The sequence below is a fragment of the Lemur catta genome, chromosome 2 (genome assembly GCF_020740605.2).
Source record: "Lemur catta isolate mLemCat1 chromosome 2, mLemCat1.pri, whole genome shotgun sequence".
NCBI lineage: Eukaryota > Metazoa > Chordata > Mammalia > Primates > Lemuridae > Lemur > Lemur catta.
The window spans coordinates 127,934,391-128,511,106 of NC_059129.1; the positions used below are offsets into that span (position 1 = coordinate 127,934,391).

Below are 576,716 nucleotides of genomic sequence, written 5' to 3' on the forward strand. Positions count from 1 at the left end.
CATGAATTTCCAAATCATTCTGAGAATGTTATACTTTGTCTTCCCCAGAAAATGTTTATTCTACTAGAGACCTATATACAGCTTAATTTATAAATAATACCAGTTTATTCTATTCATTTTACCAATAGAAGCACCTTTCCTTAAGTTCAAACATTAAATTACTATCTCAACTCCAAGAGAAGGTTTGAGAGGAACCAAATGGTACCTCAACTGCAGAGAGCCTAAAATAAATGCTGGGGAACTAAGCAGAACAATGAGATAGAAAATTGGACAGCTTCTAGCTATGCCTGAATCAGGTCTTCCCAGGGTAGATTTAGTATGGTCAAGCATACTAATACTTTAAAAAGTCCCAGAACATCAAAGACAACCATATTTAAGTGAAAGTTGAAAAAGATACTCCAAAGCCATAATTACATAATTTTTTATTATGCCACTTGGGATAAGCCACCTACTGCCACTCTCCAAATTCCACTACACATATTTGTAAAATTGATAGTTAATCTCAGTATTAAAAAAGCTTGAAATAGATTTGTTGTTCAAAACCAAAGGACCAAAACAAAAATTTTGCTAACAATGGAGAAGACAAACAGTGGCAACTATATATACTAAGTAGAAATATGTAGCAGTCACGGAAAATATGTTTTCACTTCCATGAAAACCTATGTTTAGATTCTAGTCTTATTGCTATTAAAGAAACAGTTATCTGGGAATCTCATTTGGATATAGCCTCAAAATACTTCTTCAATAACAGAGATAAATATTCTTTATTCCAGTGTTCTTGCCATAAGTATGACAAAGTGAATGACAAATGGTTTGGTTATTTTAAATTATACTGAATCAACAGATACATTCGCCTAAACAATAAACTGCAAAACAGATCAATACATGCATTTTTCACATTTGAATATCTAGAGCTGGGAAAATATTTCTGTACTTTTCTTGGCATTTTATGGAAAAGTTACAAAGGCTCTGTCAAATAATGTTTGGTAGCTAGCTTCATAATATCATTTCTGAATACTTGCCAGGATGGTTTTGTGCAGAAGCTAGCACAAACAACTTTTCTCTCTGTTAATCACTTTCCAAGGAAGAGGTAGAGCACTTTCCTCATGATGCAGAATAAACCTAAAGATTTTTTAAAATCCTCCCTCATCGATTTTTCAATGTAGAATGGGAAACTGACCTATGTGAAAGTCTAGAGTTCAGGCCTTGTTTTCTACTGTTTCCTAAAATTATGTAATTCTTGCCTCCTAAGAGCTCTTAAATTTCCAGAAGGTAGACAGTCATTAAGCCAATGTGTTAAGTCCCAGAACATCAAACACAACCATATTCAAGTGAAAGTTCAAAAACATTCCAAAGCCATAAATACATAATTTTTTTAATTGTGCAATTTGGGATTAGCCACACACTGCCACTCTCCAAATAATACTACACACATTTGTCAAATTGATAGTTAATCTCAGTATTAAAAAAGGTTGAAACAGATTTGTTATTCACTAGTATTAGTGAATCCATTTTCACCTATCTTGCAGCAAGTATGTGCTCTTTTCTATCTAACTATGGTAGTATGAGTAGTCGGTGATTTCAGATTACTTAGGAGTTTTTCAGTGTTTATAGAGTACCTAAAAGAAGTCGTATGGGCACCTTATATCAAAGTTCAAAAGCAGTAAGTACAAAATCATCCATAAGGATGATTCAGTTAAATGACTGCTACTGATTACCACAGAAGACAGAGATCTGTCACCTTTATAATAGGTAAGCCTCATGTGTACAAACCACAATACAACATTGCTTTAGAAATGTTCATTTCCTTTAAAATGAACAGTGACACCTGACACATAATGGTAGATTGTCTACAATCTCTACACCACACAGGAGTGCCAACACCTAAAATAATTTCATAACCTTATAAAAGTAGTTGAGTCAAAACTTCCTTACCTTTAATTTGTTTTTATTGCCTGCCTCACCACTTTTTTGAGGGGAGAGGGGACCTCAGTCAGTAGTATTATGGCTCCATCAGAAAATCTAAATACATCTGAACTTTGTATTTCAGTCAGTTGTATGGTACATGGTCTAAACAATGGAGTAATTTATCATTAGCTAATATTTGATCATGCTTGTCACCAGTTAGTCTGTTTCAGTTATTTGCATGTAATAAATCAGATGTACACACAATGCTGGGCTTGGGTGACTTTACCTGAATGGTTTACTCAGGGTAGTGCACAGGAACCATGCTCCCTGAGTTTACCGAGACACTCCCTGGGAGCAGTTTAGCTAGTTGTGCTGTTGCAAGACTGAATACAGTAAACTTGTTTTTTAGGAGCCCTTTGCAGTGGCAAACAGCACCTGGAGTAAGCCTGTGAATCATAATGTCTCTACAGACCTGGACTAAATTCTCCTTTTATTGATGATGAAACAGAGGCCCTGAAGGACACAGGCACTTGCCCAAGATCAGGCAACTAGAAGCAGTTTTCCTGACTGCTATTCACGGTTTTCCCCTTAACATCACAGAGCCGCTGTGCCTCCCATAGGCAAAAGTTCAATTGTACTTAGCAGGGTTTATTGAGCACCAGCTATGTTACAGCCGCTTCTCAGTTTAGGCTGGGAAGGAAAAGGGGACAATAATGATTGCAGAGTGACAGAGAACAGACCCCAGACACCATGGGCTCCCTCTTCATTGTGGTTACACGCCACCTGCCTCTACACAAACCTAGTGAAAAAGTGGCCAGTGAAAATCAGGAAACTGAGACTATTATATCCCAAGACATCTTGGCATATTTTGGCAGGGTTTCAAGGCAACATTTGAAAAGCCATGCCCTGATGGCTAATTAGTCCAGCTGCCCTACTTAGTTATTTATGTTTTTCCTTAGAAACACACAACAACATTAAGGACATTTTTAATTAGAAAAAACACCCTTAATCTCATCACCCAAACACAATTATCTTCATTTTAAAAAATTTTAATCTCGTATTTGTCCCCATGTAAACATACTTTCACCCAGATGTCCTCATAATGCACATATAATTATTGTGTATTCTGACTTTTGTAACATTTCATAAGCACATTCTTTATGTCCATGAAATTCACAGTTCTCATTTTTACTAGCCACATAATATTCCATAAAGCTAGCACATTTCTACTCAAGAAAATTCATCACCTAAAGGTAGCTATGCTAACAATTTTATTTATTTCTTTATTTTATATGGACAGCTTGTTTTCCATAGTCATGATAATCACCTAAATAATTTGTATTTTATGATTGCACCACAAATATCTTTCACATTACTATAATAAACATTCTTAAGAAATACTATCTCCATAACTAAAAATATTTTTATTACTTTATCATTATTTAAATAGCCACCCTACTTATATTCAACATTTTGTTCATTTTCTATTTCCTGTTATTATATAAAGTTTTTATTATAATTGAGGATTATTTACTTGAAAGAGGAAATAAAGGGAAAAAAACTGATCATTAAAAAAAAAAACCTAGCATAGTTATTTCCTTCATCATTCCTATAGGCAGTAACATTTCAAATGTTCTCATTTATTTTTAATGCAAGAGATACTACTTTTTCCTTGAATATTATGAGAAATAAGATTATCAAATCAAAGGGTAGGAATATTTTTACGATGGACTTCATATTTATAGCCACGTTGATGTCAAGGGATTGAAATTACCTATAAAACCACCAGCAGATGTGGGTTCCACTTTCACTAAACTTCCTCACCATTGCGTGTGATTAAAAAAATTCTGGTGACTAATGTAAAATAGTACTTCAGGGTTGCATTTTTATTTTATTTGGTGACCATAATTATTCTCTCATTTGAAAATAATTTTATTATCTTTTACCTTTAATGTAAAATTTATCTACTAATGTAATTTGACTAGCTTTAGGTCCTAGTTTTTCTAATGAATTTAAATGGCCCTTCATGTAATGTATATGTTAACTTTTCTACAATTTTTTGTAAATTTATTTTAAAATATTTAACCATTTAATATATCTGGCATATATGTGGATCCATATCATGAGGTACATATTCAAATATTTTTGACAAATTCCAAGTTATCTACAATACTATATACTAAGTCATCCTTCCTCATATTTCTTTCTATAAGCTTACTATAGTATATTATATGCATATATTGTATTATAATGGGTCCATTTCTGGGCTCACCATTTGGTCACATTGATCTATATATTTAAAATGGAACTTCTGTTCAGACTGCCAACGTGTAATGTGACTGGCACTGTGTTATGCAGTTGCCATGTGCATCATCACATGAACTTGGTGTGCATGTGTTGGGCAGTTCTAACTCACTTCATAGTAAGTCTGAATCCACATTAGGGCTAGATTCTTACTCCTTGTTCTCTTTTTTTCAAACATTCCTTGATATTTCCTTATATGCACTTATATACTTGGGAAATTCTCATCTATTTTTTCCCAGATTATATTACTTAATTATATGTATTATTTGCCCTCCATATTCAGTCATACTCGAAAAAAGTCCCATTAGAAGTCTGATTAAAACTGTGTTGAATCATATATACAAGCATCTTTTCAATATTTTGTTCTCCCATGTTAAAAAACATAACGTGTTATAATGCATCTCTACACTTATGACATTTTAACTTCAATATTCAATAAACATTTATATTCTACAAGTCTCCTGGTTCTCTGTCTTTCCCCATCTCCATTTTACTTGCTTGGAAATACTTCATTCTTCATGTCCAGCAACTAAATTGTGTTAATTCCTCACAAAATTCCCCTGAATAACTTCCTTTATATGTGGGAAAATTCTGATTAAACAGAAGACAAGTATTTTAAGTCCTATCTTAAACAAATCTTCTTAATTTCCTTGACAAAAATGAAATTAAACTGTATGTAAACAACATTACCACCACAAAAAAATATTCCCACGCAACCATTTTATTTCCTTAGAGTATTTACACGACAAAGTCCTGAGTTCACTGAAAACATAGCAGAATGGTTTAGATTACCTCGTAGCCTCCTGCTGCCCCTCCACCCACCAAAGTCTCTTACTTCTGCTGTCTGTGAAATAGGTTTGGATTCAAAGACAAAGAAAACCAGAGAAATGTAAATGACTTAAAATTATAATGAAATATTTTAAACTTCAATTTGACTGAAAATAATCTCCATTTTGTTGTGCATGCTAGCTAAATCCCTGTGTTACCTTCCTTGATTTAAGGAAGCTAGGTACTCTCAAGGAATCTCATGTTTTAAGTAACCTACAAAGTACATGAAGAATTCTAGACAAAGAGAAGGACAAATACAAGGAAGAGGAGGAAAAAAAGACCGGAATGTCTGTGTGAAGCTATGCAAATAAGGACTGAAACGTTTTCCATCCATACTTTGAAAGTCACACTATGTGTCAAGTTGAGTGAAAGTGTGAGTGATGTGCTTCTCCACTTTCCTGAAGAAACACGTAGAAAGTGTGGCAAATATTTAATCTAAGTCTTGTTTCCTGAAAGACTGCAAGATGCCCACAAATTTTCTTTCCCAGAGTTCAAAATAGCAAGCTGAGTGGGTGTAAGCACTTCAAGTGCAAAAAAAAAAAAAAAAAAAAAGGTAACTAAGGAAAAGGAAATCATACTTTCTGCTCCTTAGTATAAGAGTTTTTTTTTTAAAGCCCATTTAAAGAGATATTGGTGATTTGGATCTAGCAGTTGTCTTGAATGAGAATATAAATACAGACCTGATAACTTAATACAGAGCCCCCTGGCTCAGATGGGTCTATGTAAAGATTAAATTGGCAACATCGTAGTTACAATAAGAGCAGGCAGTTCTCTGCTAAAATCAGATACTTAAATCACAACAAGAAATCACTGATGAGCTGCATGCTCATGGAGTCTAGCCCCCTTCCAAAGAGAGGGACCCTCCTCAACAGCTCTTTAACAGGCATATGAGTCACCAGGGCAGCTTGTTAAAGGGTAGATTCTGATTCTGTAGGTCTACGTGGAACCCCAAAGTTTCCAGGGGATCAGTTCTCTGGTCCACACTTTGAGAAGCAAGACTAGTCTACAGCAATGGTTTACTAGTAGCCAGACAACAGAAATAACAATCAACCAATTAGGAATGTTTTGCTAGGTTCCTAACACAGGTCAGTTGTTATAAGAGACAATGAAGTACATAACATGAGCCCTGAGCTGACACATAAAAAGTATGTCTTAAAAAAATAAAAGCTAAATGCTAAAAGTTTCCAAGAATAACACGAGTTGAGGACAGAAAGAGTTTAGTAGGGGCTCGAGTAGTCACAGATGGCTTCACAGAGCAAGTTGGACGTGAGCAGTCCCAGGTTGCGGTGGGCAGTGGATGTGAACAGAGAAAGAGCAGATAACTAGGGACAATTCCAGAAGGGAGAGCCTAGAGTTCCAATAAGACAGTGCACCTCCTTTGTGGTTGTAGATATTATCATTGGAAGCTTTTAATCAGAATTCACTTTTGACCAGGTGAAGGGAAACTCTGACCTTGTTTAAAATTTATATAGGTTTGTAAATTATAATACTATTCCATGACAGTAAAGAATGGGTAGTCTTGCCTTAGTCTTATGCAAATTTTCTTCATTGGCAGCAGCAATAGTGTTATGAATGACATTTTAGGTTTAAGCCTAGGAGCACAAAATTATCATTTCTGTACATATATTTATGCATATGTATGCCCTTGGCTAACATATGTCTTTAATGATTAACAATTTTAAGAGCATTAGAATCATAGAATTTTTCACTACAATAGAATGAATAATATTCTGTGACTTCCAGTGCTCGAATTTTACTTTTATTACAAAAATAAATACTTTTTTTCTCCTATAAAATGCTTTTGGATGGCACATACCCACACAACACCCTCAGTTCCAGCATTATACTTCCCTTTCCTCCCACACTGGCTGACAATGGGAAGAAAACACATCCAGAAACAGAATGAAATTATTAATGAATTATACTTTAGGTGTTTTTTTTCTCCTTAAAGAGTTTTTCCTGCCAACCCACAATATGCTGGATGTATTGCACAATGGATTCAAGAGAAATGCAACAGAGGATTCCAAAGGTCAATACAAACATGAAAATTCAATCTCTAAACTATTTTTTACTGAAGAAAATTATAGAAGGATGAGAGTACTCGCAAGCTATAAGAGGGAAGTGAAACATTTGAAAGAGAGAGAATATTTTAGCATTCCCAGGTCAGGTCAACAATCTCACTGAGTTCCAATTCCATCTTTTACTCTTTTTGAAACCATCACCTTCATCACCTTATTGTAAAGCATGAAGAAATCTTATTTGAAAGACCTGCAAATATTATGTATCATCTCAATGTTATATACCATGATTCTGGGTTAGCCACAGCTACTATCCCAGATGTGCTCCTGTCCTATCGAACTTCCTTGTGCTTCCTGTCCCTACTAGAGAAGTCAGAATTTAGGTGACAAATTATGGTAAAACTCTGCCAAAAGCAGCAAGGCTTGAACATTACAGGGTACCTGTATTACTACAGCTACAATAAACAAGGCCCTAGTTTCAGGATGCACCAGCGGAGTCACTTTCCCTCCCCCTAATCCAGTGAGCTCACACATATTATACAAATGCTCATTAGCGACAAGAAAAAGATATTAATACAAGGATGCTCAATTGATTGTTACCCATGAATGGCAGCAAAACAAGACGCAGAATGCAAACAGGCACACCTTAATAATACCATGAAATCTGTCTTCTACAAATCTCTTCCCCTTTCTACTCTGGACCTGGTCAGGTATCCTCGCCTAACTAGGTCATGGGGTCGTGCATCTAGTACAAAAAAAGAGCTGATAAGCTTTTTCATGCTAGGCTGCCAAAAAGGTAATGGGTTCTCATTATGGAAAAAAAATTCACTTTATGAAAACAACAAATACAAACAGAAAATCTTGGGACGTTATAAAACATAATACAAACAAATAACTGTTGGTAAAGAGACCTTTGAGGGAGGGGTTTTGCTAGAATAGAAGACATGGCCTCTGGGAAATGTTATTATTAATTCCATTAAGATACAGTCCAAGGTGCTGTGTCATATAAACTAGAACCAGATACGGTCTGTTTTTAGTTTTCTGAGGTGATTTCTATTTGAATTGAATTGGCCCTTCTGAAAATGATTCATCAATGGTTAAGTGTCTCTCTCTCTCTCTCTCTCTGTCTCCCTCTCTCTCTCCTCAAACTGCATATATATCTTTTAGCTAATTATAAGGCATAGTCCTATTTTTTCCTCCTTGGTATCCAGCACTATAATCCTCTGTGTTTATGTGTTCACCTGCTTTTAGAATTACCAATGCATATCACCAGAAGTTACAGAGTTAAATTTGCAACAGCATAGACTTCTAACTACAAGCCTGGACCTAGGGTGGAAACAAACTTCAGTAAAGAAAGATTTCCCAAGCCAGAATGGATGTCCTCACTAACCGGGCTGCCAGGCCTAGATCAAATGAAGGTCGATGCAATGTCCCCAGAGGAAGCTGTTCAACTTGCCGGGTCGGTTCCCTGGAGCCCTGCCAAGGAGGCCCTTCAGACTGACAGCCGACCTGGCAGAGCTGGTGTCTTCCCCCAGGCAGAGAGGCCCTCCCCGATGACAGGCTGGGTGCAAACCCGTCTTCCGCAGACACCAAAAGACAGCAAAGCTAAGCGGCTGGGGACAGCCACTTGTGGCTGACACAAACGCAGCCTCCCTCTGCCGCAGGACAAGCAGGACGATCACTCGGGCTGTCAGCCTGTCGAGATGTATATTGCAGACAGGACATCCCTCCTGGCATCCAGCGTGAGTGAAGCCCAGGCCCCGGCAACAACAGCCTGGCCTGAGGACAGCCTGCACCACACATCAAAGCCAGAGGCCCTGGGAGGCTGGCCAGCGGCCAAAGACGCCTGAGAGCGCAGGGGAGTGTGTTGCCTTAGGACAATAGCAAACTGGGACGTGGTGGAGTCCGTAAATTCCAAGCACTGGGGAGGTCTTCTCAGAGATTTTACCCTCTTCTATCAGGGCTGTGATTTAATTTCCTTTGAAGAAAAAAAAAAAAGAAAGAAAGAAAAAAGAAAAGAATATACATTCCCAAACCTTCTGTCTGCGAAGGCAGACACCACAATGCAAGCTTAATGCACTCTGGTCCTTCCCAGCCTGCGGCCGCTGTCTAACACAATACAGCTAAGTGAGATGTGACATTCTCCCGTTCAGCTTAATAGGGCACTAAGTCTAAGGGGTAATTAAGATCATTTAAATGCAAACATCATTGTTCCATTGCTACCATCCTCCCAGATATTTCCCATCAATTCAGTTTAATTACAGTAGCATCGCATGTTAATTATAACCTGACAGTTTCATCGATTTGGCAGGGCACAGCATATAGTCCCAGTTTAGGTAACAAGGACTTAAGGTGAGGCATCAAACTCGCAGTCATAAAGATGACTCAGCTTTTGGGCTGGTTCTTCTACCAGGAGAGGTTTACCCACTTGCTCAAGAGAAATCAAATTCATTTGGGAAATCATCATATATGCTCACTTTTTTTTATGGCTTTTTTGCAAACAAACAAACAACAACAAAAACCCCCACAGAAAACAAAGAAAAAAGAACTGTAAGAGAGTAAAAGAAAAATAGATCTCCCTCCGTTCTACAGTTTGAACCTGCAATTTCTTAGGACCAGGATAAAGTGCCGTGAAGCCCGTCCCGGTGAGGCAAGCACCAAACAGAAACATGGCGCACTGAGGCCGCTGAAGTGACTGGGTCCAGTCAGGAGGAGCCACACTGCATACGCACAAACTAGAACAGAGAGGGCTGGCTAGTCTTCCTTTCAGAGGAAATGAATACGAGTTGAGGTCACTCAGCTCTAATCCACCCTGTACATCAGGGTTAGACTTCCAGCAGCACATGCTCCATGAAGCCAGCAGTTTGTCATAGCCCGGCGTGTCATCCGTGATGGCATGCTGGGGGCGGAACAACTTCCAGCTCCTTGCTAATCCCGTGTGGGGAATGCCAAGGTACAGAGTTTTACTTGATTGCATAAAACGTAGAGCTATTTTCAGCCTCTGAATCATCCTGGCTCTTTCATCAATCCTAAAGCCATATTACAACTCTTTAAAAATATCTTTTCTAGTCAATTTTCACTTATTTTAACATAAGCAAACCATTAAAGTAATCCTGCTAAATCTCCAAAAGATGAACCCATGAAATGGAAGCCAAAAAAAAAAACAAACCTAAATACAGACCCAAAAGAATTTTACAAATATTTGTAATTTAAAATGGTCACTACAGCCATGGTAATGGGCCATGAGTTATCTTCAAACTCTATAAAAACCCTGGGCAATTAACACTTAGCAAGACTTGGGTACTTGAGGGCAAAAATCAATTTTGTTTTAGTGACACTTCTTAAAACGACTTTGAAAAGTAACATTAAATAATGAAAATTTTAAAACTGCTAACTGATATAGGAAGAACCTTAGCTATTTCTGTAATAATTCCACTGGGATTTAGGCTGAACATTATAAAAACAGGATGTTTTGTTTGTTTGTTGTTCTTCATAAAAGACTACCAAACCAGTGTAAGACTCCAAAACATATCGAAACTACAGATCTATGTGCAGTCTGGTAATATTTAAAAAAACCAAATGGAATTTTCACTCACGTATTTAAAATTTCTGCTTAATGTAAAATGACCTCAGGAAACACGTGTCTTGTTTTTATGAATGCCAAAAGGAAACAGATACGTAACATAATTCTGCCATGGTTCAGCATCATCTCTCAGATAACTTAATCTTAAATATGGGACAGTCACAAATGAGTCTTCACTGCTAAGACTTCTTATATTTAAAATTAACAAGGATTAACCCATGGTAACAAGATACTTGTTCCATTTTAGTTCAAAGCTAATCCTAACAACAGAAGTATTCCAATAACAAACTTCTCCTAATGTTAAGTCAATGAACTGATGAAACTACTGGCACCAAACAATGAACTGAATATTACAGGATTTAGAGATAATTTTAAGTGGGTATGACTACCACACATATACAGTCTTATCTGTGCATGGGGGGGGGGGGTAATCACCTCTGTAAATAAAAGCATGATTTTTCACTACTTTCTACCTAAGTAAACAGAAGCATACATATCATCCCCTTACCCTGACCCAACAGACCCACTGGGGAATGTAGAACAAGTGTGTCCAGGAAACAATCCCTCTTAAATATCCTTTCAAACAGATAGCTGGACTCTGCTCTGTCCGTTCTGATGCTTTTGAAATAGTCACTGGAAAAGTCACTCAAACAACTGCACCTGCTGCCATGATTCCATGAACAGGTCGTCTGAAATCAAGCGGAAACACCAGTCCAGCCCTGAGTCTAGGAAGGGGACTAGAGGCTTCTCTTCTCTTCTAAAGTCCCAGAGGCTACATCTCATCAATAAGGCTGATGGTTTTATGTTTTATATAACTATGAAAACTTTCTTTTTCACATCTAAGCACTTATAAACTTTTCTGCCTGGGGAAATAAAATTTTTGTTTCCTATTTCGATATCTGTAATTTGCTATTTCTGTCATCTGTGCACTTATTTAACAATCATTTACCAAGCACCTGTCACTCACCAGGCACTATGAAGGTACAGAAAGGTATTTTTTGAACTTAAATAATACCTAGCTTGGAGGTGGTATGAAAAGTGCTGTAGTATAAGCTACAGTAGGGCCCACAGGAGAGAGAGGGGTAGGTATTAAGGGAGGTCTGAGAGTGGAGACACTTAAAATGGATCTTGAGTAATCAGTAGACATTTGTCAGGTGGACAGGAGAAAACCAAGTTTGAGAGAAAATATATTCAGTTTTAGAACAAACTTAAGTTTGAGGTGCCTTAGAAAGATCTAGGTAGAAATGTCCAGGTAGATAGCTGGACATATAAATATGGAACCTGTGGGAATATGTGAACTGAAAATCCATTTTGGAAGACCATTAATAGCTAAGGTGACACTTTAAACAATGGGCCTCTGTGAAACAGGGTACCCAGAGTAAGAGGCCGAGGGGCTGAACCTTGGGAAAAGCCACAGAGACAGGGAAGTGTGCAAACCACTGAGAACAGAGGAAGGCCTACTGGGCCACAGCATCACAAAAGAAGTGGGAAAAAAAAAATCAAATGATAAACAGTCAAATACAAATCAACGCTAGGTCAAATAAGTCAAAGACCTACAACATTTCACTGAATTTCACAAGTAAGAGGAGACCAATAAAGCAAGTAGTCAAAACTGTGCAGCAGTTGACACAGGTAATGTAGTAGCTAGAAAAACTGTCAGGATTACTGGCTTTATTGTTTGTTCGTTTGCTTGCTTTTAAGACGGAAGAGATTTAAATTTTCCAAGTTGAGAGACCTTTAATAGCTACGGTCTTGGAAAAAAAATGTCCTAACAAGATGTTACTGGATTAAATTTTGGCCACAGTAAAGAGATAATTATGACTTGATTGTGTTAAAGTAAAACTTCAAATTCTCAACAATCTACTAGCCACTAATATTGATTTATTGATTTGGGGAGACTTTAATCAAAGGAATATGCTGTTCTGCTGTTATAAGGAATCAATAGGGAACCACATAGAACTGTGGGGAAATCTTAAAAACAAAACTTACTCCTATCAGAATGGTCATTATTTAAAAAGTCAAAAACAATAGATTCCAGCATGGTTGCAGAGAGAAAGGACCACGTACACACTGTTGTGGGACTGAAAATTAGTACCACTTCTATGGAAACCAGTATGGAGATTCCTCAAAGAAAGAAATGTAGACTTACCATTTAATCTAGCAATGCCACTTAAACCCCTTACTTTAAATCAATGCAAGAATAACAACTTCCATTCAAAAATATTAGAACCAAGTTTAAATTGTAGGAGATGAAAGAAAATGCTTATGACAAAGAGGCTGCCCAAAACCCTGCTTCTGAAATGTTTAAACATTTTTTTCAGCCATCTGGATGGGAAGGAATTCCTAAATCTGGCAATTCCAAGTTACCGGTGAGTGTAGCAAGAGAAGTTATGAAGAAGTACCCTGGAAGAATCCACTGCTGCACCTAATGACTAACTCATCCTGCTCCGCCTGGGGTCATGAAACACAGACATTCTCACTCTGAAAGCTGCTTCATGACAAGGAAATACTCACACTGAAAACAGTAAACAAGAGACTACACCAACTGAAAAACATCAGTATCACATTGTGATGGTTTGTGTTGTATGATTATAATGGAAAATCCAGTTTTATTCATGCGATGAAAAATTCAGGAAAAAAGGTGTTTCCTTAGAACTTAGAAAATTATTTATAAGGTTAGTTTCTGAGAAATATAAAAATAATAGAAGCACTTTCATACTTTTTTTACAAGTTTAATTTATAGTTTTCCAACTCCCTTTGCTTTTATGTTTTAAGTAAGAAATAAGAGGAGAAAAGAAAAAAAGAAAAAGAAAAAGAAAAAACCAACAAGAGGAAGCAACTTCAGCAGGCCTGAAAAAAATAAGGCCTGGTGACAGGATTTGGCTCCTAGCCAAGAGTGGGGTCCCCCTGACCTCAGTCTGGCAAGACTTAGGGTTGTGGCTCTTTTATATATAGACACACACATACACCCCAAGCATTATCTAATTACTTTGTAAGATATAAGAGATGGTTTTGGCAGGCTAGACTTTATTTAGGCTGCTGTGATCTCCATAAAGACAAATCTTAAAAGTTTGGGCCTACTATAGAAAAACATTAAGAAAATAAAAAGTCTAGAAATAGTAATGGAGTCTGAAACAATAATCACAGAGAAAAATAAAAATATCCAGCATTTACTGAGTCCTTGTGTTCCACGCACTGTGCTAAGTGAATTATGTGTATTTTTCCCATTTAATCTTCTATGAGGCAGATACAGTTATTACTTCCCCTTACAGAGGACTCGAGGCCCCAAAAGTTTAAGGAACTTGTCCACAGCATCACAGTAAGTGCTAAAGAGAGTTGTTTTTTTTAATCCATTGGGTCTTAATCTAAACCAATGTTTTTAAAAATATATACATAGTGGCAATATAAGAAGATTCTTGGGTTGAAGAAATCCAAATATCCTTCAATTACGTGCACTGAATTTTCAGTTCTAATCATAGTGATTCTGACCCGGTAAATGGACCATCAGTGCCAACCCAAAAAGAAGTTTAATGTATTGAACCATTCCTGATTACTCACTATTAGAGCTGGTATGATGGAACCTCATGGTGGAAGAGTTTCAGGTGGGTCAATCATGTCTTTACACAACAATGAAAGAATGATTTCACACTTAGAATGGAGGTCACTAGTCTAAATTTGGCCATAAAATCAAAGTCTTTCTTATGAAGCTCAAGAGTATTCTTTTACCCAGACCATTGTCCAAATTTACTATGGCACTGATAAGTGTTTATTACCATAAAGGAAGGCTAGAACTGATGGCTTTATATACCATGTTCCACTTGACTAATTTTGGAGGGCATGCCATGCTTTCTGTCTAGAACGAGCGTCACAAATAGTGGTTGGCATCTCAGGCCAGCCTTTGAAAGCCTATATAACCTGATTTAGAATTAGCTACAGACAATATAATAAGAGCACCACAGAACCTACCAACCCTAGATGGCATAGCTTTTTGACTAATAGTCAAACTGAGGACTTGAGTCAATAGGATATGAAATCACTTTTTCATACATGGGCCATAAAAGTCCAAGTGGAACTCTAAGAGGTAAATAATGAAGTAAGACTAACAAGATACACTGTCTGGAAGCAGGATAGGTCAGTGCACCTGCAGGAAAATCTCAGTGGCTCTGGTCTTTTGTCAGAGGCAGCAGTGGTGTTCCAGTCATTGGTAGCAACAGAGGTGGCAGAAGAGTTGAAGAGAAAAAAGGGCAGGGAAAATATGTGAACCAGGAGCTAGAGGAGTCCTTGAAAAGGGAGTGTCCTACATTGGAAGGCAGAAGGAGGAGAAGGGAATTCCCGCCACAAGCCAGCAGGGAAATCCCTTGGTTGGGGTTGCCATTCACTCTGTCACTGACTAGGAATAGTCACCATTAGTAATTTAACGCTCCCAATCCTTATTTCTTACTCTGGCTTCTTAAATTCAAACTTTGTGTTGTTAATAAACATCTGGTTCGATCTGGTAGATATGCAATCCTCCTCAGATTTATGGTTACCCTAAGGGGGTTCTCAACTAGCGTGATTTTACCCACCAAGGGACATTGGGCAATGTCTCCGGTTATTTCTGGTTGTCAAGACTGGGAGAGGAAAGCGGTGTGCTATTGTCTTCTAGTGGGTAGAGGCCAAGGATGCTAGTAAATATCCTACAACGCACAGGACAGTCTCCCACAACAAAGAATTATATGGCCCCAAATGTCAAGTGGGTACTGAAGTTGAGAAACTCTATGATGTTATAACTGTGCTATGATAACTTTTTGGTATATGTTACTGCGTGCTCCTGATGTCTTTAAGTAAGTGATCATAACTCTTGTAGACTAACTGTATCACTCAAACTCCATTGTGAAGATTATGCTCAACTAAGAGAAATTCTAAACTAACCACCAATATTCTTCAGAATTACAGAAAAGGCATGAAAGGGCATGGCATTAACTTGGTGTCACCCGGATCTAACTGAAGTTTTCCAGGGCAGGGCACTGGAAACCTCCTTTGTGAATGTGAACCCTGCCACGGATGCCGCATCCTACATCTTAAGCATTTCCATAAACAGCAGCTGTATTCCTCCCCGAGCATCAAATGACAACCCAGGAACATGCGCACGTTCCTGAAATGCTCACAGCCACCCAGTGTTAAAGCAATAATCTCCCTTGGGAAAAGCCCTACTGGGCTGTATGTGGGAAAAAGGAAGAAAGCAGCGCTAGTCATCACAGCAGAGGTTCCAGGTCCACTCTGCCACAGATGGCTCCAGGACCCGGGCAAGGAATGTCAGTAACCTCTTTGTGGCCCTCTCTTTCCTCAACTAAAAAGAGAAAGAGTTTGACTTCGTCATCTCCAACTTCCCTTGCAAATCTCACCATCATGATGGTTTTCTTCCCAATGGTAAAGCCAAGGGGGGATTGTTCCAAAGAAAGCAGGTAAAAGTGATCTTGTGCAATCCTCTCCAGCAAGGGCGCCTATCACATGGAGTGCCTGTGGACTGCAGTGGATGAACCACCCAGCCGGTGGGCTACCACCTAAGAGAAGTTTTGTTTTGAACAAAGGCAAAAAGTGGCCCCAATCTTGAGAGCCCCAGTCTCCACTGAGCTCCAGGCTATATAAGAAATGCTGACTGTAAGAAATCAAGGAACAATCTTTATGTGTGCAGCAGGGAAAGGACTAATCATTCCACACTGGGCTCTTCAGCCTAAGACCTTCTGCATAGATAAACTTCGCCTCCAGGGCACCATCTTCTCATTAAGAAGGACAGAAGAACTTCTCATTAAGAAGGTCAGAAAAAGAGTACATGGCGTTTTTAACTGTGTCTGTGTAATAAAAATCACAAACAAAAACAAAATGGGAGGGCAACAACGATATGAATTTAGGGAACCTTAAGTTATAGGGGACAAATACTTGATGTATTTATAACCATTTGGTAGAGACAGAGATTAGTTCTAGGGAACTTCTCAACAATACTGAATGATCTACTGGGATGGTTTTCATTCGTCCCTCTATAATGAGAAAGAACACTGTTTTCCTGAGTTTCCCCGCAGAGCTTCTTGCGTTGTGCTTCTGTTCTTACACTGAAGTGTTGCAGCTACTTCAAAGGAAGAGCGTCAAAGGTGGACTCAGGCTTTACCAAGCATGAAAAATAAAAAATTATATTTCTAGTCTTCAGATTTTAAAAATCGGAGTATAAAAACTTATTAAAAATACACTGTGGTGGAAGAATGTAGAAGAAGAAAAAGTAAAAGTAATAACCCATTTTTTTATTACTGCCATTTCAACATGATCACAACTTCACAGGACAGTATTTTCCCAACTGAAACACCAGGATTTTAATATGTGTTTGAAATTCGAGATCTTCTGATAAAAACTTGTTTGTTTGCTGGTGTTGCAGGTTTTTGGTTTGTTTGTTTGTTTTCAGTAAGAGCTGGTACTTTTTAAAATATCTGTCATCTGTATTTGAGAGTACTTGACAGCCATTATCTCATTACTTTTTACCACATCCTGGTGAGGGAGAAAAGGCAGGTACCAACATCCCTTTTCACTAAAACACAGCAAGGGGTTAAAAAATGACAACTTCATGCCCCCAAGTTCTGCCTACTGAACCTCTTTAATAGCTAGGATTCTCCCCAAGCCACCCCCAGAGAAAAGAATAAAAAGAATCTCCTTTGACTCCTTTTACTGCCACCAGGAGACTGAGAACTATGTAGAGTACTTTTGCAGTGAAACTAAAAGACAGATGCAAGGAATTCACTCCCTTCTTGTTGCAAATGACTCTAACACCAGCGATGTGCGGCAGAAATCAATAGCAGTAACGATTACCTTTTTTGGAACTGCCTCAGCTCAGCAGTCAGCTAGAGAGGGGGCACTGCTAAGCCCAGACACACTGCCTGGATCAAGCATTGAAAACAAGCTTTACAATAGAGAAGCGTGAGTAATTTACTTATTAAAGAGATAACTGTAAAGTCTGATACAAACAGACAAGCGTAAAGCCTTCAATGCACAAACCAAATGCTTGGCTTGGCGACCATAAAATGCAATAAGCAATGAAATCTAGGTTCCATTACTCAGCTTCCAAGAGTCTAATGCCTCTTTTTATCCTTAGAAAGATGACACAGACAAATGGCCTGTGAGGGAGAGTTCTGGTTTAGAGGGCCTCCCCAATGTCACTGAACCCACAGCAGGAAGTGGAAGGGAAACCTCAGTGTCTGGTCTGGTACTAACCTGGCCTTCTGTGTAGGGCCACAATGCAGATGAAGGGCAATTACTATACTGCAACTTGGCTCTAAAGCCTTCGACTCAAAAGGACAAAAATCTAGTGAATAAGGGCCCCAACCATCTCTTCTGTGATCAGTGTTGCCATGTTGTTCAGAAGTGCGGTGGTGATGCTGCATTTGTGAGAATTTAAGGACATTTCTATGACTTCAATTTTACTTTTTACATCATCGTTTGTCACTAACCAACAAACAGCAAAGAAAGTAAAGCTGTCTAAAACACTGTTAGAAAGTGAGGCCTGAGTTAATGGGCAAACTAGAAAAAAATCTGATGTCATCTGCCATCAAATGTCTGACAACTTTAGGAGAATCCAAATAAAAACAGAATTCAAACAGTTCTACAGTAAGCTACTGTATGGCTCATAGGTCTGGGTCATTCACAACTCCAGGAAATAACTGCATGTTCCCCAAATGCTTTTATTTTTTATGTTCTCTGAAGCTTTCAGGACTTGTGCAAATTGTTTTCCAAACAGATCCAGCCATAATGACCAGGTTAGGACTGATAATTACGCTTGCCTGTCTATAGGTTTGTCAGCTAAAGAAATCCACAGACAGCTGTCATGATGAGCAAAAATCTACTTCTGGCACAGCTGCGCTGACCACAATGCATTAGAAAAACAACCCTCTTTGCAATAACCAGTTCTGGGCATTACTGGTTAAAAAAGACTAGTTTCCTGTTTTTCTCAAAAACTTCATAGTGTGGGTATTGCTATTTTTTACCCCACCCACACCTTTTCTTTTTAATTGTTGAAGATGAGGTGCTGTAAACACCTAATCATGGCCTTTTTAAAATATTAAAAGTCCGGGTTTAATTTTAGGTCGGATTTGTCTTTTCCAAGCCGGGGCCTCCCCTTTGCCAAAACCCACGTGGGAGGAGCCGCCGGGCGGCGGGGCGGCGGGCCAGGAGGGGCCCTGGGTCGCCAGTCGGAGCTTCCCTTGGCCCGGAACCGCCCCAAGCAGCTGTCCCCAGGCCCTGGGCCTCCCGATGGCCTCGCCCCACCCCCACCCCCAGGCTGTGCAGGTTCCCTGCTTGGTCGGCGCAGCTGACTCGAGGCGACAGGTGGGGGGCGGGGGCCGCGGGAGGAAGGGGAGCTGCTGCCCCTAGAAAGAGGCTTTCGGCCGAGGCTTGGGCAACACCCCCCACAGATGGAGCCAGGCGGCCTTACGGTGGTATAAAGCATCAAGATCCCAGACACGGCATCTCATTTATGTTTATACTAAGCCATTCCTCTTCCTCATTTTGAAATGTTACTTCCTTTCTTTCAAGGCGAGTTTGAAGCATATCCGTGCAGCGCACATTATAGCACCGCTGTTCCTGCCGCCCGACTCCCTCACTTCATTCAGGTTTCTGCTCAACGCCACCTCCTCCCAGATCCTCCTCCTCCCTAATTAGCCCACCCACCCACCGCCCTCACCTCCCCACACGCTGGGAAGGATGATACATATCTGTCCTCCGCGCTAGAATAGAGGCTCTGAGAGGAGGTAACACTGTTCTGTTCACCCCCATATCCCCGGGAGCACCCAAAATAGTGCCTGGAAAATAGCAAGTGCTTGATGAATATTTCTGGAGAATGAATCCCCCCCCCCCCCCCCCCCCCCCCCCGTCTTATACTCATCTTCCTTAATCTCACCTCTTCTACCCTCTTGTGCATGCTTTTCTGGAAACTCTCAGCTACTTACTGTACTGAAGTTTGCTTACCGCTGTCTTTCTTAGAAACCAAAGGCTCCTGACACATAACACACCAGCACACCTGGCACATAACAAGTGCTCAATAAACACTGGCTGACGGTTGTTAAATGAACCACTTGTGATTGTCCACTTTGAAACCAGAAACTAGATAGACCCTGTAGAAATACAGATTTCTGTCTATAATTTTTTTAATCAACCTATAACTTTGGGTCACTACAAGAGAAGTCTGAGGTATTGCCTCAGTCAACAGTATATGCTCAAAGGCAAAGCATTAAGACTGAATCCACATAAGCCTCCCAAAACAAAGACCAAAGAAAAGATTTTCAAAAGAAAGTTGAGAATGAAATGTTTACTGCTGTACTATTAAGTAAGAGGTTGAGGTAATGTCCTTTGAAAGTCACTGAAAGGAAAGGATTCTAATCAAAATCGAAATCTTCACTTAGGTTAAAGTTCACAGTAGGGAAAGTGTAAAATATTTTCTCCTATAAATTCTTCTTTTAAAGGAAAGGCAGAAATTCAGCAAAGGCCTCTATCCCCTCAGACCTATAGTTTGCTGAACCATAAAAGGGATAAGAAAAACACTGAGCTACAATCAAACTTATATGTATGTATCTATATCGACTTCATATGATTCCCACTCAAGAACTCTCTTGATGTGAGGAAAATAAATTTATTGTATTTATCATCTGTTTCCAGAATTTTAAAAATTATTTATATGCACACTCATAAAGCTCTACAAGGCCAGGCACGGTGGCTCACACCTATAATCTCAGTACTTTGCCAAGCCAAGGTGGGAGAATCACTTGAGGCCAGGAGTTAGAGACCAGCCTGGGCATCATAGTGAGACCCCTATCTCTAAAAAAAAGAAAGAAAAAAAAAAAATCAGCCATCATGTCTCCTTAGTCCCAATTGCTCAGGAAGCTAAGGTGGAAGGATTGCTTGAACCCAGGAGTTTGAGGCTGCAGTGATCTGTGATCGAGTCGAGTCACTGCACTCCTACCCGGGTAACAGAGTAAGACCCTGTCTCAAACAAACAAAGCTCTACAAGCTATCCATTAGTGCAACTTCTAGCACTGGTAGTAGGCTTTATCCCTAAGAAATTTTGGAACTTGTCTAAGTAACAAATAGACTTTTAAAAATGAAATAAATCCTCTTTATTCCTATGTGCTTTGGTTGGGAGCACTGGCTCACGCCTGTAGTCTCAGCTATTTGGGAGGTTGAGGCAGAAGGATCACTTGAGCCCAGGAGTTTGAGGCTGCAGTGAGCTGTGATTGAGCCACTGTACTAGTGCCTGGACGACAGAGCGAGCCCCTGTCTCAAAATATAAATAAATAAGTAAATAAACAAATCCTATGTGCTTCATTAACTATGGAAGAAATAAAAGAGAAGCAGAAGTTAAGTCAACCACCATTTCATAGAAGACTTGCATCTATTTTCAAGGAAGTTCAAGTCTACTTAGACAGTACTGCACATGCATATATTAGATAACTGAAAAACATCACAATAGAACTACATATCAATAAGTGACAACTGAAGGCAATGTAGTCTGCATATTCAAATGCTGAGGCTCATTCACAGAGGAAAATGTTGGATAGAATAATAGGCCTCTTCTGTATGTTTGTAAATAAACATGATCATGTCTTACATGTTATTAGGAAGTAGTGAAGTCTTTCCCTATTTGTTGACAGATCAATTAGAATGGCCTTCTCTAGTATCAACACTCTTGTGACTAATGTATAAGAAGAAATTTACTAATAATCAGGAGCTTTAACATATGTACTAAAGGCTTGAGATGAATAATAAACCACAAGTTTTTATACATGAAAAATAGAATTCATGTCCCATGTAAACCAGAGATCTGGTGAAATAACACTGGATGAACTATAAGCAATATGACCAGTGCAACAAAATAATTCTGTTACCTGTAGGTGTCCTTGGATTAAGTAGAATAACACTATACAACTAATAATTAAAAAAAAAACACACACACACACACATGCCCATTTTTCCTATCACACTGTTGCTAAAAAGTAATGAGGATGACAAGGTAGTGTCCCAAATTTAACACTCCAAAAAAATCTGTTTTGGCTTTCTTTCCAAGTCATCAATTAAATAAATGCCCTAAAAATTAGCCCCCTCTCCCTCTAAATAATTTAATGTCATCTAAGTTGTCAGTCCCACACTTTCAAATTATAAATAGATGAAACTCAGAGTATGGAACTGCTATTTAGAAAAGGATTCCATTTCAAAGCAGGCTCCTAAGAAAGAAATGGTAAGTAGCAGACCAGCCAGGATGGCAGCCTCACTGGAGATTAGAATTTGGTCCACCTGCAAGAACAGATGGCCATTCTGGACAGCTGCAGGAAGATGGGGGAAATAGCTTGAGAGCTATTGATTTCTGTAATGATTAAAACCAACAACAACGAAACAGCACTTAAATTTTTATACTGTTACTTAAAATTTTCAGGAAATTTTAGATTTATAAAGTTAGAGTAGCACATCAGCCCAGCCATTTATTGTCAATATTTTATACCTGAATCTTTTTGCAGCCCTACTTTTTTTTCCCACTGTAGAAATCTCCATAACAGAGAAGAAACATTGATAATTGAAACCTATGTTTGATTAACATAATTACAAGAATGAAACAAATTTATTGTACTAGCTTCCAGATGTGAAACATAAGTGTCACTCCTTCCTCAAACAATTTTACTATGTTCAGTAGTTTAAAAAATATATTTACATAAAATAATAGATTTGCTAATGTAGCAAATATATAAAAATAGCAAGAATAGATTTATTTATATTTTCCTTATAAATTCTCTGTTCACAGCTCCATAATACACCACAAAATTTAATATGAAACCTCTTATAGCAAAACTGTATGTTTAAATGAACTCCCAATTATAGCAGTTTGGGTTACTGTAATATAAATCCTAAATACAAGCCAAATCTTTTCTCTGCCTTGTCAAATGTTCCTGACATTAACACATAAGACTATTTTTATTTTAAAACTTCAGATCTTTTTGGAAATCATAAATTAACATCTTTATTAATGGCTATTGTTATTATGCATAAAACAGCTTTTCAAAAATATTGCTTTCTGAAGAATCGAAAGCATACACGATACAATATTACTAAATATTTCTAAAGACAGTGCATGGCAAATATCAAGTTATGAATTCTTTTAGAGATTCAATTGAGTTCTCAGAAATAAGGAGGAAATCAAATAAGTTTAGAAAATCTTTCCCCAAAGAGGTCAAATTCAATAGTAAATGTCATGCCAGATTTAAATAAACGAAAAATATCAAACCAAAGTTTTCACAATACCTCGCACCTAGGTTCATCTAACCAATGCTTTTGTATATTACACATTTTGAGGTCCCTGCTTTGTATCAACCTCTGGGACAGGGACTACAGTTTCATAAAGAATAAGATGCACTTCTTTCTGTGGAAAAGTTCACATTTCAGTGACTACAGATTCAAGGAATATTTATAGGCCACAAACACACTTACAAGCAAAATCTTTATTTCAATCTTATCCTTGTTATTTTATGTAGCTTTTGTTCCAGTGTGTAGAAATGTTTATACTGCTATAAACAAAGAATGTATTAAGAGGATATATGTGTTAGCAATTTGCAAATTAAATGTGCATGATTTACCTTTGCTCCTTCCATTGGAAAGACCACCCAGTAAGCAGCCAGACCAGCAAAAGGGCTGTAGGGCTTTCCTCTTTGCTCTCTGCTACCCTTGTTGAGGATATCACTCTTTTGCCTCCCTGTCTCTCCCTCAGTCCTGTAGCCTGGAACTAAGACCTGCCTTTACTCACTCTCCCTTCCCCACCGCAGTCCCCGCCACCAGCCTACAGGGGCATCAGCTGGAGCCTCAGGTTCCTTTAACCAAGAACTCTAGCAGTGGCCTGGAAATGGGGAATGAGGTGCTGCTCCCACAATAGCAGGAAGAGCTGTGTTCCCCAACATCGCTTAGAATGAATTTTTCTGAAGAAACTGACTCCTCAACTATTACTAACATTTCAAGTACATCATAGGTCAACTTAGCTTTTTTGAATTAGCAAAGAAGAGTAAATATTATCCAAAAAACTGTTTATAAGTTGAGGATATTTGTATATGCATATAGAGGGGCAAAGAAAACTGGAATCTTTACACCTGACACTTGTTCACTCAATAATTTTTGAGCACCTAGTAACTTCTAGGTATATACATTTAGTATTACATACCTCAGTTAAATGCCTTTATTCTGCTTTTCATTGACTTTTTTCCTTTCTCCTTTTTTTAAGGATTGCCCCTGAGGATTATAGACTTCAGTTCAATCCACCACCCCCCAAAATAACAAACACAAGGAAAGGAAAATTCACTGCACAAAATCTGTCACTCACCTGGATGAGGCTTAATCATGTCCCTCAGAATTTTTTTTCCCTGAAGGCCCTAACACCATAAGAATTAATACAGCCAATTCCATTACAAACTGCAATTACCCCCAAGAGGCTGAAACACCTACCCAAGTCATTAATTCTCACATAATAAAAGTTACCTACATCTACCTATCTGTGCTCGAGCTTAGAATTGAAAAATAGAAGTAGACTTTTCAAAAATAGTTTCCCACAGCAAGAGTTTTATTACAGCCATTTTATTTGGCCATGTGAATTTTGTTTATGTTTTTGTCGTCATCGTTTTTTATTCCCTAATAAGAAAATAAGTCTCTTGACAGCTCTAAACCAAATCTCTTCTGAATGATTCCAGATATCCAATATGCTGCCATCTTTATAATCCAAGATAGAATTTGGATGGCTATATATAACCCATGAATTCAAATTTTGTTTTCCATTGTACTTCTAATTGCTTATTCAGTTAGGATGTGGTATGGTGTGCACTAATGCTGTCAGGAACATTTTAAGAAAACGCTGAAAGACATAAAAATCCTCATTTCATTAAAAATTAACCAAATGAGACATTAGGGTTATGCTTCCAATGAGTGAGGGTCTCAAACTGAAAAGAACAGAAAAGGAAAGACTTTATAGCGTGACCGCTACTTTTTTTCTTTCACTTTAGTTCAAAATTCCTGCATAATTAATACAGTAATACTTAATACATATATATGAACCTACCACCTCTCCTCTCTTGCAGTTTAATTAGGTGATTGACTTCAGGCATACCATAAATTATAATGACAATTTAATTACTTTTTTAATGTGCACACTTAAAAGATTTATAAACAGGAATAGAACAGCCAAGTGCATTGAAAAGCGGCACACCAAAGGAAATGAAGCACAGCCCAGCCCGGGATGATGACAAAAACAGACGATTTCTATGAGATAGAGTTGAACCAGAAGGCGTTTGGCATGCTCTACTGCCTTACGATGAATTATGAACAACATATACAGGATTCCTGATAACCTTAACTGTCTTTACAGGGAAGGAGCTAGACCTCCCTGTCAGCTACATCTCTGAGCGTCCCCAAGACCGCCTGTTCATGCAATGTAAAAGCCTAGACTTTTGAGAGACCTTAGTTCAAATCCTTCCTCTCCCATTGGCCAGCTGAAGGACTCTGACAAAGTTAACCTCTCTGGGCTTCCATTTCTTCATTTGCAAAATTTGTAAAATGAAGAAATTACCTACTTTGCAGAGCTGCGGTGGAAATTAAATTAGACAAGCAGGATGATGCTTCGGTTAAAAATGTAGATAATATCAGCAACTACCTACTACCTCAGAAGCTTGTCGGGAGCTAAGTAAGTTAGCACATGAAAAGAACTCATGCCAGGCACACAGTAAGTGCTCAGGAGATGTTAGCTATTCATAAATCACTGAGCATAATCACTGGCACACAGGAAATCCACTGTATTTCATTTTTCTTCCTTTTCCCGGAACCCCAGCCACACAGTTATTTCCCATCAATAAACAGTTCCTGAAATTCCACCTCTGCTGTGAAGTTTTCTTGTAGAATTAGGTAAGTGCTAATTCCGTTATTATCTCTTTGTCCTAAGTATATGCATCCATATCAAAGCACCTACGTTTAAGTTTCTACAAGGCAAGTATTAATATTTATCTGGGAGATTCTCTTCATAAGGTACCTATAGCAATACCCCCCAAAATATGTATTTTGATTTTAATGATAATGAGGACAATTACTGGGAGGAGAACTAATATATAATGCTGTGTAAAGGGCTTGCTTTTTATCTCCAAGGTAGGTCTCTCCTGTGTTTGATTTGACCAGATCAGGATTTCGTTTTACCTCAACAGGGTTAAAAGTGCAATGAGATTCGGCTCAATGTCGCTAATTATTCCTTTCTATCTGCTAAAATACAATTTCCCTTTCCCTTGAATTGTCTTTATAAAATGTGGAAAAGAAAATAAAAATCAAGCTACAACTTTTTGATCAGGATTTTTAGTTCTCCCCTGTGGCAAACTGGAGAATGGGAGAAGTTGAGGAAAGATGAGACCCAAAGGGTTCTGAGAAATCCTACACAGGGATGTAGTAATTCCAGAATTCTAACCGGCTCTGGCAAGTATGGTGGTAGGATTTCTATAGTAAGAAACCGAATACATACCTTAGTGGAAATATTCTTTTAATCCAAACATGCTTATTTAAAAAGTATCACTGTCCATTTATATCAGAAAATATTTTACTCTTTTACTAATAAATATTTTCACTTTTTTTTCTTTGCATGCTATTAATAATCAAGCCTTGTGCTAATAACTTTACAGAAAGGCTGTGGCCCAAACTAGTAAAGACTACACATTAGTGGCATTTCTTATTATACAAGTCAGGCAATCATATCTACTAGACCAGGTTTTATTAACTATCAGTTGTATTTAATAGTGATGACATCCAATCTACTATACATTTGGTCAAAGATAAAATAAGTATCTGGACAAGCCAGTTGTTATCATCACAGATTGATTGCAACAGATATGCTTTTGATACACAGAACGTGAACACATTATCTCTGTCTTCCTCCACCCACTTCTGTGACAGCTTTGGTCAGCAACAGCTGCAGCTGATACATTACTCTGCTTGTTTAAGAAAGTGGCATAAATATAGAGATTAGATGACATAAACCTGTGAATATTGGACATGGCTCTTACAAAGATTTCCTGAGCCGCTCAGAAAAAAAAAATTAGGATATGTGCTGAAAAAATATGTATATGCTGCAAGTTACTTAGAAAACATATGAACAAATATGTTTTCAGTAATTGATGCATTGATTAGAGGTGGAGTAACATGCAAGAGTTGGAAGCCACTCTAATGGTTTTAAGATAATAAAAATTCCATAGGAGCCCATATGAATTTCTTGAAAGTTTGTAGTAGAATAGGTGATTTGTTTTTGTATAGATTCTTATTTTAGCAAATAAGAAATTGCTGACAGTATCACGGTCACCCATCTGAATAGCACAACTTTAAGTCCTATATACTGCCATTTTATACCTCTAATCTGGCACAGACTAGCAACAGAAAGGAAACATATGCCTATAATCTTAAAACAAGAAAGACATCACATTGTAAGACCACTGTCTCAGTAATTTCCATTTTCAAGGGTTACACAATGCTTAAACAATATTTATCCTACTGAACTAGAATTCACTTAACCTCACAGTCCAGCTGATGACTGATGAAGGGTCAAGAGGGTAGCAGACTTTGGGTGCACAACACTTCAACCCTTTATCAAAGATGGCAAGAGGCCATGTAGTACAATAACGGAACAAATACTTCCTTTTACCATACAGTAAATTCCTTCCTCTGATTGGCTAAAACATCAGTCCATGGTTCACAAGAATAAAAATTTGTTTTATTATTAGCAAAACACATTTTAAAAATGACCAGTCACTTAATTCCTGGGCCAAGTAAAATGTCTATATCCCTACAATGGTTAATAACCAGGTGTGCCTATTTGCCTCCATATGCTAAAATGTCCATGAAAAAGTCCACAAATGGACTTGTGAAACCCAGTTTTTCAGCACTAGTTGCATAAATCCTTGTTCATCAAGACACATACTCACCTGTAAAGGCAATTAAACTTTCAGTATGTGCATGAGGAATATCTAGAATGTTCTAATTCAATATATGGCAAAGCATAATGTTATTTCCATTTATTTAAAGGTTTTTAAAAATACTATCAGATCATTGTTATAAGTTAATTCAGAATCAGGAGATCTATCTATTTTGAAAGAAAATAAGGAGATAGAACATTAATCAAAATGTTTGGAATTCTGGTTAATTGGATTTTGTATAGTAAAGGAAAGTTAATCAGAAAATATTTATTCTAACCTATATTGTTGAAAAATCTTAATTTTTCATAATTGATAAGTACTGCATCTATAAGTATAACATTTTCTCATTTTTAGTGTGACTCTGAACACCTATTCAAATTTCTTTTTTTTATAGATCTAGGTTAGGTAGAAGATTTAAATACTAATATCATACTGAAAACTCTAGATCAATGGCTCTCAGCCAGGGACGATTTTGCCCCCTCAGGGACATTTGGCGATGTCTGGAAACATTTTAGATTGTCGCTACTGGGGAGAGGTGGTACTACTGGGTAGCTGGCCAGGTACACTGCTAAACATCCTGCATTGCTCACGACACCCCTCTACGACAGTGAATTATCTGGAACTAAATTTCAACAATGCTAAAGTTGAGAAACCCTGCCCTAGATGTTACTTTAAAAAATAAATCACTGACAGTATCATGCCTTCTAGTCACCTATCTCTTCTCTGAAAAACAAAGTGCATGTAGCCACATACAAAAAATGTATTACAGCTGATCAAAATTTTACTGCATAAAAAAAAATTTATTTATTTGCCAAATATACATCAACTATATACAAATTTCTGATTCAGAGTAGGAAATGATTTCATAAAAATAATGTGTTCAATTGTAATACCCAAATCAATTCAATCTTTAAACATTAACATGCATGAAATAATTCTTCCAATTAAAAAATTTGTACTATACTGAATTTTTTGATCACTTTTCCACATCTTAACTCACTTGATTTTTAACATGGCAAATAAGTCAATCCAACTTTTAAAGCTATTTTTAATCTTAGAACCTAAAGGGAAAAAATGCAAAACTATATTATATCACCACCAGCATTTTTAAATGTACACTGAATCACAATCAGCGGACCTAGTTAAATCAAACTAAGGTTTAGATTATATATACAGTATTCATTTTACTCACTAACTTTACTTATTGACATAGTAACCAAAAAAAAAAAAAAAGGCCTGGGTTAAAAGTGTATTAATACAACAAATCTTATACAGTATGTGTTCAACCATTAGGTAGATGTTCATTATCTTCCTCCTTAGCAAAAAGGAAAGACTGACAATGCATTTCTCCCACAGAACACTGATCCAAAATGGCCCTTCACAGAGACTAAACACAAGTTTCACTCAAAGGCCACAAACAGATAGGGGACACTGACAACCATCTAGCAGCAGTGGCACCTGAACGGCTACAGATTCGTGTTCTAAGTATGGCAGAAGGAATGCCCCTGGCTCCCCCAATACCCACCACACCTTTGGGATTCAGTACCAAAGGTTATCATAGACATGAACATTTGTATATTTCAGAAGGATTAGTGGATCGGAATGAAGAAATGTGGCCAGAATGCAGGAGGTCTGCTTCTCTAACCTCACTGTACACACCCTCACTGGCCACACGTCTGTGAGCCCGACGTTAAGGCTCAGTTTCCATATCTGTAAAATAGGGGTTGTTGTGAGGATCAACTGACATAAACGCATATGAAAGAACTTTATAAACTGCCAGGCCCCATAAAGCACATGAGTTTGCTTTTTGTGCAAAATATAACAGGGCCTCACCTTCTTTTTCTGACCTTCCAAGAACATCCTCCTGCTCCCTTTTCTTTTCCTCTCAAGAGACAGATCATCAAATCCTATCAAATGGAATCCAAAAGTCTGAGAGATGTGAATGGTACATTCCATCACTTTGACATAGAACCTTTTTTTCCCTCTTGTAATCTACTGAGTGCCAAATGCTTAGGATGTATTACTGCACTGAAGCCTCACAACAACCCCGCCATGTAATAATCACCTCTCTTCTACAGTTAGAAAACTAAAGCACAAAGAGATTAAAAACTTGCCCAGTTTTTACCCAGCTAGAAGTGAGGGAACCAGGACAGGAAGCAAGACAATTTAATTCCAGAGCCCACACTCTTAACCATTACCAAGGACAACCTTCCATTTTACAAAGAGAGTTATTTATAATAGTAAATACCAATTTTTGTAAAGTGAGCCTTCCAATGTGCAGATATCCAAGCAATGCACAATTGCCATGTGATATAAATATACTGAATCTTTTCCCTCTGTGCACCTGCCCAACACCTATCTTCCCAACTTCCTCTCTGTCAGGACACCGATAGCAGGAACACTGAAACCAACATTTTGCCTGCAACAGGGTTCTACCAGTGAATCAGATTTTCTTAAATTCAGGAACAAAGTAGCATCTCCACTGAGATATTCACAATCATCTCTGACACTGCAGAAGTAAATCACTGGTATGTTGGTGGGATGACGCAGAGCCGTGAATCCATGAAAACAGTGATAACAATGCTAATATTAATATTAATACATGTTTCTGCATAACACCTTCCCGTTTGCAGAATGCTTCCATATATTTTATCTCACTAGACTGGATCACCCAGCCATGAAGGGAGGAGAAGATTTGCAAGTTCTGGCAAGAAAAAGGCAAGCCAAGTGTCAGAATAACCAAGGAGAGAACCAGTGTCTGAAAGTTCCAAGGTTCTTGCTTATTCTATAGCCAAAAATGCAATTTTGAAGATTCTGAAAAACCAGAAAAGAACACATATCTTGTGATTCCAAAATAATTTTGAAATATTTTCTTTCTAACGAAGACAATAAAACAAAACAAAGGCTTTATAACATAATTCTATCTGCATTTTTGCATTATAAATATAATCCTAGCACTACAAAATTTACCTTACAGAGCACACTATGTGAATAGATTCAGAAGTAAAAATCACAGAAGCACACTTTTACCACAGTATTAATACAATGGCATATGTTTACCTTAACATCCTTTCTGGCCCCCATCCATTTTTACCTCTCATCTCCCCAGTTACTACTAGTACCCTTGGCAGGCAGCTACAATGACTTAGTTTGTCTCCTCTCAGGCTTAACATAGGACTTTGTAGGAACTCAATTAAGGCATGGACTGGTTAATTGATGGAAATTAGGCTGTTAGCCCATTACTATAAAATAAATGATATTTTAAAAATATTGTTGAAAGCACACAGACAAGGAACCCTAAATTCAGCTGAAATGCAACTCTGAGCAAAAGCAAACCACAGATTTAATAGCACTACAACAAAAAATGCTCCTTTTGAACTTGACAGTTCCCAGTCATTCAGGCCCAGAGTAACACGCAGGGAGCAGTCCTCAGAAAATACTGTGGTATCTTCTGAATCACTGCCATTACCCGAGAAAACCCCAGGAAGTGGTTTGATTGAGTAGATGGACCAGTGCATAGGTATCAGCTGATGTCTCTCAACCATGCAAGTTGGTAACAATGGGGACATTGTGAAACCAGGAATAACCTTCCTTATCTTCAGTAGTTTGGGAAATCATTTCTAACCCAGTGAGTATATAACTTGGGAACAAGTCAAATGGTTAATTATTCACTGAGAGTTTAGTAATTAATCTGTTTTAGATCAAGTACCGTCAGACCTGAATAACATAAGGATGTCCGATGTCTGGAACAATGAGTCTTTGAAACCACTTCCATAAAGCAGCAATCTTTCCTAAACAGTTATGACCAACCAAGAACAAAGCCTACCAAGTGCAGGCAGCTGCTGGCAAAAACTCATCAAAATAGACCATGATTTCATAGAATCTTTCAAGCTCAGTTTATCTTAAAATATAAATTGATGCCATCTTTTTCTGCTCAAGCAAACGATGGGTGCAAACCACAGTACTGTCTGGTGAAACACCAGCTACTGATGAATCTAGGGGGTGGCGAGCCAGTGAGCTCACCTGGAAGAAAACCATAACATGTCAGAGTCAATCCTCATTTAAACAACATTCACATCTTTACCTAAAAACAAAAGGAAAAAGTCCAGGTCATCCTATGAAACCAAATCTCAGAGATATTGTTATTTACCTAAACACAGAGGTCTAAACGAAAGTTACCCTTTTCCTGCAATAGAAGCTAGCTAGCCCTTTTATGGCCAAGATTGAGGGCCATAAAAGTTAGGATTTCATGCAGTTTTGGGTTCTTACTAGCTCATGTAATTCCCATTTGACCTTTTTAAACGTATTATCTCAGTGGTTCGCACCCTTTTTGACTGACTTAAATCCACTATTTCTCTATATGCTCACTATCCACCATCTCAACCTCTGTAGGAATTCATTCTCCAAGGGATCTAACAAGGTCACAGAGTAGCCATAAGACACAACTTTTACACCACTCATACCAGCAATATCCCCCAAACAGGAAGAATCTGCAACATCCATTCTAAAGCATGGCGTAGCCAAACTTTTTACAGACACCACGCAGTTCTGACCCCAGCACAGGAGCACAGAACAGACGCTTCTGTCTTCAGCTCTCAGCAGTGCACCTCACCAGTGCCCTCCCAGCCCTTCCATGCAAAAAAACTACAGCAAACTTTTGGGAAATCCTTTACTGTGGTTCACTAGGAAAAAAGTGACTATTTGCCCCAAATCCAAACAAGGTATTTACAGAAGCAGACTTTTTCCTTATCTCCACTTTTCTGAAGGAAGTGAATGCCTTGAAAACAAGCTATTTATTCAAAACAGCAAATTCTGGGATGGACTGAAAAGTTACCCAGTAACCAGTATTGTTCTGGATACTATTCACTAATAATTGAGGAATACAATGATTACCACAGGATACTAAGTGCCATTTAAGTTATTAAAGTGTTAAAAAAATTACTATATACATTTGACTGAATTGTTTGAAAACAGTTAATCCATGAATGGAATATGTGGTTACTGTCAATTTCAATCACACATTTTCAAGCCACTCTGGATTGAGAGAAATTGGCTCTGTGTGTACACTGAATTAAGCATGATCACATAGCATTAGGTTCACATTTACAGGAAGAAACAAGCCTGTTCCTTCCTACCCTGGCTCATGGGTATTTCAAGTACAGCCTCTAAAAGGATGATAATAAATCAACCTACTTATAAAAAGAATAGATAAGGTGTTCCCTAGCTCCTGAATTTTTAGGAATTGACCAGTAATTCTAATGCTCTAAGGAATGAGCAACATCCTTCTAAACTACAGAGTTTACAGGGATCTGACCAACATCCAAAAGAAAACACAGTTGCACCAATCCCAGGGCAGTTAGCATGACTTCGGCTTGGAATGGGAGGACATGCTGTACAAATTTACCCACTACAAATGGTTCCCCTCTACTCAGCCATTTGCTATTAAAAGAACCAAGCTGTTCTGAAGATAAGCAGGAAGAGGATATTCAAAATGTGTAGGCAGGATATTTTCATAGAGCTTCTCTAAATTCCAAATACCTGAACGAACTGAACCAAATTAAAAACACAATTCAAGTTTTAACCTGGGTTAATAATAAAAATAATGCCCAGTTACCTTTTCAACTATTCATGAATATATTTTTATATAAACACTTAAATGAAATAAAAATCTAGAACAAAACTTTTTGTAAGGTTGCTTACAAACATTCATAAAACACCATGATATCAGGAGTCTAAATTTCCATTTTCATATAATTTTTTCCTCCAGTTCAGGCTTCATAAAGATATCCCTATTTAGTTGCTTTTTTAAAAATCTGGTTTGTCCCATATAAACTAATAAACAGGCCAAACACTCCTATTACTTTGAAATCAGTATTTTTGGAAAACAACATGCCCTTACTGAATTATAAGACAGGTACCGAGTATATCCCATATGCTACCACCGTAACAGCTGCCACGGAGGCTCAAAAGGCGTTACAGCTATGAACACAGACCCATGCTTAAAAGATAACCCTGCAGTACTAGGAGGCCAGGCAAGACATATATACATAAAACAATTACATTCCTCTATGAGGGGTATAGACAAAAGGAAAAGAAAAATCATTGAGGAATGCACCTAGCAATGAAAAAAAAAAGACTCAGAAGGGAAGAGAGTGAGCAAAGGCCCGATGATCAGAATAAACACAGTCCATTTGTAGGACATTAGGGAGGTCAACTGAACTACATCAAAGGGCTTAGAGGCATGATAAGAATTAAAGCTAGCTAGGTAGGGCAGGGTCAGAGGTCACCTGTCTTAACACCTTTGGTTTACAGATCAGAAAACTAGGCTCAAGGTGGTGAAAGAGTCAACAAATAGTTTTATGTGCCCTCTGTACACTATCCAGTCTACCAAGCACCGAGAAGCAGAGGCAAATGACAAAATGTCAGTGACCTCAAGAAGTCCACACTGGGGTGAGACCGACAAAAATCACATTAACCATTAAACTGATCATTTCAGTTTCTGATCATTTCTGTGAAGAAAAAAATGTGATAAAAGGTGAACCGGGGCTAGAAGCAGGAAACTGCTGAAACCTGGGTCACAGATGGCCTGTCCAAAGAAGTGACACTTGAGTTGAGACTTGAACAAGGAGAAGGAGCCATGCCTGGGAGGTTAAGAGCATTGGGTGAAGCAGGAAAAACAATAAGTGCAAAGACAGAGGCAAGACAAAGCTTAGGAAGTTTAAGGAACAGAAGGAAAGAGGGTGACCAGAGCCTAACAGGGAATGGGGCATGTAAAGAAAGGAAGATGAGCTCAGAGAGGCAGAGCCCTATCGGCCACGGTGAATAGTTTGGATCTTACTTTAAGGGTAATGAAAGTCTATCAGAGAATTTTTAGCATGGGAATGTATTGTATAATTTATATTTAATAGGCTACTCTGGGGAGTGTGGAGTCAAGGAAGCTCGTTAAGAGCTTTTGTAGCAGACAAGGCCAGATGCTGGTGGCTTGGACGGAGGCTACGGCAGAGAACAGACATGTCATGCAGACATGACATTCAGCATTTATTTTGGGGAAAGAGAGCCACAGGGACTTACGGGATTAAATGTGAGTCTGGAGGGAAAGAGAGGAATCAAGGACAAAGTGTGGAATAGTGGCCTGAGCAATGGGAAGCACCATTCTACTTACCAAAAAGGGCAAATTCAACGTGGGAGCAGAGCTGTTGCAGGGAGACAGTAACAGTTCCCTTTTGTCTATCTTAAGTTGGAAATGTCCATTGTACAGCCAAGTGCACACATTTAGGACGTATACAAGTTGGGAACTCAGGGGAAGAAGTATTCATGAAGATAAAACTTTGAAAATTATCAGTATGTTGATGATACACAAAACCATGTGATTATTTGACAACTGCTAGAAAGTTTACATAAGGAAGATAACAGGGACTACCACAGTGGCTCAGGCCTGTAATCCCAGCACTTTGAGGGGCTGATGCGGGAGGATCACTTGAGCCCAGGATTTTGAGATCAATGCCTGTGCAACATAGTGAGACCCTACTTCTATAAAAACTTTAAAAATTAGCCAGGTGTGATGGTGCACACCTGTAGTCCCATCTACTTGGGAGGCTGAAATGGGAGGCTTGCTTGAGCCCAGGAGTTGAAGGCTGCAGTGAGCTATGATTACATCACTGCACTCTAGCCTGGGCAAGACAGTGAGACCCTGTCTCTAAAAAAAAAAAAAAAGATAAAAGATAAAAAGATTAAAAAAAAAAAAGAAAATAAAAGGGGGCTTTAGACAGAATGCTTCCAATTCTAGGAGATTATAACACCTAGGGGAAGGCTAGCAAAGGAGACTGAGAAGACCAGGTGGGAGAAAACCCTCACAAGCATAGTGTCAGGAAAGCAGGGAGGATCAAGCGTTTCATTAAGCAAGGCGTGGTGGTCAGCTGTCCCAAATGTCATTAAGAGTTGAAAAGATGAAGACACAGAATGACTTACTGGCTTTGGCAAGATGTATGGTGGGTGAGGTAGGTACTTGAGACAGTAAAGACAGATAAATTTGAGGAGTTTTATGAACAGTAATGTTTTCAACATCCCAAAGCAAGTTAGAGGCCAAGCAGTTTAAAAGCAGACCTCTGGATTCCACTTCCTGTGCTATTTTTGTGACTCTAAGCTGCCTCTCATCCTGTGGACAATCAAGACCCTCTGAAGAATTTCGAGCAGGAAAGGGGGGTGCTGAAAGAGTTACTGTAAAATGAATGTGATAGTAGTCTACAAGATTGATTCAAGGCAAAACATGCCATCGAGTCCGGGTGCAGTGATGACAGCCTGCATTAGTGGAGGGAGGAATGGAGATGAATAGGTCACGGGGGCAGCTCCAAAAAATACACCAGGCCAGGGCAAGTTAGAATGATTTCAAACTCAAAAACATATACTGGGGAAAAGATTTCTTATTCAATAAATGGTGCTGGGAAAACTGGATAGCCACATGTAGAAGACTGAAATAAGACCCGCACCTTTCACCTCTCACAAAAATCAAATCACGGTGGATAACAGACTTAAACCTAAGGTGTGAAACTTTTAGAATTCTAGAAGAAAATGTGGGAAAAACTCTTATAGACATTGGCCTAGGCAAAGAATTTATGAAGAAGACCCCTAAGGCAATCACAGCAACAACAAAAATAAATAAATGGGACCTGGTTAAATTAAAAAGCTTCTGCACAGCCAAAGAAACTGTCACGAGAGCAAACACACAACCTACAGAATGGGAAAAAATTTTCGAATGCTACACATTCGATAAATGGCTGATAACTAGAATCTATTTAGAACTCAGGAAAATCAGCAAGAAAAAAATCAAACAACCCTATCAAAAAGTCGGCAAAGGACATGAATAGAAATTTTTCTAAAGAAGACAGAAGTATGGCCAACCAACATATGAAAAAATGCTCAACATCTCTAATCATCAGGGAAATGCAAATCAAAACCACAATGAGATAACACTTATCTCCAGTGAGAATGGCCTTTATCAAAAAGTCCCCAAACAATACATGTTGGCGTGGATGTGGAGAGATAGGAACACTCATACACTGCTGGTGGGACTGCAAACTAGTGCAACCTCTGTGCAAAGCAATATGGAAATACCTTAAACAGATACAAGTAGACCTACCATTTGATCCAGCAATCCCATTATTGGGCATCTACCCAAAAGAACAAAAGACATTCTATAAAAAAGACATCTGCACTCGAATGTTTATAGCAGCACAATTCACAATTGCAAAGATGTGGAAACAAACCAAGTGCCCATCAATACATAAGTGGATTAATAAAATGTACTATATGTATACCATGGAGTACTACTCAGCTATAAGAAACAATGGTGATATAGCACCTCTTGTATTTTCCTGGATAGAGCTGGAACCCATTCTACTAAGTGAAGTATCCCAAGAATGGAAAAATAAGCACCACATGTACTCACCATCAAATTGGTTTCACTGATCATCACCTAAGAGCACATTCAGGAAAAACATTAATCGGGTGTCAGGCAGATGTGGGGGGGGATGGGTGTATACATACATAATGAGTGCAATGTGCACCATCTAGGGCATGGAGACACTTGAAGCTCTGATTTCGGGGTGGGAGGGTAAGGGCAATATATGTAACCTAAACTTTTGTACCCTCATAATATGCAGAAATAAAAAAAAAAAGAATGATTTCAAACTGAGTGCCACTGATTCCAAAAGTCATCCACTGAGGTAGGAGGAAAAAACGTGGTGAAGTGCAAAAAGGCTAAGAACTTTTGAAAAATTCTATTATGGGATGTCACATGACATCTCTATTTAAAAAGAAGGCATAACAGTATCTAGAACAACACTAACTTTGTCTATTTTTATTCTTTATTATCACATATTACAAGCAGGCTTCTTGTATCATTGCTAATACTTGGAACAAAATATAAGCTAATCTTCTTAACCATTTTTTAATTTTTTGTGCAGTCCAACATGTGTACTATCAAGATCATAAAGTACATATATGTCTAACTATTTTTAATCAAGAATGCCCTCTTTAATTATTTCATTTTTATTAGCTGTCTAGCTAATTGTAACGAAGGCCTAGTGAAGAAAATATGGTCACAATATAAACCAGTATTTCCAATCAGTACCCCGATAAATAAGTTTTTTTTAATTGCCTAGGAGGCAAATAGTGTAACATCAACAGTTTGGAATCGAAATCCCATTTCAGGAATATTTCCATTGAACACTATTTAGAATTCACACATCTTATTGCCTCCCTAAAATGCCTTACTACCAAAGTCTAAATTGCATCCCATTCCAATGTAGTATATAGCATTGTACCTTTGGTTAACTCTGAGAAAGTAAAGAGGAAAAACATCCAGAGTTTGGCAGTTGAGTCCTTCATACCTCTACCCCCGTACTTTTACTGACCTTTTAATTCTAACACGCGAAAGGCACTAGAAAAATTAGGAGATGAGTATCTCAGCCTCCTGAGGAACTACCCTATTGTCCCCAGGAGGAATACAATATTACAAGAGAGTGGAAAACAATCAGGATTATAACAGGGGCTTATAAAAAATATTACAACTACTCTTCCTTAGCTTTCATGATTAGAAAGATGCACCTTTTAATCATGGAAACTCAACTGAAAGGACACAGAGTCATAATTTCCAAACAGATCCTGGGATTCTGTGTGTGTGTGTGTGTGTGTGTGTGTGTGTGTGTGTGTGTGTGTGTGTGTGTGTGTGTGTGGCTTAAACTGGAGCATAAGGCAATGCAGCACCCTTGCCATATACGATTTAACAAATCCTCCTGGACATATTTCCTTCATCAATTTTTATAGGCATGAAGGCAATCTTGATATTCTCAACGATTGTCAGGCATATTTCTGATATCATTTAAACTTCTGATGCAGTAAATTGTCTCCAAAAACTCTGTCAAAATCCAAATGACATTGGCTTCAGTACAATGAGAAAATGATAGAAACAGAGTGTACTCTAAAATCAAGTTAACACAGACTCATTAATCATTGCATTGCCAACAAATGTTCCTGATTTTAACATATATCTCAAAGCACAGCTCCACATCCTTCTGTATACGGTATTTTCCAACACTATTCACACCATTTTTAGATGGCAACAAATTGATACATCCATTAAAATAATAACTGAGACTACATTTTGAAACAAATATTCAGACCATGTGTTCTTCTAGGTGCGAATTCATGAATTCAAAGCCTGTTTCCAAGGCATGCCTTACTGGAGGGAGCAGCTGAGGCAGAAAGAGATGGTCCCAGCAACAGTCAAAAGCCATCCATAACCGCATGCAAAGGCAGTGGCAACGCTCTCCAAGTTCCATTTGAGACAAGCAGGCACTGAGGATGACATCAGGGAAGTACAGAGTGTTTTCTGTGCCTCCCCAGATGTCCTGGCAGGAGACAGGCTTTTCCCAATCTAAGGGAAAATCAGCCAGGAAATTTGTCACAGTTGACAGCCCTCAATCACAACTTCTGAGTGGTGATAGAAAGTAACTGTAGGGACACTGAGAGCCCTCTTTGCAATCCTGCTGGGACTGAAGGCTCCTCAGCTCATCATCCTAATGACAGAAACACAGGGGTTAGAACAGAGACGGGCTCCATGGGAAAGGTGAGGCCATGGCGTCACACAAAGCACCTGGGACTTGAACTCAGAAGACCTGATATCTACTTTTGGCTCTACCACTCATGAGCCATGTGGCCTTGGGCATGTCATTTAACATGTCCGATCCTCTGTTATTTATACACTTAGAAAGACAGCAACATCTATCCTGCCCACCAAATGGCTTTTGTAAGAATTCAATGAGACTATGTATATAAGAGGAGTTGGTAAAGTCCTATGAAAATAGAGATTTCTCACTTTAGGGAGAAGCACATCCAGCAGCCAGTTAAGATTTTAGATCTTCATAGTAACCTATTAAAAATGGTATTTGAACCAGATGGGCCTTGCAGTGGAATGGGGAACTGACCACCAGCAGACTAATTTGAGTCAGGAACACCATCTAGGAAGCTGTGGTAGACTAGGTGTGATGAAGTAGAACCTTTCTATGGTAGTAGCGGTTGAACCATACCATAGGGGACTTTTCTGAGGAAGAACATGGCTGTTGGATGTTGAGCATAAGGCACAGTAACAATTTAAAGATAAATATTCCATGAGCCTCTGTTAAAACAAACCCCATTACTCAACTGCATGAGCCGTAAAACTTAACCCCATTATCCTCTTGGACTTTCTGCTTCTTCTGTATCTCAAACTCAGATATCCAATTGCTAATGCAAGAAGACTCTCTTCTCTCCATGTTTCTCACTTCTTCACAGCTGCCGGAGTGGCTCTCTGTCCTCATGTTGACTTCTGGTCCTTTACTCTCAGCCGTCCCAGGCCTTCTGACTTCAGCTACCTGAGCAACCGCAGACCACACCATCAGGCACTTCCGTAACACCCTCGCTGGGCCTCCACAGTCTCTTCCCCAGCCAGCTCTCCACCCTGACCTGCCCATGCCCCTCTCCACACATGGCCCGCCTGCAAGCTGCTTTCTCTGTTACCCCAGGTTAAGCTGCAATCCCAGCAAAAGTCACTCAGTCATGCCACCTGGGCTGTGATCTCTGACTTCCAAGGAATTGTTTGAGGACAAGGACTACGCCTGGTTCCCTCCTGTATCCACAGAGAGTAGCACAGGACCTGACATATAGAACACTCTCAACTGAACACTCATTTCAGTGAATGAAATTGTTAACATCTGGAAACTCCCTAATCCATCTCTCCTATGACGACACTTGCCGTGGCTTCCACCTGTTCTTTCACTACTCCTCTCTGTCTCCTTTACCAGATTCTATTTTTCTCCCTGTCCCCAAAGGAAAAATATTTCCCAGCATTCTCAGCTCAGCTCTTTTATATTCCCTTTTGGCTCTCTCTCCAACAGAAATCAGTTCCCAACAGCAAACACAGTAGAATGTCAAGACATTTCAGACAATTATTCTCACCAAGACTCAAATTCAACATTCCTGCCAACATTCCCACAACTTGAACCCTGCCCCAGGGGGTGAAGCCACACCAAAAAATTGACTTCAATGAGAAGGAACGAAGGTCAGAGAAGAATCAGACTTTCCCAGTGGGGACAGTTGAGCCTCAAGTGTGACTGACAGGCAAGCCTTTGCCACCAGACACAGTCACCAACGTGTCCTACATTGATGACAAAGAAGCCTCTCTTCTCAGGGATCATTACTTGCCTTTAAAAGTCCAGGTTCTTTGAGGTCTGAGAGCTTTATACCTTTAGAGGAATTTGGTGCCTTTCCTTTGAGACAGTCTTCCACGTACAAGAGAAAGGTTTGCTTTTGCACTTCATTACAAATGAGGAAACCTGCCCTACACCTCTGAGACCCTCACCCAAACCCGCCCATTTAGCCCACATGGATTGACTCTGTGTGACCAAGTCTCCAGGCACAGTTCAGCCTGCAACTGAGCTCTACCTTGATTTCTCCTAACATCGATGCCTGGGCACAGCCTGAGGCCACAAACACAACTATAGGTTCTTCACACCTCTATCTAGATAGACCAGCAGTTTTGGCCTTTCCTTTTACTATTATTGGGACCTCCATTCCTTGAACCACTGGGGTTCAAACCCAAGTCATCTTTGACATCTCTAATACTCATGAGCATGAGACATCATTATCTCCCCATTCTAAAGTGTCTTGAGGGAAGAAGTTTTTTTATATTATGCTTTATAGTTAAAATGCATAGATCCTTTCTCACAGTTGTTACAATATATTTCTGGACTTTCTTAAAACATACTCCCTCCGGGGAAAATAGATTCTTTATTGGACTATGCCATGCTGCTTTATGAATACCTCTCCACTCATAAAAGTAACCTAAATATGAGAAGGAAACAATTTTGGATATGGCCTTACCTAGTTCACACAGGAATCAGGTAATTTTATAGAAATTTTATATAAAGTTAGGCACTTCTGGGCAATTATTTCCATATCTGTAAATTTCCATGTCAATAATTTCTAAATATCCAGTAAAAAAAAAATCTAAAGGTTTGCAAAGGGGAATTTTTAAAAATAAAATTCTGCAGCAAGTGAATTAATTCCAAGAAGATGAGTATAGATACTTATAGCAATCTGTTTTAAGACATAAGAGTTCACCTCCACATGTTATTAAATGGTGGTCCTGTGAATCCTTTAGTTTTGAGGCAATTGAATAGTGTCATTTAACTTTTGTGAAGTTAGAAGAATGACTTCGGCAAAAATTCTTGGATCTGAGTTCTGTCATCTGTATTCAAAAATATGGCCTCTGGGGTCCTGCTTTCAGCTATCAGGATAGTTAGATCTACACAGAGTTCCTTCTCTCACAGAAAATATATCTTCTTCCAAGTGAAAAGAGTAGAATAAAATATTTCCACTAAAACCATATTTATCTCTATGCACTATATCTACCCAGTGATTTCTGTCTCTCACTGAGCTCCCAATCTCCTGCTCTATGAAAGTCCTTCCTCAAAGTCACCATTCAGCATGAGTTTCTTTCTTTCTTTCTTCCTTCCTTTTTTTTTTTCTCCCAGAGACGGGGTCTTGCTCTGTCACCCAGACTGGAGTGCAGTGGTATGATCACAGCTCACTGCAACCTCAAACTCCTATCCTCAAGCAATCCTCCTGCATCAGCCTCCCAAGTAGCTGGGACTACAGGCACATGCCACCATGGCTGACTAATTTTTAATTTTTTGCAGAGATAGGGTCTTGCTGTGTTGCCCAGGCTGGTCTCAAACTCCTGATCTAAAACAATCCTAATCCTCCCACCTCAGCCTCCCAAAGTGCTGGGATTTCAGGCATGAGCCATCTCGCCTGGGCTCAACATGAGTTTATAACTCTGCTAACTCAAATGATGACATCTTGTTGTAGACATCTGAGTGCCTCATGGTGGATCCACACATCAGTCACTGAGGGCCACTGCCAACCTCTGTCACAGGAAGATTAAGATAACATAGTCACAGCTGCAAACATTGCCCTAACTAATTATCAGAGTTTGTTACCATTATCAGGGCTGCAGAAGGACTTTGCCCAGTCACCAAGCTCTCTCCTGACATCATATATATGAGGTCAGAGCCTTTCAGCTCCTAAGCTCCGACAGATAAGCTTTAATGAGCAGAGCTTGTCCTTTAGCCACTGTCAACACAATGTATATTTTTGAGTATAAAGCCCATCTATTTAGTAGGCCTCATATTTCTCATCTGTAAAATGACTACAGTGACATATGAAGCATCTTAAAACTTGATTAATCACTAAGAAGAATGCCTAAAACTAAGGAGTCCTTCTACACTGTTAACACACTAATTACATAGGCAAAAAGTAGAAAAATCATTTACACCCTCCCAGAATGAGCTTTAGAAGTAGGACCTTCAGTTGTTCTGACACTGTCGATTAGCTGTCTTCCTAACTGTAGGTAATTTTGAGGGTTTCTCTTTTCCCTTTATGTAATAATGGAATAATGTACCTATAGGTAAAATTAAGTGTCATATTACCTCAGTGTTTTAAGCCAGGTTTTGGTGTTTGCATCACTCTCCTAAGCCCTGCAACATAACAGGAACTTTAGTGAAAGGGTCACATATTAACCAGGAAACTCCATCAGCGGCACGGACCGAAGTTGATATACCAATCACTCACAGTACATTCAAATGGTCTGATCACCCATAAGTAATAAAAGTGTCTCCATAGAAACCAAGTATACAGTGGAATCTGCTCACAGTACAGGATCTGCTTTAACAAAAAGACTGCACTTGGAGCCAAGATTCTGCTCTAACTTAGGTTTACACATCATCATATACTGATATCATTAAATATTACACCTTTGGAATTTCACAGTCTTGAAGATTACAAAAAGCTCTGTACATTGAGAGAAAAGGGAAAAAAAAGATTTGAGAAAAAATTTGCATATGTAGTTATAAAAATACCAAAGCAGATTCCATGCTAAGCCCTGCCAAAAAGAGAACAATTACTGTTGCCCATCAGCATGCAGCCTTGAAATTATATTCTCTTCTCCACGTAGAAGCAGTCATCAGATTAACAAAGTGAGGTTATCCTGCCTAAACTCAAATAGTTCTTATATGGAATAAGCACAATGCAATCAACAGACAAGCAACTATTTCCCTCCCACACAAACTATAATCTTTTGTGAAATATATTTTTAATGAAGAATACATAACCCTCCTACATGTTTGGTTCTGCCCTCACACTCCTCCACATAAAAGCATACATAACATTTTAAAGAAAGGGGAAGAATTTTATAGCTTCTAATAACATCTCCTACAATGTAAGGCAAAGAATGGTATCATCTGAACTAACTCCCAAATGTATCTTTTTCATATAATGTTACTCTTATGAAAGTAAAGCCAGGCACCAACAGCTCCTCCTTGGGGAAAGTACAATGAAACCCCCATAAACAATGGATCTCACCAATATTTTAATAATTTCTTTCTAATTAGATGCATTAGGAAGGCTTAATTCATTCAACTACAAATGACTCAAAACTCACAGAACTCTGAATTTAATCTTTCACAATTTTCAAATTATAAATTGCTGGTCATGAGTCATCCTGCTTATTCAAGAAGCAAGTTTTCAAAAGGAAAGTTATTCTGTAGGTGAGGTTTATAGTGACAGTCATTTTTCTTTCTCCTTCAATCATGTGAATTTTAAATGTCTAAAATTGAAACAATATGACTCAACAGGTGATAGATTTTTACCATTAAGATAACTAATTTAAAATGAAGCTACAAAAATAATTATGAATGTTCAGGCCCACTTAATGGGATTATATGAGGCAAAACAGGAATTAAAAAAAAAAAGTCTCTTTTCCACTAGGGCTTTTTTACCCGACACAACATCTGTTTGAGGGTACTAGACTGTAGGATGTTATCTCATAATTTGTTTTCTTGGAGGCAAACCATTAAGAAATTAGTTATAGTGACAAGTAACTTTGGGAATCCGTTACATTAAGGGATTATGCCTTTGTTCAGGAAAAAAAAGAATAAAACTTGACAAGCCAAATAAATAAATGCCTTTTCATACAGAAATAGTCTTAAAAGATCAGAAAACTAATTTTGCCTAAATGTGTGAATGATGTCATTGCATTACACTAAAAGGAGTGTTTTAATTTTGTCTAATTGTCATTTTAAAAAACAAAAATAATAGCTGAAAAGATAGCCTGTAAACAAACACAAGCAAACCAGAGTCCTTCGATTCACACGTGTGTTCCTCCGGTACCTCCCCCCATCTGTCTACAACTGTATTTCCCTCAACTCAGCAAGAGGTCAAGAATTATTTTTGCAAACAAGGCAGCATCAGGGAAAGAGGAAGAGAAAGAAGAGGAAGAGAAGGAAAAGGAGGCATTGGGAAGACAAGCAGGAAAAAAGTTTGGGAGATGGACACCCTTACCCAAAAGCAAAACGTAGCTGCTAAAATGCTAGTGACTAAATCTCACTACACACAGTTCAGGAACCTTATTCACTCGTGTATTAGAAAGAGGTGGGGAATAAGAAGAAAATGAGAGAGCGTTTCCGTGCATTCAGTTGTAATGCAGCTCCACACACACACAAAAGTACTGCTCTACTTCCCAAAGCATGTTGACAGGAGGTGCAGGTTAACTTTAAAAATCACCCCCAGATAGATACCCAAGCACATCTAGATTAAAGACAACGCTAAATTCCTATATATCACGAAAAATGCTGGCACACCTTTAAATTCAAAACCTCTGCTCTTCTATGTGATTGTCACAGTCCAGTTGCTTTTGAGTCAATCTAACTGATTTGGAAAACAAAACCTTAACTAATCAAAGAACCCAATGCCTCCCCCGGCCAACCCCACGGAGTTACTCCGGGCGCCCATGGCAAGGCTCTGACTGTCCACTTTCTCGAGTCCAGGAAATGCACCTTTCCCCACACGCAGGCACGGAGGAGGGCTAAGGAGCAAGCTAAGCCAGAAATGCCGCCGCCGTTCACAAAAGGAATTCCCCCTCCCTTCCCCTCCTTCTCCCTCCCCTTTCTCCTCTTGTCCCTCCCCCATCATCGCTGGAGAATAATATCACTCTGCTACCTGCCTTGATCAACACCGTGAGCCCCTGTCTTCAAGCATTCAGAGAATGTTACAGCCTGGAAATTCCTGTTGTCCATTCGCTGAGGTCACAGATAAAGCTAAACAACAGCCGTGGTTCCCATCAATCATAAGTCACTCACTGATAGAATGTATGGTAGGAGACCTGATGTAAGCGAGTCACCAGAGAAAATACCCACTGATGACGCATATCCAGGCATAAAAATAGTTACAGGGCCCTCAAAGGGATTATTCAACAGCCTACATTTAGACTTTCTTACAAGAGACCTGAAGTCAACGTGCTGCAGTTAAGTGGCTGGAGAGAGTTGAAGTTCAACAGACATAACCGCAAAAAGCTGGTTTAAATAAGCTCCTGCAATAACAAGCTGTTTAGTAAATTTTAACACAACTTTATAAGCATTAAACAGTACCACCAACTATCTTATAAAATGCCACATAACCTTTTACTTTATTCATTTTCTCCTTCATATAATTTCTCTTTTTTAACTCGTGGTTCCCCAAGCAGTAAGACTTAATCTGTCCAAGAAATACAGCCTTAGTGGCTTTCCAAATAAATGTTAAAAAAATAACACAAAATTGTAGTTCTGCATCTATATCTTTTTAAACATGCTTTTAAGTAGAGTAAAGCTTAATTATAAGTTTCACCAAAGAAACTGAAATTTTGTCCACTGTATTTGCAGTTATATTTTTCCTAAATCGGTTTGATCATTTATAGAAATAATTGTCATATGTATTAGAGACACCTACTACATATGGTATCTTCTACACAGTAGGCATTATTATTGTTCAACAAATGAGTGAATGAATGAATCAATCAATCAATGAAGTGTTAAGTGCAAATATTTTAATTGAGCAAGTGACAAGATATTAACTAAGACCAAAATCCTGGAGTTTTTTTATTTTATGAGGAAGAAAATAACTTTTTACATGTGTAACAATTTTAATAGTTTTCAAATCATCTGTTCTCTTTTCCCTCCCACTCAAACATATGCACAGCTACCCTGCAAAGCAGGTCTTTCACAGAACTTTCATATCAGAAAATGCTGGATTTTTGCACATTTTTATATTTGAATATCTAAAAATGTTCCCTTCCCAGTTTGCTTTAAGCAAATGTGCCGACACAATGAACAATGAAGGCAACTGCCTGTGACAGAACCCAAAATTCTGCCTCGGAACTTGAACACTTCCTACTTGCAATGACCTATTTGTTAGTCTTAATTACCAATCCTTTCCTAATCGTGGACAGATTGTCATTGTTACACAGTTAATTATTAGCCACAGAATATTTCTCTGTGATAGAATTTATCTCAGTGCTTAATGTTATTAACTATCCTGCCTACAAAACTGGCAAAAACCTATTGGCAACACTGCTATAACTTTTGACAAATATATTCAGGGCTTTATTCTAAAGCATACTTCTGCAACAACAGTTAACAAGATGACATTTTTTTTTCCTGTACTGGTAGGTTCTACATCACTTTCCTCAAGTAAGATAACACTGCTATAAATACAGGTGAAAATTATTTTTAGTACTAAGATTTCACAAAGCATTCACGTTTCTCTCCTGTGCATATGTGTCAACAGCATGTGGCCTAGTTTAAAGAAATGAAATGGAAATGTTCTCGAGTGCCACCTAGTTGATCATTCCTAAAGCAATTTTGAATAAATGCACGTGTACCTCCTTCAGTCCACTCATAATTATTGCAAAGTTTCCAATCATCAACAATTCAGCCATTCATTCCTGACATATAATGTGAAATAACAAAATAAGTTAAAGCTAGAGCCTGTTTTATTTTATAAAGTTTCATTATTCATTTTTTGTAAATGAACAATAAAGAAAAAATTTGAGAAACGGAAAAAAAACATCAAAAAGGTAGGATAATGAGACATATTCCTATTTGCCAAAAAAGAAAGAATGTACCTAACATGAACTCAGAAACCAAAAATGCTTCACTAATTTTATAGAAGGATAGCTCAAAATCAGCCAAGACACTCAGAAATAATCAGGTTTCACCCTGCTTCACACATTTGACAGCTTTTAGTCATGGTGGTCTGTGCTGGTTAAGTCTGAATTAAGGATCCTCAGATAATATTAAAACAATGCCATCTCCAAAGCTTGGCACTATTTCAAATTGCACAGACATATTAACTATCAATCCAGAGATTATAGATTGTGTCTCATAGAAGTTATTTCCGTGCACTCCTGGTTTTAGAAATTCCATGCGTTTTGAATTTACTATCAGCAGAACAATTGTTTTTTTTTTCACATAGAACTTCCTTACCCTAGATTAGAAACTATGCTATCATTATAAATCTGTGAGATCATTTCCTGCATTGTCTGTGCAATAAAGAGGTTAAACAAACTACTGCTTAAAATTTTAAAATGCCAAACTGCATTTTAGAGAACAATTACTTTTACCTTTTTGAAATATGAAACAACATAATCACCTGGTTACTAAATTTAAGGACAGATTATTTAATTATCTGGACAGAATTGGGGTGGGGGGACACATACCCAATATAGCAAAGAAATAATATAGAAAAAAAATCTGCTTTTTTGATATTAAGCTTTCCAAGATGCCATATGTAAATTCATCCCCCTCGGACACAAATAAAATACCATGATAATAAATCTCTTCACATATTTTAACTATATCCAAAAAAAAAAAAATAGGAAAATATATCCTTAGTTCACTGTCCTATGCCCAACCAAGGACAGGTAAATCACATTTAGCCTATAAAGATAAGTTCTCTCTTTCAGTCTCAGTATTATGATGGAACTGTTTCAATTTTTTTAAATTACATCCTTAAAATGTCTCATTGTTTAATAGTGGCCTTCTTCATTTGGTAAATAAGATTGTTTCCTGAACACTTTTTGGGCTTGTGGTCAATTAAGTCATTATCTTCATCCTTTCCCATCCTGCAATACACCCACAGGAGCGAGCACACACACACACACACACACACACACAAATACCACCTCTTCTTCATATCTCCTTTGATGAGGCCAAACATTCACCAAGCACCCAAGGTGAACACGTGACAGTCATCCTTAGCTCCTCCTTAACCTTCACCTCCCATATCTAATCACCAGGGTGTGACAGTTTTACCAAATTACCTCTTTCTCTTCTGTCTTCTCTCTAACTCCACTGCTATGACCTTAGTTTTAGCCCCAATACGACAACTATCTTAAGTTCTCCCTCTCCTCCCCAACTATGTCCTGCAGGACCAAAAGTGAATTTTATAAAACATAACTCCAACTATGGTACTCATTCCATTTAAAAAACCTCCAGTGGCTCCTGGTTGTATCATGCCAAGTCCTATATCAGAGATCATCCTACGCTATCATCACTATTCATTTATATGTATGAACTCTCTGTTTGATTTTGAGCTTCTTGAGGTCAGAGACTATAATACCTCTTGCTGTATCTCCAGCTCCTAGCAGAGTGCCTGCCTGGCACGTTGGCTGAGCTGAAGTGGACTGAATAAGAGGTCACTCCATTGACATTTTAAACTCCTGACGTGGTCTAGCTAAACTAGATAAAAAGAAAGCAACAGTACAGCAAGAGTATTCTCTTTGAAATCAAAGAAAACTGGGTTCAGCCATAGCCTTATCATATCTTAGGCAACTACATAACCTCTCTGAACCTACATTCTCAATACAGTGTTAGAATAAAATGGAATAACATACACTATGTGCCTACTGTAATAGCCGGCACCTATGGAGAAGGTGCTCGATAAACAGCAGCTGTTGTTACATCTTAGGTGAAAATATACAAAAGAATAATTTTGTGCAATTATACATACATATATCAGACATCAAAATGATCTATTTCAGTGTTGTCCACTAGAGATATATGTATATATCTTTGCTGTACAATAGAATATCCACTGGCCATGATATGTGGCTCTTGACACTTGAAATGTGTCTAGTATAACTAAGGAACTGAGTTTTAAATTTTAATTAATTTAAATTTAAATAGCCCGTAAGACTGGGGGACTTCCAGTCTATTGGACCTATCGGACCCTGACATCAGTGGAATCCCCTTTCAGTGCCTATCTTTTCCGCTTTCCCCAAACTAGTCTTGTTTACAAGGATTCAAGTGCCAGTGTTAATTAGGGTCTGTGTCTCCGTTTTTGTTCATTGAACACTGCCCATCCTGTTACACAAATCAGACCTAAGTGCCTGCAGTTTTCCCTCTATGGAAATTAACTGTAACACTAGCAGAATGAGCTCTACATCAGTAAAACCGCCCGTTTTATTCAGAGACTTAGCTCTGAAGTATGAGAATCGCATATAAGAAAGTTCCAGAGTCTCTTCCTCCAATAAGCTCCTCTAGAACTTTGTAATCTTTATAAAGTTAATGCAGTCCATCTCTTATTTTATGTGTTTATTTACATAATACTGCACTTGCTTTGCATTCCTTCTAAAACTATAAATTCATCAAAGGTAGAAACAGTCTTGCTTCATGTTTCCTGGTACAATGAAATGCACGTGTCAAGTGAAGTATCATAAATCAAAGAAACAAATGAAGAATACAGTCTACAGAATGGAACCCCCACCATAACACAGGGAGACAAAATTATAGGGACATGTGCACAGAATTTGGGACCAAAAGAGCTTGCTTCACATTCCAGTTCTGCCATTAACATTCTATGATGTTTGGGAAAATCACTTGACCAAATCACCATCTGTCAAATAAAGATAATATTAACTACAACTCCCAACTCTTCTATAATAATCAAATGAGATAAATCAGACATATAAATATTTATTCAAATAGTATAACTGAGAAAGTTATAGGAATAACACTTAAATCTCTACCTTCTATATCGTTACAGAAAATAATGTCCTAATAATATGAAGAACACTATGTATACTGACAATTTGGATAAACCGCTGCAGGGAAAGACCAATTTTAAGATAATTACAAAGATGATTGTGCTTCCATTTGTAAACTATAGCAAGAGTCATTACCTGTAGTGTACAGTCTTTATCTGACACCAAGGTCAGATAATGTTGAGATTTCTTTTTGTATATATGACCCGTTTCCTTAATTAAACCATATGTGCTGTATGGACAGGGTCTGTAGCCTTCAACAGTATTTGGTAATAATATTTCACTTTTGTTCTGTGCTTTTCAGTTCACAAAGTTCTTTCACCTATATTCTTGAAGCTGTCTTCAGGACAACTCCAAGATAGGCTGATAGGAAATAATTTTATTATTTACATGTTGCAGAAAAGTAAAGTAATAACAGCATCAGTGAGTAAAACCATCAGGTTAATACCTCTAAGTCTTGAGCTGTTGTCCTTGTACTCTGGGAATTTCCTAGTATTTCACATTTCCAAGGGAAAACCCAGATTTTGTTCACATGTTCCCACAAGAAGAATTTCAACAAATTAATTAGCTATCCCACTGCACATTTATCTCACCATACATGCGTGTTTATATATAATTTAATATTAATTAATTATATTATGTATTATATAATTACAGGTTATATAATATAATTATATTATGTAATTTAATATTAATTAATTATGCTAATATATAATATGATTTTTTTAAAGTTTCTCACACTCATTTAGCAGATCCTGATGATACCTTACAAAGCCAGTATGCCAGGAAGTACAATCACCATTTATAGATAAGGAAATTGGGGCTTGGAGAGGTCTTGACTATGGACCATGTCTTTATAGGGTGAGGGAGAGGAATGATCTATGCACTTGGGCTGCAGGTCCAGAGGTACTACCTACCAGCTGAGTAAATTCAAGTAAGTCAACCAACCTCTCGGGCCTCACCTTCCTTTTACATAAAATGGGAGACTTTGAGTCATTCACAGATACACCTTGCTGTTAAAATTCTATGATTCTGCAACTCAGGTAATTCAGGAACATCACTGAGGCAAGGCCCCAGATGGTCTAAGTCCTGGCTGGTTTTTTGTCCCCTCTCATATGCTGTAATGCCTCTTAAGTGGACCTAATTAAGGAGTTCATTCTGTTTGTTTGTTTATCTTTATAGAGCCTTAGGCCCTGTTTATGCCCTGTTTATTCTTTGATCCCTTGGCTATGTCCAGCCAGTAAAAACATTCCTCTACTAGAAAGGCTGGCCGAGACAGGCATGTGCAGGCACAGGGGTCTGGGGGAACAGGGTGTGTCCTCACCTGACCTTTTCTCACTGCACTGCCACACCTTCACCATTGGGATAGGAGATCCTTGTTTGTCTTGATGGCTTTTGATATCCTTTATATTATTATTTTTCAGTGGAACAGTATAAAACCCAAGGTTGATAGGAAAGACAAGCTCTTGCACCCAGGTCCAGGGATGGGATTACAATTAGTTTAAAGCTATTTAAGTGGCCCAACCTAGAACTTTCCCACCGTAAAGAAGGGGACAAATCCAGAAGTCACAGCTAAGAGCACCTGGCTGAGGCTGGGGACTCGAGCACACAAATCCACACATACCCCCTCTGCTGGCATAGACAAAGCTCTTCCTACATCTCTGCTGAGGTGCCAGGGAAATAAGCAACCTGACCCCCTGAAGAGTCTTTGGAGTCTGGCAGTAACCTGAGCTGCTCTAGGTTATTTTTGCTGAAGGCTAGTGGTTCTTAAAGGGACTGGGTTTGAAGTACACATGTCCAGACACTGAACGGAAATCAATGACAAGACAGATGTGACAGACCTATCTTCATTAAATGAGGTTCATAAAAGCATATAATAGATAAATGAGAAGATATATGAGCAAATATTTTAATGCCTTTCCAAAGGTATCAATCATATATTCTGTGATACAACATCATTGGTTTACTACAAGGGAATGCTGAATAACACAGTATTCTATTGGTTTAAAAGGTAAAAGGACAGCAGGCATTCCCTGACGCTCTGTCCTCGGTGCAAGCCTGCTACCTAAGAAAGGAGTGGAGAGTGGAGATTAGAGCTGGAGACGGCTGCCTGGACTGGGCTCCTTAGTTATCATCCCGCTTAAATGCTCACCACTACCCTTAGAAGTATAATTATTCCATTGTACAAAAAAGGAAAGTGGAGCTCAGTGAGGCTTCATAACATACTCAGAAGTTATATGACGGGTAAGCACAGGCCCCTTCCAATACTGTCTACCGCAATGGACAAGATTCCAAAAGCAAATACTCACCCTATTCAAAAAACAATCCCCATGAAACAATTAGTCCTTTCGTTCTCTATCCCACATCCCTACAGTAGCCAAGAAGGAACAGGAATAATCCAGCAGCAAGGGAAGTGGGATTGGAGTCACAAACACTCAGGTTTGTAAACCTGCTTCTCCACAAACTTGCTGGGTGACCTGGGGCAGGTTGGTTACACTCCCCGAGCCTCAGTGGCAATAACAGTAGTATCTGCATCCCCAGCTTGTTTCAGACAGCATATGAGATCATCATACATGCAATATATTTGGAAAGGCGCCTGGCACAAAGAAACCCCCAGGAAAACAATTGCTCTTATCCGCCTTATTCCTAATTCAGCAAGTGCGCAATTTGATTCGCCTTGAACTTTGACAATGTATCATCATAAGGAAAAACATGTAACAGCTAGTTGTTGAGCAGGTGCTGTACAGATACCACGTCCAGTGCTCACAATTCTGCCAGGCAAGCGATTCCACGAGACTTCACAGTTTGGTAACTTGTCTAAATTACAGCTAGTAAGTGACAGAGCAGGGACTTTAACTCTGGTCTGACTTCAAAGCCTATACTCTTTCCTCTGAATTGAGAAACAGCCAGAGGAACAGCCCGAGAGCCATGGGAACAGCACTCAGGTGCAGCTATACTCCACAACTTGTTAACTGTGCCCTGAGGTCAGTCGTGGAACCTCTCTACCCTGTCTCACCTGACAGCTAGGAATTTTTTCGGTCTAATCTCTACAGCATGTTATCTATCCATTATTGGTCTACAGATAATTCTACAGAGAATGATAAAGTTCTTTGTAGCCCTGTTTAAACTACATTCTTCTAGGCATTCATTTCTGGGTCACAGATCTTCAGAAAATCACAAATCCTATATAAGTCACAATAAAACCACACAAATGCCTAACATCTTATAGTTCATAAAGTATTTTCACAAACATTAGTTCATTTGATAATCCTAACAACCCAGCAAGGTGGCCATGTGCCCATTTCTCTGATGAAACTGAGGCACAGGTTAAGTCAATTGCCTATAGTCACATAAGCAATAAATGGTAGAGTTGTCAGTCATTTGAATACCCATGTTTTCTGATATCATATCTATGCTCCATCCATCTTACTATATCCAGATTTGGAAAAATATCAGCATCTTTCTTGAGCAATCTTTTATGCTCAGTCATATATCAAGGCATGATATATTATTATCTTCCCCTTCTGTCCACGCACTGTCTTTTACTTGTGTTGCAAAATATAGTTTCAATTAACTTCTATGCTATTTCCCAACATAGCATAATACCTACCCAAGAAAGCCAAGTCAATAAGACAACTTCCCAAAGCTTGAGTGTTCAGGGTCAGAGGCCATGTCTTACCTATCATTGTATAGCCTGGGGTGCCTCACTGCACTTAGGAGTAGGTGTTCAATGACTTGAATTGAATAAGACTTCAGAGAACTATAACTTTATAAAATCATAGATATGTCTCTATTTTAAATAATACATTTTTTAAAATTTTAGATATTTTTAACAGAGAACTTCATAAAAGAAGTTATGTTCCAAGATAACATTCACTGCATGTCCAGTGTGCCTTGCACTGTTCCAAGGGCTTTACATTTACTAATTTATTCCTGGTAATGATTCTATGAGTAGGCACTAATATTATTCTGATTTTACAAATGAGGAAACTGAATCAAGTTAACTTGCCCGAGAGTATACAACTAGTTAGAGGCAGAACAGTAATTTGAACCTAGGGACTCTGGCATCCAGAGGGTGTGCTCACACCATTCTACTGCACTGTCCCCACTGATTGTACACCAGACACTGTCTTCAGACATCATTTTGACCCTATATCACCCTACAGCAATTTAAAAGTTAAACTGAAATTTACCTTTTAAAATAAAGAAATCTATAGAGAGATTTCTTTAGGACTTAAATTCTTGTCTCTTTTCTTGCCTTCCTCAATATTACTTTTCTCACCTCTTTTCCATTTCTTGTTATTTGCTTTGTTCCTTGGTCAAAATGATGTAGGGTGGTACTCAGGACAATAGCAAGCTTCCAAAACTAGGAGCTTAACAGCAGGTTTCTCAAAGTTGAGTCTCTGGACAAGCCACATCATGACCAGGGCTCAGCCCCCCAATCTACATTTTTCAGCAAGTTGCCCAGGTAAATTCCCTACATATTGCAATAAATCATAAGATTTTCTATCTGCCAATTCCTGTAAGTGGTTCTATTGAAGCTCTTTCATTTAGAAATGTGTATATGCTAGTTTTATGAAAACATAAACTTCACTCTCTAGACTTCAGCTGAGAGTGTCACACAATATGGGACATTTTATGGACTAAATTTAAACCAAAGATTTTAACATACTCTATTACTTATTTCAATGTCTAGCAACGAGGAAATACAACTAGAGAACAGAGAGTGGATCAAATGAGGCCTCCAAAGATAACTGCTTAAAGAAACGTGCCCAACCTGTTTCAGCTGAGGTTACTGAAGCAACAGATTTTTATTTCCAGTGTTTTGTGTTAGTGTAAAACCTGACCATTTGGGTCCTTCCATATTATCAAAAACCACTTTATTGAACCAACTATTGGCTAATGTGGGAGGAAAATGCTTAAATGAAACTTCATCAGAAGTTTCCATTCAATAAAAAATATTTATTTACTAGTAATGCAGGAGACAAGCTAAAACTTAAAATGTGACGTATTTTGAGAGGTTATTTGCTTAAATGTTTGATTATTGCCCATAAAACCTGACAGAGAATTCAGATTACCATAGTCAATCTTGTCACTTCACCTAACTTGTCACCTTCACACCCTGTTGGTTTGTTCTTCAATCTCAAAGAGACACTCATTTCCTCAACCCCTCCCTTCCAACAGTTCACCATCTTCTTCTCCCCTTCCTCTTCCTCCCCCTCCTTCCCACCCCTCCGCTAGGATGCTTTCACTATCCTGCCTAGATCCCACTGTGAGCCACTCTGCCATCTCCCTTGCAAGCATCCCAACTAACTTGTCCCCTTGTCCTTCACACCCATCCTAAAAAGCACCCAACTTTGGATCCTTGCTCTTTCTGTCACCTACTCAGAGTGGCTGGGGAAAGTCACCAACTATGGAGACCAAGCTACTGTGGAGCCCTCTGAACGCCAGCCTTATCATTCCACAACGCTCTGCTCCGCACACGCTCCCATTTCCTCCAGGGACACTTCCAGGTGTCCCCCACTTTTGTCAATATGATCCAGTTTTTCCAGACTAATTAACTTGCTTTCTGCTTCTCACACACACACACACACACACACACACACACACACATCAATAAAATAATGAGTGTTTCAAGGAAAGTTTCCTCAATGACAGTTTCTAGCCATAAGCTTAACAGCTTGCCTCCTTCTGCCCCAAGCAGTCCTTCCTAGAGCTCACTCCAGGAGTCTGCCCTATCAGTTACCATCTTTCCTCTATATCACCTACCTTGCCCTCTCCATTGGCTCTATATTGTCAGCATTTATAAATAGGTTTACATCAATACAAAAATGCTCTCTGGGTCGTCCCTCTTCCTCTATCATCTCACTCCTCCTATGCACAGCCAACCTCTTTGAAGAATGGTCAAGACACAAACTTCACGAATCATAAAGCATGGCTATATTGTTCTATTCTCTAACTCTAGTGCTAGAATACTTTCTCGTAGGTGCTCAATAATAATCCTCATTGTTTAACATTGATGCTGCAAAAAGACAGAAAACCCAATGGAAAAGTGCACAAAATACTTCAAGAGGCACTTCATAAAAGAGAGTATCCAATGGCCAAAAAACATAGGAAAGGGGGCCCAGCTTCATTAACCGCTGGAGAAATGAAAGTTAAAACTACAAGGCTTACATCACTAAACAACTACCAGAATGGCCAAAATGAGAAAGATGAAAATACCATAGCACAGTGGGGACAGCCAGGACCCTCATGTGGTGTGAGAAGGAACACAAATCAGCACATACACTTTACAAAGGCATGTGGCACCCACTACTAAAGCTGAATGTACACAAGCCTCAGGATCCAGCAATTCCACCCCAACGGCTATACCCGGCAGACGTGTACTATAATATTCGTAGAAGCACTATTTGTAAAAACCAAACCCAAAAATAACCCAAATCCATCGATGGTAGAATGAATAGATTATAGCATATTTAGACAATGGAATTCAATACAGCAATGAGAGTGAATGATTGTTACAAGTAACACGAATAAACCTCACTAACATTCCATTGAGTGAAATAAGCCAGACACAAAAGAAAACAGAGCATATGATTCTGTCCATATAAAATACAAAGACAGGCAAAAAAATCTGGATGTATTGATTTGTCCCTGAGCCTATTCTTATTCAAAACATTCTTGACTTCCTTTTCTATCTCATGCTATAGACTCTAAGATCCTGAGGCTGCCCTGGTTCCTGCACAGAGCTGGGCACACCTGCTCTCAGCAAATGATTCTGACAAAGGAACGAGCATGCCACCTCAACCCCACTGATTAACTCCGTTCTCTTTTATGCTCTTGACTCTGAAGTCTGGATGTTCAGCCTCTCCCCTGGGCTCCAGGCCCTGCTATCTGTCTACAGACACTGCAGTGATAATAATCTGCCCTTTATTTAAGAACTGGCTTTGAGTCAGGAGGTTTACATAGCTTATCTCTTTTACCTATCACAAACAGCCTGCAAGTTAGTAATTATTACTCCCACTTTACAGATCAGGAAACAAAGGATCCCAGAGGTGAAGTAACTTACCTAAGAATACACTCTCATAAGTTGGAGAAGTAAAATTGAAACTCAGGTCTTTCTTATCCCAAAGCCAGGGATCTTTCCACAGGCCACACATGACCACAGATATAACAAATCTAAAATGTAAGTCACTGCCTTTCTCAAAGGCGTGCTCACCTACCTTATCCTGGGCAATGTCATCACTACCCACCTTGTCACCCAAGCTGCAATCCTGGGAATTGTGTTCTCTCTCCCTCACCCTTCACACTGACTCAGTCACTAAGTACACTCCCGAGCTTGACCATCCATCCTCACTATTCTGAATTTTGCAACATTAGTTCAGGCCTTTTTTTTGCCTTTTGAAGATTACAATAGCTGTCTGCACACCATGTCTACCAAATCTAGGTTTGGTTTCCTCTAAGTCATTCTCATGATGCTGCCTGAGAGATCTCCGTAAAATGCAGATCTGCACATGTCCCTCCTCATTGCCTACAGGACAGAGTTCAGACCCAGCCTCATGGTGTAGCCTCCTTGACCTGTCCTGTTGGCTGCCAAGTTCTCTAGATCTTTCCCTGTGACGCTACTCCTCCTCCTCCCACCCCGTAATCCAGACACATGAAGATTCATTGCTCACAAATGCACCTTGCTGTTTCCACATCTCTTCTTGCCCTTGCATGCCAAGGCTCTGTCCCCCTGGAATGCCCTTCCTTGTGCTGCCTACCAGGCAAACTCCCACCCATCTTGCAAGATGCAGCTCAAGTAAGGAGGAGCTCTGTCAAGCTCCTCAAGCAAAGCTGCTGCATCACTTTCATGTCACAGCTAAGCTTTGTGCATCCTTATCTTACAACCCCTTTCAAAATGTGTTGCAAATTTTTACAGTCTGCAGTCTTCACTTCTAAACCATTAGCTCCTCAGGGGCAGACACATGCCTGTCCTTTATTGCATGCTCGGGCCAGCACACAATGGTAAGTCAAAAACACTTGAACAAGTGAATTAATAAATGAAACCAACTGTGTATGTACATGTGATCTTAGTTGCAGATAATTTATTTTTAAAAGTAAATCCAAAGAGAATGTTCCAGCCAGTAACAATGGGGCAGGAATAGGTCATTTCGCTTTGTAAACTCTACATTGAGTGTAGCTCAGAGTGTTAGCTGAAAACAACATTTAGCTGTTTAGTGTAAGTGTCCTCAGGAACATAATACCCTCTCTCTCCCAGGCCTCTCATCAATAATCTCCTCCTACCACCACCAGAGCCATCTAGGATGCTGGGGGGAGTGAAAGGCAAAGGGTGAAGATCTGTATCGAATAGATAATTCTTGGATCCCTAATCCCTGAATCTAGTGGAAATCATCACGGATACCCAACCTTGCGTTTTATGTGGAACAGAAATGTTCTAAGACTTATTAGAGATTATTCTCAGAGCTAACCAGGATAGAGCAGAACATTCCACTTATCTCCTGGATCAGCTAAATTGGAAAATAGAAAAAATAAACATTTTTCAGACTGTGTTCTTATTTCTAAGATGCAGGACAAGAACATGGACATATAAATAGCCAAGTAGCGATACTGTCTCTTTCAAATGAAGAAACTAATCAAAGGACTGGTGGGACTGATGGAGATGAGTACAGCTGCCAAGCATAGTGAGAGAAGAAACTTGATGTCTGAGAGTTGAGCGAGAGGCCGAGAAAGTGTGGGCAGGAAATACCTGATTCTCTGATCACTCCACACCACCCCGGGCCACACGGTACTTAAGTACAGGGCAGGACATCAGAGGACCTGCAGAAAGCATTCCTCCCACAGAGAAGAAAACTGACTACAGTTCTCACTGGCCTCTACCCTACAAGAAGGCTACACTTTAATGGCCCTCCCTGGAATATGACAATGGAAAGAAGCAGCCAAACGCCCCCCAGAGACACACAGAAAAGCAATAACTGTGTTGACATTCCAAGAAGAGAGCGAAGGCAGTAGCATTCTTTAATTGCCTTTACTGGCTTCCTTTCTGGACAGAGAAGAGAGCTGGGTGATGGTGGTTGGACCAGGAAAAAGATCCAGAGGGCAGCTGACATGAACTTCTACCAGGCTTCCTTGCACAAAGGCCTAATTATAATACACACATAAAAATGTGTGGGCAAGTGTTGGAGGGTTGGTTTATTTTCTCCCAGACTCACTCCCAACCCTGTGCTTTGAATGCATTTGTGTGTACACACCCTCTGACAGCACAGGTTCTTCATGTTGCCATGGAGCTGAAACCTCTGTAGTTTAGATGCAAGGATCATACTGCTTTTATACTCCTAATAGCAGAAGTAAGAATCACTGCATAATATTAACTCCACTCGTATTTCAGATTTTCAGTTGCTTGTCTTCATGTGCTACATGAACTCCATTTTTTTTTTAACTTACTCCTGGTAAGATCACCACAGTGGAAGCGGCTGGCAAACTGCCTCTTGTCATTGTAAAATCGGTATGCCAAAACTTGAGTGCATATATGTGATCTGTGAGCTCTTCCTACCCCTGACCTTTCTGATGGAGTTTGTAAACGGTCACATGTAGGGGGGTTTATGAGAAATGCAAAATACAAACCAATCCGTATTTAATAAAGATGCTATGAAACACATAAAACACCCCATAACCAGTTGCTAGCTTCTCTGACATGATAAATCTAAACAGTATTTGTACTCTGATTATTACTTTTCAAAGAGGCTTCAAGAATCAAAATCTTATCTATAATACTTTTGCAAACATAGATATACTCCTGCAGGTTCCTCTTGGGTCTCATTTCAAGGCTCAGTTATTACCCTATTGTTTGGAAATCAAATAAAGGAATCTAAAAAAAGAAAACCGAAGTGATTTCCTAGAACAACCTCAATATCTATACTGCTGCTCTTTTTTGGATTTTGCATCTCCTAAGAAACTGGTGACTTGACTTCCCCAAAATCAAGTGCAAAGGAGTTAAAGAAAATGATTTTGATTTCCTACCTGGAAATCTTTCGGTCCTAGTCACACATTCTTATAATGGTGAGCCTCAATTTCTTAGGTAAATTCGCCAATCTGCTGACAAGAAGTTTTATGTTACGACTTCTCCTCCCACAGTGCATACATCACAACTTGACTATGAAAATAAAAGTGACCTTAATGTTAACCAGAGCAGCAAAACTGAATCTACTGGCTTGACAAATGAGAGTGTAAGAGTGTAAACGTGTGGAGGAGGGAGAGGCAAAACCAGTGGGTAAGATGTTGTGTACCAAGCTACACGTAACACCAGAGTGCTCAGCAAAATAAAATTTTAAGAATTGGATAATAGTTCATGAGCAATAAAATAAATAGCCATGGCACTGGATGATAACCCAAATAATAAATATCCATGAGTGCATACCCAAGTCAATCAGTCAATCAATCAAATACGTAGATACTTCTTGTTTTCAAGAGATAAAGCTTCTCTCCCCTTAAGTGTGGGCTGACTTCACAAGAGTAGAATATGAAAAGAGAAAAGTAGTGACTTTACAGTGGAAACACCCGGTAGACTCTACCTTAACCAAGTGATCAAGGTTCACATCACCAGTGACAAGGCACGTTGATGTGACATTCCTTCTAATATAACGTAATATATCATGGGAACCTCATCTTTGTGGTATTCTGCCCCAAAACTTACAATCCCAATCTACAAAATTCAGTCTCATCTGAAACAAGCAGAGTGTGTCACGGTATATTATGTTATGGTAGTATATATCATATTGTATTTTGTATTGTATTAAATATTTTTAAAGTGACCAGCTAATTAATGCCAAATAAACTTCTCAGGCAAACCAAAGCATTCTTCAAAACTGTTAACCAACCACTCCAACAGACTGGCCTTTTTAAATAGTCATTTTGTTTAGATAGCAATTTTTCTTCTCTGAGTTTGATGCTTCCAGAACACTTCAGAATGAGATCTTCAAACGTTGTACACTTCAGTTTTTTCTTACCACAGACAGTAAGCATATTTTCACTATGACTGGCAACAGCGGTGCCTGTTATTGCTGTTTCTGGAAACTATTTAAGTAGGCTCACTCTCTCTCTATTTCAATGGCACAGCAATGCTGAAAGCATGATGCTCAGGACCTTCTGAGCACCCTAGCCAGACGCCCCTGCTGCTTGTGGATAGGCATTCCCCAGCCTCCTGGCAGGGTGACAGCAACCACAAGAGCCCACAAGGCGGGTAGAGGACCGATGAATAAAATGATAAATATTTGTGATGAAACAGGATGTCAGCGAAGGGGGGGAGAGGAGAGAAATATCTCAACTACTGAACTACTGAAGCTACTTTGAAACTCCTAACAGCGTCCCCTTGTTGTAAAACTGGGAGCATTAAACAGATCTTTTCTCCAGTGCTTTCCCCCTTTTATTATAAATAATTTACAGAATTACTACGGTACAGCACAATATCACCCAGACATGGAACTTTAGACTTTGGGCTCACTGAACTATAAGCACTATACCCCAAGAAATGTTGTAATTGTACGCTGATGAGACTTCAAACAATGATGTGAAAATAAAATTTTTTCAGGCCAGAGAACACAACATTTTCAACAGATCTGACCTTGCTGTTGATTGAACACATATTTTAATCCACTATTTCCGATCTCATCTATGCCACTTAGGAACAACAACAATAATCGTCATTTACAGGCTCAGGAGCTTTCTTGTCAATAGTAAATTCAAGAAATTCTGAGATAAAACATAGTACTTCACTTATACAGAGGGTCTAGACTCAGAGTTCACTTTTATGGACTCTCAATACTGAGGGCTAACGACTCAAGTGGTTCCCATTAATTCACACACTGATTCTGAAATCTCATATCAAGGCTTAATGAAACAAAACAAAAAGGTGAAATCTCCACTATGGTAGTACTCTCTTGGACTCATTTTTAAAGAAAGGATTACCTACAAGACTGTCTTCTTAGAGTCCACAATATTCATCTCTCTTCCATCCATTTCCCTCTTCTATTGCTTTATTGCTTATTGTCGCACCAAAACAAAGTTAAAAATATCCAAAACTAAAGCACATCCCAGTAGCAATATGCTACTTTAAATGAATCTCTGAAGATCTTTTCCACTGGTGGTGTGCTAACAGTGATCGGTCATTTTGTGACACAAACAAGTAGACAAAAACCAGCATGGGGGTGAGGAATGAGGATGGGGTAGGAACTAAGCAAGATATAGCAAGCTCACTCGCCTCAGACTAAATATAAATATAAAATTTTATGTCAATAGAAAACCTAAACTTCTAGTATTTTTAGACTTATAAACTTAATTTGCCCTGTCTGAATTTCAAATAGTATTTGACAAGCACCTCCAAGTGAAGAAGTAGGAAATTATACAAACGAATTTGAGGACATACATTCTACTTTTGTTTTCTACTTGCTATATTAATCATCCCCAAATATGATTTATCCATCCCTTTCATGCACTTCCCTTTAAAAATCATTTCTGGGAAACTTGGTAATTAACATTTTGAAAACAATGAGTGAAAAGGTTATAGTGTCATATATACTTTTCTTTAATGCTATATTAGACATTTCCCTGTAAATCTGTTGTTCATGCTGGACCACATCAAACATGAAAAGACAAAATAAAGCTTATGAGAAAGTACAGTAGGTACCGTATCAGAGATGAATGCAATATTCATTCCAAATACGGTCACATACATGCAACTGATAAATTTCCTATCAGTGTACTCAGGTCTAAATCATAACTCAGTGTGCATATTAGTTCGTACCCTCTTTCTGAATGAAAATAGGCAACACAATGAAACTGATCACATGATCAAACAGATAAATAGCCCTTTTTTACCACTCAAAAGAAAAAGAACACATGAGAATATCTCTAACAATACTGATATGTTACAGCATAAAACTATATAATACTCTGAAAGTGTAGTTTATTCATTGTTTGTTATCTACCCCAAAATTCATTCTTAGCCTTTCCAATTGTATCAGTTCAATTTGACATCCCCACACTGTATCAGTTAAGTAACACTGGACAAATCATGGTTTTCATATCTACTGACCCGAGATAACAGTAGGCTGATATATCATAAGCACTTAACAAGCATGACACCTTTCCTTTTATGATTTATTAAAACCAACTTAATAATATTTTCTTCACTGTTTTGATAATTTTGTTTGCCCATTTATTTTATAACATATTTTATATAATAATTTATCTTCCAAAACCATTTAAGGTAAAACAATCTTTCATTAGCTTTTTAAATTCTCCTTCTACTGTATAAAATACAAGATATATTAAACTCGTATGTCTAAATCAGAATCGAGAAATATAGTGCTCAACTATCTACCAATAAACTCAATATTTATCAGATAACTTTGGTTACTTAAAAATACGGTAAGATCACTTAAGCCAATAAAAAGAAAATGTTGAAATATATTATCAGTTACAAAGTACATTCCAGTTATATAATAGAATCTGAGCCTCAGAAGAAGAAAACCAACAAGGCATAACTTAGACAGTAAGAGCCTGCTGAAATTATTCTTGCAAATGACCAATGATTTGAAACTACATTTTTTAAATCATTATTATTATTATTAATACTTAAGTTTTAAAATCAAGACACTGGAAAGTAGTATTCTAAACGCTCAAAAACACATGGAAAAATTGATTTCTAAACATGAAGTGTTTTTGTAAAAGTATTGAATACATATAAGATATAATCATTTTTGTTTATAAAACCAGAGGTTAAATACATTTCTTAATTTACTAGCCCGATTCACTGTATTCGGAAATTCTTGAATGTAATTTTTACCTACTTTCTAAACTCTCAATCTGTAAATCTCCATTTAATATCTAAAGATTTATTAGGTCCTCTAAATATTAAAGGTAAAAACTGATGACAAATTCTCCTCTAGCTTGGTCATTCCATGGTTCTAAAATATATAGACCAAGAAGCAACACAAATAATGATAATGAGAGAACCTCACTATCTTTATGACTGTAACTTTTAAGTAACTTTGAAAGCATCCATGAAAAACTAATCAGAAACACATAACCCAGACAAAACTAAGCTAAAGCTAAAATTGTTAAACTTACAAAATAACAAAACAAAAATTAAACCACATTGAGAAACAGCAGAACTAAGTATACCTAAGTAAGAAAAATTAACATTTATAATATATAAAGAGCTCCAAGACACTTATTTTTCAAAAACAACTGGGAAATATTAATAAATTAGAAAAGATATGACAAGCCAATTTAGAAGAAGCAATGTAATTTAAAAAGAAACCTCACTAATTATTTTTAAAATGCAAACCAAAGCAGTGAAAATCTTCACTTTGGTACAATTGTGATAAAAATGGAAAACGATCTGAAAATAGGGACCATGAATAATAAAAATACTCATTTTTATTTTGACAACCCCACAGGAAAAACATTGAATATTCAGAAATAAGGAGATTGTTAAGAATATTATAATCATTAAATTAGATCAAAATTATGCGGCCATAAAAATTAGAACATGGAAATCAGCAAGATGGAAGTGTTTGCAAAAATATGATTTTGAAAGTAAGGATTATATCAATATCATGATTATAACTATCAAAGTTGTGAATGTGAGCAAAGATCAGACAGTTTACAAGGAAAAATTTTTAAGTCAAGTTGACACATTGTAAAAGGTAATGGGCTAGTTATATGTCTCTTCTTTATTTGTGACATAATATAGCTTGTGTGATAAATGAGAAACTTTACAAGAATAAATAAATTACAGTAATCTAGTCAGCTCCAAAATAAAATTTCCCAAATGCATCAACCAGTACCTACCATAAAACAATGACTATTTATTCCACGGGAGAGTTTACCAGTGGTCAATCTCTGTAAGGCTCACATTCTACATGAAATGAGACTGTGAATAATCCATTGTACATCCATATTCTTTGAGCCATTAATCCATGCCTTGGTGTTTAAAAAGTTTACTGTCTACTATCTGATGTTAATAGATTGTTCATTTTTATCCTTTTAACTGTGCCACATCCATTATTTCTAGAGGAGTTCAGTACATGCTACCAAATCACATTGTTTGAATACAGGCAGTTCTCAACTTACAAACACCTGACGAAAACCAAAAATAAAACCAGCTGCTGCTGTCCCCGGGTTGTCGCCTTCTGACACTACCAGTGGTCTTGCTGTTACCCCCAGAGAAACTCAGTTGTTGTGAAGAAACCTTAAACTTTTTAGAGAAACTAACGGGAGAACAGATCAAAACAGTAAAAGTTAGACCAGTGAGGAAAACCACACAAAGCTGGTGCTTACCTTCAGTAGTACTCAATAAACATTTGATGAATGAATGAGCAAATTTCCATTTTCACCCACATAATATGAGCCTTATTACTTTGACCCTTTTCTGTGCCAGCAGCCTGTTAGCAGACCTCTTTCTTGGGCTCCTGATTCACGGAGTCAGAGTTTGAGAAGGGAGTGAAAACCCGGAACAAACAGCTGTGATCAACACGCTGTCCATGGGGCTTCACCCAGGACCAACCCAAAAAGGTCTGTTCTCAAAAGTGCAGGCAGAGAGCACATGCTATACAGAGTGACAAGGCAAGACACAAATGGTGGAAGAAAGTTGGAAGCTGAAGGTCTAACCAAGCTTATTAACAAGGATGCCAAATGAGAAATCAGAGAAACAAAGTCTTAGTGTGATCCAGAAGTAAAGACTGTATCAAGGTGAAGGTGGGCTAGAGCTGATCTTGCAATCTCCCCTAGAGCACCAGTTTGATGTATTACTCCAATTTCACTTTGATGGCCTTAAAGAAGCAGAACCACTTTACACACATCTGAAGTCTAGAAACTTCTCAATATATTTCACCCTACATATTGCTAACTAATCATCCATATTCTGAAATTTTGAGCCACTCAAAAATCTTCCTTGGCTTCCTCTTACCAACTAAATTAGAGAAATCAAAGTAACTCAAAGTTTGAGAACAGAAAGGCCATTTATTTCAACAACCCAATGAACAGGGTAACTTCATGCTTTCATTCAAGTTCCATCACGCTATGGTCCAGAGGTTCTAGACTATACTTCTTATAATTCTCAGATCCTACCCCTATGCATTTCCTGCCTCCTGGCTTTCACCCATGACTACCATGCTGCACAACTACAGCGACCATAGTTTATATCTTAGTCTATGTGGATGGCGCCCTTGAAAGCTTAGCAATAACTAGCCAGGCGCTGTGGCTCACACCTATAATCCTAGCACTTTGGGAGGCCAAAGCAGGAGGATTGCTTGAGGCCTGGAGTTTGAGACCAGCCTGGGCAATAGTGAGATGCTGTCTCTACAAAAAATGAAAGAAAATTAGCCTGGCGTACTTCACGCTCCTGTAGTCCCAGCTACTCAGGAGGCTGAGGCAGGAGAATCTCTTGAGCCCAGGAGTTGAAGATTGCAATGAGCTATGATGACACCACTGCACGCTAGCCTGGACAACAGAGCAAGACCCTGCCTCAAAAAAAAAAAAAGTTTAGCAATATCCAACTTTTGGACAGCCATATGGGATATAACATTATCTCCATCTTCCAATGCCATCTCTGCTTCTAAAGATGCCAACCATCCCTTAAGGCCATGTCTTCCATAAAACCTTTTCTGGTTCTTGCAACTGATCTTAATCTTTTTCTCTGAACCTTCATTTCATTTGCTTTATACCTCTTTTTCACATATTCTGTCTTCTAGTATAATGGGTTAGTTATGCATGATAGTTATTACCAAGACTAGATTGTATACTCACTGAGAACCTGGTGTAGGATTCATCTTTCTTTTTATATGGTTCTTAGCCCATTGCAAAATCAGAACAGATACTGAAATAATTATGGGCTGGGACTTTTGATTGGGAAAGAAACATAGATGATTCAGAAACTAGACAAGTTTAAAGGTGTAGTTTAGACTGGAATGGAATATAGCAATTGAAGACACAGGGTTAAATTTTTATAACTTGGTCCTTTCAGGCCCACTGGCTTGAGAGGAGTGCTAAGTTGCAGGACGTTACTATCAAATACATACTTTTCCCTATTTCTCAATTTTACCTAAGACAAAATATGTACCTGTAGAAAACAAAGACTACCTCTCACCTCATCCTCCCTCCTATAAGATACAACCCCCTGAGAAAATAAATTCCAAACTTCTACACAACCAATTAAAAACACAGTTTTGAAACAAAGTACAAAGTAACCAAGCACAATTTAACATGTTTTATATAATATTAAAAGTAATTGTCCTTTTTCAGTTAACAATAGTCTACCAAAAGGCAAGTTTAAAAGAATATAAATCTGAAATATTTGGAGAGCCAGTATATCATTTTAGAGGTCTCTAAGTATGATTTTCTCTACTATAGGGAGCCCATGTGTCTGCCTAACATATAATATGCATTTTCCTAATTAGTATGCATGCTATCATTTCTATTTCAATAAATATATCATTCTCAAAGGAAATCATTATGTGCTATTAAAGGATAATTAGCCATATGAAATATGCTTCAGCATTAGTTATATAGAAAGAGACATCTTCCCTCAGTATACAGATTGCTATCTATATACAAAAATCTATCTGTATATTTTTGAAGACTTTAAAATATGCTGTGTCTCTGTAGCATTAGTATAGTGTACAGTGGTAGATGACTTAAAATATTTTAGTATATAACTACATATATGAGCATTTATAATCTAAAAAATAAATCTCATGCATTTTAAGACAACTTAAATATTAACAAGGCAGGGGAGAGTATAACAGTGTTAAAAAGTAGAGTACTGGGGAATAAACTAAGCATGTTGATCAAGCCTTCACACACCAGCATTTTTTGAGATTATATACATATATGTATATAAATATAAAATGCAAAAAATATTTGCCTCTTTTTTTAATCAGAAATTTCTCAGGGCCATTATCATGAACATAGATCACCATAACAAACCTATTCATTTATTTCCATTTACCAGAAAAATACTTATAGAGACTCTCCTATGAGTCAAGCACTACATTAAGTCCTGGAAGTACAGTATCAGATGGGGCAGACGTGGTCTCAGGCCTGTGGAACTTCAACTCTAAGTACAAACATCAACAAACAACTAGGAGGAGCTCAGTAACACCTTCTGAAGCTCCCAAGAAACTTACATTTGCTTATCACTCTTCAGTTTCCCCCAATGGCCTACATTTCCTTCTGCCTTTTTTAGATCTTGCTTCTGATTTTTATAGTCTATTTCCTTCTTCAATTTCAGGCTGTCAGCTATTACTTTTGCAATCAATGTGCCATCCTTTACCAGTGACACTATTCGACTTCCATATACAGCTCCTAATCTTCTCTACCCAATCAGATCATCAAGCCTGTTAAAACAGAGCCTAAAATAAGGACAAGCAAGCTCTGAGTGGAGGATGAAGAGGTATTTTATTCCATTATGGTTTGATGAAATCATTTTATGCATTATCCATTTCTTCTTCCTGATGTGATATTTCTATTATCCCACTGACCCTGGCATACATTTAAGAAGATAACTTAAACAATTATTTTACCCACAAAATTTCCCACCCCTTCTCTCATCCCCTTCAAAAAACAAAACAAAAACCCTACCCTTCTGCACAGAAGCAGTATCACTATGGCCAGAAAAGTCTTCTTTGAGTAGAGTTCTTAGAAATGGTATCTTCATATACAGACCACTGTTTCTCAAAGAGTAGTCCTCAGATCACCTGCATCAGAATTACCTGATTTGCTTCTTAAAACTCAGGTTTCCTATGCCCTCAGACCTACCGAATCACATGTATAGATCGTGAGGATTTGAATGTTTTAAAGCACCTTGGGAGACTTGTGCATAATACAGCTTGAAACCACTGATCTAAATACCCAAAGAGTGCATATTGAAAATGTCAGTCTGAGCCCTAAAGACCCAAGTCCTCTATTTTACTATCAGTCTGCAACATTTAATGAATGTCACTCTCTGCAAAGCACGGGATAAATTTAAGTTTAAAAAGTTCAAGAAAATAAAGTTTAAAGGCCACTTCTGCCCAGGGAGTTTCCATTCTAATCCAGAAGACAAAGCACAGACATATGAAAAAGACTTAAAAATATATACAAGCAATATTTCGGGGGAGTCCAGTGTAGAGTGGGTATGTACATACAGAGACGGGCAGAGCCAAGCACTGAGCAGAATACAGTGGGGACTCAGAAAGGAAAAATCCCAAAACAAGTCTGGGGCAGAACTGAAAAGGAGAGGTTTTCAAGTAGCTTTCTGAAGAGGTATGGAGACTGCCGGTGGACATAAGCGATCAAGGAGAAAATGTGTATAATCATATCTCTCAGTACCACAGTCAACTCAGAAAGAAAGAGAAATGCCCTGCAGGATTACAAAAAAGCTGAGATATTGGTTTGGAAAAACTTCTCTGAAAAGAAGCTTTTACAAATATATATTACCTTTCGAGGCAGAGGAGGTATTATCATCCCAGTTTATAAATGAGGAAAGAATCATCTGAGACCCTTTTGCAGAGTTCTTATTGTAGGGCAGAGCTGGTGTTTTCCTTCCAAAAGGGACACAGACACTGCCCCCAACAGAAGGGTAATTATCCTTCCTTCCATTTCAAGAAATTGGGGTGGTGGGGAGTGTGTCTGTATGTGTGTATCTGTGTGGCGTGTGTGTGCGTGCACATACATGTATGCGCAAGTGTGTGTGTGGAGGAGGTATCACTAACTGACCACTCACTATTTCTTAATTAATGAGTTATGTGCTGCATTTTAGTGTTCTCATGGATGTTTCAGTGCTAGTACTTGTGGCAAATTATACTGAAAGGTAAAAGCCAATCAAAGTCTCTGACTTGTGATCAAGATAATTATCTGACACCATCATACTGGGTTAGTCATAAACATGTTTCCTCTGGTTGTGCTATCCAATATGGTAGCCACCTGCCACATGTGGCTGTTTAGATTTAAACTTAAAGTTAACATTAAACGAAATTTAAAATTTCTTTCCTCAGTGACAACAGCCACATTTCAAGTACTCCAAAGCCACATGTCGTGAGTGGCCAGCACAGTTCAACTGGCCAGCGCTGCTCTGAAGTGTTCCTCTTTCTGAAAAGACAACTATAGACTCCAATATATACAACCATTGTTATTATATTTACATCTAGTTTTAAACACGGGCTAATAACAACAGTGATAAAACTTCTGTCCCTTTCGCTAAGCCTTCTCTTCCCAAGCCCCTCCAGTAGAAATTCATGTCTTCCTCCTCAGAAATCCCTTAACCCCTCCGCTAACTCCACCTCTCTTCTCATGGTCATTTTCATCCCGGAGTGATAGCTCTGTGCACATCCATCTCCCCAACAGTTAGTCCCTCAAGGCAGGAGGGTCATATTCACTTGAGTACACCCTCGACCCTAACACAGTGAACCAAGTTCTGTAAATACAAGGCATATTCTTAACGAAAAAATTACTAGGTAGAACACATTACTAATGGAACATCCAGAGAATAAAAATGTGGATATAAAGGGAATAAAGAAATAAGAAGAATCTAAAGCATGGTCTACAATGTCTACAATGCAACTGCCTAGATGGAATTATTGCTTGGGCTGCATGCTTAGAAGGAGAAAAAAAGTCACATTATTTTAGAAGTGAGAATGAAAATGTATTTAGTGCATATAAATCAGAAAAGCACTGAGCTACTACCAGCCTATGACACTATCACCAGCCAACACAGAGAGTGGCCCTTTACCATGGCAAAGTGACAAATCCAGCACTGACTGTGACCTACGGGAACTGGACTGCTTAGCTTAGGATGAACTTCTCAAAAAGTCTGTATCAATTCATGCAGTGACAACATCCTCAAAAACTCAAGCCTTGGGATCCAAATAAGAACTTCTGCTTTCATTCTGAGAACTACTTCTGGACCACTAAAAAAGTAAATTTCCTTGATGTTATCATCTGGATGGTTTCAAAGCATCTAAAATATGAGCAATACCTGATTTTTAAAATAAACCTGTTTGTGGGGAAAAACCCATGTATCAGGACACATTGGCTGTCCCCATGAAGATGGAAAATATTAGAAAGGAATTAAAGGTTATCACACCTGTACCTTACTACTTCCTGCTTTATTTTTCCAATTTCAATGCCATACTTAACCAAGTACCTAATTCCCATACGTAACTGAGCTTCTGGATGCTTCTCCACAAGCCCTGGAGGCTAGAGATATCGGCAGGGCCACCTTAGTCCAGAAGAAAGGTGACTTCACAGGAAACGAAACCAAGCAACACAGTGAGAGCACAACTGATGACAATCGGAGAGATTCACGATAAAGACAGGAGGGAGACAGTGCCGAGTGTGGCCTTCAGAGGAAGCGAAACTTAAAACGGGGCTTAAGACACATCATTTTCCACAAGAAAAGTCACCCACTCCTGCCCCACCTCACCTTCACCCCGTCTCTCGGCTCACCAGCATGGCCTTTTTTCATGGGCAACATTTTAGATGGATAAGAAGTGGCAAAACAAGACTGACCCTGCAAAGTCCCTGATCAGCCAAATCACCCGCAGCAAGGTGCACACTTACACACACCTCTCCCACCACAACCCCAACCCTAGAGTCCTGAAACGTGATCAGGCTCTCAGCATATGAGAAAAAGGCCCGAGAGATGTGCTTGGAGGTTGCAGTCATGGTGCAAGCTTAACAGTTAAGCGCTCAGCCTCTGGCACCAGCTCCCCGGGAGCAGAATCTGGGCTCTACTGTGAGTCCCTGGGTAACCCCATGCAAACTATTTCCCCACTTGGTGCCTTCGTTTTCTCATCTGTCAGCCGCAGTTAGCACAGGCCATCAAATTTAAGTTGTCCATCAATTCTAAGACACATGCTTTTTTTCATATTTTAACATTTCTAAAATCAGAATGTGTCTTACTATTGATGACATCGTTGAATGAATTGGAAGCTGTATTTTCCCTTCTTAGGGGTACATCAAATGCCATCTTACAACTGATGGTACCTTAGAGTCTATGGAATATGATGGGGGTTTGGGTAAAGATTAGATTAATTTAGATAAAGTATTTAGAATAGTGGTTGGCCTTGAGTAAGCTGCTCAATTATTATTATGACTGGGTACAGTCATAAGAGAAAATCCTCATATTTTTACTTATAAATTGTGTTAAAATGATAGCTGATGCAGGTATTGGGGGATTCAGTGTCTACTCAAAATCTGATATACCCCCAGCCCTTGGCACAGTGCCTGGTACATAGCAAATAACTGTTGACTAAATCCATTGAATGTACATCCCAGCCTTGTTCACGCCAAAAGGATCTCCATTACACACACTTCTAATATCCTTTCTATATAAGAGGGAAACCAGCAAGTCCATGGTTCTTCTATGCTAAATGACATATTGCAGATTCCTACGTTTTAAAGGCTGTGAACACTTTCCCAGATCAAGACTCTGTGCAGGTTTTCTCCTCCCATAGTGCTGGCTCTACCTCAACTGTGCACAAACTTAAATCCTGAACCCTCTGTCAAGGCCCAGTTGAAATTTTATCTCCTCTAAGAAATGGTTTCCCCTCTCTTTCTTCCTCATTTAACCCATTCTACTCCTACCCATCAGATTTATTTGAGCTACCATAAACATTTGATTTGGACCTCACTGGACATAATAATGCCATCTACTTTGTATTAAAATACTGTGTAAGAATGAAAACTATTGTCTCCATTGTCACTGCCTCCCCTGGAAGGCCTTCTGTAAGAGGGAATCTGCTTGAATCCTCTTATGTGTTGAATTGGGCCCCCAAAAAACAGATTATTGAAGTCCTAACCTCAGTACCTCACACTGTGAGCTTATTTGGAGACAGGGTCATTGCAACTGTAGTTAGTTAAGATGATGTCATACAGGAGTAGGGAGGGACCCATATCCAATATAACTGATGTCCCTACAAGAACAAAGAAGACACACAGGGAGAAAGCCATGTGCAGTAATGAGGAGGCATGGAAGGAAACCCAAGGGTTCCAAACTGCCGCTAGGAGCTGGGAGACAAGCACGGAACAGATTCGCCTCACACCCCTCAGAAGAACCAGCCCTGTCAACACCGTGATTTCAGACTTCTATTCTAGCCTTCAGAACCGTGAGACAATAGGTATCTGTTGTTTTCAGCCACCCAGTTTGTGGGACTTTATTACACAAGGATACATCACACAAACTAATACATCTCCCGTCACTTAGATGCTGTGACACTGGACTCTCTTTTACCGTTGTCCTTCCTAGGCAGACTTTCCTAATCTTCTTGCCCGCCTCACTCCCTTGTATCAGGCCTTTAAAAGTTGAAGTTTCTCCAGGGTTAGCCCCACGCCCTCTCTTCTTCTTGATTCTGCCTCACACCCTATCGTCTACTCAGTTCAAACACCATCTGTATGCTGATGGCTCCCAAATTTCCATCTCCAGCCTACCCTCTCCACCACACAGCTGACTACTTGACATCTCCCCTTAAATAATGCAAAGCCACTTTAAACTCAACAGATCTAAAAACAAAAGTCACCACTCTCTTAAACCTGGCTCTCCCCTCGGTGAACCCCATCCCGGTGCACAGAGATTCTGCCCATTCAGGTGCACAGGCCACACACTTGGGCTCAGTCTGGGTTATTTCCTCTCCTTCGCTCTCCATATCCAATCCACCATCGAGTCCTATCTATTTCTCCCCCTAGAAATCTCTCAAAGTTCTCAAATCTCACCACCTTTCTCCCTTCTCCACCTCTACCTCTCTAGTTTCATTCACTACCATGGATTCATCCAGTAACTCACTGGGTTACTGCAACAGCGTCTTGATCCAAGATCAAGTTCTAGATCCAATCTTGCCACCCTCCAATTTGTTCCCCACACAAACACTCCACCCCCGTATAGAGGAAATAAATTTCAAAATGCAAATCCGATCCTTTCATCCTCGTGCTTGAAAAACTTCTATGGCTTTCCATTCATGTTAGGATAAAGACCAAAATCCCAAACTGAGTTTAAAAGACCCTGAGTGGACTGGCCCCTGCCGCCTCTCCCAGCTTCGCCTCCACTGATCTTGGTGCTGCAGCCACCGTAGTGCTCCTTTATGCCCGTGACCAGAACCACGATCCCACCCATCACAGGGACTGTGCCTCAACCTGCAAAATCCACCACCCTGTCACTGATTTAATTCCTCCCCACCAGTCACTCTGAGCTCAAGACACCCCTTCCTCAGAAAATCTTACCCTGACTTCAACAAAGAGATGAAGCTCTCCTATTCTCCTCTCTCCTAACACCTTATTCATTTCCACTGTAGCACTTGAGCATAATTTGTAATTCTACATCTGTGCAATTATCAGATTAATATGGATGAGCATCCACCACTGAGGGCTGAAGCCATGTTTATCTTGTTCCTGCTACGTCCCCAGCTCTTAGATCAGCACCTGGCACATAAGGGACACTCAATAAATATTTGTTAAATAAGTTAATGAATAGCAAGCAAATATCATATATGTGTTGAAAGAAGCTATTTTATTTTAATTGTCTACCATAATATTATGAAAATTCTTTCTTTCCAAAGATATATACAGTATTTTTTTTTTTTTTTTTTTAGAAACAGAGTCTCAATATGTTGCCCAGGTTGGTCTTGAATTCCTGACCTCAAAGGATCCTCCCACCTCAGCCTCCTTCGTAGCTGAGATTACTGGCATGAGCCACTGTGCCAGGCTATACAGTATTTTTTTTTTAATTTCCCAAAAGCTTCTACTATAGCATGATGAACATACCGTAAATGGTGTAGACAACAGTTTAGTGTACATTAACTATGTTTTAAATACATCTCTTCTGATATGGTATTGTTAATAATTATGCTGCCATAAACAATCAATTTACCTCACTCAAAATTTCAAATCCGATTAGCTGATAACTTCTTTCCTACTCTTATTCTAACAGTCCACGTGTAAGTGAAACTTAAGTAACATTTTCATATGGGATGCACTGTTGGTTTTATCTCTAACTCTCTCTTCTTCAGGATTATCAATCTACTTGATATGAAAAATAGAATATGCTAATGATGAGAAAAATAAAAAAACTGATATTACATCACCCCACCCCTATTAAAAATTTTTCCTCAGAATTTCCCAAGCGCAGATCTTGGTCCAGTTCTGGGAAGGGGAGAGTAACAGCTACCTCAGAAGCAACATGTATGAATGACTTCCATGGAAAACCTACACACACCGCAGATGGTAACAATTCTGAGAGCTTATCAATTCCGAATTAACAAATTTTAATCTCAACAGTGATGATAAAAAATGCAACACACCTTTTCTAAATGATTGGAAAATGTTAGTATTTCAGAACTTATTTCATTAAGTAACAATCTTACAAACAACTTCAAATCCTATGTGTACCTAACAACTGCCACAAACCTTGGTACAAAGGACTCCAAGACAGCAGCTCTAAGAGATATCCCAAAATAATCAGATCTGTGTATCAGATAAGTCAATTCTATTTCTCAAGTGGCTTCATATACACTCTTAAAACCATACTATTTTTCTATAATGTTAACAAGAACAGTGTTAGTCACGAAATGAAACTACTACGACAGACTCTCTACTTCCGTTCTCAATACGTTTCTCCTTCAACTTTTTTGCCTTTCTATTTGTTTTTTTCTATTAAACACAGTCAGAGTTAAAACTACAACAGCACCCACAGAGTTTTTCTGGATGTGGAAGCTGCTTCCTTCTAGCTACACCCTCCCGGTGCTTACACCCTAAAGCACAACAAACTCCAAGCCTCCTAACGACAGCACTGGGACATTCTGCATCAGCTTTTCGATGCTGCAGGCCTGTGGCTGTTTCAGAATTGTCTCCCCAAGATTCACACCCATGAGGTCATGCCCAGCTGACCTCTCCAGAACGTGATCCCCTAGGCACAGCTGTAAAAATAGAGCACTCTATAACAACTTCTTATTCACCAATAAACAACATAATGTTCTTTCTCTTTTAGGGAACTAACATGTTCATTTAATTGTTTAAATACAAAGTGAAATAAATGAACAAAAGAGCCTTACGTCACATAAATGTATTTTCCCTTGACAAAGCAGTGTAAAAACAAACTCTGGACACATACAGGTTCCAATAATTTAGAAAAAGTTATGGCATAAAAGCAATTTAATAAAGAAAGCCTGAAGTCTCAGATTAAATCATTCCCACATAACTTTTTAAAAAATATATTAATATGTATAATTAACACATTCATGCATTTCTTCGTAGTACATAATTCCCTACATATTATTTTACTTTTAAGTAATACAATTTAAGTTGTTTTACTTTTAAATTACATTCTTCTGCTTTGATTTAAACGTTTTATTAATTCCAAGTTACCCATCTGGCCCGTTACTCTACGGAGTTTAATGACATTTTCCTTCACTTCACACTGGCCTTCTTAATTCCAGTGTATTTTCAGTGTGCTTTATATTTTAGGTCTATAAAAACACAAGCAAAAAGAACTCCCAAAAATTATAAAGACCTGTAAAGCAAATTACCTCATCTTTCTTTTTTAATGAGACAAGATTGAAATAAGGGAAATTAGAAAACAATACTGTTAAATGCCTTTTATGTGAAATATGCAAAATATTCTCTACTCTCTTCCTGATAATAGTGGTTTTCTTCACCAGTTTCAGAGCTTTCTATTTTAATATTCAATGCACATTTGTGCTTTAAAAATTAAAAAATGAATCCTACCAGATTCTCATCAGATAGGTCAGGAATGTGCTATAACAGCCACAACTCAAATCAGGAACTGTCTACAAATATCTTCTATGCAAATCTTGACCCACAGTAATCTTCTCACATGCAAGCCTTTTTTAATTTTATTTTATTTTATTTGCAGAATCACTTTTCTCTTAATAAAACACATCACAATGCAGTTATACTGTAAGTTTATCATCATTCTTATCAAAGACCCCCTTTTGCAAATATCCTCTTATTTCCCTTCCACAAATAAAGTCCATGTTCAAACCTATTAAGCTTTAGGAAATAAGATGTAATATACATTATCTATGCAAGAATAGTAAAATAGCATTTTAAACTATTGGCAATTATAAGTTTATTTAGTTAGAAATTGATACCCTGAAATGGATCTCACTCTGTTCCTTTCACATTTAGTGTGACTATTCTCAAGTAATATTAATAAATTGTAAGTAAATGTATGCCAACTCTGTTGTTAAATAGCAAAGAATTTAAGTCTTCACAGGAGACAGAAATGTTACCTATTTAAATGATGTAACTACAGAAGTCAAAAAAACACTCTATTCTAGATGAAAAACCAAAAGCTTTCTAAGGACATTTTTATGTCATTAGACATAAATAAACTTTTACAAAGTATTTCTATAGTAGGAAAGTTAGTTTCATCAAATGAAATTGTTCATTGTAAAGATACAGTAGTAGTTCGATCCTTCTATAAGCCCAGCAAACATTTCCTTTCCCACTCATTTCATCTCCAAAGATAAGAATTACAGCCCCATTTTGTATAACTGCTACAAAAGGTCACAGAGTTATAGCTAAAAAGAAAGTCACAAACATAAGAATAATGTCCTCTCTGTTGTATTCTGCTGCTTATTTGTCACTCAGTTATCTTGGTATCTCCTAAGTCCTGGCTTCCAAAAGTCACGGCACCCAGCGCTGACGTTGGTCCAGTCCTACGTTCCATGGTGAGTGGCTCACAGCTTCACTGTGTGGCCTTACCAGTGGTGTCCTGCTCCTGCACCACTCAGATAACAGGTTTGTGTTACAGATGTCACCCCCAACAATTAAGACCCCATGACCCACACCAGGAGGGAGAAGCCATTTGGCAATTCCCTAATTACTAGGAAACAAATTCCCAAACGCATCTTATGCTTCAAGAATTTAGAAGCTGGATTATTATTTGAAGTAACAGAAGAATAAACTTCCTTTAGAAAAATAAAAGGTACCAGGTACTTACCACCAACAAGGCGAAAAACTTTTTAAATTTTGAGATTTACTAATCTGGATAAAGAAATTATTAATTCATCTATTTTTCCTCATTCATTCATTCATTCACCCATTTATCCAGCAAATGTATATGGAGCTACAGTAAGAAAACAGGTCACTAAAAAGGGAAGCCTGGAATTTGAATTCAGACTGCCTGATCTTAAACTCAAGCTCCAAAACATAACTGCTGTGTGACCTTGGGCAAGATACTTAACCTCTCTGTCCTTCAGTTTTTTCATCTATAAAATAAGGAGACTTACAGCTCTGCATCATAAAATAAAGAATTTAAGAAATGAGATAATAAGATATGAAGGTTAACTTAATTAGCACATGTAAAGGGATTAGAAAAGTGCCTGGCACTCAATTTTTTTATTATCATTATGAACCAAACATTTCATCATATTCTTAAGTTATGATGATAAATAAGGCTCTACTGCCCTATCCCTATTGAAAATTACACTCTAAATGGGGCCGTGAACTAATCTCAAACCAGTGGTTTATTCTAATCTGAAAGAACTAAAGAGAAAAGGACTTTACAACTTCTTTTGGAAATCCAGGACTTAATCCTCTTTTAGTCAGAAAATTTGGTGTCTACTTTAAACATCTTCTCTACACTTACCAATAGAGCTTACATAGTTATTCACTAAATAGCAAATGACAGATAAAAATAACTGCCAGCCATCTCCTAATTATTAAATCACTTTTCAGTTCTTATCTTACTTTAACTCACCATAGCACTTGGTATTGACGTTCATAGCCTACTTAGGGAAACTCTTGACTCTGCTGTCTTCTAAGATATGACTCTTGGTTTCCCTCCTATCTCTCTGGTCCACATCTTCATGACCCGGGTTCACCTTACACCTCTACCCCATTTTTCATAATCTCCCATGTGTCCTTTACATTCAGCCATACTAAGCTATTTAGAATTCCCCAAACTCCCCATGCACTGTCAAACCCCATGCACTGTCAAATCCAGCTGTTCTGGATGCCTACTGATCCTTCCCAGGGAAGCTGAGGGAATGTTCCATGTCACCTCTCCCCCAAGGAGGGTTTAGGGTTCCTTTAAGGCCTTCTTATCACCCTCTGCTTCCCCTGACTTTTGCCCTATTCCACAATATCCTAATTTGTGGATTACAAGTCATGTTCCGTCACTTCACTTCCAAACCATGATGCCTTTTAGGGTAGAAATGTAAGCTCTCAATTAGTATTTGATAAATATAAATAACAAAAATAAATCAGCAAATAAAGAGATTTTTTAAAGTTAAAATAATAAAATCCAGAATGGCCTAGACTTCTTTTCTCCTTATCTAGTATTTATTGAAGGCTTCTAGAGATGACATACTTTATATGTACTAATTCATTTAATCCTCACAAGGTCTGTTTTATGAGGTTGTCCCTGTTTCACAGATGAGGAAACTGAGGCTAAGAAAAAGGACAGAACTTGCCCAAAGTCACACAACTGGAAAGTGAGGCAGTATTCAAACCCAGGTAGGCCAGCTCTGAAACCCACACTCCTGGTGCCACTCTATACCCTTTTCCAGCCATAAATCTGATTAAGCAATAAAATTGGTTCTCAATAAGAACCATGAAATTTACATCCTTAGAAAGCCTTAAACATAAATTTTTTTTAAAGACTGCTTTGTCCTATTATTTTACAGGTATGAGCATGTAAATACACAGCATTCTCCAGAAAAAAAAAATGTTTTCATATAAATCCTACCCAATATTTAATGCACTATTATCAATAGATTAGTAATAAGGGAATAACTATACCACTAATAATAGAAAGAAATATCTCATAATTAAATATTTAATAGTGGACAATTAAATAAGCATGAAGCAAAATATAACAGATAATATATTTTAAAAAATAGGATATAAAGTTAAGGCTACCTATTACATTTCCCATTATGTCAGCTACAATCTCCCACATTCCAACCTAGAGGATATATTGAACACTTTGGAGAAGACTTTCTTTTTTAAAGCCATTCATATTTGATTCCAAATAATATTCTAGTTGAGATACTTTATTGGATAGATCCCAAACATTCCATCTGTTTTTCATGTAGTTGCACCTTAGCAAGTCAGAGAAGCTAAGACCCTTTGTTCAAAAATTAATTTCAAGACAGCAACTGCAGAGCATTAAACCAAACTCAGGGCGCTTTTGAGCTTGGAGCCCTGTGCAAATGCACAGGTCACATGCCCACAAAGCCAGTGCCGCTGAGCCCTTAGATTCTACATCAGGCACCATACTAGGCACAAGGTACAGCAACGACTTTTAATCCACAATCCTGATCCTGTTAGGCAATAAATGGTCAAATGTAAATTAGGTTTAAGAGCTCAAAGAACCTTTGGATCTCAAGCTGCTACATAGAGCCTGAGCATTAACTGCTAGTTAAAATGATTCAAATTCAAGTGGGCCTCTCTCTAGCTTCACTAAACATCATATTTTGTAAATCAATAGGTCAATGAGCTTTTTCAAAAATGACCCTCATTAGACAAGCAAAGGGTGTTGCAAATGATGAGAATAGTAAATAAAGCACTAACATTGAAGTATTGCTAAATTTCATGCTGCTTTCAATATTCTTTCAATTTAATGAATGTTTATTGTGCATCTACTACATGTTTACATTTCATTAAAAATCAGTGTCTCATTTTTTGCTGAATTTAAACCACTTAATGACAAGAGAATTCTAAAATTATGACCTGGAACTATAAAACAGCATCTGAAATAAGAAAAACAGAGGTATCATCTTTATCTCTTCATTCAGCACCTGTGCTCTGAGCAACTGCTCCTCTGGGTAGGGTACCGTTCTAGGCATTAGGAATCCAGGAAGGACAAAACAAACTCTGCCCACGCTTGTGTAGTTCATTGGGAAAGGCAGACATTAGACAACCAATTCTTTTAAAACTAATTTTTAAGATATTTTAAATTATAATTCCAAGATACAATGGAGGCCTGCGTTTATTCTACAGTTTTCCTCTAAGAAACACAAATCCTCAGTTGAGAGGTATATTCTTCTACTCACCCTAGAGTAGAAATGTAGTTTTGATCACTAGAAAGGCACAAAATTCTTCTGCAGCACAAACAGTGACTATATCCTCAAAATAGATATATTTGTAATTCATGTATGAATCAAATCACATATGTTTGGACCACAATTATAGATGAGGTATGGATTTGGATTAATGTTATAAAAATTCAGAATCTATTCAGTCCTTAAGGACTCCTCACCAACAGTTTTTATAAAACAGTATGTTAATCTGCTGGTGATTATCAGATTTAATTAATATGCCTAAGGATCCTACTTAGCACCTCCAACAAGATGCTGCATAAAAACTGGGGATTATTAATAATACAGATCTGGAGTAATTGATCCTTATAATACTACCACTAAATAAATACTTTCATAATGCCAGTGTTACAAACAGCCAAACACTGTTAAGCAGGTAAACCTTATGGAGAGCAAATAGAGTGCAGGGGACCCACTTATAATATGACCACAAAGGATGAAACTAACACCCACTTTAACAGTTCTCCTTGTGATATCAGACACACCTTTTGTGCAACTTTACTGTGAAGGAAAGAGGGGGAAAGAGAATCATATAAAAAATTAATCTTGCATCAACATAGTGCTTTCCAGTTTCACAAAACATTTTCACTCACATCACCCCGTTTGGCCCCTGAATCCCTTTCACTATTAAGAGTGTACCATATTGGAGTATGCTTTCCTAACACCATACCAAGGAGCTACACCTTCCCCTCTGTTCTTAACTTCTAACTTTATTTCCTTAAGTGGGCCATTGAGAATACATCTACCAACATTTTTGTGCATTTCATAACCAAATAACTTTGCTATGATAACAACTTGAATGAAGCTCAGATGGGAAAAAGGATCTTGGTGTTACATTCTGTCAAAAGAAAAAGAAAAAAGCTACTCAAAAAAGACATAATTTCAAAATCTATAGCTACTATCCCAAATGTACTCCACCTTAAACTTCCTTATTGCATAAATCAACAAAGAGTTTCCCAAGGGAAATGACACTGTACAATACATACATCTAATGATCCTGTAGGGACTACTTTTAAAGGAAAATATTTAGGCAACACTCATAAAAGCACAGGTCAATGGTTAGCTTCATGACTCAGTTTAAACTAAACATCGTAAATGTAAGAATACGTTCCAATTTGGAATAATTTTTAGGTTTACCAGGAACTACTAAATAATATTTTCATCTAGTAAATCCTTTCTCTGTCCAGTCTTTGATATAAGAAACCTTAGTAGACCTCCCAGTGAACTTTGGCATTCTGGCTGTGTGGCCAAAAGAACAATCTACCATTACAAAGCCTATTCATGAGTCAACCAGGGGAAGTAATCACAATGACCACAGCTCAGCTGATACCATAGTCTTTACCATACTTGCAAGTAAGACACTTAAGATTCAAGTTACTAAATTATAAATTATTAGTACTAAACATTAATTCTAAAATATAATTTGAAAGATCACTAGTGCAAATTTAAATATTCTTTTTTTTATTTAAAAGCCTGGGTGTTTGTCTTCCATTTTTGCTTGTCTACCTCTAGCAAAAATAATAATAAAAACAGTAAAAATTCATCTATAGTTTGGGGATAATAAATCCAGAGCTACCATACTGTCTCCAGATCATTAATATTTTCTTAAAATTCATTATTTTACTCAAAGAATACTGAGATCATTTTCTTATAAAGATTCTGTCTCGAATGTATAAGGGCATGGTGTTTGTGCTTTGCACTAATTCGTATCTTTGTTTCCACAACAAAGTGAAAAGGTGGCAGTTAGAAGGAGAGTGAAACAAGAGGTTTCCTGTCAGTGCTTTGTGAAAAGAAAGGCTGTATATTCCAGCCGGGCAGTGACAAATCCACTCGGGCCCTCTGAGGTCAGCATTCATCAGCACTGTCGGCCCGGGCGGGAGACCCTGTGCTCCGGGCCCACCTGACCGGCGTCCTCTCGGTCGGGGAGGTGCGAGGGATGCGGTCTCCCCAGGGCCAGCTGTCACCCGACCCGCCGGGTAAAGGGAGCCCAGGGCACGGGGCGCGTGTTCTCCCGCCGGGGCCCGGGAGCGGCCGGCGCTGCGCCCCGAAACTAGGTCTGAAGCCGCGAGCCCCACTTTCCCCGGGCAGGAAGAGGGGAGGCCGAGAGCATTTCCTGTTGTGCAGCCGAAACCAGCGGAGACGTCACTGCATTCACGTTCCCTTGGGTGTCAGCGGACCCGGGGCCAAAGGTCAACCGCTGCCAGGGCGGGCAGCGCGGCGGCAGGCGAGAGGCGGGCGGCCGGGGCTCCCCTCTTCCTTCTCCCCTCTCGGGCGAGCGCTCCGTCCGGCGCGGCTGCCGGGGCTGCGCGGGGAGCGGCTGCGCTTCCTCCCGGGGCGCGCCCAGCTCGCAACTCCTGCGCTCCGGCAGCTGCCCGCGGGCTGCCCTCCTCCACCCCCTTTATCTCCCAGAGCCCGGAGAGCCTTGCGTTTCCAGGTGCTCAGAGGAAGCACCTTCCCTGAGCACAGTTTCTTATCTAGATTTTGAAAGTAATTGCCCTAAAGAGGGACTTTTTTTGCATTAGGATTATTTTTAAATCATCCAAAGTGAAAATCACTTAAAAGTGGTGTTGCAATTATGTCTCCCCCTCGTTTTCTCTCATCTCCTTTCCAATTGTGGATTCCATAAGTAACTGTCAGCAGAGCAAAAGAACATTTGTGTACTGCATAGCTCCAGTGAGGTCAAAGGAGACAGGAAGACTTCCTTAGATGTTTCTAAAAGCAAATTCTATTTGCTTTCACTATGAAAACACCATTATGCAACATATAAACTCCTTTTATTTATTAGGACCTTAATTTATCATATCTCAACTAATATTGTTTAAAAATCAGAGTTTCTTAAGAATCTTTCAATCTTGTACTTATCCTCTTTAATATAAACAAAACATTCGGCCAGACTGTTTTAAAATGAAAATTGCCCATTCACACTAAAAAAGAAAGATTATTTTAAAAGTTTCCTTAATCCCAAATTTCCAGCCTTCCATTTGGTTTCAAACCATGAACCAGATTATAACCATGTGTAATTCTAGAAAAGCAGTGGTTTAAGGTTAATAATGGTTAAAAAATAAGACCATACAGCACTGTATAATCATTTTGAAATAAAAAACTGAAATAGTTTAATTTCAGTTTGTTCAGTTTGAGACAGACTGTCAACTACAAAACAAATTACAGATCCTCTTCTCATGGTGAACAAATGTCACATGTTATACTGTACCAACATCTCTAAAATCTGAATTAAGCAATGTTTCACATCAGGACATGAATTAAAATAATGTAAACTATAGACTTTGGGTGATCATGATGTGTCAATATAGGTTCTTGGATTTTAACAAATGTATCACTCTGGTGCAAGACTTTGATAGTGGGGGAGGGTGTGTATATGTTGGGACAGGAAGTACATGGGAAACCTCTGTACTTTTCGCTCAATTTTGCTGTGAACCTAAAACAACCTTAAAAAAAAATAACATCTATTTTTAAAAATATACTTAGAATTTTATAAGTATCATAATACCTAAAATGTGTACTGCATTGTAACCTATGAATTCACAAGTAAATGAATCTTAAGAATTAACACAGAAATCATTTGATGCTTTCATGAACTTCATCATATGAGTGTACCCATCCTTGATAAAGAAGTTTCATTTTTAAAAGGTTACTGAAATTTTTTATATGTTAAAGGTACATAAAAGACTTTACAATTTAATAAATGTTAGTTGTCCCATCCAGTCATTTACTACCTAAGGCAATATTAAAGGTAAACTACGTTTACCCGCTTTAAAGTGATGCAATGGAATGGCCCTTAGTACTTTTTCTGTTGCCATATTTTCTAAACATTTGAATAATATAGTTGAATATTTTGTCACATAATAATATCTTAAATATGCATAGTACATTAGAGTTTATGATTTACTTCATATATATTTCTATCCCCATTTTCTCAAGAAATAGGCTCAGAGAACTGAAATCCCCACTCAGTTCAGGACTTGTCTAGTTGTAGGGACCTCAGAGGGGTTCCTTTCTATCTTGTTGAAAAGGAAACCCAAACCCTTCCCATTTCCAAACTCCTCACTCCAAACTAAAATCACTCCTTTACTACTTAATAGCCAGTGCCCCATGGGGGCGGGGGGCGATAAGAAATAATCACATCCAACTGCTTTATTTACTTAGCTTGAATACAGCAACATTCAAGTAACTTCTGCAAGCTTCCCACACTGTACTGAAGAATTCTTGACAGTAAAACTGATTTCGGTTTGTCCGACCCTAGGAAACACTGGTGGGCATCTGTCTCCTCAGTGGTCCCATACCAATTTTTTCCCCTCATATCAATCATTCTTTCATCCATTAAATCTCTGCAGCAATTCTTGTGTTTTTGATTACAACATACTTTTACTTATTCCTTCAAATCATCTGTCAATGGTCTATAATTAACGCTCCACAAACTGCATGTGACTGCCCAAATACTGTCTAAGCTCAATGAAGATTTTATTCAAAGTTCATGCTCTCTGGTTTATACTTAATTGCTGATGATGGTACTTGGAAAAGACAAAGGAGGAATGACTAAATATCCTATTTTATAATCCTAATTACAGACTAAATGAAATCAGGATTATAATAAATTTAGTATAGACTGAGGATGTAAAGACCAGTATGATTGCAGTAAAATAAACTTGTGAATAAATACATAATTGAAAATATAAGCCAGAATAATAAACTATGAGTTCTTCAGGTTACTGCTACTATTTTCAAATGCCTCACTTTTATATCATGGAAGAGTTCAAATAAACTGAGATGATCAAATGATGTTTTGCAGGATAATATATTTTACACTTTCTGTTTAGTAACTGCAGAAAAAATTAAATGCTTTAATTTTGTGGCTTAAAGTGCATTATGAGAGCGCACAATTCCAACCTAATGAGATATATTATTTCATTCAATGAAAAGGATTGAGACTTGAAGTTTCCCAAGTTAACCCTTTTAAAACTCATTATTTAATTCAGGATTGGTTTCATTCAGATGTGTAGTTAGAATATGAAAGTAAAAGTAAATTGTTACTATAATATTTGGGCCTCCATCCTTCTGAGATCCCAAATCTCTACCTCAAGAGTCTCCACATTGTCCAAGACTTTGAAAAGTCTTTGATATGATAGACTGTGATAGGCTGGCTTATTTCACAAACTGGCCTCCTCTCTAAAAATATCCACAAGGGCATACTAGGTTTTTACTCTTCTCTCACAATATCCAAATTGAGTAATACTCTTCTTAAAGGAGCTTTCACCAATCATTTGTTGTTTTTCCAGAAAACTGGCTCCCAAGAAATGCAATGACAAAAGTATCAAGATTCTCTTCTGAGGTCCACATCCTATTTCCATTATACATTGAACAATGACATGGTTCCTCTAGAGCCAGTACTGCCCCGGATCAGAGCCCAGCTCAAAATGAAATAGCTGAAGCATAAAGACAAAGAGCTCACTGACTGAACAGACATGTACAGGAATGAAGACAGAGTGCATTACACACACACACACACACACACACACATGAATGAATGAACCTTTCGTGAAAAACCTACCTATGTACACACTTCACAATCTTTGGTTCTAGTAAGATCTTTTTTCTACTTCAGTATTTCCAAGCCCAATGACTTTATTTTTCTTACAACTACACAAAAAACTATAACTTTCTCTGTAGTAAGTGGCCTTCAGTACAAATTACTAGTGCCTTGATCCCTTAAAGAGTAGATAACTAGACAAAGCACAGCCCCTGTACCTAAGACTGTCCACGGACCTACAGGTGGTGCAAAGACTGTTCATTCTCTCCTGTAGACATTAATAACAGGATCAGGTATCATCACCTCATACCATTCAAGCTCTAGGCAAAAGTCAATATATTCTTCAAATGGAAATATATTTACACAGTACTCAAGTGTTTAAGAGTATCCCTCCTTTTTCAGCCTCCGTCTATACTTAATATTTCAGAATGGGCCCTGGATAAAATCTAAATAATAGTAAGTGCTCAGATGGCCTATAATCAACCATGTTAGTGAAACAGCAGTGCTCCCACATGCATTAAAATAAAATTGAAAATTAATGAACTGTATGTTATCTTATTACAATGTAGTATTTTTCATTCCTCCTGGTCCCTGACAAAGTCCTATGCACTTCTCCAGAGACTGAAAGTGTGACTAGAGCTAAGTCTAAGATACGTTAATTTCCATAAAGATTAAAATAAGAGTTCCAAAATCAAAGTACCCACTTAGGAAATGATAACTTTTGTTTTAGTAATGTATAATTATTAACTCTCAGTTTTTCATTTAATGTATTACTTCCGCATATAGGTCCACTTGTTCTATGAAATATATGCCTGTTTCAATATTCTTTACTCTTCGTTATGAGGAATAGGCAGTCTGTGAAGGCAAATTAAGAGAGTTTTTCTCAAAGATACTAAAGGCAGTCTAGATCTCAAGGAAGAACATTTTTTAAAATTGTTATTAATATGCAACAAAACTCTGTATACTGTATGGTACTATATAGATGACATTGTTACAAGTAACATACATGCATGGAAGTACTTTTCAATATTCTATATCCCTATCTATAGTTAACAGAAAAATATAAATTGAAGAAAAGGTTAAATTACTTCATAATAAAATGACAATCATTTGAGCTAAGCCTATCAGTATGACATGTCATTTATATGAACAAAAAGTAGGAAGTAGAAAAGGCAAATATAACTGGCATAGGTATGACTATACCAATATGTCCGCCAGCAAGACACTTACTTTATTTTTATGATTAAAGTCCTCATCCTTGCTATTGTTGGGTGTCTAGGACACAGCCAGTGTATAACAGTAATATGTTAATTCAAACCCAATGTCTTATACGTAAAATACATATATTTCATGCTATATATAAATGAAATTGAATTTTTTCTGCATAAAAATTTTCACATACCTATCTTTATCCGTTTTTTTTTAATTTCGTTAAACTCTGTGGGTACTTATGGAACTGCTAAATTCAGGGACCAATCTCTCAATGGTGTACAGTACAAGCCACCATTATCTATCATTTTAGATAAAAACTCCTTAAATTGGAATACAAATCCTTAGACTATATCCTATATCCCAATCTTCCTTTTTCACCAACATTCACTCAGTATGCATTTTATGCTACCCTCAAATCAGATACTTCTCTTATAACACTCTTGACACTTTCCCACATTGGTAAATTTGCCTAAGTAAAGCATCCTCTTCTACCATGAAACCTCTCATGAGTCCTCAGCCAGGGCTGATGTACCTTCTCCGTACTTCATATACACCTCTCTTGTGGTACTTAACCTGCTTCTTTTCATTACTGCTTCCCTTGAATAGTTCTTTTCCTCAATATAGTGGATTATAAAAGTTTTGATGATAAGAATAGTGACTTTGTATTGCATACTCCATTTACATTTATAGTCTATATTTATATTCTATTTTATATTCCCATAAATCTTACACATAGCAGAATCCCAATAATTATATTTGTTAATATCAATTTGTATTGCATTATTATACATTCCAACTCTCTTCTAATTATACTACCTAAAAAGTCTCAGCAAGCATGGCCAGGTCTTTTCTGTACAATGTTTCTAAACCAGTTGGTAAGAGGCTGTCTTCTGGAAAGTAACTGGAGATAAGCAGTTTGGTTTTGAGGATTCATCAAAAAACAATAGCCTGGAGTAAATTTCAGACATTAGCAACCTGATCCCTGAAGAAATTAGCAAAATAAAAATGAAAAGAAAATCATATGAGGTCTAGTTGAAGGAAGCTAGAATATTTAGCCTTAGGAAAAGATACTTCAGGTGAACATGATTGCTATCTTTAAATTGTAGGATTGTCATGAAAGACAATGAGTAAATTTGTTCTGAATAGCTGCAGAGGGCTCAAACTTCTGATAAACGAAATGTCGAAGAGTGGAATAAGCCTCCCTAAAAAATGAAAAGGTGTTTAAGTAGAGACTGAACGTAGGCAGCCTTGGTGATTTGTCCTGAGTGATTTCTCACTCAGCAATTAAATGATGCCTCCAATGGTCTTACCTAATCCCAAAATTCTACAAGAGACTTTACATTGCAGAGTGTCCTGTCACCAGTTGACAAACCAAAACTGATCCTACACTTAAGAAAATTAATCAGCATATTTAAATTGGACACTTTAAAAGATACGCTAAATAAGTCATCACCACAGTACTGTAAATTGTATCACAGTGAAAGGAAGAAGTAAGATTACTCACAAAAAGCTCAACTGACACTGAAGATACAGCCTACTCAAAACCAAGATCTGACCCATCTGGAAAAAAGCGCTAGGAAAAGGTTACACTAAATAACAAAGCAGGTCATTTGCATATTCCAAAAGACCTCAGAGTCCCATGTCTTCATCCCTGTCCCACTCTCCACCTCATTTTTTAGAAATCCTTACATGTCAGCTATAAATAAGAACAGTAGCTTGATTTACACAACTGTGTGACATATTGTAAAAATTTCATATGAAATTTCAACTAAAACCAGTTGGCTCAAAGGAGATCACAAATGTTAGATATACTGTTTGGCACTGTTTGCTTTTACAGCTATAAGAAGAGATAGTATAATCATAGCAGGCTTCAAAGCCACAGCAATTTTGTTAATTTCAAAATGTCTTCTGTTTGCTTCATATTGCTCTCATCTTGTATCACCCATAAGAATATAGGAAAAGAAAGACAAATTAGCAGGCAATTTCTTCACAAAATAAATTTCTGAGATTATTTACTAAAATAGAAAATTTTTCTAGATCAGCTATTAATGCCCATCACAACTATTTTCTGATATCAGGAGGTTTCATATTAGCAAACTCACCAAACATAGCCAAAAATCAGCATGATGAGTGAAGAAATATGGAGTTTGTCCACTGGCAAATCTAATTTCCACACTAAGTATCCAATTATTAATATTTGCTATATTCTAAACTGTCAGGTGATTAATTGTAAAAGGTCATTTAGAATATTCTCACCCAGTTAACCCATTTTAAAAGTTACACTGGATTAAATTTGGGCACCAAGTTCATCACAAATATTACTGAGGTCATTTGAACAAGTAAACAGGTTACAAATTCAAAGACAAATGTCTTTGGATTCCTTTTCTTTTGCTTGAACGTGAGTATAACTCCCTCGATGCTTTGTTACATGTGTGCATTAGTGACCTACACAAAATTGAAACTCATCAGGGGATATTACAACAAGCTGTGGAGCTGCTGACCATTATCTTTTTGAAAACAATTACATATGCCTGTAATAAATTGCATCGGTATCAGTCAATTAACTCAAGAACACTCTACTAACCCTTGTCACAAATGTATTGCTGTGTGTCCGATTTTTTTTCAACAATTGAATTATTCTCCAAACTTAGTGTTGCTTCACACACCAAAAATAGCCACTCCAATTCTGTTGTGTTACCCTGCTCTATTCCCAGGAGGTAGAGCAGCGCCATAAACAATGCTTCATTTTTACAGATGAAGAAACAATGAAATATAACAGAGGTACAGCCATTTAGCCTGATCCATTTTGAAAATCAATAACGAGGCAAGCAATAAACTAGTGGGGTCAGAGTTTAGAGTCGTCCATCCTGGTGTCCTTAGAGCCCTGCTGCAGGCTCTTAACGACCACATTCTCACAAGAGCAGAAAAGATACCTGAAATCCTCATTTTACCCAAAAAGCCTATATTTTTATATTTCTCCTAACATAAACTTTGACACATGGCTATTGACAAGAAAATAAATTGAATGTTTACAACCCTTGATTTTTCCCTTGCTTAGAGAAATCAAGATTACCCAAAATGTAAGCATCAGCAGAAGAAAGAAAATTAAAGTTTGATAACTGTTCCATGGATAATCAGAAGCTGAACTTGCCATGACCTATCCATGAAGTGTTGGCCCAGCCACCAGCACGGTCCCATGGGGCACTGCTGAGTTGCAAAGAGAGCATTTCACCACCAGCTTTGCATGAGAGGAAAGCTTCACCCCCAGCCTTCTCTCTTTCATTTTTCTTTGCCTCCCTAGGGCAAGCATTTGTAGTGAAGGAAAGGAATACACTCCCTCTTTTATGCCTAATTTATCCAAGCAGGCCCACAAAGAAACAACTCTTCCTCAAACCTACACCCATGAGCAACAAGCCACCTTCACACAGCTTCCTTCTCAGAGCACCCTGAACAAAATATGGCCAAAGAAAGCTACCTTAGATGGAAGAATCCCAGTTCAACTACAGACTTCCCTATCCAATTGCAAGGCAAAACGTACCCCAAGACGGCTCCATCAGTTCACTTGCTGTTAAAACAAACAGGAAGCTTAGAGCCTGGGGGACCCTTGACTGTAGTTGGGAGAGAGATATTTGTGACTGCTGGGTGGCTGGCCAGGTGGAGGCAGTTTGGCAAGAAGCACTTAAGGTGAGCAGACTGATGGATTCTGGCTGTAAAGGCAGTACTTGAGCTCACTGAGGATTTCCATCATTTGGTTCTGATAGGACCTCCCATCCTAGCATGACAAAAATGTCTTTTTAACCATTTCTGAACCATTTCAGCCATGAGCTTCTTGAGAATCACCACTTTAAACATATACCATGTTTACCACACTTCTGTGAAAATGCCAACCATCCTACTACAACTTTTATAACAAAAACTATCAGTAAGAAAGTGAACAATGCATTTCAATAAGATTAAAAACATAAATTCCAAACATAATTCAGGGTAACTGCTTCACTTTGGCAAACTTATAAATGCATTTTATGACAGAATGTGTCATTTGTAAACCATTTGTTTTCTTGCCCATGAAAAAAACAGCCAGCACCTGATTCTACAAGTATGAAGGGCCATCACGCTAAACTATGAAAAGGAATTTGAAAAAGAAAAAGAAAAACAAGGGCTATAAAATTTAGTTATGTAAAAACAGTGCCTCTTCCAAAACTACTTTACTGTGAAGTATATACACACATACACATATATATATATAAAATAAATGGGATATTTTATTAGTGATTTAATAAGCCTTGCAATGCTTCTTTAATTGTTACTTGGGTTAAGAGAGACCCACTATAAAAAAGAGATTCCAGAAAATAATCAAAAGTAGTACAGTAACTTAAAGTAAACTTTTTAGTTTACTTTTAGTCTACTAGAATACAAACTCCATGAGGGCAAGGGATTTTTTACTATTTTTGTCCACTGATGAATCCCCAGTGTCTAGAACAGCACCTTTCTTAGAGCAGGTGCTTAATAAATCCTTGTTGAATTAATAAATTATTTTGTTGCAGTTAGCAGTCCCACGAACATCCCAGTTGTGTATCCTAAGTAGGCCCAAGGCCCCATGAGTAAACACTGGTTCTCTGGCTCTCGCAATTTATACAGAAGTTCAAGTTGAGTAATGCAGGCCCCAAAATCTATTTTTAGACCCAAAACTCCAGAATGATTATCCAAAGAGAATCAGAGAATTTTCTTTACTTCACTGGTATAGCACCAGATAAGCTAAATGAGAATTTTCCCTATATTTTAACTGATGTTTCCATTTGTTAACTGTTGAAAACCATGTACATTCTGACATTGTTTCTTTAACCACTTCAATCAAGAGTGTAATGGACCATTTGAAATGTTTAAGTAATATTTTACTGTCACAACAATTTAAGTTCTATTGTGTTTTTCTTTGGGTCTAATCCCTTGTTAATAATAATCCACAGCTACCAGGTATTAAACGTTACTTCGTGCTCACTGAGATGGAGACACACATTCTCACAAAAATTTCACAATGACACTTGAACAGGTGTTATCCTCACTTTTTTGGTTAAGTGATCTTCCCAGATTTCCCCAGCTGGTGGTGGAGCTAGAATTCATCCAATTCTGTTTAATTCAAAGCTAGGCTCCTAACCCCCAGGCTACCTATTTATCCCACCGGTGCACATCCATACACTGCTAGAGGGAAACACTATGCTAAGTGATAAAAATGAATGGCAATATTTTTTAATATTTGGAATAATTTTGATGTGTAAACAATTACTTAGGCTGCATGGAACGATGAAAAGACCAAGTGTTTTCAGAACCAAATAGCCCTGAGTTCAAATCCTGCTTCACCAATGACTATCAGAGAGCCTTTGCAAAAACCAGGTGAACTTTCTGAATCTCAGTTTCCTTACATGTAAATATGACAATAAGAAAACCAAATCTCAGGGTGGTTGTGAGAGATAAGAGAACCAATGTGAAGAGAGTGCCTGGGATGGAGCCTGGCACAGGGAGTGCTCTGTAAGCCTAAATTCCCTTCCTTCTAACGGATTTGCTAAATTGGCACTGTGCTGGTTTTTGTAAGTGTTTAGTTCATCCCTGTAATACCATAATTACAGAATATAATGACATTGCATTCTCTACAACTACAAAGTAGAATTTATAAACTGATAGAATATGAGTTGGAAGAGGCTTTAGGAGCCATCTGTTCCAATCTCTTCCATTTCCAACTGAGGTCCGGAGAGCTTCGATGACTTGTTTCCAAGTTTTCACAGAAAGTTAACTGCAAAGACAGGACTAGATCTTGCTTCCCTTCCACCCCTATTCCTGCAACACTCTCGCTTTTGCCTCATGTCACACAGGCATGGCAATGCATGTAATTTTCAGACAATTAAGCAGTACAAAGTAACTTCAATTTAATTGCATCCAATTAACAAGCCAAATTAGCGTTTCATATGTACACTATTAAACTAGTTGTCTGGCTTCCAAAAGAAATAAAACACTGTTTCAAATAAATCTAGCATTTTAGTGAACAAAGCTACTTACAATTTAAATTACCTTTCCTATAATCTTCTTTATATAGAATTAGACATAATCTCCATTAAAAAAATGCTTTCTGCACTATCAGGATGACAATGCATGCTGTATTTTAAGTATCAAAATTTTCTCTCATTGAACACAAATGATTTTCTTAGATTTGTATATGTGTATGTGCACGCATGCATGCCCATACAAATACGCACACTTAGAGATCCCTAAGCAAATATAAACGAAGGTGTGTCTACATTTACCTACTGCCTACTTTCCAAAGTCCCACCTTTTTGCTGGGTTTCTGAACTCAAGTTGAATCTGCCACAACACAAATAATAAGAACTTCAAAGATCTCCCACTTTCTTTTTCAGAGAAAATGAAACCACTGAATAAATCTTTGCCAAACAAAGCACTGCATTTCAAATACACTGCACTACACTATCTGTCCTGTATTGTCATGATTTAGATACAACTGGGTATCGACTAAAAAGCAGTATTCTAATTAAACATTAAATGAAACATCTATCTATACCTTATACATATCCACCTACAAATATAAATACTTTGTAATTTTAAGTATAAACATTTCTATAAGTTGGTGTTTAATGGTCAACTTTCACTATTAGTATTTATGAATATTTTCTGGAGTAAAAAAGTATAACAGGTTAAAATAATAAGCAATACTTTACTTAAAATGTTGTTCAAATTGACAAACTTCCATACACATTTGGCCATGTTTAACAAAATATTTTAATCACTTTTGTTAGTTATTATTTTTTAATGTGCTTTTAAGATAGCCATCAACAGGAGGAAAGAATTCAAATTGTCATGCAATACAGGTAACTTTCATCACTTCTCTTTTGGATGTTCTGGCAATCTGTTTCCTTGCCACCAAGATATTCATCCCATATCCCCTTCCTTATAATCTTTCCAAAATGCACACGTTACAGCATCACTCCCCTGCTCAAAAACCCTCAGTGAAGTCCAGCTTTCTCAGCAGGGCTGTGAGACGCCAAAAGATCTGGGAGTGATGCACCTCTCCAGGCTCACCTGACCTCCCCCTCCCCTGGCGCTGTCCCTATGCACCCCCACCCCTTCACTCCAGGTCAGAGTATGCTGAGCCCCTCCCTTTCCTCTTTACTTAATGAAATTCTATTAAACTTTCAAGGTCCCCAATCAAAAATCGCATCCTCCCATAAGGACCCTCTACTCTTTCCAGTTAGAAAAAAGCCTGCTTGCATTTATACTCTACTGTTACTTGTTAAGTGTTAATAATGTTTACTTATAAAGCATATTTTCTCTCTAGATTGTAAGATTCTTGAAATTGGGGATCATTCTCCTTTCATCTCTCAGTTACTCAATCTGACTGCACAGCCCAAGCTCGAAGCCACTACATAAAATGGTCTCTTTTTGCCACCTAAATTGAATTTTCTACATTACACAAAGCATAAATTAGGGAACAAATAAATCAAATGATACAGTTGACAAAACAAAGTTATTTTCACTAGCTTTTGTTTCTACTCTTTTCCTTCTTACATTCATATTACACTGACCCCTAATCATATGGAAAGTAAAAAATCAGATCTAAATTTCTCCAAAGATCCTGATATTTGCAATCATGTAGAGAAATTATCTGGGGAGTTGAATGTTTCACTCTTGCCTTAGTTGTTTAGAAACACATAGACCCAGCTCATGCAGGGCTCCAAAGATTAATTGGTTACTTCACACAGCGACCTTGTAAAGACTTCTGAATTGATAGTTATTCATTAATTGAATCAATGATGCTGGCCAATTTAGTTCACTGGAGCCCCAAATAAGTATTTTGTAAAACTTAAATTCTTTATTCTTAAAAAAAAATTCCTCTGCAAATAATAACAGCTAACAAACAGGTAAGTCCCTCCAACAGAAATCAGCACATATAAAGTTATAAAAAATTTCCAGGGAGTTAAGGCCAATTGATGTGAACATTTTGTGAAAAGACAGGTGTTATACATAAACCTCTTTCAACTTCTAGGCCCTGCCCGGCAAAATTCCCTCTCCAATGATCAGCCTGTAACAAGGTCATCATGAGTGCCAGTTTGCCCAAGGCAGTCTTCATTTATGCCAGGTTGGATACTCATTCCTGTGGTCAACCTGCCTTCACGGCCCTGCCCACATGTTTTGCGTCACCTCTCCCTTGTTATCTGCCCTCCAGCCCCACTGGCTTGCTTTCAACTCCTGGAAACACTGTCTATCCCCCAACCTCAGGGCATTTACATTGCTCCCTCTTTGTACGACACTCTCCTCTCCCCACCCACCTTTCCAATTGACTCTTCATCCCCAGAGGGGGTGATATACATTCCTTTATGTTTCTTCCACAGCACTTAAAACAAATGAGGTATTACATATATTGGTTCACCATGTGATTAATATCTGTCAATTCCAAACAATTATAAGCTTCTTTTGTGGTTTGGGTCATTAGACACAATGGTGTCTAGCACAAGGCCTGACCTATAGAAAATACTTGTTGAATGACTGTATGAGTGAATTGCATTGATAAACAATGACGGAGAACCTGTCAAAGTACTCTGAAGAGAGGACTAAGATTATACGTGAGTGGCAAGTCGAAAAGGCTGGTCCTGGGTGATTCCTGACCTTACAAGCAATCATCCTATGACCCAGCAGTGGTAGGTCAGACCCCTCCTGCTTTCTGCCCAGAATCACTCTGATGCACACAAACATCATTTTCATCTCTTCTTCTCTCCAAAGCACTTTGTTCAAATAGGTCTAAACAGTTATACCCCACATTTTAAACTGACAGGAAATCTAAAGTTATAGACACTTGTAGAATAGATGACATGTCACCAGTAATGCCTCAAATGATGAGTAATGGGAGTGTATGTTAAGATTAGCACATATTTGGTCCAGAACCATAGTGACCCAAATACCGGGCAGTTCTGATTCTATTCTAAATGTAGTCATGAAGCCAGTATAGACCTATATCTATCTAATGCTGGTATCCACGCATCTCAGAGAAGCCAAAGAATGCACAGACCAAGTAAGCTAAGTTATCCTCCTTTACATGAAGATTTTAGAGTTGTGACACAATAATAAAGTACTAAAATATTTTCCAAAGTTACTTCACGGCATCTTATAGCTACAAAAACTGATTTACAATCTTTTTTGCAATGCTTTTGATTGTGATCAAATATCAGGAATAAATAGAAAACATTACTTCTCATACAATTTCCTTAAAATAAGCACAATTTTATTTTTTTAGTTTTCTAATTTTCCTTCAATCCTCTGTATTCATCCACAGCTTCAAACATTGTGAAGCCTACAGGCTTCGTGGCACACCCTGACTTCAATATTCACTAAAGTTTCACTCAGTATTAATGAAGGCACTACCTACGTGGTTAAAGCAAACCCTACACTCTGGATGATTTGAAGTTCCTTATGAAACCTGAAGTTCATTAAGTTGAGTTAGCAAACTTCCTCTGCTCCTTTTTTATAATATCACTTTAAAAGTTGCAACATTTACATGCCAAGTTTCAGTCAAAATTCACAATGATTTCACAATGAATTCACAGATAAATTCATGAACTGAAAGTGTATCACCGAAATTTTCAGGTAGAGATTTAAACTGTGAACCATTTCTCTACCTACAGGACTGATGTATAGACCAACAGAGTTTTCTGCTGATGCTGATCATGTACCAAATGTGAAAACAGTGTTTATTTTTAACAAACAGGAAAGGGGCAATCTGTTTGGTCCACAGCCATACATCCAGTCAATCTTAGCCATTTTTGCCTTATTATAATAGTTACCAAATCAGGTAATAAATTACCTCACATCCTAATGGATCACACTTTCACTAATATCAAATAACATTTTCTATAGGTCTTTAAGACTACTTTTCCTATGTGAAGCTATCAAATGAACTTTAGCTAATTACTGATCATTCAAAAATCTAAACACAACACAAATAGTACACTTGTTATTTGTTACTGCTGCTGTTAAAATGTGCCCTGCTTTTTTTTGAAAAAAAGGCAAATTTTAAAATAAGATTATTTTAAATTGAATCGGCATAAAAGATTCAACCTGGTTTTCTGAATAGTGACAAAGTGCCAAAAGTTCAAGCAGACACATGCACCATTATTCCACAAGGAACACTTGCATATATGTTGTCCTCTGTTTTGTTTTCATGGCAACAAGAACATTTGCAAACACATCTCATGTAAAAGGAACCTAATCAATCAAAAGATTCTGCTGGTTAATCTTTCAGTGTAGTCAAATAGCATTATTTCCCTATGTGATAATACATACACAGTAAAATTTTCACATTCCATGTTCAATAGAAATAGAAAAATGTTTTATCTACTTTAATGGTATTTTACCAAACACCTCCACAAGGATCTAACCAGTTAAATTTTAAATCTGCAATATCATTAACATGCTACTATTCCCCAAATTGTCTCCAAATCAATCTCATGTCAATTGAATCTTAAATACCCTTATATAAAATGTAAGCAGTCTCTAATAAATTCAACCACATAAGGTACAATCACCATAACAGATATATAGATGCCAGTAAGTGAATTTTATTTTATACCTGGTCTATACTCAAAGCAAGAAATTGTCTCAGACAATTTTCAAAAGATTCACCATTGTAATGTACTGTTTTTCTGTATGTAAGAAATATATACTACACATTTCAAACCTAGTGGTCAAAAGGGATTATGACACTTGAAACACACTGTCATCAAGTGGATATTCGTAAATCCCATTCAGCTCAAAATAAAAATGTACAGTTGTCATGTGGTACCATAATTCCTTAGAGTTCCACAGGAATTACCTCTTAATGATGAAAATAATATCCACTTTACTCATATGGAGGGTATTTCTGTTTTGATACATTATTTGGTGTATAAAAATCAAACCCAATCTACTCATTACACGATCTACTTGGGTAAAATTTTGCTTTGGCACTCTTATAAGGTAAAAAAGCAATGAAGCATTTGCTAATTCTAACATAGCTAATATATAATACATATGCAAATATATAAAATAACTTGATTTGCTCAAGGACAAATGTCACCAAATATTACTCTATCACTGGAGAAAACGTTTCTAATAAAGTTAAATGGCTTTTTTCTAGGAAGACAGATCATTGAAAATTTAATTAAAATGGATCTTATTAATATTTCAAGTAATTTCTGGGCTTGATTATGCACTACAAAAGAAACAAGAGAAAAATCAATAGCCCTTGACTAGGGCTCTGGGTATGCTAGAAAAACACAGTACTCTTGTGAATTATTGAGGTCTAGCCTTGGGAGTGGGGGAGAGTACCAATATTTATTTGGAGGTAAACTGAGTTATTTTTGAAATTGCAAAAAAGGAAGGAGAAAAATCAGTTTAAATTTTCCATTATAATAAAAGTACAGGAAATAAGCCTTTCTATATTCATTTTAGGCCTAAATAACTGTGCAGAGAATAAAGGTTTTGCAATGTCAGTTGCACACACAGCTTCCTGTGTGAATTCTAAGCCATTACAGGTGTCCTAAGGCCTCCAGTGAAACCTATTATCAGGAGATTCCTCCGGTTTCCTCCAAGCCATCCCCGCTGCCCCCCGCCCGCCCACACTATAGCGGATCTCCTCCGAGTGTCTTTATTAAGGACCCTCTCTCTTGTCTACACTCCGGAGGCTAAAGTGCCCCCTTTCCCTCGGCGTAGCATGTAAAAAGCGTTCCCATTAGGGAGGACTAGTTCCTGCAGTCCTTTTTAGTTAGATGCCTTCAAGTCAGAGAGGAGAGAGAGGAGCCACTTGAAGAAACCCTCCTTTCCGTCCTCCTTTTCCCCACTGGGAGCCAAGTCCCTGAAGGACAACACCCAGGGACACTTCCTGACCTTATGTCCCCTCACCCAATTTGGGCTTGGAGGGTTGGGGTCGCATTTTCTTGTGTCCTCTGCTGCACTGGATGTGTTATGTAAGAGGCACAGAGCGCGGGAGGCACATGCGTATAAAGCGCACCGATCTGTGATAACAGCTGGGGTGGCAGAGATGACTCCCCCCCACCACCAAATACGACAGACACCACACACGCACATCAGCCCCCCAACACACACACACACTCACACACACACACACACACACATACACACACACACAGAGCAATGTTTTCCTGTCTCACCCCTACCAGTACCAGACGCACAGAATAGAAAGGCAAGGGGTGGGGGTGAAGGGAGGTGAGAGAGGAGGAGCAGCAGCAGCAGCACATCTGCTTTGATAGCAGCCGACAGAGCCGCCGCGGCAGAGAGCCCCTCGTTAACCCCCTTCCTGTGGCTGCACCACGTCATGGAACATTCCCGGAACGGGCCAACGTTCCACCCACTTCAGGGAACAGACATAAAGGCGCAGACCCAGATCCCCACAGTGCACAGCCCAAACACACATGTCCCTCTTCCCGGTCCCCGGCCAGACGCACAGACAAACACGCATGCAAACCGCCCCCACCCGTCTCCACGCGCCCGGGTCCAGCCGGCCGCGGCCGGAGCCTCTCTGCGACCGGTGCACCCGCAAGGCGAGGGCGCCTCCGCCTGAACCTTCCATCGAGACAGTCCCCTCCTTCCGCGCTTGCTTCCTTCTCTTCTCCTTCCTCCCTTCTTTCCTTGCCCGGGAGGAAAAAGGAGTCACTGAAATGCCCACAGCCAGCGCCTTTCCTGCGCTCGCTCGGCCGCAGGCCGGCGGCCCGGGCCTCGCGCCGCCCGCCCTCCGGGCCGCCCGCGCCGCCCCCGACCCGCGCCGCGCGCCGCGGCCCCCTCCCCCGCTACCTGACAACGGGCCGCCGGCCGCCGCGGCAGCCGCAGCGGTGGCCCGGCCGTGCGCGCCGGTGCACGTCGCTCATTAGTAACCAGGCACATTCCTGCCTCCAGCGCTCCCGCGCGGCCCCCTCCCCCCAGGACATTACGCAAAGCAGCCTCCCCTCATCTGCATAGATCCTCGGCCAGGGTATTCCCCGCATCTCCAACGCGCCCGACCCCCGCCCGCGACTCCCCCATCCCCGCCCCCTCCGACCCTCACCCTCGGGAAGCCGGGAAGGGGCTGGGGGCGCGCGCCGGGGAGGGATGTAGTTCGGCGGCTGCTATTTCAGTATAAAGTGAAACAAGCTCCTACCGCTGAAGGAGGCAGGAAAAACACAGCACCGAGGCCACTTACCGAGCCGAGGAGGGACCTAGATTCCCGCCGCTCTGCTCTCCCAGTGGTCGGTCCGCCCTCCACGCGCCCCGAAGCTGCACCCAGCGCCCCGAAGGCGAGACGTGGAGGAATACTGTTAACGAGCCAGGAGACCCTCCAAGTTGCGCCGGGCTCCGAGGAGCTTCAACGTCCAAGACACAACTTGGCAAATACTTGTGCCACAGTCACCGAAGATGTTTTTGCGGAGACCCTCCTCCGGCAGGGAGAGACAGCGCTCGGCGGCGCCCCGCTCTCCTCTTCTCCACCCCCTCACCTCCAGCCCGCCTCCCGCCGGCCGCCCGCCTCCGGGCCGCGAGCCCCTCGGGCGGCTGTCAGCTCCCGGCCGCCACCGGCTGACAGGGGCGGGAGGAGGGCGCGACGCTGCGGCCCGAGCCCGAGCGGGCTAGGGGGATCCTTGCAGCCGCGGCGGCCGCTCACCTGTAAAGTCACCGCTGAGAAGGAGGAGGAGGAGGAGGACGGAGAGGAGGAGGGAGAGGAGGAGGGGGAGGAAACCCCCCTGGTGCCCTTGTTCTCGCTGCCGCGGCGGCCGCTCCTCCCCAAGGCTGAGCGTGTCTGGTGGGGGGTGTCTGGTAGCATTTCCTTAAGGACAGGGAGGGCGGGCGCAGAGGGAGGGAAGAGATCCCGACCGCCAGCCCAGGCTCCTCTTGCCTTTATTTATTTTTCTGACACAGTACGGAGATGGGCCCGGAGCTGGGGCCGCCGGGCTCCGGCGGGAGCCGCGAGGCCCGGGCCGCAGTTGTCTGCGTGCGGGAGCCGCAGCGGCCGCCTCCCTCCCGGGCCGTGGACGCACCGGGTTATTCCTGGCAGCGCCTTCCCGAACAGAAGTTACTAGGAGGAGTGCGCGGCGAGGGCGGGCGGGCGGAGGGAGGGAGGAAGAGGGAGAGACTCAGCCAGCGACGTCATCGGATCCCCCAGCGCGTCCCAGGGAGGGAGGCTGAACCAGAAAAACCAGTCTGGAGCCGGCGAGAGAGGGTGTGCGGCGCGCGGGGCTGCGGGGGAGGGAGCGGCCGGGAGGGCAGGGCGCGGCCCCGCTGCGGCCGCTCCGGGCGGGAAGATCGCGGCCGCACACCCGCTCGCTCGGAGCCGGGAACTCCCCGGAGAGCCGGTCTCTACTTGTCAAGCAAAAAACTCGGGCGTCTCTAGGAGCCTGCATGTGGAAACCTCCTTCGTCCCCACCCCCTCCCCATCTTCCCCATTTTCCATAAAATCGTTCCCTGCCTTCCTGACAAATGGAATTATAGAATAATTAGTATTGTCCTTAGATTTTGTCCAAGTACCTCTGATCGCCGGGCTCTCCTGGCCACTGCCTCTACTCAACATTATTATTATTGGTCAAGAAAAACAAAAGCAGACTGTAGCTCCCAGCTGCGTGCCTGGAGCTTTGCAAAGTGTTCTACTGGCACTTTCCGTGCCCCTGCGGAAGCGCGAACTTTTCAAGCGCTCCCAAAGCGCCAGTTGCTTTCCCTGGAGTCACTCACCGGAGCGCCCCCGGCGCGCCCGGCTCGGGGAATGCGGCCCGCCCTCGCCGGGGGATTCAAATAGGTTTGGGCAGCGGCACGGGAAGCAGCTGTCGGTTTCCTGGTGGGCCGCGCTGGGGCCTTGGGGCGAGCTGCCACCTCCAGCCTGTGCGCTTCCTTCTCCACGGAAGGGATCGGAGTGAAATCACACCCAGCCCCAGGAGAGTGGGGCCGTGGGATGAGGAATCCCAAGCGAGTGGGGACCGAGGTTCTGCGCTTCCTCTCTGGCCCAGCGACGCCCGGGGGACACCGGGGCTCCCTGGGGCCGTTACCCTGCTTGTGTGGACTCGCCGAGCACCCTCGGGGGAGGTTCCCAGGGCACCCTGGTGCCCAAGCGCGGGAAGTGGCTGCAGGGCTGGGCCAGCTCCCGGAGCGCCTCCTCCGGGTGGTCTCCCTGCTGAGCGGGGACCGCGCCGCCCCTCCCGGGCGCCCAAGCCATCGCACCCCGCCGAGCCGGCCAGAGCAGCCGGGGTGCCGCGGGACCCAGCCGCCTCCCCACCCCCCAGCCGCGCCGCCGCCCTGCCCGGGGCGGAGTAAACAAGAGACGCGCAAGATTTGACCTGGCGCGACCCGGCTTTCTGGCCGGGGTTCCCCCTGAGCAGGTGACTCCGTGGGAGGGGTGGAAATGAGTCTCTGGAATGAATTCCGGGCCAAAGACATTAACTGTGGTTCTGCTTTTAAGGCAGATATTTCACCAACAACTGCGGAATGTTTTGCGTCTGGAGTTTCACATTTCGCGGAAAGGGAACAAATGTCAAGATACAGAAAATACTCCCTTCTCTTTTTATTAAAAATAAGTACATTAGAAAGGAAGGGCAGCCCCTTTAATGACTGTGAGAATGGCGCTGCTGGTTTCGTTTTTGATTTGTTTTGTTTTGTTTTTCATTTCGACCTATCATCAGTGTATTTTTGAGGTCCCATGCAATAGCGACAGTGCTGTGAGGGGCAACTCTGCAAAATAAATCGGTGGTACATTTTTTTTACCAATTTTTTTTTAAAGAAAAATCTGAACAGTTTGGAACAAGTTTAAGTATGTCCTTTTTATAGGTTGATCTCATTTAAATTCAAGGCCTACCTTCACTTAAGCAGCTTCTGCTTTCATTGTATAGGTTCTTTAATATTCAGCTTTTCTTGACTGAACTTGAAACCCTTAATAAAAATGCTCCTACGATCATCATTTTCTTTTAAATGTATGTGGTTGCATTTTTAAATGTCCATTTACAACCTAAAATGTGATTTTCAAAACGTTTTTTCACTCTCAAACCCACCTGTTACATACTCCAAGAGCCCATTTTATTTAATTGCTTAATAGAGAAGATTAAGCAATTTCTTTAAGAATCCAATTTCCCTTCAGCACACACAACAGCAGCTGCCCAAGCTCCCAGCAACTAAGCAAGAAAAGTAACAGGCAGCGTTTTGCTTCACTAGAATGAATGTTAGTTGAAACCTTAAATACCACTTTAAAAGACTAAATTAAGTAGTATAATGTGAATATTAAGATAGGTAATTGGGTAGACAAAATAATTCTTTAAAAAGCAAAGCAAATATACATCAATATATATCAATTTTGATGATCGGATCCCACCACCAAAAAGGACCCCTGGTCAAACTTTGACAAATTTTAAATGATTACTTTGTTTCAAAATCCTCACGATCTAAAGAAGATAGCCTGGATTGAGTTGAAGTGAAATAAAAATATTAATATTTGTGAATATGCGTTAATTAGGTGACATACTCTAGGCTGGGAAGAATCCCTACCTTTAAGTAAACAGTAAATTTAAGTAAATAGTAAATTCCTGTTGCTTGCCTCTAATGGTGCAAGGAGTTGCTTGGAGTTACAGGGCAGCCACTGCAGCTCCAGAGCAAATCAACACCAGCCATTCCAGAGGCTGACCTACAGGAGTCTCTTGGAAAGCACTGTCTGTTGTGGCTGTCTCTTCTGTGGTCAGCTCCACTGCCCTACTGTCTTAGGACTTCTCTCCGAAAGGTTGCCTGGCCTTTCCTCTCCAAGTAAATCTCCCTTATAATTCATCTTTTATGTCTGTGTCCCAAACATGCCATCCATATTTAGTGAATGTCCAGTTGCTTACATGTAAGGGCAATAGAACAACAGGAAAGCTCTTCCCAGAACACCTCCAAAGAAAACCTGGCATTGGTAGAACCCTGTGCATGCAGCCCTAAGCAGCTCTATGGGAAGTGAGGCTGGGTGGGGCACAGCTGACCCATCCTGGTACCCATACAGAGCATCAGCAAAGAAGCAGGAACTTTCTTTTCATCACGTGCCCTTCTTATCGCTTCTCATTGTCAAAGGAAAGGAAGTAATCTGGCTTATGAAGCATTAAGAAAGTAAAATAATTAATGGCTACATGGCAGTATGGCATTTTTCAGTGTTGTCAGAAAATCATTTTGAACTGAAATCACTTTCATTCAAAAAATATTTATTGAATGCTGGCTACGTGCTAAACATACTTAAGATGCATCAATGAGCAAATCAAAGGTCCCAGCTTTTGTGGAATTGGCATTCCAGTGGGGGGGGGAGATGGAGGAGAAACAGGATAGGCAATAAATGTAAGAAATAAATTGTATAAGACTTTGAAAGGCAAAAAGAATTTTGAAAAAAAAATAAAATAGGGTAAAGGGTCTAGGTGGGGTAGAGGCCGTCTTGTGCTGTATTAAGTAGGGAGGTCAGCGTAGGACTTGCTGAGGAGGGAGATTTCTGCCAAGGCTCGAAGGAAATGTTTTAGTCATGGAGATTATCTGGAGGGCAGAGCTTTTCAGGTAGAGGGAACTGTTCCAAGACCTGGAATATTTGTAGGCCTCAAGGGGAACAGCGTGGCTAGAATAGAATGAGATAGCCAGTGCACAGAACAGCCTCCCAGGCCACTGTAAAGACTCCTCTAATTCTGAAAGGCTTGGTTAAAGGCAGGTTTTTGTTCCTTACCACTCAGTCCTACTGAATCTGAATCTTTGTGGGCCCAGGGCTCTGCATTTTTAACAGATAATGCAGTTGATACTTACATGTTCTAAAGCTCAGGACCCACCGCTACAGAGCATGGAGCCAGATATACCTAGGCAGGAAAACTGGGTACCAGGAGACATAATGCTTCTAGAACCAGGCAGGTCTATATTACTAATCAAGACTCTTTCCATTAAACCCTCAACTCAAACAAGCTTAAAGAAAAAAGGAATTTCATTGACTCACATAACCAGAAGTCAAGGACAACCTTTCAACTCAGCAAGATTCTGGGGCTCAAATGCTATTGCCCCACTTAGGCCTTCTCCATCTTCCAGTTCTTCTCTCTCTGCTGCACTCTGCCCTTCAGACATTCTGCAGGTTGATAGTGGAACTCCCAAATTATTGCCTTCCTAGTTTAGTGACCCCTGCAGGAAAAGATCTTTTTCCCAGATGGCTCAGGCAGCCTTAGTTGTGCCCTTGCATCTGAACCACTCACTGGGCTCAGGTGGCTGGGTGATCTGATTGGTCATGCCTAGACCTGGAGAGGGGCAGTCCTCTTGGAAAAAGCTTTTTCCAAAAGAAAGGAGTTATGCAGACTTTGGAGGCTAGGGGGACCCACTACATCCCTGCTTCTTTTGGCCTTGGTTTCTCTATTTTTAAAAAGTAGAGAGTTGGTCAAGATGATGTGTTTGATTCCTTACGGCTATAAATTCTATACAAATTGTGGCAATGAATCCCCCTTTAAAATGTGCAAAATGAATTGACTGGCATGACATTTTCTCAGATAAATTTATAGTACTATAAATAAGACACTAAAGGGGTTACCTGCTATGGGATTCTGATGAATAAATAGAATATAGCCTTAGGTCTTAGTAAAGAGTAATGACTTAGAACTGCGTTTCTGATGGATCTCCTGCTTCCTACTCATCTGCTTTAATTGGTATAAAGAGAAAAATTAAGCAGCATTATGATTCATGTGGTATTAAGAATACTTAGGTCTCCAAAAATTAGTTAAAGAAAAGAATTTGGAGGGAAAATCTGCCTGTCTGTTGAATTGTTAGTAGGATACAAGTCCAAACATTTGAATGTAGACCAATCTCTTTATGACATTATCATTGTCCGTTAGCTGGGGGAGTGGAGGGAGATAGTGGTGATGAAGGACCAATCAGCCAGAGCCATACTGTGACTCAAGGTGACATCTGTTAGGACTGAAGGATAAAGTGCTTATCCTCATGGCTTTTACAAGGTGGACAGAGCATGTAGACGTCCAACTCACCAAATGTCAGCTTATACTCCACAGTTCCTCTAAATATATTCCAAAGACCACCTGTAGCAACATCTCCTGAAATGCTTTATTAACAGTCTGGGATGCCCCCTAAATTTATATTAATAAAATCAGAATCCTCAAGATTAGGGGCCTGGGAAACTCCATGTGAATAAGATCCTCAGATGACTTCTCTTCTCATTAAAGTTGAGAAGCGTCACTTTACACTTTGCCCCTAAGCTTGAGTTGGGGCTGGATGGCTGAGCATCCCCTTCTCCTCTCCTTGTCACATTCTTCAGGTTTCCCATGATCCTTTATGACAAGGAGAACGCTTTTCTCCTTCAGAGGTATTCTTGTGGCACGTACTTTAACTAGATTTCATCTGTGCAAAAATATGCTAGGAAAGAAAAGGTCCCAGTGAATATCTGTCCCTGTAGATGGGACAGGTGGAGGGGGTCGAGGGCATGCTGGAGGGTGAGGGAGAGCTAAGCTTGCGGGTGGACAGGATGCAAACAAGCTTGGATGGTTTTCTGGTTTAGCTTAGGACAAACCCAGTGCATAGTTTATGGAAGGATACTGCATATTTCAACAATCCAAGCTGCAAGTGAAATGCCTCTCACATTCCAGAGAGCACTCAAGGGACACCCACATCAGGTCTTTATTCTGAAGAGGGAAGTTCAATGATATTGCACCGATGACCTTTTTAAAGATGAACAAAAAAATTAGAATATGATACAACCAGTCGGAATAAGATTCTGTCTGGGATTGCTAATGCTTAAAGTTCCACCTTAGTTGCAAGGAAATGTAGGCTTAACGAATACAACATTAACAATTTAAGAGTATCTGTCAGGCTGCACGGCTGGAGACTATAGTCCCAGCTACTCCAGAGGCTGAGGCAGGAGGATCGCTTGGGCCCAGAAGTTTGAGGCTGCAGTGAGCTACGACCACACCACTGCACTCCAGCTTAACCATCTCAAAAACAAACAAACCAAACAATTTAAGAGTATCACATTAACCACCCCCCCCATCCTACCCTCTTCCATCACTCTCCCCCCACTCTAAATTTGGTTATAGCTGAAATTCCTCCACTTACCAGTCACTACTTGGGGTTAAGGCTTTACATCTTTAGCAATCTTCCTATATAAGCTAACTACAAGTGGTGAGCTTTTACTATCCTAAGCTCTTAATTAGTTATTAACTTCTTAGGAAAGATTAATTCATTAGATTGCCTTTCCAGAGCTTAGTATCCAGACTGATTTATCTTGACAAAGCACAGGGTGGGGATAAAACAGGGAAGTCTGGAGCAGGGTGAGACAGAGAGGTGCAAAGCTTGGACTGGACTGACGTGATGCACTAGGGGACTAGGAAGAGGACAGAAATTGAAGGCAAAAGGGTGTGGAAAGATGAAGTGAGAGAGACAAATAAAAAAGCAACATCTTTGGCCGCAGAGGATGCTTCTGCTCAGGGCAGTCCTGATGGTCCAGGCAGGAGCAAGGTGGGCGGTTCTGTCGGCCCAGGGGACAGGCCCCAGTCCTGACCCTGAACTAGTGGGAGACCTGGGCCCCGCTCTGGGCCTCCACTTCCTCATCCAAACAATAAGGCGGTTCCCTTCTAACCTTAAGATTCTGAAACTGGAACTCCTGGCAATCTAGCAGTGACAGAAAGAGGGAACAGGAAAAGAGGGAAGCACTAAGGAGAAAAATAGGGGAGAAAGCTTATCACCGTCCTTCAAATCCCTCCCAAGCTCTTATAGTGGTTTCTTGGGGTAAAACGTCAATTTCCAATGTTAAAGAAATGGGTGTATGTGGGAGGCTGGATAGTCCTGGGTAAGGCTCAGAGGAGAGATTTTAGTTTAAACATACACCATATAAATTCAATATACTACGTGCTCAGAAATGAGAAGAGTCGTTTCTCATTATCAGCCTTAAAACATTTTGGGGGAAAAAAGTGCATTTTTCTTGATTTAACCAATGAAGTCCTTAACCTTTAGGTCCTTAAACTTTTAGGATTTCTGAGAACAATGACTCGACCCACTCCCGATCTATCTACTGGTCTGATGTCTGGTAGATTTGACCCTCTTTTATGTATCTTTGAATCCTGAGTTAAGAGGAGAAAAAAAAAAAAAAAAGTTAAATAGTAGTCACTAAGCTTAGGCAGTGATTCAGGCCCTTAGCTAGAAATTTTATGTAAAATAAGGTAGCAAGTTAAAAGCATTACATCAAAGAGAGGATGTGCCAGTAGAGGATATTATCTCACACCCAGAGGGGAATGCTCTCTGCAAGGAAGAAGATAACAAAATTATTCAGATGCAAAGCAGGGTGGGTTCACTGAGCTGTTATTGGAATAAAAACAGAGTAACTACTGAAACAGTCCCCTGCAACCATCAATGTGCATGATGAACCTGAATGGTGAAGAGAGGAGTGTACACTTTGTATAAGGGAAGGAGGAAATCCATGATCTGTTTAGAAAGATTTCCACAAGAGATAATTAAAATCATTTTTAAAAATATTTTTTACTCAAGAGGTTTAAGATTCAATTATTTGAAAAGTCTACTTGTATAGATGAAACCGCTCTCAGTGATTTTCATAGAGTGTAAAAGTATTAGAAAGTTAATTATTTGTTCTGTACCTCTTTTAAGAAGATTTTTAATAAAGGAACTATATAATCAGTATGCCATTTTCCATGGACATTCTTGCATCTATAGATGAATATGTAAAAACCTTCTGCTCCAGCAAACTGATATGCTCCATGTCCCCCTAGTGTCCTCTGATTTTATCTACAATTGTTTTATAATCATTTCTCCTGGGAATGGGAAATCCTCAACTAGCAGACGCTGTGCCAACAATGTATGGTTTTGAAGAAATACTCTGAGTTTTAAAGTTAGTATTGTACTCCTGCCTTCTTAGCTTTCCCTGGGCTCTGTGTATAAGCCATGGCACTGCCCCTGAAATACATAAGATTCCCTTAGCTAAGTAAAATCTTACATAACGACACTGGTGGGGTCATCGTTAAAACAGACCCATGTTGAAAGAATAATATTTAGCCTTGGGGAGGCATCTGTCCTTCAAGCCAATGATTATTTTCCAAAACTCAAAGGTTTTTTTTGCCAGACATTTGGGGATGCCTGACCCTTGCACCAGGGGTACCATAGCTCACCAAATGTCATGAGTGTAGATTAGCCCTTGACGGACTGACAAAACAGTATTTTTTATAATTTAGGTGCCCAAAGTAAACAAATCATAAGTGTACATTTTTGCATGTATGTGAGTGTGTTTACATAACCATTACTCCGATGAAGATGGAGAATGTTTTTAATATTCCAGAAGGCTCCCTTGTGCCCCTTCACAGTTAATACACCCCCGGGGTAATCAGTATTCTAACTTCTATCACCATAGATTGGTTTTTGAGTAAAGACATGTTTGTATACACGCATGTATGCATAGCATATACTTATTTTTAAATAATGTATCAAGTAACCATGCGCTAGACACTGTTTGCTGGCCAGAGGTACAGGGGTGAACAAGGCAGGTGAGTCCTCTAGGCTCTACGGGTCTCACATTCTGGTTGAGAAACTGATAGTAAACCAATTACCAAATAAGACAATTTCAAACCATGAAAAAATGGCAAAAAGAATAAAACAAGGTAATTGATAGGCAATAAATGGGCAGGGTAGAGCAATACGGGATGGAGAGGGGAGTGGTATCTGCAGAGTTGACATTTTAGCTGAGAACTGACTGATGCAAAGCTGGGAAAGAAAGCCCCAGAAGAGAGAACTGAAAGTGCAAAAGGCCTAAGACAAGAAGCAGCTCCGTGTCAGGAGGAACCGAAAGGCTAGTGTGGCTGGACTTGGGAGGAGAGGAGCAGGAGAAAGTCTTCTAAGAGATGTTGTAAGAGAAGCAACCAGAGCCAGAAAACAGCGCCTTTATGGGCGAGGTGATTTCTGAAGAATAGAATAGACACTGGGGATAGAAGGTATATATCTAATATATTGTATTAATTAATTAAAAAGAAAAAAGCTTTTCCCAGAAACAGCCTTCAGTAAATAAGTAATAGCTGCTGGGTATGACTTGCAACTGGGTGGCAGGTCCACAAGGGAAGAATTCCAAATCAGAGGACTTTCTGAAAGCATAATTATACATATTGAATGTGACAAAAGGAAAATAGTTTTTAAGGTAGCAAATCCTAAAGACAATCTGGATAACGTAGATGCTATTCTTCACATTTTTCTATGGCTAATTAGAGAGAGCTGAGAAACACACAATGCTGCCCACAGCTCTGCCAACCCATTATGGGCACTTCTACTTTCAGATAAATGAAGCCCTTGGTTACCACCCCCAGCTTGTCTTAGAACATCCATTGTATTAACAGAGTAGATGAGTAAAAATAATAGCCTTCTGAATATCCATAAAGGGTAGCTTTCTCTTATTAGCAGATACTTACAAGTTCAAATCACATCTCCATGTTAGTGAAGCAACACCCAAATTTACTTTGCTCTTGAAAATCTAGTTTTCAGTTTTTCCCTTTTACCAGAAAATGTGATATTTGGCTGGGTGGCTTAGTTAGAGTGCTAATAGTTTCATGTCTATGTAACTAAAAGATAATTAGTAATTATGTAAAATCTTAGAGAGATATATGTATCTTCTCTTTAGTAAGTATCATGTGTGCATTTCTGATTTTGAAAAGCATTTCTAATCATATGTATTGATCAAATATATATAAACTTAAAGATATGCTAAAAACATATAGCCAATTGGCATCTTTAAAACTCATTCTTTATTAAATAAAACCATGATGTTATTTAAAAAAAATATATGTACAATGGGAAATATTAAATGTCATGACCAGGGTTAAATTTGAAGAAGAAAAAAATATCAAGACAACTGCATTTCAGTTAACGTTTTCAACAAGAGATTAAATCACTAGGTTTATTGCATTTACAAAAAATATAATAGCAATGTGTGCAAAATGCCCCTAAAAAACCTGAGTGAAAGCAGAAATGAAGAAAATTTTCATGACTTCAAATATCAGGATACCTGAGGGCATAAAGATATTTGGTTGACTTTTTCCATTATCATCCAGATTTAATTTTATGTAGTACAAAGGGAAAGTCTTCACTCTTCTGGTGCTTCAGAACTTAGAGAAGGGGCTGCCACTCATTTTGGCTCAGTTCTTAATATTCCAGGATTCCATGAACTGCTTCCTCTGACACAAGATCTAACAAGCCTACAGACTAAAACGCAGGGGAAAGCATTCAGAGACTCATGATCTGCTATTCTCTCTGGGCATCTAGTGACAGGCCAGGAATCAAATCCCAACACTGTCATTTCCCTGAGGGTGATTTTTCCAAGCACCTTAACCCCTCTAAGAATCTCATATTCCTGCAAAATTGGGACAATAGTATTTGTTTCATAGAGTTATTGTGAGGGCTAAATAGTATACAGTAAGCACTTATTATTATATTAATATATGCTGCTTGTTTACATAAATATTTGGGTCAGCCACTAACTTTTTATGTGACTCTGAGCAAGGCATTAATCTCTGGGCCTACGTTTCCTCATCTATAAATTGAGAGTTGAACAAGATGAGCCCTAAGTTTCCTTCCAACTCCAACATTCTATAATCCTTACTATTTATGTGACCCCAGTTTTTCATCTTTATAATGGGCATAAAAGAGCACCTACTTCGCAGAATTTTTGAGAGGATAAAAAATGAAGTAAGACCATAGAAAATCTTAGAAGAGTGCCTGCCACGTAGGAAGTCCTTAAACATGTAGCTTGTGATGATGACTCCAACGATGACTCCATTTGCAAATCGTGTGGCCGCTGTAAAACATTCAGTATTAGAATGAATATGTTATCTCTTCTTCCCTGATTCAATGCCAGAGTTACCAACATTTGTCCTTTAAAGGTTCTTCAAGACTAAACTCATTCACTGCTCAATAAGAATTATGTGAAGACTTCCCAGCATAGATACCCTTGTCTGCTAATATTTTTTTTTCTTTTGGTATCCCTGTCTTAAGAAATTAATTGACTCATTTATGGCCACTCTCTATTTTTGTGAGCCTGGATATGTGTTCACTTTCATCCTAAAGAAGTATAGCCCCTAAATCCTACACATGTTGACAAGGCTCACTAAACTTACCTAGAGAATTTCCAACAGTCTCCTGTTTTAAATTATTTTAAATGATACATAATTTCATCATGTAATTCAAACATGCTAATGTTTAATAGGCACATAAAGAAAAGTTTTGATTTACTCAGAACTGGGATTTCTGTAGGTCATTTCCTAGCTCTCCCTAAGCTTTTAACACATGTGAAATGCCACACACAATTAAATAAGCTAGCCAAACCAAAGGAACCGGTGAGGGCATTATAAATAGCAACCAAAATTATACTTCAGATGTTAATTGGTTTGTCCTGATTTAATAATGAATTACGTCTTTTGACAAATGAGAAAGGACCTTCACCATTAGCTTTCTGATCCAAACTTCTAATGGTTGAAATGTATTATTACCATCTGGTGATATCTGCCTCATTTCAAGTAGTCAGGGCTTGTATGCCAAAAAGCACTCTCCTAGGTTTCTTGATTGGCAGGCCAGTGAGAAGCCTAAACCAAATGAACCATGGAGCTCTAGCTCCAGCTCTGTAGAATTTCCTCCTAGTTTGTGGCAGACTTGTTTTCTTTTTGCAGTTTACCCTGCAAAGAAAATATCACAATCAAAGTTGTTTTTATTTCAGATCTCAATCCTGAAGGATGCAATACCTACACCTGTCAAGAATGTTTGGATCTTTTTAAAATTATTTCACACCCTTTACCAAATGGCAATAATTTTTGTACCTTTTATCCTTAGGGAAAATAATTTGAGAGTGAAGCTGAGAGCAAAATAGAGGCCTAGAGTTAACTCAGTGAAACAACATGAATCTGGCAGTCCTTTATTGTTCCACATATTGTGCTAGGTTCTGGAAAAAGGCAAGATAAACCTTAATGCTTTCAAAAACCATAGAATGTGGTAGAGAAGACAGAGTTAATATACATGCAACAACAGCCAAAAACATAGATGAAGGTGAAAAAGCAAGTGCTAAACAGTGTGGCATAGATTATAAATGAGATCAGTTTTCTTGGTAGGTGTTATGGACTGAATGTTTGTGTTTCCCAAAATTCATATGCTGAAATCTAATCCCCAATGTGATGGTGAGGGAATTTGGGGGTGGTACCTTTGGGAGGTAATTAGGCATGAGAGTGGACCCCTCGTGAATGAGAATAATGCCCTTATAGATTAAATAAAAAGGGCAGAGAGCTCCCTTGCTCTCTTTCCTCCATTTCAGGACACAACAAGAAATCAGCAAGCAGTCTGTTACCCAAAAGAGGGCCCTCACTAGAACCCGACCATGCTGGCACCTTGATCTTGACTTCCAGCCTCCAGAACGGTGAGAAGTAAGTTTTTGTTGTTCATAATGTAGTACCCAGTCTATGGTATTTTGTTATAGTAGCCTAGACTAAGACAATAGGTATGAAAAAAAGTTTACATGCATGAAATTTAGGAAAACAATTAGAAACGAAATGCAAATAACAAGCTAGAGAATGACTCTAGAGGGCCAATATGGTCATCTTATCTCTATGTATCTCCATTCCCAGACATCTACCAGACACCCAGCGCTCTACCTGTGTCTTGGTAGATTTGAATAGTTTAGAAATGCCAGGCCTGGGCAAAACAAAGGATACCAATAATAGTGGCTGCATCATTACTAGGTGCATCCAAAAGACAGTTAAAATTATGTCCATGTTTGTCAACGGGGAGGCTGAGAATGGGAAAAGTGAAATAACCTGCATGGATCACCCAGCCAGCAAGTGAGAGATCAGGGAATCAAGTCCAGGTCTAAAAACTCTAAAACTACTGCCCAGACTCCTCACAACTACTCTTAACAACCAATTCCCCTTTTGGTCAGCTCTACAAAGGTGACCATATACTTGACAGTGAAAGGGGAAGGTACAAATAAATATGTTTGGTTGATTGGCATGAAGTCCAGAGTCATCTTCTATGTATCTCCATTCCCAGACATCTACCAGACACCCAGCACTTTATCTGGGAAGCTTAGGGCCAGTTTCTTGGAGTAAATTGATTAAAGTCTTAAAATTCCAGAAAGTTCTTCCATTTTAAAAGAACCTAGAAAAGAACAGGTACAATTAAAGGAATCACTAGCAGTGAAACTTCAGGTAGTCAGGTCCCTGATAATAAGAACTATTTCAAAACAACATTATTTTCCTGGTGCCTGTCAGATCACACTTCTCATATGAGCTGTGGCCAGCTGGGTGTTTAAGGATAATTGGTCAGCTATATGGACAGATTCAGAAGCAAACACTCTAAATTAATAAAGCAGAAATGAAGATTCTGCCCAAGATGTTCAGCACTACTTGGACCTCTATTAGAATTTCATATCCAATTTAGAACTTGACAACTTAAAAAAAATATGTAGAAAATTTGGTGAGCATTCAGAAGAGACCAAAAGACTAAAGCAAAATTATAAATGTGTTTAAATGTTTAAAGCTACCAAAATTTAATTTGTTTCATTAAAATGATATATGTCCTTAACATAAGTTCACAGATGTCTAATGGACATGGATATAGGAACAGAATATCAAGTGCCTGTGTACTATTTGTATAAAATCTAAGTTAAAACGCGTTTCCATCTCAAATGTGTGTGATATGGAAAATAATATTCCATAGATATTGTTTTATTTTTGGTCATTTTAAATTTTGTTTTTGTCTGTAAAAAAAAGATGTCTATAAACAAATTTAATGGAAAAAAACAAAAAATGAGTACTAAAAGAGGAAACGAGGACAAGGAAAAACACCAACACATAGAAACATGTAAAAACACTCAAGCCAGGCTCAGAGAACCAGCATCCCTGACAGCAAGTGTTGTTAAATATCAGAATGGGTTGCTAAGGAAGGAAGGTTAGGGAATCTCCCTTTTCCAGAAGTCTTTAAAAATAGGATCACATCTGTTTGAATGGGATAATGGTGGTACTGCCTAACTAGGCAGCTTCTTAAGGAAACCTGTACTCTGGTAATCCTACCATTTCTATTTCTGAGTGTGAAAAGTAACAAATAACTTCAGTTTGCCTAGCAAACTGGGACTTACAATGACTTGTAATACAAATTGAATTATAAAACTATTTGAATGGTTATTTGCGATGCAAAGGTAGGTAATTGAGTTATTCAGGATATACTTGAATTTGCAGCAAAGGCTCAAAGCTTATTTACCAATTTGTAATATTTCCCCCAAATATTATAAAACCAGAAAGGTACAGAGTTTATGTCCTTACAAGAAAGTTATAGATCAGGCAATGCACAGAATCCTATATTCGATGTTTAATTTTAACTGAGTAGTGCCTGTATCCAGTGAGGTAGAGGTTACAGGAAGGCTGGATTGGATAAACTTTATTAAAAACTGTAGTCTGCCAGACCAATATCTTGAGAGGTAAAAAGATATTTGTTCCCCGGAGAGAATTTAGACTGCGATCCAGATGTATCTGTTCTGCTCCCACCATTGCCAAAATGTTGCTTCCTACTGTTCAATCACACTGTTTGTCCCCACTCCATTTAATTGCACATGTATTTATTGAGCTCCTACTTTTTGTCAGGCATGGAGAGAAAAAGCCCACATAGATGCCCTGCCCTTGAAGAATACATAATCTAAAAAAAGGCAAGGGTTGGTCCAGGTGTGGTGGGGTCTTACGCTAATGTAATTTTGGAGATACATTTTAAGAAAAAGAATATAAAATTACAAACACAAAATTAAGATGAAAAGTGAATAGTTCCCATACAAAATAATCACAGCAAATTACAAGTTTTAAAATTCTCATAAATACCAAAAATATCACAAAATCTAGGGGAAAACTGTATGTTTTATTAATATTAATTAATTGATGCACATCTATAATTCTATTTATCTTAGATTTTGGTTGCATATTGTTGACCACATAATAAGAATTTTGTTATATTATTTCCTGTAGGGAGAAAAGAATGATAATTCAGTCATTCTTCTGGTATGATTGATTGAAATTTGTTTTCTTTCTGCTTCACACCTCATTCAATATTGTAAGTACATTTTCAGAAATTTTGTCAAATACAGTAAAGCTTCAATCAATTCTTTCATACATGAACTGTAAGAGCTGCAAGATTTCAGGGCATTGCACATTTTCTTGTGTGTGAATAATTTTAAATACTCTTTCAATTGATGATACTCATTAACCAGCTTGTCATTGATGTCCTTATTTTAAGAGTGCATTGTGAATTTGATTTTATCTCTGTTGATGTTGGTATTGTGTATCAAATTTGAAAGAAATTTAAATATTTTTCCAATGAGTTCATGTGATTATTACTCTTCATTAATTGGATTATCAAAGAATAAAAAGCCTATTCAGTACTTATCTCTTCCTCTAAATGAATTATTGTTGCTTTTTGTAGTGTCTAAAAATATTTGTTACAATTTACTTCTTAATGTCAGAATAATTTCTATTGATTTTACCACTCAATTTTCATTCATATTCCATCAATTCTTATCTGTATTTCCTCTCCGTTCTTTAATAAATTAATTCATAGATGACAAAAGAGTTACTTTTCATATATATGTCCAAATCAGGAGTCACTGATTTCTCAAGTTTTTTTTTTAGATGTTCTAAAACATCTATCCACATTGCAGTTAAAACTAAGTATTTATGTCTTATTAAATTTTTGAATAATCTTTTCACATCTCATTTGTGTTTCTCTTACAGGCCTTCAAAAAATATATTTTAGAGTTATTAAATTGCACTGTACAATGTTTCAAGACTTGAACAGCTTTAGTGTGGGCAAACCAAGTCATGTTGTTACTTTCAAATGCTTGAAAGAAATACTCTTGTTGGTATTTTTTAAAAATTGAGGTATAATTACCATTCAATAAAATGCACATATAGTGTTCAGCTCAATGAGTTTTGCATAAACCTATATAACAATCACCTAAAACAAGATAGAAAACATTTCCACTTTCCAGAAAGTTCCTATCCCTTTCCCATCCAGACACCCTTCCACAGCTACCTTCACACTCAGAACAGCCATTTTCTGATTTTTTTCACCCTAATGCATTTTATCTACTGTTGGACTTCACGTAAATGAAATCACATAATATATAATCTTTTGTGTCTTATTTTGCTTGGCATGATTTTGAGGATCAATCACGTTTTGTGTGTATCAGTGGTTTGTTCTGTTTTATTACTGAGTGGTATTTCATTCTGTAAGTATACCGTAATTTGTTTACTCATTCTTCTATTGATGGACATTTTGGTTCTTTCCAGTTGGAGCTATTATGAACAGGGCTTCTTTGAACATTCCTGGTATGGACATATGTTTTCATTTCTCTTAGGTAAATACCTGAGAATAACTTCTCAGTCAGAGGGTAGATGCATGTTTTACTTTGTTAAAAATATGGCATGTATATTTCAAATATTCCATGAGCAAGGAAAACACAAAAACAAAACATGTAATTGTTGCACAATACTGAAGTGGCCCAAGAATTAAGGTTCTGTAAAGGCAACTCTTCCTCCACTTGCACTGTTTCCCCAGCATCATTCTCCAACCCAGCCATGGAGAACAACTTGCTATTCCCTGAGTATGTGCCTCAGTCTCTCCTCTGTGAGTCTCCCTACAAGGTACTTCCTCTGGGTGGCAGTCCTTCTCTGATCTTTTACCTGCCTTATCCATTCTTGAAGACTCAACTTTGTCATTTTCATCTCTGGGAGGCCTTTCATATCACCCTCCCCCAAACTCCCACCGCCACTATCAAGGCTGAATTAAGTGCCCCTCCTCTGTGCTCCTGTAGAAACTCATGTTCATCCTTATAATTGGTCATTTGTCTGTCTCCACCACTGGACTATAAGCTCCCCAAGAGTGGAGTCCTGATCACCTTTAGAATATAATGCCTAGCAAAGTTCTTGACCAGAATAGGTGCATAACAAATATCAGCTGAATCCATGCATAAATACATGAGCAGATTTGATGTTGTTGAGGTTGGGGCAATTTATTTATACTTTGTGGTATTCAGGCTGAAATAAGACTGTTAGTAATATAGGTCTGGAATTCAGGTATTGGGCTTATGGGCAGGAGGTAGTCTAGAGGTATAGACATAGGAGTTTCCCTCACTCTCAACCACATTGTATATGGGGAAATGCTGAAAGTTTGGGATTCGATGCAAACACCTGGGGAAAGTTGCCATCTTTTAAAGTAATTAATTGGGAGAGAATGAGAAGGGGCCACTTGCAGTAGATTGTGGTGGAAGTGGGAAGAGAAAGCTGAAAGGCAAACTGGTAATTCAAGAAGTTTGGTGCTGAGATTCCAAGTAGAACAATAAGATAATATCCGAACAGATAGATGAGGTTGAATAATGTTATGCTTCTTTCACTTTTATTTTCATTAGTTCAAGAACGAAAAGACAACTGAGACCATTTTCAAATTGAGCGACCAGAGTCATTGGAGAGAGGCTTTTATGTGACCGATATAAGAAGATATACAAGAGAAAAATTTAGCTTATATGAAATTTTTGCTGAGGTCTCACACCATTAAGTCATGATAAGGGTTTTGTTTACCATCCTCAATGACTGGAGACTGTCTGACACCTTCTTTTCAATTCAAGGCATTGATTAAAATAGGGGGTCAAAAGTACTTAGGTGGTTCAAAGCAAAAGCCACTATTCACGGTGAGTAGAATTGAGTGCAGGCTATAGGAGAGGTTTGGATATCCACCGGAAACTTCTTTGTGTATTTGCTCTCCTTCTTGTATTACAGATCTCATAGTACTAAGAGAGGCCATTTTATAATGGACTCTAGATAATAACATTTTGGAGCTGGAAATAACCTTAAAGACCATCTTCTCCAGTATCTCTGAGACTTTATTTCCTGGTCAGGACATCTCTTCTGGGAATCCTTCCTCAGGATGTGACTAAGTACACCTTTAAAAAAAAAATCACAGGCAACTCTTATATCCTCCTCTTGGAGTTTTCATAATGCTTATTATTAAATGAACATGTTACAAGGCCTCTGAGAAATTCTGCAGTAAATAAACCAATTTGATTTTGATTCACAAAATAGTTCTCAATCGCATTTGAACATGGAAACAATTATATTTTTATATTGTAGACATCTTACATACATCTCACAGAACTTATTTTAAGAACCACTAATTTTTTCATTCAGACAGAGTCTCATTCAATGTTTTTATCTCCTTAATTCAGCTATCAAACTTAGTGGCTGAAAACAATTTTATTATCTTGGTTGAGTGGGATAATCTGAGCAATTCTTCTATTCCACATCATGTTACCTGAGTCTGCAGTTACCTGTGGCTTGACAGATGCCTTGACAGGAGTGCTGGAAGGCTGAGCTCAGACCTGAGTGCTGGTATGGCTTCACTCCCCCTGTCCATCCAGTCTGAGGTCCTCTGGCTCCTCACCTGTGCTCAACATGTGATCTTGCCTTGTGGTGTCTTTGTGGAGTAAGCAGACAACTTACATAGTGGCTCAGGGCACCTGAAAGTGCAGAATCAGAAACTTCTAAAGTGTTCTTAAGGTTTAGACCCCAAACTGGTATAACATTACTTCTATCACATTCTATCGATTAAAGCAGTCACAGGGGCAGCCGAGATTCAAGGGGAGCAAACATAAACTCTACCTTTCCATGAGCAGGCAAGGAAGGAGAGATGACAAAGAAATTTGCAGTCATATTTAATCCACCACACCTCTCATGTGCTTTCAGCATCCTGTGAGGTAAAGAACCTGCTTGCTGACACTGGAAAATTCCTCAGATAACTCTAAATACCCAAGCTGCTTGGCATCACAGAGATGGCTGAGGCCACTGAAGTCGTCTCTGATATCTAGGATCAATGTGGTAGGCAAATGGCCAATGGGACCCAGATCCAGAATTGGGGAACACCAAATAGGCAGAGACAACTTCCTTTCAATGTTGTAGTGTCTATGGATTTAACAAAATACCATCTTGGATGGATCAGATGCATAAGAATTACTCATAATAATGACTGGTGCAATGATGTGTGTCGGGGGCAATGGCAAAAGATAAGCTGGAGAGGGAAGAGAGGACCAGATCATAAGGGCCTTGGAAGTTATATTATCCTAAGAATACCAGGGAGATACTGAAAGATTTAAGTGTGAAAGCAGATACAATCAGACTTGCATTTTAGAAAGTTTTATCTAGCTAATCTAGCTGAGAAATGCATTTCAGGTAAGGGACAAGACTGGGATGAGGAGAACAAATAATGAGTCTATTTCAGTAATCTAGGTATGAGATGAAGGTGGTTTGGACTAGAATGAGGATGATGAGAGTAAGGTCTAGAGGACCTAGTTAAAGAAAAATCAGAATTAAGATATAATTCCTAGGTTTTTGTCCTGCGAAGTTGGGTAGATTGCATTGTCATTCAATGGGATAGAGAAGTGAAGTGTAAGTTTGGGGACTGTCTAGGAAAAGATACTGGATTTAATTGGCTATGCTATGCTTGAGGACCCGTAGGTACATAGTAAAATTTTGGCACAAACTTGGCACGTGGCAATTGTATGATATAAGTAAAAATGAGTAAATGAAGGAGTCAAACTTGTTAATTACTTTTTCAACTATTTTTTTTCCTGAGGTTGGAAAAGCTAAAGGGAGCTTTCTCTAAGGTCTAAGGGAGCTCGAATCAATTGCTGCTCTCATCAGGTTCATGTACTTCTATGAGATTTGTCAAGATATGAAGCAATGCTATTATTGGTGAATATTTACTTTGTTCTAGGCTTTCTCATTATATTATACTAGGCAGGTCACAATAACTCCAAATTCAGAGACCTAGCACAATAAAAATTTACTTACTTTTGCAACATTTCCACATGAATCTGGTGGTTCCTTTTGACAGATTTCCTGCTACCACAGAGATTCAGTCTACTACAGTCTTGTAAATCTGCCATCTTAGAGATGTGATTTATAAGGGTGTCACATCGGATGAGAGGACTGAAGAACTGCCCAAGAATTTAAGGGCCAGATCTAGAAGTAGCTTACATTGCCACTGCCCATTGTCCACTGACCAGACAGAGTTGCATGGTCTCAATCCAATGCAAAGGGGCTGGTAAACCCAGACTCTATGTATGCCCCGGAAGAGCAATTGGGATTGGTGACCATCTAGCCAGTATCTACAACACTTGACAATCACAGACCTAGTTTTTCAGGTAACAAATAACGAATATACAGTACAAATAGTTAAAATTTGTGCTTCTGTATGGACTTGTTCAAAGAATGAACATTTATTGTACAATTGCTAAGTAAGATCATACCATTCTCTTCTACTCATTTAAGGCACTTTATTAATGGAATGCAAAGGTTTGCTTAATTCTTTTAGAGAAATTCAAACTTTTGGCTGAAGATAATAAATACTTAGTGGTTTTTTTCTCCTGAAATCAGCACCATGAGAATTTTCCACCATAACTACAGAGGACAAGTTGGCAAAGTGGCATGGTGATCTCTATGAGATGCACAACTCAGATATTTCAAGTTACAAAATTACTGATGTCATTATTTTAAAAATAAACAGCCTTTTCAGAGATACTCTAATTAAATAACATCTGACATAATAAATAGCAATCATATATTCACATAATACCTTACATACAGGCACATATATTGTCTTATTTGATTATCATCACGATATATGCATATGTAAAATATATAATAACATATTATACCTTCATGTATTCTCTTTATTTGTCATAATGGCACCCAGATTTTCTATGTGGGTCCACTACTCCTCACCTACTCTCACACTCCTACTGTTTGGTGGAGCTGACTCCCCTTCCAACTTACGTGGTAGGTGTATGCCCTAGACCTGACCAAACCTCACATCTGCCTGATTACAAGGAGTGATTCAGAGATAAACAACATCCAAGTCATGCTAATCAGTCATTGCCAATTAATTATTGGACTACTGTTGTAACAGTTGAGAGACAGACCTTCTCTTTCTGAAGCTAGTTGGATACAAGCCTGGAGTTGTTGGTGGCCATCTTGCCCCCTGAGGACAGCCTGCCAGAGAGTTGGGTCTAACAGAGGAGAGCAGGGCCACGGCAGAGAGTGACTCAGTCCTAATGACATTGTTTGAACCAGGATCCAACCACAGTGATGCCAGGCTATTCCTGGCTTTTCATCTACAGGAGTCAGTACATTCTTTTTCTTTCGCTTTGCCATTTCGAGTTGGGTATCTTTCCTTTACAGCGGAAAGAGTCCTGTGCTTTTAGTTGAACTGTTTCTATTTTCCATATTTTGCAGGAAAATAAGATGAGGTTTAGAGAGCTCAAGCAATTTACTTTCTCTCTCTCTCTCTCTCTCTCTCTCTCTCTCTCTCTCTCTCTCTATATATATATATATATATACACACACACACACACACACACACACACACGCCCCTTGGTTCATATTTAGTTGGGCAAAACAGAAAGGAAAATTGACTTAAAGTGCCATGTTTTGACTATGTTTCACTCAATTAAGGTTATTTTTAAGTTTTAAAGCAATTTTTCTTTATCAAGAAAAGTTTTGTCAGGATAGAATAATTACTACATTGTATCTAGAAAGTTCAGCTTTTCCAATACATATTGGCAGCTGTTATGTAGCATTTTATTACTATAAATATGAATGGCTGAGTCATTCTCAAGAAATAAATAGTAACTTTAAGTACTTTAGGAGCCATATGATGGACGCTTCAGCTACTGTTTTGTACTTGAAAATTTTTTTCCCCTACAATTGAGCCCCAAGTCTGATCTAAACTCAACAGAGAGGTTTTGAAATACTCAAATGTATGCTACTTACGAAATCTAGTGGTTTTATAAAAAAGCATGTATGTACTGTATACTTCAAAATAACTAAATAACAGTATTCTTAATGGGAAAAAAATCCCATTTTTTCCTGGAACTGTGAATGGAAAACTCAACTGCATACCATTCCAATTCAAAGATCTGTAATCTTAGACCATTGAAGAGTTCCCCTTTCCAAGGAATGTTTCTCTGTGTGGTTTCTAAACCTCCTGATTTTTGCAAAAATTTAGCATACCCTGGGAAGAGTAAAAGAAATAACAATGTAGGAATATCATAGGTCTTCTCAAGTTTTCATGCCTGACACACGGTTCTTTCATTTTTATCTATCATATTTACTCAAAGTCCTTACTTCAGTTGATTTTACTTCATCTTGAGAACAAGACAGAGAGCCATAAGGGAGTGATGAAGATTTTCTCTTTTATAACAAACATGAAGACGAATTTGCTTAGAGTCAGCCACAGGTACTACAAAGACATGTGAACAGCCAAGACATTAGGAATCTGATGTTCTACTTTATTTTTTAAAAAGTCAGTGGTTATAATTTTAATGAAACTCTGTAGTGTTCACCTCAATAAGATTATCTACAAATTGCCTGCCTCCTTCTGATGCCCTGTTCACAACCATTCAGGTGAATAAATAGCTTGAACAGAGCCACAAACAGAGTCTAGAAGGACAGGGGTCTTACCTCTACGCAGTGATGAGAATGATCCTGAAGCGCAGCAGAAGGACTTTCCATGCTGGCGTCCAGGTTTTGGAGTGGATCTTAGCACTGTACTAATGATTAGGTTAGAAAACCATTCACCTCTCTGAGCCTCAGTCTCTTTAGCTGTAAAATAGAAACACTAATGCCTTCCTCATAGGGATGTGTGAGGATTGAAAGGTTAAATGTTTCTTTCACCTTTATTTATTGTTCAGTTTTTTAAAAAATAAAACATTGTAAATCTTTGTGAATATAGGATATTGACAATAATTGAGTATGAGTTTTTAAACCCCTCTCTTTCTATACAAATTGTGAAAAAGACAGTCAAAATCCAAGAACTAACACAACTTCAGTCACAAAAAAATTACCCGTGACAAATTAAAATCAAGTTGCCATTGAATAAGAGTCATTGTACAATTAAATTGTACAATTACTGACTATAATTATATATACACACACATGCAGCCACACACACACATACATGCACACACACACACACACACACACAAAGTTTTAATGTAAGGTTAGCCAAATGGAGAAATTAGATTTGAGAAAATTTCCTCTCCAGTAGCTGAAGACATTGGAAGTGATTTCCATGGCAGTAGTCTGATGATTCATCTCTCTGCTACCGTGGTTTCTTGATTAATTTGAGACATTATAATTTAGATCCTTCCTCATTTTCTTGGTTTGCACCTCAACCCAGCATCTTTGAGTGGGATTAGTCACCCCTCCCCCACCCCCAGCGTGCCCCACCCCAGCCCTAGAAGTTTCCAGCCAAAATGCCACCAGGAAAAGCCCTTCATCAGCCAACTGCAAGGAGAGTGGAGTGGCAATAGAATGGAAATAAAATTTGCCTTTGCTGCCATCATTTCACTTCAGCTTCTTGGTTCTCACCATCCTAACCCTTTCCCGATGCTGACAGAGGCCCCACTCCGCCCCACAACTCCACTCCCCAGGAGCCTGATGTCTTCCAGCTCAGCTGACTGCTACTTTCTGCCTCCTCTGAAGGGACTCCTATTCCAGAATGAGCATCACTTCTCCTCCCCCAGCTTCCCTTTCGGTCCAACTCACATTCTTTTAAACCGCTAATCTCAGCTAGGTGTAAACAGAAAAGCCGACTAAGCAACCCTAAAGTGTGAATAACTGATTTTTTTGTGTGTTCTAGCATTTTAAGCATGTTAACCCATAGTCACCTACAATTAGTGAAATCCCATGGAATTTAAAAAGGGACCTCTACTACTGTGTGAGGATACCTATTGGCAACAGACTTCTCTTTTTTCCTTTAACTTTTAACTCTTATATGAAGCTTTCTCCCCTTTTGGTTAGGGCCAGTCTCTACATTTATTTCCTGAGAAGTATCATTGCTTGGGGATTAGCAGTCACTTCTGGCTGCCATCGGGAACTTGACACCAAGAATGCAGCTTTATTCATGGAGCGTTCAAATGGCTTGAGGACTCCTACCAATTGACATGAACCCGTGAGGAAATAAGGTTTTTCATTCATGTGTGCATACACACACACACACACACACACGCATGCACACACCCACTAGGAAGCTGTACTTCTTCATTCATGGACAAACACAATTTAAATTGCACTGGGCACTTGTTCGTCTTTCTAGTCTTGGAAGATAAAAAGAATACAGGTGTCATGGAGGCCTGATTAAATCCTGAAGTGTCAGTTGACAAGTGTAGAGCTAGAAACATCTACAGGTCAAGCTCCTTGGCCTTTGATCAACTGTTGTTCTCTGGAAGGCTCAGAGAGTTTTGAGAAGAATGAGTACGATGTGTAAATGTTATTATTTTTATTTTTGCTGAATATGTGAAGTGATTCTTTCTAGGGCAATATTCACAAATTGTTACGATGTATTTTTGTTAATTGTTTTATATAAATTTACATACAATTTGTTGGTAGAAATAAATTACATTTATGGTGTATTTGATATTTTTCATCTATACCCCTTAAGCCCTGAGAACCACGGTGATCAAAGTGTTCTAGGCACGTAGAAGCACACAGTCCCTCAGTCTGAGCACAGAACCGTAAAATGTACATTGTGTTCTAAGAGCTAAAAATAAAGGGGTTGTTACCAAACCACTTACAGGAAAAAAAAAATCATTTATGCAGCAGGTCTTGAAAGACCTGTATAATCCACTTTCTTCAACTTTCTTCAACATGTATAATCCACTTTCTGCCTCCACCATACATAAAACACATAAAATAAGTCAGGCTGTTTACCAGTTAACTCCCAACTGTCATATTTTAAGGCCTTATTTTAATACTTATATTATACAGTGGACACAATTTCTTTTTGTCCCTTAAATGTTGGGGTTCTTCATCAAAGTTCTCAAAGTGGAGACCCACAAACTGTACAGAGCCCACAGATGAATTCAGTTTGGACCAGACAGTATTTCAGGCAAATTTAAAACCCATTATTTAAAACCAGAGCTGTTAACTTATTTGGCTGGATTTCCCAGGTTCTTTTGAAAAATGGAAAGATCTGACACTAGATCAATGCTTACACATAGCAATAATTCATTGGTGCTAAATAGAGGTTGCTCTACAGAGACTGGACATTTGCTCTCCATTTGTCCAAGTCCCCACCACTCCCTATTGCCTGCTCACTTTACTCATTTACATAAATGAGCATTTGTAACACTCTTCACATACCTACCCTGTGTAATCTTACTCTTACTTGTGATTTGATCTACTTCGCTCTAAAGTTCTAATCCAGAACACGTTCTTAAAGATCATATAGTATCTCAGTTCCCCCTAGATCTACTATAGGTTCCTTATTCTCAACATGTACAAAACCAAGCACATTATTTTCTCTTGGCCACCAGATTTGCTTCTCCTGTAGTTCCCTATAGAAATATACAGTAGTCTAAGTTTTGCTATGAGAGTGTTTTATAGATGTGATTAACAACTACAATCAGTTGACTTTAAGGAAAGAGATTGTTTTTGGTAATCTGAATGGGCTTTACCAAATCAGTTGCAAAGCCATAGAGCAAAACAGGCTTTCCTGAAGAAGAAATTCAGCCCCCAGACAGCAGCAGCAGCTCCTGCCTTGAGAGTCTGCAGCCTGCTGGCCTACCCTCTGTACCTCAGACTTGCCAGCACCCACAGTCCTGCGGATTCTGTTTCTATGGAACATTCTGACTGATATCCCATCCGTGGAGATCTCCACACTAAAAGTCTAAGAGAATACCTCAACTCTTTCTCCGTCATGTGGCTTTCATCCAGTCATACCCCTTTCAAATTATTCTTCAAAATACACATCAGATCTGATCTTGTAATTCTATCATTCAGTCTGGTCCCTATTGCCTAGAGATCAAAGGCCAAACTCCTTAGTAGGACACACATGGCTGCTCATTTTCTTGCCTACTTGTCCAAACTCACTTCTGGCTGTGCTACTCACTTCCCTTGCACCTACCATCCAGATAGAAATGCTTTTATAGTTATATATTTCATGTATAAAGGCATTGTCATATTTTATTCCTCTATACCTAAGCTGTTCTCACAACCTCAAATGTTCTTCCTTACACAGCACCTGGCAAAAATCTACTCAATTTTCAAGACTTAAAATTGAAAGTCTATGAACCCTCCCCCTTTCCTTTCCCAGTAGAATTGATCAACTCTTCTTTTGTACTCCAGCTTCCCATTGCATACTTCGCCCAAGCACAGCCATCATGTAGGAATTTATTTCATTTGTTCAACCACAGGTCTGTCTGTCTCTGTTAAACTGTGAAGCCTAATTCATTACCTAATTTAGTAGACTCTTGTGGCAAAAACTGCTAATCACCTATCAATATGCATTCTCCCCATCTTAAACAGTGATAGAATCTCTAGCCAGGCACACAGCCAACCAGAACAAAGACTACGTTATCAGCCTCACTTACAACTTGGTGTAGTCACATAACTAGGTCTGATCAATGGGATTTAAGTGAAAGTGTCCTGTACTAGTGTCCAAGACCTTCCGTCAGAGGCAGCTGACACATGCTCTTCACCTCTTCTTCCTCCTTTCTTGCAGCCTGCTGCTTAGAACAGGAATGTGATGACTGAAGATCCCTCTTGGTTCTTGAGGAAGAGATTACTCTTGGCATGGTCAAGCAGAAAGCCCTAGGGAGCCTGGTCCCTGAGGGCTTTGTATAGCAAAGAAACTATACCAGCTCTGGACTCATTACTGGGTCCAAGTTAGAGATGGGCTGATTATCTCAGGAGTGAGCTGGCTGTGTTTGGGTTTTAAAGTCTGGGTTCAGTGTTTGTTTGTACAGGGTATCTTCTGTGTTTCAACCTATGGACTTTGACTTAGTTCCAGTGCCAGTCCTTGGGAAACCCAATCCTTGACACATTCTGCTCCACTTGGCCAGTGTCTGACTGACAAGGCCAGTTTCATCTTGTACAAGTGGGGGTGAGTTAGCAAATCAAACAAGAAAGTGGAATGGCTAGGTCAGAGCCAAGATTGAGCTTAGATAGGAGGTTGTGAGCTGAACAGAGAAAGTGCCAATGCATGGCAAAGAATTTGAGCCCATAGTTGGTACACAGGGATAGCAAAACCAGGCAGTGGGAGAGAAATACGGCAAACTATTGTTAGGGTGATCTGATTTACTCTTTCAAAAACCATGTTCTTGCTCAGATAAATTATGACATGTTACAACCTTTTTCCAACACAAGCATAAGGAATAGACACTCTTATAGACTCTTTTTTTTTTTTTGACTTTCCAAAGCCCATTTATTTTTTTTTATTTTTATTTTTTTATTTCAGCTTATTATGGAGGTACAAAAGCTCAGGTTATATATATTGCCCATGTCCCGCCCATCCCCCTGAGTCAGAGCCTCAAGCATGTCCATTCTCCAGACAGTGCGCCTGGTACTCACCATGTAGTCATACCTCCATCCCCTCCCCACATCCACCACCTCCCCGAGTCAGCACCTTCAAACATGGCCATTCCCCAGACGGTGCGCAACGCACTCATCATGTACGCATACATCCATCCTCTCCCCCCACCCCCCTTCACTCTTATAGACTCTTGTGGGAGTGTAAATCGGTAAAAATTTGGGGAGGGCCACTTGACAATTCCCATAAATATGTTAAATGTGTATTCACTAGGAACCAAATATTGTTTAAAAAGTGGGTAAGAGGCCCAGCAGAAACATTGGAAACATGTCTCCGTTATTTAATATTGTTCAAGAGGCTCTAGTTATGCAATATGACAAATAGACCCACACTTACATAGCTACTCTATTCCCAACAGTAACAAGAACTAGAAAACATTTATTAAAAATTTAATATGAAATATGCAAAACTCTTATAGAAAACTATAAAATTTAATTGAAGTTTATATGAGGGCTAAAGCTATCTTTCTTAGATGATGCTATTATTCTTATATAGAGAAAACCAAGAGAAATAATCAATAGTTTATTAACACTAGAGTTCAGTAAGATGTCTAAAAACAAAGAAAATACAAAGAATTAATATGTAGATACACCAGTAGTACTAATTAGAAAATGTAATGGAGAAAAAAGGCAACAATTCAAATCAGCAGATAACTGATGGAGTGATCAATGAATATTTTGGGAAATTTGGTAGCCAAAATAGGAAAAAAGTTAACATTCTTTCCTCACACAATACACATATACAAGCACACAGACAATCCAGATGGTTTGAATACACAAACAAAAAATATAAAGAATAAAGTATGATAGCGCTTAAACAAAATTTGGAAGAATATTTCTTGGTGCGGGAAGGGTCTACTGTGACCTTCAGCAAAAAGTCCAAAATTAAAAAGTAAACTATTGACAGTTGATTAAATAAAATTGGAAACTTAAAGACCATGGAAAACTTGCCCAGCAACTAACAGACTGGGAGAAAATATTTGTGATACCTTTGAAGGGCCGAAGATCTTTGCTGTCAAGAGTACCTACACAGTGACAAGAAAAAGCCAAACACTCATTAGGAAATAGGCAAAGAAAATGAAAAAGCCATTCACAGAATACATTTGTAAACGAACAATAAACATGCAAAAAGTTGACCAACATCACTAAATTGAATACATAGTAATGAAAATGACATAAAATATAATCCAATATCTGTTAGAGTCACAAAGATTAAAAAGATTTGTAATCAATTTGAAAACAATGAACACTCAACAGAAAATGAGCAAAGAAGAAAACATTTTTTTGTGTGTCGTATTAACAAAGGTGAAGAAGATTGACAAACATAATGAAGCAGAATAATTAGAGCAATTAATGTGTGTCTGTTTTCCCTGAAAGTATGTTCTACCTCAAAGCCAGCCCATTTTCTTGTCTCATGGATTTTTCTAGGTTTGGCAAGCAAAATCTGCCTGGCTCTTCCTGCTGTTCGTATGCAATTCAACTTACTGAGAAGATTATGTCTGGCTTCATCAAGAGGCGGAGAGACAGTGGAGAGAGAGAGAGAGAAAGAGGCAGAGACAGATGAAGAGAGACACAGAGGGATTGATCTACAGAGAAAAGAAAGAAAGCTGAGGTTTAAAAGGACACGAGGGCAGCAGGGACTTGCGCCTCTCTTGGCAGCACCTGGGAAGTATAGACCCCAAGCCCTCGTTCACAGTTTATTTATTGATTTTTAGAGGTGAGGTCTCGCTTTGTCACCCGGGCTGGAGTGCAGTGGCACTATCACAGCTCACCGCAACCTCCAGCTCCTGGGCTCAAGTGATCCGCCCACCTCAGCCTCCTGAGTAGCTGGGACTACAGGAGCGCATCACCATGTCCAGCTGATTTTTTTATTTTTTGTAGAGACAGGGTCTCTCTATGTTGCCCAGGCTTGTCTCGAACTCCTGCCTTGGTCTCCCAAAGTCCTGGGATTACAGGTGTGAGCCACCACACCTGGCCATTCACAGCTTTTTAAAGATCCCCAAGTATGGCATGGAAACAACAGCAGAATCATCAGAGTCCAAGGGACCATGAGGCTTTGGAGAATAAGGTAGCCTTGTGCACAGAAGGTAAGAGGGAGCTCTCTGCTCCACTGGCATAGTTTTAAGAACCCCCAGGGATTTTACAAGGCCTTGTGGCTTGGAAAGGGGAAGAGGTTTTAGGGAGATCCTTAATTAGGGCTATAATTTAATCCCCCCATGTCAACAGGATAGACCACTGAGTTTAATTTAAGTTGATTTTAAGTTAATAAGGAAATATGACATTTCTCACACACTCAGGTTCATAGTTTCTTAGTTGTGACATTATTAACCAGCATGCGAGAAATAGGCATCACCAGAAAATAAATATAACTATTCAGGAAGACTGTTTGGCAATATGTGTTTGAAAGTAAAATGAGCATGCTTTTTCACTAGCAATCTTAATTCCAGAGGTTTACACTAAGGAGCTTTCTTTACTGAGCCAAGTAAATAGATATCCTGCAAAATGACTTCTAGTGACAAAAAGATTTTGGAAAATCCTACCTGCCTATCGGTAGAGAATTATGGAATAAATCATAGTACATACATTCAATGGAATATTCTGAAGCATTAAGTGATCATGTGCTCAAAATCATCAGTCATTAGGGAAATGCAGTTAGAAATCACAATGAGATACCCCTTCCTGCCCACTAGGATGACTATAATTTTGTTTAAAAAAAGGAAAATAACAAGTGTTAGCAAGGATGTAGAGAAATTGGAATCCTCATATGTTGCCGGTGGGAAGGTAAAATGGCGCAGCCACTGTGGTAAACAGCTTGGCAGTCCCCCCAAAACTGTAATTCCACTTTTAGTTATGTACCCCAAGAACTGAAAACATATGTTCACATGAAAACTTGTACACTTATGTTCATAGCAGCATTATTCCAAATAGCCCCAAAGTGGAAACAACTGAAATATCCATCAATTGATGAATGTATGAACAAATGTGGTACATCTGTACAATGGAATATTATTCATCCATGAAGAGGAATGAAGTACTGATACAAGCTAAAACTTAAATGGACCATGACAATATTACACTAAGTGAAAGAAGTCAGACACAAAAGGCCACATATGATTTTACGCCATTTATAAAAAATGTCCAGAATAGGCAAATTCATAGAGATAGACAGTAAGTAGAAGCCAGGGGCTGGTGGGAGAGGGAAATGGGGAGTGACTGCTAATGGGGATGGGGTTTTTTGGGTGGGAGTGTCAAAAATATTCTGGAGTTAGATAGGTGATGGCTGTACAACTTTGTGAATATACTAAAACCCACTGAATTGTACACTTTAAAATGGAGAATTTTATGATGTGCGAATTCTATCTTATTAAAAAAATGTTTTCATCTGAATGTTAAAAGAGGATTATGCAGTTCTGTTTTAATTAACATGGAGATATTGTTGAATGAAAAAAGCAAGGTGCAAAATACCATGTAGATAGTCAGTGATCCTGTTGATGTTTAGGTATATATATATATATATATATATATATATATATATACACACACACACACCTCTCATGTACCCATGAACAGAGAAATGCTTAGCAGGAGATGGTAGCTTCTTATAGTGTTGTAACAAATTACCACGAACTTGGTGGCTTAAAATAACAGCACAAGTTTATTCTCTCACAGTTCTGGAGGCCAGAAGTTCAAAAACATCAAGGGGTTAGAAGGGTTGGTTCCCCCTAGAGGCTCTGAGGGAGAATCTGGTGCACGGCGCTCTCCTGCTATCTGACTGCTGCTAGCGATCATTGGCGCCCCTTGGCCTGTAGATGTGTCACTCCAATCTCTGCCTCAGTCTCCCTCTCCTTTGTGTCTTTGCTTCTGTTTTCTTATAACAAAACTTGTCATTGGATTTAGGGCCCACTATAATCCAGGATGATCTCATCTTGAGATCTTTAACTTAATTACATCTACAAAGACACTTTTTCCAAGTAAGTCATATTTACAGGGGGTACCATTCATCACACTATAGATATGCAATGAGATATTTCAATGGAATTTTTTGAAAAGTGTGATTTCAAGAGATTATAACTTTTTCATGTATTTCACTATATTTTAAAAATAATTAACATGCATTATTTTCCCAAAACCAATAGGGAAAAAATAGAATTGTGAAATAACTAGAGTTTACTAAAATGTGAAGAATTGACATTTGCAAGTACCATCGGTACAATTTTAAATGGATAGAGCCTTTAAGAGGACAATTTGGCAATTCAATTTCTAGGAATTTATGCTACAGAAGTACATGTGCCTTTGCGCAGAGATATATGCCCAGTGATGCCCATTATAGCATTGTTTATGATGGCAAAATGTAAAAAAAAAATAATATTTTTATGGTGTGTTTTCCCTATGGACCCAGTGCAAAAGTATACATATAATTTTATATTATGTGGTCATTAAAAATTAGGGAGAAGGATCATTTTCTATATATTGACAAGGATGAAGAGTCAATTTTATTATTAAGTAAAAATAGCAAGTTAAAAACAGTATTTACAGCATGATCTCACGTAAAATTAGTATTTTTATACGCTGAGGGGAAAAATCCAAAAGGATGTAAGCAGCAATTATCTTTGAGGGACGGGACTACAGAATTTTCACTTCCTGTTTCCTGCATTTCTAGATTGTAGGAACATTTTACAATGAGCATCCATTATTTCTATTATAAAGGGGAAAACAATGAGAATTTAAAAAAAAGAGAGAGAGAGAAAGAAAAGTCCCACAGAGAGTGGCATTGTTCCAGGACTGGGTCTTGGGCCAAGATTTAGACTCTGCTGCACAGCAGTGGACAGGCCCTCCCTCAGCTGGAGCTTGTGAATAGTTTGATTGACACTCTCTGCCCAGCCTGGGCTTTCATGTATCTGGCATGGCTCAGCTGGGAACCCCCTTGAAATTTCCATGAAGGGGCCTCTCTGCTGTGTGTGTGGTATTGTCCATTTCTTCGTTTTCTGTACAACCAGAGAGCCAAGAATGCTACCAGCTATGGACTCAAGCTCCATTTAGCTCATTACTTCCCAGCCCTGTGACTGTAAGTTATTTAACCTCCCCAGGCTCCCACCTCAAGGGTCGATCCTGGAGATGAAGTTAAAAAACATGTAAAATTCCTTCAAGGACGTTGCTACACAGTATAATGTCAATTCACGCCTGCTACCCCACTTCTATCACTTCTTTCTCCCTGTTCACGTTCCCTGACAGGTGGATGATTTTGACAGTGGTTCTCAGGGAGGGTTCCACCATCTCCCCGGTGGTATTTTTTTTAAATTGTGAGAGGACATGTTTTGGTTGTCACTGTGATAAAGAAGCTACTGGCTTCGACTAGATCGCTAGGCAGGCTCCAGGAATACCGGATGTCCTACAATACATGAAACAGTTCCAGACAATAAAGAATTATCTTGCATCCCACGTAGCTTTCCAATGTCCCACAGATATTTGTATAAGTTAAAAACCTGTTTATATTATTTGAGTCTGGAAGCTAATTTCATTTGATAGAACAACACTGCATTTCCCAGGGGGAAGATTGTACTTTGCTTTGTTTGGACTTTACCACTTTTTTGAAAATCACATTCTGACAGGAGCACTGCTTACGCTATTTGAGTCTCCAAATAAAACACACGTCTTGAACCAAAACATCACATTGTACCCATAAATGTGAACAATTATTATGTGTCAATTAAACGTAAAAATTTAAAGCCCCACCTCTAACAACCTGCTTTTGTAGTTGTCACAAGTTGGTTTGGCGCATAGGTGTAATCATCTGACTACGTTATTGTGTATTCTAGAATACTCATTCCTAAGCATTTATATGATGAAACCCATAGTAATCTATTGTAAATTATTTTCCTCTTATTTCTCTTTATATTAGTTTGTGCATTACATTGATTGTTTGAAACTATGTGTAGAAAGTTTATATTATCCATCACTTTTATTTCAGAATCATAAAAGGAGCATTACAAAACACTTAGCACAAAAAGAGGACATGACAGCATTGAGGACTGGTCTAGAAGATCATAAAGTTTTTCAATTGCAGCAAAAACCCTAGGGGGGATCACCTCTGCTGTGAAGTAGGGTGGGTTCAACAATTGCATGCTTTCAATTGCAGAATAGTGACATTGGCAAAAATTCAAGTATCTCACTGTCCCCATTTCCACAGGGATCACAGACATTCAAGATAACAGCCAATGCTGGCCCCTCTGGAGCCAGAATCAGGCAGGCAACAGGGCCCAGAATAACTCTTATACTTAGTCCAGTAAGAGAGATCAAATAATCATGCTGTCCTTTCTAGTTTGTTAAACCAGAAGGCAAGGGATATATCATGAGTCTGTAGAAGAAGGGATGGGCAAGAAGCCAGAGATGCAGGTGCCCTGAGGAGGGAAAGGGGTGGGGACAGCAGGTGGCAGGTGACTGACGGAGTAGTAAGTTACACAAGGAGGAGGGTAAAGAATGTGGAACTGTTCTGGCCATGGCTTCTCTTTCGAATGTGGGCTGGACTCCTAGAACTGCAGGCTTCTACTGAACACTGAATGCTTGCTGCATGGTTTCTTAAAGGTGTCAGCCAGCATCTGAAAGGGAGGGAGTTAAGACATCTGACTTCTTCAAGTTTCTATGCTAATGAGCCAGAAAATGGATGAAAAGCATCAAAAATTGCCAATAAATAAATCATTGTTTATATTTTGGAATATGTTGTATCCTTTTATTTTAGTTTACATCTGCTGGTGATGGAAAATCTTCCTTCATAGATCTACAGAGAACCAACATAGGACGAGCTGTGGTAACTGCGGTCTAGTTTCCACACTTTTTCCAGATTGTGAGGAAGTAAATGATTGCCAAGACCTTCTAATGGTCTTCAGGCTACAGAGAGTTTGCAGAAGTAAAACAATAACAACAACGACAAAAGACAGAGAGAATAATTAGCTCAAAATTCTAGTTTATTTTAAGTCAAAACAAATTTGACAGCAAGATTTGCTTGGGATAATGTGCAAAATGGATGTGCTATACCCAGTGAATAAAGCACTATTCTGTTAAAGTAAGGAACTGTATCTGGAAGAGAGTAGTATCAGAAACAGTTCCAAAGGAGGAAGTCAGAAAGGAATCAGGCCTGAAGACATTTTATAGAGATGACAAGTGAAGGTTTTTCAAAGATAGAAGTCATAAGGCAGGATATAAGGGAGGTGATCTTCTAAAATATTTAGTTTAAGACAACTCTTGAGGTTGCAGCTCAGGAAAATACACCCTGTCACTCACCAGACTTGTCATCTTAATACATATATACAAAATATACATTTAAATTTATATTCAGGCCGGGCGCGGTGGCTCACGCCTGTAATCCTAGCTCTGGGAGGCCGAGGCGGGTGGATCGCTCGAGGTCAGGAGTTCGAGACCAGCCTGAGCAAGAGTGAGACCCCGTCTCTACTAAAAATAGAAAGAAATTATCTGGCCAACTAAAAATATATATACAAAAAAATTAGCCGGGCATGGTGGCGCATGCCTGTAGTCCCAGCTACTCGAGAGGCTGAGGCAGTAGGATCGCTTAAGCCCAGGAGTCTGAGGTTGCTGTGAGCTAGGCTGATGCCACGGCACTCACTCTAGCCCGGGCAACAAAGTGAGACTCTGTCTCAAAAAAAAAAAAAAAAAAAAAAAAAAAAATTTATATTCATATACACTTACATATGATAGAGAGATATAAATATAGACATTTGTATAAAATTAAATCTTGCTAGAAAATTTTTTTAAAATAAAAAATAAATGAAATTAAATCTTTCTGACCTAGGATATGCTGAGATACAATTGTGCACAAGACAGCGCTGTCCTCCCGAAGTTAATCTAGTGAGAGATTCATGCTGATGAATGGTCAATAGCAACACAGGCCTATCCTGGGGAAGCTGGAAGAGAAGCTTGGAAGGGCACCTGTGCTAGTCCTGGTTGGTCACAGGGAGTCCCCAGAGGAAACGAAATCTAAGCTGAATCCAAAGGATGAGCTGGAATTTGCTGGGGAATGAGAGTGGCGGAGGGGTGGGAAAATTATGTCCTACAGAGACAACAACATTTAGAAAGGCCCAGAGAGAGTAAGGACTCTTTGGAGAGTCCTAGTGTGAGAAGGTGAGCAGAGTGGAGGCTACAGAGATAAATGGGAACCAGATTGTAATCAGGCCTTTTAAGGGTTTGCACATCCTAAGGGCAATAGCAAGATTTTACAGGGCTTGAGTGAGGAAGCACCATGAGCAGATGAAAGATCATTCTGGCTACAATGTGGAGAATGGATTACAGGAAACACAACTATGGTACATTATTTTAAATATATTTATTTATCTATTCAATGATCATATGTTCCTCATCTACCCATCTCTATTTTCTAACTCCTACATCTTAACTGGCCAAGGTGGACCCAATATATTGCTCTACTTTTTTTAAAGATATGCCAATATGCTCTGATTAACATATTAGGAAAGAATGAAACAAAAGTTGTAAATAGTAAAGCAAGAAGAATAAAATTGATGGAGACTGTTGAAGCAATGAGGAAATAATCTTAAGTGCAAGATAAAGTGTTAGCTCACTTGGCAGATCTAGAGCTTCAAAGAATCTTATATCTATAACACAGGTAACAAATCATTATATTAATAATTCAAAGCAATAAGAAAACATTTTTAAAGGAATGCTTGGAAGACTCCAGGGAGGACGTGGAATTTTGTCTGAAAAAAAATTTTTTTGAAGGATAGGTAGGTTTCCATAAACTGAGACTGGGAATCAGAACAGGAGGAAAGTAGACAATTGCAGGTGGAAGGATCAACATGATAAAGGAGAGGCAAAAGACACTCTAAGTATAACTTGTAAGCTTTGTTTGGAACTGGAGTCATGTTGCCTGACAAATGCAGGACCCTGGCTGTCACCACTCGTGGCCTCCTGAATGGAGAGCCATCAAGTATCGGAGCAGGACTTCCAGCTCAGCTCTCAGAAATCTAATCTTGCTGTGCCAGGTGGGACAGACTAAAATCTTGCAGGACTAATGGCCAGAAGACCAGCCTGGCTTCAACAGTAGAAATACTGTGTGAAAAAGGCATCAGTTTGGTGGCTTTATTGGTACTGAAAGGAAAGGATATCAGAGAGACTGTGAAGTCAATCTTCAAAGAGGATGAGGAGCGAGAAGAACTTCTCAACACTTGAGAATGCTAGTTGAAAATGGGCCAATCAGCCTTGTCCTAATACGGACACTGTGGGGATCATGCCAAACCAACGGAAATGTCAGTGTGAGTATTTGCATCTATTAAGAATGTGCGTACCAAGTCACCAGACCTTGTAATAAATACACCAAACAACACAGAAGCCATTAGATGGTTCTTGCGAAAGGGCTTGTGAGAGACATTTGCTTTGCATACTTGGCTTTGGTGCTATTCAAAAATGGAGCTAGAAAGTCAAGTTATTGTCATTTGACCAGGGACTTGTTTGTATTAAGTAATAGCTAACAATCTTAATGGTTTTTATGTAAACATTCGTCTGATTTTGAGAAAATCTAATGAGCTCATATACAGGTAGGTACACTGGTGTCTTGACATAAATTAGCACAGAAAAACATAAGCAAATTTGTTTTCACCACTTTCTCCTCATGGTTTCTACTAACTCTTACACATGCTTCCCCACCTCTTAGTACTGGCCACCTTTTACCTCCTGAATCAACAGGAGCTTCCAAGAGCAAGATGTAGCAAATAAAAAGGAAGATGGGTGGAGCTCAGGGGTTTTTTAAGTGTGTGCAAACAAGGGAAAGGGAGAAGTGGTTACAAAAAGCGTTTTAGATAAAGAGACACCATGATTTGAAGCTAGGTCACACATGAGGAGGAGGAGCTGGAAGGAGAGGTGTGAAGAGAGAAGAGCTACCACAGAAGAACAGAGTAGTGTTAACACCAGTAATTAGCGTTCATGTGCAGGTCAAGAAAATTTAGAGATGCAAGGCCACTGGATTGAACCAGGAGTCACTGCTAATCTTAAATGGATAGTCAATTAGAGGATAGTCAAAAATGAGGAAAAAAATGTTAATAGAAAAAATGTTAATTTTGCAGACCAAATTCTGCCTCCTCCATGGAGTCTTCCCAGCATTCCTTTAAAAATGTTTTCTTATTGCTTTGAATTATTAATATAATGAAATAACAAAGAAAGACATGGCGGGGGTAGGGATCACAAAGGAAGAAAGCAAGGAGACATGGCTGGACCTCAGGAGACAGTAACTAATGTGTGTAGATAAACAAAGAATCCAATTTCAAAAACACGCCTAAAGGCCAGAAGAGCCCTGGTGGTTTCACTCCTGCTTTTTATTGCTTCATGAAGTATGAACTGTGGGATCGTAAAATTGTTCCACACATAGCGTAATAGAAGAGAAGTGTCACCTCAGCCCATGGCGCCTCTGTCTTGTCAGGCATTGGTCCCATCGGTGAGGCCAAAGGCGGTGCCATGAATGCAGGGAGGAGGACAAGAAGCCCAGGGATGAAAGCCATAACAGGAAAGATGGTCTCAGTAATGGGAATAGTGAGAGAAAACTGAGGGGAGGGAATAAACATTTATCTCCTAATACGAACCAGATGCTGTAAATACATTATCTCATTCAACCTTCACCACAGCCTTGTGGAGCAGATAAACCATGGAAGAGGCAGGAGCTGAGTGACTTGCCCAGGACCATGCACTGCACTGAAGCCGAGACTGCATTCAGAACCTAAAATCACACCATTCTTCTCGAGCTGGGAAAAATGGCATTTGTATAATAGACTAGAAGAAGCAAGAGGCAAGAGGAGGAAAACAGAAGGTGAAAGTTATTATTAATACATAGAAAAAAAAATCCCAGAGATGAGATGTTAAGAACATTATACTAAGCCACCAACCGTCAGAGTCAAGGCTGTCATTGGACTGTTATGGGAATGCCCTGGGCTATTAAGATAATTATTTAAGAAATGCTAATTTTCCCATATGGAATGGTCGGAAGAGACTTGTATAATCAACTGAGACATGATAGGAAAACCATAAATAATGCCGAGAATGTCATCTTTCCTCTGGCATCGAAATATTGCCAGATTGTGGCAATAGTTCAAAAATGTTATGAAGACGACCCCCTCTGGAGAAGTCATATCTCCTTTCCCTTCCCCCCCAGTTCCTTCTCTCAGCCAGCCCTTTCTCAGCCACTCTGATTTTGGGAAATCAAAACGGCAGGAAATTGAGTGTTTGCTCTTGGCATCACTTCCTCTCTCTCCAAGCCACCCCCAACATTTCCCATTCAATCTATTATAATATGTGTCCCCATCTCATGTCCTCGAGAAACACTATCAAATAAAATGACTCCTACCTGTTTGGCTAAAAGTATCTCCTTCAAAAGTTATTTTCTTAAACATCATTACCTTAAGTCTACATAGGATAAATAAATTAATAAGATGCAAAATGTCTCTTCCCTGGATAAAGAAAAATTCTGAAAATTGTTTATTTCATGAGAAATGCATGACAGATGGTATGAGTAGTGGTGAGGCATTCAAAGCAGAACAAAGTTTCCTACTGTTCTGTCAGATGTTTCCACTCTCTGTTCCATCCATTAAATGCTGACTTATTTTTCTTCCACAAACTTCAGTTTGGCTTTTTAAAAAATAAATAATGTTTTTGGTATTCATTTAAGATTTTCTTATGCTGTTGCTGGAAACCTCAATGTGAAAGGTAACTTCACACAATGTAGAATAATTAGTTGGAAGCATCTGCTATAACTTTCACACCATGTGGATTATGATGCTCACGGCTCAAGGAACGTTAAATTACCTATAATCATTTAGATTATCACATGCAATGTGTAGATTGGGAAATAAGTAATATTTAAATATGTTTAGTTAAAGAAGATTACTATTAAAATTCAGAATGTCCAATCAGTCAGTAAATGGATTTGCTAATACAATACCCATAGTACCTCATGGATAGTTTTATTAGGCTATATATTGGCAACAATGAATGGTATTCTCATAGAAACCCACTCTGCCTTATGACTGAGAATTGATAAATGCATGAAATGAATCATTTGTGTGCCCACACACATACACACACAGACACACACCTTTCCACAAGACATTGTTAAATATGGTCATGTATCAACTCTACCTAATCAACTCCTAAATGACCCAGATGTTCCACGTCCACGACATACTTCTCTGTCACGCAACTTGTTTTGTTCATTTCCCCTTTGGGAATCTTCTGGAGAACAGCTTTGGATAGAAAGGAACAATGAGCTCCTAGAAGAAAACTTGTAGAGATGTGGACAACGATGTTTGAAATGGGCATCCTGATGACAAGTGTATCATATTTTTATTCTTCCTGCTGAGTCAGATCCTTTATAGAATTGAGTGATTCTGTATATGCTGATCTATGATAGAAACCGAGATTGAAATCACTCTATTAAAAAGACTGTCACCTCTACAAAGAAACAAAAATTAAGAAAGATATTTAAATGAAAGACCTTAATTAAAGGCAAAAATTTTTTTCAGCAAAACCATATCTGCTGAAAATTAGAGGAACATTTTCAAGGTTATTCTGGAAGTAAGTTGACTCTACTTGGCAACCCTCACAAAATGGAAAGTACTGCAGTTCCTCCTGCCAGCTTTCTTGTGCATAACTGACCAACGCTAAATAAGAAACAAACCCCAAACCCCTTTGCTTTAATTATTTGTCTGATTGACCAGCAAACAAGCTTAAAAAATTATTTCACTTTTATAGGAGAGATTCGCAAAGTGGATTGCCATCTGTATTTGTTTTTTTAAACACAGTATTCAGAAATATAATTGGCTAAAATTTTTGTTGTTGATAGACTCCTAATGGTAATCACAAACTGAAGAGAAAACTAGGATATTGAAATCTGAGTAATTTAAAGCAGGATTTTTAAAGTGGCAGCAAAATAATTTTGCTACACAGACTCACTTTTTAGGTTTCTTTTCTTCCAGAATTCAAATTTGTGACACGCACTGGCTGGTACTTAAGCTTTATAAATTTAATTTTTAACTCTCATTAGGGGATTAATGGGGAGAGAGTTTAGGAGGAATGGGCATATGGGATTCTCTGTAATGTCTCTGCAACTTTTCTGAAAACCTAAAATCATTGTTTAAAACAATTTAAAGAGTATGGTTATTCAGAGGAAGAAGACCTGGGGACAGGAAAGCTAGATTAAGAAAACTCCACAAGCCAAGCATGGTTTGTTCAGGGTGGGGAGAATTAATATACAAATCAATGTGTATTAGTTACAGATTAATTGCCCTGGACGAGGGGCATTCTGAGCAGAGGCAAAACATTTTAAAAGGCAAAGAGGTTCAGTCCTGGCTAAGCAGAAGATGTCAAACAGCTTTTGCTTCTCCATTAAGTGAGGTTTAGAATTATTCACCAGCTAGACCCAAGAGTTGAGGGCCAATCACAGCAGCTAGGATTTTCTATCACATCCCCAAATTTCTTGTCTATTGCACACTCAACCCAGTTCTCCCGGGGACTATTGCTCCCTATTTAGTGGATCCAATTTTCTTCCTTGAACCATTTCTTGTTTAATTCTTTTCCTCCAAGTGCCTAGTGAATACTCACAAAATACTCCTTGACCACAAGAAAGCATTTCCTTCTGTTAAAAAGTATGGCTATTGGGCAATCAAGATGTAGCACACCTTTATGCTTTTTTTTTTTTCAGACAGAGTCTCACCATATTGCCCGGGTTAGAGTGCCGTGGCATCAGCCTAGCTCACAGCAACCTCAAACTCCTGGGCTCAAGCAATCCTCCTGCCTCAGCCTCCTGAGTAGCTGGGACTACAGGCATGCACCACCATGCCCGGCTAATTTTTTCTATATATTTTTAGCTGTCCAACAAATTTCTTTCTATTTTTAGTACAGATGGGGATCTTGCTCTTGCTCAGGCTGGTCTCAAACTCCTGAGCTCAAACGATCCACCTGCCTCGGCCTCCCAGAGTGCTAGGATTATAGGCATGAGCCACCGTGCCTGTCTCCTTTATGTTTATTTAATACCACTTAGACCACGAGAGCATCTCAATGTTTTATTTATTATTTATTTCACTAGCTTGATATGGTCTCAGTTCTTGTTTAGGTCCCTCCTCTAAGCCATTAAATCATAAAAGTGAAGGAGAAAGCCCTGTGCAGTCTGTGAAACACAGGTCAATCTGGGGGAAAATGGGCTTAGGGAATACTGGCTTTGTGAGATCTAACTTAGCAAATCCAAAGAAAAGTAGCTGACTTTTGTATCCAGCCTTGGTGGAGCAACAGGACCCAGATTTACCCTCCCACCATAAACAACTGGAACGCTAGACAACATACATAAACAGCTGATTTTAGATGTTCGGCAATGAGCTATGCATGTTTGTGATCCCTAATAAAGTAGTAAAAAAAACCAAAATGAATAGTTCATCAGTGACCTCTGGGACAATATTAGCTGCTCTAACATATGTGTAATTTGAGTCCTGGGGAGGGGGTAAAATTACTTGAAGAAAAAATGGACAAAAATCTTGTAAACTTGATAAACACCGTAAATGCACAGATTCAAGAAAGTCAACAAATCCCAAGACAGATAAACATAGGCATGTTTATGCACAAAACACACCAAAGCTCATTATAATTAAATTACTGATAATCAGCGATAGAGAGAAAATGCTTTTTCTTAAAAAGAGAGATAAAAGACATTACCTACAGATGGGCTGTAAAAGAATAACTACAGACCTATTGCCAGAAGTACTCAGAACAGCACTTCACACAGATCAGCACAATAGACACCCACCAGTGTAAAATCATCCAATAGCTAAAGGTCAAAGCTGGGATACCACAATGGCTCAAGAGGTAAAACAAAGCAATAAAGTTCTACTCAAGAGGATGAACAGAAATCCACCCCACTTATCAATTCTTTCAATAAATGTGAATGGCTTGAACCTCTCACTGAAAAGACATAGCCTGGCTGAATGAATACAAAAATACAAGCCAAGTATCTGCTGTCTCCAGGAAACACATCTAACCTGCAAGGACTCATTCAGACTCAGGATGAAGGGATAGAAAGCAATATTCCACACAAATGGAAACCAAAAGAAAGCTGGTATAACCATTCTCATATCAGATAACATAGTCTTCAAATGAGCAAAAGTAAAGAAAAACAAAGATGGTCATTATATAATGGTGAAGGGAACAATTCAACAAGAATACATAACAATCCTAAATATGTATGCATATAACACAGGTGATCCCAGATCCATAAAGCAAACCCTACTTGATCTAAACAAAATTATAAACAGCAGCATCATAATAGCTGGGGAATTCAACACCCCTCTGACAGAACAGGACAGATCCTCCAAACAGAAAATAAACAAAGAAATGATGGACTTAAATGGAACTCTAGAACAAATAAATAGGCTTAACAGACATTTACAAAGCATTCTACCCGCAAACTACTGAATATACATTCTTCTCATCAGCTCATGGAACATTCTCTAAATTGATCATATCGTAGGCCACAAAACATGACTCAAAAAAAATTTTAAAAATAGAAATTACACCATGTATCTTCTCAGACCACAGTGGAATAAAATTAGAAATCAATTCCAACAGAAACAACTCTACACAAATTCATGGAAATTAAACAACTTACTGTTGAATGATTATTGGGTCAAGGAGGAAATTAAGATGGAAATCAAAAGATTCTTCAAACTAAATGACAAATGAGACACACATTATCAAAATCTGTGTAATTCAGCAAAAGCAGTCCTAAAAGAAAAATTCAAAGCCTTAAAATGCCTATGTCCAAAAGACAGAAAGATCACAAATTAACAATCTAATGAATCATCTCAAGGAATTGGAAAAGGAAGAGCAAACCAATCCCAAACACAGCAGAAGAAAAGAAATAACTAAGGTCAGAGCAGAACTAAACGAAATTGATAATAAAAAATTATACAGAAGATTCCTGGAATTGATAAACAAATTCAGCAAAGTCTCAGGTTACAAAATCAATGTACACAAATCAGTAGCATTCCTATACACCAACAACTGAGAATCACATCAAAGACTCAATACCTTTCACAACAGCAACAAATAAAATAAAATACCTAGGAATATACTTAACCTAGGAGGTGAAAGACCTCTACAGGGAGAACTATGAAACACTGAGGAAGGAAATCACAGAATATGTAAGCAAATAGAAAAACGTATCATCCTCATGGATCAGCAGAATCGACATTGTTAAAATGTGCATACTACTCAAAGTCATTTACAGATTTAATGCAATCCCCATTAACATACCAATGTCATTTTTTGCAGATCTAGAAAAAAATAATCCTATGCTTCATATGGAACCAGAAAAGACCCCAAATAGTCAAAGCAACCTTAAGCAAAAAGAACAAATCAGGAGGTATCACTTTACCAGACTTCAATCTATACTACCAGACTACCGTAACCAAAACAACATGGTACTGGAACAAGAACAGAGACATAGACCAATGTATCAGAACAGAAAACCCAGCAGATATAAAACCATCCTCATATTGCCATCTGATCTTTAACAAAGCAGACAAAAACATACACTGGGGAAAAGAATCCATATTCTGTAAGTGGTACTGGGAAAATTGGATAGCCACATGTAGAAAACTGATACAGGATCTGTACCTCTCACCACTCACAAAAATTAAATGGCAATGGATAACAGACTTATACCTAAGATGTGAAACCATAAGAATTCTAGAAGAAAATGTTGGAAAAACTCTTCTAGATATTGGCCTAGGCAAAGAATTTATGAACAAGACCCCAAGCACAATCACAGCAACAATAAAAATAAATATATGGGACTTAATTAAATGAAACAGCTTTTGCACAGCCAAGGAAACAATCAACAGAGCAATAGACAACCTACAGAATGGGAGAAAATATTTTCATGCTGTATATCTGATAAAGGGCTAATAACTAGAATTTATAAAGAACTCAAGCAAATCAGCAAGAAAAAAATCAAATAACTCCATTAAAAAGTGGGCAAAAGACACTAACAGAAGCTTTCCAAAAGAAGATAGGCTAATGGCCAATAAATAAATGAAAAAATGCTCAACATCACTAATCATGAGAGAAATGCAAATCAAAACCACAATGAGATATTACCTCATACCTGTTAGGATGGTTATTATCAAAAAGTCCCATAACAATAGATCCTGGCATGGCTGTGGAGAGAAAACAACACTTATACACTGTTGGTGGGACTACAAATTAGTACAATCTCTATGGAAAGCAATATGGAGATACCTCAAAGAACTAAAAGTAGAACTACCATTTGATCCAGCAATCCCACTAGTGGGTATTTACCCAAAGGGAAAAAAAAGACATTCTATTAAAAAGACATCTGTACTAGAATGTTTATAGAAGCACAATTCACAATCACAAAGATGTGGAAACGACTGAAGTGCCCATCAATACATGAGTGGATTAATAAAATGTGGCATATGTATACTGTGGAGTACTAAGCCATAAACAATGGTGAACTAATATCTTTTGTAACAACTTGGATGGAACTAGAGACTATCCTTCTAAGTGAAGTATTGCAAAAATGGAAAAACAAACACCACATGTACTCACTATTAAATTAGAACTAATTGATGAACCTTCATGTGCACATGTGGTAGTAAAACTCAATAGAAATCAAGCAGGTGGGAGCAGGGAGGAGGGGATGGGTAAATTCACACCTAACGGGTACAATGCACACTATCTGCGTCGTGGACATACCTATAACTTTGACTCAACTGTACAAAAGCAATTCATGTACTCAAAACTTTTGTACCCCCGTAATATTCTGAAATTAAAAACGAAAATGTGGTATATGTACATAATGCAATATTATTCAGCCTTAAAGAAGTCACAGGAAAGAACATCATATCGTTTGCAACAACATGGATGAACCTGTAGGACATTATGTTAAGTGAAATGAGCCAAGTGCAGAAAGATAAATACTATATAATCTCACTCATATGTGGAATTTAAAAATGTCTATGTCATAGAAGTAGAGAGTAGAATAGTGGTTACGAGCGGTTGTGGTGGCGAGGGATGGTTGTGGTTGGGGAGATGTTGGTCAAAGGATACAAAATTCTAGTTAGACAAGAGGAATAAATTCAAGAGATCTATTGTACAACATGGTGACTATTGTTAATAATATATTGTATTCTTGAAAAATGCTAAGAGAGTGAATGTAAAGTGCTCTGACTACAAAAATGATGACTACATGAGGGAATACATATGTTAATTTGCAAGATTTAGTCATTCCACAATGTATATATACTTTTAAATATCATGTCATACCTGTAAATACATAAATTTTATCTGTCAATGTAAAAATATCTCAAAAAGAATTGCTGTTTATCTTTCAGTTTTACTGGCTGAAACACACCTTAATGTTTTATATACTATCAGACTAAGACTGGAGTCAGAAATGGGTGATGGGGACAGGAAAGGATGTTAAACTGTTATGTGAGAGTTTGCTGAGGCTGCCACAGAGTAGCTCAGACATTGATCATAATGAGCAGGACCACGGAGATAATATTTGAGTCATCATAAAATACTTGACTTGAAGCACGACAAAGAGGAATTCATGTTTCGAGTGTTGATGAATGAACCTCTGGATGCTCTGAATGACTTGCTAGGGAATAGCTCACAAAAATTCACGGCTGAGCTCTGGCTGAAGTCCAACATCCTGAGTGAATCCAAAAGAGTAGCTTCAGTCTCTGAGAAATGGGATTGAAACATTAAAAAGACAGTTTACACTGTAATTTCTGTGAGCAAGAGAAATCCAGTCACAACTTTAAAGAAATGAGTGGTATATGGGCCATTTCACTTGGCAAACTCAGTTTTCAGAATAGCTGTCCTTAGTTTTTAACCAATCTTTAAACATCATTTCAAATTTTTTTCAACCTGGGTGAAAATGATTAAGATTACTATGTAACTTGGAACCATAATACTTGAAGAATAGCCCGTATCGTGAAGCTACTTAGGTAAAATGCCAGGCTTTTTATGGGAAATGAAAAACCCCTCAGCATGTGTATACTGCCACATTTTCCCACCCAGGTTGGCATAAATAAATGGCGGGGGTTGGGGGAAGAGGAGGGGCGAGAGAGAAAGAAAGCAGATTTCTGACATCTTTTTGGAGTTACATTGTATCCATTTCTGCATTTCCATATCTTTTCTTTAGTCTAAGTGTTTTTCTTGAACTATTTTAATTTTTTAAAGAACAGTAGAAATGGAAGGAATCTACTCCATTGGTATCCCGGTCACGTTGGAGTTAATTTAGAATTGCCAGAGATAACTCACCAGGACCTGAATTGTGCTGATGGTAACTCCTTTTTCAGGGGAAAAGCCTAAGAAATCTATACAGGGAATGAGAGTGTGCTTATGTGGGTCTCTTCCTGTGCCATGCCACTTTCCACCTCATAATGTGGTCACGTGAGCTGCAGTCTCTCATTCCACCCTAGGAGCAATTGTCCTTGAACTGAGGCGGAGGAGGAGCTCCCTCTCTGGAATGTTGAGCAAGTACATTTTTACCTGATATCGTAACCCTGGACTCATCCTTGGCTCCGAAAGCTGCTCCTCCTACGTGGTCTGCAAATCAGCTTACCTTCATCCTACTCTGTTTGTTTATTCCACTCCTTCATCTGATAATTTTTTGTAATGGTCACATCTGTTGCTTATCTGCCCAGTAGGAGGTCGTGGAGATGAGCGAGGTGATATGTGTTCAGCTGAAAGGAAAGCACTTTGGGTGCACTTTTCGCTGGGGCACAGCAGCACTGAATTCCTTGTCTGCCCAGGGTACCTCATGGCTTAATCATAGACGATATCCTTTTATATATAGGAAACTATAATTCCCAAAGAGCGAGAGGCCTTCATGGAAACAAATGAAAATGGAAATAATCCAAATTTAGAGCTCAAATTTCCAGATTCCAAGGACTCTGTTTAAAATACTGCTGGTTTTCTATGCCATGGAACACTTAAGAAGGTTACACGTGCAAGGGCCAGTTTCATAGTTACACTAAATTACGCTATTCTAAACTCTAAAGCACAAGGCAGAATGGAGGCTTCTCATAATGGAATGCATTTAATTAGGAGTAACTCTATGCCTAACCATTTTAAAAATAACTTTATACCCATTGATTTTACAATCATATCAGAGGCAAGTTCTAACCATGGCTTAAAATATTTCTAAAATAATATTTATTCTTTTCTGGTTCAAAAAGCAATACACAAACAATATAAACTTTGAAACTGTAGGGAAAGTGTGTTGTCAAATATATAAAATGTAATGCAAAAAAATAAAGAACACTATTAAAGACTATTATACTTTTGATTAGTAAAATCCCCTAATTTTTCTGTCTATATAAATATAAATATAAATTTTCTGCCTATATAATATAGAAATATCTATATATTATGTTATTTTATATATTCAATATTTTGTTATATAATATATTTATATTTTATAATTACATTTTATATTATATAATTATATATAATTATAAATATGTAATTATAACTATATTTTAAAAATATGATAGCTCCTAATTCTTTAAAAAAGCTCCCTCTTATACATATTAAGAGGCTTTTCCTGTGAACTTATAGAACTTGAGTTTTAATTCCTGCAAAGTATTTTATTAGATGATTGTACCATAATTTATGTAAATATTATATATAACATATATATAATTAACATATTGTTGGGACATAAAGTAATTTTTAATGGTATTAACAGTGGTCAAATTAATATTCATATACTGAATTTTTATGTACATCCACAATAGGTGACATACATATGTATTTAAAAGTTTTTACCACATACTGCTATGTTTCCTCTGGAAAGTTTGCCCCAATTAATACTCTTCAAGCACTGTTTCTTTATTTCTTTGCTGTAACTGTTAGGATTGCATCTGGTTGCAAGTAACAGAAAACCTGATCATGACAGTCTTAAAAAGTAAGGGGTTTATTTGTCACAGGCCACAAAAAAGCTAGGAGTTATCAATCAAACTGACACAGGTGCTCGGCCCTGTCATCACGGAGCCCATCTTCTTAGCACTGGGCTTTCATTGTCTCTGTTGCAATGGCCACTGCACTTACATGTATTGTGTTCATATTGCTAGTCCAAAGCAGGAGGAAAGCCCCACAATTTTCTCCTTGTGAAACTTCATCATTTGTTCCAGAAGGCCCTGGCCAGGGACATCTACCTACATTCCATTGTAGCACACCTCTCACTACTAGGGAGTTTGGGTAGGTGATTATTTTAGTCTTCTACATTTTATAATAGGGAAATATAGGAAGAAAGGCTTTGAATGTCTTTGGGGTTGTTATCCTTAGGACTTGCAACATATGGTATGCCTTTTTGAAGTTTTTTTGAAACATAATGCTAAAATTCCCCCAGAATGCATGGACCAAAATACACTCCTGGCAACCAGATTGGAGAGTGTCAGTTGCCCTGTACCTTAGTATTATTAATTTAAAAAATATTTTCAAATGTACCTTCTTTATCATTAAATTTTTTTTTGCCCAGTTATATACTTTTCCTATTTTTGAGTCTTGGTGATATATTTGTTGTTCATACTATACATACAATTTGTATCATCTGTTTCACTGAACAGTATTTCACATGCATTTGCCTATGCCATTATACTTTTTAAAAATTGACATCATTAAACAGCTGCCTAGTATTACATCATATGACTATATGATCATTTTATTCTCATCTTTCCCCAATTTTCCCTAACTTTCTGCTATGTTAATTAATCCTGTTTTCAGCAGCTTTATGTGTAATTTCTAGTTTGCATCTTGGATTATGAGAGTCTTATGATTGATGATTTCTACCTGTTTTGATATTATGGTCTAGTATTTATACATTTTTTTAATTTCTTAAAATTTATTTTTAAATTTATTCTAGAATAGTTTTAGATTTATAGGGAAGCAGCAAAGATAGTACAGAAGGTGCCCATAAACCCTACACCCAGTTTCTGCAATTGTTAACATCTTACATTAGAATAGTACATGTCACAACTAACGAATCCATATTGATACATTATTATTAACTAAAGTTCATACTTTATTCATATGGCCTCAGATTTTATCTGTTGTCCTTTTCTGTTCCAGAATCTCATCCAGGATACCAGTGAGTCTCCTAAGATTGTCTCTAGACTGTGGCAGCTTCTCAGATTTTCCTTATGTTTGATGACCTTGACAGGTTTGATGAATACTGGTCAGGGATTTTGTAGAATCTCCCTCCACTTGGACTTGTATGACGTTTTCCTCATGATTAGACAAGGGTTATGAACTTTATGGAGGAAGAACACAGAGGTAGAATACACACATCACATCATATCAAGGGTACATGCCATCAACATGACTTGTCACTAATGATGTTAAGATGGATCACAGCTGAGGCAGAGTTCTTAAGGTCTCTCCCCTGTGAGATTATTCTTTTTCCCTCCTTATTTATTTTCTTGCTCAAATTGCTCTAGCTTTGGCCATTGAAAACTCTTTCTGTTGGCACCTGTGTCACTTTGACATACTCCCATGTTTCCTTGGGTACTTCCTTATTTTATGACACTACATGACACTCCAGACTTATATATTTCCTGCCCCAGTCCTAGAATTAGCCATTTCTCCAAGGAGCCCAGTTCCTTTAATTGGAGACTAGTATTACAAACCAAGATCTGGACATTGGGTTTGTTTAGTACTTTATATCCTGTAATCAGAGATATATTTTCTCCAATTTTAATCTAATTCTCATTGCAACTAAAAATCCATATATAGATATATAAAATATATGCATTTAAGCCTATTCTTTGTGTCCTATCTCAGTAGAAATAAAAGCAAAGCTGTTTTTAAACATAGTCTAGATTTCTTTTAATATTAAGGCTAAGACTACAACTAAGCATGATGCATGGATATGTGTTTGTTGGGCAGAAGGCTTTTTCACCTTTTTGGGGGTCTACCTGAAATCTCAGCCTTGGCTGTAGGATCACTCCTTATAAGCTCTGTGAATTGCATGGGAGGAAGGACAAGGGCCACTCTATCACTTTGCCTCACTTCAGTAAATCCAGCCATGAAAAGCCACTTCTATTCTCATTTCTCTTCTTTCACAGTTTCCATTAAATAACCCCAAGATTCTGCATCTGAAAAATCAATTTTATAGAGCAAAGTAGTAATACAGCAAAACATCCTGATGTGAAGCTCCACTTTATACCAGTGCATTTCTAACACCATTTTTGTGAAATGACAAAACAAAAAGAACAAATTTAAGAAATATCCGAATATCATTTTTATGCAGGCATAAATGTTGGCACTGTACAATGAGTGAGACCATTGGCATCAGAGCTAAAATAAGAACAGAGAAATAGTGCAGTGGAGAATCCATCAATCACCGCAAGTTGCACACTAATCCTTTATTTATTTTTTATCATATAAATAAGTGTATCTTGTCTAGACTACAGAGTACTTAAATTCAAAGGTGTCAATAATAACAAATAGTTAAAGAATAACATTATTAAATAATGGTAAACATCAATTAAAAATTAAAATGAGTGTAATGTAAGAAAAAACACCTTCTAGATTGTGTTTATCAACATAGCCCATTTTATGAAATTGTTATAGGAATTATGATTTATACTAGCATATAGATCTGATTTTGGCAATTGGGTAAAAAGACACTTGTTCAGATTTTTAAAATTTAAAAAAAAAAAAAATTCTTGCTAGAAAAAAGATCCCTACAACCTGCAGGGGAAAAAAGGAAAAAGATCTCTAAATGAATAAAATTTTAAATTTATATAACCAATGGTTTTAGTATTTCCAGATATTTTTATTTGATTTTCAAATTTGTATTATATCAGTCTCATGTCCAATAAAGAGAGCTAAAGTAAATGGTTTATCTTAAACAACTTTAACAATCATGACTCCTATAGCCTTAAAAAAGGCTTATCCATTACAAAATGTAGTGTAAAATTTAACATATATTGAGATAAATTCAGAAAACAGTCCCTAAATATTCCTCAATTTTCTTTCATTTAGATGAAGACTGAGTTTCTCCCTTTTGCTGAGTTGTTTCATTTGGAGAGTACGGCCAATGGCTCACAGTGGCACAGGGCAGGCAGGCTGGAGCCAGGCCTGACAGGAGAGGGGGCCACTCTGCCCACTAGGAAAGCTGACCCAGCTTCTAAGGCTTATACTCTGGGCTTTGGCCCATGGGCATTTCCTCAGAGAAAATTTGCTGAGAATATCCATGGTCATTGGGTACCATGGTGGTCCCTGGGTAATCACTGACTTCATCTAGGAAGTCCTTGGCATGTGTTTCAGAGGACTGGCCTGAGAGTGGAGATCCACGACATGGCATCAGCATTTAAGTGAATGTATGAGTCCTCGGGACAGGAGGTCCAGGTGTCCGTGTGGAAACAAGGCCTTAGCTGGTAGACGGGATTTCAGGGACAGGATTCCAATATTCATCAGGGAATTTGCCTGGAAGAAAAGCAAGCTCCTAGTTTTCTGAGGGGAACCAGATAGATTATTTAACAAAGATCTTAAATTGGATTAAAGCAGAAGCCCAAATTTGGAATCAGATGCCCAAAGCAAGGTTGAGCTTAGGGACAAGACCATCGTTCAAGAATCTGGTATGGAAGGAAGGTATGACTAGGGTGGGAGCGTAGAAATCAAAGTTCAGCAGGAGACATTTATCCTGGATCAAATAAAAAGCAAAGCAATTGCTGGAACAGAGCACCTTGGAAGGCCTATACTTCAGAACTAGTTTGTTAGCTCAGCAGTAGCCTTTAGTATGGGCTCAAATTAATGGGACCTGATACTAAGAATGGGACTTCATACTTAATGGGACTTCCTACTGAGGCTTCTGCCTGGGGACTAAAGCTGCTTAAAAATAGCCTGACTCAAAGGTGGGGCTGCTCATGTATATGGGACGTCAGGAGGTATAATTGTGGGGAACTGGGAATTATAGAAGCTCAAATCAGAAGATGTGATGACTAAATGTAATGTCATATTCTGAATTGGATCGTGGGACAATTAAGTAAAAAGTAAAATATCTGAATAAAGTATAGACTTTAATTAATTACAATGTGTCAGTATCAGCTTATTAGTTGTTATAAATGAATCATAAATTTTGATGTTAGCAATGGGGAAACTGGGTAAAGGTTATATAGCGACCCTCTATACTATCTTTGCAACTTTTCTGTAAATCTAAAGCTATTCAAAAGTAAAAGTTTATTTTTTAAAAATCAGGCACCTTATCATCTTCCTCTTTCTTTTTCCTGTTCAATGAGAAAGCAGCAATTCCAATTTATTTGACGGGTTTCTGTTATTAAATGACTCATAATGTCTTCCCAGTAATATGAAATTTATGTATACATTTTGTGTATATCCTATATAAAAACTGGCCCATTTGCCTACATACTACTCTCTTAGTCTTCTCAGGCTGCTATGACAAAAATACCATAAACGAAGGGGCTTTATATACAACAGAAATTTATTTCTCAAAATTTGGGAGGCTGAGAAGTCCAAGATCAATAGTTGGTGTCTTTTTGCTGTGTCTGCACACGGTCAGAGGGGGGTGGGGTGCCTCTTGGGCACTAATCCATTCATGAGCACCCCACCTTCGTGACCTAATCACTTCCCAAATGACCCACCTCCTAATATCATCATATTGGGGATTAAGTTTCAACATATGAATTTTGGAGGGAACACACATTCAGACCACAGCATACTCTCTTTGTATTGTTCAAGAACAAAGAACAACATATACTATGACTTTAAATGCAATATTAATTGAAAAAATACTTTTACTAATTTGAAAAAAGTGTATTTTAAAGATAGTATTTAAAAAACAAATGTACTTTAAAGTCACTAAGGTTACTTTTTAAATTAGTACTTGAAATCGTTTTAAATTTGATTACTCCCTCACTTCCTTCTTTCATCTCTCCCTCCATGTCTCTACCTGTTGCATTTTGTTGAAAATCTACAATTCTATTCAATAGCTGTAAAACTGTTAGAGTTGTCATATCTTAGACACCAGTTAGTTCAAGCTCATCTTTTCATAAAGAAATCGAGGCTCATGGTTTCCAGAGGCTGCCCAAGATGAGCTCTGCAATTCTATGTATTAAGAAACTGGGCTTAGGTCCAGTCAACCTCCCAGTCAAAAGCACATTTCACTGCACAGTGTTGCCTTCACTCTATAAAAATTAATTTGTGTGCAGAGTTACTCTTGAAATTTCCCTTCCTATAAGGAAAAAGACAATTTGCCTGGACTTTATCATCCATTGTTCTAGCAGGATGTTATGCATCCTTTTACAGCTTAGCTTTATAACCTCCTTAAAAGTAAATGCTGAGAAAAATTCATGATTCTTTCACTTGGATAAAAGTGCCAGCCAGTTTATAATTTATGAAGTAATTTTACTACCATATGGATTTTCCCCCATTTAATCCTATTTTCCAAGAACATACATGTGCTAAAATTTTAAGAGTGTAAACAGTGGTGTTGTTTTTTAAAACATCTCTCCAAAGAGTTATAAAGCAGTAAAGGAAATGAAATTTGTTAGCCTTGAAGGTGATGCTATAAAGATACACAGTTACTTATAGAAAGAAACATGCTCATTTGTATATTCTGGGCTGTTCTTTATTTTGTAGCTGCAGTCTACTTGCTACAATTTTCCCTGAGGGAATTTCTGCTTTTATTACAAGTGGTCTGTGTTCCAAAAAAGCAACCAAAGTTTATTGCTAATGTTCTTTCCATTCTCTACAAGTCCATGTCCCGCTGCATTAAAGATGTGTTTTCATGTCTTTAGAGCATCTCTTCTGTCCCCACCCCCAACCTCAAACTGCAGCTACCTCAGGTGGTTTTACCAGGTAACATATGCTGTCATCTTACGCGTCCTTCAGTGACGGTTCATAGAATAATGGAAGAGTCTTTAGAGGTGATTGGAAAAAATGGCTTGATAAGCTCAGATTATCGTTGTGGTAGGCATAGCTTCCTGGATTTGTTGGTTGGGGCCCCTATCTTGCTGTAGGTCTGGAGTTTAGTTTGGGGCTTGGTGACTCTCTAGCGCCACACTCTGGCATCCTAATCATAGACAAAGCCCTTTGGACTTTCCATCAATCAATGCAGCAGATCTTCACAGAGAAACTAGCAGTGGAGAAGGCAAGGTCAAAATCTCTGTGGAATTTATCCTGTTCTAGAGATATAGGACTAGCCTGAGTAATTTTCTTTCTTTTTTTCTTTCTTTTATAGAAATAGGGTCTTGCTTTGTTGCCAAGGCTGGAGTGCAGTGGCCTGATCATAGCCCGCTGCAACCTCCAACTCCTAGGGCTCAAGGGATCTTCCCACCTCAGCCTCCTAAGTAACAGGGACTACAGGTGCATACCACCACAACCGGCTAATTTTTTAATTTTTTTGTAGAGACAGGGTCTCACTATGTTGCCCAGGCTGGTCTTGAACTCCTGGCCTCAAGCAATCCTCCTGCCTCAGCCTCCCAAAGTGCCGGGATTACAGCTACTGCGCCTGGCCTAACCTGAATAATTTTCTTTCCAAATTTCTTCTCTTCAGATATTTAAAGTCAGAGGTAGGCACAAGTTTAGCTTTGAATTCTCATTTGTTCCATATACTTCTTTTCATATTTTTTTTCTATTTACAAATTACACAGGCATCATTGAAATATACTGTTCAAAAAGAAGAAGAGTGAAAATCTCTGCCCACGCCTCTCTTAAACCACGCCTCAGAGAAAGAGAGAAAAAACCCACTGATTGCATTTGGTGTATATCCTTACAGTTTTTTTATTGTGTTTATGCAAACAGATTTGTAAAGGTATTACCAAAAATACATCATACTCTTGTGTGTATGTGTGTGTGTGTAACTTAAGTTGTTTTCTTCCTAAAGAATATACACTGGGCATCTTTCTATATCACTACACACAGTGCCATTTCATTATTTTTAATAGCAGCATAGTATTCCATTCCATTATATGGAGTTTTTATAATCTATTTAACCAGACCCCTAATCATGGACATTTGGATTACTTTCACATTGTTAAGGACAGTGATATGTATCTGTGATTACTTGGGGAAGTATTTCTTCAGGATAAATTTCTAGAAGAGAAATTACTAGGACAAAATATTATATTGATTTATGCTTTCATCAAGAATGTATGAAAATCCATATTTTCCTATTGTCATACCTAATATTGTAAATTTTTAATCTTTTTTGGTCTTTGCTACTCTAAATGAAATTTATTTTTACTTAATTATAAGTGAGTTTGAGTATCCTTTTAAAATTATGTCTAGGGGCCATCCATGCTGCTTCTTTTGTGAATTCTATGTCCACATTCTCTGTATATTTTCTATAGTGGTATTTTCCTTTATCTCACAGATTTGTAAGGGAGAATTTTAACACATTGGCTGCCATTGCAATTTCCCTCCTTTTGTCATTTATCTTTTGGCTTTTGCCATTTAGTTCATCTTTTTCTTTATGGTTTCTATTTATCTGATGCATTTGGCAAGGTATTCCCTACATAAAATTTATTTTCTCCTGTACAATTATTATTCTTGCTATGGTTAAAGTATTAATCAATCTAGAGATATTACGGGATATGATTTTGATGTAGGAATATAAATTCATTTCTTCCCAGTTCGATAGCCAAATTTCACAGCCCATTTATTGAACAATATGCCTTTGCCCCACTAATACAAAATGTCACTTTTATCATATAGTAAATACCATATAAACCAAGGTGTAGTTTTATTTTAAGAGTCTCATGCTCTATCAACTGAGCTAGCCGGGCAACCTATGTAGTTTCATTTTAAATGGCTCATTGATCTATTGTTTTGTATCTCTGTTAGTATCAGGATGTTTTAATTGCTTTATTTGTACATGTTTTAATACATTGCAGGTCAAGACTTCATTAATCTTTTTTATATTTTTCATAGCTGTTCTAACTTACTGATTCTTTTCCAAATGTAATTTTAAACTAAATTTTCAAGATTCTGAAAATTTTTTACATTTAGTTTTTATATTGTAATGCAATAACTTGACTGTAACTTATCACTTTACACTCTTTCCCCAATATGGTTATGTTTCTTCATTTATTTCAGTCTGCTTTTTGTATTTCATTGAAAGTCTTATATATTTCTTGTTGGATTTATTTCTGTTATCAATGAGTTTTTTCTCCTATTTTATTTTCTAATTTTTTATTGATTTTTGGTATAGTAATCTGATATTGACTGCTTTGTTATACTTACTTTCTATTGTTATTAATATAGCAAATAATTTTCTTGGTTTTGCTACAAAGCAATTATGTAACTTTTAGTACATGATGATATATTCCCCCAAATATATTAATGTATACTTTATTTCTTTTTCTTATATTCTTTCATTGTCCAGAAATTCCAGAATATTCTTAATAATAGAGGTATTAGCAGAAATCTTTTTCTTAGTTATGACTTCAATGTCATTATTTTTATTAATATTTCATTATTGATTAATGATTATTGATTAATGATTATTGATTAATTATATTTGCTCTAGATTTCTGAAAAGTACTCTTTAAGAAAGTTTGCTTTTGCTTTTTTCTTAGCACACCAGGAATTTTAATCAAAAGTAAGCTGAAATTTATAAAATGCTCTTTAGCATCTACCAAGATTACATTAGCAAATTTCCTAACTTTGAACAAATTTTGTATTCTTGAATAAATATGATCAGGTAAAATGTACTGCTCCTTTAAGATACTGCCAGATTTGATATTTCATGATAGATCATTTTCATTTGTGCCTATCAGACATTGGTGCATGGTTTTATGAAATATTGATCAGGTTTATTGTATCAAAGTTATGTTTTATGGAACTTACAAAAGTTCAATAATATAGAATTTAATTGTTCATCAAGTATTTGCTAAAAATTTCTCAGGAAATCAACAAGGCCCAGAGCCATTGTGCAGGAGTTTTGACAAAATTTTTAGTTTTTCTATGATCTACTTAGGCTTTTTCAAAAGTTTATTCAGTCAAATTTGATTAGCTGTATTTTCCTAAAAAAAGATCTATTTTTTAAGATTTCATTTGCAGAAGAGTGCAAAAATTTTATTTAAAAGTTATAATTTCCTTTGTTTATATCCCTTTTCTGTTTCCTAATATTGTACTTGTGTTCCCTTGGGTTTTCCTTTGGCTAGACTTACCAGGGGTTTGTTTGTTTTGTTTTGTTTTTATAGTTTTTCAAATAAAATATCACTGTTTTTCAGAATAAATTCTAATGTTTGGCTTTCTCATTTTAAAATAATTGCTTTTAGTTTCTTTCCTTTTCCTTTTATTATGTTCTTTTGAATTTTCTGACTTACATATTTAGGTTATTTTTAAAAAATTTCTTCTAACATATGATTTGGCTACATTTTATAAAATTATATTATCAGAGGTTTTTTTCCCTCTTTGATACAGGAGTTATTTAGAAGATTGTATTTTTAATTTCAGGTGATTTTTAGAAATTGATGTTTTTGATGTTGATTTCTACATTTATTACAAGCACATATTTCATGTATAAATTATTCATTTTCAAATATATATGCTTTTAATTACACAATATATGGATCCATTATTATTGTGAAGGAATCATATAATGTAGATAAACCCATTTCCTCCAGTCCCATCTCTAGTGGCAACTTCAGTTATTGCTTTATTGTATATCCTTTCAGCCTCTTTTCTATTCACTTGCATCTTCTCACTAGGGACTAGTGCCATGCTGTACTTAATGTGTGTGGCACTCTGAGCCATGCAGCCACGGGCACTGCTCCCATCTGCAAGCCGCTGCCTTGCTGGGGGTGCAAGGGACATACAGAGGGGTCAACTCCTCTGGTTGCTCTTGCAGAAGTCCCCCAACTAATCACCCTACGCGTTACCCTCAACACACCCCTCTCACTGCATCTACCAACCCAGAGCATGAAGTAACTTTTATAAACGCTTTTCCTGCACACTTCTTGACCATACATTTCTTTTTCAATTGATTTTGTTTTTCATCTTTAAGTTATTAAACATAGTTTCTGGTGCACAGAAGTATTTTGTTTTCGTCTTCCAGGAAAGTTCTTGATTTATTCATTTACCTTGTATTTATAGGGTACTTTTAATGGGATGGTAGGAGAAAGCTACAGCATGTCATTATGCTTTCTACTTTTGGATGAGATTTTGTGATCTAGTAATGATTAATTTTTATAACCATTTTGTGTATTGGTTATAGAGCTCTCCATAAATTTTTAAATAATTTCTTAATTGACTTATTAAAATCTTCTATAGCTTTATTTTTCTCCCCTGTGGCTGATGGTTGAGGTCCCTGCCACCTCTTGTCTCCATGTTCCCAGACAGATGAACAACCCCCCTCCAACCAGCCTCACAAAACCAGACTGAAAAACTCCACCCTTCCCAATCCTAGGCTTCCGGACAGACATCCATCCTGCCCCACCATCTGCACGACCCACTGACTCAGTGACCTCAGGATTGTCAGGCTGCCAGGTCCTCAGTTGTCCATCCTCACCTCCTGTCCTCTACCCCCCTCAAAATCTTTTGTAACTTTACTTTTCTACTTGATCTGACAGTCTGAGAGAGACATTGTGTTAAACGGAATAATGCCCTCCACAAAGATATCCATGCCCTGATCCTCAGAACTGTGCTTACTCTAAGTTATATGGCAAAGGGGAATTAAGGATGCTAATCAGATCTTTTAAAATAGGAAAATTGTCCCAGATTAGCCATGTGGGCCCAATGTCTTTACTGTCATTATTACTTCTAGGCTGGGCATTTGTTTTTGTGCTCCAATAGTTTTGTTCTTTTTGGCTATCATTTTAGTGATTGCTCTAGAAATTGCAACTTATACATCAATTTTTAAATTTACTACTTTTCAGTTACTGCTAAAATCTTAGCACACTAGCTCATTTACCCCTTTCCTGCCTTTAATGTTATGGTTGTTATGCATTTAGTTCTACACATATTTTAAATTCCCTAGTACAGTTATTGTTTTGTATAATCAATTGTCATTTACAGTTATTCATGTATTTACCCATTCAGTTGTCTTCATTTCCTCCTGAATTTCCTTGTTTTAAAATGAGATCATTTTACTTTTGCCGGTAGAACTCCCTTCAGCATTTCAGTGTAGACCTCCTGGCAACAAATTGGGCCAGTTTTGCTTTTTTTATTTTTTGCTTCTTTTTGTTTTTGTTGTTTGTTTAAAAATGTCATTATTTCACTTGCATTTTTTAAGATTGTTTTTTATAGGTTGGCCTTTACTTTCTTTCAGTACTCTAAAGATAGCATTCCGTTGCCTTTTGTCTTTTATGGTTCCTAGCAAGAAGCCAGCTGCCAGTATTACTGTTGCTCTTTTGTAGATAATTTGTCTGTTTTCCTCTGGCAGATTTTAACATCTTCTCTGTCTCTGGTTCAGCAGTTTCATTCTGAGTCGCCTAGTTGTAGCTTTCTTTATATTTATCCTGCTTGAGGGTTTGTTGAGCTTCTTAATCGGTGGGTTAAATGTATTTTATCTACTTTAGAAAATTCCGAGCCATTACCGCTTTGAGTATTGCTTTTTCTCTATTTCTTTCTCCTTGCCTTCTAAAACTCCAATTTTACATAGTAGATCTTTCATGCTTGTCCTATATATCTGTTAAATTTATTATGCTTTTTTCTCATTTTTTTCTGTGCTTCACTTTTTGTATTTTCATTGGTATGTTTCCACTTCACAGATCTTGTATTCAGTAGTGTCCAATCTACTGTTAAACTCATACACTGAGTTTTTAAATTTAAATTTGAAATAATTTATGTTGAAATAATTTTAAATTTACACAAAAATTGTAGGAACGGAAGAGTGAACTCCCAAGTTCATCCAGATTCCCCAGCTAATAGTTTCATATTTGCTCCATCTTTCTTTCTATAGATAGATAGATAGAATAGATATGGATAGACAGATATGTGTGTATATTCAAGTACATGACATCTTTTTTTGTGAACATTTTGGGAGTAAGTTGCAGTCCTTATGCCCTGTCACTCTAAAGTATTCCCATTTCTATTCTCCCCAAAACACTCTCCTACATAGTAATCACCAAAACCTTCAAATCAGAAAATGAACATTGGTAAACAGTATCATCCCACCATGGTCCATTACTATCCAATTTACATTCCTTATTCAAATTTTGCCTATAGTCTCAACAGTGTGTAATTTTTCCTTTTGATTCAGGATTCAATCCAGAATCATGTTATATTTAATTGTTGTATCTCTTCATTCTCTTTCTGTCTGTAGCCCTTCCTAAGACTTTTCCTGTTTTTAAGACCTTGACAGCTTTAAAAGTACAGTCTTTTCATTCTGTTGGATTATCCTCATTTTTTATTCCTAGTTTTTATTGGGTCATAACCTATTATTATCATTTATTCTCATGTTCAAATTGCCCCACATTTGGCTAGTTGAATCCTTTTAAAACTGGTTCCTGTGTAATTTCGACATGTTGCCTTCATTCTTTCAATATTCCTTTACTTTTTGGAACAATATAATGTTCCAGACTCATCTTGAAATTTCCCTACCCCAGTCTTTGAAGCAGCCATTTTTACAAGGGTCTTTGTTCCTTTTGATGGACATCAGTATACAGACATGGGGACATCTGCATACTTGGTATGCTAAGTGCTGCTGGGGTGTCATTGCACCTAGGCTCTCTCCACAGACAGAATTTTGAAATATATGCACATATTTGTGCATATGTACATATACATGCTCATATACATCATAATTATCTATCTACCTACATGCCATAACAATAACAATGAGATCATAGTGCTAGTCAATTTTAATCCAATATCTCTGTGTTTTTTTTTTCTTTTCTCCTTTCCATATTTGCAAATCTCTTCTCCCACAGTGAGAAATCCGGCTTCCATTATCTTCAATCCTCCCTTACACAGTCAATTTCCTGAAAATGCCAGGTGCTACCATGGCCAACTCATCGCTAGTGCCTTAATCTCCACGCAAGACGTCACCTTTGAACTCTTCTCCCCACCAAATCCTTGGCTCTTTGATATAACACTGCCTTCATGTCCCTGCCCCCCACCACCTTGGATGCTGGGCATATTGCTGGCTGGGCACTCCTGCTACCCTCACCTTCACCTCTCTGGTGCTCTTGGGTATATAATCCCTTCACATGTACCCCTTACACATGCTTCCTTGGACACCAGGCATACTATTGCCTCCACATGGCTCTCCCATATGGCTTCCTTTGCCACTCTGGGGGCCACCATCTTTACGCCTCCCTCACTTTCTTGGCTGTTGGACACACTGCTCTCTGTCAACCCCCTCCACTGCCGTCTCATCCATACATTTATTTCTTAACTTCAGATGTTGTATTTTTCAGATTTAGAATGCCAAATTAAACTTTTTTAATAGATTCCTTTTACTGGAAATTTTCCATTATTCATCTATCTGGTCTCTAGTTTTCTTTATTTTCTTGATCATATAAATAAAAATTATTTGTAAGTCCTTGTTTGCTAATTATAGTATCTTGATCACCTATAACCCTGTTTCTATTGTTTGTTTGTTTTTCTTGATTATTGGACAAACGAACTTGATCTTCCATGTCTAGTACTTTAAAAAATGCTAGACATTATGTATAATAAAATCATAGAGTGTCAGATGATATTGTCTTCCACCCATGAGGGTTCCCTTTTTCTTCTGTTAGGCAGCTAGGATGGCAATTGATCACCTCAGTCCAATCAGGGATCAATCTGAGTCACACCCTGGTTTCGGTTTTGGTAATTGTACCTCTGGTTCACCCCTGTTCTTACGGTGTAGCCCTCCAGAGTTTTTAAGTGAGGGCTTGGTGGGTCTTTGCCTCCCCAGCCCTAAAAGACAACAGCAAGTTTTCATTTAGCTCTTTCTTCCGCAGGCAGCTTAAAATTTAGCAGATGTCTTGAAGGGAAGACTGAGATGTGTTTGGGACACGATCTGGTCTTCTGTGAATATCACAATCTCTATAGTTGCTTTCTGAGCGGTAGCCTGTAGCTTCGCTCAGAATCTGTAAATATCCCTACCTAAAAACTCCCCACAGATTGCCAGTGTTCATTCTCTACTATGTCTTATGCTTTTATATCTTGCCTCTTTTGTGTCTAGGACCACGCCCCCCTTTTTCAAAGTGGTTCTCTGCTTCTTTAACATCATGAAATTGAGGGGAATTTCACTTATTTCAGAAGTCTGGGGGCTAATTTTTAGCCCCCATACAGTCTCAGAATTCAGTTAATGTCTTAGCCATGTGTTTGAGGTCTCTCACATCTTCAGTGAGTCACTGAAACTGCACGACTGTTAAAAGATTTGTTAGTTGCCCCCCCTACCCCCCTGCTGGCTGCATCCCTTTGCCTGGATTCAGCCTGTTCCATAGCGTGCACTCCAAACTGACAATTTTTTCCCCTTAGGACATCATCAGGTCACCACTGAAAAGTTCTCACTTCTCTGGAATTTTAATCCATTTAGTTCTTATTTTTAAAGCTCTCTGATTCCTTTATAAATACATAATTGACCTTGGTTTTTCTCGTTGTTGTTAGTGCGAGTGTTGGCCTGCCACAACTTACTACATCCTTTCTGGAAGCAGAAATTCTCTCTGATGCCCTTAACAGACTTTTAAAAAATATTTTGCACCACTTTGTAATTTATTCTTTATCCAAAACATGTTTGTCCACCATTGTTGGAAATAGAAGTCCTGGGACTGGTTTCTATACATTTTCAGATCTTATTAAAAAAATGGTTTACACTGAATCTGGCAAACATAAATTATGTTTGTGTGAATAAAAGATAAATGGTTACAGTGATTTTCATTGCAATTAGGGAAGTTGTATAGGTTCCCCATTCTAGCACTAAGTATTGATAATAAAATCATACCTCCTCTGGGATTCTGCAGTACTTCAGCTCAATGCCTTTGAGCACTGACAAATATTATCAGCCCTTTTTTTCCTCCTCTCTTTTCTTATGTATTAAATAAGGCCATAAAATGTAATGAATGCTCTCTCATTGTCTCACAGTTTTTTCACCTTTCACTTTCATTCAGTCACTTCACGTCAGCCATGTGCTAAACATAGGAGATTCATCAGTGAAAAGAGCAGATAAACTCCTCATCTTTATGGAGATTATATTATAGTAGGAGGAGACAAACAATAAACAAAAGCAATAACATGTTTCATAGTTGATCTACAATCCTACATGTTTACCTATTAGTCTTAATTAGGGCAGAGATGCCTAAGACAGAGAGGTCTAATAAAATCCAAGCCCTGCAGCCTGTAAGAGACTTTGACAAGATCCCAAGAGTCAAGGATAGATGGGAGGGGGCTACCTATCCCAGTAGATGCAGGTGTAGTGGTCAGCTCATTTCTCTCTGCCAATAAAGTTCTTTCTCTATTCATTACAAAACTTAGATAGTTATAGTGTTAAATTGGGAAGGTTGAAAATGTTGTGATGCCCAGAAATAGGCAAAATGATTTCTTGTAGCCTGTATATACTGGTTAAAAAAAAAAGGTATACCTTAGAGTTAGGTTACAGGTGCCATTTCACCCTCTTCTATGAGTCTATCCTATGTAAGGATTTTAACATCTCCCCAGTTTCTACTGTTTAGATAGATAAGTCTTTGTCTTTGTTGCTGGAATTTTCTGGGTTCTTGCTGGCCCATAAAATAGGAACTTCATCCTTCCTCAAAGTATGAGAAGGCAACTTACACCCTTCTTTCTATGTCCACTACTATTGGTGAGGAGTGATTAATTGGTGAAAATGGGGGATGGGAAGCCTATTTTTAAATTCTCTTTCAGATGAGTATTCTCACAAAATACCCACATTCTTCTCTTCTGCATAGTGTAAACTTACTGGGTCAAGCTCTGCCCCTGTAAGAGAGGTCTACAGTTTCACTTAAGTATATTCCTTTCTGCCAGAGGTCCAAGCAACACTCTCTAAACCATCTTTACCAGCAATAGAACTGACATTGATTCCAAGGTGGCTCAGCTGATTCAGAACCTGTAGACAAAAGGAGTGACTGGTCTCTCCAGAACATTCAATGTTGTTTTAAAAGCTACTCCAGAATTCCAAATGGCCACAACTTCTCAGTAGGGTTCTTGGCATTTGTATTATTTAAAGCACTACCCTTTCTTGAAGAACTTACATATGTATTAGGAGAGAAAAGCCCATAAAAGGTAGGCATAACATGGTTTGATAAATAGTATAAGAAGGGGATACTTTGGAGGAGGCAGCCTGATTGGGGTGGTGGTGCAGTGACGAGGATGAAGCTGGGGTAGACGTCACTGACAGTCTGACAGAAGCCAAGACGATTGATGTGGACCTGGAGTTGAGTACCTTTTCTTTTTCCTGAATGAGGAAGGGAGAAGGAGAAATGACAAGGGAGAAATAGTATTTTCTGGCCTCAAAGAGGTTATAAATTACTAGCATAAAAATATTTTGAAAGGAAAGGAAGTAAAAAAAAAAAAAACAACACCATTGCTCTGAGAGCTCTTCATGAAAATTGGGAATAAGTATTATCAACATTGCCTCGAAGTCACAAACCATGTAAGCAAGAAGAACATGGAATAAAATATTTAAGGTATTGAAAGAAAAAACACACTGACTTAGGATTCAGTATACAGCAAAATTGTCCTTCAGATGTGAAGAGAAGTAAAGCTTTCTTACACAAACAAAAATTGAGGAAATTTGTTGCCAGTAGACTTTCTTTGCAAGAAATGTTAAAAGAAGTTCTTTGAAGAGAAGGAAAATTATATAGGTCAGAAACTAGGATCTAACTGAAGAAAGGAGGAGTGTTACAAAAAAATAAATAAAGGTAAAACAAAACCTTTTTTCTTTATTCTTAATTGATCTAACATATAATAGTTTATTCAAAATAATAATAATGTATTTGGTGATTATAGCTTATGGTTAAGTGAAATTATTGACAGAAATATTTTAAGAGATTAAAGGAAAGAATTGGAAATAATCTGTTATAAGGTACTTTCACTATCTGTGAAGCCATATAGTGTACTTGAAAGGAGAATTAGATTATTTGTAAATGCATATTGCAAACTCTAGGACAATCTGTGAAAAAATTTTAAAAAGAAATAATATAATTAACACAATAACAGATGAGAAAAAATGGAATAATATAAAATACTCAAAATTAAGAAGTCAGAAAAACAGTGGAAGACAAAAAAGATCCAAAGAATAAGGGCAATGAACAGATACCATTTGCAAATAAGGTAGCTATTAATTCAACTGTACAAATAGTGACTTTACACATGAATAGTCTAAATATACTCATTAAAAGACAGAGACTGTCAGAGTAAATTATATAAAAAAAGACCCAACTGTATTTTGCTCACATGAACTGCACTTTAAATATAAAGATACAAATAAATTAATACAAAGGGATGGAGAAAGATATACCATGCTAACACTAATCAAAAGGGAGTTGGAGTAGCTGCATTGACCTCAGACAAAACAGACTTCAAAACAAGGTAAAGTATTAGGGATAAAGAGGAGTACTACCTAATGATAAAGGGGTCAATTCTCCAAGGAGACATAACAACCCTTAAAGTATGTGCACCTAACAACATAGCATTAAAATACACAAGGCAAAAAGTTACAGAATTGCTAGCAGAAATAAGTATATCCACTATTTTAATTGGGGAATTCAACACCCCTCTATCACTAATAAACAGAGCTAGTAGGCAAGAAAGCAGTAATGACATACTTGAACTGAACAGTACCATCAATCAACTAGATCTTATTGACATTTACAGTATACTTCATCAAGCAACAGCAGAATACAAAGTTTTCTTAGGCTCATACAGAACATTCACCAAGATAGACCACATTCTGGGGCATAAAGCACTCCTTAACAAATTTAAAAGAAGAGAAATCCTATGAAGTATGATCTCAGATCATAAAGGAATTAAACTAGAAGCTAATAACAGGAAGATAGTTGGAAAATCCCCAAATATTTGGAGGTTAAACAATACACTTCTAAATAACAAATGGGTAGAAGAAATCTCAAAAGCAACTTAAAAAATATTTTAAAATACATAAAATGGAAATACAACTTAACAAAGTTTGTGGGATGCAGGGGAAGCAGTGTTTAGAGGGAAATTTATAGCATTGAAACATTATGTAAGGGAAGAAGAGAGACTTAAAATCAGTAATCTAAGCTTCCACCTTAGGAAACTAGAAGAAGAAGAGCAAGTAGGTAAGCAGAAGGAAATAAATAATAAAAATTAGTATTATTGAATAAAAATGAAATTGAAAACAGGGAAACAATAGAGGAAATCAATAAAACCAACAGCTGGTTCTTTAAAAAGATCAATAAAATCAGTAAGCCTTTAGCCAGGCTAATCAAGAAAAAAAGAGAGAAGACACAGATTACTCATATCAGAAATAAAAGAGGGGTCATCACTACTGATCCCATAGACATTAAAAGAACAGTAAAGGAATATCATGAAAACTCTATGCCCATGAATTTGATAGCCTAGATGAAATGCATGAACTCCTTGAAAGATACAGTCTACCAAAATTCACACAAGGAAAAATAGATAAGCTGAAGAGGCCTATATTTATTAAAGAAATTTAATAAATAATTAATAATCTTCTAAAACAGGAAGCACCAGGCAGGGAGGGATCACTCGTGAATTCTATGAAACATTTAAGGAAGCCATGACACCCATTCTCTACAATCTTTTCCAGAAAATAGAAGCAGAAGGAATACTTCTATGAGGGCAGCATTATTCTAATACCAAAATCAGACAAATAGAATATAAGAAAGAAAAACTACAGAGCAAAATCTCTCATGAATACATCCAAATTCCTCAATAAATGATTAGCAAATTGAATCCAACAATATATAAAAAGAATTATACAACATGACCAAGTGGGATTTATTCCAGGTGTGCAAGGCTTGTTCAACATTAAAAAATCAATGAATGTAATCCATCACATCAACAGGTGACAGAAGATAAATCATATGATCATATCAATAGATGCAGAAAAAGCAGTTGTCAGAATCCAACACCCACCACTCATGATAAAGACTAAATTCTCTCCTCCTAAGATCAAGAACAAGACAATGATGTTCTCTTTCACCACTCCCATTCAATATTGTACTGGAAGTCCTAGCTAATTCAATAAGACAAGAAAGAAAATAAAAGGTATACATATCAGAAAGGAAGAAATAAAGGTGTTTTTGTTCACAGATACCATGATTGTTTATGTGGAAAATCCCAAAGAACTAACCAAAACCTCCTGGAACTAATAAACAATCAAAACAAGTTTGCAGGATACAAGTCTACTGTTTTGGTTTTTTGTAATAAAACATCAATAAATAGTTGGGATTTGAAAGTAAAAACAAAAACCATTTACATCAGCACCAAAGAAATGAAATACTTAGCTATAAGTCTAACAAAATATGTACAAGATCTATATGAGGAAAACTATAAAATTTTGATGAAAGAAATCAAAGACAATATAAATAAATGAAGAGAGATTCATGCTTATAGATAAGAAGATTCAATATTGTTAAGATGTCATATTTTCCCAATGTGACCTACAGATTCAATGCAATCTTAGTCAAATACCAGCAAGTTATTTGGGAAAGGTATTTCGAAAGTTTATACGGGAAGGCAAAAGAACTGGAATAGCTAACACAAACAAAGCAAAGTTAGAGGATTGATACTACCTGACTTAAAACATACTATAAAGTTACAGTTATTAAGACAGTGTAGTATTAGAGAACAAATAGATAAATAGATCAATAGTACAGAAAAGAGAGCCCAGAAATGGACCCACATAAATATAGTCAACTGATATTTTACAAAGGGGCAGAGGCAATAAATGGAGCAAAAATAGTCTTTTGAACAAATGATGCTGGAACAGCTGGACATCCACACAGTTAAAAAAATTAATCTAGACACAGCCCTACACCTTCACAAAAACGAACTCAAAATGGACCATGGATCTAAATATAAAATGGAAAACTGTGAAACTTCTAGATGATAACAAGAAAGTGAGAAAATTGAGGTGACCTAGGGTTTGGCAATGAGTTTCGAGATATAACACTAAAAGCATGATTCATGAAAAAAATTGGTATATGAGACTTGTTAAAACTTCTCACTTCTGCTCTGCAAAAGACACTGTTAAGAGAATGAAAAGCAAGCCACAGACTGGAAGAAAGTATTTGGAAAACATCTCTGATAAAGGGCTCATATAGAAAATATACAAAGAACCCTTAAAAGAACAATAAGAAAACAACTCAATTTAAAAATGGGCAAAAGATCTCAATAGACACCTCACCAAGAAAAGTATACAGATAGCAAATGAGCATAGAAAGTACTCTACATCATACGTCATTAGGAATTTCGAATTAAAACAACAATAAGGTACTACTATATACCTATTACAGTGGCTAAAATCCAACACTGATACCACCAAATGCTGTGAGGCTATGGAGCAACAGGAACTCTCGTTTTTTTTCTCATGGGAGCAAAACATACAGCTACTTTGGAAGACAGTGTGACAGTTTTTAATGAAGCTAAACGTAGTCTTACCATATGATCTGGCGACTGTGCTTCCTGGTATTTTTCCAAATGAGTTTAAAACTTCTGTCCATACAAAAACCTGCACATAAATACCTACTAATAATTGCCCAAACTTGGAAGCAATCAAGATAACTTTAAGTGAATGTATAAACAACCTGTGGTACATGCATACAATAGAATACTATCAACAACAAAAAGAAATGAGTTATCAAGTCACAAAAACAAAACAAAACAAAACCATACAGGAACCTTAAATGCATGTTGCTAAGTGAAAGAAGCCAGACTGAAAACTCTACATACTAAATGATTCCAACTATATGACATTCTGGAAAAGATGACACTGTAAGACAGGAAAAAGATCAGTGCTTACCAGGGGCTCAGAGGAAGGAAAGAAGAGATGAACAGACAAAGCACAGAGGATTTTTAGGGCCATGAAACTGTTCTGTAGGATACTGTAATGGTAAATACATGACATTGTACATTTGTTCAAACCCATAGAATGGTACAGTACAAAAAGAGAGCCTTAATATAAACTATGAACTTTAGTTAGTGATGATGATTCAATATTGGCTCATCAATTGTAACAAATGTATCAAGCTACTGATATTAAGGAAAACTGTGGGGGCAGGTTGGTGGGGACGGAGTATATGGAAACTCTCTGTAGTTTTTGCCCAATTTTCCCATAAACTTAAAATTGCTCTAAAAATTAAAGTCTATTTGTTTAAATAAAAAGAAGAAAAACAGAAGTTACCAGAAGAAAAGTTTTAGACCCAGCTCTGCTGCCAACTAACACTGTGACTTCAGACAAGTCATTTAATTCTTCTGAGCTTCATTTTCACCATCTATAAAATAAAGGGCCTGAACTACGTGGTCTCTAAGTTGCCCTCCAAATAGAAAATTCTATCATTCTGTGACTTTAAAGATGTCTGGCCTTTGATACATATTAAGGTAGAAGGAAAGAGTATTTTGAAAGAAAAAATAATTCATCAATTTAAGTAAAACTTAAAAGAACATCATTATAGAATTCCAGCAAATAAATGAAACTAAATATATTCTGAAATGACTCTGGTGATCAAATGTAATTTATGTGAAAGGAATAATGAGGAAATGAAGCATAAACAGGTATTGATGAATCACTCAGTTCAAGAAGATAGACATCAAGTTTTCAAAAGACAACTTCAGATGCCTCAGATGCCATGAAATTAAATGGCATGGGCAAACGACAAGAAGCTTGTCAATACACGGGAAGTCTATGAAAACTATTATCAAATGCTTTGTGACTCTTGCATTTCTTATGGAGAATTTTCTCATCTTTAGGAATCAGACAATTAAGTCTACAGATATGCTGAATTACAGTCATTGTTTCTGCCTGAGACGAATGGGAATTAGAACCTAGGATGTGATATGCACTAACTAGCAGCATTGAACAGCACTAATGATTAAGCATTACCAGCTTATAATGATTATAAGCTACAACAGCTTATAATGATTAAGAACCCAGTACACGTGGGCTTTGTACCCCAGCTCTGCCACTGGCAGGTTGTGTGGCTTTGGGCAGTTAACCTGATTTACACTGTTCCTCCATTTCTTCCTTTGTAAAATGGAGATAATAATAGTAACCACCCTCGGTGAGGATAAAATGAGTGAATATTCGTAAAGTGTAAAGCTCAGAGCCTGGCCCATAGTGTTACATGAGTGTTTGTTATATTATAAGATACATTAATTTGAATCCCGGTCTCCGTAGGACTAGTCCACTAGCACTTTTTAAAGGAGACCAGGAAATAAACCAAAATATCTCCTTGTACCATCATTTAGCGGCATGTAAGAGAACACCCTACTTCATTGGTTTAAACAAATAGAGGTTTTGTTTGTTTGTTTGTTTTTACATCACAAGAAGTCTGGAAGGAGGCTGAGGCTCACAGTGGTTCAGCAGGTTATTGAGGTCAGGCTAAATATCTCTGAGATTCTCTGTTCTTTCCCTCTTGCTTATAAGAAGACTACCTCAGTGCCAGACATCATATACACAGTGAAGTAGACAAAATATGGAAAGAGAAGGGCTACACTTGTGACATGTTTCTCAGAAGTTCTCCTAGCGGATTTTGACTTTACTCAGAACCACAGTTTGGCCCATTCACGTCACTGTGTTCCAGGTAACCTTCCAAATGTCCTCATGGGTCTGAAAATCTCCTACATTTGGAGCGTGGTTGTCAAGGATGTGAGCAGTTCACTTACTTTTTTGCAAGATGAATTTCTGTGAGGAATAGAAACTGGACGCTCAGCTTCTCAGGGGCGAGGTGTTAGAACAGGCCTTGGATCCAACAGGCCTGCTAGGGTAGCAGGTCTTCCCTCGGGCGAGGGAAGTGGGAGTTCTCTGGGCTCTCAGTTGGCCAGCTTCGCAGATAATTTAAATGGGCTTCTGGCACTTGGCAGGACTGCCTGATGCTGACATGTCTCATGGCAAATCACATATATCCTGAAAACAAAACAGTGATGCTTAGTTTAATTTTGCCACACTCCTTTTTTGTGCTGGATGTTTATTACGATAGTTTCTAAAACTGACTTTCAGCTAGCTCTGTGGATGACTAACACAGGGGACGATAAATGGACTGCAGACATTTCAGCTGCCCTTCATTTGGGGGAAAAAGTTACTTAATATGGTAAGAAGGAGCAACCCATCCCACGATTCCCACATTCCACGTTTCTGGGGTATTGTTTTTTGGAGAGGATACCAATTTCCCCAAAGTCTTGCCTTCAATGAACAAAGATCTGGGTCCAAAATCAGTGGATTCACATAATCTCAAACTAGGGGAAATAAACTTTCCATCTTACATAAGAGAGGGAATGCTCACTGACAACGGCCTCACCTGTGGATCGGCTACTTAGATGCGAAGGGCATCCCGGGGCAATCCCTGCTATACGGGGGACAGTGGCTGTGCAACAATGCCCAAGGGATGAGATGCCACAGATGTCAATAAGATGACACCACAACTGCATTTAGTATAACATGAAAGTGCTTCCTAGATGGCAAAGTAATTATGTAAATACAGGTATTATTACAGAATTTCAGCCAGAGCTGGCCCTTGAGAGATAAGTAGACTTTCCAAACATGGAGAAGGTGATATGAATAATTAGTGCCTGAGGGGCATGGAAGAGTAAATTTTGAGTTTTGGGGAAAAACAAGTTATTTCTGTAATAATGGAATACATAATTATTTAAAACAATGCAGTTATGGAAGTTGAAAAAGTGGGTTAAGGGCAGCTAAACCATGGAAGATGTTGAACACCATGCTAAGGGAGTGAGATTTCCTGCAGGCCATGGGAAATCGCTAAGCATTCTTGAGAAGATTGATATGATCTGATCTATATTTTCAGGATGATAATTTTGGTGGTAATGATGAGAGTGACATGGAATGCAAGTGTGGAGGCAGGAAGACCAGTTGTGGAGCTAATTCATTAAGGCAACAGTAGTAGAAATAGACACGAAGGTTCAAATCTGAGAAATGTTGCAGGAACGAAGTACTGGAATTTTACTGTTGATGGGAAGTTGTGGTAGAAACTGTTAGTTGTTTCTCAATATCTGTTTTCTCCCTTGCATTGGTCTGTTTGGGCTGCCCTAACAAAGTACCACAAACTGGGTGGCTGAAACAACAGCAATTTATCATCTCACAATTCTAGGAGCTCTAAGTCTGAAATTAAGGTGTTGGCAGGGTTAGATCCCAGCTTTTAGTGACAGCTGGCGATCCTTGGCATTCCTTGGCTTGTCATCACTCCACTCTCTGCCTGTCTTCTCATGGCATTCAATCTGGGTGTCTCTGTCTTCTTATAAGGACACCAGTCATACCGGATAAGGGTCCCACCCTACTTTAGTATGACATCATCTTAAATGAACTAATTACATCTGCAATGTCCCTATTTCCAAGTGAGGTCACTTTCTTGGGTACTGGGGGTTAGAACTTTAACACATCCTTTGGGAGGACACAATTCAATCCATAACATCTCTCTTCCCTTGCTAATGGAGTCCAGATTTGGGGCTGGGCACCTGGCTGCCCAGAATGGAGGTGCTTCTCCTGCTGTGGCCACGTGGCTGAATTGTCAGCCAATGAGGTATACGTAGAAGTGTTAGGCAGCAGCTTCTTCTGCAACCCTCCTTAAGGGATGATGGAGTGTGTCCTTTTGCCTGCCTTCATGTTTTCCTCAACCCTGCTTCAAGAAATAGGGCTGTCAATTCCAGCCAAATTAGTCTTAACTCTTACAGATGAGGAGGAAGGATTGAGTAGGATTCCGAGCCGGCCTGCCAGGGCTCTGTGGACACCCTGGTGAGATAACAGGGTGCTCTTTCAAAAGGATAATCCACAAGTCCTGACTTGCAGCACATAAGCTGATCTTAGCACAAAGGTCTGCCTTATTTATGTATTTACATATTTTTTTCCGACACAATTTTTAAAAATTTGAATTGACATGCCTTTACTAAAGAGTGGTATTTGCTCTAGTTTTTCATAGACCCAATCATGGCCTGTTACCTTACATCTAGCTTTACTTAATTATGATCTCTGAAGAATTTGAGTTTAAGACTTCTAAAATATCCTTTAACTATCCAACACTTATTTAGAATAAAGGCTGAAGGTCTCTATTCCAGAAGGATCTAGAAGGATCAGAGAAGAAAGATTCCCTGGTAGTGGTAGTCTGCCTCTTTGCTACCCCGAGCAATTGGGTCCTAAACTGCTAAATACTCCACTCAACAAAACAAAAACTCTCAATTACTCTGACACCCATTTGGGGGAAGAAATTTCAAGAAACCATTTACTGTCACCCTAGAATGCTTTAAGATGTCTCTCTCACTAGTTACCACCATGTACCCAAATAGCTTATGAAAACATTTCTTCTAGCATCACATCATTTTACCTGAGAATAATTCTGGTAAGTGTATTGCCTTCCATTTGCTATGCTTCCAGGGATATTTTAGCACCATTAAGAGACTGGCACCCCCAGGCCATCTGTCCTGACATTTCTAACACTTTCTAACACTGCAGACTGGTGCTGTTTCCAGAGATTAGGAACACTGGAGAGAGGGCAGTTTTTGAGAAGGAAATAATGAGTATAATGAGTGCACGTAGAACTCAAATCACCAGTGACCCATTCAGGTGGGTTGTTCAGAGCAGGAAGGCCACATCAAACATCCAAAGAGGGACTGTCAGAAGAAGTGGGCTTAAACATGAGTCTTGTTGGATGTGCTGGGTTTGGATATTTCCACATGAAGAGAGAGCAGCAGGATGAGGAACTTTGGCAAATACACTGTCTCCACTAGGGAGTAAGGGAGATGTTTCAGATCTGTATGAGCTGTATGAGATCTATAAATGAGTCGTGACTAATCTAGGCTCTACTTTTTCTTTTCTTTCCTTTTCTTTCCTTTCCTTTCCTTTTCTTTTCTTTCCCCCCTCCCTTCCCCTCCCCTCCCCTTCCCTTCCATATTTCCTCCCTGCCCTCCCTGCCTCCCTGCCTCCCTCACTTTCTTTCTTTCTTTTTTTTTTTTGACAGGGTCTCACTCTGTTGCCCTGGCTACAATGCATAATAGCTCACTGCAATCTCAAACTCTTGGGTTTGAGTGATCCTTTTGCCTCAGCTTCTCAAGTAGCTGGGACTGCAGGCATGTGACACTATATCCAGCTAATTTTTCTATTTTTTGTGGGGACGGGGATCTCACTCTTGCTCAGGCTGGTCTCAAACTCCTGGCCTCAAACAATCCTCCTGCCTTGGCCTCCCAAAGTGCTAGGATTACACCTGTGAGCCACTGTGTCTGGCTGGACACTACTTTTTCTAAAGCTTTTCATTGACCTTCCATAGAATCCTTGATGTTTAGAGATCTCATAATGTAATAAAGTTCTCTATAGCAAATAGGGTCCATTTTTAAATCAGTGAAAAACCATTACAGCCCGCAACATCAATACAACCACTAGTAGCAGCTGCTCATTTGGCCTGCAAAAACCAACTATTCCTGGTTAATAGCAAAAAACCCCAAAACCAAAAAACAAAAAAACTGGTTAATCAAATGCACTGGCATTGCATTTTCTATCTAGAGCAATTGAATTTTTAAAAGCTGGAATGAGCATTACTTGTAAGAAAAAGTAGAAGAAGAAGTAGGTAATTTTTACCTCCTTCTTTCACTTAATCTTTCCCAACTGCCTTCCAAGGCAAAAGAACTCTCCTTGGCACCCCAGTTCACACAAACGCACATGAACAAAAATACACATTAGGTTATAAAAGTGTGGTTTGTTAATTGGTTTTGAGTTCCAAATCATCCTTAAAAAGTAGCTTCCTCAATTCAAAATATGGACATTACAGTGTATTTATGGTGGTGAAAACCTGGAAACAAACTAATATCCAAAAACAGGGAACAGTTTAAGCAAAATATATGTCCATATGATGTTAGGCTATGTGATCATTACATATGATTTTTACGAAGAGTTTTAAATAATAAGATAAAATTCTTAAGGCAAAAAAAAAAATCTGTGTGATGCAAATTGTTGTACAGCTATGTCACAAGCAGCTAAGCAAAGTACGTATTATAAAAAGACTGGCAAGAATATGCTAAAATGTTCATATTTTCTTTGGGTGGTGAGGATAGAGATAATTTTCATTTTAAAAAACTTTCCTATTTTAATATTGTAAATATGATACTTTTATAAGGACGCTCTAAGGGGTCTGTCCTGTAATACTGAGAGGATTTTTTCCATGCCCAAGCCTCTCAAAGGGACACATCCCCACTTTCACGCTTGAGGTGCAGATAAACAGGAAGGGAGAAAAATAATTTGTCCAAATATATTGATCTTATTAGAAAATGCTTATCTAATACAAATCTAGAACCAAAGAAAATGTGTTAATATTGAATATTGTAATGATATGCATAAACATTCTTTCTTCTGATATTTTAAGCAAAGACCAATCAATAGTTGCATGAAGTTGGCTTATTGGAATACAACGTAAGAGACACAGGAGTGCCTGTCATTTCCAATATGAGCAGGTATTATCATCACCAGTCATCAGTATGTCAGACACGCTCCTCCATCAAAAAAAAAAAAAAAAAAAAAGGAAAAAGAAGATTGTATCAGTTTTTAGAAGTATTTAAGGAAGAGTCTTCAGCCTGTACACAGTCTAAGTGTAAGAAGTATTATAATAATCAAAGAATATTAATATAACTAGAAGCTAAAACAGGGTCTTATAATCTTCCCTTGGTATTTTTTATGTTTACTGGTATCTATGAGATGTAACAGGATAAGGCTTTTCTCTTCCATTTCCATTAATTGTGCAGAATAAAAATGCTGAAAAATGACACGAAAATATTTCTTCCACACAACAAAAAATAGTATTCTCTAAATCAAATATGGAATCATGTAGATAATTACAAGTGGATAATGTATTACAGTTTATAAAAAAGATAACCTACTGCATGAAGTTTTAAGAGCAATACCCCATTGTATTAGTTATACTGTAAAAATATAATTTTTGTGTAATTTTTTTTCATAAAGAACACCTGTATAACAGGACTAAGATTCTTAGATACAGTCTAAAAAGCAGAGAGAGCAAACCTGGACATGTTAATAAATAGTTATCAAGAAGTTTCAAAAATTGTGGACTGACATGCTCATAGATTAGTATTTGGGTCAAGGTTTATGCAAATGTTTCATTTTTTTAAACACAAAACTATCTCATCATGGTTAGCAAATCACAAAATAAAAGCAAATCCATTAGAATAGATTCAAAACACTTCTTTGAGTATTACAGGTATTTATTTTAAAAGAAACTGACCACAGGAATAAATTTTAATGAATTTATGAAAATATTATTTTGTATTAGTGGGAACAGGGAGTCTTATTAATGATTTTCTAAAATGTAAAGTGGGAAGGGCATGTCAAACTCTGAAAGTATCACATTAACTCATAAAACTTTATTAAGGCCTTAGTAAGATAGATAGCTCTTCAAAAGATCTACTACTGTTTTTGCAATCTCATAACCATGTAGCATGGACACACAATGAAAAAAAAAGTAGACACAACTTTTACATGAAGAGGACTATGAATCATCAATAATAAATAGTTTTACTCTAGTATAATCTTCTTGTGACATCAGTTAGTATTAGCATATTATGACAATTTAAAAAATCTGGTGGGTCTATTTATTTTGGTGTAAAGCTTGATTGGAAAGATTCAGGGAAACATCCATAGTTTGTTACTTTCTCTTTACCTCTAACTATGCTTTCTCTGCCAGTCCTCACTCCACATCCTCTGACTCAGAGACTATTTGGAGAGGACACCTGTTTTAAATGGATCCACAGGAAATACCTATGTTGTCTTTTCATAATCTGCCCATGCATCTGGTTGGTTGAAATGTGATCATGATTAAAAAAAAAAATGCTGCCCACAGACTGATGCAACTTCAGTGTGACAACATTTACTGGAAAGCTGAGGGAATCCAGTTTATATTTACTTTTCTTCCATTAAGTCTGGGATTGTAGTATTGGAAAAAAAAAGTAAGTCAAAGGGCAAAACAAGTTTAACCCCGAAAAGATTAGTGTTAACATTGCACACACATTGGTTTTACATCCAAACTCAGAATGACTTGTTTTTAAACTGAATGCAATCTTACAGCCGCAACAATTATCTGACACTATTTTCTTTATAGCTTTTTATGTGTAAACCTCCAAAGTTCATATTATATCTTATGTTATATAGATTTGATATTAATAAACCTCTTATATAAAAGTACAGGATAGCCTATCCACTGAAAGAGAAGTTGACAAGTGAGTCTGATAATGATTAACGGTCGTCTGTCAACACTATAAACCCCTATCGGGTCCAAAATAATGCAAGTCACTCCGGGCGCGGATTTACACCCCAAGTTCACACCTCCACCCAGTCCCTCCGCTCGGAGTGCCCCTCTGGGCCAACAGCAACTACCCCAGGAGGGTCGGCCGCCAGTGCCCGGTGGAACATTTGTCCCCCCGGGGTCCTCTCCTTCAGTCCAGGTTCCCCGCCCCCTTGCCCTGGGCTGTGCAGCCTCCCGGAGCGACAGGCACTTCCGCAGCCCGGGTCGCAGTCGCAGGCTGCCCGCCCACTCCCGTGACACCCCAGACGGCGCCCCCGGCCGGGTCTCTCGGGGGCCCCGCGACCGCAGGAGCAGAATGACGAAGGTGACGAAACGGATGACGCCACGCCGCCCGCCTGGCCGCGGCCGGGCGCCCACAAACACCGCCCCGCCCGCTCGGGTCGCCCGCGCGCTCGCGGCCGCAGTCACCCGCGGGACGCGCGCCCAACCGCAGGCCCGCCCCGCGCCGGCCGCGCCAGGGTCCCCGCGCGCCCGCCCCCGCGCGCCCGCCGCCGCGCTGCCCAGCCGCCCAGGCCTCCCGCGAACATGGCGCTTGTCCCCTCCCAGGTGCTGCGGGTGGCCATCCTGCTGTCCTACTGCTCTATCTTGTGCAACTACAAGGCCATCGAAATGCCCTCGCATCAGACCTACGGAGGGAGCTGGAAGTTCCTGACGTTCATTGATCTGGTAAGGCCGTCCCCTCCCCTCTCCCTGCCCGCCCGGCACCCGCCGCCTGTGTGTTTGTGGGTGCGCGAGTACTTTCGCGCGTGCGCGTCTCCGGCACCCACCCTTGTCCTCACCTCTTCCCCCGTGATTGCGTCTAAAGGCCCGGCTGCTCCCGCAGGGGCGCCCTCGGAACCGCCCACGGTTACCTGGTAGCTGGGGGGCGAATGGAGGTGGGGCGCAGCCAGGTGGTGGGCTGTTTGGAGGGGGACACAGACTGCTTCCAAGAGACGACACGGGAAGATTCTTCACCTAACAAAAGCATCGACGATCTTGATCACGAATGGCCTGAGACCCACCCATTCGCTCTCAAGGTGCTTTCGAGAGCACCCACCGTGGGATAAACTTGCTGCCAACAGAAGGAAACCCGGTATTGTCTAGTTATTTGGAGCTTCACCTGAAAAGACCCAAATCCTCCTCAGAAGGGAGAGAAAACACCTAATAAAGTTGTCTTCTTTGCCATCTGTTTTTTGCCCTCTGTCCGTAATTTACTTCCAACTTTTTCCTCAGAAACATTAGGGGAAGAGAATTTCAAAATACATTTTCAATGTGTACACTTTTCTCTGTCTTCCCATGTGAAAGTTTGCATAAGCAGCTCCTCTGTTGGCACAATATGATAGTCTTGACAGGTGCACGTTATTGTTATTTTTACTTTTAAAGCTTATCTACTTCTGACACTAAAAGAGTCCCCACAGAGAATCAGAACAGTGGCATAAGGCCCTGTAACAACGTGGGTGGACCTAGGAACTTCAGGGTGAAAGGTGACTAAGATGGGGGTGTAACACACACTACAGGATTATCAGGAAGAGGTTTAAAACAAAAGCAATGAAGTTCTAGAGGAACCTGTTACAGAAAATGTAGAACCAATTCCAAGATTAAATACAAAGTTGGCTACGCCAGCAAGATCCTTTTGTTGACCCTCCATTTTGATGAAGTGAACTTGATACCTGTTTTAAGGTATTTCCAATGACATAGGATGCCTCAAAGAAATCCAATCAGAGGCTTTTGGTTTAGAAATACCACCTTATTATTTGCACTATGTTAAATATTTTCAGAGAGGAATTTAAATTCTTTTCCCAGCAGTCTCCAAACTGTGCATGTATCCTTAGGCACACAGGACTTCCCAGGGCATAGAGCGTTGCAAGGGTTTCATATAACAGACCCTCCACTTCCAGCTCTTTCTTGAAACTAATCTGCCTCTGAACATGCATGATGCCTGCCAGTTCTCCTTCCTTATTCCCCATTCATCCACGTGAGGAGCACATGACAAGGCTCTGTACTGTGTTTTTCATTCTGTTCCTTTTAGCATTCAGAAGATAGATGGCTGTCACCAGGACTATCTTCATACTTGATTGAAAAACGGAGTTGTTTTGACAGAAAGTCTTACTGGGTTGATTGGCTTGTCAATGAGGATTGACTTTGCCAGTTATGTTATGTAGCAGACATTTTCCATAGATTGAATGAGCTAAATCTGCAGCCCTGAGGTTCTGATACATATGTATATAAAGCAAGTATACCATATACAGAGCTTCGCAAAGCATGTCCCTCTTTTTACAAGTGTTTAAACTTATGTTAAAGATGTTTAGATGTTATTTAAAAATATGTGCATATCTTTTGAGAATTCCTGTAGGGACTATGTGAGCAAAACTCCTTTTGGATTACTGCCTTACACCATTCCTAAGTCAGATCTCACTTAGAGCTGGCCCATTTGAGAGTTGTCAAGTAGTGCTGAGCTAAAATACTGACAGAGCTGCCACCAGAGCCATAGGTATCATACACAGCTCTCAGTAGCACCCTTGCAGAAGGTGCTATATTTTGGGAGCAGAGGGTGGGGTCAGGTGAGGGGGTAGAAACTGAGGGTGTTGGTTAACCTGAGAGAGATTTGACTGTTTCTCACATTCTCATTGCTTACTGTTAAAAAACAAGGCTCACAGAAAGAATATTCCTCTCATAACCTTTGTATGACATTAAACTGTAGTAGAGTCAGTTTGATATGCATGTCATACGGTTTATATTTTAGCATTAGATAATTAGACTTGCCTATTTTATATAACACTAATCACCATAAATATACTTTTTTTTCTATCCCAGAATTCAGACAATAAATTCAAATTGGAAACTTTTACTTTGTTTCATATTTAGTTCCAGTATGTATAGGGCCGGCCTTAAGCCAATGGTTCAAACTTTTTTTACTCTGTAGCTCTTGATTGAAATATAATAATTATCTCTAACCAAGAGTTCCTTTGAGAGAGTATGTCTAAAATATATTCATAAGAACAGTCATGCAAAGTGTTATTCTTTTTATTATTCAAGATTTAGAGTCCTTAGAGTTTAAGCATTGCACAGCTGTTAAAACAACCAACCTGTCAATCCTCAGTAATGGCATGAAAAGATTAGGCTACTATAATTTAGCCATTTAACTTTTCATTTTTTATGTTAAAAAAACTAGTAAACTTTATTACCTAGTGCCTTGTACAATTTTAACAATTCTAGGTTTATTGGAGTAATTTTGAAGAGGGCTTAGCTTCTCAAAATTTTAATGAGAAGGCCCTTTTTTTAGCCAGCTTGTATTGCAAGGAGTCAGGGCATTTATCCTGATGGCCACAGTTGGATTCCACGTTCCATGGCATCAGTTTACCAGGATGTGAATCAGGAATTTCAGGCTACCCGTATCCAGGAGCATATGGTTATGTGGTAGTGGCCATTCCAGCTGCGTTCTCTTTAGATAGGAGAGTCATTCCAACAGAATCAGAGCTCATGATCAAAATCTGAAATGCGGATTGTTGCTACCATTAATCTAATACTGTTATTTCCCAATGGCTCCTTTTCCTAGCAATGAAAAACTATAAGAGAACTAAAGTGCTTTTGGAAAATTCAAGTTAGTAAATGGAGAAGGAACACTGGGTTGGTATGAATAATGGGCCTCCAAAGATGTCTACATCCTAATGTCTGGAACCTGTGAATATGTTACGTTACATGGCAAAGGGGAATTAAGGTTGCAGATGGAATTAAGGTTGCTAATCAACTGACCTTAAAACAGGGAGATTATCCTGGATTATCCAGTTGGCCCCAGTATAATTACAAGGGTCCTTAAAAGTGGAATAAGGAAACAAGAAGAGAAGAGATAGCTGGGGGAAGATAGAACTGGGGAGGACAGTCACAGAGAGATGCAACAGTGCTGGCTGTGAAGACCCGGCAGGGGTACCAGCCAAGGAATGTAGGAGGTGTCTAGAAGCTGGATATCTCTAGAGTTTTAAAGTTCTAAAGTCTAGAACTTTCCTCCTAGTGTTTCTAGAAGGAATACAGCCCTTTGACACCTTGATTTTAGCCTGGTGAGACCTCTTTTGGACTTGTGACCTCCAGAATTGTAAAACAATAAATTTGTGTTGTTTAAGTCACTAAATGTATGATAATTTGTCACTGCAGGAATAGAAAACAAGTGCACTTGGCTTTAAAGCCTCTGACCTAGAAAAAAACTTAACTGTTTTTGTACTTATATGAAATAAGTGCAGTGATTCAGCTAGTCTTTTATATATAATTGATAACTGGTTAATTTTAGCTTTAACCAAAATATAGGTTTTGCCTGCTTCCTCCATGAAACTGTGCAGAGGAGACACACATATGTGTAACAATGGGCAATATGACAATCTATAAAGACTGAACACCATTGGAAAACTAGGTCTTTCCTTTACTCTGAAGTATTTCAGAAAATATCGTTATGTAACCTGCCAGGCCAGGAGAAGGAATATTCTTAACTGGAAACAAGTTGGAAAGAAAGGAAATTTAAACTGACTGATGTTCAAATATTTCCTTACTCAATATCACAGCTGATGAATTTTCTTTAAATGCTGCAGATTAATTCACTTATTCAATAGCTAAATGATAATTCTCCAAGTTACCTAATAATGGCCCCCAAAGATAATAAAAAAAAAGAACCAGCAGAGTAAAACCAGCATAAATAAATTAAAAGAAAAAGGCAATTGTATTTTGAGGCCTCAGAGTAGCGTTTGGAGTATGATATGTGTTTAGTCAATGTTTGAATAAATGGAAACTTTCTGTTGCCAGATTTTTAATGAGTATTCTTTGCTTGTTCCTACCAAAACATACAAGATAATAGCAATTAAAAAAATACATCAACCAAACCTTCATTCATGTTCAGGTGTATAGGGCAGACTGTCTAACATATTAGTCAGAATCAACTTCTTTGAAAACCATGAACTGGATATCTGTTATTAAAACTTAATATTGATATTGTATTTAAGACTTCTTGATTTTTAAAGATTGAAACAGAGATCTGGCTAGCCCATTTGCTCTAGTTTGTGGTACTCACCGTTTTGAGAGTCATCATTTCTTAAGGTTATATCATATTCATTACTTCTCCTGCCTTGACTTTTCATTCATGCATTGGCAGAATGTTGCTGTTCAGGCCCTGCCTACTCAGAGTATAAGCTGAGAACCAGCAGGAGGATCCACTTTTTCCGGGCGCCTGTTAGAAATGTGGCATCTCCAGCTCCACCCTAGACCTTCTGAATCAGAATCTGCATTTTCATAAGACCATTAGATGATTGCTATGTACATTCTAGTTTGATAAGTGCTGCTCTAGGCCACACTGTTTTTGTTTTGTACTTTAATATGGAACAGGTCCCAGCCTTTATATGCTGATTCTGCCTCCTTTCAAAACATACTTAAGGTGACTTTCACTATGACCTAATTAAAAGCATGTAAAAAGTTACAACGTGAAAATAAAAGAAAGTGAAAGATACGTATCAGGCATCAGAAATGAGTTAGTTATTGCAATTGAGAAACAAATTTAGATAATCTTCAGAGCAACTAAGGCAGAAAAGAATGCACTGCATTATCCCTAGTGCTGGAATAAAGGAAGCATAACAATTTATCCGGAAAAATAAAGTTCTTTCCAGGTACTGACCTTTCAAGGTTATTTATTACCAAGATCCTCATATAAAGAACATTGGGTAGCAAAGTAGATAATGCCTTTGATTGGTTTTTAGCAGAATATATAGAAATATTCTTATAGTTGATGTTTCTTATACGATGGTTTTATGACAGCCAAAGGCATCATGGTCTTGTATTTTGGCTGGGTGAAGGCATTTTTGTAGAGGTTTAAGGTAATATAATCTAGGTACTTTTTTTTTGTTATCTAAATCCGAATTGCAAAAGAATTTAAGAAAACCACAGAGGGAGGAGGATAAATAAAAGCTCAGATGTGGAAAACCTTGGAGTGTTCAAAAAGCAGGAAATGGTCAAGTATACCTGGAGGATACTATTTTTGCTTTTAGACATGTTGAGAATTTTTGACATTTGAAAAAATGTTAGAGGCAAAATAAACTGCATAAGTATACTAAATTTTGCATTTGAGTTATTCTTATAATTACTTACATACTTACCATAAAATATATTCTTGATGCTAGTTCATGGCTTAATTTTAAATAGGAAATAAAATATCCTGAGAAGAGATTCTGTATGTCATTACATAACTAGGGTACTTAGTTTTGCCAGTCAAAGCCACACAGTGCCATGTGAAGGTTCACTGAGTACTCAGGGAACAAAATTAAGTGCATTTTTATTTGTTTTTTTAGTTTTTGGCTTTTTTTGGATATTATACAAAAAAGGGTGAAACTGCAAATTTTTTCTACAAGAAACTCAGACTTGACCCTAAAACGTGCACATAAAGTTGAAGGATTAAATAATGTTTTTTCCTAGCCTCAGGGAAGAATTGTGAGAATAATGCTTTGCATAGAATCTTCTTCACCTTCTTTGCAAGTGTTTCTTTTGGATCAGACATAAAATAGGGGCCTGGTTTTGTTGGAGTGGGGGAAATAGTTGATGATATAATCACCCATTCCCTCTCTTAGTTGCAAATGCAAATTACAGAAAGTCATCTGACCACTGGTTGAGGTCACTTCTTTTCTCATCCCTGCCATTCCCCCGTGTCTGGTATAACATTTAACAAAATTGGTAACTGCTCTTTGGGGGTTTTCATTTGTTTCTCTGTGTTCCCTTGAAGTGTCACGTGTGTCTGTGGAAGCATGAACAATAGTACAGTTTTCCACATTGAATCAGATGCTCATGTGATCCAAGCATGCTTGAAAAAATCTCACTGCTTAGGATTCTATAACAATATAGCTTTCTTTTGTGCAGCCTATGGCTGGACAGTCAAAGGGTCCAGTTCTCACCTGCAGGGTAGTCCCCTCCGAGTGCAGTGGGAACAGAGCTCTCTTTGAAAGTGAGACACCCCTTGATCAGATCCATCATGGAATGGAACAAGATATGGGGTGGAAGCATGGAATTCTAAAAAGTCAGACAGTACACTTAGCCTCTTCGTATTGACTTATATTTAGACCTGCAAGGCTGTATTATAATTTCAAAATTTAATTTCAAAAGCAATATGTAGTCATTATAGAAAATTTGTACAATACAGGAAATCATAGGGAGGAAAATATATCCCATATTAATTCTCCCTAATTTTCCCTTCATCTTAGCATTTTAGCGCTTCAAGATGGTATTTATTTTGAAACTTTATGCACACACAGAAACACAGAGAGACTACATTATAAATGTGTATACATATATGTATGTGTGTGTGTTAGATTTCAGAAAAAAATCATCTTCTTTATAAAAATTATTTTTAAATTACAGATATTATTCAAAGATACCAATATTAGTATTTTGATATTTTCTTTTTTAGTCATATATGTACTTTTTTTAAAAAACAAAAGTTTAATATATACATATGTTTTTTTATAAATTTATTTAAAATTCATGTACACCAAAATTTAATCTTTGTGTTATATATTTCTATAAGTTTTGACAGATCCATAGAATTGTATAACTACCACCGCAATCACCTAAAAACATTCCTTTGTATTGCCTCTTTATAGTCAATCCCCAGGAACTTTTCCCCTATGTTCTTTTTCAGGAGTTTTATAGTTTCTGGTCTTACATTTAGGTCTGTTATTCATTTTGAGTTGATTTTTGTGTATGGTATAAGATAAGGATCCAATTTCATTCTTTTGCATGAGAAAATCAAGTTTTCCCAGCACCATTTACTGAAGAGATTATCCTTTCCCTGTTGTGTCCTCTCAGTGACTTCATGAAAATTAGTTGACTGTATATGTTTGGATTTATTTCTGGGCTTCCTGTTCTGTTCCACTGCTCTATGTGTCTGTCTGTGTGCCGGTACCATAATATTTTGATTACTATAGCTTTGTAATACAATTTTAAATCAGGAAGTGTAATGATTTTTGACTATCAAGTCAGTTTTGCATTTCTAGGGCAAATGCCACTTGATTATGGTATATTGTTCTTTTTATATATTGCTGAATTTGATTTGCTAATATGTTGTTGAGATTTTTTGTCTGTTCATGAGGAATATTTATCATTAGTTTTCTGTTTGATTGTATGTTTCTGTCTTTGGTATTAATTAGGGTGTACTGGCTTCATTCCTCTTCAGTGTTCCGGAAGAGATTAAGTAGAATTGGTATTATTTCTTCTAGAAATGTTTGGTAAAATTTACCAGGGAAAACTACTGAGCTTGGAATTTTCTTTGTTGGAAAGTTTCAACCGCAAATTCAGTTTGGTTGATTTCAAGATATAGGGCTATTAAGGTTATCAGTTGTTTTTTATTGAGATTTGGTAGTTTGTATCTATCAAATAATTAGTCCATTTCATCTTTCAGTATTCCCTTCTTATCTCTCTCTTGTCTGTAGGGTCTATAGTGATAACCACATTTCATTCCTGATATTGGTAATTTGCGTCTTATCTCTTTTTTCTTCATGGCTAGGAGCTTCTCAACTTTTATTGATTTTTTTTCAAAGATCAGATTTGGTTTTGTTTTTTGGGCTATTGTGATTGGTTTCAATTTCATTGATTTCTGTTTTTAACCTTTATTAATTTTTTCCTTCTGTTTATTTTGGGTTTATTTTGCTCATCTTTTACTGATTTCTTAATGTGGAAGCTTAGATGATTAATTTACTAATTTGAGGCCTTTCTTCTTTCCTATAGAAGCATTTAATGCTATAAATTTGCCTCTAAGCATTATGGTAGCTGCATCTTACAAGTTTTAATACATTTTATTTTCACTGTCATTCAGTTCAAAGCTTTTGTTTTGTTTTTGAGACAGGGTCTCATTCTTTTGCCTGGGGTAATGTGCAGTGGTGTCATCATAGTTCACTTTGTTCACTGCAACCTCCAATGCCCGGGCTTAAGCAATCCTCCTGCCTTAGCCTCCTGAGTAGCTGAGACTACAGGCACATACCACCACACCCAGCTAATTTTTTTTTTTTTTTGTAGAAATGGGGTCTTACTATGTTGCTCAGGCTGGTCTCAAACTTTTGGCCTCAAGCAATCCTCCTGCCTCGGCCTCCCAAAGTGCTGGGATTAGTGGTAAGGCACCATGCCCAGCCCAAAGTATTTTTTTAAAATTTCCTGTGAGTCTTTCTATTTTACAATGGGTTATTTAGATACTTGTTGTTTATACATTTTTGACATATCCTAAATATCTTTCTGTGATTTACTTCTAGTTTAATTACATTATGATCAGAGATCATTCTTTGCATTATTTCAGCTTTAAATTTGTTAAGTGTGGTTTTATGGCTCAGAATATGGGCAATTATGTTGACTATTCCATGTGCACTTGAAATATGTGTTCTGCTATTATTGGGTAGAGTGGTTCTTAAACATCCATTACATAAAGTTCGTTGTTAGTGTTGTTCAGGTCTTCTATATACTTACTGATTTTCTGTCTACTTGCTCTCTTATTAACAGAAAGGAGCAGTGAAGTATCTAAGTAAAATTGCAGGTTTGTCTAATTCATTTCAGTTTTATCAATTCTTGCATCATATATTTAAGAACATCCACATTGTTAAGTGCATGCACATTTGAGAATGCTACATATCTTGGTGAATGCCCCTTCTTTATTATAAAATGTCCTTCATTTTCCTTGCTAAATAATTCCTTGTTCCAATGTCTGTTTTGTCTAATATTATAATAGCTTCTCCAGCTTTCTTTTTGATTAGTGTTTGTGTGTTGTATCTTTTTTCATCCTTTTAACTTATCTACATTAATATATTTAAAGTGGATTTTATTGTAAACAACATATAGTTGAGTCGTATTTTTGAACTTTAATTTGATAATCTCTATCCTTTAATAGGTACCATTTATATTTACTGTGATTATTAAAATGGTTGGATTTAGGTGTACTACTTTATTATTTGTATTCTATTTGTTACCCTGTTTTGTTCTTCCATTACCATTTTCTGCCTTCTTCTGGATTATCTGAATATTTTTTAGTATTTTGTTTTAATTTATGTATTGGCTATTTGTATATACCTCTTTGAATTACTATTTCAGTAGTTGTTTTAGGGATTACCATATACATAACCAGCTTTACATGATCTACTTGGAGTGAATAGTTTACCATTTCAAGTAAAACATACAAGCCTTGTCACTTTATCCTCCCACTTTATGTGATAGTCATTATTTTTATTATATCTACATAACTGGAAAACCCCATAGATAATGTTACCATTTTTGCTATTAATAGTAAAATATTTTCAAGAACTTAGTAGAATAAAATAGTCTATTATATTTACCCAGATATTCACCATTTCTGTTCCTCTATTTTCAGTTGTTATGTTCATATTTCCCTCTGATATCATTTCACTTCAGCTCGAGAATTTATCTTAGCATTTCATCAAGAGAAGGTCTGCTGGCAACAAATTCTCTTAGTTTTCCCTTCATCTGGGAATACCTTTGTTTTGCCTGTATTCCTGAAGGATATTTTTGCTGGATGAAAAGTTCTGGTTAAAAGCTCTTTTCTTTCATCACTTGAAAGATGTGCCACTCTCATCTGGTGTCTATGATTTCTCTTGAAAAACCAGCAATCATTTAAACCATTGCTTTCCTGAATGTAATGTGTTGTTTTTCTTTGGTTGCATTTAAGATTTTTTTCCTTATTTTTGGTTTTCAAGAGTCTGATTATGATGGGTCTGAGCATGGTTTTTTTTTTTTTTTTTTTTTTTTTTTTGAGACAGAGTCTTACTCTGTTGCCTGGGCTAGAGTGCCGTGGCATCAGCCTAGCTCACAGCAACCTCAAACTCCTGGGCTCGAGCAATCCTCCTCCCTCAGCCTCCCGAGTAGCTGGGACTACAGGCATGTACCACCATGCCCGGCTAATTTTTCTATATATATTTTTAGCTGTCCATATAATTTCTTTCTATTTTTTAGTAGAGACGGGGTCTTGCTCTTGCTCAGGCTGGTCTTGAACTCCTGAGCTCAAACAACCCGCCCGCCTCGGCCTCCCAGAGTGCTAGGATTACAGGTGTGAGCCACCGTGCCCAGCCCTGAGCATGGTTTTATGAGTTTATCTTGATGGGGATTTGCTGAGCTTCTCGAATCTGCAATTTTATATCTTTCACCCAATTTAAGAAGTTTTCAGCCATGATTTTTTCAAATATTCCTTCTGTCAGACCTTTTGATTATTGTCTCACAGGTCGCTGAGGACTTGTTCATTTTTTCAGTCTTTCTTTGTTCTTTAGCCTGTGTAGTTTCTATCGCTGTATCTTCAAATTCACTGACTCTTCCCACTGTCACCTACACATTGTTACTGAGCCCATCCAGTGAATTTCTAAATTTCAGATATTGTATATTTCAGTTCAAAAATGTCCCTCTGGTTCCACTTTATAGTTATTATTTCTCAGCAATCAGTTTCTATCTTTCATTCATTTCAACACTGTTTATCTTTAAAGGACTGTTGAAGAGCTTCCTTAAAGTCTGCCTAATAATTCCAATGTATGGGCCATTTGAGGGTTGGCATCTATTCATTGTCTTTTTCCTTTGATATTGGTCCAATTTTCCTAGCTCTTTGTATGTCAAGTTATTTTGGATTATACTGTGAGCATTTTGAATGTTATGTGGCAAGGCTCTGGGTCCTGCTAAAATTCTATGGAGAATGTTGATTTTGTTTGTTTGTATTAGCAGGCAGTCAACCAGATCACATTCGGCCTTCATGTTCTGTCTCATGGAGGTTCTGATGTCAGTAGAATTTTCAAAGATTTTACTGTTTGTTGAGTCTCACTGGAGCTTGCACTGCACAGGGGTTAACCTGGACCTTGGTCATGGGTTTATGTGGTAGTTCAGTTCTTGATGCCTCTGCTGTGCTTCTCTAGGTCTGTTCTGTGCATGCCCAGGACTTTGTCAGTGCATACACAAAATTATGGGTTGCCCTTTTTCAGCCCTTCTCTCTGTGATTTCTTTCATACTCTTCAGCTCTCAGATGTCCCTTTTCTCGGTTCCTCCATCCAGAAAGATGGAGTCCTCTCAGAGTTCTAGCCCCCCATGCTGTCATGCAGTCGCACATTGGAGATCCCTTCCCAGTGAGGCAGCAAGAGAAAAGAAAGAGAAAGAGAGAAATAAAAAACATACTTACTCTCCACTCTTCACAAAACAGGGACTCTTTTTTTTTTTTCCGGTTCCTCTGGCCAGAGACATGGGTTTTCTTGAGGTTTTAGATACCCATGCTAAGGGAAAAATGGGGAGGGGACACAACCTCTAGCACACAGAAGGCTTTTCCCGAGTCCTTTGGCTGGAAAGAAGGGGCTTCTCCTGGAGTTTCTGCTGTCAGTGATTCCCGCACAATTAATTCTAGGATTCAGCCTGCATTCACGTCAAATCCTGGGGGGAAAGGAGAATAAAAATCCACAGACTTCACCCTTACAGGTCCTTATTAATTTTCATTTGGTTCCCAATGCACCTGGCACTATGTACTTTCCAAAGTCTTCAGGTAGTTGTTTTTTGTATTCTGTTTAGAGTTTTTAGTTGTAATCAGTGGGAATGACAGTTTTATAGTTAGCTCACTCCATTTTGGCTGGCACCAGAAATAGCCTACATATGGTTTTAATACCTGTTTTTTTATACTTAAAATATTTTATAAACATTTTTCCATGCCATTATACATTCTTTCATAACATCATTTTTAATAATGGCATATTTCTTCATATGTGTGTTTATATTGATTGTCTTAGTGAATATAAGAATAAATAAATCTTTACATAGTGTAATTATTTTCTTAGGATACATTCTTAGAGGCAGAATTGCTCTACTAAAGTCTTTAAGAGAATATCTTAACTTTAAATCAGTTTACACTCCCTTCAGTATGTGTAGTACTGAATTCTATATCTCTAACACAGTAGAATGGAATAGAGTAGAATAGATAGAAAAATAATACCAATGATCACTCAAGGTGCTTAAATCTCACAATTTCCTGTCCAGTAGATTCACTGCAAATCTTTCACCACAAATCTCATAAATGTAAGTGACTAGTTTCTTTGACTCTATGTTTATAAAACTCAGTGGTTTTAGGCACGCTTGGTTTGGGCTCATAAATACTTGAGTCAAACATAAATCTTCAGGGGCCTAGAGCATCCTAATTAGGATAGAACTGAAAGAGAGCAAGAATGAAGAGAGCAAGAATGGTTTTCTATGTACAGCAATCATAGGTCTGTTCATGCATTCCATTCATCTTGCATTAAAATTGTACTTTAACATAGTCATGAGTGATTTATTAGGTCCAGTTTGAAAAGTGGGACCTCTTGCCTACTCAAGCATTTCGTTACTCAGAGCATCTCCTGTATTATACAGTTGACCTTTGAACAATGTGGAGGTTGGGGTACTGACTCCCCATATATTTGAAAATCCATGTACAATTTTTGACTTTCGAAAAACTTAACTACTAATATCTACTGTTGACTGGAAGCCTAGTGATAACATAAACAGTTGATTGACACATATTTTGTATGTCATATGTATTATGTACTGTATTCTTACAATGAAGTAAGCTGGAGAAAAGATGATGTTACTAAGGAAATCATAAGGAAGAGAAAAATATCTTTGCTATTTATTAAGTGGAAGTGGATCACCATAAAGGTCTTCATCCTCGCTGTCTTCATGAGTAGGCTGAGGAGGAGGAGGAGGAAGAGGAGGAGTTGGTCTTGCTGTCTCAGACATGGCAGAGGTGGAAAAAGTGGAAGAGGTGGAGGAGGTGGAAGAGGAGGCAGGCACATTCAGTGTAACTTTTATTGAAAAAAATCCATGTGTTCAAACCTGTGTTGTTCAGAGGTCAGCTGTACATTTTCCATTTCAACTGCCTCATTTCCATCAATCTATGAACATGGTATTCTCTCTCTCATCCTAAATAAAACAAAACAAAATAAAATTTGTCTTTGTGATGCATCTCCTAGTGCCACCCTATTTCTCTGGTTCTATTTTCAGCGAAACTCCTTGACAGAGTCTACATTTCTGGTTTCCATTTTCTCTTCCCCCATTCTTTCTTACACGCACTCTACTCCACTGAAGGAGCACTAAGCAAGGTTGTCAGTGACAACCATTGTCAACAAATACAATGGCCAATTCTGAGTCTTCATTTCACTTAAATTCTCAGGAATGTTTCATCCAGACAGTCATGTTCTTTCTTGAAAAACTTTCTTTAAACTTGGCTCTGGGAAAGGACACTCTCCTGGTTTTACTCTGATCTCTCTTGCTGTTTCCTGTTTCTTCTTAGTCTCCTTGCCGGTTTCTCTTCTTCTTTTTAACCTCTCAGTGTTGAATTTCCCACAAATCAGTTCTATACACTCTTCTGCTTGTAGTTTATATTCACTCCCTTGGAGAGCTCACCTAGCATCATGGCTTTCAATACATTCCATGAGCTGATGGTCCCCCAAATTTGTATCTTGTGCTTCTCTTTCCTGAGTTCTATAGTCTTATATCCAACTGCCTGTTTTTCAAACTTCTGTTCGAAAACATTTTTTTATTTTATCTCCCAAACCCACTTCTCCCCCATTGCTCTTTATCTGAACAAGCATCAGAATCATCCAAGACTGCTGTGTTGTGCAACTCCAGGGTGCATTGTTCTTATGGATTAATTGAATTTTTATTAGCATATTCTGTGCATTTTTCCTAAAGGGCATCTCATTTATTTGAATTGGACTGAAAAATGCAAACAATTCAGCAATTGTATCTGAAAATGTCAATCTATCTGGGCAGTTACTATACTAATTACATGATGAAAATGATCAGCTAATATTCCTGTGTTTAAGAAATTTCCCAAGATCGAGAACAGTCTTCATAATGGCCAAAGCACATAATTAAAAAAAAATAACCAGATTCAGATCTTGGAGAAATTTTAATGAAGAGTTTTTGATTTAAAAAAAAATGTTTTCACTTAGCCTTTAGGACAGTAACCACAGAGTATTTTTTGATTCTACCAAAGATGGCCACATTTGTTTTGATTAAAAAGTGGTAAATAGCAGCTCTTTTTATTAGCTGCTACTACTGCAGAAAGCTTCATTAGGTTTTCAGCCAGGAATATTGCAAAGATCAAAGAGCTCTCAAAGGAATTTCTATATAGCTGTTAATATAGGTGCTCTCTCTGCATAAGCTAAGTTTGTTATGCTCTCTTCCATAGAGTATACCATATTCTAAGCAAGGAAGGGTTTTAAAAAAGTTAATCATAGAATAAATAATAAATATAAAATAGTTTGTGTGATAAACTCTCCCACTGCTTTCCATATTGTGTCCTTTTCCCAGCCCATAATTTTACCTCCTAGAAATAGCCACCATCCAGGATTTTGTGTTTATCATCCTCCTCCCTCTTTTTAAGAGTTTGTACCCCAAAACAAAATATTGTGTTGGTTAGTTTTGCTTGATTAGGGCCTTCATAAAAATGGTATCATGATGAAGCCTTTCTCTTTATCCAAATAGAAATAGCACGTTTAAGCAGGGTAAGCTTAGCAGTACAATGGCCCATTGTGATATTGTTTACATGCTTATGTTTTTTATTGCCTTTAGTACTATGTAATTTGGTCGTGTAACTGATTAGCCAGTTAAGAATTGGAAGGATGATGTGTAAATGTTAGCGTCCAGCTGACAGGATGATTTATTAGAAGCATATATTTGTGGAATTTCACCTGCTTTGTTATTCGGGAGGCCCAGTGCCAAACCTAAACATGAGTGTCAGTGGCAGACCTGTGGCCAGCTGTTTAAGAAAATTCAGCAACAGTTGAATTCTATTCAAGTTCAATTTTGTTTGCTTGCCAGTGGTGTCATGCTGATTTTAGAATCTATTTACCTTTTCTGTATCTTCGCTCAGCATTGTTGATTTCAGTGTGCATGGATGTAAACCATGGATCCTGGTGCCACCCACTGACTGCGCTGGCTTAGCTTTTGTCCTGCTTATGCTAGTACTGTCTGTTCTTCCAATGTCAATGTTTCTATTCCATTCCTCTGCCAAATGGACCCTCTGAACCATAAGATTTACATGAAGAGGCCTTTCCTTTGCTCTTACAAAACTCTGCGTAGCTCATTGACTTAGGTTGTTTCCTTTGATTTCAGAGATAGGTGGCATTTTGTTTTCATTAAAAATATTCTTCTGATTTCACTATTTTGTCTTAATGTGATTTGGATAGAAAACGCTACCAATAATTTTTATAAAGAAAGTAGAAAAAAGAAGGAACTTACATTTGGCCGTAACTTTAATCTACAACATAAAAATACATTCACTTACTTTAGGAAATAACAGGAGTCATTGTTATAAAAATGTGTTAGTTAAAGCTTCCTAACTCTAAAAGGGCTCCTTTGATGTTCTGATCTGTCTTTATTCGCTTTATTTTAAAAGGCAAGCAATATGCAGATAGTACCCCCATAAAGATTTTATAAGATGTTAATGGAGAAAAGAGAATAATATGGTCATACTTAAAGTTTACTTTCTTACGTAATTAATATAAGCTCACTGTTCAAGCTTTATCATCTTTGTATGCATGCCTGAGAGGGTATTTTTCTCATAATTCTTTTTATGTGTACTGATGTTAAACTGCTTTAAATGACCATTGTAGGTAAGTTTATTAAAATGAGATGTCAGGTTGCTGGCTTTCATTCTTCAAGATTCTGCTTTGGGTGAATAAGGTGAGAACATGAGATATTGAGGTGTCAAATACAAGTAGCATCTAGGAGACCACTGAACTCAATGCTCAAAAATATCCTGGAGAGCGCAGTCCATCCATTAAAGTACAAGTAGCCTGCAAGGATGGTACACACCAATTATTCAAAACATTGTGTAAATTATACTAATTAGGTAATCACTTTGTTTTCCTTGTGCCATTTTAGCATAATTTCCAAGGAATAATTTGTTGAAGGAAAGAGGGATAAGGTAGAATGCACAGGGAGAGGAATACATGCTTAAGGGCCTGGATTCCTTCTGTGAAAGGTGAGTTGGAGCAGGCAGAGATCTGGGGGAGGGGAGGGAGGTGGAAACTGTCAGGTCACCAGCAGGGGTAGAGACAGAATGGCCTATCAGACAAGACACCTTAGAAACCACCTATTGTGACTCCTCAATTAATATCCAAGAAAACATTTTCAGCCAGAAGTACTTAAAACATCCAGGAGATAGTAAGTGGAAATACCATCATTTCAGACCCTCTTAGGGTATTTTTTTAAGATCATAGACAGTACATACCCCATGAGAGATTATATTAATTTTCCTATTGTATTCATTTTAACATGTAAAAAATATTCCAGATAAAATAATAGTGGTTAATATTGTTTTTCATCCCCTTAATATACCTTTAGATTTTGTTACAGTTAACAGATATCTGACTTAATAAAATACAAAAGTTAGTTAAGAGCAGAGACAGATGTAGACATGTCAAAGTAGTCATGTATTTCTTCATCAGAGCCAAAACCAAACTAAAACAAAGAAGCAAACAAAACTCCATACACTGGATTGCCACTTTATTTTATTTTTTATATTATTCCAGAGTCCTGAAGATTTGTGTACACATTAGGCATAGATATCTAGCATACGTATATATCTTAGGAAATACGTATTTCCTAAGCCATCACTGGAGAATACGTTCTTCCAGAAAGTTTCACTGAATTATACATTTAAAACCAGCACAAAGGCAATGAATAGACAGCCATTTTTATTAGTTGACTTATTTACTCAATAAACACTTTCTGAATACTTACTATATGCCACTCTGCTAGTTATGCTAATACAATGACAAGTAACACACGGCCGCTGCCTTCAAAAATATTGTGGTTTAATGGAGGTGTCAGATCCAAACATTTATAAACAGCATAGAAGTATAGTGAAAGAGATATGCACAGGATATTACAAATGATTAAAAACTCCACCCTACCAATCACTGTTGGATCCTAAGGTAACATCGATTAGCTAAATTAAGTCCGCCTACATTGGGAGCCATGCTGCTTTGTGGGCTGCCTTTGCCCTGCTGAAGTCAATGGCTGTATTTAGAAGGACACTGTTTTAGCTCGTTGAGGTCATTTATAGCATTGACAGGGTAGATGTGATAAATATGGAAGTTTTCTAAAATGAGCTGCTTGGCGTCCTTCTTCCTGATAAGTTCTAACCCAAAATTGTTCGCTAAAGGAGCATTGCCTCGGCCTTGGAAGAGGTTTAGTTACTAGCCAAGATTCTTATTAGTAGCTGAGTAGAAAATACTTGCCCTATCAAGATAATTTGCCTTCATTTTCTGCTCTAAATGGAAGGCAACTGACGGGGTTTCCAGCTGCCGCCGCCGCCGCCGCCGCCGCCGGCGAGGATAGCGCTGGGGATGACGGGAAGAGATTTCTGGTTTTATTTTACTCAGCCACACAGGTGGTCCCCGGAAGCCACGTGAGTCGCAAATGTGGCGGTGAGGGTTGGTCTCCGCTGGTTTCTGAGGAACCTTCTTGGTTGCCTTTCTAGTGTATCCTTAGGACATTTTCTCTTCTTTTTTTTTTTTTTTAAACGGCTGGAGAGCGCCCGCGGGTCTCGAACCGCTTTGCTCCCGCCAAGAGAGATTACCGAAGGAACCGCTGAGGTAAAGCCGGCCCGTTAGGACGCTTTTATTTCAGAGTCTCACAGTTAATCATTCTGTGAAAACAGAAATGGTACAAAGATTATAAATAGAAAATACTGAAAAGTTACCGTGCTTACAGCCTATTATAAAAAGGCCTCTGCCTTATGTTCCCCCAGTCGCTTCATAGTAGTAAGTGGAAGACTCTGCCTGTCTTTTCACGCCGAGGGGGTAGCTTCCTTCGGCCCTCGGTTTGGCGGAGGGATCCCGTCTCCGTGACAGCGCCTCTTTCCGGCCGGAAGGCGCCATCTGCGCAGGAGGAGAGTGGGAGTTTGTCCCAACGGGGAATTTTGTGGTTCTGAAGACCTCGGAGTATGTGACACTTGGTTCCCTAAAGGCCTCTTAGCCTTTCCCAGGTATGAGCTCTTCTGTTTTTGTTTGTATTTTTTAGTGCTGGATAAGAGAAAACACAGAAACTGTAGAACATCGTGAGTGTGTCCAAGAGCTACAGCTACAGGCCCAGAATTGAATCCCCAAAGTGGGGCTTGTCTGTGCTGGGCAGAAAAGCTCATATTAGGAATTTAGCTCAGCTGAGGTCAAAATCTCACCGTGCCTCATGGCTCATGGCCACGTTTCTATGTTTTTATAAAATTTTGTGTAAAGTAAGAGCAACATGGTGCAGACCAGCGAGAACATGGCCGAGTACTGAGGGTGTGGCCAGGAGAGGATAATATAAGTGGTTAATGGAGTGTCCCAAGCCAAGAAAGCCAGATAGAGCAAAGAGCAAAAGAGAACACGCAAGACAACACCACGGCCAGGAGATCCGAAGCAGCGCGTGAAGGGAAAAGGAAGACCCTGCACAGCACTCAGAGGGTTGTGAGTAGTCTGCAGGATGAGGCTACCGAGGAGCCCATGAGGCGTGAGGAAATAGGGTATAGGCCTTCCGAGAAAAACACATCAGGAAGTTCAGAAATCCATTGTGTATTGTAATTATAATATCACTCCCGTCCTTAAGTCTCAAATATTTGTCTAGGAGTATGATAGCTGTAATGCTTTTCTCAAGCTGACTATAAACACTATGAAGTGTAGGTTTTACTGTGAAAAAAGTGTCGAATGATATCAATATTTCTCCCACGGCTCCAGAAAAAAAAATGTGTCCATAAGCACAGTCCTATCCTTGAATTGGCAATACAAGCGAAGTGATCATTTTACGTAGGGGGACATATTGCTGAATTCTCAGATTTGTCTTTTGGCCACTTTGAGTAGTCTGGGTTCTGACATGGGCTTTGCGTTGGAGGTTAATACAAGGCAAGGCCCCTCACACAGCCACCGTGCACACTCGGTTGTGGTAGCACATGTTCTTTGAGATTTTAGTTCTGCGGGCAGCCAGTTTCCAAACGGGGCAGATGGCAGGCACAGGGGGACTCACTTTTGGGAACAGATGGCCATTAAGGACATGGTGGCTTTTCCACAAGGATACACAGAGGTCTGGTGAATTGTTATAGTGAATTTGAGTGCCTTTCCCCTCTGTTCTCACTCCCTTCTGTGTTATTATGGATGAATTGTGTCCCTCTAAAATTCGTATGTTGAGGTCTTAACTCCCAGTACCTCAAAATGTAACTTTACTTAGAAATAAGGTAATTTCAGATATTATCAGTTAAGTACAGATGAGGTTATGCTGGAGCAGGGTGGGCCCTGAATCCAGTATGACTGGTGTCCTTATAAAAAGGAGAAACATGTACACGGGGAGAACACCACGTGAAGGTGAAGGCAAGATAGGAGTGATGCTTCTACAAGCGACAGAACACTGAAAATTGCCAGCAGACCACAAGATGAAAAGCATTGAATAGGTTCTCCCCCACAGCCCATCCTGCAGACACCTTGATCTTGGACTTCTACCTTCCCAAACTATGACACAATAATTTCTGTTGTTTTAACTGCCCAGTTTGTGGTGCTTTGTTGTAGTAGCCCTAGCAGATGAATATATGATTATCTGTGTTTCTTGCCTTTTTTTTCTAGTTCACTCTGCATTCATTGAGGTCAGGGACTACGTCCTGGTCATTTCCAAATCCTCATTATGTAGAACATTTCTAGCATATTTAGGGGGCCTCCCTGAAATATTCACTAAATAAAATAAGTAGATAGGTTGATTTCTACCAGCAAACATTTGGTTATCTCTCACTAGGAAAGCATACTATTCTCACAATTCTTAAACTCACTCCAGTTTAGTAACCTTGACCCTGGGTTAGGTTCAGGGTGGCTTCCCTTACATCTTAGTCCATTTGGGCTGCTGTAACAAAACATCATAGACTGATGGCTTACAAACAACAAAGAGTTATTTCTCATAGTTCCTTGGGTCTGAGAAGTCCAGGATCAAGGTGCCAGCAGTTTCCATGCCTGGTGAGGGCTGGCTTCCTGGTTCATGGACGGTGGAAGCAGGGAAGGATCTCCTTGGGCCTCTTTTATAAGGACACTAAAACCATTTATGAGAATTCCACCTAATCACTTCCCAAAGCCCCACTTATAAATACCTTCACATTGGGGATTGGATTGAAACATATAAATTTTGGGGAGACACAAACCTTCCAACTAGAGCACCTTGATTAATTCTTCACCTCCCCAGACCCTGCCAGTGCTTCTCCTTCAGATATTTCTGTATTTAATAAGTTAAACATAATATTTTTCATAGTATCTATAGGTAAGTGAAATTTTTATACTGTACCACTGTTCTAGGAAAGCCTTTGTTTTAAAAAAAAAAATCTATGTAGGTGGTATCAAGCATTTGATTAAGATTTTCTTGAGGGGGGAAATGCAATTTTTTATTGACATGCAAATAAGGTGTAGGGTTAATTTTAATATAAAGATACCTACTCATTATAGAGATATGTCTTGAGTAAATAAAGAATATAAGTGGACAATTTATTCAGACTGAGCAAAGTAATAGCTTATCCAAAACACATTGCCATGGATGCAGACATCTGTCTTCTAGATTGTGGAAGCTAGCTATATAAAATCGTGGTGATAATGTGAGTTAACTGGGATATTTTTAAACTATAAGTGAAAATGTAGGTTCTTAAAAGTGAACGAGAAAATTTTTTTTCCATAAATGCAAGCAACAAAAATATACCAACTGGCTATATCTGGAAACCTCAGCATCTATTTTCTTGAGTTTTAACCTTGTACCAAGAGGTGAGAGGCAGAGGGGAAGGAGGTCAACTGGCCACTCAGAAGGGGATGGAGTGACACAGAGGACACAGGAAAGGGGTCACAGATGGAAGGGGTATACCCTGTAATATTTTTCTGAGCCCCCAAGTTAGAAGTCATTTCAGAAAGCCTGGAGATCAACTAAAATATTCTTATACCATGATAACTTGGAAACATTTTAAACTTCATTTCTCTTGTGTGTTCCATTTTCTATGGTTTCTTGTGGTTTGTTTGGTTGTATTTCTCCTAAGAGAAGGAAACAAGGAACAAATACTACCATCAAATTCCTGGTTCAGTTAAATATATGATAGCGTGGTTTTACGTAAGACTTTTTCTGAAAACTTATTAGCTCGAATTACCGTTGTGTTAACTTGAGTTATATGTTTTGCTCAAAAGTTTAGACCTGTCGAAATGGCTGCACAAAAGCTTTGATGCTGAATTGCACCTCTCAATTGGCAGTTAAGTAAATAGTACTTTCGGAATAGAGGATAGATCATACCCTATGTGACCAGAGGTGACTGCAGACTTTACCACGTTTGTTTACTGCACAAGCATACCGTAACAGAACGTGAATTAGAGGCACTAGACTCAAATCTGTTTAAAAAAAAACACTTCAGATTTAATCTACTAAAAATGGTAAGAGAAATTTTTCTTTAAGGTTTCTTGCTACATAGCATTTAAGAAAAATTACTGAATTTAAGATAGTATCTTGACAAACCTAAAACTAAATGAAAAGACTTGATAGGAAAATATCTTCTGACCATGGCAGTCAAATGTTTGTGGTGTCTATTTGATAGTGCAATAAGTGAAATAGAATGCCTTACTTTTCCTTTTCCCTGATCTAACCTCTGTTTCTAGGAATAAAAAACAGAAGGGCAGTGTGCAGCTCGGAGAATTCTCACTTAACAACTTCAGCTGGGATGAGGCCCAGAATCTGGCTCTGGTGTATAAAATTACACTTTTAACTGTATGTGAGGATATTAACACTTGCCGTTGCCAGTTGCTAACTGACACATATATGTGGGATGCACATAGGTATTTTACTTTCTAAGATATTTATTGTTTTGAAATGTTATTCAAAATGCCTTTTAAACCTCTGGCCTGTATGTGTATTAGTGTGGAATAATATGATTCTGTGTACTGGGCTCCATACTCCTATGTCTCATTTGTTTGTTTGTTTATTATCAAGACATAACAGACATACTGAGAAGTACACGGATCTTATATGAGTAGGTCAATCAGTTTTTTCAAAGGGAACACATCTGTGTAACCACCACCCACATCCGCATATCAAAGATTGCCCAGTACTTCAGAAGCTGCCCTGTCCCCGCCATGTCATTTCCCCCTCAAAGGTAACCACTGTTCTGACTTCCGTCACTATGGATTAGTGCTTCCCATTCTTGAGTTCTACAGAAATTCCACAGAAACTCCTGCAGACTTCTATAGAAATCATGTAGCGTGCACTGTTTTTTCTCTAGCTTCTCTTACTTAGCGTCTGTGACGTTCATCCATGTGGGTGCATGGAGCAGTCATTTGTTCCTTTTTGTTGCTGTAGAGTATTCCATTTTGTGTATTTTAAAATTTACTTTCCATTGTATTGCCAATGCACCTTGGGGTTCTAGTTTTTAGCTATCAGTAATAACACTTCTATGAAAATGCTTATATGTTCTTGGTGCACGTGTATATGCATTTCTACCTAAGAGAGAATTGCTGTGTTATAGGGTACATATATGTTCAGCTTAGTAGACACTGCCAAGCAGTTTTCCAAAGTGGCTTTAACAATTGACAGTCCTGACAGCAATGTTTAAGAGTTACGTTTATCTTAGATCCTAACCAGTGCTTTGTAGTGTCAATGTTTTTTTTTCTGATTTATTTTATTTTTTTAAATTTCAGCTATTCTGGTGGGTATGCAAGTAGCATTTCATAGTGGTTTTAATGTGGATTCCTCTGATCACTAATATTGTTAAACATTTTTATTTGTTTATTGACCATTTGGATGTTGGTCTTTTTAATGAAGTGCATGTTAAAGTCCTTTGTCATTTTTAAAATTTGGGTGGTATTTCTTTTGCTTTCTGGCTTGTAAAAGGGTATTTTTTAAAAAAAATATAAGTTTGTTTTTAGTTATATACATTAAAAATATATTTTCTTTCTTAATGGCTTATTTTCCCTCTTTATGGCATCTTTTGACCAATTAAATTTCTTACTTTCAATGAAGCCCAACTTATTCTTCCATTTCATTACTGTGCTGTTGGGTTTCTTTATCCTTTGAAGAAATATTCTGATCCAAGATGGTGCAGATATTCTCCTCTGCTCTGTTCTAGAAGCTTTTTCTTCTAAAAGTTTTGCCTTTGCCTTTCACATCGATCTGGGCATGATTTTTGTATATAGTATGAGGCAGAAGTCAAGGGTCCTTTTTCTCATGTGGTTGTACATTCTTTCTCCCCTGGCAGCTTTGCCATAAGTCAGGTGACCATTTATATGTGAGTCTGTCTGCACTCTGCACTGCTCCACTGGTCTATTTACCTGTCCTTGCACCAATACCACACCCTTTTAATTACTATTAATATAACTGTAAGTTAAATCTTGATATCTAGTAGTATAAGTCCTCCAACTTTGTTCTTCAAGATTATTCTTTTCTATTCTTGGCCTTTTGCATTTCCACTTAATTTTAGAGTCAAATTCTTGCCAAATTTCACACAAAAAATTTTAGGTCATTAATTAGGATAACTATTAATCGCTAATCAATCTAGAGAGAATTGACATTTTCAGTATGGTACTTTCCAGGAGCATAAGATCTACCTCCATTTCTTTAGGTCTTCTTTAATTTTATCCCAGTGAAGTTGTGTGTTTTTCTTTGTGTAAGTCTTGCACATCTTTCACTAGCTTTATTCCTAGTTATGTGCCCTCCTTTTAGTAGAGAGTTGCTTCTAGTTTGTATGGAAGCAAAGTCTTCCTTTAGAGTCACACCCTTCAACAAAATATTACAGAGAAACTATTTTGAAACTGAAGAGAGGAAGTGCCCTTGCACCCTGAGGAGGAGGTGTAGGGTTTTTTTGGTTGTTGGTTTGAGGTAGGTGAGATGCAGTATGTCTTGTCCAGATGGAATCTTTGGAATATCCTTAAAAGCAGCAGATGTGTGTGGGAAGAATGACAGAGTATATTGAGAAGCAGACTTACTTAATGCCTTGGGTAATTGCATAGTTGAATGAAGAAACCAAGAAATATTTTAAGTATCTGAAGTACATTTGTTGATGCAAAACAAATGACCATTCTAACCATAGATTATATCCTAGATTTACCTTCTTTAATCTTTGATTTACCATCCCCAATCCATGGCGATTAAAAGTATTAAAACGAATTACTAAAGTATTGTTGGGGTAACTGAGTAAGGGTTGTTTTTTTTTTTTTAGATTTACCGTCAAGTAAAATTTCCCATTAAATTAAGAAAATCTTCAAAATTTAATAACTCATGCATGAGTCAGTGAGAGCATACTATGTTAGGGTTGAAGTCTCTTGGAATTGCTTCTGGTTACTACTCTATTTTTCTTCCCTTTCCCAGTAATGCTTTGGGAAAGAACATTTCTTACTTGATAACTCCGGTGTCTCACTTTTGATGCACTTCTCACACTGTTCCCTGACCCCTAACGTCCACTGAAACTGTCCTCGTCCGTAAGACACAAAGACCTCGTAGTTGCCAGATTCAGTGAAAAGTTTTCACGTCTCCAAGTTCTTCTTGACATTTGAGGTTACTGAAATACTACTCCTCCATGAAACTCTTCTTTCGTGGCTTCCTTGGCATTTATTCTCCTCTTCTGGTCGTCTTCCTAACTCTCTGACTTTTTCTCAGGCTGTTTTTCAGGCTCTCTTCATTCCGTAAATGTTGGTATTGCACATGACCTGCTTTAGACCCGTGGTTTTCTCATTGTGAATTCTCATTCTGGTAGAGCTTGCTTACTCTCGTGGCTTCAGTGACAGTCAGTCTTCTGATGTTTTTGGAGGTTAGCACTGAAATATCCTACACTACGAACACATATGTTCAACCACCGTTGCACCTCCTCATTTATGTACCCCAAAGACACTTTAAACTTGACATGTCACAGGAAGGAAACGTCTTAACGTGCTCTGCACACCTCGGCGAATGGCATCTTTTCATTGGGCCTGAAACCTGGAAATGGTTGTTGACTCTTCTGTCTCATCTCTCTGTGTCCAGTGACAACACCCTGGCGAGTCTTCCTCCTTCATATCCTTCCTGTCTCTGCAGTCTAGGTCCTCTTCTCTGTGTTTGCTGCCTTTTTTATCTGTTCACACATAACCTCACACCTGGCTTAACACCTAGTTAAACAGCCTCCTGGCTGGTCTGCCTTCAGTATTGTCATCCTCCAATCCAATATCTGCTCTTAGATCTCTCTAAAATGTGCCACTCCTCTATTTCAAATTCTACCACTGCAGTTCTTTCTTTCCCTGTGTCTTCTCCTTATGAGTGCTCTATCTCTGCCCAGAACAGTCATGCCCCTGTCCCTCACCTTTCATCTGTGGACGCCCTTTTACTCTCCAAAACTCAACTCAGTTATGATATGCTTTAGGGGAAACTTCCTTGCATTGCCCCACCCACACCAGTCTGGATTACATTATATTGTGTTATATGTGTTTCTTTATCCCACTCTGAACTTCTTTGAAGGCGAGGAACGTGTCTTTCATGCTTGCATCCTCCCTTTGCAGGTGCTTTCAGAAATGGGCACTGTGTTAAGCTCTGGGCTTGCAAAGATGAACAAGACATCGTCTCTGTCTGTGAGGCTCTCACAGTGCAGAAGTGGAACAGAAACGTCACCAGATAGTTACTGTGCAATTTCACGAGTGCCACATGACAGGCATTTTTAAAACATGGCAGAAGGAGCACCTGATTCTGGGTCTGAGTGAGTTCTGTTTCGTGTATACAAGGATCCTTAGAGAGCGATGGATGGAGAAATAATCCTCAGAGTGAGAATCATCTCCAGGAAAACTCCTGGCAACCCCACAACCAGTTCTACTAGTTGATCTCCAGAAATTGTTCACTCAGATCTCCAGATATAGAGAACGCATGGGAACTAAAAATTTAGTGAATAGGACATGAACATGTAATAAACATCTTGTGGTTGGGTGGGAGAGATATAAGAATTAAACCATACTTTAGGGTGTTTAGTAGAGACTTGAAAGAATCATATTGTCTATGCTTAGAAGCTGCCTGACAACATCCTAACCCTGATTGAGATTGAAATCTACCCTGACATAGTCTGAAAATGTTTGCCTTTGTGGTGAATAAGAACCTAAAGCCTTGCAAAGTTCAATCTAGTTTTTTTTTTCAGATACAATGTTAAAACATTATTTTAGATTTTTTTCCTCCAAAGCTGATTCAATAAGTATGTCCCTTATGCTGTGAAACATACTGGAATGCCTTTTCGACACAGTAGGTTTTTCTAAGGACAGAAAAATACTGTAATTATTTTCTTAACCTAATCTGATTACAAACAATTCCAAACCTAACAACTAACCCAAATATGTAGGTAATTGCTTCAACCATTTCATGGCCCTACAAAACTGGAAAGTTAGTAGAAAAGTATATTTTCAAGCTGAGCTATCAAAACACGTATCCATTTTCAAAAATCTTATAGGGGTAAATGATTTAATACTTGGTTTTGTTTTGTTTTGGTTTTGATTTTCTCCTGAAAAACACTATGACTTTTTAAAACAATGCTAGATAATTCCTAAGGGAAAATGTTGCAAGAATTTTTCACATGATGAGTTTATTGCCTTAGCTTGCTGTTTTATTTACATGTTTTCAACAAGTTCTCAGTGTGAAGAATATCTCTGATTCCACTCTAAAACAGATGGGGAAAAAATGGCATCAAGGTAGAAGTGATGGCAGGGAAAGAAAGAAAATATGAGCAGTATGAGGCCAGCACTATTTTTATTTTATTAACAATTAGACATAGTGAATTACAATTTGAATAAAATGTTCAGGTTGTAAGTGTGTATTTTTCCCCTTGAAAATGTCAGTTGAACTAAAATAAAATGTTCAAGGGATGTCAACTTACAGGTACTCGATCCCTAGAACATAGGATCCTGGCATATCATATACCATTATAGTGTCACGATGATCAATTATTCGGAGTATTTTGGCTAAACACTTTTTTTAGACCATTATTTCTTTTTAGGCATGTTTCAATAAATTTGAGATCCTGCTATGTGTAATATGCTTTTCTGTGCCTCTACTTTTTCATTTGTGAAAAGGGGCTGTTGGAATCCCTAATAGATGAGATGAGTTAGTAACAGACCCACCCAGCACAGTGCCTGGCACACAGTCAGCCTTCAGGGAGGGTTTGTTGTTGCAGTTACTTTTTACATTTTATTATATATCATAAGCATTTTCTCAGATTGTTAACCGTCATCTAAAAACATGATGTCTTATGTATAACATAAATATAACATTTCACTGTTCCCTCAAGCATAATAAATAATGTCATTTTGGTTAGTTCAGCAATCTCCAGGTTTTTAATAGTATAAACTCCACTGAACTGAGCGTTCTTGTGCAGAAGTCTTTGTGACCAAGTAAGATACATTTCTAAAATAGAATTATTGGGTCAAAATGTTTAAAATAAATATTTTAAAGACTCGATTCATGTCTGAATCCAATCCTTGAAACATTGTACCCATTTGAAAGTATCCCTTTCTATTCTGATATTTAAATAAGAACTAAGTCAATGTGAAAGAATGTGGAAAAAGATGATGGGGGGCTGGAAGTTTCAGAGACAGAATATTCATATTTATTTATACCATGGCATTTCTTTATACCAGGGGAGACAAAACAAATATGTTTGACATCTATAATTTCTCATGTTTAAAAGAAGCCTTTTGGGTGATGTTAAGACGCCTGATTCCTATACTGATATAGGAATATACAGAAGCTTGAGGAAGTCACTCTACCTCTCATAGTTACAGACTCACAACTTGTAAAATAGTGATACCATACCTATATTATAGGACTTTTTTGGAAGTTAAATAGATTGTGTTTGAAAAGCACCAAACAAAGGTCTTGGCACCTAGTAAGCACCTATAGTTGATCGCAGCTTTGTTGACCATGGGCATAATTTTTGCTACAGAGCCAGCCTTCAGTCTTCCTCAATTTATTTCATCTGTAGATTTATGAAGTAGTAGACGTCTCATCAGGTGTACTGGCTGCTCCATAAATGAGCAGAGAGCAGAATTCCACGGTAACGTTCAGCTGTACTGTCAATGATGGGTTAACTTGGTATGATTTCATGACTTGATTTAGTCTACATTCAGTCCCTACTTTGTTCCAGGCACTGAACCAAGAATTGGTGATACAGGAATGAATAAAATGTAATCTTTGTCCTTGATGGGCTCACAATCTAGACAGGAAGTGGTTACCATCTATTCTGGGTGAAATTCTTCTTCTCTTTATATTTTGTGAACATTCCTTTCTGCTGTTTCTGTTAGACATGAACTGGTAGGTACTGGGGGTGAAAGTGCATAATGATAAAGCCAGGCCTAGCCCCTGTGGTAAGAATGTGGTATGTAGTTAATTGGCATGCCATGGTAGAAAGAGAATGGGCTTTTGGTCAGATTCACCTTGGTCAACATTCAGACTTTGAAACATACTTGTGGAATGACTTTGAGCGAGGCGGTCCCCTGTGTTCTAGGCAAGAAAATGAAAAGAGTTAAAAATGCAATTATTCATTCATCCATTTGGCAAATATTTATTGACTGCCTAGGATTCAACACAAAATAAAATATACAAAAATCGCTGCCCTCATAGAGTATAGATTCTAGTAGTGGTGAGGATATAAAAACTGCTCTTGTGAAATTAAAAAAAGGCAGTGGAAAGGAGCTAGAGAGTGTCAGGAAGGAGAGGTTGCAATTTTACAGAGAGTGGCAGGGAAGGCCTCACTGCAAACTGATGTTTGAATGAAGAGCTGAAGGAAGTGAGGGAGTGATTCAAGGAAACACCCCCAACCCCAGGAGATCAATGGTACAGAAACAGAGTGTGTTTGTGTCGGAGACAGGGTGTGGCAGAAGACAGAGAAGGGCCTGTGGGACCTGTTGTTAAGGACGCTGGCTTTTACTGATCATAAGCTAGGAAGGCTTTGAAGGAGCGTGAGCAGAGTGATGGGAGGCTATGCCAACAGTCCAGGGAGCTAGCAGTAGATGTGGTGCAAAGGGTCAGTCAGATTCTGGAGATGACTTTTTTCTTTTATTGATACATCATATTTTACATATTTATGGGTGTATTCATCAGTTTTGTGTTGCTGTAAAGGAAATACCTGAGGCTGGGTAATTTATAAAGAAAAGAGATTTATTTGGCTCACTGTTCTGCAGACTGTACAAGAAACATGGTGCCGGCATCTGCTTCCGGTGAGGGTTTCAGGGCGCTTCCAATCAAGGAGAAAGGGGGAGGGGAGCAAGCGTGTCACATGGCAAGAGAAGGAGCAAGAGAGAGAAGAGGGGGTGCCAGGCTCTTTTAAACAACCAGCTCTTGTGTGAACTAATAGAGAGAGAACACACTCATTACCCTGGGGAGGGCACCAAGCCATTCCTGAGGGATCCACCCCCATGACCGAAATGCCTCCCACTCAGCCCTACCTCTGACATTAGAGATCAAATTTCAGCATGAGATTTGGAGGGGACAAACATCCAAACTATATCGATGGGGTACGTACTAGTGTTTCTTAAATGCGTTGAATGTGTAATGATCAAGTCAGAGTATTTGGGGTATCCGTCAACTTGATTATCATTTTTATGTGTTAGTGTCATTTCAAGTCCTCTCTTCTAGTTCCTTTGAAAGATACATAATATTGTTGCTAAATATAGTCACCCTACTCTGCTATCAGACATTAAAGTTTATTCTGTCTAACTGTATGTGTGTACCCATTAGATAACCCTTCCTCATCTTTCCCTCCACCCATATATCCTTCCCAGTCTCTGATATCTATCATTCTATTCTCTATGTCCATGAGATCATTTTTAGCTCCCTCATATGAGTGAGAATATGAAATATTTGCCTTTCTGTGCCTGGCTTATGCCACTTAACATAATGACCTCCAGTTCCATATTGCTGCAAGTGACATGATTTCATTCTTTTTTTATGGCCGAATAGTATTCCGTTGTGTATATACACACAGCAGTTTATCCATTCATCCATTGATGGACACTTAGGTTGATTCCATATCTTTGCTGTTGTGAATAGTGTTGCTATAAACATGCGAGTGCAGGTATCCCTTTGATATACCAATTTCTTTTCTGTAGATTATTTTTTAGGGTAGAGCCAACAGGATCTGCTGGTGAATGGTATTAGCAGGGTTTGGGGCTGCATCATTGTAAAACCTGAGGTGCTGTCAGTTGAGATGAGGATGACTAGGAGGAGCAGATTTGTGGGGGAACATGCAGAGTTCAGTTTTGGATCTGTTAGGTCTGAGATGCCAATTTGACATTCAAATGCAGACCTCGAGTAAATAGTTGGAGTTCAAGGTTAAAGATGTAAATGTGGGCATCGTTATACTAGAGATGGCATCCAAAGTCAGGAGACAGGATCAGATCTCTAAGGTGATGATTGCAGCTAGAAAAGAGATGAGGTCCAATGACTGAGCCCTGTGGTAAACTACCAGATAGATGACGCTTACAACTATTATGGATTTTTGTAAAAATGTGGTATATCATGACTTTCGGTGGAAAATTTGACTGGGGTACATTTCAGATATAGCCTTTACCATGTTCACTATGGCCACTGCCAAAAACATTGTATCTTTTTACTAAATACTGTCTTCATGCCCTGAAAGATTTAAGATATTTTCCTATCAGGGATTGATTGAGATACAAAATAATTTGGGTACCACTGCAGCAGGTTATATGCAGCTCTGCTTCACAACAGTATTTAAACAGACATGGTGATCTTGGCCTTCGAGATTACTACATACAAACTCATTGATAAAGAAAAGCGCAAAAGGAATGTAGGCCCACAGAGATTAAAATATTACTAAAATGAACATGTACATTATGCACAGATTTTTAACATGGTAAAAAAAAAAGGCTGGGCGCAGTGGCTCACACCTGTAATCCTAGCCCTCTGGGAGGCCGAGGCGGGTGGATTGCTCGAGGTCAGGAGTTCGAGACCAGCCTGAGCGAGACCCCGTCTCTACTAAAAATAGAAATAAAAATTATATGGACAACTAAAAATATGTATAGAAAAAATTAGCTGGGCATGGTGGTGCATGCCTGTAGTCCCAGCTACTCGGGAGGCTGAGGCAGTAGGATCGCTTAAGCCCAGGAGTTTGAGGTTGCTGTGAGCTAGGCTGACGCCACAGCACTCACTCTAGCCGGGGCAACAAAGTGAGACTCTGTCTCAAAAAAAAAAAAAATACCTGTGGATTGGACTTAAGACATGGGCCAGTATTTCTCGGTTTAAGAAAGACGTGTTTCAGAAAATAGTTTGATCAGCCATTCTAGTAGCAATCACTTATGTGCAGAGAGCTTTTCTACTGTATTTATTCAATCAACAGAAAGTAGTTTAGTAGCATAACCCAAAGACTTATCATTTATGTTGCCTTATGACTGATAGTGTTTATGAGTAAATCAATTAGAAGATCCTATTAAGAATTTTACAACAAAGAGGGCCTTGAGTGACCTAAATTAAAAAACTCCTATACAGTGCCAAATAACTCCTATACAGAGCTTCTAGAGAGTGTCCCAGAGAAAAAATTTTCATAGTACATAGCGTCTTTATCACTTACTAACAAATTTCACAGATCATGTCTGGGAGCAATCTGGCAATCTACCTGGCAAACCTAGATTTTTGCCCATATATGTTCAGTTTAAGTATCAAACACATCATAATTCTTGCAATGCATCTCTTTAAATTAGAGATTTGTAATGGCTAAGCAATTCAAAAGTATAATACTTTTCAAAGTATGCCACCGTTTGAAGAGGTATCCATCCATGGGGTAATACTTGGATAAGTGGAATAAAATCCACTTCTGAGTTGCGTGTAACAAATACTAGTCCAAGAGTGCACAGGCAGCTTGTACTGATTGTAATAGATGCATACTTTGGAAGGGAATGACGCCGAAGTGCTAGAACTTCCTTTACGCCAGAGGCAAGGTGGGCTTTACAAAACTGCAGAACATTCTTTGGAGACAGAGAGAACAGTTATGTGTTTGCAGTAGCTCATGGACACTTCAGACTCAGTTATGTAAGGGCCTTATCCCTACATCCAGTGTTTCAGGTTTTGGGCTTCTTCCTGGATAAAGGATCTTGGACAGAAGCATTGGTCCCTGTCTGTAACCCCTATTCAGTGCACAGCATAACAAAACATAATGCCACTAAAAAGAAAGGCTTTTCTAATTCTATGTTTGAGGAGATTTCATTCAGGGTATTTTGAAGCCACAAAAGAACAGTTGGGCTTTGTATATCTACTGAAACATTCTGTCCTAGACACAACATCAATAATGGATTTTTTTTTTAATAACAGAGGTAGATGTTGTATGTGCCACATGTAAGATTCTTCATAAACTATCTGTAAATTTGGCAGAATTTGAAGAACACCTTTAGATAATATTTTCGATTCAGCTCTAGCGTGCAATGTCAGTTATGATAGAAAAGATGGGTAGAGTTACTCTTATTTGTCCACTATATTCTCAGCGACATGATTTCTGCCAGCATTTACCAGTTTGAAATGTCAACCTTCAGCTGCTACATTCTGATCAAGTTGAACATATCATATAATATATATAGATATATATCATATATATATATTTCAAAGCATCTGAGCACATTACAACTTTCCAGTACATAAAGCTGTTCTCTCAAAGATCATTTATGTTCCTTTCCTTTCTTTCCTCCCACTCTTCCTTCTCTCTTTCCTTCTTTCTTTACCTATAGGCAAAATTGCCATAAATATGTCACTGTTAGCTATCTGGAGAAGCTATTAAAACCATTTGCCAGAAATAAACATATGAAAAAATGCTCAATGTCACTTATCATCAGAGAAATGAAAATTGAAACTATAATGAGATATCACCTTACCCAAGTCATCATGGCTTTTATTAAAAAGTCCAAAAATAATAGATACTGGCATGGATGCGGAGAGAGGAACACTTACACGCTGTTGGTGGGAGTGCAAATTAGTACAACCTCTATGCAAAACAGTATGGAGATTCCTCAAAGAACTAAAAATAGACCTACCATTTGATCCAGCAATCCCACTGTTGGGTATCTACCCAAAGGAAATGAAGTCATTTTATCAAAAAGACACCTGTACTCAAATGTTTACTGCAACACAATTCACAATTTCAAAGATGTGGAATCAACCCAAATGCCCATTGATTCATTAGTAGATTAACAAAATGAGTAGATTAACAACATGGAATACTACTCAGCCATGAAGAAGGATGACTTAATGCCTTTTGCAACAATTTGGATGGAACTGGAGACCACTATCCTAAATGAAGTATCTAAAGAATGGGGGAAAAAAACACCACATGTGCTTGCTATTAAATTGGAACTAACTGATGAACACAAAGATGCAGAGAGGGAAGTAAAACTCATTGGAAATCAAGCAGGGGTCAGGGAGAAGGAGGGGATGGGTGGCAGGCACACTTTTAACCCTGACTCAAGCATTACAGAAATGATCCATGTGCCCAAAAATATTTGCACCGCCATAATACTTTGAAATAAAAATAGAAAAATAAAACCATTTGCCACGAATAATTCCAGTGTGTGTCTGGTTAGCAACCAGGGCTCTCTGGCAACTGGTAGAAAGGTCCACTTACTCAAGTCCTAACCACTCATAAACCATAAGTATTTGATTTTTTTACTGGTGAAATCTTGTGATAATCATTTCAAATAATGTTGTTGATAGTGATTCTGATTTTTTAAAGATTTTTTAGGAAAATCTTCTTTGGTATCACTTAGATATTTATAAACATCTTTTTATAAAATTTAGTATGCCATACCAAGTTTTACATCAACTTGTTTTTACTAGCTATCTTTAAAATTTAATGTAAATTTTAGTATGCATTCCAATTTCTAACAAACAGCAGATAATTTATTTGTTTATCTGTTATTCTGGTGGAAATTATTGATAGTTTTCAAAATTAATGTACCTTATAAAGCAACATAAATTATGTATTTTCTGCATTCTGAGTTCTTACAGCTCTTAATGTTATTTCTTCCTGAATTTAGACTTTTAAATTTTATTTGACTTTTTGATGAGTGGGTATTGAATTAGTTTCTCTTAGGAGAATTTTCCAGATGCATATTGCTTTCAGAAGAAGAAATGTATGTTTTTTATTACTACCTGTTGGAACTTCTCTAGAGGATTTTGAATTTGTCCTCTTTTTCCATCCACAACAAAAGTGATGAGACCAGCTGTATCCTTTTATGGGGTATATTCATAAAAAATTTTTTATTATTCTGTCCATGTACGACTTTAACTATTGAGTCTATATTTGAAGAGGTTTCATTTAGAATATTTTGAAGTCACAAAAGAGAAGTTGGGCTTTGTGTATCTCCTGAAACATCCTGTCCTGGGCTCAGTATCAATAATGGATTTTTATTAACATTTAAACATACACCTTGTATGTTTATGAGAATAGAAATGTGGCAAAATTAAAAGGAGATGTTTTATTTTAATGTAAATGAAGAGAAATATGCTATTGTCTATATTTCTATTGATGCAAGATACTCAGTTACTAGTCATTGATTTGTAAACATACATTTTATAGTTATATACTTAATTGATAGATTTTTAAATCTCTATTTTTAGAACCTATATTTCTTTGTATTTTGATTTAAATTTCTCTTAACTTCATTTTGCCCCATAATTTACAATAACATAATTGGTATGTGATATTCATTCTTCATAGTTGTTTTTTCTCCTCAACTCTGCTGACTTTTATCTCATCCACCTGGGAGCTTACTGCCATGGCCACCCCTGGATCTCCTTGTCATTGAGGATGGTTGGCCTCTAGCTCCTTCTGAGACCACAGCCTCCCGTCCTTCTTTCTGTTGGTTCCCTCCCACCGGACTTGTGACCTGCCCCAGTGCTCTGTTCTCTCCCTGTCCCCACTTCATGTGTCCTTCTAACCATTCTAAGCCCCATGATCTATCCCTAATTATCATCTCCTGACACCCTCGCTGCCCCAGTGTCCTGCTGGGCTTACCTTGCAGACCCGCAGACCCACTACTTTCCATTTGCGTTCCCTGTAACGAAGGCACTGAGCGCTATTGGAAAAGCAATAATGTCACAGTGCAGGTCAGTGGAAATACAGCTCTGCGGTCTCCTTCCTCATGGGGCCTCCACATTTCCTGGCCATCCTTCTATCAGTTCCACGTCAGGTCCCCTCCCACTCCACTCAGCTGTCTTCATCACCATTATTGCTTCTGTAATTGGTAAATGTGTGTTAATACTACATCCCAGATATGTGCTGAGCTCTAGGGATATCATACTGAACTAAAACAGAATCCTACCTTCATGTACCTGCATGAGAGCCAGACATGTATAAACTGACAGCACTAATGAGGATTTCATTACACTTGAATCAAGTGGTAAAAAACAAAAGGTGGCCCGAGACTGTATTGGACTAGGGAAGTCTGGACTCTAATGTGGATATATGTAGGGTTTTACTATTATCATTGCCCTGCTTTTCCTTAGAGTTTACCATACGTGGATTCCTGGGTTAATATTATAGGGTTTTTTTCATTTCTTTTAGAACTTTATTTTAAATGGTATCATACTTTTTCTGTCTTTTACAGCTTGCTTTTATTTTTCAACATTATGCTTGTGCAATTCATTCGTGTTGATACTTGTTACTTGAGGCAATTTATTTTCACTGCTATACATTATTCTTTTAATACCTTTCCTTATCTGTGGTTGAGAATGTGCACATTTGGGTTGTTTTCTTCTTTTTTTCATTGCAAATAATTCTGATATGAACAAGAAAGATGGTAAAGATTGGTCAATTTTCAATATCCAGATAAAATTTAGTTTTGGCTATTCACTTCAGCTTTCTCTATGTAACACAATTATCACATATTATTAATAGTAACAAATTAGACCACTTTGTCCTACCATATTTAAAATATTAGGATAATGTCTTCATAGGTTTTCCTGATCTACTACCTATGGAAGAGGATAGAAAATAATTAAATGGCCAAAAGTTAGCAGATAGGATTCAGACTGCCAGTCTGACTAATTACATAAAATGTTCATAAATGATTCTTCTGCATTATGTAAGAATAACTGAAATGGTGTCAGCAGTGCTACTGAAAATCAATGCAGTCATGGTGAATTAGATGAGATCACATGTATTGTCTGTCAGCACCAAATCACCCTTCAACACCTGCTCTTCCACAGTGGACTGGCCTTTAGGAGCATTTCTCCTTCACGGTGAGGCCGATGCCGAGCTTTCTCAGTAGAAGGTGTTGAAGGGACGCTGCAAGAGAAAGGGGCTTCTCTTACAGGTTCCAGCTGCTGCCCCGCTGGTCAATGGTGCAGGTGTGAGGACATCCAATATTGCTCTGCCCCGGCCATGCAGGGACACATGCAGTTCCTCAGTGATGTCACAGCCCCACTCTGATCTGGTCACCTCCCTGCAGCCTTCCCAGCAAGGACACCACATGCTCCAGGTCTCTAGCCCATGGTGTCCCTGAACTCTGTCCAGGCATGTGCTCAGCAGCAGTGACTCATCTGCACCTGGGACAGCTGTTTCCTGCTTGCCCTGTGGCTGTGGACCAGAGCTTGCCCAGGTGACCCAGAGAACTTCTCTGCCATCCAGCATGCTGCATCTCATCTTCTCCAGTGGGTTCTGAAGCCCATCCTTGGGGAGGGAGGCCTCTTCCAAGCTTTGCCTTTCTTGGGTATCTCCCTGAGCTTCAGGGTACCCTATAGAGCTCTCTTTACATCTTATTTAGGTTTCAAATTGATCTAGCTCTTTCACTAATGATTGTTTTTGGCACTTAAGTCATCTTCTGCGGAGGTAAATTGTCACCATGAGTAAAAATCTAGTGGGATAAAATGCATTTTACAATGTTAGACAATTTAACACATTCTAGAACAGATTTGCGGTATTAAAGATGCAATATCTCTTTCTCTCAATAGTTAGTCATCACTATCATTGTGCTTAAATCTAGACATCAATATTTAGCAAATATCAGTGTTAGGCACTTCTGAGCATACTCACATTTGCAGTGTGGTGCACAATCATTTAATAGTCTGCATTTCTGCATTAGTAATTTGCTAAATGCTTTGTACATAGTAATCAGTATTTGTTAAATAAATCAATGGTGTGTTTAATTCAGTGTTCAAAAAGAGTTCATGTTAATATTAATAGTTTAAAAACCTTTAAGCTTATAAAATTTCTGAGTAGCTCATAGTAGCCATGTAGGTCCCACCCATGGAGCCGGGGAGGCACAGTCAGCACACAGTCAATAGAAAACAGAATTTTCTATTACTCTTTGCAGATTAGAATGGAGTCTCTGGAAAGGTCCCTGCTGTACTCTCATCAGGTTGTTGATGGAACATAACATGATTGTACCCATTACTTTGTGAAGTATATCCAGTGCCTTCTTTAGATCACTGTTCTTGTTGCTTACACACTGAAAGCAATTATGTGATAGTGTAATGAATTACGTCGACAAGCTTTCCTTCTGAAAGCCGCTTATCTAAGTACATTATTTCTGATGGAAAAGCTTGTTTTTCTTTCTTTCTGTCTGAATGGATTGCTTGCCAGTGGTGACTTACGGCTTATTTAATTGATTTTCAGTCATGAGGGGGAGCAGTATGAGATAAATGTCTGTGCACAGGGACAGGGATTTTAAATCACATTCTGCAGACCACGCACTTGATGATGCAGTTAGTCTATCTCCTCGAAAATGTTTGTGGTGAACGTTCCTTGAAAAAGCTTGGGCTTAAGGCACGTAACTTACATGACAGATTTACAAAAATAGAGTTACATCCATTAGAGTGAGAGGTCCTTATTGGCTGGCCAGGCGCATTCCCTCCAAGGGTAGTAGAGGGTAATCCACCAGGCAGTGCCTCTGATGGGCACAGTCTCAGTGGATGAGGGAGGCAGAGAGAGCCTGTGGTCCTTTTCAGTGCATTGATTTCTCTGTGGAGTAGCATTCAAACATGTCACTGATCACCAACGCCAAGTAACTGATGATGGACTCCCCTGGCTGTAGAATTGCTACAGGATGTTCAGATGTTTCAGGCAAGGAAGGCGCTGGAAACAAATGCAAAGGAAATCCTTGCAGAGTTCACTCGTTTGATTTCATACTGAGTCACTGGCTCATGGTGCTGAATTACCCTTGGCATTCACTCTTGATCTTGATAACAGGGAGAAGGAATTACGCACTATTAAAAAGTAAGATATTTGTGGAATGGAGGGGAATCCCTTGAAGATAGTGTTTTATGGTACTGCTATTTTGTGGCTCTGATATTCTTTTCACAAGTTATTTCACCCCTTCAGTCAAATTTAGTTTTCACCAAACACAAATACTGCCATAGGTTGTTTTCCAGCAAGAACTGCATTGAAAGTTATATGAACTGAAAACAAAATAACTTCTTATGCTCTAAAGTATCTCATATGTGATATAGGTGAGATAGAGGAAGGTCTTGAGCTCACAACACTTCCCCAAATGTATTCCTTACCTTTCTGCTTATGAGAAATTTCTCTCTCTGATTCTCTCACCCCCATGTATGTTATGTATGTATATATCATATGTATAGATAGGATGGATTTATCTATTCTGCGGATTACATACATATTTAGTAAACATCGTGTAATACTTTATGTTCTCTAGTTAGAAAAGAGACTAGGTAGATTTTTCATTACTTCCTTATTATTTCCCCTTTAATTAATGCTCTTAGCCCCATATGGGGACACCCCTAGCCTTTCTACATGACACCGATCAATCTCACTGCCTCCTTCCCATCTGTTCTCTCCACTTTTCCTTCACTCCATGGTCCGTGTCACCCCAGTTTCCATTCCTACCTTTCTCAGGGTCCCATCTTCTTGTTTCTTCTCTCTGCAGTGTCTAAAATCAACTTGAAAATATGCACAATTGACAAGACAGATATTATTGTGCTCTTTCATTAATTTTATGAAAGTATAACATACTCATAATGTATAATACCATGGATACCAGTCACTGAAAATCTTATGCCTAAAGGTCAAAACAGCTGTATTCTGGTCTTTTAAAATTCATAAAAATAACAATTCCATTTCTTACTTAATGTGCTGCTCTTCTTACTTTGGTACATCCTTGTGTCTTGCCTGAGTTCAATCAGTTAGGTAGAAATGTACAAATTACACACTAATTAAAGTAATGGCATAACTTGAAATATAAATTATAGCTGCAGTACAATTAAAAATTTAGTGGAGGATATTGAACTTGATACAATGGAATGAAATAAAACCTATTCTGGATAAGCTATATTATATATGTTAAGGTATAAATGGTGGAAGTCTAATGAATTGTAATAGTTTAGTGCACTCCAGAGAAGAAAAGAAAAAGAATATTAAATTAATTTTATCAAAACCAGTTATTTCTTTAAAAAGATAAATATATGAATGGAATTTGGTACAATTCCATACTTGTGAAAGTGAACTCTAAATCTAAAATGACTCAGTAAATAAGCTATAATTTCCTGACAGGGAGAGTTGAGGAGATGGGGGAAGATGCAGAAGGAATTAAACAGTAGAAAACATTCCAGAGGAACAAACACTGAGTGACTCCAAAATATCCTGAGAATTTTTTTTTTCATTCTGACCTATTCCTATTTATATTTCTTGGAGAGATGTGATACATTTGACCACTTCATTTCTCCATGTGATGTAAAATAATAAGAGCAACCAGCCTGGTGAGAACTCTAAGCCAGATGGTGTATATGTGTGTCATGCTGAGCTGATGGTTTGGAAGTGCCAGCTCTGCAGAATGGCTGGGGCTGAATAATACTTCAAGGTAATCCTGCTTAAGATCCACTTGTGCATCTCTTATAACTTTTACACTTTTAACAGTTAATTTAATGAATTTGAAGTTGCAGTGGATGGTAGGATACATGGAGGCAGTAGAAAAACACACAGAAAATCTCTCTAATGGGATTTGTTAACTGTCAGCTCAAATCAAACTCTAATAAAATGGCAGAATTCTAAAGTGGCTTAATAGTATTGGCAAACTGCTACTTAAATAAGCAAATAACCAAAAGTGAGTTTATGCTTCTCTCCAAGGAGCAATAGACAGGTTCGTAGTTTTTAGAGATTATCTTTTGAGTATTAATCAATGTGAGCTAAAGAAACAATAACAAAACCCAAAAATTCCTTGTCTGTCTCATTATGTGTAGAAACTAGGAGAAAATCTTTTTGTGGTACCTCCCTTCTCTGACCTCCGCGTACTCTCTTTGGGGGAGTCTTCCAGAGCAGTTCAGGTGAGGTGGGGCCACACTGTAGTTGCAAACAGACAAGAGCTAAGGTCTGCAGAGAGTGACAGAGTAGCCACCAGGTGACTGTGAGTGCTCTGCTGTGTTAGATGACACCATTGGATAAGAAGATGAATCCACTACAGAAAATATAAAACTTCATTTGTACCTACTGTTAATCATACAAATTTGATGAAGTGTTTGGATCATTACACACTTATTTACAGAAATAGTTTTATTTTTCTCCTCACACAAAATAGGATGTTTTGTTCTCCCCCCCTTTTTTTTCCATTTTAAGGTTTCCTCCTATTCCTATTTCTTTCTTTTTAAATCTTCATAAAAGCATGTTTCCCAAGAATCAGTGTATTACTTATTTAAATAAAAGACATTGCTTGAGGAATTTAGTACTGTGTTAAATCAATATCTTCTTCCTCTATTTTGAAGGTCTGATATCAGGTGCATACATATTTAAGACCGTTATGCCTTCTTGATGAATTGACCATTTTATCATTATAAAATGTTTATTTTTGGTAATATTTCTTATATAGAAACCTACTTTTTGATATTAGCATAGCTACTTCAGCTTTCTTATGATTACTGTTTGCATTCATTTACTTTTAATCAACTATATTTATAATTACATGCTTGTTTTGGTTTATTGGTTTCGGTTTTTTAAATCTAATATGACAATCTCTACCTTTTAATTGGAGGGCTTAAACCATCTTTAATGTGATTATAGACATTTTGGGGTTTTAGTCTGATATCTTATTGTTTTATCTTTGTCCCATCTGTTCTTTTTTCCTTTTCCACAGTTTCTGATGTCTTTTGGATTAATTTAATATTGTTAGTATTTCATTTTATTTCCACTATTGGCTTATTAGCTGTGATAGAATTTCTAAAATGGCCCCCGAAGGTGTCCTACTCTAATCCTGGAAACCTGTGAATATAATTCCTTTGATTATATTATGATACTTGGCACAGTCGACCTTAAGAAAGGAACACTGTCCAGGTGGACCTGCTCTTATCACATGAGCCTTAAAGAGAGAGAGCTTTTTCATGCCAGTGACAGCTGAGAAAAGCAGAAAGGAAAGTCAGAGAGGTCCAAAGCTTAAGAAGGATTCAGCATTCTCTTGCTGGCTTTGAAGATGGAAGGGGCCATGTGGAGAGCAAACACAAGGAGCTGAGAGTGACCCTGGCCAATAGCCAATAAAGAAACATGAATCTCAGTCTTATGGTCTCAGTGGACTAGATTCTACCAACAATCTCAGTGAGTTGGAACTAGATCTTTTCCTTGAGGCTCAAATAAGAGCCCAGCTTGGCCAACACATTAATGTTGGTGTTGTGGTACCCTGAGCATGGAACCCAGAGTAACCTACCTGGGCTTCTGACTTAACTGCGAAGTGAGAAATTGTTGTTGACCTATGGTTTATAACATGCATCTTATGGCCCAGTCATAGCTCAGTCGTAGCTCACTGCAGCTTCAAACTTCTGGGCTCAAGGTATCCTCCCCCTTCAGCCTCCCACATAGCTAGGACTACAGGCATGTACCATCACCATGCCTGTCCAAGTTTTAAATATTCTTAAAACCTCACAGTATAATTATATTTTTATTTAAATCATCAATTATCTTTGATAAATTTTAAAATTAGAAAAATAAAAATATTTTATGTTTATCCACATAAGCCACAATTTACTATTTTTCAGCAATTGTCATTGCTTTGTATAGATTTGACATTATATTGGCATCATTTCCTTATTCCTTTAACATTTCTTGTAGTGAAAGTCTACTGACAATGAATTCTGTCAGCTTCTATTTGAAAAAGTCCTTCACCTTTGACAGGTTTTTCTCCCTTATGTGACTTTAAAGATGTCATTCCATTGTTTTCTGTCTTGGATTATTTTATACGAGAAACCTGTGTTAATTCTTATCTTTATTTTTGTACATGTGATATGTCTTTTTTCTTCCAGTGGCTTTTAAAATTTTCCCTTCATTACAGATTTTCAGAAATTTTATTACAAGGTACTGCGATGTGGTTTTCTTTGTGTATATTCCACTATTGAGCTTCTTGGATCTGTAGGCTTACAGTTTTCAGAAAATTTGGAAAACCTTCAGCTATTATTTCTTCAAATATTTTTTCTACCTAGCCACCCCACTTTCCTTTGGGGCTCAAATACACATATATAAGACTGCTTGATATATTTCCACAGTTCAATGAAGTTCTGTTAATTTTTAAAATCTATTTTCTTCCTATGATTAATTTTGGAAAGTTTCTTTGTCACATATTCAGTTTTTAATCTTTTTCTTTGATGGTCTAATCTGCTATTTTCCAATATAGTGACTTTTTTAATTCAGATAATGTATTTTTAACTTTTAAATGTTTAGTTTAGTTCTTTTTAATGTATTATTTCTCTCATTATTTTCATCTTTCTTTAACTTTTTGAACTTATTTAATTTAGTTATTTAACAAATAACTGCTAATTCTAATATTTCTGTGATTTCTGAATCTGTTTAATTGAATGGTTTTCTCTTGGTTAAGGATATTTTCCTACTTCTTAGCAAGTTTAATAATTTTTTATTGGATGGTGGACATTGTATGCTGTGTTTCTAAATGCCTGGATTTTGTTGTTTTCCTTTAAAGAATGTAGAATTTTGATTTTGTAAGCATTTAAATTACTTGTAGATCAGCTTGATTTTTTTTTTTTTTTTAGTCTTGTTTTTAAGTATTGTTGGGGTGGGTCTGTATTACCCTTTACTGCAGGGCTATTTTAGTGCCACTATTTAGTCATGAAACTTCCTGGGTCTCTATTGAATGCCTGTTGTAGTTAACAAGGCCTCTCTTTGGTCAGAACTTGAAAACCGCCCTTGCTAAACCTCCCTACCCTGAGTGAGCTCTGGGAATTGTTTAGCCTACCTCTTATGGTAGGTAGAATTTTATGATGACCCCCAAAGACACTCACCTTTGTATAGTTGCCTCCCATTAAGTTTGGGAAGAACCTCTGAATGTGATCGTTCCTGTGATTACATTACTTTATATGGCAAAAGGAAGGTTATCTAAGATGGGCCTGACTTCATCTGATGAGCTCTTTAAAAAAAGAGATTTCTTTGGCTGATTACAGAATAAAAAGTCTAATATCTGAAAAAGTTGACTCATATATTTAGTCCAAATATCTAGTTGTAGTGGAAAGGCAAGTCTGGTACCAGTTACTATACTATAGAGTTTTTAAGTGAACAGTGGTAGTCAATTCAGTTGCTTTGGAAGGTATTACAATAGCTTTAACTAGAACTTTCTTTCTTGGGCATATCCACCCTCAAGTTTACTTGTTTCCCAGACTGAATAAACAAATCAACAGTGTCCAGGTATTTGTGCTTCATCATTACCAATATTCTATTTCCTTTGCCTATAAATAAAAATCCTGCAGAATTTTTACATATAATGCAATCACTAGGCTTCTTGAGCTTACCAATTACTACTGTTATTAGCCGGTCTTTAAAACTAGGGGATACTGGTTTGGAAGGAAAAGATTTGAAAGAGACTAACTATTATATATCCCAAAAGTATAAAAACTACTCTTTTTAAACTTTTATTAAGTTATTTGGAAATATTTCATATTAATGAAGTACAGAGAGAATAATACTGTAAACTTTAATATGCCCATAACCAACTTAAGAATTAAAATAGTATCAATACAGTTGAGGCCCTTGTGTCCTTCCCCCAGTCTCTCTCCAGAGGTACCTGCAAGCAGTATTATTAATTCCTGTGCATTTCTTCATATTTTACTTTATATACCTACATTCTTAAATTTATCTTTGCATTTTTTGAAATTTATTTTAATGATGTCAAAAATACCATTCTTTTCTGGTTTTCTTTTTTTGGTTTAATGCTTTGTTGTGAAAGTTAAAATTATATATGTGCTTACAGTTCCATTGTATGAATATAGCACAATTATTTATACAGCCAACTATTAAGAAACATATAGATTGTTTCAACTTTTTTTAAGCCACGGATGCTGAAATGAATTTTCAGTAGATGTGACTAGTATTCACGTGTAGTGGCAGGTTTTCGCTCCAAGGTTCAGCGGTGAAGGAACACATACTGTTTAGAAAGAAGAGGAGAGACAAAAGTCTAAAGGTGAAAATGGCCTCCTCAGCTAAGGTCTTTCTTGTATTTACTACCACGGATACGTTTAAGAAGTCAAGGAGTAAACAAGGATGCGGAAACTTAAGCAAGCATAGCTCTTCGCAGGTAAGAAACAAGATGTGTACATATCAGCTAATAATTCTCAGAACAAAGAACTTAGCTGGAGGACAAAGGTCTGGGCTGTTTGCTAACTTCTTTAACAACATCCGTACACGTCATCTGTTTTCAGCTGACCTTTGCACACAGCAGACAAGCAGCTTTGGGTAGGCATTTTCGCCTGTCCCTTCATTCGGTCTGCTCACATTCTTTCCATCCATCCATCCTTTCTTCTAGCCCAGCACCCACAACACATATATGAGTTTCTGTAGGGAATACCCTTTATAGTTAAGTCACTAAGCAAATAAAGTATATGCATTTTTAAATTACTACAGGCCACCCACAACTTACAATGGTTTGACTTAAGGTCTTTCAACTACGATGGTGTGAAAGCAATATGCATTCAGTAGAAACCATACTTTAAGTACCCATACAGTCATTCTGTTCTTTGCTTTCAGTGCAATATTCAATAGTTTACATGATATAAACACTTTATTATAAAATAGGCTTTGTGTTAGTTGATTTTGCCCAATTGTAGGCTAACATAAGTGTTCTAGGCACATTTTAGGTAGCCTGGGCTAAGCTATCAAGTTTGGTATGTTCAGTGTATTAAATGCATTTTTGACTTGTGATGTTTTCAATTTGCAATGGGTTTATCTGGACATAACTCCATTGTAAGTCGAGGAGCATGTGTAGATGTCATCAATTGTTCTTCAAAGTGGTTGTCCAGATTTGCATTCCCACCATAAGCTTTCAGGTTGTTCTACATCTTTATATCACTTAATATTGTCAGAATTAAATTGTAAATAATTATACTGGTGAGAAATGCTATTTCACTGTGGTCTCAACTTGCATTTCTCTGGTTATTGGTCACGTAGGACACCTTTAATATGTTCACTGGCCAGATTGGCATGGAGATTATTATTCCTTGGTATGATCACTCCAGTTTCTCAAACTCTATTACGGCTGACATAGAGATCCAAGCATCTGAAGTTCTAAGATACGATATAGAAAATTTTCCAAAGTATGAAATATTCCCTGAGTCATTTATTTCTGGTTATCAAAATATGATTCTTGCCAACACTTTTAATGTGTCATTCTCAGTTGTGGCAGTCTCTCAGCTTCTCCCACTCTGGTTTTTCTGGCTGTAGAAAGAATGACAGTAAACCTTAAGTCATTGATGCTAAAGACAGGCTAAGTTAGGAGGAAACAATAGAACATTATTCTAACTAAGACTGACTAATAATAGCAAGATTTGAGGAACTCCAAAAAAGTCTAAGTTAACAATTCAAGCGTTCTAGTGCTCTGCTAAGGGATGGAACCATGTACTTTTTACGATCTTTCTTCCCTTGTGAGTAACCTATCCACAGAGTTCTCAGACTCTTTCCACTGCCAATGTGGAAACTTCCCCAAAAATGCTTGTTATGTTTTCTAAAGAGGTAATGAGTAAAATTGTATCTTTTACAAATATATCATCAGTGAATTATTTCCAGTAGAAGCCGTAAAATCCCCCCTGAATCTGTCCTTGATGCTAAGTGGGTATGACTTTGAGCCCAGAGGTACATTTTCTGCCCTTTCCATAATTTGAATTATCATTTGCTGAGCTGTATTGGAGTATTCTGCCTGCACTGTTCTCCTCCTGTGATAGTCCAAGGAAATCATAGGTGATGTCAGTGATTCAATTTGTAATAGATTTGGGAAGGTACAACCAGTAGTCTTTTTGGGCAAAATGGTGTAGGTATCTATGTTCATATTATTTTGGAAAGGTTTTATTTCATAAATATTGAAAACCAAGGAGGAGGTCATTTGGTTCAATAGAAAATTACTCTGCATCAGAGTCTTGACTATTTTGTTGAATTGATTTCTTTATGACTTGAGGACCAGCCTTCTACCATTTCCTTTGGTGGGAAAATGTCTAACTCTTAAAGAGATTAAAGCCTAGGAAAGGTTTCTTCACATTCGGACTGCATTGTCTTGTTTGTTTTTCAGACTACCCTCACCCTTTTGTTTTCACTTCTTAGATGTTTAGCAAACCTCACTGGTGAATATAACCAGACATGATGCTTTAAAATAATGGACATGCTAGTTTGATAACTGATATTGCTTTCTCCTGGGCCTATTTAGACATGTGTGTGCATGCATGTTTTGCACTTGTCCTGAGGTGAGTGAAATTGGAAGTAGTGTTTTCAAGATGAATTTTCTCACCTATAACAGCAAGTTGCAAATGTCTTACTCTTTTCTATTTGTGGGGCCAGCTCTTTAAATGTGCTGCTGGTCCTTTCTTACCATGTGCCGTGCTGCAAACGTGCAGTGCTTTTGCTGTTGCACAGCTTGGATCTCTGCAGATCTTACTGACTGATGCCGGCTGTTGTCTCCACACAGGTTATCCAGGCTGTCTTTTTTGGCATCTGCGTGCTGACGGATCTTTCCAGTCTTCTGACCAGAGGAAGTGGGAACCAAGAGCAAGAGAGGCAACTCAAGAAGCTCATCTCTCTGCGCGACTGGATGTTAGCTGTGTTGGCCTTTCCCGTGGGGATTGTGAGTATGATATAGAATGTATTTAGCCACAGAAAAATGTTGGGTTTTATTTCAGACTTCTAAGAGAAAAAAAAAGGCCTCATTATAGGAGGTTTCTGGATTAGTTTGCTAGTGCTGCCAGTACCATACACTGGGTGGCTTAAATAGCAGAAGTGTATTTTCTCACAGTTCTGGAGACTGGAAGTCCAAGATCAAGGTGTCAGCAGAGTTGTTTTCTTCTGAGTCCCCTCCCCTTGGCTTGCAGATGGGCACCTTCTCCTTAAGTCTTCACGCGGCCTTGTCTCTGTGCCAGTGTGCCTCTGGTGTCACTTCCCCTTCTTACACGGTTACCAGTCCTGTGGGATTAGAGCCCCACCCTTATGACCTCATTTAACCTTAATTACCTCTTTAAAGAACCTGTCTTTAAGTACAATCACATTCTGAGGTTCTAGGGGTTAGCACTTCTGCATATGAACTTTGTGGGGGACACAGTTCAGCCCATAACTGTTTCTTAAGCAGCCCAAACTTGAAATGTATGGTCCTTAAATGGACCATTCTAGTAGTGTTGAACTTGAGAGAGGAAATCAGTATTACCTCATGCTTCTTCACTTACCCAGCTGTGCCATTAGCTCATATCACTTAAGTAAATGCCGCTTAATGTTTAGGTCTGTTCTGGCTTCATTGATTTTTGTTGTTTTCAGTTACATTCCCTCCATAGCTCAACTTCCTTCACAAGTCTGTTAATTTTCCATCGTCTGCATATAAACCATGTTCCTTTAAAGGCCCTCTGAGACTCTGTAGATTTTAAACTGTGTGTAGCCAGGAGAAGGATGAGAGAACTCTTGTCTATCTCAAATTGTGAGGATAAGTAAGAGTGTGTTACTTAATTCAAATTTACACCTTTCGTTTGCCAGCTGATTTCTGGAAAAAACAGAAGCCTCAGTGATGTGGGCTAACACATAAGCCAAGTCCAAGGTCCATTGTAGGAAGAGTCAGAAAGTTGTTCATAAATCCTTCCAGTGACCCTTTGCCAGGTCTGGAGGTGGCAGAGGCCCCTACATGCTGCTCTTAAGACCCAGATTGTCACCGAATTGCTTTTTCTGTGTGCTGAGTTGTGTTTTCTTGGGTGAAATAGCCCTTAGCTCTAGAGAGCAACAGAGGGCCAGGGGAGCATTATAATCTGGTCACGATTCTCTTCTCATTCCTTCATCCTTGTCTTCTGAAAACCTAAGTAAATGGGTGCTCAGATTGAAGCCATCTAGCAAATCTCTCAAATTCTGTTGATTAACATAACAGAGTTAAATGCTTTACATATCATTTAATATTTCCTTCTTTGGACTTGCCTTATACAATTCAAACACTTGTTCTATCAGAATAGTCATCTAAAAAAAAAATTCCCATTGCATGAAGTGTAAAGATATACTTTCTGCATAAAAGAATTATCTAGAAAAGCTAAGTCTATGTGTGTGTATAATTTTTTTTTACCGCATACTCCCTTACAGTTTCTATAGGAGCATCATTGCCTCTGGAAGTACATATTAACTAGAAAGAATACAATAGAAATGCAGTAAAAGAAAAAAAAAGTAAATAGGAATACAAGATTAGCATGTTTTTTCTTAGCTCTACCTTTCCTGTTATGTGGTGTCAAATTGTGTCCCTACATGGAAATTCCAATTATGTTGTAAATCTTGCCACCCTCCTTAAAGACTCATTGCACATGCCTTTTAGGTATTTTTTGACATCCTTTGGGGGAAATGTTTTGCACCTGCTTGAGACCTGAGGCATTTGTCAACTTCCAGTGTCCTTCCTGAATTTAGCCCATGTATGCTTCATGGTTAGCAAATGAGCGATGGCCTTTTTGTTTGCTTATTTGTTTTTGTCACATCTGATATTTTCCTCCATATTTCACTATTTTTGTTGTTTTGCCTATGTTATGGAAGAAGAGAGAAGAATAAAAGTACCTTTCATCCCCAGCCAGCCCCCTTTTAACCTGAAGTCACAGCCTCATACTTTCATGGCATGGGTGTGCACCGGCCCTGGTTGATGAGCTCTGACAGCGGGACTGGCCCTTAGCACCGCTCTGGGGGCCTCACATTCACCTGGTACGAGGTGATCAGTGCTCTTTAAATTCACAGAAGAAATGAGGAATCAGAGATGTGCAACCCGCTGATTTCTCTAACTCATTTTTTCTTGCCCACTAATATTTTGTAGTCAACTATTTCCATTTTCATAATCTTCCCAGTTATTGTGAGTCACTTTCCCTTTTAGAGTCACTAGCCTATTATTTTTCGTGAACTTTTTGAAGTTACTTTCAAAGAAAGTTGCATTTCTTCCCCCCATATATATTAAGAAGAATCTTGGTCAATATTCTCTAGAAATCACTTTATGTTTTCCACTGTTTCTCCTGTTTCTATCTTATTCTATCATTTGACTTTTTGTATCTATTATATTTACCCAATTTCCCCCACCATGTTTCTCATTCTAATACACAGAAATTCATTTTGAGGCAAAAAAAAACCAAAAAACCAAAAAACCCTGATTAATGGCTTCTCACCAGACCCCATTAATTTTATTGCAAAGTCACATTTACAGAGGATGCAAACATGCCTCTGTGTGAGCATTTTAACCCCCAATTTTTTCTTCATCAAACGTTTTGTGATTTTTCACCTTTCTTTCTTTAAGGTTATTTCCCAACTTTCCTTTCCAGTGTGCCTATGTCTTTGCTGTCACTTCAGAGATCTCCCCCTGTCCCTTCTGTACCTTTCTCCATTTTCCCCAGCAGCTCAAAAGGGTCTAGAATCCCACTGTAGTTTTATTTCTTATAACTTAAGACTTTCTTCCTTAGTAAAACAGGAACCTTCCCTGGAGCAATGCCCGGAGGAATCACTTGAAGAGGCCTCATTTTTACTCTTCTTGCGGCTCCTGGCCTGGAAGGGAGATGCCCAGCCTGGAAAGCTGATTACAGCAGACGGGTGGAAAGGCAATAATATAAGAGTTTTATTATTATACCTGTAGGACTCTGAAGCATAGAAATGCTTGTCATGTGTGCAAATGATTAATGATAACATTTGTAAGTAAACATCCTTTACCATTTTGCTTGATGCAGTCAAAATCATAAATGGCAAAACACCCAAGCACCCTCCCTGTGCCAGGGGAGTACTGGGCATGGCTCGAGCATCCTCAGGTGGAAAGTGCAGAGCTGGGCTCTGAAGCCCCTGTGGTCTCCTGAGGCCAGTCGGGCTCTGCCACCCTGACTGCTGGGGACTGCCAACCTTGCAGAGTGTGTCCCTTGCTGCTATCTACTGGCTTCTTCTGCCTCACACTTTTGTTTGTCAGTCAGAAGTTTACTGGGAAAGCAATGGTACTTTTTGCTTCATGGTGCAGGCAAACTGGCAATGGCTGGGTATGAAAAGGGAGCCAAGAGCCGCAGCTGAATTTATCACCTCTGCTCAAGTTTTCCTGAAGAGACCTCTTGGCCCCTGAGCTTCTCCTGGTGCTCCCATTAGCTTGCCCTCTCTTTCTCTGTCTCTCTCACTCCAACTGCAACTGTGGCTGCAAGAGAGTCACGGGTGGATTATCTAGGATTTGCATTTTCTACACTAATGCTTCCTCCAGTAACGAGGTTAATTGAGAGTTGACAGTAATTGCTTTGTGCGAGGATGAAGCACTAAATATCATTTTGTGACTGACCCATGAACCTAATGCAACTACTTCATGGTGTCTCTTTATCTCAAGGATATACAAAAATAATGAAACATTACAATCAAAGATAATTGGGGTGAAGTTTTGTTTCAGTGTAACCTTGAAGAAATCAGACAGCGTTGCTGGAGTGAGCATGGCATGTATCATCCTGATTCGTGTAGATTCCCATAAATGCAAAGCTGGCCTTGATTAGTAACGCTAATGGCCGGAAACCACCACCACTCCCAAAGCCTTGCAACTCATTTTGCAGGGATAACCCATGGGAGGCTCTTCTTACCATGTGTAGTTTATTTCTGAACCCTGTCACCCTTTTAAAGAAGCATTACAAATAATTCTATGACATTATGTGGTCTGGAAGCACTGAAGTTTATTAGGAGCAATCAAACCAAGAATGTCTTTTGTCTCCTGTGAGTTTGTTGACTTTGGTGCTGGCAGATACCATTATAGTTAAGACACTAGGCTTAGGCTTTTAACCTAAAAAAAAAAAAGAATCTGATGAGTATGAAAGTGTCCCTCTCAGAAACTGTGTATTTCCAACTGCTATCCACATTAGCCTTTTAATGAAAAAGAACAATTATATATTTTTTATTAATTCAGGTCTATATATCCTATTCATTTGTCACTGCTCAGCTTGAATAATGGACGTAATCAAACCTCATCACCTCCCCGGTACACTTCTGTCCTGGTATTGCTTTGTTGCTCTAGCCCAGGTGCTGCCCGGGCACATCCCAGTGTGAAGATGAAGATGTCCCTCTCTGAGTGGCCTGAGGAGGCCCTAGAGGTTTGGATCTGTTTTCACCCAGGGTGGGTGTCAGGATCTAACTAGCACATGCCTATATAAACTTTTCTGGAATTTGGCCTTTGTATCTGATTTTAGTCTCAAAGCTATTTGTTAAATAATCATTTCTGGTGTTATAATCATGTCTCATAAAGACTTGGAGAAGATTTTATATGTACCAACCTATTCTAGAATCCTTTAAAACTTGTGTTTACTTGTAATGGGGACTATATGGTACTAATACCTGCTTCCTTAGGAAATGTATGGAAAATGGAATTTAAAATCTCAAAACAATTACAATTGTTTTCAAAAAGTGATTCCCAAAAGTCTCCATTTATTGACATGCTAGCTAATTCTAAGCTATCTTCAGGAAAAATTTTGAGATGCATATAAATTTAGATTGTCATACCCCTACAATTTAAAAAACAATATTTTCATTACTAATTTTTAAATGAAAGAGATTGGCTTAAATGGAAAACAAGCATATTAATTAATATTATTGACCAGTATTAATTTCTATCAATGTAACACATAAAGGAAGGAAATTTAATTCTATTTGAGATTGTAAATAAAAGCAAATGCCTTTCCTTCTCTTTTGATATTAAGGAGAATTTTTTTAAAGTACGTTGTTTACTTTATTCTAAAAACACTGGATTTAACATAAAAATACACTTAATATCCGCTGATCCTCTCTTTATTAAATTTTTACGGGTACCTGAAGTCAAACTCTCTTCTATTTTCTTTAAGCCTTAGCTGATGTTTTAAGTTTCTTTAAATGCCCTTTTCCTTTCTTTTCTTCTGTGAAGTTAAAAATACAATAGCAGCTAGGTTATATTTTATGGTAAAACCCAGTTCACTTCTGGTGGAATCAATCCAATGATTGCCCTCCGCACTGAAATGAGGAACGTTGCCTAAGAGGGCAGTGTTGAAGTGAACTGGGTTGCCTAAGAGGGAAGGAAGGTTCACAGATGAGGATTCATTCCAGATCGGTAAGGAAAAAGAGCCATATTTTCTCTTTCCCAGGAGAAAGGCTCAGAAACTGTAATTCCTTAACCTACATGAGTGGTCTAACAATTTTTTAATAGCCTTTTCAAAAGACTAAGGACATAATATGACTAGATAGATAGACCTGATAGGCAACCAGGTCGCGTCTCAGCCATCTTTTATATTTTTCTCTCCTAAATGAGAACCAAAGCTTTTCTGCCTACCTGACCTGTTTCATTTGTACACGTTCATGCTAAGTCAAAGAATGAGTTTGTGCCAACTCATTCTTGATGCTTGCAAAACAGATTTTTTAAACATAACAAATAATCACACTTTAATAAAATTTTACTGTAGGTGCCCGCTTTAGAACACATTATGGGGAAAATCACACATTTATATCCAGACTATTCAAAGGATAGATGTCTAGCCAAATCGATAATTATTTGTGGGTTCTGGGAGCCTACTGTGTAGCAAGTTCTGAGTGCTAGGAGCCAGGATAGTGCTGGCTAAGAATTGACCTTGTCCCTCATGGGTTTCACAGTCTAGGAAGGGTGACTTTGTAAGCTGTATTAACAAGTAAATTAAAATAGGGCATGATGAGTGTAACAATACTTGTGTCTAAAGTCCAGAGAAGTAACCCCAAATAGGATTAATTTTAGTGGGTGGGAGGTCCTGGAAGTCTTCTTAGAAATGATGATACCTGAGCTCTGTTATAAAGAATGACTAAGAACTTACTGGATGTATAGGTTAATGATGCTTTCAGCTGCAAGTAGCAGAATACCCCCAGATATCCACCTGGCTCACATTTTCTCTTCATTTGAGCCTCTGTTCAGATAATCCCAGTAGAGCTGCTGCGACTGGTCTAGGTAAATTAGCCTCCCCTCATTCTCTATTTTCTTACCTTGTTTTATTTTCTCCATATGATTAGCACTACCTGACACATGATATGTTGATTCTTTTATTTGTGCAGTGTCTGTCTTCTCTGACTTGGTTCATACTCCATGGGGCCAGGGAGGTTGTGTGTTCCATTTACTGCTGTATCCCAGGCATCGGGAGCAACGTGTAAATAATTCAGTATTAGTTGAGTGTAATCCATCCAACCGTGGCTTAAGCAATAAAGATATTTAACATCTCACAAAACAAGAAGCTTGTAGAGAGGTAGTTTCTGGGTGGTTTTCAGACTTGGGCATTTCCTATTATATTTTCTACTCTTCCATCTTCAGAGTATCACCTTTTTGCCCTTGAACTTGCCACCTAAGCTCTTAAAAGGGTTGATGAAGCACCAAGCATTGCATCCCTTGTGACTGTGTTCAAAGAAAGAAGAGAAAGATGCTCTTTAGGGAGCCCTCCCCAAGTGTCTGTCTCTTCATCAGGCAAACACATCATTCCTAGAAGCTGCACCTGCAGATTTTCTTTTAGTTCTCATTAGTTAGAACCATCACATGGCTAGAACCAGCTGATGGGAGGTCGAGAAAGCAAGTAGAAGCAGAAGGAAATGAGGTTACCATGAGGGCTTAGACTGAGGATGATTTATCTTTAGGGGCTGGGCACATTGCTACCCAAACAAAAACCAGGACTTTCAAGAAATACTTTAAGTAACAAATTTCAAGAATGATAATAAAATGTTGCTAAAAACTAATAGCATTTTAGGTAATTTATTTTTTATGTATGTCAATGTGAAAAATACATACAGTAAAGCTGATGAGACTAATCAATGAGATCAACTAAAGCTGATGTTTTCTTTTGTAGCCAAGAAAGGCGTATTTTCTGTTCATTCTCTACCAATACCATTTTTAGTACATGTTCACCAGTGTTGTAAACAACTATCTAAATCTGTCATTTGAAGAAGTCCTTTTCAAAGAAAGTCAGATTTTTTACAGATTTTTTACACAACTGACTACATGGCTCATGTTTAGTTTCTGAAATCTGTACAGAATTTGTCAGAGGTGGCCCTTGCTTTAGACCACCAAATCAGAGATGCAGACAACCGAGTTCAACAAGTAAAAGCTTCCTTCAACACCCACCCCCAAATTATAGACAATTATCATGCCCTGCAGATCATTTCAGAGTTCCTGCTCTCTCTGGCAAAAAGATCACCAAAATATCTCAGAAAATGAAGATCTCTTTTTCCCATATTTATATTCAGAAGTAAAATATGTATTTGGTCTTGAGATCAAGAAAAAGTAGACTTGATCTTCAGTAACATTAATAATGTGTGCATATTATAGAATAGACATATGATTCCTGTCCTCAACAATATGACCCCCAAAACAGGATCTTATATATGTGCTTGGTTTGGGGACCAGGGACAAGATGCAATATTGTTGATTTAAAAAAAAAAAAAAAGAAAGGAAAAAAAGAAAAAAGAAATGTTATTCATTTTTCTTCTTTCTCTGCATCTCTCCCTCCCTCCCCTTGCTCCCATCCACCCCCATCTCTCCTCCTGCTCTCTCTCTCTCTCTCTTTCTCCCCCCCCCCCCGTCTTTCTCTCTCTGCCCCCCGTCCCTCCCTCTCCCTCTCTCTCTTTCCTTTTACCACATCCCTCCACCCCAACCATCTCTCTGTGTAGAAAAAGAAACAATGATTTGCTGTGTGGGTGTTCCTGAAATTACTACAGTCTCCGTGGGTGGTTTGAGGTAACTCTTACCTGCTTTATCTGGATCAAAGTGTGCTGTGTTACATCAGCTAATATAAAAAGTAATTTCCCCCCAAGGAAGGAAAGGAACTAGTGGACTTTCCACCTACACAAAATTTATTAACTTTTCATTGTTCCCATGTGATTACCATGCTAATGATTTGCTTATTTTACCACAAATAGCCAGTCCTGGATAGGAATTTCATTCACCATGCCTTTTTCTAACCCTCTTTGGGAACAAAGCTTGAGGCATGATTCTGACTGTAGGGAGTGTGACTCAAGCTCAGGTGGGAAGGTGGGGAGATGTGGAGACAGGAGATGGTGAGGAGAGGGAAAGAGTAGTCCCGGTTCATAAGTAGCCCTGCCAACCCAGCTCACTGGCTTCTAAGCTCCTCTGAAGAGCACATCTTCTGGAAGTTTCCTTCTAGAGAGTGTCCATTTAGGTTAGGTCTGTACTTAGGTGGGCTCAGTCAGTACCTGATTTACACATAGTGTTACCAAAAGTTCAGTACTTGTCCCTGCAGCCGAACAAAGAACAAGGACAGCCAGTTTGAGGAAAAGCCATAGTCTTAACCGTAGTCCTCCTTTTAAGCAGAAATACAGAGCTTTGAAAGGGGATTTTCATCTTCAGGCTGCTGCTGTTTAACTGTGGTTGGTGGTCCTGGTCGACCTTATCTCCGGTGAAGATGATCCCATGACCCTTGCCTGGAATAGACAATTCTGTTGAGCCATCTCCTGTGGTTTAGAACAAAGAACATTCCTCTGCCCATCTGATTACAGGCCTCGGGCAGGAATGCAGATTTTAATTCCTCAGAAAGGGTAAAGGGTGTTAAAGAGGCAACTCGTAAAACATTTTGCCCTTTTTCAGGCCCTTTCTTCTGTTACATATCCCCCACTGGCAATTTTTCTCTTCCATATCTATGAGAGGATGGACGAATAGTCATTGAGCTACTTCCTGCTGAACTGGGGTGATGTTTCAGATGGAAGGTTTGTACTTACTTATGCCATTTCTCTTTCTGGTTTGTACAAAAATACAGCAGATTACCAGGTGAGAAAGGGCATGAGCAACAACTACAACTGCAAGGATTGACAAGGTGAAATGGAGGATACCTGAAAAGAGCGATTTTACCCTGCTTGGTGTCTAAGACACTGGTAGGACTGTGGGTCCTCACTGTCACCTTGCACAGAATGTCTGATACAGGGATGACCAAGAAAGAAACATGGGACCTCTGAGTGTGAGGCTGTTAGTCACACCGTGTAGGTGATCCGAGAGACTGGCTGGTGCAAATTAAATTACTTACAGTAATACTTGTACTGAACGAGTTCAGGATGGCAAACCCAGAATCGAGACAGATCAGCAAAAGAGGTGATAGTCTGGGAAATCCTCACTAAGGAGTTGTCTCTCCATCCTATAGACAGAACAAATAATCAAATAACTGCTTTATCTTTTTCCTTGAGGTGGTTTAACAAAAGACTTTGTTCATTTGTGATTTTTGTTGCTTCCCTTTGATGCATGATTCACATTATACAGGCAATGATTTTATATGGTTTTACAGGCCAGTTTGCAAAGTACAAGTTTTGACAAGAAAAGAAAATCTTTCCTGCTTCGTCTTCGCATTTTAACAATTGCATATATATTTAATCTGCCACGTTTTGCCAATGCACTTGTTTTTAATAGGTGAAAATAAGGTTTTATCAGTCGAATTAGTGACATTTTAAAAGTGGTTGCTAAATGTATCCAGTATCATCTGTAAATCATATCTGGGCTTCCAAGAAAGCATAGTTTGTAGCTACACAATTGGAAAAGAATATTTTTGGCAAGAAATGACCCAGTGCATTCCACACGAGCAACAGTATTCTAACAAACAAACTATGCCTACTCAGTGAACTATTTTACCACGAATTCCCAAAAGTCATTTTGTGCTGCTTTATCAAGAGCAAGTTTTCAGTCAAATCTGCTTTTCTTTTTAAATTTTTAATTGATACCTTCACTTATTTTTGACAGAGATTTGAGGTGGTATAAGTCAAATCAATTCCTCAGGCAAGATACCCTAGCATCCTGGGCCTCCATCTTGTTCAGTGAAGGCCTCCTGCAATTAATCTTGCCTGTTTGGTAAATGCCTTCTGTATTATGATGTAAGAAAAATGGAGGAAATTCCATATGCTTTTTATCTTGAAAATGACAGGAAGCCAGGAAAACAGGCAGAAATTTTCACTAGACCATCTGACAAATTCAGTTAACATGTATTGAGAGCTCAGCGCCAGTCACTATGTTAACCACTATCACACGATTCCACTGAGTGTAGGAGGGGATCTTACCTAGTAATCAAGAGGCATTAGGCAGCAGGAAGTCATTCATCCCTGCAGATTGTGACGCTGGGAAAAAGACTTCGGCCCCTTGAGGTGGGCATGCTGCGGGCTATAGCAGCCAGTTCTTACTCTGTCTCTGCCCTATCTGGAGAAAATGCCTGCCAGATTGGACTTGGCCAGTAATGTTTGATAAATGACACTGGTGCTTGAAGAGTGTCAAGCAAAAAGGGTAGTAAGGGAGGAGAAAGAAAGAAAAGCTCTAAGGAGAAAAAAAAATCACCCCTAGGAAGTAGATTTTCTTTGGATCCCCTGGTTCTTTTCATAGATCAGCATCAAAACAGATGTTTCGCCTCAATCTTGACATCTTCCTGAGCTGCTGATCCTCAAAGTAATTAGTTTAGTATGACCTCCTGTCTCCTAATTGATGAGAAGTGTTCTTGGACCACAAAAAACAAACAAACAAAAAAAACCATTATTAGTCAGCAATTCTAGAGGGGGCCTCAGCAGATGACAATGAATTCAGGTGGACCAAATGCCAAGGAAAAAATCCTGAAGTGCCTTCCCGGAGATAGACTGCTGATGTGTGGGCAGCATACATGCATCTTTGAGCCATTTTGGTTCCAAAGATGACGATTTGCTTGCTAACTCCTTCCATTTTATTCATACAGCATAGATCATCATAGAAAAATTTAAAAGGCAGAAACAAAAGTCCACACAAATTTCCACAATGAGCATTTATTACTTTTATAATAAGAAAGCCCCACAGAAAAGTGGGAAAGCCCTCATACAACTAGTCACATCTGAGAAGTCAATCATAATTGTGTTTGCAAATGTGCTCCCATATAGAGATGTTCATGATCTATATTTAAATGGCAGTTTGTTCATAGAGGAAAAAAGAAGGAACATTGATAATGTTGTTGAAATGATACCAAGAAACAAATACACCAACCTCTCCAAAAGTTTTTTCCCATTGCAAACTATGTATATAACTTACTACATATTTTCCCAGTTGATTTATGCATATAATCTAAAGCAAAAAAAACACAGAAAATCTTATCCTTCCTTCTCTCCCAGCCCCATAGCACTTCAAGAGCAGGGGGGGTAGCCATTTGTGGGTGTCCCAGTGTGCTGGGATAGTACTCAAATGTCCTTGTAGCCCAGGACCAAAACCCATACACTCAATTTTGTTAGTCTATTTTGAGATATTCCTTCTCTCAGTAAATGAATTCCATGCCGACTAAATGATTATAGACTAAAGTTTAAGTCCAAAAGATAAGAAGTTTATGATGAGAAAAAATTGTCAGGCAGACTAAAAAATGTCAGACTCCCCAAGCTCTCCCTACTAATAAAATAACTTTGAAGAATCCAAAGAGACGTAGAAGATTTCTGGATGAACTTGAAATCAAGGCAAGGAGTGGCAATTGGATTATTTTAGTGGCAGGTGGTCAAATTATTGTTATCTGATGCATCCTTTTGCACTATAGGGATTGACTTGCTAGGTAGCCTAGAATGCTTTCTTGGGTACCTAGAGGACCCTCTCCTGTGTACAAAGCTGGAGATGCATTTTTGCTTTTTAATACCCATAAGACTACTCACTAGTATGATCACTTTTCTTCCATTAACATATCTTTCTTGAACAGGCTGCATTTCATTGGAGCAGGCTTCACCTTCCACTGTTATGATAGTATTCTGTCATTCTACTATTACACCCAAGGCACTGAATGTAGGCACTCAACGACACATAGTCATCTGACATAGGATGCTTCTACAAAATATGATCTAATTTATTAACTTTTATTAGATTAGATGGAATTAGATTTTTCTTAATTTTATTCTCAGGTAAATGAGTTGTGGTTAGTGAGGTGTCTCCCCTATGTACTTATAGCTACCCTTTGGATATTCATGTTAATGTAATTTTATCTAATAACTAGACTATAGTCCCCTTTTATTAAAAAATACACACACACAAACAGCAATAGTTTGATTATTTAGTGATTTTATGATAGACAAAAGGTACAAATAGTTTTTTGAAAGAGAAATATACCAAATTAATTGTTTGACAGTGATTCTCTAACATTTCAAAAATAGTCTTGTGTGAGGTTTATGGATGTCTGTTTAATTATTTTATTCATTGTCACTTGACAGAGAGTGAAAGAAGTCTTGCTTTATTTTGGAGTGGAATTCGATTTAAAAGAGATTTAAATTTGAACCCATAAAGGAAGGGTTAGTTATTAAAATGCTAAAATGACCACCTTATGGGAAGATCTTCACCTATTTGGGGCATAAGGCAACAAGATGTAGTCAAAAAAGCATGAACTTTGAAGACAGACAGACCTAGGTTCTAATTCTGGATCCAGAACTTCCTAATGCAAATTTCATAAGCTCTCAAAACCTTGGTTTTCTAATGTGAAGAGTGGTCTTAATAAAACCTGACCCACTTGGGTTATTTTGAGGGATAATGAAAGATAGAGTACCTAATTAGTATCTGGCACATGCTAGGCAGTAAAAGAATGTCAATTTATGCCCATTTGCCCTTAAAAAAAAAAAAAAAGACTTCACATCACAGAGAATATTGTGTTAGATAACAGCATTTAGTGGTGAGGTGTGATATTAATTTATTGCAAATACTTACTGAAGAGGTCAAAAGATACTAGTTCTTGAAATCCAAGGGTATGGTCATGCCATCTGAAGTTCAAGGGGGAGTTCTTATGGTTCATGAAGGCAGTAGTACGTTGGAGGTAGGGGAAAACCTCAAATACTGGCAAAAGACTTCAAATGAAAACTAGTAAACTGCCAGGTAGAATTTACAACATAAATTAGGAATGGGTCTGCTCTACTATCTACTACAACTTCTTCACCCACAATTTCCAATTTAGTTTCACCTGGAAATTTTGGAGTTAGTGAATATATATTTTATTTTCTAGTGCAGTCAATAATGGACTTACAAAACTTGAGGGTCCAAATTTGCACAGAAGACATCTCCCCCTCCCCCGCAAAAAAAAACATCTTATGATTTCTCAAGAGATATTACCTGTCTTTAAAATTTTCACCAGGGAAATTTGATTATCTATGCTACTATTGATAGCTATTGGGCTTTTTTCCAATTTTTTGCCTGTAATGGGCAACATTGCTTTGAACATTCTTGTACATGTGTCCTACTCCACGTGTACAAGAGATTCTCCAGGGCAAAGCTTCCTAACAGTGCACTGCAATGAAATTCAAGCATACCAAGGTATGTTGAGTACCTTAGCCCATGAGAATCTAAGAAGAGTCTGGAGCAGCCATATTCCCTAGTGGGGACTTTTATTCTGTTTTGCTAAGAAATGTCATGAATGATTGTCAGATTTTGTCAGATTTTTTTTGGCACCTGTGGAGGTGATCATATCATTTTTTTCTCCTTTATTCTGTTGATGTGGTGAGTTACATAATGATTTTCTAGTATTAAACCAACCTTGCATCTTTAGAATAGTGATATAGTATGTTTTATAAACATTGTTGGATTGATTTTGTTAAGATTTTGCTTAGGATTTTTGCATGTCTTCATGAATGATGTATTCCTGAGATTTCCCTTCCTTATAACCGTTCTTTTCTGTCATTATATTATTGTTATACTAGCCTCACAAAGTACCTTGGGCCCATTCCCTTTTTATCCTCTGGAAAAGGATGTGTATGTAAAGGACTGGAATTATCTCTTCTTTGAATGTTTGATAGAAACCACATTTGTGTGTGGCATACCCTTTGTGGGAGGATTTTTAACTTCTGATTTGATTTCACAATTATAAGGCTACTTGTGTTTTTTCTATTTGTTCTTGAGTCCATTTTAACAAGTAGTATTTTCTGAACAGAAAACTGTATTTTATCACATTTTCAAATTAATAACAACCTTGTTCATAAATTTGTTTGATAACTTTATCTCATAACACCTATGGTAATGTCTCCTTTTCTTTTTGGTATTGCTTATTTGTGTTTTATCTCTGTTTTCCTTCATCAACCTTATCAGAATTTGTCTGTCTCTCTAAAAGTCCAAAATTTTGGCTTAGTCACTCTTGTCTTCTTTTTTTTTTTTTTTTTATTTCAGCTCATCATGGGGGTACATAAGTTCAGGTCATATACATTGTCCTTGTCCTGCCCATCCCCCCGAGTCAGAGTCCCAAGCGCATCCGTTCTCATTCTCCAGACAGTGCGCCTGGCACTCATCATGTATTCATACCTGCATCCCCTCCCCCCCCACCTCCCCGGGTCTGCACCTTCAAGCATGACCATTCCCCAGAGGGTGTGCAACGCACTCGTCATGTAGGCATACACCCATCCCCTCCCCCCACCCCCCCATCCTAGTCTGATATCCAGTTGGTATCCTTCCCCGATGTACATTTAGGTGATGATCAGGGAAACCAGTTTTCTGGTGAGTACATGTGATGCTTGTTTTTCCATTCTTTGGATACTTCACTTAGTATAATGGGTTCCAGCTCTCTCCAGGAGAACCAAAGAGATGTCGTATCATCGTTATTTCTTATAGCTGAGTAGTACTCCATGGTATACATATACCACAGTTTACTAATCCATTCGTGGATTGATGGGCACTTGGGTTATTTCCACATCTTTGCGATTGTGAATTGTGCTGCTATAAACATTCGGGGTACAGGTGTCTTTGTTAAAGAATGACTTTTGTTCTTCTGGGTATATGCCCAATAATGGAATTGCTGGATCAAATGGTAGGTCCACTTGAATCTGTTTAAGGTATCTCCATATTGCTTTCCATAGGGGTTGCACTAGTTTGCATTCCCACCAGCAGTGTATGAGTGTTCCTGTCTCTCCGCATCCACGCCAACATGTGTTGTTTTGGGATTTTTTGATAAAGGCCATTCTCACCGGAGTTAAGTGGTATCTCATTGTGGTTTTGATTTGCATTTCCCTGATGATTAGGGATGTTGAGCATTTTTTGATACGTTTTTTGGCCATTCTTATGTCTTCTTTTGAAAAATTTGTATTTATGTCCTTTGCCCATTTTTTGATAGGATTGTTTGATTTTTTCTTGCTGATTTTCCTGAGTTCTAAATAGATTCTTGTTATCAGTCTTTTATCTGATGTGTAGTATGCGAAAATTTTTTCCCATTCTGTAGGCTGTCTGTTTATTTTCGTGACTGTTTCTTTGGCTGTGCAGAAGCTTTTTAATTTAATCAGGTCCCATTCGTTTATTTTTGTTGTTGCTGCGATTGCCTTAGGGGTTTTCTTCATAAATTCTTTGCCTAGACCAATGTCTGTGAGAGTCTTTCCTACATTTTCTTCTAGAATTCTAATTGTTTCCCATTTAAGGTTTAAATCTGTTATCCACCGTGATTTGATTTTTGTGAGAGGTGAAATCTGTGGGTCCTGTTTCAGTCTTCTACATGTGGCTATCCAGTTTTCCCAGCACCATTTATTGAATAGGGACTCTTGTCCCCAGAGTATGTTTTTGTCTATTTTGTCAAAGATTAGATGGTTATATAAGGATGGTTTTATATTTGGGTTTTCTGTTCTGTTCCACTGGTCTGTGTCCCTGCCCTTGTGCCAATACCAAGCAGTTTTAAGCACCACAGCTTTGTAGTATAGTTTGAAGTCTGGCAAATCAATACCTCCCATTTTGTTTTTATTGCTTAAGATTGCTTTTGCTATACGGGGTCTTCTCTGTTTCCATACAAAGTGTATAATTATTTTTTCTAAATCTGTGAAAAATGATGTTGGTAATTTAATAGGAATTGCATTGAATCTATAGATTACTTTGGATAGTATAGACATTTTAACGATGTTAATTCTTCCAATCCATGAGCATGGTATGGATTTCCACTTATTTACGTGTTCTGCAATTTCCTTCCTTAGCGTTTCATAGTTCTCTTTATAGAGGTCCTTTACCTCTTTAGTTAAATATATTCCTAGATATTTTATTTTCTTTGTTGCTATTTTGAAAGGTATTGAGTCCTTAATTTGGTTCTCCGATTGAATGGTATTGGCATATATGAATGCCTCTGATTTGTGTGTATTGACTTTGTAACCTGAGACATTACTGAATTCGTTAATTAATTCCAGGAGTCTCTTGGTTGAGTCCTTGGGGTTTTCCAGATACAACATCATATCATCAGCGAAGAGTGAGAGTTTGATCTCTTCTGTCCCTATTTGGACACCTTTGATTCTGCTCTCTTGTCTGATAGCTCTCGCAAGGACTTCCAATACTATGTTGAAAAGTAATGGGGACAGTGGGCAGCCTTGTCTGGTTCCAGTTCTGAGTGGGAATGCTTTCAGTTTTTCCCCATTCAGTATGATGTTGGCTGTGGGTTTGTCATATATGGCTTGTATTATTTTTAGGTAGGTCCCATTTATGCCTATGTTGTTAAGTGTTTTTATCATAAAAGGGTGTTGAATTTTGTCAAATGCTTTTTCTGCATCTATTGAGAGGATCATATGGTCTTTATTTTTGCTTCTATTTATGTGGTTAATTACATTTATAGATTTTCGTATGTTGAACCACCCCTGCATCTCTGGGATGAAGCCTACTTGGTCGTGATGAATTATTTTTTTAATCAGCACTTGGATACGATTTGCTAGGATTTTATTGAGAATTTTTGTATCTACGTTCATGAGAGAAATTGGTCTGTAGTTTTCTTTTTTTGTTGCATCCTTTCCTGGTTTTGGTATCAATGTTATATTGGCTTGGTAGAATGTGTTGGAGAGAATTCCATCCTTCTCAATATTGAAGAATAGTTTATGTAGGATGGGCACCAGTTCATCTTTGTATGTATGGTAAAATTCAGGTGTGAACCCATCTGGACCAGGGCTTTTCTTTTTGGGAAGGTTTTTTATTGCTGTTTCAATTTCAGTTCTTGATATTGGTCTATTCAGGAATTCTATTTCTTCCTGATTGAGCTTGGGAAGGCTGTGTGTTTCTAAAAATTTGTCCATTTCCTCCTCATTTTCCAATTTGTGTGCATAAAGATTTTTGTAATATTCATGGATAATGTCATGGATCTCTGTGGCTTCGGTTGTGATTTCTCCTTTTATGTTCCTGATGGAAGTTATTAAAGATTTTCTTTTCTGCTCTTGGTTAGTCTAGCCAGTGGTGTGTCTATTTTATTTATCTTTTCAAAGAACCAACTTTTTGTTTTATTAATTTCCCTTATAGTATTTTTGTTGTCTTTTTCATTTAATTCTGATTTGATCTTAACAATTTCTCGCCTTCTGCTGGGTTTGGGGTCAGTCTGTTCTTCTTTCTCCAGCTCTTTGAGTCTATTCATTAAGTTGTCTATTTGTAAGTTGTCTGTCTTTTTGAAATAGGCATTTATGGAAATGAATTTTCCTCTCAGGACTGCTTTAGCTGCATCCCATAGATTTTGATAAGTTGTGTCACCTTTGTCATTTAATTCAAAGAATGTTTTGATTTCTGACTTAATTTCTTCCTTTACAAAATTGTTATTCAGAAGAAGGTTGTTTAGCTTCCATGACCTTGAGTAGGAATGAGAGTTCCTGTTAGGGTTCATTATTACTTTTATTCCATTGTGATCTGAGAAGATGCAGGGTATGATTTCTATTTTTTTAATTTTTTTAAGACTTGCTTTATGGCCTAGGATATGGTCAATCTTAGAGAATGTTCCGTGAGCCGATGAGAAGAATGTATATTCAGTGGATTTCGGGTAGAATGTCCTGTAGATGTCAGTCAGGCCTATTTGTTCTAGCATTCTGTTTAAGTCTACTATGTCTTTACTTATTTTCTGCTTGGAGGATCTGTCCTGTGCTGTCAGTGGGGTGTTAAAGTCTCCAACTATTAAAGTGTTGTTGTCTATCATTTGGTTTAGATCGAGTAGGATTTGCTTTATGAATCTGGGTGCACCTAGATTGGGTGTATATATATTAAGTATGGTTATGTCTTCTTGTTGAATTGTGCCTTTCACCAGTATGTAGTAACCGTCTTTGTCTTTTATTACTTTTGTTGGTTTAAAGACTAAGTTATTGGAAATTAAAACTGCCACACCAGCTTTCTTTTGGCTACCATTTGCTTGAAATATCAAGTTCCATCCTTTTATTTTCAGTCTAAATGCATCTTTGCCAGTTAAGTGTGTTTCCTGAAGGCAGCAGATACTTGGTTTGTGTTTTTTTATCCATTGGCCCAGTCTATGTCTCTTGAGTGGGGAATTCAGGCCATTGACATTTAGTGAGAGAACTGATAATTGGGACAGATTTCTGTTTATCTTATTGGGTAAAACTTCTTTTCTATGTTTTCTCTCTTGAGCCATTGTGGTGGCTAGAATTTGATCTTTAGTTCTTGGGTGGTTTTACATTCGTGGGTCTTTGTTGTGATGATCCGTGTGTAACTCTCTTTTGAGTACTTCTTGGAGGGGTGGTCTTGTCTTGGTGAATTCCCTCAGTCCTTGTTTATCTGAGAATGTCTTAATTTCTCCTTCATATAGAAAGCTTAGCTTAGCTGGGTACAAGATTCTAGGCTGGGCATTATTCTGTTTCAGAAGAGTGAGAATGGGGCCCCAACTTCTTCTTGCTTGTAAAGTTTCAGTTGAGAAATCTGGCGTAATTCTAATGGGTCTCCCTTTGTATGTTACTTGTTTCTTTCTCCTTACAGCTTGAAGAAGGGTCTCTTTAGTGGATATTTTGGTCAGTCTGATGACTACGTGGCGTGGTGTTTTCCTATTTGCTATGAATCTACCAGGGGTTCTTTGAGCTTCTTGAACCTGTATATCTAAAGTTTTAGCAAGGCCTGGGAAATTTTCTTCTATTATGTCTTCAAATAGTTTATCCAGCCCTTGCTTATTATCTTCTTCACCTTCAGGGATGCCTATAACTCTCACGTTAGGTTTCTTCACATAATCCCACATTTCTTGAAGACTCTGATCTTTTTTCTTATTTCTTTGCTCTATCTCTGTGACTGTCTTATTTAATTGGAAAGAGTTATCTTCGATCTCTGAGATTCTGTCTTCTATTTGATCTACCCTGTTCTTGAGACTTTCCACTGTGTTTTGTAGCTCCCTGAATAAATCCCTCATTTCTAGGAGTTCAGTTTGGTTTTTCTTCAATATGTCTATTTCTTTAGTGAATTTTTCTTCCAAATCCTGGAATTTTTTTGCGGTTTCTTTGCGTTGGATATCAATTTTTTCTTGTATATCATTCAGCTTATTTATAACCCAAGACTGAAATTCTTCTGGTAACATGTTGGTATTCTGAAACTGGCTTGTGCCAATTGGAGGAGAGTTGGTATTTCTCTTTGGGGGCGAGGTTTCCGTTTGGTTTTTTGTGCTCCCCATATTTTTCCGCTGAGCCCTTCCCATCTGGCTCTATCGTTAGATCTTTTCTCACAGCTTTAGTCTAGTTAACAGCACGTCTTGTACTCTGTTCTTAGGCTGTGAAACAGTCTAGGTATGTTGCTTCCTTTGTCTATAGGGGGAGACTGTTGTGTGCTGTTTAGAGTTTTTTTTCTATCTCAGTTGGGGGACTGCTTCTGATGGGTCCACCCCCAGAGGGTTGGCTTGACCTAAGACCAGTTTGGCAAGTTAAATCACTGTGTTGTGGACTTTCAGTTAGTAGGCAGGATTCACACTATTTGCAAGCAGAAAGCCTCTTCTCCCTCTCTTTTTCTTTCCCTTCCCTCTTCTTCTTCTTTTTTTTTTTTTTTTCTCTTTCTCCTTTCCTCTTCCTTCTTCTTCCCCCCCTGACTTTTGGTTCTTCCTCTGGATGTGTGGTTTCTGTCTCCTTCAGCAGGAAAGACACTGGCTAGGCAGAGGAGGCAGTGCCCTCACTCCCTCAGTGCCCCAGCTGCTGCAGCTCCCACGGGCAAGGGTCTACACTGTCCCAGTGTTCCCAAGGTCCGGGCTCCACACTCTTGCGTCTGGGGAAGCACTCAGTGTTCACACCTGGGAAGGGGACCTGGAGAGGGTCTATGGATCAGGGGATGGAGCCTCCTGGGGAGCCGCCTGGCACCCTATGGCTCTGCAGCAGTTAGACCTTGGCCCGCACAATTGCTGCTGCCCACCCGCAGATCACTGGTACTGGGGGGCAATATTCAGGGACCAATAGGAATCAGAGCTGGGGGTCTGGAGCACTCCGGAGTATACAGTAGCTCCTGGGCTGGAGGGCCACCGGAAAGGAAAAAAGAAAAAAAGAAAAAAAAAGAAAAAAAAAAAGAGAGAGAGAGAGAAACAATATGAATAACAAGGAGAATAAAGAGAAAACAAGAAAGAAAAGAGAAAGAAAGAAAGAAAGAGAGAAATAAAAAAAAAAAAGAAAAAAAAAAGAAAAAAATCTCGCTTTAAAATTTCACGCTCGCAGCCCCTCGCCTCGGTGCAGGTCCGCGTCTGTCCCTTTAAGAGATAGGGCACCGGAGACCCGCCAGAGTCCAAGGTCCTTTCCGCTTAGCTGTGGGAACCGAGATGGCGACCGCGCATCCGCCGGTTGCAGGCGCCCGGGGAGAGCGTTCAGAGCTCGGCAGGCGCCAGGGCCCACAGCAGCTCCCCGGCCGGAGAGCTGCCGTAGGGGCAGAAAAAAGCAAAAAAGTCCCGCTTTAATATTTCACGCTCGCGGCCCCTCGCCTCGGCGCAGGTCCGCGTCTGTCCCTTTAAGAGATAGGGCACCGGAGACCCGCCAGAGTCCAAGCTCTCGCCCGCCTATGTCACCTGTCCTCGGAGCTCCAGGTCTCCCGTGGTGATTCTGCACCGATTTCAGTCAGATCCTTGACCGAGTGGATGTGGGGGTCAGTGGGGAGATCAAGCCGCTTTGCTGTGGGGCTGAACCCGCCCCACTCTCCGGTGAGGCAGGTACGGCCGTCCCGCACTCCGCTGTCTGTTTTCCATCCCGCACTCTCCAAGTTATCTCGGTCTGATTTCTCACTCGCCTCTGTTTTTTCCTGTTCCCTGTGTCCCGCGGTGATTCTCCGTGGGTTCACCTCACCCTTCCTGTTGAGGAGCAATCCTCCGGCGTTGTGGCAGGTGGAGATCCACGCCTTCCTCTCTGGGAGCACAAATCCAGGAGGTCACCTCCACTCCGCCATCTTGCTCGTCTCATAAGCGTCTCCTCTTGTCTTCTATGCTTGTTTTTATTTCATTAATTATTTGGCTCTTCTTCTGAAGATGTATATCTCACATTAATTTTCCCTTTTCTAGTATAAGCACAGAAGCCTATAAATTTCCTCAATTAGGACTTTATATCCTAAAAGACTTGAACCTACCATTTTTATTATTATCTATTTCTAAATATTTTCTAGAGTCTATTGTGATTGCATATTCAACCCATAAGTTTTTAGATTTCCAAATATATGGGAATTTTTATTGATTTCAAACTTAATTTCATTTTGAACAGAAACTATGATCAATAAGATACCAATACTTTGAAACTTCTTTGAAGCTTGCTTTATGGGTAGGTGGTGGTCGATTTCCACATGCTCCACTTATACTTAGAAAGAACACACATTTCAGATCATCACATCCTTCTGAAAAGCACACGTCAGGCTACAAACCCATTGGCACTCTTATGGTTATGAATTTTCAGTGTAATTTTTTTCTTTCTCTTTCCTGTCAATAAAGAGCTAAGGTTACAACAGGCATGTTTCCCTACTGTCCTCTTCAATGCAGAGAGTTATTCTCATTCACCTTAAACTGAAGGTGGAACCCTCTGGGATGGATAGTTACTAGTTTCAGGTGAAAGCCTCCTATGCGACTTGCTGCCTTAGGCAGTCACTATGTCCTATCTCCTGAATTCTGTGTAGCATCAAGAGATAAGCCCAGGGTCACTGAGGTTTGACAGATGTCCTCTGGAGAAAAGCTGGTCTCAGAGCTTACTGACCTCCCAGAACTCTCACTCTCACTTTATTTTTGACCTCTGCAGTTTTACCACTTTTGGTCACATAGTGGTTTATTTTAAAAGATGCTTTAGATTTCCTAGATGTGTTATGAAACAACAAAATCAAGGTCATATAGTATGAAATTGTATATATTAAAAGAAGAGTGTGTGTGTGCATTTTTTCTTGCATTTGCAAAAAAGAAAACACTGAAAGGATAAATAAGAAATGAGTAAAATATTGGGTAGTTTCCTCCCTAATATTTTATTAGGCTTTTTATAAATTGGGAGCATAATTCAAGGCATTTATTCCACCATACAACTAGAAGGATAAGTCCTTGATTGAGTTTCCACTGCATGTCTGATGTCAAGACTAGGTACACCCAGGCTTCCTACTAAAACTACATTGTATCTGTGTCTCAATAATAGAAGTTTTCTTAACTTTTAAGTCCCCTTTCAGGAAATGGTTACGCCAGATGTGCCTGGGTTAACCTAAACCTTTGTGGAGTTAAAGAAAATTAACTGTTTGCATTGTGTTTGTTGAATCTAGCTACACTATTATGCATCTTTCTGGAGTACCTGGTGGCCCTTTTCATTCCATGGCTGAAGTTTGCTGTAATCTTTGTAGTTTTCCATCTACATCACAACTACTCCTGATTTATGCTTATTGTATGAGTGGTACCTTAGTATTGCTTTACCTCTATCTGTAGCCTGACAGATGACCCTGAAGTGGGATATACAGTTTCCTCCCTCAGGGTGTCATCATCTTTGCACCCTACCCTCTCACTATACACACCACCTTGCTAACTGGGCCCACAACCACCAGGGGTGCTGCCTAGGCAGTGTAATAAACCTTCAGACATCACTCTTCACAAAAGCAGACTGCCACCACTCGAAACCAGCTCCGGGCAATTTGGATCCTGTTGGTGGGAAAGAAAAGTGAACATAATAGCCATCATTCCCATGTTTCAGTCAGTGGTGAAATTGGCCAGACAGGGATGCCTGAGGCTGAGAGAAGAGACAGAACTAGAAGAATATGCCATGATTGGTGAGGTTTCAGCCTGTAGGCACAGGGATGACATGGGATACAACCTCTGGGGATTCCACAAATCGGGAGAGACAGCTGCTCATAGGGCCCCACCCACACAAGCGGGCATTCTGGGGAAAGGCTTGCATCCCCAAAATGAAGTGAGAATATGAGAGGAGCCTATTAACTAAAATCTGAGTGAGGATGGGAATATGGCTCCAATGTGCAAGACCTGGATATCAGTTAGAACCAGCAAGTGTTCTAGATTAGTACTGCTTCTCTATTCTGTGGATGTGAATTTTTTAGAGAGAAGGTGTACCTGGTCAGATAATCCTTGTTGAGATGCTTGAGATTCCACAAATGCATTTATTACTAACAAAGACATGAATGGATTCTCCCAACTTGTCCTGCGTTGCTATCCCATGGCCTCCTCTTGCATGTGCAGTCCAGGGTACCAGCTTGATGATTTTTCACCATACATGACAATATTCCTTTTCCTTTTGGCTTCTCTAGAATGATTAACCACACTTACTCACCAAAACTTCTCTGAGCTCCTACTCTATGCAGGCTTTTCTAGGTGCTGGATGCACAGGCCCAGAGAGGGATCTGAAAGAAGTACTACACTATCCACTACAGTTATTTGGTATACATTTACAATTTATTTTCAGACTTTGCAGAGCTCGCATAATTACCACAGCTTCACTGTCATTAATACAAAGATAAAAGGGGAAAAATGATTATCTCAATGTGAAAAAAATTCAATGAAATTGTTGATTAAAAAAACCTTACCAATTAGGAATAGATAGCAATTTATTTAACTTGATAAAGAGTACTTTCTCCAGCCTACCCTTCCAGTGGGGGTGCGGCCCCCCTGTGGGCCAGTTTCCTTCAGGTCAGTAGCCCCCCACCACCCTGCGCGGGCCCAGGGCCTTGCCATCCGTGTCCGTGGCCACAAACACGGTTCGCTTAGGTTCTCTGTTGGCATTTGCCTCCAAGCAGTCTCAGTTTCTGTGTTTGCTACTGTTCTGGTTTTATCCCCATTCTTTTTTTTTTCCCCTGGGTTTTTTATTTTTTATTTTTATTTTTTGGCTCCTGGTGACTTCCCTCCCTTTCTTGTGTGCTCAGCAATACATTTAAAAGTCTATTTGTTGTAATTTATTTGGCACCCAGTGTTTCACAGCAGGAAGGTTTCTCAGCATATCTAGTCCACAACTCTGCAGAAAGCTAAACCCCAACTGTCTTCACCAAAGGTAGTTTTTCCTTTTACTGCTTCTAATGTGACTTTCAGTTTTATTTTTTGTATTTTATTTATTTCGTAGGTTATTTTCACTCATTTTTACCCTCTTCATTTGCTCAATCTTCTCTTAACTTTCAGTTTTTCTTCTTTGACCTCTTTCTTTAATGGAGAATTATTTAAATTATACCTATAATGGCAAAATGTTTCTGGTTTGCATTGTTCAGTTGCCTTTTTTGTCATATTCCTCTTTATGTCTTTTTTTTTGGTGGTATCTATGAATACATTCCATAGTATTTCTTTTCTTGTGATTACTCATTCTTGAATTGGTTTGTTCTTCCTGAGCCAGCTGTTTGTGAAAGCATAGAACTGGAGACAGGCTAGGGAACTGAGCTAGGGCGGCTTGAATTTCCGTCTATTTTCCACCACTATCATGCCCCGGAGAATGGCCTCTGTCTGGGCTCAATTCGTTTCACGCTCCTTGACTCATTTTCATCACAACGCTTTTGGATGGTGACATGAAGCTGGGTCTTCATCAGGGGAGCATGAGCTGTATCTTCAGGTTTGTTACCACTGATCTTTCCTTATCGACCTTAATGTACCCATATCCTGCTCTGGCAGAGACGGCACACTGGTCTGTTTCCACATTTAGCATCATCACCTATGACACCTGAAGCCCAACAGGGATCAGAGCCTTTCTCCAGTGCTCCCTTGCTTGGAGACCTCATGTTCCCAGCAAGGGTCATTTAATGTTCCTCAGGGTGTGCCCCCTGTAGAGAGCTCTCTGTTCTGCCCACTCGGCCAGAGAGCTGAGGGATCTTGTTTCCGCCATCAGAGTCTCTCCGTCCTCCTTTGTTTTTCTTAACACTTGGCAGCCTTTTTTAAAAAAAATTGTTTTTAATTATTATGAGTATGTAATAATTGTATATATTTATAGGGTACATGTGATGTTGTGATACAGGTCTATAATGTGTATTAATCAAATCAGGATAATTGGGGTGATTTAAAGAGTGATATTTGGATTATGGACATTTCCTACTTTGATCAGTTTCATTTCTGCTTTTCATTTTCCTTATTTTTGGTTTACTTCAAGAGGAGAGCAATTAGCCTTTCATCTTGACCTTGAAGTCCAGAGAAGGATTATTATAGGATGATAGAAGACTTAAACAGGTGAGGGAAGAGATATCTTATAGAAGATCTGAGAAGGGATTGGCTGTGAAGTAGCCTGGAAAGAAGAGGTTATCTTCCTTATACACAGAAGGACAAGAAACACAGAGAACATAAAGGAGAAATTTTAGGTCCATAAGAAGAAACTTGAAGGAGTAAAAAGGTACTAGCTCCTGTGGGAGATGAGGAGTCTGGCACATACAAGGAATACCAATATACTTTATTCATCAGTCAGCAAATTCTTACCACATGTATGCTATACAGCAGGCAATGGGGAACCAGCAATGAACAAGACAGAAAAGTTCCTGCTCTCTGAGACTTTGCTTTCTTGTAGAGGAGCCAGACAGTGAACAACTGAGCAACAACTACACCAACAACAGGAGGCTGTTTTCTGTCAGTGTGGTGTATCCAGTGGCAGCTTCCATGCAGAGATGCTGTTTAAGCTAGACCTGAAGGAACAGAGAATCCAGCCAATGAAAATGGGGGAAGAGCAGCCCTGGCACAGAAAGTAGAAAATCCTCTGACCCTGAAATAGGAAAGAGCTGAATAATTTTTAGGAACAGACAAATTACCAGTTGGACTTCGGGGAGCAAGGAAGAAAATGGCACAAGCTGAGGTTGGAGAGAAAGGCAGGAACAAAATCATGTGGGCACTTGTAGGAGTTGAGTTTTTGTTTTTGCATTACTTAGTCAAAGACTTAATTAAAGACCTAAATGTAGATAAATATGGATACATTATAAATGTATAAAAAAGTGATAGCTGAAAGTTATGAAAAAAGGCATAACACCAATATGTGCTTTCGAAACTCTGTAGATAGAGATTCTGGTTTTAAGGTAATTTGGGCAGAATGTATAGCATAAAAAATATAACATTGCTCTCAGATGCATAATTCCAAGGAAAGGCATTCCATGTCGTACTTAGGAATGAGTACTAGAAACTAGTTGTAGTCCAGGGCAGAGGATACTAGGACATTTTAGAGGGCCCTATGCCTCACTATGCATTTCTGAAGAGGGTATGGTTGAGGGAAATCAACCAGAAGGAGAGGACTTAGGAACTCAGGATCTCGTAGATCTGGAAAGTGGGAAGACAAGGTCTATTTGACTGTCAAGTGAGACATTCAGTGTGTACGTGGAGGCCATTAGAGACCTGATAGCATCCAGAACACACAACTTATTCTCATGCCCATGCTTCATGTGCTTGGAAAGAGAAATCACAATTGGAAACATTTCTCAGCAACAGTGCTAATGTAGAAAGATTTATGGGAAAGCAAGTCATGAAAAAGAAATCTGGAAGTAAGAAAATAAAGCCCAAAACAAAAGTTTGATTTTTTTTTTTCTATCAGTATTTGGTAAAGTCTGAGTCCTACTGTATTAGTTTTAAAAGGGAATGCAATTTTATAGAATCATATCCTGTTAAAGCTGATGATTTTAAAGAAGTATTCATTTATTTTCTCCTTTCCTCTCTTCCCTCCCTCAACACTGAATGTTTGAAATTATGCTACATGGCCATTATAGACCAATCTATAGATAAGTGACTGTAGCCTTCTTCACGGCAAATTTCTCGCAACATCCTTGCCATTCTAATTGGTTCTACTAAATTCCCAAGAATTTCCCACTAATCAGTACATCTTCTTAGAAGTAGAATAAAACTGAAGTTTCAGCTTTTATCAGACTCTGTATGAGAAACTTCTTTCAAAAGAGACAAACCATGAGTCCAGTTTTGTTTTGGCATTAATTTCTATTAATAATACTTCTGGGGTTTCAATTGTAGCATTAACAACTAGCTGTCACTCAAGTATTTTGTCTTGAAGCTTCATGGACTAGAAAGTGACCGTGCTCCTTCCTCTCTCAGTTCAAGTACAGTATTCTGGTCCTGGCAGCTGAGAAGCAGCAGGTGCATGATGCATAATAACTGGCCATTGGTCCCAGCCAGCGAAGGAGCTTCTTTACAATGGTGGAATGTTAGCCTGTCCAAGAGCAACTATTTTTATTTCATATCCATGCCCTGGTAGTAGAGTTCAGATTTATTTTGGGTTTGCTGATGACCATGCTATCAAGAGGATATCAGTGCAGAGAGCCAAGAAGCTACCATCTGTGCCGTGTTTATACCTAAAGAATTATTTAGAAGGCTGATTACTCAGTAAGCTGTGCCTCCTGACCTTCTAGTGTTACACTTAGAAAGGTGACTAACACTTTCTTGAAAGTCACTTCACTTTTAATAATCCATATAATTCCTTCAATGTGTGGTAGAGATCAAAGTACTGACCAAAGTTTCACTGTTGAGTAGTGACGTGGTGAACAGAGAGTATCTCTCGACATGGTGTGTTAGTAAATTCTCAACAACTGGCTCCCTAAGGAAAAAATACCTGGTTTATACCATTTGCCAATTTCCATGCTGGAATATTAAGAATAACTTTATAAATTCAAAAACTTAGATGAAGTAGAGAAATTCCACAAAAGGTGGTAATGACTAAAATCAACTCAAGAAAAAGTAGAAAGCCTGATTAGCCCTATATTTACTAAAGAAAATGAATTTACAGTTAAATATGCCCACAAAAAAAGGTACAAATCCACATGGCTTCACTAGAGAAGTATATCAATTAGGTAAGGAATAAATTATACCAATCTTGCACAAGGTCTTTCATAAAATAGGGGAGGAAACACTTCTCAACTCATTTTTTGAGGCCAGCATTATCTTGTTACAAAAATTAGATGAAGACATCATGAAAAAAGAAAATTACAGATCAGTATACTTTATGAATAAAGATGAAAAAAATCCTTTATAAAATATCAGCATATTGAATCTAGCTGTATAGATATAAATTATAATACATGATGAGCAGGAATGAAAGATTCGTTTGACATTCAGAATCAGTTGATATAATTCACCATATTAACAGAATAAAAGGGGAAAATATATGATTATCTCAAGATATGCAACAAAACTATCTGAAAAAATTCAGCATTCATTTATGGTAAAAATATGTCTCCTAAGTAAATTAAGAATAGAAGATATCTTCAACTTGAAAAAGGCCTCTAAGAAAAACCTGCAGCTAATATCAAACTTAAATGTTGAAAGGCTGAACACTTTCTCTAAGATAGGGAGGAAGGCAAGGATTCTCTGTTCAACATACTGCTGAAGGTCCTAGGTAGTGCAATAAAAAAAATAAAAAGAAATAAAAGGCATACAAATTGTAAAGGAAGAAGAAAAACTGTCTTTATTTGCAGATTGTATAAGTATAAAAATCCAAAATAATTTCAAAAACAGCTATGAGAACTACTAAGCTAATTTAGCAAAGGTATAAGATACAATGTCAATATTAAAAAATCAGTTTTATTTTTTATAAACCAGCAACGAACAATGTAAAATATGTAACACCATCTACAATAGTATCACAAAACATGAAATACTTAGGTATAGGTTCAACAAACTATGTGCAATATTTGTACACTGAAAACTACAAACATTGCTGGAAAAATTTAAACAGACCCAAATAAATGGAGATATAAATTATGTTCATGAGTTGGAAGACTCCATAGTGTTAAGATGTCAGTTCTCCCCAAACAGTCACAATGAGAATTCTAGCAGGATATTTGTAGACACTAACAAGCTGGGATTCTAAAATTTAAATGGAAATGCAAAGAACTTAAAATAGTCAAAAACAACTTTGGAAAGGAAGAACCGAGTGGGAATCTGTGCTAAGCAGGATTCTGATGTGGCCCTAAGATTCCACCCCTTGCTGCACTGGCCAGTATGGTCTTCTCCCCTCGAGTGTGAGAGAGACCTGTGAATATGATGGGATGTCATATGGCAAAGGTGAAGGGATTTCCAGCAGTGGCTCCATCCGGGACTGAAATGGAGACATGCCTGTGTGCGGACACCCAGACCAAATATAAAACTTTGGTCCTCACCCTGCAGAAAGAAGCAAATCTTAACCACATCTTAGATCAAGGCAAATACACATTTATTGCACAATCCACCCTCAGGGTCAGACCAGGAGAGGGAGGAGGCCCCCATGTACCCTGGCATATATTCCTGTCTATTTGCGCAGGGAATTCCAAGGTCACAGTTACCTGGGGTGTGGTCTAGAAGGGGAGGGATGCTTTCTCTGGAGAGACAAGCCACTTGGCCAGGGGATCCCCTCACTGCATGGGGAAGGAGGAGGCTCAAGGTGGCTGGAATAGTTCTTCCCAAAGCAGAACATCTCAAACTCTTATGTGCATATGAATGACCTTAGGCTCTTATTAAAATGCAGGATCAGAACATATCAGGGTGCGACCCGGGATTCCACACATCTAACAAGCTCTTGGGTGATGTGGATGTTGCCAATCCATGGGACCCTACTTTGAATCGTGAGGCTGGAAAGCACGGAGCCAAGGTCTAAGGGCAGAACTGCTGTGACACCTGGCAGGCAGTGGAAAGTCTCTGACCTTAAGGCATAGAATCAGCCCTAATTGGACTGGTGTCACTTAGAGTTGTCAAATCTGTGCGGCAAAAAGAAGTGAAAACAGGAAGGGTTACCTTAAATTGTGTCCACTCTATGTCACTAGTAGTTTTATAAGTGATATCTCATGTAATTCACTGGCAACCACACCTTCCCAGGCACCAGCTTAGAAATGCTGGTCAGTCACTTAAAGATGTTCTTCCTAATCTCATAGCATCTCCCATTTCAGACCTTCTGTCTGTTCCAGTTACCTAATCCACGGTGCTAGGAAACCCCCCAGGATCCTTTTTTCCTACCCTCCCCCCCCCCCCTTTTTCTAAATCCCTTTTACATAGGCCTGGAGACAACCGAGAAAACATCCTGGTTGGTTCTACTACAGAATCGTGCTAGCAGACCTCACTTGGGCCCTCCTGATTCAGGATAAGTCTTCCTTTTAAATATCTTGCTGGCTTCTTCGCACATTCGTTATCCACAGCTATGTCCCAGATCCATTCTGTGCTCAGCCCCATTTCCAACTGTCAGCAAAACATCCCACTTTAAAGAAGGGAAGAATGTTTTTTCTGTGTTCATAATCCTAGTCCCTTTCTTCTCCTGGGTTTTGCTTAATCAGTCGTTCCCTGTCTTTCTGTCTCCATTTACTTTAACTTGTAGCCACTCACAACATTGCCTAGCTCTCCTGTTTTGTCATGCAGCAGGCTTTCTTCTCCTTCCCTCACTGCCATTGTCATGGAAAAGAAGCTTTCTTCCTCTGCCTTTGTCCCCACCTACCTTAATCTTTTGCGATCTGGACTTTACTTCCACCAACCCTCCAAGCTTGCTAATTGTAAGGTCATTCAGGGAAAAAAAATTAACAGGCTTTTTACTATTCAAGGTTATATACCTATATATATGAAAGCACAATAACCTTTTAATTTCCTTAGCAAATCTTTTCTTCACAAGACAGGACTAAAATAAGTGCATTGTAGATTCTATTTGTATTATCACCCAAATTAGTGGGATCAAAATTAATGAAGTTATAGTGAGTTTCCATTTATGATATGTGGAGCCTTATATACAAACAAATATTAAAGTCACTGAAAAGAAAACCTTGATTTCTCTATTTGTTGAAAGGAAAAATGCAATAACCTGTGGTCCAGCCTGCTTTAAGGAGATAATGTTGAGGATTAATGTAATAAAGATTTAAAGTTACTGTCAAACACGTACCTTATAAATGCCATTACCATTCATAATCAGTATATTTGGAGTCTGAACTGGAAGAAATAACTCAAAATTATGGATAATTAAAAAATTATTCATCGTATTTGGAAAGTTATGATAGTTAACTTTAAACTAATAACAGACTTTTTTCCCTTTTTGTCTTGTACATTTATAGACTGACAGTGAAAATAGTTGACCCAAAAGAAAGGTAAATAACTGGGGACCCCAATCTGGTATTAAAACTATATGGGTGATTTATAGTTGCCTATTGTAATTATCATCCATGGTGTTTTATAAAACAATAAATGCAAGTAACATCCTAGATTTTAAGGGTGAATTTTTTTTCTTGGCCAAAATTACCCATGTCATAACTGATGTAGTTGGAACCCTCTGATTACTAGCCTTGAGCTACCAAGTATAACCAGGTGTTAAAATATTTACTATTTTTGTTAATAAAATGTGGGAGCATGGTTGACTTATAATTATAAAAAATGAAATAAAATTTATTTTTTTTTAATATTCATGCTGTATTTTTTCATTCCATCACATTTTTTCATTTTGAGACATCACTCTACAGAGACTTCCTTAGATGGTTCCCTTTTTCATAGCACATTTAAAAAAAATTTTTTAATTTATTTTCATTTTTTTTAATGTTTAAAAACCTTTCATTTATGGATAGTTACAAATAAACAAAAAGTAGAAAGAGGAGTGAGATGGATTCCCATGAACACTTTACCCCATATACCCTTCCCCCAGTGTATCTTTGAAGGAGATTCCTAGATGGGGTTATTATTGAGGGGAGATTGAAAGGTAAATAGTTATAACTTTTGGGAGTTACAACCTAACTTCCCCACCATAAGGATTGTATCATTTTAGATTCTTCTTACCAATAAAGTCTAAGAGAGCCTATGTCACTATAGTCACCTTGACAGAGTATGTTGTCAAACTTGGATCTCTGCAAATCTCATCAGTGTAGTTTTAATTGCATACTTTTATTATGAGTAAGATTGAGCATATTTTTGTGTTTATTTGTGAATTCTTTCTTCATATCATTAATCTATGTTTCTTTTTTCTAATTTCAAAATATTACCTAATTTCAAAATATTTGACATTTTGTCAAAAATATTAATTTTTGGCATTTACAAAAGCATACACTTTTTCTTTTACATTCTATGCTGAAGGTCAAGACCTTCTTATCTGAACTTCTTATCTCACAATTCGTTCAAAGAATGGTAAAATAATACATTGAGTACTCTACTCTCCTTTGATGATTATGTTGCTAATGTGCCAAAACAAGCCTCTGGAACCCAGATGAACTTCTAAATTATTCGAAGAGAATTAGGAATCTTCCTTGGCCCTCCATATACCCTGCTTCTCAAGACAGCTAAAGTTCTTGCGTGGGCTGTATAAATTCATACATTTGCTGGAAATGTGACTTTTGGACATTTTATAGCAGGGATTTCAGTGCTGTTAGTGGTAAAATGGAAACTTGAGAATGTGGAAATTAATGTAAACCACATGATGGGTTCAAGGAAAAGGGACATACTCTCTGGTTTCTCGAATGTGTGCTAACTATACAGTGGGGAATGGGAGCCGAAAAAACCACCAGTGAACTTTTAAACCCCCTTGAGGGGACTCAAATCAGCACAATTAGCCCTGAGTTGGAGCTGGTCCTGATAAAAGGCCCCTCTAGTTTCTCCCTGAAAAACAGATCCCTTTGCCAGAGAGAATACAACTGGGAGAGCGAAGGGGAGGAGGCACCTTGACAGTTACCACTAATAAAAGGAAGCTAGAACTATCTTTCTAGTCATTAACTGGTTTACTGATCTGTCTTTCATCATAGATTCCAAATTCTGTTGGGTTCTTTTAACAATAAATAACCAACAAATTGTATGTTGTGCAGTTAATGAACTTGAAATAAAAGATTTCTTTTCCCTTCCAGTTCGTTGTCGCGGTGTTCTGGATCATTTATGCCTATGACAGAGAGATGATATACCCGAAGTTGCTTGATAACTTTATCCCAGGATGGCTGAATCATGGAATGGTGAGTGTATTAAAACAAATGGTTTCCTTTTATTAAATAAAAAATCTATTAAAGATCTATTTTCTAATTTAGACTTTCCATAGAATCTACCAAAATAGCCATGAAATCTTGGAATATTATAATGAGAAATTACAATTAGAGAAGAATACTGAATGTAAACAAAACAGCTTCTTCCCATGGAATTGAGTCATTATTCAAACTAGGTAGTAGATGACTCCACGGTTTATTAAGAGGTTGCAGTACTATTAGATCATGCACCTAGCTCATTCTGGGATGAATTTAATTTCTGTGCCATTAGAAGGCTTGTTCTTGGAGCCTAAGGTTTGATTCCCACCTACACGACCATTAGCACTCGGCTCCATCTCCACCTCACAACAGTGGGATTGTGTTGGAAATAACTACTGTGCTTGGACAGTTTCCCCCAAATGAGCAGCAAGGCTGTTATTTTCCCTCGGAGCTCTGTTGCGGGCATTTGGAGGTGTCTTTAGCAATGGAATTGTTTGCCTTGTCAGGTTGTACCCAATCTAGGCTGTTTGCCTGTGGCTGCAACGCTTTTTCCTTCCTCTCAGTTAATTCTTTCTGATGCTTTAGCTATGGTGTTACCTTCACTGGTTTCAAATCAATTACTTTGGATGGTTTTCACATCAGTTTACGAGATTTGGGGATATATTTTCCACAGAGAAATTTTTGCATCATCTTCCCTTTCAGCATCTGGAATTGAGCACTGTTTTGTTATTAACTAAGAAGCATGTATTTTGGTTACAGCAATTTTTAGAATATGTCCCAGGGTGTTCCTGGTGAAAAGGGCAACCCATCACAGAAATTATAGGGGAATGAAGAGCTGGAAATCATGAGTCTTAGGTCCAAAATAACAGTTTCCCTTCTGCCCCCAATTCTGGTATATTTTAAGAAAAGTGGTGTGCACTAACAAACAAACATCACTGTACTGAAGGGGTTTGATTAATCCTTTCTTAAGCCAACTCATCAAAAGTGGCACATCTCAGAGAAATGGAATTTTCTTTGAGTTCAATTAGAGCCATACTGTTGAAGGATTAGCACAGCACCTCTGGTCTAGTTTCAAACACATCAGCTGGGTCTTGCCCTTAACCATCTTAAAAGGCTTGACATGGCTGCGCTGCTCCTCTCCAACTTCTTACTTTTCTTGGATGTGAAAAGGCCTTTCATAACTCCATGTCTTCACAGTCTTCTGCCCCAAATGCCCTTCCCATTCTTTCCTGGCAAACTCCTGCTCATCCTGCTAGCTTAGTTCCCATCTTGTTTAAGAAGCCTTTCCTAACGCCCCAAGCAAAGTTAGCTATTCTGTTATTTGTATTTGCACAGCACTTTCGTATCTCTATTATGCGTGTCTGTATCCCCACAAAAACTTAAGCTCCTAGTGAAAAACAACAGCTTTTGAACCCTGAGCACTTTGCCCAATTGCCTGGAATATAGTAGGATCAATACATACTTACTAGATTGTCAAATGAATGCAGTATAGCCAATTTCCACAATTCTTTGCCAGGCAATACTAATAGCTATTATTTTTTGAGAATTTACAGTGTGCCAGGCACTCTATGGTGATCATATCATTTAATTTTCACAATGGCACAATGAAGAATTATTTCACTTACAGATGAAGAAACTGAGGCTCAGAAAGGTTATATAATTTACCCCAAATCACTTAGCTCAGGGTGGCACAATTAGAATCTGAACCCAGACCTATCTGGCCTCAAGTATGTACTCCTTTTTCTAGCTTACATTTGATCTGAAACATTAATTGGTTCTTGATAGAAATAGTAACTTTCTGTAGTTTTTACAACTGTAAGTCAAGAAAATGCAGGAGAAACATCTTCAGGATATTTTGACCTTTAGTTTCCGACTGTGTAGCGTAGTTCAGCTGTCTGAGATAAACCAGTTGATAATTAGGTAGGTATTTTAAGAAAAAGATTTCAGGGCATTCATAACCCCCCAAAGGAGAGTTTTAAATGGAGATAGGCTTTGCAAATCCTCCCTTCAAACACTGAGCCAAAAAACATTGTCGTGTGTTCAATGAGGGGCAGGCTTTGGTCACAAGGCAGGCATATTCTTGTACAAATAGTAATCATCTTTTGTGACATTATCTCTAAATATGAGGAAGAGTAATGTCACCAGATAACTTTCATTAGGTGTCCAAGCTGTATGAAGTAAACAGAGACTTCTGAAGCCGCTGTCTCCAGTTGAGTGTGAGATAATGTCAGTTACCTTGTTCCAACTATAGCAGTGTGTCAGCTGAGAAAAAAATAATTGCATCATGTGCTATAGAAATAAAGTCCTGGATTTTTTGGCGTGTTGTTAACAGCCCTAAACTGCACAATATTACCTTCAGGCCAGAGAATGAGTCACAACTTTTTTGGATCCTGGTTCTAAATTTTTAATGTTTTGAACAAATGGCTTATTAACTTTGTGTGCAGGCATTAGAACTTTGACTTGCCTTTCTTAATTTTCCCTTGATTCACTTTGATGGCTTAAAATTTTTATTCTTAGAGGCAAAAACTACTTAGAAACACGAGGAAGAATTGAGTGACATAAATATTTAGGGAAGAGAAAAGATAAATTAGTTAACGTGTCAAATCCTCTGAGAGAGTATGAGCTAATAGATTCTTTCACAATGAATTTTGTTTCCTAGTAGAGATGAATGACCATTTCTTTGTTTTTCTTCATGTTCCAATTCATGGTTCCAGAATTACTGAAAAAGATTGCACATAGTGGCAAAGGAATATTTTGTAATATTAAACAATTTACATTACTCTAATTTTGTATATGTTTAACTGTAGATATGAAATGCATAAAACATGATCCTGATTGGAAATTAAAATATGCTGTTGTTTGAGTTACTTATACATTCGTCTTATCAGATGAATAGTTTACAGATATTTCTCTCATTCTACAGGTTGTTTGTTGCCCCTTTGCTGTGCAGAAGATTTTTAGTTTAATATAATCCTACGTGTCTATTTTCGCTGTCATTACCTATGCTTCTGAAGTCGTAGCCATAAAATCTTTGCTCAGACCAATGTCCTGAAGCATTTCCCATATGTTTTTTTCTAGTAGTTTTATAACTTTGGGTCTTACATTTAAGTCTTTAATCCATTCTGAGTTGATTTTTGCATATGAATTCTTTGCCTAGGCCAATATTCAGAAGACTTTTTCCTAGATTTTCTTCTGGTATTGTTACAGTTTCAGGTCTTACATTTCAGTCTTTAAGCCATCTTGAGTTAATTTTTGTATATGGTGAGAGGTAGGGGTCCAGTTTCATTCTTCTGCATATGGCTATCCAATTTTCCCAGCACCATTTATTAAATAGAGTGTCCTTTCACCATTGTGTGTTTATGTTGACTTTGGCAAAGGTTGGTTGGCTGTAGGTGTGTGGCTTTATTTTTGGGTTCCACATTCTGTTCCATTGATCTATGTGCCTATTTTTATACCAGTAACATGCTGTTTTGGTTATTATAGCCTTGTAGTATAATTTGAAGGTAATGTGATGCTTCCAACTTTGTTCTTTTTGCTTATGATTGCTTTGACTATTCAGGTTCTTTTAGTTTCATATGAATTTTAGGATTGTTTTTTCTAATTCTGTGAAAAATGAAGTTGGTATTTTGATAGGAATTGCACTGATTCTGTAGATTGCTTTGGACAGTGTGGTTATTTTATCAATATTGATTCTTCTAATCCATCAGCATGGGATGTTTCTCCATTTTCTTTCCTCACTGTTTTGTAGTTTTCCTTGTAGAGATCTTTTACTTCCTTGGTTAAATGTATTCCTAGCTTTTTTGTGTGTGTGTATTGTAAATGGGAATGACTTCTTGTTTGATTCTCAGCTTGATTATTATTGATGTATAGAAATGATACTGATTTTTGTACATTGATTTTGTATCCTAAGACTTTAGTGAATTCGTTTATCAAATCTGGGAGTCTTTTGGAGGAGTCTTGAGGGTTTTCTAGGTATAAGACCATATCATCAGCAAACAGATAATCGGACTTCCTCTCTTCCAACTGGATGCCTTTTATTTCTTTCTTTTGTCTGATTATTGTGGCTAGGAATTCCTCATTGGTGTGTTTGAATGTCACTAGGTCATAGTTGGGGGTAGGCAAGAAGGGGAACTTTTGTGGCAAGGACCAGCCATATCACACTGATGCACCTGGTCAAACTAAAAGAATTCCATGAGAGAATGTATCCTCTTCTTATGTGCAGAATCACATTCATTATTTGGAGAGTCTCAATGTAATTTCTAGGAATCTGGAGCTCAGAACCACAGAGCTGAGATGTAGTTTATAAGTCTATCTTGGCACTATTTCAGAGAGCATGATCAACTCAGTCTTGAATTTTCAGCATTCAACTGCCCAGCACAAAATGAGTCAAAAAACAGGTGTAATAAAACTTATAGGATCTGAAATTCATAGGGCTTTCATTTTGATTTACACTAGTTTCCAGAAATGAGACTAAAGGAAAGTGTCATATCTCTTTTTTTCTATTGCCTACCTCTTTTCTCTCAGCAACCAGTTCTAGAATTTATTTGAAGGAAAGAAGAGGAAAGGGGTAAATAGATGAGTTAGAAGAATAGCACAACCTTGTTGTTTAACTGCTAGGTTATCCCCAGACTTCATGAAAATAGAAAAGAAGAAGAAGAATTTTGATTTATTATAATTAAAGATATAAACATATGACATAGAGCACATTTAAATGAATCAGTTCAATATCCAAAATCAAAATTGTTCTTTCCTTGCAACCTATGTATTAGTATCTTTGTATTCCTAGCAACTCGAATAGCACATGACACTCATTATTCATTCACTAAATGTTGGTGATTAAAAGAATGTTTGTGCATTTGCTTTTGAGACTTGGAAGAATGTCACATTTACATTTATATCCTTCTACCACCTTTTTACCCTTGGTCCACTGATGATCAGAGAAAAGAAAAACAGCGGTGATATCAGCAAATGAATAAATTTCCTACCTGTAATGAGGATGGGCATGGACAGTTGTAGGAGGCAGAGCTGTGCATGGCCTGCGCATGTGGGGCTGGACTTTGATTTAATTCAATTTAGCAAACCTTTATTGAAAACCCACGAGATACAAAGCTCACCAAAAGATATTGTGGTTTTATAGAATGAGAGAAACACAAAACACATGCAGTTTTAAAGGATAGAAATGGCATGTATGAGATGGAGGAAGGTAAGTGGGAAAACAATTCCAGAAGCCAACAGAGTAGTCCCCAAAGGGCTGTTTTCACTCTGACAAGGAGAAACACTATTGTTATTCTGGCCTGTTTCTTGGTTGCAAAAAATAGAACCACGAACCTTTCTCTTCTTCTGATTACAATTTTAAAGCATTGTCAGTGGAGTAAATATACATTAAAAGCAATAAATAAATATTTAAACTCTAGGAAGATTGCAGACTTTTAGTGATGCTATAACAGGAAAAACCAACCAATGAGACAGTATTTCTGCTTACTGAAAGACCTAATTAATGTTTATAAAGTGCTCTGAGAATGCAAAATATTGCAGAAGGTTAGGATATTATTACCACAGATCTTCAAGCAGACAAGGTCTTGATATTCTTATAATCACAGCAGGAGTTGTTCATTCCCCATGTAATTTATGAGGAGAAAAAAATGATAAACCCTATCTTCATGCTTGATTTGTCAGTTGTTCTCATTATGTGTAACTGAGCCTCAAGAGAACCTTCATTTAGACAACTATTTATTCTGCTCAAATATTACTTTGACATTTGGTAATTACTAAAGATTTTGTACATCTGTCTTTCCCAGAAGAGAAGGCACTAAATGCTACTTGGATGATCATTGGCTTTGCAGGAGCTCAGATTTGACATTATTCTTTTGGTAGATAACATGCTTATGGAAAGTTTCCAGTTCTGGGACACACAGATTGTGCATTTCATTACTCATGGAGTCTGTGCCACCCTGATATTAGATATTTCGTAAAATAAGCTATTGGTAAAAGAAAACTATCATAAACTGGCCTTTCTCAATGTTCCACATGTATTTTTAAGTAACTAAGATATCTGAAAATTTTCAAAAATAAAAGTAAGAAACTGGAAAAGAGGTCAGAAATTTCTTAGGAACCTCTTTTTATGACTCTCAAATGGACCTCCTCCCAAAGATAATTAAGACCCCAAAGACCAGGATAAAGAAGGAGAGTTACATTGACAGTAAGGCAGATACTTTCAGAATTTCTGCATACTGTTTTTGCTTGTAGCCTTTTTTCCATATCAAATTTGACAGATGACAGCTCCTTTCATTGCGAATTTTCATTTTTGGTCATTAGTTCTACCATGTCCAATTCTCCTGTGTTAGGTTTTGCAGATTTAAATTTTGACATGAAGATTTGATTATTCTGTCTAATCAGTAATAAATTTTAATGTATTTAATTTTAGCTATTGCCAATTATACTTATTTGTTATCTCAACCAGAATATTGTAAATCAGAAAAGAAATGTATTCTTTTTGAACTGATGTCTAAATAAACTGTGAACAGTTTTGTGAGGTAGAAAGACAAAGAAAACTGAAAGGAGAAAGGGAAGATGGGGAGAGGCCAGGATGAGGAAGGCAGAAAGGTAGGAGAAAAGAGAAAAGAAAGAGAGTGACGTCATGGTGAGAAGATGAGAGGTGGCCCTAGTAAAGAGGCAGACAGGGTAAGGAGTTGGGAAAGCAGGAGACCAGAGGAGAAAGGGAGTTTAACAATGTTCTGGAATAAAGAAGGCACAATGGCAAAGTCAAACTATCTACTTTTTTATACTCTGCCTCCTCCATGGTAGGAGGTTTGGGGATTAATTTATTTTTCTCTTCACTGCCTGGCACAGTACCTGGCATGTTATAGGCACTCAATAACCATTTGATGAGTCAGTAGATGTTAATGGATCAAGTCGGCCTCATTGCTGTTCCTTGAACACCCAGGCTCCCTTCTCTTCTTGGAATGTGTCCCCAGAGATTTGCTTGGCTCACTCCATCAATCCCTCCTCTCCTCTTTTTCAATCATGCTGACCCTGAGCAGCCAACGAGGAACTGCAGCTACACGGTACTCCTCGGCTCACCCACATCCTCTAACTCTACTCCCCTGCCCCCACCCAGCGCTGATCATCCTTGACACATTATATGGGTTTGCCTATATATTGTATTTATGGTTTATTGTCCATCTCCCTCTGCTAGAATGCAATTTTCATAAGGGAAGGGATCTTTGCTTTAGTTACTGATTCATCCCAAGCACCTAGAATAATACCTGCACACTATTGGCAATCAGTGGATATTTGTTGCATGAATGAATTGACCTAGTAATAATATATATCCATGTTTTCTATTGTTCTCTTTTTCTCCCACTCTTTTTCTCTTCCCCTTCATGATAGGTAACAGAGAACCACTTCTTTCCTAACTTGTATTTTACTTCATTTCATTCTCAGCTGCACTGCAGCAACATCCTGCATGCATGACCTGCTATCCCCCCCAGAGAGTGTTTCTGTACGTATTATATTTCTACTCCTGCCTGAGAGGGCCTGAACTGATGTCCAAAGAACATATCCCTGGAACATCTAAGAGCTACAAGTCAGCCTGGACCAAATTTACTGAAAAGCTCCTGTATGTATTGATTATTTTATCTGGATATTAATTATTTTCTTTCTAGGGTAATAGTTAGATAATGGCTTTTTAAGGCAATTTCATGCCATCACAAATCCTTTTGTAGAACTAATTTTCCACGCAGGGGTGGAATTCAAGGCTAATATTATTATTTGGCTTATACTCTGCCCTTTTTCTTGCTTTGTTTAAAAGATGAGTAGGCCCAACAGTAGTGTTAGTTCATCAAAAGGTCTGTAAGTTATACTGAGGTATTTTGGGGTCAGCAAAACCCCAAGTGTGGTTTATTCAAGTGTTTTTCCCCTAATCCTTAAATCCGTAGATATTTCAAAGTAAACTTAATTCATATGTTTTCCATTCACTTGCCCTTAGGTCTTTACATTTAGGGAGTGGGTGGTGGCAGGCAGGAAGGTACTGTTCTAGAACTGGCTTCCTTCATCGCTGCCACAGACGGATCATTCATTAGCCACAGACCTGGTCCCTTGGGAGAAGTCCATACCTATATCCTTTCCAGTTCCCTTTTAATTGAAGCTCCTACCTCAGCACACATCAGTGTCACTGCCAAAGAAAGGCAAGTGGAAACAAGCTGCATTTTCTATCATAGAACCACAGAATCCCAGAATCTTAGACTTGTGATTCTAAAGATCATCTGGTCCATACGGCTTAGGATGCTAAATCACCTGCACAGCATCCTGGCTAATTACCTTTCAGCCTCTACTTTGGCATCTCCAGTGACGGAGCTCCAGCAGCTGACCATGACATGGAGTGGCCTTCAGCCGTAGGGAAGACACCCATAGAGAACTGGGGCTCTTGTTCTTTTCTCCAGCCCAAATCTCTCCAGGCCCTTCATCCATTCGCAGGACTTAATCGCCAGTCGTCTGCATTCCCCTCGTGTTCTCTTCCGAGAGGATCTCACTCTCCCTGTGACTTCAGTCTGCACTGTATGTGGGTCTTTCCCAAGTCCGGGCTTCCTGGTCCAACTACCTGTGGGGCATCACACTCTGCATCGGACACAGGGGCCTTCAGATAAACCTGCTGAAACAAAGTCATTATGTTAACTCCTCCTCTAAATCGTGTTACTTGTCCATGGGGCCATCTCAATAATGGTAAGATGCATCTAAAAGCTCCTCTTTCTACCATGTCCCCCACAGTTAGGTGACAGGTTCTATCAGTTGTGCTTCCAAAGTAGGTCCCAGATCTGCCCCAGCCTCCTCAGTCCCCCATCTCTGCTTTAGTTCAAGACTGCATCATCTCTCAGCTGAGCGGAGGCAACAGGCTCATCTCTCATGCCCTGGCCTCCCCTTCTTTCTTTCGTAGTCCCCTCTCCACGTTGCTGCCTGGGTTAGGCTTCTTCAGGTTGTGGAGATGGCAGCACTGTGTGGATAGGCTCCTGGATCCTCATCGTGTCCGCACCCTTCTGTATCCAAGTCATGTAGAAAAATGGTCAGCTAAAGAGAAGCATTAATTCATTGGACCTAGTAATATATCTAATTATCCTGCATCTCTAGGTGCTGCTGCTCACACTGCTGCTGTCTCTATGAGTCAGGATACACAGACTGGGGTTAGTGAAATGCCTTTCTATACCTGCCCTCTGCCAGCACTACACACACTCGTATGTCTTTTTTGCTCGGTTCTTTTCCTCACACCAGGTTAACCCAAAAAGAGCCACCCGTTTCCGTAGGCTGCACTTCTAAATGGATGCAGACATTTGAGCCATGTGGAAAAGGGAACTGAACCAAAGTGACCTCTCGGGTTTTCTCTGGTTTTATCATTCTGTGAAGACAGTTTAGTGTAAATGATGTACGAGGTTAGTCAGAATGAAGTTCTCTGTTCATCAGTCTTCTTAAATTTCTCCACTGTGTTCCTCTAGTGGGAAACTTATAGCTTGTTGTGGGAATTCATGAGGTTGACAATGGAACTACACAGATAGTGCAGTGCCTGCCCCATAGTAGGCCCAATACATATAAATCTTATAAAATAAAATAAAATCTCCCCATAGCTAATGATTTTAACTTATTATCATATAGTAAGCAGCAAGTTAGTGCCAATCTTTATCTAAAGCTTTAAGGAAAAATGTCCTGCTGGAAATCTTGTATTTTTAGCAACACTGAATTTGTAGATACTCCGAACATAAAAAATTAATGAAATTCCTTAAAAGCTTATATAAAATGTAAGATATTTATCCTGGGACAGAGAATTCAAATCTTTCTTATTTTTAAGCATTTCCCCTGAGTTGTACCTATTGGAAAGAGCTTTGCTTAAATTCGGAATTTGACTGCTAATATTCACACATATGGCAAATATGAACTAATCAGACCACAGATATTTTGCTGCATTCCACAGTGTCTCATTTATTTGTTTAATTTGCAGCTATAGCAACTAGATTCCACCACTCTAGGCTTTTACACAGCTCTACAATATGATCAGCTTGGTTGAAGTTTGGCACTCGATGCTGTGCTCAATTGAAGACATATGCACAACCTCACTTACCACATTTTTTAACCTGTTTTTCACACTGGGTAGATCTGTAATATTTGCATAAAAATATGAAAAGCAACCTTCTGCAAGGAGAGTAGGCAATTAAAAGATGTTGCGACCTTCCTTTACGCAGCATTTCAAAGCTTAACGTTTTCTTGGCATGCTTTGCAAACGCCCATCTGACTTTGAAGCAGACTGCCTCTCCACAGCTCCAGCAATGACTAAAGGATTGACCTGGTGCCACGCATGCTGCTCTGCACAAGAAGGGCATTTGGAAATGACCTTGAAATGGAGTTTTGCCAAGTTAATGAAATACGGGGCCTTCAAGAAGTGCCATTTCACAAGAGATATACAGATGGGTATTTACAGCATTGTCAAAACTCAGCCCTTTGATTTGGTATTAAATTACCATGAGTTTTTAAGCTACGTAGGAATGATGCTCAGTCTTGATTTTATTAGTTGCACTTTGGTAACAGGTTGGAAAAATTAGGTAATGGAGAAAATTGGCATCCCGCTGTTGTTTTTCTTAGGTGATTTTTTTCAAACATTTGCTGAAGAAAAGAGAGATGTTTAAAGGGTACAATTTTAAATAGGGAGATGAGTGTTTAGTATAAAGAATGAGCTGCAAATGAGGATGAAGTTAGTGGACAGAGAAAAGATGAGGGGAAGAGGTATCTCTCTTTACTTGTAAACTGCCCATTTGACACAATTCCAACTCACCAAATTTAGGCTCTGAGAGGGGGACATTTCTTTATCTCAGTATGCACACCCACAGAGTAAACAGTTGTTGCTGTTTAAACATATTAATTGATGTTGACACCAGTTGTTGCTCTATGGTTTTCCATTTTACTGAGTGATGTTTTAATGTTGGTGCATAATGTCGCCTGATTGCACTTCACATGCTGGTGAGGTGGGCTGACATTTCCCGATCTGTATAACATGAAGCTGTGCTTCCACCTTATCTGGAAGTCAGAGTTGGTGTGACATGGGAAGGTCCCTTTCAGCTTTCCTTTCTGTGACCTCCTTCCACAACCATGGTGAGGCTGAGACAGTCCAAGTTTGGGGCAATCAAGGTGGGACAGCAGAAGAGTGTTGGAAAACAAGTCATATATACCTTTTAGCCAGCTCTCAGATTTTTCCACAAAATGAGATTCTTCATAGCTTTAAAAAATAAATAAATAAATAAGACCATTCAACCCCTCTAGAGCTCTATAAGGGGACTGTAAAAAACCTCTGGCCATTCTTATTGTTAAAGTCTGATAATCTTCATGAAGTAATTCTGGGACACATACACCTATATGATCAGGGAAATAAACTGTCACTAGCAACTTTCCAGAACATTCCTTTTTACTTTATCTTGGATTTTTCAATATGAAATTTGATATTTCTGTAGTTTAAACTGGATTCACTAAAATGAAGGCATTTTTGTCCTCATAAGCTCAAACCTTCCAGACTCATCATTTTGTAGAGTTACATAAGTAAGCCATGCAACCAAGCTAAAAGTCAAAATTAGAGATTATAGTTGTTTGCACAACTGTTCACATTTTATATATTAATAGTAACATGTTAAAACCAATAATGTATTCGCAAAAACAGTTTTTGCATGCAGTAATTTATATTGAAATCAAGCTTGATGATTTTTCATTCAGTTTTGCTAAGTATCATATACTAAATTATTTGCTTGTGTTTTCTTTTTCCCAATTACCTATATTTGGTGAGTTTGCTTGGAAAGTTCTGGCACAGGAAAATCAGAAAGATTTCATTATCTTACTTTATTTTCTTTACTGATCTGTCTTAAAGGTGATTTGCTTTTCATTAAAATATCACATTATTTTTTAACTTTTAAAGTTTTTTTAATTTTTATATATTTTTTTGTTTCAGCATATTATGGGGATACAGATGTTTAGGTTACATATATTGCCTTTGCCCCACCCGAGTCAGAGCTTCAAGCATGTCCATTCCCCAGACAGTGTGCACCAGACCCATTAGGTGTGAATATACCCATCCCCTCCTCCCTACTCCCACTTGCCTGACACCAGATGAATGTTACTACATGTGCACTTAAGTGTTGGTCAGTTAATACCAATGTGATGATGAGTACAAGTGGTGCTTGTTTTCCTATTCTTGTAATACTTCACTTAGAATGGGCTACAGCTCTATGCAGGATAATATAAGAGGTGCTAGATTACCATTGTTTTTTGTGGCTGAGTAGAACTCCATGGTGTACATACACCACATTTTATTAATCCACTCATGTATTGATGGGCACTTGGGTTGTTTCCACCTCTTTGCAATTGTGAATTGTTCTGCTATAAACATTCGAGTGCAGATGTCTTTTTTATAATGTCTTTTGTTCTTTTGGGTAGATGCCCAGTAATGGGATTTTGCTGGATCAAATGGTAGGTCTACTTGTAGCTCTTTAAGGTATCTCCATATTGCTTTCCACAGAGGTTGCACTAGTTAGCAGTCCTACCAGCAGTGTATGAGTGTTCCTATCTCTCTATATCTACGCCAACATTTATTGTTTTGGGACTTTTTGATAAAGGCCATTCTCACTGGAGTTAAGTGATATCTCATTGTGGTTTTGATTTGCATTTCTAATGATTAGAGATGTTGAGCATTTTTTCATATGTTTCTTGGCCATTTGTCTGTCTTCTTTTGAAAAGTTTCTGTTCATGTCCTTTGCCCACTTTTTAATGGGGTGGTTTGATTTTTTCTTGCTGATTTTCCTGAGTTCTATATAGATTCTAGTTATCAGCTCTTTATCGGATGTGTAGCATGTGAATATTTTCTCCCATTCTGTAGGTTGTATGTTTGTTCTTGTGAGAGTTTCCTTGGCTGTGCAGAAGCTTTTTAATTCGATCATGTCCCATTTATTTATTTTTGTTGTTGCTGTGATTGCCTTTGGTGTCTTCATGAATTCTTTCCCTAGGCCAATGTCTATTAGAGATTTTCCAACATTTTCTTCTAGAATTCTTATAGTTTCATGCCTTAGGCTTAAGTCTGTTATCCAACATGAGTTGATTTTTGTGAGAGGTGAGAGGTGCAGAACCTGTTTCAGTCTTCTACATGTGGCTATCCAATTTTCCCAGCACTGTTTATTAAATAAGGATTCTTTCTATCACCACTTCTATTCAACGTAGTGCTGGAAGTCCTAGCCAGAGCAATCAGACAAGAGAAGGAAATCAAGAGCATCCAAATGGAGAAAGAAGAGGTCAAACTATTGCTCTTTGGTGAGGGTATGATCTTATATCTAGAAAACCCCAAAGATTCTGCCATGAGACTACTGGAATGATAAATAAATTCAGCAAAGTCTCAGGTTACAAAATCAATGTACAGAAATCAGTAGCATTCCTATACACCACCAACAGTCAAACTGAGAATCAAATCAAAGACTCAATACCCTTCACAATAGCAACAAAGACAGTAAAATACCGAGGAATATATTTAACTAAGGAGGTGAAAGACCCCTACAGGGAGAACTACGAAACACTGAGGAAGAAAATGGCAGAAGACATAAACAGGTGGAAAATCATACCATGCTCATGAGTCAGCAGAATCAACATTGTTAAAATGTCTGTACTGCCCAAAGTGATCTACAGATTCAATGCAATCCCTATTAAAATACCAACATCATTTTTCACAGATGCAGAAAAAATAATTCTACGCTTCGTATGGAACCAGAGAAGACCCGGTATAGCAAAAGCAATCTTAAGCAAAAAGAGCAAATTGAGAGGCATCAATTAATAGACTTCAAGCTATACTACAAGGCTATAGTAACTAAAACATTATGGTATTGGCACAAGAACTGAGATGTAGACCAATGGAACAGAACTGAGAACCCAGATATAAGACCATCCTCATGTAGCCATCTAATCTTTGACAAAGCAGACAAAAACATACACTGGGGAACTTTTAAGTTTTTAATTGAAGAACACAGTTTCCCTTATAGCCCTCATTCTTAATTTAAAACCTTCTTATATTAATATGGTTGATTTTGAAAGTATTTCCTAAAATGCTTCTCAATTCTTAAATAAAAGCAGGAATGTGTCTTAGTCCGTTCTGGCTACTGAAACAAAATACCGTAGACTGGGTAGCTTATAAACAATCTAAATTTATTTCTCACAATTCTAGAGGTTGGGAAGTTCAAGATCAGGGTGCCAACATGGTTGGATTCTGGTGAGGGCCCTCTTCCAGGTTGTGGACTGCCAATTTCTCGCTATGTCCTCTCGTGGCTGAAGGGGCTAGGAATCTCTTTGAGGCCTTTTTTATAAGGGCACTAATCCCATCCATTTAGGACTCCACCCCAGTGACCTAATCACCTCCCAAAGTTCTACCTCCTAATACTATCACCTTGGTGGTTAGGGTTTCAGCATGCAAATTTTGGGACAACACAAACATTCAGACCATAGCAGGAAAAAGAAAGGAAAGTGCAACAGAGAACATCCACCATAAGGAACACTGTGACTTCTGGTATTTGATGTCATACATCACAGATCACAGGAGTCAACAGGCAGACTAGAAAGAAAAGACCCCAGCCAGTGGAGACTCCTTGTGTCCTTGCTGTCCTGCTGACCTCAGCACTTAGCACTGCCTTTATCTTCCTGGTGGTGTTTTTCATTTATTTTTTCAGTAAACATTTTAGATATGAGGGAAGTGGGGAGCTTATCATTATCCAGTCTAATCAGACAATATGTTTACCTTTAAGCCATCTTCAGAATGTTACTATCCTGTTTTCATAGAATCATATGAGATTATTTTTGTGTCTGTGAATAAAATGTACAACATTTTCTTATGAAAAACTTCATTCTGCATTCTGGCATGGCCTCTCCAATTGAACAGGGACCATCTTTCCAAAGCCCTGGATAAGAACTTTCTCAAACTGTATTCTAATATCACAGACCTTGTACTCTTTGTTTTCATGTCTTATCACTGAAAACTATCTCTCAAACCTTTTCTATGTTATTTTCATTTTTATTTGTACTAGCACACAGGTGTCAAAGAAATACGATCCCCATTGAAAACTCTTTTCCTTTGGAAGCCCGCCCCATCTGTAGAGGTCTTAATGATGCTGTTCTCTTTTCATGTCATTGAAGTTGCATATTAATACAACCCAGGTTAACCCTAGTTGGCTCAGGTTGCATACTCAGAGATTTTGATTGATTCAGTCTAGGATAGGACCAAGACACCATCTGTATTTTTTTAATGCTCCCTTACATGGTTCTGAGCTGGGTTTGAGGATCTTTGATTCATATGTTTCTCAGGAATCCTTGGGGTTCAAGAAAAGTGGTTAATGGAAGAACACAAAGAGAGTGATGTCTAGAGCTGAGCTGAATGAAGATTATGGCAAAGAGACAAACGAGTAAATGTGCATAACCAGGCACAATTAATTCTTACCGGTTGATTACGAGGTAGCATCTTTGCCTAAGTTTCTATAGCAGTAAAATATTGGCAACATCTCAAGATCCCAGGAAAAATGAATTAATATTAACATTTATTAGAAGATTAAACATAATACATATGTTAATTAGCATTAATCCTTGAAAATATTTATGGAGTTAAATTGTCTATAACTAATTGAAGAGTGCAGTTAACAGAGGATATGGGTTTCCTTTGAGTTATATGAAACAAAATATAAATCTTTTACATAACTCTATTTCCTACAGAAGGGATTGTTACTTGTTAGTTGGATTTTTTTAAAGTTTTATTTTATTTTCTTGGATCTCATTACTTTTCCATAAATCTTATAAGTGGAATTACAATGAGGTGAGTCATAGTCTTAACACTTTTTTGAAGCTTCTTCTGCCAAAGCAGCTTGGAATATAGAGTATTTTCAAAAGCTATGTTTGGGAACATGGGAAGGGAAGGGAATGGAAGGGAGGGCAGGATGCAAGGAGGGAAGGAGAGAAGTAGGAAAGAAAGAAGGAAGGAAGGCAGGGAGGGCGAGAACAAAACATTTTACTTTAGATTGCATATTTTTAAAACTTAATGGCATTTCATGGCATCTCATTGGTATGTTTTAGACAACCTTGAAGTGCAAATGAGTTTGGGTTTCAAATGTTCATTTATGAGCTAGTTATTTGGAACTGGAAACACGTTTTCCCACAAAAGTTTTGTTATATAAGTGGTAATTCATTTTCGAGGCTAGCTCGTAAACTGTCCTCATTCTGTTTGCAGCTGAATGATTGTGCATTTATAATGATAAATAGTAGACTATACAATTGAAAATGTGTAGTCTAAAAATCATAAAAGCAATAAAATCAATTGTTGAATTGCTTAAAACTTTTAACTTGGATGTTGGTGCTAGAGGGAAAGCAGATTTAATTTGAGGAGTCTGAGGGTATTTGAGATCTTCTGAGGGTATTCGAGATCTCTACTGTTGGTATATGGGAGCAATCAGTCAGAGGAGCTGCAACCGTGCTCTCTTGAGGGTCTCTACAGCCATTTGTGTGCTGCAAGCTGGTCACTAAAAAGCAGCACCCTTAGACCATATTAGTAAGTCCTCAATAAAATGCCTTCTTTCCTTCCTACAGCCAATATCTCTGGAGCACATACTGTGTGCTAGGTGCTGCTTACCATTTATGCTAGAAGGCAAAACAGAAAGAACTCCTCCTGTGGAGCTCATAATATACTGGGAGAGACAAACAATCAAATAGTGGCACAAGTAGATGACCTATGATTCATCCATTTTTATAAAAAATTGTTGTATGAACATTAAAGTCCATATATATGTACAAGGATTAATGATGACATGTATAGAATGCATCTGGGGAGGGGGGATGTAAGTCTTCGTTGAATACCTGCTGCAGGCCAGGCACTTAACATAAACCATGCCATTTAATCCCTGAGGGGTAGGGGCCATCATTGCCATTGCACAGATGAGGAGCTGAGACTCAAAGGATTTAAGAAATGTGTCCAAGATGGTCCAACTGAGAGCCTAGAGGTTCAAACCAAGTCTGTCCAACTCTAAGCTGCCTGTTCTGCAAGACCACTCTGAAGACATTTTCTATTATTTTACTACTCAATAGATTTTATATAAGTATCCATGCAATAATCTCCTGCTAGAATGTAATAACGGAAGCCATGTGGTCTCTCCTGCTGCTGGTGTGCTCCTTTCTGTTAATGAAGGCTCCTTCCACTTCTCTGACACAGCTGGTGCGCTTGTGCCATAGCCAGCCCACCAGCAGCCTCCAGGACAGGTGGTGGCCCTTCTTGCCTAACATATATTTTTGTCTGATTCTTCGCTTTGTCTTGATTTTCACTACCCTGAGCCTTTTATTGCAGGCTGCCTTGTCCTTCTGAGAAGTAGTGAGAATATACATCACACAAATAGAAAAGAAATAGGACTTTGGAGTACAAATTCCTTGAGGCTCTCTTTTTGTATCTTCCAGATAGCTGAGAACAGGGCCTTGTGCTTAGGAGTAAGCAATAATTATTGACTGTGAACTGACCATAGCAATTCTGAAGGACAATTCTGGTTATTTGAAGGATGACTGTAAGTCAATGGCTCTGGCTTTATCTGTTAACTTCTACTTTCCTTTTCCTTCATAAAGATTTGTCTCTTGCATTTCTTCTGTTTATCACTCATAAGTGAAATATAAAAGACAATGATCACAGCTAACATGCATCACAGCCCTCCGCCTTGCTGTGCTTAATTCTCACAGCCTTATTATCATCCCCATTTCACAGAAGGACAAACTGAGGGTTAGAGAATTTAAGTGGTTTGGGGGGAAAGTGAGGAAATAAATTTTCTCCTGCAGAGAGAAAACTCAGCAAGAGGTGGAAGAAAGAAGTAGGGAAAGAAAAAGGATATATACTTGAGCATATATGAGAGAAATAAATTGTTTAGGTATGACCAGTAAAGCGCAGGAGAGGCTGGGAAAAGTCACAGATGATTTATGAGGGAATTATTCTTCCTGTTCTGTTGACCAAGAAGAGGGAAACATGTGCCATCTGCTATTTTTATAGATGAGATGTTCTTCTGTCAGGTGATCACAACTTGAAGGAAAAGGAGCTGACTAATAAATTTCTTTAAGCCACATATTTATTTGGATAATTTCAGGTTGTATAGTTATAAAGGTCTTCTCTATCCTTCTTCTGGGCTGGCCCTTTTTGGGGGGCCCAGAGTACAAGATCCCTAGAGAATCTGAATGTGTGCTTGATCCTGCCACCTCTCGGCAGGCAGCTCCCTCCCTGTGGCTCCTGTCTCTGGGAGCAGCACCCCAAGGCTCTTAGGCCACGTCTACAGCTCTTCAGACCAGTACAACCAAGTAACAAGGTCCTCTCTCGTCACACAAGAAAGAGCGAGAAAGCCTCATTGTGAGCAGTGCTAGTGGGTGATCCCTTGGAAGTGGGCCTCACCCTGAAAATGAGGAGGAGTGTGGGCATAGTGACTCAGGCTGTAATCCTAGCATTTTGGGAGGCTGAGGCGAGAGGATCACTTGAGGCTGGGGGTTCGAGACCAGCCTGAGCAACAGTGAGACCCTCATCTCTGCAAAAAATAAAAGAAAATTAGCAGGGTACGATGGCACATGCCTGTAGTGTCAGCTACTGGGAAGGCTGAGGCAGGAGGCTTCCTTAACCCCAGGAGTTTGAGGTTGAAGTGAGCTATGATGACGCCACTGCACTCCATCCTGGGTGACGAAACGAGACTCTGTTTAAAAAAAAAAAAAGCCATGAGGAGAAGTTGTAGTAAGAGAATAACCCATTCATAGAGATTGGCTCAGCAGATACTTACTTAACACTCTTGTGCCTGGAATGTTCTGGGTACCGACTGTTCCTTTTGAAAAAGAACAGCCACCAATCGAGGAGAAAAACTTAAATCTTCAAGGAAGGGTAGAGAAATGAAGAACTCTAGCAACCAGTTTTAGGGAGTTGAAATTGGAAGTTTAGAGTGGATATCAGGGGTCCCCAACCTTTTTGGCACCAGGGACCAGTTTCATGGAAGACAGTTTTTCCACGGACTGGGGAGAGGTGGTGAGGTGTGGTGGGGGGAGTGCAGAGCTCAGGTGGTGATGTGAGGCCCGTTTCCTAACAGGCCACTGCCCAGAGGTTGGGGCCCACGGGATACGATGATTTGGGGTTTCCATTTCATGCTGAGTCTAGGGAACTCAGAATAATTGGATAGATCTGAAAGTGGAAAGAGGGTGGGGCATAGCAGGAGGTGTGCTTAGAGAAATAAGCAGGGGTTCGTATCCAGGATAGCCCTACATACCAAAGACTAATTTAGGTTTTGTCTTTTAGGAAAGAAGAATCCTGGCAAAGTTTTGTGTGAGTGCAATGAGAATTAAGTTTACACACTGAAGAGATGGGAAAGAAAGGAAAGTTGACTCAATTTTATCCTAATAGCTTTGGGGAGTTGTTGAAGGATTTTAAGCAGGGGGAAAGATGGGGTCAGGTGAGCATTTTAGAAGGCTGAGGGGGAGAATTGACAAGCACAGCCTGGATCTAGGAAGGAAGAGAAGGCTGAGAATGGAGCCTCGGCGCGTGGCCACGCTGAAGGGTTGTGGAGGAAACTGGGAAGGAGCCATGACGGGGTGGGAGAGTGTCTCAGGGAGAAGGCGGCTGGGACAGCCAAGGAGAGCAACTTCCAGAAGAAGTCAGGGTCAGCAGCGTCCTGGGCACCCGGAGGTCTGACCAGACAAGGACAGCAGTGGGCACAGGTGCTCCCGAGTGCCAAAGTGACGACAAGGGGAGACTCCAGAAGAACAGAGGAGCCGCCTGAAAAGCAGAACGCAGCTAAAAATCTCATCAGTGTGACTTTTTTTTTTTTTTTTTTTTGAGGTGAAAGAAAATTGCTTCATCTTTCACTGGAGCCAGAAGCAAGGGCAGGTTGAGCAACAGTATGTGAGGGGCAGATCGTTTTCCCTCCCAGCTCTGCCTCCACGTGACTGGCTGTTTTCTCCCAGTGAAAGAGGTGCTGTTTCTGGCCTGTGGCCTTATTTAGCAGGGTCAGAACTTTCCCCAGCTGCGTGACAGTGGCCTTTGGTGCTCTTTCTACTGCTTAATGTACTGTCATCCAGAATAATTCTTTTCTATCTTGATCTGAATGTTAATCTGTAACTAAAAAGGAGAAATTATAGGAGAATTTACAGAAAAATGGTAAAAAGCAGTTACTTTTTTTTTGGTACATTTCTTGGGGCGGGAGGAGAAAATTTAATCCTTCCCATTTGTCAACACATCAGAAAGAACAAAAGCAAAAAACAAACAAAATTTTAAAACCCCATGATTTGATAAATGGGAAGGCTGGCTGTATGACTTAGATTATGTGTCTTTCTTTAAAATTTTCTGAAATCTTATTTAGATATTTAAGAGCCTTCAGAAATTTCCATGGACATGCCATTAGAGATAAGCCATTTGTTTTTATGAGGACTGAAAAAGGGAAATGTATTTTAGAAAACAGATGAAATTGGACTCAATTTGGTGGAATAGTTCTCTGAGCAGATGTCATTTAAAGGCATTGGACTATGGGCTCCAGGCGTTGACTGTTTCTCAAGATAAATATGCATCTAGGATGCAGGAGGGACGTTGTCAGGGGTTGCTGTGAGTTGGTATAATGAGCTAAGCATGCCCGTGACGTCTTTGGAGGTCTGAGTGTACAGATGAGACATAAATACTTCTCAGTTCTTTCTCATAATTTCTCTGATCTTACTGGCAATAAAAAAAAAAGAAAAGAAAAAGAAAAAAACTCTTTAGGAGCATAAAATGTTATTGAATTTGTAGCAGTCGTCATGGTTACCTGCATAGTTTCATTGCTTTATTAATGTGTAATTCCCTTTATTTCTGGAAATATCATTATAGTGAAACATAATAGCCCACAGCCTCTTAGAAAGTTTCACCGTGTATCTCAGAGACTCTGACAATGACTGTGATGAATGTGTGTGTGGTTTCTGGGCCACCTGTCTGCTGTTGATCCAGTAACTAGGACATCATTGTTTAGGAAAAGACAACTTGGAGTTAATGACTCTGAGAATCGCTTAAAAGTGCAAATGTTTCCCTAAACAAAAGCACTTATTTTATTTTCTATAGGAAAATAATCCAAGGCTTAACTCTTTTTCTAATTAAAATAACTCATTTTCTTACATTAAAACTTTTTTTGAGTAGTTATTTTTACTAATTGAAGACACTTTGAAGTGTCCAGGAAATTTTTTTTCTGATCAATTCTTTTAAAAATTATCTTTACTAAATTTGTTTCTTGGATCATAGACAGTTTTTGGGAGACACGGTTAGTAGAGGTTTTGAACAAGTTTTTCTAACTCCCACTACTCAAGCTGAAGCTAAATAAAATAGTTCATTAAATTATATTTCAGGCTAACTGCTGATGGCAGAGGCTGCTAACGGAGGCCCACACTCGTTTCTCTTCCTCCTGGGCTCTCGGCCAGAATGCATTTCCCAAAATTCCTTGCAGTCAGGTCTGGCCATGAGAATCATGGGACGGTGGAATGTGAGGGGACATTACTTAATCACTTGCAGGCCTGGCCCATAAATACCTCCTGCTTAATCCTCCCGTCCCTTGTTTCCAGGCTGGTTGGTAACTGCCAGCCTGGAGCCTTGGATAATTGGATGCAACAGAGCCTCCCTGTAGGTTAGGAACGTCTGTTGTTACAAAAAGGAGACAACTCTGAGATGTGAGAGTTGTTGTGTTACATCAGCTAGCATTGCCCTAACTAATACATTGTTTATCAACATTTCTTCCAAGTAGTCCATATCATCTGTGGGAGAAGGTCTGTATTTTGCATTCACAAATATCTCCCACAGCTTCTTTCACAGCCTTTAAAAAGAAATTGGCATTCTAAAGTCCAGGGCTCCCTTATCAGTGTGCAGTGATTGAAAAAAAAAAAAACTTGGCTGTTTTGGAAGAGTCCTGGAGACTTGAATGGCTATAGCAATGTTGGATATTTGGAAAATTATCAGACCCTTGTGACTTATGTGCACAGGGAACCAAAGGAAAGGGAATTAGCCTTTTCTGGATACTTCTACGTACCAAGAACTGTATTCACTCCTCTAATATACACATCTGTAGTTAATCTTCTAGGAAGCGCTATCATTCCCATTTTGCAGATTTGAAAGTGACATGTAGTTTAAATAACTTCTTCATAGCTAGGGAGTAGCAAGGGAGGATTCAAACAAAAGTTTGCCCGAACCAAACCCAGCCAAGCTTCTTACTTTGTTGCTTTCCATGGATTAAGCTCAATTAAAGTCAGTTGATCACCATGCTCCAGGATAGAATGACAGCTGGCAATAATTGGAAATATATTCAAACAACATTTGATTATCTGTGATGTTGAGGACAGAAACTGTCATTCAACTGTTAGAAAATTATAAAACTGACATTGTTGAGTTTTACCTTCTATCATAAGTTATCAGAACAGCTGTTGTAACAGATACCAACAGGACTAGTTTAAAACTGATGGTCTGGAGGTTGGCAGCCCAAGTCTTCCTCACGAAGTCACCAAGGGCCCCAAGCTCTTCCATCTAGTTGCTTCTGGATCCCCTAGGGTTGTTCCTCATCTGCCTGGCTGCAGATGGCATCCACACCACATCTGCCTTTAAGCTATTGGGAAGAGGGTATGAGAGAGGAGAGGGCACATTTCTTTTCAGTGAAGGGCATGACCCAAAGTTTGCAGACCTCACTTTTGCTCCCAAAAGTTACATAGTTGCATGGACATCTGAGTGCAAGTGAGTCCAGGAAATATCATCTTCAAGTGCCAATACTTCTATTATTGTAGATGAAGGGGACAAGAGAGATTTGTGGGACAAATAGCAGCCTTTGCCACACTTTTCCTTTCACAGTATTTGATAAACATGCTAATAAAAAAGATCCGAACTACAGTAGCAGAAAAGAGAAAGAAATGAATCAAGGAAACAAAGCAATTCAGAAATTGAAGATCTCTTTTCTCCTTAACCTCTTCCAGTGCATGTGCTAAAAGTATCAAACATTAGTTACTTACTTAAATTGCTTTAAAATAGTTGTATAACTATTAAATATATATCCTCAAAATAAAATGATTGCAGCAAATTGAGAACATTTGAACAAAGACTAGATATTAAATTATATTAAGTGATTAGAGTTAATTTTATTAGGTTTGACATATGATTAAATTATAAAACAAAACCTCATCTGGTAGAGATATTTACTGAGGTATATGTAAGCGAAATGATATGATGTCTGGATTTGCTTTAAAATACTCCAGGAAAAAAATGGGAAGGGAGATGATGAATAGATGAAATTAAATTGGAAAAATCTTGTTAGTTGTTGAAACTGGATAAGGGGTTCATGGGAGATTATTATGCTATTCTTTCTACTTTTATGTATATTTGAAATATTCCATAATAAGAAGTTAAATAAATACTTGTTCCAAGAAACAAAAATAATTTTTGGCTGTGCTTTGATATTCATATGAGCTCATTTCTGTACTCCAGTTAAATGCTTTCTTAAGTTTCCAGTGTATCATTTATTCTGTATGCATATACCTGGCAAACTCATTTTCGTCTAAAGAATTCATTAACAGTTTGCTTTTGAGTTAATTAAACAAAACTTTGGTGAGTGGCCTCTGCATCTAATGAGGTAAGGGATACAAAAATGAGTGAGATGAGGCCCCTCTCAGCAAGTTCAGACTCTAATCAGGCAGATAAGACAGTCTCTCGAGTAAATTTGATTTAAGAGTAATATCCAAGAAGGCTTAAATGTTAGGAGATCGTATCAAATTGGAAGGATCAGGAAAAATTTCCTGGATTGGATATAATAAGCTTTAAAGGAAGGGTAGGCTTTTGGCCGATGGAAGTAGTGGGGAGAGTGTTCAGGCCAGGGGACCACCAAGAGAAAGGCTCCAAGCCAGAGAACATGAAATGGTTTCCTGGTGACAGGAGAGGGCCATGTGGTTTTGAGTGTGAGTATCTGGTTGTCCCATTAAAGGAGATCAGGAAGAAAAGAGCATCAGACTGAGAAAACTGATACTTTTTATAGGGATATGTAGTTTTGAGACACTGGTGAGACTCAAGATGAGATGTTCACCTCAAACTGTGTCTTGGAGCACAGAGAGAGGTTAGTGTGGGTAGTCACCTACCGAAGTTGATAGTTGAAGCTGTAGGTAGGTGACGGGTTTACTACTGAAGACAAATAGGGGAAAGGTTTTTTTAAAGTCAGTTTTATTAGAGGATGGGATTATGATAACATCATTATGAAAATGATGATTTCAGTTGACATTAAAGATACTATGAATCATTGATGTAACAAGATCAATTCTTCCCCTCCTCCCTTATGAATTCTCAGGGTTTCCTTATCCCTACAGAGCCCACTTATCTCTACTTTATCCCTCCTTGCTCCTTCAGCCTAAGCCCCTCCAAAGAGTAGTCAATTCAGAACGTTTCCGTTGCCTGACTTCCATTCACCCCTTGACCCACTCTGAGTCAGAATTCTGCTTCCCCACGCCACTGAAACTGCTGGAGTTATCACTGACCACCATGTTGACCAATTCCATGGACACTTTTTATTTCTCACTTCCCTTGACTCTCTGAGCAGTGTTTGACCTACCAGGCAACTCCCCCTTCCTTGGAACTCTCTCTTCCTGGCCTCTGTGTCTTTTTCTAGCTGCTGCTTCTCCATTTTCTTTGCAGGTCTCTCCTCTACTGAACACTTACATGTTGTGGTACCTTGGAACCAATGCTGGACTCTCCTCTCTTCCTACAACCTCTCCTGGAGGGGTTTCTTTCTACTCCATGGTTTCACCTAACAAAAGTCAACAAAGCTCCCACATTTATCTCTCACTTGAGTTTTGGGTATACCTAATATCTCTCATGGATTTCTCTCAGACATTGCATATGTAACACATATAAAACTAAAATCTGGACTCCCATGTCCTTCCCAAACCTGTTCTCCATCTCAGTCAATATTAATCCCCACCATCTACCTTGCTCCTTAAGCCAGTAAAGTGAATCATTTAGTTTGCAAAGGGAGCCATGAACAATTCTACTAGGAAGCCCAAACAAACTTTATTATGAAATATTCTTTGGTCTCCAGACTGTTCCCTAAAGTAGCTGAAGTTTGTAGGCCTTAAAAATAAATCTTTTTTGCTGTAACTTCATCGTAACATAACAGTTTGGCTTAAGCACCCGTGCTAGCTCCAAATTTAAATTTGTGGTTGGCTTTAAGCTATATATTGTTAAAGTATTTTGTGGGCTACTTATACCTGGCTGCCAGCTCTCTGAGCCTGACCACACTTGGTTGCAATTAGGACTAGCCCCAGCCAGCCCCATAAGTAGAAGTTACCTCACACATCATCTGAGAGACGCAGGTGCTACTCTCCTGTTAGCCAGATTAGAAATTCACAGGTGTGGTCATCGCCACCAAACTTTGCCCAGATTGGTGAGAAAATGGTAGCCCTTAATTCTCTTCTTTGTCAAGAGGATCCTTTCCTTTCTAGCCCACTAGATCTCGAGAGGATGGAACTAAAGTAGGCTTGCATTTTATCCCTGCCATATGAGTCTGTGATCTCTGGAAAGGCACAACAATTTGGCAGAAAGAGAACCTGCTTCTAGTTCTACATCCAGAACTAGAAAGTCAATTGTACATTTGATTAATGGAGTCATCCTTAACTTTTTTTGGTACATTCCCCACATCAAGTGCATCATAACAATCACTAACACTGCTTGAGTGTTTATTTTGTGCCAGACACCCTCCTAAGTACTCTACATGTATGAACTCATCTAATCCTAACTACTTATGAGTTCATTGTTATTATTAATACTATTTAATAGATGAAGAAAGTGAAGCATAGGAAGTTAGTAAATGGCTCAAAGATAGGCACCTAATGCAAAGCCAGTTTAAATCCAGGCTATTGGATTCCACTCTTAACCACCCTGTTATACTATGTTTCATAGAAACTACCTCTGAATTTCATTTTCCCCTCATTCCTATTGTGCCATTGATGTAAGATGCACCATCAATTTAATTTAATAACGGTTTTCAGGAATAAGCACTACCAAATCAAGTGTAGTTATAGTGGGACTGTCTTTTAAAATCTTAAGCAATGTTTTTTTCCTTCTTGGCAATTCCTTTTTACCTCATTTCCCTGAGGCTAAAGCCCCAGGGAGAGGCTAATTGCAGAAAACAAGCAAATTCTTGGCTATTGACTTCTAAAATTGGGCCATGCAACTCATAAAGGATAGTCAGGAGCCAGGGTTGATTTTGTGTTTTGTTTTGTTTTAATTATAAGACAGCAATTTTTTAAAAAAGATAAACAAAAATATTTCTGCAAGGTTTGCTTTGCATATCAAAAGCCAAAGCCTGACAATTTTCACATCAACAGCAGAGTTGGAGAGAATGAGGGATGATGTCAGAGAAGCTTCGGGTCCCAAAGGAGACAATGTTTCAGCTGCTTGGCAGGAGGAGAGTCTGCAGTTTAGAGGCTGAAGGACCCTGAGAAAGTACTCCATGCCCTGGTGCTCTTGGAGGTGGGAGATCATGAAAACTCCAGAAGTGTTTGGGGAAATCCCAGAGTACAGGGGATTTGGGCTTGATTTCCAGAGCATTACTCCGCGTGAGAGGAAGCAAGCAGCACAACAGTAGAGTGGAAAAGCAGCAATCACTAGTGAAGATGTCTAGGCATCATGGGAGACATCTTAAAATTCATGTCCCTGGCAGCTGCCCTAAGAGGGGTCAGAAGGGCTTTCGGGACCTGTTAAGGGGACTCCATCAGCAAATTTGATATGGATTCTCTCTGCTGGAAGTTATAGAAACAGAAACGATGTCAGCAGCAAAAGCAGTGTGGATAGAAGTCTCCCAAAAAGATGAGCAGGTAATGGACCAGATGTCTCTTCCATGATGCCCTGATACATATGGGCCTTCTTAGAATTTAGATACTATACCAGGAAAAAAAAAAAGAAGAAAAGTAGAATCCTAATTTGACAACGTGTAAGTTCTCAATTTGTTTGTGAAGTAACAAGATTGAGTTTCCTGGAAGTGGCAGTAGTTTTAGTAGCTAAGTTACTCAAGGTCACATGCCTAGAGAGTACTGCAGCCAGGATTCCAGCCCAGGCATTCTGACTTCACAGTCCATACTCTAAATCACCATGCTGTATTGTACTATTCTATACTCTACTATCTCCATGTTTCTCACAACCAAATGGCAGGTGGCTCAAGACCTAAGTTAAACTATATTCTAGAAATATAAAGGATAATTATGACATTCATCTTTTGACTTTGCACATCAATTTTAAGGTGCATACAAATTTCTGTAACATTAAAATGTCTTAGACTGGAGGAAGTGTAAGATATGTTCTCTTCTCCCCATCTCTACTGCCAGTACCTAATCTGTGTCTTACCTAGACTCTTGCAAGTGCCTCTAAATTGGAGAGTTTAGGCTTTTCTATGTACTTAGGAGCAAGAGAACTAGGATCAGTGAATGAAAACTTTAAAGAGGCAGAATTCTGTGCAGAATCAGAGAGAACTCCCTCACAGTCTCAGATATCTGATGACAAAATGAGCATTCTTGGATGGCACCAAATGTCATGTCCCTCGAGATGTTATAGCATCGTTGAGACACCTACTACTAAGAAGGGACTTTATGAAGGGGAAATCAGTAGAAGACATATTGCTGGATGATATGACCTTCAGGTCCCTTACAACTTTGACATTCTGCCATTTTAGAATGGAGATTGTGAAAGTCAATGACTTATGTTTAAAGAGTGGGAAGTCAGAAAATGGGAGCAGTGGGTATAGACTAGTCTTTTGAAGATGGTTACCACTGAGGGAGACAGAGTTTTATTGCAAATTATGGTAGGACTGAGGGAGGATTTTAATGCTGGGAAGGATTGAACAGATTTATAGAGATAAGGAAAGAAATTAGTAAAAAAAAAAAAAAGAAAGAAAGAAAAAGAAAAATAGGAAAAACTAGAAGTTAGAGGGAGTTTTGTTCCAATATTTATTGTTGTATTAATATAACATACTACCCAAAAATGTAGTGGCTTTAGCCAACAATCATTATATTACATCTCTGCATTTTATGGACCTGGAATTAAGACAGTGCTCAGCAAGGTTGTTGTATTCCACATGTTATCGACAGATGTCACTCAGTGGTCTTCAGCCGACATAGCCTTGTCCCTGGTGGGAATGACTGGAAGGCTGTGTCTAGGTAGAACTGTTGACCAGAGCCCCTACCTGTGGCCTCACCAGCCTCTCAGAGTAGCCTGAATACTTACTGGCAGCTCATACCTCCCAGAGCAATATTCTAGGGGGTCCAGGAGAAACTGAAAGGTTTCTTAAGACTTAGTCTCAGAAGCCAGAGCATCACTTCCACTGCCTCCTATTTGTCAATCAAGTCCCTAAGGCCATCTCAGATTCAAGGAGAAGAGCTAGAAGCACCTCTCAGTGGGAGGAGTAGCAAAGAATTTATAACCATCTTTAATATCCCATAGAGACAATTGAGAAAACAGGATCCTAAACAATTGGGAAGTCCAAACTGAGAGCAAAAGTAGAGGGATTACCCTTAGAATGGTGGAGAGACATGTCTGCTTTGGAGATAACAACAAAGAAAAAGAAAAAGGGTGAAGATAGGAGTTTTGAGATGAAGACAAGGGAAAATGGAAGGAGCTATTTCCAAAGAGTTCAAGTAATTCAAGGCTGTGTAGCAGAAGGGAAGTTTCACATGATGAAAATTATGCTACCCACTATCCATATATTTTACCTCTGGGTTGTTTTCTCATTCTCATAATATATTTTCACTGGTTTCACCAGGCATGTCTCACACAGACTTCTGTCTGAAGGTACTGTCTGCAAGCTTTTTGGCTCAGATGTTCAATGTTCTTTGTGTACTGAACACGTAGCACAGCAAACTCTGATGTAGTTCATGGTGGGGCAGGTAAGTTGGCCTCCCTAGAAAATAAGCCTGTCTTTGACTCATTCCCATTCTGTGCTTAAAAGATAGAGCACACCAACCATGATCTGAGGCTGGAGTAGCCAAACATGAAATCCGCTTTCTACAAATTATCCAGATAATCTCTTGCAATCCCCTTCTGGATGAAAAACAGAGCCACATGAGGGTGACAGTCTGGCAGGTAGTCAAAGCTGCAGTGGTCTTGGCTCCTGCTGTGTTCACAGAGCTGTTTGATTGGGTTGATTTATGCAGTTTTGCCTGTATGAATCCTTTTGATAAGTATCTTTAAAAGCTTGCTTATTAATTTTGAAGGAATGTTTCTCTTTGGCTTTGTGTCTCATTCTTTTCACATTATATATTCCAGTGGTAAATGATGGATGCATAAATACATTACCTTTGCTCAATCAGTGTTTTCTGCTGTTGATGTAAAGTGCACAAATTGGATTTGTTTCAGGATAACTAAATTTGGAATGTGACATTTTGCCAAGTCAAAATCTCACTTGCCCCTACAACACAGATGTGGATTTTGTAGTTGTTTTCTATTTAAAATAGTATATGTCTATGGTGCCATTGATTAATGTAATATTGCATTAATGTGCTATTACAACACCCCAGGGCATGCATGAGGTCTTTCAGCCAGGAGCAAATAATTCCCCAAACTGAAGTTTTTACTAAAATACAGATTGCAGGGCAAAAAAAAAAAAAAAAAAGGCATCAACCATGAAAATTTATGGATAGCAGAAGTGCTTGAGGAATCAACTGATGGACTTGCTAGTGGAAATACTGTGTAATTGTTGTACAATTTCATTCTCCCCAAATCATTAGAAATCATCTGTATCTATCTATTCATTTATTGAATCTATGTTTTTAAATGACCAAGAAATCATGACTGTCTTATTCCATGACCTCTCTTTCTTTTTAAGTTTCCACTTGCTCCAGTGCTTGTGTAGTCATATTGTCAAATCCAAAAGGTCAATGAAGGCTAACACAGCCATATGTGTGACATGGCTCAGGCTGCAAAAATTAAAATTGAATCCGTCACTGTCCATTGTAAATGGCTGGCAGGCAACTTTCTACAATGCAGTGCTGATGTAACTCTGGCGTGGGGGTCTTGCTGGATCTATTTTAAGTAATGACTTTTTTTTTTTCTTTCTCAAGGTAGTTTTAATTTTTAATCTTTAACTGTCATATTTTCCCTATTACAAAAATCTGGAATAATATTTTTCTAAATCAACTGACCGATGTAAAATTTAAGGGAATAAAAATATACTTGGTGCGATATACTCAATTTTGTAAATGAAGATGCTACTTCCAGCCTTCTGACAGAAAGCATAAGTCCAACTCTACTCTTCTTAAGATTCTAGGGATGCTGTTGTTACTGTTGTTGTTTTCAAGTATCGATTTGATAAGAGAAACTGAGGCAAGTCTTTGCTTTTTTGGTGTAGGTCTACCATAACCTCACTGTGGATATAAAATACAGGAAGTAATATTTCTCTTTTTATCACTTTACAACTTTTAAGATCCAGAAGAAAGCAAAAGATACAAAAACAAAACAAATGAAAAAGTATAGAGCTCTTTAAATGAAAGAAAATTGTTCTGTAACCTAGTTTTATGAATCAGCATTTTGATGTAAATAATTTACAGCTGTAATCATAAGATCATTAAGTTCAAGCATGCAGAAAACCATTTCATGGTTTTTGCTAATAGTGCTAATAGAGGCCAATTTAAAATGAGCCAGGCCACTGATCTTAATAATATGCCTTCAAAAGTCCAACTGGTGTTGATGTTTAGAGTTGAGATTAAAAAAGAGGCTATTTCTCTTATATTTCAATACTTTCAGATCTGGACATTTTTTAATAGGCTCTGTAAAATAAGTGTCAATTAAGGTTAACAATTAAGGGTAGGGGACGGTATCTCCATGGTGGGTGTTTGTCTGCCCCTGTAGGGGCTGGGTTCATGATGTCATAAGTAATATAAATTTAGAAGGCATTGGGTGGGTGCCCCCCCACTCCATAAAAGTGGTGCATAGAGTATACTGAGGAACAAGTTGGGGGATTTGTCACCCCTTCTCAGATATCTTCTCTTTATGAATGCAGTTTTTTTCTCTTTTTACCCAGTTATAATGACCTAAGACTTAAATTCCATCCCATGACTATCCTTTGCTAAAATCACCAGATAGAATACCTTCCATGTCCCAATTATATAGTCCTCTTGTGTTTTCTGGTGCTTTTATTCCCATAGTTGCAAATAAAAAGAATATTTATAGTTTTAGAATTTTCCTTTCCATTAAAAAAAAAATCCCTGAAGATTTGTGGCACCACTGTTATTTCTGTTAATGTCATTGCTGCCATAGCAGCAAGCTAAGACTTTGTAAGAAACTATGTTTACAAAAAACAATTATCTAAGTGAACATTATAGCTACATGTAGCAAAGTTTCAATTTAGATTTCCCATAACCATTACACCACACACACACACACACACACACACACACACACATCCTTTCCAATTTGTGTCATAAATACAGTGTAATTAGCTAGATTCTCACACCCATGGAGAAAGGTGAGACTAGTTCTAGTTCTCTGGGCTCCCATAGCAGAATGAAAACTCAGGCAACTCACATTCTTGGCTAGAAGAAGGTGAGTTCTTCTTTGCTCTCAGATTCCAAATGGGAGTAGAATATAAAATAAATGCGTCTGGGCTGATATTTAATCCTTAGGGTGGATTTAACGAAAAGTTAGAGAGGAAACAATGAAAATAAATCCCTAGTTTTTCACAGTTCATTTTGATAAGTATAAACATAACATTGACGTACATATTCATTTTGCCTAAAAGGTTTGTTCCCCTTAGCATTTCAGTCAGTAGAGTCATGTCTTTAATTTAGGATATGTCAGACTTGCATTACCTTCTTCTAGGTGAGAGATTTTAGTGGCTGTTCTATGGAGAAATGAAAATGTCCATATGAAGGCTAATTTCTAATTAGCTGTAACTCAATATAACATGAGATGAGAATGCTATCTGGAGAAAGCATGCTAAGGAAAACACTGCAGGGTTTTTGTCTTCATACAAGTAAGCCTGGCCTGGAATGTTCCAACGTGCCTTTGTGTTACTCACTGTCTCCGAAAAATGAAATCTAAAATCTTTCTGATGGACACTACCCATGTCCTGTTGCACAAGCAAAAGCTAACTAGGACATAAAATTATTTTTTTACAGTATTTTCAAGCAACACTCTTTATTAAATGATCTAACTCAGCAACTTCTGGCCACAGAACTCTGTGGCCATTGTGTAGAAGTACAAGCAAAATAAGAGCGATGGGCCACTTTCTCCCTTTCTCTTGGGAGCTTGCAGTTGCAGGGAGGATGCAGCCAGAGTGAAGTAGGTGGAAACAAAGGAGGCAAGGTGACACATACGCAGCCAGTTCTGTTACATAATCAGGGGCAGGAAGGGTCAGTGATACTAGGTCTCAAGGTCAGTGATACTAGGCTGTCAAGGCTTAACTCTTACGAGACATTTTAAGAAATGGAAGGCTGTAATTTAGTGAGGAAGAAGAATCATTCTTGTCAGATACATCCAGCAAAACAGTGGCATTGTAAAATCAAGCAGTGCTGCAAGAATTAAAAATTAAACTCACCATATTCATACTGCATAAAAGCAACCCCATAAAACTGTCTAAGCTCTCACTGCACCCATCAAAAGCCTTTCTAAACCATTTTAGATATTTTCCCCAGCTATTCTAAAATTCAGTTTCCTTATCTAGAAAATGATCTCCTGGGATCCTTTTAAAAAAAAAATCTCTGTTTATAATTCAGGAAAATTGCTGCAGCCAAGAGAAATCAGGGTGGTGGAGCACTCAGAGAAGCCGCAGGAAGAGGCTGCTGCAGGGAGGAGGTGGGGAAAAGCTGCCCCCATGGGTCCTGTGCAAGCCTCATGGCAGGAGCCAGCACAGGGGAGAAGCAAGTGACAGGCAGAGAGGCCCCTCGGGGCCTGATGTAGCAGGGGCCCCTGAGCATCTCTCTGCATCAGGATAAGTTAGTTAACCTAGAAAATTGGCTAATATCACCTCACCCCTGCAGCTCAAGCCATAAAGAAAACACAGTTCTTGCTCTGATCATTTGACAAGAAGCAAATATCAATAGTTCTGATCCATTTGCCAAGTACTGAATTACTAAGCATCTATTCTATGTAGGTATTGAACAGGGTACTAGAATTATAATCACACATTATATCATTGTAGCAGGCAGACTAATGTTCCCCAACTGAGTCCTCATCCCCCAAACCTGTGAATATGTCATGTTACAGGGCAAAGGGAGAATTAAGGTTGTGGGTGAAATTCAGATTGCTAACCAGCTGGCTTTAGGGTTGGGAGATCATCCTGGATTATCTGGGTAGGGCCAGTGTAAACCTGAGGGTTCTTTAAACGTGGAAGAGGGAAGCAGAATAGTTCATGTGAGAGCAATACGATTAAGTAAAACTCAATTGGCCATCGCTTGTTCTAGAGCCAAGCAATGTGGACCCCCCTCTAGAAACTGGAAAAAGGCAAGAGAATGGATTCTCCCCTAGAGCTTCCAGAAAGAACGTAGCCCCGACAACACCCTGATTTTAGCCAGTCAGGCCTTTGTCAGGCTTCTGACCCCCAGTACTGTGAGATGATAAGTTTGTGCTATTTTAGGCTATTACGTTTGTGGTGATTTGTTACAGCAGCCACAGAAAACTAATACAGTGATGCCATTGATTGCTTTTATAATCATGTCAGAAATTACCTTGTTCATTAGCTTGTTTATTTCCTACTGTCTCCTGCCACACTCAAGAATGTCCCCTCCAGGGGGGCAGGGCCTTGCCTGTCACGTTCACTGCTGCATCCCAGAGGCCGGGACCAGAGCCTGGAGTGCACTGGTGATCCAGAATGCTTTGCGAGTGTGAAGTGGATAATCATATACATGAATGAATGATTAGAAATCACGCTTCTCTCTGTGGGGCTTCCACAAGATGTACGCATAAGAAATAACGAAGGAAAAACAAAAATAGTGCAAGATGAGAAACGTGCAGGAGTAGTATATGCGAAGAGCACAGTCAAGTTTCAGAAAATTTCAATTATGAAACAATTAATTTCAAACCCTCTTTGTGCATGCAAGAGCCCTGGAATACAGGAGGATGTGAAACTGGAAAGAAGTTGTTCTTACACAGGAAGAACACTAGTGGCATCCAACCACAGAAAACTGTTTAATCTGTTTTTTAGGTTGACTTACCAAAGTGCCATAAATCAATTTTGATCAGGAGACAATAAAATGAAATGAAACAATAGCAATAAATATAGCAAGAAAACTGGACATCTCAGAAAAACTTGGAAGAACACTTATTGTGCAGTAAAATCAATGCTGCAAAAATGTGTGTCCTGCTATGGCTTCAATGCCTTTTGTCTAGAAATATTAATAAACAGCTTTTCATGTATGTTACATTACAAAGAAGAAAATTCTTAAATTTTTAAACTCCTGAAAGGTGGAGGCCAAAATGTTTTATGTTTTTTTCTTCCTAATTTGGTACTATGCAAACAGATTTTTATCCTATCTTCATTTGCTCTTGGATGCTTCATTGTTAGTGGGGGGTAAGGGAGGTGTTCTGTGCCTTGTAGGATGTTTAGCAACATCCCTGGCCTCTTTCCACTAGTAACAACCCCTCCTCCCACAACTTGTGACAGCCAAAAATGTCTCCAGACATTGCTGAATGTCCCCTAGAGAACAAAATTGCCCTCGGTTGAGAAGCACTGGTAACCCACCAGTAATTCAAATTCCATCTATTCTTGAAGACCAATGATGTTGCCTAATGCTTCCAGCCCGTTCTTCTCCCTTCCTTTTCAGAAATCCACAACACTTCGCAGATAGTCTTTGAAGCTCAGCAGGTAGCATTTTCTGAATTCAGCCAGCCCCTTTCCCCCAGTCAGTCCTTCAGGCTCCCTCTGCGGTTCTCAGTGGTGGCACAAGGCTTGTTTAGGATTTTCCGCCTTTTTCTGCCCTGAAAACTCTTCCTTATGGCTCCCTGAGAGACTAAGCTAAACGGAGCCAAAGGAGGGAATGAAAGAAAAGTCAGGGTGGAAAGAGCTGTTGAAGAGTTATGACACTGGGTTAGGGTGTGGATAAGAACAGCGTCTAAGGCAATGGATTCCAGACGTGTTTTGAGCAAGTGACTGACCAGATCATGAATTCTGAGTTGCTGGTGAAAATGTCTCACTACTTTATAGTTACACCTCATTCAGGCCTAACAACTGAATCCTAAAATGAAGACTTGATGCTGTGAGGGGCACATTCTTGAATGTGAGTGTATGAGTGTGTATCTGTGAGCAGTAAGTCCCTTGAGTTTAGCTCCCATTCAGACCAAAAGTTAGGAGGCTTTTCCTGCTGAGAAGTACCAGTATGGAGAGCTGTCAGAGAATAGAAAGCAAAGTGAATTTGAAAGGAATATACCCTCAGCATAACTTCTGGTCTCATAAGATACTGAATTAAGATTTCTGCTTTTAAACCAAGGCAGACTCAATCTGCAGAGCCTGTGTTTACTGTGGGAAATATGACAGGGGAAAAAATGGAACCACAAAGCAGCCATCTCTGGATCAACTTCTGAAAAAGCACTGTGATCCTCATTCTTAACAGATATTAAAATGGAACCCTAAATAGCCCCCTGGAATACCATAACCCCAAAGTTGTTCCTAGATGTCCTGATGTCACTTCCAGGTTTAAAAATTTAAATTAAATTTTAAATCAGAAAAGTACATTTTTTTGTAATGTGCTAAGGATTCTAATACAGTACCATTTTAAATACAATCATTATGTGTTTAGTTGCATTATTGCTCCATGTTATTAATTAATCTACAAATAATTATTGTGGGCTATTAAACGCCAATCACTATGCCAGCCACTGAATATTTAAAGATAAATAAACACCCTGTTGCTCACTTCAAGAATCTTACCATGTAGTTGTCAGTGGGAAAGAACCCAAACTCTGTAAAATAATTTAAAGAGGTTTGTTCTGAGCTGAATATGTGTGACCCTGGCCTGGAGAGCCACACCCAAGAAGCCTTGAGCAAGTGGCCTCACTGTGGTTCGGTTACAGTTTGGTTCTATGCATTTCAGGGAGATGGGAATTACACATAAAGTTATAAATCAGTACATGAAAGGTGTACATTGGTTTGTTCTGAAAAAGCAGGAGTTCTAGAATAGGAGCATCTCAAAGGTTATAGGTGGGTTGATTTGTAATTGGTTAAAGAAATCAAGCTCTGTTGAAAAGCTTGGAATGTTTTAAGTTAAGATAAGGAAGTCTGTTAATCAGAGACAAGCCACTGGACATATACCCAGACTCAAATGATTGTTAAGTAAATTGATGACCCGCAAGTATGGTTTAAGCTTTGTCTTGTGTAGCCTTAGGCCTGTTACTGAGTTACTAATGGTATCTCCAAGAAGGGAGGGGGCATGAAGAGGCATGCCTGACCTCCCTTCTCATGGCCAGCAGCTCAACTTTAGGGTATTTCTGGGGCCCCCTTGACAAACAGGGGGTCCATTCAGTCAGCTGGGAGGCTTAATATTTTATTTTAGTTCACATGGTCAAGAAAAAGGCAAGGAAACTGGCAATTATTAATATAGCACAAGTTTTTAAGTGTTTTGACTGAGTGTTGGAGAGCAGCTTCTAACTCAGACATTAAAGCTAGAAGAGTAGAACAGGTGTCTGGAAAGTTCTTTCTGAGAAGACAAAATTCTATGAGAACAACTAAGAGAATCAAAATGTATTAAATATAGTTGACTTGAGACTTTAACAAATATATAATATTTTGAGAATTCTTGTGACTATCTTCATAAATGATGAAAGATAAACTATGGATCTAATAGAAAGTTGGAATCATAGAGAAACAGCTCTTTCATGAGTGTTTAAATAATCGCCACAGCATTAAACAAAAGAATAATAAAATATATGCCTGATTTTTCCTATTAAGAGACTTTGCCAAAGCCTAATAAAATGCTCTTCATATCTTGCCTCATAAAGTAACAGAAGGGAAATGCCTCCATGTTTTCCTACATTTAATGCCACTAAAGATATGTTGCTGCCAAAACATGCAGATAGTCCTGCCTGGACTGGATTTAGGGTGACAGGTCGAGTCTGGAATTTTTGTTGCTCTCAACATGCAGCAGAAAGTGCACTGGACTCGAGATCACAGAATCGTAATACAAGCCCCACTCTGCCATTCAGTAGCCGTAGCATTTTGAATAAGTCACTTAACATTTCTGAACCTCATTTACCTCATTGGTAAGATGGGGCTTCTCAGGATGGCTGTGAGGATTACATAAAATCTAGGTTATTGTTACCCATTATGTCTCCTTACTAATTAGCTGTTGGGTGAATAGATCTTCTCATGCAACAATACAAGGTCATACTTTGACATAAGCATGATTGCAGAATATATGATAGGGTAAATAGAAGTCTTCTCTTCTGTCCTCCTACCTGCCCATCCCACCGAAACCCTCCTCACAGTGACCAGAATGATCCTTATGAAACATGAGATTGGTCCTGTCACCCTACTAAGTGATACCCTTCAGTGCCTACTCAGCACTGTCTGGATAAAACCCAGCATCTTGGTGCCAAGGTCCTTTCTGCTCTGGTTGGGACCCCTGCCCACCTCCCTCTCCCTGCACACCTATGCTCCACCTGCCTCTCCATGCTCACTCTCCCGCTTTCTCTTCCATGCTGCTCCCTCATTTTGGAATGCCGGTGCTCTCCCTTCTTCACCCCTCAAATCCGCCCAACTGGTTCTTCCGCATTCAACACAAGCCATAAGCCTTTCCTGTGTTCTCTCTGTGGTGTACTATACACCTTCCCAGGAAACTTCTCGCCCTGAATAGCTGTTGTCCACTTGCTTGTCTGTCTCCCTCATTGACCTGGGACTCCTGGGGGGCAGGGATTAGAGGTCCCTTTGCCTCTCCCTGTGCCTGGAACATTGCAGGTGCTCAGTAAGTCTTCTTGAGTGAATAAATTTATCAATCACTGACTAATTCACAATTGGCTCATATGCACACCAAATGATTAAACATAAGACAAAAGAAGTTATATTTATGACACCAAGATGCAAATTCTTCTTTCTTTAAACATTTCCATCCCCAAATGGAAGAAGGTGTGGGTGACCTGTGAGTCCTGATAATCATGATGTCACTCAGTCATGTTTTGTAGCAAAGACTGGTGCTTGCCTAACTGAGTGTTCACTCCTCCTTTCTCCAGAACAATAGATTCTTATTGTTAGCTGGGTATGTGGCCACCAAGAATAAAACAAGTGAACAAAAAACTGTATTTCCCACTTGCAGGTAGATATGGCAAATGGCTAAGCTCTGGCAAATAAAATAAAAGTAGGAGTGTTCTGTGGAAGTGCCAAGAAGGTTATTTAATGACCATCAAGGAAGAGCCCCTCTTAACCTACTACTTTTCCTATTTCTTCTGGCCTGAATTTGAGATAAGATTTATATGTGACTACTGAGTCCCAGCAGCCACTTTGGGCCATGAAGTGACCTACAGAATGAGAGCCCTGTGCTAGGATGTCAAAGCAAAAATATGGAGGGAGTCAATTTTCTGATGGCATCGTTAATCTTGCACTCCTGGTCTCTGGACTTCTTTACATAAGAGATAAATAAATTAAGACTCTAAGGCAGCAGTCCCCAACCTTTTTGGCACCAGGGATTGGTTGCATGGAAGACAATGTTTCTGATGGGGAGATGGGGATAAGGTGGAGCTCAGGTGGTGATGCGCAGCCTAGTTCTTAGCAGGCCATGGACTGGTACCAAGCCATGGCCTGGGCATTGGGAACCACAGCTCTAAGGCATTGGTTAGTAAACTTTTTCTGTAATGGGCCAGATATTATAATAAACTCTTCAGGATCTGTAGAGGATACAGTCTCGGTCATGCTGCTCTGCTCTGCTATCATAATGCAAAAGTAGCCACAGACAATATATAAACAAATGAGTGACTACATTCAGATAAAATTTTAAGTACAAGAACAGGTGGCAAGCTGGATTTGGCCCACGGGCCATAGCTTGCTGATCCCTGCTCTAAGGCACTGTGATTTCCAGTCTTTCTGATATATGTACCTAAAGTTCACCCCATCTAATACATCTTATTTGGTGAGATGAAACTTTTGATTTGGAAGAGAGACACTGTCAAGACTCTTGTTTCATTTTTAAAATTGTTTCCTTCAGCAGACTCTTTATCCCTTAGCTTATCCTAATTTGAATTATACAAAGTTCTGACATTTCTGTTTCCACACTCTTTTCATTATTAAGACCAGATGAATCAGGTCCATGGCTTTTATAGGCTTCTCAGTTCCATTATGTTCCATTTGGAGGATTCCAGCAGAATACAGACAGGACAGACATCAGGTGTGTGGACAGGGAGGGTGGAGGACAAAAGACAAGGCCTGTAGGAACTGAATGAAGAACACCATGCTGAGAGCTCCTGAACTGTGTTTGAATTATACAACGAAACTTTCAGGCTGCTAGGATGGTAGCTTATTGTACTCTGTTACCAGGGAGATTGTACAAGCCGAATTGATGTTTAACAGCAGGGCAAGAGCTGGTCTTGGAGATTCTTTTCAGCAAAGACTTTGCCTGATGCTGCTAGGATGTCTGGGCTTTTCTGGTTTAGCTCATCCTGTAAAAGCAGAACAATATAGTGCAGACCAGGAATGGCAAACTGATTTCTCCTTCCATGCAAACTCCAGCTGATAGGAAGTAAATATCTGGAGTTCTGTATTGCGAAGCATTCTGTGGCTGTGCTCCAGTTTTAACAGAAGTGGTCTGTGCTTCTGAGATGGAGAAGGGACCCCTCTCAGGGGCCTGCTGGGCCCCCAAAGTGTAGAAATAAAGAAAAATCCTGAATCTTTTGGGGGGAGATTCACCACCTAGCTAGCCTTGAAAAGTGAATGGGAATAACAATGGCCCTCCCAGCAAACCAGAGTCATGAGGTGTTTTGGTTTCTTAGGGAAACTAAAAGATGGCATCTTAACATGAGTTCTGGAGTTGTTTTCCAGGACAGAAAATGCAGATAAGGGGGAACTGAGGAATTGAACTCTGACTGCTGTTCGTTGTTCTAAATTCCCCCCTGAGGGGCCTGGAGAGAGTCACCCCCATCTTAACATTCCTTTCTGCTAATCCAAGAATCCTAGAATCCATATGACCCTCTGACCTGTAGGCCCCCACTTCCCACCTTATTGGGCCAAGCCAATGTATAACCTCAATGTATTGATTTAAATTTTGTCTGCCTGGAATGTACCCCTGCCTTTAAAAACCCTGCTTTGTAAGCCATTGGGAGTTTGTGTCTTAAGTGTTAGCTGCCTGTTCACCTTACATGGCACCATGTAGTAAAAATGCCCCTTTCTCCGGTGCAACTCTCGGCTTCAGTGCCTGGTTTTGCTGTGCCAGGTGAGCAGACCCCAGTTTGATTCTGTAACACTTCCTTATGAGCATGGGGAAGGGAGGGGGGTCTCAAACAGGTTGCCACTCAAGCAACATAGAAACTAGAAGGGAGCCATAGTTTAGTCTCTGGTTCTCCTCCTCCTCCTCCTCCTCCTCCATCTTCATCTTCTTCTTCTTCCTCTTCTTTTTTTAAGAGGTACAGGATCTTGCTGTGTTGCCCAGGCTGATCTGGAACTCCTGGGTTCAAGTGATCCTCCCACCTTCTCGGCCTCCCAAAATGCTGGGATCACAGGTGTGAGCAACCACACCTGGCCTGGTTCTTCATTTTATAGATGGCTATATTGACGCTCAGAAATGGAAAGTAACTCAAGCAGTATTATATTATTAGTAGCAAAACCATTGTTAGAAGTCAACAGTAGTTTTTTTATTACATAATACTACACATATTGAGATGTTTTTATACTTTTCATTAATTTTTCGTAATTTCTTTCTAACATAGAACTAGAACGAGTTTGTTAGTCAGATTTTTGCTTGATTCCCACAACCAAACTTCTAGAGCTCTTATTCCTGGCATTTTACCAGCCTGATCCTTCAGACTCCATTTAATTTGGTAGGCCCTCATGGCTTTCCATCATTGGTTTTTTGTTATTTTGTTAACAATGTTCAGAGTCAGTTTCTATTGCCTGCAATCAAGAACTAGGATTGATATGAAAATTGATTCCAGGGAGTGGGTTTCAGGAAATAGACTCTCAAGGAAATATGGAGAATTTGGAATTGATTGTCTAACCTAGCTTAGGTAGGATGCAAAGTCCTACTTAGTATCTGGGATTCGATTCCCACAGCTCATGGCACCCAGTGGTGAATCAGTCATCTCCTGCCCATCCAGGGCATGGTTTTGAATTACCACTGCCATAGAAGAGCAGGAAGGATATGAGAGTCAAGCACCCTGAGGTGGGATGGTGGCATTGGATACTTTAAAGAAGTAGAACGACCAGCGCAAATCTACATGTGCTTGGGTGAAGGCAAAAGAAAAATCTAGGAAATTTCAATGGCCCTGCAGAAAGGCTCTTTTATGTGGCCTCAGGACAGAGATATCGAAAAACAAAACAAAAAACCCCACAAGGTCTGATTCTGTGGGTTTTGAATCACAGTGTTAGTTGAACTCAGGGTTTCCAGGTCTCCTGGAGCAGGGCCGAGTGAATTAGAGTATTTGATTTGGGAGATTCAGAATACCTGGACATCCCGACCCCTCCCCACCAGGCCTTTTTTGCCCCTGGGTCTGGCAACTCCTGCCTCAGTCTGGCCGGGGATCTCCTCCCTTGTTCCTTGCCAGGGGAAGCCAGTTTCCTTCTCTTGGTTAGGACACCAGAATCCTACCTGTTCTTCCATCCGAAACCTTTGGAGTGAATTTTAGCCTATTATAAGATATTTTCTCCAAAATATTAGTAGATCTTCAAGTTTATTCAAGCCAATAAATCAGATTTTTTGGTGGACCTGTTTTATTTTTTGTTTTTCAGTGTACATTGTTTTCAGGTAACAGAATTCCTTAAGTTCATGCTTCAGAGTAACATTTATTTACGTGAAATTCTGAAGCCTTTGTGAGTGGGGTTCTACAAATCTCTAGAGCCCTCATAATTTTCATCTAAAATAAAACAGTTTATTGAATTAGCAAATCATTTATATCCATCAATTACTAAAGATATACCACTAAAAGCAATTTTTAAATAAATAAAAGTTCTTATGTATACTTGGTACTTTCCTCATTAAGCTTCATCTTCATTCAATCACAGCTTTACTTTTCCCTGTTTCTCTTCTCATTTTTATTATTGTTCATTATTTAAAAGGTAATATAACTACATTATAGGAAAAGAAAGAAAAAGAAAACATGACTCATTATTCCATCATTATTACCATTTTGGTTTATTTCCTTCTGCTCCCCTCTCCCTGAAACATTGTGGTGAACATAATGTTTGTGTTCAGCTTTTTGAATTTAATATATCACACACATTTTAATTTTTTGGTGTCTGCATAGCCTCCTTTCTGATGGTTGCATAGTATTCCAAAGAGCACAGTCATTAAGTTGTGATTATGAATTATTGAGGCTGGAACCCTGCTCCTGGCAGATATTCAGTGATCATTCCTGGAATTGAATTGAAATTCCTTGCCCATTCTAAATTTGTGTTCTTTTAAACACTATTTTATCAAATGTCTTTATGGATATAGCTTTTGACATATTTTTGATTACTTAAGATAGATTCTCAGGGGTGAGATTACTGGTCACATAGTAGGACCATGTTTATGGCTCAGTATGTATGACCAACCTGCTTTCCAGAGGGGCTGCGTCGATTTACAACGCCCCCTCCTATGCTTGAGATCACCAATTTACTTACACCTCTGTCAGCACTCCTGCAATAGAAGGAATTACAGCATCTCATGTTAATGGGAACATTTTCTCATTTGTGTATTACTAATTGTATCTTCTCATTTGTGAATTCACTTCTCTTTAGCAATTTGAATGAACTCCACTGAGCAAAGATATTAACTTATACTGACTGTTAATAGTGTTGTCTTCACTTGGGGTTTATTCTTCCATCTAGTTGCGGGGTATTTGGGGAACATCTGTACTCTCCTTTGAAGAGAAACCTGTTAGCCTTCTTCTGAAAATACCTTGAACTCTGAACATTTGCAACCCTGTGAAAATGCTTCTGTCACCTGCCTTAGCTGCCAGTATTAACTGACCAAAGGAGGCCAGCTCACCCATGACTACTGTCAGCTAATCCAGGAAAAACCTTAGATTGCCTTTTCTTACATGCCAGGATTTGCTTTCTATAGTCAAAAATAGAATGAAGTATCATATGTTCCACTGTTACTGTTTTTTTCCAAATAGGAAATTTGCCTCCATTTGACCCAAATCTCCTGCCCAACCTCCTGTCCCTGAAGCAGGGGTTTGACATATGTCTTCACAAATTTTGGCAGATTTCTTTCTTCCTCTAAACCTGCTTCTAATGGTTTAAAGTAGCCAGGTGGTACCTCTACCCCCACCAAGAACTTGAGTTTAAATAGAACATAAACCATTCCCATTGTCTAAGATAATGATTCCTAAAAACAGGTGTCTTAAAGGATCCTTCATGCATTCTCAACATTTTGAAAATTGTGTCTTTTATTGTCTTCCTAAACTTCTGTGACGTTCTAACCTCTGATTCAGTAGTTTTACCTTCCACCAATTTTTAGCTTTAGTTTTCCCTCAGGTAGGAAAGAGCAGTTCAACATTTTTATAATCCTTTCTGAAATTGCTGCTTTCGTCCTCTTTCCTCAAACCTCGCTCCTAGACCCTAACTGAAACATCTTTTGGTTCTAAGGAAACATCTATGAACCGCAAGACACTGAATATAGGTCCTGTATTCCTTGTTCAAAACTAATTAAATAGAGGTGTTACTTTCCAAAGCAGCAGAACTCATTAGAGCCTCAGAACTCAGATGTACCAATATATGAAGGGGAATATATTCTGGTTGACACAGAGTTTCAGAGAAACAGATTCTATACCTATAAGGATCAGAAGAGACGTTTTATGTAATAAAACATATGGGAAACTTATTAAGTCAGAAGTCAGAGGATGGGTCCTAGTCACAAGTTGTCACTAATCAGCTAATGATTTTGAGTAGGCTTTGAGGCTCAGTTTCCTTATTTATAAAACTGGGGTCAATTGGTGATTTTCAAACTTTGGGGTGTTTTTTAGCAACACAACTCAGTTTTCAAGTGAAAAATAAAACATACAACACACACCTGTAGAACTGCTCTCGTTGAAATTTGGGCCAGAGATCTAGAAGCCCACCCTCTTCAGCTCCCCTAACCTTCTACTCCTTAGGACTTCAGAGGAATCCGCTTCAAGGAACCCTCTGATTACTCCTTATCATGATATGATCATTGATACATGGACAGACCAAGTTCTTTTCTGGCTCTAAAATTGCCTGCTCTCCAGTGGTTAAAGTACAGATCATACCAGGATTAGGACGAGTAGGTTAGATTAGCAGAGTAGCGTGAAGACCTGTCCTTGTGGCAAGGCTTGGGCATTTTGCGGTATCACAGGGTGGAGAAGCAGTGGCCTCTGTCTTCCCAGACTACACAGGACATTGATATCTCATGGAATTTTCTGAATACGAATAATGAATCGATTGTTACTTCTACTGAGCGCTTCCTTTGTGCTGTGAACTGCAGACCATCCTACCTCACCTCCTTCAGTCCTCACCACCAGCCTCAGCTTGGGCTACTCCCCCTGTGCTGCTTGAGACACACCAGCCCAGCCTGGGGGGCCACAGGGCAGGTCATAGGGCCTTTGCTCCCTCTGCAAGAGATTGTGAAAGCTGGCCCCTTCTCTTATTTTAGGTTCCAACTTATATGTCACCTCCTAAGAGAAATCTTCTTTGACCACCCTATCCTGGACATCCTGCCTTGTTTAATCCACAGCATTTATTACCATCTGCACAGGTATTTAGTCAGTTTGTTATGTTTGTGTTTACTTGTGTATTTTCTGAATCCCTCCACACGTGCAAGTGTGAACCTTCAGAGAAGAGCGACCTTGTCTGCCTTGTCTGTCCTCCAGCGTCCCAGAAAGTGCCTTGCCCACAGCAGGTGCTTCGTGAGTGTCTGGTGAGTGAATAAATGAACAGCAGAGGTAGCTGTTATAATCTCTGTCATACAGATGAAGAAACTGGGGCGTAGAGAGGTTTAATTGCCAACTCTAAGTCCCATCACTAGTAAGCAGCAGATATTAGATTCAAACTCGAGTTTGACCTAAGAGCAACTCGTGACTGCTATGTGGCCTTGCTTGGTGGAGCCATTTCAACTCTCATCAATACCCGTATCCACCTGACAGAATGCTACTAAGGTAATGATTACACAGTGATGATGAAAACTGTGATGCCAGTAATGTTTACCCTGTGTTTACCTGACGTCTCCTTGCACCTGCTGAGAACACACCACCTCAGCCCACAGCACATTTCATTGCTATATACCTCTAATTTTTTTGAAAGTTCTTTCTTATCTTGAGCCAAAATCTGCCTTCATGCACTTTCATTTGCTAATGTCATTTTATCCCTTTGTAACAAGACAGAGTGAATCGTTTCTGGCTGCCGGGTAGAGGATGTAGGCAGCATCAGAACAGACTTATGGTCTGGATATCTCTAGCTTCTCACCAATATTCAAGTACCCAGTAAGTCAGGCATTCCCAGATGGGTAATTTATAAGGCAGTTTACCCACATTGGGTGCTTTAATGAGTATTGTTGTTGTTGTTTCATCTTAATTAATGGTGGTATTCTTTTTCTTAGCTAGTAGATGAGCACATTACATTCTTATTGAGGAAACTGGGTTTTCACCACTGGCTTTGAGTGATTAGTTTTGTCATTGCAAGCTGTCTTCACGTGAAAGAGGTTTTCATACTCTTTCCACTTCCCCCTCCAACTTGAATGTGGATTGACAAGCAGATGTCAGGCAAACCCTCTGAGTGCCTTGAAACCAAAGCCCAGTACAAACCTGTCTAAGTCTGTTCTTTTATGATCTCTGGCTTCAACTTTTGGCCTTCGAGAGCATTTTAATCCAAGCTACACTGTGGGCTTTGTGGTTTTCACTGGTGGCAACTGGTTCCCAAGAATATTACCTATATTGAATCTCATTTGGCTCATCACTTTTATCTAGATTCAGACTTTTTGTTCTGTTCCACACAAAGAAATAGAGAAAAATGTGATAATAGCAGTTAATATTAAGGATGCACTATGAGCCAAGATCTGTTCTAAATCCCTTACTTGAATTATTACATTTAATAGATAATAGCATGTCTTGAAAAAATAACATGGATCCCTTTTCCATTTCATGCATTTCATGCATTTCTTTTTCATTTTATCCTTAATTTTCATTTCCTACTTTATGATATTCTATCTTCCTCAATGATATGACTGATTAGATGCAATAAGCCATGTAAAGAGCTTAGAACAGTTCCTGGCGTAGACTTAGCACTCAAAAAATGTTAGCTGTTGTGATTACCATATTTCTTTCTTGATGATGAACAGATTCAGTATTTTTGGATCTAGATCCACAGTGGAGCATGTAATTTTGTGGCTTAAATCAACACAGTGTACTGCAGGAGACAGGATGATGCGGTAGAGGTAGCAACATGCTGCAGGGCAGGAGATCTGGGGTCAGGCTTTAGTGCTGCCATTTAATAGACTGTGAACACCCCAACATGTTCCTCTACTCCTGAGAGCTTTGATTCTTCATTTATACATCAAATGTGTGAGCCTGATGATCTCTGAGATCCCTTGCCCCCTGTCTACCTCCCCCCCCAAATTTCCTTGACAAAATGTGCATTTCACCATAATGAGGATTATATTTCTACTATCTCCACCTACATAGTGAACTTTAAGAGACCCAGTTACCATAGTGGAAGATGCTTCAGGAAAGGCTGAAGAAACATCAGAAAAGGACCTCCCAGGACTCCCTTCTATCTGCTTCCCCAGTGCTATCACCAGTAGGCAAACCCATCAGTAACCAGTCGATTTAGGAATTATTAGGGAAAGGCAGCAAAAAATGCAGGCAGAGCAAGTGGGTGGCAGCAGAATGGACCTGCGGTCTGACTATTCCTAGTTTCTCACTAATGTGCGAGTACCTAGTACGCCAGGCATTTCCAGGTGGGTAATTTGCAAAGCAGTTTACCTCCCACAGGTGCTTTAATAGGTATTATTCTTGTTTCATGGTAATTAATGGTGATATTCTTTTTCTTAGCTAATAAATAGATAACCACATTCTTCTTTAGGAAATTGGGTTCTCACCATTGGCTTTTAGCAGTATTTGTTAGCATTTGTTGGGTTTTTGTTGTTTTTTAAATCGATTCGTTATGATTCTTATCACATAGGAGGTGGTATGTTGTAATTAGAAAAGTGCTGGCCCAGGAGTCAAGAGCCTGTGAGTTTTATTCCAGCTCCAGCTCAGCCACTGCCTCTAGCACATGACAGGTACCTTTCCTGGGCCTTAGTTTTCTCAATTGTCAAACTGGAGAGAGATTGCTAAAAATTTCTTCCAGTTTTAAAACTCTCTGCTACTAAGTTCTTTGTATGAGAACAATACTCATGTGAAATCCTATTGACAGAAAAGCATTTTGTCTCTCCTTTCTCCTTCCTTTGCCAAGTGTAATGAGAGTTGGTGTGGAAAAATATATTCTGCTGTGAAAAGGTTCATTCAGCCTTTTCTTAATAGATCAAGTGGTTGGTATTTCTTCTGGCTTCTGAAATACATTACAAATCACAATCTGGAAAAAGTTCCAAAGCAGCTCCAAGCCTTCCTGCTGAATTTGGATACATCTTTAGGTCTTACTCTGCAGCTCATCCTTAACAACTGACAAAATATTTACTTTGCTCGGTACAGAAAAGGGTAACATTTTCCAAAATATTAAACTAGGTTGGATTCAGAACACAGACAATGAGGCAAAAACTTGGACCTCTGTTCGAAGCCATGTCGTTGAATCATTTTCCAGAGTGCCATGAGAAACACAGCCTTGGTGGATGTTTGTGCTGCACAGTAATTCTGGAAGAGGCAGAAGCTAGCCAGCCTCTGTCTAGCAGACCCCCTGGTGTGGAGAACAGTGGTTCTCAAAGTATGGTCTCCAGAACAGCAGCATCAGCATCTCCTGACAACTGGTTAGAGATATCAGCTCTCACAACTCATCCCATATCTACTAAATCAGACAGTTCCAAAATGTGGCCCAATAATCTGTGCTATAGTAAGTCTTCCAGGTAAACAAATTCAGGTAATTCTGATGCTGATAGGAGTTTGAGAACTAGTGGTTTAGACCCATGAAGTCTACAGGTGCTTATTACCTTTCAACTGGAAGTTTGAAACAGTGACATTGGTAACTAAAGTTCTCATTAATAAATTAATTTTTTCTAATGTAAATAAATTTGAAATTTAGGGGTATTGCTTTTTGAAATGCTCTCCCCCTTTGTCCCTCTTCCTCCATCTCCCTCCCTCACCTCCACTGCATGCTCGTGGCAATAGGGTCTGAGTTATATTTGTCTGTGTAGGACATTAAAAATACACTGCAACTTGTACATTGCTAGTGATTTTGATCAAATCTAATTGTATTTTTAAAAAACTCTCACTTGTCCCTCCTAGGATGAAAAAGTGGACAAAAATTTAATGACTACAATTTATAATTTTCTGCTATTACTGAGCCTTCTCTTTAACAGGATAACTATTTTTTAATAAATAAATAATGATTTCTTTCAAATTAAATTACTGGAAATCATGCTAGTCACCAGCTTTAATTAAGAAATAGAACTACCATTTTAACGGCTGTATCATTACTATCTAAAATTGCAAATAACTTCTAGGGGTAGTTAAGACAGTCCTCACCAAACCTCCTGTCCTTCCAAATGTCTCATACCCGCCCCTCCCTCTTCTGTGTTACCTGCCGGGCCACTGCAGGCATCTGAGCCATAACCTTTGTCCTGCAGGCTCATGCTTGGCGATGTCATTCAGTCCTAGGGTTTCGACTCCTGCATCTGTTGATTTGGAAGGCTCACAAATCCATAACTGGAGTGTGATTTTGCTACTGAGTTCCAGCCAATATCTCCAACTGCTTCAATGTCCTTGCAGCGCTTAAAGACCACACATCCAAAACAGAACCCTTCGTCTCTTACCCTGCCTTGGCTCCTCCTGATGTCCCTGTTTCTTCTCCTGGGCTGTCTACTCTATGCCTTTCACAACCCACCATCAAGTCCGGGGCAGGAAACTAGGAATAGTAGAAAGTTAGTGTAGATCTGGATTCAAACTCAGCTTCTACCACTTCCTGGCTCCATGCCTTTAGGCAACTCACTTCTCAGATCTTCAGCTTCTTCATGGGTAAACTGGAAGATTGTTGTCTGGAGGAATGAAAGAGGGAAAGTATATAAAAACGTGATTGTGTAATATATGATCCAAGCTAGAGCACATTGAGAGTGAAAGTGACCATTGTTAATAATTATTCCATGACAAAAAATAAATAAGAAGGCAAAAACTCAGATTGTGCCAGGCAAAGCAGGATGTGTCTGCGCGTAACAAGTAGCGGTCCTCAATAAATACTCATTCCCTTTCCCTTCAGCCCCGCCACAGCAGGGTTTGTCTTCAGTGTTTTCTCCATCCGCCCTTGGTCTTCATTCCTCCTGCCCTCTCAGCTGTCCTCAGTCTCTGTCACTTAGACCAGGAATAATATTTTCCCAACTGGGCTCGTTGCCTTCTGTTTTCCCCCTCTGATGTATTCTGTGTACAGTTGCCAGATTAATCTTCTGAAACCACATCTCTTCAACCATTTTCTGCCTCAAGACCCTTTAACAACTGCCCATTGCCCACTTAATAACCTTAAAACTCTCCAGCATGGCATTTAAAAGTCTTCCTGTTTGGGGTCCAGTAGAGGTTTTCAGACTTAATTCTAAGTACCGTCCTTTATCTATACCAGGTTCTTGGCAAATTCAGGGCCATTTCCCCAATAGCCCTGTCTCCCCTCGAGCTTGTGCTTGCGCTGTCTTCCCTGCCTGCTGTGGCCTCCCATCCTGTCTCCACCTGTGGCAGTGCACTGTCTGTCCTTCATGCTGAAGTATGGCCTCTTCCAAAAGCCTTCCCCACTCTGCCCAGTGAGAAGCTCTCCTTTTACCCCCTAAATTCTCCTAAAAATGCTTCATTCGTATCCTAGAGCACTTGATACTCTCCATTTTATATTGTAATTAATCAAATTTATGTTTTAGACATCCCCCAAGAAAGGGGGGTGGGAAGTGGCTGTAAATAAATCTGGTTCAAGCCTCTTTGCCTCAGATAATTTCCACGTAAGAGGAACTCAGTCAATGCTTGTTGATTGAATAAATGACTGAAGGAAAGTCACTCTTGCTTGCCCTGCCAAGAATTAAATACTGCCACTGCCTCCTCCTCAAGTAGCCAAAAGTTCTTAAATATGGCAAGGATTCTTATTTATTTTGCTTTTTTAAGAACTATTATATTAAAACCATTAAGTCAGTGACAGTAAAGATTCTAAACCTATGCATGACTTTTTCCTGCATCTTCATGTTGATGTTGTTAGCTTTACTTGGTCAAAAGGAGAAGATCATTTGATAATTAGAAAAAAAAAATTGTTCAAAGAAGCAGATTTTACATCTTATACAGTGAAATTTGGGATCTGCTTACTACTGGGGTATTGGAAAACACTTCAAATTGGTCTCTTTAACTGTCTCTCTCCAAACTCCAAGTGTGTGGGGTGACTTTGTCTTGCTTTTCCCTTGATTTTATCCCAATTTTAGAGGCAAATTTGTACGTATTTTAAGGTGATGTGGCTTTACTATCTCTTCTGGCATATTTGTTTTTGGAACTGTTTTATAGTAAATCAGACATAAAGATTTTTTTTTAAGGGAACATCTGTGGTTAAGGGAATAGGTTTTAGCAAAATTTAAAAAATGTTTTGCTCCAAATCTCTTTAAGGGAAAGCTACTTGTTTGCAAAGAGATCATTTGGAATTGCTGGTAAATCCCATGTAATGGTGACAGAGAGGAACCCAGTCCTTGTTTTTTGACTTCTTCTGTTTCAACGTTTATATAGTTGTTTGTGTTACGAAAGTGCTCAAGTGTAATGAAAAAAGTCACACTTTTTCAATCTTGCCTTAAAATAACAGTTCTAGATCCCTTTCTCCTTAACTTTTTAATTCGAGATCATTTTCTTTGCATTAGATAATTGCTCAAATAATTCCGTTAACTGCAGCAAATATTTTTACCCAACTTTTATCTCAGTATGTGTTTTTAGAAGTGAAACTATAGGCAGTTAACTTTTACTGAATTTGAAATGTTTAGGCCTCAGAATTAGCATAATTTTAAGAAAATTATATAGAGACAACTTAGGTGGTCATTAAAAAATGAATAGAGTTACTGAGGGGTAGCTAATTCACTTCCCCTCTCAGGGAACTCTGGAATGTCAGGGCAGGCCACCAAGTGTCTTATTTCCATAGTTAACTTAATGCCCTAAAGAAAGGTAATTCACTCTCTGAACTTCTATCGTTAAGACTTTCGAACAAAGATAAAAGACTACTAAGAAGTAGGAAGGTTGTTCCAGAAAGCAAGAGTTTTACCTATAGCCAGATAGTTAGTCAGCCTCTCAATAAATGCTTATTTGGTGCCTATTCAATGCTGGGCCCTGGACTAAGAGTTGAGGATACGGTGGGAAACAGTGAGGCGTGGCCCCTGCCGCGTGGGGCATACTGCCTGGTGGAGAAGGGTGTGTGGCTGTCCTGGTGGCCCTGCCCCAGCCCTTCCTTCACCCTTACTGGCCCAGTTGGCATCAGGAGGAAGGCTTTCGAAAGCAATGGTAAGAGATAACCTTTAAGTGTCTTCTAGCCTGGGACTTGGAAAAATTCTAAACTCTTGGATCTAAGAGATTATAAAATTGAAAAAAAAAAAAAAAGCAAAAAGCAAGCTAACTTTTAGGGCCTAAAATATCTCAGTAACCATGTAGAGGTCACGTCTTCTAACTGTAGGCCAAATGAGCTGTGATCTCTTTGGGGTATAATGTTTTTCAACATGGAGAACCCTTGCAGATATTATAGAGTTCTTTCAACAAGGTTCTTTTGATGCAAGAACCAAAGACTTAGTCACCGCAAGTGATTGGGTCTTGGAGGAGCTGGGGGTGGGCTGGCAGCGGTCTTCTATCAGGTCATACACGCACAGGGACCCAGGACAAGCCAGAAGTTGCTGGGGTCGCACAAGAGCCGAGCTATAGACGAACAGCAGTGCACGGCTCTTCGCTTGGTGGTCTTCGTTAATGTGAATCAGCTGTTCCCCTGGGACCTGCTGCCTTCTTCTCTGTTAGATATCTATTATATGATCTGCCTTCCTGAACCTTCTCTGGCTCTATTTTTTTTTTCCTGTAGTGATTTCAAACACTTTTAAGCAGTGAAAAATCTTTCTCCAAGTAACACCTTACATTTAAAGCTGACAAAAGCTGAACTGCAATGAATAAAGTGGCAGTGGGCTTGGCCCTTCCCATTAAGGCCTCCCCTCATCCCTGCGTTACCTCCGCAGACCCCAGAAGCAGCCTTGGAACATGCTTGGGAATCCTCTCCTCTGACCCTTAGCTTTGGCTTTCTCAAAGTTTACTGTTCCCCATGACCTGCTATGACCACTCTAGACCCCCTAGGGAGTATCTGACGGGTTCTATCTTGTTTTTTTGCACCAGGTGTTATTTACATACAGACTGGACTGTTTTAGAATGAAGTATCCACCTCTGATCCAATCAGCTGTAGGCAAGGTGAGGGTGGTGTTAAGTGGTGCAAAATGTGGCTGGGTGAGCCTGCCTTTCAGCAGGGGCTGGGTAAGGTGCTGGCCCTCAGCAGGCCTGCACGTGTCTAGGCTCAATGGGTGTGGAGCAGGTATCCCGACAGCAAAACCAGGAGGGTCTATGGGCCGGCAGAAGTATCAAACAGCCAGAAGCCAACATGCAGTAAAGGAGAACAGCTGAGGAGCAGGGAAGAGGACTCAAGTAGCCATCAGAGGGGTCTGAACCCCTTTTACTTGTACAAATGAAAGGGACTCGGGGGGCTTGGACTTGGGGACTACTGAACACTTAAAATCAAATAAAGAAATGCTTGTCACCAAAGAGATTAATCAGTTCCAAGTTGGGTGTGGTCTGGGGAACAGGGAAAACAAAAGGAACCTTCATCTGCCCCTTGGTGTAGGTGTGGAGCCAGCTCTTTAAAAATGTGTTCTTTCCATTTTCAAGATGTCAAATATAAAACGCCAGCTCACTCTAAATTTAAGAGTTGAATTCTTATTCCCTGTAAAAGGCAGAAGTTGCTTTTGTGGCCACATGAGATATTGCTTTGAAGGATGCCTGGCTAAGATCTTTTTGGCAGTGTTGGATCATGCCAATGCCATGATAGAAACCCAGATTGGGAGGCAGTAGGAGGAACTGTGACCCCCTTCCAGCCAAAGGAAGTAGAATGTGGCCCTAAGTGGGCCCTGTGCCTGCAGCAGGGTCAAGGCCTGACTCCAGGAGTACCCTTGGACTTGGCCTTAAGGCACTGTGAAGAAAGCAGCTCTGTTTCCTACAATTTGAACAAAGTACTTAAAAGTATTTGTATTTACTACTCATATTTGAAGACCTTTGCCTTCAAAATGGAATTAGTTTGAAAGGACTGAAGTTTAACTCTGACACTGACACCAGCTTATTGTGTAATTGCGTTCCACTTGCTTAGCCTTTTAGTTTCTTTTTCCGTAAAAGAAGCATTCTACACTGAATATATCCCAAGTTGGGAATCCCAACAAAGCATTCCTACAACCCTTTTGTCCATTCTCTTCCACCTTCCCTGGGGTCTTGTCACAAAAAGATAGGTGCGGTTTGTTGGGAGTTGGAAAAAATTATATTTTATCATGTAATGTACATTTTCACATTTGCAATTTAATGCTTTAAAACTCACCAGAACATAAAAGCGATCATTAATGCCGCAACTCCCACATTCACCGGGAGACTGCTGTGATGTCACTGGTTGTGTCTCTCAAATGGTTTGAGCCACCACGATGTTGCCACCTCACCACTCTGATTTCAGCAGGTAACACCATTCCCACGGACCACCCCCCACAGAAAAAGATGACCAGAGTAATGCCATTTAATTGCTTTTTTCATAATCCTTTTATAATAATTTCATTGTTTAGATGATCTGGTATTTGTATTCCCAGAGAAATGATCTTTGATTATATATAGTCAAGGAAGAAATTTGCTGGCTTAGATGATACTATTTCATATGCAGCCTGCTGCGTTTACAAGGCTTCATCATTCAGCAGTACAAAATGACACTACCTCAGACTCCACAGGACATTTCATGATCTTAGTGTCTCTTTTATTTAAAGGTAATTAAAACAACAGTTCCACGCCCACAGAGCTTCTCTTAACTTGCTATTGACTAGAGACAATCTTATCATCTTCCTTCCTTTCACCCTGAGACTCAGACTGGGAGATTGGCTTCTAGAAGTCTAAAATACCAATCTGATGATGTCACTTCCAGGTTTAAAAGTTCTTTCATGGACCCCTATGTCCCTAGCAGTTTCCCAGTGGAAGGTATGGAAATTCCTAGTGATACATGAAATGGTTTTAAGGGCATGGTGGTAAATACTTTACTACTTACGTATTTATTTCACTATGTATGAGGAAAAATATAAATACAAGGGCTGTCCAGAAAGTATCCAGCCATGTAATGTGTTCTCATTATATTAACAATGGCTGGGTATTCTCCAGACAGCCCTCATATAGTAAAGTAAAACTATAATATATAATATGGAATGTTATATATTTAATAATTATTAAGAATATATTATGCACTAATAAGAAAAATAATATACCATTATAGTATTGCATTTTAATAACATATAAAATATCAAACCATGGATATTATTGGTTAAGATGATGAGTAAAGTAAATAAGTCAATACAGAAGCCATTTTAAAAATACAGCAAATAATAGTATAAGTTGTTCTTAGATATGAGAAAGTTCTTGACGGTGGGGGAACTACTGACGTCTGAGAAATGTTAACCAACAGGAGAAATCTCCCTCCTCGCCTTGTCTCCAGCTTTCTGTCTTGCTACCCTCCATTTCAGCCGTTCAGAGCTATCTGTTGCTCCTCCAATATACAGTTAACCTTCACACCTGTCATTCTTGGATTAAAGTGTTGGCTTAATCACATCACATGTGCACGACCTTGGGAAAGTGTCTTCAACTCAATTTCATCTTTATCTCTTGGAGTGCATAACAAGTGCTGATTAAATATGTGTTCTAGAGAATAAATGAACACATACCACTGATGTTCAAGTTTGAAATGGCATTTATTGAATTAAGCAAGCATTCAGAGAGGGTGCCTAATGCAGAAAAATTGAAGAAAAAGTCTTTGCCGGCAAGGAGCTTAAGCCAGTCAAGGAGACTAACACCTAAAGAGGTGATTACAATATAAGATATTATGTTAACTTTTTTTAAGAGTCAAGGTCTCGCTCTGTCACCCAGGCTGGAGTGCAGTGGCATGATCATAGCTCGCTGCAATCTGAAATTCCTGGGCTCAAGCAATTCTCCCACCTCAGCCTCCCAAGTAGCTGGGACTTCAGCCATGAGTCACCAAACTTGGCTAATTTTTTTTATCTTTTGTAAAGACAGGGTCTGGCTATGTTGCCTAGGCTGACCTCAAACTCCTGGCCTCAAGTGATCTTACCATTTCTGCATCTCAAAGTGCTGGGATTATAGGCATGAGCTACTGCACACCCAGCCAATTAATGTTTTTAAATAGAGGTAAGATAAGGGGCCTTAACTCAATTGGTGGAGCTTCCCAGAAGCTACATCCTACAGGATGCAGAGGAACTATGTCAAGGACGAAGGGAAAAAGGGCTCTCTCAGCTGAGGGAGCAGGGGCCTCAGCTGTAGGCCAGTACTGTCCAACAGAAATAGAATGCAAGCCAAAAATGTGAACCAGATTAAACAGAAGTACAAAGAATAGGATGAAATTAATTTTAATAGTATATTTTATGTAATTCAATAAATCCTAAATATTATTAAACAGGTAATTAATATTTTAAAATTATTAAGATACTTTACATTTTTTATTTTGTACTAAAATAAATCTCCAAAATCTGGTGTGTATTTTTACACTCAACAGCACATGTCAATTTGGACTAACCATATTCCAAGTGCTCAATGGCCACATGTGTCTAGTGGCTACTGTATTTAACAGCACAGGTGTAGATGATAGAGGAAAAGCCCAGAATATATACAAACTGTGCGTTCTTTGATGGGCCTATACCACAGATTCTATGTGGGTGACTGGTAGAAGATGAAAGAAAAATATAGTCAGGCATGAGACCACGAAGACATTCAATGCCAGTAGTTCTGGGAGTCTCAATTTAATCAGGAAGGCATTCAGAAGCCTTTGACAGATTTTATGTAGATCAAATTTGAAGCTTTTTTTTTTTTGCTTTTTTTTATGGTAAGTATATTTTATTTATTTATTTTTTTATTTGAGCATATTATGGGGGTACAAAAGTTGAGGTTACGTATATTGCCCTTGCTCCCCCACCCCGAATCAGAGCTTCAAGCATGTCCATCCCCTAGACGGTGCGTTCTAAAATCTGAAGTTTTGAATGATTGTGCTGGCAACCGTTTGAAGGATGGATTGGGGAGACACAGTGAAAAAAATGCTGGTGTTGTTTCTCAATCTGTTGTGTTTCTGTGTGTTTAATGGAATTGTCATATAAACTCTAGCAATGAGTAGACAGCCCTTCTCAACTTCCAGTGTTTTATGAGTTTCTATTATTTTCTGGGCCTTAATGAAAATTAAGGGTGAGGTGGAAGAGAGACTAGGAATATCAGGTTGTAGGAGAGAAAATGTCGGGGTGCAGACACCATTAGGCTTAGGCTGCGCAGCTCGTGGCGTGCAGTTCTTGGTCGCACAGATCCCGCCTGCCACCAAACCACCCCGCACAGGCAGCGTCCCATCAGCACGTGCATGTGTGCAGGCCGGCTGTCCTTAATGCAAGGTGTATACCAAGGTATATATCAAAGGGAGCTATCGCACCACCCCGCAAACATCTTGTGTGCGGTGTTTGTACCCCTAAATTGCAGATAATGGTGTCTTTCCTTTGAGGTAACAATTGATTTCTCTAGTTGTCTTTTCTAAAAAGGCAAATGTCTTGGATAGGTTACATATTTAATCACCCTAACCTGCTTATAATTGAGTTCTTTGCTTCCCTTTTCTTAAATTTAAACCTTAAATTTAAATCCTAAATTTTAAAATCTAAAATTTCTTAAATTTCGAAACCAAGTCCTGGGATTATGTGACCTTGGTTGATTAATTTATTTTGCTCAAATTAGAGCCCAGGAAATTCGGGAACGGTTAGAGATAATAAAGAGGAAGGAGGAAAACGAACCCTGATGATGCGTGTATTTGGGGACTTGCCTTAACTCTGCTGTGCCGGATGTAAATAATTGTCATTCTTCCTCTAGCATGTACATAGTTTACTGAGGTAGTGATTATTAGCAAAGTCTTTTTTCTTTGCTAGGAAGCCAGCTCAAGTGTCTGCTTGGCATCTGTCCATGGTGCTTGAGCAGCAGGCAATGATGTTCTGAAAACTACAAAGAGACCTCCCCACCCCCTCCTCCCTCCCCCCCCCTCCCCCCCCCCCCAGCACAGGCCAACACACCTCTGCCCATCCTGGTCAGAGGTGGGATGGACAGTGTGTCTGTGAGGAGAGGGAGACTTGGACTTCCACAGTTTTTCCCACTGTTAAATAAAACACTAGGCAATTAGCCTTTTCAAAGGTAAAAGATTTCTTTTAATTTCTCCACACCGCGTACGCGCACACACACTCACTCACTCATAAAAGAAGAAAAAGAATTTTGCTCTGGAAAATTGTAACAATGAGGTCAACTCCTGTTGCTTTTGTCAATTGCCTTCTTTCAAAGGTAGATTAGAGTGATTAGTGATAATACCAGGAGTGCCCCTAAGGGGGTTTCCCAAAGAAAAGAGAAAATCCTTCAAACTTTCCCCACCTGGTTGGGAGCATCACATTTCTTTCAGGGGCTTTGTTTCAAAAGAGAAGAAAATGTTGATTGAGAGCTAACTAAGAGTTGTTTTCTTTATATGGAAAAAAAAGTTTAATTACTGGAGAAATTAAGTAGGCAGGGGGCGGGGAAAGAACCCATCTAGCCAGTGTTGGCTGGCTGCTGGATTCGCCTTTTTATTTAACTGAGATTTCCAAGTGCTCTTTTTGGAAAGGAGGGTGTGAGGATTCTTCAGATGCATCCGATTGGGATACTTTTATAAGGGAAGAATGGATTGGAATTAGACTGAAGAACCTAAATCAACAGCGTTGATATGGGGTGAAAGAGAAATGGTTGGCCCTTTAATTTAGAAGTTAATTAAAGCTAGTGGTGAATATTCCATGATATAGAACAGGAGTGAAAACCATTTGGGAAATGCAGATGAAATGAACTTCAATCAGATTGTCTTTGAATGTGGCCAAGGGATTACTTGCCCTGAGCTCAAATGTGTTTCCCTTCCTGGGGCGGGGGGTGGGGGGGTGGGGAACACATAGGTATTCCTACATCACCCTGTGTGCATTCACTCATTCATCAGTCATTAATGAGGGCCCACTGAAAGTTAGATGGTGTGCTAGGCACCAGGGATTCAAAGATGAACAGCAGGGGAGGAGCTGAAATCCTCATGGCAGAAGTGGGGAATGATTACACAATGTAAGGTGCTAGGGTGTGAGGGAGGTGCTGTGGAAACTAAGAAGACAGGATCTTTCTTCAAACAGGATGCTGTGAGGACTTTATGCAAGTTTTTTTTCTTTCCAAATAGAATTCACTATTTCTTTAATCACTGCAGGTCTTAGTCAGGACATGTGTTATGTGTGTTAAAAGAAAAACCTCAGACAAATTAAATTTAACAGAGTTTAATTGAGCAAAGAATGCTTCACAAATCAGGCAGCCCCTAAACCAGAATAGGTTCTGAGAGACCCCAGCGCTGCCGCGTAGTAGAAGAAGATTTATGGACAGAAAAAGCAAAGTGACGTAACAGAGAACGGAAGTGAGGTGCAGAAGCAGCTGGATTGTTACAGCTCAGCGTTTGCCTTGTTTGAACACGGTTTGGACAGTTGGCTCCCTTTGATTGGCCAAAACCTGGTGACCGGTGCAATGTAGGTTTCAGCCTGTTTACACATCCACTTAGGTTTCAGTTCACTGTGTACAGAGAAACCTTGAGGCCAAACTGAAAATATGTAAGGAGACAGCTTTAGGCTAAACTTAATTTAATATGTGTTTCTATAATGATAGATAAAAGGAAAAAAGTCTGGAATTTGTATGGATATCTTTTCACATTGTTCTACATGTGGCCATGTTCTATAGAGTGATGGCAGGGAAAATACGTGGGAAATGTACATATCTACAGGATTTTTCTGACTTGAAGCTAAACCTGCCTGTGAGAAAGGAAGTGTATCAAATAAGCTCTGGAATGGAAAACAGTGGCCTTTTTCTGCTAAATGCCTCCCTGGCATGCTGTGTTCCCAGCCTCCCCGTCTCCCTCCCTTCTCCCTGATACCTTTGTAGGGGAAGAAAAATCTAGGTTCATGGCTGAGGCCGCTCTTATGAAAGACAGCTGAACAAAAGAAAAACACACAGATTTATTTAGGTTTTATGTGACACGGGAGCCTTCCTAAGAAAAATGAAGACCTAAAGAAACAGGTAAACCTGTGTATTTTTTATGCTAGATTTGAGGAAGAAGTGGCTAGTTGTAGAAAAGTATGATTGGATTAAAAATTATGATCTCATGGTAATAAACTGAAGGAAACATGGCAAGGCCTGTTTGTTCAGATTCTTCTGAACATCTTCAAAGATAAGGATGTTCCTTTCCTCCAGGTATAAGGAAGGCACCTCGCCAGTGAAGGTCATAGGACCTGCTTTGGGGGAAGGTCAGAAAATCCTTCCCAGGTTTTATGATCTGCTTCAGGGAAGTGGGGGACAGGAGGAGGTAAGGAGGACCTTCCTGCTTCTGGCATTTTCTCAAATTCCTACAGCTTAAAATATTTGGGGGTAGTGTGTCCTGAATCCCATCACACTTTTATTTTATTGTAACTAAGAAACCCTAAATGAAGTGTGAGGTTTTACCAGGCTATTTGGTTTATATTTTATTTAATCCTGGGAAGCCTCCATGGGTTTTACAGGTTGTGCCAGTTCTAAGGAGTTGAGCGCGTATGGCTGCTGTCCCTCCTTGTGACCTTCGCAGCCATCTGGGCCAGGACCTGTGTCTGTCCGGCTCAGCCCAGCAGGGCAGGGCCTCTGCCGTGTGTTTGCAGATGCCTCATTCAGACTCCACTTCCATGACTCACGCCATCTGTTGGTAATTTGTCGTGGTTCTGAAGTCAGGGGTTTTCAAAGGATTCAATCTCTGGAGTCCCTCCATGAGGTGCACTGACTGTGACTTTCTGTCACCCTCTTCCCATCGGCTTGTGGCCAGGACCCAGCACCAAGTCAAGCTGCCATGAATATAATGATGTTGTTCTTTGCACTTTAGAGAGCTTCACACCAAGTTCCTGCCCCCTTTTGAGCGAGTTACACTCTTTATGGGACTTGTTTGAAGTTCGGCCAAGCTGGCAACCGTGGGGTTCCACTTTTACAACCTCTAGCAACAGTAGGCTCCAGTCCTTTGTGTCACTGTGCCATCTGCTTAGCTTTTTCCCTCTTCAAACTGTAAGCAAAATGAGCTACCTAAACCAAAAGTGCCCCCCACCCCCAACCAAAACACTCTGGCATCAAGCCAACCTGACACTGCTTTGTCTGCTCTAAACCACATTTCTTTCCTATACCTCCTGAAAAAATTTTATTTTCACCAAAAAAACCAGACAGTAATAATAGTTGTTAAGTTTTTTGGACAAGCCAGGCACTGTGCTACATGTTATATGTTCCTGATTCCACTTTATCCTCGCAGAAACCCAATGAAGGAGCTACTCATACCAGCCTGGCTTTTGCATGTGAGGAAGGTGGGGCATAGACAGGTTCAGTATGTCACCATGACCATGCTACTAGTAAGTGGTGAACCTAAATCTAAACCCCGATGCCTGCCTCCAGAGTACAAGAGTTTAACTTTTGTGTATATTACCCCCCCTTGATATTTATAATTCAGTGCTTTGAATTTCAATGCCATTAACTAACTAATTAATCCCTCAAGCCTTAAATATGGTATCACAGATCCATTAGCAGTTCCCATGTGTTCATCTACCCAACAAATATTTTTGAGCATCAACTATGTACCATGCACCCTGAGAACTCAATGATGAAGAAGTCTTATCTCATGAAGCTTATAATGTAGTTGGAGCTACTCATTTAATAAACCTTTACAAGGAACATATGGTATGCAGGCATTGTGCTAGGCACTGGGGCTATAAAGTCAAAAAGGATATCATCCCTGAGCTACTATATGATATACTCACAGTTAAACTTTCCAGTATGTTGGGACTCTTGGGAGACCAGAAAACAGAAGAGCCAGATATTTATTTAGTGTATATATATATCCAATATTTAGTATGTACATCCTGGCCATCATTGAACTTATCTTTCCCTTGGTTTCTTCATCTATTGAATAGATAACATATAAGATTACCTCAAGTTCTGGAAAAATAATTTCTGCTCTACTGAACTTAGCTTTGAAGGAACTTTTCTAGAGGTTAAAAATGTGGAGAGAGACAAAAGAACTAAGTCTAAATGAGAGAAGCAGGAGAAAGAACTTTAAGAACTATATCAACCAGAAAGCTTTTAACTGCAAGTAACAAAACATGACTAATGGCTTAAAAACTTAGGAACTTGTTTTCTCATATAAATAGAAGTCGATGGGTCAAATGTTGCTGGTGTTATTTCTATTCTGAAACAGTGTCACCGAAGACCCATTTCTAGGTTTCTAATCTGCCACCCGTGGTGTTAGCCTTTCATTCTCTAAGCTATGGTCTTGTGGTGACAAGACAGTTTCTGTTTTTCCCAGAATTATTTTCTCCTAACAGCGACCCAGGCAGAAAGGAAGCCATAGGAGAAAAAGACTTTCTCCTTACTGGGGCATTTATGTTTGTTTTTGTTTTTGTTTTTGTTTTTTACTCTGGAAGAGAGGCTTTCCCCCCAGCCAACTTCTCCTTTTATCGCTTTAACTAAACCTAGGTCAAATGTCAAGCCCTAAGCCAATCATAATTTGTTGTTTGAATCTGAGGGAGGGCTTTCTCTGAGATCCTGGGATCTCCATCACCTAAAAAATCTGTGTTTGATTTGCAAGAAAGAAAGTGGGTAGGCAATTACAGGTGTCTGTCACAGAGAGTTGGGTGGAAGCAGATACTCTAACAATGGTCATTTAGCCCTAGGAAAGCTTGGAACACTTGAAGAAAGTGTAATGAGTGAGAATACTTAGCATGTTGATGCTAGGAAAGATAGATTCTGGAGCAAAACCTTTGTTGTCTAAAAAGATTTTGTTATCAGAGAGAATTGACCCTAAAAGGGAAACATAGGGAATAAGATTGCCACTAAGAGACTCTTATGAACTTTCCATGACTAGATTGTATTTGAAATGGAGAAGGACCATTTACAACTTCTCTTTCATCTTCAAACACTGTAGAAGTAATTACTAGGACAGATTGGCACTCATTGGAGCAGCCTGAAAGAACCTCACACATCCAGAAGTCTTCATTGAACTGGCCGCCATGATACAAAGATGACTAAGTCATAGTCCATCCACAGGCACAAATTTTATATATCTATGCATTTCCAACTGTAACTGTAGGGAAATATGGGCTTTCCCAAAGGTATGCACAGAATACAGTTGAGCACTGAGAATGGGCTGGCTAATTCTGCTTGGAAAGAGGCAGGCGGGGATGAGGGGAGGACGTACACGTGAAATGACATTTGGGATGGCCCCAGAAGGAGGACAAGAGGCATTCAGAGTTGAAAAGTAGGAGAGGAGCAGTCTAGTCCAGAGGACTCTCATAACAGAAGTTAAAGTCCTCTGAATCGTTTTCAACAGATATTAATGTTAAAGCCTTCAGGACTCACACTTACTCTGCTACTCAGAAAACCTAAGCTCTTTTCCTTTGTTGGGCCAGACTGTGGCTGTGGCTTCAGATTGAGGAGGTGGTGGATCTTACATATGACCACTTTCCAGGAGCTGAGGAGCCATCCTGGCTGGATCGCCGCTTCTAAAGAATGGAGGAAGGATCATCTGTTCTGTTCCCCACCTCTTTTACCATGTGACCCTGTTTCCTCTCATTTTCTCACTTCTGCATCCTTGTTTATGCGTCCATCTTACCCAGTAAACTTCACCCCCTTAACAGTAAGGTGTGTGTCATTCCATCTTTTGTCTTTCCCCTGCCCTATCATGAGACCTGACATGTGGTCCATGTTCAAAATGTGAATGTTGAACAAATGGCTGATTGAGCAAGTGAAGGGCGAAGCTGGGCAGTGGTGACCTATGTGTTGGCTGTGTAGACAACGGGAGCTCATCACGTGGTCTCTGGCTTCATTGTATTAACTGTCTGGCTCAGGATGTTTCACCTGACTAGAACTTGGGAAATGTGGCAAGAAGTGGGGAAGTGGAGGCAGAAAGTCTCCCTAGCATTAGGTATGTCTAACACATGAGGGTCTGGATAGAATTGAGCCACTACCTAAGCCCACCTAAAATGGGCGGAGACTAAACGAGCAGGGAATGAACATTTATTCCAACTACTCATGAAAGAAAGTATGACATGAGGATTTAAGGAACAGGCTCCTCCTGGGCTTGAATCTCAGTTTCGTTGCTTCCTGGCTGTATGACCTTGGGCATGTCACTTAACCCATCTATGTCTTAGTTTCCTCATCTACAAAATAAGGATGAAAAGAGTAACTACCTCAGAGGGGTGTTGTAAGGGTTAAATGAGTATATGCAGAGTAGTTTCACATTACTGTAAGCCTGGCAAATAGTGAATACAAGTGCTGACTACTTGTACGGATGCAACCCTAGGAAATAAGTTTTACTTTCACACTTTACAGAGGAGGAAAGTTTAGTTTGGGTAAGTTAAATGAGGACCTGGGTGTCCCAGGTCAATTAGGTAGTAAGTGACAGAATGAGGACTAAAATTTAGATCTGATATTGCCATCCCTTTTGTTAGAAATTTAAATGCCCATAGACTATTATGCTAGGAATGGCGAATCTACTTATGTTAACAAGATAATAGCTGAGATTTCTATAAAGATTTTTCCTTTAATAACCCTGATATATGTATATAAAACATACCAACCACAGAAACCCCTTTCTGCCTCAGATCATGAAATTATGAAATCACAGATTGGTCATATCGTCCAATCCCTGCCGCTTCCCTCTGGACCAGTGGCTAGTGGAATTTTCCCAACACTTAGAGCTATCAGTAATGTAGGAGCTTTTTTTTTTTTTTTTCGTTTTGGTTTTTTGGTTTTTAAAAAATTTCTAATCTGTCATGAACCAAAATTTTAAAAATACAATAAAAATGAATAACGAGAAAAAGAAAATGAAAAAATTCCAATGTTCAAACCTAAAATTTTATATTATTAGATTCAATTGGCAAATTGCTAAAGAAGTTTCCAAGTGCTTATTCTCCATTCCTGTACTTGTATTTCCATAGATCTGTACCCGTGGCCGGTACCCACGCCACAGACCACACTCTGACTATCAGATTTAAAGGACTCTCATGAAGAGTTAGTTACTCCTCAGGTGGAAATGATACGCATTCCTATTTGCTCTCAGTTTATTTAGAAGTTCTCAGATTTCTGTAGATTTTCCTTTACAAACATTGACCTGACATTTCCAAGGCTAGCTGGAGAACCTCTATCCATCTTCAGAGGGCATTAAAAAAAATGATTTGGAAAAAAAGATCAACAACAACAACAACAACAAAACATCCAAAAAACTCACAGCCTTTACAGTTGATCATATACTGGGTGCAAAGTGAATGTCACTTTTAACAAAGACTCAAGAGAGCCCCTGACAGAGACAGTCCCTGGGAATATTTCAGAAACACTATTTTAGCACAAAACTATCCCAAATCCCTATGTGAAGTCCCTGGCACCTGTGAACAAGACTCTGAACCATTTTAGAACTGCGTGGAGTCCTTCTACCCCTTGGTTTATATCCCTCTCTCAAACCAGGCTCGCCTGACAACTTTTCCCTCAGGTCCAAGCTCAGATTGGCTGTCATCCTCTTACCACTTCTGGGATGGGGCACTGACAGACAAACAGAAAGGAGCCAGGAAAGAGAGTTTATTTCCCTGCAGCCCTGCTGTTAGACCTCCTATCAAAAGCTCCGCTGTTTCATTTCATTTCACTTTTATTTAATAATTTCTTCCACTGTGCTCACTGTGTGTGAGGCACTGTTCTAAGGAATTTGCAAATATCAACTCATTTAATCCTTAGGACAACCCTATGAGATAGGTTCAATTATTCTCACTATTTTATAGATTAGGAAACCAAAGCACAGAGCATTTAAGCAATATAGGTTGAGCATCCCTGTAAATCCAAAAATCCAAATACTCTAAAATCTGACAATTTTTAAACACTGACATGACACCACAAGTGGAAAATTCCACACATAGGTTCTTAACATAAACTTTGTTTCATGCACAAAATTATTATTAATAAAAATACTGTGTAAAATTACCTTTAGGCTTTGTGTATAAGATGTATGTGAAACATAAATGAATTTCATGTTTAGACTTGGGTCCCAACCCCCAATATATTATGTATGTGCAGATAATTCCAAAACACAAGAATATCCAAAATTTGAAATACTTATGGTCCTAAGCATTTTGGATAAGGAATACTCAACCTGTGTATCTCAAGGTCACACGGCTCTGTTTTGATCTCTGTCAACATATCTCCTCCTCCAGGGCAAAGAGGAAAAGTAGTGGAGCGAAGAGCTTAGAATAAGCTTGAGTAACAACAGCATGAGGAATATGTAGATTCAGTCTGGGAGAAGCAAGACTTCTAGCATAAGAAAGTAGCCAAATCTCAGAAATAACACAAGGGATTCTAGGCACTGGTAAGGGAAAACACGTTTAAGACAAGTGGCAGGTTGGTATATAATATGAGAAAATAGAACCAAAATCATGTGTCCATTATGACCAAACTCAAATCAAAGGACTTGATAACATATCTATAATAATAACAAAATGCAGTTTACATATGTAACTTTTTTTAATTCTCACAACTCTAAGGGGAAGGCAGTACTATCCCTATTTGTCACATGAAAAAGTTAGTAAAAGTACAAAGAGATAAAATAACTTGCTCATAGCCTCATAGCTAGTGATTGGCAGAATTTACATCCAGTTCTAACTCTAGATCATGGGTCATTTTGACTCAGCCACACCATTAGAGTTGATTACCCCCAATGCCATTATAGGGATGGCTTAGTCATCATGTGACCAAGAAGTCTCAGAACAATGGCACCTACAGGTTAAACTAAACTAGTTTTTTTTGTTTTTTTTTTTAATGGGGAAAATCTGGGAAAGATAAACGTAGCACCCATTAACTAGATACTTCCATTTCATAGAAGCGGTAATGTCTTAATGCACCTCTGCAAGAGGTGTATGTGACACAATGGCTGAGGATATGCCCCCACAGAGAGCCCCGTGCTTGCCCTGGAGTATATGTCTCTCTTAAACCAAATTGGATGTGGTCTGTAGAGGATGAAATGCGGGTACTGAGCCTGTTGCCTATCTGATACCCTGGATGGATGATCTGCTGGAATTATTGGGTCCTGCCAACATTATTTCCATCCTAGATCTACGTGAAGTTTGTGGGCAGATAGAGCTGGTCCCTGAGACTGGGCTAGAGGGTGTTTCCATCCTCCATGGGGCTTATAAAACTTTCTTCCCTTCCTTTTAAAATAATCTTTGGTTCAGCTTCTTTTCAGTTCTTAACAAGTAATCAGTTGATGATGGGAACATTTGCAGTTGCATATGTAGATGCTAAAGGCTTATTGAGTGTGGAATTTCAACTGTATCTAGAACATTCACAGTTTATCTAAAGCAACTCAAGAGGACGATAATAAAAGCCAAATAATTATAAGGATGGGTCATCAGGAGTGCTATTCTTGCAACGCCAAATGAAATGGTGAAAATAACACTCATAGAAGTTTAAAAGAAAACAAAAAGGAAGCCCCATGCATCCTTATAATTGGCAAGGCACTTCCCCATAATAATATGCTTACTTGGAACCCTAGCCCTATCTTATTTTTTTTTTTTGTAATTTCAATATGTTAAGGGGGTACAAATGTTTTTGGTTAGATTGTTTTTGTAATGCTTGAGTCACAGCTATAGGTGTGCCCATCACCCCAAATAGTGTTCATTGTACCCATTAGGTAGATTTTTGCTCCTCCTCTCCCTCCGCCTCTCCCCTGCTTAATTTCCACTGAGTTTTACTTCCCTCTGTGCACATGTGTGCTCATTGGTTAGTTTCAATTTAACAATGAGTGCATGTGGTTTTTGTTTTTCCATTCTTGAGATGCTTCACTTAGGATGATGATCTCCAGTTCCACCCAAATTGTTGCAAAAGACATTAAGCCATCCTTTTTTATGTCTGAGTAGTACTCCATGGTATACATGTACCACATTGTGTTAATCTATTCATGAATTGACCAACACTTGGGTTGATTCTGCATCTTTGCAATTGTGAATTGTGCTGCAGTATATATTCAATTGCATATGGCTTTTTGATAAAATGACTTCTTTTCCTTTGGGTAGACACCTCGTAGTGGGATTGCTGGATCAAATGGCATGTATACTTTTAGTTCTTTAAGGAATCTCCATACTGTTTTCCATAGAAGTTATACAAATTTTCAGTCCCACCAACAGTGTATAAGCATTCCTTTCTCTCTGCAACCATGCCAGCATTTATTGTTTTTGAACTTTTTAATAAAAGCCATGCTGACTGGGGTAAGGTGATAGCTCATTGTGGTTTTAATTTGCATTTCCCTGATGATTAGTGGTGTTGAGCATTTTTTCATATGTTCATTGGCCATTTGTCTATCTTCTTTTGAAAATCTTTTGTTCATGTCTTTTGCCCACTTTTTAACAGGGTTATTTGGTTTTTTTTTTTTTTTTTTTTGCTGATTTGCTCAAGTTCTTTATAGATTTTGGTTATTAGCCCTTTATCAGACGTATAGCTTGCAAATATATTCTCCCATTCTGTAGGTTGTCTGTTTGCTCTGTTGATTATTTTCTTAGCTGTACAGAAGCTTTTTAGTTTAATCAATACCCATTTATTTATTTTTGTTGTTGCTGTGATTGCCATTGGAGTCTTATTCATAAATTCTTTGCCTAGGCCAATATCTAGAAAAGTCTTTCCTACATTTCCTATAGAATTTTTATGGTTTAATGCCTTACATTTAAATCTTTTATCCATCTTGAATTAATTTTTTGTGAGTGGTGAGAGATAGGGGTCCTGTTTCATTCTTCTGTATGTGGCTCTCTGATTTTCCCAGCACTGTTTATTGAATAGGGCTTCTTTTCCCCAGTGTATGTTGTTGTCTGCTTTGTCAAAGATCATCTGGCTGTAGGTAGGTGGTTTTATATGTGGGTTCTCTATTTTTGTTCCATTGTCTCTATTTTTGTACCTATACCATGCTGTTTTGGTTACTATAGCCTTGTAGTATTGTATGAAGTCTGGTGATGTGATGCCTCCAGATTTATTCTTTATGCTTAAGATTGCTTTGGCTATTCACGCCTTTTTCTGGTTCCAAAAAAAGCATAGAATTTTTTTTCTAGGTCTGTGAAGTATGATGTTGGTATTTTGATGGGGATGGCATTGCATCTGCAAATCACTTTGGGCAGTATAGACATTTTAACAATGTTGATTCTGCCAATCCATGAGCATGATGTGTTTTTCCATTTGTTTGTGTCCTCTGTACCTAGCTCTATCTTTCATTGAATGGCCTCCCAGTTAAAAATAACTGGATAAAGTGTCCTAGACTACAGAATGCCAGGAATCTTTTAACCAGGTGACATCTCATCTTTCAAGGTATCTGATCTTAGGTCACCCCGGATTAACTTGTACTTTTTATTTGGCAGCAGACAGTGGTAGCATAGGTATTGTTAAAGTATTGATAGAGGACAGTGGAGGAAAGAGACTTTCTGTGACTTGATTAAGAAGAAAAAGAATTCTATATTGCCACCTGGCTATGGTTCAGAAGTACTGCCCTGTACTACTGCCTTACTATCACTGAGGGTGGGATAGGAAAATAAGTCCCTTATGGTATGGGGGGTGTGGGGAAGAAGGGTTTAATGGATGAAGATTTTTTGGACAGACAGGTTTAGGGAAAAAAAAAAAGTAACAAGCATTTGTAATCTGTGCTTATCAGGCTCATCTGTGGCTAAATGTCCATTTCATCTGAATCAGAAAGCACTCCCCATCCAAGCAGCAGGCATTATCAAGCACACACCTCTATGGGAAGGATGCGTATGTGGCACTTATATCTCCTCTCCTCTCCAGCTCCCAACACAGACATAGCTAACCAATCACAGAACTCTTCCCTGCCAAGCCTGGATTTGTCATCAAAATGTTTCTTACCTCAATAATCCAGGCAAATCATCTCAAACCGTGACAGTTGGCTCATGAATTGAAACCTGTTTATTTTCTCTGGTCAGCACTGGTAATACAAAGATGAATAAATATAGTGCCTGCTCCCAAATGGCTAAATAGCTTGCCTAGCTATTTGTTAGTTTAATATTTAATAGTTACCACTAAAGCCTTTCTCACAACCCAAAGCACTTGAACTTACAGTCACTCTCCAACAAGTTATTATATTTAAATAAACACTCTATGAAGGAATATGCTCAGTCATTAATCTAATAGTTCATCCTCCAAAGAAGAAACAAATAAATCTGTAACATTGCTCTTTTTATATTAGCGTCATTAAGAACCAACAGCCATTATGAGAGGGAGAAGAGTTCTCCCTCTCATAACCCATTTAATGAGCAAAGTTTTGGGGTTTTTTTCATGAAAACATGGAACATTACCCAAGTTACTATTATAATCATCTCTTACATTTGTATGGGATACTTGGCAAAATACTTTCTCTCACATTATATCATTTGATGCTCACAACAACTATACAAAGTAGATGGAAAGGTATTATTAGATCTCTTTTAGTGATAAGTATTTCCACTATCCAGCGTCTGGATTTTTTTTAAACAAATAAAAAAGTAGTTATAAAAAAAGAAAGGAAAACAACTTCCAGAGAAGATTTTGAGTGTGTAGAGTTTCATGGTGATTTGATATTTTCCCCCAGGGCTCTGCACTAAATTTACTGCTTCTTTCATTTTATTGATACTATAATGGAATTTGATATACTATAATTCAGAAACTAAAATGTTTATTCATTTCATATGTCAGTACAAAATCCAATCAAGAATAAATATTGTACCTCCCAAAGCTACCAACATACAGAATGATAATTGTTTTGAAAAGAAATAAACAAGTTTGGGATAAAGATGCTATTCTTTGCAATCAGTCAATGAAACAGTCCCAAAAGTGGGGCTCTTCATCCAGATGTTTCCTATGGAATCATTTGAATGTTTCTATCCTGCAAGGGAAAGCACTGGAAATGGGGCAGTTGCTCCCATTTACTGGATACTTTGATGGGAGCCTGCAGACGTCATCTGTAGTCCTTACAGCAGCATAGTTGATGAATACCTTCGACAGAGATATTTTACGAGGCAGTATAGCTTATCAGCTAAAAGCATATGGGTGTGTGTGCAGGTCACAAAAATCAGGGGTTAAGTCCTGATTTCTCCTCACTAATTGACTCAACTGAGGTAAACTATTGAAGTTCTCTAAGTTTCATTCAGTTTTTCTCTTAGAGTTAGTTAGGAATTAAATGAGACAATCTGGGTGAGCCATTCAACCCAGAATTGGCCACATAGTAAGTGTACAATGCAGAAATGATAAGTAAATGCTTGTGTGTGAAGTTCATAAAATAATAGCTAACATTTACTGAGCAACCTACGTGCCACATACTGTTCTTTGTGTTTTATGTGTAAAAACTTATGTAATCCTCTTGACAACTGTATGAGGGAATGCAAAAGGTTTAGCTAACCACAAACTGCAAAATTAGAGGTAACAATGTTTACAAAAGACCATCCTCACCTCTTGACACCAATTGCTAGTTCAGGGGTTCCCCAAAACAACCTCAGGTTCAAAAGTAGAATAGAATAGAAGGACTCGCAGGATTCACTGCAAGCTGTTATATTCATGGTTATGGTTTATTACTGGAAAAGGAGACAGAGTAAAATCAGCCAAGGGAAGAGGTCCATAGAACAGAGTCCACGAGGGGTTCAGAGGTCATCTCCCCATGCAGTTACAGACATCATTAACTCCTCTCAGTGACAGTGCATGATAATACAAACAGAATATTGCCAACCAGAGAAGCTCACCTGACTTTGGTGTCTAGGGGTTTTGGGGGGCTCAATCACATACTGGCCACGCAGCGGACTTTTAGTCTTCAGTTCCTTCTGGACGCAGAACTGCTACCAAGTGGCTTAAAGGCGCCAATGTAAATCACATCGTTTGAGGTCTGGTAGCTGAGGCCCCAGGCAAACGAAGATACTCCTATCAGCCAGGACACTCCAAGGGGCTAGAGAGCACCTTCCAGTAGCCAGGGGCAATGCCAGACATCTCTTTGGATAAAGTTAATTTTTCATGACTAATATTATTCCCATTTTATACATGAAGAAACCGAAGCACAGAAAGGTTAAGAAACATACCTAAGAACTGATAGCTAGGAAGTAGGACAGCTGGGATTCAAATCCAGGCAGCCTTTCCCTGGGATCTGTAAACATTTCTCCTCGCTGCCTAAGGAGGTGTTCATTGACTGCTGAGATCAGACTGCAGGTAAATGGTAGGACCTGGTTTACACCTGGGTGGATCTGATTCAAGAGGTCTTTATCTTTCCACGTCCCACTGGCTTGTCCTGCAAAAACATGAGAGCCTCCCCAAACACTGAAAGGCTCTTGCTACTTCACAGGTGAAGTGCTAACGACCCACACTGGGTTCTACCCCTGGCAAACTGAGCCATGCTGAGTAGCAGCATCTATTGCAAAAGTACTCTTTGGTGGTCTCCTGGGAGTATTTTATGACTATTGGGAGTCAACGGAGTTTTGATGAGCCTTGAAAATATTATCTATAGGGCTAACAAGTCTGCATTATTCCTACAAGGAAAAAATGCTTCCAGTACATACCAATATATGTGTGTAAGTTTAAAGCCAAGGGAAGATATTGATAGTCTTGTGCCTTAAGTGACTTTATGGAAACAAAGTTAGGGTTCACCTGGCTCATGTAAGGACATTGCTTTCCCATGTATTTTTGAAGGCACAGTTTTATGTCTCAGGAGGCTGTCCCCAGTACCCGGAAATTTAGGGTATAATTATAGATACCAAGCTACAGCTTATTCCTGTAAAGACCATATCTCAGTTGCTTGTCAGGCCTGGGTGGTTTTGTCAGGAGAGTAGGAGGAGGAAATCCACACCCCTGCCCCCACCACCCTTAGAGAACAGCTTTTCTGGGTAAGCACTGCAAACAGAGAGGGATCATTGATGAAAATCAAAGAGGCGGGCATCTCCCACCCACAGAGCAGCCATGCAAATGCACAAGGCCAGCTCATCCCGAGCCAGGAGTCCCACTCTGTGAGTTAGTTCACTTGACTGAATGCTTGTTGAATCAAGGCAGAAAATAGGCGCACTTCCTCCCCTACTTTCTACGCAACACCATCAGTTAGTTGAATTTCTCTTTAATCAGAATCTCACAGAGTAAAGCATAAGCAACTATATTTTTTTAACTCCCACAAGAGATTCTAAAGCAGAGCAAATGTCAAGAACATCATAGATCTGAAATGAAACCACTGTTTTAAAAAACTTACAAAAAATGTGAAGCAGAACAGCCTATCATCTAATTCTAGTTTTCAGCATCTAGGGCAGGTTCATTCTTTAGAGGGAAATGAAATGACCAGCCCCCCCACTCATATTTACTTTTGGTTTGTAAGAGGGGCTTTTAATTAAAAGTAAATATATAATTATATAGTATGAATATGTTAAGAATTAGGGCAAGTTTAGCACAAAGTCATTTGTCATTTATAAATACATTGCAGTTTTAAAAGTGTTTTCATGCTAGATGTTAATGACTACAGCTGAAGAAAATCCTAAAGCCACTTCCAGGTATGGTGTTGTCTTTTGACTCATACATCTTCTGTGGGGACGAAAGATTGGTTTGAAGCTATTTCCTCATATACTGTCAGTATCATAGTGATGGAATAATTAGTTATTAAGCATTTATTGACCCTAGTATTGGATATGCAGGCTGAGTTTTAAGTCCTTTCAGGTTGTGAGAAAGAAGCAAACTTGGGTTACTGAAGTCAATATGGGCATGGTAGGATGCATGGGGATATAGGGTGGAAATAAAAGCAGCCATGCACCTTACAGCCGGGCCTCCTGCAGAAGTGAACACTGGTCATTGCCAAGGCCAGGACTGGACAGTAGGTCCTTTTACCCGACAGTAGCTCTGCAAACCCAGCAGCAACATAAGAGTTCAATACTTAACTCTTCTGTCTCTGCTCCTCACTCTACCGGATTGGACTTCCTACTGCACGTCCAGCTCATGGTTTCTGCCGCTGTTAGAGACAAGCTCTCCGCTTCATAGCTTTGGTTTATCCAGAGCCTCCACTGTCTCATGGCTTCTGCTGACCACCTTCTGTGTCTTTTGCTTTAGCTCCAGCCCACAGTGATACTATTCGTGTGCCCCACATTTAAAGCTTCTAAAAGCAAGAATGCAATAGGAGTCACCACCAGTCATGATCTCATGTTATGCACCTCCACTGGGCATAGATTGCAGCCAGCAGGTCACCATAAGGGCCACTGCCTGCTTACAGAAGTCTGTCTTTGGATGAAGCACTGGTTACTTGTCCTGCTGGTTTTGACTAGGAAAGAGGAATCATGAGATATACAACATGGCAAGCCATGCATAAGAAATCTAGAAAAAGGAAACCGTGAGCATGGCAGGCACCGTGGGGCTTCTCAGGAAGCACCGAGGCCTGTCCTGAGGAAGGAGAGCCACGTCAGCACCCCTGCTGGTTGAGCCCCAGGTGTGGTCCCCTGGGCTGGCCCAGCTCTCTGTGTATTCTGTGCACAGGCCCTGGGCTCACTGGCTCGTATCCATAATTGTTGTCACTTGTATCTTCTTTCCCTGTCAAGGCTGGCCCTGGAATAGGAAGCATCTCTTCATATTCTTCCACCCTTTTCTTCTGTCCCTGAAGCAATTACATGGTTTTTCTGTTTTCAGTGTTTTCATGCTAATGACTCTGATCTGAGCATGGGCTAACTAACATGCCAAATGGGGAAGTTATAAATCTCAAAAGACTTTGAGTAATTTATATTGAAATGTAAACTTTTGTAACAAAAAAATGTCCACATGTTAATCTCCACAACCTGTGAATATAACCTATTATGGCAAAAGAGTGATATTAACTTACATGGCAAAAAGATATGATTAAGTTAAGGCTCTTGCAAGGAACTTATCCTGGATTACCTGGGTGGGTCCCAGATGCCATCACAAGTGGTATATGAGGAATGAGAGGGAAGTTATATGAGACAGGCAGAGGGGAGTTGGATACATACCCAGAGAGGATGGAAGTAACGTGACCACAGAGGCAGAAACTGGAGTGATGCGGCTACAAGCCAAGGACTGCTGTCAGCCTGTAGATGCTGGAAGAAGCAAGCAAGGATTCTCCCCACCAGAGATTCTGAAGGGACTGCAGCCCTGTCAATACTTCAATTTCAGATTTCTATCCTCCAGAGCTGTGGCAGAATGCATTTTTGTTTCTTTAAGCCACCCAATTTATGGTCATCTTTATAGCAGCCCTAAGAAACTAATACATATACTTCCTTACATGTGCCATGGAAATCTCATTTTGAAAATTTTGAAAACTAGCCTACCTGATGCTGTTTTGTCTGCAAACTAGAGTGGAATTTTCAAACTATGGCCTGATGTAGGTTTAGGGTAGCGCCGTGTCTAAGACTTCTGGGGCAGCTGAACTATAAGCTCCATGAGAGCAGCACTGTGCTGCATATTATAGGTGCTTAATAACTATTTGTTAAATAAACAAATAAATTCTCTGGCCTCCTAGTTGTTTCTTCTAGTTCTGTATACCCAAATGATTCCTCTGGCCCCAGATGGCCTGCACTTTCTGGCCTTTTCTGAGTCCCATCCTGGGACTATGCATATGAACATCAGTTATTTCTGACTTGGAGACCAGATATTTATGTGAATACTGTGCCTTCTGCCAGACTTGAGAGTGGTCTTACCATCTGGTTCATCTTTCTCTTAATGCACAGTACAGAAACATAACTATATAGGAACCCAAAATATTAGATAATTGAACAGATGGAAAATGAAGAGAATGGAGAGGTTCAACAACAGTGGAGAAACTTTTGATAAATCCCTAATGTGCTAAGAAGTTGAGGGGGTAAATAAAATTATTCTGAAACAACATTAAGGGCCCCATTGAATTGGTTTTGGTCTAACCTGAACATCTATGGGTAAGAGCACAATGGTTAGATGAATCTATAATTGGTTAGTTAGTTTCTTCTATTGCTCCATAACAAACTACCATAAACTTAGCAGCTTAAAACAATGCACATTTATCATCTTACAATTTCTGTAAATAGGAGTCCAAACATAGCTTACCTAAGTCTTCTGTTTTAGGGCCTCTCAAGGTCCAGTCAAAGTATTGGCCAGAGAAAAAATCATGTCCACATGGCCTAGAGAGCAGAATGATAGACAATGGAGACTCAGAAGGGTGGGCGTGGATGATGAGAAATTAGTTAATGGGTATAATGTACGTTATTCCAGTGATGGATACTCCAAATGCCCTGACTTAACCACTACACAATTTTTGCATGTAACAAAATTGTACAGGTACCACATGAATTTGTACAAATAAAAAGATAAAACAAAATAAATTTTTTAAAAAAATACCAGCCATGATTGGCATCTTATCTGAAGGATTGCTGGAGGACAGATAGGCTTCCAGGTGCACATGGCTTTGGCAAGACTCAGTTCTTCAAAGGCTATTGGACTGAGGGCCTCAGTTTCTAGCTTGCTGTTGGCCAGAGGATACCCCCTGAGTCCATGCCATGTGGGCGTCCCCAACATGGCAGCTTGCTTCATCCAAAACCAGCAAGGGAGGAAGCCTGCTAGCAAATGGAAGTCACAATCCTACCTAGCCTAGTTGTAAAAGTGACAGCCCATCAACTTTACCATGTAGCATAGATTAGAAGCAAGTAACTAGGCCAGCCCACACTCAAGGGCATGAATACCAGGAATCTGGAATCATTGAAAAACATCTTAGAATTTGTCTGTCACACTTAGTAACTACCATAGGCATTTCCTAAATATTGAATGGGTCGTGTTCCAAAAATTTATTTCTTGTTCAATTGGAACTAAGAACTCAGTATGATTTTTTAAGTAGAAACAATGGAGTTAGATTCCTGACCTCACCACCCACTTAAGGCCCGTTTTACCCAAAATACACCAAGTATCATGCTAACCAAACTACTTTAACCTACACTTATTTATTCCATTGTTATTCTATGATAACATGTTTTCCCAATTTCAAATTGGGATCCTGGGACCAATTCTCCAGTTAATGGGCCTTCAACATAGCCAGGTAGGGAAGTTAGGAGCTTTATTCCTCTGCCATCAATAACTCATTGGCTATTTCACACTATGCATATGAACAGGTTATTCCCAAACAAAATATGTATCCATGAGCTGATGTTCATCAGTGATGCCTTTAATGTGTAGTCATTCCATCAAGTCCTCAATATTTGCACTGAAAAATCTAAATGTTTCAACAGGGAGAGTAAATCATTTTCAAAGTCTTTCCAAATGTGTCATTTGAGGAACCATTTCAAACTACTTTTAAGTTCTTAAAACTAAACAAAAACTTCCACTCCAACAACACTGAATCCCCTATCCTGAAGTTATCAGTCCTGGTTTGTTTACCTTAAATCTCATGGATTAGTAAAAATGCCACTAGTAAAAAAGGCTGGCAGCAGAAATTTTTTTTAATTTTTAGATTCATCAAAGATTGACCCTTTCTCTTTTTGAAATCACCTCTTGCTTCCTAACTACTGGGGAGTGCTTTAAACTCAGCTCCCACTCACCGTCTCCTCTTCAAAGCCTTGCTCCCTTCTGTGCAGGGAGAAAGTGCCCTTTGAAAGTGGTAATGGTTCCTGCCTTACATGAGTCTGTTGGAGTAAACAGCAATAAACAAAAATAATAATAAGTGCAGTAGACTTCTTGATAATTACAGAGTGAGCTGGGGAAAATGTGGAAATCAAAGCAAAGCCACCTTGCAGTGTGCCTTAGAGGAAAGAGTGTTTAACATGCCTCATTCTCAGTTGTATTGCAGCTTTTTGTAACTTGCATGAAGCAGGGAGTGGCATCTAAAGCGGCTCCTGCTTAGGTGGACAGTTTGGCTGAAGATGGGCATCCCAGAGGCATCATGGGAAATTTAAAACAACTTGAGTTATTTAAGTCAGACTCTCCCTCCGGGCACTTGAACGGTTTAGACCCCACCATGAGGCAAAGTCCTAGACATCCTGGTGGTGTGTCTGCTTCATTTTATCTATAGGCACGACCTGAAGCAGAAACTTTTTCTTTCTTTCCTCCTTTTTTGTTCTTTATTGATTCATGGACTATTGAGTTGATTCTGATTTGGTTTTTCTTTTTCAGTGTAAGTCACTTAGATATGTACATTTTAGCTCTAATGAAGAATTATTTTTTGGTTTTGTTTTCTACGGAAGATATCACAAGACTTGTTGTGATACCGGGTAAGGCCCTTAAAAGCAGTCTCTTCCATTCTAGAAGTCTCTGATTCTGTGATCTTAGGTGAATTATCAAATAAGAACATCAGCCACTGTGAGTGCACCTTAAATTGCTTCTTAATACAGAATAGTTCACATATGGAACAGCCATGGTCTGCAGTTAGCAACAACAAATGAACCACACTTTCCTCCATATGTGAAAACGATGGTTTGCCAAGTCATAGGTTGTATTATTCTGCAAAGCAACCATAACAAAATACCACAGACTCGATGGCTTAAACAACAGAAATTTATTTTCCCACAGTTATGGAGCCCGAAGTCCCAGATCAAGGTGTTGGCAGGTTTGGTTTCTCCTGAGGCCTCTCTCCTTGGCTTGTGGATAGTGCCTTCTCCTTGTGTCCTCACATGGCCTTTTCTCTGTACAAACATGTCCCTGGTGTCTCTTCCTCTTCTTATAAAACTGCTAGTCCTATTGGATTAGAGCCCTACTCTTATAACCTCATTTAACTTTAATTGCCTTTGCAAAGGCCCTGTCTCCAAATGCAGTCACTATGGGGGCTAGAGCTTCAACATACAAATTTTGGGGAACACAATTCAGCTCATAACATAGTGTTACCCACAATGTCCATGGATGGATTGGAGGTCATAAATAGTTTGTACAAATGTGTATATGAGGGTGTATGAATATATAGATTTTTCTGGAGATAGAGTTCACACCCTTTATGAGAATTTCAAAGGATTTTAATAGGATGTACAAGTTTATACCAATTTCCCTAATTATTTTTCTAGGTGGGACGTTATATGTTAATCCTTTCACCAGGATTCTATGATCCTATAAACCCTGTTGCTCCCTCCTCTTTCAATTTTGAGATATTCTGTTTTGCTACAAATCATTACTCTTTCAGAATATCAAGGAATAGTTGGAAAACATGATTTTTTATCTTGCTGAGATGACTAAAATGCTGATTTGGTATTTTCATTATTGCACACTTTTAAAGTCTTTATAAATGGTAGCTTAGGTGCTTGAGCAAATATATAAAGTTTTATAAATCAAATAAATATCTGAGCTAGGCAAAGAGACTAGAAATGAAAAAGCAACTAAGAATTTAGGACATAAGTAATGTATTATAAAAATAAATAAGTAAATAGAAGCACATTTTCCAATATAGGCAGTGCTGTCTATGTCTACATAATTTGTAGAGCAAAGCAATGAAAACAAGTAGCTGGGAAATAGACACTATGTTAAAAAACAAACAAAGAAAAAACAACTAAAGAAAAATTGGGATTTTTAAAATGGAAAATAGCCAATGAATGATATTGTTTATTGGAGAAACCCATTATTTTCTCTCCTTCCCTTGTAAGTCTACAAATTTACTTGGGCCATATATGCTTATTTCTGGGGCCACTATTTTTACTGCGTATTTGTGCTATTGACTTCTTATACCTGAACTTTGGATTTTCATTTTCCATCAGTAAATTTAATTTTGGCAGGTTTAGATATTTTTCTTGCACAGTGATTTTCAAATTTTCCTTTAGTTATTGAACCCTAAATCTAAACAAAGTCTTCCATGGATGCCAAGCAGATAAAAATGGAGCTGTTATAGCTGAAACAGAGAGGGAAAGGGCCTTGCTGAAATGAAAATATACTATCAATATGGTATTTCCCTAATCCAAAGTGTACTTTATACCGAATCCCCCACTCCATCAGCAATCCGTAGCAGATTCTTGCTTTCTTTGTTTAGCACTCTCTCTATGATGACATATTGGAAGAAAAAGGAAAATTGTGTTTGTTTTTTTTTTAAAAAAAAAGAACAAAATTAGCTGGGATATATTTATTTTCTCTGACTACAAACTATTGTAAAAATGTCAATAGTAGATGGGAAAATTAAGACAACACTCACATCCCTTTCTTAATTTTATGGTAATGGTGGGAGGAGGCTGGAAATCTTAAATCATATAATTGGCTTTCGAAACATTTTTAACCTTTGGTCTCATTTGCCCCTAAATCATGTAGCTAAAGTCACAGAACCTACATATTTAAGACATTCTATGACTTTCTGGTGAATGGCTATTTTTGAAAAAATCATTCCAAAGCCCCATGTCATTTTTGCTGAAGTCACCGTGTCGCCTGCAAAGGCAGCTGGCAGCTCTCACTGCCCCCATCCATGCCTGATGGCTTTCAGGGAGCGCTCCAAAAACCTGGGGTCCCATCCGTTCCTGGAGTCAGGAACACCTCAATCACTAAAAGGAAATGAAGTTTGAAATGTGTTATTTACTATTTAGAGCAATTTCAAATATTTCTAGGTAGTATAACTTTGAAAAAAAAAATCTGTATTCACTGACCTCCCCAAAGAATTGAGAAACCTTTAAAAATCAAATTAAACCTCTGAAACTAGTACAAATAAAACATTTGTGAATCTTTAGGGTTTTCAGTGGAAATACATCCTGACTTTCTGTATGTGTATTTGTGTTTGAACTGTTATAGTTCGGCATTTATGTTTTTATAAAAAATTATGACTGCTTTTTTTTTTTTTTTTTTGGTTTCTTGTCTATTTGGTTTGGTTTCTGGTTTTTGTTTTGTTTTGATTTAGTTCTCTCAACATCTCCTGCTCTAAATGGCTTAGCCGAGAAATAAAGTTCCCATGTTTTATAGCGTTTGCCCCAGATGATGCAGAGGCGGTTTTGGTTGAGGGGAAAGGGTTAATCTGCTGTTCTAACCTGCCAACACACCAACCTTGGTCTGGTTCTCTGTCAGGTTCTGAGTGCTGTGCTAAGGGCAATGGAAACAGAAATATAAATCATGGCCCCTCTCCTCCCACGTGCACTCTCTGTTGATTCCACATACGTCAAGATAACCTCTTCATGAGTTCTAATTCTCACCTGTGCCCAGTAATGTCTGCGGAAAATGGAGACAGTTCTGAAAGCACACGCTGGAGAGAGAGACTAAGATGCCCTGACATTCATCACTTCCTGCCAGCCTTCAGGGTTGAGCACGTCCGTGCACAGCAGGTGCTGCTTTTTCTAATTGGGATTTCAAACGGGAAAGAAGAGGGGGACGAGGGAAAGGAAACTAATAACTATGGAATGCCTGTTATAAGCCAAACTGTGAGTTTATATAACCTAATCCTTATGAAAATCCCATGAGATCAGTATCATTATCCCCATTTAACAGATAAGAAAACCGAGAATCAGAAAAGCCAGGTCAATGCCCAGGGTCCTCCAATTTAATCTGTGGTATCAACAGTATTTGAACCTAGGTTTCTCCAGAGGACAAGGGTCAAACATTTCCCATTAGACTGAACCTTTTCTATGTAAATGCTAGAGAAGATCAGCCTTCAAGACAAAAGTCTTCTGCCTTGTTTAATCTATCATTAAATGGGAGAGTATTGAACGTGGCTGAACAAATTTGAATAAGCTTGTGTTTATTCAGCTTCTTCATGAATTGTGAATAACCACCAGCATATTATGAGTCAAGTCAATAGAATTAATATTTGTACTGACTCAGCAATGCTGAATTACATGTCATCCTAGTGCAAAGATTTCTTCTTGCCACTGCTAACATTAAAGAGAGTAATATCTTCCATCTTCCGATATCTCACCATGTCCTTTCACAAAACTCATAAAACCTTTGTCTAAAGAGTTTTCTTCTCACAAATGCTTCTTACCCCAGAGCCTCTGCCAGATAATGAAAATATTTCATGGGCTTGACTGGCAGAGATATTCAAGGAGGGCCATGTAAGTAGAATAGAGAAAGAAACATTTTGAAGGGTGTAAATGAATGATTAAGTTGAAAAGAATTTGAGAAACAGTTGAGAAAAAAGTCTTAAATTCTAGACCTAAGAGTTTAGATTAAATAATATGGGCTTGCAGGATCTACTGCACTTTAGCCTTCTGTCCTCATCATATACTGAAGCTGGTTTTGCCATGGTCTCTGTTGACCTCTGCCATGATTTGGATGTGGTTTGTCCCCACCAAATGTAGAACTTCCACCCCAGTGTAGCAGTGTTGGAAGGTAGGGCTTAGGGGGAGGTGTTTGGGTTGTGAGGTAGGATTCTTCACAAATAGGTTAATTCCCTCTCATAGGAATGGATTAGTTTCAGCAAGAGAGGGTTGTTAAAGAGTCTGGCTTCCTCAGTTTCTCTCTCTTGCTTTCTGTCTTGCCATGTGATCTCTTTGCATGCTTCCCCTTCCCCTTCCACTTTCTACCGTGAGTGGAAGTAGGATGAGGCCCTTACCAGGTGCAGCTGCCTGATCTTGGACTATCCAGCTACCAGAATTATGAGCCAAATAAACCTCTTTTCTTTATAAATTACCCAGCCTCAGATATTATGTTACAGGAATACAAAACAGACTAAGACAACCTCCAGGTTCCAGAATATCAGTAGATATTTTTCAGTCCTTATTTTGCCTTCTCAGCAGCATTAAATGCTATAGACCACTCCCTCCTTTTATCTTCCTCCGCTTGGCTTCCTTGATACTACACTTTCTGGCTTTCCTTTCATCTCTCTAGCTACTTTCTCTACTGTGCATTTCAGGCTGGTCTTCTGCTGTTAGCCATTAAACATGGAGTTTATTCTTACACCCTCTTCTGCTCTTAATGTATACTTTTCTCCCAAGTGAGCATATCCACACCTACTTTATTTATCACCTAACTAAGGATTCTTTCCTAGGCTCCAGAACCATGTGAACTTGAACATCATAAAAGCTTCTTCACTTCTAACATGCTCATAACCAAATGTGGTCCACTCCCAGTGTTTCCTGTCCAGTTTTACCAGCCAGAAACTCAAAGGGAAGTCAGGATTGACTCTCAATGTCTCATTTCAGCAATTGGTTGGATCATAGATAGGGAATACTTGGAAGAGCAATGACAGGGCACAATAGCTGGTCAGGAATTTAGTTTTGGACTTACTGCATTTGAGCTTCCTAAAGTTTTGGTACCATAAGATTCAGATATAGTGACTTGGGGGCCAAGTGAAAAGTTTCTGTACAATATGTGGGCCAAAGTTGTATTGGAGACAGTGAGGGTCTGCTGTTGCTTAAAGATCCCAGCCCACTACTTTAGTTCAGTATATACATAGTTATGCTCACTGTTTATTGAATAGTTGAAATTTATGTCTATCCTCTGCTTTGCTTTGGGAACAAGTAAACTTCATCCATTCATTCATCCATGATCCTAGATTCCTTGTTATGGTCCAGGAAGTTCCACTCTATTCCAAGATCACTCAAAACTCTTTGAGGTGCTGTGATCACTAGAAAGAATTAGGGAAAGACTACAGCTGGAATAATAAAATGATGATAACACAAACATTTATTGAGCACTTACTTTGTGCCAGGTACTATAATCAATGCTTTATATACGTTGTCTGATTTACTCCAGCACAACACCATTAGGTAGTTATTTTTTTTTTAGACACCATTTTACAGCTGTGTAAACTGAGGCTTAAATAAGTTAAATATCTGCCCCCAAGATCACAAAACTAGTAAATGCAAAGCTAGAATTCCAACCCAGGTCCATGATCAGAAACCTTCCCTTAACCTCTATACTTCCCATCCCATACCTGCAAAAGCTTTCAGTTTATGAATCAGTATATTTTGCTTAGAGATGCCTGAAATTGGCCCCATCCTTCCCTTTGCTCATTAAAACTAAAAAACAAATAAAATGACAGTCTCTTTGGTTTCAGCCCTTTAGCTGAAGGGAAGAGGAGGAGAAATTAAAAGTAAGGAGAGTCCTAAAGTTTCGAACATACAAGCAAATAGCCTGGAGATGACTTGAGTTGTAACCCACAAGCATGTGATGTTCCAGAGGAATCAGGAAGGAAGAGGGAAAGCATTGGTAGCTCTTCAGTGTTGGCATCTTCTAATCCATTCAAGGCTGGATTTAGGGGAGGTGTGTGAATACAGGTAGCCTTGGCAAAAGCTTCCCCCGAAAAGTAGCTTTGGTTAAATGTCAGCATTTCTGTGGCAAAAATATAAAGTGGTTAAAAAGCAAACATAAATTATAACCCTTACCTTTCCTTAAAAAATGCTTGAGTCTGGAGGTTTTCAGCTTACCTAGAGAAATTAAATTACTACCAAACTGCCCCCCACCAATGGGTTGAGTTCACAAAGATGGAAAGTTAGAGGAAAACTCATAAACTTAAAGAGTTACCATTGCTTTCTGAAAAGAAAAGAACTCTAGTTAAAGACACCTCTAAACAAACAACTCTAACCTTGCAATGATTTAAGGAACTTCTTGAAGTTCTTTTCCCTCATTGATTTTAGTGCATTAAATTTAAGTTGGCTGATAATCCTTGGACTCTAGAAAAGGCAAATGGTTAATTTATGGCAATTTCTCCTAATGATTATCTTTCAGGAAACATTTGATTTATGAGAGAGTGTCTAACTTATCCTGCTGTTGATAAATAGAATTGGATGACATGTTCAAGGTACCGCAGCTAAGAAGCTTTCAGCAATTGCTGCCGCTCGGCCATGGATGTTCAGTGAAATAAATAACAGAAAGCAGTCTAAGAATTTGCAAGAGGAAGTATTTTCCTAATATTGCTTAGCAAAAACATCTCTATATTAAATCCACTTGTAAATTTAAGCTGTATCAGGGGAAGGTAAATGGGCTTACATAATCCAAGTAGCATAGGAAATATTAAATTCTTCATGTTGCTAAAACAGGGTGATGTCATTTCCAAGGTACTTTTTTTCCTCTAGAAAATTGAAAGTTCCATCCACAAGGAACAGGTAGGAAGAATTATTTGCTGTGGGAGAAACGCTAACATACTCACAGCTCTGCCATAAGGTTTACGATACAGCTGGAACACAAGATCTGCCCTATTTTATCTCATCATTTTTTCAAGCTGCCAAGCAAAAAGGGGAACAGAGGCAAAGAAAATAAGGAAATTCTGAGAATTCATGGTCTTCCAGTGAAGGAAACTGCTGCCAAGAATCACATTAACTTACTACTCGATAATATATGGGTTTTAAGAAATAGGGACTCTGACAGATTTCTAAAATGGTGGAAGGGATTTTACACAGGATTAGAAAAAGCTAGAGGGAGCCAATATGGATCAGAAGAGAACTCAAAATTGAAAACTCACTTAGAAAAAAAGGTTTACAATCTAGCAAGTGGAAGATCTTAAAAAGACTTATGGTCTCCGCTAGAGTTTCCCAGAGGGCCAATCTAGGGATAGAAAATTGTTTGGGGGACCACAAATGTGAGTCATGTGATTTATACTTTTCTGCCTAAACATTGTGGTTGATTTTTCAGAAATTCTCAAAATGGATTGTTACTGCAATCCTTTCTAATTTTCTCCCCGTTACGTTCTTCCTCAAACAAATCTGCATAGCCAGCTGAAATATTATTCATAAAATTAACACCAAGCAAGTTGGCAGGGGAAAGCCACAAGGAATACGTGTTAGGGTACTTACGTCCCAGTGGACTGACTTGAAAGCTTGGAACGACTCTCTTGGTCATGACTGTGTGTAAGGAAATCAGATTAGCTTATCACCTTCCCTCAGCCTAATTGTCTTTGACTTTTCGGTATTGTAAATTTATGTGACCTTACCCCCATAATACTTATAGTAACCAAACATTTTTTAATCATTCTGTAACAAAGCAGAAGCGATCTCATCTTCAGTTATACCACTTTTGTTTGGTAGCTTTCTCGTTCTGTTTTCTAAGTCCTGGTACTTTGCTGGGCTTCCTTCCTTTATCACTTACTTATGCTTCTCCCTCCCCCCTACCCTGTCTGATTTCTGATTTCTGATTTCTGGACCTTGCCCATGTGCTCATCTGCTCAGGTTGTATCCTTAGCCCTGCCCTGGTTCTTCATGGTTTTTTTTTTGTTGTTGTTGTCTTGAAAGTGCCTTATTTGAATGTTTTCCTATACATATGCCACATTTTAATGTATTCTTTTTTAAAAAATTGTGTGAATATATCTTTAATACTAAGGTAATACACAAATTAAAGAACATTTCAAAAAATATAAAAATGTACAAAGAAGAAAAGAAGATCACTCAGGTTCCCTCAGACAAAGGAATTCACTGTGAACATTATAATGTGCTCCTTTTGAACTGTTTTCTAAGATTTATAAAACTATATATGATAATATAAATATTCTTTGATGTTCTCTGATGTCTAAATATCATAATATAAGTATTTTTCTTAATATTTTAATGTGTTTGTAATATTCCATTGCGTTGATATATCTTAGTTTAAAAACCATTCCCTGGTTGTAGATCATTAAGATTATTTTTAATTATCTTGCTATTGTAAGTAGGGTGAGGGAAAATATCTTTGTTTACTAAGCTGAGGAAGGAGGTGTTTTCTCTTATGTTTAATTCTTTTACTTAGTCTGGTTATTATTTCTTTAGCATAGATTCCCAGAAATTAAATTACAGTCTTTGGGAAAGGGTTTAGGGCCCTGGATAATAGGGACAATTTGCTTCTGAAACAGTGATTGCAGTGTATTCTTTTCCACTGTTCACAAGTGTGTGCTTTTACTTCATTCCTGCAACATCATGTACTCTTATTTTAAAAGAAATGTTTGCTAATGTAAGTATATAGAAATGGTTTGTCACTTGAGTGTAACTGCTTATTAGTACCAGGGCATGTATCTCCGTGTATTTGTTTATTAGCCTTTATTCATTAATTCTTCCACCCTTTTACCTTTCCATTATCTTAAGCCCCAGGCTGCTGATTAGCATTGCTATCCTTATTCCCGTCTCACTTTACCTTCCCTCAAAGTTATTTTTGCAATTCGCTTTTGTCTGGTGTCCAGTAACTTGTGGGACAGTGGGACCCAAATTGCATTTTAAGATCATTTTTATGAGACGTTCTCAGCAGGCATCTTCAAGGCCCCAAGTTCTCTTTTTGTCCCCCACTGTGAAAAACTGATTGGCAGCTGGTGATGGGCAGGGCACTGGTGCTTGGCACTCACAGGCAGCCCCGCAGGAGGTGCCCAGAGCCACGGTGGCTGAAGTGTGGCCAAGCCAGCACAAGGTGGGGGACCAGATGTCGCCCGATTATGTTCCATTGAAATTCAAACAAAGCCCCAGATTCAGGATCATTTTCTTGAGACTCCCCGGTTGGAAACTGGCACCAATCCAGACTCTCACAACAGCTGGTCTCCCCATGCTAGGATTTATATGTCTCACAGAAAACTTTACCTGTGTGTTATTGATTGGTTTCTGTGAAGCGATCAAACAATATTTTGAAGACCCAAAGCATACTGCTGTCTGCTGAAAATAAAAAGAGACCATATATCACTGAACATGCCAGCAGTCTTATTACAGGCTTGGGAACTATAAGAAGGATGCGTTTTCCTTTTTATTTATTTCACCCATGTTAACCTTGAGGCTGTGTACTGACGCTTGCAGCTTCGCAATGACAACACTCCACTCTTATTAGGAGACCAAGCCCACCCTTTGGAAATAAATTATATTATAAAATAAGCTTTCAAGGGAAACCAGCAGATGAGAAATCGTGCTTATGTTTCTCATCATCTAGCTCATGTTGGGAAATTAGACAGTCTTTCCAAAATCTCATTACTCGTTGTCATCCAGGTCATTTGCATTTATGCCTTTCTCTTTTCCTCCTCCGAAGGAAGGTGAACTAGAAACCTGGCAGTTTCATTTTTGGAATAGCAAGGAGGAAAAACAAACAAAACTCACCCCACCCCACTCCCCAAAATATCACAGTTGGTTGTGCTGAGCTGCAGGGGAAGGTTTTAATTTTAAGACAAAAACAAGCATTTCTTTTTTAAATAATAGAAGAGTCATGAAAGCACTTCTATTCTTATATATGCTGTTTGGCTCAGTATGTATTCCTGATGTAAATGCAGGAACTATATTTTATGCATTGTCTTCATCCCTGGCTGCCCCTGCTGTTTCAGCCACCTGATAAGGGCCGAGTGTCTCTCTCTCATTCTGTCCCTCTTTCTTTGCTCCTCTGGCTGCCTGGCGGTCCTCAACCCAGATTCTCAGACCTCACAGTGAGATTGCCGAGCTAACCCTCTCCATTAGAAACAAACAAAATAAATTGTTTCCATTCCCCAAAGGAATGTGCTAAAGCCTTTTTCCTCTTTAACATGGAGGCAATTTAAGTTTGGCAAGAGCTCAACACAATATACCTCACTCGGAGGAGAAAGATTTCTGAGAGACACCCTGATAGAAAAGAACTAAGTGCCCTTTCATCCTCCCTGAGAACTTAAAATGACAAAAAGTAACCCAGTCATGCCTTTGGCATCCACAGTGTTTCTGCAGAATCCTCACCCATTCCTTCATTCCACAAAAATGCATTAAGCACCTCCTATCTGAAAACCCTGTGTGCATGTTCCTTCCAGAATGTCCCTTCAAGGTACATTTCATTGCTTAATCTCTAACCCCTACCACGCCTGGGGTGTTCAGATATCATTCAGTGACATTTCTCTTCATTGCTGTGATTTAGAATCCTGCTTACCCATAATGTTCCATTGTTGAAGGATTAAAAGGAAGTAAGAATAAGAATACAGCCCACTCACTACAGGTATTAAATGGAGATCACCTGAGATGATCTGTCAGGAATTAATCAAGGATACTTACCATATTATATACTTGAAATTTGCTAAGAGGGTAAACCTTAAGTGTTCTTGACACACACACACACACACACACACACACACACACACACACACACACACACACACATATACCCCACACAAAGGTAACAATGTGAGGTGATGGATATGTTGATTTGCTTGATTGTAAGGATCATTTCACAAAGTATACATATATCAAAATATCAAGATGTATGCCTTAAATATATACAATTTCTATTTGTCAATTATAGCCCAGTAAAGCTGAATAATAAAAAAAAAAGAATTGATCAAGAACAATAATATGATCAAGAGCCAACTTAAGCAGAGCCAAAAGAATTTGACCTCAAAGAATACGCACATGGATCACAAAAGTGACTAGGCCCTTGTCAGTGTCCTGCCTCCATCTTCTTCCCTTCCCTTTCCTAGTCTTTGTCCCCATTTGTAAAACATCTCCTGCTCATGGATCTGAAGGATTCCAGCATCTTTGTTCAAATTCTGGAAGCCGTGTTGCTTCCCCCAGACTGAAGCAGTTGCCACTGAGGGTCAGACCCCAGTGAGTTGAGGCCACAGGAAAGGATCCTCTGAGGCCACTATGGGGAAGGGCTTGTCTCCCCTTAACTGTAAGGACACCTGACACTCTCAATGCATCCTAGCTTTTCCTGGCCATTCTTTATTTGTTGATCATATTCACCCATTTACCAAGACATTTATTGAATCAATTTTTACTTTTAGTGTGTTCTACTTCCATACCCCATAAGCTGCCTATCCTCATATAGCACAGCACACAGCTTTTCTATAATCCTCAACTCACTTGATTCCTAGCCCCAGTGTTCCAGGAACTGGGTGTTCTATCTAGTTCATGCAACCCATAACGCTCTGCGTTCTATATCTTTTGAGTAATGTTTTCCCCATCTTTTCCCCTTTATCCTCTCTAATTCTTGAAGCTGAAAGTTCTCAGAGCTCCTGGTTAGTCCTGACCTCATCCTGCTTCCTTCTTGAGTGGCTCCGAGACATCTTGGATTCATGACTATTGAAGCAAGAGGAAGGTAGAGTCAGGGAGACAGGCTGGCGGGAGCAAGGGGTAAAGACAGGAGCTGCTGAACAGTTCCTGCAGGTCCAGACTCCGCCAATGAGGGGGACTCCTGGTGAAGAGATATAAACCCCACTCATCACTATAAACACTAAGGACTTTTCTGTTTACCAGAGGCAGCTGCAGAGTGGAGACCTGACTTCCAGGGGTCAATGAAAGCAGGTATAAAGAAGGATCCACAGCTGCTTTTAAACTTTAAAAAAAAAATGTATCTCTACCCATGATTAGGCTGCAGAGGCTAATGAAAATGTCACATTTCTTTGCTTTGGCTGAACACTATGAGCACAATGTTGTAATACTGTTGATCTCATAATGATCTGAAGCTGGCCAAAATATATATCTTTAATTAATTATGTTAAAATTGGGGGATTATGACTTGATATATATGGTTTGGGAAATAAAGTCATTTAAAATATTGGTCTGTGGGTGAAAACAGCAAAACACAAGGCCATAAGAGAGAATAAAACCAAAGGTTGGTTGTGTGGTCTCCATGTGGAGCCCAAAGCGTGTTTCTGCCTCCAGTCCCCTCCCCAGTGCACGGCCTCACTGAAGAATAAGCACTGGATGTTGCCTGTATGACTGGCCTTGCTCCTTGAGCCTCAGATCTACAGGGGCCACAGCCAAATGGTGTAGCATGTGCCTTATTCAGCTGAGTACGGTGTCAAATAGCTACAAATTGATAACAAGTTTTAAAGAGCATGAAGTGCCAACTATGCCCTGGTTAGTAAGAAACCCAGTTATATGTCAAGGAGGCTTATTAGCCATGCATGACCATATATCAAATTACAGTGGCTGACTTTATAGCACCCAAATTAGGTGGGAGTGAGGAATTTTACCATGTACTGACTAGTTTCTTGTTTCATAAATGCACCAAGTCCCCATAAATGCTGATGTTAGCAAGTTCGTAGCCCTGCAGTGCAATTGTGAATTGTCGGAATTCATTCATTTTAGGTATTCCATCTACGGATTTTATAAGCAGAGGTTCAGACCAGCTTTATTCCTCAGTGTGGTGTTAACCATGTATGGTGGATGCTATGATGTGTCACACAGGTCCCCTTTGGAGATTGAAGGACTTACTTCCCCAGCAGCTGGGAGTGCTGCCAGCTTCAGCCCTCTCCTCTCAGCCCTCTGCAGGAACTGCCTGTGTCCAAGGAGAAATACCTTATTAAGGTCACTCCCTCTTCCCTGCGGCCACACATCCCATAACTGGTCCATGCTGGAGTATAAAGACCTGGCCTACTTGCGCCAATTTGGGGCATCTCTGAAGGGCTTTCTCAAGCTTCACAGCTCCTGGCAGGGTCAACTCAGGGCTTTTTTGAGGCTGCATCAGCATCCCACATCTTCTTTGCCTGGATGGCACTTCCTTCTTTTCCCCTGACAGGTGTTGTTCCTAGAACATTCCCTAATAAACTTCTGCATGCTGATTTCCATCTCAGAGTCTGTCACACAGGGAACCTGACCTGTAACAGTAGGGAAGTCCAGATAGCTTGGGTCAAAGGTGATAAGTTTGAAACATAGCTCTGTAATTCAAAGCGCAAATGTGAGAATGACTCAAATGAAAAAGACAATATCCAGTGTTGACAAAGACTCAGAGCAAGTGGAACTCTTGTATGCTGCTGATGGAAGGGTAAATTGGTGTAATCACGTGGAAAACTCTTTGACATTATCTGCTAAATCTGAATATCTGAGATTATGTCCTATGAACCAGCAATTCTTTTCCTCAGCATATGCTTTAAAAAAATGCAAACGTGTTCAACCAAAGAATACATGAGAGTGGGTGTAGCAGCACTCTTCCTATGTGTACCAAACTGGAAAGAACCACAGCATCATCAACAATAGCATGGAAAAATAAACTGTTGTATTCACACAATGGCATACTATATAGCATTGCAAATGAAAACCAGCAACTCTACACTGCAACATAATGGATCTCACAAATGTAACATTGAGCCAAAGCAGCCAGACACAAAAGGATACATACTGTATCATTGCATTTATATAAATTTTAAAATCAGACAAAACTGACATAGAGTGTTTGAAGTCAGAATTATGGTTGTCTTTGGAGGAGTAGTTTTGACAAAGAGTCTGAGGAAGATATTCTGGGAGACATGTAATGCTGTTGTTTGATCCAGGTGTTGGTTACGGGAGTGAGTTCACTTTGTGAACATTTGTTGATCTTCTGGACATTTACTATTTGTACACTTTTCTATATATATGATATAGCATTTAAATGGAAAGTTTACACACTGAGGGAAGGAGGAAGGAAGGGTGGGTATAAACACTGAATACATAAATGTGTCATGAAGGGTGCAAACACAAATTCCCAAGACTTGAATGAGGCCCCTACTATCCAGCACACAGACTCTTACAGATGAAGAGCCTGGGGTCCAGAAGGGCTCCAGTTGGCTCAAAGTTGCATAGCCAGCTAATGGTGAATGACTTCCTGGCCCCACCCTTTCCTCACCTCCCTCAGCAAGCAGAGCCTATGTGGTCACTAGAGTCTTCATTCATCCAGGCTCAATGCTGACCACCCAATCATAGAGGCAGCCTGAGCAAGACATGGTGCAGGGAACTATAACTTGAACAAAGACCTGGAAGTGACATGGGAATTTGATGTGCTATGCCCAGGGTAACAGAGATGTTACCTATGTCTTAGCTTTCTCTACCCATTACCTACTCTCTGCCCACCTACACTTCTCTAACCATCAACATTGGTTTGTGTTGAAAGTATGTAATTTTCTGTTTGCAAAGCCAAAGGCTATGGAGAAAAATATTTGAGCTGTAAGCTAAACTGCCTTTTTCTCCTTTGACTTTCTCCTGTAATCTTTGAGAGATTACACTTGACTATTTTGAGTTTTAAAAGCTCCTTCTGACAGTGTTACTCTATATCATGGAATCATTGTGAGAAAGAGCTAAGTTATAGCTACTTTAATATGTGTTTAAAATAGTGCTTCTCTAAAAGCTTTAATTACATTTAATAGGTCATAGAAATGACCTTGAAGATAACTGAAATCTTCCTCAGTCTTTAAGTATGTTAGTGTGTGTGTGTGCATTTGTGTGTGCACACATGGGTGTGTATGCATGGGTGCATATATGTGTGTGTTTGCACATATGTACTGGCACATATATATGCATGAATGTGTGTTGGTGTGTATGCTTGCATGTGTGTATGCATGGATATGTGCTTGTGTGTGTGTTTGTATGTGTGTGAGTGCATGAGTGTGTGCTTGTGTGTGTTTGCATGCATGTGAATGCATGGATGTGTTCTTGTGTGTGTGTTTGCTTGTGTGTGAGTGCATGAGTGTGTGCTTGTGTATGTATTTGCATATGTATCCGTGTCTGCACATGCACATGATGCCATTTGCAGGGTGCATGTCACTCTCTTGAGACTCATAGCTCTCTGCTTTCGATTACACTCAGACTAGTCCAAAACCCCTCTGAACTAATTCTAATCAGCTTGGAAGCCACCACGCTGGGGCATGAGCCTGTCAAGTGTGAGTGTTTGCAGATGTCAGTGCAAGGATGGCAGGAATCCAGGAGGACAGATCAAGGCTTAGTCACTGAAAAATACATGCCAGTGCATCCCAGTTCCAGAGCACCATCTCAGCCCATAAGAAAAACGTGTCATGACAGTAAATCAATAACCCCTTGGAGATGACTCGTATCTGAAATATCCCTGATTAATTATGCCAGTGCACGCTTGGCAACAGTACTTTGCTCCAGCATTAACCTAATGCTTTTTGCATGAAGCAGAATTATGACTGGTTCTCATAAGTCAAATTTGACATTTTAAATCAGGCTTTAAAGGTTTGGGTTATAGATTTTATAATGTCTCCATGTCAAACATAATTGCTCTTATTGCTGCTAGTAGATGCTTGCCAATCAATCAAAATAACATTTATTTTATCATAAACAAGGGCAAATTAAAACCATTTGAAATCATTGTATTTGAAGATTCAGTGAGGAGGCATCTTTAGGATCATTGAAATTTGCTCCCACACTGTGATAGAAAAGTGCAATGAAATTATAAAAGCTGATGGAAATGTGTTACTATTTTCACTTCAAAAAATTAATGCTTCCACATATTTTGTGAATATGCAGCTTTAGTTTGGTGACTTAATCCCTATGAATATGATTTGGGGTAAAATAGCTCCTTTTCTTTCTGTAATAGAAAATTATCATTTTTCTTCCTTAAAGAGGAATGTATTTTTTAATTTACCTATACATTGCATTCAGGAACTTGTTTTTTATTCCTCTGAAATTGCAGGGTTTTTTTTTTCCTAATAAGAGCTAATGATAAAACAAGGTTTGCTTAAGAGAAACTCATACTAATATGTTTCTTCAACAAAAGTTGAGCCTACAATGGTCAATTTGGTTTGTTCCTTCTCCCTAAAGTGTTCCCAATGCACCAGGGTCACCTTCCCTCATGCTAACTATAGCATTATGTGGCATACTGCTATATCATTTGTATATATTATATGTATAATACATGCATATAATCACTGAGTGCCGCCATGTAGGTATGTAGTAGGGCACCAAATAAAAAACTCTTTCTGGGACAGGGCTGACAATGTGGAATAGTGTATTAGTCAGGGTAGGCTAACTTATTCTAAGATAGCAGCTTAGTCCTGAGCGCTCCGAAGGTTAGCCCCATAAAGTTTATCTCTCAGTCAAGCAAAGTCTGTTGCCATCCAGCTGACCTGCCAGAGCAGCTTCCTTCTAGGTGGTGACTCAGGAATCCAGAACACTTCCATCCTGCGTCTCCATCATCTCAACACATAGCTCCCAGGTCTCTGTGGCAGAGAAGAGAGAGAGTGAACTCACACCAGTTCTTAAATGCATTGGCCCAGAAGTATCCAGAAGTATCCCCATCACTTCTGCTACTAGTAGGCCTATTGGCCAGAACTAGACCCTCCATGGCCCCACCCAACTGTGGATGCAGAGAAATATAAGGGATGATTCTTCAATGGAAAGAAAATGACTCTGCTATATGTATATACCAGGGATAAAATCCCAAATATCAAGGGATTCCAGTCAGAGAGAACATGAATGAAGGCATGAAAGTCTGAGGTCTTTTAGTGGAATAATAAACAGTTGCCAGTCCAGAGTGTTATGTGATTAATTTAGAAAAGTAGGTTGAATCACACAGGGCCTTTGATGGCAATGCCAAGAAATTTGGCCTTTGATTGAATGAAGATAGAGGGAAGATTTTAGAAAGGGGAACCAAATAGTCAGAATTGTGTTTTTAGAGCCATGCCTTGATATTGGAGGACGCTGATAGCTATGGATGAGTAAATTCTACTAAGAAAATAATTTCTGAGAAGTGGGTGAATAACATTAAACATCTAGTTAGTTTTAAGGGTTTTTTCTTTTGGTTAAATTTCAGAGTGCTCTTCACAATGATTTTCATTTTTCTGTTGATGCTCCCCAAACTTGTCATTTTTCATGATCTTTGAGAAACTATTTCAATGCTTTAAATTTTACCAACTACAGGAGAACTTAATTAAATTTTGCTGTTCCCTGGATGTCCACCTCTGTTATATTTCCTTTTGGTCTCTCTTCTCTCACTCTTCACCTCACCCCTGAAAATGCTTCAAAAATACTTTTTAGGGGAGTATGCCATTGGAAAGACGAGAAAGGTAGCACTAATCTCAGAAAGAAATGTTGCCCCGTGACAGTGGCTTGGGGTTATTCTCACTCCTTCCCCTCTACCTCCATGAGGCCCTCACCACCCATGGGATTTACCCTCTCACATGAGTATAAAGACTGGTCTGATATTTGGATGTAGGGGCCATTCAACCCTCAGCCCCTGGACTCTTACCAAGCTGAATGGTGGGGAGATGAGAGGAAGTTTTAGGTTCCTTCTCTCAGGCACAGGCATAAGATGGGGAGCTAGCTCTCCCTAATGCGAGATTTCCCACGGGCTATTCCCCTACCCTCGTGTCTTCCCAGTGCTCCACAGGCAGTAGAGCATCATGGGCTGTATTTAAAAAGGTCAGCTCAGAAGTAAAACTTCCGAAGTCTGAGCACAAATTCAGCACCTTCCAGTTGGATAAACTTGAGCAACTCTTCTTAACTTCTCTGTGCCTCGGTTTCTATAAAATAGAATTGATGGCAATAATATTATATACCTGAGGGATTACTGTGAGAATTAAATGAGTTTTAATCCATGTAAAGTGCTTAGTACAGTTCCTGACATGCAGTAAATAGATGTCACAAAATAATTTCAATTATTACTTGCATGTATTGTGTGAACCCACTTTTACTATAAGATCTCACACATGCAGCCCTCATGAATTAGGTTTTTTTCCAAGGTGAGCTTAATGGAAATGTATTCCCTAGAACTATAATCCACCGAGGGGGCAAGGACCTTTGCTCTGTTCTGGGATAATTTTAAGTACCTGGAATCATGACTGGCACATAGTAAGAGTACAGTAGGTATTGAAGGAATGAGTGAACAGATGAAGAAATGAGCACGGGAAGCAGTGTGTCTTGGTAAAAGCACAGGTTTTGGAGTCAGGTAGGTCTGAGGTCTAATGCTGGCTGCACCGTTTACAAGTTCTACACCACCTTTGACAAGTTAACTCCTGTTTCCTCCATTTCCTTAGGTATAAAACGAAGGTGAAGATGACTACTGCATTGGGATTGTTGTGAGAACTAAATATGATAATAGCAGAACTCAGTAACTGCTACTGTGTCCTCCATGTTTGTGCACAACAGTTAATGAGGGGGGGAAGCAGCAGAGACAGGGATGAAAAGAGTCACATTTATGTGTTTACCTGTCAAATAGATACTTGCCAAAGCTACAAGCTAGCTTTCTTTTTGTTCTTTTCCTTATGTTATATTCAGTATTATGATGCCTATTAAAGTAGAGGAGGAAAGAAGAGTAGAAAGGGTGAGATCGCAGGTGAGGAGGCTGCAGAGAGGTAGGAGAGAGGAGAGAGGCTAAGAATAAAGCCATGGGGAGAATCATCCCTTCCTTGACAAAAGACCAGCAGGACAGCAGCAAGGCAGAGAGGGGAGTGACTTGGCAGATAAATCCCTCCTGTCTCCACTCCCTCCTTCATGTGACTCTAGCTTGATCTTTCTACTATTAACGTCCAGGTTTCTTTCTCCTGCTGTATACCTTACACTCCATGGAAGAAGTTTAAGCCATAGAATCTCTGTCCTCTACAGGACAAAGTCTATCCAAAAGCCCTCCAGGATTTGGTGGATGCCTACCTCGCCCACCCAAACTTAGGTCTCCATACTCTTTCATGCCTTGCAATGGTGACAGTCCCCTTAGTGGACTGTGCTGAGCCTTGACACACTTTTTCCTCGGCCTTGGAAATGAACTCCTTCCTTTACCCCCTCTCTGCTTGTCAGCCCCTAGTCACACTTAAAAACCCAGCTCCAATGTCTGCTGCTCTGTGAAGACTCCCCTTGACCCGCCCGAGCACAGCGGATCACTTTGGCCTTTGCACCATCACAGCCTGAGGGTCTGCATGTGTATCATTATTGTAACCATTTGTGTGAGGGCAGTAATTAGAGGTGCTATTCTGGAATAACTACAAATACTAAGTGTGAAACCTTGGTAGAAGAAGTGAACATTAGGTCACTTAAAAGTCTCTCTTAGATTTTATGGTACAACTTGGGTCATCTCTGGTGTCCCTTTCACAAAAAAATTCCTTAATTGGTGGCCCACAGGCTGGCAGGCTGAAAAGGAAAAAGAAAATATTAATACACACCACACTGGAGCCTCATGGATGCCACTTAGCACCTCGTGGATGTCTTCATTAGGAAGATTCAGCAAGAGATAGTCACTGCCCTCCAGTCATATTAAAAATGCTTTTTAAATGCAAAAATAATAGCCCAGTGAAACGTGTCACTGTCCTAGTGTAATGGTTTCTAATGTGCATAGCTGCTCTTAATTCCAGGATATATACTTGGCACTGTTTTGTTTATTTGACCTAATTATTAAAACCATATCCTAAGAGTTGCTGGGACTAATGTTAGAACTGAGTAAACCCCAAATTTAATACTTAGCCTATAAGGAGTTTTGGAAGTGCCTGGAACATACACTCAATAAGTGTTGCTTCTCTCTGAACCTGAGCGTTTACCCCTGGTTTCATTGTTTCTAACTTCGTTTTGACCAATGAGGTTGCTCTGGTGTGAGGACCTCTCAGGCTGATTTGACAGCCAGCGGGAACAGGTACCCAATGCCATGGCCAAAGACCACAGTCAAAAATCTCTGGCCATTTCTGGAGAAGTTCTATGTCATATTTACAGGCATCATCAAACTAAAACCAGCACCACAGTACTTAGGAGAGGGAATCCTATGATAAGAGGAAGTTCCATTTGACTTCCAGAGAAATGGAAACGTACAGTGGCTGACACTGGCAGTTCAGGTAATTCAAAACACTACAATACCTCTGCTAGGAAGGGACGGAGGAAGGGTAGCAAATTTTGAGCTGAGCAATGAGTAAAATTAATAATGACAGTTTCAGGATAAAACATTTAGTCTGATTTTCAGAGGTAAAAATTCAGAATTTTTTTTAGAGTTTGCATCAGTTTTCTTTCCAAGCTGCCTGGGATGTCATTTCTGTCCCCCTTGAAGAGGAGAAACACCTCATCCAGTGACTGAGCTTACAGTTGCCCCAAGGGAAGATCCACTTCAATTCTGCCCATGCCCTGCCCAATGCTGCATTTTCCTGTATTCATCAAGCATTTGACTTATGTGAGAGGCCCAGAAGCTCTGCCAAAGGTCAAGGTCAGCCAGTGTTTTGTTTTGTGATTCTTCTCAGTTTTCTGGTATCAGCAGTCTTCCTATCATTTTAGATCATATTTTGCTAATGCCATGGGCTTTATTTTCAAATCTGGAAATTTCTTCTTGCTTTATTTCAGAATTAAAATTTCTCATTTTTAATCCCGTTTCATTCTACGGTTGACTGAGAGGAAAAAGGAAAAAAAACAAACAAAATATTCAAATGACAATCTGAAGTATGTGACGTTTTGTATCCAAGGGCAGTTTTCCATGTCATTTTTATTTGTGATACACCCATATACTCGTTGGACCTCACAGGGACCCTCACTCACCGCATTCTCCCAGGCAAGTTCTGTCACATCTGTAGCCCTGCCTGAAGCCTGGGTGCCCACAGAATGCAGGTACACACTGACACACACTCACACATGTACACACAGCCATCCCTTTATTTATGATCAGAGGTTGTCACAGGGTTATTAGAAAACATGAAGGCAAGAGCAAGCTCCCCGATGATCTGATCCACAGGTTGCTGCGAGAGCACCCCCAGAGGCCTGCCTGTGCCCTGCAAATACATAGGTGGATATGGGATTGCCAGCTCTCTTATGACCCAGCAAGGCTGCTCACACCTCACATTGAAAAGCTGGTTTTGCTTCCTAGGAAGAAACGATTTTTACCCGGTGTTTGTATGATATGGGAGCAGTACTCTCCTATCGAGAAAGTATTTTGAAGAGAAGGGGAAAGACCAGAAAAATGTCCGTTGAATACAGTCTTCCAATCTTGCCTATTACGTTTTGTATTATACATTCTGATTACCACTCTCAATTCTAGAGAACTAAAACAATCTCAAGAAGTCCACTCATTCATCCATCCCACTTGCCTGAATTTATACCATCACACGGCAGAGTTTTATCCTTCTATTAATTGACAGCAAAGGTCATTTTAAAACTTTTCCTCTAGTATATAGACCGCCGATTGCCATCACAGATAGTCAAAATGTTTTTCCCAATAGCTAGTCCAGATCCTTCTCATGTAGTGAGAACCTGTTTCTTTAAATACCATTACATTCCTCTGTCAGCACCTAAACTTCCTACTGACTCTTCATTTTTCTGGTGAGCATACATCCATTATAAATCAAATAATCTAGTAGTTAGAAGGTTCAACTACAATTTATAAATAATCTACTCCAGTGCATCCAAATATGTGGGCTGTGTAGCTCTGGTGGTATGCAAGATAATTTATGTGGCACAAGAACCTGGCATTTAATAATATTAAATCACATAGTGAAAAGGTAATTCCCTCCGAATTATCTTGCAATCCTTCTAATTCTGTTTAGGAGACTCTTTATTTCATGCCACTGTGTCTTTCATGCTCCTCTGCTACTTACTAACACCCTCACACAACACAGAGAGAGCAGGCCTAGAAATCAGAGCCTTTGACAGGCAAACGTATCTAGCAAAAATTTATTAAGATTAATTCATTTTCATTTTGTATTTTTCGTGGCTATCCTCTATTTATGACAAGTGATAGTCCATTTATGACAGTTGACATAAAGTTTCCCTTTAAATATATTTATTTAAGAAAAAATGTGATTTGAGTTAAAAAAAATTGTTTTAAATCAAGTAACGTGACAGGGCCACCCAATGACCTTGGTAGGCTCTAGGCACTTTGTATTCACGTGTCCCTCCTTACATCAATGAGTGTGTGTGAGCGTGCACGTGTGTGTGTATAACCGTGTGTATATATGTGTGTGTGTGATGCTTGTGACTACATTGGTATAAAGATGAATATCATTTTCAACTCTGAAAGTTCATTTTTTTCCTTCTGATTTTAAAAGAAATTAAAACCTTTTCATGGGCCCCTAAAGGTATTGTGCTCCCTGGCACTGTGTCTACTCTTCCTAATGCGTAGGTCAGTTAGCCTTGGTACCTGCTATAGCAAAACTTTTAACATTAGTTCTTCATGTCAGAAGTTTGAGAAGCAGGAATTTAGTCCTCCCCAGAGGAGGATACCAAGCGTCCCAGATGTGCAAGAACCTGCCAGTCATAGAGTAAGGAGGGACAAAATCAGAACTAGGTCTCAGATGCCAGTTTCCTGATCTTTCCACTTCGCTACGCTGCTTTCTTCCTTTGAGCCTCTTCCACAAAAGCCTTTTTTCCTGTCCCATCTGCTTCAGGATCTTCACATCATAATGAAATCATGGGTTCTTCTGCGAATCCAGCCCTCCGCTCATGCCGTGCGTGTAGGTAACACCACCTGCTGTGTCACCTCTGCAGATAGACCTTTGCCATGGAAGGCCAGTCAGTTCGTGACTGTAGTCACTCTGCTCCATCACAGGGAACCCACGCAAACCCCACTAGGGAAAACATAGAGGATGCAACAGCCCTAAATAGGTTTGGGCTTCTTTTTTTGGACACAATCTTCCAAATGCAGCTCTTTATCAAAATGAGCAACAGTGGATGATAGAGTTTGGGATAGGATCACTACTTATATCTTAGAGGAGGACTTTCTAGGGCAGAGTTTATATGGAAGATCAAGGGTTTATTCCTTGGGCTGTCAACCCTTCATCTTAGCACTTAAAACAAGTCAGACGTTTTCAACACAGTAACTCAGCTGCTGAGGAATTGTTCTCTTGACAATGTACTGCAGAGAACAGTCCGATACCATTCTTAAGAGCCCCCACTGGTAGCCAGACTTTATCTCCGTTTTTGTTTATCCAAAGTGGATCTATATCTACCTGAGAATACTGTTAAGTTTTAAATAGTTTTTGTGGTTAAGGAAATAAAAACAGATCATTCTTGAGTCTGGTTCCAGCCATCTGCAACTGTCATCATACCACTAGCAGGTTCTGACTTCATGCTAGCTGATTTTATTGTTTATAATTATTGAGATAATAATATGCTATGGGAAAGAACACATTTAACAAAATTCATTTTTTACAGTGAAGACTTTTTGGTTTATTTTGAGGCCCAACCAAAAAGTAGTTCTAATCTCTTGAGAGATAATATAAGTAATCTTCAATTATGTACTCCCATAGGTTTATTGATTCAAAGATTATTCAACTCTGATATCTCTTAAAAATATAATTCTAATGTAGAAAAAAGAGCATGGCATTTGGAGGCAGGCAGAGCTGCTTTTGAATCCTACCTCCAGACTTACTAGCCCTGGATCTTAGGCGAGATAATTAGCTTTTCTGAGCCTTTCTTGCCTCATCTGCAGAATGGAGTTCATAATATCCACTTAGGATGTTGTTTTGAAGATTAAATTATCTCAGCAAATATTGATTGAGTACCTCCTTTGTACCAGGCTCTTTTCTAAGTGCTGCAGATACCACGGTGAACAAAACATAAGATTACTGTGCTTATGCAGCTGATGGTCTTAACAGGAGTTCAATATTTCCCTCCTCGTTCTTAAGTCATTAAAGGAGAGTGTTGCCTGAAAATGGATCAGAGCTGTATTTCTTGTACCTGCAGTTCTAAAATAATTATCCCTCTTGTAGCAGATTTAAAATTATAACTAAGCTGCTAAAGGCTACTTAGCTATTCAGCAGGACCATTTATAGATTTTTACCATTTTTTTTAGTACATAAAACTTTAGTTATCTGTAGGGTAACATTTATGTTTGCAATAAATATTTTACATTTGTTAATGTATACTGTTTTGAGTAAATATATTGGCAATATAAATTTTTAGAGGGGAAGTATACATTCTTCAGTGCATGCAGATTCTGAATAAGTTGTTACCTTGCTGTAGAAAAACCTTCTCCTAAGACTGGCCATACTTGCACATTCACGGCTAGCCATAAAGAGATCTTGTGTCAGTGGTTATGTCACTAATGGAACAAGTTGCTCCTTTTTAATGGTGATGATACCGATGAAGTGATCTAGAAAGATCTTTCTTTTTTGACTAGATTTTCTTCCTGGCATGATCAGAGCACATCCTGACCCTCCCATGCATGACATCTGATAATCAGCAACTAGGCTAGATAAAATAATAACTGGATAACTAAGCATATTCAGAGTAGTTACTTATGTAACCAATATTAATTTATAGAAAAATGGATGATTTATTACTTAGTTTGGAGAAATGAATAAGGCAGAATTTAAGAAATTTCCTAACATCAGTGAGCCGGAAATCATGGTCATTTCTGACCCACTCAGGCCATCAGATTAGCATTGTCTTCAGTGTAAAGGTTTGATTTGCAGGTGTATTTTTTTTATGTAAGATTTGGTAAGATAGCCTTATTGCTGGCTATATATTTCACTTTTACATGAATGCACCATTGTAAAACTATTGTTGGCATCCCAAACTGTTTGTGAAATTTCTGGGCCAATGTCATCTGAGATAACTAGGTTATGAAGAGAAACCAGTAGAATAGATCTTTAAAATGCATACTGTCTTCATATTAGCACACACATACATTTTATGTGGTTCCCTTCAGAAATAATTATACTGTTTTAAAACAATAATAATAGGTAGGATGAAAGATAAAGAAATGTAAAGCTAGCCAACTGTGGGATCACTCACCTGACTTTCTGGGAAGGCCACACTCTAATTACTAATGTATTGGCAGTCAGAACTATTACCTAGAGGAGAATGTTTGAAGCAAAGAATGTCTGGTCTTAATGTTTCTTACAAAATCCTGTCTTTCCATTTTTTCTATGAATATAAACAATAAGTTACTTCAAAGATGTTCATCTTGATATCCCCAACATGCCTGTTACCTGCCAATGCCTACCTGCCACCTGGTTCCATTTTGTAAAATACTTATTAGAGTTTGAAAATCATAACATTCAATTTCCTGCCTTTTTCTTGAATGTGCAAACAATACAGCAAGAGCAGGACAAAGTTGTTTTTTGTTTTTTTTATGGCTGTTTTGGAGGTATTAAATAGAATTTAAACCTGCTAATGGGTCAGTTTCCAGTTCTGCCATCTTTGTACTCTTGAGAAAATTTCAAGTGTTGGAAGGTAAACATATATCCTGACCTAGTTTTATCTAAGAAGTTCTTTGTTCCTTATATCTATCCATGAAATTTTAATACCAAGAGTATTTGGATCTTTGAGGGGTTTAAAAACTTGGCTTTCCTTTCTTCTTACCTATAGGTGGGATAAATTTCATCTCCCTCCTGATCCACTAATCTTAGTATCTAGAGAGTTGCCACTGGATCAGAAAAACAAAGGGAATGTTCCACTGAGCTTCTTGGAATTCTGTCTTCAAACATCATTTCTAAATTTATGCACTGCTAGTGCAAACTGGCACACCCTTTTGGGAAGTTAATTTGGCATTGTTTCCTAACCTGCTGCTCATACACACATAATTTGGCACTATATATCAACAGCCTTAAAATCTTTATAGCCTCTGACTATAAAAAACAATTTAATATTCAGACAAAGAGTTCTATAAAAGATGTTTATCATGTTGTTTTTAATAAATGAAAAATTGAAAACCTTTTTAACATCTTAATGTCTAAGACCAGGAATTGGTTAAATAAATCTTGGTGCATCCATATAATGGAGTTTTAGGCAGCTATGGTCAGGGCTGATGTTCTAGAAGAATTTCTAAAACCACATATCAAAAATTCTCATGCTACAATATTGTGATAAAAATTCAAGACAAAATTGCATGCACGGTATGATCTTAACTATGTGTAAGTAATATGAACAAGGAGGAAAAAAATAGGACATATACCAAAATGTTAACATGGTTATTTTTATTCCTTTCTTATGTTCCCATTTTTTCTATACATCTTCCTATGTTATAGAAATTCCCCATAACTGAAAAAACAAAATTTCAAAAATTAAGATACAGAATAAAAATACCAGTGGAGCAATCAATGCACTACATGTCTTTGTGTCGGCGCCATCTCTTCGGTGAGCCATAGACTGCATTCTGCTCAGCATTTTCCTAGGAATTGACAGCATGCATTCTCTTACTGGAGAAAAAAACAATTATAGAGAGGCAATGATAAGAATCTGTGTCACCTAGTCTCTGTTCTTTTTCAGCACACAACGGTTTTGCCCTTTATATTAATCGAGATGAGGACATCGCACCATCAGTATCCCAGCAGGAGCAGCGGACTCACCGCCATATGTACCTTCTCTGTTGGCTATATATTATGGTAAGGACCATGCCTGCTGGGCTTTCTTATTGTATTAGATTTTGCACTGCTAAATTTGGGCGCATATTTCATTATGGATATAATCACTAACAGATTCACACTGTGTGCCTCATTTGGTCCAAGACCTGGGCTTTGTCTCGTTTCCCCAGATGCTTATATTTTTAGAAAGTATATGCCAAACCTCACACAACAGGAATTTGTTGAACAATCCCATGTAAGCAGTGGTTCTTCCAAGGCTACATTTTTCAACTCTTTTTCAAACTAAATGTTTTTCTTGGACACCAGTTTTATTGCTTAAGGGCTTTTTTGCTTGGTATTTTTTTGTTGTTGCTTTTACTGAGGGCATGGGGGAGTTGCAGCAAACACAAATGAGAACAGAAGAAATGACCTCTTAGAGCGATGGCTTTAAATTTACTAGGAAACAAGTGAAAATGTATATTTTCCTTAGTCCATTTAAAATGTATTCCAGAATTACCTATTACATAGAGAATGCACTAAACTGTTTTGTTTTTAAATATTGGGGTAAATAAACTACAAGAAATCTTCATTTGGTCTATTGGGCACAGTTAAGTCTTAAGTGTAAGGTGCCAAATTTATCTGATAAAAGAGTTTTTGCCTGGCAAGTTTACCTCATGTTAATTTCCATTCTTATCAGGTTTTAACAAAATTATCTTAACATAGGGAATTTCTTATTTCTCTTTATAATTCCAAGTTCTCTTTGATATATTAGCACATACAGAGGAGGTCCCCCCTGCCGGCATTTCTGCCTCTTGGGACTCTTTTGTCCTGAGTTCTGGGTCACCGTTCCCGCTTCTAAGCCTGAAGGACTGGATAATGTTCTTCCAAACACCCCTCCACTGTGCTTAATCCCACCAAAAGCCTGCAGCTCTTTGGGAGGCCCAGTCTCCGTGGAGCATTTCGCTCCAGCTGGAGAAGAAATATAAAATAAAGGTCAGTACAGTACTTCACATACTTTGCATAAACAATCACATAATGCCCTAGATCTGAGCAGAAAGGGGATTTGCTGCCAGGAAGTCACACCCTGTGGGTGGATCTAAGGGGACATCCAGAGGATGGACCCCAGAACAAGCGTGGGGTAAAGTTCATCCCATCTGCCACTCCATCCACGTGAAGACCCTTAGCAAGGACTAGGGAAGCATGTATTTTCCTAATCACTTCCTAAGCTTTCTGCCCTCATCCAAATCTTAAACCTTCGACTTTCTATGATTATTTTTAAAAAAAGTTCAAATGATCAGGACTCACAGATGCAATGTGACTAAAGTTATGTCTTAAAAATGAACTTGTATGCTTTATACATATGAACTTGATAGTCAAAATGACTGTTACCTTTCAGATAGTCAAGTAGGGAGTCTACACAATTATTCCAGGGATGCCACAATGTTTAAAACATATCTGGAACTGCCTACAGCACTACTTTAAAAATCAACCCTTTATTCCCCACCCCCACCCCAAATACAGTCTTATTACTTTGCACTCATCTTTGCTTACCTGTGGGAAAGGCAAGTTCTTCACCCGGGGAACTCTGGGTGTATTTTTGGAAATTCAGTTATATGCTGTTATATTATCTGCATCTTGTAGAGCCCCAGAGGTTCAGAAACTATGTGGTTTCTGATGGCCTGTCTTCCACTGTGGGTACAATCAGTCCACATCCCAAAGAGACACATGGGAGATACCACATAGCCTTCATTATAGACCCCCAGGATCCCTCATTAAAATGAAGCATTCCTCACGCTCTGTGCGCCAAGCGTGGCCTGCCAGCTCCGTGTACTCCCTAAGCAAACCGGGACTTGTTTGGACATGTATTTGCATTAACCAGCGAATTCCCTCAGATTTGTTCTGAGGAAAACTTCCAAAGGAGGCTTTTTCCTTTGGTGTTCTGCCCTGGGCATTCATCGCTATGCCAAGAGCTAAACAATGGCCCTCATATCATGTCACATTATATAAATCTAAGGATTTTAAATGTTATCAAAAAGGTACTGGCTCTTGTTCCTTTCCAGACTGTCTAAGGGCTGACATACCAGTGACACAACAGTGAAAGTTTTGGGATATGAAATCTTTTGATAGCATATACCAGTGTTGTAACTGGACATTCCAGAACCTCATGCCAAGATGGAAGAAAGCATTCCTCTTTTCGCGTGCTAATCATGGAATAAATAGACATCTTTTACGATACTGAGTGTGGTTGAGCTGAATCTTTATCTGGGGGGCTTTGGGCCAGGCTGTGTGCCTGCCTCACTGGGACTCTCACTTGCTCTCTAGTCTTACAAGTCTTGCCCCCGTCTGAATCTATTCTCTTCTGGTTTAGGTTGCGAGAGTTGAGAAAGCATGGGATACCCGCACTTTCTCTTGCTGACTGGTTCCCACAGAGCTCTCATGCTTAGTGGCTCCATTTCCCAGCCCCATCTCAGTCCTGCCTGGGCATAGCATTGAAGGCCATCCCAGCCTCGTTTCACCCACTTCTGCCTCCCCATCATGTTTCTCTCTCCACTAGCCAAATGTTTGGGACACAAACATCCCCCTGTCCATTTATGGGGAGCTGTTAACTTCTTTCCTGGCAACCTCCCTTCCATCATGACCCCCCACACACATTTCTCTGCACCCTGTTGGTGGGATTTCCCCTACTCAATGAGAGGATCCATACTGCTTCATGTTGGATACAACACTGAAGTCTCCTTGGTTTCTAATATAACAGCAATTATCAGGAATCATAATCAGTACCATTCATTTGAGCCAGACACTGTGCCAAGTGCTTTCCAAACATTGTCTGATCTAGTTCCCCTAAACAATCCCTTGAGATAAGCATGATCTTGCCCATTTTACAGAGAAGGAAGCTAAAGTTTAGAGAGATTATATGACTTGCCCAGGACAAGCCACTGGACTGTTGCTGGCACTCTGGTGCAAGCCCTGGCATGTGGCCTGAGTGTGCAACGTCAACCGTACCCTCCACTGCCTCTCACTGTGGGAAGAATGACACTAGGGTGAACATGGGAAGTAAGTGTTTGGTTTGGTTTTGGAGAAATACATCAGAAGCAGCCAAGTCTGGTAGCTAAGCCCACTTCCTGGGTTGGAATTCTGGCCCCTACACTTAACCCTTCTAAGCCATGGCTCTCTCAGATGTAGAGCAGGGAGAGGGCAACACATACCTGTAGAGACCATAGAACAATGCCTGGCTCACAGCAAAAAGTCTCTATATTGGCTATTATCCATTCTCAGAAGCTCCTCGACAAAGGCGTGGGTAATGTTTCCTTTCCAAGAGTTTGAGAATTGTAGTTCCTTTTTCTCATTCTGGCTCACTTGTACACTCTTCACTTTAAAAATTAAAAACAACTCTAAAGGATATGAAAATATCATTTTTATTGCTTTTAATTATCATTTTCCATGATTAGGAAATCTTCTAGGGGCCTGGGTAAAATAGGGAATTTTAAGATCATGGGCTCCTGACTGCTATCACGCTCTAGCTGACATACTATACAAGAGAAGACATCTTTGCTCCACAGAGTATGGCCTTTTGGAGCCGAATCTGTTCCCAGGCTGCCTCCCTCCACCCCACAAGCACCTGGAATCCTTGTCTCCCTGCAGTTCTGCTGCTGCCCATGGCTCTGCTTTTCAATCTGCAGGACACAGAAAGAGGAAATCAACTCAAACCCTAGAAAATTTACATCCCAAGGACTCACCAGAGGTCTCCTCTGACCCAGGGAGTCTTCTTTCAGCCCCTGGCCACCCCTCCTTCCCCTGGTGGCTTCTCATTCAGTTAGAGCCTGCATGAGATCTCAGCAGCCGTGGATAATACCTGCTGACCCCTACACGTCAGGAGCGAGTAGGTGTTAGCAAAGGGGATAAAATGGATCCTGAGAGTTTCTTCTTATGAATAAATATTTCTTTTCACTGCTGTGAGCTTATTTAAAACAAAACAGAGATTTCTGTTGTCTCAGGGCCCTAATGGTTTTAGATAAATTCCATATTCCAAATCTCATTTCCCCAAATGTGTTCATTGAATAACTTTCCAACACAGAAAGTAAACCAAAGTAAAATCAGAACGAAGTATGATCTTCCTTTTGTGATGCAATGCTAAATTATCTCATATCAGAATTCTGTCTACCACCAAACTTGGTTCTCTCTCAGCTGGGCAATTGCGGGTTATTTTTTGTTTTCCTGTTGAAACTTTTCTGTTTTCTCAAGTTTCTGCTGGAAACGTACATTTTTTTTTTTTGCATGTATTATTTTTAAACACGAGAAAAAATTCTCAAAATAAAAATAAGTGTACTCAAATTCAAAAGTCTTAGAATTTTTAGCCATAACAAGTAAGATTTTTAGCATAAAATTTGTACCCTCTTCACTAAGAAAATGAAATTTTAGGCCACATAAGTCCTTCCATTGGAGCCAATGCTTCTTCACCAGTTAAACAAATCTGACCAATAGGTAGTTGTTCTTTGACCAGCAGATGACATTTTTCTCTGTTCAGCTTGAACCTTTCAGGCCACCGTAGCTGCCTACACGGTTGAGTTTTACGTCTGTAATAGCTCAGGCGAGTTTTCCTGATTTTCTGGCATTGGAGAACTGGGTCCAAGCTGAGCAAATAAGGTGATGAATATGGCACAGTCTGAAGAGAGTTGTTTTTCTTGGAGCTTTTAAGAGACAACCAAAAGACTCTGCTCCCTTCCCGGTCCCCAGAGCCATCCAGGCTCCGCCATACCTGTCTTCCCCATGCTCCTGCCCCTGCCAGGCTGGAAAAGGGGGAGAGGGTCTTTGCAGTCTTGAGTTTTGGGTCTGGAGGAGCCACTGGGGAAGGAAGCGCCTCTCCATACTCACCAAAGCCAAGTATGAGACATCAAGAGAATCCTTGGGGATGAGGCAGGAATCGCATTTAGGAAGCAGACTTGTTAGCCTGCCTGTGCCTCCTGCCTGAGCAAGGAAAAGAGCTTTGGAAGCATATGGCAGTGTGGAGGGAGAGGAAAGTGTAGAGCGGCCTGTGATCCCATCACTGTCTATGTCCAAGATGGATGAGTTTCTTGTGGATCGGGTTTGACACAGAGGAACGTTGCTGGACTTGAGCTCTCTTGATGGTGGCCCACCCTGGGCGAGGGGCTCCCAGCAGTAAGAAACTATGGGGAGGCCAGACGCAGTAGCCCACGCCTGTAATACAAGCACTTTGGTAGGTCAAGGCGGGAGGATTGCTTGAGGCCAGGAGTTCGAGACCATCCTGGGCAACATAGTGAGACCCCATCTCTACAAAAAATAAAAAACATTAGCTTAGCTGGCATAGTGGCATGTGCCTGTAGTCCCAGCTACTTAGGAGGGTGAGGTGGGAAGATCTCTTGAGCCAAGGAATTTGAGGCTGCAGTGAGCTATGATGGCACCACTGCACTCCAGCCTGGCCGACAGGGTGAGACTCTGTCTCTATTTAAAAAAAAAAAAAAAAGGAAAGAAACCCCTGGGTGTGTCGCCATGGGCAGGAGCCAGGGAGTGTTGGAGAGGTCCAGCTGGAGCCAGCCAGATCCCTGATGTGAGGCAACTCTTCAGAGATCCCTGTAAACCTCACACATGTGCACCCTTTGCAGAAGTGAGCGGCATCTGGACTTCAGCCTCGCAGCACTGATCGGTGGGAAGTTGGGATTAGCCAGAGAAACAGGGGCAGCCCCTTGCACAACCATAGGCGATGAAATCAGGGGATAGTCCTCCTCCTTCCTTTTCCCCTCCCACACCCCCAGACAGGGAAGAGAATTCCCAGAACCAGGCCATGCCCTCCCCTTCTTCTTCAGCATCCTTGAGTGGGTGGCAGAATAAAAAAGCAAAACCCCCTCCCACTCAGGGCTCCAGCAATAAGCCTGGTGTGCTCAAGGAAAGCAGAAACCAGTGTGTCAGTGCAGAGTGAGGAGAGTGAATGGAGATTCCTGGGGTGGGGGGAGGATCCTTCAGGGACGTCTAGGCCATTGGAAGGACTTTGGCCTTAATTCAGAATGAAATTGGGAGTCATTGGAAGGTTAGAACAGAGAATTGATCTGAGATATTTTAAGGGGTCACTTTGGCCACTGTGTTGAGAGGGACTGGGGCAAGGATGGCATAGGGGGAAGAGAAGGGAGGCTACAGAAGAAATGCTGGAGAGAGATGCAGTGGCCTGGCCCCTGGTGCTAGAAATGGTGCTGGTAGGATTCTGGACGTATTTTGAAGGTAGAGTCAACAGGATTTCCTGACCAAATCTAAATTAAACTCCAGACTCAGCCCCTTTAATAATTTTTAACCTCGGTATAGAAGGCAAAATAATGCCCACCCACCCACCAAAGATAGCCACATCCTAATCCCCAGAACCTGTGAAAATGTTACCTTATAGGCGCCTGGCGAAAGGGACTGTGCAGATGTGATAAGTTAGGGACCTTGTGTGCGAAGAGTAGCCCGCATTGCCCAGGGGGGGCCGTCTAATCACAGGCGACCTTAAGGATGGAGAGCTCCCCCCAGCTGTGGGCAGAGAGCGCCCTGACTATGGAAGAGCAGTTAGAGCGATGCCTCGCGGAAGAGACTCAAACTGCGGTCGCTGGCCTTGAAGCTAGAGGAAGGGGGCCCTGAGCAAGGTACCTGGGCCACCTCAGAAACCAAAAGAGGCAAAGAAGCAGAATCTCCCCTAAAAGCTACAGAAAGGAACGCGTCCTGCCGACATCTTGATTTTAGTCCAGGGAGACCTATGTTAGACTTCTAACCTACAGAACTGCGAGATCAATTTGTGTTGTTTTTACCCACGAGGTTCGTGGTAATATGTTATAGCAGCAATAGAAAACTAGTACTTGGGCAAATCACTTAATCTTTCCCCATCTGAAAAAAAAAAAAGATGATGATGCCTATGAAGCAGGATTGTTGTGAGAATCAGGAAAACGGGCAGATGATGTCCAGCACATAACGGGCACTCAGTGCAGTGGCCATTGCTCTTCTGTTTCTGCACCAGGAGTGCTCAGTGTCTGGGAGGCTGAAATCAGCCCCTTTCTGCAAGTTTCTTCCCTCAATACCCTTACTCTGTGAGGTAGAAGTCCAGATCTTTGAAGTCAGATGCCCCTTGTTCAATTTTCCTCCTGCTCTAGGGTCCTTGAGCAAATTACTTCTCTCTCAGCCTCATGGATACCATCTTTTAAGTGGGAAAGAATACCTGCCTCCCAGAGTTTGAGGATTCATGAGCACATAGTGACACTCAGGAAATGAGAGGATCTTTCCTTCCCCCCAGGCAACAAAAATCCTGAATGCCCGTAGAGTCTCCATGAGAAAGGTTCATTTTCTTTCTCTCTCTCTCTCTTTCCCACTACCCTTATTTTATTTTCATTGTATACTCTGCTCTTCTTATGGGTTTTGGTCCTACTTTATAGGATTTGTGGCTCCTCGTAACATATTAAGAATGCTAAAGAGTTTTTGGAAATTTTCTTATGGTTCGTGTATTATCTCCAGAGCTCTGCTTTTCCCCTGAGAATTGCGAATGCATGTCATTGCTTTCCCATTATTCCAATCTACTCGTTTTTATAAGGACTTTGTTGAGAGTGGATTGTTTTATCATCTTCTAAGGAGAAGTCTGTTTGGACTATTGGGGTCTGGACAACTGAGAGTGAGGCATGCCCTCAGCCCCTCAGAATGTGCACTTGGATGTTGGTCAAATCCGTTCTGCATCTGAACAGCAAAGGCTTATGTATATAACCCATCTCAATTTCAGGTATTTATTATTTTGAGGTTTTTCTCCTCCTACCCCCAGCGGCTGCTTCTCAGATATTCTGGGAGTACATGAAGAACTAGAATCCCCCACATGCTATTAACTTTGCCCCAGCCCCAAGTCATTCTTGTGTGTGATCCTTCCCACACTCCCCACTGCCCTGCAGCCAGATCAGCCCCACACTTTCCCCATAGTCTGCTGGGGTCCCCAGAGTGGTGCTGCTTGGTGATCTCCCCTTGGATTTCTCCAGCCCTCTCTGTCCGTGCCCCTCTACCTCCACCTCACTCCCCAGCCCTCTCAGCAGATGGCCTGGCCTTGTGTTTCACAGAGAAAATAAAAGACTCTGAACAGGGACTCCTTTGATTTCCTCCTGCAAACATCCTTCCTGCACCCATCCTCTCCCTGCCGCCTGGGACAATAGGGGCAGGGCTTCTCCACCTTTCGACAGGCAACGCTTCCTTCGGGGTTCTGCCCCATCTCCATTCTCCTGGGCCTTCATCCGTGATCATCACTTCATGCTGCTGTTGCTTCAGTCTCCCTGCTAGATCCTTCCAATCAACATTTGAACCCACTCTAGACCTAGTCTCTACCTTACAAAAATTGTTCTTCTAGGAGCACCCCCCTTTTATACATCGAGCTACTGCCCTGTCTCCCCACTCACAGCCAAATTTCTCCAAAGAGTCATCTATACCATCTCTACTCTCAGTCATGCATTTAAGAGACAAGGTAGCACAGTGGATGAGAGAATGGATTCATGAGCAAACTGTCCAACCCTGAATTCTGCTTCTGCCATATGACTTGAGCAAGTCTATTTCCCTCTCTGGGCCTTAGTTTCTTCATCTGTAGAATGAATAATAATAATACCTCCCTCAGCAGGTTGTTGTGATCATTAATGTTAACCTTTAGTATATGTTTAGCATATAGGACCGTACCTAGCACAGAGCATGTACTGTGTTAATATTAACCCACTCCAATGTGGCTTAAGCTTGCATTACTTTAGCAGAACCTTTGCTGATGTCACCAGTGACTTCTCTTTTGCTGAATTCATGGAATGCTTTGCAGACCTCTTCTCAATTGACATTTCAGCAATTTGAATACTAAAACATCCCCTCTTCCTGAAACACTCTTTTCTCATGACTTAGGTGATACAACACTTCTTTCTGTTTTCCTCTGGTTCTCAAGGTGATCCCTCTCAGTTTCCTTTCCTGACTGTTCCTACTCCCCACAAACCTCAGTGTTGGAGTTCTTCTGAGCTCAGCCCCAGGTCTGTCTTTTACTGCCTACTCTCCCTGGCTAACCCCATCTACATGGGTTTGCAACACCTCTGTTCCAGATCTCCAGCCCAGACCTCTCTTCTCTGAGCCTCGTCCATATCTACTCTCATAGCAATTGCAAACCAACCTCATGCCATACCTGATTGCCCCATCCCACCCCCAAACCTGCATCCCTCTGTCGTCACCCGCCCCCACCCAGTTGTTCATGCCAGAAATCTATAAGATGTCCTCAACCCATCTCTCCTGGGCCTACTCTTGGCAGCCACTCACCAATTTCTGGCTTTTGCACCTCCAAAGTACATTTAGAATCTGCACTTTGCTCCATCTCCAACACCATGGTCCAAGCTTCACTTCTCTCTCCTGACCCACTGCATAGAACTGGCCTCCCCCACCCCACCTCTGTCTATCCACAGGGTCCTTGAGTGATCTTTTAGAAACAAATATTAGCATGCCACTCCCTGGCTCTGAGAATGAATGACTTCCCGTTGCTTCTGGGGATAAAATCCAAAATCCCTTTATGTGGCTTAGGGGCTCTGCATGTCCTGACCCCTGCTGACCTCTCTGCCCCCATCACCCTCCTCTTTCCCTTTTGCTTGCCAGCTCCAGCCACAGTGGCCTGCTCTCTGGTTGTCAGGAGCAGTAAGCGCCTTCCAACTTCAAAGCTTTCACTTTCTCCACACCCAGCCCTCCTCCCCGCCAGCCATGTTTCCCACCAGTGTTAACTCCAAGTCCTACTCATCTTTCAGGCTTCAACTGCACTATGTTTTTCTCAGGGAGGACTTCTCAGATTCCCCAGACTTGATTCAGCTTCTGTGTGCTACACTATGATGATCCCCTGTTCATGTCTGCCAGGGGATTTTAAAAATAGTGTAGTTTTGTGGTTACTTGATTAATGTTTTTTTCCCCAAAGTCTGCCTCCCAAATTCCCTCCCCTCCCTACCTAGAGCAAGAGAAAGATCAGCACTTGAGATCTTAAAGAAAATGAACAGAGCTTCCCTGTCTCCAGTATTCTAAGGTTAATCCAAACACATTTTCTTTAGACGTCATGTCAATCAAAATGTCAGAGAAAATATTCTTAAGATTCATTATTTAATAAGAGAAATTGTGACAGTGCATGAGTTTTGAATGCAAGCAAAGTAGGGAACATGAATGTGTGTGTGTATACACATACACACCTCTCTCACACTTAGTTCAATAGTAACCCTGTGGGTGTTTACAATACCCCTGCCATCCATTTCTCTAATATTGAATTTCAGCTTTATTGTTTCTTCTCCCACCTGCCTGATTCACTTAAATTGCCAGCTGAAGCTGATCAGCTTGTAGGAGAAACCTCACAGACCGCGTTCCCTGCCAGGGTGACATCATATATAAGACATGACCCCGTTCAGGCAATAAAAACATTTCAAGAGGAGGAAAGATTCATTTATTAGCAAAATTATAGCCTCTTCATTTCCCTAAGGTGAGCCTTATCGATGTCTTTGAGAGTATGAGAGCATGTTGAAAGCTCAGAACATGTGCTCTGGTGGGCTGCATGGGAGGGGGTGTGTGAACATCTTTGCAGAGACCCCGGGCCTCCCCGCCCTCTCCCCAGCAGATGGTTTCCACAGCTGGCAAGAACTGGCAGGAAACCAGTCCCCAGGCATGTGGGTCTCCCGCAGCACCAAGCAGAGGCACAAATTAAAAACTGGTTAAAAATAAACAATTCAGGTGAGGAGATATCTGTGCCAGAGTTGAGCTTATTCTTCAAGAGTCAATACAAATTTCCAGCCAAAATAACCTCTTCTTTGCAATATAATGGAAATGGCAAGAGAAACTTGAACTAAAATAACCATACAAAACTTTGGCTTTATGCACTTAGATAGTTCCATTTCCCTAATTATTTTCAAAGGAAGAGAAGCAACTAGCTTAATTATTATTATTCTTATAATATTTTAATTCTCCCCAAATCTGGAAGGTCTGGGTACCTGGTGACTAAGGACAAAGTTCATTAACACATTAACTGCCATATGAGTTGTATTTAACTCACGCCAGTTTGAGCCAGGGGCCTCATGAAGCACATGTAACTCACAGGTCCCTTTACCTTGGGGGCTGCATGGTACACAGGCAACTCACTCTGCCATGCTGTAGCATACATGTTCCGTGATGGGTGGCCCCCTGGGCAAAATCCTGCAACTGGTTTGTGAAAATTTTACCTAATTTTTTTTTAATTGGAGGAAAAGATATAAATCTATTTAACATGTATACCCAGCAGCCTTCAGAATGAAAACTCAACTCTGATGTTCTTATTGTTACAGTTAATATTGACAATTTAATTGCATATAACTCACAGAAAACAATAAAAATAACACATTTTTTATTAAATTAGAAAGGATCATTTTGTTTTTGAAGTTTTTATTCTATTTTTGTGATAAAACACCATGGCCCCAAGGAAAAAATTTTTTTCTAGTGTGGCAGTCAATGTGTTAATTCTCTCAAACAAGTGTTTATTGAGTGCCTACCAGGTATCAGGCATTGTGCTAGGTGCCAGAAGGAAAGAAGGAAAAGGCTTTGGCTCTGCCCTCAGGGAGCTGGCAGCCTGTTGAAGGATACAGGGAATTAAAAAGCAATTGTCATACAGTTGATAAGGGCTATTTGTAAGAGGAGAAATACACAGGGATCTGAGAGTCCAAAGGACAAAGGACTTCCCCTAACCCAGACTTAGAGGTTCATGAAAGGCCTCCTAGAGGAAGTGACCAGTGATGTGTAAACTGCTTCTTTGAGGGTGGATAAGAGTTAGCCTTATGAAGGTCCAGGGTAAGAGTCTCCCAGGCAGAGAAAGGAGCTAGCCTAGAAGCAACAGAAAGGAAACCATAGTCAGGGAGCCAAAGAAATTCAGTGAACCTGCAGCCATGGTCATGTTGTCCTCCTCCAATCACTACAATGTGAATTCCACCTCGACTCTCCCCACGAAAAGTGTTTTCATTGTACCTTTACACAGCGTCCTTCTTTAAGCTGATTCTTTGGTGGTTGATTGGCTGGTTGGTTGGCCTGTCCATTTCCTATGTCGCTGTTCCTTCTCAGCCTCCTTGGAAGGCCCGGTCCTTCTCCACACTCCCTCATGCTCCAACCCTCTTAGCAAGCTGTTTTGCACTGCCTCCCATCCATTTCCCCCTTCCTAGCCAAAGAGTTTGTTTTCAAATGCAGATTTTATTATGTCAATCCTCCTACTTAAAACCCTTTAATAGTTTGTTTTTTTCCAGTTTTGGTGTTTTGTTTTTTCTTTTTTGGCAGCACTTTTATTTTTTCTTGCACAATGACGTATCCTGGGGCTGTGATATTCTCACACGACAGTAGAAAAACAAGATGTGTAAGTCATCCTCAAAAGTTGAGAATTACGTACAAAAATCTTACATAAATTAAAACAACGCATAAATTTACAGATTCAAATACAAACCGTTTTGCAACTGTAGTGAGTAATTTAGCCCCATGACATTGTGCTGGAAAAGCATTGGATAAGAAAGAAAATGGAGTCCTAAGGCTTGGATTAGCTGTGTTTTCTACCTTTGCAGGAAGACTCCAAGAAAGAAGTGACAATTCATTCATAAATTTTTGCCAGTCTCTGGAGAAATCCAGGAATTCTTGTTAGTGCTTTGTTGGGATCTGATCAAACCCTATAGGAGTGAAGAGTTCACAAGACATTCAATCAGCCAAAGAGCCACCATATCAGGCCAAGTCCTTTCCACAAGCATGTTACCCTTAGTCTCCTTTACCACATAAAGTTCCCAACCACATGTACTAAACTTTAAACCAAAGGGGTGTAAAGAATTTTAGAAAATTTATTATAAAGAAATAGTTAATTTGAGTACAAGAAATAGTGCTATTTGCCTATCATACAAAGACAGGCGTCTTTTTAAAAAGGCATTTTCCACGTAGATGAGTCTAACATAAGATGTATGGCTCTGCCAGGGCAAACTTACACTTGTGAACTAACTCCTAACTGTCCATTTGCAGTGGGCAGTGGACAGGCCAAACTTGTCAGAGTCCTGCTTGCTGATTCTCACCTGCTGAAAGGTCAAGATAGTAGCCACACACAGTACTTGCACTCAATGGAGGAATAATCTTAATTTTTATTGCGGTTGGTTCCAGGGCTGTGACATCTGTCTGTGTTCGAAAGTCACTAATACCAGGATACATGGTAATACTACCAGATCAGATGGTGCATGTTGTGTTGGCATATAGATCTTTTCCAAAATAAATATCACATCTCAAGGTTGACTTGGAAGTGCTCTCATGAATGCCACTAAGTCCATACTTCAGGAGGATGGCTGGAAAGAACATCTGGATTCACGACCCTCTCTCTCACTGACAAAGGTGATCAACTGACTGGCTGTCAGGGAGCTCAGAGCTCTTCTCCAGGAAGGACAGTAAGCAGTGGTAGCTCCTGTTTGACATTCAGAACAGGGTGATACCACTTATCCTTCAGATCATGTGCAATTTTCTTCTCTGCTGTGATAGTGAAGCTGTAACTTCAGAATCTTTAGGAATATTCTTCCAAGTCTCAGATAGCAGGGTCCAAAAATAGGATGACATGGGACAAGTGTAATTTTCATAGAAGGGCATTGTGTGGATGCCACCATCACCCCACTCTGCAACACCAGCGGTGTGTGACCAGAAGCTTTCAGGAACAGAATGGCTGCGATAGCAGCACACATAGCTAGGCCATTGAAGGTGTCCAAGAGGATCTGTGACAGGTGGCCTTGAAGTTCAGGGGAGCTTCATTAAAGTGAACATGGTGTTCCTCAGGAATCTCACTATACATGATATGATGCCAGATTGCTCCATCTCACCTGTTAGGAACAGAGCCACAATGAATAGGATTCTTTGGTGGCAGACACTTCTCTTATTCTGGGTTCATCATCCATGTGATTATCCTTCTGTCCCATCCTACCATGGCCTCCTGTGTCTTGGACAATGAGTAACAGAAGGCACCAGGTATAGTGGGTTGTGTCCTCAGGAGAGACAGCTTTGCTCATGCCTGAACCATTGTTGAGGGAAAGAGCAGTGGGCTTGTGATTCTTCTTAATACTTCCACTTGCTACATGCACATAGACAGAGAAGAGCTGGGAATGGAGTGAAGGGGGTGTCTGGAGAGCTTTGCCTTGCCGGGATCCTTACCGAGGCCCTGCCTACCATCCACTCCACCTCTTACCACATCTACCTGCCCTTTACACTTCAGTTTCTTTCCATCCCTCCGGAACTATGTGATGGGTAATTTTATGTGTCTGCTGGGCTAACGGGTGCCCAGAGAGCTGGTGACACATTTCTGGGTGTGTCTGTGAGGATGTTTCTGGAATAGGTTGGCATTTGAATCTGGAGACTGAGTAAAGATCACCCTCACCAATGTGCATAGGCATCACCCAATCTGTTGAGGGCCTGAGTAAAGCAAAAAAAAAGGGAGGGAGGGCAGATTTGCTCTCTCTACTTGAGCTGAACATCCATCTTCTCCTGCCCTCAGACAATTGGAGCTCCTGGTTCCTGAGCCTTCGAACTCAGTCTGGGACTTACACCATTGGCTCCCTGGTTTTCAGGTCTTCAAATTTGGGCTGGAACTACATCTCCAGCTTTTCTTGACCTCCAGCTTCCAGACAGAAGATGGTGGGACTCTTCAGCTTCCACAATCACTGCAGTAATCTCTCATAATGAATCTCTATCATCTATCTATCTATCTACTATTGGCTCTGTTTCTCTGGAGGACCCTGCCTCACATACACACCATGCTCCTCCTTGCTCAAGACATTCACACCTGTTTTCCCCACACCTGACACTCTTTTCCAACCCAACCCTTAACCTGTTGAATTCCCATATACCCTTGAATTTTTACCTTAAACATCATTTCTTCCAAGAAACCTTCCCTGATTCCCCAGCAGAATTTAGGTCTGTGCTTCTTCTTCCCAATAGCTTATTTGGAATACTCCTTAAATGTCTGGCTTTCCATACAGGTAGTGAATTCCAGAGCGAAAGGGCTACTCCTCTTCTGTTCATTGCTATATTCCAACCTCCTAGCAGAAAGTTTGGCTCAAAGCATTGTTAGATGCAGAAATGAATGAATGAGGAAAGGGTGTGGGCAAATTTTAAGGTTTGGTGCCAGCAAACCAAGTGAGTAGTTATCTCTTGGCTTCTATTTTCTTTGTGATGTGAAATTATTTAAATGTGAGAACTAGCGTGGTGAGATGGGAGGAGTTTTGTTTGTTTTGTTTATTTAAGAAGAAATGGTATAATCAACCCATACTACCCATCGTCTACTTTCAACCGTTATCAATATATTGCCAAACTTGTTCCATCTATACCTTAACCTTGTTGGATTTTTTTATAGAGATATAATTTATATATCATAAAATTCACCCCTTTAAAGCATACAATCTAGTGGTTTTTGGAATATTCATTAAGTTGTACAAACATCACTACTCTCTAATTTCAGAGCATTTTTATCACCCAAAAAGAATCCTTATACCCTTTAAGTTCCTATTCCCTCCTCCCCTAGTCCCTGGCAATGACTAATCTACTTTCTGTCTGTATGGATGTGCCTATTCTGGACATTTCAAATGAGTGGAATTATGGAACTTGTGGCCTTTTGTGGCCAGCTTCTTTCATTTAGTATAATGTTTCCAAGATTCTTCCATGTTGTAGCTCATATCAGTACTTTATTCCTGTTTATAGCTGAATAATATTCCATTGTGTGGATACACCACATTTTGTTTATCCAGTTATCAACTGATGGACATTTGCGTTGTTTCCACTTTTTGGCTACAGATGGAAGTTTGAAGGTATAAAATACCCACATGACTAAAGGGAAAAAGAGCTAACAGGGAGGCAGAAGGATTTCAGGCCACTGAGTGGGCCTAGTGGAATTTGGAGACCACAATATATGTTGCACAGACATATAACTTATGGCACCCAAAACCCTTCAGAATCAAGCTCTTCCTCTTCCCAGACCTCCACACATCAGCTCTCTAAACCACTTGTAGTTCCAAGAACTCACCTCTGGCATTTGCAAGTGTTTTTCTCTCTGCCTGGACCATTTTCTTCCAGGTCTCGCCACCAATCTATCCTGGAGGCTCAGATCAGATGTCCTTCTTCCAAGAAACCTTTCCTGACACTCTGAGCCAGTGTTACATACCCCTTTCAAGTATTCCCAGGGCATCCTCCAATCATCCCATGATAGCATTTCTAACTTTGCTTTGAAATGCCACCCCTGTGCCACCACTGGGCTAGAATCTTGTGGGCAAGAACTATGACATTGACTAGATTATCCCCCAGGCCTCCAATGGGGGCTCCTGCCTAAGAGGGGTTCAGTAAATGTCAGAGGAATAAATCAATGAATGAGTGGTGCATAGTTTCAAAAACATGAATCCATGAGGATAGAAGATGTTAAGAACTAGGGCAGAATAGGAATGTGGGTATCTTTCCAACATATTGGCAGTTGAAATTCCTTAAAGATGAATTTTTACACCTTCAAAAATAAGTGAGACCTGGAGTAATTAATGTTTGTCAAAACATATTTATTTGTATTTCTGGACAAGTTTTTCATCAAAGTGGAAAATAAATCTTTCAGAAATATTAGCTTCACGATTCTCTCATTTTCTTTCTTTGCCCACATTTGGTACTCTATTCTTGAATGATGATGTCTAGAATAAAACTATAAAGAGACAAGAGGCTGTTCACCCAGGTGCACACAGGAGAGAAGAATAGGATACTAGCCAGGATTCCAATTATAATTTATCAGCATTAGAAATGACCCCAATAGTCATTGGAGGGGTGAAAATCTTTTTCAAAAGAAAGAAAACTACTAATGATATGCCTCCCCCTACTCATTACTTTCAAAGAATTAAAAGATTTTTTTTGTTAACTAAATTAAAGCTTTTACCACATGCATGCCTAAAAATTACTAAATTATGGAAAAATCAGGGTTTTTAATAGTATATTGAGTTCAAAGGGATATTTCCTAGACTTGACCAAATAAATCTGTCTTTAAAACAGCCACACATAGGAAATACAGCTTCATTTTAAAAATTGTATACTGAAAGCCTTAGAATGAATTTTCCTTTGAAGAAGGTATCATGTAGAAGAAATATCTGACACATACAAATTAAGTGAGGACGATCTACTGAAATGTACCTGGCAATGATCTATCTTCTTAGTTCGCTTTTAATAGTTTATTTCTAAGTACATGCATCTTTATGCAGCTTGTTTTTACAAGAGACAAATAGTGGGAGAGGTCCTTAAATTGACTCTTGTTTGCAATCCAAAGTATATCTTAATACAAGTTCCCCTGTGCTTATCTAATAATGAGATTGGACACGAAAATGCCATCTCTGATTGCAATGTTCAAGGTATTCATTAAAGTTAATGATCAGTGCTCCTGTATAGAAGCTTTATGCCTAATGTTGATTGGCCCTTTATTGTGTGGCATTTGCTAATATTCAAGTAGCAAGGAGCTCACCACAAAGGCCATCAGGTAGGTTTCCATGGTAGCAGTCTTTCTTTTGTTATTCACATTTGTAACAGAGACAGTATCCAAACTCACCATGTCACTGCTTAATAAAAAGAAATAGAATACTGGTAATGCCAATAGAGTCAGGAAGCTGGTCTCTGGGTGTGACAACAAGGGCAGGCATGATGTCTCCTCAGGTTTTTTTTTAGGCAGCTGTCCACTAAGCAAGCAGGACTAGTGTCCCTTTGATCTTTTATACTGTTAATAACCTTCAATTGTCTTGTATTATTGCTCTAGGGACAAATAGAAATCAATGATGAATAGAATAATTTCATCAGTGCTTAATCTTATGAAAGACAGTTTGTAAGAGTACATTGTAAAAACTATAGAAGAAAAAATTCTACTTTTTAAGATAGAAGGGTAACATTGAGGAAAGAAAATAGCTTTGGATTTTGTTTACCTTGTGTATGTGTTCGCTTTTCTCAGCAACTCAACACCTGGATTTGCTCATTGTCTTTATTGTCTAAAATAAGTGCATTCTGGTAAGTGTCACTTCTCTTTGGTTGTGAATTGATTATTTGAGCTCCCAGTAGCACATGGGAGCTTTATTATGCAGCCTGTCTTGTTCTGTTCTGAGGTCAACAGTGAAGTCAACTAGTTCTCAGTCATTCAAATAAAGAGAAGAATTTACTAAGGCTTAATGTCCTTCTGTTTTTCATTCCTACCAAAACATCATTTCTGCCACTCACTCAGGAGAGAGTAAAAACTGTAACTCTTAATTTCATTTACCTTTCTCCTTCCTATAGGCTAAAAGGTCTGAAAACATTTATGAATGGGTAGGTCTTTAGTGCTTCTGTTTTAGCTCCTTTGATTTGTGAAATTTCCACAAGGTGTTATATGGCTTTCCCTTGTAGTTTTAGCATTCAACATAAATGGATTAACTGGGTATAACATCCATGGGGGTGTGTAAAGTTTCTGCCATATATTAAATATATTTTTAAAATACTATTTAAAAAAAAAACTTCGGTTGGATGGAGAACAGAAATTAATAGGGATGGGAGTATGATTTTATCCAGTGAGGCAGAAATTTGTCCCAGGATTGAGATGGAAGAAATTTAAACTCAATCAAGGGTTAAAGGTTTCCAGCGTGCAGTTGTTGTTATGTCACCATTAGGGCGGATGATGAGAGAATGTGGACTTTCCCAATGGAGGGACAAGATTGAGATCAGGGCAAGGGAGAGACTGAAGGTCGGCAGGGCTGGAAACAGGAGGGCTTACTGATCAAGAAGAGGTCCCCAGCAGAGGACTCTGCATGGGCAGGAGCAGCCGCAGAGCCTCCAGAGCCAGGCCATAGGAGGAGCTGGGCCGGCAGTTTCCTCCACCGCTTCCAGAACCCCAATAGTGAGCCAGGCCACTCTTGGAAAAAGGAAGATCCTTGATTGTTTCTGGAGTGTGCAAAGCACTACCGTTTTCCCATTTAATAAATTATCAAAAATCTAACATTTTGCCTGTTTAATGGATAAAAAATTAGAATTGTCCTTCATTTTGAATGAAGTCACCAGTGTTGAGGTGGAAATACTCTCTACTTTTTTTCTAAACGATCTTCTTCATGAACTTACCTTCATTTGCTGGTTCATTTATACCAGAAATATATACAGTGCTCACTACAAGTTGGTTGTGCTAGCTCATAGAGACTCAAAATTGAATGAGACCCATGGTGAAAAGCCAAGAAAACGTCTGTGTTTCTGGAAAAGGGAGTGAAAAATGTAACCATTTTGAAACACACACAGAGCATTCTTAATAACAAAGGCCTTCTTGGAAGGGGAAAGACTTTACCAGAGCTTTATACAGCTGGGGGAAGTGAAATTGCCCAACTCTAGGTCTCTCTAGCTTTCCTTTCTCACAGCCCAGGGACACAGGCTCACTAAAAGACTGATATTTAACCATAAGATTCCAAAACACATCCTCTTCCCCACATCTAACTGCCACATCAACAGGGCTTCAGTATAGTAACAGCGATTGTAATTGAAAGAGCTGCAAGACACAGATGCTATTTAAGGAGTTCTTAGGGAAACTCAAAGACAAAGGGAGAGGAAAACAAGGGCACTAAAGGCAACTGAAATGTCTGCCACCAATGGCTATAGCAAACATGAAAACAGCACCAGTCATAGTCAAACTATTATAAAATCTCACACTAAAGATCTACTACCAGATACATCAAGTTTGGCCTTCAGCAAAAAAAATGACAAGGCATGATAATAAGCAAGAAAAAAATACAGTCTGAAGAGACAAAGCAAGCATCAGAACCAGATATGGCACAGATTTGGGGATTATCAGGCAAGAAATTTAAAATAACTGTGATTAATATGTTAAGGCTCTAATGGTAAAAGGAGACAACGTGCAAGAAGAGAGGGGGTATTGTAAGCAGAGAGGTGGAAACTCTAAGAAAGAATCAAAAGGAAATGCTACAAATAAAAAACACTAACAGAAACGAAGAACACCTTTGATGGGCTCATCAGTAGACTAGACACAGCCAAGGACAAGTGAGCGTGATGACTGGTCAGTAAAAACTTCTCAAACTGAAATGAAATGAGAAAGAAAAATGAAAAGAGTAGAACGGACTATCCAAGAACCGTGGGTACAATTTCAAAAGGTATAACATATATAAAATTGGAACCCCAGAAGGAGAAGAGAGAGAGAACAGAGGAAAAGAAATATCTTAAGTAATGATGGCAAAGAATTTTCCAAAATTAATGATAAACACTAAACCACAGATGCAGATTCAAAAAGCTCAGAAAACACCAAGCAGGATAAATACCAAAAAATGCACACATGTCATATTCAGGCTACAAAAACCAAATCCAAAGGGAAAATCTTGAAAGAAGCCAGAGAAAGGAAAACACCTTTACTCACAGAAGAATGAGGAAAAGAATTATAGCATACTTCTCTTCAGAAACTGTGCAAACAAGAGGAGAATGTAGTAAAATATTTAAAGTATTGAAAGAAATAACCCATCAACCTAGAATTCTATATCCAGTGAAATTATCCTTCAAAAGTAAAGAAGAGGTAAAAATTTCCTCAGACAAATAAAAGCTAAGGGAATTTATCTCCTTCAGACCTACCCTAGAAGAAATGTCAAAAGATGTTCTTCAGGGAGAAGGAAAATCACGTAAGTCAGAAAGGTGAATCTACATTTTAAAAAAAAAAAAGAAGAAGAAAAAGAGCACAGAAGAAATAAAGGTAAAATAAAATATTAGATTTTTAATCCTTAATTGATCTACTAGAGAAGTGTTATATAAAGTTATAATAGTAACAGTTTATTGAGTGATTAGAGTATATGGAGAAATGAAGTAAATGGCAGTGTTGTTAAAAGGGATGGAAGGGAGGAATTGAGGATACCCCATTATTAGGTACTACTGTGGAGCAATATAATGTTATTTGAAAGTGGACATAGATTTGTTGTTAAGGTATATTGCAACTCCAGGGAAGTCCTAGGAAAAAATGCATAAAAGTACTTCTAAGAACTTAGAAGTATACTAAGAGAGGAGAGAAAATAGAATCATATAAAATACTCAACTTAAACCAGAGAAAGCAGAAAAGTGAGGGAAGGATTTAAAAAAAGAAATAGAAGCCAATTACTATAAATAGAAACTATAATAGTTACAAAGATGGTAGTTATTAATCCAACTGTATCAATAATGGCTTTAAATGTAAATAGTCTAAATATACCAATTAAAAGACAACGATTCACTCTGGTTTGCTGAGGGGGAAGGATTGTCTGAGGTCAGGTGTTCAAGACCAGCCTGAGCAAGAGAGTGAGACCCCTGTCTCTACTAAAAATAGAAAAATTAGCCAGGCATTGTGGTGCATGTCTGTAGTCCCAGCTACTTGGGAGGCTGGGGCAGGAGGATCACTTGAGGCCAGAAGTTTGAGGTTGCAGTGAGCTGTGATGATTCCACTGCACTTTAGCTGGGGTGACAGAATAAGACTCTGTCTCAAAAAAAAAAAAAAGACAAAGATTATTATGGTTGATAAAATAACAAGACTAAAATACATGTTGCCTATGAGAAACTCACTTTAAATATAAAGACACAGATAGGCTCAGAATAAAAGGATGGAGAAAGATATAACATGTTAATACTAATCACAATAAAGCTAATGTACACATATTAATTTCAGAAAAGTATACTTTGAACAAGGAAAATGATCCGGGACAAACAGGAGCATTACATTACAATAAATGGATTAATTCAACAAGAGGACATAACCTTTTATGTGAGGCAAAAACTGATAGAACTGCAAGGAGACATACACATATCCACGATTATAATTGGAGACTTCAACAGCTGTCTTTACGCGATTGATAGATCAAGCAGACAGAAAATCCATGTGATGGTACCTGAACAGTACCAACAATCAACTTGGTCTGATTTGAGGTATAGAGAATACTTTATTCAACAAGAGCAGAGAACACATTGTACTCAAGCTTACATAGAACATTTACCAAGATCAACCATACTCTGGGCCGTAAAACACATCTTAACAAATTTAAAAGAATAGAAATCATACAAAGCGCATTCACAGTCAAGAAGAAAATTAAATTAGAAGTAGCTAGAAAAGCCCAAAATATTTGGAGATTAAGTAACACAGTAATATATAACACATGGGCCAAGGAAGACGTGTCAAGAGAAATTTTAAAATATTTTGAACTGAAAGAAAGTGAAAACATAACTTATCGAAATTTGTAGGATGCAGTGAAAGCAGCACATTAATAACATTAAGGTTATTAATGTACAGTAAGGTTATTAACATTAAGTGTATTTATAAATTAAGGTTAATATATAACATTATATGCATATATTAGAAAAGAAGTTTCTAATCTAAGTTTCCAGCTTAGAGGACTAGAGTAAGAACAATTTCAGCCAAAAGCAAGCAGAAGAAATAAAATAATAAAAATTAAAGCAGAAATAAATGGAATTAAGAAGAGGAAATCAGTAAAACCAAAAGCTAATTCTTTGAAAAGATCAATAAAATTGATAAAATTCTAGCCAGGCCCACCAAGAAAAAAAGAGCATATAAATTACTAATATTAGAAATAAAAGAAGAATCTCACTATGGATCCCATAGAAATTAAAAGAATAATAATAGAACATATGAACAACTCCCTGCCCACAAATTTGATAATCTAGATGAAATGGACCAATTCCTAGAAAGAAATAATCACCAAAACTCATACAAGGAGGAATAGATAATCATTATAGGCCTATGTCTATTAGAAAAGAATACATTCTGTAGCTGTTAGGCCCATTCTACAGTGCAGTTTAAGTCCGAAGTTTCTTTGTTGATTTTCTGTCTGGATGATCAGTCCAGTGCTGAAAGTAGAATGTTGAGGTCTCCAATAATTACGGTATTGAGGTCTGTCTTTCTCTTTAGCTCTGATATTATTTGCTTTATATACAATATCTGGGTGCTTCAGTGTTGGGTACATATATATTTAGAACTGCCATATCCTCTTACTAACTTGACCCCTTTATCATTATATAATGACCTTCTTTGTCTCTTTTTATAGTTTTTGTCTTGAAATCTGATAGAAGTATAGCTACTCCTTCTCTGGCCAACAGGTATATGAATAAATGCTCAACACCATTAGTCATCAGAGAAATAAAAATCAAAACTACAATGAGATATCATCTCACCCCAGTTAAAATGGCTTTTATCAAAAAGTCAGACAATAACAAATACTAGCGAGGATGTGGAGAAAGGAGAGCCCTCATATACTGTTGGTGGGAATGTAAATTAGTATAACCACTATGGAGAACAGTATGAAGGTTCCTCAAAAAACTAAAAATAGAACTACTGTATGATCCAGTAATCCCACTGCTAGGTATATATACAAAAGAAGGGAATTCAGTACATGGAAAAGCTATCTGCACTCCCATGTTTACTGCAGCACTATTCACAATAGCCAACCTACAGAATCAACCTAAGTGTCCATCAGCAGAGGAATGGATAAAGAAATTGTGGCACATATACAAAATGGAATATTATTTATCCATTAAAAAGAATGAAATCCTGCCACTTGCAACAACATAGATGGAGCTGAAGAACATTATGTTAAGTGAAATAAGCAAAGCACAGAAAGACAAATGTCATATGTTCTCACTCATATGTGGGAGGTAAATATTAAAAACAATTGATCCCATGGCGACAGAGAATAGAATTATGGTTACCAGAGGCTGGGACGGGTAGCAGGGAGCTGGGGGGGGGGGGGGGCGGGGTGGTGGTGGAATAAAGTGGGGCTGCTTAATGGGTGTAAAAATACAGTTAGATAGAATGAACAATATTTCATAACACAACAAAGTGACTATAATCAACAATAAGTTAGGGTATATTTTAAAATAACTAAAAAAGTGGGATCAGAGTATTCTTAACACAAAGAAATGATAAATGCCTGAGGTGATGGATACTCCAATTACCCTGATTTGATTAATTTACATTGTTTGCCTGTATCAAAACATCACATGTACCCTATAAATATATGTAATTATTGTATACCTATAAGAATTAAAAATAAAAAATTTTAAAATAAGAATAACAAGAAAAACCAGAGAAACAGCTGAAAGAGTTGAATGTGGCTTCATCTGGGAGCAGGACAGGGCAGGAGGAGGAGACTAAGGCCTGCAGTTGGTGGGGCAGGGAGTTTCTGCTTTTTTAATAAAAATATTTTAGAACTTTTCACAGTTTATTTCTGATAAAAATGAAAATGAACTTTAAAAAGGAACACTACAACTTGACTTGAAAAAACACCAACTGATTCCACCGCCCCTCCCTTGTGAGGGCGTTATATTATGGTGGCCTCTAATGTCTGTGTTGCTGCTAGACTGGGAACCCTGTCACAAGGGCAGGGACCACAAGTACTTCACACGCTGCTATATCCACATGTCTGACTCCTAGGCTCTGATACATATTCGTTGAATGAAAAAAATAAACATTTCACAGTGCTAGAAGGACAGATGTGTGAAATAATATAGAGATGGCCTCACTAAGATTTGACACTGGGTGCTGGCACAAGGCAGGAGCTCCAGAAATGTCTGGAAAAGTTGTTCCTTGTTAAAGAAGTTTAGCAAGGACAGAGAGATTGGTAGTGCACAGAAGTACCAGGATCAACGTTTTCATGGCAGGGATATCCAGGACAAGGTTTGCAGTCCTAAAAATAAGCATCTAGTGGAGGGAGGGACATAAAAGATGCTAGAGAGACTGTGAGGATAATTTCTGCAAAATATGGAAAATCATGATTTTCCATTGTGGGATTTAGGACGTTCTTCCTCCTCCCCTTCCAGAGCTAGCAAGTCTGCCGCAGCCAATTCCAGTGATTGGGCCATAGCATTTCCCTACCGACCACGCTCCCTGCTCCCTTCTGAAAGAACACATGTTCCCTACAACATCCAATGTGTCAACTTGATGTTTGGCACCTATGGCTTCAGAGAAGCCCCAAATGATTAAAGTTAAGCAAAGCAGGTTATGAGTTTTATTAAGGGAAATTCAAATTGAATTCTGTCCAGGGAAGCATCACCATAAAACCAGGTAGGCTTTAGAAAGTGGGATTCAATGGATGTACACCATTTAAAATCAGTTTAGACAAGCGCCAGGAGATGTGCTGGGGGAAAATACTCCACAGTAGATTATTAGCCTGCCTTTATGGATAAACCACACTGATATTTGTGATTTCAAATCAGGAAGAAAACACACTCCCTCATTGCCTCATTATAGGAATTCATTTTGGGAGGCATGAACAATTTGTCTCTTTCCCCAGGGATGGGCGGAGGAACTTGTAACCTTGAAAACATTCTTAGGTATGAGAAGTACAGAAAAATATTATATATTTCTGGATAAGGAAAAGCAGTGGAAAGGGTTTTTGGGTTTTTTTGTTTTGGGGGGTTTTTTTTGCTTGTTTCATTTTCTTGGGGTTTTCTTCATCTCACATAAGTTGACTGTGCTAAGACCTTTACATTATCTGACAACTACATCTCTAAGGTAGGAAGTATTCTTTATACCACTTTACCAAAGGGGAACTTGAGGCTCAAAGAGGTTAAATAATATTCAAGGTGACCTAACAAATATGTGGATGAGCTGGAAATTGATCTGAAGTATAGGTGACATGGCCACATAGACAGGACCAGCTATATAATTGGTGAGGCCCATTGCAAGATAAAAATATGGGGCCCCTTGTTGAAAAAATTATTAAGAATTTCAAGATGGTGACAGCCGATCATTAAACCAAATGTGGGCCCCTTCTGAGCACAGCCTGGTGTGACTGCACAGGACACACACCCACAAAGCCTGTCCCAGGTATAGATGCTTCCCAGATTCTATACATTTGGACTAAGTCCACTGAAAAAATTGGGACTTTTTGATGAATATTAAATTATGATTATGCCTTAAAAATTGTCTTGAAAAACACTCTGTTATAAATGCACTGTATATGAAAATAGACTTCTGTAATTTTATCTGTAACTGAGCTAGAGACTATTTCAACACTGCTTCAGATTGGCTTCCTCTGTTTGATATTTGCCTGTGAATTGATGCATTCATTTTCTGGCCTTACCATGCACTTCACTGAGGAAAACACTTTGAGCCCTTTCCATCTAAGCAGAGGTCCTCTGTCCTATTCCCTGGGACCTAAAATCTGTTCAGTAGGCGTCTCAGCAGACCCACCACACTGTGACCTCCTCCTGGCCACGCCTTGGCATGCCCACCACCGCTCACCCCACCTGACACAGAAAGGAGACTCAAGAAACGTTTGTTGAATAAATGAATAAGTACACGAACCCCAGAAAACTCCAGAATTCTGGATTCTCAAAAGTAGAGCACAAACCAGTCTCTGTACAGTCCATACTCGGGTGATATTAGACAGGTAGGTTTCAAGAAAAGGCCAAGTCTAAAGCAGCATTTGAGCCAGAAGTCCAACATGCCCTTGAAAAGTCCTTCAGGTTGGAGGTATCATGAGATGCGCAGAGATCCACTGGGTGAGAAGCTGATGTACATTCCCTGTCTTACCTCTCCCTGGGGCACATGCTCCTCTCTTGCCAAGCAGCACAGTAAATTCCAGGAGGTTAAATGCACATATGATGTTACTGTTTCTTAAGAGGTGAGTCAATGCCTTCTCTGAAGAAAGTGTTTATTGCTTTATCCCTGCAGCGGTTCCTCCCCACAACCCCCCAACCAGGGGAAGTTGTAAAATCTGATCCCCGAGTTTTATAAGATACTCAGTCTTGTGTTAAAACTTCACCCAAAAGTAATTTATCTTGCATCTTGCAACATTTCTGTATCTCACACATTTTCTATAATGAGTATGAATTACTTTTATAGATAGTGGGGAAAAAAAGAAAAACTTCACAGAGCGATTTCATACTTAGATCATTTTTTGGTGCTGAGCACATTAAAAGCTTTCGAGAGCCCCGTCGCCATCCACCACAGTCCCAGCCTTCAGAGCAGGAGAGGAGTCTGGCATCAATCAGGCTGAGCACTGAACCGCAGAGGTGTGTCTCCCAGCATCTCCACTGACTTCACCTCTCTGGGCCTCAGTGTCCTCATCTGTAAAATGGTCCTAATATAGTACCTTCCCCAAAGAGTTGCTCATATAAAGCGTTTAGCACAATGCCTGTCACTAAGCAGTGTAGTTAGCTATTAGCCACTAGTGCATATGAGTCTGTGTCCTATGTAACTTAGGAGCTAACACTATCCCTCTCAAACAACCTAGCTCCTATGTAAATGTGAATAATAAAGCAATTTTTAAATCCTGTGCAAAATAATCTTACAAACTGAAAGCTCATCAGTGCTAAGATAGGTACTTGTGTCCATCCAGGATAAATAAGGGTGAGAGAGCCAGAGGAAGGGATGACATGCCAACCTCACTGCGGCTCCTCTAGGGCCCCCGTGACCACTACAACTCATGATCTATGGGATAGGATGAACCTTGGCTCTGTGGCGAAAAGAGCTACTGAGCTTGACGAGGTCAATTTGGTTTTTTAATTACTATTTATAATTTATGCCCAGTCCACATCCAGAGTAGCTCTGAATGATACATACACCGCTTGGAATCCGAAAAGTTTTTGCTTCCACTTTATAGGTGGAGAGCCAAGCCAGTTTTTTAATAATTCTCAGTTCTTGAATATCCTGTGCTAATAGATGTGGTCTCTTCTTTGGATCATTTGTCCCTTGGCTTCAAGACACCACACTTTTCCATCTTGCTTCAACGTCACTAGCCCACCTTGGTCTCCTGAAAGCCTCATCCTCCTTGACTCAGCCCTTAAATGTTGGCCTTTACCAGGGCCTTCTCACGGGCCCACTTCCTATATACGCTCTACTCTTCCTGGGAGATCTCAGTCTGTTCAGACAGCTTTAACCACCATCTTTTTGCCAACAAACTCTATATCTGCATTGCCACATCAGTCCTTTCCCGACACTCGGAGCCCGTATAACTGACTGCTTCAGGACATCTCCACTTGGATATCTGACAGATACCTCAAACTCGACATGTCCAGACTGAACTCATCTTCCCCTCCAACCCACTCCCTGACAGCATTCCTTATCTCAGGAAATGGCAGCTCTCTCCACCCAGCTAATCAAGCCAAAAATCTATGATTAATCATTAACTCACCTCAGTTCCCTCACTGCCTAAATCCAATCAATCACCAAGTTCTCTTAATTCTATTTCCTGAATCAGTGCCTGTCAAATTTCTTTTACTGTAAACTAAAAAAAACACGCCTTTTGCATCATGACCCAGCCAGCATGCACATGCATGTGCACACTCACATACACATTTACACGTAACTGAAACCCAAGTTTCACAGACAGTTCTTATCATCATTAAATGCAAAGCCCTCTGGTACTTTCTCTTCTGTTCTCTCCTGTTGGTGTTTTTTTAAATGCTAGTAACTAGTGGGTGACTGGCAAATGTTTAACCACTAGCTCTTTTGGAGGCATGGGTTGGGGGACCTGTGTGTAGCATTGGTTCATATCCTTGGTGTAAATACTCCCACCTTGGTTGAAGTCAAGCTTCCAACCAACTAGCTTGCAAACTTCGTAAAGATTTAACAACCATCTCTCATGATCATATCCAGCACACCACTGCTTATGACCTACAGTTTGGTAGTCACTGGTCAAAATATCTCTTAAATCTATCCACTAATTTTCATCCCCAATGCTACCATTCCTGTCCTGACCACCACCATTTCTGATACAATTGGTTTTCAGGTCAGTCTGATCTATTTCAAAGTTATTTAATATTTTCAAAGGCTTTCTATTGTCCACACTAGCATAAAGCCTGTAATTCTTACTGTGGCTTAAAAAGCAACGGTTTAGCTGCCCACCCCTCCTATGCTCGGTCTTGTTTTTTAATTTTGTAAAAAATATGTTCTTCTTAAACATCTGGGAGCTTCCCCTTGTTCTCAGGCCTTTGGACATGCTCTTCCTTTTGGCTAGAAAGTTCTTTCCTCCCATCTTTACTCAACTAATATTTACTCTCCTTCCTATCACAGCTTAAATGCCATTGATACTTTATTCATTCATTTATTCTTCTAGTGTGTGACAGACATTGTGGTAAGTGCTGAGAATACAAAGAGAAGTAAAAATAGACAATCCGTCATCTCACAGAACTTATATTCTAAAGGGGGAAAAACACACTATTCAAATAAAGGTATTCAAATGTAAGTACTAATAAAAGAACTTTAAAAATAAAGGAGATTCATGGTTCTATAAGAACTTGATAAAATCTGACATAATCTGGTGGATCAGGGGAAACTTTCCTGAGTAAGTGATGATTGGTCAATTATAAGTGTTGAGCTGATACATAAAGAATAAATATGTCCAGGTATATATAGTGCCTCATGCCTGTAATCCTAGCACTTTGGGAGGCCAGGATAGGAGTATCACTTGAAGCCAGGAGTTCGAGATCAGCCTGAGCAACATAGCAAGACTCTGTCTCTACAAAAAAATAAAAAAAATTAGCCGGGTGTCATGGCACACACCTGTTGTCCCAGCTACACAGGACGCTGAGGCAGGAGGATCACTTGAGCCCAGCGGTTTGAGGTTGCAGTGAGCTATGATCATGCCATTGCACTCTAGCCTGGGCAACAGAGTGAGTCCCTGTTTCCAAAATAAATAAATAAATAAATAAAACAACTAGTCTAAGAGGTGAGTAACTAACGGCATCAGCAGAAAATTCACATGATGAAAGGGAACATGGAGAAATCAAGGCAGCAAAGGAAAGCCAGTGGAGCAGGAATGCAAGGAGGAGCAGACCAAAGTATGACATGGGCCAGAGACAGGCAAAAGCCACTCTGTTAAGAGCTCTCTAGACTTTGCCGAAAATTTGGGTCTTTAACAAAAAAGCAGTGGTAGGCCATTAACATGTTGAAAGCCAGGATATAATGTTCAGATTTCTGGTTTGGAAAAATCACTCTGGCAGCAGTGAGGATGGATTGGAAGGGGGCAAAAATAGATGTGGAGACAAATTAGAAACTATCACAGTTCTCCAGACAGAAATGTTTGTGACAGAAATTAAGACGCTGGTGACGGAGATGGAAAAAATCTGCATGCCAGAGAGATGTGTGATAAGACAGGGTAATGGATTGACTATGTGTGATAAAAGAGAGGGAAGTACAAAAGATGACTCCCAGGTGCTTGAGCTATAAAAGTGGATGAATGGTAGTACTTTTCACAGAGATAAGGAATATTGGAGGTTTCTGGAGCAAGAGCATGACTTTAGCTTTAGATATATTGAGTTTGAGGTATCTCTGAGATGTGTAAAATGAGAAGTTTTGAGAACTATTTGATAAACTTCTGGAATAAAGGAGCAATTGAGGTTAGGAAGTAAATGTGTGAAGTATCTACATAAAGATAGTGGACATGATGCAATTGCCCTCGATGAACTTATCCACAGAGAATGCATAATATGAGAAAGCTTAGAAACCAAGCCTTAAGGAAATTCAGCATTTCATGGTAGGGTCATGAAGGGTGAACTTACAAAGGGAACCAAGAGGAGCAGGCAAAGTGGTAGGAAGAAACCAGGAGAAATTAATGTCAAAGAAGCCAGTATGCCTTGGTGGAGTATCAAGAAAAGAAGCTAGACTGTTGCAGGTAGAAGAGTGACTACAAAGTTCAGATGTGGAATCAGGGAATGTGGGCCCCTTTTTGGAGAAGATTATCTTTGAAGGGAAGGAGGGATATAGAGTTGTATTTGTGAAGTTGATGGACACTTTTCATTTTTCTTTAATGAAAGACATTGGAACATCTTTATCAACTATGAAAAAACTGGTTTGGGCCGGGCGCGGTGGCTCACGCCTGTAATCCTAGCACTCTGGGAGGCCGAGGCGGGTGGATCGCTCGAGGTCAGGAGTTCGAGACCAGCCTGAGTGAGACCCCGTCTCTACTAAAAATAGAAAGAAATTATCTGGCCAACTAAAAATATATATAGCAAAAAAAATTAGCCGGGCATGGTGGCACATGCCTGTAGTCCCAGCTACTCGGGAGGCTGAGGCAGTAGGATCGCTTAAGCCCAGGAGTGTGAGGTTGCTGTGAGCTAGGCTGACGCCACGGCACTCACTCTAGCCTGGGCAACAAAGTGAGACTCTGTCTCAAAAAAAAAAAAAAAAAAAAAAATACTGGTTTGAAAGAAGGTTGAATACACAAGAGAAAGAAAGAATAATGATAAGTGGACAATTAAGAAAAAAAAAGCAGGGAATAATCCCTATGTATTCATGGTATCTCTACACTTACCCTTTCTTATTCATGGTATCCCTACACTTACCCTTTCTTCATTCTGACTACACCTGTAAGTTTTCCTTTAATATCTGTATTTCTCATTAGCCCTTACTCCATGCAGACAGGAATTACCTCTGCCTCATTTACTTTTGTATCCCTAGTGTGCAGCAAAGTACTCAGAGAGGAGGCATGAATAAATGTTATTTTTTAATTGCACATTAAAGTGAATGAAATTGGAGCCACATTTAATAAAAGAGACAATCCAGAAATCTTATGATACTAATACGTGCATATACATGTACACACACTCACATCATGGTTATTGATTTCTTAGACTAAAGTTAAAATTGGTGTCATTACCTTAAGCATAAGCTATCTGGGCACTAAGACAAGCAGGCCTTAGAATGAGAAAAATGGAAAGTCAACCAAGAACTAAGAACTCCCAACAAATAGATGAGCAAGGCCATGAGTCATCTTTATGCAGAGAATTGAGTCCTGATAATATCAGGACACAAATGGTGAAAGCACAACCTGTTGGGACAAGTGGATGCATCATTCACACTGATCCAGGTGGAACCCCAAATAACAGGACATGCGTATCTGAGATCTTTGATGACCTACCAAGTCAAGAAAACCTAAAAAACCAAACAACAACAACCAAAACCAAGAAACCCTCACTTCCATTTTGGAGACAATATTAAATGCCTCATTTAGGGAAGGAAGTCCATGTAGCCAAAAAGAAATCAGATGTGCATTTCTTTCTCTCCCAGCTTTGCTAGTTTTTAAAACAAATTCTTTATTCTGGTCTTAGTTTCTTTATCTGTGAAAAGGGAATAATCATACCTGATAGGGTGATTATCTAAAGTAAAGGAGATTACATGTCATGTTTATAAGCACCATACTCAGAATAGGTGCCGCTTCCTTGCCTTGCAAGTTGCAGACCTGAGAATTTCACATTTGCATTGGCAGTTCTGACATATTCTCATTTATACTCTATAAATTCTGATATTTGCATCAATAAGATGAGGATGACATGGTATATCTAGATTGCTGAGAAGACTGGATGACATCGTGTGCATGACAGAGCTTTGTGAAATACAAAAATTCACTTAAACTAGGAGTCAGCAAACGACAGCCCATAGGTCAAATCCAGCCCACCACCTGTTGTATTTGTTTTATGACTCACAAACTAAGAATGGTTTTTATATTTTTATGATTGAAAAAAATCAAAAGATGACTATTTCATGACATGAAAATTATATGAAATTCACATTTCAGTGTCCATAAATAAATTTTTATTGGAACACCTCCACACTCATTTGTTTACATATTGTCTGTGGCTGCTTTTGCACTTCAGTGGCAGAATTGAGTAGTTATAACTGAGACCATATGGCCTACAATGCTGAGAATATTTACTATCTGGTTCTTTATAGAAAAAGTTTGCCTACCCCTGACTTAAATATAGTGACAAGGGGTGTAGAGATTTTAGGGGTTTTATGAGATTTTTAAAAAACTATAAGTTATTGGCAAAGTGCCATAGAGTAAGTGCTCAGTAAACAGAGGTTGTTGTTGATGTTCCTTAAATAAAGGAATGTGTTATTAATTCAACACATAATTATTGAGTACATACTATGTACCAGACTCTGGTCCAAGGGCCACAGAATACAGCAATGAACATAACAGACAAAATGCCTATGCTCGTTGGACAGACAGTAAGCAGCTAAGTAAGTATAAGTGTAGCATATTCAATGGCTGGGGAGAAAAATAAAGGGAGGGAGAACAGAGAGTTTCAGAATAGGGGTTGCAATTTTTAGATACAGTGGCCAGGGAAGACGTCATTTAAAAAGTGGCATTTGAGGGGAAGCGTGAAGGACATAGGGAGCCCAGTAGGGGTTGAGAGGGGGCATGAGGAGTAACGTTCCAGACAGGGGAACAAATACAAAATCCCTGAGACAGCGTGCTTGGTGTGTTCAAGTATCCCAAGGAGTCGGTGTGGCTCGAGTGGAGTGAACGAGGGGAGACTAGCTGGAGATGGAATCAGAGAAGTGCTGACAAGCTTAGGTTGGGCCTTGAAGAACCATCTAGGGACTCTGGCTTTTACTCTAAGTGAGAGAGAAAGCAAGAGCACAATAGTGGCATGGCCTGACTCACATTTATTCTGGATCCATCTGGCTGCTCCAGTGAAAACAGGCTGTAGAATGGACTGATTATAATTTTATAGGTTGATTTACAACATCAATTACCACTTCATGGCATTAAATGTGGGGGATATTGCATCTTATCTCCATGGCAATTAATAAACCACTTGATAGGTGCACAATACCACCTTACATTAGTTAAGACAGTACTAGAAAGATAAAATTCTCTCTAATTTGTGAACAAACGGAATATGAGGTATCAGAATCCCATAGGGTACTTCTAACAATTTAATTTTTGCTGCTTCTCACAAATGCTTCAGACTTTTTTAGAAAAAGTTTCTGACTAATTTTGCCTACTTTGTTGATAAAAATCTTTTAGTTTGGACATTCAGACTGATCTGTATGAACCTAATAAATGCCTCTTTGCCCTAAAAGAGTGTTCCTCAACCCACCAAGGAGCCTTTTGAGACATTTTTTCCTAATCTCTACCCCATGACATTTTTTTATTGTGGTAAAATATACATAACACAATACTTATTTTAACCATTTGTAAGTTTGCAATTCATTGCCATTAAACATATTTACAACGTTGTGTAACCATCACTGCTATCTGTAGCCCAGACTTTTTCATCATCCCCAACAGAAACTTTGTATCCATTAAACTATCACACCCTGTTTCCCACTCCCCCCAGCCCCTGGTAACTTCTATTGTACTCTCTGTCTCTATGACTTTGCCTATTCTAGGTAACCTCATCTAAGTGGAATCATATATTATTTGTCCTATGCCTGACTTATTTCACTTGGCAGGTTTTCAAGGTTCATCCATGTTGTAGCATGTATCAAAATTTCATTCCTTTTTATGGCGCAATAATATTCCATTGTATGTATGTGCAACATTGTTTATTCATTCATCTGTTGATGGACACGTGGGTTGGTTCAACCTTTTGACACCTATGAGCATTGGTGTACAAACATCTGTTCAAGTCCCTGCTTTTAGTTCTTTTGGCTATATACCTAGGAGTTCAGTTGCTGGGCCATTTAATTTTAATACCAAAGATATAGTATATATCTGTTTATGTGTTGCATATGTGTGTATATATATTCGTATACTTATGTATACATATATGAGTTTATCCGTGAGTGTATATATACATATATGTATGTATATGTATCTGTGCTTTCTACATAAAAAGGGTAAAATTGTTTCACCACCACTCTCAGAATGAATTTTTGAATTTTTACCTCTGGCGGGGGGAGTGAGTGGTACCACCCTCACTGATAATGTAAGCTCCAAGGTTTAGAGCCTCAGATGAGGTGCATGTATAGGTAAGGTATATGTAAGTAAACTGCTTAAAGAGTGAAGCCATGGATAAGGAAAATGACCCTAAAACACGGATGTGTAAAAAGTAATCTTCATTTCCAATGCAGTAAAGTTATTTGCATAGTATTTAGTCCCCAAAGCTGCTAACATTTGATAAAGGAATGAACTCAAGAATATTTTATAAAACAGTCATGTCAGGACCAAGGCAATGGAGTGAATATTCTAACTAACTTTTGAAAGCAGTGGCAATTAATGATGTTGCTATTAGCACTGAGCCAAAAATATCTCGAGAACACAAATAGAATTATTGCAACTAAGTATGTAAAATAGGAAAAAAATGAAATAAATGTGGTATCCAAAGATCAGAGGAGTGGGAAGCCTGGTACCCTGTAGGTTGTGGATGGTTCTGGCAGCGTGTGGAAAGCATGTTGGTATCTCGTTGGAAGGCAGTACGGCAAGACATTAATACCGTGCACATACTCACCTAGGTTTTATTATAGCATCGTTGACTAATGCTGTATTGTTTCATTATGTAAAGAAGAGATTTATAAGATTGTTTAACAGTATTAATAAAGCCAGCAGTTTTAAATACCTGATCAGAATTCTTCAAGTGTCATCAAAGACAAGGAGGGACTGAGGAACTGCCAGCACAGAGGAGACTCAGGAAACACGATGACTAAAACCACGTGGGGTCCGGGATTGGATCCTGGAACCAGAGAAAGGATGTTGGTGGAGACACTGGGAAGTTCTTTCTTTCTTTTTTCTTTTCAAGTAGTTGGGATTACAGGCATGCACCACCATGCCTTGGCTAACATTTTTGTAGAGATGGGGTCTCACCATGTTGCCCAGGCTGGTCTTGAACTCCTGGCCTCAAGAGATCCTCCCACCTCCGCCTCCCACAGTGCTGGGATTACAGGCATGAGCCACCATGCCTGGCCAATTGTTAATTTTAGTGACTTATCCCAGGATTATACAAGATGTTAACATGAGGGTAAGCTGAGTGTGGGATGCAGGGGAACTCTCTGTACTCCGTGCACATCTTCTGGGAGTCTAAAATTATTTGAGGTTAAAAAGTAAGAGAAAACAAAGAACAACAAAGTTTCTAGTAGTTCCTAAGTGGCACAAGCAAACTTGAAACTGGTAACTGCTGAGGAACAGTAATAGTGGGGGAGTGTCTGTTTGCAACACAGCAGCGTTGACATCTGTCTGCCATGAGAATGACTCCCGCCTTGTCTCCTTTCCAATTCCATTGCAGGGTGTGCTGGGTGCATCACGTAACCGGCATGTGGGTGTACCCTTTTCTGGAACACATTGGCCCGGGAGCCAGAATCTTCTTCTTTGGGTCTACAACCATCTTAATGAACTTTCTATACCTGCTGGGAGAAGTTCTGAACAACTATATCTGGGATACACAGAAAAGTAAGTATTGTTTAGGGGAGCATAAAACAAGAGAATTACTGCTGACGAGAGCGTATGCAGAGACTAAGGGAAAATTCCACTGTAGCCTCTTCTTTTATCCTTCATACAAGATCTCTTAAGAAGAGTTTCATTTTTATAACTACAACATTAATTTCAGAGCTGCTGGCAGTTACTTGAAAGGTTTACTAGTCACTTGGTCTTATTAGCTAGCAAAACACCCAAGTCTAAGGAGGAAAGAAGCATGTCTATAAATTTTATAGGGAAAGATCTAGTGTTAACAACAAAAAAAAAATTAGAGAAGTTCACCCTGATTAACAAAATGCTGCCTTACCTAAAGGAACCCAAAATTAAATAGATAAGTTATTAAATGTAACCGAACAGTCTCATTAAAAGTCACCCAGATCTCCACTTCACTTTCTATGCCATCATTTACATGGAGAGGGCACCTCAGAGAGGCCTCACTGCCATTCTGCTGGAATTCTAAGCAGTGTAGAATGCCTCTGGCCACCGTGACTCACCAGTGGCTGTCATATTGAAGGCTTGAAGGTGGCAGAGAGGGACATGCAATAAAGGGTAATACCTCATTACTGTAGAAACTCTCTTAACCGATGATTTGATTTCTCTTTTGTTTCCATTTATGGCAGAGCCTCCATCTTGGCAAGGCATGTAATCTTATCCAAGCTGTGCAAAACCTGTCCAAAGTGTATCTAAGATAACATAAAAATTGGATGGTGGAAAAAGCGACAGCCACAGACATGTAGTGATTTAAGACCTGCATGAAAATACAGCCAAAGGCAAGATGGTTTGGGGATTTAGAGAGCTCTGGACATCTCCTCCGACAGAGTCCCAGCATTCTAGACATCACCAGTAAATGGACTCTGTGCCCCAGACACTGAGCGCCACTCTGCCAGGACCTCAGTCTAATCAGACAAATAAAGCACACTCATGTCACGGTTATTGAATCAGACTGTTTTGTGTGTGGATCTTCTAAGATTGTACGTGTCAAGGTATCAGCCCAGAGGAATCTGAGCATTTCTTTTCTCAGCAGCTTTTGATGTTAATAAGTGGTCTATTAGAAAAGGTGTCCCATTTTTTTATTCAATTTCAGGCTACGGCTTAAAGGACCAGAAATGAATCTTTTAACAGTGTTTCCATCTTTCAATGGGAAGAGTAATTTTTCTCTATTAGTTAATTTATAGAAGTATTTATTTAACTTACAAAAATATTTTGAGATCAAAATATAAGCTTTTCTTGGCTTCTTGGGAGAAAAGTTGTATTTAAATTTAAACTACTATGTCCAATATATGTTATTGGGGAAGTACTTTTGACTGACTGCTTCTCCTTGATTTGTTTGGTTTGATATTCCTTTGGCCATAGTTCTACTACTTCTGTGAGAAGATGATCTAAAAACCAGCAGAGATAATCATCCAATCCAGATTAATAGAATACTGCTTTTTAGCAGCTTTGAATGAGTAGTTAAAAGTGAATAATGAAACTAATGGTTTTTGAAGGATCTGTTCAATTTATCTGTGCCATTCTCTTAAGTAACATGAGTAAGGGTTGACTAACATTTTGTAACTCTTTTCAGATACAGAGATTAATTCATCTATAAGGGATTATCTAGTTAATTCCAAAGACGCGATGTTTTGTGTCAAGTAGGCATCTTCCTCATTTACAGGAAGGGTCACAAACTGATGGCATGCCCCAAATTTTACTCACCAAGAAGTTTTGTTAGGCCTGCACAGTGGGATTTTTGTTTTTGAGCCAACATTTAAAAATTGGGAGATTTGACATACAGGCCAGATTTTCAGCATCTCACCAAACATTTTAAGCTCCGGAAAACACCGAGCCCACTATTCTCTTTTGGCAACAGTGGAGTAGGATTGAGTATCCATTGCCTGCTTTCTATGGCTCTCTCATTATCCCTAGATCTCACCTGGCCACTTCACTCAGTCACACTAGCTGTGTGGTTCTGTTAGTACATGAGCTGGAAATTGCTGATTAAAAGCAGTGTGTGCCGTGTGCATGTGCACACGCATGTGTTGGAATGAACTGAGTACAATGGGGTACAGTATTACAACCCGATTACTACACAACTAGTACAAAATTCCCCAAGAATGGCCGGGCGCAGTGGCTCACGCCTGTAATCCTAGCACTCTGGGAGGCCGAGGCGGGCGAATTGTTTGAGCTCAGGAGTTCGAGACCAGCCTGAGCAAGAGCGAGACCCTGTCTCTACTAAAAATAGAAAGAAATTATCTGGCCAACTAAAAATACATATAGAAAAAAAACAAATTAGCCGGGCATGGTGGCGCATGCCTGTAGTCCCAGCTACTCGAGAGGCTGAGGCAGTAGGATCGCTTAAGCCCAGGAGTTTGAGGTTGCTGTGAGCTAGGCTGATGCCACGGCACTCACTCTAGCCGGGCAACAGGGCGAGACTCTGTCTCAAAAAAAAAAAAAAAAAAAATTTCCCAAGAAGGAATACTGCATTTAAGCCACCTTCGTTTTTTCCATAATGGTTTCTGATGGCTCAACTTGCTTTGGTTGGTTATGTTATATTAGCTCCAACTTCAAGATGAAGTTGCATTATTACAGAATTGAACAGTTGAAAGGGAAATTAGAAATCATCCAACTGACCCTTTCCTTTTTCTAAAGGCAACTGCAGCCTAAGAACTCTTAAGTGACCTCCCAGAATAGGTGGTAGAAGAGCCAGTGTCTTCTGATGTTCAATCCAGGGTTATTTCCAGTGAACTATCAAAATGTTGCCATGTTTTGGAAACCCAGACACGTGAGAGTTTGGAAACTTTACTCACAACTACAGACCTAGCTTATAAAACAATAAAACAGGCCAAACTGATATGAAATATGAACTTTTAAAAAGCCCTTAAAATAGATTAAAGTAATAGTCAAGCATTTGCTCTTGAAAAGCAAGTCACTCAGGATGGCTTTGTGGAAGTTGCTTTAGTTTGCTAAGGTTCCCATAACAAAGTATAGAAATTTATTGATTCCCATTTATGGAGGCTGGAAGTCCAAAATCAAGGTATTGGCAGAACTGGCTCCTGAGAACTGTGAGGGAAGAATCTGTTCTAGGCCATTCTAGTGTTCTCCCTGTATGTGAGACTGTCTCCAAATTCTTTCCTTTTTAAAAGTAAGGACACCAGTCATGTTTGATTAGGACCCACTTTGATGACCTCATGTTAACTTTATGAAGAGCCTATCTCCAAGTAAGGTCACATTCTGAGGCACTGGGGCTTAGGACTTCCACATTTGAATTTTGGGAGGACACATTCAGCTCATAACACCGCACTTTCTCCCCCAGCAAAATTCATGTCCTTCACGCAATGAAAACAGTCCCATCCCAATGGCTCCAAAAGTCTTTTCAGCATCAACTCTTAGTAAGTCCAAAATCTCATCTTACATATAAAAATCAGGTATGCATGAAACTCAGAGTGTGATTCATCTTGAAGCAAAATTGTTCTCCAGCTATGTGTGAACCTGGGAAACTAGACAAAAAGTTATCTGCATCCAAAACACAAAAGTGGGACAGGCATAGAAGTTCCATTCTGAACAGGAGAAATTGCAGGGAAAAAAGGGGTCATGGTGTCCAAGCAAGTCTGAAAACGAGCAGGGAAAGTTCCATTCGATGTTAAGGCTTGAAAATAATCCTCTTGGCTGGGTGCTTTGTCCTCAGGGCTCACTGGGGAAGGATGTGGAGCCCCACCTTCCAGGCACTGGTAACAGTAACCCTGCCCCCTCAGCACTGGGTAGCAGCCCCACCCTCTGCAACCAAGGAGGAAGCAGTCCCTGCATGGTCTTTGGAGTCATTGGCCCTTCATTTCATCCTGTCTCTGGCCCTTTCAGTCCAGTCTGGCAATGTTGCTGCTAGTATAAAATTTTCAAAAACCATATTGGCCTCCCATGCAATTCATGGGGTCCAAGCAGTCAGACAAGAGGGTACTCCCCAGGTCGTTCCTGGATAACCACCTCTCTATTTCTGGCTTCTGCTGAGATGGTTGATTGGATCCATGAGTCACGACCTAATTTCTTTAGCAAATAGTTGTCCGGGCACACCCTTGGCATTATCTACCATTCTGAGATACTGTGGGTTAATATATGCATTTGGGGGGAAGGAGACAAAATTCAATGCATAACAGCCAAAGTATTTCTGTACTTAAGCTCTATCCCAGCTCCAGTGTATCTGACTGAGGTGACCAGTCTTATTAATGTCAAATTTTATTATATAAGAGCGGAAATGAGAGTACTCAAAAGCAAAAGGTTGGGGTGAGGGCACAGTACACCAGTTCTCTGTGAGCAGAAACCTCCACGTTCCTTCTCCTTCGGCTTCCCCTCCAGATCACTTCCCCCAAGAGCCTGCCGCCTGCTTGAGCCTGTCTCTTGGCCTGCAGGAAGGGCACGTGACTGGTTCCTTCAGGGCCCAGCAGTCTCGTCCCTTCGATCCCCCTAAGTGCAGCCTGCCTCAGCTTTGTGACAGGTCTCTTTCTGCTTTTTGTATGGAAATTGTACCTCTTGTTCTTCCAAACATTATTTACAGCTATCTAATTTTTTCCCTCTCCCTCACAAATGTCAAACTAAAGTAGTGGGGAGCCATTTTCCCTCTCTAGGTCAATGAACACCCCCTGTTCTCCACCCCTGCTTTTGAAGATTCCACCATTGCTGCCAAGACAACCCATCTGCAGGAGAATGCTTTGGAGGAAACAGACTTTCAAAGAAAAGCAAACTGCTATTAGCCCCTGATAGCTTCTCCACAGGAGAGGGGACATGGGACAGAAGTTGGGACTCAAGTCACATGTGCGCTGGTTGAATGGAATCTGTGCTGTATTTTCTGCCTTTGCCTTGGTTACCCAACAATGAAGGCATGGTGTACCTTCTCACCTTCAACCCTATTCCTTTTCCCTTCAGATGTCCTGACTCCTCAATTTGAAGTGTTCCTTAGTATGATTTCTGAGAAGGAATTTGGAAAAAGTGTTCTAAATCTCTGCCAGTTTCTTAGCCATGAAAACCAAACATAAAAGACTGTCTGCAGATGCCTGTTCAGAGCATGTTACCCACCTCCCATTGCCACCATTCTGACCACACAAGACATATAGTAGGAGCCAGAAGTAGGGGGTGAGGTGGGGTCCTTCCTAATGTAAACCCTATCATTATGATCCTCTGGGGTTAGACTTCACAATTTTTTTATAGTGTAGAGGCCCATTCTTGTTCTACTGCTCTCCACTAGCCCAGCCTTCTGAGATCTTCTAAATGTTCACTGTTTATTAATTTATTCAACATTGATTAATTGAGCTCTTACTATGAGACGAACACTTAACACTGTGTTAAGTGTTCGTCTATAGTAAGGAAGTGGGCTATAGTCAGGAACAAAACAAGGAAGGGCCCTGGCCCTCAGAGAGCTTTCAATTTATGAAAGAGTACTAATAAAACCTACAAAGAAGTATTTTGAGTTCTTTTGTTCCATTGTTGCTATTGAAACAAAACAAACAAAAAGTCTCTAAGAATTTGGTATGATTAGAAAAATGTTTCGCTAGAAGCCAAAGCAAAAAGAAGCGAGAAGCATTTGTCAGATTTAACTATAATTCATGAGAATGACTTGAACATTTTCATCTCTGGGAAAATGAAACACAGCTATTCACTACAGACAGCAGGCAAAGGTCTCACTGATCCAGTAGGCACAGGTCCTTCAGGGAGAAAAACAGGTCTACCAGGATTGGGTTGAATAAAGGGATAGCTTGAGTTTAAGGTAATTGGGTATCTTTTATAAGCAATTCTTGTGGCTAGTAAGCTTTTTATGAACTTAAAAAATAAATACTTCTTGGCATTTGAACATCCAGAGTCCGTGCCTTGGGAAGGGACAGAGCTAAAGTAAAACTAAATTAAGTCTGTTTTAAAGTCATGAGGTGCACATGTCCTGTTGCTGGAAGCTGGTTAAAAAGTAGTCTACAGTTTCTGCGTAAACCCAGCAAGTCACAAATGCACTTGCAGCCCTCTCTCCCAGAGGCCATAGGAGCTGGGTGTGTCCCACAGATGTGTCCTGATTCTGGGGAAAGGGTGGGGAGAAAAGTCACTGAGGATGTTTCTGGAGAAAGTCATAAATGGGCTTTCCTTCTTAGCTAGGAGGGGGCAAAGGGAGTGGGTCAGGAGGGTGGATGGGAGAAGGGAGGGGACATGATTTCTTGGGAGCAGCTTAGGAAACCTACTCATAGTTTAATCTGATGCTCAAATAACGCACTTTGCCTATATTTCTAGGTATGGAAGAAGAGAAAGTGAAGCCTAAATTGGAATGAAATCCAAGTCTAAATGGAAGAGCTGGATTGGGCCGCCATTGAAGACTCATTATTGCCCAGGCATGGGAAGCAATGGCATCACCCACCCACCCCCAGGGGTAGGACATCTTTTATATACAAATATGTATAAAAATAGAGTACAGCTGTTTCCAAAATGACTCACCCTCATTGTGTTTTAAATAATTCTTCCCAAACTCATTATTGATAATAACATCTTTTTTTTCTTTTTTACTTTTCTACTTTTAAAACAAAAATTGGTGATTGGCTTTTTATTTTTGCAATTATAACTCCATCTAATCAAGAAAGAATAAAATCCTATTGTGCTTCTTATTGAAAAATATGTTAAAATCAAAGGGGCAGACATAAAGCAAGGTTCCATGCATTTAGCCCTAAAGGTGGCTGGAAGAATGAACCTATGCTACCCTGTGGGCCCAAGGGGTAGAGGGGTAAATGTTTCCTATTGTAATAATGTCACAGTTGCCTCAAATAGGCAATGTCAGTAACAATGACATCAATTTAGTCTAAACTCTGAGTGTATTTCGATCTCCTGATTTAGTTGTGTGAAACTTTTCCTGGATTCAAACTCTGACTTTAATAAAGACCAATCAACCCCAAACCTGATGTCTACATGGTATATCTCAAAATCCTAACAACACTGGTGTCTCCTTTCTTACTTTTTTTCTATTACCTGTTGAAAATGGGTTTATTGAAACTGGTTCTTTCCTATAATTTTCTAATTTTAAAAATGTGTATCTTTTTGATAATTACAAAAGAATAATTATTTTAAAAAGCTAATTTACAAAGTCTTTGACCATCATTATTTTCAAGGTAGAAAATATATTATAAATTATAAAATATTACTTAACACAAATATAGGTATTGACTGTGCTAAGAAAGATCAAGTGATGTAAAACCATTCACTCCAGAAATTATAATTTAATTTTAAAATTAAAAAATCTTAGAAATATAAATTTTTTAATTTAAAAAATTTTAATTTTAACTTACATTTAAATTTAAATGTAATTTAAGACAGGCCACAACACTTCCTAAGTGAGCCTGATTATTCCTGTTGGCCACTGCCACGGGCTCTGTACCCACATAAAGGGGAGATAAATGTTTCTAGAAGCTCCCGATAATTTATTTACAGATAAATCAAGGCAGATATACTTTAATAGTAAATGTACATATATCCCATTCTTAACTAAATTATTAAAAATTTCAGCCTGAAGGAGAAAAGTTCAGTTGATAAATATGATTCTGTAGAAAACTAACAAGTCATAAAATACTATGAAAGAACTCCAGCCAAACATATCTGTTATATCGATAAATATAAAAGAATTTGATTCAATACTGAAAGAAAAAGAGTTGGGAAAATCCAACTCCATGCCTTGTGTTGCGAAACAAACACAAAATGAAGTAATCATGAAAGATTGCAAAGAAGATAGTCAAGAGCACATCTTACCATTGTAAACAAAAAGAAACAAGGGTTGCAATTTTAATACGAGACAATGTGCAATTCAGGCCCAGGTGCCTCATGGTGAACTCACATTATACTTACATTAGATAGAAATGTAGTATGCACTAGCGGACTTACCGGAGTTGGGACTATTAAGGAGAAGTCAAGCAGAAATCCACCAAAACAGAAAAGCAAAGCAATACTGCACCCTTGGAATAAGTGCTGCAATTAGTGCCACCATCAAAGACTTGAAGGGTCCTGGGTTGGTGGTTGCCACCACAACTAGAGTTAACTGTTTGACCTGTGTTATGGCTTACATTGTGCCCCTCCTAAAATTCATATGTTGAAGCACTAACACCCAGTATCTCAGAATGTGACTGTAGTTAGAGATAAAGATGATTAAGTTAAAATGAAGCCATAAGGATGGGCCCTAATCCAGTCTGAGTGGTACCTTTATAAGAAAGGGAAATTTGGACACACAAAGAGACACCATGAATGCACACACACAGAGCAAAGACCATGTAAGGACATGATGAAAAGGCCCCTGACTATAAGCTAAGGAGAGAGGTCTCAGAGGAATCAAACCTGCTGACACCTTGATTTTGGACTTTTAGCCTCCAGAATGGTGAGAAAATAAATTTCTATTGTTTAAGCCACCAGTCTGTGGTATTTTGTTATGGCAGTCCTAGCAAACTAATACGGCCTGTGTACAAAAGATGGATGGATTTTGGAGAATGACAATAAATTACTGTAAACTTACTTAAGTGATGACTCCATTTACAGCAGCTCTTCCAGAAGAGATCTCCCTTTGCTGGAGTAAATCAGTACAATCCTTGGTACATGGTATGGACATACTCAAATTTGCTTTTACTTTGCAAGGACAGCAGTATGTCTTCTCTATATTTTCTCAATGCTATTTCAATTCTGGCTCTAGGCCGGGCACAGTGGCTCACGCCTGTAATCCTAGCACTCTGGGAGGCTGAGGCAGGAGGATCGCTCGAGGTCAGGAGTTTGAGACCAGCCTGAGCAAGAGCGAGACCCCCGTCTCTACTAAAAATAGAAAGAAATGATGTGGACAACTAAAAATATATAGAGAAAAAATTAGCCAGGCATGGTGGTACATGCCTGTAGTCCCAGCTACTCGGGAGGCTGAGGTGGAAGGATCACTTGAGCCCAGGAATTTGAGGTTGCTGTGAGCTAGGCTGATGCCACAACACTCTAGCCCAGGCAACAGAGCAAGACTCTGTCTCAAAAAAAAAAAAAAATTCTGGCTATATACCATGATTTAGTATACAGTGATCTTGATTGCCTAATCATTTCATGGAACATCACATTTCTGTTCACATTGATTATTTCATACTGCTTGGATGATGTAGCCAGTATCCTAGACACCTTAATAAGACATGCATGACAGAGGATAATAGATAAATGGCCCCCTCTAAAAAGAAATCTGGGGTCATCTACCCTTGTGAAGTTTCTAAAGCTCCAGTGATCTGAGTGAGACATGCTAATATTTGCTTTCTAAAGTAAAATCAAATTGTTTGATTTTATATGCATTACCACTAGGAAAGAGGCACATTGCTTGGTGTGTCTTATTGGATTTTGAAGGCAACATACATCACATTGAGTGGTTGTTTTTATCCCTAGACCACAACTAGAGAAAAATTAGAGTTATTAAAATGAAAAAAGGTAAAAGTATCACAATAAGCAGATGATATGATTTTAAACAAACACAGATGCATGCACACACACACATACACACACACAAAACTTGTTCCAGTTATCTATCAGTGCCAACAAACCACCCCAAAACTTAGTGGCTTAAAGCAACAACATGTATTTTGCTAATGAATCTGCAACTTGGGCAAGACTTGGTAGAATGAGCTTGTCTATGTGTCACTGGGTATCTGCTAGGGTGCCTTGAAGGCTGGTGGCTAGAGTCATATGAAGGCTCGCTCACTTACGTATCTAGGGATTGCTGCTGGCTGTTGGCTGAGACCTTGGCTGAGGCTGTGACTGGAACAACTACATGGCCTTTCCATGTGGCTGTCTGGCTTCATCCCATGTGACTACGTGTCATTTCCATGTGGTTGCTTGGCTTTACCACAATATGGTATCTGGATCCCAGCAGGTCTAGGTGAGAAGTATATCCCTTAACTTAGCTTGGGAAGTCACATAGTGTCGTGTTTGCTGTAGTCACAGCCCTGCCCACATTAAAGGGAAGAGAACATAGACCCCCAAGTCTTCATGGAAGAGTATCAATGTTACATTGTGAAAAGACTATATGGGATTAGGCTATGTTGGTGCCTACTACAATCTCCAAAAAATAAACTGAAAAGTGACTTTAAAATTAAGATAATTTAATAAGGTAATACGGTAAAAAATTAATATATGCAAATCAGTAGTTTTTATAAGATGTAATGGGATATAATGAAAGAAAAGGTCCCATTTGTAAGAGTGACAACTTTATGAATAAAATTATGAAACTATTTAACAACACAAAAGAAGGTTTAAACAAATGGAAGCACATATCATGTTCTTAGAAAGCAACACTACTTCATAACTGGCAAGTCTCAAGTTAATTTATAAATTCATAATTTCAATAAAAATGTCAACATTTGTTTTTATTTATTTACTTGTTTGTTTATTTTTAAAACTAAATAAGTGAATTCTAAAGGTCATATGTAAAAAACTAACAAACAAGATTGTTAAGAAGCCTCTGAATAAAAACAGCAATAAACACGGACTAGAAGACTAGGCCAAACAAATATTAAAACATATTATAAAGCCTTCATTAAATAAAGCAGTATGGAACTGACTATGAGCACACCAATTGATAGAAATAACAAAATAGAAAAAGCAATATTAGAAATAAATACATACAGGAATTTGGAAAATATAATAATCAAAGTTGTACCTAAAATGAGTGAGGAAAGATGGATTGTTCAATAAATAGTGTTAGGACAATTGGAAAACCATCTAGATTAAAAAAAAAGTTGGATCAATACCTCGTATCTTTTACCCTGACAAATTGTGAATGAACCAAATATTTAATGTTTTTTAAAAAGGTAGTATTATAAAAGAAAACTGGAAGTTTCCTAGGTACGGGAAAGGCCTTTCTAACAATGACTCATAATCTAATAATCATAAAATAAGATTCATAAATTCAATTACATAAAAACTAAAACTCCTGAATTGCAAAAACTAAAGGAAAGACAAAATATATAAACAAACTAGGAGAAAATGCAACTCATATAATAGAAAATAATGGCAAATAGCATGAACAATTCAGAGAAAAATAAAAGCATCTCAAATGAAAGAAAGCAACCTCAATCATAATAAGAAAAGTATAAATTAAAACCATATCAAATATAATTTTTACCTACTGAACTAGATGACATATAATAACTATATATTTTATGGTATGCAGTGTGATATTTCAATACATGTATACAATGTATAATAACCAAATCAGAGAAATGAGCACATTCATCGCCTCAAACATTTATCATTTTTTCATGTGCTGAACATTCAAAATCCTCTCTTACGGCTTTTTCAGAATATTCATGCCATAGTGCTGCAGAACATCAGAATTCATTTCCCCTATCTAGCTGTAATTTTGTATCTATTAAGCAACCTCTCCCATCCCCCCTCACTTCCTAGAGTTTAATACCAACAATTCTATTCTCTACTTCCATGAGCTCAGAATGTTTATGTAGCTCCCACATGTGAATGAGAACATGTAGTATTTATCTTTCTGTGCCTAACTTACTTCACTTAACATAATGTCCTCCAGGCTCATCCGTGTTGCGCATGTGATAGGATTTTATTTTTTTGTGGCTGAATAGTATTCCGTTGTGTATATAATACCACACTTTCTTATCCACTCTTCTGTTGATGGACATTTAGGTTGATTCCATATCTTAGCTATTATGAATAGTGCTGAAATAAACATGAGGGTGCAGGTATCCCTTTGATATACTGATTTGCCATCCTTTGGATAAATACCTAATAGTGGGATTGCTGGATCATGTGGTAACTCCACTTTCAGTTTTTTGAGAAACCTGCATACTTTTTTCCATAATGACTGGACTAATTTACATTCCCACCAACAGCATATAAGACTTCCCTTTTTTGAGCATCTTTATCAGTTTTTAATGTCTTTTTGATAGTAGCCTCAAAGACTTGCCTGAAGAGACTGAAAGAACAGATGATGGAGTTTGTAACAGACCCAGCGTAGACAGTGGAAACATAGAAGGCTTTCTGGGCTACCCTGAGGGCCCCGGAGAGGCTGAAGGCCTTGAATTTACTTGGTCATAACAAGGACTATTTTGGGATTTCCTCCAAGAAACCTTAACAGGCCAGACAGAGTGAAGAAATTAAAAGTTTAGTTTAGAAGAGTAGGTGCTACAAAAAGACAAGCAGGTGAGTCAATCATACTGGCCTCAGGTGGTGAAAAGGATGAGTCTAGAAGGAACCGAGAAAGAAACACAGAGGACAATGTTGGGACACGATAAAATGGGCTGGAAGTTGGCAGTCTCAATAACGCCGAAAAACTGATGCATCAAGGACACATTTGACACTGAGCACAATTGACAGGTAAGAAGTCATTGTCAGAAATTAACTTTTAGAGTTTAACATTTAGAGATGCACTCGGTCATACCATTTCTTGCTTTTTTAGTTAATACAGTGTGGTAGAAATGTCCCCTCCCCAAAGCCATCCATGTGCTAATTCTCAGAACCTGTGACTATGTTACCTTTCCTAACAAAGGGACTTTGAGCTGTGATTAAGTTAAAGATATTAAGATGGGGAGGCTATCCTGAATTATCCAGGGGTCCAACTATAATTACTGGGGCCCTTATAGGGAGGCAGGACAGTCAGAGTGAGAAAAGAAATGTGATGATGGTGGCAGAGATCGGAGTGATGTGAAGGGGCCAAAGCTAAAAAATGCAGGTAGCCTCTAGACACTTGCAAAGGAAGGGAAATGGATTCTCCCTGAGAGCCTCAAAAGGAGTACTACTCTATTGACATTTTGATTTCAGAACTTCTGACCTCCAAAACTGTTAGGCAATAAATTTGTCATTTAAGCCACTAATTTGTGGTCACTTTTTATAATAGCAATGGTAAGCTAATACATATGGTATCAGGAAGCATTTTTACATATTTATGTGGGCTATTCTTGTACTGTGCTCAAAAAAAAAACCCCACATAGTAATAACCACACAGTAATATCTAAAACTCATGTTTGTGATTTTGTAATAATTGAGTGACCAACCCTGTTGTCCTTCACTAAGCCAAACCAATTATCCAATGCTGACAAGCCACTCAAAATCATTCAAACTCATCTGATTTATAGGGATGGAAGCACTCAGGATCACTGAAGAAGTCCCCATGGAAACAGTATTTTCCATTCAAAGATATTTAGATGCTTTCATGCCTGCTCATCAATGAAGCAATGAAAAGTTTTGAGACAGATGACCCTAATTTTGAGTACAGATCAAAGAATTTTGGAGTAATGACTAATGTCTATGCTTGCTATAGGGAGATTTGCCAGGAACAAAAGGAGTCATCTTATGTCCAAGCTTTATTGAAAATACATAATTTTAAAGCCTCAGTCAAAACAGTCCATGCAGTGAAATCTTCTCAGGGGAATTTTGCAAGTGTGTAAAACCAAACGCAATATAAAAGCCTTTTCAAATACTATGTTTGGTTTTATGTATTTGCATGAGCATATTAATAAGTTTGATTAAATAGCCTCAACATAGATATATGCAAGAATGAAATTTACTCATTCTCAGCACAAAATATTCTGGACTGTCAACCCTGCATTCTGACTAGGCTAGACATCTTGTTTCTTCATCTCACTCAGGTTTAATGTTTAATCCTATGCTTTCAGAAATTCAAACTTTCAAAACTACCCCTCCTTTCTCTCCCTTCCTTGTGCCTGGGAAAGGCAGGGAATGACCTATGCTTACAGAGCGATGACATCGGAGGTGGCAAGTTCCTTGTCTGCCTCCCAGTCCAATACAGAGGGACTAGAATCAAGTGCTGGCGATGGCTTTTGAGTGGCTATGATGAAACTGTTGGCCTTTAGGGAGCTCACAAAGCCCCACCCCTGCACAGTGCCTCTGTCCTCTTCTCCCCCATTACCAGGGCAACAAGCAATCCACCCAAAAGTCTCCACTTCTGGCAAACCCTACCTACCTTCCATGGCATGCACTCAGCCCTCCTTGCCAGGCTAAGGGTGGGAAGACCTGCTGTCCTGGGGGCACTCTCTCACAGCTCCAACAGCAGCACCAAATGCTCTGCCAGCTCAGCAGCACACTCCCCACCACCCCTGCCCCACAGCGCTTCCTGGGGTGGGAGGGAACTTGGGAAACACAGATTTCAACAGAAGAGGGTGGAACAAATTGAAACTTCCTTGCTCCCTGCCTCCCAGGCTCTCCACCAAATAAAGGGGAGGGAAAGGGCTTTGTGAATACTTCATGAAATCTGCTTCCTTCAAAAACCTAATAGCCTTGCCTCCTCTGTATCACTTATTTTATAAAAACCAAAGGGGTGAAATTTAAGAAACTGGTTGTGCTGAATGCTTTCTGTTAGTAAATCCCACAGGGTAGGGTTGGCATCAAGAAGGCATTTCTCTGAACTTAAAAGGTGAGATATTTGGCAAGTTTTATCCCGAACTATGGACTTTAGTTGGCAGTTCCAGGGAAGCATACATGTGCCCCTCATCACCACTTTATCACTTTTAAAAAATATTCATTTCATATTATGGTCATCATTAACTTTGGAATTTTTATACTGCAAAATGGTTTTCCAAAGACAGATCCCCAATTTAAAACATCGTGCCTCTGAGAAATGTTTTCCATTTAAACCAGTTCTACTTGAGAAGATAATCTTTGCACTAATTAAGTTATAATTTGGAAGATCACTGTGTTGATTTCAAGACTCACATGAAACTCTGGGATAAAAAGTTTCCTGAGAATGAGAAGTAGTAGAGACCAGAGGAGGGTGTTTAAGAATAAATCGTTTGCCATTTTTAACAGAGTCTAGCAATCTGCAGCATTTTTTCTTAAATACTGAGGCAAAGTTTAACGCTTATTGTATCTGGGGAATTTTTGCTTCCCACTATTAAGTATTCATGGGGTCATCACCATACATACACACAGACACACACTACTGTAAATAACTAAAAAGGTTGGTAAAATATAATAAAAATAATTTTCTGACATTGCTTGACAGACCTGCTTAGGACCATGATCTCTGAAGAAGGGGAAATGAACTATGCCAGCCCAGTGTGAGCACTGCCTTTCTGCCTAGAGGCAATTCCCAGATCATAGCACTGGGAGGACTCTCAAACAAAGTGTGTTGGCCTCACTGAGTCAGGGAGATCAGAGTTCAGAATTCATGGGACAGAGTACTAGATTTGAGGGAGCTATAAATAGACAGATCTCCAGAAATTTGCATGGCATTCCCTCTAGTCTTTGGCTACCTCAATCTGTACATGAACAGGGTGAAACTCTACAATTTGGGGGAAAGAAAAATTGCTGAGGTGCTGTAAGCTGAATAAATCCAAGAGTTCCCATAAGACCAGGAACCACTCATGTTCACGCTAGTCAGAATGAAGAGGCCTCACTGAACACACAGGGAATTCAGTAAAGAACCTAGAAGCGTCAGGTGTAACTCATCAATCTTGAGTAAAGTTTACTCTAGATCTACTTTTGAAAAGCTTTAAAAGAAGCTTCAAAATTATTAAACTAATCCTCAATAACAAAATTGTCTGCCAGAATAAATCACTATACTCTTTAAGGAAGACCAAAAGAAAAAAAAAAAAACACCCAAGACATAAAATTTACCATGCTTGGCATCCAATCAAAATTTATAGACATGCCAAGATACAGGATAACTTGACCCCAAAACAAGGGGGTAAATCAATAAATAGAAACAGACTTGGAATTGATAAAGAGATAAAATTAGCAGACAAGAACATTAAAAGAACTATTATAAATATACTCCATATGTCAAGAAGGCAGAGAGAGAAATTAACATAACTTGGAGACAAATGGAAGATATAAAAAATGCAGATAGCACTTTTATATATGAAAACTACACTGAATGGAATTGACAGACGATTAGAAACTGCAAAGGGGAAAGCATCAGTGAATGTGAAGACATTGCAACAGGAACTATCCAAACTGATGCACAGAGAACAAAAGAATGAAAAAAATCCACACAGCCTCAGTAATCTGTGGGATAAGATTAATATGTATGTAATTGGAGACCCATAAAAACAGGAGAGAAAGAGCAGAAAAAAAAATTTGAAGAAATAATGGCAGAAAATTTTCCAAATTGGTTCAAAACTATAAGCCCACAAATCTAAGAAGTTCAACAAACCCTGTGCAGCTTTAAAAAGACAAAGGAAACTACATCAAGAGAAATAACAATTATATTACTGAAAACAAATGATAAAGAGAAATTCTTAAAAGCATCCATAGAAAAAAGGCATATAATATAGAAAGGAACAAAAAATAAGAGTAATCATAGATTTCTTGTCAGAAATTATGTAAGCCCAAAGACAATGGAATGATGTCTTTAAAGTGCTGAAAGAAAATAACTGTCAAGGTAGAATTACATACCCATAGAAATATATTTCAAAAATTAAGGCACAAGAAAGATTCTTTTCAGACAAACAAAAGTTAAGAGAATCCATTGTCAGCAAACCTATACTACAGGCAGAAGGCAAATGATAACAGATGGAAACTTGGATCTTCGCACAGAATGAAGAACATTAAAAGCGGCAAATTTGTACTTAAATATGTCATTTTTTCATTTTATAAACTCTTTCAAAGATAGTTAATGCTTAAAGCAAAAATAAAACAATGTGTTGTGGGGTTTTAAAATGTATGTAGAAGTAAAATGTATGAAAACTTATATATACCACAAAGGATAGGAAGAAGGAGATGAAAGTATATAGTTGTAAGGTTCTTACATAATTCATAATTGGTATAACATTGTTTGAAAGTAAACTGTTGGCTGGGCGCGGTGGCTCATGCCTATAATCCTAGCACTCTGGGATGCCGAGGCGGGTGGATCACTCGAGGTCAGGAGTTCAAGACCAGCCTGAGCAAGAGCAAGACCCCGTCTCTACTAAAAATAGAAAGAAATGATCTGGTCAGCTAAAAATACATAGAAAAAATTAGCCAGTCATGGTGGCGCATGCCTGTAGTCCCAGCTACCTGGGAGGCTGAGGCAGGAGGATTTCTTGAGCCCAGGAGTTTGAGGTTGCTGTGAGCTAGGCTGACACCACGGCACTCTAGCCCGGGCAACAGAGTGAGACTCTGTCTCAAAAATAAACAAACAAACAAACAAACAAAAGAAAGTAAACTGTTAATAAATTAAGGATGCATTTAAAGCAACTACTAAAAAAGGAGGTATAGCTAATAAACTAATAGTGAAGATAAAATGGAATACTAAAACTGTATTACTATTGAAAGGTTATGTATCTGGATTGTGGTGGTGATTCCATGTGAGTTTACAACTGCCAAAACTCATCAAATTGTATACTTTAAGATGAAAAAGTTTATTGTACATAAATTATTTCTCAATAAAGTTAATAAAAATCTAAGGAAAGCAAGAAAAAAGGAAGATAAACATAGAACAGATGGGATAAATAGAAAATAAATCATAAGATTTTAGATTTACACCCAGTCATTCAATAATTAGATTAAATGTAAATAAACCTAAATTCTTCAATAAGAGGCAAGAATTTTCTGACAGAGTAAAAAGACAAGACCAAACCATATTCTACCTGCAAGAAATTTATTTTAAAAATAAAGATACAGGTTAAAAGTAAAAGGATTGAAAATATATACAAGACACCACTAGTCATAAGAAAGTTGTCATAGCTATATTAGTAATAGACAAAATAAACTTTACAACAAAGCATATTACCATAAATAAAGAAGAACATGTTATAATAACAAGGATTAATTCATCAAGAAGACATAACACTGTTAAATGTGCATATACCTTACAATAGTTTCAAAATATATGAGGCAAAATTAATAGTTTTAAAAGAGAAGTAGACAAATCCATAATTATAATTGGATATTTTAATGCTTCCTTCTCAGTAATTGATAAAGTAATTAGAAGAAATTGATAAGGATATAGAAAACTTAAATAACACTATCAACCAACTTGATCTAGTTGACATTTATAGAACACTCCACCTGACAATTGCAGAATACACATTCTTTTCAAGTGTACATTGTGTGTACATCAGGATAGACCATACACTGAGCCATAAAGCAAGTCTCAAAATATTTAAAAGGCCTGAAATCATACCTAGTATATTCTTCAACTACAATGGAATTAAATTGAACTAAGTGAAATTGAAATTTCAATATATCAAAATTTGTGTGCTGAAGCTAAAGCAATGCTTAGAAGTAAAGGTATACTCGTAGATGCTTATTTTAGAAAAGAAGAACTAAAATCAATGCTCTAATCTTCCAACTTAAGATGGTAGAAAAAGAAATCAAGATAAACTTGAAGTCAAAGAAGGAAGGAACTAACAAGGATAAGTGCAAAATGAATAAAATAGAAAATGGTCAAATAATAGAGAAAAATCAATGAAACCAAAATCCATTTCTTTGAAAATAATCAATAAAATTGATTTATTTCTAGCTAGATGATCAATAAAAAAACACAAATATTTACCAAAATCAGAAATAAAACAGAGAAAATCCTATACTACACAAGAAATTCTATAGACATTAAAAGTGTAAGAAGATAACATTATAATTATTTTATGCCAATAATTTTAATTTAGATAAAATAGACAAATTCATTGAAAAGCAAAAATTACCAAAATGGACTCAAGAAGAAATAGAAAACCTGAGTAATCCTATATAAATTGAAGAATTGTAATTCCTAGTTTAATTTCCACAAAGATAACTCCAGGTACTGATGGCGTCACTGGTGAATTCTATCAAATATTTAAAGAAGAATTAATGTCAATTCCACACAGTCTATAGAGGAAAGAGGGGAACTCCCTAGCTCATTCTATGAGGCCAACATCACACTGATATCCAGTACTGCCCTTAGACCCAAGCAAACAGGTCTCTGCTAGGGGCTCTTATACCTCAGATACCCCATTTAGAGTGTCTTCCTCAAGTTGTTCTATGTCTCCTTCTGGTGCATGGATTCTGTTGAGGCCGCCATGCCATCTGGATGGGGTGCCTTGAGCTTAGATTGGGACCCTCATGGTCCCAGATTCTTCTTTCTCTAACCCTCTATGTTGCACATGGTGTCAATCAGATGCCCAAGAAACTTGAGGACTCACACCTCTGGGGTCATCCCAGGATCCCATGGCAAGGTTCCAGTTCCAGGAGGGAGGTCTGGCAAACACATTGTTCCCTCTGGTAGCACAATATTGCTTTTGCAGGATTATGCAAGATTGGGCTTCCAGGATGATACTGAAATGCTGATGTGGAGTGACTCTCACTTACGGCAGACCCAGAGCAAGTTCAGTTCTCTGGCCTACATTCACTGCCAAGGCATGGGTTTGAGCCTCATGTTTGGACCTGTGCCTGGACTCTCACCCATCTACATTCTGACTGCAGTGTTGCCCACTGTTCTTGTTCTACCCACAGACCCCTCATCTATCCTCCCTGTTTGTGGCTGTATGTAGAAGGGAGCAGGGTGGTCAACACTGAAAGAGATCATTAATACATTTTAGAAATGCACTGATTACAGTGTAAAGAGTTCTATCTCTATGCTATAAAATTCCAAAGAGTAAATTTAACATGACCAGAAAACGAAATATAATTCACATGTTCTTGCAGACTCTTGGTAAAACCTGCATTTGTGGCCATCACCAATAAACACAGTAATAACAGTTACTCTCACTGGAAGCTAATAAGCACAGGCAGCGGATGGATGATATGGCATCATGAGTAATGATGTAACCAACATCAATCAAATGGCAAAGGTAAGAAAATCTGTGTTGTTTCAATGCAAACAGGTTCCAGCATAGTTAGTAATAACAGCACGGCTATATTTTCTCAAGATAGGAGATAGGAAATAAGCCAGAAATAATGCTAATCATGCTAAAGAACTGGAAAAGATCATCCTATATAGGAAGAGGTAGATACTACAGAGAAACCTTATGTTAACTGCTCACATAATAAACAAATACATAAGTACCTCTTCTCTACCTGTTTTTCTAAATCTTTACTAGACCTCACATAGCCCCACAAATTTTGTAATTTGTTTTTAATCAAATTGTTTGTATAGACAAAGGCCTGGAGCCCTACATACTCTAGAGACATTCCCACTAACATCAAAACCAAACACATCACACAGAAAAGAAACCTACAGACCAGTATCCCTCAAGATCATCAACACACAAATTCTTAACAAAATATTAACAATTCCAGCAATATATAAAAAGGATTACACACCACAATAAATAAGTGGATCTTATCCCGGTCATATAAGGTTTAATTAATGTTATAAAAGTCAATCAATTCACCATATTAGTTGAATAATCTCAACAGATGCAGAAAAAATTTTTGACAAAATTAAATATCCATTCATGAAAGTGTTTTGTGTCTGCAGACACGACATTCTGAGATAGAGACAGGCCTGATCCTGGTGGGGGCTAATGCACGATGGTGTCCCTGTTATATATCATCCCAGAATTGAGGGGACCAAGGCTCAGGGAGGAACAGTTCCCCACTGATCAGTGGGCCCACTGGGATTCAAATGTCTTCCTGTCTGTGTCTAGAGCACATCGCTTTCTCTGTGTCTCCACATAAAGAACGACTGATTTCATTTAATGAAACTGCATTTCATTTAATGAAACTGCACTGTTAGGAAAAAATGTTTTTAACTGAAACACTATTTCCACTAACAATAAAATAACATCCATTTAGTATATTGAGATGTTCATGGGTATATTTTTAAGACATGAATTCAATATACAAAGATTGCCATTCTTTTATTTTCTGTAACTGAATCAGGAGCAGATACAGTGTCATGGGATGACAGATTAAACTGTTAATGTTTGGGAGGCCCTCTTTAAAAAAAAGAACATAATATGAGATTACACACAAAATTAGGCTCAAACATGAACATTTATTCACAATAAATTATTAATTTTACAGAGCTGACAAATACCGCAAGCATAAAATCCAGAAAAGTAACAAAAATTCTTATTAATTGCCTCCCATATCTCTGTGCTACTTTCTCCTCATCTTTTTTTTTTTTTGATTCATACTTCTTTGGTTTTGGTTTTGTTATATGATTTTCAATAGAGAGACTAGAAAGACAGTTTATCTCGAGCATAGTTAGTCATATGGTTTCTTGTCCTTATTATCGATAGTCAGGATTCGTAGAATATGCAACTTCAAACACAGATGGACTGTTTGTATGGTTTGTGACCTATAAACATAGAGATCTTTATAAATTCTATTTCCACAATTCCCACCTAAAAAGAAAACAAATGATGCATTTGTATTTGAATGCACTGCATTATCCATTATGTTGCTGCAGGAGAGAATTCCAGACCAAAAGCAAGTTACAGAGCAAACTCCAAATTATGTGGTTTATCTCACCATCCTCTAACCCACCAAGGATTTGGCTCAACTCGGAGCGGGCTGCAAGCCCCCCCCATTCTGGTATCTAACACCCTTATTCCTTCCCCAACTCTCCCCTCCAGCTTAGAAGCTCTTTATCTGGTTGCGACAGGGGCCTGTGATGCACTTGCCTCGTCTCCCAAATCTCTGCTGCTCACATTTGGGCTGAAGACTTCTGACATTCTTGTTCTCAGGTTCATGTGTGCCTTCAACCTTGTCATTGGGCTGGGGCAAAAAGTCCCAGAGAACGAGGGAAAAAAATTCAATAAATAGGAGTGAGAGGCACCTGGGTTATGTCACCCATGAGATGCTGCCACCCAGGGCAGTGGGACCAGCTTCCTACTCAGGCTTGTTTTCAGGCAGATTTCTCTTGAAAGATGCCTTTAGAGTGCTGGAGTCATTTAATTTTTGCAAATAACATTTGCTAAGTTAACTTCTTCCCATACAAGCTAATAAAAAAGAGTTAGTTGAGGCAAAAAGTGCTCTATTATTTTAACATCAATTGAGACTACAACCAGGAGGAAAAACTGTTTCCCTGCTGGAAGGCCTGAGCTTACAGCATCGTTCCAACTCCACTGCAGAGGGGATGTGGCTATAAACCCTGAAAACTGCAAAAAGCTGTTCACTCTTTTAAAAGTTACTGTTTTATTAACCTGCAATGTACTCTTTCAAGTAGTAAAGGGGAAAAAATTATCCATCCCATACCCCAGTTAAAGATTTCTCTCCCCTTTCTTGCATGCTCACCCAGGAATAGAGCCTGTTTTACCTACTGCGTGCCTTCCCACACTTTAATTTAGACATGAAAATTCTAACGACTTAAAAATGACCTGATATATATATATTAATATCACACGTATCAATAATATTTACAATATATATTCTTTTGCATGTATAAAATATTACATTTTTAAAGTCAATACAAGAAAAATAATTTGGGGATGGCCTGGGATAGATCCCAGGGGACTGGTGGTGGCTGTACACGATTCATTCCTCTTGGTGGGAACTCCCTTCCTTCTCATGCCCACTCCCATTCTCAGCAGGGACTCTCCTTCCTCACTCTCACAGATTCTGGCCATTTTCTAGCAAGCCAGTTTCTCAACTCATTATTTTTGCCCATTTATCAGCCTTCAGCCCCTTCTCTGTATTCCTGTCCACAACACCCCTCTCCCCAGCAATTCCCATGCTTTCTCTTTCTTTGAGACAGTGGGTTTCATAGCCTAACCGAGAGTGGTGGACATTCCCCACCGCTGAGAGACCTGACCCCTTTTCTCTAGAGAAATGACAGGCGAGGGGGCCTGAGACAAGGGTGTGGGCATGGGGACAGAAGGGACCTGGGATTCTGCCAGGCCCCCTGCTAACCTTCAACAGTATTCTTTTGTGCTTCCCACCACAGGGGGCACAGAAATAGAAAGTACTCATCCCAGGACCCTGCACATTTTGCTGTTAAATTATTGGAGGATTGTTAAGTGATTAGCATATTGATTATTGCCAGAGACCCCCGAATTCTGGATCTCCCCAAGATCCTCCAACATTCCCTCATTTCTTTCACTGTCTCAGCCATGGCCCCTTCAGTTAGAGAAAAGATGTGATCATAATAGAAAGCAGAGAGACTAGGAAAGGCAGAAATGAACAGAATAGCACCGGCCATTGCCTTTTGTGACAAATTCCCAAGTTTACCTTCCCAAAGCTGAAAGAAAACTATTCTGTCTGAAAGAAAAAGAAAATGAATAGTCAGTTCTAATAGCACAGTGCTTAGGAGCTCCAGCTGTGGCTTTGGTTCCCAGCTCTGCCATTCACTGTCTGGGGACCTCGTTACTAACCCCTCTAAGCCTCAGTTTTCTCATCTGGAAAGTGGAGATAATAATAGCCGTTGTAAACGTTCAGTGAGATGGCTGTGAAGTGCTTAGCTTGGTACTCCATATTATTATGAGAACTCAAGAGATGGAAGCCAGTAGTACTTTTGCAATGCACTGTAGTAGGAACTAAAGGGCAAATTAGAAACGTAAGATATGTGCTGCCCTTCATGAACTCACAATTCCACTGAAGAAACATAACATGAAGAAAAGACAAATAAGAATATAATTCAGGAAAAGGTCGGTGTTATAAACAATAGTCATTGCAGGGATTCTGAGACAAGAGAAATTTGTGAACACTGAGAAAGGGGTCAGGAGGATATAAAGGGCATAGGACATTTTTTAACTTTAAAAAATCAGCAATTTTCAATGGATAGCAGTTCCCATACTGTTTTCATCGTCCTTAAGGTTCAGAGACAGTGGGAAATTACACAAGATTTTGAAGAACAAAGTCTGTGACGACACATATTAAAATTGGCCTGGGTCTTAGCCTTTTGCACTAATGGCTACGGGCGTCACATCACAAGGGGGAACTGGAATAAGCTTTTAATAAGTAACTGTGGAGAGGGCCGTGAGGTGGCCTGCCTCTGTCCTGTGATCTGAGACAACTTGCAGGGACAGCAACTGATCTTAGCGGCTCCTTCCACCCATCTCCTTTTGGTCTTCAGTCTAGTCACCCTCAAGTCAAAGTCACCTTTGAGACACTCCACACCACCATGTCCTCGACTCTTGTGTTACCCGCAGGGACCAATCCAGACCAGATAATGAAAAAATTATTTTTTGTCAAATTTTTTTATTATTTCACATATTAATAAATGTGAAATGTGTTCAAATGTGCTCAATAAAAAAAGAGTAAGAATTTTTCCTCTAATCATTATCTCTTTTGCCTTTTTGCTGCACTTTCTGGGAAATTTCCTTATTTTATCTTTCAGTTCTTCAGCTGACTTCTTCAATTGCTAACAGCTTTTTAATTTCTAAAAGCTCTTTTTTTTGTTTCCTGAATGTTCCTATTTTACAGTATTCTGTACAATGTCTTCTCTTATTTCTTGAGGATATTGATAAAGTTTTTAATATATTCTTTATGTTAGCTTTTTTTCCCTGCTTTTGCCGCTTGCTTATTTTGATGTCTTTCTTTCATTTTAGAGACTTTCCTCAGAAATGAGAGACTTCTTGGTGATCTGGTCATGTTTAAGACTAAAAAATTGATTTGTATCTCTAAGCAGGTGGGAGGAATTGTCAAATGAACACTTCACATTAGAGGATTTATCTAGACAGTCTGATGCTCTCTAATTTTATTATCTACAGGTCTTTCTTCTTGGGTTTATCAGATGTTCTGGGAAGACCCTTTTAGACTCCTGCCTGGAGGCCTGGTCATCAGTCTGCAGGGGTCACACAGGGAAGGGGCCTCGGGGGAGATATGCCAGCATTGGGGATTTATGGTTTCACATATGTGTCTGTTATGTGTGTGTTTATATAGACATAGAGCAGAAAGAAAGAGAGAATAAACCACATAATTACTTGACCTGGAGCCTCAGATTTAAAAAATGGTGAAGTGTTTGGGTGAGAATGAGGGAGACTAAAATTGCAATAAATTCTTTGTCTCCACCCGAGATTATTCAAATACAGTCATGCACCAAAAAGCATTCTGATCAATGATGGACTGCATATACAACAGTGTTCCCATAAGATTATAACACCATATTTTTACTGTACCTTTTCTACGTTTGGATACACAAACCCTCACCACTGTGTTACAGTTGCCTACAGTATTCAGTATAGTAACGTTCTGCACAGGTTTGTAGCCTAGGAGCAATAGGCTACACCATAGGGCCTAGGTGTGTAGTAGGTTATGCCATCTAGGTTTGTGTAAATGCACGCTGTCATGTTCAAACAATGACAAAATCCACTAATGACACATTTCTCAGAATGTATCCCTATCATGAAATGACACGACTGTATACAATTTATGATAAAAAAACAAAAAAATTAGGTTTAAAGCCTTTAAAAAAAACTTTTATTAAAAATGTGATGATGTATTTTTTGGTTGTTTGCTTTGAGGATGGGGTCTCACTCTGTCACTCAGACCGTAACTCTTGGGCTCAAAGATCCTGCTACCTCAGCCTCCGGAGTAGCTGGGACTACAGGCATGTGTCACCACACCATGTACAGAGGCCATGGGACAAAATATGGAGGACAATTTATTGTCCAAAAACTTCTGAAGACTTTATAGATAAGATCATTTATAAAATTTAAAAATATAAAGCATAAATGCACCAAGTAGGGTCACAAACAGCTTTCTAGGCAAAGGGGGTGAATTAATCACTGTTTCTAGAGAATAGGAGCATGGAGAGAGAAGGAGAGGGACAGGGCAGGAAATAAGGATGGAGAGGTCCTTCCCTTAGCTCCTATTTGCAAGAGTGTGGATTTCATCTTGCGGAGAACTTCAAGGGATTTTAAGCAGTAGAGTGACTTGGACAGAGTTGCATTTTAGAAAGATCACACCAGTTTCAATGTGGATGCTGAAGGCAGGAAACTTCTGCTTTGCTAAGGGCATAAAGTAAGGTAGGGCATGGAAATGGAAACGAGGGGTGAATGGGAGAATTATTTACAGCAGTGCTGTCCAACAGAACTTCCTACAGTGATGGGAATGTCCTCTTCTGCACTGTCTAATACACCAGCCATATGTAGCTCTTGAGCATTTGAAATGTCTCTAGTGCAACTAAGGAACTGAATGTCTAAGTTTATTTCATTTTAATTAACTTAGCCTCAGGAGTTTAGCGGGCAGTGTAGCTTTAGAAGGTATGTGTGTGCATTTACAAAACTTAAAAAATATTTTCATTAAGGTATAATTGGCAGAAAATAAATTGCACATGTTTAAAGTGTACATTTTGATGTTTTGATATATGTATGTATTAATACCATGAAACCATGACCATAGTCAAGCTAGTGAGTATATTCATCATTCCAAAAGTTACATGTAAAATTAATGCACCTGAAAAACAGATGCTGCATAAGCATGGAAGGACTCTTAAATTATATCATCTGTTTCTTTGACTACTTTAAGGATAAAAGTGCAGCAACCCCCCAAAAAAAAATTTATACCTTTTCTGTTTGTTTATTTGTTTTTTGCAATTTCAATATTATACAAAGAAGCATACAGCTAAACTAAAATTTCTGGAATGGGATAGAAGAAATAGATTTAGACACAGAAAATGATTCAGGGAACAGAAAAGAATGAGGCAATTTCTGCATTCTGGTTCTTCCTTATGCCTCCAGGGAGGAGGTGTCAACTATTCCTGGAGCATTTTTTTGCATCAAATTTGGGCTACTTTCAATAAATTACATTTAGCCCCATACTTGAAGAATTCTATTGTCCTTGGAAATTTCACTCTGAGATTAAGAATTTTCTGAATGTACTGGGGTTTTTTTGTGTTTTGTTTTGTTTTGTTTTCATTTTATACATTGTACCACTAAAACATTGCATAGTATAGGATTTCTGTCAGGAACACATATGTGCTAATGCGGGGAAATTAGCTATTTTCAGTATTTCTCAGAAATAGACAACAATTTGAAAGAAACTTAATGAGGAAACATTTTCACCTTTTTAAATGAGAAATGCAAAAACAAATCTAAACGCATGTCAATCTTAAGACACCCTCCTCTTTTCATCTAGGGCTCTGAGGCTCACAGAGGTGTGTGCGGGGGTTTCCTGGCCGCTGGCTCTGTTGGCGTCTGCCACGGGGCGGGCGAGCTCCTGGGCAATCTCTCCTCTCCTGAAGGAGTTTTAGAACAAATTCTTACAACCCTACAAAAAATCAGTCATGTTGATTTATGAACTCTCTGTACAGGCTGACATGGGCCTCTTCATTGAACGATAAAGATAAGGGAAATTCCTTTTATTAAAAAATATATTTGTGATAAATCCAAGCACTGTTATCCAATTATCACTGGCCTTCCATTTTCCTTCTCATAAGCTCTGCCCTGTATAGAGCAACAGCATTTCATCCATTCACTTATGTATTTCATTCTCTAAAGTATTCAGTGTGCCATGCACTTCCTAAGAACTGGAGATACAACAGTGAACAACGGCTGAGTCCTGCTCTCATCCTACACACCTCACAGTGGACACGGATAAAACAGAATGTTAAAATGACGACAGTAAACATACAGTAGGTCATATAAAGATAAGCACTATCAGGAAAATAAAATAGAGTAAGGGTGATAAGAATTGCCAGAGGAACAAGAGGTGTTATTTTACATAATTTTGTCAAGAAAGTCACTGATAAGGACACATTTGATCAGATTTCTGCAGCTAATGGGGGAGTGAGCCATATGGACATCTGAGGAAAAGGCCCAAAGTCCTTTTTTTTTTCTTTTTTGTATGTTTGAGACTTGCTGGGGCAGAGCAAGTGAGAGTGCAGGGAGGGTGCAGGGGTCCGACCATAAAAGGGAAAGGAAATATTATTACAAGAACTTGGGCTTTTACTCTAAGGGATATCAGAAGTTATTGGAAGGCTTCAAACAGAGATGTGATGCTATTAGCATGTTTTTAATGGATCAGTCTGAGGCTACTGCAGTAAGAATAGACTTGACATGATGAGGTAGGCAGAATAATGTCCATGTCCTCATCCCTGGAACCTCTGAATTTGTTATGTCACGTGGCAACGGGGAATTAAGATTGCAGATAGAATTAAGGCTGCCAATCAGATTCAAAGTTATAGGCAGATTATCCTGGGTTATACTGCTAGCCCAATGTAACCACAAGAGTTCTTATAAGTGAAAGAGGGAGGCAGAAGAGTAAAGAAAAATTAGGAAAATTTAAATAATCCATTAACCAAACAAACTCAACCACAAGAAAGAAGTATTAAGTGAATGTCTAAATGAACAAAGGTTAAATTATTCTGGGGCTATTTTTATTATTCACATGTCTCTAGTGAAGAAGGAAATTGTTTAATCATATAATTGCTCAGATTTTACCGTAAAGCAAGTTTTAATTCTCTATATCTTCATATAATTTCAATTGGTAAAAAGATATAGCTTTATCTAAAAAAAAAAAAAAGTAGTCTTAATACAATACAGAAATCTTTTCCAGGTCAAAGCTTACTTTTACACCCATGGAGTAAAAATTTTCACTGAGTTGAAGCACATCAAAACATACTCATTATTTTATATGCCTATGCACATTTTGAATTCTTCATATTACTATTCCCAGGCATCCAGATGGGTTCTAAGAAAAGCTCTACTGAGATTACATTTTGTCTGCATGGCTAAAAGAAGGAGTATTGGCACTCTCCTAATTTGGTGGTGGTTTTTAGCTCAAATTCCAGATTAAAGAGGTTTAAATTCCTGCAATTACAGCTCTAGAAAACACATCAACGAATCTTCACAGATTTACCTTCATTAGAAATTGTATGACTGAAAAGATGAGAGAAAATGGCATCTTCTTTATTCCTTTTGTAGATCCATTCCCTGGATGTTACAGAGATCTCTCACCTTAATTCTAAGACATTTAAGGCATTTGAAGAGAAAATCAGGTGAATGGATCCCAGTATGACTTTGGGTATGTCTCTCTTATTAATTACTATTTTCTCGGAGCCGTAGAACTTCCTGTGGTTAATGGTGGATACTCTCTGGTGCCCTGCAGGACAGGTGGCAAACTTAGAAATGTTGGGACTCAAAGGGGGTCTTGAGAGGCCATTTAAATTTAATTATCTGCCTTTAGGCAGAACTATACTGGGGAAATATGAGACACTATCATATTTCTCAAAAACTTTTAAGAAACTAAATCCAGGACATAAGAAAAATAACTCAAAAAAAAAAAAAAAAGAAATAAAAAACCCCTCAGTGTCTATCTAGCAACACTCATTGTCAACCCTCATTGCCATGGTCAAGATATTTTAAATTGGTAAACCTGGAAAATAGATGCATGACACAACTAATCTCTGGATGTCAACATATCAGTCAATTGCATGTGACTCCCTAGAAAGTATACATAACTCACATCTGCACTATAATGATCTTTCTTATGATTAAATGAGGTAACACTTTTTGTAAAGGTTAAATGCCCAACAGTAGAGAAATGGCTAAATTATGTAATATTCATGTAAATGAATATTTAGCAAAAAGTTAGGAAAAGATTTTTTCTTTTTAGCAGAACCTGATTCTGATTGAAAGGAAAAGATTTTAATCACATAAGAAAATGCCTATGAAATTAAGTATTTAAAAAAACAGAATTCTTTTTAATACATATGTAAACATATATAAATAATTTCTAACAACAACAAATAAAAAAACATTCCTTGGGGGAAAACATACCAAAATGTGAATGCCTAAATTCGGATGGTAAAGTTACTCAGAGATCTCTGCCCTTCCTCTACTAATCCGTATTTTCTACACTATCTACAATGTGCATGCATTTGTTTTATTTTATTTTGCATCAGGATAATACTCAAATTTATTATAATTTTAAAAGTCAAGTATGCTATATGGCTCCAGCCCTCCTCCTCCCCAAGTCATGCTTCTCAAGTGACTACTTTCAACTATTCTCACTGTATCTTTCTTTCTCTTTCTTGGTTTATTTCTTATTTACATAAGAAAAGCTTCCAAAGATTTCCTAGGAAAGAGTACTTGAGAATTTTTTTTTCCTCCTTACCTGTCTGGATGTGTCATTATTGTACCTTCATGGTTGATGAATAAGGATACAATTCTAGGTTAGAAATAATTTCCCATATTCAGAGGTGATGTGTCACTATTTTTGAGTTTCTGGAGTTAACACTGAGAAGTCTAATGCTTATTATAATTCCCATTTCTTTATCTGTCTTCCTTTGTCTCCCTTTCTCTCTCCCCTGACCCCTCTCTCTCCCTCTCAAAATTTTTTGGCTTCTCTCTTTATCCCCAGTGCTATTAAATTTCACAATGTGCCCTGGTATAGGTCTTCTTAATTCAATGTACTAAGCACCCTTACAATCTGGAAATATGTGTCCTGCAGTTCTGAGAAGTTTTTTACATTATTTCTATAATATTTTTTACCATTTCCTCTGTTCATTCTCTCTCTCTCTCTCTCTCTCTTCTCTCTCTAAAGCCTATTAGATATCAAAAGTCCCATACTGAGCCCTAACATTTCTTACCTTTTCTATGCCAATTCATACCCGTTTGTCTTTTTATTTTATTTTCTGAGAGATTTCTTCAGCTTTAGCTCCATTTTATTATTTTCCCCCTTCCATCAAACATTTATTTCCTAAGAGCATTTAAAAATTTTCCTGATGGTTCTTTTTCCATAGCCTACTTTTCTTGCTTCATGGATATGATGTCTTCTCGGATTTCTCTGAGGATATTAATTATAGCATTTTTGAGGTTCCCTTCCGATCCCTGCATTATGTTTCCTGTAAGTTCTCTCTTTTTTTCCTGTAGATATATTTTCGTAGTAATCTTACAGGTAAGGGTCTTTCTTCAAATGCCTGATGACCCTTGGCTATCCATCCATAATTAAGAGGTATTAAAAACCTGCCCAGAGCTTTCTGTGAGTGAGGGAGGCCTATTGACTGGTGGGGTTCACAGAGAAAACATTGATGGGGCTTTCCTAAATGTCAGTATTTGGAGGTCTTTTCTCTTGTTCTGGTCAGTTTGGCTAGAAGAGCATCTTCCACTCTCCTGCCTAGAGGATATAAGCCTGGCTTCCAGCACGCTGGGAACTAAATGATTGAAGGGAGACAGGGTGTTCCTGTTTAGGGTGCAGACTTCACTCTTCTTCTGCTGTACCTGAGGGCTAGACCCCCCCTGGTTCATTATCTCCAAAGAATAAATCCCAGTCTCTGGCTGAGGTCATGGAGGTTCTCTGTAAAGGTAGTTTAACTGCTCCTTAAAAGTACTTCTAATCAACCTTGCTTGTTTTCAGTTATATTTCTTACCCCACCTTCTGGGATTCCTGGTTCAGTGGTGTGCTGGAGCCATTGGTAACTTGAAGTCGCTTATAGTGGGAGGATTTATAACATGGAAGTCGACAAACACTACAAATCAAGGCTTTTCTTGTATTTTTCTGAATTTTCTTTACCAGCACACCACTGCAGGGGCTCCTTATTTGTGAGCCTTTCCAAAGCTCTCTAGCAGGCATCATTTGTTTCTTGTTTATATTCTCCTTCTGCAGGTTGTTAGGTTTCAGTTTCCCATAATCCACTAAGTCAGTTACTAATATCTTTTCTCAGTCCTAAAAATTTGTTGACACCCATCATCAATTATCATCTACCCTTCCACCAGCCAGTCTGTATTACTTTTATACAGAAAAGAAAAAGGTTATATTTAATTACAACAATTATTTGAAAATGAAATAAACATGAAGATGATTTGTCATATAATTTACATGACATATATAGTATATAGATGTGATAGTGTTAATATATAGATCTACTACACTTAAATTTCAGCATTGCCATTTACTAGCTGTGGAATTTACTAGCTAATGCTCAATTTTTTTTCATCTGATAAATAGCTACAAGACTACCTATCTTGTGTGGATACAATTAATAATGGTAAGTATGTGTATAAAATTACAATGATTAACACAGAATGTATTAATGGCTTATACCAAGTAGTCAGTATATAGTTGGTATTATTAACATAAATATAAGTTATAATGTTAAATTATTTTATATAAACATATGCTATAAAAGTTTTTTAAACTATCATGTTTCAAGTCAAATGATGTAAAAGGTGATTAGGAAATGATTAAAACATTGTTTTGCTTCTATTTCCTGGAGAAGATATGACTTAAGTAGTCAAAGTGAAACTGATCATTTTATTTTAAAGTGTAAGTAATTTGGAGGTATAAATAGCTAGCATTGCCCCAGTACGGTCCAGATGGTCTTATCAGGTCTTATCAGGTTTCTTGTGCATTAAGAAACTGAGTTTAATGAACCAATAGTACCCTAAAGCAGATTTGCAATAAATTCCACAAATATCCTGGCATCTCTCTAAGTGTGTGATAAACAACCTCCTCCCTTCCTTGTGGTTAAAGAAGGATATCTTGATCCCAGAACATCACTTACCTTCAGCAGACAGGGCTGTTGTGAAAATCCTTTTGAGACCAAATACCTTAAAGGAACTGAGAGACTTGGGCATTATCATTTCCATTTGTGGACAAATGGTCCAAAGAGAGTCTTTCCTCACTTATACCACTGGCTTGTGAAAGGAAATAGGGAACAGACATTGGTAGGGAGACAGGAGGAAATGGCTGGCAGAGGAAGGGTTTTGTAAGGCCAAGCAGGAGTGAGGGAAGAAACAGGAGGAGGAGGAGGAAGAAAAGAAGGAAGACGAGAGGAGGAAGGGAGGAAGGAACGGAGAGACGATGGGTAGGAAAATTGTCTCTTTTGATTCTCAACGTCTGATCCATCTCCTTCATTCAAACCACAAACTAAAGCAGGCAAGGAAACAGTTCCATCCTCTCAGTTCCATTAGAGGTCTGAAATACATCAGTTATGCCCAGCAGGGTGATTATTCCTTTAAACATAATATAAGTAAGCCTGTCTGTTCTACTAGACTCTGTGCTCTTTAAGCACATAGAACATGGCTAATTCTTCTTTGTATCAGCAATACTTAACACATTCTCAGTCACATACTAGGCACCCAATAAAAAATATTTTTCCTTTAAAACATTTAGGGCCTGAATGCTCTACTTTTGCCCCTGAGGTTCATTATTTATCCTGGGCTGGAAAAATTTAGCTTACATGTTAATAAAATCTTCTATTTGGTCCTTATACTTGGCAGAATAAAAAGATGAGTTAAAAGCCCATATTCTATAAAAAATCTGGATCTTCTGCTGATGGATGGGTGTCCGCTGATGGACAGAGATGTCCTTAACAGAGACCGACTTTATGAAATGGCCATGGTAATTCCTACCCTCAGAGAGACTGTTGGTGTCAGTAAAGTAAAAAGCAAGGATGCTGCACTGATTTTCAGACTTTTGATGATGTATAAAGCAAATGGCAATAGGGCAAAAAATTACTTTGGCTTGCTACTCTTTTAAGAATAGGAGAGCCTGAAATTATTTCTTAAATAAGTATATATCAAGTTAGAAAGGTTTAGGAAAGAATTGTTAGAATTATAATAAAGTTCACTACTTTTAGTATTTTTTTTTTCTATTTGGATGTTGGTTAATGAATTAGAGTATGTAACAAAAATCTGAGTAAGGAATTAATCTGCACCTGCTGGTAACTCCAGATCTCTAGGGTCTTATTTGCAGGAGTGCCTATAGGGCATTAGGAATAAATCCTAAAGAGGATCTTTCAGGCCAGAAGGAGAAACGAGGGCTGCTTAACATCTGCAAAAAGGATACAGATGCTCCGGGTAGGGGGATATTGAACTCACCCTAAGATAGAGAATCAAAAGACATGAGTTATTGGGAATGTGCTATTGGAGCCAGGATGGGTCACATGATGACTTTCATTCATCTTCTATTAATAATACAGTCTTGGGTAAGTTACTCCAGGGTTTTCAAGGAAGTGCTGTCACACCGAAGGAGGAGACTGCCTTTTAGACACTGAACAAAGATCTCTGGTTCCTGTGAGGCGCTGTTATCTAGGGTTGGACTGGAAAAGCCTTGTCTGTGAGTTGAGACATAACTATGCTTCATCTTGGGAGGCCCTGCAGTGGATAGATCCAAACAGTAAGGACAAAGGAGCCGCAGATGGGGACGAAGGCACAAACGGAGGTAGCTATAAAAGCAACACCCAGTGAATGAAGCCACCAAGCACCAAAGCAGTAGGAAAATGTAAATGGCTACCAAGGATAATGGGGAGCCATCCATCAGTGGGAAGGAGCAAGGATGTGGGGGTTCAGCACCCCAATAATTTTACTGGGTGTGTACTTAGATGCAAAGCCCAGGCCATAGTCAATAGTCTTATTAGTTGTCTAAAATGCCAAAGTCGCCAGGAGAAACAGGAGTTAAAGGTCTATTTAATGGTATCTGTTAAGCTCCTCAACAGACATGCCTAGCACTGTGCTAGGTGCTGAATATAAAACAGTGAGAAAAAGAGACATGGGTCCTATCCTCCTTGAGCTTACAGTCCTGAGTTTAAACATCCCTTATAAACAAGCACTCTTGGTTTTATTGCAGTAGAAAGCGCAAATACTTCTGCAGCTTTCAGACTTGCTCAGGTACATAATGGGCCACAGATTACACACAAGATTGTGCTGAGAGGCCTGTACGGTAGATTTCGCCACCAGCCTGAAGATGCACTTGCTTTACTTTGAGTAGAGAGTAAATTTTCTTCTAGTGGGGAAGACAGACAAAGCAAGAAAAAGTAAATAAATAATTTTCCAGTAGTGTTAAGTGCAATGAAGAAAAAAAAGTAATAAAGTAGGGTAGCAGTTAGGGAAGGGTAAAATTTTAGGAAGGGAAAGAAGGAGAGAAAGGGGGATTAGAGGAAGGGAAGAAGCACGGGGGTGGGAGTCGGGACTTTTTTACCCAGAGGGGACCAGGAAGTCCTTCTCTGCAAGCAGACAGCTGTGTTTCATGAGGGACTGAGCCACACAAAGATCAGGGAGAAGAAGGACTTTCCAAGCAGAGGGAACACGAGTGCAAAGGCCTGAAGCAGGACCGGTGCAGCCTAAGCACAGTGAGGAGCGAATGGTAGGAAATGTCCTGGGCACGGGCTTGCTGGATCCATGTAGACCCTACTAAGATATTTTCATTTTTCTTTCTGTTTTATTTTGTTTTTTTGTCTCTTTTTTTTTTTTTTTTTAATTTTGATGCGAAGCTGTTGAAGTGTTCTGAACAGTGACAGAACTTCTTTTCAGCTGCCAGGGCTTTTGCGCTTGCACAATTCATTAACACTTCTCACAGATCAGGTTCTCCGTAAATGCTATATGTTGCTGGAAGTGATCCTAGACACCTCCAGCTCAGCTTCCCATTTCATGCAGGTCAGAACCTCCCCCAAAAGTGGTTGTTAGACCTTACAATGAGAGCACAAAACATTTACAATCATGGTGTGGCTAGAATGGGAGTGAGTGAGCCCATCATCTCCCTGTCACCCTTGACCATGGAAAACCAGAGTGCGGCTGCCAGGGAGTAGATTTCACATGTGTTCATACCGGCAGGGCTTCCTCCATGATCCTCTGTCTCAATGGGGAGAGAACGTGCTCTCATGTCTACAGTGGGGACATATCAATGATTTCTCATCCTACACGTAGGCACGTAGCTGGGTGCATTGCAACAGGCCAGGTCAATGGAATAGAATAACAACAGTATCTTAGTCATCTCAGGCTGCTATAACAAAGTACCACAGGCTGAATGGCTTATAAACAACATACATTTATTTCTCGCAGTTCTGGAGGCTGGAAGTCTGAGATCAAGCTGTCAGAATGGTTGGGTTCTGGTGAGGACCCTCTTCCAGGTTTCAGACTGCTAACCTCTTGCTATGTCTTCACATGGTGAAAAGAGAGCTAGCTAGCTCTCTGGCCTTTCCTTATAAGGGCACTAATCCCATTCATGAGGGGTCCACCCTCATGACCTAATCACCTCCCAATGGCCCCACCTAAATACTATCACAGGGAGACTAGGGTTTCAACATATGAATTTGGGGGGGATGCAAACATTAAGTCCATTGCAAAGAGCTACTATAATGGAGTTCCTATCAAGTGCCATTCAATGGGTACTTAAATACATTATCTTTAATTTTTGCAACGATCTTCTAAAATACTATCTCTTTTTGATAGAAGAACCTGAAGTTCAGAGAGATTATGGAACTTGTACTACTCAAAGTCATATAAGAAGTAGTAATGCCAGGATTTGAGCCCAGGGTTGCTTAACTCCAAAGCTTTTACTATTTGGATTCTACCATGCTGCCTCCAAATATATCAAATGACTAGAAAAAAACATTTAGGTTCACAATTATCATTATATATTGTTCCTGCTAATATATCTTATGTAAAATTCCATATGGGTCAAATTTCATAATAATAAGTTTTAAGAGAATATATACATCATTTTGTTATACGGTATCAGCCTTAGAATTTGTATCATAGCTTATCATATTAGATATTTCTCAAAATAAATAGAACTTAATTGAAAACAAGAAAAATTTTATCATACCTAACTTTTAAGTAAATAATTTTATTTAATGAATTTCCTAGGACCTGAAATTGCTTTCCCCCATATAAATCTTTTTTTTTTAATTTCAGCATATTACAGGGGTACAAATGTGTAGGTTACATAAATTGCCTTTGCTCCACCAGAGTCACAGCTTCAAGCATGCCCATCCCCTAGACAGTGTGTACCACATCCATTAGGTGTGTATATCCCCAACCTCTCCTCCCTGCCACCTGCCTGACACCTGATGAATGTTACTGCTATATGTGCACATAAGTGTTGATCAGTTAACACCAATTTGATGGTGAGTACATGTGGTGCTTGTTTTTCCATTCTTGGGATACTTCACTTAGTAGAATGGGCTCCAGCTCTATCCAGGATAATACAAGAGGTGCTAGATCACCATTGTTTTTTGTGGCTCAGTAGAACTCCATGGTATACATTTATCCCATTTTATTAATCCACTCATGTACCGATGGGCACTTGGGTTGTTTCCACATCTTTGCAATTGTGGATTGTGCTGCTATAAACATTCTAGTGCAGATGTCTTTTTTATAGAATGTCTTTTTTTCCTTTGGGTAGATGCCCAGTAATGGTATTGCTGGATCAAATGGTAGTTCTACTTGTAGCTCTTTGAGGTATCTCCGTATTACTTTCCACAGAGGTTGTACTAGTTTGCAGTCCCACCAGCAGTGTATGAGTGTTCCTATTTAAATACAGACCTGTAGCTAAAATGCAGAGAACAAAGCATTGTCTGAGTATTATTTACAATTATTGGTCTTATACTTTTCTGTGCTATTTCTCTAACAGACTCTGGCTCAGAACTGCCTCATTTTCACTTCTCTGCCCTTGGTTTTGTCAATTCCATGTTCTCTAACATTGTACTTCTCAGAGCATAACTCTCTCCCTTTCTGTCTCTGTCTCTGTCGCTCTCTCACACACACACACAAAAACCATGAACACATGTCTTCTATAGAGAAATTCACTCCATGGAATATTTTTGGGTAGAATAGAATACATTTTGCCAAGACCAACAAAGCAGGGATCAGCCGCTGCCAGGGTCTGGATTTGGTGTCTCACTGACTCCTTTACATAGCTCAATGCTGGAATAACATTTTCCAGATAAAGATTTTGCCTTGGTGGCTATAGCTATGAATCTGCTAAACTAGTCCTCACACTCCAGTGATCACCAGATAGTAGAACTAGAGCATTAAACCTAGAAGGGACCCTAAAGATATTCTCATTTAACCTCCACGATAAATAGATTAAAAAGCCAAGGTCTTGTTAAGGGGGTACTAGGTAATTAGGAGGTAAAATGAGACTAGAACCCAGGTCTTCTTGCCTCTAGGGAAATTGCCCTCCCTCAACATACCATGTTTTGCCCTAGATTCAAGATCACAAAAATTATGTCTTCTAGTAAAACCTGAATTTGAACACATTTATATGAAGATCTTTGTCCTCTGACAGCAATAGCCTATGATTTCCTTGGATAGAGCTCACTTCTTTCCTCACCTTCCCAGCTCAGTGATTGTAACTTCTTTCCTTTGAAATGGCACAATGCCTGTGAGCACTTACCTGTAGGGACTTCAGAATTCAGAACAAATACTTGCTGAAAAGGAAGGGCGATCGAAAGAACATTGCCTCTTCCTGTGTAGAACTTTTATGGCATTTCTCCCAAGTGTGTAATATCTGTGTGGTTGTATTTTATGAAACTTTTATGAGAGCACTTCATTTCAGTTCTCCTCTGCCTTTTATGGTAAGGCTGCTCCTATTATTTTTCTGTAACTGAGATTTTATTTTTAAATATTAAATTGTGATTATGAAAAGAGGTTCTATATTCCCAGAGCTGCACTCATGTATATGTAACTTCTTCTGACTTATGTGGAAGCAACTCCCACATTAGAGCTTCAGCCCTGGGCCCATAATTTGCAAGCATCAAATGGAAGCTTCATATTGCAATGCAAATTATAGTACCCAGGGAATGGCAGTATAATTGCCCAGTTACAAAAAAAGGTAAAGAGGAGAAGAAATTACCATAATGGGCCACAGAGTATACACAAGAGAATGTTCAGAGGCCTATATGGCAGATTTCATCACTATTCTAAAGATATGCTTGCTTTACGCTGAAAATGCAGAGAAAGATGTTGTTGGCTCCATCCTGGAGGAACTTGATCTTCAGCTGCTTTTATGGTAGTGATGGATTGGGCTTTAGTTATTCATATTCCCTCATCCAAAGTGTGAAATGGCAACCAGGATTTGGGATAGTTTTAGAAGCTAAATTGCAATGGATAAGTAGGCTGAAATATGGACACACAGAGAGTGAGAGAGAACAGCATCTGGCAGGAGGAAGAGGAGCAGGCAAGGGTGTCATGACAGGAAGGCCTATTTGAAGAGAAGCACAGTCCAGCTGGGCTAAAGCTGGGGTGAGACACTTCTGACACATAGCGATTTTACCGTAAGTCCAGCTTGGAGCCCTGGCCCCTGGTTCCCAGTGATTCAGTTCTCCAGAAGGAAAGATTCCTCTAATACGCTAAACATCTAGCCAGGCGTCTGGGTTCTGGAAAACCAACTCTAAGGGGAATGAATGGAGACCTGAAACTCTTCAATTTTGATTCCTAGGATCTCTCCAACTAGCAACAAATCCCAATTTTTCCTATTAATAGTATGACACATAGTAGAATGCTGAACATAGGAGGTTTGTCCCCAAATCATGTGGAAGTTGACAAGAAATAACTAGGACTTGAAGAAATATTTTTTAGTAAACTGTGGTATATGTATACCATGGAGTACTACTCAGCTATAAGAAATAACGATGATACGACATCTCTTTGGTTCTCCTGGAGAGAGCTGGAACCCATTATACTAAGTGAAGTATCCAAAGAATGGAAAAACAAGCATCACATGTACTCACCAGAAAACTGGTTTCCCTGATCATCACCTGGATGTACATCGGGGAAGGATACCAATTGGATATCAGACTGGGATGGGGGGGTGGGAGGAGGGGATGGGTGTATGCCTACATGACGAGTGCGTTGCGCACCCTCTGGGGAATGGTCATGCTTGAGGGTGCAGACCCGGGGAGGTGGGGGGGGGAGGGGATGGAGGTGTGAATGCATGGTGAGTGCCAGGCGCACTGTCTGGAGAATGAGAATGGACGCGCTTGGGACTCTGACTCGGGGGGATGGGCGGGACAAGAACAATGTATATGACCTGAACTTGTGTACCCCCATGATGAGCTGAAATAAAAAAACAATAAAAAATAAAAAAATAAATAAATAAATATATATTTGCATATAAACATAAAAAAAATAAATTAAGTTATTTAAATTGTTTTTGAATCACATGACAAATAATGATTAAGCACCTACCAAACACAGAGATAGAAAAATAGATAACACACAGTCCCTTCATTGAAGTTCTCTTGGGCTATTAGAGATGACAATCACGTAGATAATTTTAATAAAATATAGTGAAAGAAATGATAAATAAGGGAGCCAGAGAAAGGGTACTGACCACATCTAGGTGAATGCAGGTATGGGCAGTAACATTTTCCCCCGGTAGGAATGCCCAAGCTGAGTCATAAGAGTAAATAGGATTTGACCAAACAAATGTGGGCTGGAATGAGAAAAGGAAGCAGGTGAGAGGGGAAGGGCATTTCAGGCAGCAGAGATGGCAGCAAATTAGCAGAGGTAGAAAAGGGCATGATGTGGGTAGTGAGCATCAGACAGTTTGGTATTTCTGGAACATAAACCATTGAAGAGAGTATCTTTATTTCCTATGGCCGCTATCACACCTTACCACAAATGTAGTGGCTTAGAACAATATAAATGGATTCTTTTTACAGTTCTGGAGGTCAGAAGTCTAAACTCAGTTTCATTGAGCTAAAGCTCTGGTTCCTTCTGAAGGCCCTGAAGAGGAATCCATTTCTTCATCCTTTCCCCTTTTCAGCTCCTGGTGTCAGCCTGTATTTCCTAGCTCAGGGCCCCTTCCTTCATCTTCAAAATGAATGATACCCAGACAAGCAAAAACTGCGGGAATTTGTCACCACTACACTGGCCTTACAAGAAATGCTTAACAGAGTCCTTCCTCTGAAAGTGAAAAGATATACTCACCATCATGAAAACATACAAAAGTATAAAACTCACTGGTAGAGCAAATACACAAAAGAGAAAAGAATTAAACCTTATAACTATAGAACAAGAATGATAACCAATAAGAGAGGAAGAAAAGAACAAAGGATCTACAAAATAACCAGAAAATAATTAACTAAATGACAGGAGTAAGTCCTCACCTACCAATAATAACCTTGAATATAAATGGATTAAATTCCCCTCTTAAAAGATATAGACTGGCTGAGTGGATTTAAAAAAACAAGGTTCACCTATATGTTGCCTACAAGAAACTCACTTCATCTGTAAAGACACATATAGACTGAAAGTGAAGGGGTGGTAAAAGACATCCCATGCAAATGAAAAGCAAAAGCAAGCAGGAGCAGCCATACTTATATCAGATAAAACAGATATTAAGTCAAAAACTCTAAATAGAAATAAACAAGGACATTATATAGTAATAAAGGGCTCAATTCAGCAAGAGGATGTAGCAATTGTAAATATAAATGGACCCAACATCAAAATATCCTCGTATATAAAGCAAATATTATTGGATCTAAAAGGAGAGATAGACTCTGATACAATAATAGTTGGGAACTTCAACACCCAATTCTTAGCTTTAGACAGATCATCTAGACAGAAAATTAACAAAGAAAAATTAGATTTAAACTGCACTTAAGACCAAATGGACCTAACAGACATTAATAGAACGTTTCATCCAAAAGCTGCAAAATACACATTCTTTTCATCAGTATATGGAATATTCTCCAAGATAGACCACATGTTAGACCACAAAACAAGTCTCAAAAATTTAAAATAATTGAGATCATATTAAGTATCTTTTCTGACCATAATTGAATAAAACTAGAAATAAATTACAAGAGGAACTTTTGAAACTGTACAAATACATGGATATTAAGCAACATTCTCCTGAACAATAAATGGGCTAATGGAGAAATTAGGAAGGAAATAAAAAATTTTTTGAAACAAATGAAAATAGAAAAACTACCTACCAAACCCTATGGGATACAATAAAAGTAGTATTAAGAGGGAAGTTTGTAGGAATAAAAGCCTATATCAAAAAAGTAGAAAGATTCCAAATAAAACAACCTAGCAATGAATCTCAAGGAAATACAAAAGCAAGGAAAAAAAATTCAAAATTAGTAAGAGGAAAGAAATAAAGATCAGAGAAGAAATAAAATTGAGATTAACAAAATACAAACAATCAACAAAACAAAAGTTGGGTTTTTTTTAAAACACAAACAATACCAACAAACCATTAGGTAGACTAACCAAAAAAAAAAAAAAAAGACTCAAATAAAATAAAATCAGAAATTAATCATAAGAAAGAATGAAATCATGTCTTTTGCAGCAACATGGATGTAAGCGTAGGCCATTATCTTAAGTGAAATAACTCATACATAGAAAGACAAATACTGCATCTTCTCACTTATAAGTGGGAGATAAATAATGTATACACATGAAAGCAAAGTGTGGAACAATGGACAATGGAGACTTGGAGGGGTTGGGGGTTGGATAACAGGAGGTTGCTTGCTTCGGTGATGTATGCACTGAAGGCTCTGCCTTCACCACAATGCAGTATCTCAATATATCAAAATTGCACTTGTACCTCATGAATATATACAAATTTTTAAAAATGAAAAATAAACAAACAAATAAATAAACAAATAAATATTTGGTAGAATTTAGCTGTGAAGTCATCAGGCCCTGAACTTTTCTTCGATGAGAGACTTCTCATTACTGATTCAATCTCATTACTCATAATGGGTTTGTTTAGGTTTTCGTTTTATTTTATTTTTTTAAAGTCTCCAGATTGCACAATCCAAGGTATTGTTTAGGTTTTCTATTTCTTCTGAATTCATTCTTAGTAGATTGTATACATCCAAGAATTCATCCATTTCCATCAGGTTTTCCTATTTGTTGGAAATTTGTTTGTAATAACTTCTAATGATCCTTTGTATTTCTGTGGTGTCAGTTGCAATGTCTCCTTTTTAATTTCTGATTTTATTTATTTGAGTCTTTTTTTTTTTTTTGGTTAGTTTGCCTAATGGTTTGTTGGTCAGCAATGGATTAAGTGTGCCTGTTTTTAGGCTTTAGAGTATCTTAGTTTGGCACTGGTGTTAGCGGATCCTGGAAGGCAAATACTTGGGCCTCCAGGTGGCTTTATCAGAAGCTAGCAGTGGGAGCAGTGGGCTGGGTGTGTGATGTACATTCTCAGGGCCCTGGCCATCTTTTATGATGTGAGTGATGCTAGTGGTGGTGGAGCAACCCACTGGGACCCAGTGGTCTGTGTTGGTGTTGCTGGTAGCTGCAATGGGTTGGGCAGGCTAGTCTCCAGTCTCACAGTCACCTATAACAGGGCAGCGGGTATCGTCCTAAGTGTGCTTAAGAGATCTTCGTCTTCCCTGTCTCTCCCCAGCCAGGTGGTAGCTGCAGCTGTGTCACCTCAAATTTGGCATGAGGGTGGAGCACAACCCAGTGTTAAACTCTCAAAACAGCACAAGCTGTGGGCCTGTGACCAGAGAGGGTGGGACCCTTCCAGGCAAGCAGTGTGGGCAAGAAGCCACGTGGAGTGTGATCTGCTCTTGTCTCAGTCTCAATAGCAGCCTGCAGCAGGGTGGTGGGGACCTTCCCAGGGTTGCATGGGAGCCCCCAGTCTCCCCCTCCTTCCTCAGAGCAGTGCCTGACATTGGGAGCAGCTGGATCTATAGATGCCCAGTATCTAGGCTCTCAGATTGCCACCCCACTAGAGGTGCTCTAGGTTCAGATGTCTATGGGATTCCATGTGGGTTCCCTTTCTGGAACAATGTCTCTGTACAGTCTCTAGGCAACTCCCCATGTTAGGCCCAAGGCCCATGTAAGTTGAAGGTTTCTCCTGTAGCCAAGATTTTGTAACAGGCCATTTCATAATGTGAAGCCCTGGGGATTTCTTTCTTACTGTTTCCCCACATCCAGGAGTTTCTTTTGGCTCTTAGCCAGACCGTGGCCAAGCAAGCTGCCTTGAACCCTCTCCTTATTTACTTTTCGTGTTTCTTATCATTTGTCTGGTGAATCCTAGCATTCTCTCCTAGGTAATCTGGTTGAATTGTAAGTATTTACTTACTATTTGGGTTCCTCTTCATGGAGGAGGTTTACACTACCTGCATGTAGTTGGCCATTTGATGAACATTTAAAGATGAACTAATACCAATTTTTTTCAGACTCTTTCAGGTGACAACCCAGACCATGTGGCCAAACAACTGGGGTACATCAGAGCTGGGTCTCCCCAGGTGATGACCCAGACCAAACCAGTCATTTTGGGACAAAAAAATTCACAAGATCCTTTCTTACCAAAATATATTTCCACATTTAGTGCCTTTTTACATCTCTTTCTCTTACTCACAAGTTACTTTCTATTTTGTTTTTAATGAAATATTTGATGTAAGCCAATTAATTAGAGCTCCTTTACATATTTTGGTAGGGAAACATTATATATATACATAACATATATGGACATACAAACATAGAGACATACAGAAGGAGATGATTTTAGGTGAAACAAGGCAGAAAGTTCTATAGTTTGAAAGCTCAAAGCGTATCAAGGAAAACATTATATGCAAAGTTCTAGTTAAGTTTTTTCCATAAGTTAGAGGAAGTTAGCCATAAGATCTTTCCCCAGTGGGGGGGGGGGAGTAATTGGGAAGCACAAAAAAGGGGTGGGCAAATACTTTATCTCCCATTAATTGAAGTGGAGAGAATTTTCCAAACTCATTCTTGAAGGCCAGCATTACCCTGTTAAACCAAACAAAGATACAACAAAAAGAATAACACTATATGCAAATATCCTGATGAACATAGATGCAAAACTCCTCAACAAAATATTAACAAGCAAAATATAGCAGCACACTAAAAAGATCATTTACCATGATCAAATGGGATTTATCCCAGGGATGCAAAGATTGCCCCACATAGTCAAATCAGTAAATGTGATACATCACAACAGAGTGAAGGACAAAAAGCATAAAATCATCTTAATAGGTGTAGAAAAAGCATTTGATAACATTTAAGATCCCTTCATGATAAAACCCCTCAAGAAACTAGTTATAAAAAGAGAGTACCTCAATACAATAAAGGCTATATATGACAAACCCATAGCTAACATTATACCGAATGGGGAAAAGCTGAAATTGTTTTCTCTAAGAACTACAAGATAAGTACACCTACTCCCACCGCTCCTGTTCAACATAGTACTGGAAGTCCTAGCCAGAGCAATTAGGCAAGAGATAGGGATCCAAATTGGAAAAGAGTAAGTCAAATTGTACTTGTTCATGGATGACTTGATTTATATATAGAAAACCCTAAAAACTCCACTAAAAAAACCTTAGAATTGGTGAATGAATTAAGTAAAGTCACAGGATACAAGATTAACATGGAAAAAGCAGTAGCATTTCTACACATCAAAACAAAGTGAATAACTCCTCTGCTTCTCAACGTATCGCCCTTTCCTGACTCTGACTTCCCTCTCCTCTTCTACTTCTTCTTTGACCTCCTTGCCTCCCTCTTCTAACGACCATTCTGATTACCTCAGGCCCACCCAGATAATTTTAAGATAATCTCCTGATCTCAATATTCTTATTCTGATCACTTCTGCAATAAGGTGGTTTTTCATAGAAGGTAATAATCACAGGTTCCAGGGATTACGATGTGGGCATATTTGGGAGGCGATTATTTAGCCCATCACATAGGGAATGACAGGAAATGAGTTTTATGAAGCAAAAAGAGACCCAGAAAAAGAAGGCTTTGCAAGCCACAGTAAGGAGTTTGGGTTTAACCTTGTAGGCAGTGGGGAAGCATGGGAGGATCGCAAGCAGGGGAGAAACAGCAAAGCAGAAGGTGGACTGATGGGAACAGGCTAACAGCAGAAAAACCACTCAGCAGGCTACTGTGGGACTCAGCGAGAAAAACTGTTTATGCCCAAACACAGCACAAGGTGCTTCCCCATCCTCCACGTAATCCCTCGGAAAAGACTGAGTCACCTTATATTTGAATTCATACAAATTCTTATTAGAGGAGTTCTCTTGATTAGTCAGAACAACAAACTGGTACTTGATGGTATGATTAATGATCTAAACTGGGACACTTCTGAAATGATCCTATTGAAAATTACACAGGCACAACATGTTACACCAGGACTGTCCCTGACCAACTCTAGACATATGGTCTCCCTATGTTTGGAGAAGTCACATTCTCCTGAAACGACTTAAATCAATGCTAGTCTGGAGTGTTATAAAGGTCTCCTGACTGATACCATCTTAAAAAATTAATGCAGCTCAATTAATAGAGCTGTAGCCATTTTTCCTGAGATTTTGACCTCACAATCACAAGCATTAGAGGGTGTTATAAACAAGCATTTGAAAGACTAATTTAAAATGAAGATATTTAGCAATCGCATAGTGAGGATTACAATATATAGTTGGAAAAAACAGCTGTTCCATGGGTTATTGTGACTTCAGAAAACATTTCCAGAGACAGAATCACATCTGGACTCTGAAAATGCTGTCTTCACCACCACAGAACTGGCTGTGATTTGCTCTAGAAAACCGTATTAATTCAACAGGACATTCCGGTGATGGCAAAGCCCCTGATGTCAAAATTGCACAAAAGGAACTTAAATAAAACTGTTTCATGAAACATGGGTGATGCTATTAATTTCTAAATTAATACTTCATGCATTATTTAAAACACACATATGTAGCTAAGTTAATATTTTCAATATAGATAAACATCTATCTATCAACTAAATTAGCTCCCCTCAGAAAATGGTTGACTTTCCAGGGGAGGATCTTGTAATTGGAAAAGAAACAACAACAGGGAGCTCTACTTTCAATGCTGGGTTCCCTCATATTCTGACACATGCAGCATTTTGAGAGTAATCCCTGCAGGACTTGGCAGGTAAGCAGGATGTTCGATGAGGGAGAAGGATAAATTGAGTGGGGGTATTATATTACCAGCTGACCTAGTCAATGATAGAGACATAGGTTTGCAGGGGTTAGGGTGGACAAAAGGATATTAAAAGTTCATTGTTGGCCATGTTGAGTTTGAGATGTCTATGGGGGCACACAGAATACTTTTGGATGTAAAATCAGTTAAGGAAATAGGGAAGTTTGTTTCATTGGAAACACAGAAGGAAGGCAGCAGTAGAAACTGGAACACGGCTGTGAGCATGATGATACGGGAGAGGTTGCATGACTACAGGGTTTCATGTTTGGGGAAGGTGACTAAGGTTCCCACAATGTGTGGCACAGTGGAATCAAGTGGCTTCAGGGTTTCTAATAGTACCAATCTGAAGGGACTCACTGACACAAGCTAAGGCTCCACTATAGTCAAAACCCAGTGTGGTCAGCACAGGGCACTAGATAAACACTGTGGTCTACAGGCTCGGACTAAGCGAGGCCTGAAGGGGTCAAAGACCTGTATGAAGGAATGAAGCCTGCTCAAGCACTAGTCCTCTCAGTTCTCAAACCTGAGGTCTGAAGAAAGAAGTGAATGGAGCACACACACACACATATTTATAGAGCAGGCTTAATTATTGCTATGGACTGAATGTTTGTGTTCCCCCAAAATTCATATGTTGAAGTCCTAACCCCCAATATGATGCTAGTAGGAGCTGGGGCCTTTGGGACGTGATTAGGTTTGGATGAGGTCATGAGAGTGGAGCCCTTATGATGAGATTAGTGCTCTTATAAGAAGAGGGGTTAGCCAGGTGCAGTGGCAAGCACCTATAGTCCCAGCTATTTAGGAGGCTGAGGTGGTAGGATTGCTTGAGGAGTTTGAGGCTGGCCCGAGGACATAGAGAAGCTCTGTTTCAAAAAGAGGAAGAAGAGACACCAGCTCCCCGCTCCCTGCCATGTGAGGACACAGCAGAAGAAGTTGAAGGTGGTCATCTGCAAGACAGGAAAAGGGTCCTCACCAAGAACTGAATCTGCCAGCGCCTTGATCTTGGACTTCCCAGCCTCCAGAACTGTTCATTAAGCCACCCAGTCTATGGTATTTTGTTATGGCAGCCCTAGAAAACTAAGATAGTTATGCTTCAGAGAAATTGTTTAGCTAGAGGGATTTTCATTCTGCCCTTTCAGTGTGTTGGGGCATCTCTGTTGCTGCAGAACGGCACCAGGTGCTTGGTATTACTAGGAGCAAATGTTGGTCTGTGCCCCATAGTCACACTCTCCTTTCCACTTCACCATCTGTGAGGGGAACAATGATAGCCACCCTGCCCCACCCCTCCCCTGCCACCTGGAGTGGAGGGAAAGCATGCTTCTTGCCCTCACTGGCTGGTCAAAACCATAGGAGCACCATGACCTGCTTATGGAACTTGCTTTCCTTGGCAGTGTCCCGGAGGTCACTGGCCCTCCAGACAGACCTAAGCATCTCCTCTTTCCACAAACATCTGTTCTGTTGGGCCTCCAAGTGGGAGGGTGGGCGCTGGTGGCTGCCTGGCTTGGAAACTGGCCATTATGAGCAGCAGATCATCTCCTTGCCTTCCATTAAGTATGTGATTACAGCCAGATGCTGTGGTGATGGGCATACAGCTCCCTATAATAACTGTAATTATGATCCTGGTGTTTCTTCAGCTCAACATACTCTGAACTTCAGAAGTCAGAAGAAATTTGGAAGAATTGCTTATTAGAGACTGCAATCAAATGGAGGAGGAGAACTTTTTTTAAGAAGGGGGGAAATTCCTGCCTGACATCTTGGCTTCTGTACAGCCTGCACCGACATCCTGTGGCGTGGTTCTGGAGTCCAGAATGAACGCAGCTCCCACTTCACATTCCTGCTCTTATTTCTCTTCTTCCCTGCTCTTTGCTCTGCCCCGCCCTCCACCTCTTCTGGTTCCCTCTCAGCTGCTTCTCCTGACTGGGAGAGAAAACAGGCACCTGCTTGCCCCCAGCTCACACCCCCCTGCGGCGGGGGCTTGCTGCGCAGGGCACCTCCCCTGCCCACTTGGGCTACATTCTTGGAATACCCAGGGAGCGGGGGTCACTGGCAGCTAAAATTGGCTGCTTGCCGCGATGACTAAGAGCCACCTGGGCCTGCCATTCTTGTGGGTCCATCTATTTGTGGAATATGGAGCTGTTTGGGGTATATTTGTGCACATGCTAAGTCTTTACTTATGGGAGCACATTTAAAAGAGTTGGAAATCCAGTCTTTGAAGAAATATGTAATATGAGTTTGCTAGGGCTGCCATAACAAATTTCCACACACTGGGTTCCTGAAACAATAGAGATATATTATCTCACAGCTCTGGAGGTTAGAAGTCCGAGATTAAGGTGTCGGCAGGGTCAGTTTCTTCTGAGGGCTGTGAGGAGGAGTCTATTCCAGGCCTCTCTCCTTGGCTTGCAGATGGCCATTTTCTCCTTGTATATCTTGATGATATCATATCATTTTCCCTCCATGCATGTGTCTTTATCTTCTCATGATATTCTTTTTATAACAGCACCAGTCATATCGGATTAGGGGCCCACCCCACTCTGGTATGACCTCACCTTAACTAATTATATTTGCAACAACCCTATTTCCAAATAAAGTCACATTCTGAGGTACTAGGGGTTAGAGCTTCAACCTACAAAGGCTGTCCAAAAAGTATCCAGCCACAGATACAATGGATACATGGATAAAATGGATGGATACTTTCCGGACACCTCATATAAATTTGGTGGGGCATGTAATTCAACCCATAACATATGTGTTGCAAGCCTACTTTATGCCAGGCCCTATGTTGAACTCTGGGGATACACTTCTGAACAAAAAAGGTAGTGTCTACTCTCCCAGAGGTTATTGAGGGAGGGGGACAGAGAGTAAAGAGAAAAATTACACAATCAAAAAAGTGACAATGGTGCGACAGGGCCCAAGGAGGAACGTGGGAGAACACAGGGGGAGCAAATCACCTCGCCATGGAGGCCGGGGAGGCTGCCCTGAGGAAGTGAGGCTGAAGTCTGAAGTCTGCAGGATGAGAGAGGAGTGTGCCAGGGAAAAGGTGGGGTGAAGCAGATAGAACATATTCCAGGTGGAGGCAACAAGAAGTGCAAAGGCCAGGGGGAGAGAGGCCATGGCATGCTGTGAGGTTGGGGTACAGCACGTGTGAGTGGGTCCTAGACGTTAAGGAGGGGAGGAAAAGGGCAATCGAGAGAGGCAGTGCTGGACGCACAACGCTGCGGGCCCTGGTAAGCCCGCTGAGGAGTTGGCACAGAAACTTGAGGGTACTTGGGAGCCAATAGAGAATGTCAGTTAGGAAATAACACGATCAGATTTATAATTGAGAAAAATCCCACTGGCTGCAGTCTGCAGAGGAGTAGAACAAAGGCGGAAGACCTCTTCGAGGGGGGTTTCTACGGTCCAGATGCGGGATGGCCATGCTCTGAGCTAGGGGAGGAGCAAGAGACGGAGCCCACGGGACTCTGCCCGCGCAGCTCCCAGCCCAGCCCGGGCTTCTCAGCGCTCCCAGCACCGCGGCCCTTTCCTAGCAGTCATTTCACACATTTGCGTGATGACCTGATACTCATCCCCTCTCCCAGTTATTTTATTTCTTAAATACTTACATGATATTTACCATGTGCCAGGCCCTCAGTGCATTAGAAATGTTAGTTCATTATGTCTCAAAAGTAACTATGAAGGAGGTACAGTTAGTAACCCGTTGCTCAGAGGGAGACAGGGTGATGTCTTATCTAACACGTGGCAGCACCAGGATGTGTCCCCAGCTGTCTGGCTTCACAGTTCATAATCCTAACTGTGACCCCACAGTGCCACTTATGAGCAGGCTGTCGCTTTATCATCACACTCAGCAGAGGACCCGGCATGTCATAGGTCCTCGATAAATACTCACTGAATGAATGTTGGTGATGACTGGATATGTATGGTGAAAAGGCGGAGGGTTAGGGAGGTGGGCGTCAAAGATGACTTCCAGAACTTCCAGTTTGGGTGGGAGGTGAGGGCATTCATTGAGTAAGGGACCACAAAAGGGGAAGCTGTCACTAGGGAATGCAGGAAAAGAACTTTAAAAATCTATACCAGAGACTACCACGTGGAGGGCAAACTGGAACAGCCTGACGGGGCACACCTCCTCCTACTCCTCAGGCATCTAGAGACTCAGCCACCCCTCAGTATGCTCACAGCACCAACTGCCCTGGTGACAATAACATCAATCTGAAACATTTTAGGTCTTACCCCATAACAGCTGAGTAACAACTATTAGCTTTGGACTCTAGGCATTTTTATGAGATCTTAGTTTCAGGGCTTGAGGTTTGGCAAAAAGAGCATGTTATTCACACACAAAACAACTACATTAAAATAGCATTAAGCATCTGGCTTACACTGACAAAACCTAGGAAATTCAGAATTATGGTGAAAAGTCTGTCCTGAGTTCACCCCAACACTATGCCTGCTGCTGCCCATCTTGCATTAAACGCAGAGAAAGGTCCCCCCTGGGAAGAAAGGGCCACGCTGGGGAAACGTAAGGCAGGCCAGGTGAGGGAAAGAGAATGGAAGAAGAGGATGATTTGGGGAAGGGATGTTAGGGCAGGGGCCCTGGTCCCCTGACCCAGGCCTGTTGTGTGGTGTATGGTGATGCCGGCATGAGACATTGGCCCCAGAGGCCACTTCCTAATCCCAGGGCCTGGCAAAACCTGCCAGCACCATGCTCTGGCTCCACTGGTCTGGAGACTGCCTCCTACAAGCTGAAGAAGATGCAACATATACAATCTTGCCCCCACGGAGTGGAAGCTTCCTTCAGATTTTTATCCCTCTGCACACCTTGGACACAGGGCAAACTAATGAGCAGGTACTTTGCTCCTCACTGAATTTTCAATGTCTTTAAAGGAATTGAAGAGAAATTCTTTTTGTTCACCCTCAATAATGGGTGAACAAAAAGTATTGACTGTTTAAACACAGCAACATGGCTTGTTATAGCATTGGAGGACTGCTCTGTTAAGGAAATTTAGGAATTTTGATTTGGGATTTCATCAAGAGTTTGAGAAAGAAGTGAGAAAAAGAAATGCCCTCTTTTTGGCCAAAAAAAGACCTTTCTCCATTTGAGATGAGGGATAATTATTTGTTCTAATTATTTGTAGTAAAATCAATAGTTGGTTCTTTGGATGCATTTTGGAAAGAAATTTCTGTAACTCCAGAAGTTACCAGGATAGTTTCAATAAGAACTTCCCCTAGCCTTTGAAAATAATAAAAAATGGGCCTCAAAAAAGGGGCCTATTCATCTTAAATATGATGAATGTTACCCCCATCTAGCCTACTTTAAGACAACAAAACATAGTCCTAGGGGGACGCTGCCTTGGGTTAGCCTAAGGTAGCAGGGAAGGTGAGACACACCGACGAATCTGAGATCTCCGGAGAGCTTTCGTAACATAAAAATAAAATGTTATGTCAATTCCATAAAGTTATAGCTTTCAGATTTCTTTAAACTTTTTGCACTCTCAATCTCTCAGTGATTAATAAATCTCTTCTCTTTGCCCTACAATTACTATAGACCAGAATAATAACCCAAATGAATGAGCTCATTTAACTCTTCCAACAACCCTGTGAGGTTGCTACTGTTGTTATTCCCACCGATAACATAATGATGTTATTTATCATTGTGATACATAACGATGTGAGGTTACTTGACCAAGGACACACAACCAGTGTGTGGTGCTGCTGGACTTGGAACCCCACGTGTCCGCTTGCACAGGCTGTTCTAACCACACCTGTGTTCCCACCCACCCCCCACCACCACGTTTGATGTAAGCTGAGCCTTGGCCATCCTTCCCCCCAGACCGGGGCGGCCTGAAAACCAGCTGGACGACAGCCAGAACTATAGGGCACATGGCGCCTTCAGAAGTCCCCATCTTAGTATGAGAAACCCTATTCTCTATTAAGCCAGCCGAAGGTTAGAAAAAGCAACTGTGTGCATTTCTAAATTGTTCAAAATGGCTGTAAAAATCATGTCTTCTTGAAAGTAAATGGAAGGCCTATGTCATTTACTCCTCTTCTTAAGTGGGAAAACTAAGAAGGTTCTCTGCTACCAGGTAAAAGCTGAGCTGGAGATCAAAGGTAGGAAGACTCCGGCTTTAGAAAATGGCCCACCCATCACTTTTCCAATGTGCTATGAAACATTAATATTCTGAGGAAAGTGGCCAAAAACACTTAAAAGTACAGAACAGCTGGAAGTTGAGAGAAAGTCATTTGTGTGCCCCTTCTGACCTGTCACTTAGCAAAGCGGGGACAACCTTGGCTGTGTCGTGGAGTGCTGCTATTTAGATGTCACAGCTGTGACTCCTTGACACTGCATCAGAGGCCACCCCTGACACCTCCCTTTTTTTGTTTGGAAGAAAGAGACACTTGAGAGATCGTTCAAATAAAATGACTGGGGGTGGAGGACGGAGAGGCAGTGTGAACATGGGTGATAACAAGCTCAGAGAGAAATCCAGGACACGGTGACATCAGCAGAACTGTGCATCTCAAAGCCAGTGACAGACTGCACTGGCAGATTTCTTGTGGAGCTCTAGATAATTCTGTTCTGACTGGAATCTTTATTTAACAGTCTTGATGAGCGCATTAACTGTGATTTAACTCTCAGTCTGAAGGAAAAGCACAAGTATTTGCCGTGTTTCTTGGCAACACCTTTTGACAAAAGGATACATATGGCTAGTTTTGTGCTAGGAGTCTTCAGTGGGGACTCTCTTGAATTAAAACATCCTTTTCAGAGGTTGAATTTTGAGCTTTTTTCACACCCTCCCTGTCCCACAGCCTCCTCTCTGCCTGCATACACATGCATGCAACCACGAACCCTGGGTGAGGGCTCACTCGGCCTGGGTTCAGGCTGCTGGCCCGTGCACAGTGGATTCCCACAGGACAGAGCAGGGAACCTCCAGTGGGACAAACACAGGAGGTCTGAGCCATCTAGCTCCCTACCACACAGGAAATATTTCTCCTGGATCACACTCCTTGGTTTCTTTCCTTGCTTGTTTTCTACTTGAGCTGTTGGGACTCAGCGAGGAGAAAATGACAGAAGAAAGAAACATCTGAGCAACAGACACAGGGGTGGTGGGAAAAGAAATGATTTATGGGGTTTTGCAGGCCTCCCTTCTTTCGCCTTTCCTGCCTTTTGTAGCTCACCTTCCCACAGGTACCAACACAGCAAACTATGTAGCCCTGTTTTATCATGTAGTTAAATAACACTCTGCACTGAGTCAGGTTGAGTTGTGAAACCTCAAGGTTCAGAAAATCAGGCAGAGGATGTGGGGAAATGCCTGCTGTAGGAAGTCACTGGGTCCGTTCTCCTGGCACCAATGGGGTGAGGCAGTCACCTCATGATCAGCCTCTCCTGGAAATTACTACACCCACACAAACATTTTGGGTTCCACAGAGCAGGAATGCAGGCAGGTCTAGGAGCCTGGGATTGGGAGCCTCGCATGTCGGCTGTCTTGGCCCCGCCACTGACTCTCTGTGTTGTCAGTTAACAACTCGACACCAAGGTTTTGCCTTTGGAAATGCCAAAGAGCAAGTCCACGGGGATCTTGTGAAAGCTCTCTATTTGCTTATGGTGGTTTAGAAAGGATAAGACAACTAACCCTATAATTCTATGATTCTGCTACTGTGCTGAAAGGCTCCACAGGGTCCTTCCTGGGGTGGGAGGTTGGCAGAGAGGACCTCCGAAGTCCTTCCAGGCCTGGGATTCACAGTAGTAAGTGACTTCATGAAGGATCCTGGAATTGCATGGTGTCATTACTGGAGAGGACAGGCCATTCTGAATGGGTACACTCTCATTGGACACTTTAAAATTTAGGCAGTGGACCAATGTGACTTTGTTGCTTTTCTCAGGGAACAAATTTCCTTTCCGAAGATGACAGCAGGTACACTTAATAGAAGACCCAGGTGGCTTCTTATATCAGTTAAGAAAGTAAGAAAATTTTTGAAAAGGAAAAAAATACCAGTAAGTTTTACTCTCAAATACCAGAGAATATGATTAGGAAGTACCCCTGCCTATGCCTTCCTCCCTGCCAACACACCAAAGAAAAAGTAGATTTTTGAGAAAAGGAGATCATCCAAATGTAAATTCATAAGTTAGGATGCCATCTGAGTGTGGAAGCTCTGAAGACATGCAGAGCATAAGTGTGGAGGGAGGCAGGAGGGAGAGGCTTCTGGAAAGTGCTTCCCAGGGAGGCCAGTTCTGACTCCAGCTTTAGCAGAGACCAGTAGAGCACATCCTGCGGAGGGAGACAGCGAGTCACAACAGGATGAGGATGGGGGCAGGCAAGTGGATGCACAAAATTCCATAGGATAAGAGAATTTTACTTTTTCATCTCTCCAAAAGCAAGTAATGTGAATCCCATAGGAAGCACAGATTTATAATTTGGTAGGGACACAGAAATTTTTGGACCTTACCAGACACTGTAATATCTTCCACACATATATTTTCCCAAGTGCACATACTGGGCCATGAATATCCAAATGCAATATGTATACTCCATTTCCTAAGCATGTGTGTGGTCATGAATAACATCTGAATTAAAATACAATGCATTCTGCACATTGCATACAGTGTTCTCAGAGGCTGTTCTAAGATACCATGTCTGGTGAGCAAGCTGCAAACAGTCTGAAAGCAAAAGAGGGAAATCTCAGCTCTTGCTCCAAAACAGCTGTCATCCTCAGGAGGCCCCCAGACCCTTGAGAAGAACCAATCTGCCTGTTCTCATCACTGTAACACACCAGAATCACGGGTATCAAGGCGTCATTTCATGGCCAAGATTTTGTTTTCAGACTGTAGCTCACTCCTTTCTGACAATATATTGAAAGTGAAATGTGCTTCCCTTCCCCTCCCAACTCCCTTTTACAATTTATAAATTTTGCAGTTTTGTTAAAAACAAAAACTGCTCAAGATTTTCAGAATAAGATAAACCTTCGTACGCAGCATGCAGATGGCAAAGTCTAAAGGGACAGAAAATTATTAAACGTGGATCATGTGGGAACACACAGAATGAGATTTAATGTTTTTTAGGACCAGAAAGAGGATTATAAAATTCAAGCAGCACAGCGAATCCCAGCCGGAGCCCAACTGGCCAGGAGTGTATCATAATTATTCCCATTCATCAATTCTGATGGATCCCAGGCCCCAGCAGAGAAGCCACCCCATCCTCCACCGTCTAATGGATGCTGGTTAAAGGTTACCACACCAGAAAGGTGGGCTCATCTCAGATCTCTCCTGCCTTGTTCTGTCAAGTTAGGGTTGATGAGAGAGACCCAGGGAATTTGTTCTGTTGCTCTTGTCCTGATATCTGATCTTGGGATGGCACCAGATCTGGTATTTATCATTTAGCCATCTGCCAGGAGTCCTGTATTTTAAAGGACTTTAGATAGAAACACACACAACTCAAAATGTTAAGCTAGAAGAATCTTATTTTCTTTTCTAAATCTTTCAACTTACAATTAAGAAAACAGATCCAGAGTAAATGGGTAAATTTTTGAGGTAGCAACAGAACCAGGACAGAAGGTCACATTTCCCTCTACCAAATTCACCCAACCCTAAACAACCCGATGCGGCTCTGTTACACAGTCCACAACCTCCACGACTCAGCCACGGTTCTCCTAATGCTCAGCCACCTGGCATTAAAGCAGAATAGGGCATTCTCCCTTGCTGTGATCCGAGTGTAACATGAGCTCTAAATATAAAGCACAATGTTGCTTTTACCATATTTTTTTCATCCTCTTCTTTCAAATTATAGCAATTCCTAATCTATCTTAAACTGTACTATCTAAAATTCTCATCTACACAAAAGATAGTCAGAAATTAGGAGGTAAGCAAGAAAGGCACCTATAATGCAAAAATAGCTCTCCTGTGGTCCACACTAAAGACTGTAGCAAGTCCCCTTTGGCCTATGCTGATGTCCCTGATTCCTGTTTAATAACCTTACACAAGCTTGCATGAAGGGTTTGCAAGCTCTCAGAAGCCTTGGGAGCCGGAAGGAAAGAAAGAGAAGAGAAGTTCCTATGGGCCAGGAGCCACAGGCCAGACCTTCAGAGCAGTGAGAAGGCCCGGCCGTCAGCCAGGAAGGGAACAACACGGACAAAACACAAAAAGCAGGCACCATTTTAAAGGGAGGGTTTCCAGGCTGGCGTATAAACCTCCAAGGGCTCAGGAACAAACGCAGTACAGCCATTGAGGTTTTGAACGCTGTTTCTGATTTAAACATCCAGAAAAGGTTTTATTTTGTTCATGATGCTTTGAAGAAACAGAGAAGCGTGATACATCTTAGCAAGACTGCAAGGCTATTACTTAACAGAGCAATAACTGTTAAGATTATATTGTTTCAAGGGTGTAAACACATAAATGAACACGCGAAACCCCTCAGCTATATAAAACCCCAGGAGCTTCACATGGTTCAGGTTCTCAGAGGCTCAATTCTCCTCGTCTCAGCCTTCCCTGTACATCCAGCCCCAGGCAGCCTTGATTTTTATGCTAGTGTGCTGGTGCCTTGCTTTTTGTGCTAAGGAATGTTAATAGTTTTGGATAGCATCTTAGCTTTAATTATACCTCAATGCAAATTCCAAAGGACCTGGACCCTGAGCATTTTTGAGGTGATGCTCATTGCAATTCTGGCTCTATCTACAACATTCAGCAAAATCCCAAGGGGCAGGTTGATCCTTTTACCTTTTCCACCTAAACCAGACACCTTCTGTACCCACCACTCTCAACTTCTTCTCCTTGAAGAATGATTTGTTTGGGACTGGGATATATATTTTTTTAATTTTATAATGTCCTAGACCCTACTGATAAGACTAAGCCATGGCCACAGCTGTTTTGTTAAAAGCATGCATTATTTTTATACACTCTTTACCCTTCTCCTCCTTATAAATGAATACATTTTTATAGTTTCTCCTCATAAAAAGTAACTTGGAAACCAAAGAGTATTATTTTTAAAAAAGGAAAGATGCTCCTGAAGAAAAAGTTGTTCCCCCCACCAAAGTTACAAAATAGAAAATAATGGCCCGATATAATTCTAGGGGCACTCAGGTGTTCTTTTGAAGCTATTTACAAATAGGGCTATTGTTTAAACCCAGAAATCTGGGTCACAAAATCTAAATATATAGGAAAGACTGCCTCACACAAGAGAAGGAGCCTCTGTCGGATGGTCCCACAAGACAGTCATGAACACAGTCAGTAACTGAGCCAGCTCTAATGTCAAAAACGTGGCTTTTAGGAAAGAAAGATGCTCAAGAGCTCTCCTCACTAGTGGCTGCCTACAAACCAAACCAGCCACCCAGGGGGGCAATCTATAAGAGACCAGAATAAATCAGAGAAAAAAATGGCACAAATTAATCTGGATTCCACACTCAACTCTTTACTTAGGTGGTCAAATGTAAACTGGTCTTTTTCCTGCTGGAGTGAACCACCCAGTAAAATGAAAATTAAAAACAAGAAAAAAATTCTCAACAGAACTGGCTTCTCTTTATCAAAGAGTTGTTTCTTTTTCTTCCTCCCAATGTGGACACATGCATAGCCACAGCCTAACTCAGACCACTCCAGCAATCTGATCACCGGCCAAGAGTTTAGCAAAAATGGTCCTCAGAGTCAACTGAAATTCTCAAACCAAGTAATGTATGTTTTCTGCACTGGAAATGGGTGCATTTTTCCATGATCTAAATGTTGAATGCTTTCGTATGCCTCCCCAGGCAGTTGCCTTCTTGGAAAACTGCAAAAGAACATTGAAGAGAGTATAGAAACCAAAGATGAATGAGAAACATTTCATTGGCACAAAAGTCAAGAAAAAAGTGTTTTTGAACAATACCGTGTAACTGGCAATTTAAGTATATGTTTTCTGTGGTGAGTGTGTGTGACTAACACAGGCCAGTTATGAGTGCATGAACGTCAAAAAAGTATGTAAAAGAAAAGACAATTTCAAATAAGTGACAATGTTATGTTTCTGAAATTCAACTTTCAGCTAAACATGGTAGAGGATGCAGGAATTTTACTTCACTCTCCTCTCTGAAAAGTCATGGAAGGAAACTCGTCTTCGATGAAACAAAGAAATGACCATGCCCAAACAAAACTATGGAAGATATCCACCAAAAACTCCAAAGTCAGGACTGAGGGGAGGAAGGAGGAGGCTGAGGACCACATTACAGCTCAGGCAAAGGGCCAATCTTCCGTTGGTTCTGAAAGACAAGCCAGCATCCTTTGCAGGGTCCTAGGGGAGGGTTGTGCAGATAGCGTCCTGTGGCAACATGCCTGACCCAGGGGGTGAACGGGAAGGCTGGAATCAAGATGCTACTCTGCTTTCCAAGCAAAGCTAAGACAATCACACAAAGACATATCTGCTCACCAAGTGCCGGCCAGCAGCGCTGCTTTCATCCAAAGGCAATGCCTTCCTGTAATTCACACAAGGCCCTATGTGGGCGAGTGACAGCCCTGGGTCTTTGTTTAGAGTGAGGAGATCCAGGAGCCGGGCAGGCCATGGATGAAGACGAGAATGTCCATGGAAATGCCCAGTTCCACACCTAGAATGGATAGAGCCAGCCTGTGTTTGAGGCCTCTCACTGAACCTGCTAATTCCTTTCCTTGAAGATACCTCTCCTGTTTATTTTTGGGCCCCCAAAATGAGGGCAGCTCTCAGGAAAGTCCCTTAAATAAAAAACAACCTGGTTATCAGTACTTCCCTCTCTTTAAGTAAACAAGCAAGAATAAAAGGAACATAAGTGAAAGCAAGTGAAGGACATACATCACAAGAAATTTCACCTAGGAAATAAATTGCAGCCAGTAAGATCTCTGAAAAAAAAAAAAAGGAAAGAAAGAAGAAAGAATACAAAAATTCAAAAAAATGGTTACGAAACAACACAAAACAACTAAAAGTGAATCAGCAAATTATGCACATTTCAAATTTTGATCAACCCTCTTAATTGGGCATCTAAAGATGTTTGTCAATATTCACTCCCATCAAAATATATGAGAGCTTTCCCACTTCCATGCTGACTTTAGACATTAGCAATCTTTTAAATTTGGAGCCATCTGGTGGATTAAAAAAATGGCTTCTCTCACTTTTAATTCAAATTTCCCTGATGATTAGTGAGGGTAAGTATGTTTACATATATTTTTCTGATTATTTGTATTTGGCCACATCGAGAAGTATCCTCTTGTGCTGGGGAGAATCCTTAAAAGAAATGTGACTGACATTCTCAACTGGGGAGAAGCAGACTCAGTACTTTTGAGGTCAGCCTTTGCTGGCATTTGAGCAGTGGAAAGCAAGCTCAGTCATTAGGGACAGACTTACTTTTGAGAAAATCTAGAGAGCCAGATTATGTTATGAGGTTTTCTAAATTTGGGGTCAGCCAAAAGCACAGAAAAGGGAAGAAACAAAATCGTAGAAGTCGGAGCAATCTCACTCAGGGTCAGACAAGGCAGTCTTCTGTGCTACATGACAAAGATAATCTACCAAAATATCCTTGCTGGTGCCTGAAACTTTGAAAGTAATTATTAGGGGATCAGTCTTTAAATCTTTGAAAGTCCATGATTAAGCTACAAATAATCAAAGATTCTTGAGCACCTACTATGCACTGGCTAGTCAATCAAATGCACCATAATTCAGCACAGGCTCTGGTCAGACACAGGGGAAAAAAATCCTGACTCACAAATGACTCAGTGAAAAATGAGGATAACAATGCCCAGATCATAGAGAGCTCTGATAATTAAATGACATGAGGTATCTGAAGTACTTTCGCCTTGGACAAAGTCGGTGCTCTATAGATACAAACTCCCTCCCCCTTTCCTCCAATTCCCTCTAACAGTTGATTTGCCATCATCAATCCTTGTTAACCTAACAGCGTCCGTGACCTGGAACACAGCACTGGGGACCATGGCTGCTCTGGGCGGCGGGGCAGGATGAGATGGCACACGGGGCTGAGCAAGGGATGAGGAAATGACAAACTGAGTTCACTGCACAGTCTTCTCACCAGGTGGGGCAAACCAGAGTTTGTCTTACACTACCTGCTTATGAGCAGATGCTATGCTGGATTCTGCACAAACCCTAGACTGAAAATACAAAGCTCTTGAATTTACCTTAGGAAAAAGAGAAACATGACATGTATCATTCAGATGTTGTTAAAGAAAATAGACTTGGGAGGGGGCAAAGGGGTGTCAGATCCTCCTTTCTTGGGGTGGTAGTGGGGGTTGGTGGGCAGAAGAAGTAAAGTGTGTGTGTGTGTGTGTGTGTGTGTGTGTGTGTGTGTGTGTGTGTCAGGGTAAGAACAGTGCCGGGAACAGGGTAGAAGGGAGGCGGGAGCCACAGCTGACAGCCAGGCCACAAGATCTAACTCTCCACTCAGGACTGGGATATTTTCTTACTGCAAAAGTCAAAACTGATACCATCCTTAATTTTTCTTTTATCATTAGCATCTTATTTCCTCAAGTATTTTCACTTTACAGTAACAGTGATTTAGAAAGTACCTGGCCATGGGTATCATGCCCAAGACTATTTAAGGAAAGGAACCCTTTGCCATCTCCACAAACTCTGAAATAGCCCAAAATGTGAGAAACTTGCAGCAGCTCTCACTGCTGTGCAAATCAGAGAGTGGCTTGAAGGGTGGCCTTGTTTATTTTGGTAAATGAGTGGGTAAGGGAGGGAAAAGGGCTGTTTGCAATGCTTTTAAAATTTTCAGTTTCAAATTATTGAACCCTCCAAGAAAAAGCCTAGATTTTCCAGGAATAAAATAAAGCAAACTTTACGCTAGTAATATGTAAGGCATAAATACACTTAAAACTCTTTAAAGCCATATTGTTGGCTATTTGAACAGAGGGTTGGGAAGTTTTTCTTCCAAATGTATAATAAAAATTCACTTCCCCTGACGACTTAGAACTTGTGGGCTTCCACATCAAATGTGCTGCTGGCTTTTTGGCACCATCGTGAAAGGCCATGGTTCCCCCACACCTTCTGGGCCTCCTTGTGACCTTCTAATCTTGATGTTCTCCCCAAGGGTGACTCCAGGATATAGTACTAACCTGGGATTTGACACCTCTTCCTATGATTTTCCTCATTCCATCTGGGCTACTGATGCCTGGGCCTTAATCTTCTTCCAGGGCCCAGGTCTCTGCCACGAGCTCCCATTGGCAGAATTATTAATTGTTAATGCAAATGTACCTCTGGCCCCTGAATTGCTTCCTCAGTTTGGCACCACATAACTGAATCACATTGACTATTGAGGACAAGTTGTTATTAACATTAGTATGGAAGAGTGAACACGTAAGAATAGTCAGGAAATCAATTAAAAGAACTATGAGGGAACATGCTCCACCACACACTGAAACCTATTATAAAGCCTCTATTCTATTAAAACAGTCTAGTACTGACCACATGAATAGACAAACAGACCAGTGGGATAGAATAAAAATCCCCAAAGAGGCCCAAGCACATATGGAAATTTAGTACATCTTACATTGCTGGGCAAAGTTGGGGAAAACTAGGTAGCCATTGGAAAAAGATAAAATCTGTATCTCATACCATATAAAAGAATAAACTATAAATGGATCAAGAATCTGAATGTAAACATTTAAACTAAACAAATACAAAAAGAAGACACGGACAAATTTTTCTTTAACCTTGGTATAGGGACTCAAAGTGCAGAAAAAATAAATACTGATAAATGTGGCTACATAAAATTATAAGAACATTTTCATTGCAGAAGCAGCACCACATACAAAAGTCAAAAGACAGCTGACACACTGGGGAAAATATTTGTTACTTATACCAGAGACAAGGGGCCAATATCCTTAATATATAAAGAATTTTTAGAGAGGGCAATGATCAAAATCAGCAGGAAAATAGGAAAAAGAAATAAATAGACAATTCATTTAAAATCATATATATGGCATTTGAACATATGAGAAGATATTCAAATAACCCATAATTAAGCACATGCAAGTTAAAACTATAGCATTTCTCACCTATCAGATAAACAAAAATTTAAGAGTATAACAACACAGTCTGTTGGCAAGGATAGAGGCAAACAGGTAATCTCATGCATCGCTGGTGGGAACACAGATTGGCACAAGACTTTTAGAGGGGAATTTGGTGATGACTAACAAAATGATTCATGCACTTTTCAACTGAGTAATCCCACTTCTAGGAATCCATCCTGAAGATACATCTCCAAAAATACAAAAATACATATATGCACACATTATTCATTATAGTGTTGGTTGGAAACAGCTTAAATACTCATACTTAAGAGAGTAGGTGAATAAGCTATAGTACATCCAAGTCAATGGAGTACTATGCAGCTGTAAAAAAGAATGATAAAGATTTCTATGAACTGATATGGTTTGTTACTAGGATATACTGTTAAGTGAAAAAAGCAAAATGTTTAAAAAAACAACATCTATTATTGTGTAAGTAAAAAGGAAATAAGAAATTATATATATATATGTTCAATAATGTAAAAATAAATAGAGACTAGAAACTAATAAGATTGGCTCGATACAAAGAGTGAGTGGGAATGGGTTGGAAGGATGGGGAAATGAAAGCAGGATAGAATGGATGGTGGGGGATACAGGAGTGACTCTTTTCTGAGGTAGCCTTCTAATATAATTCTGACTTTTGGTAGCCATAGTAGTGATTCACTTACTCAAGACATATAGATAGATAAAACCAACAAGGATGAGAAAGAGAATCCAAAATGGACTACACCGCAGTCAGGGTCCAATCAGGAGGCAGAAATCACACAGTAATTTGAACAGGGAAGTTTAATATATAAACTATAATAGGGGAATAACGATAAAAGTGTAAAGAGAACCCTAAAAAATATTCTAGGGCTGAGAGAGACAGTACTGAAAGAATGAACAGACTTGGAAGGGGCCCCTCCCCAAGGATCAGATTCAGATCTCATTGGAGACGGTATGGTAGATGGAGATACTCAATGACTGCTAAAAATTAGTGGGTTCCCTGAGCCAGAGCTGCTCCATGGTCACCAGGCAAGCAAGACATACCCGCTCTGGTTTGCAGCAGGTCAAAGCTGGCAGGAAGGAATCTCAGCATGGCCAGCAAGCCGAAAGCACACCTCTGGGGTGCAAGTAGACAAGACTGACTGATGGGCGCACAATGACTTGGGACATTGGAAGCATGTTTATCAGCAGAGCAGCATGAGGCCTGAGGTGTGCAGCATCCACTTTGGGAGGGCCATGTAGAGGTGGTCACCAGATTGGGGCCAGAGCTATGAGATCACCAAGGGACCATGTGGTCTGAACAAGCAGCTGGGACAAAGCCCCACTGGCTTTTTTCCACATGTCACTGGCATCCATGTGGTAGGAGTAAGGAGATAACAAAACAGGAGCACATCAGACCCAGGGAGAGAAGCCCCTTTCTCCTACCACATCCCTCCAGTGCCCTTCACTGACCAACTGTAACATCATGCTTGCTGCAAACGAGAAATGCTTAAAAGATCCAACTCCATTATTGCACAGGAGGTAATAAAGAGTGAATTTGGAGATAAAGGGTAATAAATTGAAAACTGGCAGAGAATACAAACAAATAATCCTAACTATATAATAACAAATGAATAACATAACCATGCAGAAAGGGAAGGAAAAAAAGGAACTAACCTAGGTTACTTTGAAGGGCAATATTTTGACTATATACACGAAGACTAAAGATAAAATGAACCATACACAAATGTACTTACAAGAGTATGGGAAACTACTTTCTGCAAATTCTAGTAATGAGTAAATAATGAATATATTGTGACAAATGAGATTCAGTTTTTTCATGGTCAGAGAAAGGAATTATAAATAGAGTCTAGAATAAACTTTGTGGTGTTGGACTGGAATTGGAAGTATCCCTATAAAGTGATTTTAATATATATATGTTCAAAAAGACAGATATGCAAATAGATATAGAAGTATGTGTTTATACACTCATACATTTTTAGCCTTTCCAGTGAGAGAGACTAGAAACAAGGATAATCCAGTAGCAATGAGTACACCCAGTACCCAGGTCTTGGCTTCTAAATACCACTCTCCAACAAAAAGAAACCAAGGCTATTTGGAGAAATGGCTGATTACAGAGATGAGGCCGGAACATCTTGTGTTGCCAGAAAGTAGGAAATGCTTTTACAAAAGAACAGGGACATGTCAAAAGAATATAGGAGCATACTTGAAAGGGCTCTCTTAGCCAAATATGGGACAATTTGAATAAACAAAATAAACAATGATAGTAATATACTATAACCCACAGAACATAGGAATCCATGAGTTCATACTATTATAAATAAATAATTGAATAAATAAATGAGGAAGAAGAGAAAACTTTTCCTTACAATAGAATTCTAATAAATATAGAAATAATGGTGGGGGAAAATGTCACCATTTTCAAAAACTATAACAATAATTGTTTTAGGCAAGAATTATCAATGATAATTGATAATTTTTAATTATCAATGATAAAATTAGTTGACAAAAGTATTATGAGAAACAGGATATTTACATGGTATCCAAGTATCTTCCCTACAAAATACTTATTAATTATAAAGGGAAAATAGTCACTTTGCAGTGGACAAATCTACTAGGTACCACCTGAACCAAATGATCAAAGTTAACGTCAGCAGTAATTGGACAAATCCACATCAGGTGCCTCTTGGTATGATGCACTGAGGAGGACACAATATAATAACCTGTGTAGTATTTTTACCAAAAAATGCACAACTCAAATTTATTTATATATAAACATCAGACAAATCCAAATTGAGAAACATTCAGCAGAAATAACTGACCGGTGCTTTTTTTAAAGTATTAAGGTCATGGAAGACAAAGAAAAGCTGAGGAACTGTTCTAGATTTAAGGGACCGAGATGAAGCAAGATAAGCAACTAAGGTGCAAATGTGGAGAGGCCCTTGGCTTAGGGTCATGCAGTGTGGGGTTGGCCCTGAAGGAGACCACAGAGACACGGCAACTAAGTGCAGCATGTCACCCTGGCTTAGGCTCTCGACATCAGTGGGAAAACTGGTGAAATCTGAATAAGGCTAGTAGACTACATATTAATAATAGAATCCTATTGATGTTAATTTCCTGATTTTGATAATTATACTTTAGTTATGTAAGATGTTAACATTTGAGGAATCCTGGGTATACAGGAATTCTTTGCACTGTTCACACAATTTTTTGTAAGCTTAAAATTAATTTTAAATGAAAAGTTTTAAAGTTTTTAAGGAGAAACATGTTAAAGACACACAGTAACTAAGAGTACAGTCTTCTGGTTGAGAATCTAGCATAATGTTCCATATAGGAGGATTTGTTAAGTAAGGAAACAATAATGCATGGTGAATACGTGGGCTTTGAAACCATTCAGATGTGGGCTTGACTCTGGCCTTGTTATTAATACTTACTAATTGTGAGATGCCAGGCTAGTTACCTAATCTTCCTAAGCCTCAGTTTCCCCACTTGAAAAATAGGTCATCATAATAATATCTACTTTATATGATTGATTATGATTATCTATATATCTCTATTACAATTATCTATATTCGATAGGTGATATTTGTAAAGAACTTACTATAAATTCAACCAACAGAATGCATAGAAGTTGTAATTGTTGTTGTTATGATTAGCTGCATCAGTGACTAGTTTACTCCTTGTGAAAAAATTACACACTGTGCACTGGAGGACCTCACTGTGGCCAGACAGATACCCTGGAGGTTACGTTTCTGAAGTTTTGATATACCTCATTATGAGTAAATCCAGTACATGAAATTTTAAACTTACAAAACAGGTAAATAGTGGGTGATTATTTTTATTAAAACATGATTCATAGGCCACTTTTGGAGCAAATAGCACTTGGTTTACTTTGAATGTTGCAGAAACAGATCAATGACATAAAGCAATTATTTGTGCATTGCTTTAAGCAGACTGAGAAAGGGCCACCACTGGGTGACTTAGGCATGGGGAGAATTTGGCTTAATAATAAGCCTTAATAATGTTGACTGTTTCAAACGGGCAAAGAGAAGCCAAACTCCCTGGTTTGTCTTTTTTAAACAGATTCTGAACTACTTAAATGTGATGACATAGATCAAATATTTGTGGTTACAGATTGCTTGTAGGTTCATGCTTTCTCCTTTAATCCATTTTTGAGTTAACTCCAGCATAAATAATGGCCAATCACAGAAGAAGGGTGAGTATGGCTCAATAGGATCCTCTTTCAGTGCTAAGGCAAACACTGCAATGTCTGGTGTTTCTAGTAATACATTTATTTTATTAAAAGGATATAAAATAAAGAGACTTCTGTAGCAACTTCTCCATTTATAAATAAGGAGTGCGAACCATCACACACAAAATGTGCCTCTTTGCTGTCTTGCAAATATTTCCAATAATCCTTTAAATCTAGGAGCAAAGGCCAAATTCCTGAATAAATTCTCTTATCTTTAAAAATTTTTTCCAAAGTTTTGGAAACCCTAGCTTTTGAATATTAACCAAAAAAACTTTCCATCCAGTCATTTGGAAAAGTAACTCAAATTCATGCTAATTTTAATCTAGGCAGAGATGTTGTTCTGTAATCCTTTACTGACTCCTCATTGACTGCTATGCACTCTGACCACAATAGATATTCCAAAGCATCTTCATCTTTGAGTCCCTATCTGACACTGCACTCCTTCACTTGGCAGTGACGTCTACCTTACTTATATTGCTAAGATCTGGTATATCTAGAATAAGTATCACCTAAATCATTGCACTGATATCTCAACATTCATCCAGCCCCCATCCTTTCCTCCAGCCTCTGACCAAGTGGGAGACTCTATCCTTCTTCAAGATTCACCCATTCATTTGAGTTCTCAATCTCATGCCTAGAAGCATCTTCCAATGTATCTTTTATTTTTCTGATTTTCTTTAAAAAATATGTAAGTCTCACTTGTGCTTTCCCTGAATATTTGCTACTCAGTTATCTCTACACATACTGTTTTCCTGAACGATCTGTTTATCCTTTAAACAGGGTATCTATCTTCACTTTTCTACTGAAACAAATCCAAGGACCTTTAATTAATATCTTTCTTCTCCATCTTTGTCACTTCTCACTCTGGTGGGCACATCTGGCTCAATCCTAACTCTAAGCCTTTGCTGTTCATGTAGCACCACCTGAAATCTTCCCTCATCCTCATTTATCTCACACCTACTCATCCTTAAAAGTCCAGCTTGAGCCCCATCTCACCTGTGAAGTCTCGCCAGAATCTTCCTTCTCTGAACTTGTGGAATACTAACTGCTGGTAGGATCCACTGCATCTTAGAGTTGCACCCCAGTTGTGCTTTGGGGGATGACACAATCCCCATTTCATGCAGTCTTGCCTAGCTATTCTTCCTTGGCCAAGGAGTGAGCATGTATCCCTAGCCATGCCAACTGGACTCTCTCTCCCAGGAATGATGAATCTTGAATGGAGTGATCAAAGAAGAAAACAGATAGAGCTAAACCATTCTGGTTTCAGGGGCCTGGTGAATCTGTCTTCTCGTCCCACCCTTTCGATCCTGGCAGGTATGGACTCTTGTCTCTCCTGCACTTGGCTCTTCCACATTGCCTTCGCCTCTGTGAGTCATGCACTTTTTCCCTGAAGCTGGCCAAAGTAAATATCTGTCCCTTATATCCAAGAAACTTAACTAGGACTCACCTGCTGCCTTTTATTAATGTTTAATCTGAGGGGGGAAGGCCTAATTATGTCTTGTGAACCAATGAGATAGGAAGTTTTTTAAGAGCAGGAACTATGTCTTATGAGTCTTTAATATTAATATCTTACATAAATGATATACATTGTAATCAGCCTATAAATTTTCTCTGAATCAACAAATAGCACTACTTCCATTATTTCAGCAAAAAATACTTCTTTAAAATTCAACTATTTTTATGTAGCTCCTGTAACTGCATAATAATAAACATATATGAAAATATTCAACTGTAAACAAAGGAACTAGAATAATTATCTGAGATCATCTTTATTGATGTATGTTGTATTAATAGTTGAGGATCATTTATTAATTCCATAAACACATTCTGAGAGTCAACTATTGACCATGCACTATGTTAGGCACTGGAATTGTGTATAAGATAAAAAAGACAAGATAGCTTCCCTGGCTTTCATACAGGGAAAGGTTACTTTTTCCAATTTAACTTATGTCTTACATAATGATAGTACCTGGTATTAATTTGGTTTTTCTGTAGCATTTTCCTATATAAAACATCATTTATTATTCCTACTATAGACCTGGGAAAGCTGCCGTTGGGTCATGTGAGTAAGAATCTCTTCTTCAGGAATGCATTTTTCATAGGCAGTGTGTCTGAATGTGCCCTTATGCTATGTTGCTTCTAGGGTCAACAAAAATATATAAAGCTTTTCAACTTTCTTCAAAACATGTGCCATGAAATTGAATTAATAAAAGGATAAACAACAGTAGCACGCAAGTTACAAAGCCAAACTAGGCCAGGACACATCTGTTTAAAGGGCAGTTGATATAAATCCACATTTGTCAATTGTCAAAATGTACAGCTTTCCACACAGTCTTAAAGATGTCACTCTTGTTTCTTAAAAAGAAATTTGTACAGGGTATCACTTTCATTTATAGTCACTGCTAACATAGGCAGATTGCGGCACTGCCAGGATGATTTGAGGGGGAGGGGAATGAAGAGTATTAAGAGATTTTAAACCGGGCATGGTGGTGTGTGCCTGCAGTTACAGCTATTCAGGAAGCTGAGGTGGGAGGATCACTTGAGGCCCGGAGTTCTAGGCTGCAGTACACTATGATCACACCTGTGAATAGCCAGTGCACTCCAACCTGGGCAACACAGTGAGACTCTGTCTCTAAAAATAAAAATAAAATGTCTTTTTAAAAAAGAGATTTTTATACTTGTTACATTTCTAAACTATGGAAGCTGAGAGAGATCTAAAAGAATACAAAATGTAAAATGAGGTCAGGTAGTGATTTAAAAGTCTAGCTATTTTTTTGATCCTGATACCTAGCACTTGTTCAGAGAATTTGCTGAGCTTACTTACTCCTCACAGCATTCACATTACCATTAGGTAATGTATCAACAGCTGCATTTTGTCTTCATTGGTGAAGATGCATAAAAAGGGAGCTTAAAGATTATTCATATCTGGAAAGGAGTTTGAGGCAGAGCTAGTTTCTAAATCTTGCATTTATAGCACATCATTATGAGCTTCATCTCTGAGCAAAGACAAACCCAGGTTCAAATTCCAGCTCTGTCATTTAATATCTATGTGACCCTAGGGAAGCCACTTATAATCTAGGTCTCAGTTTCTCTATCTATGAAATGAGAATATGTCATAGATTGCAACAATGGGCCCAATGGTTCACTATTCTCTATATCCATGCTTTTTGCCATGCCATTTTTCACATCCTTAAGCTTAGCCAAACAGATAGGTTACAAGCTGAAGGTTAAAATGGATTTATGCAATTAGGCTTGTTCAGAGCTTATGATCAGAGCTGACAGCTCTGCAATGGCCAACAGAACATAACCAGCCCAGCCTACTAGAGATGAGACACACATGGAGGAATTGCCGCCTTCATCCCAGCCAGAGTTGGCTGCATCGGTCTTCTGTGAGTCGAACTCCACACATCATGAGGCAGCACCACCAAGACCAGCAGATCTCTTTAGCCAGTCATGCCACATATGTAACCAATAAGCAGGTGTTTTTGTATGCAACTCAGGTTTTGTGAGATTTTTTTTTGTTATGCAGCATTGCTATGACAATAGATAACTGATACATGGCAGTAGTACCTATCATATATGTATAAGTGGAAAAATACACGTAAATTACTTAGCACAGTACCTAATGATAATAACAACAATAGCAGCAATGAAAATATGTGCTGTTCTTTTGAAGAAACAATTACAGAATATGCAAAAGTATTGGAAATTCATCTGTGGATCCTGAACAAGACCTGCCTTGTTGAAAATTTTTACAAAATCATGCAATTTTACTTCCAGTTTTTGTAAAGGACCAACATGATGGTCCAATTGTATATTTTAAGCTTATAAATAAGTATCCTGAGACCTGTTCTCATGAGTAAAACAGTTCTTTTCCCTCTATAAGATTTACTTTGTTAAAATTTAAAAAGAAATCACACACACACACACACACACACACGCACAAAGAGCAGAGAAGGCCATCCAAACTCACAGCCTACAGAGAGAAGCCAAAGGCTAGCCTCATGAATAAACCCAACTTATGGGGTTTTGTGCCAGTAGAGGGCTGGGCAGGGAAGGACAATCATCAACATCTTTTTTGTTCTTTTCCTATTTGGGTAATCTTCTTGAAATAGGTTAGTGTGATGGTTAAAAAATGTGAGCTCTGGAGTTTAAATTCTGGTTCTGATCCTCACTTGCTCTGGGATCATGAACAAGTTAAACTCTATAAACCTCTATTACCTCACTCCTTAAGTGGGAATGAGAACAGTAACCTCCTAAGGTTGCTGCAAGGATCATATAAAATTATAGCTGCAAAGTCCTTAGAGCTGTGCCTGGCACACAATAAACAGCCAATAAATATTAGCTATTACTAGTTATTCTAACAGGTGAGTCTGCATTCTGTCAGCTCCATTTCTAGCAAAGCTATGTTCTGTGAACACCACCCCTATCAAAGCGAGGTGAGCCTCACAGGCCTTGAACAGGTCACTAGACCATGCATAGCCATCCTGGGTAGAGATCAAAAATTGAATCTCAGATTTTATACTCTAATGTGAAGAAAAGCCACACCTAGGAGAAGGATGGAAGGCAGAGAGTTGGGACCAATGCCAAAAGCAATGATTCTCAGCTACCTCCAAGCCTTCTTACCCAGCCTCTTATGAGAAAAGAGAGTCCAAAGAGACCAGCAACTTTACACTATAGTTCTGCCCATTAGTGCAGAGACAAGTCAAATGACCTTTACCAACTAATAGCATGAAGAAAGAAGTGACTCTCCCTCCTTTAGACACCAATATTATTATTATTATTCTTCTTTTGGCCACAATGCTGATATTAACTACTGGAGCAACAGTTTACCTCGAGTGCTGTTGTCCTGCTCAGGTGAGGAGAAATATCTTACCTTTTCCCTCACGGTGCAACTTCCTCCGTCCTTACCTTTCTTCCTTCAGATCCTCCTGATGCCAGGGAGATGGCTATTTCCTCTGCTCAGGGCCTTCGTGAATGCTGTTGTGCCCTCCAGATGCCGCTGAAACAGATCAGTACGTTAATTACATTAAACCCGATGCCACAGTCAGCCCCAAATCTCTTTTTCATCTTAAATCCTGCTCAGTTATGTTTCCCAACCATGCGGGATGAACAATGAGCACCAGATGAAAATATGACCCAAATAATATGCCAGCACTATAAAATTCTTGAAATTTACTCCCACCTTATAAAAGTTAGCAGTACAAACTTTCTCCCATTATCAATTCAATCTGTTGCTCCCACAGAGAAATCGCAGTACAAAGTTCTGCCCTACCCTATTTCATTTTACTGGCTTAGTTATAGGTAGAAGAGAATGTATTTGGGGATCTGGGTGGAACCTGGGATCCTTCCTCCACAGCTGCACCATGGGCAGTCTGCCAATATAATTGGAGTAGAGCCTCAGCACCTCCAAAGTTTGATTATTTCAACCCTATGACTCTCTTTTCTAAAATACCTAAGGGTCAACAGAACGCATGAGAATATCATTGCACCAGCCTTAATCCCACAAAATTCAGAAGCACAGACAAATTCCCAGTTAATAATATAAACATTGATTTCTATCTGAAGAGATTTCCCAAGTAAAAGATAGCTTTCCCAGGGCCCGACATATGTTTTATTCCAGATGCTTATTGTGAGTGCCAACTATGGACCATTGTAAAGATCTGGTGTTGTCCAGGTCTGCAAGGAAACAAAAAAGGAGAAAGTCCTCTTCCTTCAGATTTCAGGATGTCAGTGAATTTGTGCCAACTGTTAGAATTCACCTCTTGGGAAGTCCGTTCACAGGAGAGAGAAAGCATGAATTGCATGAATTGTGCCATGTGCTCCTTGCCGTGCTTTGCCTACACAGCTGCGTTTACATGCACAATTAAAATGGCAACTTGAAAATAAAGATGAACAATGTTCTATTGCACTCATTGCTAACTCTGCTGTTGCCATGAACAATCACCAGGGAAGAGATAGAGCCATCAGTATTTGAATTGAAATGTTAAAATAATAATAAAGCCTATGGTCTCCCTAAGGTTAGTTTATAATAAAAATAACTTCTTGATCCTGGAAAACTTATCTGGTTTCTTTCTTCCTTTCATTCTCAACTTAATGACTGAAGTTATTATTTCCATGGTGGTCTCCAAACCACACTTGGTTTCTATGTAGATTGGCATGTCACCTCCAACAATTTCACCAGCTGCCTTTTCGTCTCAAAAGAATATGATTAAAATATTAATCCAGCTTCTGGACTAATCTAGCAAAAGAGTTATATAAATCTCCATGCAGCACAGCACTTACTGTTAAATATGTAACGTGTCCTCCCTTTTATTTTTTATGCCTCTGCAGGAAAGTTAGATCCTAGCAAAGCAGATATAAAAATTTTACCTCCTTGCCTTTCTCCTGCTTGTTCTTCCTGACTTCGCCAACCTGAACATGAAAAATTGCAAGCCCAAGTCGAAAATGTTAAGTTTCCAATGAGCAGAAAAGGAGCCGGAGGAAAACATCTGGGAGTCTAAGTCACGCCACCTTGGCTGGCCGGTGGGCTGGCAGCTGTGACCTTTGCACAAGCACCGGGAGACAGAGGGCCTGCTTGGGACTCTGCCACAGTGTCCCCTCAGTAGTGCCAATTCACCCATTTGTCCTGCTCATTGAAAACCACCCAGAACTGCAAATCCATCACTCAGCATTTACGGAAACCGCCTCTGGGCCTAGTATTGGGCTAAATCCTTGCTTTTGAGGAGCTTACAATCTAATTACTGTAATTAGAGACCAAGTGAGTATTAAACTATGTGACACTAAGTAGGAGTTTGAAGAAAACAATCATTGTGAGCTGGAGAAGTAGGGGAAGATTTCACAGAGATTGTGGGACTTTGACAGGGAAGAGTAACATGATATTTGAGGTTAACGAGGTTGATCAACATGCTGAGGATGAAAGAACGCTGGGTGGCATACCGGGCCTGCCTGTGGAGGAGACCTGCCAAAGAAGGGTGTGTGCTGGGCTCCTCTTGGCATCCTGCCAGAGCAACTCTTTACTACGAATGGGATTCCTCTCAGGTCAAGAGCAAATGTAATCTTTCCTGAAATTTTTTTAGGATTTGAATCATGATGATGACATTGCTGACATAAAAATCAGACATACTTAACTTACTCAGGCCTCCAATATAGAAATGTCACTGAAAGAAATGACTTTCTACCAATGCCAGCACAGGACAGATCATGAGCTGAAAGCACTTTCATGTGAAGTCAGGATTACTGCTGGAGTGACAGGTCTTCTCCAAAGGGCACTAACCACTGAGAGAGATAACCGGTAATCCCTTCCAGGATTAGGTTTAGAACCATCAAGCAGTAGAATTCTAGCTGTTCCATTACTTTTATAAAGTCATACTGTAGGTTTCAGTCTAAGTAATTAATGGCAAGAGTAGTACTGTGTTTTATTGTTTTCCCTTAATTATTAACTTTGCATTCATTAGGATATTTTGACTGAACTATGTGCATTGCATGACAAGTGTCCCCAGAGACAATCAAAATCTGTTCAGCTCTTCCCGTGATTAATAACAGAACAGGTGGGCAGAGGTGAAAGCATTTTTCAACATGGCAAACTTGATTTTCCAAAAGGAAAACAGTCAAGGCCCATTTTCTCCCTCACATTTACGGAAATTGCTAACTTAATCAACCAGTGCAGTGGGTTAATTCTGAAATCTTATCTCAAAGTAATTATAATCTAAAACTGAAATATACCACTATTTCTCTCTTTTGGGAGGATTTGTTTTTAAGTAGAGGAAGAATAATCTCATTTCATTCTAAGTATCATTTCCAGATCAGGTTTTCCATAAGGCAGAGGCCTTGCTTAATCCAACGTTTCTGAACAGCTCCCCCTCCCTGCAGCCTGGGAACCCACAGCGCAGTGGGCTGCAGTAGGCCCATAATAGGGCTTTCTACACGCATCAGAAGATTAATCTAAGGAGGTGTGATGTTCACTCAGCACTCCTGTTCGCTATTTAAAGACTCTGATGTGAAACTGGGATCCATCACTCACTCCCACAATACTCTAGTTTATGACTATATCAGAAGTTTCTAGTTATGGGTATAGGCTACCGGCTCCTACCTGCACCCCACCACCATCTGGGAATTGAGTCTGTTCCACTGACTACAAGCCTAGGACTCTTGCAGACCAGCAAATCCAGCACTTTGCAGCAAACACACATGAGGTATGGTGTGCATCCGTGGACACACACCCATGGGCGTTCCCAGGATCATGCACAATTCCCTGAATGCTGACTCCAACCCCACCCCTTCTCCAAAACAAGAAAGCATGGCAGAATGTTACATGAGAAAGGGTATAGAGAAAGGCTGGAAACTACTCGAAAGCAGGCTTTTCATTAAAAAATAACAATTCATAAATGTTGGCATTTTATTAAGATAAAAAAATGAATTGTGAGATTTCACAGAGTTGCAACACCACGTTGAGAACTGCTGCCTTGGACACTCAGCTGCCAGGGTCACCCAGGGTCAGGTCACACAAGTCAACCGTAACTGCCCTGACTGGCTGCCTGTTCGGGCTCAGGTGTCATCATGCTGCTCTTCCTTGACAGAGAATGGACCAACACCCCATGACTGCATACAGGGATGATTAACACAGACTCTGGGGCCAGCCTGCCTGAATTCAAACCCCAGTTTCACACTGTCTGCTCTTCAGTGGAGCCATGCACAAGTATTCCAATTCTCCTCCTGATGTAGATGATGGATTACATTGCCTGCTGCCTTGAAGTTGGGCATGGCCACGTGACTTGCTTTGATTCTTACGGGATCAAACATGATGTGTCACTTTTGGGCAGAAACCAGTAAGTCCTCCTTACTCTAAGTGTGGTCTGCAGTCCAGCAGTACCGGTGTCACCTGGAAGGTTGGTAGAAACACAGCATCTCAGGCCCTCCCAGACCTCCTGAGTCAGAACGTACATGTATTATGCTCCCCAGGAGACTCCTATGCAGTCATGTTTGTGAAGCCCTGCTCTAAGACACAGAGCATCATTCACCACAGTCTCTTTTCTGGCCACAGTGGCTGATGTTCCAGGTGCTGCAGTTTCCTTCAGCCTAGGCCCCAGGCAGGAATGAGATAGGTAAGAAGTGAAGCATGAGAGATAAACCTTTGTTCTGTGCCACTAAGACTTGAGAGTTGTTATGTTGGCATAACTAGCCCATCCTGACTGACATGATCACTTGGAACTCTGCAAGCCTGGGCGAGTTACTTAATCTCTCTGTGCCTCAGTTTCCCTGATGGAAAACAGAAATAATAACACTACTTTCTCAGGGGGTCATTATGAAGATTAACAAGGTAACATATGAATAGGGCCTGGCACATAGTGAGTTCTACGTACATATTAATATTAGAGTCTATCACTGACACACTCCCTCCCCAAGGCTCAAATCCTGCCTGGTGATGTGTAACTCCTTCCCTCAGTGACGGCAGTGTCAGAACCATTGTCCCTGCCAATACTCCACCCAAACCACACACACTCTAGGAATCACGCGTCGAAAGAATGAAAAATGGGCCCTTCTCAGAAAGAAGCAGAGGATCTTTGTCACGACAGCTGGGCGCAAGTCTCCCCACCTGTCGCCACATCACACTCATTCCCATGACTCTAATATCACATGTGTGTCCCCTCTACTCTCACCTACCTTCCCCAATCCTCCCTTCCTTACCCCGAAATTGAGAATTTAGGCACAGTACGTGGCTATCACACAAACTAAGGCTTTGTCCTGAACTCAATGTTAGGTTACAAAAAATTAAATAACTAGTGTTTATTTTTTATTGTTTTCTCTCCAAACTCATTGTATGTGATTCTAGCACCAAAGGGTGACCAAACCTGTTGCAGGGAAAATTGGGGAAGGCACAATGATGAGGATGGTAGGAAGGGGTTGCTATTGAAGTCCTGGTTTTTAAAAGGGTCCAATAGATTTTTGACTATAGTAACTGTTCTTAAAGATGATAAATACTTGACAACATTTTTAATGTGGTGATCATAAATAAAATGTATCATTTGTCCTAAACCCAAATAAAATGGTAAATTATCTTTTCTCCTTGCCACTCTCTTAAAATGTATATATAAGGAAATAAAATATTCTAAGCCAGAATAAATATTTTGGCATCTTGGATCTCTCCTTCATATTTATAAACCAACCTAAAAAGAAATCATGGTGCTGAAGCAATTCACCACAGTGAGCTGTACAAGGAGCCACAGTATTCAGTTCTGAAGTCACAGAATTTGAACAAGCACCTTGGAGATCCAACCTCATCATTTTACCTACTCTAGACCAGAGGGCAGCTAACATTTTCTTAAAGGGCTAGACACTAAATATTTTAGGCTTTTTGAGCCACATGGTTTGTTACCACTACACAACTCTGTCACTGTAGCACAAAAGCAGCCAGACAATACAGAAACAAATGGGCATGGCTGTGATCAATAAACCTTTATTTATGGCCAGGCATGGTGGCTCACACCTGTAATCCTAGCACTCTGGGAGCCAGAGGTGGGAGGATAGCTTGAACTCAAGAATTTGAGGCCAGCCTGAGCAAGAGCGAGGCCTGGCTCTACTAAAAAAAACAGAAATTAGCTGGACAACTAAAAGTATATAGAAAAAATTAGCCGTGCACGGTGGCGCATGCCTGTAGTCCCAGCTACTTGGGAGGCTAAGGCAGTAGGATTGCTTGGGCCCAGGAGTTTGAGGTTGCTGTGAGCTAGGCTGATGCCACGGCATTCTAGCCCAGGCAACAGAATGAGATTCTGTCTTAAAAAACAAAACAAAATTTTATTTATGAACTCTGAAATCTGATTTTCATATAAAGTTCACAGGTCACTAAATATCCTTCCTTTGATTTTTTTCAACCATTTAGAATTATAAAAACCATTGTTAACTCATGAGTGGTACAAAAACAGGCAGCAAGCGGGCCGGATTTGGTTCATGGGCCATACTTTGTGGGCTCCTGCTATAGATTATCAAGTTCATGCTTCAACTTGTTAAAGGAGAAATCATTCTAATACTTGTTAAAAAGGTAAGGAAGGCTTTACTGAGGACTATAGCAATTCACCATAGGAGAGAGAGACTGGGCTGAACTCCAAATACAAGAACAAGTGAGGGTTTATAACCAACGAGCAGAATGAGGGGTCAGCGGATGGAAAATCACTGAGAGGAGACAAGGGGAGGGGAGTTCTTGTCAAACCTACCTAACAGGATTCTGGCTGAAGGCAGGCCAAAGACTTCCACGTCAACGGTGAGGGATGAGAAACTGCATCAGATATTGAGGCTGGGGGATTCTCTCTAAATCGACTTAGCAAGATTCTTGCTAAAACTGGGCTATGCAGGTGTAGCAAAAACGGGGGCCAAGGTCAAGGCCTCACCAAGAAGCAGCTTAGGGCTTAACTGAAGTTTGGACAAGAAGAGAGCCTTTGTCAAACTCCACCACAAGGCCTCCTTAACAGTGATGGATACGTGGTGCTTAGCCCAATATCCACTTAAAAATCAGGTGAGAAATAATTACATGAGCCTGTTTTTATTAGCTCAACTTGAAAAAACGTGAAGACCCTAAAGATGTCAAACTTTCAGCAGAACTTACCCATAAAAATACCATCACCCAACACTCCTTTCCTCACTACACAAAATTAGCAATTTACGAAGTAAGGAAATAGTTGGCAGGTGTCTTTGCAGATGAAGTCAATGTAGGCTCATTCCTTAGCCAAAAAGCAGAGAAACCAATTCCTGATGCCTCTTTTCCCTGGGGCTATTCAAGGCCAGTTGATGCAGAACGGCTGGGAAGGATAAGCTTTGGCTTCAACACAGATTTTTTTAATCGGGAACCTACACTACTTTTTAAAAAATTAAAACAACATTTTTTTAAAGAGCCTTGGCTCTGCTATTTTTACTGACACTCATTTTGAAAGTAGCAGTGCCTAAAACATTTTAAGTCTACATGTCTCTATGGAAACCCAAGAGAACTCATATTTTATGGCCAAATGACTACCTGCCTAGAGCTCTATATCCCAGTGGATCACCCCAGGCCACCTGCAATGTCAGAAGCACCTTAGATGCATTTTCCTAAAACCCTATCTTATCAAGCATAATGAAATATAGATAATTATTACTTTTGCTGAGGAGGAAATCACAAAGAACTTATTTCTGAGGCTTCCTTCTAATTTTTATTAAGATATCACTACTTAAAATATTCTTATTAGAAAAAGATTTTGTAAATTTTGGCATAGTAAAAGAAGAGGAATGCAATCAAATAATTTAACATCTGCTTTGACATTTATATCATTAGGTTTCCTCCTCTCTTTTCCATCAGTGTCAAATACATTTTCTTTTAAAAATGTAATAGCTCCTCTTTCAACAGACTGCTTATTCATTGCAACGGACAACAAAAAGTAATTATATAGTGAAGAAATAGGACAACACCTTGACCAGACGACCAAAATTAACATCACCAGGGGGGACAGATGGCCTTTGTGTGCCTCCAGATGTGATAAACTGAGAGGAACATAACAACACTCAGAATGCATAGCCTGAATCTAATCATGAGAAAACACTAAATAAATTCAAAATGAGAGCCATTCTATTATTTGAAAAAAACAAGAAGAAGAAGGGGGTGCAGAATGACTATGTTATTTCAAAATGTCAATGTCTTAAAAGACAAAGAAAATCTATGGAAGTATTCTACATTAAAAGAAAACTAAAGATACAAGACAACAAAATGCAACACCTGAGACTAGATCGGATCTGGTATTGTAGGGTAGTGGGGGAAATTCTCTAAAGGATATTAATTGGCCCAGCTGAAAAAATTGGAGTGCAAATGGTAGATTAGATAAAAGTATAACAATGTTAAATTTACTGATGTAAATAACTGTACTGTGATTATTTAAGAGAATATCCTATACTTAAGAAATACTGAAGCATTTCAGGGTGAAGGGCCATGTATATAATGTATATAATTTTCCAAATAAAAAGTTTAAAGAAAAATTAACAGTTCTTGCCTACATTGGAGTTCTTGGCTATTTATTTTCTCTCCATGATATTCCAAATACAACACAGGAAGAGATGCTTGTGCCAAGTAACAAGAAAGCGCAAAAGATATTTTAACACAATCTTTTATCAGTGATTGAAGCCTGCCAAAGCATTACATTCCACCCATTCTCAGCAGTTTGTTGCAAAGACCAGCAAACACTGGTTAACTCTAGCAGCTTAGATGTAATCATTTCCCCCTAACTTCTCTAAACACGGCAGTAATTCTAAAACCTCTTTGTATCCCACAACTTACAGAATGACTTCACACACAAAACAAGTCTCTTAGCTGCTCCCTTGGACAGGCACTATCAGTATCAAGCAATTGAATTCAAGCTTTTGAACTGGGAAAATTTAATATGTTGAGCCATGTCTCTAAGTAGCTGGAGACTATGGGACTCAGGAAGCCAGATCGCCTCATCATACATCCATAATTCCTCACCACCACTTTAAAACTGCTGTCAGAATTATGTAGAATTAGTGTCTGTGACACCCAGTGGTCCTGCATCAGCACTGGACGTACAGACCTCCAATATGTGAAGTGCCCCCTAACTGATTTCCCCCCAAATTAATGGAGGAAACTGTGCCTAAATCTAAAAATGTAGGACAGACTTTTCTAAGTCATTCACTGGAGAAAGAACCAAAAAGGTGGTAAACAAAAATTAAATTGTTCAGCCATGCTTAGGAATCAGGAAATACTACTTATCCATCCTCCAAAACACAGCAAAGATTAAAAATATGTATACTGCTAAGTCTTTTCTATCCTTCCCCATTCTTTTAGTAGTGACCATCTCTAAGCTAAAATACCCATATACTATTTTTGGTGTTGACTTTTTATCCTAGTCTTACTATTCATTTTTCCCCAAATTTCAGTCAATAATTTTATTTAACATGTTTACCAAGAACCTACTGATATAAGACGCTGAGCCAGATTTACTGGGTAGTATTCTGCAGAGGAAAGATTCCAGGTTGTCTGTCCTACAAATATTACCCAAGAAAATGACACAAAGACAATAAACGAAATGAAATCTGCTTGCAGGAAAGCATAAGAAGCCAGAAATGAATTATGACCAACTGCAAAAAGGAACAAACTAGTCAAAGCACTAAAATTTAATGAGAAGATAATTTTTAAAGTGGATGAAACTGAAGAGAAGGTGCATGTAACATTATTGTAAGATTTTTAAATCATGCATATTCTTCTCCATAAAATTTCTCAAATGCAGTTAAAAACACACACGCACACACAAAACCAAGCAATTATAAATCCTCTGAAGCATGTAACTGTGATTAGCTGCTACTCTCAGCAATATAAAAATACTTTCACCACAATTACATTCCAGCCTGTAATGTAATTCAAAACAAACAAGTCAGAGACATCGCTCAAATGGCAGCACCAACAAATACAGATGCTTTGCATCAAGGAAATGAATCCACTGAAGAAATGCAACCGAGGCCTGTGGCTGTGCTTCTGGTGGAACGGCGAGGCCCCCTTCTGGGCAAAGGCGCACAGTGCACCCAGCACACGGCTCTGCAAAGCTGCACTTGCATCAGGGCCAACACTACTGCAGTCAGAGAGGTGAACATCTGGGACTTCCTGCTGTGGATACCCTTACAGTGTTGTGTTCATAGTTTTACATTGTAGATTTTGAATTTTAAATTTACTATGTGAATTTTTAAAAAAGAAATAACTATGCAATTTCAGATTAACTTGACCATTCTACTAAATTCTGCAACCAGCATTCCCACCACCTACTGGCACACTCACCCCCTTTTACCCTGTGCTCCTTTTGCTTTTTGCCATAATTCTTATCACCCTCCAATAAACTGTGTAATCTATTATATTTATTATCTGTCTCCCTTTGCTAAAATATAAGCTCCACGAGGGCAAGATTCTTTGTTTTGTTCACAGATCCAACTATACTTGTTTGGCACAGTATAGTTGCTCAGTAACAAGACATTGTCCCATTTGTTTTTATCTTTTATTTTTAAGATTATTCATCTTCAAAGAAGGTATAGATAAAGTTTTATTTTAGCAATATGCTATAATTTTAAAATGACACTTAAGCACCTGTTTGAAAAGTATGCATTTTCTCTAAATGCTTTATAAAAGCAAAAGTCTGCTCTAAGGACCATATAATTATGGTGTGTGTATGTGTGTGTGTATATATATATATGTATATATAGAGTGTGTGTATACACACACACACACACACACACACACACACACCTCATAGACAATTTGGAGAGAAGTCATAGGCCTCCAGTGCCCTGGGAGAACATAGTAGCTGTAAAAACTGAAGAATCTGACTCTGAAATGCCAGTGCTGGAGAAACGTCTGCAGCATGGCACACTGCAGTCCAGACACATGTCAGGTATCTGGGTCTGGATCCACATTCTCTGAAAAATCAGCACTTGCCCAGACAGGGCATAATGTTGTGGCTGGAAGGGCATGCAGTGCTTGCTAATTTCTAAAACCTCAAACTTTAATTTCTCCCCTTCTTAAAATGTTCTTTCAACTTGTGGAAAAGCTAATAGTTGTTTACAATTGTCAGACTTTTTGAAAGTGCTAATTTGTTCCCTTAACAGAGCAAGTGATGAGAGACACCATTTTTCCATAGATTAACGACAATATATAAACACATGATTCAACAATGTCAAAAGCTTTCAGTCCAAGAATTTTGTCCAGGTCACTTTGAGGCATTAATTAGTCTTTCATCAGAACAAGTTCAAGACTTCTGATATTCCTTTTTCCGAACTTTTGATTTTGGTGCTGTGAAAAGAATAGAAAAGAAAAAGAGAAAATGAAGAGGAAGGCTGGTGTCAGACTCACTTCAGGCAGATTTGTTTTAAGGGAGGCACGTTATATCCAATAGGTGAAAACTGACCGTTTGGATTTTCTTGTTTGTAGAAGGTCTTTAACATTTCCACTGCTTCCTCAGCCCGATATCCAGGAATGCACTGATGAAATGAGACAGTTGAGAATAAAAATAGACCTATGACAATGTGTGTCATACCACATAAAAAGAGCCATCTACACATAATTATGTAAAAAGATCTCAGATAATGTTAATAAACTTTGAGGATATTAGTAAAACAGGTAACGAGGTACATTTCCAAAAAAAAATAGACATACAGGCTCAGTTAAACATCACTCCCAATCAACTATTATTTATTAACTAACTATTATTGAAGTTACCAGCTACGAGATCTTGGGTAAGGTACTTAAACTCTCTATGCCACTTATGTAAAATGTAGGTGATAATAGTACTTACCTCAGAGGGATTTTGAGAGGATTAAATAATGCCCACTAAATACCTGGCACCCCATAAGTGCTCATTAAGCATTAGCTATTTTTATCTGCTGTTACTTACTAGTGGTCATTATGTGTCAGTGCTACAGAGCCGGGGTTGGCAAATTATACTTGGTGGATCCAGCTAAGAATGGGGAACTAAGAATGCTTTTTATATTTTCAAAGGGTTGTAAAAAAAAAAAAAAAGACTGTAGAAGAGATATAAAGCAGCTCACAAAGGCTAAAATATTTACTATCTGTCCCTTTACAGAAAAAGTCTGTCAATGCTTACTATAAAGAATTCTTTTTTTCAAATATTCAGTTTGTTCTATCTTTGGGATCTAACTGGAGAGAAGAGATCAAAACATGTGAAAGAATAAATAAGAAATTGTGATATCAGTAAGGAGTAGTATTATATGAAACCTTACAGGGAGAAGATGAAACTTGAACTCGCCACAGAGCTAGAGAATGTTTAAAGAGGCTAAGCAGGGCATTTCAAGGAAAGGGCACGAATAAGCTCGGTTGTGTCTAAGGAAACTGATCGATGTCAGGGGGAGCTCATCATTAAGAAAGCATAAGGAAGGACGTTCAAGAGATAAAATGGGGTCAAAATACATAGAGAGTGGAAGGCTTGTCGGAAGAGTCTGGATTTGATACAATGCACCCTTCTGAAGTACATGAAATATCACAATGAACATGTGAAAGCAGCATAGAGGAAAGGAAGGAGCCAGGGAGCACAGGCACAGAGGACAGGAGGACCAACCACTCTGGGACGTTGTTCAGAATGAACTTCCCTTTCTTTTGTGTCTTCACTCTGCCCTTGCCTGGGTCTACAAGCCTGTATAAACCTTCCCCATAACGAATAATCTTCCTTCCACCCTGCCCCCCTTGCAAGCTGATACTCTGCTCCTGCCTGAGAACATTCCAGACTTCACTTTTGCTCTCATTTCTTCCTTGGCCTCATCCTTACTGTCTTGTGCTCCTGACACTCCACTGAAGCTGCCCTCTCAGATATGCCAAGGGCCCCTATTGACCAAAACACTGGTCTCCTTTCTGCCACCTCAGCTCTCTGCAGATGTGGACCACACCTGCTTCATCTGACCACTCTCTCCTCCCTGGCTTCTCAGTATTCCATTATCTTAACCATCACCGGCCAGCCCCTTCCCAGCTGCCCTTCGCATCCTGCCACCATCAGTACTGGAGCTCCCACCTCCCACTCCACTCAGAGCCCTCTCCTCACACGTGGAGTTAGAGAGTGGTTCCCAACCCTGGCTGCTCTGCTGAACTGCTTGGGACCACTATTTGTCCGCCGCCTTCTGATTCCTTTGCTCTGGGGCAGGGACCGAGCACAGGCACGTAGAAAAAGCTCTCCAGGTAATTTTTATATGTAGCCAGAGAAGAAAACTGTATTGCTCTAAGATACCAAGATGATATTTTCAAGTATCCGTGATAGCTACAAATTTATGGCTTTAATAAAAAACACATATTCTTAATAAAATAATTTAAAGAAAAACAGAGCAGGTAAGTATTATAAATGAACCACATTCTTGTTTGAAAAGAATAGTTCTGTAGTAATCTACCTTTTGCACTGCTTATAGTATGAAAAGAATCTATAATTCTGCAATAAGAAAACAGTATCCTACCTCCCAATCACCCCCCACCCCTGAACCCAGCCAAATAAAAAAAGAAAACACAGTATCCAGAAGCCTGGGATACCAATGTTTTTTCTTTAGAATCTCACAACATAATTTGGAATCAAACCTAGAGATATGGCTTCAAGCCCTGGGCATTCATTTACAATTGAGCCAATGTGGCCAGGTACACGCAATGCAAATGAACTTTTTTTTGGTTCAGCCACATCAACTCTGCAGAGATGTGTAAGAGGACAGTGCTTGTCCTCTCTCATCACTGAAATGTTGGAGAGAAATGCTCTGCCCATATCTGACATCCAAGGACTCATCTTTGTTCTGCCCATAAGCTTTGAGAAATTCTTTAGCTCATTCTCACAAAGGAAATATGGGGTTGGCAATTCATTTACAACCAGTTATATAAGCAAAATTTGAGCTGCTAATAGAAGTGACTGGAAAAATCAAATAATTTTGTAGATGTTTTTCAGGATCGAGCCAATTGTATCCTTTACTTTTCATCATTCCATTACAATTTATTTTCTGATGTGATGTTAAAAGACATCTATTCTCAACTGTACAGGAGTTGTAGGAAAGCTAATGTTCAGCTGGGAAACCTCAAGACAGAACATTTTCTAAGCCTGTTTTCAGTGGGACTCAGCCAAATTTTGCCCTTCACAAGTCCTTATGTTAATAATATACTAGGAATAGCTGAGGTCTTTGAAGTAAACTGCCCATCATGTCCAGCATTTGTTAAATCCTTTTCTTTTTAAAGCATAATCCTTTGGGATTAACCTTACATCTTAGAAAGAAAAACAATCAAACCAGTCATGAAAACTAATATGTGTCCACAAGCCAAACTCCGAAACATAAATTCCTAATGCTCATAGTCTTAACCATAAAAATTTGGGGAGAAGTGGCAAGATTAAAGGGAAAGTAGAATTTCTAGAAGATTAAAGATGTGAATTCTTGGGTCTGGGGGAAATTTCAACATTAAAAAGGCAGAAAAAAAATAGTGAAAATACAGTGACTGATTGCTAGATACTAAAAGTAGTAAGTGGCAATCAAGCAAAATGATTAAATTTGTGCAAAAATATTGTATTTGTAGTAAATGGTATCTACTCTCACTGACACAGGCCAAGCTTCACCAAATTTTATAGGGCACAGAGCTGGAAACATTCATTGAATAAAAACTCCAGTCTTTTAACATACCCAAATGTGTTGGTGAAGGTTGTTAGAGGTCACCTGGGAAAGGTAGGGACACTCCTTCAAGAGAAATTCTGTGAAGAGAGGTAGGCACTCATCTAGAGACTCTTACCTGGCGTCTTATACTGAGGCATAAATGAGCTCAGCCAGAGGTCCTGAGATCCAAGAAGTCTGAATCTATCACGGCTTCTTGGTATACTGACCAACACTAACTATTTGCAAGCCCACAATGAGATGAAAGTAGTTAGAAAGAAAGAAAAAGAATAAAGCAGTTCATATTACCTGAAACGGTCTCCCAGTATTTGGTAGGTCAGCAGAGGCAATATTTAGAACAGAGCCACAACCACCAAATCGTTCATTCTGACAGCCATACACAACCAGCGGGATTTATAAGGCAGAATTAAGGTCCTGCATAGAATGTGCAGTTCAAATGTATTTTGTGGCAAAATCAGGATAGGTTTACACTAGCTATTCTGGAGAGGAAAGCTCGTGCTACTCTGCAAAACAATTAAGCTTAGGATTAGTCTTAAAAATCACAAAATCCAGCTACACAAAAGAAAAAGATTTGAAGTATTTAGAAATTAACACCGAACAACTGCAAACAGAATGAAACTAAGTATGTAGTTGCTTAATGTCCACAGTTTAGTGCTCTCTGTGTCCTTTCCTAAATCGTGTTTTCAGAATCATTAGAGAATTACAGCCAGAAAAGAGGTAGAAATTTAATCCAGGGATTTTCACCTTTTAAAAATAACAGATTGTTCCCTGTTCTTTCCCCAAATAAAATATAACCTGTGCCCAATATAAAGTAGACTAAGGCTAAGCCACTCTGTAAGGCAGGATGAGGAGAGATTTCCAAGTTACCCACAACTACCCTTTTATGGAGATTGTATATTTTATTGTACTCAAAAACCTCTGTATTATTTTTAAGGGATTAAACTACTTGCACATACATAGTAAAATAAGTACATATAAAACAAGCAAGTATGAAACTGAATTTTTGAATTTTCAAATAATTTTTTTAAAAATATCTTTAGAGACTTATTGCACTTAGTATTTATGTTGCTTAATCTATGCAAGAAATAATCCAAAGAGCTGTGACTTTATTAACTTTCTGTTTACTTACAATTGTAATATTATAAGTGTTTACTTTTTCCTTTTTTATTTTTTTACAGATGGGGTCTGACTTCATTGCCCAGGCTGGAGTGCAGTGGCACAATAATAGTTCACTATAGCCTCCAACTCCTGGGCTTAAGTAATCCTCCTGCCTCAGCCTCCCCCAGTAGCTAGGACTACAGGCATGCACCACCATGCTCAGCTCATTTTTTAATTTTTTTGTAGAGACAGGGTTTCGCTATATTGTCCAGGCTGATCTAGAATTTGTGGTCTCAAGTGATTCTTCTGCCTTGGACTCCCAAAATGCTGGAATTACAGGCATGAGACATTGCACTCAGCCGTTATTTACTTTTGACAAAATTTTTTACACATTGTAATAGGTATTCATGGTAACAAAAAAAAAAAAAAGATAAGCAGAGAAAAAAATTTTAAATCACCTGTAATCCATTATCCAAAGGCAAAACTAAGCTGCACGTTCTTCAGGACTTTTCCTATGCACGAGGTTTTACAATCTACTTTAACTTAATTTATGATTTATCCTTATATAACAGTTTGAGTTCTAAGCTTTTCTTTCTCTAGCTTATTTGTTTAATAGTTTTATGATCGTTGATATAAAAAGAAATAGATAATTTTACTATTTAAAAATCTTTCCCTTTTTTGGCCAACAGACACTATATTTTACAAGGTGTTTCATAAGTCTGTGTTTTCATGTATTAGAAAACAAGCTATGCATCTGGCCACTTTCTCGTTCACAGGAAGGGCACATGACATTAATGTATGGAGTCAAAGGATACTCATCAGGCGGAGAGCAGCTGCGCACATAATACATGGCTCCACGGTGACATACAGCACAGTGTGTTCAAACACTTCAGAGGGACTCTTGCCACTTCGACAACACCAATCTAGGACCTGATCAATGGCCACCATTTCTGCATGTCGAGTAGCCTGAAAAGAAGATGTTTGCACTGTTTGCTTCATGTAACTGCTGTTTTACAAATACATGAAAAACAAATACAAAAAATGTGCCTATCATTTCTGCCAACATTTTAATGAATAAAGTTTCAGGACACCCTTAGCAGCTGACAATGTAGTCTCCAGTTCAAGTACCATAACCTTACCAGCAAAAGATACCTAATCTGAGATGCTGTCCGAATCATGCTATATTTTTAGTTACATACCTAAGTACCCTAGGGGAAACTCTTTCAATTAAAATTCCATAGAGAAGATAAGTGTAAAAAAAAAAGATAAGTGTATGGTTTCTGAATATTTCAGGGGAAGCTTGTGTTCTAGTTTCAAATATATTTTCAAGGCTGTCATTGACCTCACTCCAAGCAAATCTATATTTAGTTTACTGGAGTGTTATCACTTCCATTTTGGGGGATGAGATTTTATATAATGGCAGAGTCCAGAGAAGTAGAGATTTAGTATTGGTCTCAGATACCTCATGGGAAGCAGTATAGCATAGGAGAAATCACACAGCATGTGGAATCGACTACATTTAAATTTGAATCCTGACAGTGACATTTCTAATTATGTGGCTTTAGTCAACTACTCTAAGCCTTGGTGTCCCCATATGTAAAATGGTGTACAATGGTATCTATGCCTCTACACCTCATAAAGAAATCTGTGTTACATGAAGCATGATGCCACAAAATGCTATATATGTACGTTGCCAGCTCTCTTCCCCTCTTCTTTTCCCTTCACTGAAATAGCTAAATGTGATCCATAGATCCTATATGCAACAACTATTTATAATATTCGTGACAATAGCATTTATTAATAATTTACACTGAGTGCTAACCATGTACAAGCCACTGTGCTAAATAAATTCTGTGTAGGAGAAAAAGTCTTTATCCTCAATAAGCATAAAATCAGGTGGGGCAAACAGAAAGGTGCTCATTTACCTGTGAGATAGGATAAGGTGTGCAAAGTGCTGGCACAGTGGCCTAAGATGCCATGGAAGCCAGAGGCAGATGGGAGCACAGCTGCCCGAGGGGACTGCATGGGTGAATCACAGAATTAATTATAAACTCAGAGATGGAAGGTGCTTTAGAGAAGAGGTTCCCAACCTGGCTGCACACCAAAACCAACTGGAGAGCTTAAAAAAAATGTTTCCCCAACTTGGGTGCTCTTAAAAAATCAGATTCAAAATTATTGAATCAAATCTTCTCCTAGCTCTCAGTAAATAATTGTTGAACGGAACCCTCTCAGTTAACTTCCTCTTTAACTGCTACAGAAACAGAAGTTAAGCAGAGTTGGCATGTATTAAAGACACACAGCTGGGAAAAGAGGTGGTGGTGGTAACAGGATGGTGGTGGCATCAGATCCAAAAGTAGAACTCAGGCCTCCTCATTCAGGGTCAAGAGTTTTCCTATGCTGTATTTACAGGGAAATCTTCTGTATGACACAGAAAAGTAAAATAAACCCAGGTTGATTTCAAGGTATAGAAGAAACTCAAGTCACTGGGGGCGTTTGGACATCATTCGAAGTTCTCATGGTAAAGATGTCATACCAAACCACAAAATACAATTGGGAGATATGGCAATTATTTGAAATACAGAATTCCACTCCCAAGTAAGTATCTGTATATTCATTAATTGCTGTATTTCTTATCTCGCAGATATTTTGATATCCTTTTAATAACTGCTTTGTGATTCAACATGAATGTAATTCAAACACTGAAAAAATATTCCATTGTGGAAGTATGTTTTCTAGTATTTTAAATTGATATTTAAAATTATGTCATTTTTCAATAAATATCAACTAGAGATGTGTGTATATGCTCCTAGTTTTTCCACGTGAAATGTTAATGGTTAATTATTAAAATGTTACTTACACATGGAGAATGGCATTATTCTGACAGTTAAGTAATACTTCCCAGTGTTATGACAATGGTAATTATTTTAATATTCTGTTTGAAATTTTTGTACATGTGAATTAAAATTACAGGATTGTATATCCACATATTTATATATTGCTACTTGACACACTCTAGAATGAATAGATGCTCTATATGAAAAGGAAAGTGTCTAGAAGAATACAGCAAAATTTTAACAGTCTTCAGAATAAGACTGCTTCTACTTTCTGCATTTGAAATTTTTTTTTATTTCAGCATATTATGGGGGTACAAATGTTTAGGTTACGTATATTGCCCTTGCCCCCGATTCCCGAGTCAGAGCTTCAAATGTGTCCATCCCCCAGACGGTGTGCACCACACTCACTATGTGTGTATATACCTATCCCCTCCTCCTCCCTCCCATCTGCTTGACACTCGATGAATGTTATTGCTATATGTGCACTTAAGTGTTGATCAGTTAAAACCAATTTGATGGTGAGTACATGTGGTACTTGTTTTTCCATTCTTGGGATACTTCACTTAGTAGAATGGGTTCCAGCTCTATCCAAGGTAATACAAAAGGTGCTAGATCACCATTGTTTTTTGTGGCTGAATAGAATTCCATGGTATACATATACCACATTTTATTAATCCACTCATGTATTGATGGGCACCTGGGTTGTTTCCACATCTTTGCAATTGTGAATTGTGCTGCTATAAACATTCGAGTGCAGATGTCGTTTTCATAGAATGTCTTTTGTTCTTTTCGGTAGATCCCAGTAATGGGATTGCTTGATCAAATGGTAGATCCACTTATATCTCTTTGAGGTATCTCCATATTGCTTTCCAGAGAGGTTGTACTAGTTTGCAGTCCCACCAGCAGGGTATGAGTGTTCCCATCTCTCAGCATTCACACCAACATTTATTGTTTTGGGACTTTTTGATAAAAGGCATTCTCACTGGAGATAAGTGATATCTCACTGTGGTTTTGATTTGCATTTCCCTGATGATTAGAGATGTTGAGCATTTTTTCATGTGTTTGTTAGCCATTAGTCTATCTTCTTTTGAAAAGTTTCTGTTCATGTCCTTTGCCCACTTTTTGATAGGGTTGTTTGATTTTTTTCTTGCTGATTTTCCTGAGTTCTATATAGATTCTAGTTATCAGCCCTTTATCAGATGTGTAACGTCAATATTTTCTCCCATTCTGTAGGTTGTTTGTTTGTTCTCGTCATAGTTTCTTTGGCTGTGCAGAAGCTTTTTAATTTGATCAGGTGAAATTTTAAAAAGGTTTTTCAAAATGAACATTAAAGCATCAAAGAAAATTTTAAAGAGACAACCCATTTGTGCCTGTCTTCATCCTTGTCTATCAACATCATGAAAGTGTTGGACTATCATATACAAGTTCTTACTTCCAGCAGCCATTATGAATGGTTTTTGAATGGTTTCATGAAGAGCATGTGATTTAGGCAGCAGAGTCTTACAGTGAAACAAAGAGTATTGGATTACCCAAGGCAAGAAGGCAAAAGATGCAATTTGAGGTGGTCATGATGAGAGAAAGATATATTTGCAGCTAACCTGAGTATAGCTGAAATCATCAGGAACATCCCCCTTCCTATGAAGTCCCTTAATTTATACATCTTAACTGCAAACCGTAGGAGATGATAGTTCCAAGAAGGGACAATTTTGTCATCTTGGTTTTTAAACTTATGAATGGGACCTACCATCAGTGAATGACTTGTTGCAGTATCTCATTCAAGTGTTCTTCACTCCCTTGGTAGTATGACTGTAATGACCAAAAAGGAAATGATGCCATTGTTTCTACCACGGGCTCCACCAAAACTAAAATACAGTCTTCATCATACATGGAGACTCCTCACTTACGTGTGTTGCAATGGACAATCCTTGCAGATCTAGAAAAACTAGACTGAGAAAGCTCATTTTTGGAAAGTGACCTAAAGAGTGTCATTGAAGAGAATTCTAACTGGCCATGATGATTGCTTTCATTGTTGCCTTCTGTGCCTTCAGGAGCTGGAATGACTGAGATGTTATTGCACAGAGAAGCTCCTCATAGTGAAATTGCAAGGGTTTCATCTCAGTGTTTCCACAAGTATGAAGTGTATGTATTTGTAATTTTCACTTATATTAAAAATTTATCTTTTTCAAGCATTTGAAGGACACAGAATTTTGTGAAATATAGTATTCTTTACTTCAGTGCCTTTTTTCTTTCTAATTCTACTCTCCAATCTACTACATTTTTCATAAACAAACTAATAAATAAGTAGTTTTTTGGTGGGGGCAATATATTAGCTATAGATTTTCCATGTAGCGTATATGCTTATATATAAATTTGAATCTGTTCAACTACTTCGTTACAATAATTCCTGTGGATTAGAACTGCCAGTGCAAAGTATATTCAAAAATCTATATTTTGAGTAAATTTTCCATAATTGGAGTAAGTTTTCCCAGTGTTTAAATGAGAATTCTCCACTTCTTAAAACTGTACAAACATTAAATATTGGTATTTTTAACCACTGATAATGTAATATTGCAAGGAAATTGTTTTTTTCTTCTGTTAGTGTTAAGCTAGGTCATCTTCACATAACCTTACCTGTATCAGTCATTTGTGTTATTTCCTTTTTTTCTGTTCCTTTTATTTTCAATTCCCTTGTAATAATAGTCTCTTTGTTACTGATTTCTAAGAGCTCATTTATGATTAAGGACATTAATATTTTGTCAGGTATTGCAAATGAAATACCACATTTATTCCCATTTAACTGTCGTGTTTTATTTTTTGTTTGTACAGAAGTTATGTATTGAAATATAATCATGCTGTGTTTTATGGTCATAAATAAATAAATAAATAATTGCTTTGTGAATCTGGTTTCCCACTTTACACATATTTTGCTAAATCTCGGGTTTTCTTCTTGATAGATATGACAGATGAACTTTAAAGTCCCTATATCACCGATACCAACACTAACTTACTGCTTCATTAAATTTTTCTGAATTTTCCACATTTATAAAAAATCCACATGTATCACTTTTAAAATCAGAAAAAAATGGTATTCAAAAGGAGATGCTAAGAAAAACTACCCTACCACTGATAGCTAGAGGACTATATTCAATCTCATCTTCTCACCAACTCTGATAAATTCACTCCACTCCAATCATCACTACTATATGTTTGCATTTATACTGTTCAACTCACATACATTTTTGGTTTGGTTAACTTCATTTCTTCCTTTCCCCACAACTTCATTGTTGTAGACCATAAGGCAGCCAACAGGAACTTCAATATTTTCAAGGGCTTCTTTGGCCTGAAACACAAAGTGGAAAATCTAAGACATAATGCTCAATACTTGAAAAGACTACAGGAAAGAAAGAAATGCATCACGAATAGGATACATGCGTACAAACATTAGAACAAAGAAAAGCAGCTGAGCTTTCCCTTTTCTCAAATACAATTCCATTATAGTATTTAGCACCTGTGTTCTCTGCTGTGTCCATGTTCAGGGAGACTCAGAAACAAATCCCCTTCATAGGTCCTGAGGCCCTGATTTCTTCTCACTGGAAGTAGATGTGATCAAAGGACTGTTATTGACCGTGGTTGTTAGAGTGCCAGGGTCTATGTGCCTTTTCAGAGATAGTAAACAAATTTGCAAGGAGGTAGGAGAATAAATAGCATTTACAAATACTTTGTTAGAATCCTTTCCTTGTTGAAATTCTATGAATACTTGCTTAATTATTTTTTTGCTTCTCTAAAATTATAGAAATTACCCGCTAGAGTCCCAATAGCATAAAGGTGACCAGACTGGATGGGATGTCACACTGTCCCACACTGTACTACACGAGATAATAAAAGTTTAGGAGCACTCTATGTAAAAACAGCACAACCACTTTGAAAAACATTTTGTAAGTTTCTTTAAAAAGTAAATATACACACAGCCCATGACCAAATTCCACTCTTAAGTATTTATTCACGAGGAGGGAATATACCTCTGTAAAAAAGCCTTAAAAGAGAATGTTCATAATAGCTAAAACCTGAAAACTGCACAGGCGTCCATCAACAAGACAATGGATACAAATTGCATCACATTCATATAATGGAATACTAGTCAGCAGTAAAAAGCAACAAACTACTGACACCTCTACAACATAGACGAAGCTCCTGCAATAGCCTCTTACTCCCAGCTCTACTTTATTTAACTAGCGACAACTTCCTATCATAATGCATACAGGATTTCCTTAGCTATTTCATGATCAACTGACACATACTTTTCATGTGGTCAATATAGGCAAAAAGAGAAGCACTTTGTGGTAGTAAACTGGACCTCTCCTTCTTCCTCCTGGGTGGTGAACAGAGATGGGGCATGGGGAGATGTGAGCAGATAGTACCTGATGCTATAAGACTGCATTCTTCAGGACTGTGTCATGAACTACCCACCGGCAGGTTGTGTTCCAGTTCTGTGACAGTGGTTAAAGCATGTCCAGTTTATGCAAAGTTCAAAAGCCTGAAGAGTTCCAAGGTTTGGTGCATACATACAAATGCACCAGAGGCTACTACTATAGAGAAGAAAGCCAGGAGAAGGACTGACAGGGAGATGCTAAGCACCAGTGCAGTTATGGCAATTGTCACACTAAGAGTGTTATTTAAAATAAGTTTAGGATTACATACAATCCCAGATACACAAGAGAGACAAATCATTTATTCATATGGCAAATATTTGTTGAGGTTCTTGAGATGAGATTATCCAGGCAGACTCTAAATGCAATTACAAATGTCCTCCTAAGAGAGGGGTTTGACGCAGAAGGCAGGAGGCAATGTGATGATGGAGGCAAAGAGAGACATTTGAAGATGCCACACTGCTGGCTTTGAAGATGGAGGAATGGACCATGAGTTACAGAATGTGACTTCACCCACTAAAGGACATTTGGGTTCTTTCTAGTTTTTGACTTTTATGAATAAAACTGCTATGAACATTTGTGTTTATAATCCAATTAAGAGACAAAAATGTCAAGGCCAGAGGAATCTCAGAAATTCTTTGGAGTTCTACCATCTCATTTTATAGAGTAGAAAGTAAAGCCCTAGGGGGTGAAAGGATTTGTCCAAGGTCACTCACAAAGGTAGTAAATGGACTTTAAGTGTTTAGTCCAGAAGGCTACATAGAAAATAGTGCTGGCCAGGTGGGTGACTCATGCCTATAATCTCAGCATTTTGGGATGCCCAGGCAGGGGGATTGCTTGAGACCAGGAGTTAGAGACCAACATAGCAAGACCCTGTCTTTACAAAAAATTAAAAGATTAGCCAGGTGTGGTGGTGTGTGCCTGTAGCCTCAGCTACTCAGGAAGCTGAGGCAGGAGGATCACTTGAGCCCAGGAACTGGAGGCTGCAGTGAGCTGTGATCAAACCACTGCACTCTAGCCTGGTTGACAGAGTGAGATCCCATCTCAAAAGGAAAAAAAAAGGAAGGAAGGAAGAGGGGATAGAAGAGAGAAAGATAGAAAGAGAGAGGGAGGGTGGGAGGGAAGGAAGAAAAAAAAGAAGGAAAGAAAGAAAAGAAAGAAAGAAAATAGTGCAGAGGTGGGTGGATGAATGCTCCAAGATATTAGGACCACAGGATGCTTAAAGGAAAATAAAGATCTGAAATATAAAAGGATGGAAAGAAAACATAGTTCTGATACACAAGTGAAAAGCTCACTGAATGACTAAACGTAGCTGTTTTTGAAACTATTAAATCAGCTCCGAAAATTTCATCTAAGTAAGCTCCATATGTGAATACTTTCAAGAGAGCTCATGAAAATAAATGGGAAAGACCACAAATTCTGACTTCCCAACATTCAAGCATCATCTGTCCTCTATCTCTCACCCATCGGATACAACTGCAACTTATTCTATATTTTAGCCTTCAAGCATCATTATTATTTTATCATCATCACTATTAAGAAACTACCTAGCAAATGATATTAATATTATTGAAATGATTTGGGGAAGGGAGAATAAAATTTTGATATCACATAAAAACTCCTGTCTCCAACTTGGAGAATTTAGTAACATAAAAGAGTTCAGGACTAATAAATCCATATTATTACATACAAATTACAAATTAATTTTTAAATGCACATGTGAACATATTTTTAAAGTATCAGATAGCAGGTTATGCACCCTGTAAGTTTAATGGAAAAAATAAATTTAGAAGTGAACTTAAAGAATGGGTCATGATATCAAGTTAATGAGTCATGACCAGCATTTTTTTTAAATGCGGTAAAAACAGAAATACCAGAAAAACTGTACATAGAAAGGGTATGTACTGTTTTTGAAACTTTCATTTAAATTATATATGTGTTTCCTGGGTTGTAATATAAAATAGATTTTTTACTGTCGGTCACCTCAAAAACAGAATGAGAAGCAAGTTTAAGAAAACATTATGTAAGTAACAGAAACAATGGATAGATGTTCTAATGCCTCATGGCTTACATAAGAAACTGAAAAATATTTGGCTATAATGTTGAAATAATGGGAAATAATGTGAGAGTTTATATAGTTGAAGGAGAACAGAGAAGAATACGGCAAAATCAGTTTCAGTTATGACTTCCCAATGCCAAATAGAGTGCACGCAATAAACATTTGTAGAATAAATGAATGAACCAATATTTTGAATTAATTAACTACAGGGGACCAGAGGCCATTAAGGATAGAAGAATACAATCAAAAACATGTATGAAAAAGTTTTTTGTTACAGAAGTATCCGAGAAATGAAAAATTGAAGGGTATTTCATATACATTTATATGTGTGCACATATATGTGTGTGTATATATATATAAATACATACAGTCATGTGTCACATAACCACAGTGATACACTGTGAGAAATGCATAGTTACATGATTTTTGTCATCACTGTGTGAACATCATGGAAGGTACTTACACAAACCTAGATGGTATAGCCTACCACACTCCTAGGCTAGATGGTATAGCGTAGCCTATTGTATAGGCTACAAATCAGAACAGTATGTTACCGTCTGGAATACTGCAGGCAACTGTAACACAATGGTAAGCATTTGTATATCTAAACATATCTAAACATAGAAAAGGTAGTGTAAAAATATGCATAAAAGAAAAAATGCTACACCTGTATAGGTCACTTACAATAGATGGAGCTTGTAAGAATGGAAGCTCTAGGTGAGTCAGTGAGTGGTAAGTGAATGTGAAGGCCTAGGACATTCCTGCACACTACTATAGACTTAATAAAAACTGTACATTTATGCTACACTGAATGTATTCTAAAAATTGCCGGTTGTGGTTGCTGCTCACACCTGTAGTGCCAGACACTCGGGAGGCTGAGATGGAAGGATCGCTTTAGTCCAGGAGTTTGAGGCGGCCATTTGCTATGATCCAGCCATGGCACTTCAGCCTGGGCAACAAAGCGTGTCCCAGTCTCTTAAAAAAAATTATAGACAAACTACGGCTTAGAGAAAATTAAGTAAATCCACTTGATGTTAAGATGACTACACATAATAGGAATTTTTCAGCTCCATTATATTATAGGACCACAGCTGTATATGTGGTCCTTGTTGACCTGGTTATACAGGGCATGACTGTATATATATTTATATATGTAAATACATATACACATTTATATACAAATGTATAAATGTATATTCATACATTAATACATATAGATTCCAAACTTTTAGCCCTATTAAGGAGCTCGCCAGCACACACGAATATAGGTAAAGCTTTGATTACACACAAATCTGATAAAAGCCCTCCTTAATGAACAGTCCTGAAGGGAGGGAGGGAAGTAAAAGGACAGAGGGAAGCAGAATAAATGAATGAATGAATGAATAATAGACGCTGATAGCACAGAGACTGCTCTCTACCAGAAACATCCTCAGCTTCCTTTCTTCTACTATAAGAGATATGTTCAAGGAAGGAGCCAAAACACATAATGTGACTTTGTGCATTTGAGAGTGTGTGACCACGGGAAGGAAAGGGAGGAAGCATATGTCAGCAAGCGTCTGAATCGCTAAGTTTGCAGCATACTCCATACCAATGAAACAAATAATTTATGTACTTCCTCGCCTTTCTTCCCCCAGAGCCATTGTGAGAATCAAGATTATGGTGACCAGAAAGCGCGCCCTGGACGTTTGCCCAAACGCCCTCGGTCCGGGTGAGGGCCGAAGAAAGTTCCCACCCGCCGCATCCACCTCCCGGGCTCCTCACCATCTGCATGGCCTCCTCCATCCACTTTTCGGTTTCCTCCGCAGATACCGAGAACGCGCCGCCTGTAGACGGCGTGGACACCGCCTTCGCCTCCATTGCGCCCTGGGCTGCCACTTAGTGCTCGAGGCTTCGGCGGAGGAGGGGCGCAGGCAGCGGAACGCGGCGAGCGCGGGCCATCGTTTCTGGGGGAGTCGAATGGCAAGGTACCCGGGAGCGATTTCTGAGCGGACCTGGACGCGCCGGACTAGTGAGCGGCGGCGGCGCGACGGGGCAGAAAGCGCAGCTGCTGTGCTGTTGTCCACGCCCCCTTCTCGCTCCGGAGATAGTCTCTGCGGAAAGTCGCGTTTGTGATTTCTGGAGAGCACCAAGCGGGACGACAGCGCTTCTGCCGGGTCGTACGGGCCAGGTGACAAAGAAACGGTTTCCTGGTGAACCAGCCCCTCACGCCTAGGCAGCCCGCATCCCCAGGGCCTAAAGATGCTGAGATCTATGTGGAATTTTCTGAAACGTCACAAAAAGAAATGCATCTTCCTGGGCACGGTCCTCGGAGGTGGGTGATAGCGTGCTTGGAAAGGGGCATTGGGAAAAGGGGGTGGGAGAGAGGTGACTTTCTTCTAAAATAGGGAGAAGCCAGTCAATCCTAGTCTGGGATATGTAGAGGGGGTTCGTTCAACCGTCAGTTGAGGAGCAGGGTGGCAAGCCTGCGAGGTTCTTTCCATCTCTGCAATTGGGGGAAATTCTTTATACCCTTTGCCCTGTCACTGCCCCTTACTCTGTTTCTCGCCTATTCTTTTTTCTCACGGACCTTGGGAGAACTCACCACAATTTAAATTTATGTTTCGAGGCACCATTCTCTTACATGTTTTTTTAATTCTTTTCTATTGCTTTCCTGTGAGATTCGTCATTTCTATCTGGCACTCTTGGTACTTTGTCTGGCTTTCGCCCTTTGTGGGAGTTTTATGATATTCCAGGAGACTTACCTAAAGGCTGCATTTCAGGTGGTGTTTAAAGTTAATTTGAATTTTTGAAAGCAGCACAATAGCACTGAAGGACTGAAGATATAGACTAGATAAAGAAAAATCAATATTTCAGCTGTGTTTCTGCCATTTTAGAATACAAACTATGCAGTAAGAAAAATGCCTGAGGTATGTTTTGCAATCTTCCTCAGGATCTTCAAGGTTGGGATCATTGCCCATGTAGCTGACATAACTGAGTTGCACAGTCTGAGAGGAGATTTAGAAACAGATAAAAATCTTGAGACCCTTTTTTCTCAGATGACACTCATGTCATAATATTCAGGGATTTGAAGGAGAGAATAAAAGACTTGTGAATTATATGAGAAGGAAATCTAGGAACTTTAAGAGGGAACTTTTTAGAACTTGAATTTTTGAGAAATATTCTATCACTAATGGCACACTTTGGTTACGGAAGTACTTAAGAATGAAAGTTTCCCAAAGAATTTGGTTGCTTATTTCTTACTATTAGATTATATTCTGTTATCTTCCAACAATTTAAAATTAACAATACCCTTAGCATCAACAGTTCAGATTTGGTGATTCTTCAAAGTTTGAAACATTTTTTTTTCGTAAGGCTAGGATAGTGTTCTGCATGTCTCTGAGCTCTGTCATAAATTGATAATAAGCATATATAAATTTTTATCACCTTCTTTGAGAAATCCTTTATATATAAAGTCTATTTTCTGACATCTTCAGCCTCCAGTATCTATATTTAAATCATGCTAAGACTACAGAGTACATTTTATTTGTAAAAGCTAAAAATAAATATGCCTTTATTTATGATGGAAGAAGTATAAATAAAATATTTTTGCCAGTACTGAAGGTTGCAAAATTATCTCTTTAGCAATCTCAGAAAGAATAGCAAGGGCGGGGCACGGTGGTTCACGCCCGTAATCCTAGCACTCTAGAAGGCCGAAGCGGGAGGATCGCTCGAGGTCAGGAGTTTGAGACCAGCCTGAGCAAGAGTGAGACCCCGTCTCTACTAAAAAAAAATAGAAAGAAATTATCTGGACAACTAAAAATATTTAGAAAAAATTAGCCGGGCATGGTGGCGCATACCTGTAGTCCCAGCTACTCGGGAGGCTGAGGCAGAAGGATTGCTTAAGCCCAGGAGTTTGAGGTTGCTTTGAGCTAGGCTGATGCCATGGCACTCTAGCCAGGGCAAAAGAGCAAGACTCTGTCTCAAAAAAAAAAAAAAAAAAAAAAAGGAAAAGAAAGAATAGCAAGGAATAGCATACCCCTTCAGGCTTATAGAATAACCTAGTGGTATGGCCGGGCGCGGTGGCTCACGCCTGTAATCCTAGCACTCTGGGAGGCCAAAGGCGGGTGGATTGCTCGAGGTCAGGAGTTCGAGACCAGCCTCAGCAAGAGCAAGACCCTGTCTCTACTAAAAATAGAAAGAAATTATCTGGCCAACTAAAATTAGCCGGGCATGGTGGCACATGCCTGTAGTCCCCGCTACTCGGGAGGCTGAGGCAGTAGGATCGCTTAAGCCCAAGAGTTTGAGGTTGCTGTGAGCTAGGCTGATGCCACGGCACTCACTCTAGCCCGGGCAACACAGCGAGACTCTGTCTCAAAAAAAAAAAAAAGAATAACCTAGTGGTAGATCAGAAATAATCACAGGAGAAGCAAGAGTAACTTAAAAAATAGTTATAGATTTTTTAAAAATTCTACTGAAATCTTTATAAATAAAGAGGAATGCAAAAAAAAAAACCAATTCAGAGGGACAGAAAGGGAAAATAATCCTAGTGTTTTATATCAAAAAAGAAAGTCAATATAAAAAGAAAAAAAGAGTAGACAACCAGGATTGACATTTGTTTGAACCTCATATTCTTTCTGCTTCAGGTTCTATAACATGTTAGAATTTTAATTAATCTAAGAGATATTTATCAAGTACCTTTAGTGCTGAAGGTAATATGATGGAAACACAAGATTTACAGATTTTTATTAGTAATAGGTACCATTTGTTGGGTGTTCACTTTATGCTGGACACTATACTAAGCTCTTTCTATTCAGTGGGGTGAATGGCAGGGCAGTTATTGTTGTCCCCATTAAAACAGGTGGTGCCTAGAGCCCTAAGAATTTAAGAAGTTTGCCTAGGGTCTCAGAGTTAGTAACATGAAGCTGGAATTCAAACACAGATGTGTTAGACCCCAAAGCATATTCTCTTTCCACATTATGCCACTGTGCTTTCATGGACTTTATGGTCTAATAAGAAGGAAAAACAAGTATACAAATAATTAAAATACAAAACCATAAGAGAAGTAAAGAAAAAAAAATGCCATACAAATCAAACTGGCCAATAGCATATGCAGTTGTAAAAAAACTCAGGACGAACTTCATAGGAGAAGTGGGACATTTTGACAGGCTTGGAAGCTGGGTAACATATTAACACACATGCTCAAAGAATTTTGGTCATTCAGTGGCCATTTCAGGGAAAAAAACCTAAATTTTGAGGCTGGGTGCAGTGCCTCATGCCTATAATCTCAGGACTTTGGGAGGCTACGGTGGGAGGATCACTTGAGACCTGGATTTCAAGGCCAGCCCAGGCAAAATAGCAAGACCCCTCTTTGAGTTGAAGACCTTCTTAAGTAGCAATTTCCATTTCCCTGAATTTTGGATGGGTAACTGCTCTAAACCAATTTGTGCAAATTGACCAGTTTGTGAAAAGACTAGAGCAGTGAGTCCCAAACTTTTTGATATGAGGTCTGCTTTACACTCTTAAAAATTAAAGACCTTAAAGAACTTTCTAAATTTTGTATCTATTAATAGTTACCATATTCAAAATTAAAACCAAGGAATTTGAAAAATATTTATTAATTTGTTTTTTTGAGATGGGGTCTCTCTATGTTGCCCAGGCTGGTCTTGAACTCCTGTGCTCAAGCTATCCTCTCACCTTAGCCTCCCAAGTAGGTGGCATTATAGGTACACACCACCGTGCCCAGTGTAATTCATTTTAAAATAACAATAATAAACCTATTACATATTAACATAAATAACATTTTTTAAAAAAATTAGAAGAGTGGCATTGTTTTACATTTTGCAGATCTCTCAATATTTGCCTTAATTGAAGAAAGCTAGATTCTCCTATCTCTTTCTGCGTTCAATCAGTTATGATACCATACATCATGTAACCTCTAGTACCCCACGGTACATTAAGGAGAGAATGAGAATGAAAAAGGCAAATAAGATTTCAGTATTACTAAAAAACAGTTTTGACTTCACAGATTCCCTGAAAGAGTCTCGAAGACATCCAGGGATTTTCAGGCCACACTTTGAGAACCATTGCTGGAGGACAGAGAACTTCCAGATTAATCTTTATTGACTTGCTGATTTCTAAAAAAGCCCAGAATTGGGCTTTTGGATTAGGATTTATACCTTAAATCCTGTAATCTCTGGCCTCTTCACAGTTTTCATTCATTCATTCTTTCTTTCATTCTGTCATTCAACAAACATTTGAATGAGAAAAAGTGCCTATTCTCACTGTATTGGGCTCTGTAATCCACAGGAATAAGACATTTACTGACTTTGAGGAACTCATGGTACAGAAATGGAAATAAACTAAAGTAGTGTGATAGTAGTATAATACAAAAATAGAGCAGGATGCTGTGGGAGCATAGATGGGAGAATAGCATGGAGATGTCTGGCAAAGCTTCATAAGGAAGAATTTCCACTTAAGCTGTAAATTTAGCCAGGGAGAAGGGGCAAAGCAGGAAAAGGGGCTGAGGTTCAGAGACTGGTTTTGATAAATCAAAGTATTTTACTACAGCTAAGCAAATGAGAAGTGACAAAAGATGGATTTGGAGAAGTAGCCAGAGTGCAGATTGTGAATGTCCTTCCGTATTAAGCCATTCTACATAATTTGAACATTATCCTTTATATTGGTGCTTCTCAGACTTTAATATGGATAAAAATCACTGAAGGAGCTTAATAAAAACATAGAATCATTTTACTGTGTTTTCTGATTCTGATTCTTTAGGTTCAGAATGCAGTTCAAGAATTCCATAATTCATTCAGCAAATGTTTATTGAGCTCCAAGTGAGTATCAGTCAGAGTTTTATGTATTGGGGATGCAGCATCATACAAGACATTTGGGGGATTTTTTTTACAAGAAATGTCCTAAAAGGCTACATTTTTAATTACCCCAAGTAATTCTGGTTTGAATGGAACAGGGAAACCACTTAAGAAATTATGGCAGGATGTTGAATTCTAAAACAGGGATAATATAGTCAGATTTATGTTTTAGAAAATCACTTTGCATATAAAAGATGGATTAGAAGGATGTGAGAACAGAAGAGTTAGGAAGGTGTTGATCCAGTTCAAAAGCATTAATAATATTTAGTGTCTATATAAAAACAATGATAAGGGAATTGTAGAAAAGTAGCCGTATTTAGAAAATATTTTTGAAATAGAATCAGTACTGTAGCAGGATTTGGTGATCTGTTGGATTGGGAATGATGTTAATAGATTATTTTCAAACTCTTGCTGAAATTATTAACCTAGTGAAATAGCTGAATTGCAGGATTTCCATCCAGAAAGAGAGGACTAAGAGATGGTTTTAAAACAACTGAATTATTGAAAGACTAGAAGATATTTTGTTTTACCAACAATGTTATGAAAGGAAACCTCAAAACATTTCACATTTATTTTGGGGGGTATTTAGTAACTTTTCATTATTCATAAATAAAGTCATAGCTACAAAAGAAACTTTAAAGCTTGTATCATCCCATTCTTTCATTTTATGGATGAAGAAATTTCGACAGAGAGGAAAGGACTTCCTCAAAAGTCACCTAACTATTACAATTAGTGCCAGAGCTGTCTGTATCTCCTGTCTTCTAAGCCAGAATTCAGGCTGCCAGTCAAGTATATAGATAGTCCAGGGATCCATATGTTAGCTAATGAATTCTCTGCTCTTATTTTTCTAGGGAGGCAAATCTGACAAAATCAGGATTTGTGGATTTTGAGTATGAGACCTGGAGTGAATTAGATCTTACGTAGGCACTGACTTCAGTGCTAACTCAGGAAAAATAATGGATTGTGCAATTGTAGCCTAATTTCATGTATTAGTTTGGTAAGGCTACCTTAAGAAAGTACCACAAACTGGGTGGCTTAAGCAACAGAAATTTCTTATCTCACAGTTCCAAAGATTAGAAATCCGAGATCAGGGTTGGTTCCTTCTGTGGGACGTAAGGAAAGCCTTGTTCCAAGCCTTTCTCCGTGGCTTATAGACGGCTTTCACCTCTGTGTTTTCGTATCCTCCTCCCTCTGCCAGTTTCTATGTCCAAGTTTCCTCTTCGTAGAAGGACAACAGTCATACTAGATTAGAAGCCACCCTAATGACCTCATTTTAACTTGATGACCTCTATAAAGATCCTATCTCCAAATAAGGTCACATTCTAAGGTGAGCTTCAGTGTATATATTGTGGGGCCAACACAATTCAACCCATAACAATTCATTTTCTTTTTTTTATTTTAGTTAGAATATACTACATTTATCAAACGACAGTTCATAAAATTTTTTTATCAGATTTGAGAATCTATCTCAAATTGTTTGTGAAAACAATGAACTTTCTTCCCAAGAAAATACATATACCAATTAAATTTACTATTCCAGAAAGATTCTTAGCTATGCAAAGGGTGTCATTTCAGTGTTTTATTTTACAATATAATTTGAGAAATATCATTTTATACATAATTTTCAGTAATCTGTTGTGTAAATAAAATATAAGCAATTTATTTAGATCTATTTGTTACATCAGAGTTGCCCATCAAAGGGTTACATTGTGAAATATAAGTCAATGTCTTTATTGATATCATGGCACTATCATCAGTTTAGGGTGAATTACAGAAAAGGTAGCCATGAAGCCACTTATGTGAAGTTTTAGTTGTTTTTTAAGCATGGTTATTATGTATTTATTTGCATGCAAACATAACAACAGCAATCACTTTATTTGTCTAATTATTTTAGCACATACCCTTTTACTGAACTATTATTTTTAAGAATGTATAATGTCTTATCAATTCACCTGTAACACCTGTATTAGTGAAAATAACTCAGCATATGTGTTTGCTTTGTAGTTCCTAGAGGGCAAATCCAATTATTTAGGTCATGCACAGTTCTCAAGTTCTTTTGGGTAGATACTGGGGGGGCACAGACAGGTGAACATAGGTGAGAATTAGTTTACTCCCTTACAACCTTACAACAGAAGTTCCAGCTTTCTGTCCTCTTTTGGTGCTACTACAGGACCACACATAAAAGATTTACCTGAAGCAAGTGCAACACAATTCTATCTGTAGGATTCAGGCGGCCAGCTGGTTAACTCACTGGACTAAGAGTCCTCCAAACCAGGAGTTAAGGATTTTAGTTTAAGCCGTTTCTAAGGGTGAAGAACTTGCCAGATTCATATTATATATTCCAGTTCATATGAATATTACTGAAATGTTTTATCTGGTTCAATATCTTTAAAACTACTAATTAAATTTATGAAAGTCCATTTCTGATATTCATTATGCTAATTAGCAAAATATTTGGTGCTGATCAGAGAAAAAGTTAGTTGAAGTGCTTAAGCCTTGAAGTATGGCCTTTGATCAAATGCTAACTAACCACTCTGGAGCGGTTACACATTCCCAGTTAGGATAACTGACTGTCCCTCAAGTATAGACCAGGATGTACACATTTATATCATATTGTCTATGCTGAAATGTGTCAAATTACAGGCCACATGACACCACTTATATTTTTATACTGTGGTGTTAAAATTTAGAAATTTCAGTACCCTCTTCTTTCTTCCTTTTCTAATTAAGTTACTAGGTTTTAGATGATCTAAGTTTCATTATCTCTTCTTCTGTGAGAAAGGGAGATCTTTCTAACACATGGATAGATAAATAGATGTCTGCCAGACGATCTACCTTGCCTTCATTCTTCCTTTTAAAACTTTTATATTTTTAAAAAGTATTTTGTGTTCATTGAAAAAAATATGGAAAATAAAGAGAAGCAAACAGGAGGAAAAAAATCACCTGTTATCCCACCATTCAGCAATCGTCATTAAAACCATCTATTTTTCTGTATCTATTTCCATTAAAAAAAAATCCCTTGAGCCCAGGAGTTTGAGACTGCAGTGAGTTATAATCTTGCGGCTGCACTCTAGCCTGGGGGACAGAGCAAGACCCAATCTCTGGGGGATTAAAAAAAACTTCTGAGATCTTAAATTATCACCTAATAGTATAACAGATATTTCCTTGAGTCATTAACTATTTAACAATATGGGTGTTTTGGTTTTTTGTCTTGTTTTGTTTGTTTTGTTTTTTGAGACCGGGTCTCACTCTGTCACCCAAGCTAGAGGGCAGTGGCATGGTCATAGCTCGCTGCAACCTCCAACTCCTGGACTCAAGCAATACTCTTGCCTCAGCCTCCCTAATAGCTGGGACTATAGGCACGTGCTACCACCCCTGGCTAATTTTTCTATTTTTTGTAGAGGTGGGATATCAGTCTTGCTCAGGCTGGTCTCCAATTCCTGGCCTCAAGCAGTTCTCCCGCCTAGGCCTCCCAAAGTGCTAGGATTACAGATGTGAGCCACTGCACCTGCCATGTGATTTTTAATAGTTGCGTAAGATTCCAATTATGGGTAGACCATAACTTATTCAAACCATTTCCTATTGCTGGACATTTAGAATATCTCAAGTTCACTATTAAAGGCACTGCCAGACTTTAGACTTAATTTCTTTCTGCTTCTTCAGACCTAGTCGTTTTGTGCCCATCATTTTCTCTGTCATTAGCTGCTAAAATGCTAATCCAATCCTTTTTTTAAGTCAGTCTTACATAATTCTTTAATTTAGGTTTTCTTAAATTGTGATTTTTAGTTTTTCACTAATATAAACCTTATAATTGGATAAAGCAGGTTAAAAATACTGTTGGAATTTTTAGTACTCTAATTAATATCCTAGCTTATTTTTTAAAATGTTTTTAGGAGTATATATCCTGGGGAAATATGGACAGAAGAAAATCAAAGAAATGCAAGAAAGGGAGGCTGCAGAATACATTGCTCAAGCACGACGACAATACCATTTTGAAAGTAACCAAAGGACTTGCAATATGACAGGTAAGACAAACAGAAATATTTATACATGTATAAAGTTGTTTTATGGTTTTTATTAATTTGCATACCTCCAGGACCAAATTTAGAGGAAAAGAAAGAATGATAAATCTAGCAGGTATTTGTATTATTTAACTGAAATACGTCATTTTAATGTGAATTTTAAAAATCAGTGTAAATCAATATTAGCGCTTATTCATTCATTTTATTTATTCATTCAGCAGATACTTGTGATACGCAGCACTAGTGAAGCAGGAGGTGAACAATTAAAAAAAAAAAATCCCTGACCTTTGAATTTTATATTCTAGTGAGAGGAAAAGATGATAAACAACAAATAAATAACTTTAGGCAGTGATGGCTACCATAAGAGAATAAAGCCAAGTGAGGGGTAGGGATGCTCTTTAAGACAGGGCAATTGGGAGAATCAAGTTTCTTTGAGGTGACATATGAGGAGAAACCAAATGATACAATGGAGGGCAAAATGCCTGAGGTGGGGACAGTATTGGGACATTCAAGGAACAGCAAAAAGGCCATGTAGCTAGAGTGAAATGAGCAATGGCAGAGTGATAGGAAACAAGGCTGCAGAAGTGGGCCTTATCCCATTGGGCCTGTAAGTCAGAGTAAAGAGTTATAAGTTTGTTAAATTTACAGTAGGCAACTATAGACCTGTAAGTCTCACAATACTATACACTGAGTCAGTGTTAATTAATGTCAATAATTTAACCTCCAGAGCTAGAAACATAGTATTAGGAAAATGCTATAACAACATCTACCCGTCCATATTTGAAGGGAACAAGGTGTTATGTTCTAACTGGCATGTTCCTTGAAGAATTAGTTCTCAAATCCACGCCAACCTGTTTTTCTTTTTTATCGTTCAAAGCTTACTCTTTTCTCTAACATTTCTATCAAGAACAATTAATTTAGAAAGAATTTATAAAGGTAGGTTCTTGTTCAATTTTAAAAGTACAATTTTTTTCAGAGTTAAAAGGACTTATTAGTTCACTTCCCTCATTTTACTTAAGGCTCAGATCAAGAGATTAAGGGACACATCTAAAGTTACAGCTGTAGTATGATTTTTAATGTTTGAAGTAATAGTACTCAGAAAAATACCTTCATTCTTTAAAGCAAAGAGTAATCCTAAATCTGCATGTCATGACAACTATGATAAGGCACAATGAGTAAGCAAGCACTCAAGCTCTCAGGTGAAGCAGATCTGATCCAGTTCCCAGTTTGCCTTGTATTATCTGTGTGTCTTTGGACCAATCCAAATTCTGTCACCTATAAAATGAACCTCATAAAAAACCAACTTTATAAATGTTTTGTGAGGCTGTGATGAGTTAATGCATATAAAGTGCTTGGAATATAATAAATACTCAGCAAATGATAACTTTTTGAAGATCACATAATTCTTTTAATTGACATTCAGGATTCAATGTAGTGGTGCTGCCTAGAACATTTTAATGAATTTTTAGAGAACAGTCTGTTTCTGATTGTTACTCAGTTTTTCAGAAATAGTATAAGGCAGCTGCTGGGATCCCGCAATACATCTCAGTTTGACACGGACCTTTGTGTCAGTCTGAGTCCCCCAAGAAGCAGATGGGCTTAGATGTACAAGAGACCTATTAGGAGAAATGCCGGTGAAGAATAAAGAGGAGGAGAGGCCTTTCTACCACCACGCAGTTCTGACACTTGTGAACAGAAAGGGAGAAGGAAGGAAGATTAGGTAAGAAGAGTCTGAGACTACAGAACATTCTAAGAACATTGTGGCAGGCCAATGGGGAGTCTGCAAGCCAAAGTTTCTAGTAGAGGAGAATACAGGAATGGGCCTGCTTCCACCCAAGCACTGTCCTTGGCTGGAAGCAGTGCAGATATGGTAATGGATCCAGAGTGGTGGCATCTGGGGCTGTCAGTTAACTATGCTCCTCCCAGAAGATGATGTGGGTCACACATTTCCATGATGATCACAACCCTCAGATGAACAAATAGCTGACTCTAGGCTATTAAAAATAAAATACTGTGATCACTTCTTAGTGATCACTTTGGCTCTTGCCAAAATACAGGTTCACTGAAAAACTTTCCAGATTAGCTGTCTTGTATGCATTGATAATGGAGTTACAGATAATATGATTGAATTTCTTTTGGATAGGATGTAATGGATATGCTAGAAAAAAATTAATACTTTTGGGTAAATTAACTAGTTTTCCTACCCAAGAAGTTTTCTCTTTCAGAATGTGGTGTTTGTGATCTCTTGATATTTTTTCATTTTGTTATCATTACTTATTTAGTGTTAGAAACTCATTTTAAATTTATGTGTATGCATTTCTCCAACATTTCTTATTCCATGTATAGAGCCAAAAATAAATTAACTCATAAAAATTTCATGCAGTCTTTTTTCTGTAGAGTACTATGTCTCATTTCATCTTCACATTATTCCTGAGATTAATAGACAAACAGTTCCCATTGACAAAACCCAAACTAAAATTCAGCAGCTCTTAATTCCTAGCCCAGTGCACTTCTGTGTAGGTTATAATAAATGCTTATTGCTTTGTAGTATTTAATAAATAACTTTTCTAAAATTAGAAACAAAACATGAAACAAAAAGTATAGTGAAGATAAAAATGTTTTTCATTTTCATTATATCAGAAGCAAACATTTCTTGTAAAAACTTGGAGAGTACAGAAAGGAAGAAGAAAAAAGAATTATTCATAATCCAAAGATGACCACTGTTAACATCTGGGAATAATTCTTTTCATTTATTTGTATGTAATAGTTTTATATTGTTTCTGTTAATAATAATAATTTGAATTCTCTAGCCCTGACCTTTCTTTCCGCCTCTTGCTAGTTGCTAGCCCTATCGTATAGCCTAAAACAATGTACATTTCTGGGTGAGGGTAGTCATCACTTGTGACCTTTTTTATTTTCTGTTTTATTACAGTGCTGTCCATGCTTCCAACACTGAGAGAGGCCTTAATGCAGCAACTTAATTCTGAGAGCCTGACAGCTCTGCTAAAAAACAGGTAAATGCAAGTTATAGCATTTTTTGTTTATGTACTACACTTAAAGTTTATAGAATGTAGATCTTATACCACTTTGAAATTATTCAGAAATTTAATTATTGAGTGCTTGTCAAATGTGTTCCTGAACCAGATGCTGTAACGCTAACAAAGTTATATTAAATATTGTGCTTCTTAAAGAGTTTATAGTGTAATAAATAAAGCATGTGAGCAAACATTTTAAATATATAAGGTATATAGAACTTATATTTTAAGTTAATAACAAAATGAAATACAAAAATAACATAAGCATACAACACTAATAATTTACATTACTGTAACAATTTACTGTTTCCAAAGCACTTTCACATGTAAGACCTTATACATGGAGGGCAGTATGTGTTGGGGTACTGTAATTTGGTATGATGCTGTGTTAGTTTGAGAAGACTTCCATGAGTAAATGGCTTCTTAATGAACAAGGTAGGGGGGAATAGTTACATTAAATAAATTTTAATCATTGTAGTCTTACTAAAATAATCAATTTCCTTGTAATCACCTACCTGTCCAATAGCCAGGGGAAAGAGGGTGTTATTTCGTGAATGTCTCACCATGCCAGGTACCTTCCATGTATGTACACATTTAATTTACACAATATTCCTGAGAGGCAGATAATTATCTCTATTTTGCAATAGGAATTTAGTGCTCAGGTAAAATAGCAAGCTGAAAAATTTCTTTGAAAATGTTTGCTGTATTCAGAGAATACTTCCCAAAATAACAATGAATTTGTGTACTTGGGATTTTTTTTTCATCTGATTAAAGTATAGTGTTAGTGATAAGGGTTTTTCCCCTTTAAATTTCATCATTCTTAGAGGTAGACAGACTTTCCTTCCTTTTTACAGATATAAGGTTTAGTTTGTAAATTAGTTCATATAGTTATATGAAGAGAAAAACATAAGCGGATTGCTTTTCCTCAAGTAAATACTTATTTACCACCTGGATGTACATAGGTAGGGACTAAAAAGAAATAGATTTTAGTTGCCGTAAGTTTTAATCTAATGAGAAGGCAAGACAAATAAATGAATAGCCTTTTTATAAAAGCAGCATACTAATGGACATAATAAGCGTAGTGGCTTTCTTCCTTCTTGGCAAATCTCTGTTTCCTATAAGGCGCTATGTTCCATTTGCTTTGGAGGATTCAAGATAATTAAGATAAGGTCCTTTTCCCTTTAAGGACTTGTCATCCAAAGGAGGAAATATACTAAATAAATTATTATAATTCAACATATGTTTAGTGCTATGGTAAAAAGTAAAAGCAAAATGTGGGGAGAAAATATGGGAGTATAGAAAAGAAAAAACATAATTAATTTTGATGGATAATCCAGGGCAGCTTTATAGAAAAGCAATGATTCATTCCCCTTTTCTAACTCAATACACAGGAAGGAGAATTTCTTAAATTTTGGAGAATTTAACATGGGCCACAGTTCTCATTCACTATTTCCTCTTTAAATATCTCAATGTTAATTTTTTTTTTTTTTTTTTTTTTTTTTTTTTTTTTGAGACAGAGTCTCACTCTGTTGCCCTGGCTAGAGTGCCGTGGTGTCACCCTAGCTCACAGCAACCTCAAATTCCTGGGCTTAAGCAATCCTACTGCCTCAGCCTCCCCAGTAGCTGGGACTACAGGCATGCGCCACCATGCCCGGCTAATTTTTTCTATATATATTTTAGTTGACCAGATAATTTCTTTCTATTTTTAGTAGAGACGGGTCTCGCTCTTGCTGAGGCTGGTCTTGAACTCCTGACCTCGAGCGATCCACCCGCCTCAGCCTCCCAGAGTGCTAGGATTACAGGGGTGAGCCACCGCACCCGGCCTCAATGTTAATTTTTTTCTTGGCTTTCTTTTGATTTAAAATTACTATTTGCAATTTGGTGGTGGTGGGGCTGTCTATTTGAAAAATATTTAGGTAAAGAAGGGCTTGAGGCATTACAAAGTGTAATTACATAAGGCTTCCAATCTTATGACTGCTTTTATATTAGTTTTATATGAGACTCTGGTCTCATATGAGCCTGTCAAACAAGTTAGTTTTCTCTTTAAACTAATTGTGAAACTAACTAATCAGAAATAAATAAATGATTTGATAGTCTTTCATCAGTTTCACAGTAGCAAATAAACAGCCATCCCTGTTTTCAATACTAGGCATTCTAATTGAAGACTGATAATGGCAATGAAGTTTTAAAGCCAAAAAGTCTTAAACACCCTCCATAAGACAGGTGAACACTTTGAAAGGATTAGTTTAATTCTTAAGCAGATATTTTAGTGACTTTAAAGAGTCTGGCTATATTTAACTTGGAATTGATTTTCATTAGATAAATCATTTGCATAGAAGGTACTTTTCCCGGTTCTTCTACATAGATTTGGAATCTTTTACATAGATTTTGGAATGTTTAAAAAAGATAATGTCAATATTTTAAAATCTACTTTTAAAGCCTAATAATGGTGAGTGTCAACACAAAAATGTCTTAGTAACTATAACTCTGTCTTCTCCCACCAAAGCCACCTCAAATAAAATACAGTTTCAGCAAACATAGTTTCAATTCAAATACCCTAATTTGCCCTTCCACAGATTGCTGCTACTAAGTACTTTCTATATTGAAATTTTTGGAATCATAAGAAGTACTTTGAAATTTTTCTGAGGGTACATTCAGAAGAAGATGTGATTTACTTGTGTTAAATTCCTCACTCTTGAATTGTGGTGGATTCTCAATTTAGTAAAAATAAATATATCATTCCCCCAGGAGTCTTGAACATTAGAGTAGAGTAGAGTAGGCTAGACTGAGGTTGCAGTGATGCCCTGCAGGATGTTCTCCACACATCTGAACCTGCGCCATCTAGGAAAAGGAAGCCTGGAGCTCTAGAGTCTGCTTATTGGCGAAGAAAGCTGATATCGCATAATTGCAATAGTAACTCAATTTCTTCCGGAAATGCAAATTTATGTCTGAATGTAATAATAAATAATGTGGGCTTATATTTTGTATATCTGTGGTTTTTTATTTCTTTTTTTAGCAATTTAGTTTTTATTGTATTTAACAAAAGTATTGGTCTGTGTCAGATTGGAAAGATAAAAGACCAAAAAAAATTTGTCCTTCCACATAGGTGGTTTGAAAGCACTAAACTACATCCACATAGTATATCCACACAATGGTGTACTGTACCTCAGTTAAAAGAAAAAAATGACTACTAATATAATTTGGATGTTTGTCCCCTCCAAATCATGTTGAAATTTGACCCCCAGTGTTAGAGGTGGGGCCTAAAGGGAAGTATTTGGGTCATGGGGGCCAATCCTTCATGGCCGTAGTAAGGAGTGTGTTCTCACTCTATTTGTTCACAAGAGAGCTGGTTGTTTAAAAGAGTCTAGCACCTCTCCTCTGTCTCTTGTTCCCTCTCTTGCCATGTGACACACCTGTTACCCCTTCGTCTTCTGCTATGTATAAAAGCTCCTGGAGGCCCTCACCAGAAGCAAATGCCAACACCATGCTTCTCGTACAGCCAGCAGAACCATGAGCCAAATAAACCTCTTTTCTTTAGAAATTAGCCAGCCTCAGGTATTCCTATATAGCAATGCAAAACAGACTAACACAACTACTATCTGTATGCAAGTATACAATAACCCCCTCCTGCCCCCACCGGGGTCTTTATCCACCGTTTCACTTTGGAGGTTTCAATTACTTGCAGAAAACCTCGATCTGAAAATATTAAATAGAAAATTACAAAAATAAGCAATTCATAAGTTTTCAATTGTGTACCATTCTGAGTCGCATGATGAAGTGTCACATCATCCTGCTTTGCCAGCCAGGGACGTAAATCATCATCCCTTTGTCCAGCGGATCCATGCTGTAGATGCTACCCACTTGTCAGTCACTTAATAGCCATCTAGGTTATCAGATCGACTGTCAAGGTATCACAATCACAGTAGTTTTGTTCAAGGAACCCTTATTTTACTTAATAATAGCCCCAAAGTGCAAGAGTAGTGATGCTGTATTATAGTTATAATTGTAATATATAATTTCTTACTATGACCAATTTCTAAATTAAACTGTGTCATAGGTATGTATGTATAGGAAGAAATAGAGTGTGTATAAGATAGGGTTCAGTACTATCTGGGGTTTCAGGCATCTACTCAGGCGGTCTTGGAACATATCTCCCAAGGATAAGGAGGGACTACTGTACTACTATGGAATGATCTCCACAGGATGTATTTCTGTATTTTTTTAAAAAGTAAAGAAACGTGTATAGCACGCTTCCATTTATCTAAGGGGGCAGATATGAAAATATGTACACACACACATATACACACATACATTTGCTTATATAAAGCAAAACAACAGAAAGGTAAAGCATTTTTTTAAATAGTCACCTGTGAAGAAAGAAGAGAATAAAAGGGGATAAGAACAGACTTCCTTGAATATACTGTGTTGTATAAATTTGACTTTGGATACCATATAAATATTTTATAAATTATAAAACTATATTTATGTTTAGAAAGCAATGTCCAAAAATTGATAGTACAATAAATCAAATTAACCTAAATATGATTCTAGCTGATGATATGATCACAAAGATAGAGACCATGCCAGATTACTTTAAAACAGAAATTTGGCTATATATCCTTAATGGGATGTATACTTTTTGCGTATATGGAATTGAAAAAACAAAAACCTTAAACTTTTTTCAATATTGCTATTGTTATTCTGAGATTGTTGTGTGTGGAGGGAGGGATGAAGCAAATTAGTAATTAAGTTGGTTTCACTAATTTTTAGTGTAGGTAAAAAGAAATACAGATGTAAGATCACTGAGGTTAAGTTAAAAATCCTGTGACTGATTTTTACTTAGAAGTATTAGTATGAATTCATGATACATTTTATCTCTTTGAATATATGTACATATAAATAAATGCACACATTTATTAGCTTAGCCCACTGAAAAGTCTTAGAAATAATGACCTATCCAATAGCAATGAACATCCTTAATGTAAGCTTTTGGTCTCTACCTACATTTCCCACTACAAGAAACCAGGACTCTGAGAGAAATGGTTGATTTCAAGTCTACAGCAGGAATTGAACAAGATGAACCAAGAACAACTTTTCATGTCAGAAAGTTTGAAAGCTACCAAATACTAATAAAGGATTATGTAAATCAGAATGATTCAGGAGCCAACTTGAATAGTCTTCCAGTGGTGAAAGATGGGCAACTTGAACATCACTGGGGATAAGAACTACAGTGCTTTGAAGCATATGAGCTATATGTATAAATTCATGTGTTTATAATGATACTAGTGATAAAACAAAAAACACCTACTATTTACCTTTGAAGGACTACAGGATCTACTTCATTATTTGTAAAACAATACATTAAGGAAATAAATTAATATTTTTCTTGTTTTTCCTATATAATTTTATAATAAATGTATGCACAATGCTCAAGAAGTAAAAGACTAGAAGAATACATACCATAGAAAGTGGTTGTTATCATTAGTTACTGGAATTATAATTGTTTTTTAATTCTATTTTTGTGGGCTTTGTTTTCTGCAGTTATCCTATTGTTTTTAAATTAAAAAATTGAATTTCGATCTATGAAGTTCAGAGTTTTCTGTTAGATTATCTAGATTAATATTTTCATATTTTCTGACTTTTTCTTTAGGCCTTCAAACAAGCTAGAAATATGGGAGGATCTGAAGATAATAAGTAAGCCTGCATATTCTGTGTAACAGCACATTCTTAAAATATTTATAAAGGGAAATTTTTGTATTCTATCATAGAGATGACTCTTCTTTATCTGCCTCATAGAATTTTGTTAGGATTAAATAAAATAATACTCATAAGGCAAGTAGATCAAAGGTCATAGAAAGTGCTCAGTAAATATTACTGGTAGCGGTCATGCCATTATTGTTATTGTTATGACGATGATAGGTGAAATTATCCTAGACTACATATGCCTTTATTAAGTACTGATATCTCTAATATTATACTTTAAAGTAAGTTTTTACTCTAACTTTACTCTGCTATTGTATGCAAACTTCTGTTAGTGATAAAAATTTGAAACAGAGCTGCTCTGGGGCCTAACTGCTATGTATGTCTCAGAACTTCATACTACCAATTATTTCTGTTTTCCCATCCATTCAGCTAATCCTTGTTAACAGAATGAATGATAGTTAAGCCTTGCCTGTTTGAAAACAAATTAAACCTCTCTAGTACCCTGTATTTCCATTCAGCTATCGCACTTTCTCACACTCCATATGAGCAAAGATTTCTACACTCCCTTTCTTCTCTTCTTCAATCCTACCCACTCTTTGATGCACTACAGTCTGGCTTCCACTCCCATGTCTCCACCCAAGCAGATCTCTCAAGCATCAGGAATAACTTCTGTTTACCAAATCCACTGGACATTTTCCTCCAGCTAGACCTCTGAGCAGCAGTCAACAACACTCTGTCCCAGGCTCCTGTGAAACCTAGTCTCCAGGCTTTCTTCCATCATTCTGTACCTTCCTCCAGTCCTTACACAGACTCATCCTCCTTGACCTGCTGTTGAAAGCTATAGTTATTCCATGCTCAACCCTCTTCTCTTAGCTGAAACTGGCTCCCTTGACAACTAAGAGTTCTGAGGCTGCAATTCTTTGTACTTCCTGATCCTTCCTTGTTTTCCTTTCTAAGGTAGTAATATATACCTCTTTCACCTAATATATTTTTATTGGTTATTGCTTGAATTAAGAAGTCATTCCTAATTTACATTAAACAACTTATGAGGAGAGTCTAGTTATGAAATACTTTGAATTGATATATTTTTATATTTAAAAGAGTTACAAATATGTTTTTGAAAGTCAGCTTATGAAAAAATAACCATAGGGATGGTTCATGATTTTATACTTGTGTGTTTTAATAACAGTAGCAAATGGTGTTTTTTTCCTCTCTGAAGGTTTCACAAGAAGTATCGTGGCAGTGTACAGTACTTGTATGTTGGTTGTTCTTTTGCGTGTCCAGTTAAACATAATTGGTGGATATATTTACCTGGATAATGCAGCAGTTGGCAAAAATGGCACTGTAAGTTCAATAGACTTAAATACGTACTGTCCTTCCTTTCAAGAGGTTCGGAGATTATTATTTATCCTGATAATTTCTATAAAATAAAGATGTTTATTTTTTATATGATTGTGAACTTTTAGTAATATGATTATTTTTGTATTTTGAAACTACACTTTTTGGTATGTTAAAGAATATAATTTTTCCTATCATTTCAGATCCTGAAAATTTCAGCTCAAGTTATGCTAAGAGCATTATTTATTTACTAATTTAAAACTTGGATAATTTAACCTTATTTCTATTTTGTGCAGACAATTCTTGCTCCCCCAGATGTCCAACAGCAATATTTATCAAGTATTCAGCACCTTCTTGGAGATGGTAAGATGCTTATTTGTGACCTGTATACTAATTTTAATTCATTTATTTGTATTATTGAGGAATTTAAAAAGTGAGCAAAGCTTTTAAATTTGTTTTTCCTTTAACAGGCCTGACGGAATTGATCACTGTTATTAAACAAGCTGTGCAGAAGATTTTAGGAAGGTAAGATGTTTTTCTTTGACTTTGATGCCTTCCTGATTCTGATGAATAAAAGAAAAATTAGAATTGTTCTAGTGAAGCTGCTGTCTTGACAAATGGTGGTTTGTGGATTCTTTGTAATCTATCAGACACCTCCCTGGAGTATTGCATTATACAATCTGTTTTCTTCATCAGTATCAGTCGTTTAATACTGAGGAGAAAGTTTTAATGTTTTTGTTGTTTATTGATTGATTTCTAAACAAATCAGAAATATCTGGGTCATGGGATAAAAGACCTACTTTAAAATGTGTCTCTGAGGCTTTTTCCTCCGACTTATACTAGTAATATCTATAATTACAGTAGGAATTTTGTTGTGAAATCTGCAGAAAGATTTTTCTTAGCTCTGTAATAATAGCCCTTAACTGGTGACTGATTTCTTAATCCATTCTAGGCCAGCCAGCAGTTTCAGGTTTGAGCAGATGAACAAGATTTCAGATAGGAGCCTATTAAGAAAAGAGTGTGTGCAGGATATGTTGTATAGTTTCGATTTATCCCAATTCCCTTTTTTCTATTTCTAGTGTTTCTCTTAAACATTCTTTGTCCCTTTTGGACTTGGAGCAAAAACTAAAAGAAATCAGAAATCTCGTTGAGCAGCATAAATCTTCGTCTTGGATTAATAAAGATGGATCCAAATCTTTATTATGCCATTATATGATGCCAGATGAAGAAACTCCATTAGCAGTTCAGGTGCTTAATTCATAACCATTTAACCAAACCAGTTATTCTATATATTTTTTAAAAATTTTACTCTCTCATGAAGTTTTCATTTCTGAGTCTCTTGAAAGGTAAGCAGTTGAAAGATGCATATGTTAATAATTTAAATAAAACCCCATTAACTTAGAAAACAAACTGCAAATATGGCTGATTTCTAGTTAGAAATACTTATAATTTTAGATATTCAGCACATTTTTATTGAGTATTAGTGTGTTACAGGGGACACTATGATGTATGCTGGGTGTATGAAATGAGTAAGACATGTTCATTACACTTGGAGAACCCAGGAGACAAATTCAGTTAATGTGGCTAGAGCATATTTTATATCAGGTCAAGTAGAACATAGAGCTGAAAGTCAGGGCTAGGTTAGAAAGAGCTTTCGATGCCAGGATTAGGAGTCTGAACTTTATAGACAAAGAAAGGTGGATTTTTAACCAGACTAGTAACACAATCACATTTGCTTTTAAAAATAGATTAATGATGGCAATACAAAAATGGACTGAAGTAAGTTGTAGTCATCCAGTTGAGAAACAAAGACCTAATGTAACAATTATCAACTACAGTTGCTACACACTGTTGTGTCCTAAGCAGTTGTTATATAATATTCATTGATTAAGAATAATAAAAATGCCAAAGATTGCAGGTTATATAGCTCATTTTTAAATTAGTAGTTTTCTATTTTATCTGCTGGATTGTACCCATTCTTTTCAGTTGGGAGAAGAATAGCTCTCACTTATCAACTGGAGAAGGCTTAGAACAGAGAGGCCCCTATGCCATACCTCAGTATGGAGGCCCTGTTAGAACAGAATGTTATATTTTCTTTGCCTGCAGGTTTTCTCCTCCCCTAAAGACCCTAAAGACAAATCTGTCTGGGTGCTGAAAGGTGCTATATTCATGAATAGGAGAAAAGAAAAAGGAAAAGGAAAAAGTTGCATTCTGTTTAAGGAAACCCTGTGACTTGCAGGATAAAGGCTAAACTGAATAAGAAGAACAGATGAGATGGAATTAATGAAAGAAACATGAGAAAACCTACTTACAAGATAGAATCTCAAGGAGATGTAATAAGAGTATTAAAAAGGCTTTCTGGAACTATAAAACAATTTCCAAATTTTAAAATTCAACAGCAGAACTAAAAAAGAAAACAATTCAAAGGAACAGGTGAAGAGAGAAATGATTGACCAAATCTTACAGAGCTGAATTAAAACCTGAAACTTCAGATTGAAGGGACAGACAGAGCCTCAGACTAGATTGATGAAAAAAGACACTCTTAATGATAAAAGAAAAAAAAATAAAATGCAGATCTCTGCATACTCAAAACCTATTTTTTCTTTGTCTATATATACTAAAAATCTATCCAAGAAAGATATAAACAAAGAGCTTAAAAAGTGTAATTTTACTTTGACTCATGTTTTTAAAACTACTTACCTGTGCACATAAACCTTTATAGGTTTTCTTGAGTTTAACATTTTTTGATTGTTGATAGAACATAGACTTTTAGATTTCCTAAACGCTTGAGTTTATGAATGTGATTAGTTTCATCATGACCCTGTGCCAATATCTGAAACCGTGAAGTATGGCATTTTAATTTTATAGGCCTGTGGGCTTTCCGCTCGAGACATCACCACTATTAAACTTCTCAATGAAACTAGAGACATGTTGGAAAGGTATGTACACTGCATGTAACTGGAAAAATGTGTTTGTATTTTGAATGTACTTGAGACCATTTTTTAGTTTTTCTTGAACAGCATATTGAACATAATATTGTGTTAAAATTAAATTTTGAATCTGTTCCTCTGCCTTTAGGTAGGATTTCCTACCTAAACTGGAGGGAAGCAGGGATTTTTTCCAAGGTACCCATACTTTGCCCACCCTCTTCCCTAGCCTACAAATTCTGATATACTGGTTGAGGAGCTGGAAGGTACTTAGCATTTAATAATCTTTCCAGGGTAATTCTGGCATGCCCCATGTATACTAGTAAATGTTTAACAGCTAGCTCTGGGGGAAAAAAAAGAAAAAAAAACAACTACCAGAAACTGAAGTTGTAACTGCAGCAGACCTCAGGCTACCAACTTGAAGCCACTGAACACCATGCTGGGGAGTTGGGAAGAGTTGCTCTTTTGAGACAGCACTAGCCAGCTCCAGCTAACCTCAAGTATTGTAGGCACATATCTGCACGTGCTCGTGTGTACACACACACACACACATACACACACACACGCACGCACGCACGCATGCATGCACGCATGCTCCATCTTAAGAACTACTCGCTCTAAGCCTTTTGGGACAGACTATAAAGTTCCTAAAATCTTCCAGTGATAAAAATTTCACATGTTCCCTAAAGTGAGTATTACTATTTTAAATTACCCAAAAGAGAGCCAAGGTGTTAAAAAGTCAATAAAGCACCAGACTATGCATCAGAAGACCATATGACCTAGATTCAAGGTTGGCTTTTCTACTTACGAGCCACTCTGGCTGAGCCACTTAAACTCTTTGAGATCATTTTATCATTATAAAATAGGAGTAATACCTGTACCTGTCCTCCCCACTTTATTTTTATCTTAAGTGATAGAAATATCAAAGTCTTTTAAATTAAAACTACTCTATGCCTCCTTGGGATAATTTCAGACTGTTTTCTCTAGTACTGTTTTCTGAGGAAATAATATTCCCTCCTTATAATGATTTTTCATGATCAACTGTTAGGTTAACTCAGCTACTAAATCTACTATCTGAATCCATCAAGTTCTAGTCCTTTGGCTTTCTACAGTAGCAATCTCCACACTTTTTTCTTATTCATATTTCCTCTAAATCATTCAATGACACCATGGAAAAGGTCATCAATTATCTTTTGCCATATCTGGTGAATCTGTAATGTTCATCTTACTTGACTTTTCTCTGATATGTGACACTGTTGATAAGCCTTTCTTGAAATTCTTTTCTCACGTGGTTTCCCTGACAATATGCTCTCCTAATTTTTCTCCCAACTCTTGGATCATTTCTTCTTAGATTCTTCTATTTCTGTCTTTCCTTTAAACATTAGTATTTCCCAGGTATTCTTACTTCATCTGCAACTGCCCCAGGCAATTTTATGTATTCCTATTACTTTAACTACTATCTGTATGCTAATGGTTCCCAAACTTACAGCCCTAGTCCTCCACTCCTAGGAGCTGGTCTGGATTGATATTTCTACATGGTTGAAGATAGAACTAATTTGTTCATTTGTTAGCATTTTTGAGTGTTTAGGCTGTAAGCACTGTTCTGTACTGCTTTACATATCTTAACTCATTTAACTCTTACAGTAACCCTGTAAGGTAGGTCCTCTGATGATCTTTTCTTCAGTTTCCATTTCTTCAATTTCTATACCCTTAATTATTTTGTTTTTCTTCTTTGAGCTCTACCATATTCCCTTTAAAAGAGAACAAAGTTAAACTTAAATTTACCACGTGACCTAGCAATTCCACTCCTAGGTATCTGGCCAAAAGAAGTGAAAACATATATCCACACAGAAACTTAAGAAATTTCATAATAGCATTATTCACAATAGCAAAAAAATGGGAACAATCCAGATGTATATCGGCTGATAAGTGGATAAATAAACTGTGATATATTCATACAATGGAATCCTATTTAGCAACAAAAAGGAACAAACCATTGATACATGCTACAGCATAAATGAACCTTAGAAGCATTATGCTAAGTGAAAGAAGCCAGACACAAAAGACCACATATTGTATGACTCTTATGAAATGTCCAGAAAACTGTACAGACAGAAAGTAGGCTAGTGGTTGTCTAGGGTTAGAGGTAGGATGGGATTGGCTGCAAATGGACATAATAGGTTATAAAATATTCTAAAATTGGATTGTAGTGATTGTTGCACAACTATGTAAATTTACTAAAAATCATTGAGTTGTACATTTAAAATGGGTGAATTTTATGGCTTCTAATTTCTACCTCAATATAGCTGTTAAAGTGCTTTTAAAAGGAGAGAAGACTAAAGAGAAAAGGTAGATAGATAGATACACACATACACATGCACACACTGACTGATCAAGAAACTGGAACATAATTAGGCATTTTCTAGCTTTCATAGCCCCCTTGTGTATTGTTCTTTACATCAAAGAGTTCTTGTGAAGTATAATAAAAGAAGCTTGAACTTTAAAATCAAAAAGATCTGGGTTCATGTTCAAGCTCCGCCATTACTAACCACATAACTTTAGGCAAGTTTCTTCATTCCTCAAAAATCTAGTTCCTCATCTGTAAGTGATAATAATATTTTCTATCTCACTGAGATATCAAGATAGAGGATGTCAAGCAAACCTGTGTGACTATAAGAGGATTGAAGAGTTCCCTCAAGAGAAGTAATACTAGTATTGATAATTTTAAAAATACATTGTACAAAGTGTGGGCTAATATAAGAAAAGCTAACAAATTGTGTTAATATTCTCATTGTCTTGTGCTAAATAAGCTCATTTTTATTGTTTTATATTTAAAAATTGACTCCCTGATATATTTATAGTGTTTCAAGCTATAAAAACTACATAGTGACTAGAAATGTTGGTAGCTTTCAAAGGTAACCACGTAATTATTAAACTTATTTCTTTTTCCATTGAGAATCTAAAAAGTAATTTATGCTTCTTATTTTATATAGTCCAGATTTTAGTACAGTTTTGAATACCTGTTTAAACCGAGGTTTTAGTAGACTTCTAGACAATATGGCTGAGTTCTTTCGACCAACTGAACAGGACCTGCAACATGGTAACTCCATGAATAGGTAAGATGACACATAAACATGTTATACTAATGAATGCTCTAAAAAAAATAGTGCTTTGTGTGTGTTAATTTTTTGTTGCAGGTAACAAGAAAACCTTAGAGAATAAATCTGAGTGCTTCATTTCACAAGTTAAACTCTGTTAAACCAGTAACTTCTTCATTAGCAGAAGGTTCTTCTGCTTTCAATATTAAAACTTGCATTTTTTCCAAAAATGTTGCCACCATATTGAAGTACTTAAGTTGTGAAACTACCTTTCTATTAGCCAAATTCCTATTATTGTTTTTTTAACTCTTTAGAATACAAAACTGACAATGTATTTAAATTTTAATGTGTTCTTTAATGTTGTTCCATTACTGCAAGCCATTATTGGCCTACATAGTTTAATACTTTGGTCATTTTAATAATCAAGCACTCTTGTTATAGATTCCCAGTTGAAGAAGTATCTGCTTATAGTTCTACAAATACCTTTATGTATTCATTTTCAGTCCATATTATAGGATTGTGAATATTCAGTTAGTGCAATTGTTAGTGATTTTTTTTTTTTGAGACGAGTCTTGCTCTTTCACCTGGGCTAGAGTGCTGTGGCATCAGCCTAGCTCACATCAACCTCAAAAGTCCTAGGCTCAAGCGATTCTCCTGCCTTGGCCTCCCAGAGTGCTAGGATTACAGGCGTGAGCCACCGTGCCTGGCCTGTTAGTGATTTTAATCATAGCTGTTACTAAGTCATAAGATATCGAATGGTTTTATTTTATCATCTCCACATGAGCACCTTTGGTACAGAAGAATAACTTTATTATTACTTAACAATTAGTCACTGTAAAATGACTATTTGTCTTATCAACATTTACTAAATAAGATATCTTTTCCCTATCATCATATACTAATATCCTATATATTTTGGGGCCTGTTTCTGGATTTTATATTCTATTCCACCAATTTGCCCATTCTTTCATGAGTAACATTATTTTAATAATTACACTTTATATAGTCTATAGGGAAAGCATATTCACATTCTTCTTTTTCAATAATTTCTTGAATATTCTCAGCCCATTTTTCCTCTAGATCACCTTTATTATCATTTGTCAGGTTTAAGATTAATAAAGCAACCATCCTCCAATCCCTAATAAGATTTTGATAGTTTGACTACATTTATAGATTAATTTTGGGAGGCTAATTTTATAACTTTTAGTTGATTCGCTTGGGTTTCTAGGTATAAAATCTGTCACCTTCATATAACATTAATTTTTTCCTCCTTCCAAAACTGATGTCATTTTTAAAGACAGCATGAATTTAAAAAACTTCTTATTAGAAATAAAAAATATTTCTTTATGTAATAAAAGATTGTTTGAAATCAAAATCAAATATACTTAATCGTAAAACACTAGAATGGTTTTCATTAAATTCATAAACAATATAAAGATGTTCAGATGACATATTTATTCAGTATCATTCTGTTATTCTAGCCAATGTAGTAAGGCTAGGAAGAGACCAGTTTTGAGAACCAAATTCACTAAAGCGATTGATTTTTTTTTTTTTATATATATATTTATCTTGAAAATAGACAACTTACTGAGTTTATTATGCTAATAAACTCTTAGTTGACTCTTGATTTTCTAAGTTAAATTCATGCATAAAGGCATGGTGGAGCAGATAATCTGCTGGGGAAGCAGGGGCATTTGGCAATATACATTATAAGCCTTAAAAACATTCATATCCTTTTAACCAGTAATTCTATGTTTAAATAAAAAGTTATTTAGAAAAATTAGGCCAGACACAGTGGCTCATGCCTGTAATCCCAGCACTTTTGATAGCTTCAGACATTTTCATGATATTTAAAAGGAAATTTTTCTAGTGTAGCCACAGATTGAAATGTATAAGATGTAATATTTAATATAATAATACTCAGTCTACAACCCACATGCAAAAATTAGTCTTGTCATTTAAGTCATTATATCACATACAGTCATATATACATTTATTCATCCAAAAAATATTTCTTGAGCTCTTAGAAACTAGAAAGTCATTACTATAGCCCAGGCAAGAGCTAATGCTTAGCTTGGACTAGCACTGTGGTGTCATTAGCCTCGCCTTCATATGCACGTGTCCCTCACTGTGCTCTGCAGTCCTGTGTCATCTTTCTCAGCCATAAGGGCTGGGCATTCACAGTGCAGAAGAAACAGTGAGTAAGGCCAATCTCATTTCACTGAATTCTAAGCTTTACCTGTATACCAGTGTGAGAAAAAACTCTGTAACTGCTGTATTTAAACTTTAACTTTACCTTTCCCACTTCTGTAGAAGTCTCTCACTTGACCAATAGGCTCTTCATTTTGACAGATAAGTGGGAAATACAGCCAAGTGTAAAACATCATCAGTCTTAATGCTGAAGTAATTCTATATACTACACTTTAATTAAAATGTATATAATTGGTAATAAAAGCAAATGGTTTCAACCTAGTAAAAACCATTGATATTAATGTTTAGTAAAGTTTCTTAGTGTAACAGAATGTATGTTGAATTTATATACTAGGACTAGGTTTGGCAATAGAAGTAGACACTTTTAAGAAATATTTAGGATATCTGATTGGATAAAGGCAGAAGAAGGAAGTGCCAAGGATAATGCTCAGGCTTCTTGCTTATACAGCCTAATAATGCTGTAGTTCACCAGAGTAGGGGGGGAAACATTCAACATTGATAGTAATTAAGAGAAATACAGACTACAGATTTAACCTATCAGATAACATTTTCACCTGTCAGACATACAAAGATTAAAGAAAAAATGTTCGACGTAGAAAGAAGGCATGGTGGAGCAGATAATCTGCTGGGGAAGCAGGGGCATTTGGCAGTATACATTATAAGCCTTAAAAACATTCATATCCTTTTACCCAGTAATTCTATGTTTATATAAAAAGTTATTTAAGAAAAATTAGGCCAGACACAGTGGCTCATGCCTGTAATCCCAGCACTTTTCAGAGGCCCAGGCAGGAGGATCGCTTGAGTCCAGCAGTTTGAGACCAGCAGGGCCAACATAGCCAGACCCAATCTCTACCAAAAAAAAAAAATTAGCCGGGCATGGTGGCACACACCTGTAGTCTACTTAGGAGGCTAAAAGCAGGAGGATCGTTTGAGGCTGCAGTGAGCTATGATCATGCCACTGCATTCCAGCCTGGGTGACCGAATGAGACCCTGTCTCGAAAAAAAATAAAAATTAAACAAAAATTTAAAAAGAAAGAAAATTTGGGCAAAAACTGAAATGCCGGCTGGGCGCGGTGGCTCAAGCCTGTAATCCTAGCACTTGGGAGGCCGAGGCGGGCGGATTGTTTGAGCTCAGGAGTTCGAGACCAGCCAGAGCAAGAGCGAGACCCCATCTCTACTAAAAATAAAAAGAAACTATATGGATAGCTAAAAATATATATATAGAAAAAATTAGCCAGGCATGGTGGCACATGCCTGTAGTCCCAGCTACTTGGGAGGCTGAGGCAGAAGGATTGCTTGAGCCCAGGAGTTTGAGGTTGCTGTGAGCTAGGCTGACGCCACAGCACTCTAGCCCGGGCAACAGAGTAAGACTCTGTCTCAAAAAAAAAAAAAAAAACTGAAATACCCAACTCTAAGGAGCTGATGATGGAGATGTAAATTGTCACTGCTAGAGGATGGATTACTATATAATTAATTAAAAACAATCAGATAAAAACTTAAGAACTTTTAATAAGATGGAAAAGTGTTCATAATGATAAAAATGCAAAAACAGTATGCTTGGAAGGTTAGAGTTTTGTGTTTAAAAACACAAAAAAGCAAAGATATAAATAAAAATTACCAGAGGAAATTAACCATGTGTCAATTACAGTTGTCATTTCTAGGTGATAAAATTGTTTTTTTCTTTTTAATAGATTTCCATAAGCCTTTAATGACTTGTGTATTACTTTTATAATTAAGATGTTAAATATGAGGTAATTTCAGAAAATGATTATTACTATGATAATTTTTCAGTCTTTCCAGTGTCAGCCTGCCTTTAGCTAAGATAATTCCGATAGTAAATGGACAGATCCATTCGGTTTGCAGTGAAACACCTAGTCATTTTGTTCAGGTAAGAAGAAAACTTGGGGGTATTATTAAAAACTAATTGTATTCTTGGTATGATCATGTTTGTCTAACATAAAATTACATTCTCTGCTGCGATATATGTTCAAAAAAACACAGAATTTGCAATTACATGTGGAATGTGGTAGAATGCCCCATGAGAGTAATAATGTATGATAGCAAATTTATAAGTTGGGAGTACCTTTCTCCATGGTATAGTCCAACACTTGTAGGACTGCATTTTAGTCCAGGTATGTTATAGTGATCAGTTGAATTTATATAGCATTAATATTTTGCATTAAGCTGTGCTAGTAAGAATATTGAGCCTTGAGACAGATCTTTTGTGGATAAGTAAAGCATTTTAGTAATTAGTAAAATATAACTGTTAATAGTGCATCAATAATCTGCTCACTAAAAGCTGCCTAAACAATGAGTTATTTAAATTTTTCACTAGACTTCCTATAATTCCGTCTTCTTTCTTAGGAAAGCATTTGAAATGCATTGAGTAAGACTGATGTTATTAATGGGATAACTATGAATCCACAGATTTTGTTTCTGAGTCATGTGCAAACTTGAAAATTGTCTTATAAGTAAAAAAAATTACTTGCAATACACCTCAGTTGCAAACTGCTGCAATAATGTGCAGCGGTGAGAAGAGATCCTAAAGTCTGAGCGTAAAGATGGCATCTTCCTAGTGTAATTTATCTCAGACAACTTAGTGTATCTTCTCTGTAGTGTTTTTACTCTTGGGAAATATGACAAGCCCTAAGTATAAGGGGTGTATTTCTTCCTTTCACTGTGGTGTCATTAGCCTGTCCTTCAAATGCATGTTTCCCTCGCTGTGCTCTGCAGTCTTCTGTGTCATCTTTCTCACCCGTAAGGGCTGGGCATTCACACTGCAGAAGAAATAGTGAGTAAGGCTGATCTCATTTCACTGTATTTTAAGCTTCACATGTATACCAGTGTGAGAAAAAAGGTTGTAACTTCTGCATTTAAACTTTAACTTTACCATTGGCCACTTCCATAGAAGACTCTGGCTTGGCCAGTAGGTATAGTAGACCACATAAAATTACTTAATTGGTAATAAAAACAATAAAATTAATTGGTAATAAAAAAAATGGTTTCAACCTAGTAAAAACACCATTGATGTTAATGTTCAGTAAAATTTTTTTAGTGTGACTGGATGTAAGTTAAATTTATATACTAGACCATTGATTGACTAGATATCCACCAATTTTTTAAACTATGACTTCTGTGAGTTAAGATACCAAATGGTCTACTTAATAAATTGTCATATGTTTTACTATTTCCATGTATCTTTCATAAAACCTTTACTTTCATTAGTATATTAATTTACTTAAAATTAATGCGTTTGAATTACTGACTGCTACTACTTCAACCACAAAGGTGAGCTGGAGATCCTATTGTAGGAATGCTGTAGAACAGGGTTGGCAAACTCTGTAAAGGGCCAGATAGTAAATATTTTAGGCTCTGTGCAATATACATTCTGTGTAGAAACCATTCAGCTCTGCTCTGGCACCATTAAAGCAGTCGTAGACAACACATAAACAAGTGAATGTGGCTGTTTGGATAAAACTTTATATGTATAAATACGTAGCAGTGGCTTTGGCCTACGGGCCATACTTTGCTGATTGCTGTGGTAGAAGATATTAAAATGATAGTATAGCTGGGAAAGGTAGGAAATAGGAGAATCAGAAAACAATTGAGAAAGGTGGTTGTTCAATAATTATTTTCAAATTTCTTTCAAATAAGGAAACAAATTATTACTAGATTGCTTTCAGATAACATAAGGAGAGAACATTTATAACCTGAACCAACCCTGTGATACCCAATTTTTATCTCAGACTACTGAAAACATCCTGGAAGCTGCATCAGGATACAATACTTGAATAGATTTAAAGTCCTTATTGTAAAGCTGGGGTCAGGAAACTATGAACTATGAGCCAAATCTGGCCAACCACCTGTTTTTGTAAGTTTTATTGGACAACAGCCATGCCTGTTGGTTTACGTATCATTTATGGCTACTTTTGCACTACTATGGTAGTGTTTCTCAAACTTGTCCATATACCTCTTCTAAGTAAAAAGGAGTTTAGAGCTCTTTTTAGGCAGAGAGAGAAAATTTTCCACTGTCCTTGCTCAGGTTACTTTGGCATTTTACTTGAATTCTCTTTTGTACACTCCAAACATGATAAATACTATTATTTAGTTAGTTAGTTATTTTTAGAGACAAGGTCTTGCTCTGTCACCCAGGCTGGAGTCAGTGGTGTGATCATAGCTCACCGTAATCTGGAACTACTGGGCTGAAGCGATCCTCTTGCCTCGGTCTCCCAAGTGGCTGGTATTACAGGCGTGTGCCACCATGCCCAGCTAATTTTTTTTAGTTTTTGTAGAGACAAGGTCTCACTTTGCTGCCCATGCTGGTCTCAAACTCCTGGCCTCAAGCAATCCTTCTGCCTGGGCCTCCCAAAGTGCTGAGATTACAGACATGAGCCAGTGGGCCTGGCCTGATGAGAGAATTTAACCATAAAGTGATTGAGATCAAAACTGGCCTAAAGCTCACTTGGGTTTTCTGATACTTAAGAAAATTCAAGGGCCAAGTTTACTTCCTGTTTGTTAGCACTCACCAAGGCCCTCAAAGGTTTCTGTCATAGACTTTTTCACAGTCTGGTGGGAAGCCCATGGACCCTTTCTCAGAATAATGTCTAGAAATGCATACAGTAAAACACATAAGGTTTTGAGGGAAACCAATTATATGTAGTTTTCAAAACATCTTTTAAAATTAAATTTATGATGTAGCAATATTGCTTCTTTATCATGCATTAAATAAAGATGGCATGGGAGTTTTGATAACTTCCACAACTGTCATGTGATTTGAAATGTCTATGATTTCTATTGAAGACAAACTGACAGAGCCTGCTAATAGTAGGTTTGTTGCCTACATTCGTAATCAAAGGAATTGCCAAATTTTAATTAGAGGTTAGTAAAAATAAAGATGTAATTTTTTTCCTTATCTTTTTACATTCCACAAACCCCTTGGAGTGTTAAGAACCCTTGCTCTAAAGTGCATATAACAAGGTATCCCTATAACAAAAACGTTTGTACCCCTTTAATATTTTGAAATTTTGAAAAAATTCTAAAAAATAAATTATACATATATACATAGCAGGTTGTGTGCAAGTTGAAAAATATATAACAAAAATAGATGATAAATAAGGTATATATGTGTGGTTTGTGTATGTGTGTATTTATAAAATACGCACATACTACATATACACGTTAGCTCTTCTAGAAAGTAATATGCCTTAACTATGTTATGTCAGCTTCCAGAAAAAGTACCTTTAGTCTTGTAGTCATTTATGCAACAAATACTTATCTAGCACCTGACATACACAAAAATTCATTTGAAGACAATTTTGGGTTTTTTTCCTCAAAGTCACACTTGAATGCTTATAATACCACCATCCCTCATATAGGAACCTAAATAATAACTATCTGTTAGAATTTATTATAAGAAAAAATATTCCTTTTCTTAAATCATCTGTTTCTTGGCCTTAACTACCACAAAACTAAGAGCTAAATTCATTGCTTAATTGTAGAAATGAATTCAAATTATTTATGCTTTTTGTAAACTGTAATGTTATATTGTCATCTTTGCTAGGATCTGTTGACAATGGAGCAAGTGAAAGACTTTGCTGCTAATGTATACGAAGCTTTTAGTACCCCTCAACAACTGGAGAAATGATTTTTCCTTCGAGAAAAACCACAGTGGGAGTCATTTGCTTTTAAAAATACACTGAATAAATCGGCTATACCTATGGTAATAATTTGTTACCAGAATGCCTAATAAAAATATATTCTTAATCAAAGTCTTCATTTCATAATGAAATAGATTTATCTGGCATCTTAATATATTTTTTTAAATTCAACAGACCAGTTTTTGTGGGCATATCTAAGTGAGCACACATGCAAATATCAGAATCGTTAGCAATTGGTTACCCCATGGACATTAGTTCCAAACTGACTAAAAACTAATGTAGATACTTTTTAATTTATATATTATGAAATGCAGTGTACTTTGACATTAATATTGAGGAAAAATCTGTTGGGGAAGTAGGTATAGGATGTGTGAAGTTTGGAAAATATGCTATTTAACTAATCATAATGTTCCCTGGACTGCCATAAACAGAAGTGAATCAGACTTTTCTCCAGCTACCCTTCAAAGAAATAAATTATTTATCTCAAACATACCTTCATGGAGGACTTTTCTTCTTACAGAAATCAGTGGATTTTAACAGCTATGATCAGCTATTTTTTCTTTGCTATTTCTTTGCTATATTTTCTAAGGTTTTATTAACAAGCCTTAGAAAGTTACATGTTGATTTAGAGGCTAAAAATATTTACTCACATCTGTTATTATATAGTTTTATTCATTTGTATGTAAATAATTTTAATAACTTTGTATTGATTTTGAGTACAGTGAATATCTTATTGCAATAAACTATTTTAGTAAAATATGGTTTTGTTGAGTTAATACTTTCAGCCATTAATTTACTTGTCCCATAGCATTTTTGCTGTTATTTTGGAAGAGAGAACCTGCTAGTTTTCATGTTTCATTTTAACTGGTAGCATACTTGGTGCTTTCTTTTAATTTGTTCATTTAGAAAAAAATAAATAGCATTACCTTCTGAAAAAGAAATAACTCATTGTGTCTTGTAGTAAATCTATAGTTCTGCATTTAGAAGGGTAATTAGGGCAGAAATGAATGAATCATTGTGTATCATTAGTATAGTATATTAGATATATTTTCAATAATACAGAATATTTTCAGTAGCATCATTTTATGTTCTTCTAACATAACATGAAGCTAAATAGTAAAAGGTAGAAAATGAATTGTGAATTCTCTTCTAAGGCCTGCCAACCGCTAGGGAGTCCATGTCTAGAATTCAAAAAAAAAAAAAAAAAAAAGGCAGGTAAAAGTGGAGAGGAGGGCAAATGCTTCTCTTCAAAATTTGACAGAACATTATGATATTATCATTTCTAACAGGGTGAAGGAAAAATTGCATTTTTAGAAAATTAGGGAATGTTTGTGTAATGGGTGTGCATCTCTTCCAGCAATATTAACCCAGATTTCATCCAGGGAAAATTTGAAACTGAACAGATGTGGCCTTGTAAGAACAGAAATTTGAGCAGCTGAAAATTATCACCTGGAATCATCTGCATCTGTAGAGCTGTGGCAGTTGAAGAGATGACAGAGTAAAAACCGTATGTAGTTAAAGTTAACTGGCCTTAGACATAACAAATTTACCTTCTAGTAGTATAGCAGGAGTCCTGTCATCTGAAACTCTTAGTTGTTTGGTTAATCCAGGGTCATTTAAAGCAGGGTGTCATTATATATACATATATGTACACATAGAAAATTTTCTTAGACATTTTAATTTAAAATATAAATATTCTTTTTTTTTAGTGCTTAGAACAATTCAGCTTTATTTTTATTTATTTATTTATTTTTATTTCAGCTTATTATGGGGGAATAAAAGTTCAGGTTATATATATATATTGCCCATGCCCCCTCATCCCCCTCGAGTCTGAGCTTCAAGCGTGTCCATTCCCCAGACAGTACGCATCACACTCATCAAGTAGGTATACACCCATCCCCTCCCCCCACCCCCCACCTCTGTCCAATACCCAATTGGTGTTATTCCCAAATGTGCACTTAGGTGATGATCAGGGAAACCAATTTGCTGGTGAGTACATGTGGTGCTTATTTTTCCATTCTTGGGATACTTCACTTAATAGAATGGGTTCCAACTCTCTCCAGGAGAACAAAAGAGATGCCATGTCACCGTTATTTCTTATAGCTGAGTAATACTCCGTGTTATACATATACCACATTTTACTAATCCATTCATGAATTGATGGGCATTTTATTTGCTGTAGAACTCAGGTTTTTTCTGACTTTTCAATATAGGTCTACTGAGCTGAGATGTTGGTACAGTGGTTAGCATAGCTGCCTTCCAGTACAGGCCCACTGATAGGTGTTTTCTGATTATCTTTCTTGTACAAATCACATGCATTACATTACATAGGTGTGAACCAGAGGTGCAGAATTCTTGTAGATTTTTACTATATTTCTTCACAATCTTTTAGAACTGGTTTTCCTACACTTAATTAACCAATAGCTTTAATTTCTTTTTTTAATTTTTAAAGCAAACCCACTGTTATCTAGTCTTTCCAAAGAATTCAGCTTGGCTTTCATAAAAACTACAAGTCTTTACACTCATGTCATTGGCTTATGTAATCACCATAAAATGTTCAACTGGCATAATCAATTTGGTAACTGTATTATTTTCCTAGAGCTGCTGTAACAGATCACCACTGAGTGGCTTAAAACAACAGAAATTTATTCTGTCACAGTTCTGTGGCGAGAACTCTAGAATCAAGGTGTCCGCAGCACGGCCATGCTCCCTAGGGAAGATCCAGTCTTTCCTTGCCTTTTCCAGTTTCTGGTGGCCCCAAGCATTCCTTGGCTTATGGCAACATAACTCCAGTCTCTTCCTAGTCTTCACATGGCCTTCTTCTCTGTGTGTCTCTGTGTCCTTTTCTGTCTCAAGGATATCCTCACTGGATTCAGGGCCCACTTGCATCCAATATGAGCTTACCTGAATACAGACCTTGATTACATATGCAAAGGCACTATTTACATGTAAGAATACATTCTGAGGTTCCAGGTGGACACAACTTGTTGGGGAACACTATTCAACCCACTATAGTCACAAACTCAAATAATCTTTGGTAAACATACATTGCAGCAAGTGGGAATGGAAGGGTAGGGTGTGCCTATTCCCTGACAGTCTGTGGCTTATCCCAGGCATCAATCGGTATGCTTTTCCAAGGAAGTGGAGAGCATCAGTTAATCCAGTGAGTTGGTTACATGGAGATTACTTAAAACTGCTTCTGTTATACTTTTTCAAACTTACATAAAATGTGTTTGTCACTGTATATACATGAAAATTGATATTAGTATTTTGTTTGGAAATTAAGCAGGAAGATTATCTAACCAGGTCTTTTACTTACAAAAATAAAACAAACAGAAGGCAAAACATCTGTCATGTTTTCTGTTGTCCTAATTCATATTTATTTGAATAGCTGACCTTTTAGAACAATTATATTGCTTCAATAATGTCATTTCTAAGAAAATGAGATAAAATTAAAATTATATCCATATTTAAAATGGTAAAATCAACATCAATGTCTAAATTATTCAGTCTAATAATCTAGTTTGGTTTGCCTTCAGTATTTCTCTAGTCATTAAAGGTAAATCAAAACTTACTGAATTCAAAATTCAAAATAGGCAGTTTTGAACCTATTAGTAACTCTAGGAAAATAATTGGTTGGAAGATAAAAACTATTGGCTTAAAAAGGTAATGAGAGACCTGATTTTTTATTATCCTCATTATAATTCTTGCCCTCCATACCACAGATAATTTTAAGAATTTTCTGGGGTGTTTTTGAATCCTTGCTGAGACCTAGTTGTAGAACATTTCACATGTAAGCAAGATACACCTTAAATAAATTTAAATTTGGGGTCTCATACTTTTTCTTATATGGCATCTGGTTTTTGGTAAAACATTAATTATTAGCACCTCTGGATGCTGAGCTGTATATTTAGGCTACACTAAATTTATAAAAAAATTTTTTTCTTCCATGATAAACTTAGTTTTAACTTTTTAAAATTTTTTACTCTTTTGTAATAATACTTAGCTTAAAATATAAATTCATTGTACAGCTGTACAAAAATATTTTCTTTATTCTATTGAAGTATTAACAGCTATATATAAATTCTAATGTAGTGTACAATAATGTCCTAGGCCTTCGAATTCACTCACCACTCACTCACTGACTCACACAGAGCAGCTTTCAGTCCTGTAAGCTCCAGTCATGGTAAGTGCCCCAAACAGGTGTATCATTTTTTATCTTTTATACCATATTTTTACTGAACCTTTTCTATGCTTAGATATGTTTAGATACACAAATACTTAACATGGTGTTACAGTTGCCCACAGTATTCAGTACAGTACCTGCTTGTAGGGGTTTGTAGTCTAGGAGCAATAGGCCACACCATAGAGCCTAGGTGTGTAGTAGGCTATGCCATCTAGGCTTATGTAAGTGCACTCCGTGATGTTCACACAGTGAAACTTCTCGTGGAACATATCTCTGTTGTTAAATGACATTTTACTATACAGTCACATTGAGCGTTAGAGCTTCAACATAAGATTTGGCGGCAGAGGGAGGGACCCCATACAGTTCATAACACCACCAGTTCCTACCTATTCTAAACCAAAAAAGAATTTCCACCTCTGAGTCACACATGGAAACGAAATCAATGTGAAGAGACTTTAATGGAAGAGCGCACTGGAGAGTTAAAATGGTTATACAGGTAATTTAGGAAAAAAATTTAGAGTGAAAGAGAGAAAAGGGGCTGATTTGCCTAAATTACTTGATTTCTCTTGTCTAATTTCACATTTGCTTCTCCATGTGCTACAATGATAGAAAGCTGATATTGCCGAGTTGTAGGTCTAACTGCAGCATCAGCCACTCTGCTGCACTTTACATCACGCTCCTTAGTGCCATAGCCCAGCCCCACTTACAGGGCAGCTGATGAACGGTTAGCTGTGGCAGTTCTACCACAATGCCACTGTGCTCCAGAGAAATCCATTTAAGTGGTTGTCCGTGGCCCAGTAGTTTTACCTGAAATTAAAAACATACATACAAATGTCTCCAAATGCATCTCTTTGACTCATCCACTTTCTATTGGGAAGGAGTAATTGGCATTTCTAAAACAGCAATATAGATAGGCAATTCATTTTGTACCTTTATTTAGTGATTCACAAGGTGTTTTAACTCTTGATGCACTTGAATAAATCCATCTATCTTGTTTTTATATTCTTGCTTCCATATTACTCTCAAAAAGGAAATTAAAGTGTGTAGAGGTTGTGGAAGAAGAATTGTAAAGGTAGACTGGAGTATCAGAGTGGGGAAAATGCTGAAGAGAAAATGAGTCTGGAACCAATCTGCCCAACAAAGGCCTGTCCAGTTCTTATACAGAATATTTGCAGAAAGGTTCCCTTCTCATCCAGCCACTGTTCCTCCCCAGATTTTCCTGTCACCTCTACTAATCCACAATACATAAATTTGATCATTACATTTGCTTATTACTCTATTTGTTTTATATCCTTAGTCTTAATGATGATACTAAGTGAATTCAGATAAGTAGTTCTCTACATATTCTAGGTTTATTTTGAACCACAAAACTTTGCCTATCAGATTCAAAACCTAGGAACTTTAATTGTCTAGTAAATCCAATCAAAAACCAAATAACCCATGAACTTTTAAATTATATCAATTGGTGCCAAGAACATAGGTAAAATTTTAAAATAATCACTTTCATACCCAAGCTACTAAGCTATAGTTAAACATTAGATTTGAACTCCATCTTCTTTCTGCCTGACCAACTACAAGTGTTAGAGATGAAATGTGGAAAGGTCATGCAAGGAGAACCATCTGGACAATTCACCTCCAAAGGGATCATTCATTTCTTAAAGAATAATGCCAGACCTGATGCTTAGAATAGCTAGATTCATCTTTTACTTTCTCCAAAATGCTTTCTAAACTTAAAATAGTAGGGTCATGACATCTTCCTTTTTTTCAGATGTGTTCTGCGGTAGAGTGTCAGGGAAAGCATCTGAATTGCAATTTTATGAAAATAATTTTGGATGCATGCAGTGAACTTGACAACGTAGAATGACTGTGAAGAATTATGTCTATTTTACAGTGATATGCATGAAGATAAGGTCACAACTGATCCATCAGTTTAGTTTCCTGGGAAACAAAAAGTTTCAAAGGTTTGGCCAAACATTACTATTAATAGAGTTCATTTTAAAATTACTCTCATGGGGTATAAAAGGAACACATATAAGGCTCCTCTTAAAGTTAAAAGTTATATTTTCATCAGGATACTTTACTCAGCAATTTAAAGGAATAGTGAAAGTAAAATTCCCTCTTACCTCTGTTGCCCCCAGAGTAGCTTTGGGCTGGCCAAGAGACAGTTTTCCTGATGTGGGCCATTTAAGAAAAATGGCATAGACCAGTTTTTCTTTAGGTTTGGATGTGTACCTTTTTAAAAGAAAAAATAAAAAGCATAGTAACAAAGAAGTTATACCTCATGCTTCTCATCATTTATGGGTCAGGTCTGGAATTATTTTAGAGATACTTCCATTTAGTAAATGTTTACCAATGTCTCCATTAAGAGAAGGGGAGGAAAAATAGCCCTATGCTGGTGTAAAAAAACACCTCCCTCCCCAACTTCCCTAATACTAAAAGGAAGTAAAGATGTTCCTGGACTAGTATTCTTCATCTGACTGCTCTCATGGAACTGAAAAGGGGAGGGGGTGAGCTAAGGGGGTGCGATGTAAGAGCTTCATGGCTTCTTACATGCCGATTCAAATTTTTATATTCATTAAATCAACAAGATAAGATATGCACGTGTCAGCACTGTGCCTGGTACTGTGCGCAGTGTTAGGGATACAAAAGAAAACAACACACACATAGTTCTTGTTCTTATGGAGCCTAGACTAGTGGCAAAGGCAGACATTAAATAATCACACAAATAATATGAAAGTATGATTTTTGATAGGCACTATGAAAGAAAAGGAAATTGAGAGACCATAACAATAGGATTTCTTCAGATCAGCATTGGAAAAAAGCCTCCCCAAGAAAATGACATTTAGTCTGGGACTTAAAGGATGAATAAGAACAAAGGAAAAGGTAAGAGGAGTATGCTCCAGACAAAGAAAACAATTCATTCATTTATTCATTCAATTATTCAGCAAATATTTAGTGAAATCTTAAAAATGCTAGTAATTGTTTTAGAGCTAGAGATATAGCATTGAACAAAGTCCTTGTCCTCATGGAGCGTACATTCTAGTGGGCAAAATCAGAATGGACAAATAAATATATGTCAGGTGATGATTAAGTGCTGTGGAGAAAACTGAAGCCAGGTCAGAAGGACAAGGCATGCTAAGTAGGAACAGAGGAGGCTGGGGGTGTGATTTCTAAGTAGAATAGTCAGGAAGACTTCTCTGAGGAGGTGGCATTGAGGAAACTTGAAGATTGAGTAGAGCCATAGGGGAGCCACGGGAGAATCTGCAGAAAGAACCTTCCAGGAAGAGAGAAAGGCAAGTCCAGGAGCCCCAGTGCAAGAGTATGCTTGGCCTGTTGACACAATAGCAAGGAAGGCAGAGTAGCTGAAGAAAAGGGAGGGAGTGAAGGTGACAGCAGACAAGATCAGAAGCTTAGGTCAAGAGCCAGATTATATGAGGCCTTGTAAACTTCTATAAGACATGGCCCTTTCTCTGAGACTGGAAGCCACTGGAGGAGTTTGAGCATGGGAGTGGCATAACCTGACTTATTATTTTAAAAGTTTACTCTGATTGCTTTGTAGAGACCAGATCAAAGGGGCAAGGGTGGAAACAGGTCAGTCAAGAAGCTACTGAAATAATCCAGACAGGGGCAAGACAATAGAAACCAAAAGGATGAGAGTTGCCACAGAGAGCATGAGAAGTGGTCAGATTCTGGATGTATTTCAAAGGTAAAGATGATGGCACTGCTGATGGATTGGCTGTGGATGTAAAAGAAAGAGAAGTTAATGACTCCAGGGCTTTGACCCGACAACCATCTAAAAGGATGAAGACGCCATTAACTGAGATGGGGAAGACTGTGGGTGGAGCGAGTTTATAGCAAAATTTCAAAAGTCAGGACTTCAGTTTTGGACATACAGAATTAAGATGCTTATGTATCTAAGTGGAAATGTTGAGGAGGAAGTTAAATATAGGAGGCTGGACTTCAGTAAGAGGTCTGCACTGGAAATATACATGTGGAGGTCATCATTGTGACATTTAAAGCCATGAAAATGGATCAGATCACTGGGGGAATTAAGAAAAATAGAGATGAATAGAAGTCCAGGGACTAAGCCTCAGGGCACTTTAAGATTTAGAGGGTGGGAACTGAAGTGGAATCAGCAAAGGAGACTGGGAAGGAACAGCCAAGAGGTACAAAGGAAACCAGGAGAGACTGATCAACTGAGGCAAATGCTGCCAATAAGTTCAGAAAATGAGAACTGGGAACTAACCGCTGGATTTAGCAAGGGAGACATTATCCTGGGCCTTGGGAACAGCAATTTTGTGGAGTGTGGGGGCAGAAGCCTACCCAGAGTGGGTTCAAGAGAAAAAAATTGGAGAAATGGGAGATAGCAAGTAAAAACAATTCTTTCAAGATGTTTTATTACAAAGGAAAGGAGAGAAATGGGAAGCTAGCTGGGAATGTAAGTAGGGTCAAAAGAGTACTTTTAAGCCTGGTTCAGTGGCTCGTGCCTGTAATCCTAGCACTTTGGAGGCCCAGGTGGGAGGATCACTGGAGGCCAGGAGTTTGAGACCAGCCTGAGCAACATAGTGAGACCTTCATCTCTACAAAAATAAATTAGCTAGGCATGGTGGTGCATGCCTGTTGTCCCAGCTACTTGGGAAGCTGAGGCAGGAGGATCACTTGGGGCCACAAGTCTGAGGTTGGAGTGAGCTATGATGACATCACTGTACTCCAGGCCAGGTGACAGAGTGAGACCCAACCCCTCCCCCCACAAAAAAGAGTAGTTTTTTAAGACAAAAGAAATAACATGGTTAAATGCTGATGGGAAAGAATCTAAGAATCTAATAAAGAGGGGGAAATTGAAGATGAGAAGCAAAAGGGAAGAATTGCTATAACAATCCTTGGGTGGATGATTTGGGAGGGGATCCAGGACACAAGCGTTGGCCTTAAGGCCAGAAGTGAGCTAATTTTACATTGTGCCTGTGTGTGTGTGTGTGTGTGTGTGTGTGTGTGTGTTTCTTACATTTAGCTGTCCAGGGGCAGGCACTGAATAAGTAGAGCTGAATTTAATGAAAGTTGGTGTTCCGTCAATTGAGTATGACAGAGGGAGAAAGGGTTAAGAGTTGAGGACGTATGTGAGGGATGGGCCAGAGAATCTGACCTGGGTGGACAGAAGAGGGACAGAGAAAGGTAACCGGGTTAAAGATGGTATGATCATTGGATTATAGATCCTTTTGGAAGCTGAAGTGCTGTGTGGAGTGAGCTGAAATATAAGAGGTTGTAGGCAGTAGAATGCTCCAAATTCAAGCTATGGAAGGGGAGCAGTAATTGTAATGCAAGGCCTAAGGGGTATGACCAAAGGAAGGGGTCGCAAAGATAGAGTGGACAAGATCCCTAGAGGAGAGGAGGTGCAGTGAATTAGAAGAACTGTGAATATAGATATTAAAATCACTAAGAATTATGTTAAGAGTAGTGCTGGAGAAAGGGATGGTCAGCCAAGGCTAACCTCTTGAAGGCTTCTAAGAGTTGACCGGGGAACCTGCAGATGACTACAGGAGGGGAGGCACACACGGTGAACCCCAGGGCAAGGAGCCCCTGCAGTGGGAGGGAGAGCACAAGCACTCGGGTCGCAGGAGCGGCCGGAGCCAGACCCATGGCTGCATGAGCCATGTTAAATATTTTGGCTTTTATCTTTATTTATTGAAATAAACACTTAATAGAATAATGATTAATGATTGTGAAGTCCCAGATCAGACACCCTCGTGTTCAAATATAACTACAGAAGCAAATTCCAAAATCATATTTAAACTATTCTCTGTAACATGAGAGATTGGTTCTGAGTCCTCATTATGGCTTCTCCCAGATCCAACATTCTAAAATTCCACAATTATTTGCTTCTGTCTAGATTACCTTACCTGTCCTTCAGTGGACAGACAATTTTTTTTAAAGTCATAAATGAAGTAGATTGAAGAACATTTAGTGTAATCATTTGGTTTATATTTGATCAGGCAGCACTCAGGTGGCGACAGAAGGTGAATTTTCCGAGCTTTACTAATAACCACCTTTATTTATATAAGACTCCACGTCAGAAACCGTCATATTTGAAAAGTCTGATTCAGATACTCATTGGCACACAGAACCTTCCCAAGCTCAGAGAGAGGTTTGAGGCAGGACTTTTAAAGAAGATACTAGTTAAAAGAAAAATTAGTAAGTTAACATTATTAATTTTAAAGAAACTTCAGGTTTAAATTTATTACAATAGTATGAATAAGTAACAAGTTTTTTAATCAATTAAAACAATGCTGTTGTGTTTGGCTGATTTTTTCCATTTTAAAATTTATTTTTAGACATATAAAATTTACCATCTTCAACCTTTTTAAGCGTACAGTTCGGTGGCATTAAATACATTCGTAATGGCATGCAACCATTACTGCCACCCATCTCCATAACTCTCTTCATCTTGTAAAACTAAAACTCTGTATCCATGAAATAATAACTCCCTATTTTCTCCTTTCCCCCAAACCCTGGCAACCACCATTCTGCTTTCTGTCTCTCTGGTTCTGACTACTCTAAGTACCTCATATAAGTGGAATCATATAGTATTTGCCTTTTTGTCACTGGCTTATTTCAGTTAGCATAATGTCCTGAAAGTTCATCCATGTTGTAGCATAGGCCAGAACTTCCTTCCTTTCCAAAGCTGAATAATATTCCATTATATGTATATTCCTCATTTATCCATTCATCTGTCAATGGATATTTTGGTGCTTCTACATTTTAGCTATTATGAATAATGCTGCTATGAACATGAGTGTACAAATATCTCTTTGAGATCCTGTTTTCATTCTTCTGGGTATACACAGTAGTGGCATTGCTGGATCATATGGTAATTCTATTTTTAATTTTTTGAGGAACTGCCATACTCTTTTCCACAACAGTTGTACCATTTTACATTCCCACTAACAGTTCATGTGGGTTCCAATCTCTCCATATCTTCACCAACAGTCATTTTCTGTTTTTTTTATAGTAGCCCTTCTCATGGATGCGAGGTGGTATCTCATTGTAGTTTTGATTTGCAGTTCCCTAGTGATTAGTTATGTTGAGTATCTTTCTTGTGCTTCCTGGCCATCAGACAAATGCTACCAGTACAATTGTTGTCTAAGTGGAGAGATAGATTCCTGGTACTTCCTACTTAAACATCTTCCCAGAATCCTCTCTATTTTGGCTCTTTTTTTTATTATCAGAAACAAAAACCCAGATTGGTTCATTTTTAATCTAGTATTTCTGTCTGCCCTCAGGTACCTCTTGCTTACTAATTTGATAAGATGCAACATCTGCAAAAGTTAAAATTTACAGAACTGACTAAACTGTGGTCTCTGTTTTAGATTAACCATTCAACATTTTTCACTGGTCTGAACGGCTTACAATTTTTGTAAGAGCTGACTACTTTTAGCTAAAATTTGCCCACCACTGGGAGATATTTAGAAATGATTTAAGCTCAATTTGATAAACAATGTGTTCAAAAACTTGCTAATTCTTCCCTTTCTCTTTAGAGTAAGTAAAGTTTGGAAAGTGCTTTGTATAGGTAGGCATTTGTCTGATTTCCCTTTTTATCCTACTGTTCTCTTTATATCCCTGAGAAATGTTAAATGCCTCCCTCTATCAAATAGCACTTGGTAACAAGAATGACTTACCACACATCCGGGGTGATGGTGTCATTCTGGGATCGCCAAGTGTCAGTTTCATAAATAGCTTCTCCGTTGACTTTTAGCCAGGCCCCTATTTGCCTTAATCGCTCCTCAAAAATTGTAGAAATGATGCCATCTAGTGTGGGCCCAATATTCACCAAAAGATTTCCTCCACATGAAACTGTTTCTACAAGTTGCTAAAAAATTAAGAATAAACGTAGTTCTTAGATAGACAAAACAGTTCCATCTTTAATGTGTTAATACATTGTATTTATATACATATATAGTCACTATCTAGAAGAGTAAACACAAAGGATAGAATAATGCCCTGTGTTTATAGGCCATTGAGCTATACAAATTATAAGAAATAATTCTCATACAACCACACCATTAAGAATATTACAGTAATAGCCGCCAGAATTTTACTGTACCTTTACCAATTCTTCAATTGTGAGATAGTCACCAATTCCAGCATCCCTCCTATAGCCCCAGGAAAACTTGTCTAGTGTCATGCAGTTTTCCCATTTATGTGGCAAAAGATGTCCTGGGTTATAACGATCTGCGCAGGTATAGTAGCCGCCATGCTTACAGATGCTACCAGCCGCCCAGCGGTCATTGGTGACTACTGTGTCCCGAACTGGGCTGAAATGAAAAGGATAATTTTTTTAAGCAAAGAGTATTTTTTTTTTTTTTTTTTACAAAAAAGGAAATAAATGTCACTGAAAAGAGGTCTAAGTGAAATACACTCCTGAAAAAGGACCATGGCATAACACAGTGGAAAACCCATCCTGCTAAAGACGAATAGACGAGGGTTGATTGAAGTCCTGGCTCTGTGACTTTTCAGCTCCCAGACCTAGCACAAAGTTACCTAACTCCTCTAATAATGAACTTCCTCATCTATCATTAGAACAAAAATAATTTATGTAAAACACTTAGCCCAGTACCCAGCACATAATAGCACTTATAACAGTATTATACTATTATTTGAAGCCTCCCAATATTGTGAATGGTAGCCACAACTGAATTTATACTCAAGACATTTTTCTCTCCAATGACTGAATAATCTCATACATATATTCTAGCTTTTCTTTTTCTCTTACAATTGTGCCCATTGACATGTGAACAATATCCCCACAACAAAAGTTATCATAGGTGGTACAGTTAGAGAGGCCTGCACTCCATTGAGAGGGGACAATTTTCAGTCACAAATGGAGGTGGATGGCTCCCAGTCTTTTCCCTTGGGAGAAGTACCTGGAGACATTGCTATTTTAAGTCTCAAGAGTTCTCCAAAGTATTGGTCTTTGTGCCCTTTGTGGGCCCAGGAAGTACAAATAGCAGAATGCCTGCCTTCATAGCACAATGCCAGGTGCTTTCTAGTACAAAGGTAAATTTGTTCCGTATTGTTTAGGCCTAATGGAGGAGCTCAGTGAGAACTCACTGTCATAACGAGGCAGCCTTGAACACGCTAGGAAGGAGCAGGAAGGAGTGAGAATACTGCTAATGAAGGAAAAGAGGAGACAGGCAAGGGTGACATTACCGGGGGACAAAAAGAAATAATTAGGGGATTGAAAAGTACATAATCAGAAATGATGAATAAACAGAGTTATCCCAGAATAGGGGCCAAAAAAACAAGAGTAGGAGATAAAAAGGTGGACCCCCAAAATTAATACCTTCAAAGCTCTTGATCCGTGATTTTACTCTGATTTCAAAATCAGACTGAGTTGTATTTTACTCCTGATTTGTTTACTCTGATTATTTTGAGTAAATATTGAGATATCTACTGAGCAGGATTTACAATGATTTCCTCCCCCTCATGCCACCAGTGAGCGTAAAAGCAATATTTCAAGCAGCAAGGGAATTGCAATGTTATAAATATCTTAGGAACATGTAAGGTAACTGCAGCGATGTAACCTCACACACACCTGTCATTGTACAGCCAGGCTAAGAAGCCTGTGCTGTTCCAGTAGTCATCCGGCGCCCCTCCGTCACCATCCGACCACAGAACCTCTGGCCGATACTTGTTCACTAACTCATAGAGCTCAGGCAACATCTTGGAAACTGGAAATTGTCGCTTGTGGAATGAACTGGATTCATCCTCAAGGAAGAGCGGATGAAACCATTCAAAAAGGGAGTAGTACAGTCCAAAACGCAGGTCAGTTCTGTTCCTAATGGCTACCTCAAGTTCCTTGACAATGTCCCTCTTCGGCCCCTCATCTACTGCATTCCAGTTCCATGAATACTCTGAACCCCACAAGGTAAAGCCTGAAAAATTATAGTAAAAACCCTTGTAAGCACATCAATTTTATTTTAGTAAATTTCCACCTATACAAATGCCAAAACAAATGAGATAATACACAGGATATATAAATAACTGCTTCTAAAAACACCTGTTTTATGGTAATCTTTTTCATAGTACATATTCTTTTATATGAGAATTTAAACAAAATGGGGCTGAGGTTTTTAAAAGCAACTGTCAGGATATGCCAAAAGGTCTATATGGTCTGATCTAGCTCCAGTACTTGCTCTCTTAGACTTTAAGGTTCTTGAGGGCTAGCATCATGTCTGCGGTACTTCCTGCTGTATCCCCAGCCAACTGCTAGCAGAGGGTGTACCACAAAATAAATAATCAACAATATCAGATTATAGCTAAGATGGTAACATTTTCCACATCTACCATGCTAAACAATGACTACTACTATTTATAGTGAAGATCCTGAGATGCACTCCTGCTAGATTCTTATTTATCTTCTAAACCAAAGACTGGAGTCTATTGCCTGGTTTTAAGATTATTTATTTTATTATAGTGTGATTCTTAGAACACTGGTGATTCATGTATAGTAAATCTCCTTTAACCTGATTATTCATTTAAAGACACTATTTCTCAGTAAGTAGTTCTGTATTTTAAAATATGTTAACCATGTGTAATCTCATCCTACTGTAAAGTCATAAACTTACATGTTCCTCCTTAATAAAATTATTCCAAAGTGAATAATCTACCAACTAAATGGGTAAGAAAAATAATGTACACCATTACAGAAACACTTTGAAATAATTCATTTTTAACAGGAATTTGCAGTTATATTGCTGGTTGTTCTATATAAAAATGTTACAAGAGATATATAATCTTAAATATTTAAGAAATAATATAAAAGCCTCAAGATTTTCAGTTGATACCTAGAGACATAAGGACATTGTTACTGTTACACTAAAATCTAAAAGAATCTTTGAGAATAGACATTCATAAGCCACTTTTGCTGAAACACTTTACTCTTGTAAATTAAGACAAGTCTAAAATTGATTTTAAGAAGCTTTTAAAACAGCTCACTCTGGTTCCAAAGACGTTTGTGGTAAGCTTCAAAACAGTGTCAATATTTAAAGTCATACTCAAAATTTTTCAACGTGACAAGCCCTAATGTCAGGCAGTGCTAAAACCACATGGGTCTTCAGTTTAATATCACCACCATAAATAAGCTCGCACAGTGATCTTCCTTCCTGGGCTTAGCAGTGCATTTTCCATAAGCAATGAAAACATCTGATAGCATCAGTCCTAGAAAATGTATAAACCTGAGCTATCTCATCTGTCCTCACAGATTAAGAGTTTCTTAGTTGTTTTTAATTTAAAAAAATGAGTTTTTAAATTTTTTTAATAATACTTTGACAACTTGGGGAAGTTCCTAGAATCAGGAAATCAACATGTTCTCAAGCAAATACACTTTATAAATATCCATCTCAGCAGGAGAAACAGCCACAGGAGACAATCATGAAGCTACCAGAATGTGGCCAAAGGGAAAAGTATTCTAAGATAATTTTAGATTTTAGGTTTTAGTTCTCCCCTCCTACCCACTTCCAGCCCTGGAGAAAACAATGAGGCAAAATTTCTTATAACAAGGCAAAGATGGTCATGCAAAGGAAACTATCTAATGAATTAACATGTGGTTGGGACAATAACAATTTGTTAATGCTTCCTTGGTCTTACAGACACTGGGATGGTAATGAGTGTAATCTATCCTATTAATGTAGGACCACTGTGATTCCTTTTATTTATTCTTCCACCACCTCTGATATTTCTGGGCACCATTACAGTTCCATAATCCTTTTCCCTCCCGGTGATCTGAGTCACTTTCATCATTAGCAATTCATCCACCATTTACATCACTTGGCCACCCAAGAGTTGGCCAAAAGTGCAGTCAGGTGTGTTGATAATGATGCAAGTCTACAACAGCATAATCCCCAAGGTACCTTCACAGAATGCATTACCGAGAAAAGAAACAAAAGAGTGCAATTCCAGTTATAAACTTTGACTTGCAACCCACATCTCCCTTCAAATGTCTTTAATTAAATCTTAGAACTATTATTAAATAGCATATAACAAAATGTGCCCATCTTTCCTCTGTTATGTGGAGGCTATGATCTTTCTGTACCCCTAATACCTCGCAATGTGGGTGGAACATGTGGTCCTTAAATTATAAGCAAATGCCAGTCCCCACTCATGGTTGCTCCTAAGAGAAAACTGTGATTTCATATGGACATCCTTACTTTAGTTTCTCAAAAAAAAAAAAAAAAACTTTTCATTTCCTAGCCATTATCAGCATTTGCATACACTGTACTTACTTACCTTCGTGATGTTTGGAAGTTAAGACAATGTATTTGGCACCAGAGGCCTGGAAAATATCTGCCCACTGACTGGCATTAAAAAATTTTGCTGTAAATAGTGGTGCAAAATCTTCATATTTGAAACCAGAAGGGTAATTATTTTTCATAAAGTTCACATACTTCTGTATCTTTTCCTTTTGCCAATACCACCTAAGGGGAAGAAAGGAAACAGTACATGACCACCACATGCATAAACATTTGAAATAATTGGCTAGGTCCCTTTACTATTTCCCCCTTGTTCAAATACAGTATTACCCAGATCCTCTTTCTCAATTCCTCATTAGTTAGGCTGGGCTTTAAAGAAAGCTTACACAAACCCCTTTCAATATCCATCTGTCTCCCTGTGAAAGCCACTCAGCTCATAAACTAGAACATTGTAGGCAACCCAGCCACCCATTCTCTCTTAATGCTTCATGTTTAAGTCACAACATGTAGTATATGTCTTTACACATTGTCCTTTGTAACATAAGTGGCCAGGGATTCAAAAGGTAAGACTATATGCCTAAAACATAGCATCCATCTATGATATCCACTATCAGAGAACACGTTTCAGGGCAGGGCACAGAAAGGGAGGCAGCAGTAAAATTAGGAAGATACTGTCATTTTAATAAATTAACTCAGCCTTCAAGGATTATTTGCTACATGTGTTCATTCGAAACAGTGGTATATATTGAACCTGAACTACTCAAGCAAGGCTTCATAAGGAAAACTACACCACAAACATTTTAGATAAACACAGCAGTAACTATCCTCATGAAATATATGCAAACCCCATGTCCAACCCATCTCCTGTTTTTCCTATCACCACTCCTTCATAAGAGTATTTCTATAGGATAAGCAAATCCATAATCAGCACTATATCCCCAATGATGATCAGGAGGGTCTTCTGGCTGAGATCACTAAGGACATGATATGTGACAGGCAATGTTGTTTGCGGGCCCAAAAGTCACATATATACTTTCCCAGCTTCCATTGCAGCCATGACATGGATGTGAGACCCACACTGGCCAATGGAACTTGAAGGTAAGCTGACTTGGAGGATTCTAGAAATGGTTTCCTTCCCAATGAAAAGAGAAACTGGCCTTCCTGCCTTTGGGCAAGGTCATGTGCAGTTATGATGCCTGGCTGCCATCATGTGACCATGAAGGGACAAGTCCACAGGCTGAAGATGACAGAAAGAGCCTGGGTCTTTGGTTTCATCAATAAGACAACTATCTCTAAATTTCTTGTTATGTGCAATAATAAACCCCTATTATCATACCTTTTATTTGGGTTTTTGATGCCTTAAAGTGAAACTATCCATGATGCATTTCACAGCTGGACTTTGAAGTGTTGCCTCGGTTCTTGGGCTCTGGGCTTGGAAGAATCACAAGCCTTGGCCCGCGCGATGGAGAGAGATGACAGACACTCAGCAAGTATGTGAAGAATTTATTGTAAAGAAAGTTTAAACATGCAAAGCGAAAGACATTTCCTAAGGGGAAACGGGTCTGTCTCCGTGAGTAGACACCATCTACTTGTTTTCCCTTTTGTATGTTAGTAGTTTAGGTAAAGGTTATAATTATTCATAATTCTACATCACTGTTTTGGGGACTGAATTCTTTCCAGCTATGGACATAACTTAAAGGTTATGTTCCACTCATTCCTTTCTCCTATACATGTGATAGGGAAAGTTACTGTCTATGGTGTTTTTCTATTTTCTGATTGGTGATCACTGTTCCGTGGTCAAATTACCCCACTCTTTAAGACTGAATAACTATTTCCCCTGGTTATTTTTCTGTAACTGTTTTCTCCTTATTGTTTTCCTATAATTGTTTTCTTATTTCTGTTTTTCTGATTTCCATTACCTCTCACTTGTTTTTCTGTCCCTAACAGCGTCATCTAATTTGAACCTGTATTCTCTCCTACAGTCTAGACTCAAATTTCATATTAGCAGAGATGAAAAGAGGCACATACAGTAAAGAGTTCATTATTTGTATTTTGGTATTTAATTTCCATTAAGAATAGTCAGATATCATCATCTCTACTGTTGACTGCCCAAAAGTCAAATTGGGAGTGGGGAGCAGAGGTTTAGAAAGGGTACAAAGGGAAACCATAAATAATTAAAGAGTCTTTCACAGGGTTAATGCACTTCCAGACCACCAGGAATATGTATTCTATATTGTTTAGTATAAGAAGTTGTCTTTATTGTTCTATGTCAAAACAAACAGCCATGTGTTCATTTATAGAAAATTAACCATAGCAAAGAATAAAATGACTCAAAACTAGCTGGTTTATTTTGGCAGAGCACTAGTCTCAATTAACAAGTGTCAAATCCACCAACATATATTTAGCTAATCTTCATGGTTGAACAAAATGATAATGTAAGATACAATTTAGGAGGAAGAAAATCTGTTAATTATGTACCTCACTAATCTGAAACATTTCAAAAATAAACTCAAAATGCCTTACAGCCCAAAACTTACAAATAAAGATTTATAACATCTTTCTGAAGTAGATATGTTTGGTAATACATGGTGTAGGAAGAAAGTCCCTTGTTTTACAAACTGATTTTTTTTTAATTATATGAATAATTCTCCATAGTTTATACTGTTCTTTTACATCAACTGGCCTAAAATACAAGAAAGGTTACTGGTTGCAGGAAGTCAATCTCTTTGAAATGCAGGGGTTAAAATATGCTACTCTGGCCTATTAAATAATAGTTAAAATAAAATTAAAGCTCTTGAAAAATAGCAGGTGCAAGAAGAGCACTTTGACTTCTTTGCTGTTTCTTAAGAGAAGATGAAATTCCAGTGTGAAAAAGATTCGACCAGAAAGAAAGGCAACATCCTTATCGTCAAGAAAAAAAAAAAGTGGAGACCAAAAGAATACTGTACAGGCCTTGTTAGAATAACTCTTATCTTTTCAGCCTCCCCACACCATTTAATTCTTGCAGGCACAGGGCAGAACAATTCAGTGTTCACCCAGCACGAAGCACTTAGACAAGAAACCACACATTCAACACCCGGAAATGCGAAACTCCGTTTAAACAGTGGGGGGCGCGAGGAAAGGGTGGAGAGAGCGGGTGAAACCGACAGGGGGGCAGCTCCGGCGGCCACGCGGCTGGGGTCCGCGGAGACGCAGGGACGCGCACTCACCAGAACCACTCGCTACCGAAGCTGGGCACGGAAAACACGCCCCAGTGGATGAAGATGCCGAACTTGGCCTGGTCGAACCACGCGGGCAGCTCGCGCGCGTCCAGGGACTGCCAGGCGGGCTGGAAGCGCGCGGCGCGCCGGGCGGGGCACGGTGGCAGCAGCGCGAGCAGCGCCAGCCCCAGCAGCCCCGCGCCCCGCATGTCCCCGCGCCCCGGCGGCCCTCTGCACGCTGGCGCGGCCCACTTCCGCGTCGCCTGCTAAGTCTGCTCCGCCGCTGTCACCTGACCGAGCCGTCCTTGGGAAAGGGCCAGGCTCCCGCGCTGGGGCGGGAGCGGTGGCTGTCGGAATGACCCCAGGCCGCCCGCATCGCTCGCTCGCTTGCATAACGAAAGAGGCCCGTGTTACCCCAAAGCCAGCCGTGGGACTGCTTAACTAAGACCCCAGTCTATCCGCTTTGAGGGGGAAAAAGGGAGCCCTGTGACGTGACCTTTACAGAAACCTCCCGAGAGGACTGTGCCACCGACCCGCCCTGGTGGCTGCAGGACGGGCCTGAGCCGCCGACACAGAGGCCGAGGCAGGAACCTCAGGCGAGTCCCTCTCAGAGGGAGCAACCTAGATTATTCTCAACCTCGGCGTTAGCCCCCAGAGGCTCCGGGTATGTTATAACCGTGGCTGTCAACTTGAATTTTTATCAGGTGAAAGTCCAAGCATTGCAGATTCAGTACAGCTGGATTGGGGCCCAAGCATTTACGTTTCTACCCAGGGCCCAGGTAATTCTGATGTTGCTGGTCAGTGGACCAGACTTTCCTGAGAGTCACTGCATTAGAAAACAAGATGATCTGAGATGAGTGAAGCCAGTTGAATGAATGTTTAAGAAATCTGCAAGCTTGGGAAGAAACCAGAAACTTGGAATGATTAATCAAAGGACATTTCAGAAGCTCATCTCTTCCACCTCTTAAGTGCTTTCAGAGGAAGCACTTCTACCCCTGCAAAATCATTACCCTTCTATGGGCCAGTTCAAACGCAGCCTCCTCTGTGAAGCTCTCTGCCACCACCCTCCCCTCCTAGAACATTCTACTTCCTCTGGCCTGCTGCCATAACATCTCTTTCCAACCAGTAAGATAGGATGCCACTCGTTGTCTTGTAGCTAGTTGGATACAGGTCTGATTTCCCTTCTGTAGTCCCTGCGTTTACAGCAGAGCCTGGCAGGGAGCCGTCCTCCAAACATGTTTGTCAAAGCTCTCCAGTAAACTGGGGTTCTAATTATTTAGTGAATGACATGACACTATGTAGCTGTTGCCTGCATCCTCCCATCTCTGCAGAGAAATGGGACATGGTCGTGGTGACAATGTAGCAGTGAAGCCCTGTCCTCTCATCAGCAACCTTTCCTCATGTGCACCCCAGTAGCAAAAAATTTCCATCTTTCAATGTTACCCTGTAGTAAATCATTTACATTTCCACGTATTTCAGTTAAAGAGTTCTAATCAAACCTTCTACTCTGCATAAATGCCACTTGGATCATTTGACATTTCACTTGAAGGCAAAGAAATTTTTTTGTTAGTAAGTACAACCTTATCATAAAAGTATAGTTTTTATAGAAAATACTGCAAATAGTAAGAATCCTAGAATACCAGGTTAGGCATTGATTTAGGATTTGGAAGGAATAGCAAATGGTATTATCTGGAAATGAAGAGGAAGAAGAGATTGTACTGAAAAAATATTTGTTACATGACTCAAAGAATAAAATCTATGAAATATTTTACAACATGGTCACTTATGGAGAGACCTACGGATTATAGATTTCACTGCACATTTTATAAGACAATGCTGTACAAAGCTAGTCTTTGCACATAAAGCTACTGCTAATTGAGCAATGGAACTGCACCACACCAACGCTTAAACTATGTATTTAAAGATTTTGATAGAAGATTCCGAAATCTGAGAGAAACACCAGGTTCTCCAGGTGAATATGGCTCATTTATAAGGCACTGGGGTTGGGGTGGGGTGGGGGCTTTGGGCCTCAGTAGGGACCACTGTCTAGGAGACCTGATCCTATTTGTCTGAGGTCACTTTGAGGTATGACTTGGAGAAAGTAGAAGGACAAGTTTTGTCCCTGCAGCAACAGCCGTGCCTCACTGTGGAGCCACCAGGGCCAGCAGGCCTCGCATTGGACAGCTGCTGGTGCACAGGTGCCCGGCAGGAGAGGGTGGGAGGCCAGCCCTTGCCAAATTCTTTGTCGCTGCCAGAGGAAGCAGTCCTGCTGTGGATGTCCTCAGGGATATCATTAGCTGCTGAGGGTGGAGCTGATATCTGAGTGAGGCTCTCGAGGACACATTCTGGATCTCCCTATGGGAGTTGGACGGCTACCACCAGTCTGTCTGGGCAGTTCCCAGAGTCCCTCTGAAGTGGACAGTGGAGGAAGTGAAACATTGGCCTCGCAGCCGGCTTCAACTTGCACTCTGTCTCTGGAAACGCAGAAGAAAAGGTTCAAAATGAACTGAACCCCTGCCGGTCTTTATGTGACATGTAACCCAGCTTCACAGCAGCAAGAGCAGGTGGCATGGAGGAAATAAAAGTAAACCCGCCTTTTTTTGGCCTGGGGACAGGGAGTAGAAGCAGAAAGAGGAATAAAGCGGGGAGGCCAGGGGTTCAGCAGACGGGGGAGCAGCCAAGCCACCACAGTTCCGAGCCCTGCTCCACCCTCTGCCGCAGGGCTGTGTAACCCTGGGTAAGGCACTCAACCTCTCTGTGCCTCAGTTTCCTCACCTATTGTGAATAATAGTACATCTTCCTCCCAGGGTCACTGTGAGAATTAAATGATGCAAAGTACATATGAAGCCCCATGTACGTGTGGACTAGTATTACCATGTGTGTTGGGCAAATCCGGGGGAGCCCAAAGGAAGGATATTCTGTCCTGAGTCCCGTTTGGAACTCTAGGGGAAGCCTCTTAGGCTCACGGGCAAGTTTAAGCAGGTGCAGTGTTAGATGGAGGGAGAGCTGCTTTCTTGCTTTCCTGCTTTCCTGGGTGACCTTGATATTCAAGTGATACAAATAAGACCCAGAGGTAGATGAGAACTTCCCAGGAAATCTGCCTGAGTGGCTCTCTGGGGCAGCCCTGTGCCAAGGATGTGTGGGTCACAGCCATGTCTGAGAGACCTCAGCAAACCTGTGGGAGCTGAAGCAGGCCCGACACAGACCAGATCATGAAGCAGAGCAGCTTCGGGCTTCACCTGGGCATGACGACAGGACAAGTGTCAGCAACCCAGGACCAAACCAGAGGAGGCTGGAGCATCATGCTCCTTCCTAGCACCTGGGGAACATCTCAGGCTCCCTGTCCCCTACTCTCATGCCACCTGGGAGAAGTAGGGGATGGGAGGGCATCTGCGATACTGAGCATTCTTACCCAGAAGACAGCCTAAATTGTTGCTAAAGAGGCTGCTGAATTGACAGGATTTGTCTACATTTAATCCAGATCAGATAACTGGAGTGTGTATGGATGAGAAGAGGGGTCTGCTGGGCTGCCAGGGCAGGCAGGTTGACTATATACAAAACCAAAGAGCCCCCTCTTCCCTGCACCAGGGCAGGCAGCAAATGACCCTGACAAGCAGCTAAGCATCAGAACGTGCAACACATTGGCCTTCTCCTTCCAGTGTTTCCATTGACAAATGAATGACCCAGTGAGTACTTGTGCATGGAGGCCCAATGCAGGGGGAAAAGTCTTGGTCACACATCGAGTCAAGTCTCCTTTCCAGTGGGCCTTGTGGCTGAGGGGCACAGTGTCCTCTGGGCTGCACAAGTCAGAGCAGAAGGCTGAGTTTCCACAGGTCTGGTTAGGAGTGGGAGGGGAGAGGTCAGGTCCTCCAGAGGAAGAGGAAGCAAAAAAGGAACTAACAGGACTGAGAAAGGGCTGGGCAAGGAGAAAGGAGATATTTTAAAAAGAAACAAAGAACACAGGAGAATGGAGCCAGTGAAAAAATAAAAAGGTAGCAGGGGAAATAAAGTGTGTCCTGAAACTGGAATTGAAAAGAAATTAAAACACAAAGAAAAGAATAATGAACAAAGACAAGAAAGAGAAGAAGGGAGAGGTGGTGTCAAAAGGAGATGCTAAAAAAGAAAAAACAAAGCAAAATAAAATGCCAAGCACTATGAGCTCACAGTGGGATGGGTAAAGAAGGCTGAAGCCCAGACTAGGGGAAGAGCTCATGGCAGCAAGCACGTGAGCCCCGGCGGAGGGGACACTGGCAAAGATGAGCGAGGGCAGGGGCAGGGAACCTGAGGGAGGCGATGGAGGAGGGCTGAAGTCCACGTGGGAGAGAGGAGGAGGAGGAGAAGGAGGAAGAGAAAGAGAAAAAGGCAGCAAGAGAAATCCTCCTGATGGCCCAGTCATAAAATGTTACAAAACATTTTCTTTGACCTATAAGTTCTCTTTTCGCCTTCAGATCTTAGAAGAAATTAAAACATTTTTGTGGGCCCCTACGAGCGCTTGTAGGCACTGCACCTGCTGCACCTGATAGATACGTCAGCCCTGGAAAACTTAGAGACACAGAATAATAAGCACTAAAAATATACAAAGAGATTAGATTAAATATTTATATTAATGTGAGCCAAGGTAAGTGCACTAGGATTAGAATAGCAATGATTGGATGCAGTGATCATGGGAATTTCATGATTCCAGAGAGAGGTGGTTTTTAAAGGTGCTGGCATATTGAGCTGAGTGTTTGCATATGCTAGGCACTGTTCCAAGTGTTTTGTTTTGTTTTGTTTTGTTTCATTAAATCCTGATAAGGTATTGTCATGTATATAAAGTACCTCTGAAGTTTCTCTTATTATCCTCCTGCAGAGAAGGACAAGAAGCACAGAGAGTTAAATAACTTGCCAAAATAGTCTAGGGCCCATGTTCTTAACCATCATACTAAGCTGAGGAAAGCCACCTCTGGTTACTATGTGAATGAAAACACTGGATTCCTTCATTCATTCATTGGTCATGACTTCTTTATTTCAGCTGGTCAAAATATATTTATTCAGCCTCTCCTCTGTGCCAGGCACTGAGCTGGGCTCAGCAGTTGCGATGGCAAGAAAACAGACCCGGCCCAGCCCCTCACAAGGCTTACTCTCTAGTGGGAAATATGCACATTGAACAAATGACCACCTAAATATAACATTGCAGGCCAGATCGCATGCTATGAAGTATGGAATGCTATAAAATCCTATGGCATGGGATCCCGGTCTAATCTGGGCAGCAGAGAAGGATTCTCTAAGGAATTAAAATTTAGACTGAGGTCTCAAGGGGGAGTAAATTAATTAGGTGAACAGTGGGAGCAAGGGTGTTCCAGGCAGAGGCCAACAGCATGGGTCAGGTGCCCAGGATATAAAGCCAGCCCTCAAAATGCTTCCCATGTGAAGCGAGAAGAAACCCAAAGAGATAAGCCATGAGGAAATACGGCAGCTGCGAAGACAGATGTGGAACATCTGAACAGTGGGAGAGAAAGTGCTGAGGGGAGGAAGACTAGCTAAGCCCTCGGCAATTTTCCCAAGAGGCAGACAGAGGATCTGATTCATTTTACAGCTCTGAAGGTGATTTACTGAAGTAGCAGAAGCCAGTACTGTGAACAGAGTCTGAGAAAGAAGAAATTGTCATGATCTCCTAATTGTCACGTCTCCTTCTCCCATGGGAGGCTACCATAGGTGAGACCTACAGAGCTATGCAAGAATATATCCTGACGCAGTGGTAAAAATAAAGAAGCTAGTGTGGGCAGTGGCAAGGCGATGGCTCATGTGAGGAGCTGCCGGGCCCTGCAGACTGGCACCAAGCTAGAGACCCGATTCTCTAAGTATCTGAAGAATCTCTTTGGCAGGTTAAAGACAGCAGTGTGTGTAATACACATGACTACAGTCATCTGAAGTCTCGAGAGGGAGGCCACGTCCCATTGCCTTGACAGTACATTCTCTTCATCCATGGGATGTTGGTACCCGGAGAACTTACGAGAAAGAACTTCATTCATTCCGTGAAGATCAGTAAAGCACATATTATTACCTGACTATAGAACCACTCAGATGTTCATACCAAAATATAAGACTCCTTTAAATATCTGTATACGATTTAGTCTCTGTATTTTGTTTTCGTAATTTTCTTTAAAGAATATATATTACTTTTAATAATAAAAAGTAAGAAATTTAAGCCATGTAGGTTATTCATCAACATATGAAGTAAAATGGGATTATAAAAATGAAACAGTCATTATAATTTTTTGGAAACTACTATGAAATCTTCTTGCTTATTTTTATGAGGTGTTTTGGGGGTTTTGTTTTGTTTTGTTTTGAGATGGCGTCTCGCTATGTTGCCCAGGCTGGAGTGCAGTGGCTATTCAGGGTGCAATTATACCTCACTGCAGCCTCAAATTTCTGGGCTCAAGAGATCCTCCTGCCTCAGCCTTCCTAGTAGCTGGGACTACAGGTGTGCTCCACTGCACCTGGTCTTGCTTATTTTTGAAGGCAAAATCTATATCAGAATTCTTTTATATTAGTTACTGAGCAACATAAAAAATGAAGAATTCCCATATTGAATTACTTTTCTTCAACAGAAAATGCTGAAAAGTGATCCTAGATTTAGGATACATGGAAAATACTGAGATTTCTCCACTTGATTTATCTACTTTATAATACTTTTTGACATGCTCAAAATAACATGATTCTTTCAATTTTTTCATTTACTCTTTTAAGTCTTATTTTATTAAATTTATTCATTCAACGAACGCATTTGGAACACCTACCATATGCTAACAAATGTGCCAAGTCCAGATGATTCAAGATGTACCAAAGGACATCGTTGACCTTAAAGAGCTGACAGCCTAGAAGAGCCAAGAGAATAAATAAGTGCAATAAGGAGGAAAAGCACAATCATAGAAACATGTGCAGAGCGATGAGGTGCTGAGCTGCAGGGAGGTATGGTGCTAACGCTTAACTGCTTCTATATGCCAGGTATGTTCTAAGTTCTTTACTTACTATATTATCTCATTGCTACCACGCAATAGTGCCTAATATCATGTTGTTACACCTGTTTCACAAATGAGGGACTGAGACACAGAATGGTTGAGTAGCTTGCCCAAAGTCACCCAGCTGTACTGAATGGCAGAGCCAGGATTTAATTAAATGTGGGCTGCTGGACATCAGAGCCCTGTGTTCTCAACCACGACTCGTTTGCTGTCTTGACTCTCCAGGGAGAAGTGCACAGCACTTCCAGCTGAGAGGGCAGCTTGGCAAGGGCACTAGAGCAGGGAAGAGACAAGCAGGCTCGGGAGTCAAGCAGAGAGGGTACCGGAGGGATGAGGGCTGGGCCACACCATGGAGCATCTTGATGGATCTCTTCCTGCAGTCAGTGAGGAGCCATTGAAGGATTTTAGTCAGAGGAGTGACAGGGGCATATTTGTTTCTTAAAAATATTACTGTGGCTGTGGAAGGGAAGATGGGTGTGAGAAGGCCTGGCTGGAGGTGGGGAAACCCCATGAAGAGACCACTTCTTCCAGGCCATAGCAGTTGGAGAGGAAAGAATGGTCTAGGGCCATTTTGAGAAAGACTAGGCCAGTGTCTGTTTTGATTGGTAGATGCCAAGCTTAGTGGTTGTCAAATACTTTTACTGTTACACTTCAGACAGAGTCAGCAGTGAGCTCCATGAAGGTAGAGCCCAGATCTGCTTTGCTCACCATTATCTGTCCAAGGCTTGGGAATGTGCTCAGGAGATGCTTATTGATTGAATGAGTTAATGAATATGTGAATGAACCAATGAATAAGTAAATAAGTAAATGAATGAATTAAAGGAATGCCTCAGGCATGGATTAGACCAAGCAGATAAGGAAGAAATTAATGGATTCTCAAGTTACTTGCCTAAACCATTAAGTTAACTATTCTTTCCTTTATGCACTGGACTTAGTTTATAGGCTGCTCTTATGAGTGTTGTGTACGCAACATAAAGCAACCAATGCAGCTCCACAATTTAGTTTTCGGGAGACCCATGAAAGAGCCTGCCTAGCCCTGCCTGCCTTGGCCATGATATGTGACTACAGCATGTGGCTCTGCCTCAAGCTCTCCCATTCTTTTGGAGCCAAGACTTATTTTATTATTGACATAACCTCCATTACATCATCTGTCACTCTGTCCTCTCACTCACATCTCTTTACCCTGCTTTGGTTTTCACCTTAGCACTTAATGTTTCCTGACATTATTTCATTCATTCATTCAATCATTCATTCATTTTGTTTAGTATCTCTCTCTGTATTCGTTTCCTATTGCTGCCATAGCAAATCACCACAAATTTAGTAGCTAAAAACAACACAAATTTATTATCTTAGAGTGCTTGAGGTCAGAAGTCTGAAATGGGTCTCCCCGGGATAAAATCACAGTGCCAGCAGGGCTGCGTTCTTTCTGGGGTCCCTAAGGGAGAATCTGTTGTCTTTTCTCTTCTAGCTTCTGGAGGCTGCCTGACTGCATTCCTTGTCTTGTGGACTCCTTTGATCTTTAAAGACAGCAAAGGTAGCTCGAGTCTTTCTTGTGATGCCATCTCTCTGGTCTGACTCATCTTCATCTTCTTTTTTTTTTTCCATTTTTTTAGAGACAGGGTCATACCATGTTGCCCAGTCTGGTCTTGAATTCCAGGGCTCACGTGATCCTCCCACCTCAGCCTCCTGAGTAGCTGAGAGTACAGTGGTTCTGGCTCTTCTACTTCCCTCTTCCCCATTCAAGAACTCTTGGGATTATGCTGGGCTCACCTAGATAAACCAGGATAATCTCCTTATTTTAAGGTCAGCTGATTAGCAACTTTAATTCTATCTGCAGCTTAGTTCCTGCTTGCCATAGTACTAGGGATTAGTATGTGGACATCTTGGAGGGGCCATTATTCTACCCAGGACAATCTTCCTCTTCTAGAAGTTGTTTCCTGAGAGGAAGACTTTCTCTTCCCAGTAATTGCTCACTACAATATACCCAGTGATTGGAAGAGGGCCAGTACATAGTAAGCACTCAGTAGTTATGTTTTGAATAAATGAACAAGTCTCTTCTTTCTCTTTCACAATCTGCCCCACACCAAGGCAGAATACTTTTCCTTAATGTCAGCTTTGATGGTAATACACTCTTGCTCAGAGGATGTGAATAGAGCACTTCCGGGTGATGGAGGCTTGATCCAATCCACCCTGTTCTTCCCTACCAAATCCCAGGGAAATAATGGCTGGTCATGCCATTAAAGAAGTGTCTGCATCACATGGAGAAGTGTCTGCATCAGTTGGGAACCAGGCAAGTGACCATCCTCATGCCACAAAATAGAAGAACTTCTGTCGGATCCAGAACTGGCGCCCCTGGGTCTCATGAAGGCCTTGAGGGTTGGGGTCCAACTCTCAATCCTGAGAAAGAGAGAAGCCTGTCACAGAAGCTGGGGAGGGGGCTGCTGAAGGGCCTCAGCAATGCCACTTACTTGAGCTTCCTCTCATTTCTCCAAGCCAGAAGCTCTGGAATCCCAGGGCGAATAAATGTGGTGTTTGTTCTGGATGCAAATGTCTACATGCAGAGAACTCGGCAAGACAGAGGATTTTTCCCTGGGAGCCTTCCAAACCAGCAGCCACAGAGCTTCTAGTTGTGGTTGCCACTCCTGCCTGGCCTCGCTCTCTGCTTCCCTGGATCCCCAAGTGGGTAATGTACTGTATTTTGTCTATGTCATTCAGATTGTTAGTGTTGCTTGTCTTTACTTTTTAAAATATGAACCTTTCATTGTATGAATGATTTTGGCAGAGACACACATCAGACATTCAAATACTTCCTGTTTAAGTGCTTTCCACTGTGCAATCTCTATGCTAGGCACTACAGATGATACTTTAGTCCTTACAACACCCTTGCAAGTTGGACAGCATCATTCCCTTTCCAGAAATGAGGGAACATGCACAGGGTCTGGGTCTTCTAAGTGGGAGAATTTAGATCCGGTGGTCCTTGATGGCTCCGAGACTGTCCACTGTCTCCCAGTGCAAACAAAGGCCACTGCTCTGAAGGCAGGAGGGCCAGGCTTGATCTGAAACCCATGGTCATTAGGGCCGGGTGTGGTGGCTCATGCCTGTAATCCTAGTACTCTGGGAGATCGAGGCGGGAGGATCACTTGAGCTCAGGAGTTCAAGACCAGCCTGAGCAATAGTGAGACCCCCATCTCTACTAAAAAAAATAGAAAAATTAGCCAGGCATGGTGGTGTGTGCCTGTAGTCCCAGCTACTCAGGAGGCTGAGGCAGGAGGATCACTTCAGCCCAGGAGTTTGAGGTTGCTGTGAGCTAGGCTGATGTCATGGCATTCTACTCAGAGTGGCAGAGTGAGATTCTGTCTCAAAAAAAAAAAAAAAAAAATGAAAAAAATGAAACCCATGGTCAGTAAAACAAGCCTGGCTTGCTCCACAATCTGGGGGCACACATTCAATCGGGTCTCTCCTTTCTTTTTTCCAAATAATCACTCAAATAGGGCAGGGGCTAGAGTCAGGTGAGTGAGACCCTCACCTCAGGAGCAAAATAGAAGGGAGCACAAAAAACTCAGTGATCAAGATAAAGAATACTTTAATGCAGTATTGTTAAAATTCAAGTCAGCAAACTATAGCCATCTGGCCAGCCACCCATTTTTGTAAATAAAGTTTTTTCAGGGCTGGGATGAGTTTGTAGCCAGTGAGGCCAGTTGTACAATTTCAAGGTCAGATCCAGTCTTTATTTAAAATTTTGACAATTTGTTCATTGTGTTTTATTTTGTTTATTTATTTTCATTGATTCTGCCTCAAGCACCCACTTACCTTCTCAGCAGAAAGCCTGATATCTCCTGGGGCTGCCCTTCCCACAGGACTTGTTGTAGGGACTTGTAATGTGCAAAAGGAAGTTACATAACTTCTCTTCATAATTTCTGTTTTTGGGGCACACAGTTCTATGGCTTTTGACAAATGCACGTTGTGTAATTGTCACCACAAGGAAGATTCAGAACAGTTCCATTATCCCAAAAATCATCCTCTCTCCCCACTACCAGCAGCTGGCAACTACTGATCTCTTTTTCTGTCCCTATAGTTTTGCCTGTTCTGAAATGTTACTTAAATGGAACAATGTAGTGTGGAGCCTTTTAAGCCTAGCTTCTTTTACTTAGTATAATGCAGCTGAGATTCTTCCATGCTGTGTGTGCCAGTAGTTCCTACCTTTGTACTGCTGAGTAGTATTCCATTGCATGATGGACTTATTTGGGTTGTTTGCAGTTTGGGGAGATTATGAATAAAGCCATGAGAAATACCTGCTTTCAGAGTTTTTCATGAATATAAGTTTTCATTTCCTATGGGTAAATACACGTTAAGTCTACATTTCGCTTTCTACGAAACCATCAGATTAGGTTCCAAAGTGGCAGTGCCATCTTGCATTGCCAACAGCAATTAATTTTAGTGTTTTGAGGGTTGAACTGAGGAGGACCCAATCCCCAGGTGTGTTGGACACCTCTAACCCCCTACTGTGATTGGGGTTGAGACCTTTAGCATCTTAGTGATGGGCACCTTAGAACCCCTTCTAATAGACAGTCTCTGAGGAGTCGGGACACAGAAGGAATGGCTTCCAGGTTGCCTGGGTGTCCTGAGCACTACGTGCTGATGCCTTAGAAGTCTAGTCCAAGGACCCTATGGTATCCAATAACAGATGAATGGATTTAAAAAATGTGGTATATATACTCAATGAAACACCACTGAACTGTAAAAAACAATAAAAGCCTGTTGAGGCACATGGATAGAAATGGGAGACATTATGTTAAGTGAAATAAGCCAGGAATAGAAAGTTAAATACTGCATGTTCTCACTCAAATGTGGAAGCTAAAAAAAGGTGATTTCATAGAAGTAAAAAGTAGAACAGAGGATACTACAGGCTGGGAAGGGGAAGGGAGGAATGGGGAGAGAGTTGTTAAAGGATACAAAATTACAGCTAGGTAGGAGGAATAAGTTCTAGTGTTCTATACCCATTGTAGGATGACTACAGTTAACAGTAATATAGAGTTTCCAGTGGCTAGAAGGAGGATATTCATTGTTCCTAACACAAAGAAGTAATAAATATTTGAGATGATAGATACGCTAATTACCTTGATCTGATCCCTATACGTTATGTATTGAAACATCACTATGTACCCCATAAATATGTACAATTGTTATGTGTTAATTAAAAAATAAAATTAAGAAGTATTTTTAACCAAAGACCCTGCTGAGCTTGGCAGGGATGGAAGAAGCCCCCAGAGAACCACCTGCCTTCAATGGGAGACCAGAGTAGCAGAAGCAGCTACCACTGAGCACTGATAATCAAGACAGTCCCCTCCTGTTTTCCTAGACCCATGAGGCCAAAAGTTCTTGTTTGATCGATGGAAAAGGAAAAAATCCTGGAAAATGTCTTTTTGTGCAACCTCTGTAGGAGGAGCTGAGCTAGGTGTGATTTACAGAAATAAAGAAATATAATACATATCCCAAATGTCTTAGAGCATTGCATTGAGCTCCCACTATATGCCAGTCATTACACTTGGCACTTTATGCATGTTATTTGCAATTCTTAAAACAACCCCCGAAATTAAGCATATGCATCACTTAGGTATTAAATTTAGGTATCAAAATTGAAGCAAAAGATAGTGATGCTGATCATGTTACTTCTCTGCTTACATCTTTTTACAGCCCTCTGTTTCATATTCTACCACTTCTCCACTTTCCTCCAACACTCCAGCCATACTCACCTCCCTTATCCTCTCTTGGGTTTCTTATTAATCCCTTAGGCCCTTGTGCATGGTATCTTCCCTGCCTGGCACACCTTCTTCCTCCTTTTTATTCCTGTCCATTGAAGCTTTCCCTGACACATCCCCAAAGGGTAAACCCTCCCTTGGCTCTGTACTGTAGCTTATACACCCTGTCTCCCAGGCTGCTAGTCCCAGATTAGAGATTCCTATTCACCTCCAGGTGCCCAGCACAGAGGCTGAGCATAGTAGGACATAGTAGCTGTTTTTATTTGTTTATTCATAAGTCCTATTTTATTTGACAAATAATTGTATACATTTATAGGTTACAATGTGATGCTTTGATACACGTATTCATTATGGAATGATCAAATCAAGCTAATTAGCTTATCCCGCACCTCAAATGTTGATCATTTCTTTGTGGTGAGAATATTTAAAATCCTCTCTTTTTCTTATTTTGAATATACTACACATTATTAACTATAGCCACCCTGCTGTGCAAAAAAACACCAGACCTTATTCCTCTGCCTAACTGAAACTTTGTAGCCCTTGACCAAGGTCTTCTCTTTCCCCCTCCACCACCCTCTCCTCCCTCCCCCAAGTCCCCAGTAACATTCTACTTACTCTCTGCTTCTGTGAGTTTGTTTTCAGAGTGAGAAGAAGAAAGAAAGAGGGGGTGGGAGAGAGGGTAGGAAAGATGTTTACTTTGCAGCCTGGTACTCTCAGGGAAGTGGTAGGATGCGCTCAAAACTGTAAACCAGGTTCGCTTCTCTCATAAAGTAATTTCACCTTCAATTTTAAAATGAATGCACATAAAAATCTTCCTAGAAACATCAAATCCCAGACCAGAAAAAACCTTAGAAGTTATCAAAACTAGTTTCCTATTTCCTGGTTTTCTTTTTTTTTAATGTGACTTTAATTAAATGCAGGCTTACTTCCACTGTACAATGGTGCTTCATCTTTTGTTGCCAAGCTCTGTGTACTACCTGCATTCCTTGCCTTTCTGTTGTTTCATGTTGATCATGTATCATAAATTTCAACCTCTGCCACTTCTTTTCAGATATTATTTTGATCTCTATTCCCTTACCTGAGGTGATTTTATCTGCTTATATTGAGGAAACACTATTGTTAATGAAAGACACTTATTTCTAAGGCCATGTATTTTGGGACAGTATTTTTTAGAAAACACACTGTATTTTTGTGTGCTTGTTTTGCATATAAAGTCTGAGAAATGACACTTTTTATGTATGTTTGAGGGGGTAGGGAAGACAGCAAAAGAAAACTGCAACTATAAAAATAATCCAAGTTAGAAAGGGATGGGTCTTGTCTATAAGTAATGCCTTCAGGCTGTATGATTTTAACTTGAGCAACACAACTTGTTTACATGACCATAAAAAATCCACATTCATGAATGGAAAGACTACCAATACATTATGAAGTATAGATAAATACAAAGTATTCTTCAGCTCCCTAACTTGGCTAATTTAAGAAATATCTGCACCTTTCATTGTGTATTACAGTCTCTGTGTAAAAATTCCTCCTTCCATAAGTGAAACTGTGACATATAGAGCCCTTCCAGTCGACTGTAGAAAGAGGGGCTCCTTGTCCAGCAAGGGAGGAGGAAGACTGGCTACAGACAGGACAGATGCCACCCACATTTAGGCTCCTGTTGAAAGCACAGTATTCTTAGTGCTGATGGGCGGAACAAACTGGTTGATAAATTTTTATTTCTTTCTTTTATAATCTTACATGTAAGTTATCATTTTAAAGAAAATGGTAAAACAATAAGATGCAGTTGTTGTGTTTTTTATTTTTGGTGTTACAGCACTCTAATGGTGTGACTGAAAGCTTATTTTTTCATCTTCAGCTTTTACTTCTAACCTTTTGGAAATGATATTCAATGAAAATAGCTAAACAAAACCCCAAATAATAGCATTTAAAAAATGTTTGCTTTGAAAAACTGAACTGTTTGCTTTTTTTTTTCAAATCAGTCTATCAGATAGCCACATTTACTAAGTGCTGGCCAAAATATTGTCCTTAGTGCCAAGGGACATTTCTAAAGAAACAGCAATTTTATAGCATGGGTGGGATGGGAGAAACAAAACTGGAAATAAACAAAATCCCAAATAAATAGGATGTCTAATCATTTTAGGATTGCATAGACGTGTAGACAAATAATGATATTTGATAAGTGAATCTTAATCCACTTTCTGTCCACCTTTTCAGGCGCAAAACTGAACTACTCCCCACAGGCTTCCTGTTCTCCAGCCCTACATTACAGCACCCTGAGGAGTCTCTCATGTACACATGCATCAACCCAGTCCCTCAAGTCCTGGTGTCTTTGCAGTTGCCCTCCCTCAGCCTGGAGGGTTTTGCATCTCAGATGCTGCTTCCTCTGGAAGCCTTCCCTGGTTCTCCACCCCAAGAAGGTTAGGTGCCTGCTCCTCTGGGTTTCCACAGCCCTTCTAAATCTCAGTTGTTACTGTTTTTTAAACCTCAATCCTGCTCCTTCTGCAATGCATCTCAGTTTCGTCAATTGCCAGATAATTATTTCTTAATGTCTATCTCCCCAAATAGATGTCATTGATTGATTGATTCATTCAACAAAGAGTGGTGTTAGGGGAACAAAGGCAGGTATCAGTACTTCCTGCCCTAAGGTACTTAGTTCAAAGGGAGTAGGGGAGACAGAGTAGCACCCCAACAATTGCAATCCTGTGTGAAAAGTGATGTACCACCCTGTTCAGAAGGGGCACTTAGCCTGGCTTGGAGGTTGCAGGAGTGTCAGGAAAGCTTCATGGATGGTGCTATAATTTGAATATTTGTCTCCTCCAAAACTCATGTTGAAATTTAATTCCCAGTGTGGCAGTATGGAGCAGTGGCGGCCTTTAAGAGGTGATTTCGTCCTGAGGGCTCTGCATGAATGGACTAATGGCTTTAGCATGGGAGCAGGATTGGCGGCTTTATAAGAAGAGGAAGACAGACCAGAGCTAGCACGCTCAGCCCCGCCCCATGGGATGCCCTGCACCGCCTCAGGACTCTGCAGAGTCCCCACCAGCAAGCAGGCTCTCACCAGATGTGGCCCCTTGACCTTGGACCTCTCAGCCTCCATAACTTTAATAAATAGATTCCTTTTTTTTTTTTTTCAATCAAGTACCCAGTTTCAGATATTCTGTTCTAAGCAACAGAAAGTGGACTAAGACAGATGGGGAGACACTTGACCTGAAGCTCAATGATGAGTGACGGTTGGTCAGTGAGGCAGAGTTAGGGAAGGTGGGGATGATGCTGCGGCCAGAGGGAATGCGGATGTAGGTGTTGTGGGCAGAGGAACATGATCCATTCAGGGAACTACAGATGGGCCTGCCTGGCTAGAGAGCAGAGTGCTTCAGGGGACAGGGAAGTCTTTCTTCCCACCCTCTGAAGGTTCAGTAATTGAGTCTATGAAATAAACTGACAGAAAGCAGATTGAAAGGAGAAAAACCATATTTAATTATATATGCACAGGAGTCCCACAAAATATGAGACTTGAGGAAGCGCCAGATGACTAGAGTTTGTGGAATATCCCTGAGCTACAGAAAGGAGCAGGGGCCTGGGGCTTCTGTGGGGTGGTAGTGACACCAATTATGGGAGAAGGAGGGGAGGAAAGGTGTGATGAACAAATTGTCTTGTTATGCTGATAAAAAGTCCCTCAGGTAATAAAAATTGTTTCACAGTAGCCCAGCAGAAGAATCTGTGACAATCTGTGGCAAAGTCTATGTCAACCTTCAGTCTCCTCTCCTATGATAAGATCTTCCCTGGTCGATGAGTTCCTACAACAATTGCTTTCCTTTATAAATGTACATTTCTTTTACAAAAGGACAGCTTCTCAGAGCTACTCCCATGTGTGCAGTTTCTCAGAATAACCAGCTCAAAATATGCCAAAGAAGTATATCCAGAGTAGCACATTCTGGTCTCCTACAGTCATATTTCAGGGTGGTGTGTCCTGAGCCCCCAAGGTAAGTATAAGAGCAGCCAGGAAAGTGTTTGGGGCAGGGTACAGGGTCCCTGATATGCCAAGCTGAGGAATACACACTTTATTCCATGTGTCACGGACACTTATTTAAAGGGATTTAAATGAAGGAGCAGCAAAGTCTTGTGAGCACTTTGGAAAGATCATTCTAGGAATGAGATGGGGGCAGAATAGAAGAAAGTGACCATAGAGGCCGAGAGTCCCTTCAGGAAAAGTAGAAGATGAAGGCTCAGAAGAGGTGGCGATGCAACAGCAGGGAGGAAACCGATTCTGAAGATATATAAGGCAGAGAACAGACAGACAGAGCAAGTTCATGGAGGGGGAGGAGGAGTTCAGCCTGGGAGTGCTGGCTGACAAGTGCCAAGGAAACATCCAGAAGGGAAGCCTAGTAGTCAGCTGAACATTGGGATCTGGAACACAGGAGAGGAGTCTGGGCTGGAGGCAGAGATTTGGAGTCATCTGTGCATAGTTCAAAGCTCAAGGCAAGATCTCACAGGAAAAATATGCCAAGTGTGAAGAGAAGAGGGCTAATGCTAGAACCCTGGGCAATACTGCTTATGGGCAGGTGGAGAAAAGAGACCCTGAGCAGAGGGTAACAAGGAGATGAGTGGCCTAGAAACCAAGGAAGTAGAGTCCAGAGAAGGAGCGAGTGATCAAGCATGTTAAAAGCTGCAGCAGGAATCAGACTAAGTGAGACCTAAGAGGTTCCCAGGACATTTGGCAACTAGGTGCTCCAAAGTGATTTTTGCCAAAGCAGCTCCATGCAGTAGTGAGGGCAGAAGTCACACTGCAGATAGGAAAGGAAAGAAATAAATGGGGAAGGAGGACTATGAGAACATGGGACTAGCAAGTATATACTACTCTTTCTAGAAGCTTGACCATGAAGGGAAAATGGATAGAGGAATATAGGGTTGAGAGTTTCCTGGAAGGCATGGAGAGCCTAGCACAGTGCCTGCCCCATACCAGGCACTCAAGTATGTATTTATCAAATAAAAGTTGAAATGATGAAGTGATGAAAAACTGAATAATGACTCAGAGAATGCTTCTTGTGTCCTAAAGTATTTGAGTAGTCAGTTATTTATTTGCACGAGAGTTATGTAGAGGATTAACCAGAGAAGGGAGAAGCATGCAGCCTGGAAGAACGTGTGAATACTCATGTTGTAAACAATGTAGAGAGTAAATTGTGGTGAGACCCAGGCAGAGGCAACTGGAATGCGTGCCCCAGAGAGAAGGCGGCGGGGGACTCACTGCTGAGAAAGTGGACATAGGAGTGTAGACAGCATCATCAGGTAACATGATACACTGGAGAGTGAACAGTGGTGAGAAATCCCATTGTAATCTAATGCAGATTATTCAGGGTAAGTGTAAAATCCATCTCAGGGCCCTTTCAAAATTATCAGTGATCTATTGACTAAAATAAAGCATAGTCAGTTCTTGAAGGCAGAGACATCTTTTTTGTTATAAACTACCCAAGATATCAAGAAAGTAAAGTAACATTTGGAGTAGTATAAATTTAAAGAGGTTGTTAGTAGGTTAATCTTTACAGCAAGACCAGATGACCTTGGCTGACTTTATGAAAAGGGACCAGTATTTGGACAGTTTTCTCAGCAAAGCTGGAATAATCATACCCTCCCCAGAGAATTACTGTGGGAATTATAGGGGAAAGCCTTTTTCCATGATCAAGGGTGAGTGAGCTGATGAGTTTATTATGACCTAGTTACTACTAAGGCCTTCATGGGTATCAGTGTGCTTCTCTGGCATGCATTCCTGGTTTTTGTTCCTTTTTTCTTCTCTGATTGGGTTTGTTCTCTTATTAAATGATATAATATGTGCAAAGTGCCTGACATAGCACCTGGAATTTGGGTGTGTCTGTCGATAAACAGTCATTGCTGACCCTGATCCCCATAGCTCCTTTTCCCCGATGGCTATCTCTGGTCTCCAGGTGAACCCAGGGACATTCCTTCTTTGCCATGGCCTTTCAGGGCTGAGCCTGATTTACAGCCTTTCATTTCTGGGCAAGTCACAAGTTGGGGGCCTAATTTTGAAACTGATAAAGCTCAGGTTGTGAAATCACTGGCAGAATCAGCACAATCTCCACTGCCCATTTTGAAAAATCCTACAAGATGTGGCATTAGCTAAGATTGTTCTAATCAATGCCGCTGTCTTTCCATTAGAAAGCTCAGACTCAGACATCAAATCTGTGATATTTACTCAGTTCTCGGAAGACTGGCCTTTTAAACATGACCTTTGAGTATTTACCCATGAAGGAGTTCAGAAAATGCCACCCCCAAATGTGCCTCTTTGGTATACTGGTTACTCCAAACTGAGGGCACTTGGGGAACAGCAAATGCAGGGAGTCGCTTTCTCTGAACTTCCCTCATCTGCCCGGAGACAGATCCTCCAAAAGGAATGCTATTGAACGCAATTGCCTCCCCAGAAATCTCCAATTGCAGCAGGCCGAGAGAGACCATCACCTATTCTCCTGAGGGCTACCTAGAGACAACTGTTGTTAACTGAGAGGCATTTTATCTGCACATCAAGACAACCTTTATTCACCATACACTTTCCCCTCGCTCTCCTATAACTTGTGTCGCCTCTCCCCACAACCCCCAACCCCAAGCCCCTGCTCTTTTTTGTAGGTCAGGATGCTATACAAGTTTCAATCATCTGACCCTTCAAATCTCGTATTTTGTGGGACTCCCGTGTGAAAGTTGGTAATTAAAATGTTTTTTCCCCCTGTTAATGTGCCTTATGTCAGTTTAATTCATAGCGCAGCCAAAGAACCTACAAGAGTAGAGAGAAGAAATTTTTCGCTCCCCTATACCCGGCAGCCAGAAACGCAAGGACTGGGCAACGGTGAGAGGTGGAGATGGGCTTTGAGGGCGAGGGGTATGGGTGTTGGTGGGGAAGTCATTAGGCTTGACTTCACAGGTGACTCCAGAATCTGCCACCAACCCACAGGCAAGTGCAAGGCCCTTTCGTGCCTGAGTCTCCCATCTGTAAGATGGGTATGATCCATCATTCCAGTTGCATCACAGAGTGGCTCAGTTTGTGTCCGTGGCACCCCCGTCCCCAAATGGAAATGATACTGATAACCCTGACCTTGCATCCCAGCTCCTGAAGCCCAAACTCTGCCTTTCTGAGGCAGCCTGCTGGGTGGACGGCGCTCGGCAAGAGGGGACCCCCGCTGCCACCCTGCCAAGGGGCAGTGCCTGGGGCTGGGGGAGGAGTAGCGGGGCAGGTTCGCGGGCACCGAGGGCGGCCCAGCTCGAGCCCTGCGGCTTTCGCCCGCGGGAGCGGGAGCCGGCTGGCTCTAGGCGGCTCCTTCCTGTGCAAACTTTTCTGTCCTCTTCCTCCTCCCGCCCTCCCCAGCGGCTCCTCTGCGCCCGGCGTCCGTCCACCTCCCCGCCCTCCTCCCCGCCGCGGGGTCGCCGCGCCGGGCAGCGCCGGGCAGCACCGGGCAGCGCAGCCCTCGGCGCCGGCCCCACCCGGTGTCCCGGGAGCCGATGGCCGAGGCGGGCAGGCGCCCCGCTGGGCCCCCGGGCGATCCGGCCGGGCAGGCGGCGGCGGCCCAAGTCCCCGAGCCCGAGTCGCCCGCCCCGCCGCCGGCGCCTGCCCTGCGCAGGCTGCCCGGGGACCCGAGCCACCGCGGCCGCTCCCAGAGCGACCTCTCGTCGTGCTCGAGCAGGGGCCGCCCGCTCCGGGTCCACATCTCCGGCTCAGGTAAGGGCGGCTCGGGGCGCTGGCCGGGGAGGGCGGGCTGCTGCAGGTGGCGGCGAGGGTGACGCGGCCGGCCCGGGGAGGGGCAGGGGGCGAAGGGTGAACTCCCGGCGGCTGAGGCTCGGTGGCCCGAGGCACGCTGACCCTCGGCGGAAGATGCTGAAACCAGGCGACTGGTCGATGCTCCGGGTGGGAGCGCGTTTTGCCAGGGCGAGGGTGCCGTCTCTGCCGGCTTGGGGAGCGCTGCCGCTCGGCTGCACGGCGCCAGGCAGCACCCGCAGCTTTGCTTCTTAGGCTTGTCCGTGCGAAAGAGGAACCTTCTCAGTCTTCAGCGCGACTTTGGTCCCTCGGAAGGGTGCGGTCCCCTCACTTTGGAGACGGGCCAGTGCAGTCCTTGGGAGCCCTCTCAAGTGCTCATGCTTCTGAAATAAACCGTTCTGGGGGGGGATTGCTGGCAGGACGACCCGGGACATGAGTAGAAACCTCTGCAGGTGGTGGGAAGAGTTTGGCCGACTGATAGAGCATCTCATCCTTCATTTATTTGTAAAAGCTTCAAGCCAGCACCTGTGGGGGTCTCGCTGTGTCCGTGGAGGCTGCTTTGTGCACCGGGACAGGAAAAACCAGGAACTCGCCTGAGGGCAGGTGCTGCCCACGCTGTGCCATGTAACAGCGGACAAGTCACCTAACCTTGTCTCATACGTCGGTATTCAAAGTGGGGATGATAGTATGAAACTACCACACGGGGAGGTTATGTGGATTAAATAATCGTTTTAAAATGCTTTTGAATAGAGCATTATCCTAAGAACTATAGAGCTGTTTTTTAAAAGCCCACCAGATGTAAGTTTCCACGGATTGTTTTCTGATTTGCAATCTACAAGGACACGTGGGAGCTGGAAAACTAGAAATGAGGCCAACTACCCATAGCGGCGAAAGGCCCTTGCCCTGGCCTGCTTGTGCACACTGCCCACTACCCGGATTTTCAGGTTCTGTGCTCTGGGGTCAGGCCTTTGGGCTTTAAAGTCAGTCTCACTTCTGCCTGAAGTTGTTTCCAGTTCAGAAAAGGCACATTTCAATGCCTCCTACTTCCTTCCCATCAGCTAGATAACTCAGTTTTCCACCAAAGCCTTATGTTTTCTTATTCTTGTCATATATCGTTTTTGCCACCCACCGTGTGTACTTGGAAAACATCAAAGGTATTGCTGATCTGACTTTGCAGATCACCTTGGTCAGAATTGTTAAATACAGGTAGGGGGATGTTGATCACTGGATTTGTGTAAAGAGTGCTTCCTCTGAATTTGTGTTGTGAAAAGCATTGAGTCAAAGTGTATTTTTACCTCCTGCTTTTGGTGTCTTGACCAAACTGAATTTGAGCCATGGATAATCTTGACTGATTTTTATAAAGATTAACTGTTCAGATGACTCTAAAGAGACAACTGAAAATTAGTCCAGTTGGTGACTGTAGATAATTCAGTATAGCTTGTATCGCCATTTTTCATTTTCATAGATGGAAATCATGGCCCATTTGCAGAAAAAGGACAGTAATGACCTTTTAAATGTGAGTGTGCAAAGTGTACATCATGTGAACCATGGGCTTCAATTTATAAAATTATTTTACTTCCAAGGACTCTTTGTCTTTTCTATGCATTCTTAACGGATGTTAGGAAGTGACAACTTTTAGCTCAGTTATCTCCTGTGCCCCAGGATGCTGACGTACTTGTAGAAGAGTGAACTTCTTTCATGTGACTGATGTCATTTTCAGAACTGAGCCTTGGGTCTCTTTAAGAGCAGACTAAATGTGACCAGGAGCTCCCTGTTTTTCTTAGAGTCAGAGTGAAAGAGAATGAACGGGTCCCTCGCTGACACGCATGCAGGATTTCCCCAGAACACTGCAGCCTCTGTAGCCTGTGTAAGCCACGTAGGACAGATCAGAGAATCAGCAAGATGACCGAGCTGGGATATCTGAATTCTTTTAGAGGCGCAATGAGAAGGTTACATCCCTTGTGGAAGCATTCCTTGGCCTGGTGCTAGAGTAGCCCAGTTTCCAGGCCCTCCCCAGAAGCTCTAGGCACACACAGTGGCAGCCTCTGGAGCGAGGTCATATGTGGCTTTGCCCAACCAGCCCCTGGACCAGGAGCACCAGCCTCATCTCAGAATCTTGGGCCCCACCCCAGACCTACTTAATCCAAATCTGCATTTTGATAAGATCCCCAGGTTGTTCTTACAGTTTGGGAAGCGTGACTCTCTGACACTGGTTTTGAAACTTGACTACATATGGGAATCACTTGGGGAGTTAATAAAGAACAGCTGCAAAACAACTTGTGGCTGGTTCTCACCCCTGGGGATTCTGATTTAATTGGCATCAGGTGCAGCCTGGGCATTAGGTGCTAACGTGTAGCCCAGTTTGAGAACCACTGTCCTGTGGCATATATGTCAGCCTGGCTTGCTGCCATATTTATGGTCATACTGTGACCAGGGGTGGTCTAGACAAGTGCAAGGTGGAAGAATTTGTTTTAGTAACTTCTCACATCCCTGTTGGTACATACTCTCTTCCACTACTGCTACTCTTTTCTCACTCCTTGATTCTAGCTAGTTGTCAAGTAGTTCTTCCTAACGGATAATTTTTAATAGTGCATTAACTCCCTGGTGTGAGTCCTTGGCAGAGTGTTGAGGGGGGAGGGAAATCACCTTTTGCAGTGATGGGCGGGCAGGGAGGGAGAAAAGGAAGAGGAAGAAGAGTGCTCTGCAAGGACTGTAGGAGAATAGCGTTGGTCCAATGCAAAAGACCAGCCTCTGCTACCTGAAACTGACACCCCCAGCTCCCCCTCCATCCTTCTGTCCATGAAAGAATAACAAAAACTTGAAACCTGGCCTCTACAGTCTTGCCCACTGCTGCAGTATGAGTTGGTTCAATACAAAACATATTTCTAAAAGACCTGCTGCGCTAGCACTGTGCTGATGCCATGGGGATATCCCAAGAGACCCACTTCCTCTGACTAGGCTAGATTATTACTACATTTTTGTCAAGGAAAACATCTCAGACTTCAGGGGCTTTTATTTAACTGGTGGTTTGAGGAGTTAATTCTTCACATGATAAAAGTAAAGTAAAATTGAAATAACAGCAGAATTAACAAATAAGCCCTTTTATTGAGTTTATAAAAGCTGAGATGGTTTTTGCTTTATAAAAACCCAGATTGATTTTGCCTTGTGGTTTTTGAACTCACAGTTCTGAAATTCAGCAAAAGTTCTGGATTTTTAAAATCTTGTATTTCTTTATTAACAAAGTGATATTTTACTCCGTTTTTAAAAGAAAAATTTTGAAACAAGGTTTTCATCATATATAGTCAGGTATTCTTTTTAAGTTTTAGACCAAACTTGTTCTGT

At 39.0% G+C, this 576,716-nt stretch overlaps 4 protein-coding genes and 2 long non-coding RNA genes across 14 annotated transcripts; 2 read left to right on the forward strand and 4 right to left on the reverse strand.

Annotated features, from left to right (window-relative positions):
• Positions 1–119,839: 119,839 nt before the first annotated feature.
• Positions 119,840–173,770, reverse strand: LOC123632253. Of its 2 annotated transcripts, none has more exons than XR_006733314.1 (3): positions 173,739–173,770; positions 120,800–120,988; positions 119,840–120,415 (listed from the first exon to the last, which is right to left on the reverse strand). It is a non-coding gene; the product is annotated as an uncharacterized LOC123632253 (long non-coding RNA). The 2 variants fall into 2 exon arrangements; XR_006733313.1 differs by lacking the exon at positions 173,739–173,770 and adding an exon at positions 130,886–130,921.
• Positions 173,771–180,388: 6,618 nt separating this feature from the next.
• On the forward strand, positions 180,389–409,072 carry AIG1 (androgen induced 1). 6 transcript variants are annotated; one of them, XM_045544481.1, is made up of 7 exons: positions 180,389–180,764; positions 180,932–181,051; positions 228,244–228,399; positions 261,604–261,705; positions 365,953–366,068; positions 401,994–402,157; positions 408,419–409,072. In XM_045544481.1, exons 1-7 carry the CDS (start codon positions 180,681–180,683, stop codon positions 408,454–408,456), a joined length of 780 nt encoding a protein of 259 aa, XP_045400437.1. In that variant the 5' UTR covers positions 180,389–180,680; the 3' UTR covers positions 408,457–409,072. The 6 variants fall into 6 exon arrangements, with proteins under 6 accessions (XP_045400437.1, XP_045400441.1, XP_045400438.1 ...); XM_045544485.1 differs by having other exon boundaries at positions 180,392–180,689; XM_045544482.1 differs by lacking the exon at positions 180,389–180,764 and having other exon boundaries at positions 180,847–181,051.
• On the reverse strand, positions 369,591–416,149 carry LOC123633332. The gene is made up of 3 exons (XR_006733577.1): positions 416,118–416,149; positions 401,331–401,444; positions 369,591–369,700 (listed from the first exon to the last, which is right to left on the reverse strand). It is a non-coding gene; the product is annotated as an uncharacterized LOC123633332 (long non-coding RNA).
• Positions 416,150–473,609: 57,460 nt separating this feature from the next.
• ADAT2 (adenosine deaminase tRNA specific 2) lies at positions 473,610–500,282 on the reverse strand. Of its 2 annotated transcripts, none has more exons than XM_045544488.1 (6): positions 500,150–500,282; positions 495,138–495,242; positions 489,884–490,034; positions 488,259–488,365; positions 484,742–484,814; positions 473,610–473,820 (listed from the first exon to the last, which is right to left on the reverse strand). In XM_045544488.1, the coding sequence occupies exons 1-6, from the start codon at positions 500,243–500,245 to the stop codon at positions 473,768–473,770; spliced, it is 585 nt and encodes a 194-aa protein (XP_045400444.1). In that variant the 5' UTR covers positions 500,246–500,282; the 3' UTR covers positions 473,610–473,767. The 2 variants fall into 2 exon arrangements, with proteins under 2 accessions (XP_045400444.1, XP_045400445.1); XM_045544489.1 differs by lacking the exon at positions 473,610–473,820 and adding an exon at positions 484,016–484,626.
• A 75-nt stretch (positions 500,283–500,357) lies between these two features.
• PEX3 (peroxisomal biogenesis factor 3) lies at positions 500,358–533,361 on the forward strand. Of its 2 annotated transcripts, XM_045544480.1 has the most exons (13): positions 500,614–500,699; positions 505,145–505,203; positions 509,133–509,264; positions 512,194–512,275; positions 517,947–517,990; positions 519,219–519,343; positions 519,634–519,700; positions 519,808–519,862; positions 520,417–520,585; positions 522,206–522,276; positions 525,258–525,380; positions 529,365–529,461; positions 533,134–533,361. In XM_045544480.1, the coding sequence occupies exons 3-13, from the start codon at positions 509,177–509,179 to the stop codon at positions 533,215–533,217; spliced, it is 1,005 nt and encodes a 334-aa protein (XP_045400436.1). In that variant the 5' UTR covers positions 500,614–500,699; positions 505,145–505,203; positions 509,133–509,176; the 3' UTR covers positions 533,218–533,361. The 2 variants fall into 2 exon arrangements, with proteins under 2 accessions (XP_045400435.1, XP_045400436.1); XM_045544479.1 differs by lacking the exon at positions 505,145–505,203 and having other exon boundaries at positions 500,358–500,699.
• Positions 533,362–537,855: 4,494 nt separating this feature from the next.
• On the reverse strand, positions 537,856–553,104 carry FUCA2 (alpha-L-fucosidase 2). Its single transcript, XM_045544490.1, has 7 exons — positions 552,868–553,104; positions 549,696–549,883; positions 547,003–547,342; positions 545,512–545,722; positions 545,087–545,277; positions 539,540–539,648; positions 537,856–538,223 (listed from the first exon to the last, which is right to left on the reverse strand). The coding sequence occupies exons 1-7, from the start codon at positions 553,065–553,067 to the stop codon at positions 538,083–538,085; spliced, it is 1,380 nt and encodes a 459-aa protein (XP_045400446.1). The 5' UTR covers positions 553,068–553,104; the 3' UTR covers positions 537,856–538,082.
• Between the last annotated feature and the right edge of the window lie 23,612 nt (positions 553,105–576,716).

Excerpts from the sequence above, each read along its gene's own strand:
- FUCA2 (XM_045544490.1), bottom strand. The coding sequence starts at position 553,067 with ATGCGGGGCGCGGGGCTGCTGGGGCTGGCGCTGCTCGCGCTGCTGCCA. Across the intron at positions 539,649-545,086 it reads ACCATCACCCCGGATGTGTG|GTACACATCCAAACCTAAAG; the intron begins GTAAGTCATTCT and ends TCTTTTAAAAAG. Across the intron at positions 538,224-539,539 it reads CTACTCTGGGGGCAACAGAG|GTAAAACTACTGGGCCACGG; the intron begins GTAAGAGGGAAT and ends TTTTAATTTCAG.
- ADAT2 (XM_045544488.1), bottom strand. The coding sequence starts at position 500,245 with ATGGAGGCGAAGGCGGTGTCCACGCCGTCTACAGGCGGCGCGTTCTCG. Across the intron at positions 495,243-500,149 it reads TGGAGGAGGCCATGCAGATG|GCCAAAGAAGCCCTTGAAAA; the intron begins GTGAGGAGCCCG and ends TTTGTGTTTCAG. Across the intron at positions 473,821-484,741 it reads CAAACAAGAAAATCCAAACG|CGGCATCTGGAGGGCACAAC; the intron begins GTCAGTTTTCAC and ends GATCTGTTTCAG.
- PEX3 (XM_045544479.1), top strand. The coding sequence starts at position 500,627 with ATGCTGAGATCTATGTGGAATTTTCTGAAACGTCACAAAAAGAAATGC. Across the intron at positions 509,265-512,193 it reads AAGGACTTGCAATATGACAG|TGCTGTCCATGCTTCCAACA; the intron begins GTAAGACAAACA and ends GTTTTATTACAG. Across the intron at positions 525,381-529,364 it reads CATGGTAACTCCATGAATAG|TCTTTCCAGTGTCAGCCTGC; the intron begins GTAAGATGACAC and ends ATAATTTTTCAG.
- AIG1 (XM_045544481.1), top strand. The coding sequence starts at position 180,681 with ATGACGAAGGTGACGAAACGGATGACGCCACGCCGCCCGCCTGGCCGC. Across the intron at positions 181,052-228,243 it reads TCCTGACGTTCATTGATCTG|GTTATCCAGGCTGTCTTTTT; the intron begins GTAAGGCCGTCC and ends GTCTCCACACAG. Across the intron at positions 402,158-408,418 it reads TATCTGGGATACACAGAAAA|GTATGGAAGAAGAGAAAGTG; the intron begins GTAAGTATTGTT and ends CTATATTTCTAG.